Source organism: Lagenorhynchus albirostris, chromosome 11 (assembly GCF_949774975.1).
Source record: "Lagenorhynchus albirostris chromosome 11, mLagAlb1.1, whole genome shotgun sequence".
Taxonomy (NCBI): Eukaryota; Metazoa; Chordata; class Mammalia; order Artiodactyla; family Delphinidae; genus Lagenorhynchus; species Lagenorhynchus albirostris.
In genome coordinates, this window is record NC_083105.1 from 52,376,929 (window position 1) to 52,953,644 (window position 576,716).

General features: G+C 39.2%; 2 protein-coding genes and 2 long non-coding RNA genes across 8 annotated transcripts; 2 read left to right on the forward strand and 2 right to left on the reverse strand.

The window, feature by feature from the left end:
* Window positions 1-30,528: 30,528 nt before the first annotated feature.
* Window positions 30,529-309,863, reverse strand: SRGAP1 (SLIT-ROBO Rho GTPase activating protein 1). 2 transcript variants are annotated; one of them, XM_060165650.1, is made up of 22 exons: window positions 309,733-309,863; window positions 175,373-175,568; window positions 168,141-168,303; window positions 147,758-147,820; window positions 127,668-127,850; window positions 127,065-127,193; window positions 110,596-110,817; window positions 108,513-108,614; window positions 94,725-94,922; window positions 94,199-94,283; window positions 87,265-87,292; window positions 82,933-82,966; window positions 79,867-79,927; window positions 79,636-79,713; window positions 76,869-77,003; window positions 56,482-56,587; window positions 53,512-53,736; window positions 51,241-51,320; window positions 42,645-42,825; window positions 41,068-41,202; window positions 40,595-40,934; window positions 30,529-35,846 (listed from the first exon to the last, which is right to left on the reverse strand). In XM_060165650.1, exons 1-22 carry the CDS (start codon window positions 309,797-309,799, stop codon window positions 35,469-35,471), a joined length of 3,189 nt encoding a protein of 1,062 aa, XP_060021633.1. In that variant the 5' UTR covers window positions 309,800-309,863; the 3' UTR covers window positions 30,529-35,468. The 2 variants fall into 2 exon arrangements, with proteins under 2 accessions (XP_060021633.1, XP_060021632.1); XM_060165649.1 differs by lacking the exon at window positions 82,933-82,966 and adding an exon at window positions 83,468-83,570.
* Window positions 38,085-63,722, forward strand: LOC132529311 (uncharacterized). The gene is made up of 6 exons (XR_009543416.1): window positions 38,085-38,521; window positions 41,328-41,493; window positions 43,437-43,545; window positions 44,286-44,543; window positions 45,388-45,555; window positions 62,146-63,722. It is a non-coding gene; the product is annotated as an uncharacterized LOC132529311 (long non-coding RNA).
* LOC132529312 (uncharacterized) lies at window positions 110,269-126,535 on the forward strand. Its single transcript, XR_009543417.1, has 3 exons — window positions 110,269-110,371; window positions 122,557-122,639; window positions 126,300-126,535. It is a non-coding gene; the product is annotated as an uncharacterized LOC132529312 (long non-coding RNA).
* A 23,814-nt stretch (window positions 309,864-333,677) lies between the features above and the next one.
* Window positions 333,678-361,207, reverse strand: RXYLT1 (ribitol xylosyltransferase 1). Of its 4 annotated transcripts, XM_060165651.1 has the most exons (6): window positions 361,009-361,207; window positions 358,868-359,011; window positions 355,039-355,141; window positions 345,542-345,856; window positions 343,299-343,469; window positions 333,679-334,273 (listed from the first exon to the last, which is right to left on the reverse strand). In XM_060165651.1, exons 1-6 carry the CDS (start codon window positions 361,175-361,177, stop codon window positions 333,856-333,858), a joined length of 1,320 nt encoding a protein of 439 aa, XP_060021634.1. In that variant the 5' UTR covers window positions 361,178-361,207; the 3' UTR covers window positions 333,679-333,855. The 4 variants fall into 4 exon arrangements, with proteins under 4 accessions (XP_060021635.1, XP_060021637.1, XP_060021636.1 ...); XM_060165652.1 differs by lacking the exon at window positions 358,868-359,011 and having other exon boundaries at window positions 333,678-334,273; XM_060165654.1 differs by lacking the exons at window positions 358,868-359,011; window positions 361,009-361,207 and adding an exon at window positions 356,074-356,092 and having other exon boundaries at window positions 333,678-334,273.
* Between the last annotated feature and the right edge of the window lie 215,509 nt (window positions 361,208-576,716).

Sequence of the window (576,716 nt, forward strand, 5' to 3'; positions counted from 1 at the left end):
AAAACGAATAAGAAATCTCTTTTAAAATTTATATGTTAGTCATGGAAAAAAAGCGGGAAGATGATAGTTAAATATGGGATTCTGTAGGCAATAGATCTAGGCCCAGATGCTGGCTCAACGTGCATTAACTGTGTGATTTCAGAAGAGATCATTTCTTTAAGCCTTAGAATTTGTTTTTAATATGAAAAATGAGGATAATGATGATTCCCACCTTATAAGATTAAATCAGATCATGTGAAAGTAGTAAACACAGTGCTTGGCACATAGCAAGTATTTAACAAATGTTAGTATTCTTATTATTTCATCATATTTCTGTTAATGAAGACATTCTACAAATGCCACTGATTTCTTCTCTTGGCACTGATAATGTTACACTTTCCTGGTTTTCTTCCTCCTCCTCTCTGGCTGTTGCTTCTGAGTCTCCTCTGCTAAGTCCTCATTCCACCAAAGCTCTACAAGCTAGAGCTCTCCTGGGCATGGTTATTGGCTCTCTTCCTTCCTATTTCTAGGAGCTCTCCTTCAGTCCCATAGCTTTAAATTCCAAATTTCCATCTTCTGGCCAGAAATACCCCCCTGATCTTCAAATCCAAATGTCTTCTAGATTTCTCTACTTGGAAATCTAACAGGCATCTTAAGTAAGTTCAAACCTGAATTCTTGGTTGTACCCTTGTTTGCCAACCTCTTTGTCTCCCCAGTCTTTCCTTCCTAAGTAAATGTCAATATCGTCGACCCTGTTGCTCATAAAAGAGAAAAACAACCTAGAAGCTATTCTCGATACCTTACTCCTTTTTTTAAAATCCCCATATATAATTCATCTGCAAATCCTGTTGACTTTAACTCTAAAATATATTCCCAATCCATCCTTTCTGCTCCAACTACAAGGCCATCTAGTCCAAGCCACCCTCATCTTTTGCTGTTGCTTCTTTTTGTGGTCTCTCACTTCACTATTGCCATTGCCTCCCAACTTCTCCACCCCACCCCCCACATAACTCTTACAACATCTAGAGTGATTCTTTTTCCTTATTGTGTTTAAAAAAACACACAACATAAAATTTGCCATCATATTACCATATTTAAATGTACAGTAGTGTTATCTATGTGCACATTGTCATGCAACAGATCTCTACAGCTTTTCCATCTTGCAAAAGTGAAACGCTGTATCAATGAGTAACAACTCCCATTTTCCCTCCCCCCCCCAGCCTTTGGTAACTACCATTCTACTTTCTAAGAGTCTGACTACTTTAAATACCTCATATAAGTGGCATCATATGGTATTTGTCTTTTTGTGACTGACTTGTATCACTTACCAAAATGTCCTCAAGTTTCATCCATGTAATAGCATATGTCAAGAACTTCTTTCTTTTTTTTTTTAAACATCTTTATTGGAGTATAATTGCTTTACAATGGTATGTTAGTTTCAGCTTCACAACAAAATGAATCAGTTATATATATACATATGTTCCCATATCTCTTCCCGCTTGCGTCTCCCTCCCTCCCACCCCTCCAGGCGGTCACAAAGCACCGAGCTGATCTCCCTGTGCTATGCGGCTGCTTCCCACTAGCTATCTACCTTACGTTTGGTAGTGTATATATGTCCATGCCTCTTTATCGCTTTGTCACCGTTTACCCTTCCCCCTCCACATAGCCTCAAGTCCATTCTCTAGTGAGTCTGTGTCTTTATTCCTGTTTCACCCCTAGGTTTTTCATGACATTTTTTTTTCTTAAATTCCATATACATGTGTTAGCATACGGTATTTGTCTCTCTCTTTCTGACTTACTTCACTCTGTATGACAGACTCTAGGTCTATCCACCTCATTACAAATAGCTCAATTTCGTCTCTTTTTATGGCTGAGTAATATTCCATTGTATATATGTGCCACATCTTCTTTATCCATTCATCCGATGATGGACACTTAGGTTGTTTCCATCTCTGGGCTATTGTAAATAGAGCTGCAATGAACATTTTGGTACATGACTCTTTTTGAATTATGGTTTTCTCATGGTATATGCCCAGTAGTGGGATTGCTGGGTCATATGGTAGTTCTATTTGTAGCTTTTTAAGGAACCTCCATACTGTTCTCCACAGTGGCTGTATCAATTTACATTCCCACCAACAGTGTAAGAGGGTTCCCTTTTCTCCACACCCTCTCCAGCATTTATTGTTTCTAGATTTTTTGATGATGGCCATTCTGACTGGTGTGAGATGATATCTCATTGTAGTTTTGATTTGCATTTCTCTAATGATTAGTGATGTTGAGCATTCTTTCATGTGTTTGTTGGCAGTCTGTATATCTTCTTTGGAGAAATGTCTATTTAGGTCTTCTGCCCATTTTTGGATTGGGTTGTTTGTTTTTTTGTTATTAAGCTGCATGAGCTGCTTATAAATTTTGGAGATTAATCCTTTGTCAGTTGCTTCATTTGCAAATATTTTCTCCCATTCTGAGGGTTGTCTTTTGGTCTTGTTTATGGTTTCCTTTGCTGCGCAAAAGCTTTGAAGTTTCATTAGGTCCCATTTGTTTACTTTTGTTTTTATTTCCATTTCTCTAGGAGGTGGGTCAAAAAGGACCTTGCTGTGATTTATGTCATAGAGTGTTCTGCCTATGTTTTCCTCTAAGAGTTTGATAGTTTCTGGCCTTACATTTAGGTCTTTAATCCATTTTGAGCTTATTTTTGTGTATGGTGTTAGGGAGTGATCTAATCTCATACTTTTACATGTACCTGTCCAGTTTTCCCAGCACCACTTATTGAATAGGCTGTCCTTTCTCCACTGTACATTTCTGCCTCCTTTGTCAAAGATAAGGTGACCATATGTGCGTGGGTTTATCTCTGGGCTTTCTATCCTGTTCCATTGATCTATATTTCTGTTTTTGTGCCAGTACCATACTGTCTTGATTACTGTAGCTTTGTAGTATAGTCTGAAGTCAGGAAGCCTGATTCCTCCAGCTCCATTTTTCTTTCTCAAGATTGCTTTGGCTATTCAGGGTCTTTTGTGTTTCCATACAAATTGTGAAATTTTTTGTTCTAGTTCTGTGAAAAATGCCAGTGGTAGTTTCATAGGGATTGCATTGAATCTGTAGATTGCTTTGGGTAGTAGAGTCATTTTCACAATGTTGATTCTTCCAATCCAAGAACATGGTATATCTCTCCATCTATTTGTATCATCTTTAATTTCTTTCATCAGTGTCTTATAATTTTCTGCATACAGGTCTTTTGTCTCCTTAGGTAGGTTTATTCCTAGGTATTTTATTCTTTTTGTTGCAATGGTAAATGGGAGTGTTTTCTTGATTTCACTTTCAGATTTTTCATCCTTAGTGTATAGGAATGCCAGAGATTTCTATGCATTAATTTTGTATCCTGCTACTTTACCAAATTCATTGATTAGCTCTAGTAGTTTTCTGGTAGCATCTTTAGGATTCTCTATGTATAGTATCATGTCATCTGCAAACAATGACAGCTTTACTTCTTCTTTTCCGATTTGGATTCCTTTTATTTCCTTTTCTTCTCTGATTGCTGTGGCTAAAACTTCCAAAACTATGTTGAATAAGAGTGGTGAGAGTGGGCAACCTTGTCTTGTTCCTGATCTTAGTAGAAATGCTTTCAGTTTTTCACCATTGAGGATGATGTTGGCTGTGGGTTTGTCATATATGGCCTTTATTATGTTGAGGAAAGTTCCCTCTATGCCTACTTTCTGGAGGGTTTTTATCATAAATGGGTGTTGAATTTTGTCAAAAGCTTTCTCTGCATCTATTGAGATGATCATATGGTTTTTCTCCTTCAATTTGTTAATATGGTGTATCACGTTGATTGATTTGCGTATATTGAAGAATCCTTGCATTCCTGGAATAAACCCCACTTGATCATGGTGTATGATCCGTTTAATGTGCTGTTGGATTCTGTTTGCTAGTATTTTGTTGAGGATCTTTGCATCTATGTTCATCAGTGATATTGGCCTGTAGTTTTCTTTCTTTGTGACATCCTTGTCTGGTTTTGGTATCAGGGTGATGGTGGCCTCGTAGAATGAGTTGGGGAGTGTTCCTCCCTCTGCTATATTTTGGAAGAATCTGAGAAGGATAGGTGATAGCTCTTCTCTAAATGTTTGATAGAATTTGCCTGTGAAGCCATCTGGTCCTGGGCTTTTGCTTGTTGGAAGATTTTTAATCACAATTTCAATTTCAGTGCTTGTGATTGGTCTGTTCATATTTTCTATTTCTTCCTGATTCAGTCTTGGCAGGTTGTGCCTTTCTAAGAATTTGTCCATTTCTTCCAGGTTGTCCATTTTATTGGCATAGAGTTGCTTGTAGTAATCTCTCATGATCTTTTGTATTTCTGCAGTGTCAGTTGTTACTTCTCCTTTTTCATTTCTAATTCTATTGATTTGAGTCTTCTCCCTTTTTTTCTTGATGAGTCTGGCTAATGGTTTGTCAATTTTGTTTATCCTTTCAAAGAACCAGCTTTTAGTTTTATTGATCTTTGCTATCGTTTCCTTCATTTCTTTTTCATTTATTTCTGATCTGATTTTTATGATTTCTTTCCTCCTGCTAACTTTGGGGTTTTTTTATTCTTCTTTCTCTAATTGCTTTAGGTGCAAGGTTAGGTTGTTTATTCGAGATGTTTCCTGTTTCTTAAGGTAAGATTGTATTGCTATAAACTTCCCTCTTAGAACTGCTTTTGCTGCATCCCATAGATTTTGAGTCATCGTGTCTCCATTGTCATTTGTTTCTAGGTATTTTTTGATTTCCTCTTTGATTTCTTCAGTGATCACTTCGTTATTAAGTAGTGTATTGTTTAGCCTCCATGTGTTTGTATTTTTTACAGATCTTCTCCTGTAATTGATATCGAGTCTCATAGCGTTGTGGTCAGAAAAGATACTTGATACAATTTCAATTTTCTTAAATTTACCAAGGCTTGATTTGTGACCCAAGATATGATCTATCCTGGAGAATGTTCCATGAGCACTTGAGAAAAATGTGTATTCTGTTGTTTTTGGATGGAATGTCCTATAAATATCAATTAAGTCCATCTTGTTTAATGTATCATTTAAAGCTTGTGTTTCCTTGTTTATTTTCATTTTGGATGATCTGTCCATTGGTGAAAGTGGGGTGTTAAAGTCCCCTACTATGAATGTGTTACTGTCGATTTCCCCTTTTATGGTTGTCAGTATTTGCCTTATGTATTGAGGTGCACCTATGTTGGGTGCATAAATATTTACAATTGTTATATCTTCCTCTTGGATCGATCCCTTGATCATTATGTAGTGTCCTTCTTTGTCTCTTCTAATAGTCTTTGTTTTAAAGTCTATTTTGTCTGATATGAGAATTGCTACTCCAGCTTTCTTTTGGTTTCCATTTGCATGAAATACCTTTTTCCATCCCCTTACTTTCAGTCTGTATGTGTCTCTAGGTCTGAAGTGGGTCTCTTGTAGACAGCAAATATATGGGTCTTGTTTTTGTATCCATTCAGCCAATCTGTGTCTTTTGGTGGGAGCATTTAGTCCATTTACATTTAAGGTAATTATCGATATGTGTGTTCCCATTCCCATTTTCTTAATTGTTTTGGGTTTGTTATTGTAGGTCTTTTCCTTCTTTTGTGTTTCTTGCCTAGAGAAGTTCCTTTAGCAGTTGTTGTAGAGCTGGTTTGGTGGTGCTGAACTCTCTCAGCTTTTGCTTGTCTGTAAAGGTTTTAATTTCTCCATCAAATCTGAATGAGATCCTTGCTGGGTAGAGTAATCTTGGTTGCAGGTTTTTCTCCTTCAACACTTTCAATATGTCCTGCCACTCCCTTCTGGCTTGCAGAGTTTCTGCTGAAAGATCAGCTGTTAACCTTATGGGGATTCCCTTGTGTGTTATTTGTTGTTTTTCCCTTGCTGCTTTTAATATGTTTTCTTTGTATTTAATTTTTGACAGTTTGATTAATATGTGTCTTGGCGTATTTCTCCTTGGATTTATCCTGTATGGGACTCTTTGTGCTTCCTGGACTTGATTAACTATTTCCTTTCCCATATTAGGGAAGTTTTTAACTATAATCTCTTCAAATATTTTCTCAGTCCCTTTCTTTTTCTCTTCTTCTGGAACCCCTATAATTCAAATGTTGGTGCGTTTAATGTTGTCCCAGAGGTCTCTGAGACTGTCCTCAGTTCTTTTCATTCTTTTTTCTTTATTCTGCTCTGCAGTAGTTATTTCCACTATTTTATCTTCCAGGTCACTTATCCGTTCTTCTGCCTCAGTTATTCTGCTATTGATCCCATCTAGAGTACTTTTAATTTCATTTATTGTGTTGTTCATCGTTGCTTGTTTCATCTTTAGTTCTTCTAGGTCCTTGTTAACTGATTCTTGCATTTTGTCCATTCTATTGTCCATTCTATCTCCAAGATTTTGGATCAACCTTACTATCATTATTCTGAATTCTTTTTCAGGTAGACTGCCTATTTCCTCTTCATTTTTTAGGTCTGGTGGGTTTTTATCTTGCTCCTTCATCTGCTGTGTGTTTTTCTGTCTTTTCATTTTGCTTATCTTACTGTGTTTGGGGTCTCCTTTTTTGCAGGCTGAAGGTTCGTAGTTCCTGTTGTTTTTTGTGTCTGTCCCCAGTGGCTAAGGTTGGTTCAGTGGGTTGTGTAGGCTTCCTGGTGGAGGGTACTAGTGCCTGTGTTCTGGTGGATGAGGCTGGATCTTGTCTTTCTGGTGGGCAGGTCCACGTCTGGTGGTGTGTTTTGGGGTGTCTGTAGACTTATTATGATTTTGGGCAGCCTCTCTGCTAATGGGTGGGGTTGTGTTCCTGTCTTGCTAGTTGTTTGGCATAGGATGTCCAGCACTGTAGCTTGCTGGTCGTTGAGTGAAGCTGGGTTCTGGCGTTGAGATGGAGTTCTCTCGGAGATTTTTGCTGTTTGATATTATGTGCAGCTGGGAGGCCTCTTGTGGACCAGTGTCCTGAAGTTGGCTCTCCCACCTCAGAGGCACAGCACTGACTCCTGGCTGCAGCACCAAGAGCCTTTCATCCACAGGGCTCTTTAATTTGGGATGATTCGTTGTCTATTCAGGTATTCCACAGATGCAGGGTATATCAAGTTGATTGTGGAGCTTTAATGCTGCTTCTGAGGCTGCTGGGAGAGATTTCCCTTTCTCTTCTTTGTTCTCACAGTTCCCAGGGGCTCAGCTTTGGATTTGGCCCCGCCTGTGCGTGTAGGTTGCCGGAGGGCGTCTGTTCTTTGCTCAGACAGGACGGGGTTAAAGGAGCCACTGATTCGGAGGCTCTGGCTCACTCAGGCCGGGGGGTAGGGAGGGTCACGGAGTGTGGGGCAGGCCTGCGGCGGCAGAGGCCGGCGTGACGTTGCAGCCTGAGGCGCGCCGTGCGTTCTCCCGGGGGAGTTGTCCCTGGATCCCGGGACCCTGGCAGTGGTGGGCTGCACAGGCTCCCCGGAAGGGCGCGTGGCTAGTGACCTGTGTTCGCACACAGGCCTCCTGGTGGCGGCAGCAGCAGCCCTAGCGTCTCATGTCTGTCTCTAGGCTCCGCACTTTTAGCCGCGGCTCGCGCCCGTCCCTGGAGCTCTCAAGCAGCGCTCTCAATCCCCTCTCCTCGTGCACCAGGAAACAAAGAGGGACGTAAAAGTCTCTTGCCTCTTCGGCAGGTCCAGACTTCTCCCCGGACTCTCTCCCGGCTAGCCGCGGTGCACCAACGCCCTGCAGGCTGTGTTCACGCCGCCACCCTCAGTCCTCTCCCGGCGCTCCGACAAAAGCCGGAGCCTCAGCTCCCAGTCCCGCCAGCCCCGGCGGGCGAGCAGACAAGCCTCTCGGCTGGTGAGTTCCGGTCGGCCCGATCCTCTGCGCTGGAATCTGTCCGCTTTGCCCTCCGCACCCCTGTTGCTGTGCTCTCCTCCGCGGCTCCCAAGCTCCCCCACTCCGCCTCCCGAAGTCTCCACCCGCGAAGGGGCTTCCTAGTGTGTGGACACTTTTCCTCCTTCACAGCTCTCTCCCGCTGGTGCAGGACCCGTCCCTATCCTTTTGTCTCTGTTTAGTTTTTTCTTTTGCCCTAACCAGGTACGTGGGGGGTTCCTTGCCTTTTGGGAGGTCTGAGGTCTTCTGCCAGCGTTCAGTAGGTGCTCCATAGGAGTTGTTCCACGCCTAGATGTATTTCTGGTGTATCTGTGGGGAGGAAGGTGATCTCCGCGTCTTACTCTTCCGCCATCTTCCCGGAAGTCCGAACTTCTTTCTTTTTTAAGGCTGAATAATATTGTATGTATATAACACATTTTCTTTTTCATGTTTTTTCAAATTGAAGTATAGCTGATATAAAATATTATATGTTATAGGTGTACAATATAGTGATTCACAATTTATAAAGGTTATACTCCATTTATAGTTATTATAAAATATTTGCTATATTCCCCCTGTTGTACAATATATCCTGTTGTACAATATATGTAGCTTATTTTATACCTAATGTTTGTACCTCTTAATCCCCTCCCCCCATATTGTCCCTCGCCCCTTCCCTGTCCCTACTGGGAATCACGAGTTTGTTTCTGTATCTATGAGTCTGCTTCTTTTTTGTTTCATTCACTACTTTGTTGTAGTTTTTAGATTCCACATATAAGTGATATCATATATCACTTATATATACATACAGTATGTATATACATATATACAGTATGTATATACAGATATACATACAGTATGTATCTTTCTGTGTCTGACTTATTTCACTTGTCATAATGCCCTCCAAGTCCATCCATGTTGCTGCAAATTTCATTTTTATGATTGAGTAGTATTCCATTGTATATATATAGCCACATCTTTTTATCCATTCATCTGTTGCTGGACACTTAGTTTGCTTCCATAGCTTGGTGATTGTAAATAATGCTGCTATGACCATTGGGGTGAGTGTATCTTTTCAAATTAGTGTTCTTGTTATTTTCAGATATATACTCAGGTGTAGAATTGCTGCATCATATGGTAGTTATATTTTTAGTTTTTTGAGGAACCTCCATACTGTTTTCCAGAGTGTTTGCACCAATTCACATTCCCCCCAACAGTGTATGATGGTTCCCTTTTCTCCACATCCTTGACAACATTTGTTATTTGTGGTCTTTTTGATGATAATCATTCTGACAGGTGTGAGATGCTATCTCACGGAAGTTTTGATTTGCATTTCCCTGATGATTAGCAATGTTGAGCATCTTTTCATGTGCCTGTTTGCTGTTTACATGTCCTGTTTGGAAAAATGTCTATTCAGTTCTTCCCATTTTTTAATCTAGTTTTTTTTTTATATTGTGTTGTATGAGCTGTTTATATATGTTGGATATTAACCCCTTATCGGTCATATCATTTACAAATATTTTCTCCCATTCAGTAGGTTGTCTTTTCATTTTGTCAGTGATTTCTTTTGCTGTGCAAAAGCTTTTAAGTTTAATTAGATCCCATTTGTTTATTTTTGCTTTTATTGTCTTTGCTTTAGGAGATGGATCCAAAACAACATTGCTATGATTTATGTCAAAGAGTGTTCTGCCTATGTTTTCCTCTAGGAGTTTTATGGTATCTGGTCTTACATTTAGGTCTTTCATCCATTTTGAGTTTATTTTTGTATATGGTGTTAGAGAATGTTCCAATTTCATTATTTTACATGTAGCTGTTCAGTTTTCCCAGAACCACTTATTGAAGACATTGTCTTTTCTCCATTGTATATTCTTGCCACCATTGTCATAGATTAATTGACCATAAATACATGGGTTTATTTCTGGGCTCTCTAATCTGTTCCACTGATCTATGTGTCTGTTCTTGTGCTAATACCATACTGTTTTGATTACTGTAGATTTATAGTATAGTCTGAAGTCAGGGAGCATGATACCTCTAGCTCTGTTCTTCTTTCTAAAGATTGCTTTGGCTATTCAAGGTCTCTTTTGTTTTCATACAAATTTCAGAATTATTTGTTCTAGTTCTGTGATAAATGCCATTGGTATTTTGATAGAGATTGCACTGAATCTGCAGATTGCCTTGGATAGTATGGTCATTTTAACAATATTAATTCTTCCATTTTAAGAACATGGTATATCTTTCCAGCTGTTTGTGTTGTCTTCAATTTCTGTCATCAGTGTCTTATAGTTTTCTGAGTATAGATCTTTTACCTCCTTAGGTAGGTTTAAGCCTAGCTATTTTATTCTTTTTGATGAGATGGTAAATGGGATTGTTTTCTTAATTTCTCTTTCTGATAGTTTATTGTTAGTGTATAGAAATACAACAAGTTTCTATACATTAATTTCATATCTTGTAATTTTACCAAATTCAACGATGAGCTCTAGTTTTCTGGTGGTGTCTTTAGGATTTTCTATGTATAGTATCATGTCATCTGCAAACAGTGGCAGTTTTACTTCTTCCTTTGCAGTTTGGATTCCTTTTATTTATTTATTTATTTTTTTTCTCTGATTGCTGTGGCTAGGACTTCCAAAACTATTGAATAAAAATGGTGAATAGGGCTTCCCTGGTGGCACAGTGGTTAAGAATCTGCCTGCCAACACAGGGAACGCAGGTTTGAGCCCTGGTCCGGGAAAGTCCCACATGCCTTGGAGCAATTAAGCCCATGTGCCAGAGCTACTGAGCCTGCACTCTAGAGCCTGCGAGCCACAACTACTGAAGTCCATGTACTTAGAGCCCGTGCTTCACAACAAGAGAAGCCACCATAGTGAGAAGCCCTGCACACCACAACAAAGAGTAGCCCCTGCTCGCTGCAACTAGAGAAAGCCCGTGCAGCAACAAAGATCCAATGCAGCCAAAAATAAATAAATATATGAAAAAATGGTGAATAAAAGGTGGGCATCCTTGTCTTCTTCCTGATCTTAGAGGAAATGCTTGCAGCTTTTCACTGTTGAGTATGATGTTAGCTGTGGTTTTGTCATATATGGCCTTTATTATGTTGAGGTATATTCCCTCTATGCCCACTTTCTGGAGAGTTTTTATCATAAATGGATGTTGAACTTTATCAAAAGATTTTCCTGCATCTATTGAGATGAACATAGTTTTTATTCCTCACCTTGTTAATGTGGTGTGTCACATTGATTGATTTGCAAATATTAAAATATCTTTGCATCACTGGGATAAATCCCACTTGATCATGGTGTATGATCCCTTTATTGTATTGTTGGATTCAGTTTGCTGGTATTGAAGATTTTTACATTTATGTTCATCAGTGATATTGGCCTGTAATTCTCTCTTTTGTGATATCTTTGTCTGGTTTTGGTATCAGGATGATAGTCTTCAGATAAGCAACCTAAGGTGTAAGTTTTGGTTGCTTTTCTTGTTTCCTGGGGAAAGCTTGTATTGCTCTAAACTTTCCTCTTAGAACTGTTTTTGCTGCCATCCCTTAGGTTTTGGATCATTGTGTTTTTGTTTTCATTTATCTCTAGGTATTTTTTGATGTCCTCTTTGATTTCTTCAGTTATTCATTTGTTGTTTAGTAGCATATTGTTCAGCCTTCACTGTTTGTGTTTTTTTGCAGTTTTTTTCTTGCAGTTGATTTCTAGTCTCATATGGTTGTGGTTGGAAAAGATGCTTGATACGATTTCAATTTTAAAAAATTTACTTAGGCTTGTTTTGTGGCCCAGCATGTGATCTATCCTGGGGAGTGCTCCATGTGCACTTGGAAAGAATGTGTATTCTGCTGCTTTTGGATGGAATGCTCTCTATATGTTAAGTCCATTTGGTATAATGTGTCATTTAAGGCCAGTGTTTCCTTATTGATCTTTCTGTCTAGATGATCCGTCCATTGGTGTAAGTGGGGTGTTAAAATCCTCTACTATAATTGTGTTACTGTTGATTTCTCCTTTTATGTCTGTTAATATTTGCTTTATATATTTAGGTGCTCCCATGTTGGGTGCATACATGTTTACAATTGTTATATCTTCTTCTTGGATTGATCCCCTGATCACTATGTAGTGTCGTTCTTTGTCTCTTGTAATAGTCTTTATTTTAAAGTCTATTTAGTCTGATAGAAGTATTACTACTCTGGCTTTCTTTTGATTTCCATTTGCAAGGAATACATTTTTTGATCCCCTCACTTTCAGTCTGTGTGTGTGTCTCTAGATCTGAAGTGAATCTATTATAGGCATCATATATATGGGTCTTGTTTTTGTATCCATTCAGCCACTCTGTGTCTTTTGGTTGGAGCATTTAGTCCATTTACAGTTAAGGTAATTATTGATATGTATGGTCTTATTGCCATTATGTATGGTCTTATTGCCATTTTGTTAATTGTTTTGAGTTTATATTTATAGATCTTTTTTCCTTTCTTCTCATGTAATTTAATGACTATCTTTATTTTTTATTTTAATTTTTGAAAATTTTATTGAAGTATAGTTGATGTACAATGCTGTGTTAATTTCTGCTGTAGAGCAAAGTGACTCAGTTATATATATATATACTCTTTTTCATATTCTTTTCCATTATGGTTTATCACAGGATATTGAACATGGTTCCCTGTGATATAAAGTAGGACCTTGTTGTTTATCCATCCTATATATGATAGTTTGCATCTGCTAATCACAAACTCAAATCCTTTTCTCCCCCACCTCCCCTCCCTTGGCAACCACAAGTCTGTTCTCTGTTTCTGTGAGTCTGTTTCTGTTTTGTAGATAAGTTCATTTGTGTTGTCTTTTAGATTCCACATGTAAGTGATATCATATGGTATTTGACTTTCTCTTTCTGACTTATTTCACTTAGTATGATAAACTCTAGGTCCATCCATGTTGCTGCAAATGGCATATTTTCATTCTTTTTTATGGCTGAGTAATATTCCATTGTATATATGTACCACATCTTCTTTATTCATTCATCTGTCGATGGACAATTAGGTTTCCATGTCTTGGCTATTGTAAATAGTGCTGCTATGAACATAGGGTGCATGCATCTTTTTGAATTATAGTTTTATCTGGGTATATGCCCAGGAGTGGGACTGCTGGATCATATGGTAATTCTATTTTTAGTGTTTTGAGGAACTTCTATACTGTTTTCCATAATGGCCGCACCAGTTTACATTCCTACCAACAGCGTAACGGGGTTCCCTTTTCTCCACACCCTCTTCAGCATTTATTATTTGTAGATTTTTTAATGATGGCCATTTTGGCTGGTTTGAAGTAGTACCTCATTATAGTTTTGATTTGCATTTCTCTAATAATTAGCGATGGTGAGCATATTTTCATGTGCCTATTGGCCGTATGTATGTCTTCTTTGGAGAAGTGTCTGTTTAGGTCTTCTGCCCATTTTTCAATTGGATTGTTTTTTGTTGTTGTTATTGAATTGTATATTTGTATATTTAGGAACTTAATCCCTTGTTGGTTGCGTCATTTGCAAATATTTTCTCCCAGTCCATAGGTTGTCTTTTTGTTTTCTTTATGGTTCCCTTTGCTCTGCAAAAGCATATAAGCTTAATTAGGTCCCATTTTTTCATTTTTGCTTTTATTTCTATTGACTTGGGAGACTGACCTAAGAAAACATTGGTACAATTTATGTCAGAGAATGTTTTGCCTATGTTCTCTTCTAGGAATTTTATGGTGTCTTGTCTTATATTTAAGTCTTTAAGCCATTTTGAGTTTATTTTTGTGTATGGTGTGAGGGTGTGTTCTAACTTCATTGATTTGTGTGCAGCTGTCCAACTTTCCCAGCACCACTTGCTGAAGATACTGTCTTATCCTCATTGTGTATTCTTGCCTTCTTTGTCGAAGATTAATTGACCATAGGTGTGTGTGTTTACTTCTGAGCTCTCTATTCTGTTCCATTGATCCATGTCTGTTTTTGTGCCAGTACCATGCTGTTTTGATTACTGTAACTTTGTAGTTTTGTCTGAAGTATGGGAAGGTTATGCCTCCTACTTTGTTCTTTTTCCTCAGGATTGCTTTGGCAATTCTGGGGATGACTATCTTTAGTGTTATGTTTGGATATCCTTTCCTTTTCTGTGTGTGTATTATAGATTTTTGTTTTGTAGTTACCATCAGGTTTTTTTTTTTTTTTTTTTTTTTTTTTTTTTCGGTATGCGGGCCTGTCACTGTTGTGGCCTCTCCCGTTGCGGAGCACAGGCTCCGGACGCACAGGCTCAGCGGCCATGGCTCACGGGCCCAGCCACTCCGCGGCATGTGGGATCTTCCTGGACCGGGGCACGAACCCGCGTCCCCTGCATTGGCAGGCGGACTCCCAACCACTGCGCCACAAGGGAAGCCCACCATCAGGTTTTTATTCAGCATTCTATATATATGTGTGTATGATTGTTTAAAGTTGCTGATCTCTTAATTTCAAGTACATTTAAAAAAAACCTACATTTGTACTCTTCCTCTCATAAATACTGTTTTTGATATCATATTTTACAGCTAATTGTTTTGTGTATCCCTTTACTGTTTATTGTGGATGTAGGTGACTTTATTACTTTTGTCTTTTAACCTGACAACTAGCTTTGTGTGTAGATGATTTCCTACCTTTTTTGTATGTTTGCCTTTACTGGTGAACTTTTTCATAATTTTCTTATTTCTAGTTGTGGTCTTTTCTTTTCCACCTAGAATGTTCCTTTAATATTTCTTGTAAATCAGGTTTTGTGCTATTGAACTCTTTTAGCTTTTGCTTGTCTGTAAAGCTCTTCATTTCTCCATGAAATCTGAACAAGATCCTTATTGGGTAGACTATTCTTGGTTGTAGGTTTTTCCTTTTCATCATTAAAAAAATATATATTATTTATTTATTTAGGCTGTGCCAGGTCTTAGCTGTGGCATGTGGGATCTTTAGTTGCAGCAACACAGGCTTCTTAGTTGCAGCATGCAGACTCTTAGTTGCAGCATGCATGTGGGATCTAGTTCCCTGACTAGGGATCAAACCTGGGCCCCTGCACTGGGAGTGTGGAGTCTTACCCACTGGACAACAAGTGAAGTCCCCTTTTCATAATTTTGAATATATCATTCCACTCCCTTCTGGCCTGCAGAGTTTCTGCTGAAAAATCATCTGATAGCCTTATGGGAGTCCCTTTTTATGTTACTTGTTGCTTTTCCCTTGCTGCTTTTAATATTCTCTCTTTAAGTTTTGTCATTTTAGTTGCAATGCGTCTTTGTGTGTTCCTCTTTGGGTTCATATTGTATGAGACTCTGCACTTCACTATACTGGGGTGACTGTTTCTCTTCCCAGGTTAGGTAAGTTTTCAGCTATTATGTTTTCAACCATGTTCTCAATTCCTTTCTCTCTTCTCCTTCTGGGACCCCTATAATGTGAATACAGTAAGTCCCCTACATACAAACCAGTTCCATTCCAAGAGTGCATTCGTAAGTCCAATTTGTAAGTCCAACACAAAGTTAGCCTAGGTACTCAACTAACAAAGTCGGTTACACAGTACTGTACTGTAATAGGTTTATAATACTTTTCACACAAATAATACATAAAAAACAAACACAAAAAATAAAATATATTTTTAATAATTTTTATTGGAGTGTAGTTGGTTTACAATGTCGTGTTAGTTTCTACTGTACAGCAAAGTGAATCAGCTATACATATATATATATACATGTATATATATATATACATATATGTATATACATATATATGTATATATATATGTATATACACATATATATATATATATATCCCCTCTTTTTTGGATTTCCTTCCCATTTAGGTCACCGCAGAGCATTGAGTAGAGTTCCCTGTGCAGTGGGTTCTCATTAGTTATTAAATAAAACATTTTTAATCTTATAGTACAGTACCTTGAAGAGTACAGTAGTACAGTACAACAGCTTTCATACAGGGGCTGGCACTGAATGAACAGGCAAGAAGAGTTACTGATTAGAGGAGGGAGAGAAGGTGGGAGATGGTAGAGCTGAAGGATCGTCAGCAACAGGAGATGGAGGGCAAGCTGCAATGTCGCTCACGCCTGACATTGATGGTACAGGTTCTGGTTCCTTGCTGGATTCAATTCTATCTACCCTCTTGAAAAATTGATCCTGTGATGTCTGGGTAGTAGCTCTTCTTTTCTTGTAAAAGATGACATGGTAGCACTGGATTGCTACCACACTGCTGCAACTTTCGTGTACCGTTCTATGTTAGGGTCCTCTGCCTCAAAAACTAACAGTGCCCCTTCACATAAAGAAAATCCCCTTGCCATTTGCTACATCGTGAATCTCTTTGGTTCTTCAGTTACTTCTTCTTTCTCTTGTCTTTGTTCATCCTTTCTCTGGGCCTCCAATTCCATCAGGTCTTCATTAGTTAAGTTCCTTGGGTTGCACAGCAAGGAGTTCAATGAAGTTGTCCTCTTGCAGATGCAGCTCCAGCTTCTTGCTGAGGGTCACTAAGTTGCTGAAGACCTCTTTGGACTCCTTATTCACCTTCTCAAATCCACGAAGATCATGAACAAACTATATGGGCAAAGGTTCTTCCAAACCCCATTTGTGGTGGCGGCCGTAACCTCACGCCAAGCAAAGTCAATGTTTTTTATGGCCTTGTAGATGTTATAGTCCTTCCAAAATTGTTGCAAGGTTGTTCCTGGCTCATCGCTTGCCTTTACTGCCTGATGAAAAATGTGACGTAAATAATATTTCTTGAAAGTCGCTAAAACTCCCTGGTCTGTAGGTTGGATGAGTGATGTAGTATTCGGGGCAGATGCAGTACTTTGACGTTGGGATGAAAGTTGTCCATGAATGGGGGGTGGTCCGGAGCATTGTGGATCAGCAAAAGAATGTTGAATGGGATGTCCTTCTTGAAGCAATATTCTCTACCTCTGGGAAAAAGTGGTGGAAAAACCAGTCCTGGAAAATGGCCTGTGTAACCCAGGCTTTGGGGTTAGTCTTCCACATAACAGGAAGAGAGCACTTGGCTATGTTTTTAAGGGCTTTTAGTTTCTCTGAATGATAAACTAAGACAGGCTTCAGCTTCATATAGCCAGAAGCATTGCCACCAAACAACAGGGTTAGCCTATCCTTTGCTACTTTATAGCCTGGCATCAACTTTTACTCCTTACTTATATAACTTTGGTCTGACATCCTCTTCCAGTACAGTCCTGTCTCATCCACATTAAAAACCTGTTTGGGTAAATATATGCCTTCATCAATAATTTCTTGAAATATTTCAGGAAATTCCCGGGCAGCTACTGAATCTTCACTTGCTGCCTCGCCACTTCCTTTTAAATTGTGAAAGCTGGCTGTAGCCTTGAACTGGTGAAACCAGCCATGGCTGGCATTAAAAGATGCGCCTCTGATTCTTCGCCGTGTTTCTTCTTCAAGTATTCATAAAGGCTTTTAGCTTTCTCTTGAATCAGCATTAAGCTGAGCAGGACTCATTGCTGATGCTGATCTCGATCCTGCATCCACACGCTGAGAATTTTCTCCATCTCCTCCATCACTTTTCCATGCTTCTCTTTTTAACTTATTTTACTTATTTATTTATTCTTGGCTGTGCTGGGTCTTCGTTGCTGCACGCGGGCTTCCTCTAGTTGTGGCGAGCAGGGGCAACTCTTTGTTGCAGTTCGTGGGCTTCTCATTGCAGTGGCTTCTTATTGAAGTGCAGGGCTCTAGGTGCATGGGCTTCAGTAGTTGTGGCTCGCGGGCTTTAGAGCGCAGGCTCAGTAGTTGTGGTGCATGGGATTAGTTCTGTGGCATGTGGGATCTTCCCGGACCAGGGCTCGAACCCGTGTCCCCTGCATTGGCAGGCAGATTCTTAACCACCGTGCCACAAGGGAAGCCCCCATGCTTCTTTAAAATTATTGTCAACATCATCAGCACAGCAGACTTCACATGTTCCATGATCTTGTCCTTATTCTTTAGACTTGTGCTGATGGTTGAACAATTCATGTTATAAGAAGGAGCGACGTCTACCATCTTTTTGCCTCACTCCACTCTCTCAATTACTTTCACTTTTGTTTCCATCGTTATCGCTTGGCATTTCTTAGCAGTACCAGCTACACCACTGCTGCTTTTGCACTTGCTTCTGGACATCTGGGGCTTGAAATAAAGATACTGTACTACTGTACTCTATACAGTACTGTACAGTAAAGTACACAAAAGCACAACCACTTGTAGAAGATGCACACACGTCACAGTGTACACCAGACATGTGAACTAACTTATGTGATTGGACATGCGAATGCATGTTTGCATCTTTGAAAGTTCGCAACTTGAATGTTCATATGTAGGGGACTTACTATATTAGTACACTTGGTATTGTCCCAGAGGTCTCTTAAACTGTCCTCATTTCGTTTCATTCTTTTTTTTTAAATTCAAACAGAATGTCACAAAAATTATAATCATCCTCATCAGTTCACTCAGTCCCATGTAATTAATTTTTTTTCATCTTGATCTCTTGTAAACACTTTTATGAGTTCATCAGTTTTCCATTAGAGTTTTGAAAATCCTTAGTCATTCAGTTCAGCAGTACAGTCAGTTACCAGAAACCTGTACTTGTCAGAGTCTTTTCCATGAATTCCTTGAAGATGAAACCCTTTTATAGGAACATATTTGCAAAAACATCAGAGAACACCCAGAACTGTCTGTAAATGACAAAAGACTTAAAAATGACCACGGTTAAAGATTTGATGAAAGTTCATAATAATGCAATTGACAAGGAAATTTAGTTATTTCTGAGATATACATTTTAAAGTAAAAATAGAATTATGACTTTATAATTATATAATTATAATTATATAATTATATAATTATAATTATATAATTATAACATTATACCAGAACATATAAGATTTTTAGAAATTTCATGTAATGTCTGAAACATTTATATTGACATATTTCCATACAAATAACCCAATGAAAGTTTAGTATTGGTTGTTTTGTTTGTTTTTTTTATACTGCAGGTTCTTATCAGTCAACAATTTTATACACATCAGTATATACATGTCAATCCCAATTGCCCAATTCAGCACACCACCATCCCCACCCCACTGCAGTTTCCCCCCCTTGGTGTCCATATATATGTTCTCTACATCTGTGTCTCAACTTCTGCCCTGCAAACTGGCTCATCTGTACCATTTTTCTAGGTTCCACATACATGTGTTAATATACGATATTTGTTTTTCTCTTTCTGACTTACTTCACTCTGTATGACAGTCTCTAGGTCCATCCACGTCTCAACAAATGACTCAATTTTGTTCCTTTTTATGGGTGAGTAATATTCCATTGTATATATGTACCACATCTTCTTTATCCATTCGTCTGTTGATGGGCATTTAGGTTGCTTCCATGACCTGGCTATTGTAAATAGTGCTGCAATGAACATTGGCGTACATGTGTCTTTTTGAATTATGGTTTTCTCTGGGTATATGCCCAGTAGTGGGATTGCTGGATCATATGATAAATCTATTTTTAGTTTTTTAAGGAACCTCCATACTGTTCTCCATAGTGGCTGTATCAATTTACATTCCCACCAACAGTGCAAGAGTGTTCCCTTTTCTCCACACCCTCTCCAGCATTTGTTGTTTGTAGATTTTCTGATGATGCCCATTCTAACTGGTGTGAGGTGATACCTCATGGTAGTTTTGATCTGCATTTCTCTAATAATTAGTGATGTTGAGCAGCTTTTCATGTGCTTCTTGCCCATCTGTATGTCTTCCTTGGAGAAATGTCTATTTAGGTCTTCTGCCCATTTTTGGATTGGGTTGTTTGTTTCTTTAATATTGAGCTGTGTGAGCTGTTTATATATTTGGAGATTAATCCTTTGTCCGTTGATTCATTTGCAAATATTTTCTCCCATTCTGAGGGTTGTCTTTTCGTCTTGTTTATGGTTTCCTTTGCTTTGCAAAAGCTTCGAAGTTTCATTAGGTCCCATTTGTTTATTTTTGTTTTTATTTCCATTACTCTAGCAGGTGGATCAAAACAGATCTTGCTGTGATTTATGTCAAAGAGTGTTGTTCCTATGTTTTCCTCTAAGAGTTTTATAGTGTCCAGTCTTACATTTAGGTCTCGAATCCATTTTGAGTTTATTTTTGTGTATGGTATTAGGGAGTGTTCTAATTTCATTCTTTTACATGTAGCTGTCCAGTTTTCCCAGCACCACTTATTGAAGAGACTGTCTTTTCTCCATTGTATATCTTTACCTCCTTTGTCATAGATTAGTTGACCATAGGTGCGTGGGTTTATCTCTGGGCTTTCTATCTTGTTCCATTGATCTATATTTAAGTTTTTGTGCCAGTACCATATTGGCTTGATTGCTGTAGCTTTGTAGTATAGTCTGAAGCCAGGGAGTCTGATTTCTCCAGCTCCGTTTTTTTCCCTCAAGACTGCTTTGGATATTCGGGGTCTTTTATGTGTCCCTACAAATTTTAAGATGATTTGTTCTAGTTCCGTAAAAAATGCCATTGGTAATTTGATAGGGATTGCATTGAATCTGTAGATTGCTTTGGGTAGTATAGTCATTTTCACAATACTGTTTCTTCCAATCCAAGAACATGGTATATCTCTCCATCTGTTGGTATCATCTTTAATTTCTTTCATCAGTGTCTTATACTTTTCTGCATACAGGTCTTTTGTCTCCCTAGGTAGGTTTATTCCTAGATATTTTATTCTTTTTGTTGCAATGGTAAGTGGGAGTGTTTCCAAAATTTCTCTTTCAGATTTTTCATCATTAGTGTATAGGAATGCAAGAGATTTCTGTGCATTAATTTTGTATCCTGCAACTTTACCAGATTCATTGATCAGCTCTAGTAGTTTTCTGGTGGCATTTTTAGGATTCTCTATGTATAGTATCATGTCATCTGCAAACAGTGACAGTTTTACTTCTTCTTTTCCAATATGTATTCCTTTTATTTCTTTTTCTTCTCTGATTGCCATGGCTAAGACTTCCAAAACTATGTTGAATAATAGTGGTGAGAGTGGACATCCTTGTCTTGTTCCTGATCTTAGAGGAAATGCTTTCAGTTTTTCACCATTGGGAATGATGTTTGCTGTGGATTTGTCATATATGGCCTTTATTATGATGAGGTAGGTTCCCTCTATGCCCACTTTCTGGAGAGTTTTTATCATAAATGGGTGTTGAATTTTGTCAAAAGCTTTTTCTGCATCCTTTGAGATGATCATATAGTTTTTATTCTTCAATTTGTTAATATGGTGTATCACATTGATTGACTTGTGTATTGAAGAATCCTTCCATCCCTGGGATAAATCCCACTTGATCGTGGTGTATTGTTGGATTCTGTTTGCTAGTATTTTGTTGAGGATTTTTGCATCTATATTCATCTGTGGTATTGGTCTGCAATTTTCTTTTTCCATAGTATCTTTGTCTGCTTTTGGTATCAGGGTGATGGTGGCCTCATAGAATGAGTTTGGGAGTGTTCCCTCCTCTGCAATATTTTGGAAGAGTTTGAGGAGGATGGGTGTTAGCTCTTTTCTAAATGTTTGATAGAATTCGCCGGTGAAGCCTTCTGGTCCTGGACTTTTGTTTGTTGGAGTATTTTAATCACAGTTTCAATTTCATTACTTGTGATTGGTCTGTTCATATTTTCCGTTTCTTCCTGGTTCAGCCTTGGAAGGTTATATCTTACTAAGAATTTGTCCATTTCTTCCAGGTTGTTCATTTTATTGGCATAGAGTTTCTTGTAGTGTTCTCTTAGGATGCTTTGTATTTCTGCGGTGTCTGTTGTAACTTCTCCTTATTCATTTCTAATTTTATTGATTTGAGTCCTCTCCCTCTTTTTCTTGATGAGTCTGGCTAATGGTTTATCAATTTTGTTTATCTTCTCAAAGAACCAGCTTTTATTGATCTTTGCTATTGCTTTCTTTGTTTCTATTTCATTTATTTCTGCTCTGATCTTTATGATTTCTTTCCTTCTGCTAACTTTGGGTTTTGTTTGTTCTTCTTTCTCTAGTTGTTTTAGGTGTAATGTTAGATTGTGTACTTGAGATTTTTCTTGTTTCTGGAGGTAGGCTTGTATAGCTATAAACTTCCCTCTTAGAACTGCTTTTGCTGCATCCCATAGGATTTGGATCATCGTGTTTTCATTGTCATTTGTCTCTAGGTATTTTTTGATTTCCTCTTTGATTTCTTCAGTGATCTCTTGGTTATTTAGTAACGTATTGTTTAGCCTCCATGTGTTTGTGTTTTTTACATTTTTTTCCATGTAATCATTTCTAATCTCATAGCGCTGTGGTCAGAAAAGATGCTTGATATGATTTCACTTTTCTTAAATTTACTGAGGCTTGATTTGTGACCCAAGATGTGATCTATCCTGGAGAATGTTCCGTGCACACTTGAGAAGAAAGTGTAATCTGTTTTTGGATGGAATGTCCTATAAATATCAATTAAATCTATCTCGTCTATGGTGTCATTTAAAGCTTGTGTTTCCTTATTTATTTTCATTTTGGATGATCTGTCCATTGGTGTAAGTGAGGTGTTAAAGTCCCCCACTATTATTGTGTTACTGTTGATTTTGTCTTTTATAGCTGTTAGCAGTTGCCTTATGTATTGAGGTGCTCCTATGTTGGGTGCATATATATTTATAATTGTTATATCTTCTTCTTGCATCGATCCCTTGATCATTATGTATTGTCCTTCCTTGTCTCTTGTAACATTCTTTAAAGTCTATTTTATCTGATATAAGTATAGCTACTCCAGCTTTCTTTTGATTTCCATTTGTATGGAATATCTTTTTCCGTCCCCTCACTTTCAGTCTGCATGTGTCCCTAGGTCTGAAGTGGGTCTCTTGTAGACAGCATATATATAGGTCTTGTTTTTGTATCCATTCAGCGAGCCTGTGTCTTTTGGTTGGAGCATTTAATCCATTCACGTTTAAGGTAATTATTGATATGTATGTTCCTATGACCATTTTCTTAATTGTTTTGGGGTTTTTTTTGTAGCTCCATTTCTTCTCTTGTGTTTCCCAGTTAGAGAAGTTCCTTTAGCATTTGTTGCAGAGCTGTTTTGGTGGTGCTGAATTCTCTTAGCTTTTGCTTGTCTGTAAAGTTTTTGATTTCTCCATCAAATCTGAATGAGATCCTTGCTGGGTAGAGTAATCTTGGTTGTAGGTTCTTCCCTTTCATCACTTTAAGTATATCATGCCACTCCCTTCTGGCTTGTAGAGTTTCTGCTGAGAAATCAGCTGTTAACCTTATGGGAGTTCCCTTGTATGTTATTTGTCATTTTTCCCTTGCTGCTTTCAATAATTTTTCTTTGTCTTCAATTTTTGCCAATTTGATTACCGTGTCTTGGTGTGTTTCTCCTTGGGTTTATCCTGCCTGGGACTCTCTGCGCTTCCTGGACTTGGGTGGCTATTTCCTTTCCCACGTTAGGGAAGTTTTCGACTATAATGTCTTCAAATATTTTCTCGGGTCCTTTCTCTCTCTCTTCTCCTTCTGGGACCCTATAATGCGAATGTTGTTGCATTTAATGTTGTCCTAGAGGTCTCTTAGGCTGTCTTCATTTCTTTTCATTCTTTTTTATTTAGTCTGTTCCGCAGCAGTGAATTCCACCATTCTGTCTTCCAGGTCACTTATCTGTTCTTCTGCCTCAGTTATTCTGCTATTGATTCCTTCTAGTGTATTTTTCATTTCAGTTATTGTATTGTTCATCTCTGTTTGTTGTTTAATTCTTCTAGGTCTTTGTTAAATATTTCTTGCATCTTCTCGATCTTTGCCTCCATTCATTTTCTGAGGTTGTGGATCATCTTCACTATTATTATTCTGAATTTTTTTTCTGGAAGGTTTCCTATCTTCACTTCATTTAGTTGTTTTTCTGGGGTTTTATCTTGTTCCTTCATCTGGTATATAGCCCTCTGCCTTTTCATCTTGTCTATCTTTGTGTGAATGTGGTTTTTGTTCTGCAGGCTGCAGGATTGTAGTTCTTCTTGTTTCTGCTGTCTGCCCTCTGGTGGATGAGGCTATCTAAAAGGCTTGATGGGAGGGAGTGGTGGTGGGTAGAGCTGACTGTTGCTCTGGTGGGCAGAGCTCAGTAAAACTTTAATCCACTTGATTGTTGATGGGTGGGGCTGGGTTCCCTCCCTGTTGGTTGTTTGGCCTGAGGTGACCCAACACTGGAGCCCACCTGGGCTCTTTGGTGGGGCTAATGACAGACTCTGGGAGGGCTCACACCAAGGAGTACTTTCCAGAAGTTCTGCTGCCAGTGTCCTTGCCCCCACGGTGAAAGAGAGCCACCCCCTGCCTCTTCAGGAGACTCTCCAACACTAGCAGGTAGGTCTGGTTCAGTCTCCCCTAGGCTCACTGCTCCTTACCCTGGGTCCCGATGCGCACACTACTTTGTGTGTGCCCTCCGAGAGTGGAGGCTCTATTTTCCCCAGTCCTGTGGAAGTCCTGCAATCAATTCCCACTAGGCTTCAAAGTGTGATTCTGTAGGAATTCCTCCTCCTGTTGCCAGACCCCCAGGTTGGGAAGCCTGACGTGGGGCTCAGAACCTTCACTCCAGTGGGTGGACTTCTGTGGTATAAGTGTTTGCCAGTCTGTGAGTCACACACCCAGTAGTTATGGGATTTGATTTTACTGTGATTGCTCCCCTCCTACCGTCTCATTGTGGCTTCTCCTTTGTCTTTGGATGTGGGGTATCTTTTTTGGTGAGTTCCAGTGTCTTCCTGTTGATGATTGTCCAGCAGCTAGTTGTGATTCTGGTGTTCTTGCAAGAGGGAGTGAGAGCACTTCCTTCTACTCCATCTTGGTTCCTCCTCTCATTTCATTCTTTTTTCTGTTCTGCAGCAGTGATTTCCACTACTCTGTCTTCCAGCTCATTGATCCACTCCTCTGTATCACTTAGTCTACTAATGATTGATTCCTTCTTGTGTATTTTTCATTTCAGTTATTGTATTCTGCATCTCTGCTTGGTTGTTCTTTATCCTTTCTGTTTGTTTAAAAACTTCCATCTCTGTGCATCCATTCTTTTCCTGAGTTCTGCCATCATCTTTACGATCATTACTCTGAACTCTTTCTCGGGTAGATGGCCTATCTCCACTTCACTTAGTTCTTCTTCTGGGATTTTATCTTGTTCCTTTGTTTGAAGACGGTCCTTTGTTGCCTGATTTTGTCCTTCTGTTGTGGCAGACTGACTATGTGGGTGATCTGGTAGACTTTGTTGGCCCCTGGCCCACCTGGTTGCCAGGCCTACCTTCTGTAGATGCTGTTTGCTGCTGGTTAGTGGGTCCTGGTCACAAGATGGCTGACTGCAGAAACCCAGGGGGCCCTGGGGCTAGTGCTGGCTCACTGGTATGTGGCATCAGGGTCCAGAAGACTCTGGGGCTGTTGCCCCCACTACTGGCGGGTGAAGCCAGTTCCTGGGGTTAGTGCTGGAGTATTGGCAGGCAGTGCCACGTCCTGGAATCTGGCTGAAGGGCCCAGGGATCCCAGAGCTGGTGTCAGATAGCTGAGGGGCAGGGGGGTTGGGGGGAGCTGGTTCCTGACACAGTTGGGTGTGTGTTCCGGGGTGTCCTGAAGCTTGTGTTGGCCTGCTAGTGGGCAGGGCTGGGACCCAGCTGGTCCCGGGATAGGGTCTGGCCTGATGTGGGCAGGCTGGGTGTGCAACCTGTGGAAGGTGGTTTTCTTGGGTCTTATACCACATCTTCTTTATCCATTCAAATATCGATTGACATTTAGGTTGCTTCCACACCTTAGCTATTGTGAATAACACTGCAATGAATGTGATGCACAAATATCTCTTTGAGATTCTGTTATCAGTTCTTTTGGATACATACTCAGAATTGGGAGTGCTGGATGATATAATAATTCTATATTTAATTTTTTAAAGGAAATGCCATACTGTTTTCCATAGCAGCTGTACCATTTTACATCCCTGCCAACAGTGCACAAAGATTCCAATTTCTCCACACCCTCACCAACATTTGTTATTTTCTTTCTTCCTTCCTTCTTTCCTTGTTTTTATTCCCCCCGACAATGGCCATCCTAACAGGTATGATGTGATGTCTCACTGTACTTGTGTAGAACAATTTCTTAAAACATTGATGATGTCATATTCCTGCTTGGAACCTTCCAGTGACTCTCCTTGCACTTAGAATGACATCTAAATATGCTGTTTTGGCCTCTAAGCTCCTCCAAAGTCTGGTCTCTATCCACTCTTTAGCCTTCATCTCCATCTCCAGTTTTTCTTGCTTACACTGCTCCAGTCATTGTGACCTTCTTTAACTCCCTAACAACTCTGCATGGCCTTTTCACAGGGCAGTGGCCCATGCAGTTCCCCCTGCCTGGCCAAGTCTTTTTCTTTCTTTTCACCTGCCTGTTTCCTTCTCATCACTCAGACCTTAGCTCACATTCTACCACCTCAGAGGTGACATTCAAACTGTCCCATCTAAAGTCCCCCTCCCAGACATTGTAAATCACCCTGTTCTGTTTCACTTTTACTTTGCATAGCAGTTATCAGCACCTGAAATTGTTTTGCCAGAATAGTTGTTGGCTTGTTTGGTTGTTATCCAACTAAGAACCATACTTCATGAGACCAGGAAGCCTGTATGTCTTGTTCACAGCCACATGCCCAGAAGAGAGCCTGACTGAATGAGAGTGAAGTGCAGTGGAAGCATGGAGGACGGAGCAGTGAACACCAGCTGAGAGATTTAGGGAACTCTTCGTGTAAGATGTAACATTTCCGCTGGGTTTTTAAGTTTAAATGATTGCATCAGGCGGATATCAGTGAGGCAGGGGACATGTTGGGCTAAGGAATGGCCTGAGCCGCGGTGACGAAGCTTATAGCGCAGCCCATTCAGGGCAAGGTAACCCGATAGGGCTGAGCATAAAGGTTCTTGAGAGGAAGTGGTGGGCAGGAAGGCTGAAGTGGCAGACCGCCAACGTGGCAGATACTGCATTCATTTCAGTTTTGTTAGTTAATGATATGTTAGGTTTGAAGGTGCAGAGATGAATGAGACATAGCTCTGGGTCTGTAGTGGGGAGCCACATACGGTTTTTGAGCAGGGGAGTGATGTGAGCATCTTAAAGGGGTCAGAATGCAGCAGTAATTACAAGCACAACCTCTGGGACCAGGTGGCTTAGAATCAAATCCTGGCTCTACCACTGGCTAGCTTTGTGACCACGGCAAGTTCTTAACCCCTCCTGGCTTAGTTTTCTCGCTTGTAAGGATGGTAATAGTCGTAGCTTTTTCTCTTGGCTTTCTTGTAAGGATTAAATTAATGTTTGTATAATGGTGTCTGGCACTCAATACAAATTAGCTATTTTTATGTAACCTGTCTAAAACAATGCCTAGTAGATAGTAAGTTTTCAATGCTTGTTTGTTGGATTTTTTACTCACTAGTTTGTTAGATTGTTTTTGTTTTCGTTTTTTTAAAGAAAGATGATCAGCGTGAGTATAGAGAATCCTTGCAAAGGGAAGACAATGGACCCAGGAAAACTATGTGGGAAGATACTGCAATAGTTGAGGCAAAAAGAAATGAAGCACACAGAACTAGGTGAAATCAGAGAGAAAAATCAGTAAAACACTGGATGTTGGTGGAGGGGAATGGAATGTGTTTTGGAATGCAAGAAAGTGGATTTAGTTTTTGGGTCTCTTGAGTTTAAGGTGTCTAGGGGAAAATCTCTGCTGATGTTCAGCTGAATTGATAGGGAGGGAGACATCTGAGATTGAGGACAAAGAGGTGAGCAAAACGGGGATTTCTACTCTGAAAATGAGGATATGCACTTGAACAAAGATTGGAGAATTTGGATCAAAACTCTCATTTACCTATTACATTGGCAAAGAAACAAAATGACAGTATTGTAAGCTTGTGTTCTGTACTCATACTTTGCCAGCAGTAGTGTAAATTTGTGCAGACTTTCCGGAAAACATGTTGGCAACATTTATCATGAAATTTAGAGATGCTTATACCCCCTGACCCAGTTATTTCATTTTTTTGGATTCAATGCTAAATTAATGATCCAAAATGCAGACAGTGATTATGTACAGAGCTGCTTACTACAGCTCTGTAGAACATTCAGTTGAAAAAAACCCTGCAAACAGGCTCACTGAGAGGAAAATGATTAAATAAATTATGGTATGTTCATATGCTAGAATATTAATGCAGTCCTTAAAAAATCATGTTTACTGAGACTTGTAATAAGAACTGATACGAGGGAGAAAAACCTGACAAGGATACACAATTATATGCACAATATAAATTCAACTCCACTAAAAATAAGCATAGTGTAAGGATTAGAAGACAATATACTAAAATGCTGCTGTGGATTATTTCTGTCTGGGAAATTAAGGCATTGGTTGATGATTTGTAGAAGTCTAGTAACTGAGTTTGAATTAGGATCAGATAATAGACTATTGTCGTATTTGAAAATTTTCCCTCCTCTCCTAATGCATCTGCTAATATTCAGTTACTAATGCAATAATCATCCTTTGCTCATGGTCCATACCTTCTATTTGAAATCCTGACCATGTTGCCTTTAAAAAAAAAAAAATGGATGCAGTCCATCCATCAAAGGCTTAGAAAGTCAAATCTCATTTTCAAATTAGTTAATATCATATCATTGTATAATTTCGAATATGCCACCAGACTATTGATGACACCTCCCTCTCCCCTAGCTTACAGACATGATCGTTCACTTTCATTTAGAGAGGCAATTTTTACACAAGAGATTCCTTGGATATGTCAAAGACAAAAGATTAGTATAGTGCATCATCATTGGGAGGATAATTCATCAGTAGTCCTCCCTTCAGCTGCACACCCAAGCAGCTAAAAGAAAGCCAATCATCCCAGGAGTGCACTTGACAGTGCACTCTGATGCGTAGGAAGGGGGCACCCACTATTCGCCAGAACTGGACTGCAAATATCTTAACTTCCTTCAAGATGTTAATGTTGAATAAAGAATGTTGTCTCAGGGCTCCAGGAGGACCAATCTCTCTCTCTTAAACACACAGACACACATTTTGATATCCAACCTGGTTCCAGCTCTCCGGCCACTCTTGCTAAGGACTCATCTTGATAAAATCACCATTTTTCACTGTAGGAGGCAAGTTTTCTATCTACTATATAGATGGAAGTCTACTGAAGAATGGTGAACCTCACCATGATTACTTCTCAAAGGTATCTTAACCCTATTTTCCAAAATCCAAGAGGGGATATATGGCCCATGGCACAGAATGTGCCGTAATTTTTGGCTTCCAGGGCCTGTTGGGCATTTTAGATCAAGTTTGAAAATTTTCTGCTTGAGTCCCAACTACTCGAGATAGAAGCCGGAAAACTCCCTTTCCCTGCCTTCCTAATATTCTTACAGGGTGCTGGCCTGTGAACAGTGGGAGCTGACAACCATACTCACGTGGGACTCTAATTCAGGCGTGAGGGATACAGGCGCACGTGGGGAGGGTTGTGGCAGAGGCTGAGGCTCGTGGATTTGCGGATAGTAGTGAGGGAGATGCAGGACAGTGGGGCTTTCCTGGAACAATCCTATAGTCTGACTTGGGCATTTGTTCCCGTGGGGCAGCCTGTAAATCCAACTCTCAGGTCCTAAAATGGTACCTACCTGCTTTTAGATAGGCGTTCCAGTCAATGGCTTCGTTCAAAGTCATTCCATCATGTTTGGGGAAAAGATTTCCTTTAACAGGTGGGTCTTTTTTTTTTTTTTTTCTTCCCATTAATTTGTCCATGTTTAAAGATTTCTGCATATAATACCCAAAGTATAATCAGGAAATACTAAAATAAAACACCAAGCACATTCATATAGAATTCTATACAGCCATGCATACAATACCTAAAGTTTAATTAGGAAATACTAGACTATACATATTCATATAGAATTCTATACAGCCCTGAAAAATGTAGAAAACTACCGTCATATTTAACAACATGGACTCTCCCAAACATAAATTTCAAGAAAAGAAGCCAGACAGAAAATCTACACACCGCAAGTCTGTTTGTAGAAAGTTAAAATGACAGGCAAAACCAAACTATGGTGTTATTCGTCAGGATGTTGATAACTTTGAAAGCCTAGCTTCTAGGAGGCTGTTAATGTGCTATTTCTTGATCTGGGGGGTGGATAAATTAGTGTATCACTTTGTGAAATCTCTTAACACTAATGATTTGTGTACTTTTCTCTATGTCTTTTATGCTTCAATAAAAGTTTTTTCCCCTCCATTTATGTCATTTTTTTTTTTTTTTTTTACAGCTCATCAGTATTCAGTCTGGTATATTGCTGATACAATCTGCACATTGCTGATACAGTTTTACAAAACTATATTATGTATTGCTAGTCCTCAAGAGTTAGGAAAAAAAGCTAAGTTTGAAGATAAAATATCCATACATGGGGGAATTCTAAACATAGTCTATACCTAAGGATTGCATTTCAATGGATTCAAATGAAACCAAAAATCAGCTTGACAAGGTTTACTACGTCAGAAACTCCTCAAAGGAAAGATTTCAGTCTGGAGTGTTTAGGAGGACTGTGCTCTCTCAGCCTCTTACTTAAGACTCTCCCAGCCCCATCTCTCTTATTACAGAGGGGTCTCCAAACTATGCCTCTGAAAAACCCTGGCTTCATGGACAAGGCCCTGTGCATGAGGCCTCATTTTCAAATTCACAAACCAAAATCAAAGATGAAAACTTTTTTTTTTTTTAAAAAAAGGTAGTTTCATACGATTTAACGATTTAAGGCAACTCAGCTCTGGTGGTGGGGGGGGCGTTAAATAGTGATTAGAAATAGAAAGGAATGAAAACACGGCAGAGAATCAGACCATCGGAAGCCGACAAAGGCAGCCAGAACTATCTTATTTATTATAAAGATACACCATGAAGAACAGACCTGACTGTATACTGAAGCCTGGAATGGTACATGCCAAAATGTACAGTACTTATACATAAAAGTGCATTGTCACAACAGATTAACTTTTTTTTTTTTCTCTTCCAGAACTAGAAAAGCATCCCCCTTTACTTTCACTTCAGAGAGGAGGGAATGTCATGGGAAGAGGCAGTACAGAGCAGAGGCGAACAGGATGGCCGTCAGCAGCACGTGAGCAGGGGAGGGGAGGGGGGCGATTTGCGGGGGACCCGGAGAGTGACTGTGGGGAACGAAAGGCACAGTCACGGCTAAGAGGAAAACAACACGTCTGATGACCATGACCTGACCATGACCGACAAGAATGCAAGACAGGACAAGGCTGAGCACCGAGGCATGAAAAGGTGCGGGGATGGAGAAGCAGCTGGGAGAGAGGGAAGGAAATTTCAAAACAGTCAAGTGGATGCAGGAATTGTGGTGGCACTTGGGGGAGGAGGTGGGCAGGGCAACAGTAAAGAACAAGGCTAAAACTCCTCTAAAATAGAAAGGCACTTTCACATGTACATACTACGGATGTACATTGACACGATCAGGTAACAGTCACAAGCAGGAAGCCACCAATACTGCAATTAATCAAACCGACAGGAAAGGACAATACTGATTTAATTACGTGGGCAGGAGTTACCCTTAAGTCAGTAGGTAAATAGCAGTCTCTCCTGTCACACAGCCACTTACTATACTTCAAACGTCTATAATAACCATCACACTACACATTGAACTTGGATGAATGTTCTAAGGGGGGGGCATTCACAAATGCACGGTTTATATATTTTCTTTTACTAAACAGTTTCTAAGATAAGCATTATGGAACCCAGAACAATTATTTAAGCATACAAAATTCCCTACGTAATTTTAAGATACAGGTACCATTTTGATTATACTACGTAGAATTTTTTTTGTTTTGTAAAGTATACTAGGGTGGGTGAGTGAAAGCTCAATTTCCAGTTTATTTTTACTGATTTGAACAAAGCTGTGTCAGTCACCCTGCCCCATGCCTGACACCCCAGCCCAGCTGGAGGTTGGCTTTTAGCTCAGGGGCCAGTCTCCAGTCGTGAGCTCATTCATACGTGGGAAGAGACTTCACTTCTAAGCTGCCCGTGCCTTGGGGCCTATGTGGCAGGTAACTCAGAGCGAGACTCAGCCCCAAGCGCATTTCCTGAATTCATGGCCCCTCACTACTGTGGTCAGGAATAAATGTCATCCCAAATCTGAAGTCTTGTAAACCCAATAGAACCACAGGCTCTTTAACTTTGGATTTCAGAGGCTGTGATTACTAAAGTTTCTTCAGTTTACAGACCCCAGAGGCCATGCTTCATTCCCAAACGCTAAGGAGACCACCATGTCCCCCCACTTTTTTCTTAATTAAATTATAAACCCATTTTTGGGAATGGCAAAAGTACACAGACAGAAAACTCATACAATTTGACCCTTGGTGCTCTATATCCATTGATCACTGTTCATGTTCATTGCTGTAGATGAAGTGGGACCCCGCTGTACATTATTCTATGGATTGCTCAAGGGGCACCAAAGTCAGATTACATTGTGTGAAAATGTGAAAAACTGTTGAACCATGGCGTTTACGCCACACTTGAACATGGAGCTCTACAAAGGGCCATTCAATGGATTGAAATAATTTACAGAACACTCATCAGGAAACAGGTACTAAGAACCGTTCACTCTATCCTAACGACCCACTCCAAGCATCCCCACCCAAACAGAAAGGCCAATTTGGTAAATCTACTTCAGTGAGTTCTGTGGATGGGACGTGAACATTCAGTTATATCAGCTGTGAATACATATTCTTGTGTAAGTGGAGTCAGGTAATCTTTGTAGAACCATAATTTACTCATCATCAAAAGGACCCACTTCCCAAACTGCACATGAACCGTGAAGATCCTTGAAGCTGGGGCATAACACCTCAGGGACTTATTTTCTTTCTTCTCTCCCCATTGCTTGTGACTTCCCACCTCCCCACTGTGGGCTACACCTGTGGCGGTAACGAGGCCCACATACAGGTGAAGCCTCTCAGCTGCTGAAACTTTTAAGGAACTTACTGGGTGTTATTCTGGATCCTTTGTGAAGTGGCCACTTTGTCTTATCCTTGGAATCTGAAGGCTTTTACTAGACAAAGTAAGGATTAGTGAGTCCTTACTCACTCTGAGGTCACATCCTTCCCTGGGAATTGGAAAAAAAAAAAAAAAAAGCCTCAGGGTGACAACAGAGGTATAGAGAGAAAAGACAGAGACAGGTAAAGAAAGGGAGCGATGGGAGGGTATTCGGAAGTGTTTCCTGGAAGAAGGCACAGCCTCTGAGGCTCTGAGGTCTGGAGCAGCATGTCCTCTGCCGTGCGAGGCAACAGAGTCCTGATCTGGAGGGTGGAAAGGCAGTCCTCGTTCCATCGCAGGTGTCAACAGCAAAGAGAGGAGACACTGGGGAGGATTACCAGGGAGAAGTCTGAAGAAATGAGTTTGCACGGGTAAGATCTGAAAAGCTAAAGTTAAAGCTTGTAGAAGAACCCTTCAAAAATTAGTAAGTTCAAAACGCCTCTGCCCTTGTGACGCCCTCTGTTAACATCTTACTCATCCATCAAATAAGGAAGTGGTTTTTAAGAATCCTCTTTAATTTCTAAAAGATTTAAAGTCTCCTCCCCCATTGCTCCCACCCTTTTCTCTGTTTCTGTTTCCCCGTTAACAACAGAGAATTAGAGACCACAGTGGAATCTAGAAAGAACTGGGAGATTATCTTAAAAGTTTCAATTTCCTAGAAATTTGGGAAGGTTGTTTAAAAGGGTTCGTCTATTCAGAGCTCAGTCCTGGCTGGGTTTCCATGGTGCCCAAAGGTGCTGAAGGACCACTAAAGCTCAAGGGGGAGAGGGTGTGGGGGGGTGTTGCACAAGATGCCGAGCTGGGTCTCTTTTTCAAAATGGGCAAGAAGGATGTTGTAAAAATTCAGAGGGTTACAATACCTGGAAATATTATATTTGAAATAATTTTTTTTCACTATTTAATCCATTTGTGAAATCAGGCTGCAGGCAAGCCACCAGCAGTGTGACTTGGAAAGGTAACAGTATCTCACAAATGTCATCTCTCTTTGCATTAGAATGATTAGACTGGCAAACTGAGGTAGAGATCAAAGTAGTGTCTGGATTTTAGTACAGATCCCCATTTTTTCCACATTGATGCATTCACCAATGAGCTGAGAAATCAAAGCCCATACTGTAACTCTTAGGTGGGCACGCAGTTGGCTGCCAGTTTGAAATCAAAGTGGTCCAGAGGGGTTAGTTCTGGCCACCCATTTTTCTGAAAACAAAACAAAAAACACCCCCAAACCAAAAAACAAACAAAAAAACTCTTCCTCAGTAAGTTCAACGACAGGGTAGATAAAATGCTCATAGGTTTACAGATGGTATAAGCTGCTGCTGTTAGGACAGTGGTGATCTGTACCTTAGTAAAAACAAATGAATTCAAAGCAAGCTTTTTAAGATAGAGGAGAAACAGAGCATAAATATGGGCTAAAGAAAAACTGTCTGTGGGTGAGGATGTCAGAGAAAGAGGGTGTCAGTGGAGTTCAGCTGACTGTGTGAGTGATGTAGTAGAGACCACATGGAGAAAACAAAAAAAGCCATGGTTCCAGGATGCACAACCGGGAGGAAGTCGTCCTGGAAGCATGAGGTCATCGTCCCACCTCGGCTGCTCTGGCTCTTACGCCAGTACCGTAGCTCAAAGAGACAAATGCCGAGGGGAGCTGGGGATTCAATTTAGGATCATCAGGCCTCTGTAGCACGTTTAAAGGAACCCAGGTCATCTTGTCAGGGGAAGGGAAGGCCGGCGAACCAAGGACTTGTGCGCTGTCTGCTTTCTCCGTTGCCACAGAGGAAGACACGGGGGCTTAGGGGAGCTAGAAGTTGTTTTCTAGGCAACAACAGACCTCTGAAGGGGTTCATGGAGTAGTGTAACCAGACAGTCTTTAAAATTAGACTGTTCTAGTCTGCAGTGAACGTAGGGGATGGACTTGGAAACCCTCCGGGGCCTGATCAGGCTTGGGGAAAGAGTCACAGCAATAGCTCTGGAGGACTGTCCCTTCCCAGGTTCAGTTCAAGCAGTAACTGCAGAGGTTCTACCCGCTCCCGCTGAGACTTTCACCTGGACCCAGGGAAACGACTGTTACGAAAGTCAGCCGGTGGGCTGCAGCTCGCGCTGGGAACACCCCACTGTGACAACAGCAAGTCTGTAGCGAGAGCCAGCCCCCTGCCCCACTGCATGGAATAAGAGGTACTCACTGTCAGCTACCAAACAATCCATTGTCACCTTTCAGCCTTACCCCGAGTGCCAGAGACCAACACTGGTTACATTCCAAGGCCTGGAACTCAGATCCTCCTGCATTTGGATTCAGACGCTTCTGACTCATCCAGGCTACACTAAGCCTGAAGCACTGTGCAACGTGCAGGGCAGAGCGGTGATGCCTTCATTACAAATGGTGCAGCATTGGATTTTCAAGTAAGTCTAAGTGTTTCTATTGTCTTTAAAATGACACAGGATATGTCCAGTTATTAAAGAAAAGGATGAAATTACAAAATACAAATGCCCGTGTTAATTTAGCTAGTCTCAGACATTACATTCGAGAACACAGAAAAGCCAAAGGGTCTCCAGTTAAAAGCACACGACTAAGGAAAGTTAAGGATTGTTGACTTTTGTCACTAATCCGTTTTCTCTTTCTAATCACCTCCCCGTATGCTCGCTCAGTTGGTTTTTACATTGTGCAAGACTTGTCTGCTGGGCCCTGGGAAGGTGGGGTGGGCCCTACTGTAGGGTTTGTTTTTGGAAGAACAGCAGGTTTCGGCCGAAGGGCTGGGGGCTTCAGCTGCACGCCCATTCTGGGCGCCACCATAGGCTTGAAAGTACTCATTGTGTCACTGGAGGAGCTAGTGCTACGTCGAATCTGAGGCTCCGAGCTCCTGAGGGCAACGTTGTGCAAAGGGCTGAGAGATTCCGTGGACGTGGCAGGGGTGGGAGAGTTTTTCACTTGTTCTAAGGTATCCAGCACCACATCGGGGGCGTGCTTTGCTGTACTCTGTCTCTCCAGTTCTCGGAGTTCATTCAAAGCAGTGTTCATCGTCTCTTCAATATCCTGTTGAAAAAGAACCAGAAGTGAGAGATGGTAACTAAACTTATTCTGGTGATCATTTTGAAATGTATAGAAATATCGAATCACTATGTCATGTGACGGGAATTAGCAGTGTTGTAGGTCAAGCATACTTCAAAAACAAACTCATAGCAAAAGAGATCAGATTTGTGGTTCCCAGAGGTGGGGGGTTGCGGGGATGGGCAATTGGATGAAGGCAGTCTAAAGGGACGAACTCCAGTCATAAGATGAATTAAGTACTAGGGATGTGATGTACAACGTGATAACTATAATGAGCACCGCTGTAGGTTACATGTGAAGGTTAAGAGAGTAAATCCTAAGAGTTCTCATCACAAGGAAAAACATTTTTTCTTCTCTTTCTTTAATTTTGTATCTCTGTGAGATGCTGGATGTTCACTAAATCCACGGTGGTAATCATTTCATGATGCGTGCAAGTCAAATCATTATGCTGTACACCTTAAACTTATATGGTGCTGTGTGTCAATGATAACTTGATAATTAGCTGAAAAAAAAATAACCAGCAAGAGAGACAGACTAGGCTGATAATGAATACTAATGTATAGAAACCATATACTTCACTTCAAAGCAGGCAGACCAGCAAAAGCATGACGGTTTTAACACCAGCCTGTGGAGTGTGTAAACCTAATGCCATCTCACACGACCACCGTGACTCAGGATGTGCAGGAGACAAGACGTGCGATGGCACCAGTGGCTCAAAGAGCCACAGAACAAGCACTGGCCATTCTGAGGCACGTGGCAGCCCTCTGGTGGGTTTGACCTTACATGCTGACATCTTAGATGGAATTCTATTTCAATCTGTGGTAAAAGATGGCTTAAATTTAGCGCAACAATTTTTAAGAAATGCGTATAGGCATGAAAAATCAGGCTTCTTTCATTCATTCAACAGATAATTTTTGAGCACTTTTATATACTTGACTAACTCCTAGCAGTTCTTCAGAATTCATTTTAAGACTCCCCCTGACGCTTCTGTCCAGTGGATCTCAATGGAAGTGGTACCGCCCCATGGAGGGCATTTCTGTAATATGGTGTACGTGTATGTGTAGTTTTAAATGTCAAAATAACCAGATGGCATTATTGGTATTTGGTGCACAGGGGCGAGAGATACTGGATACCTTACAAGTGTCCTGATAATTTACATGCAATGAATTGTCCCATATCTCGTTCAACTTTTAAATGTCCTCCAGACATCTATGTAGGTGAAAATTTTTTTATAATAGTCTGAGTCTAGAACCTAACTTTCTTATATATAAACACAAAATATTTTTTTCATGGTGTCTTCTAGGAATGAAACTATCATGTAAATTATACCCTGCTTTGATTAGAACTGTATGACCGAGGGTGGTCCACCATTTTAGAAAAATCATAATTTTTTTCCATAATGGGAACACCATTATGGAAACTGAGTCGAAACTAATTAACTTAATAATACTCTTATATCAACATACATTTTTAATTGTATTTATGGTAAGTCTACATGTAGGTGAAAGCATCTCACTACTTCATTTGTCTTCTAATGTAGTTAAGCATTCTGAAATACATTTCTTTTAATACTAATCTCCTTTTGTTTTTCCTTTACATTGTATTTAGGGCTTTATATGTTTTAAAAAAATTGGCACATCATCAGTTTTTCAGATAATAAAGGGGGAATTACAAAATATTTGTTTTAAAAACGTGAGGTGTGCACCATCGACAGATGAATGGATAAGTGAAATGTGCTGTATACGTACAATGGATTATTACTGGGCCTTAAAACGGAAATCCTGCCACATGCTACATTAAAGGCATTATGTTAAGTGAAGTAAGCCTGTCACAAAAAGAAAAATGCTGCATGATGCCACTTATATGAGGTGGGCACATTCACAGAAGCAAAAAGTATTTAGAATAGTGGTGGCCAGGGCATGGTGGGGAGGGGAAAAAGGGAGTTGTTCTTAGATGGGTACAGAGTTTTAGTTTTGCAGAATGAAAAAGTTCTGGAGATCTGTTACACAGCCATGTGAATACACTTTACTGACCTATACACTTAGAAATCGTAAAGAGGGTCAGTTTTACATTATGTTGTTTTTTTTAGAATTAACTTATTTTTGGCTGGGTTGGGTCTTCGTTGCTGCACGCAGGCTTTTCTCTAGTTGCGGCGAACGGGGGCTACTCTTCATTGTGGTGCGCGGGCTTCTCATTGCTGTGGCTTCTCTTGTTGCAGAGCACGGGCTCTAGGCATGCCAGCTTCAGTAGTTGTGGCGCACTGGGCTTAGCTGCTCCACGGACTGTGGGATCTTCCCAGACCAGGGATCGAACCTGTGTCCCCTGCATCGGCAGGCGGATTCTTAACCACTGCACCACCAGGGAAGTCCCATATTGTGTTTTTTATACACTGCTCCCCCCACCAACACATACACACATGGTGGAGTACTGTGTGAGATAGGGTGGGTGGAGAACCACTGCCCTGGTCTGATGGAAATACCTCTTCTCCATATTCCCAGGCTTCTTCCACTCACCTGGAGCATTAGCCTGTGGCCCTGCACAGCAGCAACTGATTTCCATATCTGCCTCCTCCACTGAATTATAAGCACCTTCATGCAGCGGCTGACTGACCATTGATTTAACTCTGTGTCCATAACACCTAGCATGGGAGCTGCCATACAGTAAGTGCTCAATAAAGACTTGCTAAATGAATAAACAAAGATCCAGTGATCACATGTGGATATGTCAATTTTTTTTTAAAAAGCTCTATCAGGGATTCCACTGATTTGTTTACTAAAAGAAATTGCATGTTTTTGGTATGAACACCATGATGGCAGGCTTACTTGTCCTCATGGGAAAATCTGAAGATGAGAGATGGAAAGATAAATAAAGGACACAGCTGGAAACCATATTGTAAGGATGACATCACTTTTCAAGTAATTATTTTCATATGTGATTTCCATTTGACGCTAAATATATGGATTTGTTTTTTACAAGTATTTGCCCCAGAGAGAACGTGTAGAGCCTGGTTTATCTGTCGAGTTTTTGTTTTTATGATTTACAATGACAGGATTTTGGTTCTAGAAGCAAAAGGGTTAAAACAGACCTTATTATACCTTCCCACCACTAAACTCCTACTCCCTGTCTCTCTAACCTAAATGCTGTTTCACCTACTTATTACAAGGAATGATGTTATGGATTATAGCCAAATATCATTGGTTCTAAAGAGACCTCAAAGGACTCTGCATTGCACTTCAAATAAAAAAAAAAAAAACCAAAAAGGTCAAGTCTTTTTGGTTTTTGCTGAAAAACTGTTGTGCACTTAAAATTGGTTTAATTTTGTAAAAACACATTAAACTCTCCACACAATCTAATTTGCTATCCAAAATTCTTTTTAGTTAGGACAATGAAAATAGCTTGGAAATTTGTCATATCAAATGCAGGTTTCCTTGAGCACTTTTTATTAAAAATAATCCATCTTTAATACTTCCCCATGTTTGTTTCATTAATTTCTCACTTCCTTTTTTGATCTATTCCATTTTTAAGCTTCAGTGATACCTGGAAGACACTTTACTGAAATGGTGAACCCTGAATCTATTCACCTCCTTTTTCACTGGCCATACACATATTTTCTTCTTTTTTTTTCCATTGAAGTATACTCAATTTACAATATTGGATTGGTTTCAGGTGTACAGCATAGTGATTCAGTTTTTTTTTTTCCTGTCATACATATATTTTCTGATGGTCTGTGTTGTAAAAAGACCCAGAGGGAAATAAATGGTAGAATGAACGATGGAAAAATCCATTAATACTGTTTTACTTTGTCAATTCTTTTTATTTTTAAATTAATTAATTTTATTTATTTATTTTTGGCTGTGTTGGGTCTTCGTTGCTGTGCGTGGGCTTTCTCTAGTTGCAGCGAGCGGGGGCTACTCTTCGTTGCGGTGCGCAGGCTTCTCATTGCGGTGGCTTCTCTTGTTGCAGAGCACGGGCTCTACATGCACGGGCTTCAGTAGTTGTGGCTCACGGGCTCTAGAGCGCAGGCTCAGTAGTTGTGGCGCATGGGCTTAGTTGCTCCGCGGCATGTGGGATCTTCCCGGACCAGGACTTGAACCCGTGTCCCCTGAATTGGCAGGCGGATTCTTAACCACTGCGCCACCAGGGAAACCCTACTTTGTCAATTCTGATCATTAGATAAAACTACAAGGCCCTTCTCTGCAGTCACTATTGGGAAGTAAAGACACACATCCATTCAGGAGTGACAGAGGAGCCAAACTTGCTGTTCTTCAAACAGCCAACCATCATTTTCTCACTTCATTTACTGAGTAATCCACCATGTCCTAAGATGAAAGCGTCACTTTCATCATACACTACAAATGTTGTGTTTCAGGGCTCTCCATTCCGTTCCATCAGTTTGTCTGTTTTACTAGCTCTGGCATGCACTTAGGATCTGGTAGGGCTAGTCCTTCCTCATTCTTCTTCTTTTTTAGAATTTTCCTGGCCATTCAGTAAGGATGTGTTTGACTGTCCTGGGTCCTAAGTTTCTGCCGTGTCTTTGTTTAAATCACTATGAACCTAATACACTTGGGCCCTTCCAGTATCACATGGACTTAAATTGAAGAATGGGTTAATTTCTTTTCTGTTGTCTTTAGTTGATTCTGTACAAAAGACATGGCTCTAGAAAGTAACTCCTGTACGCCTCCTCCATCACACACCGGTACTTACCATGCAATATTCTATCCAAAGCAGCCTACCTGAGCGATTGTCTCTGGGTCCAGTGGCTTGTGGTCGTTGAAGCCTGTGTATTGCCCTGATGATGTGGACCTTCTAATAGGAGGGCTGTCAATCTTCTTGAGGGAGTCGTGGCGGCTGATGTTGGTCAAGCTGCCGTGACCCGGCCGACGCCTCCTCTCGGGACTGTCATTATTGAGGCCACGGTTCTGTAGCAGGCCCCGGGGGTGACTGCCCAGGCTTGGGGACCCCAGGTCAATTGAGGAGTTGGAAAGACCATGTGGGGGATGGAGAGGGCAATGGCCATCACTGGTCCTGCCAGGACGCCTCACTGGAGGGGGTGGCTCTCCTCTTTTTCTTTGCCTAGACAGAGACAGAGAGCGAGAGGATAGGAGAGGTTCTCACACAGGGTAATTCTGCAAGGCTGTGGATGCCACGGCCCCTCAGAGCCCCTGGAGAAGTGGAGGTTCAGGAGCCTGGTGACCACTCCACCTACCTGGCTAAATAGCCATCAGGATGACGGTCTGTTGGGGAGTTCATGTCCTTGGATGAAGACTTGTCTTCAGTCACGGGCCCACTGCTGGCCTCACTGTCGGCTTTTTGGCTTAGAGTGTCTGAAAACGTATCATCCCTGAAACGATGAGAATCAAGAGTGAGGGTCTTTTGCTAGACGAATGGGGACAAAAGAATAAGTGATGGCGTTTACGTATGTAAGTCCTTCTCTTACTAACGTCACTTTTTTCTTTTCACTATAAGAATAATAACGTTTCATGGCGGATAAATTGGAAAATTCCAAAATTCCGATAAAAATCGCCCATAATATAACGTAACATCCAGAGACAACTACTGTTTGAATTCTAGAAAACATCCTTCTCTGCTTTTCTTCTCTGCCTGGGATACATATCTACAAGGATGTCCACAGGTATGTACAGTATTTATACTATAGATATTTATATGTTTATGTACTTTAGATATATATGACTGTATGTCTGCATACACACACATCATATTTCTTGCATTCTGAGAGACACATTTTAACATTTTAAAACTTAGGCTCAGTCAGTCACTGTATACGTTTTCTGTGGTATTTTTCTCTTTTCCTTGAAGAGCTGTTCATAAATTGGTGCTGCACTGTGAAATACTGCAGTCACAAAATTAAAATTACACTGTACATGGTATTTTGTAACTTGTTTCTTTCACTTAAAATTATGACCAGACGGGAAGATGTCTCTTTAAGTATTTTTTTGAAAGTAGAGCTTTCTCATCAGCAAAATTAATAAAAAGCCTGAAGATGATTCTCTTTAGACTTGAAGTCAGCATCCTCTCTCTCGGGAATTTGGAATTGAAACAGTAGACAGGCACCAAGAGAAGAGCCACCACCGTTTCTGGAATCAGCAGGGCCACGTTAGCTCCTAAAGCCATCCTCCGCACAGGGTATTTTTCTAAGAACCTGAACGCTTCAGAAGGTGTGTCTCTCACTAGTCCTTGGCTCCAGACCTTCTAGGAGAGTTTGGGAAATGAGAAGCTGTTGGCCCTGAAGTGCTGTTAGCAAAGACCCATTAGTAAGGTGAAGAACTGTGCCCAGCTCAGAAATTTTTGCTCTGTAATCCCTTCTGCTCTCTCCTCACGAGACCAAAGTCATTTTAAGAACAATAGCTGCTGGGCTTCCCTGGTGGCTCAGTGGTTAAGAATCCGCCTGCCAATGCAGGGGACAAGGGTTTGAGCCCTGGTCCGGGAAGATCCCGGAAGATCCCACGTGCCGCAGAGCAGCTAAGCCTGTGTGCCACAGCTACTGAGCCTGCTCTCCAGAGCCCGTGAGCCACAACTACTGAAGCCCGCGCACCTAGAGCCCGTGCTCCGCAGCAAGAGAAGCCACCACAGTGAGAAGCCTGCGCACCGCAACTTCTGAATAACCCCCGCTCGCCGAAACTAGAGAAAGCCCACACGCCGCAACGAAGTCCCAATGCAGCCAATAAATAAATAAGCAAACAAATAAATAAATTTATATATATAAAAACAGTGGCTGGAGTCTTCTCTTGGGAGCGTCAGGTGATGGAAGTTGGGACTACTTACATGTCCTGCACCACTATGTACTGGTGGGGCACAAGCCCGTCGATCCCGTTGTGTCTTCCTTCCCACCAGTCCTCGGATGCGCGGTGATACAGCAGCAGGGAAGCACCCTTCTTGAAGGACAGCTCTCTGGCAGACCGCCCAACATAGTCAAACTTGGCTATTGCTTCTATTGGCTCATTTTCTACAAAGAACACACCAGAAGACGGTGAGGGCCAGGGTTCTCAGGGAGGCATGATACACTAACTGAAAGGTCTATATGAGTCTTTAGAAATAAACAAGGTCAGTTTAATATCCAGACTGAACAAGGCAATAAATAAATCATCAAGACAATGAGAAAATGATGCTGTTAAAAGAGATACAGAAAAATATTCTCTTGCTGTCATCAGTTTTTCAGGCCAAGAAAAACTGAACATTAGATCTTAGTTTCCACAGCCTCTTACTAGCGATACCATGACGGTCTAATAAAAAAATATTTAAAGCTTTGCAATATGATATATAAAATCTCTCCTTGGGTTGTAATATCTTCTGCAACAGCTCCAGTATTATCTTGACCAATATTATTTGATCAAGTTCCCTGGCAACATGTTAAAACCATTTAGAACATGGAAGAATCACTATCTCAGAACATTAAGAAGTTTATGCTTTATTTGCTTATTTAAAAAAAAAATCAAGTTTACAGAAATCACCACATTAAATACTATTTGAATACATTTAATTTCCTTATGTATTTTTTTTGGCACTATCAAATCTTGAAACTACTACCAACAGTAAAGACAACTTTATTTTTTCTAGTATCAAAAACAAATTCTGGATATCACCTGCGAAACAAGCATACCTACTCAAACGACCAGATTCAAAAATTATATCTTCTAGAGATCAAAAAATATTCAAGGGAACAATGGTGAGTGAAAAAAGCCAACCTCAAAAAGTTACATATTGCCTGATTCCATTTATATGGCATGCTTGAAATGACATAATAATTGAGATGGAGAATAGATTAGTGGTTGCCAGAGGCTGGGGTCGGGGGGAAGTGATGGAAGGAAACAGCTAAGGCTATTAAAGGGTAGCACGAAGGATCCTTGTGATGGAACTGTTCTTGATCTTGACTGTGGTTGTGATCACACAAATCTACACGTGTGATAAAACTGTACAGAACTAAGTAAACACATGCACGAATGAGTGCATGTAAAACTGGTGAAATGTGAAAATGGTGGAGGGAGTATATCAATATCAGTTTCCTACCTGTAATATTATACTACAGTTATGTAAAACGTTACCACTGGGGCAAACTGGGAGAAGGGTGTATGGCACCTCTCTGTTGCGTTTCTTACAACTGCATGTGAATCTGCAATGACCTCAAAATTGAAAGTTGAAAAAAGCTATCAAGCTCTGGGCCTAGAACTGGAATTTCAGCTCTATTCTAATTCTGACCACAAATATTAAAGGCAAATAAGAGGACAAACTACTCAAAACAACTACAAGAGTTGCTTTTTGTGATCCAGCTCATTGCAAAAAGCCCTGAATCGGGAGCTTTATGATCCTATCTCCCCTCTCCCACCATCACCCCATCCCTGCTACCAACAGTAGGTGAGTAGGGCTTCCCTGGTGGCGCAGTGGTTACGAATCTGCCTGCCAATGCAGGAGACACAGGTTCGAGCCCTGGTCTGGGAAGATCCCACGTGATGCGGAGCAACTAAGCCCGTGTGCCACGACTCCTGAGCCCACGTGCCACAACTACTGAAGCCCGTGAACCTAGAGCCCGTGCTCTGCAACAAGAGAAGCCACCACAATAAGCATGCGCACCTCAACGAAGAGTAGCCCACACTCTCCACAACTAGAGAAGGCCCGCGCGCACCAATGAAGACCCAATGCAGCCAGAAATAAATAAAATTATAATAGGTGAGTAAACTGCTAATTAATAAGAAACAGAACAAAAAAGGGTCAGTACAAGTGGCATATGCTTAGAGAAATCTGTCTATGCAATGAACAATACCTCATTTGCTAAAAACTGAGCATGCATCACTTTCCAAATACTCTAGAATATATGCACACATAATAGATTAAAACCTGCCTGTCAAATATTTTGTAAGGAACTTTTATCTTCTATTTCCCTTGGTAACAAACCTTTCCATTTAAGAGTTTATTGCTTCCCAAAGTTTACTGCAATATCTTCAATATCTGTTGTACTTCTATGAAATAACTGCACAAGAAATCCTTGGATAGCCAGCTAAACTTTCTCACTTGGTAAATTCAAACATCCTCTGGGATGGCAAGAGCATGAAAATCAACAAACATACTGAAAAAGCTTAGGGTTTACCTTATATGAAGGGCCTGGGTGAATTTCAGCTCTATGTTTAAAATAAAGACACACAAAAAAAGCCCCATCTTTTTGCTAGTGGATAATATTTAAGGTGAATGATATTTCATATGGCAGAACCACAACACGATCTGCACATAGTATACTTCTCAGCAAAGTAGGTGTAAAAATAATTTTAAAACAATAGTTTAAGTCCTTTAATAACTGATAACTTTTAGATCGTATGTTAACACTCTGATAGTCCATCCTAAAATTATATTTTAATAAAACAATAGCAGCTTTATGAAATATCCGTAAGTCTGCTCACAGAGGAGGAAACAGAACTTTTATTCAAGGAGACTGACTTTATAGTCTGTTCTAAACTTGCATGTAAAGAATAAATCCTGCTTGAACTGAAATGACAGATGCCAATTTTTTTTACCCCAGTTCTCCCTGGGGAAGGGGTCCCCAACCCCCAGGCCACGGACCAGTACCTGGTAGGAACTCGGCGGCACAGCGGGAGGTGAGCGGCAGGTGAGCGAGCAAAGCTTCATCTGTACTTACATCTTCATTGCTCGTACTACCACCTGAGCTCCGCCTCCTGTCAGCATTATGGTGAGTTGTATAATGATTTCATTATATATTATAATGTAATAATAATAGAAATAAAGTGCACAACAAATGTAATGTGCTTGAATCATCCTGAAACTATTCCCCCGCCCCTGGTCTGTGGAAAAATTGTCTTCCACGAAACCGGTCCCTGGTGCCAAAAAGGTTGGGAACCACTGCCCTGGGGGACAGAAATCAACCTGTCTGTGGTACCGGGGACACAAATAAACATCCACAGAGGAGTGAAGTCATGCCAATGAACTCATGCCAAAAAGAGCTTCGAGATATGTAGTTTGCAAATTCTTATGTGACACACCCATATGTTTAAATTGTTTTACTGAAAGAAAGTGGAAAGATAACAGCAAAACATAGCATACAACCTATGTACCTGTCAAAGGGAAAAGAAGAGAGAACTATTAATATTCTTTAATGCCATTCAGTCTTACACTGTCAACACTGGCCAAGGGCGATTTAAGACTATTTAATAGATATATACAAATTTTATCATAATTTCATCATCATGCCCTCTATGCTCATTATCTCTTTTTGTTTTTTGAAACAACTAGCAACAAGATTATCAGACTCTGCTTATATAATTCAAATGTAAAGACGTTTTAAAAGAATGACCAGATGGATCAGAAGTACACTTTACTGGTAATCCTACTACATCAACTAGTAATTCTGAGCAATTTCATTATTTTGACTCTTTCCACTCCCATGAGAGAAATTTCACAGTCAAGTGTCAATAAGCTATTTATACACATCTGAGTCTCATCATTGCAGAGCAAATCGATCTCGGGGCATGGAGACACACCATACCCCTTTCATATAGGGTTACACAGTCCTTTAAGGTCCGGCAGAGACTTTGTAGAATGCTACTGCTACCAATACCAACATTAATAAGGGTGAACACGATAACTTCATTTTCCTATAAGGCAATTATAATTTTGTGCAAAGGGAAAGAAAATTCAACAAAGCTGATTTTCTGACTGCCTGGTGCTATCAAGTCTTATATTTACATTTCTTGTAATTTTATACAAAGTGCTAGTACATCACACTACCCCTTTGGGACCTTGCTGTCCCTGACACTTTCTCTCCTAGATCTGTTACCCACTGCCCTTGCGGATGATGATTCTGTTCTGTGACAGCCTGTCTTTTGGAAACAAAAGCTACTCTCTCTAGTGATACCATGACAGAGAAAAGAAAACACAATACCTAGATGATCAAAAAGACAATCAACACGCTAGTTAATTTAGTTACAGGACTTTCTGGCTGCGGGCAAGGGCATCTGTCCTTTGTAAGCAATGCTTTTCTTTCCAGCAAAATCAGGTGAACATGATCAAAATATTATCTCAAACACAGAGCCCTCAGCAAAGCTGCTCTTTTGTAGCCAAGAGGTAAGAACAACTGCCAGATGGTGCGGTGGTAAGACAGATGCTTGGAAAGAGAGATGGCTGGGGCTTTGTCTTGGGCTTTTCCTGCCATTGGGGCAAGCAAGGAAACACTCACAAGTCATCAGTGAAAAAGGAATGAACCACAAAGAAACACAGAAACTCAAGACAAAAGAATGGAGAGTGGCAGAGGGAGGGCTCAGAGACTTTCAAAAGCAATCCCACAGAAATAGAAGCTCTCACTTTAGTTCCTTCTAACTTAAGTTCTAAAAATGTCAATTTATCCTACTTTTAAAAACACAGGGGCTTCCCTGGTGGCGCAGTTGAGAATCCGCCTGCCAATGCAGGGGACACGGGTTCAAGCCCTGGTCCGGGAAGATCCCACATGCCGCGGAGCAACTAAGCCCGTGCACCACGACTACTGAGCCTGCGCTCTAGAGCCCATGAGCCACAACTACTGAGCCTGCGTGCTGCAACTACTGAAGCCCGCATGCCTAGAGCCTGTGCTCCGCAGCAAGAGCAGCCACTGCAACGAGAAGCCCGTGCACTGCAACAAAGAGTAGCCCCCACTCTCCACAACTAGAGAAAGCCCGTGTGCAGCAACGAAGACCCAACACAGCCCAAAATAAATAAAATAAATTAATATATATATTAAAAAAACACACAAACTTTTTTTTTTTAAAGCACAGGGTGGACCTAGACACCCTGATAACCCTCCTGCTGAAATCAACTAAAAATGCTGATTAAAAAAAAAAAATCTTTGTAATCACATTAGTGATGACTGTGAGGAATATTAAAGACCAAAAACCTGATGAATGTGGGAACCCACCAAGGTAAACAGAACACTAGAATATGTTAAGTCAGAGTTTGCCTGGAGGGAATTTTCCCTGCCTGGTTAACTTAAACTTTATTCTGCACAAAACACTAGGTCCAGGGGCTGCCCAGTGTGGAGAATCTAAGCCCCACCAAAGGATCAAACTCTCTGTGCCACAGTGGACTTCTAGTTCTGAAATCTTCCTCCCTTCTCACTCTCCATACTTCTCCATAGATGTAACCACACCAACTTTGGACTTAAGGAAATAATCTGTCTCAAGCCTTGGGAAACAAATCACCTTAGAGAATCCCAACCACGTTTCAGTCCTCTGGCAGGTTTGCAGTTTAAGTTCACACTACCTGGGTGGTCTGAAAAAATCTCAGACTAAAAATCTACTGTGGTCCCAAGCTGGTTATGCACCAGGCAGACGTATATGAAAACCCTCTCTGGAGGGGACATACCTTCAACTCAACATAAAGGAATTCCATGAAGTTCTAAGAAATAGGTAAAAAATTTATAAAACACACTGGAAATAAGATTCAATGAGCAAAGCCGACAAAAACAGATCCAGGAAGACTTCAGCTATTAGCATGATTAGACACATAATCTAAAACAATGGAAAGGATTAATATCATAAGTAAAGAGCAACTGACCAAGTAGATATGAAAGTAAACTGAACAGAACTTGTAGAAAAAAAAATTAAAAATAAAAACACAGTGAATGGGTTTAAAGCAGATTAGTCACAGCTAAAGAGAGAATAAAAGGCTTATGCATACAGCTAAAGAGGTACTAAGAAAAAACTGACAGCTTTATATGTTCACATTAAAAAAGTGTCAAAAAGTAATGTTAAATATTAAAGTTAAGAAGTTAGAAAGACAAAAAGATGATTACTACAGAGAAAAGTATAAAAGTTTATTGGGAGACATTAAGTAACTAGAAAGGTGTTTGTGGATTGGAAGACTGAATATTATAAAAATATCAATTTTTTTCATATTAATATATGTAGGATCAGTGCAATTGCAGTCCAAACCTCAAGAGGTTTTTAGGTTGTTTTTTCCTTGTTTGTTTCAAGAACTTGAAAAACTGAGTTTAAAATTTAAGTGAAAAAGGCCAAGAATTGTTAAGAGGAACAAATTCAGAGGTCTTGATTTGCCAAATGTTACGATTTATTAAAAGGTATCAAAATTAAGACAGGGGTGTAGGGATAGACAAGTGGACCCATGGAAAAGAACAGAGCCCAGAAACAGATTCATGCAGAGATGACACTTGATTTATGATAAAGGTGTGGAGCAGTAGAGAAAGGACAACTAAGGCTGGGACAGTGGGGACAACTGTGCACCCATATGGAGAACAAAAGGAACAAATCCCTACCTCACACCATACCTCCACATAAATTCCTGGTAGAATTAAGACCTGTGTGTGAAAAACAAAACCTGAAAGGATTTAGCAGAGAATACGGAAGAACTTCTTCATTAACCTCAGGGCATAGGATTTCTTAAAGGAGATGCAAAGTGAAACAACCATGAAGGAAAAGATTGGTAAATTCAACGCCTTTAAAATTAAGATTCCCTGTTTGGCAAAAGATACAATAAGCACATGAGAGACAAGCTACAGAGCAGAAGATATTTGCAAATCATATACCCAATAAAAGACCTGATCCAGACACACAAAGAACTCTTATAAATAAGAAAAAACCAAAGCCAAACTAAACTAAACTAAGCAAAAAAAGCCCAGAGAAAATGATAGTGGGCAAGTGGGCCCTAAATGGGCAAAAGATAGGAATTTCACAAAGAAGAAATCTAAACATACAAAAATTAGTATATCTGCATTAACCATGTTTTTCATTTTCTGTAGTGTGACCTCTGAGGCCTTGCTGCCCCTGGAGGGACTGTCCCTCCCAGGGTTAGCCAATTCCTAGGGATGGTAGACAACTCACCTGGAATGTGCTTTTCAAATACAAACCAACCGATCCAGAGCCTATATCCCAACCACCTTCTCTCTGGGGCTCTCACACTTTACACCACTATCTGTCTGCCCCAATCACTTCAGAGCCAGGTACCAGACAACCAGAGACAGCCCCAGAGCCCACTGAAATTATTCAAACTAGGCAATCCTAACCCTGCTTACCCTGCCTCTCATGTTCCTTTCTGTGGAAACCACAATAAAAGCTCTTACCCAGTTGTTCCTCTCCCTCTGCCTCCTGACTGACCCTGGTGCTTTCCTTGGCCCCCTGAGGTGTGATGTGTCCCCTCCTCTTAGGAACTGTATCAAATTATCTTTTCAATGGCGATGATCTCCCAATCTGCTGGCCTTACCATACCTCAAATTTTCTATTAATACACTATATTTTAAAACAACATCTTCGTCAGTAATCAGAGAAATGTAAATTAAAATCACAATGAGATGCCATTACACACTGACAATATTGGCAAAGATTACAATATTTTATAAAGTCAAGTGTTGGTACTTCCCTGGTGGTCCAGTGGTAAAGAGTCCACCTTCCAATGCAGGGGACACAGGTTTGATCCCTGGTCAGAGAACTAAGATCCCACATGCTGCCGGGCAACTAAGCCCATGGGCTACAACTACTGAGCTCACGTGCCTCAATGAGACAGCCCGTGTGCCGCAAACTACAGAGCCCATGCGTTCTGGAGGCTGTGCGCCACAACTAGAGAGAGAAAACCTGCACACTACAACTAGAGAGAAGCCCCAGTGCTGCAACGAAGAGACCACACGCCGCAATGAAAGATCCCGCGTGCCTCAACGAAGATCCCGTGTGCCACAACTAAGACCTGACACAGCAAAAAAAAATAAAGGAAAAAAAAAATCAAGTGTTGATGACTATGAACAACTGAAAGGCTGCGACACTGCTGGTGGGAGTGGATATCCTTACAACCATTTTCAAAAATAGTTCGGCAGTATGTAGTAAAGTTGAAGACATGCTACTCCTATGTGAGTATATCCTAGAGAAACTCTACATTTGCAGTAGGATACATGTTTGAAATATTCATAGGTGCACTGTTTTTAATGGCAAAAAAATAGAAAACACCTCACATATTCATCAATAATAAAATAAATACAATGGAATATAGGTAAATAAATGATTATAACTGCATGCAACAATGGATGAATTTCAGAAACATAATACTGAGTAGAAAAAAATCATGAAAAGTATATACATATGATTCCATTTATGAAACGTTAAAGAAAATAGAAAATGAAACAATAAATCACTTAACAGTACAAACATATAGTGGTTACCCTGGAGGGGTAAAGAAGGCAATGGGTCCAGGAAAGCGCAAAGGTAATGATACCTTTTTCTTAAACTTGGTGGTAGTTCCACAAGTGTTCATTGTAATGTTATTCTTTGCACTTTACACATATTTAGTAAGTATTCTTTTGTATCTACTGAATTCTTATTATAAGCAATTCTTAAAAAATGGATATAAAGACTAATTTTATAGTAGCATGGGCACAAATGCATACCGTCTTCACTGGTGTGGGGCTCTGTACCAGCGTCCTGATCCACTTCCTCCAATGTACCGTGCTCACTGTATGGGCTGTCGCTGAGGAGCGGAAATAGAAATTCATATGAAGCCAAAGTGGAAAGCATTTCAAAGATGAACAATTGCTACTTTAAAAAAAAAAAATAAGACTTTGGAATGGCAAAGGAGTTACTGGACAGCCTTTCAGTGGAATGCTGGAGCCTCTAGGATTCTCTAATGCTATGGGAGTGTATGTACCTTCATCTTTGACACATTACAAATCTGTAAAGACAAAATTAACTTGTAGGAAATCGATAGTATTACAAATAATTCTTATCCATAAAAATGAAAATTTGTTGAATTCTAGTGGAATATGATTATTGCCCCATGGATACACCAGTTTCTGCAAATTCATTTCAATATTCCCTACTGCATAAAAATGGATGGCTCTTCGGTTTCTGCTTTGAATTGATTGTAGTATCTTTTTTAACTTTTCTAGACACATGTTCATTTTTGTATCTGAGAGTCAGATTTTATCCTTTAACATTTCCACTATCTCTTCTCAAACGTATGCTGATAAATGGAATGCAATGGTTACAAATACAAACCCGACATTACTGTAAAAGCCCACTTATATTGCTGGCATTGGGGAACAGGGATGACTACTATATTACTGACTTTCTGTTTAAAATGAGCGATACCCATAAAAAACACTATGTATGGGAGAAGGACATAATCAAGCACGTGTTACTGGCTGCAAGACTCTTTATTATGGGGCTTTTACCCTGTTTGTAAAAAGGGAGCAACCACAAAAGTTCTAGAATACAACACATCAAATAATATTGACCAGACATCCACATACTTGCTCTGTGATAAAATGAACAAGACAACAGAACTTACTGACATGGCTCTGAATATTTGGAAATACTAAACATGACTGACACTGGCCTCGAAACAAATACAACTAGGAAAATAAAATTCTGAATCTCACCAGGGCTGAGTTTTATTCATTTATCTTCCCAGAGCTAAGCTTAGTCAGTATGTGCATGTAGTAAGTGCTCAAGTAAATATTTTAAAATTGAATTTCACATAAAATGGCTAGATATACTATAAAACTAGAATCTATCATGCTTTATCGTTAATTTAGCAGTACTTGTGGAAATAGTCAACTCTCAATTTTCTTAAGGCATAGGATCATATGTGGTTTAAGTAAAAAATAAGTGTACTCTGAGTTATTTAGATCTTTCAGTTACTTATTCTACTTCTACTTCATCTCCAGGAAGGCAGTGGGAAACAAAGTGTCCCGAGGAGGGTCCAGAATGAAGGACTTAGACAAATTTATTTCCAGCTTCTCCTTAGTCTGAGCTGCACAAAGCAGTTTCCGAGGTAGGCTGGGAGGCAGCTGCTGGGTGGGAAGACTCGTGGGGACTTTGGAATCAGACAAGACTTGGGCTGCGTCCAGTAACCACTAGCCGCTGGACAGGCTCCTCGGCCTCTCTTAACTTACTTGGTAGAGTGGTTGTGAGGAATAAAAGAGATCAGATGCACTGAGAAGCTGGCACGTGGTAGGGGCTCAAGGAGTCAAAACCACGTTGATTGGATATGATTTCTTAGAAGCTAGCACTCATATATCAAACAGTGAACATGAACAGTTTAGGGTTCCTTACCTTTGGGATTGTTCAATGGACTATACCCCTCATTTTTATACTTCATTGGGAGGTGACTACAATGCCATGTTAAAACATTTTTATCCCAACAATATAATAATAAATTTGCTCAAAGTGACCATAACTGGTTAGGATAACATTTATTTGTAAGAATGAAAATAAGGAAGAATGAAAACACATTTGGTTGACGGCGCTCCTTTTAAATGAGAATTTTGCGATACTTTATACAGAATCAAAACTAGTTAGGAATAAAAATAAAATCTGTCAATTCAATCAGTTATCTTTTCTTGATATAATAGTAAAAATTAACAGAGCTCTATATATCAAAATCATTCTCTACAAAAGTCATGATAGGATAGATATATCTACAAAGATGTCATGCTTGGGGAAAAGAGAGGGATGAATATGAAATTCCATAAGAAGAAGCCAGTGTTGTCATGGATTTTAGTATTCTAATGTATCTCAAGTGTTCTTGCTGCTGCTGCTTTTGTTTTTAAATTGGAAGCACTGGCAGCCTATAGTCAGTGTTCTTTTTCTTAATTAAGTTGATATCTGTAGTTCCATAATTCTTCCAGGGGGAGAAGGACTAAAATTCTTAGACTTACCAATAGTCATCTCCAGCCATACATTTCTCATAAACAGGGCCATCCAGCTCTTTAGCATCTGGGAAAATAGTCTCATGGTGGATGATGATGGTTTTGACAATCTCATTCACATGAGCCTGGCAGGACACTTGATCCTGTATTTCTGGGACAGGCATCAACGTGGGTCCAAAGCAAATGGCCAGGTTATAAGGGTCCATCATGTTCTCATCACTGTACTGTGAAAGACTACGAAAAGAGGCAAGAAAGGAGTTAACATGAGAAAAAAAGAAAATCAATGTTTAATAAGATACTTCCTATTCTAAAAATATCGATCTAAAAGATTTTATTTGGTTTTTATTATTAGAATAAAATGATATTCCACCCTGCTTTAAGGTGGCTCAGCAAATTCCAAAGAAAGTAAAGCGACTTACCTTTCAACTTGGTAGAAACTGAAAGGGGAACATAAATCCTGTTTGCTTAAGTGGTATTTTTTAAAGCCACAAGGGAGTTTAAGATAATCTCTACTACAATGGAGACGAGGATCAAGTAAATGAGTTTCATTTGTAAACATTATGGTCCGGCTGTAAATGCTGCTCAGGTAAATCTGGGAGGGGCAGCAGTGATCTCTATAAAGCTTTATGGAGATCTTTAAAATTGTTCTCCAACGAACCGAAAACATCTCAGATTTCAGTTTTTTCCCATAAATCTTGAGGAGAGTCTGGAGGAAAACAAATCCCCTTTTCTTTGTACCCGCTGAGAGAAAGCAAGCAACTCTAGGCTTTGTAATTTGCTTTTGGGTAAGACTACCAACACTAGGTGACAACCAGTGTCATAAAACACACAAGTGCAAGAGAAGGGGAAAAGAATCCTCAATTCTTGCATTCCACTTAAAGCTGGTAAGCTACAAACTCTGAGGAGATTTCCAGTTGCCTAGTACTAATTTCTAAATCCAATCCAATGGCTATTTGTGAGATATTTCCCACAGGTGACTGAAAATAAGCCAGCTCTTTACTGCTATGCCTCGTAACACATGGGCAAGGTGCTGCTCCAGGGAGAATCCAGAGAATCTACCTTTCAGTGTATAGAATGTCAACATTGAAAGGAAATGTAAAATCCAGGTGAACAGATGACAAATGGAAGGAGAAAAAAAGAGACTCTATATTTGTGAGATGTTGACAGACACAAAGAAACTGAGATACCATGTGATGTGATACTTTACCCTGTTTTGGAAATAAGATAGCCTAAAGTGGAAAATACAAAAGCATGATTTCCACGGGTAACATACGTCTTTCTCTTCTGCCATTTCTCCAACATAAAATCTTAAAAACAGTTCACAAATAACAGCCAATGATCATGTTACAGATCATCTTGAAAATGAATGCAGGAAGGAAAAGTGAGATTCAGAATAAGAATGGTCTAATTTTCAAAAGACCCACTTAAGCTCAATGGCGAGAATCACAGTCTTTCTGGGTCTTTAATTTTGTGCTGGCTTGAAGAGCAAAAACTTGACATAAAAATGTTACATACATGTTTTGATTTTACAATTGAAAGAGAATAGTTTCTTTTCCCAAAATTCCTGTCCTGAGCATCCTATCCTAGAGGCTGGGCCTTGCCTCTGCATGAAGGCAGATGCAGGGGACCAAGGGGCATCTTTGGGCAGAAATGCTGGAAGCAATGCCAATCGTCTGACGAATGGCACAGTGGCCATTCTGTTGAGATACACGGTGAATTAGATTCAGGTTTTGAGAACTTTCTTGGTTCATGGTCAGTCTGCTTTCCTAATCCATTGTGGTTTATTCTTTCACCGTTGGTTTCGCTCAGGTGTGTCAGGAAAATTTGGTAGGGACAGCATGGAGAGGACCAGCAGGGATGCAAAGTGCTCCATGTTGGGGAAGGAGAGGCACATGCAATCTTCAGATTTTTACAATTGCCTGGGTGACTTGGCTTATTTAAAGGTAAAAATTTACAGGATGTATTTAACCTAAACTAGATTATACCCATCTCTCTAGATACTGCGAATTTCCAGGGGTGACTTCCGTACAAATGTCATTTGTGAATGCTTTAGCTCCATTCTGTATGGTTCCTTGCCAGCATTTCCCTATTTTAGGATACTTGGCTTGCAGGGGGTCAGCCTGAATGGGTATGACTTCAGGAAGAGTTAGCAGGGTTGTAATAAATCCCCATGGCTTTTAAGAACTTAAAACTTCCAGTGAAATAGAGAAGAGAAAATATCCTAATTTTAAGAAGGGAGAATTCATGCTGGAGTGAGAAAGCATTTCCCCAAGCTTACTCTGCCTGGATTTTAAATTTCCAGTTATTTAACTGAAACACTGAAGTGCAAGGGGGCTCTTAGATAGGACCTGGGGAAGATGTTCTTATAATGGAGCCCATGTATCTACAAGTGACACAACTGAAAATCAAGTTGCCTAAATTAAAAGAGTAATGATTCCTTGAAAATAATGCAGTGAGTTTTAAGATTTCTGTTACATTGTTTTAGAGAATGTTTTAGAAATATCTTTTTGACAAGGTCTCATTATACTGAATTTGCAGAAAATTCTTTTTTGAATTTGTGTATAAATCTCACCTACACTTTCCCTCCTTCCCTGACTACAACTTTAAAAATCACAGAAATTTTCTGCAGTGAGCAGGTGGTTTACATCGTTTTAACAAAACATTCATGACATTGGCTTTGGATGGAAGTTGGAAAAACAGGTAATTCACTGAAAAGTGCTCTTTTTAGTAATACTTGTATATTTTTGCAATTCCGGCCACAGTTTCTGCATCTGGTGACAGGCTTATTTAAGGTAGGTCACACAATGACTTTGATCTGCTGAGGAAAAATGCACCTTCAGTCTCTATTCAATCATTTCCTCTTCAACTCTGCTGATAAATGGAACCCAACGCACATGTTACAGAATCCAAGAACAAAGAACTCAGAGGGGTGCAAATGGAATTAAGATGAGCATTTTGGCAGAGAATTATGGTACTTACTGATTGAGGAAGGCAAAGAGGTACCTCATCACTATAAGGACCGACCTGGGCAAGGTCAGGAGGAGTTTGCGGATGTGAAGCGCCCTCTCATAGAGATTATCTATTCCTATAGACAGAAGAGCACATGATCAGGACGCTTTCACTGGCCACATTTAAAGCAGAACACTCTAGCACCCAAATTTCAGGTACATATCTGAACATAAGCAATACTTTGCCTTTGGGTGAGATGCAGTCGTAACCAATAAAGCAAATAAGTGATCAGCTTGGGTGTACCACCATTTCCGAGGGTGTCTCCTCTGACCCATCACTGTTTTCTGATGTCCATGGTCTTGGCCTTTAGCAACTTAGAGTCTTCTGAATTTAAAAATCATTTTTCACCTGCTGCTATTTCTACATTTTGCATCTGATATGGTTTAAACTCCTTTTTGCTGCATATTAACTCAGGTGACTTTTTTGGGACATGACACCTCTCCCTCTCCATGATTCATTAATTCATCATATATTTGTCTTTTACTATTATTCACGCAATGTGCCAGGTTTTGAATCTCCTCTTCCTCAAAACTATCCGAATATTTTATTTATATGACCTTTTACCTTGTATTATTTCATCAAATTTTAAAAATAAATATTTTAGGAGAGCCTACTAGGTTTCAAGCACTAAGTTAGGCATTGGAAATACCTTAGTGATATGACTCCTGCTCTCACAGAACTTTTGCCCTGGTGTTTATAGTTATGTATTTCCTTATCCTGTTTTCCCTGTGGGATGGTGAGCTCCCTGAACAGAAGGTGACCTTGGATTTCCTAGTATTATTTTACCTCTTTATTAGGAATATAAATTGTCCAAAGCTTCTCAATACTAAAGTGTTGTGAATAACAGCAAAAAGGTTAGTGCTAATAAGCCATTTTCTGTATACTGGTCTACATTTTACAACGCATTTTCACATCTGTTATCTAATTTAATGCAAAAAACAATACAGTGGAGTAGGCAGGGCAAGCACTTAGCATCGTCATTCAATGGGCTAGCAAAATGAGCACTGGGTAAGTGGCTTACCCAAGGTCAGCTGCTAGAAAGGTGGAACTAGAATTAGAAACTGTTCTCTATTTCATAAGTCTGGCTATCTTTCTTGGATTTCAAAGTACCTTTATAAAGTATAACGTTTAAAAAAAATTATTTATTTTTGGCTGTGTTGTGTCTTAGCTGCTGCGCGGGCTTTCTCTAGTTGCGGCGAGCAGGGGCTACTCTTTGTTGTGGTGTACAGGCTTCTCATTGCAGTGGCTCCTCTTGCTGTGGAGCACGGGCTCTAGGGGCACAGGCTTCAGTAGTTGTGGCTCCCGGGGTCTAGAGCACAGGCTCAGTAGTTGTGGCACACGGGCTTAGCTGCTCCGTGGCATGTGGGATCTTCCTGGACCAGGGATCGAACCTGTGTCCCCTGCACTGGCAGGTGGATTCTCAACCACTGTGCCACCAGGGAAGTCCCTATAAAGTATAACTTCGAAGATATCCAGTAAACATACATTTGAGAAAAGTATTTCAGAGACTATTTCAAAAACATTTTGAAGCTTACAATGATTTAATGTTACTACACTGTTCATAATTGCTCTTGAGATAATCATATATCCTACTTGAAAATCTCAGGCCTCAGCTTCTACCACTATAGCCAATTGATTCTCCTCCCACTTCTCAGGTTTTTGGACCCTCTCCCATCCATGAATGTGGTTATCCTTTAAGGATCTCTACTTGGTTCTCTTCCATGGCAACCTCATCTAGTCTCAAGGTTAGGACCATCACGTCTATGAAGATGGTATCTTTGCTTCATTTTTCTCCCTTGTCTGGGACATAAGTCCTGTTGTTTTTACCACTGAATATCTCACTGCTAACTTCCTAACTGAAGTCTTTATTATTTCTAACTTGGACCATCATAATACTCTCCTAACTCAAGTTTCCCTTTCTAATTCCTCTTAAACCAGCAGTCCTTAACCTTGACTTGGAATCACTTAGGAAGATTTTATTAAAAGGCTGATGCCTGAGATTCTTTTATGCGGCCAAGGTTGAGAACCACTGCCTGAATTACTCACGCCAAGCCTCATTTCCCTGGAATCTTGAGTGCTGACTCCAGCTGCTTTCCACTTATTATCAAACCACCACGTTAATAAGGTATTTTATTTTTTCATTTATTTTCCACGGGCGAAAAGATGGGGAAAAATATTAGGAATATTCTCACTTAACCACTGAGGAGTTTGCAAAACAACAAATAGTTTATCAGGATTCCTGGGAAAAATCACTTTCATTCCCAACTTTGAGTATGCTGTAGCTGGAACTGTAGCTAACACCTTTGAGAAAATGGATTTCAGAAACTCTCAAAAAGAATGTAAGTCAACACTCTATGACATAAATCACAGTAAGATCCTTTCTGACTCACCTCCTAGAGGAATGGAAATAAAAACAAAAATGGGACCTAATGAAACTTAAAAAAGCTTCTGCACAGCAAAGGAAACCATAAACAAGATGAAAAGACAACCCTCAGAATGGGAGAAAATATTTGCAAACGAAGCAACTGACAAAGGATTAATCTCCAAAAGATACAGGCAGCTCATGCAGCTCAATATCAAAAAAACAACCCAATCCAAAAATGGGCAGAAGACCTAAACAGACATTTCTCCAAAGAAGATGTACAGATTGCCAACAAACACATGAAAGGATGCTCAACATCACTAATCATTAGAGAAATGCAAATCAAAACTACAATGAGGCATCACCTCACAACAGTCAGAATGGCCATTATTAAAAAATCTACAAACAATAAATGCTGGAGAGGGTGTGGAGAAAAGGGAACCCTCTTGCACTGTTGGTAGGAATGTCAATTGATACAGCCACTGTGGAGAACAGTATGGAGGTTCCTTAAAAAACTAAAAATAGAACTACCATATGACCCAGCAATCCCACTACTGGGCATATACCCTGAGAAACCCATAATTCAAAAAGAGTCATGTACCACAATGTTCACTGCAGCTCTATTTACAATAGCCAGGACATGGAAGCAACCTAAGTGTCCATCGACAGATGAGTGGATAAAGAAGATGTGGCACATATATACAATGGAATATTACTGAGCCATAAAAAGAAATGAAATTGAGTTATTTGTAGTGAGGTGGATGGACCTAAAGTCTGTCATACAGAGTGAAGTCAGTCAGAAAGAGGAAAGCAAATACCGTATGCTAACACATATATATGGAATCTAAAAAAAAAAATGGTTCTGAAGAACCTAGGGGCAGAACAGGAATAAAGACGCAGACATAGAGAATGGACTTGAGGACACAGGGATGGGGAAGGGTAAGTTGGGACGAAGTGAGAGAGTGGCATGGACATATATACACTACCAAATGTAAAATACATAGCTAGTGGGAAAACAGCCGCATAGCACAGGGAGATCAGCTCGGTGCTTCGTGACCACTTAGAGGGGTGGGATAGGGAGGGTGGGAGAGAGATGCAAGAGGGAGGGGATATGGGGATATATGTATATGTATAGCTGATCCATTTTGTTATACAGCAGAAACTAACGCAACATTGTAAAGATATTATACTCCAATAAAGATGTTAAAAAAAAAGCATAAAAAAGGAATGTAAGTCAAACACAAGGACCTACTGTAGAGCATAGGGAACTATATTCAATATCTTGTAATAAACCATAATGGAAAAGAATCTGAAAAAGAAATAACCGAATCACTTTGCTGTACGCCTGAAACTAATGCAATATTGTAAATCAACTATACTTCGATAAAAAAATAAAAAATAAACAGAGAAAAAAGAATGTAAGTCAAACATTATCATCCAATGAACATTTTTGTAACACAAGTTTTCAACATAAACCTATAACTAATAATACTGTAATTTCAGTAATATTGAAGTAAAACATTTATATTCTGTTTTATTTGTAAAGTATTTCAAAATGGACAAAATTACAATACTACGAACAAGGTCAGTGTCACATCTATCAAGTATAAGCACTTTGTTTAATATACTTTCCAGACAATGGTCTTGACTTTTTTCTGAAAAAGGGGAATGAGACTTTAAAAGAAGTTGTTAAACAGGTGCGTAAGTTTACTAAGGTCACAAAAACTCAGTAATCAAGTTATCAACATTTCCCCCTAATTCAGTCTCAAGAGTGTCAGTAGGACCAAAACATGTCCCAGGGAAATTGGTTTATCTTTCATGACAACTTCATGGGACACCTGAAGAACCCACATTGTACGGAGAGGGAAGATGAAATACCCACAGATGATTTGCAAGGCATTGAGAGTTTGGTGGAGTGAATTTTGCATCTATAAATGCTATATAGGTTTAGGCATAATTGGATTATTGTTTCATATCTGAAATTAACTGGTTAAAAGTTTATTATCTAAGATAACTGACTTTTTAAAGTATGACTGTTGTTGCTGCTTTAAGTTAAAGATAAAAAGATGATTTAGCATGCTTGTATATAGAAAGACTATCTCAAAAAGCAAAAGAAAACTCTCAAAGGTGAAATTATACAGATTATGACCCATTATTACAAGTAAACATTGAGATTATCATCTATTCCTTTGGTCATTAAAAAAATTTGAATAATTTTATATCATACCTCAAGCCAAATAATTACAATGTTTAATATATATCTGTAAATATTAAATTGTAAAAAGGAACTGTCCCATTAATGGGCCCCCTGATTGGCAATACCCTTTACTCTCTTCCAACCACATATAAAGTCATATAGGGGTTATGATTAAGAACAAAGTAGCAAAAAAGTTTTACTATTGTTTACAGAAGATCTGGAGTGTTTCAAGAGTTAAGTCTACTGATTCTCCAACTAACCCTCAGTTTAAGGTTAAGGTCAACTATCAGGGAGAGGGTTTTAGCATCTTAAAGCTAGTTTTGGGGTCCTAGAGTTAAAGCACAAAAGGCAAGGGAAGAATGCAAAAGGAACCACTCAATGTAGTATTCATCTTTAATATTTGTCAAATTCCATAGGGGGCCTGTCATTTTTAGGCTAGAAGAGAATACAGGTATTACTTCCAAGAGGCTTCATCTTAATTCAAGATCCTATTGTTTCTATTTCTGAGTTCTAAACTCAGTTCCCTTGCTCCTTAAAGGCAGTTTTGTTTTTTTTTTTTTTACTTAAAAAGAATTGGGGAACAGATATTTACATACCAATTTCATAGTAGCATTATTCGTAACAATCAAGAGGTGGAAATAACCCAAATGTCCATTGATGGATGAGTGGATAAACAAAATGTGGTATGTACACGCAATGAAATATTATTCAGCCTTATAAAGGAAGGAAATTCTAATATATGCTACAACAAGGATAAACCTTGAAGATGCTATGCTAAGTGAAGTCAGACACAAAAAGCCATACATAAATACTGTATAATTCCACTTATATGAGGTCCCTAGAGTAGTCAAATTCCTAGAGACAGAAAGTAGAATGGTGGTTGTCAGAAGCTAGAGGGAGGGAGGAGTTTAATGGGTAGAGTCTCAGTACAGCATGATAAGAAAAATTCTGGAGATGGATGGTGGTAACAGTTGCAAAACAATGTGAATGTATTTAATGCCACTGAACTGTACATTTAACGATGATTAAAATGGTAAATTTTACATTATGTCTCTTTTACTGCAATAAAAAAAAGAATGGCAGAGGGGTGCTCTGTGAGATGCAAAGGAAGATTTCAGGAGAGAAAAGCAATAGGAATATAAAAAAGTGAAACCAAGAAGACTAAATAAAATCATGTGAGGCAGGCATTCATAAACGAAAGCAAAACAGAATTGCTGGCATTCCTGAAGTAGGAGCAAATCAATGCCTCCCAAAGGCCAGACCACGACGGCTGTGAGCAGGACTCAGATGTTACCTGGCTGGCTGCTTAACAGGCTTGCGGCATGCATCCTACAGGAATCGCACTCTTGTGTAAATGACTCATTAACTTTCGTGAGTCCAGTTAGCGGGTCAAAATTTATGGTTGCTACAGATACTCTGATTAACGTGCATTCCCCCCTGGCTCTGAGTGTGGCAATACATGGTCTTTCACAATTTTATGCTGCATGAAAAGATGGGTGTTTTCTTCTCCTCAGAAAAGTCATCAGTGAGGAAAATCAGTATTTCATCTGGATTTCTTTTATGATGGCCTTTGTTTCCACGTTTCAGCATCTCATGTAATTAGGTAAAAGTGGCATTCATCCAATTTCGGTCACATGCTCAAAGCTCCCTAGGCTAATTTATGTTCTTTCCCTAGCATTGCAAGGTCCCCATGTCAGGATGCCAACTTCACAGCATGGGAGTTTGACACGTCTATGTAAACGTGCGTGGAAAATTCACCACCAAACACAAGTGGATTCAGAAAACGACAAAAAGTTCAAATCGCCATTCCTCTGAAAATATCAGTTCTTCTGTGGCACTATCTGTTAAAGTGTTTGTCAGAAAACAAGTAAGATAACACAAGATGCAAATTTATCCTTAAGTATAAAGACAGGGAAGGAAATTCCTTGATGGCCATATTTAGAAATGGCTTATGTAAGAGCAGGTACACAAATATTTCTGAGCTCCATAGCCCAACAAGCAGTAATCAAGGGGAATTTAACAGTTCCAGGGTATTTTTAGGTTCAGTGTTAGATTCTAATAATGTCAGGGTATCAATCAGTTGTGTGTAATAGTGTATGTGTGCGAATGAAAGGAAAAGAAAAACAGATGTTCTCGTACATGTGGATGGATCTTAGCTTAGCCTTGAGATGAGTTACCAGCTGTTCTTCTAGGTAAGAAATGAACTGCTTGTAAATCTCTCTAATTAACCATTAATAGATTTGGATTCTGTGAATTAAGCCATTGTGCTCTTTCCTAGTTAACTAGCAACACTGTAGATACAAATATATAATGTCTCTCCTTCTGCTGAATTACCATATTGAAGTTAGTGAAGAAACTGAGTCTTAGCCTAGGAAACCTTACCTGTTCAATTCCAATACTAAGCCTATTAAACATTTTTAAGGAGAAAAGGAATCTTTGAGAAAATCATTATAAGGCATGAGACAAATTTATAGAGTTCAGAGAGAGAACTACCATGTATGGCAGTAAAGCCAAAAGAATTTTTAGCAACAAAAACACACACTGGAGGGCCAGGAAAAGAGTTCAAAAGATTTTTACATAAAACGATCAGATATGGGCAAACAAATTTATGTACCAAGAGGTTCATCATGGTATTTTTGTATAATTACAAAATCACTGGAAACAACCTAAATTTCTAAAACTAGGGGATTTGTTAAATAAAAACCATTACATGGACACTAAAAACTATGTTTTGAAAAATACTTAGTGATGTGGGAAAATGTTAATAACATCATTAAATTTAAAAAGTTTAAAAAAGCAAATATAATTTTAATAACAGATTTATTGAGATACAATTCACGTATTTGAAGTGTATAATTCAATGGTCTTTAGTACACTCAGAATTGAGCAACCGTAACTTCAGTCAACACTTTCATCATCTCTAAAAGAAATCTTACATTCACTAGCAGTCATTTGGTATAATACAGTTTTTATCAAAAGTATGTAGTTATGGTATATCTACATAATGGAATATTATTTGACAATTTAAAAAAGTGCTGACACATGCTACAACATGGATGAACCTTGAAAACATGCTAAATGAATTAATCCAGTCACAAAAGACCACATATTGTATAATTCCATTTATATGAAATGGCCAGAATAGGTAAATATAGAGAAAGTAGATTAGTGGTTGTCTAGCGCTGAGGTTGTTGGTGGTTTTGAGTAAATGGGAAGTGTCTGCTAATTGGGATTTCTTTTTGGAGTCAGGAAAGCGTTCTAAAATTGATTGTGGTGATTTTCATAATCCTGTGAATATACTAAAACCACTGAATTGCAAACGTTAATGGATAAATTGTATGGTATGAGAATTGTGTCTCAATAAGCTGCTTTAAAAAGTACACAGAGATATATATATATATAGAAAAAAATCTGGGGAGATATTAAAAAGGTTAATATTATCTTTGTGCAGAAGAATTATAGACGATTTGTTTTACTTAGTTTCTAATTTTCTATAGTAATCACATATTAGTTGCATATTAAACAATTATTTTTAAAAAGCACTGATTGGCTATTTGATGATTTTAAGGAATTACTGTTATTTTTTTAAGGTATGAGAATAGTATTGTGGCTATGTTGTATAAAAAAAGAAAAGAACTGTCATTTCCCAGAGACACACACACAGATGAAATGATCGATGTCAGAGGGATGATATAAGGGGTATACGTGGGACAAGACTGGCTAAGAAATGGAAATTGTTAAAGCGGGGTGATTATATTATTTATACATAAATATATCTTTCTGTATCCTTTTGTAGATGTTTGAAATTTTCTACAATAAATAAGTCAAAAAGAAGGTAGGTTACAAATAGGAGAGTACAGTTCCACTTTGTTTTTTGTTTTTTTTTAAAGTGGTAAAAAAAGATTTTATTTAGAAGCTATTGCAATATGGGAAAAGAGACCTCAGTCTAGAACTGGGGTCAATTCCAAAGACAGCATGGGCAAGTGGGGATTTATACCACTTTGGCTTTTAAAAACAGTTGTGATCTAAATGTCCATGGACAGATGAATGGATAAAGAAGAGGTGGTACATATACACAATGGAACACTACTCAACCATAAAAAAGAACGAAATAATGCCATTTACAGCAACATGGATGCAACTAGAGATTATCATACTAAGTGAAGTAAGTCAGAAAGAGAAAGACAAATACCATATGTTATCACTTATATGTGGAATCTAAAATACGACACAAATGAACCTATTTATGAAACAGAAACAAAATCAGGGACATAGATGATAGACTGGTGATTGCCAAGGGGGAGGGAGGTGGGAGAGGGTAGGAGTGGGAGTCTGGGATTAGGAGATGTAAACTGTTATATACAGAATGGATAAACAACAAGGTCCTACTGTATAGCACAGGCAACTATATTCAATATCCTGTGATAAACCATAATGGAAAAGAATATGAAAAAGAATGCATATATATGTATAACTGAGTCACTTTGCTGTACAGCAGTAATCAACACAACAGTGTAAATCAGCTATACTTCAATAAAAAAATAAATTAAAAAAACAGTTGTGTGTGTATATGAATATAAACGATCAGAATGCGTACACACTATTGATTCTCTTTGGGTAGTGGCATTATGTATGACAGTATTTTGTTCTATGTGCTCTTTAAATATTTTTCAAGTTTTCTACAATGACTACATGTTGGTTTGGTGATAGGTTAAAAAATCTGCCCTCCTAAAAAAAGTTTGCTTGTGTCCAAACAGTCCCCTAAATAATAACACATAATGAAGTGCAAATGTTTCCTCTGGGTTCACAACCCCAAGGCAGTCAGGAAAAACCATGAATTGCTTGAGCATGTCTACTAGAGCAAGTCACTTGGATCTGTGCCCTAGGGAACCTCAGAGCCACAGCAAACGGACATTTCAGAAGCTGCCCAGACTGTGTGGGTATGATCTGGAGCATTCACAAAACCATTCACAAAGTGGATGGTTTACAAAAAAAAAACAAAAACAAAATCCTTGGGTGAGAAATGGAGATACTATCAAGCTTATTTCAAATATAGACTGCCTTTGATGTCTTCATCCAGATAAGTAATTTTTAAAAAGAAATTTATAGTGAATTGGGGATGAAGAGTGCACACTGAAAAAAGAGAGAGAGAGAGAGAGAATGCTAAGACAAATTCCCTTTTACTACACTTGCAAGCAAGCTTCCAAAGAACATGGTATTTAGGGGCATAAAAATGGCACAATAATAACTCACCACACACACACAAAAATCTTTCCCCAAACAATTCAAAAGTAGGTAAGCAAAAGGTAGTAGGTGTTCCAGAGACTTATGTAAACTCTTAGAAAAGATGAAAAGGAAAGTTTTTCTATACGATATAACTATCACATGAAATTACCTTAATAGGGAAAATCAAATCCAATTATGGTGATGCTAGAAGATGACATGGACAAAGCAATCAATCTCCATGAAACCTCTCTCTCTCTCTGCTAACATTGCTAAATCTTTTGCTTCTGTCACATACTTAGATTGCATTTATTTGTAAATGTCTTATCTCCTCTAGTAGATTTTAAACCTCCTGAATGCAAAAATCAAGTCTTTGAATCCTGAGAAAGTTTTGCAACATTGCAGGCAATTAATCAACGGTCCAAATCATTAAAAGTCTGTAATATCAACGAAAGGATATAATCACGAATGACATATACCATTTTCAAATAATTCACAGACAATCCAAGAAAAAAGATATATCATGGTCACATGGTAAGAGAAAATGCACGCCTAAAGATAAATCAATAATAGCCAGGAACCCCCTTTTAAATAGATTAGATGTTGGAAGAAAGGGGGTTGTTATATATAGTGCCAGTAAGTGTTCTTGAAAAACATCCCATTCTGCAAAATTACGCACTAAAAATAATAGGACTTATAATAATGTAGGGTTGGGACAGACTATTCAACATCTACTAAACTCTGTAATTAGAGCACGAACAAAAACATTAAAAATACTACTTAAAGGGCTTCCCTGGTGGCACAGTGGTTGAGAGTCTGCCTGCTGATGCAGGGGACATGGGTTCGTGCCCCGGTCCGGGAAGATCCCACATGTCGCGGAGCGGCTGGGCCCGTGAGCCATGGCCGCTGAGCCTGCGCATCTGGAGCCTGTGCTCCGCAACGGGAGAGGCCACAACAGTGAGAGGCCTGCGTACCGCAAAAAACAAGAACAAAAACAAAAATTACTTAAATTACTAGCAAGTTAAATCTCTACTGGTGTGTGCACCTAGCATCCTTAGTGGCCTTAATCCCCGGGGGGACTCCTGATTCTATGAGATGTCGGTCCTGGAGGGTATTCATTTCCACTAGAGACTATTTTCATAAAAATTAGCCCAAGGATATTAACCCATTTTTTTCCATTAATCCATTGTTTAAATACAGGGGGAAATGTCTCTGCATCTTCTTTATTTGCACCTGCAGCATTTCATATAAGGCACTCCTCACATAAAAGAAAGATATTTCGAGAGTTTAGAAGGATGGGACTGGAGTCGGAAGACAACTGCTCAGACGCCAGAGCACCCTGTTCACTGTTCCACATTAGATGCTTAGAGGGCTAAATCAAGAGTGTTGGAGGAGGAACTGTAGAGCTGGGCTTCTTCCTGGACCTGGACTTACCTCTTCAATGGCTAGGTGGCAGACAGAGTCTTGGTGCTCCAGCCGGGTGTCAGGCCTGAGCCTCTGAGGTGGGAGAGCCGAGTTTAGGACATTGGTCCACCAGAGACCTCCCGGCCCCACATAATATCAAACGGCAAAAGCTCTCTGAGATCTCCAACTCAACGCTAAGACCCAGCTCCACTCAACGACCAGAAAGCTACAGTGCTGGACACCCTATACCAAACAACTAGCAAGACAGGAATACAGACTCACCCATTAGCAGAGAGGCTGCCTAAAATCATATTAAGTTCACAGACACCCACAAACACACCAACCGGACGTGGTTCTGCCCACCAGAAAGACAAGATCCAGCCTCATCCACCAGCACACAGGCACTAGTCCCCTCCACCAGGAAGCCTACACAACCCACTGAACCAAACCTACCCACTGGGGGCAGACACCAAAAACAACAGGAACTATGAACCTGCACCCTGCAGAAAGGAGACCCCAAACACAGTAAGATAAGCAAAATGAGAAGACAGAGAAACACACAGCGATGAAGGAGCAAGGTAAAAACCCACTGGACCAAACAAATGAAGAGAAAATAGGCAGCCTACCTGGAAAAGAATTCAGAGTAATGATAGTAGAGATGGTCCAAAATCTTGGAAACAGAATGGAGAAAATACAAGAAACATTTAACAAGGACCTAGAAGAACTAAAGAGCAAACAAACAATGATGAACAACAGAATAAATGAAATTAAAAATTCTCTAGATGTGATCAATAGCAGAATAACTGAGGCAGAAGAATGGGTAAGTGACCTGGAAGATAAAATAGTAGAAATAACTACCACAGAGCAGAATAAAGAAAAAAGAATGAAAAGAACTGAGGACAGTCTCAGAGACCTCTGGGACAACATTAAAGGCACCAACGTTCGAAATTATAGGGGTCCCAGAAGAAGAGAAAAAGAAATGGACTGAGAAAATATTTGAAGAGATTATAGTTGAAACTTCCCTAATATGGGAAAGGAAGTAGTCAATCAAGTCCAGGAAGCACATAGAGTCCCATACAGGATAAATCCAAGGAGAAACATGCCAAGACACATATTAATCAAGCTATCAAAAATTAAATACAAAGAAAAAATATTAAAAGCAGCAAGGGAAAAGCAACAAATAACATACAAGGGAATCCCCATAGGATTAACAGCTGATCTTTCAGCAGAAACTCTGCAAGCCAGAAGGGAGTGGCAGGACATATTTAAAGTGATGGAAGAGAAAAACCTACAACCAACATTACTCCACCCAGCAAGGATCTCATTCAGATTTGACAGAGAAATTAAAACCTTTACAGACAAGCAAAAGCTAAGAGAATTCAGCACCACCAAACCAGCTTTACAACAAATCCTAAAGGAACTTCTCTAGGCAGGAAACACAGGAGAAGGAAAAGACCTACAATAACAAACCCAAAACGATTAAGAAAATGGTAATAGGAACACACATACTGATAACTACCTTAAATGTAAATGTATTAAATGTTCCAACCATAAGACACAGACTGGCTGAATGGATACAAAAACAAGACCCATATATATGCTGTCTACAAGAGACCCACTTCAGACCTAGGGACACGTACAGACTGAAAGTGAGGGGATGGAAAAAGATATTCCATGCAAATGGAAATCAAAAGAAAGTTGGAGTAGCACTTCTCATATCAGACAAAATAGACTTTAAAAATAAAGGCTATTACAAGAGACAAAGAAGGACACTACATAATGATCAAGGGATCAATCCAAGAAGAAGATATAACAATTGTAAATATTTATGCACCCAACATAGGAGCACCTCAATACTTAAGGCAAATACTAACAGCCATAAAAGGGGAAATCCACAGTAACACAATCATAGTAGGGGACTTTAACACCCCACTTTCACCAATGGACAGATCATCCAAAATGAAAATAAATAAGGAAACACAAGCTTTAAATGATACATTAAACAAGATGGACTTAATTGATATTTATAGGACATTCCATCCCAAAACAACACAATACACTTACTTCTCAAGTGCTCATGGAACATTCTCCAAGATAGATCATATCATGGGTCACAAATCAAGCCTTGGTAAATTTAAGAAAACTGAAATCATATGAAGTATCTTTTCTGACCTCAATGCTATTAGACTAGTTATCAATTACAGGAAAAAATCTGTAAAAAATACAAACACATGGAGGCTAAACAATACACTACTAAATAACCAAGAGCTCACTGAAGAAATCAAAGAGGAAATCAAAAAATACCTAGAAACAAATGACAATGAAAACACGACGACCCAAAACCTACAGCATGCAGCAAAAGCAGTTCTAAGAGGGAAGTTTATAGCAATACTATCCTACCTTAAGAAACAAGAAACATCTCAAATAAACAACCTAACCTTACACCTAAAGCAATTAGAGAAAGAAGAACAAAAACACCCCAAAGTTAGCAGAAGGAAAGAAGTCATAAAGATCAGATCAGAAATAAATGAAAAAGAAATGAAGGAAATGATAGCAAAATCAATAAAACTAAAAGCTGGTTCTTTGAGAAGATAAACAAAATTTATAAACCATTAGCCAGACTCATCAAGAAAAAAAGGGAGAAGACTCAAATCAATAGAATTAGAAATAAAAAAGGAGAAGTAACAACTGACACTGCAGAAATACAAAGGATCATGAGAGATTACTAAAAGCAACTCTATGCCAATAAAATGGACAACCTGGAAGAAATGGATAAATTCTTAGAAATGCACAACCTTCTGAGACTGAACCAGGAAGAAATAGAAAATATAAACAGACCAATCACAAGTAATGAAATTGAAACTGTGATTAAAAATCTTCCAACAAACAAAAGCCCAGTACCAGGTGGCTTCACAGGTGAATTCTGTCAAACATTTAGAGAAGAGCTAACACCTATCCTTCTCAAACTCTTACAAAATATAGCAGAGGGAGGAACACTCACAAACTCATTCTATGAGGCCACCATCACCCTGATACCAAAACCAAAGATGTCACAAAAAAAGAAAACTACAGGCCAATATCACTGATGAACATAGATGCAAAATCCTCCACAAAATACTAGCAAACAGAATCCAACAGCACATTAAAAGGATCATGCACCATGATCCAGTGGGGTTTATCCCAGGAATGCAAGGGTTCTTCAATATATGCAAATCAATCAATGTGATACACCATATTAACAAACTGAAGGAGAAAAACCATATGATCATCTCAATAGATGCAGAAAAATCTTTCAACAAAATTGAACACCCATTTATGATAAAAACCCTCCAGAAAGTAGGCATAGAGGGAATCTACCTCAACATAATAAAGGCCATATATGACAAACCCACAGCCAACATTGTTCTCAATGGTGAAAAACTGAAAACATTTCCACTAAGATTAGGAAACAAGACAAGGTTGCCCACTCTCACCACTCTTATTCAACATAGTTTTGGAAGTTTTAGCCACTGCAATCAGAGAAGAAAAAGAAATAAAAGGAATACAAATCGGAAAAGAAGAAGTAAAACTGTCACTGTTTGCAGATGACATGATACTACACATAGAGAATCCCAAAGATGCTACCAGAAAATTACTAGAGCTAATCAATGAACTTGGTAAAGTAGCATGATATAAAATAAATGCACAGATATCTCTTGCATTCCTGTACACTAATGGTGAAAAATCTGAAAGAGAAAGTAAGGAAACACTCCCATTTACCACTGCAGCAAAAGGAATAAAATACCTAGGAATAAACCTACCTAAGGAGACAAAAGACCTGTACTCAGAGAATTATAAGACACTGATGAAAGAAATTAAAGATGATACAAACAGATGGAGAGATATACCATGTTCTTGGATTGGAAGAATCAACATTGTGAAAATGACTCTACTACCCAAAGCAATCTACAGATTCAATGAAATCCCTATCAAACTACCACTGGCATTTTTCACAGAGCTAGAACAAAAAATTTCACAATTTGTATGGAAACACAAAAGACCCCGAATTGCCAAATCAATCTGGAGAAATAAAACCGAGCTGGAGGAATCAGGCTCCTGGACTTCAGAGTATACTACAAATCTGCAGTAATCAAGACAGTATGGTACTGGCACAAAAATAGAAATACAGATCAATGGAATAGGATAGAAAGCCCAGAGATAAACCCACGCACAGATGGTCACCTTATCTTTGATAAAGAGGCAAGAATGTACAATGGAGAAAAGACAGCCTCTTCAATAAGTGGTGCTGGGAAAACTGGACAGCTACATTTAAAAGAATGAAATTAGAACACTCCCTAACACCATACACAAAAATAAACTCAAAATGGATTAAAGACCTAAATGTAAGAGAATGAGAAACCTAAATGTAAGGCCAGACACTTAGAGGAAAACATAGGCAGAACACTCCATGACATACATCACAACAAGATCCTTTCAGACCCACCTCGTAGAGAAATGGAAATAACAACAAAAATAAGCAAATGGGACCTAATGAAACTTCGAAGCTTTTGCACAGCAAAGGAAACCAAAAACAAGACGAAAAGACAACCCTCAGAATGGGAGAAGATATCTGCAAACAAATCAACGGACAAAGGATTGATCTCCAAAAGATACAGGCAGCTCAATATCAAAAAAACAAACAACCCAATCCAAAAATGGGCAGAAGACCTAAATAGACATTTCTCCAAAGAAGATATACAGATTGCCAACAAACACATAAAAGGATGCTCAACATCACTAATCATTAGAGAAATGCAAATCAGAACTACAATGAGTATCACCTCACACCGGTCAGAATGGCCATCATCAAAAAATCTAGAAACAATAAATGCTGGAGAGGGTGTGGAGAAAAGGGAACCCTCTTGCACTGTTGGTGGGAATGTCAATTGATACAGCCGCTATGGAGAATAGTATGGAGGTTCCTTAAAAAACTAAAAATAGAACTATCATACGACCCAGCAATTCTAGTACGCGGCATATACCCTGAGAAAACCATATGTCAAAAAGAGTCATGTACCACAATATTCACTGTAGCTCTATTTACAATAGCCAGGACATGGAAGCAACCTAAGTGTCCACTGACAGATGAATGGATAAAGAAGATGTAGCACATATACACAATGGAATATTACTCAGCCATAAAAGGAAATGAAATTGAGTTATTTGTAGTGAGGTGGATGGACCTAGAGTCTGTCATACAGAGTGAAGTCAGTCAGAAAGAGGAAAGCAAATACCGTATGCTAACACATATATATGGAATCTAAAAAAAAGAAAGAAAAAAAATGGTTCTGAAGAACCTAGGGGCAGGACAGGTATAAAGACGCAGACGTAGAGAATGGACTTGAGGACATGGAGAGGGGGAAAGGTAAGCTGGGAAGAAGTCAGAGAGTGGCATGGACATATACACACTACCAAATGTAAAGTAGATAGCTAGTGGGAAGCAGCCACATAGCACTGGGAAATCAGCTCGCTGCTTTGTGTCCACCTAGAGGGGTGGGATAGGGAGGGTGGGAGGGAGTCGCAAGAGGGAGGAGATATGGGGATATATGTTTATGTACAGCTGATTCACTTTGTTATACAGCAGAAACTAACACACCATTGTAAAGCAATTATACTCCAATAAAGATGTTAAAAAAAAAGAAAGGTATTTCTGTAGATTTTCCTTTTTTTCCCTTATGTTCTTCCTATTTTGCTTCGTATTTAATTTTGAGAAAGCTTGTCTTGGATTGTTACAAAACATCTACTGTGCTGGGAAAAATCATGCTGGAACCAACACAACTTCTGGGTTAAGCTAGCATCATTTCTAAATGCACGTGAAGTAATTATGGCAGAGAAACTCATATGTTGCTGGACAGATAGATTGGTAAATGTCTGACCCAGGTACTGGCATATGTGACCTGAGTTTGTAGTAGGAGTAGTTGTAATAGTTGTGATGGTGACAGTTAGCAACATATACTTAGGTTCATTATGTGCCAGGCATGATGCTATAAACACGTAGTATGGATTATCTCCTTTATTCACACAGACTCTATGAAGTAGATAAAGAAACATATTTTAAAAGATTAAATATTTATCTCTGGGCTTCCCTGGTGGCGCAGTGGTTGGGAGCCCGCCTGCACGGGTTCGTGCCCTGGTCCGGGAGGATCCCACATGCCACGGAGCGGCTGGGCCCGTGAGCCATGGCCGCTGAGCCTGTGCGTCCGGAGCCTGTGCTCCGCAATGGGAGAGGCCACAACAGTGAGAGGCCTGCATAACGCAAAAAAAAAAAAAAAAAAAAAAAAAATTTATCTCTGCCCCAGGTTACAAAGTTGTTAAGTGGTGAAGCTGGGATTTGAACCTAGATCTTTCTGACCCTAAGGCTTCAGCTTTTAATAGCCACAATAAAATAATATTTCTCATCTAATGAAAGTGTGATGTGATTTTGCAGTAGTAAATGACAATGCAGCCCCCTGGTCTTTATCCAGCTGGCATATGTAAACATAAATGTTGATGATGTCTGTACCTAGAAAACCACTGAACATTAGAGAGTGCTTATAATCTTTGCAGATTTAGACTTCCTGGCTAAGCTGGTGAGGGAAACCTTTGCATATGGCCAAAGGAGAATTCCAGAAGTGTGACACCTTCTCAGTTCTTTCCAGCTGAGTCAGAGGCTGCTGTGATGACTCAGGCTATGCGAGGGCCTTGGAATGGACACTCAGGCACACTTCTGAATTCCACACACGCATCAGACTGTATGGGGCGGGGGTGGAGGTAATTATCACCAGGGAATTCATACTCAGTGAGATCTAGGACTTCACGCATGGATGCCAACCAAATAATTTTGGTGGAATTTTGACTTTTCATTTAAATTCTATTTAACAACTATGAATTATTCACTCACCACATGTCTGGAATTAACTATGCCAAGTGTTGGAGCTACAAAACGGAATAAACTCTCAAGACCTCACACGCCCATGGAGCTAAATGTAGGCATTTCATTGAACACACTCCATGCCGGGCACTCTTCTTGGCACTTTACATGTATTAACTCATTTAATTCTCACAACCCTATTATATATGGACTAATGTTCTCCCTATTTTATAGATGATGAAACTGAGGTGCAGAGAGGTTAAGAAACTTGCTGAGCAATTTGGACCTAGGATTTGGACCTAGGCTGTTTGAGTCTGGAACCTACGTTCTTAGTCTCTTCCCTAAACTCTCTGTAGTAGAGGGAGACAGAGAGGTTAAAAGTAATTGTAATGCGGGGCTTTAAGAAAAATTATAGACGTATGTATACAATGGACTATTAGTAGAGGAGAAAGTGACTAATGCTGCCTCGGGTACTAGGGAGGACGGCAGTCTGGGAGGAGTGCCAGTTAAGCAAATCCTTCCTAGTGGATGTCAAATGGCTGTCAGGGGCAGCAGATGAAACAGCACAGGCAAAGGCACGGAGGTGGGAAATGGCCTGGCGTGCCTGCAGGTTGCTACTGTTGAAATCGAAAGGCAATAAGGGGGCTTCTCTGGTGGCGCAGTGGTTAAGAATCCGCCTGCCAACACAGGGGACACGGGTTTGAGCCCTGGTCCAGGAAGATCCCACATGCCGCGGAGCACGTAAGCCCGTGCACCACAACCACTGAGCCTGCGCTCTAGAGCCCGCGAGCCACAACTACCGAAGCCTGCGCTCCTAGAGCCCGTGCTCCGCAACAAGAGAAGCCACCGCAACGAGAAGCCCGCGCATCACAAAGAGGAGTAGCCCCCGCTCGCCGCAACTAGAGAAGGGCCGCGCGCAGCAGCGAAGACCCGACGCAGCCAAAAATAAATAAATAAAAGAAAGGCAATAGGGTAGTCGGCAGGAGATGAGTGCATAGAAGGAGAGAGATCAAGGAGAGGAAGAATTTCATTCTGTGAGTTGGCCATACCAAGGGGTTTGTTTTCAGGTGGGCAATATTGAAATAGGTTTTAAACGGGGTGGTGCGGTGGTGGTAATGTAACACTCGATTTGCCCTTTTGAATCTAGCTGGGGTTGAGAGGTAAGGAAAGAGGGTAAAACCTACACGTAGGGTCTCCCAGTGAGAAGCCAAGGCCCTGGTGACGGGAAGGGGGAAGGAAGGGTGAGTGGAGAGATTTTCTGAGGCCCACTGGACCTGTTGATTCAGGGGGGTGGTTTGGGAGAGGGGCTTTGCTCATTACGGTAAAGCTTGATTCTCATGGAAGCCCTCACTATGTGATTTAAGTCAGCTCTACACCCTTGCCCAGGAATTTGGACTTAAAGGACACTACATTTATAGATGTATGGGACGTGACTGAGGTTAAATACCTAATTCTCAGTATCATTATTTTCACCTTCCTTCCTGTAGTGACAAGAGCTCCCCACCGCCTGCAGAAAACAGCAATGCTTTACTCTGCTGCTGACTATGGGTTTCATAATATATCATACATGGTCCCAGAGCAACTCTGCCTATTAGCTGGGGATGCCCACTGACAGATAATTACCACCTGCTGTTCCTGCACTGTAATAATGATCATTTATCTCCTTTTACCTTATTTCTTTAAAAAAAAATTACTTATTTGGTTGCGCCGGGTCTTAGCTGCAGCACGTGGGCTCCTTAGTTGTGGCATGCGAACTCTTAGTTGCGGCATGCATGTGGGATCTAGTTCCCTAACCAGGGATTGAACCCAGGCCCCCCCCGCATTGGGAGTGCAGAGTCTTATCCACTGCGCCACCAGGGAAGTCCCCACCTTTTACCTTGTTTCTTGAAGTAACATTCGAAGATGGATAAGTTACCCTACTCCTAAGATCAGTGGAGAAAACTAAGAACCAAAAGCCAAAAAGGAGTTATATTTCCATGCTTACAGCCTTCTCCTCACCTTCAGCTGGTTGGTACCTGCCTCTCTGCTCTATCCCACATACTAACGGGGAAGCTCTCGGGCTCTGTGGAGCCCGAGGAATGTTTAGGAGCAGAGCCCACTCAGCGAAGGGCGAGGCCACAGCTGGGAAGATGACTCACGCTGGATCCAGAGAGAAAACAAATGGTCTCAGAAATTTGGTGGTGATGGGTAATGGTGGGGGAGGAAGATACAGGGAGAGGGGCCACTGCCTTTTCCAGGAAATTGGTTAGTGAATTGTTAAAAAAAAAAAAAAGCCCACTTACTGACACAAGAAATCAGATCATTAAATCTTTCCTTAGGAAAGAGGGGGTTTTCCAGCCCACGGAAGTAGAGCTTTAGAACGCCAGCAACTGAGTTAATATCATGGTTACTCTGCTCGTCAGCCAAAGGGTTTTCACCTAAAAAAAAAAAAAAACAAAAAAGAAAAATTAGTTACATACACATTGCTTCTCTTTTTATCTCTGAACAAAAATGTTTCTATACTCACACACACATTTCTATATAAACAGTACTTTATTTTTTGCTTTATTTATTTTATTTATTTATGGCTGTGTTGGGTCTTCGTTTCTACGCGAGGGCTTTCTCTAGTTGCGGCGAGCGGGGGCCACTCTTCATCGCGGTGCGCAGGCCTCTCACTATCGTGGCCTCTCATTGCGGAGAACAGTCTCCAGACGCGCAGGCTCAGTAGTTGTGGCTCACGGGCCCAGTTGCTCCGCGGCATGTGGGATCTTCCCGCACCAGGGCTCGAACCCGTGTCCCCTGCATTGGCAGGCAGATTCTCAACCACTGCGCCACCAGGGAAGCCCCACATTTCTATATATACATGTATCTTTTAATTATGTTTTATGGAAGATTATATGCTACTAAAATTAAAATAACTGGTTTAGATATCCTACCCCATGATTAACCTAAAAATAGTTGGTTAAAATAAAGCTTTTTTTTTTATCATATGCTACCAAATAATCCCTTACAAATTACCTAAATCTTAAAATAAAATATTGTGGGATTTATAATTGGACCCAACTTTTTTTTTTAAATCTAAAATCTGTTATATTAGGTTGACATAAATTCAAATACTATATTCTGTGTGTCTTATTCTACTGGGGAAAAGAAACAATATAGGTCTGTCTGGCTACGCTATATGGATCAGCAAAATTTATCAGAAATACTACAGGACTCACCTAATTGTGAATACCGACAATTAAATAAATACTTCTCAAAGTGGCACGGTGGTGTTCACAGCAGACTTGAAAGCTGCTTTCAGCAGTGGGAGATTTTGAAATCAGAGAGAGGAATTTGAAAATGTACCTTAACAGTACCAAGGAATTTGCATAAAAAGTGGAAAATTTAAAAATATATCACAAACATGAAATTATATTATTCTTTATGCTAAGCACTTTAAAATGATCAGGTAACTGACCTGGCTTGTCCACCTCCCTGAGAATCAAACTGAAATAAAATCCTTAAGAAGTTCAACATAATGTGCAGCCTTAAATCAAACTCCGTCTTTTTATTCACAGGTCTGCTCTTCTAAAGTTCACAAAAATTGTACATTGAATTTTAACTTTTTTTTTTTTGCCTGTTGGGGCAGCTTATTTTCAGGGACCTGTGGTTCCTTTTTCTCTGCTTCAAGGGTAGGAAATCATTGAACACGAATTCACCAAAATATTTTTTTTTGGCCCACTGTGAGAAAGCCTTACCCAAAGGGATCCCAAACAAACAACACACTAGGGGAATGTTCAAGGAAAAAGAATAAAGCATTTTTGCTTGCAGTGGCTGGCACAGGAACCTGAGGCTTTACTGCATTTCAATTTATCTTGAATATGGTCCATGTAAGAGACTTGGACGCTTAGCCCTAGAGAGGGGAGGCCGCTCGGCTCTATGCACACTGTAAGAGGCTCTGCAAGAGGAAAAACAATCCGGCTCCAAGTTCACTTCTTCACCCAAGGTTTCAAACTGGGTCTGTGTCAAGTCTGGGTTAGGGCAAATGGGACCAAGAGGGGCTGCCTTGTCTCCAAGCCTCGATGCCCCTCCCTCTGCATCCTTGGCTTGACTTCCAAGCAGAGGCAGGAAGGTGCAGATGCATCCAGAAGCAGACACAATACAAATCATTATAACTGGAGAGCATTATTAGCTAAGACCCACTCCTAAAGAGTTAGGCATGGGCTTCCCAGGTGGCGCAATGGTTGAGAGTCCGCCTGCCGATGCAGGGGACATGGGTTCGTGCCCCGGTCCAGGAAGATCCCACATGCCGCGGAGTGGCTGGGCCCGTGAGCCATGGCCGCTGAGCCTGCGCGTCCGGAGCCTGTGCTCCGCGACGGGAGAGGCCACAACGGTGAGATGCCCGCGTACCGCAAAAAAAAAAAAAAAAAAAAAAAAAGAGTTAGGCACTTTCATGGATTATACCCAATTCTCACACCAGTCCTGGGATTCTGCAGATGAGGAAACCGAGGCCAGAATAAGAGATGAGTCACTTGACCCAGATCACATGATTAGTGAATGCAAGAGCGTGATTTGATTCTAGGTCCGCTTGATGCTAAAGTGTACGGTTTTGCTAATCATAATGTTTAGGAGGACTTATTTAGCCAATTGGGAATCAGAGTAAGGCACCAACTAAGGTCACAGGGAAGGAGTCTGGGGATGGTAATAAGAGGAAGGAGAGCTCCTGACAAAGGAAACAGACGTGAAGCTGGGATGAGTCACCTCAAACAGCTGCTATGCAGGCCCAGGGCTGTTCTTGCCACTCTTCTAGAACCTTTCATGAGCCACCTTTGACAACGTGCTGAGGATTATCAATGCCAGTCCTAAACCAGGGTACAAAACTCATATGCTCTTCTAGACTTGATAACAAGGTCTTATGATTTGGGCTTCATTTCTTAGCTATTCTAAATAGACTCTTAACTCAACATCCACAACGAAATAAATGCAGAGAAAGGTTGTGAAGATACACAGGATAAGTATGCCCCTCCACTCTACAGAAAATGATGACTTTTTAACAAGGCTTGCTTATAGGTGCAGACATGCAAGTACCTCTCTCAAATGAATTTTTAATATCATTGACTTCCACCTGGGAACCAGACACTCTGAAAATCCCCTGATGCTGAAGACCTAAAGAGAACAGAAGGGAAAGAGCATGAAAGACCCATCATGTCCTCCAGGTCCCCCTTTCCCAACAATTAAGTATTAAAAGGAAAGACATAGTTACTGAAATACTCCTAGTAATTATTGTTTAAAATAAGAATATTGCAGTTTAGGGCTTACCATAGAGATTGATGAACCGAATACAGCTTTCCACAATGAGGGGGATGATCTGTCCTGAGTCCTGGGCAAAGAGATGGAAACCAGTTAACCGCAAAGAGGAGGCACAAATCACACATAACAATAAAGCTCATAGTTTAACCCTAGTTAAAGACTGACTTTTACTCTTTTAGATGATCATCTCCAAACACACTCCCTCTAAAATATTCCACAAGGGCCAAATATCAAATTATATTTAACTGGAGGTATGTTTCAGTTCTGGGGCAAACCAAATTAAATACATTGAAGGCAATCGTGTTTCAACTTACTCTGCTGTGCCTAAAGATGTCAAGCGAATTCATCTTTGCTACTGTATGTAGGCTCACATATAGAAATGAATATATAAATCACTCAGTTTTTAAAAGGTTATTTATACAAGTAATTGATCTAATGGACCTGAAAAGAACTCTGTGTATTTTAAGCACAGCATCTTAGGACTGACTGACTGTACCAGTCACCAAACACAACCATTCAGCCATCTCAGGATCTTCTCTGTGGCATCCCTGAGAGTCCACCATCTAGAGGATGACAGTTATAAAAGGGCTTACGTGTTTCCAGATGCATAACATGAGAATTGCTTTAGAGCTGCTCATAACGTGTCATGTATTTATTTAGTTGGCATCAGAACTTACTGATCCTTAGAGATTTTTCACTGTTATTTTTTCATGTTTTAAGGATGGAGAAAAAAATGGCACCAACGCACACCCCATTAGATTTCGTTTTCTTAGAAGGACCATCTCTTAGCCTTCTTTCTCCACATCTCATAACATAGTCAGTGCACTCTACTGAGCAAATGTGAATTCTGGAAATGTATTAAGACATGTACAGGATGACAAATGAAATGAAGGAGCTGCTTAGGTCACAGTTAAATATGTATCAATGCCATGCACTCCATGTAGTTAAAAAAGGTTACTGACTATGGAGTTATTTTTCATGTTCTTTTCAGGCTCTGCTCTTTCAGGAATTAGAGCTTTAAGGTTAACATGGAGGTTCAAAATGATTAGCTGAAATCAGGCACTAATTCATGAGGAATTTTATTCTGCAACACAAGAAGAATTTGGTTGTCTCAATCTATTAGAACAATTCAGAATCCACTAACCTTTCCAATTAATCAACAGGGCAAAGAGTGGGAATAATGCAGTCCAGCAATCTAACTTTTTACCATTCCTAGAATGGGTAATATACTTCTTGAGGAATGATTTCATTTTCGGTTTTAAGACAATCTCATCAGTGTATAAACCAGTTAATGGTTCAATTACTTCTGGAGACTGCATTAAGTTTCTCTAATTAGTCAATTTGTTTCAGGAATGTAAACTTTATTAATTGTGGACCAGTTGGCTCAAGGATAGCCATATAATTATATCAAAACTTACTAAATATGAGAGGGGATTTTTCTTTAGGATACAACCTATTTTATGTGAACAATTCCTATAAAACTGTAATCTAAAAGAGCAACAAATATTTAAATGTAAATGATAAAAGAATATTAGTTTGCAACAGCTGAACTTAGGATTAAAACAAAAAGAAAAACCAAGATTAAAAGGTTATTAAAAGGAAAATGTTTGCATTCAGAAAGTTCTAAATAAAAATGTGTTAGGTTTGTGTATTATTTTAAAAATATTTTCGTCTTCACATTTGCTTAGGCAACTGCTAATCTTTCAGCTATCATCACTATTTCATTCAGATATCATGAATTTTGGAGTCAAAAAGTAATGAATGTGCATGTTTTAATTTAATTTCATGGATGCCAGATGCTTTGGTAGAAAATATTTTACAAGAAGTGAAGCAATGGGCTGTGCTCCATCAACCATTCAAACGAATCCCTTTGTGTCTCAGTTTCCCCATGGGAAACAGGAAAAGTGGTGTTTTTCTTGCAGTGATACTGTGGGGACCTCAACTTACTGAGCACTTTTCAGTGTAGGGATCCCTGTATCCACTGTTTCACTGCTAGGACCAAAGATTCTTTAATATGGCATCTGGGACAAAGAGGAGCTCACATAAGTGAATTTTCCACGATAGGTGGTTTACTCCCACTTTCGTGCCTAAATTTGGTTTCCTTTAACTGTTCTTAATGAAAAATCTTTTAAAAATATAATATGTGCTTTCCTATGACCTTAAGCAGTCATTCTTGTACTGTGCTATCAAATATAATGGAATCACACATCTGCTTCTTTGAGCTTTTCTATATTCTCCTTCTCTGCCAGGCAGTTGCATAGCCCAGTGCTTTCATTTTATCATTCCCTTCTCTCCATCTAGTGTGCCCCCGCTTGTGAGCCCTGGGCTGGGAAACCAGATAATCAAATTTGACAATAATTTCATATTAAATTAGAGCCAATAAGGCTCTTCTGGGTTTAAGGCTAATGGCATTGGATTCGTGATTGCTCTGCAGGTTGTCCGGTGACTTTTCACTCAATTCCAGGGTTAGGGCTCAGTTTTAAGGTTGCCAGATGCTTTTAATCTCTGGATGTATGCATGTGTCTCTCTGTCCGCGTGCATGCGCACACACACATACATTTTTTAACGATTAGTGTACATATCCAATAAAAGATCTGTCTTTAAAGAAAGCAAGACAGCTGTAACATATTGTTAAGGGAGGTTATCAATGATGTGGTTTCCTGTATAAATTTAGTCTTCAGAAACACTGCGTCCCATGTCATAAAATGTTAGCTATGAAAGAGTAAGTTCTTCTCTTTTTTGTATAATTTACATGAGGGTCCAAAATCCAGTATTAAATGTACATTTGGTATTTAACATTGACTCTCCTTAATAAAAGCCCCTGACCCAAATTTAGTATGTTTGCCAAATACATAATGTAAAACTTAAGAGTTTATCCAACTCTTCTTAAATCAGTGTCTGAGTTCTACGATTCTTTTCTAAGTAAAGCTATTTATAAACCTGTCTAATTTCCAATTGCAAACACTTTTCTTTTAAAGACCTTAAAAACTCTAATTAAAGCCAAGCATGACTGTGATTTGAAAATGATATCAAGAGCGAAAGAGGCTGTGCCCTCGCTTCCCTCGAGCACTATACCTGATGTCTCGCGTGTGAATTCCTTCGTCCTCGGCTAGAAGCGTTATCAGAAATACAGGATGAAAAAGACAGAGTAAACATAGCAGAGATCCAGATACAGACCACAGGGTCCTACAATTTATCCAATATAATGAATTCCTCAAGTCATGGGAAATCGAAACTCGTTGTGCTTCAGAGCTAGCTTAACGATGGACTTTAGATATATTTTGTGCCACCTCATTTGCATGAGTAGAAACAAAACATTTTATCAGGTAGCTCTTTTTGTACAAGTTATGGCTTTTTTTTTTTTTTTTAAGAAAGAGGGCTTTCTCTTTTGCCAGTATAATAATACCCACATTTATTCCCTCTTCTGAAGGCACTCAAACCAAATATTCTTTCCTCTCTCTGACTTCAGGAAATATTATATTGATTTTCTGGGAAAGCAAAGAGCCCCAGGACAGACTTGGACATAATGACCTGCCTCCTTTTATGAGAGGCTGAGACCATTATAGTAAGAAGCGTGGAGATCAGCCACCCAGATGGCTGGTGCCAGTACCTTGATGAATGTTTCCAAATCCCCATTAAACAACTTAGCATTATACTGTGAGCGGGGTCTGGACTTCCTGTGTTTCTGGGGCTTAGGGGGAACATTTGGAGGCCTAAGAGAGGGAATATAATTACTGAGCATGGCAGAAATCAAACAATAAATGAAACACCCATAGGTCACATCAAAATTACAAAACACAGGAATTCTTGTGTTCCTTCCCCACCCCTACCCACAGAGGAAAACAGTCTTCCCCTTTCCCATTTATTTACTTTTAGTTATATATAAAAACCCATACCAGCTATTCAATCAGACTATTCTTTTCTTGTAGTTGTAGTTGACATTTGTTTGCTAGTTTGTTTTGAAGCGGTCATCATCAACAAATGGAATTAACTGCGAGCTATTTGGCCAAAAGTTACATACCGAGGTTTGTGTTATTTGGCTTACAAGTGACACAGAAGACAACAGGTCATAAAAATTAGGACTCCGATAGATCCCAATAGAGAAATTAAATATAATATTTTTAGTTACAACATAATTCTTCAATGCAAATAACATGACATCTGTTTGATATCCCTCAGGTAATTAATGGGATTTTATTTTATGTAAAAGTAGCTATTAATGGGTCTCAAGTGAAAAATAGAGTTTTGTTTCAGTGCTATTTCTGGGGGGTAGTGGGTCCCGGCTCACATGAATTGTTATTTCTTTAAAACAGACTAGCTCATCACCTATTTGTAGAGCATTAAGATGCACCCATTGATTATTTTCTGGACTCTCTCCATCTCCAGTCTGCTTGCTTTGATGGATAAGTCAGTCTCTCTGGCATATGGACATCCAGGGTACCAAGTACCATATTTAGAAACCCTGCGTCATCTTGCTCTGTAACTGGAGAGAGGGAACCTCTTCTGCCCTCTCCCTCTACGGCAAAGAGGGCCAGGATTACGTGACTCAACTTCAACAACTGTGCTGCAAGGAATACATGCAAGAAGAATCCCAAAACTTCTCTCTGGACATTCCAATCTAAACTCCTTCTTAAAAGGGAAGGCTGGTTTGAGGATGTACACCACACTTGGAAATCAGGTAAAGTCCTTTATTAAGCTGCAAACTCTCTAGGAAGAATTGCCTTTTCAGCTCATTAAAGGTCTGAAAGACCAGTTTAGAAACAAAAGCCCAAGAGTTTACGTAGAAGCCTGGCTAGCTTCCTAAGGTATTATCATAGCAGTCAAGAGAGGTAGGGGAACAAACTTGCTGATAACCGCCTTCCATAGCCAAATTCTAAGGCTCTCCCAACAGCTGGGCTCCTATGACTAATGGGGTATAAGGCAAGCAACACCTGAAGCTCCACGGCGCTTGAGAGGTTAAAAGGAGCCCTTGCAAGTGTCTAGAAGCAAACATGTCACCAAGCAAGGCACAGTCTGCCACTGCTGAAGTTTCTGAAATCTTGTTTATACACTGAACAAGATTTGCACTGAATTCTATGCCATTCACCGAGGAAAGGATCTGGTAGGTAGAAACAAACAAAACAACTGCCCACCAAGGAATTTAACCGTATGTGCTTGATTTCATCCACTCTTTTCATTACTTTAGAAGTATTTTAAAATATAGACTTTATTTTTACTCAGATATGGTGAGGCAACAGATCAGAAGACAACTGTTATTGGGAAGACGGTTTGTTACTCACAGTTCCCAAGAGTTGGGGGCATGCTACTACACGGGGGAGGGGGGCACACGCAGAAGCACCAAGGTCGCTCAGGAGGAAGGAAAAATGAGGGAAAATGTGAGCCTTTGTTGCGGTTCCCACGGGAAGGAACAGGCAAGGCAGGGTAAGTGGGTTTAGGATTGGCTAGTCCTTGAATAATTTTGGTGGGCCCTGGGGGCACGGGAGCTGTCCCTGTTTGTCTGGTTCCTGGCCTTTGGGTGACTGGGGAAGAGGAACGGTGGCCCTGAGGTGAAGACTTGATAAAGGAGGTGGCTGAGAGTCTGGGCTGTGGACTGGTTGTTTTATACACAAAAGGCACACTTGTAAGCAAGCCCTTTACTATCTCTAGGAATTGACTGACTCTCAGAGGGGCAGTCCCTCCAGGGTCAGTAAGGCCCCAAGATACCAAAGCATCAAATACAGAAACTAGAAAATGTGGTTATTACAACAAGGTCCAAAGAACTTCACATTTAATGCTATCTGGAGCAGTTGATGAAGCTAAGGGAATAGGAACACAGGCTCATTTTGTTTGGTTACTGATTAGTGGGGACAAGCAAATGTTGTAGCTAGAGCTAAAAAAGCCCCCAGTGGCACTGGATAATTATTCCTACATCACTAAGAGATGCAGAGAAACTCCTGGCTGGGGCTAACGGAGAGATGTCTTTTGAGTCTTCTCCCCAAAGCCTGAAAATTGCCTCTCTTGACACATCAAAAGTATGAGACAAATATGAAGCTACTAAAGCTGTGAGAGGGATCTGAGGTTAAAATAAACTGCCTGAGTGCTTATCAAGGTACTTTCCACGGCAGAGCTGGCTCCGCAGGCAGACTGGTGCACGGATGGACCTGGCTCTGCCACGTACACATCAGGTGAACAGATTCTACGTTCATTCAACATTCGAATTGTATGACTCCTTCTGGTTGCGTGCCTGCCACACAGCTTCCAGATAATCTGGCTTTCTAGGTAGAATGCCCATGTGGATGAGAGGAAATACCAGTCAGGGTGATGTGAATATCAAGTCTGTTGGGCAAGTACAGCTCTCATTGCAAATATATATTTGCACTCCTTCCTTTAAAAAAACCTTTTAAAAAAGTGCCTTATGTTAATTATAATTTAGAAAGAGGTAAAACAGTTGATAATGCAAAGGGACACTATATGTGAAAAAAACCACATATTACTATGCAGGAGTAATATGCCTCTTTGTCACTGACACAGGGAAGAAAAACCTCAGTATTTTCATAAAGTTTAGACAAGTCAGTAGCTGTATCTTTCTAGTTGGTTCACCGAGAAGTAAGAGGGGTTTCTTTTTGAATAAACTGCCTAGCAGGAACACTGCAGAACCTTAAAATCAACTTGCCAACTACTGCAACAGACACACCAGTGTTCTAAATGCCTCCAACCTCAAAGAGAACTCAACTTTAAAAGTGTGAATTCTTGCTATGTCAATTAGAATAATTTCTGGCTGTTGTACAAACGTTGACAGAGAAAAATAAAACTTGCCACAAACTTTCCCCAACCCAAATCAGAACCTGCTTCCAAAAAGGCTTTTCCTTCTCAGCAGTAGCATCAAAGTCCTTCTAAGAATTTTAAAAAAGGGGAGAAAAAGGAAAAAAAGAAAGAAAGTGCAATATGATACTAGGCATTAAAAGTTAAATTTTTAAAGTAAACCAAACAGGGGCAGAGCTAAAATCCTAAGAGTATTCTCTAGTTTTTATACACCATACAGGAGCAAGAAGTAACTAACACAGTAGATATTTGCATAATATTGCTTGCTAATTAAATTATCAAATCAAAAATCCTATCAGACTCTTTCTAGAAACTTAAAGTGTTTTGGATTAGATAAATCAAACCCATTCAATTTATGTCTTTTTTTTTTTAAACTGAGGCTGCTCACTAAAGAGCTTTACAATTCCACTGGGAAACCCTCAGATCTTCCAGAGCAAATCTGGTTTTGTGAGAACCCCAAACACTTCATGTTACTGTTTTGTCAAGCCCAAACTATCTCCCATGTTCATTAACAAAATATCTTCATTCTTGCAGCATTTAAATGGTTGCTTGTTAAAAGAGATAAGAGAGTGAGATGCAATGAGTTATGATAAAATATTTTCCTACCTTGTAGTCATATATTCAGCTCTATGACCTGCAGAAAAAAAAAATTAAAATAAGTCAACTGAGTGGCATCCGTGCAATGCATTGGGCAATCTTTTGTACCATCTGTCCCTTGATTTATGATGCTGAGTTTATAATAACTTACACATTTTATGGTGAGGAGCATGAAGACAGTATATAAAGGTAGACAAAATATTCAAAGTAAATATTTCATAAAATCTATACATAAAATTTAATAAATTCTATAGATTAGAGAAACATATTTCACTTGGCAATATGAGGCAGGGAGTTTTAATTAATTAATTAATTAATTTATTTTTTGCGGTACTTGGGCCTCTCACTGTTGTGGTCTCTCCCGCTGCGGAGCACAGGCTCCGGACGCGCAGGCTCAGCGGCCATGGCTCACGGGCCCAGCCGCTCCGCGGCATGTGGGATCCTCCCGGACCAGGGCACCAACCCGTGTCCCCTGCATCGGCAGGCGGACTCTCAACCACTGCGCCACCAGGGAAGCCCGGGGAGTTTTATTTTTTATTAAATAAATAGCTGCGTAATCTTTTTTTTTTAGTTTTTGGCCGTGCCATGTGGTATGTGGGATCTTAGTTCCATGACCAGGGATTGAACCTGAGCCCCCTGCAGTGGAAGCTCAGAGTCTTAACCACTGGACCACCAGGGAAGCTCCTGCTTGATCTTAACTGTAAGTTCAAAGATGAAATACAAATAAAACACATCCAAGATTTGAATGTTAGTTATTCCCCGCCTTGACTGATACTTGTGAGAGAGAAGCAGGGGGTCACGTAGGGTTAGGAGAACTCAATTTCCTTTTCCTTTAGATTAAATTGGTGTTTATTCTATAATATGAAATCAGGGAGAGAAGTTGCATTTTATAGTCGGAAATGACATTTGCAGATATTAAAGTACAAGGACATTAAACTATGCTACATTCCACCAACTTGTAAGCTAAAAGCCTTTCACAGAATTCTCTGTCACTTAAAACATGAGTTCTTATACATTCAGGCTTCTTGATTTGTTTTAAATAACAGTTCTGTATTTTTTGTGGTGCTCCTACAAACTGAGGTAATTTCAAGTTTGAATGTGTCTATGGGTTGCTGTCTGTTCTCTCTTATATTTAGGGTGGAGCAGTGGGAAGGGGTGTGGGAGAGTTAAACCATTCAACTTGTTTATTTGCAAAATGATGATACGGTCCTGAAACAGCCTGAAAATACAGCTGGCAGAGAAGGGTCATGTTGCAGCACAAACAGGTGAGACCAGCCCATAGTATCACAATGCGGTGATTCAGGCTTGTAGGGCAAGGCCAATGTAACAATCCGTAGAGAGAGCTGCCTGGCTGGGAATGGTGAATGAACACTGCTAGGCTGCAACGAGTCTTTTACTCTATCATCTGCTTTTGAATAACAAGTGACATAAGGTATTTTGCTAATACCTATTTACTAAACAAGGGGCACCCGTTCATATCAGAGAATACCTTTCTCAAACAGATCCAGGCTACTGTTAAGTCTTGGTAGAATCTGTCCTTGGCCATGACTTGGGGTTGGGGTCGGGGGAAAGGAGAAAAATCTGATTTTTCCTCCATTACCCAGTTCTACCTATCATTTAACTGGAAGTCCCTTCCTTCTGCTGGCCTTCTGCTATTTTGGGGAACCAGAAAAAAGAGACGGTGGACACAGAACTCCAGACGAATTTATAGCTATTTCTAAGTGGGAGAGGTCTATCAGAAAGCGGAGAGAGCAGACGGTGAGCTGAGTGTGACGTCTTACAGGATAGCCTTCAGCAGGAAGCTGGCTATACAGGGTTAAAGCACAAGGAGAAGACAGTGCTGGAGGTTAAGATTTAAAGAGTTACCACCCTTTAGGTTGTGCTGGGGCCATGGGAGCTAGCTGAGATCACCCAGTGGGTCAGTAGAATGAACAAAGGATGGAAGGCAGAGGAAATAGCTGGCTTGTGCTGTATTATATTCTGCCATGCTGCATACTTTATTACAACATAAAAGTATGACATAAACTATATATGTATCAATAACAACAATAAAAACAGCAACGTCTAATATTTATTAGACACTGTTCTAAGCACTTTCTCTATAGTAACTCACAATTTTCACAACTTTATGAAGTAGGTACTATTACTGTTTTTATTTTACAGAAGAGACTGAGCATAGAGAAGGCAAGTGACTTGCCCAAGGTCACATGGTCAGTATGTGGTGGGTCTGGCACTAAGGCTCAGGTTTGTTTTAATTCTAGATCTGAGCTCCCAAGTAATACTGGGCGGGCCAAAAAGTTCGTTCTGTTTTAAGTGAAAATAAAAGACATTTTTCATTTTGCCAAGAATTTTATTACACAATGTATTCACTAACCAAATGAACTTTTTGGCCAATCCAATATATTGTAAAATGTTAAGTCTTTTGTTTTCCCCAGCAAATACTCTGAAAGATGCTAGAAGACAGGTAGAGACTATGGCTTACATATCTGTCCACCTCATATGGCTAAAGCCAAATACAAAATACTGAAGATTTAATAAATTAAGTAAATTATTAAACAAATCTAATATCTATCAAATTAGAGAATCACAGAGGTTAATGACTTTCAAGTGATTCAATGATAAAGATGTTAATGATAATTCCTTAGAAATGAAATGCTTTATAATGTTTAAGTTTTGCTATTTTGTTAAAATATCCCAACTGAATATTCACTAGAGTTAGAAAATGATTATATAAAATGGCTTAAAATCATTTTGCTCCATCCATCCATGGTTAGTAGTATTTGATAAAAAATTAAAAACCTATAAAAGATACATTTTGATCAACGAGTCAAGAGCAAGCTTTGCAAGAACTATCATTCACAGTATAACTGCCACCACCGCATCCATCGTTTTTTTCTGCTAATAGTACTGAGTGTGTCTTAACTGGTGAATGAGGTTTTATTTTCAATCAGTATCATCATTAATAGATCAATAACACGCAAGCTTAGAAGAATCGGTTTCCCAGAGAAATGTGAACGCTTCCAGTGGTCTGAGGATTAAATTTCAATCACTTTCTTTGGAAGGCTACTTAATTATTAAGAACAACAGAGAACTCCTCCTCCCACCCCAATGCAAACCATTTGGAAGAGAAGAATGACCCATGACCCAGAATTATCTTGTTCTTGGTACAAGCACCTACTTTGACTACTTTTAAAATTTTACTTGAGAATTAGGAAGAGAATTAGTTTTCATGCCCAAATGTGTTTTATGTCCACAGAGTAAAAGGAAAAACCGAAATATTAATTTGGTTGCAATCTGAGTCCCCAAACTAGATAAAATATTTAAAATGTGCACAGCTCAGACTGAATGGAGGTACCCTAGATTTTGTCCCTAACGAATGATGGATACGGACTCCTGGTGTTACTTTCCAGTCCTTTTTTTTCCTTAAAAATACCAACTACCTGCAGTGCTTTTCTAAAAAACATAATTATTCACAATTAGCTTCTCTTTTGAAAGTATATTTGTACTCTTACTCAAAGACAGACAAAGGATTAAGTGAGGATCATCTATTCAATTCCTTTGTCAGAAACCTTATGCCCGGGTCTAGAAACAATGTAACATGGAACTCAACTTCCAGTATTAGATTTTCTACGTTCAGCAAAAATTACACTGATATTTACACCCCCTTAACTCCAAATGCTGCACTCAAAGAAGCCAATGTGAACACTAAGGCTCATTACTAAAATAGAAAAGAAAAAAAATTTCAGTGCCTCAGTTTATATAGCTCATTAACCGTGTTCGACTGAACATCTCCAATTTAAAAACAAAGACATCACAAAATGATATAATGGTGCTGCTGAAGGATGATGAAGATGATGAGGACGATATTGGTCTTAACAACGCATGATGTGTTTCCTTCTATTTCGGTTGTGTTCAAAGATGTGGAATTCTGAATTTTGACAGTGCCACTTTAAGAGCCCAATCCAGTCGCTTTGCAGTGCTGTAAATCAAAGGACTTACTGGGCCACTGGTAGCCTGCCAAAAGTGAGCAAGACAGGCCAAACACGTGTCCGCACTTACAGTTTCAGCTGTGTACGATCAACTGCTAAATCCCTGAGTTAGGCTCTGTTTCTTTTACTATGAAGGCAGTTTTTGTAGCAATGAGCCTAGTATAACTCGGAGATGTGATTTCTACATAAAAAGTCAGGACTGTCCCCAAACACATTGTTTAATACTGTGCTACTAACCTTAGTTGGCCAAACCCAGAGTCGGATCCCTTCTTAAGGGCTCACCATTGCATAATCTCACTGTGGTACAGGCGCCATGAACTTGCCTGGTCTCCTTTGGTGTAAGCCTATTAATGTGAACAGGGCTTGCATGGAAAGTCAAAGGGCTCACAATGGCCGAGCTAAAAGGTGGGGCACGGCCCCCATGCTCTGCGTGTCTCTGGGCAAAGCCGCCAGCAACAAGCCCATGCAGCACAACTGTGTCTGCCAAGCCTGCACGGGGGGCAGGGCTGGGGAGCAGAGAGGTCTGCAGCCAGGGGGTCTGCCGGCACTGGGTGAGAACCATCCAGTTTCCTGCGCAGAATAAACCCAGTCCAGCGAACGCCTGGTACACGTGATCAAGCTTGTGTCGCTAGGACACCGGAAACCATTGAAAGTAATTACAAGATGAAGACATCCTGGCATGGAGCTCACAAGGTACGATACAGCTTTACACAGTTCAGCAGCTGAAGACGGAATCTGGCGTACGGATTCAGTGAACTGGCTGAAATAGAGCCCTAGCCAAAATGGCATGTAAAATAATATCAACCGGTGGGGCTTTCTCTCCAGGAGACATAAGGGAATCTACACAGAATGAGGACCACAAAAGTTTCAGAATGTGATCCCAAGAGTATTAACACGTGTCTACATGCAGTGCCAAGAATGAATTCACCCACTACTAAATTCCCTCCAACTCACAATTTCTTAAATGGTGTCTCCAGTCCTGTAGGGAAGGACTTTGTGCCTATTAAGTATTCATCTGCACTGAAGATTATTTATGCTTTGGGACTGGCAACAGACCTTGGGGCATCACTGCAATATCAGGCATTTGTGAAAAGTGGAAAAAAGAAAAAAAGACTTTACATGATATCATGAGGAGAACAAAGAAAAAAGAGGACATAATTGCTGAGGTAAGTCAACTATTCAAAGAAAAAAAAAGGGCTTTTTTCTTTAAGGTTCAAACTTCTGTTACAGAAGAATTGAAAGATTAGTACAGGGAACATTCCTACGCCCTTCACTTAGATTTCCCAACTGTTAACATTTTGCCATAATGGCTTTATTTCCTTCTCTCTCCCTCTCTTATATATATCTTTTCTCCTGAACCATTTGAAAGTAAGCTGCAGACATTATGACACTCAGCAAGCATTCCTTAAGAATAAGAATGTTCTCCTTCATAACCATAATACCATTATCATATCTAGGAAAGTTAAAAATTCATTAAATAATAGCATATAATATGCAGTCTATATTTAAATTTCCCCAGTTGTCCCTAAAATGCCTTTTATAACCTTTGCTTTTTTTTTTTTTTTTGGTACGCGGGCCTCTCACTGTTGTGGCCTCTCCCATTGCGGAGCACAGGCTGCGGACGCTCAGGCTCAGCGGCTATGGCTCACGGGCCCAGCCGCTCCGCGGCACGTGGGATCTTCCTGGACCGGGGCATGAACCTGTGTCCCCTGCGTCGGCAGGCGGACTCTCAACCACTGCGCCACCAGGGAAGTCCAACTTTGCTTTTTGATTCACAGTCTAATGAAGGTTCACATATTGTATTTGGTTATTTTATTTTTAAAGACAGTTCTTAGCACTTGAAATGTTATTTGTTTTTTTTCTAAGTGAAATTGGCCTTTTATCTTAGAGTCTGTCATCCTAACTGCAATACACGGAGTTTCAGGTTATGATGATCTTTCTCCATGTGGACATTCCCAGAGGATAATGGTCGCTTAGAGGAAACCAGGAGATAAGGTGATGGAAACCCTGCTTTATGGCTAAGGAAGGTTCCAAAATGGTAGGAGGCAAGAGTTTAGGTCAAGGGAGCAAACTCTTTTTGGCCCAAGTTATTTACACAACTCAGTCCCCTGATTTCTCTCTCCCATCTGTATTCTCTTTCATTTTTTATAACTTCCAGCAAGATCTAGTGTGAATAAAAGATAATTAAATGTATTACAGATTATGAGGTACTTATGACAGGAACTTCATTTGTGTTTTTTTTTCCCTTTTAAATTTCATGAAGATGAAAAGGGAAGCAATAACATCTACACTGTACCCTTTACTTTAATCCTTTTTTTCCTCCTCAGTTTTCCCATCTGTAAAAATGGGGAAGTTAATAGTGCCCAGTTATATATATACAGCTCAGAACAATGCCTGGCACAGAGAGGGCCTTGTGTTAGTGGTAGCTACTGTTGTTTGTGGCACCATTAGATACAGCAATATGCTTAACAGAATTCGTTTGCTTCTCAAGTAAAACCAATGCCTACTGAAAGAAAAGAAAATCACCCAAACTGGTTTAACTGGTTTCTAGAGTCCAAACAGGCATTAGATGGGACAACAAATACTAGTCCATTTAAACAAAAGGGGTGGGGCTGGAAGGGTGGGGAAGTCCAAGAAGGAAAGGGGGGCGCGGGGTCAGCAGGTGGGAACAGGTGCGGCTCCTTCTGACTTCTCTCTTCCTAGGAGCACTGTGCTCTGAAGACCCTTCCTCTGGAGCTCTGTGTTGGCTAGATTTCCCTGTTCTGCTTAGCATCAAGCTCATAAAGAAAACACTTCCAGGGAGAACTTGATTCTTACACAGATAAAGCCACATCTCAACATACAGTGTTCTCTGCTTCTTCCAGCACAAATTCACAGTTCACACTCTTCATGGAATACATACATGACACAACATATAATCCAGGTCATCTCCCCAACTATGTCAGATAACTGACCTTCTCCAAGGGTCCTCTGCAACAAGTCATGCTTGGCTTGAAGTTTTGTGATGAGATTACTACCCTCCAAATATTCTCTGAGTTTCTGCAAAAGCAAAGATGTTTTTAACTTTTAAAAAAATTATTCAGTGTCCAGGAACTTCCCATAGGATATCTAAAATCCAGCCACTTTTGTCTTTTAGATCATAGAACCTTGCTAAGCAAAGTGTTTTGGCATCAGCCTATTAGAGATATGGGCTCTCAGGTGCCTCCCTCCCCAGACCTACTGGAATCAGAACCTGCATTGTAACAAGCTCTCCTGGTGACATGTATGTTCATTAAATAATCTTAAAGTTCTGTTTCAGAGCAGTCCTCTTTAAATTTGTCTGCATATCGGTACTATCTCTGAAACCCTATCCCAGACCTACTGAATTGGAAACTCTGATCTTAGTAAAGAACCCCAGGTGATTCTGATGCAACTCCAGAAACAGTACTTGGGGCCCCCAGATCTGAGCCCCAAGAGTGGCTGGGGAAGCAGCAGGCATACCATGAAGTAGAACTGCTCGGTCTCCTGCTGGTTGGCTCTTCTCTTGGCAATACTGGGCTTACTCAGGTAGGTTTCAGAGACAGTAGACTTCACAGACTCTGTGGAACGACTGTGCTGGAAGCATTCAGAAACATCGTAGTCCTCGATGGTGACCATATCTTGTATCGTCTGCAAGGTGGCCTCAGTCGTTTTCTTAACCTGGGAATAGGAGCACATTTCTCAGGTTAGTACCTTATTTCGTGAATCCCACAAACAGTGAGAAACTGCTCTGTCAGGTACAGATGGGGGCACAGGCCCTGCCCCCACCAGAGTTCAGAGTCTATTAGGGGAGAGAGACAGGTAAACAATACCCCATGTCACCAATATTAAGGAGAGGCTTTATTCAAAATTATCCTGAGGAGGATATCACTTTATAATTGAGTTCCTGTAAATCACATGTATCACTGAGTACTCTCTCAATTACATTTTCTGTTTTTTTTTTTTTTTTTTGCGGTAAGCGGGCCTCTCACTGCCGTGGCCTCTCCCGTTGCGGAGCACAAGCTCCGGACGTGCAGGCTCAGCGGCCATGGCTCACAGGCCCAGCCGCTCCGCGGCATGTGGGATCCTCCTGGACCGGGACACGAACCCGTGTCCCCTGCATTGGTAGGCGGACTCTCAACCACTGCACCACCAGGGAAGCCCACACTTTCTGTTTTAAAGGACCTTTTAAACTGAAGTGAAATTACATACAGAAAAATGTGCAAACCGTAAGTGTACAGCTTTATGAATTATCACCAATTGAACACACTCATGTGACTACCACTCAGATCAAGAAATATAGCACATTATGAGTAACCTGTGCTTCTCCCAGTCACCACACACACTTTCCTGCTCCCCAGAGGTAGCTACTATCCTGATTTCTAACCTCATATATTAGCTTTACCCTTTTAAAATACTTTATATAAATAAATGGATTCTTACAGCATATATTATTTTTGTTTTGTTTCTTTTGCTCAACTTTATGTAGTAAGATTTATTCATTTCTTGTGAGTACAGTATTTCACTGCTGAATATTCATTGTAAGAATACATCATAATTCATCCCTTTTACTGTTGGTAGATGACTTATTTCTGGTTTTGGGCCACTATGAATAATACTGCTAGGAACACATTTTTGTTGGGCCACACATACTTGAGTAGAATTGCTGCTTATTGGGTATTCCAGACTGTTTTCTAAAATGATTGCTCTAATTTGTATTCCCACCAACACAGGAGCATTCCTATTACTCCACATCCACAACAAGTGGTATTGTCAGTTTTAAAATGTCAAACCATTGGGAATTCCCTTGCGGTCCAGTGGTTAGGACTACATGATCTCATTGCCGAGGGCCCGGATTTGATCCCTGGTTGGGGAACTAAGATCCTGCAAGCCGTGTGGCATGGCCAAAAAAGAAAAAAAAAAAAAAATCACCTAAAAATTTAAACCACTGTGTTGGGTGTGTAGTGGTATCTCACTGTGGTTTTAATATGTATTTCCCTGATGCTTGAGATTGAGCACATTATCATATGTTCAAGGCAATTTAGATTTTCTCTCTTTGAAACGCTCTGTTAAACCTCTTGCTCAATCTTCTGTTGGGTGATGAGCCTTTCTCTTTACAGATTTGTAATACGTATATGAGTCTTTTGTTAGTTGTATGTCTTGCAAATATCTTTCCCCACTCTGAGCTCTGGTTTTTTACTCTTTCTATAGTGTCTGGATGAACAGTCTCTAATTTTAATGTAATCAAGTTACTAATCCTTGCCTTTATAATCAGTGCCTTTTGTGTCCTAGTTAAGGAATATTTTCCTATCTCATGGTCATAAAGATACTGTTCTATGTTATCTTCTAGGAGCTTTTAAATTTATCTTCCACATTTATCTTCCACAATTAGGTTGTACTCCACCTTTGCTTATCAAAGTCTAATGTAAATCAATAGCTTTATCTTTTTCCCAGACAATGTACAGAGTTTAGAACACCTTAAAACCATTTACTTTTCCTGACTTATATGCTATTTTTGTAATGTTTTATAATAGGATGTATTATATATGTAAATATTTGTATACATTTAAATACAAGACATTACTATGATATAGTCAGTATTCATTTAGCTTTATCCATATATTTATTAAATTCTTTGATCTCTATACCTTATATTTTTAAGAACACCCTTTAGAAATTCTTTCTTTTAAAAATATAGTTGATTTACAATATTATGTTAGTTTCAGGTGTACAATAAAGTGATTCAGTTTTATATATATATACACACACACACACACACACACACAAACACATGTATACTTTTTCAGATTCTTTTCCATTATAGGTTATTTCAAGATATTGAATAGTTTCCTATGCTATACAGTAAATTCTTGTTGTTTATCTATTTTATATACAGTAGTGTGTATCTGTTAATCCCATACTCCTAATTTATTCCTCCCCTTCCCCTTTGGTAACTACATTTATTTTCTACCTAGAAATTCTTTTTAGCATGAATCCTCTAGTGGCGAATTTTGCTTTTGTTGATTTAAAAATGTCTTTTATTTCACCTTCATTTATGAAAGATATTTTTTCCTGGTTGGCGGTTATTTTCCTTCAGTACATTTAAAACATCACTGTACTTTCTTGTGGCTTCCATGTTCCTGTTGAATGAGAAGTTTACTATCAGTCTATCACACTTTGAATGAACCCTGCTTTCTTTCTCCAGCTGGTTTTAAAGTTTTCTACAGTTTCACTATAATGTATCTAGGTAAGGATTTAAAAAATATATTCTGCCTGGAATATTTTTGGACTTCTTGAATTATGTGATACTTTTCTTAAGCTCTGATAAGATTTCAGCCATTATCTTTACAAATATTGTCTCTACTTTCTTTTCTATCAATATTTTCTGGGAGTTTAGTCAGTATGCTAAAAATCACTGTGTTCTCTGTATCTTACCTTTCTCTTCATATTTTCTATCCTTTTGTTTTTCCATGCTGCATTTTGATTACTTCCTTCAGATTTGTCTTCTATTTTGATAATTCGCTCTTCAGCTGTGTCTAATCTGATGTTAAAACCATGCCTGATTTATTAATTTGGGTTACTGTATTTCTCAGCTCTAGAATTTATGTGTGGTTCATTTTCAAATCTGTTATTTCACTGTTTATAGGTTATAACAGTGCCCTGCTGAAATCTAAGCTTGACTTTTAACTTCTTGAACACAGTAAATAGCTCTTTTACAGTTTTTTTCTGGTAATCCCAATATTTAGTTCCTGTGGGTATATTTCTATTGTCTGTTATGTATTCTGGCTATCACTCATGTTGTCTTTTCTCCTTATGTACCTAGTTATCTTTGCTGGACAGTTTCTGTAGAGTTATTTGAGGTCTAGGGTGAGGTTATCATCCTGAGAGAATGTTTGTTTATTTTTCCAAGCCATTAGGGGCACTAATAGTTCAGAATCACTGGATTTTATTTCTGTTCAAAACATTTGATGCTCTTCCTTTTGGGAACATATGGCTCCGTATGTCATGGGTTTCAGGCTTGGCCATGTACCTTGTCCTGGATAATGAAATGTGCGAGAATCAGCTGAGTGACTCAGTCCACCACTACAGGAAGTAGAGATATGTTCGATTGTTTTTTTAGGTTTTTGTTTTTTTTTTTAAAACAACAAAATACTGTTTAGGGAAGAAACAATAACAATCAGTGCTAGTTTAGAGGCTTAAAGAGGTCATGTGATGGAGCAAATTTTAAAAGGAGGCAAAAATTAAACAGATTTAGTCATTATTCCTGAGGATATGCAAATTGCAAAGGATAGACCCTGGAAAAAAGCACATTAAAGGTGATTTTTAAAATAAGATTATAAGTCCTCTAAGAAAGTCATGATTATTTATCTATAGGCTGAATGAAGAGACTCACTATCCTGTAGGTGACATCAGTAAGATGGTAGAATTAGAGGTCCCCTATTCATACACTCCCACAACAACAATGTGGCAGCCATCCACGGACAAAAGGGCATTTGTGGGGGCTTTGGGATCCAGATAGGAGCTTGTAAAACCTTGATGGAGCCCACAACTGCCAAGGACCAATTTGAGAAAGCTGGCCCATGCCCAGGTGGCAGGCTTGCCAACTTTGGCCCTGGCTACAGACCCAGAAATAGCCTGTCCGCTTGTAGACACAGCTACAGTCCTGTTTGGCCTTGGGCCTGCCACCAGCACTATTTGCCAAGGGACCCAAGAGGAGTCACGCCCACCAATGTCCCAAGTAACAGGCCCGCTGACCTTAGTCCTAGATTTGGACCCTGTAGAAGCCCATGATGCAGTTCCAGTCCCTCTCAGCCCTGGTCTGGGAGCAGTGCCCAGGGACATGCTGGGAGGCACACCTGTCCTTGCTTCCAGAGGCAGACCTGCCGACCTCGGTCCAACTGCAGATCTTGAAGTGGTCCTGTAACCTGGCTCCAGATGAGCCCCGCTGCAGTCGAGGGGGCAGTTCTGCTTGACCAGAAACCAGGCTGAAGACACGTCTATCTGTGCCCTGGGGGCAGGCCCACCAACCTCGGTCCAACTGTGGATAATGAAGTGGCCCTGTAACTTGGCTCTAATACCTCTTAGCAATGGCCTATGAGCAGTCGTACCCATTCGAGGGAGCCAACAAGAGACAAGCCCATTTGTATGCCCAGAATCAGGCCTGCCAAGCTCTGTCCAATTTTGGTTTTTGAAGCAGCCCTGTAAGTTGGATCCAGTCCCTCTCGGTAGTAGTCCAAAAGCAGTCCTGCCCACCCAGGGACCAGGAGGGAGACATGTCCATCTGTGCCCCCAGAGGCAGGCCTGCAGAACTTGGTCCCGGCTGTGGACCCTACTGCAGACCTGTGACTTAGATCTAGGACTGCTCAGCTGCAGTCCAGGGCCAGTCCTGCCCACCAGGGACCTGTCCAGTGACTTGGCAGGTGCCACACCCACCCAAGTCCTCAGTAACAGGCTCACAGACTATGGCCCACACTGTGGACCCAGCAACGGTGAATGTGATTCCTTGTCAATCGCGTTTCTTTTTTTTCAACTTCCTTCTCAGAAACAAGAGTGTCATGGTTAAATTTGGAATTATCGGGAAGAATAAAGGATGTGACAGAAGCCACCAGATACAATGGCTGGGACTATGTATTACCCCATGGGACACTCCCGATGAAGAATAACACCAGCTCTGACACACACGCAAGCCATGTTCTTAAGTCACAAGGGGGAACATAATGAAGCAGATATGAAACAGCTCATAGGAGGCTTGTAATGACTCCCCATTAGTAGCAAGGAAACACAGTTGGGTTTGGTAGAAGGAGAGGCCAAAAGCATGATAAGGAATTATGAAAAACCCAAAGAACACGCTGTACTGGAGGAGTGTCCAGGTGGCCTGGACTCTGACAGCAGATTTCTGCGGCCTTCTGTAGACCGCCTCTTTTGCCTTTCTTCTCCCAGGACATTACGATTATTAGAGAAAACAAGAAGTTTCCTTCTCCAAACACACTGATTTAGTTTTCTAGGGCTGCCATGACAAAGTGCCACACGCTGTGTGGCTTAAACAACAGAAATTTATCACCTCATAGTTTTGGAGGCTGGAAGGCTGAGATCAAGGTGTGGCCAGGGTTGGTGCCTTCTGAGGCCGTGATAGAAGGAGCTGTTCTAGCCCTGCCTCCTGGGCTTATAGACAGCCGGCATCTTCTCTCTCTGTCTCTTCATATTGTCTTCTGTGTTTCTGTGTTCAAATTTCCCCTTAGCATAAGGACATTAGTCACACTGGTTAGGGCCCACCCTAATGACCTCACTTTAACTTGATTACCTCTGCGAAGACCCTATGTTCAAATAAGGTCACATTCTGAAGTACTGATGGTTAGGACTTCAACATATGAATTTGGGGGGAACACAATTCAACCCCTAACACACACCACGTTATTTCATGGCACTGTGCCTTGTACCTTGCACCTGGTGCAGGCCTATTCATCCTTTAAGACTTATCATTCCATCTGTGAAGGTGACTCCTAGCCCTGTCCTCCCCTCCCCACTTAACTACTCCCTCCTTGCCACCACTGACCTTGTATGTATTTCAATGAAAGCACTGTATCCTTTCAGGTGTATTCAAAATTAGCAGAAGGAGACCACACACATGTAAACTGGATTAATGCCATAGTTAATTAGCCAGGGGTACAGAAACTTCTTGCCAGCACAGGCCACAGAAGGCAGGAGCAGCAGCAGAGCACTTCCCTTGCTCCTGGTACCTTAACAGGGGGGTACAGGTGCCAGTGACCCTGTCACTGCTGGGTAAGGTGTTGCCAGATTTAGAAAAACAGTCCGATTTTTGCTGCTCTTCCCCCTGCTTTTGGGGAAGGGTCGTGTCACCATTCCAGAGGAATTCACACTAGTAACCTACACACTTGCATTTAAGGCGATGTTTACAAATACCAGGCTCTCCTGACTTCTGAACAAAATTCATTCTCAGCAATGATACAACTTAATCCAAAGAAGAGAACATCATCATTGCTTAGAGCCCTCTGAACAACATTTCTGCTTTAGTCATGTCTCAGAAAGCCTGTTTTCTTGCAGCCCATCTGGACTCTGACTTAATGACCCTTTTGGGTGGACCCTATGCTAAGAGTGGTCTGAGGAGCATGATCCCAAATCCATTTCTCACCAGCACCTACACCACACTGTTTAGAGGGCCTCTGTTTTCTATCTCCAGCGGGGACACCTTGAGGTCAGGGGCGACTTATTAACTAGCACAGTGCATGGAATACAGCAGATTCTTAAGATGGCGGTGAGAATGAACTGAATGAACGGTGGAAGTTGGAGTCTTCCTCCTTCCAAATTGCTGAGACGCCAGAGGAGTGCTCGGCACACACCAACAACGTGGGGTCTCCTTGCTGACAGTCATCCTGAGCTCTGCCATTTTCTTCCAGATGCCCTACCCCATCAATCACTTTTAGACACTTTCTAGAAACTCTCCTCATTCCGCTTGGTATTCTTCTGGATCAAGGCCCTCCCTTCAGTGAGTTAAGGCTTTATTTGAAACAAACAAACAAAACACAGGCGCGCGTGCGCGCACACACACACAGAGCTTCTAACAACAGGCATTTCCAGTGAGAAACAGTTGATCCTGTTTTCAATTTTGGCTGAGATGATGCTATCATTTAGGGGATAAATGGCAGTTTTCTTTTGTTTGGGCTTTTACTGTCAACCTCATCAGTAGAAGGTTTCAGACAAGTAAGAAACACTTAAGTTAAAATGAAGTTAAAACCACACAAGTCATCAGACATAGCAATAATGATTAAGTGGTTATCAAGCTTCACTTCTTAAACCAACTGTCCCTAAGGGTTTGATCAATGATGTATATGACTTGAGATTCTGCCGCAGTCATCGATTGGTATTATGGGAAATTTGATGGGGGGAAATGTGATTTTTCTACCCTAAGTAGAAATGTAAGCAGATAGGTTAGCGGGTCCCTGGAGAAAGAGAACCAGGAATGGATGGCTTTCTTGACATAAGAGAAGCCATTTTAGCCTAAGCCATTTTGTGATCTAAGCCTGGCCACAATGCTTGCCCTTGAACAGGTCTCAGTAACCAAGGATCTCAAGGGAACAAAGGAATGCAGGAACAGAGAAAAGGCAGTCAAACAATAGGCAGTGATAAAGCAGAGTCCTAGTTCCTCCTCAAGGGATATACATAATATATCTTTGAGTTCTGCAGGAACTAAGGCCCCTACCCAGGTGGAGGACGGAAAGAGGATGCTGACCCTCCTGACCTCAATCAACTAAACTTGGACTCTGTTGACTTTTGCCCCCAATTCTATGCTGAATTCTCCTCTGCTCAAACCTCTTCAGGAATATACATGTACCTTTAGCTTAAAAATTCCCCAATTCTTGCTGTTGGGGAGTCATTGCTTTGGGAAAGATGCCTGGTATTCTCCTTACTTGCTGCAAGAAATAACAAATCCTTCCTTCTCCTGCATTTTGGCTTGGTTGTGTCTTTTGGCTACACTCCCACCAAGAGGTGAACCCAGTTTTCGGGTAACAGAAAGTAAAACCAAGATATCTCTTACTTCCCTCAATTACCCATGCCGTGAAAATTATCTCACATGTTTGCCTAAAATCTTGTTCATTATTGTTGAAAATATCCTGTATAAGGATTATATTTGGGAATAGTCTGTGAAATACTCCCTAGTAAACTGTTGGTGAAAGATTTTAAGTGGTGCTAGGAAAATTTATATGTTCATTAAACATTGTTACAAATTAACTGAGGAATTAATTACAGACTACTCTCTTTTCTATTCCCTCCAGGGGTATAAATCTACTATAACTTAAGAGAAATTAGTTGTTTTATGTGTGAGAAGGTTTTACTCATAGCACAGAAGTGACATGCTTACGAAAGCTCTATTTTCTGGAGCAAATATTGGGACAAATGGTCTGAAAATGGGGCAAACTACTTAAAAATAAGGCTGTCCTAAAGAAAAGAAAGGTCTAATTGCTTTACTTATGCAATTCATTTTCCTTTTCTTTGGCTTTGATAAAGGCGAGACAGGAGGGAAGGGGGCAGGGCACAACCGTTAAAAGAATGACACAGCCATTGAGGATATGACAAAAACTGGTTAGAACCAACTAGGCCCAAGATGGCAGAAGATACAACTCCCAGTAGACCTTGAGCCTCATTAATGCTCACTGTAATACACTAGCATATGCCAAACAACACACCCACAGGAGCCATGACACTTCTGAGGGCTACCATAAAGGCCAAAAAGTGGAAGTGCGTGGTGGCCCAATTCCTGGGAATCCCTGCCCCTTCCCCCAAATAGAATATCCCTCCCACTTCTTAGCCTATGAAATTACCCAGCCCCAAAAAACTAATCATCCTGGGCTGCTTCTGAGACAACAGCATTCTGCCTATGGAATGTGCATCTCTCTAAATAAACTCTTTCACTTTACTTTGGCTCACTTTTGAATTCTTTCCTGCGTGAAGCCAAGGACCCTCACTTGGCAGCCCGTCCCAGGAACTCACCTGAAACCTGGGACATGACCATCCTCTTGCACCCCATTCTCCTGCAACAAAGGGAGGAATGAGGAACTCTAAGGAAAGGGAAATGTGATCTATGGGGAATTACTCCAGAGGCTAGCTTTGAAAGAAAGGAGCCACAGCAATGACCCCCTAAGCTGAAATCCCTATAACAACGGTTAAAAGTAAATTTTTTCCTTCCTTTCCCTTTCCTTCCTTCTTTCTTTCTTTTCCCTTGAAGTTTTATTGAGATATAATTGACAGGGCAATAATAAAGTCTACAGCATACTGATTGGACTTAACATACATCACGAAATGATGACCAAAATTAGTTTAGTGAACATCCATTATCTCACCGATACAAAATAAAAAAAGCAAAAAGGATTTACTCTCAACAAATTTTACACATAACACACAGCAGTGTTAATTATATTAACCATGTTGCACATTACATCCCTAGTAATAATTTATCTTATAACTGGAAGTTTGTACCTCTTGATGACCTTCATCCAACTCCCCCTCTCCCCCACCCCCCTCTCTTTTTCTATAAATTTGGTCTGTTTTTGTAGTATAATTGACATATAGCACCATGTTAGTTAGTTCCTGGCATACAACACAGTGATTTGAAACTTCTACACGTTACAAAATGATCACCATCTTAAGTCTAGTTACCATCTGTCACATATCACAAAGATATCACATAGTTATTGACTATATTCCTCATTCTGTACATTTCATCCCTTTGACTCATTTATTTTGTAACTGGAAGTCTGTACCTCTTAATCTCCCTATTTCACTTGAACGGTAAACTTTCAGAAAGTGGACATGGCTGTGTAACATTAGGTTGGACTTTGGAAACTGTGTATAGTGAGAAAGGTATAAATGATCATTTAGATTTAGGTTGCTTTCAAAGTGTTGCCTTTAAAAATAATGTTTATTAAGGTTTCACTTCAAAGTTTTAATAAAAAGTTATACTTTTAAGAAAAAAAAAATTGGGGAATAGAGTTGTGTGGGCAGCAGTCCCTGCTCTAATTCTATGGGCACAATACACAGCGAACCTAATAATATGTATTTGTGGACCGGCTGACTGGAAGTTGGATTCATAAGGCTAAGGTATCACCGATGCAAGTTCACAGCATAATGCAACTGAAAGCTCATTTTAAAAGGTTTAACAGGCAAATGTAAAGTTTTTTACATTTGAACTTCACAGTTCATTTACTGTGAAGTGACAGTAAATGTCACAATCCATTATGAATCTGCATCAACCACAAATTTTATCAAGCCCTTCTCAGGCCTTTACTTCCAACTTTTACTACTTACAAGTATACTCAGGCCATTTTACAAATGCATACTGCTCTCTTCTCTTTGTTTTAAGGCAAGTGCTGCAAAATCAACTATCTTCCAGGGCCAAGTAATGAAAATAGGCAAGTGGGCTGAGTGGGGCGTATGGCAAATAGGAAGCACGTGCTCTGCGTCTAAGGGGAGTATGTACTCCTCAGCTCAAGCCAGTTATTGTCCTATAGAAATGCAGGTCTAGTATGAGAAGATCTAATTTTTTTGAAGCTGAAAATCCACATTTTTATGCAAAACTTCCCATTTTTTTTTTTTTTGCGGTACGCAGGCCTCTCACTGTTGTGGCCTCTCCCGTTGTAGAGCACAGGCTCTGGACGCGCAGGCTCAGCGGCCATGGCTCACGGGCCCAGCCGCTCCACGGCATGTGGGATCTTCCCAGACCGGGGCACGAACCCGTGTCCCCTGCATCGGCAGGCGGACTCTCAACCACTGCACCACCAGGGAAGCCCCAAAACTTCCAATTTTTAAATGACAATAACAATTAAAAAAATGAAGCACTGTAGAGCAAACAAAATTTGTCCATGGCCAGACATGGTCTGTGGGCTCTTAGCATGGAAACTCCCTTCTTAGAAGGCCTCCTACAGTTTCAAGGGGTGTCCATTATTTATAGTTGTCTAAGATTTGGTGAAAAGGTTCATGTTCTATTTAGCTGCCCTCTCTATGCTTTTGTAAGCTTGGATGAAATTTTCCCTCAACTTTGATCTTTTCACTGGGTAGTCATACTTATTTTTAGTTAATTAAACTCTTTCCAATAAATGTTGGACTTTATGTGTGTGTACACACACACACACACACACATACACATAAGTTTGTGCAGAGGCAGAGAATTACATAAATTATGCATGTGTTTCTTTACTTGTATATTTTGCTTTGACACCAAGGTGTCAATTTTCTGTCCTCCTGTCAGTGGAAGATCAGAGGCAAATTCCTTATTCATGGTGGAGAAAAGTGCTACACAGGGGCTCCAAATCAGCAATGATTGCTGTGTTGTTCCCAAGTTAGGTCTCTTATTTTTCACATTGTATAAACGACTTGTTATAGACTAGTTCTCCACTAGACACATGCTAACTGTAACTTATTCATCTCTGTACTTTCCACACCTGGCAAAATATGTGGAATGTATAAGTTGCTCAATAAATATTTATTTTACTGAAATGAACTGACCCACAGCATCAAAACTCCTTAAGTTTGTTCTCAATGCCTCTCGTCACACAATTTCAGCTTCACCTTCAGCTCATCCCCAAGGAGAACCTGGGTGATAACCAAACTGCTCTGTTCTCCAACCTTGAAAATATATTAAAACCTCTTTCCCTCTTTCTATACCTATGAAGTCTACTGGTTGCCACAAATCCAATTTAAATCTTACTTTCCTTGGGAATCCCATTCTACTACAGTGAATCTGTTCCATCTCCCAGAATCATAAACCACTTGTCATGCTCAGAAGAAACATCAGGACAATCCAATTCATTTGTTTCTACAGTAAATTTTGAAAAATTAGCCCTCAGAAAGCACTGTCTGCCCCTATCAGGTTATAAAGATACTGTGCTTCTCCACATTATGCCCAAAGAGGAAGACTAGGGTCACAAACTCAAAGGGCTGCAGAGGCCAGACAGGTTACATAAATGGACTAGTCCAATGTAAGAAAATCAGGACTGAACGACTATGGCAAAGCGGAATTCGAGTACCCCAGCATTTCCCTTCACGAAGCAACACAGGGGCTAGAGTTCCCACACTTTCTTGTTTTTAACAGGCCCAAATTGTGTGGAGCCAAACCAAACAGGTCTGTGGGCCGCCAGTCTCGACCTTGTGTATCATACACTATTTTACTAGAGTTTAGAGACCGTTTCCAAATAAAACCACGAGAGCCTATGCATGAAAAAAAAACTGGAAGTCACTAGGCATACAAACCCTAGGTCTAATAGGATCCAGTAAACTGCATTAAGTGAGTATTTTGTGATGCCTTGCCAGAGCCCTGAGCTCTAACGACACCTCAAAGAGAGCAACAGCCTTCCTTCGGAGTTTCATTAGGGGGACTTTACCCAGAGACTGAAATCTTAATCACATTGGTTGCATCTTATATACACATGTTTGAATAAGGGGTGGTTTGGTTCTTCCAGAAAGACCAGAAACCAGAAAGGCTGCAATGGGTTTTCACCAGACTCTACTGGTCTAGAAACATGACACTCTTTCTTAACAGAAACGAACACACATTCACATAATTCAAAACATCTCAGTGGAATCAGAATAAAAGAGGGTACTAAAGTGAATTTTGACCATTTATGTTATCAAGGGCAAATTGTTGTTTTTTTCCTTTCTGTCCCACACTTCTTCTTTTGGAAATTGTTTGTCTCTAGAAATACGTATTTCTGCTGGGGCTGTCAAACGGTTCTATGAATGGGCACAGGATCTAAGCTGGCCAATGAAAAAATCCCATTTCCTGGCTGTAATAGTTGGTCCAAAAGTATGCATGACTTAAGTCAGGCCAATGAAAGACCTTATTTCAGAGATAAGGATGTTGGGATGAGGTGAGATGGTAAACTGTAGGGACCATGTAGTCCTGGATCTCCCGATACAGGACATGGGGAGAGACTTCCTACCAACACACATGAAGATACCACTTCAAAGTGATGAAAAGAGATTCCTGATAACTATCATCTGGACACAGATCCAATCACCACTGAGGCTACTGCAAACATTGACCAATACGTAAACTTTGTGACTTGACTAAGTGTGATTTGGGTTCCTGTAAATTACATTTGAGTGCCTTGACTAACACAAGAAACATTTGTGGTTCCTATTTTTATTTAAGTAGAACACGGACCCAATAAATCAATTTCAGAAACAGGCAGCTGAATTGTACGACTGCTTTCTGGCTCAACGTATCTTTATAATTCACATTTTATGTTCTATCCATTTAAATCCAGTAATGTCAGCAAATAAACAGTTTCATATTCCCATTCAAGTACTATGATTTTTGTACTCATAATTATATCAGTAATGCCATATTCAGTACCAAAAACCTAGAAACTACAAAAAAGCATAAAAACGGACTAATTTCAAGAGTTAGGATTAAATGAACATGTCAGACATCTCTTTCCACACATTCATGTAGATTCTTGAACACATATGTTGAATTTGATCATCTATTGGGAACTACTTTCAGTATTTAAGAATTTAAGAATAAAAGGTGTGTTTACATGTGTATGCAGTGAATCCCTGGTAAAGTATTCATTTATGGTAGAATACAGAACCTTTGCATTTATCTTCTACAAGGAGTACTTCAGGAACTATGATCTAGCTGAAAATGCAGGATGAAGAGCTGGCAGTTACAATGTTAAATTCCCTTAGGTCGTGTGAAACTGTCTTCCAGTTTACGTTAGAATTCATTTTACTTGTGAGGGCAGAAAGCATGCTCACCTCCTCGTTCTCAATCTTGAGCGTGGCCAGTCGGGACTGCAGCTGCTGGTACCTGAGCATAAGCTCTGCCTGGACCGGCTGCTGCGCGCTGACCTGACACACCTGATGGGGAATCAGAAACCACAGTTACAACAGGGAGCCGTCCAGCCAGCCTCCAGGTGCACAGTTCTCCCATTTAAAGGCTGCATGAATCAGGCGGATCCCCTCAAGATTCCAATTACATATTTTACTTTTAACAGCCACCTCAAAACTTCAATCTTAAATATGAACTTGTTATGTAAGTGGCAAGAGCAGAATGCAGCTGCTTGGCCTGGATATGACTGGGAAAAAAGCAGCAGTAGGAAGCATCCCTCTAAGAAGGTGGCGGTTGCTGGAGATGGAGCTCTAATGCTGCCGTCTACCTGTGGAATAAGTTATTGCGCAGAGTGTGACGGATGATCCAAGTGTACGGTCATGCAGGCCAAAGTAGGGCAGGCAGCAGAGCCTGCTGGTTACAGTCAGCTGGGTGACTACAGTAAGTTACTAAACCTCAGTTTCCTTATCTGTAAAATGGGGATAGTAAGAGTACCTATGCCATAGGGCTGTGGTGGGGATGAAACGGGATGATGCACATAAAGCACTTAGAACACTGCCTGGCACACAGTGAAAACTCAGAAAAAGTGAATAACTGTTTTCTGTATCTTCAACCATGGCTTGTCTTGCCAATTTTCAGCCAAATCATGTGATTCACCGTGAAACTGAGGAAGCCACTTGTCTTAGGCTTTGGTAGAAAGATATCTTGGCCATGATCTCAATTATGGATAAGGTCAAAGTTAAGAGCCTTTTAACTATATTAAAATCAGACTAGAAATGAACAATTTCTTTTCATCTTTCTCATCACAGAAATGGTCTCAGCAAATGAGAGTTTCCTTTTATGGAGTCTCCAAGACATCGTAGAGATTATTGCTTCCTGGCAGAACTGGCCATAAAAAAGGGCAAGAGACTTACTATATTAAAATAATAATAGTTAAAAAAAAGTAACAACTTTTAACCCAAATGAAATCACTTGTTTGTGACATTTTATCATTCTGTGTTTAACACATCCATCCATAACTGAAAGATTAAAACCATGTGGTTTTAGAAACATAACTCTGGGTGGGATAAGCCACTCGCCTGTCAAATTCGTGTGCTATTGGCATAAAGACTGCTTACCATTTTTAATCAAGTAATTCACTCTATCAAATCAAGCAAAAATAAAATTAGGTTAGAAATATATCAGGTACATACATATACATCTTATAAGTCTTAACATTAGGTGTTTCAGAGAAAATATGACATTAAAGAAGATATCTGCCAAGGAAATTATAAGTACGTCTATTTTTAAAAACATACTGTCACCACAATAAGCTAAAATTGAGTTTTTAATCTATGAGTACTGTTTTGCACAGCTGGGACACCAAGTGCTATAGAGCATGCTCCATTATTGGTTCTTCTTGTTTCCCCCTGTTCACAGACAATAAATATACCTCTGTAACTCATAAATGGTTTAAATGGAGTTTTTCCCTTGCATAAAATAGGATAGAAAGCTAAACTCATATAAAGAAGCTAAGATATAATACATCCTTTCTAATGCTCGTTTTACCAGTTTGGAGATAACTTGAGTCTTAAAAAAATGGTTTGTATCTTTTTTCCTGTCTTCCATTTTCCTGCCATTTATAATTATTTTTCTTTACAGAGATCTTTAAATCAGGATTATAAGAAGTCTTCAGACAGATTCTATTGGGCCAACAAAACGCTTTGTTTTGAACTTAAATCTGAATGTCTTGTGGTGGAGAAAGAATTCTTTAACTATCCTGCAACAGTTTAGTGCTTACACCCAGGTGAGTCTGCACCTCTATTTCTTTGGCCTCTGGAGGCATTAGAGTGTTTGATCATTGCTTTAAAAGGTGGTAGTGGCTCATTGTTGAGAGTATTGTGCTAAGATCCCATGCAAAGGCAGCCATGAGAAGACAACTGGGAATTTTTACAACTGCTGGGTACAGCAGGGGAAGAGTAATGTAAGTTAAGGGACAATGCATTAGTTTTAAGATAATCAATTACTGACCTCATCACCCATGTGAGACTGAAACTCAAACTTCATTGGTGGACAGAACGCAGCAGGGTACATCTCCATGAATCTCTGCTTGTCACTCCTGGGCTCCAAGTTGTCAACTGCATTCTCAATAATGTCTAAGCCTTCGTGTCTGGAGGTTTCAAGGTTATACTCCGCAGAGAGATATGTTCTCAGGGCTCTGTTTAGACTTGCATGGTAGCCAAGATCACAGCACTTAAAAAGTAAGAGAACACCACATATAAAAATTAACTCAAAATGGATCACAACTTAAATGTGACAGCTAGAACCATAAAATTCTTAGGAGCAAACCTTCATTACGTTGCATTAGGCATTGGTTTTTTGGATATAGTATCCAAAGCACAAGCAACAAAAGAAAAAATAAATTGGGTTTCATCGAATTTGAAGACTTTTGTGCTTCAAAGGGCACTATCAAGTAAAAAGATAACCCACATCACGGGAAAAATATTTTGCAAATCATGGTATCTGATAAGGAATTTGTATCTAGAATATATAAAGAACTCTGACAACTCAATAATAAATAGACATATAGCCCAATTAAAAAAATGGGCAATGGATCTGTTAGGTATTTCTTAAAAAATACATATACAAATTGTCGAAAGCATATGAAAAGATGCTCAACATCATTTGTCATCAGGGAAATGCAAATCAAAACCACATGTGATACCACTAGGATGGTTAAAATAAAAAAGACAGGAAATAACAAGGATTGGGGAGGATGTGGAGAAACTGGAACCCTCATACACTGCAGATGGGAATGTAAAATGTTGCAGTCACTTTGGAAAAGAGCCTGGCAGTTTTTCAAAGGTTAAACATATGATTTGGCAATTCCATTCCTAGGAATATATAAAAAAAGAGATAAAACATATGACTTGGCAATTCCATTCCTAGGAATATATAAAAAAAGAGATAAAACATATGACTTGGCAATTCCATTCCTAGGACTATATAAAAAAGAGATAAAACTTGTACATGAATGTTTCTGGCAGTATTATTAATAGCTGAAAAGTGGAAACTAAGTGTCCATCAATAAATGAATGAACAAAACATTTTCAGCCATAAAAAGGAATGAAGTACTGATACATGCTACAACATGGGTCAGCCACACATTGTATGACTCCATTGATATGAATATCCAGAATAGGCAAATTTATAGAGAGAGAAGGTAGATTAGTGGTTACCTAGGGCTGCGGGATGAAGGAATTAGGAAGTGATGGCTAAGGGGTGCAGGACTTTTCGGAGTAATGAAAATGTTCTAAAATGGATTGTGGCAACATATACACAACACTGTGGATATAATAAAAGCCAACTGTGGATTTTTAATGGGTTAAATGTATGGTATGTGAATAATATCTCAATAAAGGTATTAAAAAATAAAAGAAGCAAAATCAAATACAGAAAAGAAATAATGAAAAAATAGCTTTCAAGTTTGTTCATGCATACTGAGATTGATACAGTGATCTACTGAAATCCTTCTGGGATGCAACCATACTAACTGTAGTATTTTGATGTTTGTATAATTTACTGAAGACAACAATAATCTGTACTCTTTCTGAAATGGGAAAAACAGGTTTGACTCTGCCAAAATAGCCCAGTCATGCCTTCTGTCTTATCTCTAGAATAAAATTTTTCAGTAAGAAATGACTGGCTAAAGTCCTTCTATCAGAGACAGAATTTTGTTTAGTATTCCTAGGAATACAAGGGCTTTGGGCTTTGATCTTCACTATCTTTAATTTGTATTTATTTATTCATATTGCATTTTAAGGGAATATAATTTTAAACAATGTAACTCTGGATACTAGTCAGTTATAAATTACTGACAGAATTTTAAATTTGTACATAAAAGCAATATAAATCTCTTAAAGAGAAAACAAGTGGTTTTAAAGTACAAAATCAGGTCATCCCTATATTGTTCTAATGAAGTTCAATCAATTCAATTTGATTCAATTCAACTCAGCTCACTAATTGGCCATCTACAGATGCCTGGGCATTTGCTAGGCTCCAGGAATATGAAAACTGGAACACAGTAAAATATAACCTCCATTCTCAAGGAATTCAAGTATAAGTTGTTCGTCAGTTTGCTACTAAAAGAGTAGTAGAAGGGTGCAAAGGACACAATTTGTCTTATGTTTTATGAAGGTACAGATTTAATCACTGACCTGTCCTTAGAAATGCTAACACATTTAATTCCACCCTCACCCTCCAATTTCATAATGCTTAAATTTGGGATTTTTACATAAACATATTATAAAATCTTGGTTTTCAAAGTGTGGTCTGTGGACCAGCAGCAAATGCAGGCTCCTGGGCCCCACCCCTGACCCACTGAATTAGAATCTGAAGTTAAAAAAGAAATACGCACGTTGATTCATATACACGCTAAAGTTTGAGAAGCACTGCACTGAAACAATCAGGTAAAAGGGTCTTGAACCCTGTCCTTTAGGGGTGCCATTTCTCCAAACAGGCCAGAGAATCGACTTGATTAAAGATTACTTGATTTAAAAAAGCAGACAGTAGCTGCCACATCACAATTACAAATATAAGCAAAACATAGTTGCGAGATGCAGCAATCAGTCTCCGCATTAATACATTTCCAGCGGAATCAGCTGCACTCAAATACAGAGACTGATTTTCAGTTAATTAAAAAATTCTAGCCTAAGATGAGCAAAGTCCTCTTTTATTCCTCTTACTCCTCAAAATCCATAATGGTTCTGTGCACCAGCTTTATACACCTCAGAGGGACTGAAAAATTATTCTTTCAATAACACCTCATCGTATGAAAACATAAATTTGTGAAGGAAATGGCCTCATTTCTTTGAGATGTATCAGTGCTTCAAAACACCCTACTATTCTGAAAGAAGGCAGATTCAACTTGATTATAATGAAGCAGATCACACAAGCTCCTTTACTTTATGAGTACTGATCCCAATGGGACTTAATAGAAAATTGATATTGAGAGGAAACAACCCAAAGAAAAGCCTTTTCTTCCCCCCAACAAAAACCAAGTCTCTTTTCAACTTAAAAGAGAAAGGAAAAAAGAGAAGAAGAATGAAGGAAAAAGAGGAAGAAAAAGAAAGAAATTCAACCCCAACTATCCACTTGAATTACAGCTCTGAAAAATACATACCAAATTTTCATTACTCCCAGACTTAGTTCACTCCTCAAATTTCTAAGTGTGGCTTCTTTGGGGAATAAATGTCAAGATTTCAAAAGTACCAGTGCATGTTTCCACACGCAGTTCAGCCACACAAAGTTGGTGAGTCTGGTCCCAGTAAGACACCCCTTATTTCACTGTTGTTTCCTAATAATTTGGGGAGAAGCATGCATGTGGCTTCATAATCAACCCAGGGGCCTCCCTGGGTGTCTTCTGGACTTTGAGAACTTAGTAGGTTTCTGTGATGAGCTTTGATGGAAAATTTCCTTCTCTGACCTCTACCAATACTTTCCAGTCTGTGAGGTCATGTAACTGGCATGATTTTGTTACTTGTGATATGCAGCTTTTTCTACACTGTAGGCTTTTTAACCATCCAGAATTTTAAAAGAAACAAGAAACAGCAATAAAATTCTTTTTCAAGGTCTCCTGAGACAGCAAGACCTGTCACAGCCATTTTTTTTTTTCTAAACTGGAAGCTAAAATGACACTGGATATGTTAGGATTCAAGATTGGTTGGTTAAAAGGCCTGAAGTAATTCTACGGAGCTTATGAATTATTAATGACAACACGAAGAGCCAGCTTCTACACAAAGAGTTGAATTATAACCCAAGTGCCCAAGTGCATTTAATGATGAAAATACATAAGAAACCAATAAAATATTTCATGAAAACAAAATAGTGTTGTTCTGATGGATGAAAAACTCTGAATGGATATATTAAATTATGGATTAAAGCTGGGGAAGGAAAGACTGTTAGAAGTCGAAGGCTGTATTTTTTTTTTAATATCCTAAGAGCTGCCAAGATAGATTCCACTAGGCATTAGTCTGTAGCACCACAGTAAGGCTAATTTCCTTAGGCAAAAGTGTTACAAATAGTATGAAAAAAATGAAGATGAAATCTAGGTACTGAGGCCAGTGACAAATACTTTTTCTTGTCCCAAAGGCTGAGAGATTGGTTCAAGTATACTTGGTGGGTATAATGTCAGGATGTCAGGTATAACTGGATCATAGCTGTTCCGGGAGACAACTTTTTTTTTTTTTTTGAAATAAACTCCATGACATGAGAAGCCCTAGTGGGGTAGAAGTTGGGGCCTAGATGGGATTACCATAATGGAAAACAAGTCCTACATACATGCTTCCAGAACAGTAACAGCCAATGTCATTTGCAGGGCAGCCCAGGAAGTGGCTGGAGGGCAGCCCCAAGCCTGTATGTCACTCCAGAATTAAGTGGTTGTCATGAGAATGGAGAGGGAAGAAATCCTGAAGTATTCGGTCTTAACTTCATCACTCCTGCCTCTGTCTGAGAAGCTTCCATGATCTTTTCTTGTGGGTCCTATCCCTGGCTTTTAATAAGTTTGGCTTTGACCATTCCAGAACCATGGATATTGTGTAAAGACTCAGTCTGCCCCTTCTTTTCGGTCTTTCTGAAAAATAGTGCAACCCAAGCAAACTGAACTGCAAAATACAGCTTTCACATGACCATGGGTAGCTTTCAAAGACCAGAAATAGACACTCAGAGCTTTTACAGTAGATGTCAAGAAGAAAGTTGATTTCTCCTGTGTAAGTATCTTTGTCCTTCACTAATTTCTTCTCTAGCTATTCAGTACCTCAGGCAAGATACCGCAAACACATTTTGTGAGACAGAGGCATCTTATGGAATTGAACTGTATGTCTAAATTACAGGCAACTTTTACACACCTGCTTTCACCTCTGGGCTCCTGATGGTCCCTAGCTGACAATTTAATTTTTGCTGCTACTTTAACTGCAGCTGAGCATTTAGCCAAACTTGTTTTGAGTTTCTCTTTAGCATGGAAAAGGTCAAAATGGTACATCGGTGTGATACCAATGGATACAAAGTAGGAAACAGGAGAAGGAGAACAGAGGTTGCATAGCCTGAGCCAATGAGTAGGCTGAATAATCTTTTGTTGCCTAATACAGCTCCGACCCACAGGGGCAATTATTTCCTTCAGAGGAGCTGCTACTGGACTCATTTTTTTCCCAGGCCAAATCTCTGTAACTACCCTGAATCAAATCACAAGAGAGGAGAGAGAACAATAAACCAAGCCTCAATTAATACAGGTCAGGTGATACATGCTATGGAGAAAAGAGTCAGAGGTACACGGAGTGCTGGGGGAAGGGCATTGCTCTTTTATATAGGACAGCCGGGTGTCTCATGAATGTAAAGGAGGAGTATTGTAAAGCTCTGGAAGAAAGAGTGCTCTAGACAAAAACGAGAAAGGCCCCAGGCAAGAAAAAGCTTAGTGGGTCTGGGTAAGAGAAAGGCCTGTGTACCTGAAGCATGGTGACTAAGGGGAAAGTTGCAGGAGACGACACTGAGTGGCAGGTGGGTGCCAGTTCACATAGCGCCTTAGTGAGCAGTTTGGATTTTATTCTAATGGAGAGTTTTAAATAGGGATTACAGGTCTGATTTATCTTTTTTAATACTTTGGTTGCTTGGCAAGAGAATGAATTATTGATTGGAAGGTCTTAGTGCTCAGTTGGACATCTTAGGAAGCTGTTGCTTCCTAAGTGCAGGCAAGAGATGAAGAGGCTTTGGCTCAGAGACTGAGAGTGCAAGTAGTGAGAAATACCAAGGTTTGGGATATTTTGGACGTAGAGATGGTAAGATATGCTGATGCGTTTATACGTGGGGAATGAGAGAACTGGGTTTTTGGCTTGGGCCACTGGGTGGAAAGTGGTACCATTTTCTGAGATGTAAACAATGGATAAGAAAAAGTTGTTACATGTGTGAAGGATGATGATGACAGTAGGGGCAAATGTTCAAGGTGTCTACAGACATCTGGTTAGAGATGTCCAGGAGGCAGTGGATATGCAAATCTGAAGCCCAGGAATATGATTAAGGCTGGTGAAAAAAAATCTAGGAACCATCAGAGAGTATTTAAGGCAAGGGACCAAGAGAAAAAGAAACACAAAGGATCACGCCTTAGGCAACTTTCACAACATTCAAAGGTACAGCCAAGATGGAAAAGCAAGCACTGGAGCCTGAGAAAGTGCAGCCTATACGGCAGGTGGATGCAGTTTCTTTAACAAAGGCCCACAGCATCTCCATTGGAAGGAATGTTTAAAGCCATCCACTTTGGTCAACCAACTCATTTCAGTTTTTAAATACCCTTTCTTCCATGCAGGGATAAAAACACGCATACATCAGTTTACATGATAACTACACTGTCCTAACCCATCTAACATCACCTCTTTATAATCTTCCTGATAAGAGTTCAGGCCTAATGGAGACTACAATATTAAAATTCGGCAGGTTTTCGTGGATAAATTTTAATACTATTATGTAGTGGGGGAAAAGTCAAACTAATTAAGAAAAATCTGAACTCTGAATAAAATGCTTTTCAAATAAAAATATGTCCCTAGAGACAAAAGGATAGCTGATTATTTAGAAGTGATAAAAAACATGGCATGCGGTATACAATGTAACCTAACTTCAATCTTATTCTGTAGAAATGGCTAATAAAACACATGACAGAAATCTCTACCAAGAAAATTAGCTGGAACAGGGGATTTTCTATGGCAATATTCCATAATAGTAACAAAGATTTATCCTTCAAGCTTCAAAGTGACCTGCAAACGTTTACAGGGAGTAATTGGAGACTGTGAAACTGTACTGTAAGGATGACAGATACTTTATTATTATGGGGCAGGTGCTCAGGGACAAAGCACTAATAGAATCTTACTGTTGAGGATTTTGTTTCTCTGACTACCTTTTGAGGGTGGGTAGGTGTGGAACTGGACTGAAAGAGGTTATATTACCAGTTCTGCAATCTTAAAACCAGTTGGTTTAAGAATTTCAGATATACAGACTAGTGAATATGATTATAGATCAGAGATTCCTAGCATTAAGACTTGTACTCTCCCCAACTCTTTTTTCTTAGCAAATCATAATCACTTGAAAATTTCAGCATTCAATCACAAATATATTTGTTGCCTGTATGATTTTTCTTCTTGTTGTAATACATCCTAATTTTTACAGAATAATAGTTATAGTCTCTTCTGCACTTAATGTTGGGAATATTTAATGATAACAGATACAAAATCTATTATTTACAAAACTACAATCTATTTTACCCTATAATTATGCCTTTATTCTCCCAAACCAATTAAATTTCCTTTGGCCAATACTTGCAATTCATATTAATTTTTTAGAATGACATAATAAAAACCTCACTGTGAAATTAACTTTGTTCACTTCCCACCTGATTCCAAAGTAAGAGACTGTTACTCTACAAACTAAAATTTACTTAAAACTTTCTTCAGAGACAGAGGAAAAGCCATCTCAACAATCTTCTGCTTAAGTGACACTCTGGATTAACTAATACTCAGTTCATTTTATAAAGCAGAGGTTGGCCAACTATGCAGCCTGTGAACAAAATCCAACCCATGGCCTGATATGATAAATGAAGTTTGACTGCCACATAACCATATCCATTTGCTTACTTACTATGGCTACTCCTGCACTATAAGGCTCACAAAGCCTAGAATATTTACTACCTGGCCTTTTACAGAGGAAGTTTGTCAACTCCTGCTCTAAAGCATAGTGACCAATGCCACTGTGAATATACACAGTTAACAGGCCCTCTCTAATACTCCTGTACATTTCTGCTCAAACAATTAGTCTGTATGCCTTCAAGAGTTGATTGTACAGGGACTTGCCTGGTGGCTCAGTGGTTAAGGATCCGCCTGCCAATGCAGGAGACACAGGTTTGAGACCTGGTCTGGGAAGATCCCACATGCCGTGGAGCAAATAAGCCCATGCACCACAACTACTGAGCCTGCACTGTAGAGCCCGCGAGCCACAACTACTGAGCCCACGTGCCACAACTACTGAAACCCATGTGCCTAGAGCCTGTGCTCTGCAACAAGAGAAGCCTCCGCAATGAGAAGCCCGCACACTGCAACAAAGGGTAGCCCCTGCTCACCGCAACTAGAGAAAGTCCACCCATAGCAACGAAGACCCAACACAACCAAAAATAAATAAAATAAATTTATATATAAAAAAGAGCTGATTGTATAATATCTGTGCCATTTATATTTATTATAATTTAATTAAATATTAAATAAACTGATAAAATAATTGAGAAAGGAGCTGTTGGAAGATTTAAGAGTAAACAAAATTGTTATCAAATTAGGCACAATTGCCAACTGTGCAAGACTGTGAAAACACTGTATAGATCCAAAATATTTCTTCTTGTGTGTTAAAAAAAATTTTAAAGTAGAAATCATAGATAATACACAGTGGGTGTGGGTGTACATAGGAAGACTGACTATTCAAAATTCTGTACAAAAAGATAAATAATAATTTAAAGATTAGCAAGTTCAGGTACATTGGTATACTTTAGATTAAAATATTTAAGGCATGGTTTTAATCATTTTTTATAACTCCCTGCTTTTTCCGTTTCTAAATGTAAAACATGCCAAACTTACAGACAGGTGCAAAATATATACAGTCGGCCCTCCATATCCACAGGTTCCACATCCATGAATATGAAGGACCGACTGACTTTAAAGGACTTAAGCATCCTTGGATTTTGAAGGATGCTCCTGGAACCAATTACCTGTGGATACGAGGGACAACTGCATACTTTTAAATAAATAAAATATTACAGGTATTTCATAAGTCCTCTAACCCCGCCAATTGCAACCCCCTCCATTCTCCCTAAAGATAACTCAGTATCTGGAGTATCCAAACTAACATTGATAGGTAAAGGTGAAGTTTATCTAAAACAGATAAAATTGGAATTATTAAATTAAAAAAAACATTAGATCACCTCCAAATCTATAGGAAAGACTTGAACTAATCTATCAAATTGTTGCAGTATTAGTTTTTAGACCTGTAGTCGTTAACAAAAGAGGATTCCATTAAATAGGGTGTCAGTGATATATATGTAAATTTATACTCTGAAGTGCCTGAAAATATTTTCTTAAATTATCATTCCTGTTTAATTTACATTATTAATTTGTACTCTAAGAAGGCATTTTGCTGACCAAAAGTAAATTATCGCCCAGATGTTGCTGAGTTCCAAATTAGTAGATTTTCAATTTAATAAAATCCAAATTCAAGAGGTTTTAGAATATCCATAGTTTGTTGCAAGGGAAAAACCTTAACTATATATGATGAAGGAATCAGAGCTATATCACCATACGCTAGTGATCAATTTCAGTAACACTATCAGTGGGCCAAACATACGTTGTTACATACCTACATAAGACACAGCAATACCACCCATGGTGTATTCCATTGCAAAGTGCTTAACTTGAATCCATAAAGCCTTTATGTGGTGTTTGCTTTGTAGGAAATATAAGGGATGGAGAAATGGGCTAAATAAAAACACAACAAATTATCAGACAAATTGAGAAGCTGAGATTTTCTCAGGAACTCCTGTCTCCTCAACAACTGTCTCTTTAACAAGGGACTTGGCTGGATAAAAAAAGACTAAAGGGACACATCACACAGATCCAACATGTGATCTAAATTGGATCTAGTCTAGACATACCAGCTGAGAAACATTTTGGGGAGGGGGGATTCACAAATGGGAATGTGGCGGTTATTAGACGAGACAAAATTTTTCTGAAATGGAAGGATGGGAGATGAACGACTGAAAAAAGGGAGTTGAAAAGCTATATGTAAAATGTGATTTCATACTCTCTGGTCTAAAAATGTGTGTGTGGACACAGAAAAAGTCTACATTTTAACAGTGACGATCTCAGGTGGTAAGAATATGATCATTTTATTTTCGTTTGTAGTATTTTCTAGATTTCTACAATGTAAATGTAGTGCTTCTATAATAAGACTAGTTTTTTTTTTTTAACATCTTTATTGGGGTATAATTGCTTTACAATGGTGTGTTAGTTTCTGCTTTATAACAAAGTGAATCAGTTATACATATACATATGTTCCCATATCTCTTCCCTCTTGCGTCTCCCTCCCTCCCACCCTCTCTATCCCACCCCTCCAGGCTGTCACAAAGCACCGAGCCAATATCCCTGTGCCATGCGGCTGCTTCCCACTAGCTATCTACCTTACTACGTTTGTTAATGTGTATATGTCCATGACTCTCTCTCGCCCTGTCACAGCTCACCCTTCCCCCTCCCCATAACCTCAAGTCCATTCTCTAGGAGGTCTGCGTCTTTATTCCTGCCTTACCCCTAGGTTCTTCATGACATTTTTTTTTTCTTAAATTCCATATATATGTGTTAGCATACGGTATTTGTCTTTTTCTTTCTGACTTACTTCACTCTGTATGACAGACTCTAGGTCTATCCACCTCATTACAAATAGCTCAATTTCGTTTCTTTTTATGGCTGAGTAATATTCCATTGTATATATGTGCCACATCTTCTTTATCCATTCATCCGATGATGGGCACTTAGGTTGTTTCCATCTCCGGGCTATTGTAAATAGAGCTGCAATGAACATTTTGGTACATGACTCTTTTTGAATTATGGTTTTCTCAGGGTATATGCCCAGTAGTGGGATTGCTGGGTCATATGGTAGTTCTATTTGTAGCTTTTTAAGGAACCTCCATACTGTTCTCCATAGTGGCTGAACCAATTCACATTCCCACCAGCAGTGCAAGAGTGTTCCCTTTTCTCCACACCCTCTCCAGCATTTATTGTTTCTAGATTTTTTGATGATGGCCATTCTGACTGGTGTGAGATGATATCTCATTGTAGCTTTGATTTGCATTTCTCTAATGATTAATGATGTTGAGCATTCTTTCATGTGTTTGTTGGCAGTCTGTATATCTTCTTTGGAGAAATGTCTATTTAGGTCTTCTGCCCATTTTTGGATTGGGTTGTTTGTTTTTTTGTTATTGAGCTGCATGAGCTGCTTGTAAATATTGGAGATTAATCCTTTGTCGGTTGCTTCATTTGCAAATATTTTCTCCCATTCTGAGGGTTGTCTTTTGGTCTTGTTTATGGTTTCCTTTGCTGTGCAAAAGCTTTGAAGTTTCATTAGGTCCCATTTGTTTATTTTTGTTTTTATTTCCATTTCTCTAGGAGGTGGGTCAGAAAGGATCTTGCTGTGATTTATGTCATAGAGTGTTCTGCCTATGTTTTCCTCTAAGAGTTTGATAGTTTCTGGCCTTACATTTAGGTCTTTAATCCATTTTGAGCTTATTTTTGTGTATGGTGTTAGGGAGTGATCTAATCTCATACTTTTACATGTACCTGTCCAGTTTTCCCAGCACCACTTATTGAAGAGGCTGTCCTTTCTCCACTGTACATTCCTGCCACCTTTATCAAAGATAAGGTGTCCATATGTGCATGGGTTTATCTCTGGGCTTTCTATCCTGTTCCATTGATCTATCTTTCTGTTTTTGTGCCAGTACCATACCGTCTTGATAACTGTAGCTTTGTAGTATAGTCTGAAGTCCGGGAGCCTGATTCCTCCAGTTCCTTTTTTCGTTCTCAAGATTGCTTTGGCTATTCGGGGTCTTTTGTGTTTCCATACAAATTGCAAAATTTTTTGTTCTAGTTCTGTGAAAAATGCCAGTGGTAGTTTGATAGGGATTGCATTGAATCTATAGATTGCTTTGGGTAGTAGAGTCATTTTCACAATGTTGATTCTTCCAATCCAAGAACATGGTATATCTCTCCATCTATTTGTATCATCTTTAATTTCTTTCATCAGTGTCTTATAATTTTCTGCATACAGGTCTTTTGTCTCCTTAGGTAGGTTTATTCCTAGATATTAATAAGACTAGTTTTAAAACAAATTCTATGGAAAATTTATGTGACTTTTTTATATCAATAGATTCATTCATCATCATGTATGATAGAAAAATTTTAAGAAAGGCGACAGATACTGACTTGAGTAGAAGCCAAGAGAAACTGGAGGTCTGTATAAAAAAGGTCTCAACTTGAATTCTTTGACTATTTATAATGCTTTGATTTAATCAAGATACATTTAGTATCTTCCATGTCATTTCACATATTAAATGTTTTTGATGCTGTATTAAGTGTCTTAAGACAGCATTAAAAATGTTGTCTTAACTTTTTCTCACTAGAGGTATAATAATGATTATACCTTCTAATAATTATTAGCTCAGTATAAAAGGTATTTTGCTAAATAGGCTCACACGGGAGCATAAAGGATTCTAGGTGCCTTTGCATAATAATCCGTTCCTTTTTCATCATGAAGGGTCAAGCTTAATCGTTTTTAAGATCACCACCGTATATGTAAGTTGGGTTCCTACAAAATAAGCAGCCATTTTAGAATGTACATAGTCACATTCTGATTGCCTTGAAAGTGGGTCAACGAACCTGAAGCATGCTTTTCACTAAAAGAGTACTCAATTTCTTTTGAATGTGACAACATACCAATTTCATAACATTTCTTTTAAAATTCATATTTAAGTTGTATCATTTGAGAATTGTTTACATTTTATTTTATTTATTTATTTTTGGCTGCGTTGGGTCTTCATTGCTATGGGTGGACTTTCTCTAGTTGCTGCCAGCGGGGGCTACTCTTTCACTGCGGTGCGCAGGCTTCTCATTGCAGTGGCTTCTCTTCCTGCAGAGCACGGGCTCTAGGCGCACGGGCTTCAGTAGTTGTGGCATGCAGGCTCAGTAGCTGTGGTTCACGGGCTCTAGAGTGCAGGCTCAGTAGTTGTGGCGCACAGGCTTAAGTTGCTCCGCGGCATGTGGGATCTTCCCGTACCAGGGCTCGAACCTGTGTCCCCTGCATTGGCAGGTGGATTCTTAACCACTGCGCCACCAGGGAAATCCAACAATTTTTAGTCCATTTCTACTTTTGGAAGCTTGCTGGCCCGCGCGGGGCTTGCCCTGGGGTGCTCTCCTAAAGAAGGAGGTCCTGGCGGTGAAGAAGTCCTCGGCGTCTTCCTCCAGGCTGCTGTAGCCGCTGCTCATGCTGCTGGTCCCGTCACGCGCGGGCTGCCTCCCCGGGGCGCTGGCAGCCAGGCAGGGGGTGCCACGCCCGCCCGCCCCGCGAGGTTCCCGGCGCACGCGCCCCGAGCCGCTGGCGGGCTGTGCCGCTGCGGCCGTCGCTCAATCTACATTTTAAATTTAAGGCTGATCTTTAAAAAAATCCAGCTTTCTAAAAATAAAATTGAAAATACTTGGCATATTTAACTATTTATTTATATCAGAATTATTTTGATCTGGAGGTTAAAATGTCTGAGTTTGAAACCTAACGTAACAGTTGTGTAATGTTTGGCAAGTTACCCAGCTAGCTAAGCCTCCGTCAGTTCTTTTAATCTATAAAATAGTATTTACCTCACAAGGTTATGATGATTAGATGAAATTATGCTTAGAAACCTAGGTGCCTGTCACATAGTAAGAGTTCAATAAATATCCACAACCATGATGGTGACTCACATAATACTGACATGCTCTTCTTGTCCTATATATACTAACGGTACCAAGGACGCTACTGTACATCTCCACACAGGTGCCCCACAGGTATCTCAACCTTACTACATGTAACAGAACTATTGCTCCTCTTCAGGGTCCCTATCTCAGTAAAGTGTACATCATTAACCTAGTTATTCAAGACCTGAGCCTAGGAGTCACTTTTTTTTTTTTTTTTTTTTTTTTTTTGCAGTACACGGGCCTCTCGCTGTTGTGGCCTCTCCCGTTGCGGAGCACAGGCTCCGGACGTGCAGGCTCAGCGGCCATGGCTCACGGGCCCAGCCGCTCCGCAGCATGTGGGATATTCCCGCACTGGGGCACGAACCCGTGTCCCCTGCATCGGCAGGCGGACTCTCAACCACTGCGCCACCAGGGAAGCCCTAGGAGTCACTTTTATCCTTTTTTTTTTTTAAACCCACCACCCCAGTTTTCTTTTAGCTTTATTTTCAATATATTTTGAATTCAACCACTTCTCACAGGTCTATTGCTACCACGCCAGTCCAAGCCAGCATCATCTCTGGCCCGGACAATTGCAAAAGACCCTAGATATAGCTTGCTTTTTTCACACTTGTCCTCCTCACCTACCTCAGTCTATTTTCCACCCCGATGCCAGAGTAAGTCTTTAAAATGTAAATCACGTGATGCCACTTCCTTGCTTCAAACCCTTCACTGGCTTCACACCAAACTTAGAGCAAAAGCTAACCCCTTTTCCCTGTCCAAAGGCCCCTAAGTGATTGGGCTTCTGCCCCTCCTTCTCTCCCAGAACCTTTTCCTCGCTCGCTCCTCTCCAGCCATACTGGCCTCTGCTATTCTCGAGCATCTTGAACTTGCCAAACACACCTCCACCTCTGTACCTGGAGCCTTGCCAGTGCTTCTATATGAGGGACATCTTGCTACCCTGGAGCATCTTGAACTTGCCAAACTCACCTCCGCCTCTATACCTGGAGCCTTGCCAGTCCTTCTATATGAGGGATTCCTTCCCCATTAGCAAATATAGCTCTGCAGCTCACTTCTCTGCTCAAACGTCAGGCTTTTCTGACATGCCATCAACAGAAGCACCCCCAGAGCTCTGTTTTATTTTTCTTCATGGCACTGTTACTACTACAACAATAAGTTACTACTTACATACATATTAAATATAAATATTTAATATATAAGCATATAATATATTACATATATTACATACATATATTATATATGTGCAAATGTTTTTATGGCTTGTCTCCCCAACTAGTACATAAACTCCATGGAGGTGAGCACTCTGTTTTGTTCATTGCTGGATCCCCATTATCAAGAATAGTACTTGGTACCTTGTACGTATTAAAGAAGCACTTTTCAAGATACAGAGACTTATCTATCCTCTTGTTAAATTGGCTTGGGTTTAGTGAAGTACTCCAATCACTACTAAAATAAGCCCTAAACAAAAAAAGCAAGCAGAGCTGTTACAAGAATTAGTTCTTCTATATTCCATTCATTTTGCAGAATCCTTACAGATCTAAGTTTGAAAGCAGGGGTCATAAAATTTTTTATTTTTATTCAGGAAAACTAGCAGCAATCTAGCAGAAAAAAAATCCTTTTATTTCATCGGAGTGCTAGAAGAAAAAAAAAATTTTTTTTAAAGCTTCTGTATTTAAAACAATTAAGTGATTACTTACTTGGTTGAAATACTTGTAACAAAGGAAAAGAGAAAAAAGTTTTCCCTGGTTTTATTTATTACTAACTGGTTTTGTATAAAGAAATTATGATATTATATGAGATAAAATTGTTTTTACACTTAAATAAAAGGAAAAAGTCACATCAGAGTGTTAATGAACTAAAAATGAACTAAAAAATCTTTTGTAACAATTCTTAGCAATTCTTTTGTAAAAGTCCCCAACTGTGGCTCTAAAATAATCGCTAAATATCTGAGACTTAATGCACCATAAAAATAGTTGTTTTAACCTACGATATGACTAAATTATGACAGACACTATAAGCCATAGAAAATAATCTTATATTATCGGCTAACTGTTGAATTCAATCACTGCAAAGCAGTATACAAGTAAAATTCCCGCAGATAACTCTCTGAACTTCACACTTCATCTGTGTTTTCCTTATGACACATCACTTTTTATCTTCTATTTGCAGATCTTGGCATTTTTGGACCCAGGATTTTTGTCTGTTTTATTTATATCCTACAGTATTAGCACAATGACTGGGCTACTCAGTGGATGATTTCTGAATGAAAGAATGAGTGATGCTGGGGGTCAAAGCTGGGGAATAATGGCAGTAAACACTGCACAAATATAATAGTAGACATATACTTGGCGTGTTCTAAATGAGCCCGATTAGTGCTTTTTTTATATCATATCCTATAAAAGTAAAGAGAGTTAGATAATAAAAGTGGTTTCTGTGTATCCTATTTTGCTTCACAGTATTTATCACAACTGTCATAAAGCAATCATTTGTGTAGTCATTTGCTTAACATTTTTTTTTTCCACTTTAAATTCCACGGGGTAAGAACTGCTTATCTATGGCTTCACAGAGCCTCAGCATCTCACAATAGTAGGGGTCCAATAAATATATTTCGAATCAATGAACACAGTTAGGGCTGTGCCACTGCATCATTTGAAAATGCCTGGACCCCCTTCCTAGCTGAGTCTTCCAGATACTCACAGCTTCACAGAACTTCATAATTTGTTTTTCAGTGGTTTTAGGATGCACAGTGTTTCACATGCATCTTACAATTTATTGTGTCTTAGTATTCTGTGTAGTTTAATTGGCAGCGTTTTTTTCCTGAGAATTACATAAAACAACATTGTTTTAATAAATGATGGTGTTTTAGAATCAAGGAAATGAGATTACTGCTAATTCCATCTTGGTATGAAAAGTATAAAAACTTCAAGTACTTACATCAATTAAATCTGAAAGATCATGAATATAATACTTGAAAACTGAGGCATTGGTTGCTTCAAGGGTTAGGAGATATTCATTCCGTGCCTTAATCGACTTTAGCTTGTTTTCCGAATACTTTGCTTGTCTCTGGAAATGAAGAAGATCCAGGCATTGGGGGAAATCAATAAAGTCATTTTAAAACAAGACAGGGAAACATACATGAATTTCTATTCATCTAAACAATTTATTCAACATATACAAATGACCTTCGAAGTCCTTTGAGAAAAGTACATTTCGAATCTGAATTAAATAAATGAAAATTACCCAGCGATGAGGAAAAACAACAACGTATACGGGCGCCAGGCCCATTTGCAATGAAATCTCTTTGTTAATATTCAAAGTTCTCTACATTGTGTATTGGATACTTGGCATTCACCACTAAATGAGGTCCAGCTGTTATTACATGATTTTTATGTTTCTAACACATTTTTTCATTCCCGTGGGAGGAAATGCATGTCACTTCACAGTAATTTACAATGTGTGTCTATCAGCTGTTGCATCAGTGTTCCTAGGTTTGTCACCTCCAGTGAGGGCAGAAAGGCTCTGCAGTCTTTTACTTACTTTTTCCTTCATTTTTTCAATTTTCTTCACAGAGCTTCGCCGCTGATGTCTCTCTTCCAGTCTGATGTGAAAGACTGGGTCACTGGATCTGCCAATTTGCTTCTCTTCTTGTTTCTCAGCCTCTTTCAGCTTGCTCTCTGCGCTGATGCTCTCTGCATGATACATATGGTATGTTTTCATCACCTGTGAAAATGTGACCCACATTGTTAAAAGATGTCTGTCTGTAACTTAGAAAGTGAATGGAAACCATTATATGACATAATATGTTAAAGATATCACCTTTCAACTGGCAGAGAGCCAGATTGTTAGTAAAATAAAGTATATACTATTCCTTCTACATAAAGCAAACAGAAATATGCAAATTCACCTGCCAGGAAGAGGCACTTAGGGACAGGCTGTGATGAAAAAAATGATTTACAGAGTCTTGTGTGTGCTTTCAGTGTACTTAAAAAGTTCCCTCAAACTTAAAAGTGTTTCTCTAAAATCTCCTCTGCATTATTAATTTGAAGAATAAACCCTTATGCATGGATAAATTTTAGTCAAACCTTGGAATTATAAAAAACTCCAAATAAATATATAGCCCTTACTAAAGGGACTTTATTGCTTAAAATGTACTTGTCAAAATACAAAACGTAAATATAAGGTTCATATATAGTTGTAGTTAAAAAGAAAACTTTTTATGAGCACAAAGTAATACTTTATGTTCAATGTAGAAAACACGATACAAAAAAGAAAGTAAAATATAAAGCAAGTAGAAAATAAAAAGCATAAGATTTTGGTATACAGCTATCCAGTCTTTTTCCTATGAAAATACACACACACACACACACACACACACTCTCTTGTTCATTTTAAAATGACACATATCATTTCTCCTTTTAAAAAATCTGGATCACACTATATCTACAATTTTTAATCTCCTATGTCCTTTTCCACTTAAAAATATCAACATTTTCCTATACCACAAAATAGTCTTGTAAAACATAATTTTAAGGGCTGTATAATATTTCTTTATATGACTGTGCTATAACTTACTTAACTAATTCCCTACTGTTGAACATTTTAGAATATTTCAACTTCTTGCTTTTTTATAAATAAAGCTGTGCTGAAAACCCTTCATATATAGAGCACCTTGTTTTTTCTCTTAGAAATGATACAGGTAATTTGCATTTTGATAGATTTAGGAATATACAGGAGATGAAATTTTGTAATGTATCCTTTCCATATATATTGTAAATATATAATCAATCCTGAATTAAATATTCTTTAATTTAGAAAAATTTAAAGGTGTGAAGACTCCGATGCCAACTGATGTCTCAGGGTTCCTTCAGGTACCAGAACTCAGCACCCAAGTAATCAGTACCGGCACATTCTCAAAAATTATGTCAAATTCTCCTCCACATAAAATGGATTTTATTCCATCTGTAAATAACTGTTATTCAGAGCCAATTTTATAACTAAGGAATAGTTGTGTTAAAGAGATTGATGTAATGTTTTAAAGTAAGGAACTTGATTTTTCTCATTTCAAAAGATGAGTTTTAAAATAGTTTGAAGACTGGAAGCAACACTGGAATAAATATATTTATTTAGGTTGAACCAAATTGCTGTTTTTTGTAGGTTATATGAAAAAGGTAGAAAATCAGCACTTATGGTTCAACTTAATACACACTCTTAAGATGACTATTTTAAAGAGTAAAACACAGGGTTAATGAAGAGCTTTACTTTTCATAAAATCTGATTATGCCTTTCCTTAAAATCATAAGCTAGCTAATTACGTCAAAAGCACTGCTGAACAAGAACAAAGTGCGGGCCAAACTACAAAGTCATGGCGGCTTTCTGTGAGCTGTGTGTAACTGCAAAGTTGTCTCTTCTTAGTAATTATCAAATCTGTCTGGGGGTGTGGTTTGGTTGGCTACTCCAGTTTGAAAGAAAAATAAGACAGCATTAGGAAGCAGCTGGGGAATGAAATGGGAGTCCCCGTGCAGCTGGGCAAACAACGAGGTCAATGAATCTACTGCACACCTGGCATTTCTAGGCTTGGCTCTGTTTATATTCCCCGCCTGAAGCAAACCCACAGGCTGTCTGGGTCCTGGTTCCAGTTACATCTTTAAATGAGAGGGTGAAAAAAACCAATCTCTCACACACTCACAGACACACGCGCACACACACACACACAGACACACAGACACACAGATGCTCGGCTGTCTTCTTGCTAGTTGACAGGAAGGAAGAAATGAGAACACGTGCCTCCCGTCATAGTTGGATGAAAAGGCATCCCAGACAGACCTGGGTAACTGAGAAATCTTGCTTTTAAATACATCCTGAAGAAAAGACCTGAACTCCTGACTCTTGCTTTACTAAGATGCTGAGGCCTACTGTAAGCAGGTAATTTGCACAAACTAAGCTTTAGAGGCACTAAGGATTCTGAGCTGGCTGCTAGCATGATGTTTCTGGTTAAGTAGGCTGGGTTAAAAGGAAAACGTTTGAGTCTGACCTAACACTAGCAAGAAGAGGGTATAAATATTTCATCACAATGTGCTTCAGCACAATAGCTGAGGATTCTCCACCGGGTTCAATGTAATTTCCAGAAAGGTAATGTCTTTGTTCCGTTTTTCCAATTTGACTTAGGGTTTCCACTGTTCTCCAAAATGTCAACAGTTACAATGAATGAATTTTAGAAGAGAGAAAAAACTAAAAGCTTCTCGAGAACTCTAATTGCAGACAATGAATGCCAGTACAAACTGCATTATTTAAAATGTAAGCTGTTGACAGAAGTTAAATGTGTTTTGTATTTAAAATAACAGACAGTTCTCTCTTTTTCAGAGAAGTAAAAGAAAGCTTTTGAATATATACTGCAAAGAAAATAACAGCTTCTCCATCAGCTTAATGCAAACACAAGCCTTTGCATACCAAATGACATGATAGGTATATATCCATTTAAATGTACTCCAATAGCATATTTTCCTATTTGAATTCTTTTCTACTAAAACCTCAGGCATAATTCTCCATTGAACACGCTCAATTTATCTTCCCTGCTCTGTCTTCAACTGCAAGAAGAATATAGTCAAGGAGAAAGTGACCACATCATGGATTTCTTTGTGACACTTGACTATTGCCAGAGTATTAGCAAATCATTGATGTCAGAATAAAGGGAGTATTAAGCTGGACTTTGTTCAGATCCTCTGCCCTTACCAATCTCTCTTTACCTCATGGACCTCTCACCTCATGTGAAATCCTATACAAAAACTTTGGACAGAAACTGTATATTTCTTACTGACAGACCCTATATAATGGATCTGACACTACTCTTGTACTTTAAATCAAAGTAATTAAAGTATCTATAGTAAATTTCAATATTCAGTGTCAAGAAGTCATGGTGTATCTGAAAACCATCCATGTGTTGGAGATCAGTCGATTAAGGGTATAAATTCTACTTTTTGACTTCTGGCTCAGAAGTTAGAAGACATGGTTCCAGGAATGGATCTACCAGTTACGAGGTGTGGAGAGTCATTTAACACTTCTGCTCACCTTACAAGGTTGTTGCGGATACCCAATTGTACATGGTCCCTGTGTGTGGGTACAACTGTACCTTTACTGAGTACTTACTACATATGTGTGTATATATATGTATATAATCTATACCACTAATATATATATATATATATATATATATATATATATGTAATGTGTATCTATTTAGCTAAACAAACATTATAGAATTCCTACTACATGCCAGATATTGTTCTAAGCATTTTACAAATACTGGGTTGGCCAAAAAGGTCATTTGGGTTTTTCCATAAGATGTTACGGCAAAACCCAAACGAACTTTTTGGACAGCCCAATAATAGCTTATTTAATCCTTCTAAAAACGCTTATGAGGTAGGTACCTTTATTCTCCCCATATTACAGACGAGAAAAGTGAGGCACAGAGAGGTTAAGTAACTTGCTGAAGGTCACACAGCTGATAATCGGCAAAGCAATGGGTGGTACCCCAGCAGTCTGGCTCCAGATTCAGTGCTCTGGACTGCTATGCCGTGACCTTCAGAAGGTCTAATGCATTATACAAATGGAAGGCCTCTTTATCTGGGGGATATAGTTACTCTTGATCATATTTAGGAATGGAGGAAAAGAAGGAATGAAAGATAATTATTTATTCATTCAACATTTGCTTGGTGTTTAGCACCTGTAAGGCACTGATGGGTATAAAAATAAAGACTTGGTTTCCATCTTCTAAGAGTTTAAGTTTTTAGAATTTAAAAAATGGGCCTTGGAGATTCTCATGGACACTGATGAAGTGAGAGGGCATTTGGGCTGAGAGGACAGTATCAGGAAACATGTAATGGGGTAGGCGACCCACACAGGTGAGGTGGGCATGAGGAGACCAAGACGGTGGAGAAGGGAGTCCAGGGTAGTGGATGATGGGGTAATGGAGCTGAAGAATAAGACTGGGCCAGATGAGGAGAGCCTTGAAACCCCAACTAAGTAGTATAGAATTTATTCTGAAGGGGGTTGGTTAATCCACAGAGGTGTGAACAGTATGGTCAAAGCAGTACCTCAGCAGTAATTTGGTGAAGATAGGCAGGATGGTTTAGGGTGTGAAGCGACCTGATTTAGCATGAAGAAGAGGGAATGGAAAGGAGGAAGGAGAATCCAGAATGACAGCTCCAGGGCCTTTTCTCTGTTCTCACTCTCTCTGACCTTTTCTTAAACTTGACACGACCCCCTCCACCACGGAGTTCAAATGCTCTCACGCTCTGCTCCCAACACCAGCCCAAGCAGCACTCTATACTACTGAGGCAATCACGTAACTCCCTCCTCAAAATTTGTACTTTCCTGCCTCCGTGGCCTTTTCCCAAGACAATCCAATCCCACTGCCTGGGATGCCCTCCCCCAGCATCCCCTGCTGTTACCATTTTGACTCACCCTCCAGGGCAAGGTCAAAGCTCACCTATTGCTAAGTGTTCCCTGGGTCCCCAGCCAGAGTGGTCTTGTTCTTCCGACCTCCAAGACCTACTTACTGATAGCACTTCAGACTCTGTGCCGTGTGTTACAGATATCTGTGTACCACTCAGTATCATGGATTGTCCTGTAAGTTCAGTGAGGCCACCAATAATATTTTAGGCAACTCCAGGTCCTTAATATTGCCTTATATACAGGAGGAGTAAAATAGGCATCTGGTGAGAAACAAATGAAGGACAGGAATCCTTTTATATTCAGCTTGCCCATTCATTTATTCATTTAACAAATACTATGTGACTAGCATTGTTCCTCTCCATCCCTGGCACCCAAAACAGTACCACCAATAAATACCTGGGACAGGACTGACGGGATGGCAAACATTTCTAAATCATTTGTGAAATACAGTTAGCACTGGGATTTATGGCATCTCAGAAAAAAAGGGTGTTGTGGTTGGCGGGTGGGCTGGTAAAAAGCAGTATGTTAGTGGCAGTATTTCCTAATTCCACACACAGCCTGCTGTTTTACTAAATCCATCAATCACAAAAAGCTCTCCTGAGAAACTACATTCTTTAGGTCTCCTTAAATACAGCAACCTAAGAGAAAGATCTCTTTTCTATAATCAATAACTGTAACGGAGTTTCTGCCAGTGCCAGATTAACAAAACCATCAGGGTAGGACCACTGCCTTGGAAGTCCATTCCCACGAAGCTCTCAGGTTCATGGGGAAGGCAGGGCTCCCGGGCCACCCTAGGCTGAGCCCCAGGAGCTGTGCTGTAAGCCTGGCTCCTTCAGGGGCTCACACAGCCTCTGTGCCTCTGTGTAGACTATAGTCTCTGCTGAGCCAAGCTGTGTCCCTGGAGCTTAGTTTAAATAGGGGCAGTGGGCAGGAGCTGCTTTTCAGACAGCATCGTAACACTGCATGCTGTGATCTTTACACCAGCAACCTTGAGCTTTCCCGCCCTTTAGTATACTGAGCCAACCTTGGCAATGAATACAGAGCCAGGCAGACCTGGACTTGAGTTCTCGTGCTACGCGTATCAGCTGGGCAAGTTTCTTAACTTTCCTGAGCCCCAGTTCCTCTGAGGTGAAATTGGGATTAAGTGATGCAATGCCTGGGAAGCACAGGAACAGGGTGGGCAGTTCTCTTTCTTGACAGTTTCTAAGGTATGATGTAGAAGCGAGTACACAGGCTCCGCGGCCAGACTAACTGGCTTCACGTTCTGGCTCTAAGCAGAGAGGTGCAGGCCAGTGCCTCCCAAAGACAAAGCAGCTGGAGAACTGAGTACAGCAAAAGCAGACCTGACGGAGGCCTCTCCTGCTGTTTCATATTACAACTCGGGACAGCCAAAACCTCTTAAAAACTAATCTAATATAGCAGTGACGAGTACCCAGGAGTTGATGGCATAGATACCTACATGTTCATAAAACACACCACCTGAAGTCACACTTAGGAAGGCTTCTAGCCTCTCTGCAATGTTCATCTCATCATTAGCACCCTTTTTGATGTATGCTGACAGTTACTGGAAAATTAAGTGTAATTTACTGGAAAATTACCCAGGTTTCAGGGAGCAGTGCATAGTGATCTGCATTTACTCATCCACCAAACAGCTACTGAGTATCTGTAAGCCAGGCACTGTGCTAGGCTCTGAAGCTAGAGATGAAAGACACAGTCCCTACCCGGTAAAGACACAAAGGCAGGCCTACTCTTACTGAAGACAAATAGGAGGTGGGGAGGGAAGCACCCACGGACTTCAGGGTAGGTAGGCTGAGTGCAAGTCAGGTGGAGAAGACTCCTAGGCTTCCTTTTAATCAGCTTCTATTTAAGTCTGGGAGCTCACCTGGAGAGAAAGTTGGGGTGGGAGGGGGGATATGTTTTATTTATATAAAGATGTAAAGACAGGAGAATCCCACCCAGAACATGAATGCTACTCAGTCCATGCCCACAATGGATCTCAGTTCCCACCCCAATGCCCCATCTCCCACTTAAGGCCTGTGAGGGACACTTATCAGTATATTTTATTCTCATTTGTGGCATCAGGGCTGGAAAAGCTGCTGATCCCCGAGGTAATGAGTGGTCAATAGGACTGTTACAATGATGAACTTTCCCACTTCCTTTCCCCAGGCTTGTATGGTTCACTATAAGTCAATGAAAGCAGAATTTACAAAACTTAATTATATTTGAAAAGTAACATTTATAGGAGAACTCACTTTCAGAGGTAGTATACTGGCAGTAAAGGGCTTAGACCCACAGAACAGACTGCTTGGGCTCCAATCCTGCCTCTGCACTTGCTGTGTGATCTTCAGCAAGTAACTTAACCTTTCTGTGCCTTCATTTCTTCACTGTAAAATGGGCATAACATTCTTACTCACTGCATGCATAGGGTAGTTGGAAGGGTTAGATGTGTCATGACATGTAAAGAGCACAGAAAAAAGAGCTTGACATGTAATAAGTGCACAGTAAATGTCAGCTATTGCTATTTGAAAAAATTACCACAAAAGATTTCCTTTTAATAATAGGTAATGATTTCTCCATGACTGGAAAGACTATCATTTCCAACAGAGGTAAAGGAAAGGAAAGAAGTGTTACTTCCATTTATGTATATGGGAAGAATTTTAGCAAAGCGCTTTAGAAATGAGCAGATAGTTCAAGATGAATGATTAAATAGCATGAGATCCCATCTTTATAGCTAGTTTATCAAAGAAAACTTGAGGTATGTTGTGGCTCCACTGAAATGAAATCAGTAAAACAGTATGAGTTTATCATCGAATTATATTTATAATCCAAACAAATGCTTTGAACAAAAGGCATTGTCTGGGACTCCGGACCCTGCTGGCTGCTAACCACCCAAATGACAGGGCAACAGAGATACAGAGAATAAACAAAACAAAGGGAAAAACAGAGAACACATATGCAAAGGGAGAAAGTAAGGCTAATGAAAGTCCCCAAAATAATTCTGTTCTGTTCAGTGTGGTGTTAAAGGTTTTGTTTCAGGAGTAATTACAAAGAGCAGCATTTTATGGGTCTATAAAATCCAACAGACCCGGAGTTTGGCCCTAGCTTTGCTGCAAAACAGTTCTGTAACCTCAGTCTTTCTGACCCTCAGTGTAACTTTCATCTATTAGAGATGGCAACATGAGGCCTCCTGACAGGACCAAAATTAGGGAACCAATCAAATAAAACTATGAACCTCAAACACTTTGAAAACTGTGGAATGAAAGAAAAAGCACAAACTAGAGGTTTGACCATAGAAAAACTGATCATGTAACTAAAAGGCCTCTTTCCATAAGAATTTTAATACATTCCCTGAAATGGAGAATATTTGATGATGCTCAGAGGAAATAACATAGGATGGCATCTAGCAGTCTATATGAAAAGAGCATCCGGACTGTCATTCATGTTTTGTTTTCTGTTGCAGATTTACTATTTTCTTCTCCATCTTCAACAAGAACCTACAAGAGCCTGTGATAGTGGAAGGAGCTTTCAGGTCCTAAATATTCAAGCGTGTGAACCCTCAGTCTGCCAGGCCTTGACTGTGACCTTGTGGCAAGGCTCTGTCTAACCCTGCTGGCCCAGAGCATTCTCACCTATAAAGGACGTGGCTGGACCATGTAATCGCTCAGGCCTTTTCCAACTCTAAAATTCTATGAGTCCATGATTTCAACAACTAAGTATCACAAGTATTTACTGTTTGGGGAAATACATATATATAAAATATACTTCTCAGTTGCTAAAGAGGCTGATTTTTTTCAGTGTCAGGGTAGATGGCAGATAAATTTTAATCAAAAGGAAAAACCCATTAACAACAAATTATACTAATTATCTCCTGCTTCTGTTGATTGAGGCAGCAAACAGTATACCATGCTATGCCGAGGACGTAAGATTCCTCCTAGAATTTTCCATGGGCTCTGAGGCCATAACTCATCTGCTTTGCTGCACAGAAAATATCTAGAAATGAACAATGCCTGTATACTCTAACGTACTATTATACTGATGAATCTTAAACTGGGGTATCTATCACTCTAGTGACTTTAATTAGCTCTCAAACTGATTAGTGATCAATCATCAAGTGCTCATTAAGGAGGAAAATCCAGGAACTATCTGGTAGGTGCAGGGTTGACACAAGAATTTGCTATGTGCTTTTATCTTTGACTGTTATATTTAAGTTAAAGCAGGGCATTAGTCATCTTTTTCAAACTGCTAAATTTAACTATATATATATATATATATATTTTTTTTTTTTTGCGGTACGCGGGCCTCTCACTGCTGTGGACTCTCCCCTTGCGGAGCACAGGCTCCGGACGCGCAGGCTCAGCGGCCATGGATCACGAGTCCAGCCGCTCCGCGGCACGTGGGATCTTCCCGGACCGGGGCACGAGCCCGTGTCCCCTGCATCGGCAGGCGGACTGTCAGCCACTGCGCCACCAGGGAAGCCCGGCCTTATCTTTTTTGATTCCTTTACATTCTATTACTAGAAATCCAATTATATTTTATTCTCTATTGATTTATACTAGGTTCATCAGGATTATTTTTCATGAGAGCAATGAACAATTTGGTATAATATCTGCCCACTTCACAATGATCAGAGATTTTTAACATAAAATAAATGTCATTTTGTCCAGGAACTTCTAATTTTGCAGAAGATATTTTCCTTTCTTGTCTCTCAAGCACTCCATTTGTGGTGCGGTAAAGAGAGATTGGTAAGGGCAGAGGATCTGAACAAAGTCCAGCTTAATATTCCCTGTATTCTGACATGAATGATTTGCTAATAATCTGGCAATATTCAAGCACATGGAGTTCCCTGCACAGGCAATGAGCTTTCATGCATCTGTGCTTTCCCTCACACACGAATTGCTTTTTTGGAAGGCCCTTCCCACCCTTCCTTTGTCATAAAATCAGGTGTCAGCTTCTCCAGGAAGCCCTTGGGGGGTTTACACAGAGCTGTGGAGACCTCTATCTAGCCCAGCACCCAGCACCATACATGGAAATATCTCACAAGTCTAACTCATTGATGACAGGGCTGTTTGCCATCAATATATTAACGGGACCTATACATTTATTGAAAGGCTCCTCCCAGCCTCTCAGTGTGTATCACCTGGACGCAACAGAGATGATCCTCTAATAATTTTAGAGCTGAGGCAACTATGCTTTTAGTTCTTTCCATTTAACTGACTTAGAGACAGGGAACAGATTCTGAGATTTGGAACAAACGCTGAATAATGGCATTCCATAAATCCTAGAAACTTACAAATCACAAACCCTCTCCCTACAAGTGCTGGGCAGCCACTCTACAGAGGAGGAGAGCACCGTCTTAAAAGATAACCTATTCCATTTCTCAACAGATCTAATGGTTAAATTCAGGAACCAGACTGCCTGGGTTCAGATCCTTGTTTTGCCTTTTATCACGTTCCACAGTTTTCTCACCTGTAATTAGGAATAAGAATCATACCTCTAAGGTTGTTGTGAAGATAAAATGAATTAATACATGCCAAGCGCTTGCAGTGGTAACTGGCGAACAGTGTGTTTCACGGTTGCTACAAAAATCATAAAATACCACCCCCCCACCATATCTTTAAAGCCCACGATAGCCTCAGCCAGCGCTTAGTGTCAATGCTCACTTGTTTACTCTCACACACCTGAAGGTTGAGAGCAGAGGGATGGTCTTTGTTCTATCCATCAAAGAAACTGAGCTGCAAAGAGACTTAATCCTTGCCCAACAAGTCAACAGAGAAAGTCAGGGATAAGGAAGGTCATCAGAAAGTCCTTGTTTCAAAAAGCGTTTTCATAAGAAGTCTTCAGAGGCCCTGAAATACAAGTTTAAGCTACTGAAAGAATAATACCCACAAACTGGCACTTGGAGTACATATTAACCAGGGCCATAGTGAACACAGTGGCAGCAGAAGTGGTGAAGGGAGAGTTTCAAGCAGTTGGCAACGTTGAGGGGGAAAATACATGTATAATGAAAGGCCAACAAATTTACTAGAATTTCAAAGTCACCGGCATTAATTCTTTTCAGGGAAATGTTTCACATGTCTTCAACATTACACGTGTGTATTAGACATTTAAGTTATATGGTTTAGTATATGAAATATTTAAGCTGAGGACCCCAGACACTTAGAATTTTAAAATCATAAAAGACCTGAAACCCTTGGAATTGTAGCATCAACTAAAATGGAAAGAATGATATGGAATCCTTTCCTTTTAATGGAAAATGGTTTAGAACTTGACACAAAAACCTGTTTCTCAAATTCAATACCTCTCACTCCACTTATTAAAAAGAAGAGAGAAAAAAAGAAGAAAGGTGAGAGGCCTTTGTTAATCTATGCAAGAAAGATTTCTGAGCTTTCTAATTGCTTTTGACCAGATGTCTAACCATTTTTTGCTGCTTATGTCGTTTAGAATCTCATTTGGTACTCTCCTGAAATCTTTCAACTTCTGATTTTTTTTCCTTTCTCTCTAGATATGGCTCCAGAGGGAAATTCTATGAATATGCCTGTGTTCGTCCTAATTGGATGCCTTGGCTCACACTGCTATTGCCTCAAAAACCTTCCCCAGCTTCTCTCCATCTGTCCTACTCGTAAAATCCTGTCCATTTGCAGACCCTTTCCTCTCTGAATTTTTCTTAATCCTCAGGGTGGACCTCTCTCTTTGAAACTCCAAAGCCCTCTAGCTGAACCTTTCTGTTGGTACATAATGGTCTGCCTTAAGTTATAATCACCATTAAAAAGGGAGTACTGGGTCTTCCTGGGTGGCGCAGTGGTTAAGAATCCGCCTGCCAATGCAGGGGACACGGGTTCAACCCCTGATCCGGGAAGATCCCACATGCCGCGGAGCAACTAAGCCCGTGTGCCAAAACTACTGAGCCTGCGAGCCACAACTACTGAGCCCTCGTGCCACAACTACAGAAGCCCGTGCGCCTAGAGCCTGTGCTCCGAAACAAGAGAAGCCACCGCAATGAGAAGCACGCCCGCGGCAACGAAGAGTAGCCGCCAGCTGACGCAACTAGAGAAAGACCGTGCGCAGCAATGAAGACCCAACACAGACAAAATTAAATTAATAAAATAAATAAATCTATTTAAAAAAAGGGAGTACAGTGTGCGAGCTGAGCCTTTTGACTCTGCTTGGTCTGAGACTTCCTAGCTGTGTGACCTTGGGCAAAGTACTTAACCTTTCTGTGCCTCATCTACCCTGTAGGGCCGTTGGAAGAATTTAAAGAGCTAATTATATAAATTGCTTAGACTAGTACCAGATACAGGTTAGCTGTTGCTATTTAGTCCTTGCTTAGCTTTTATTTGCCAGACTTCTGGTACTGTCTTGCCTAAAGCTCCCATCACAGTAGCACATACATAGTAGGGCCCTATTTACTAATTTGAATTAAAATAAAAACCTGGGTTACAGTTCCAACCTGGGACTTTAGTTAATCACTTAATCTGAGTCTCTGTGATGGTCTCCCTAAATGAGGAGGTTAATTTGATCATTTCTAAAGGCCCATTCAGTGCTAAAATTCTATCAGATAATCAAGTGAGTTAAGATATGTTGAAATGGATCACCCGGCTCAACAGATTTAGATCTTCATTCCCTTCACATGATTTTTACTGGTCAACATTTCTAGTCCATTTTGAGACAATAAATCTAAGGAAAATGCCCATGATTTATTCTATGTATATGTATTATATATTTGGTTTTGATGAATAATGATAAACAAAGCTAAGTACCTTAATTACCCAATACAAATGAAACATTCTGATTGTCTGTTATTAAAGCATTCTAATCATTTAAAAGTCATACTACTATATTTCAGAATGTAATAGTTTGGATAAAATACTCTGAGAAGGATTCTTGATATGAAACATGCTTTAGAAATGTTTTGTTTTTACTAAACTATACTTTCTAACACTTTTTTGTTCTTTCATTTCTAAGCCAACTACTTGTTTTCGGTTCATATTGTTCACTTCTTTTAAAAGACAGTTTTATTTGTAGTTCATAAGCACCAACCATAACTAATTCTCAAATCTCAGAGAGAAAAGAAAAATTCCAAGCAGGAGCTAGTGAGCATTTCACCTCATTAATTAGCAGGGTACCCTAAAAGACATCTACATATAAAGTTCTTATCAAACGGATGTCCTGGCGGGGGTAGGGATAAATTAGGAGTTTTGGATTAACATATACACATTACTCTCTATAAAATAGACAACCAACAGGGACCTACTGTATAGCACAGGGAACTATACTCAAAATCTTGTAATAACGTATAATGGAAGAGAATGTAAAAAAAAGAATATATATAAACAACTGAATGGCTTTTCTGTACACCTGAAAATAACACAACACTGTAAATCAACTATACTTCAATAACATTTTTTTTAAAAATTAAAGAAAAAAACAACAACTGTCTCTAGAGAGTCTTCCAATGGAAATTTTATTAATCTCAATCGTTTTGGCAGGAAGAGGAATCCAGGTTAAACTATCGAACCTGGTCTCTAAAGTCAGGCCAAGATTAGAATTCAGAAGTTGGCAGGGAGTCATGTGATCCCAATACCTCTCTTTCTTTCCATCTAAGTGTCTAGTAATAAAGCCAGGGCAAGGATATATGGAAACACTTTGTCAGCCCAGGATCTCTAAATACACTGCTTTTTAAAAGTTTTCCAGGTGGCATCACGGAGAGTGTGGTATTCCAGAGAGGTTTTCATTTGCGGGAGCCTTTTACATATCCTTATGCCTTATTTCTCTTTGTTCAGTGTTTTTTCCGAGACCCAGACCTCTTTGTAGTCCCTCTCAAAGCAATGAATTTGCATTTTCACTACAGAAATATATATTTCAAATACTTCAAATGCCCTTGAGCTAAAATAAATACTTAACCAGAACAAAACCAAAAAACCCAAAAACCTCTTGGAGGCACAGAGAAAAATCTTCTGATAGGATGTGGCAAGTATCTTGGGCTTTTTCAGAATGACCTTTCAACCTTGCCTGGGGCATGTTTCTTCTTATGGAAGAATGCATTAGCTCCTGGTTTGTGGGAGGCTCACAAAGCCAGCCAACGAAGCTTTCCTCAGCAGTCCTCAGAGGTGGAGTTTTCTAAGAAGGGCTTGAAATAATAAACAGTGTCTTCCCTCCCATCTCCTCTAAAAATAATTAGCTTTTTATTTTAACATTTTAAACTGGTTCAAAGATATGTAAAGGCCAGCGTGGATACCTGTGTGCATTCAGAAACCCTGTTTTCCAAATAACTCCTGTACACGAGGCTCAAAAGACTTGGGTTTGTACTGGGACGGCTTCTGTTCTCTGTTTGCATTTGTTAGGCAAATTAGAGCTAGAGCTCAGAAGGCAGAAAACAAAGGTGCGTGGAATAGCCAGTAATGGATACTTAGCACTAATCACCATGTGAGAACACACAGCTAAACGGGTAGTGTTGACACATAGAACACTACAGCTATATGAAAAGCTATGTTTTAAAGAGGCTGCCCCCCAAATGAACATATCCTAATGTTAAAGCTGAGTGTGCAAACCCAAAGCCGTTTGGGTTTGCCCATTTTGTAACCCACATCAACAATGTGGAAAGCTCAATCAAGTTTTTACAAGTGGCAATCAGAGCGTGCAGTAGAAATGTTTCAACTCTGAGGTTTACCTCTTAGATCAGGCTCCACCCTTCTTCTCCCCACCTGTCCTGCACATCCTTCCCGAAGGCGGCTGTGCAGTGGGGAACTGATGGGCCTTGGGGATGGAACTGGGCTGAGATTTTGGAGCATTCCTTTACTATCTGTGTGACCCTGAGCTATTTATCTGGAGCCCCGGCTCCCATTAGTAACCTTGGGATTAGGAATACCTGCCTCATAGGACTGCTGTGAGAAATGAATGGGATCCTGCATGTGCCTCACGGTAAGGGTTGGATAAATCTTCATTTTCTCAGTTCTTTCCTCTTAATTTAATGGAGTTTGAAGATGGATTATCTCTTGACTCTGGCTAGCCATGTGTGTCACTGATGTATGGAGAGAGTAATCATCAATTACACATAATTAACAATCAATTTCACGTGGATTTACCATGACATCTGTGTTAATCTCCGTTAGAATTTGCTTACTGAGGATGGTAAGCGCCTTGTTTTTCAAAACACTGAGTATAGTGCTGTAAAACCTAGGCAAAGTAAAGAAATATTAATATAGGACAAATAATTGTTTTCCCCCTAAAATACAGCATAACCTTTTGAGATTTTGGTCTGAGGGGACAGGCTTAACACTTCAAACCACTGTTTTATGATGAGCCCTTTCCCAGACTGATGAAGGCCAATTTTGGTTTGAATGTTCCTTTTAACTTTTTGTGTCACCATTTTTCCATTTTTGCCTTTTCACTTCTCCACTAACCCAGTCACAGCCCTGTTCACATTTACTATTGATTTGGTTTTCTTACAGGAAGTTACCATCCTTTTTCTTTTTGTACAAAACGAATATATACTGATTATAAGGAAAAACCATGTATATATATATAAACCATCTGAAATTACTATTAATATCATCCCTGATCTCCACCTTTACGCTGAGAGGCAGACAAGGAGCTGTTGCCATCCCCACTTCACCAATGATGAGGAAGATGACAATGACGATGGGGATGACACTAACTATCTCCATTTATTAAGCATTTACTATGTGCCGGGCACTGTTCTGATTGCTTAATCTGTATTAACTCAGCTTTATTTTTTCTCTTAGCACTTACACCTGCCATACTATATATTTATTTGTTTATTGTCTGTTTCTCCTCCCTAGAATATAAATGCCCTGAGAGGAAGTAACAGGGTCTGTTTTTATTCACATCTATTATACATCCCCAGTACATCTACAAGTAGCTGGCATGGTAGGAGGCATTCAAAAACTGTGGAATAAATAAACTAGTTTTCCTAACAACATGGGTGAGCCTTATCCAATACACTGAGGGCCTGAATAGAATAAAGAGCTGAGTAAGAGAGCATTTGCTCTCTCTGCCTGTCTTCGAGGTGAGACATGGTCTTCTCCTGCTTTGGACTTGAACTCGGGCTGGAACTTACACCATCAGCTCTCCTGGTTCTCAGGCCTTTGGAAGGACTGGAACTACCTTCTAGCTCTCCAGCTTGCTGCCTGCTGATTTGGGGACTTCTCAGCCTCCACACTGCACGAATCAACTCCTTATAATCAATTTCTCTCCCATATTGATCTATCTATCTATCTGTCTATCTATCTATCTAATCTCCTATTGGTTCTGTTTCTCCCAGACTAATACAGATGCCCAGATTGGCTAAGTGAGCTGAGATTCAAATTCAAGTTCAATGAGTCCAGTCAATTCTGTTTCCTTAAAGCACAGCAGTCTCCCTGCTTTCTTAACCCTACTTTAGTTCTCTTTCACATGTTAAACTGAAAAGGAAGTTAATTAGTGGATTAGACTTAGAAAGGGAATTTGAAGATCTCGGTTCACTCTTACTTTTTAGCCCAATGAGTCCCATCTGTTAGATCTTTTTTAAAAATTTTTAACTTCTTAGTTTTTTCTGTTGTTGGTTTTGTATTTTTTCATTTTATTTCTTTTTCCTTTTTGTTAGATCATTTAAATGAACATTTCTAAGAAGTACAGGTTGCCAGTGAGACACATGTTCAATTTTTCACCTATGTTTTTGTTAAAGCAACATTAATGCCATTGATTTAAAAAAAAATACAAAGGAGCAAGTGATAAATGGCTTAGGTGCTTTGTGTTGTTAGGGTGGCATTAACATTTAGAGATCTTTGTTAGAGAATGGTTTCCCAAAACTATGGCAACAGAGATAAAATGACAGACCCACAGAGGCTCTGGAGCCAGACCTGGACTTGAGATCCCACTCTCCTACTTATTGTGCAACCTAGGCAAGCCTCTCTGAGCCTTAGTTTCCTCATCTGTGAAATGGGGATAATGATAGTATCTGCCTCATAGAGACACTGTGAGGATTACATAAAATAATGCGTGTGCTTAGCACAATAACTAGCCGTATATAATAAGCATTTAATAAATGTTAGCTACTTTGAAAGGCATGTCTAGTTACCTAAAAAATATCTCCCTTTCTCTCTCAAATTAACAAAATCCTCAATTTTTAACTGGCTGTCAATGAGTTGGCCAACTAAAAGACTGTAACTCCCAGACTTCCTTGAAGCCTGTGAAACTGTGTTTCTAAGTTCTGGCCAATGAGATGTATATGAAAGTGCTATATGGAACCTTCATTAAGTCTTCGTAAGAGACAGAGGACCTGCCCTTCTTTCCTTTCTCCATTCTGTTGGAGTCTCCTTTCTCCATTTCAGGAAAGCAGATGTAATGGCTAGAGCTCCAGCAACTATCTTGAACTCTACGAACAAAGATACAATTATGTTTCTCTGAACAGTGTATTAGGGGGAGCCTGATTCTTTGATGGCTTTATGTAACCTCCATACCAGTCCTGTGCTGCCAACCTCTGAACTCCTTTTATGTGAGAGAGAGGTTAAACTTCTATCTTGTTTATGCCATTATTCTGAGTACCTCTGATACTCAAGGCCCAAGTAATCCTAACTGCTGTGGCTGGCCCATGTGGTAGGTTCAAAACCACTCTGAGGCCCTGTTTCTGTAAATAAAGGCAAGGTTGAGGCAAAAATATAGAAAAGGAGATGCATGTCTTCAAAGCCTTTCCTCTCCTTCCAGACGGCACTCAGATGCCACCATCCTCTCTCTCCTGCTCAGAGGTCCAGGCCTTCATGCCCCATGGATACAACCCATTCTCAAAGAATCTGATGAAACTCGGTTCATTTTAAGGTAGAAATGATCATAAGGCATCTCTTTCTATTTGTCCTGGGCATTTGTATTTTATTTAAGACAAAGCCTTCTGATAGAATGCTTGGAATAATCAATAGACCTGTGAGAGAACTATTTTGGGGCAGGGAAGCCCACACATAAGGCTACTGCCCACCACTAAGGTTGGACTGTAATTTAATAATAAGCATTCCTCTGGTTTAAGGAAGTTAATGTACCTCTCAAAAAGGAGCTCACCTTCAACTCCCAAGGAGTATCAAGGGTTGTGAGAAAGGGAGGAGTGAATATTTGTTTGAAAAGGCAATTAAATTGCATCCTCAATTCACTCAGGCTACATATTTTACACCTTACTTCAACAATCATTATTACATCATCAGTTGTAAAAAAATTCTATGCATGATGCAACTCAGAAGGTAATTTATTCGTGACCAGTCAGTGGATGAATAAAGAACCTACACCGCATTCCCCCAAACCTTGGTCCCCTGTTCAAACACTCCTCACTTTTTCTTCCTTTCTGAATGTAAACTGAATATATATAATGGATAGGTTTCATTTGAACATGACAGAATTTATGTATCTGAATTTACATTGCAAGAGAGACCATCTTTCAGAGTAAAAAGTGTGTGTGTGTGTCTGTGTGTACGATAAGACGGTCTTTCCCCACAGAACATGACATCTGACCTCAAATGTGCATGCTCTCTGGTTTGGTTAAAGTAAAATTATCTCCCAAGAGCTCAAAGTGATCTACAGACTACCTGATTAAAACCTCATTGCCTGTCTCCTCTATGCCTTGATTCCTCAACTGATTCAGAGATTAAATGACTGACGGGGTTATTTAAACTCTGGTGACCTTTTCCAGAATCTGGCTCCTTCAGGCTTTCAGACTGATACTGATGAGAGGTTTGAGGAGTTATCAACTTACTTGATTCAACTATAGAGTCTCCTAGATGTCTAATTCCACTTGATAGGCTGAATCCAGGAGAAATTTCTCTATACACAGCTCTCACTGAGATAAAATTTTCATGACATTCTACCAAATTTTCTTGTATTCAACAGTCAAGTTTATCTTCTCCAGTGTTGCTCTGACTAGTATTACTAGTTCCAGACCATAAACAACAGGCTCTTGTTTATGATGCCATGACAACCAGCAGATTTATTGTTTAAAGTATTAGAGACTGATTTATATTTCTAGGTAAAACAATGCCCAAGCGAAGGGAACCACAAGGAAGGTGCCAGGAAGCCCTCATCTTAAAATAGTTCAATGGAAGAAGACAGAATTTCTTCTGTGGAAGTCTCAGAGGCACAATGCTGATTTAACTTTTAAATTCTACATCCAGGATTTCTAGAAATGGTTGATACCTTAGGTTATCAGAAATTAATAAATCACACCAAGCATGGGCTAATAAATGGCCTTTTATATGGATATGACCTTATAACATGAGGCTTTTGCACATCAAGTTAAAGGTTTCTGAAGGAGGAACAAGCAATTAGAAACTGTCAAGTTAATTCAAAAGCACAGGTGTAGCAAACATGCTGCATAAAAACACAAATTTATCACACATGTAGAATAAAACTGGAAAGTGGATTTTATAAGAATATCACTCATTTTATAAAGTTTAAAACTACAGGTTCTTTTAATTAGCAAGTATCAGTGGAGCATTAAAAGCAATTTAATTCACAAAACTGTACTTTACACACTTGCTTTTTAGGAACAAATGAATTTGTAAATCAAGAAACCTATTTTAATAAGTTTCAGGTTTCATTTGCCTGTAAAGAAAAATTCAAATAATCTTGTGTAATGAAAACGCAAACATCTATAGTTCGAACAAATTAACATTACTCAATTCTCATTATGTTGTTCTCTTATAAAATAAAAACTCATCAAATTCCTCCAAAAGGAATTTGTATTTAATAATATGATCATTAATTATAAAACAAAATATACATAGGCATATGACTAATCACTGATTTTGTTTTTTTAATAGTTCATCATTTAATTTCTTCTGATTATATGCATTAACCTGAAAAAACTTAAATTCAGAAAAGCCAACTATTGCCAAGAAGGAAAAATAGATACGCCTCCCCCTCAATATTCTGGAACTGAATATATGAATAGATCGCATATAATCCAACCATATAAAAACATTCTTTTTGGGACAACTATAGTCCAGTTTCTTAAAGTGTTCTGACTGCATATACATATTTACTTGAAACAAGTCTCGTGCCATCTATCCACTCGGTTCCACATTTCTACCGGACAAGCAACCATCAACACTCTAGCTTGGAATGAGTTCTAATAAGAGAAGTGTTTCTGCAAACCAGAATTCTAAACCAGATTTTTCCAAAAGAAAGATTACAGTGCTTACCGTATAGAGCTCGTTAAGAACCTTCATTAAGTCCTCATGAAGTTGGAATGCAATCTCTTTGCTCTGCAATGAGAAAAAATTAACAATATTAAAAACTGTAACAGAAACTTGTTTCTAGATGACTTACATCTTAAGAAGTCCACTGACTGAAAATAGAAGAATGTGTATAACACAATGGAAGGCCAGCACGACCCTGATACAATAAACATCTTTGATCAAATGACCCTTTCTAAATACTAGATGTGTGCACCAATGGTTACCACTGGCTGGACAGAAGCAAAGAAGTGGACAGTGTGAATGGCTCTCCCACCATCCAAATCAGACTTTATCAAGAGCGAGAAAAAGGAGGGTGAGGCACCGTGCTTGCTCAGAAGTTGAGCTGCAGAACTTAAGGCATGAAAAGATGAATTCCAGCATCTTGCTTCCCATCTCAGTATCATCACAAGGGAATTTTGCAGTGTGAGTCCCCAGAAGCTAAGTTAGAAACCAAAAGGGAAATTTACTCTCCCTTTCCAAAATAACTATGTGACTGACTACAAAATTTTTTTTAATTAACGCATAGTTGATTTACAATGTTGTGTTAGTTTCTGGTGTATAGCAAAGTGATTCAGTTATACATATACATATATATATGTATATGTAGTGTATATATATATGTATGTATGTGTGTGTATATATATATATATATGTTCTTTTTCAGATTCTTTTCCATTATAGATTATTAAAAGATATTGAATATAGTTCCCTGTGCTATACAGTAGGATCTTGTTGTTTATCTATTTTATATATAGTAGTTTCTGTCTGCTAATCACAAACTCCTAATTTATCCCTCCCCACCTCTTTCCCCTTTGGTAACCATAAGTTTGTTTTCTATGTCTGTGAGTCTGTTTCTGTTTTATAAATAAGTTCATTTACATCACTTTTAAAGATTCTACATATAAGGGATATCATATGATACTTCTCTCTCCCTTTGACTACAATTTTAATTTTAAGAAAACACTTTCACAGCAGTGAGTTGGTAAGGCCACTTATGCTCCACATACTTTTTGCCTCTGCATTTATTATTGTTATTTTTTCATTAAGACAAAAAAGAGAGTTTTACTTTTCCACTCAGTGGGTAAATGACAGCATTTAAGATATCCTTCCCTAGGCTAATTCTGAGGGTTTGACAGAGGAGTATTTGAATTTTTTTTTCAGCAAAACCTGTAAGTTAACTTTAAAGGAAATCATATATCCAAATTACTTTTCTTTTTTTTTTCCTTTTTTTTTTTTTTTTTTTGCGGTACGCGGGCCTCTCACTGCTGTGGCCTCTCCCGTTGCGGAGCACAGGCTCCGGATGCGCAGGCTCAGCGGCCATGGCTCACGGGCCCAGCCGCTCCGCGGCATGTGGGATCCTCCCAGACCGGGGCACGAACCCGTGTCCCCTGCATCGGCAGGCGGACTCTCAACCACTGCGCCACCAGGGAAGCCCTTTTTTCCTGTTTTGAGTTCAGTATCTAGTCAGGTACAGAAAATGGAAAAAAATGTGTAGCATGGCTTAATCTATAGTTTGAGACAATAACAACAGCATCCATGGTTCATTTATGTGTCTCCTACTGGGCTGTCAGGACTGGGAGTAAGGGCCATATCTGTATCAGCTCTGCGACCCCAGTGTCCTGCACAGTGCTTGGGCATGAGGCCAGAACTAGGGTGAGGCAAGTGAGGTGCCGAGGGTATGCAATTTAAGAAGACACTAGTCCAGGTCCCACTTGGGCACAAAGGAAGCTTCCAATCAGCACTTGCTAAATGAATCTGTAAATAAGGTGAAATACTGTTGTTTGTGTGATTTGCTGAAGTAGTTACTGCCTTTGGTGAAGGCTGGCCACTGGTGAGAGGGCAGAAAAGAAAGGCCCATAGACCACCCTTAATAAAATCAGAGGATCTAGATGAAACACAGTCCATCTGCCAACACTAGGTCATTGGGTTAGGCCTCCCTTAAAAAAGGCCACATGTGCTGAAGCAAAAATTGTGAACATAAAATAGTGTGGGAAGATGACATCAGAGCAATAGCTAAACTTTGAGAAATTCAAGTTCGTTAGCTGCATTTGCCCCTGGGTTTTCTTGGAGCGATGAAGGGTGCTGGTGTTTATCGAGCTCTGAAAGATTTAAAATCCCTACACTTGAGTTAGAGATTTTTATGTTTTGCTGTGTCCCTGCTATGTGAAGAGGTGGGTTAAGAATCACTGAAGGGTGAAAGGGAAGTCACAAGTGAGCAAATGAAGCCAAATGAAACTCATTTTATTTCCCTTAAATCTTGGCTATTCTGACTATATACATTACACTGCAATCTCCTATGACTTCAGCTTGGTGTTATTTTAATATCATATTTCATTCAAGGATCTGAGCTACCAATTCAGAACTCTCTAATGGGATCAAAGGCTACCAAGTAACTCTGCTCAGCTGCCCGCATTTCAGGTAGCAAGTCCAAAAAGAAAATATTTCTTGGCTAAGACTTTAGAACAATAACCTCCAAAATCCCTTAGGTCCAATTAACTGCAAGCCAAGAATATTTAGGATCATATTGAACACTTGCGTTTGGGGCGATAAAGGGCCTGCTAAACCAGCCAAGTCAAATACCTTACAACAGCAAAAAGGTTCTTTGTACATTTCACATTTTACAAGATTTCAGGTAATGAGGTAGAGGAAGTCTGGCAAAACAGACATACTGTTCTCTGCTGAGCACACTCTCACATTTTTGGTTCACCTTTCCTCGGAGGCCCTGAAATATAAAACATCTGTCTGGGGGCAGTCTAGAGTAACACTTCGAAGCAAGGGCTCTGGAGTCACAATGCTGGGACTGAAGTCCCAAAGGCTTTGGACTCCCCTGTGCCTGAGTTTCCAGATCTATAAAAGGAATGTAGTCATGGTACCTACGTCATCCGGTCGATGAGAGCATTAACCAGATGACACATACACAGAACTCAGAATGGTACCTAACACACAGTAAACATCCCACAAATGTTATAATTATTTAATTCTTTCCCAGACACTGTAACGGGTAACTCCCTTGAGTGAAAAGCCCACATGGTATTCTTCCTTCTTTTGGTCTCTACGGACACTTATTCCATTGACTTCCACATAGGAAGTGCTTGGCAGATATCGGTTGAATTGGATGTCCTTCGCCCCACTCCCCATTACCCTGGCCTTTAGATCCACGCAAGTGACCCCTGATTTGGAAGGGCCTCGAGTATTGTGCTCCAGCCCTTGAGCCCTTCTTACATCCATACACCCTTGCCACACATGTACACTGAACTTATCTATGTTCCATTTTCGTGGGTATACTACTGGTGGTACCAGATGAATTAATCAAACATCTACTAGGAAATGGATAATTCCTCAAGCCAATGGGATAAGATATATACAACTCATGAAAGAGGCCGTTAAGGAGCCAGGCTTCAGTGGGAACTTTAAATTCTGTGAGAAGTTGGTGGCAAGTTATTTTCAGGTAGGTAGAGCCCCAGCTACCCTCATGACACATCACCGAAGTTTCCGCCTAGATGTTCACTTTGAATGACAGTCTAAACTCTCCGTCGCCTAGTCAGTAGCCTCGAAATTAACCATTTTCTCCCCACCCTGCACCACTCCTTTTGCCTGCAAAAACTGTTAAAAGAACTGGGCTGTGCTCTGAAACACTAGACCATGTGACTGAAGGGTGAAGCATGAATTTGCACACCCTTTTGTTCACAGATACCCGGGCCAGGCAACATCAAGTCCTAGTCTGAGTGCTGGGGGCTTGGTCCCTGTCCCCATGGCATAGAAGCAACGACAAGATCACCTCATGTTAGCCCCACCCCCAACTTTAAACATGTCTCCAATTTATTACAGTAACAGTGAAAAACAGTCCTTTCTTCTAAATACGACTCTGGACCCCAAGAGAAGCAATCTTAAAACAAAACACATCTGATGTGGCACACAGGATGCTGACATACTCAACTAATGCACTGAAACCCTTTAATTAGAAAATATCTGGATTATCAAAAGTCCATCAAAATTCAATAGGTTTAAGTATACCTCTGGATTCTATTTCATTAAAAATTTGAAAACAGTGAGAGCAGACCCTTGACCCTTGACCCTTGACCAAGAGCTGCTAGGTAAGAAAAAGGATACGGGTATTAAGGAAAGCAATCAATGCTCCCTTTGTACAAGAGAAAAAAACAACTTTATGAAATGATATATGCTTGAAATAAAGTATTTTTCATGTTATTTGCGACTGGCTGATTAAAATTACTTTTGCACAGGGAAGGAGAGTCCCCTCCAACTGCAAGGTATGGAGTTGAAAAAGCGAACAGGTTTTTTTCCCCCATTCTGTGGGCCTATATAAGTTCAAATGATGGTAAAAACTTCTAATGCATTGCAATAGGATTCTAGGATTCTGACCCAAGGGGAAAGAAAATGGTTAGAACTTCCATTCAGTTGACATTTATTAAATGTCTGCAATGTGTAAACCCAGAGTTGAATACCAAGTCAATTTCTAATTGTTTCCTATTTATTATCGCTTTGATGTTTCAGACAATTCAAACATAAGTCCAAAATGAACAGTCCCAAAGTTTCCACCTTTTTTCATTATAAAAATGAATTAAGTATATTGAATAATATTGGAAAAATAGAGAACAGAAGGCCAAAACTATCACCATTATAATTTGACGGGTATATTTCCTTCAAGTTTATTTATCTAAACAGAGGTCTGAGTTGTAATCATTCTATAATAATAAAGTATCCTTTTTCTACTCTGCTTTCTTCCAGTTATCATATATTTTCCCATGTACTTATATAATTTTCAGAACATTATTATTGATTAAAATAACTACACAGTGAATGTATATTAACCATTCTTCTATTATGGTTTCCAATGTTTCCACTATTTTCCATCAATCATTCAATTACTTACTTATTCATTCAATTTCACCAATATATTTTAATCACCCTGAACTATTATCATGAATGCTGTTCTAAAGTCATACCTTGCATTTTGCGCTGTTGCCTCAGTGTCAATTCCCAGACATGAAATTACCAGGATAAAAGTATTGACATTTTAAAGACCCTGGATTCACATTGGAAGATTACTTTCTAAAAGGGTTATAATGAATTTATATCGCTTCCAGGACAATAGTGTCATTCATGTCAGAACCTGGGGTTCATCCAAGACTTGCTTCTTCTCCTTGAAAGAGAAGCCACCAATCCTATCTATTCTGGTTGATCTGTTTTTCTGTACGTCATGAGAATTTTTTTTAAAGATAAAGACCTAGGGAACTCCCTGGCAGTCCAGTGTTTAGGACTCTGCCTTTCCACTGCAGGGGGCACGGGTTCAATCCCTGTTGGGGAACTAAGATCCTGTAAGCTGCGTGGTGCAGCACCCTCCCCCCCGCAACAAAAAAAGATGAAGAGCTAATTATGTCCTTCCTCTGATTAAAACCCATCAAATTCTTGCTATATTTTTTTCAGGATAGAGTTACAGTTTCTTAAATCACTCATAACTTCCCCTGTCAAACTAGTCTACCTTACCTTCCACAAATCACAAACCACATCCTTTAGCCTGATAAGCAGCTCAGTCCCAGGTTCTACCTTCACATCTCTGCCTTCCCCATGCCGTCCTCATTGCCCAGACTCTGCTTCCTTCTCTGGCCTAGTACAATCCTACACGCTACTACTTTGTGAAAACTTTCTTGTAACTTTACCTTGTCCTTCAAATAAAGAAATTAGACCCTCCCTTCTTTTTGACTGTATAATACATTCATTCATTATCACTTCTAGGCTGTATGATTTAGTGGTTAGTTGTTCAAACTCTAAAACTGGATGCCTGTTTTCAAATTCTCTTGTCTGTGCATAAGTTCAATAATTTTGTGAGTTTCCTCAATGGCAAAACAGAGATACCAACAGCCTCTACATCACAGGGTTTTATCGGGATGGTCCTTATTAAACACTTAACACAAAACGCAGCACACAGTGTTAAACTGATGCCGCCCGTTATTATTACGCTCATCATGTTTCTTTTTCTCTTCATAAACAGAGGGTTTCTTTGAAAGCAGGGACTGTGTCCTAATCATTTTTGTGTTCCCAGAGCCTGCCGGGGTGCCTGGCACACTGTAGGTGCTCGATATACCTTTGATGAATGAATGGGACCCAGAGGTGAGTAAGGTATGGCTTCCTCCCTCCAGAGTCCACAGTCTCATGGAGGAGCTCGATGTGCCCAAACAGCTTCCTATACAGAGCACTGTGATAAGTGCTACACTGGGTGGACCCTGGCCAGTATCTCTATTCCTGGAGAACAGCAGGCTTGCTCCCTGGAACCTCCCAGAAAGGGGAGAAAGGAAGGCAGAACAAAGAGCATAATTAATACAACCATAATTGAGTACATTGGGCAATCGATCAAGTGATCTATATGGTTGGATTAAATGACCAATTCAGAGGGGCCTCTGGCCTCTCACAGAGTTATTTTTAAAGTAAATCTATTGTGATGACCAGTCAAGGAATCCTGACCTTACGCTGAGTCAGAGTGAGACTAAGAGAGAAGAAGGAAAACCAGATTAAATATTTAATGAGAGGCTTGCAAATGATTATAGTGTCTCACGCTCAGTGAGTTTTGGATGGAAATTCTGCTTAAAAGGGTCAGGCCATACCTCTACAGTGCGTGTGCTTTTGCATTTCCAAAACCTCGTGTTCATGTGTCTTTATAATAATAGATTCTCTTAATTCATGTAAACTCTGAAGACAGCAGCAACAGCATCCCCCAAAATGCCTAATGGAAGAATTGGGGCTGGGCTTAATGGCCTGAAGCAAGCTATAATATTTATAGTGTAGCTGCACATTTCCTTTCTATCTGTCAAGGGACATGGATTTGTACTTATTAAAATCACAACTAAGTATCAGTGTATGGAATTGGCCTCACGATCTACTGCATTCCCAAGGCGAAAAATAATCAACATTCTTTTAGATAAAACTCCATGTCACTAGAAAATGTGGGAAAGTTAGAAAAAAAATCATAGATACAGGGGAACCAGAGCTTCATTGTGAAACAAGACAAAACTTAACCTTAAAGGAAATATCTGGGGCATCTCCTAGAATATTTACTAATGTAACTGCTAGGCAAATGTGGCATTCGACTGTGCTCAGCCTGTGAGCAAGCAAAAGTGCAAAGTCACGTACACCAGTGTCACTCATAACCACCCAGGTATAAAGAGCACTTGAACAGATTAAGTAACTCAAGACTGAAATTTTAAGTCCTACAGGGAATAAAGTAGATGAAACAATTATCATCATTTTCAGCTTGCACTTCCTTAACTCTTCAAGAAACACAATTTTTCATGCTAGGGATATTTCTCTACTCAAAATGGCGATACACTGGAAACACCATTTCAGTGCCTCTAAATGAATAATCACTTAGGCATAATTCTCAGTAGCGGATATAAACAAACCTACCTAATTAAAATCAGAACGTGTTATGAAACTCTGGTTAAGACTCTAATATAATTAACTAAAAACTATCAGAAATACATTTCCAGACCACTTTTCAATACGCCGAACTTAACAAAAATGTAACAACTCAGCTTTATTAACAATTCCTTAATATAATTCCTTAACAATTATCATAATAATACATCATCTTTAGTACATGAACCTGAGTCTACTAATTTATCACTAAGGACAACTGTCTTTCTCTCCTGTGACAGATGTGACTGTGCAAAGATCCAGTGTGACCAAAAGCTCACATCTATGGCACAGTGGGCTGGGGTTATGAGTATAACCTGTGGTCAAGCAAACTAGACCATATTGTGTAGGGAACCCATGACCTCAGTCTTAATGGCACTGTGGTAAGAAAAATCCAGGGACTGTTTACAAAACTAAATAAAGTAAGTAGGAGATTTGCTCATTTATAAGTCATTCATTGAATTAGTAAGCAAAAGGCAGAGATTCTTTGAGATACTGATAAAAGTTCATTTATTCATGTACACACTCATGCATTCAGTCATTCATTCTACCAGTTTATATGAGTACCTTCTATGGGCCAAAGATAGAAAAGTGGTCTTACATTTTAGTGAGAGAGGTAAACAAAACAATTTCAATTCAGTCTGATTTATGCTTATTCAAACAATTTAAACCAAGTGAAATTTCTCTATATAACTCTTGAACCAAGCCCAAAATTTAATAAACCAATCTTCAAGAATTTATCCTAAATCAGAAATTTCCTTTAAAGATATATATTTATCCTAATATTAACAGTACCATCTCAGAACTACAACTCATTAATTGGTCTATAGAATTAACCATGTATTTAAGTAAAGGTAGCTTACGGAATAGAAAAAAAACCAAAAAACAAATTCCCATGGGCTAAGTGTCCTGTTCACCAAGAACTTGGTTCCTTGAATACTACCAGAGAATTTGAGAAAACACCTATGGCTAGTAGGCAAATGTACATGGGGTGACAGCCTACTTGAAGCAGGAAAAAACAAACAAACCAACCCCAAACCATCAACATAGATCCAGATTATTTATTGGTCAGATTATTTAAATATCTTTACTTCCCTGAGCTGTTTCCTCATCTGAAAAATGGAGAAGATTCCAATAATATACTCCCTAGGGTTCTTAAGAGGATTAAATGAGATATCCATTGTTACGTGCTTAACAAGGTGCCTGGCACACACCAAGCACTCCATAAATGTAACTGTCATGACGCTATTATCAGCTCAGCATCATATCCTTGTTTCATTTCATGAAGTCACCCTCCATTTTTCTAAATGCTAATGTAACAGTCTACTCATAGCAACTTTCAAATCAGTATGTCTCAGGTGGTCACTTCAACCTAATTCAAGATTTACTTTCTAGAATACTTGTGTTTGAGGTACTATTATACCAAGGAGGATAAAGTCTATTCCAGAGAACACTGCAAAGCGACAAAGAAGCAGAACTCTTAATTCTGAGCAAGCCCTTGCTGACTTTAGACTGTTACGTCTTCCTTAGAATAAAGTAAAACTTGTCTCCACTTAAGTTCTACCAGTCAGTCTTAACTGTTATAGACTTGTAGAGCTAGTTAATCTAAGCCATCTTCTACATGACAGGTCTTCAAATATTTGAGACAGTTACTATGTCCTAGCTAAAGCTTACTTTCTCTGTACCAAACATTCCCACTGTCTTCAACTGTTCCTTATATGACACAGTTTAAAGAAATGAAGAGAGAATTCTCTTTGCCTCCCAGATAATTTTCACTGTCTTGGAGCTAGTGGCAATAAGTACACTTTCTTTATACTTCAAGGGGTAGAAGCTAAGATCTTGGGAAGATTAGGAGGCAACAATCACCCTGTTTTGTGGTGGCAGTCCAAACCCACATCTGCACAGTTAAGGTAAGCCCAAGAATCCTGGAATCACTGTTAGCTTTTTTTTTTTTTTCTCCAACAGGCTAAAGAGCCATCAGATAAAGGAGTAGAAGCCTTACAATCTGATTAGGATGGACTGAATAAGAATGTCCTGGCTTTGAATTTCCAACAGATCTTTCATAAAACAACAAAAAGCCATTTGATTCATTCTTGATCTACATGGATGAGATCTTTTTGAAGACAATATCATTATAAGTATGGAAATACTCTCTGGCCATAACTCATGGTAGAGCAAAAATCATCACCCAGATTACTAATGCACCAGCTTCCTCACTAGGTTCCCCAAGACTGGTTTCTTCTCATCCCAATTTACTCCTCACAATGCTCTCAAAAAACAAAGCTGATTATGCCATATCCCTGACGCAAAATCTCTCTTGGCTTCCTTAGTTGTTTAGATGAAAACATACCAGTTCCTCAAACTGAAAATCAAAATTCTTGCATGCCTGCAGCCCTCACCCCCAACCTGCCTTTCTAGATCACAGGGAGCTGTTATCCCACTATGTACACTTTGCCGTGTTATAGGCTATACTCCTAACCCCTGCCAGCTGTGTAACTGATGTGAGCTTTAGGTCCAGGCCAAAAAGAGGTGGCCTACGATGACAATTCACTTCCGTTAAGAGTTGTGAAGAGGGGGCCAAGAGCCCCACCTACCGTCATCTTCCCCTAGCATCATTTCCTGGATACGTGCTAGTCTTGATCAGAACCCCAGGCCCTGGTCCTGTGCTGTTTGTTCTCTACATACATATAGAAGGATGCACTTCCCCTAATTCCTCTGTAAAACCTCACCAAGTTTAAGACGTTGATCAAATGCCGTTCTCTCTGTGAAGCCTTTCTCCATTTTCCTAGGCAGTATGCCTTACTCAATCATCTGTGCCTTTGGTGCTCTTGGGTCCTATTTCTGTAAGAGCAGTTGCCAACTTATAATGTAATTTTTATCTCTATACTTCCTTTCGTTACTAGATTATAAGCCCCTCTGGAATACTAATTGAGGATTTGTGTCTTACTTTTGTGACCCTAGAACCCACCATTGTGCCTGTCACATAACGATAATCAATAAAGGTTTGCTGAATGAATAATGAAATAGAATGTCTACTCTGTTTTGGAAAAGAGAACTGATTTCAGTAAAGCTAGGTTTCAGAAAAAAAGGAAATGAGAGGAAAAGTAGAAGTTGCAATGAATTTGTCATGACTGGTCAGTGTAATTATAAGACCTCGCCAAAAAATGAAAGATTATTTTAGCAGCCCCTTGCAATCTCTATCTTTAGAGCTAAAGAAATGAAATTTTAATGGCCATGTTTACTCAAGCCAGTGCACTAAGCCAGTTATGGTTCTGTGTTGACTTGAAACTACCAAAGTTTAAAAAGTAAAAGTGGTGCATGTATTTATTTACTACTGTTATTGAACATTAGTGGGTTTTCTCAATCCATATAGTTCATATAGCCAGTGTCAAATTTTGTTAAGTTTCTAGATTGATCTGACAAAGTATTTAGTTGGTAAAATTTCTGCTTGTTTCTATTTAATTGTCTCTCTAATAAGAAAAAAATGTTTCCCTTTGACTGAGATTTAAAAGGTACTGAAATCAATCTGACAGCCACATTCAGTATTTGTTTGCAACTGCATATTTTTGGGTTGCTATTACTCAAGGTATCACAAGTGTTTCTTAATCCAAATATTTGCTATATGTGCAATATCCCCTAATATGGCATTCCTTGCAGCTGCTGGAAATCTTTTAGAATCCTACCACATGAAATTAAACAGTCTTCAAATGGTAAGAAACACTGGCTAGCAACCAGAATACTGTTCTCAGGTTGCTTCAGACTTTGTTGATCTCAACTACAGACACCTCGACCTATGGTATAGGAATGTCCTCTCATCAGTTCTTTTTAGAATGTAGTTTCCTTCTTGGATGAGGAGAATGGGTAAGGATTCAGTGTTCAAGGCTCTTTGAAAATGAACTTTCTTAAGTGCTGATCTTTTATGAATGACTGAACCTAAATAAATCTGGTACTGAATATATATATATATATATATATTTTTTAAACTTCTCTTGATGGGAGATGAGAGACTGGGTGCCTTTGACCTACTCCATATTTGTTAATTTAATCTAGAGTTGTAAACCCTGTAATTGAAATGTAAACCAAATTGGAACATTTCTTTTAAAAAAATGTTTGGAAAAATGGAAAACTCAAGTTGGATTAATGGTTCTCAACTTGGTCCAATTTCCCCCCCAGGGAACATCTGGTGACATCTGAAGGAATTTTTGGTTGTCAAAACTAATAAGGTGCTACTGGCATTTAGCAGGTAGAGAAATCCACAGTCATCCAATTGTTCTTCCATCGGTAGTGTGTCATTTTTCTCTGGCCGCTTTCAATATATTTTTCTGTGTCTTTAGTTTTTGGTTTGATTATGATGAGTGTAGGCATGTACTTCTTTGGATTCATGCAGCTTGGGTTCTGCTGGCTTCTTGAATGGGTAGGCTTATCTTGTTTGCCAAAATTTGGGAAGTTTTGTTGTAATTATTTTTTCAAATGTTTTTTCTACCCCGCTTGCTTTCTCCTCTCCTCAGAGACTCTGCTGACATGAATATCAGACCTTTTAGGATTGTCCCAACGCTCCCTGAGGCACTGATTATTTTTTTCCCAATCTTTTTTTCTGTTGTTCAGGTTAGATAATTTCTGTTAATCTATCTTTAAGATGAACTGAAACTCATCTCTTTCCTCTGTTATCTTTATTCTTCTATTGAAACCCATCTAGTGAGTTTTTAATTTTGGTTACTGTATTTTTCAGTTCTAAAATTTCCATTTGGTTCTTTCTTTCTTTTTTTTTTTTTTTTTTTGCTGAGACTCATCTTTCCATTCGTTTCAACAGTATTTGCTCTCACTTCTTGGAACATTTTTATCATGTTTGCTTTAAAAGTCTTTGTTAGCTAATTGCACCATTTGTGTCCTTCAGGATCGGCCATTTATTGGTTGTCTTTTCCCATGTCAGCTGACGTTTTCCTGGTTATTTGTATGCTGAGTAATTGGGATTATACGCTGGATATTTTGAATATTATGTTATGAGACTCTGGGTTTTATTTAAACCACATGTAGAATGTTGATATTTTTGTTTTATCAGGAAATCAACCAAGTTGAATTCAGGATGCAAATTCTGACCGGCCTTCTACGGGGTGTGGTTTCAATATCCATACTGTTGCCAACACCTTTGTAGCACTCTTTGGATCTGACTTGCATATGCACCATTCAGTGGCCAGTCTGGAGCCCAGGCAGTGGTCTATCCCTTAGTTCAGCTCCCAAAGTCTTTGGTAGGTATACTGCTTAAGATCAAACCCAAGCATGTGCAGGTCAGGAGAGAGCCCAGGAGTTAATAAAGAACTTCATGAGATTGCTTTTTAAATTTACACCCTCTCTGTAATCTCCCTAGTACTTTTTGGTCCCTTTGACACCCCCTTTCAGTCCTCAGCCCAGAAGCCTGGCACTTTAGTTATTCCACCCTGCCACAGACTTGCCATGACTCATTTCTCCTCTGATTTCTCTCTCTTAGGAAGTAGACAGCATGTGATAGTGCTGCTTAAATCCAGCCCTGTCAATACTGGGCCTTCTGAAATGCCTTGAAATTTCTATTATGTGGCTGACACTTACCTCTGGTTTCTAATACAGATGTAAGTATTCATCATTTATTCATTCAATAAATATTTACACAGTACCTACTATGAGCTAGTCACTGTTTCAGTGAACAATACAAGATTCCTCCCCCTCAGAAACTTACATTTAAATTGAGGGGAGACAGAAAGTAAACAAATACTGAGTAAATACAAAATATGGCAGAAAGGGATAAGTGCTGGAAAGAAAAATAAAATTAGGGAAAGGAGATGGGGGTATAGACTTCCTTTCAGAGTAAGGTGGGAACGAATAGAGTGAGCAAAGAAGTATGGGATCTGCTTGAAGGTAAAAGGACCGTTCCAGTCTTTCCTATTTGTACATTTGATTAGTCATTGCAAAGAGAACTTGGGAGGTAAGGCTGTTGCAGCCCTTGTGCATGCCGCCATCTTGCTCAGAAGTTCCCTGATTTCATGTCTTCATTTTAAGCACCTGAATACTGTATATTCAAAGCACAGTTTTCAAGTGCACTTGGAGAATAGGCTAATTCTCCATTAATAAACAGCCTTTAGGGCTGAATTAGTTCCTGGATATAGTTCCCCACTTCTTTGTGGTAAACACTGACTGGTGTACTCGGGGCCAAGTTTCTTTAAGGTTTTAGTTTACAATGAATAATCGTTTTCTTTGTGTCTTATACAGTATGTTCATTGTACAAAAATCAGAAATTACGAATAATCAAAAGAAAATAAAAGTAACTTAGAGATACCCATTTAAAATAATTTTGGTCTATATACTTTCAGACTTTTTTTTTTTTACCATAAATAAGTTTCAAGTGCTCTTTGAAAACCATTCTCAATGTAATTATGGGTTCAACTACTACATCATGCTGTGTGACAAAACGTCCAACTTAGCTGACCTCACTGACCTCAGGTTTTGTAACATTATATCACTTTCCAGGAAGATAGACACATAACATCTGCTTAATATCATATTTAAAAGTCTTTAATGAAGCCTCTAAACTGATGGGGAATGCTCTTATCTAGTAACTCAGCTGCTAAATTTATGGCTAGGTCAATCACATATGTCCTGTTGTCACTAAATAATAAAGGCAACAACATAAATGCAAGAACAGCAGCACTGACAACTGCCATTTATTTATGTGCCAGCCATCCTGATAAGCAATTTGTAAATACAAATTTAAAACAGTTTCTAAAATATTTCAGAAAAGCGCATCACTCTAAGAAACGAGTTTGGTTTTGATTTACTTCTAGAGAAACGAGCTAACCATAGGGTTGATAAAACTCAAGAGAACCAGCTAGTAGCATTAGCTTGAACGACTCTCACTTATTTAACCACTCCCCATCAATTATTAAGCTGTCCCTTGAGGCCACCAGAATACCATTTAATTCTTCTGCTACACTGCACTGAAATGCTTTGAAAAAGTTCCTCTTGTTATATTATTTACCACTGTTGCATCAGCATACTAAATCACATGTGGTAGCTCTCTGCTAATAAATAGTCAGTTTATTTTTCAGGGGACAGATTGCTCCTTGGTAAATCACAGCCATGACCATCTTTACTCCAGAAAGGCAGAAAGTAAGAATTTCATCCAAAGCATGAAATTCTAATGCCACCCTCTGGCCTAATAATTCTACTTCAAGGAATGTAGCATAAGAAAAATATCAAAGATGTGTGAAAGATTTAAATGTCCTACAATGGGAAAAGCAACACGGCCGTGCAGACAGTGAAACATTATGCAGGCGCGAGGTATCCTATTTTAAAAGATTATTTCCAGACATGGGAAACGTTAACGATATGTTCCATGAAAAGGGCAGGTTCCCAGGCTATCTGCAATGAAATCTCAATTTTGTAAAATACATATGTATGTATGTTTGTGTAGTACACATGTATGCTTATACATATGAATGCTGAAAAGATATAGCCAGAAATATTACCAGTAGGTAGTATTAATATGGGTAACTCATTTCCATTTTTATATTTTTTGGTGTTTTCTAAATTTCTACAATGAATATGTATTTTTATATTCAAAAAGAAATAGACTCTCTTTTATATATAGATTTATATAGATTTGTACAATAGGAAAGACTTTTATTTATAGATCTGTAAAGTTTTCAGATTTTTTTAAACTTAGGGACTTTTTCTTCAAAACAAGGTTAGAGCCTTAGAGATCTGTACTAGATTAGTATCATTTATTAACTCAAAGCATCTGCTTGAATATTAACTTATTTTAAATGGCCTAATTGAAAACACAGTGTTTTTTTTTTTTCTCCCATGAAATGTCTTTGTTTTCTTTCATACTAGGGTATTTAAATAGAATATGATTAGTTTTGATAAAAATTTTTAAATGACCTCAAATTTCCAAATCCTACTAGTAATTTCTCTTTCCTTTCAGATTAGGCCATACAATCAACAATACCAAAAGTGGGTTAATTTAATTCCTGTGAGTCTGAATCTGATAACCTACGGCATTTAGGCCAAAGTGAGGTCATTCTCAGTGGCTTGCAGCCAGTCTCTGCTGCTTTGAATCTCTGCCTATAACTTGGATGACTGACAGATTTTGCTGCCTCATCCAGAACTATCATTCTTCAGGATTTTCATTAGAAATGAATGGGGCCAAGACCCACAGTGTCCCAGACTCAGAAGTTTCTAACCTGTGCATTGTGTAACATCTCCAGTTACCACTGAAAAACACCAACACAGTTATAGTAACTACGAACTACCTAAGACGTACAGGCAAAGACAAGAAGACGTACCAGCCAGCCCAGCTCTGCAAATTATATCTGAGCCTTTTGTTTCCTCATCCCTGAAATGTGGCTTATAATCCCTGTTCATTGGGCAGCTGTGAGGGTGCATGAGTTAATGTGTGAAAAACGCTGGGCACGGTGCTGGGTGCACAGTTAAAATTCAGTAAAGTGGTAGGGTTATGTCATTATTATTGGTGAAGAAACAAAATAAATTATATTTGTACACATATGTATGCAAACCAAGAATAAAAACATTAATAATTTGAAAACAATCCATGGGGAAATGACAGACTGGTAGATAATTTAAAACACACAGAGATAATCTAACATATTCAAAGGCTGCCATTTTATGGTGCTCCCTCTAAACTACATACTTCTGTTAACATTCGTAAACTTGATACAGAAGATCATGTGATAAGGTGCTTAAATAAAGTGATTATTGCAAGCTAGCTGTGGTCTTTCCTACATGGCGACTGCTGACGCTGATTACTTTATGTGTAACATACAAATCACACAATTTCTGGCTGCGGCGCCAACCCAGATGCAGACCACTCTTGAGTGTGAGTAATGGAAGGAAGGTGGCAAAATCTCATCACTCCAGCAGGCAGGGCTGGAGAACAGGGCAAGGGCACCTCACTGCCTCTTGTTCTTCGGGAAGGACAGTAGGACTGATAATGAAAAACCCCTGTGTACAAGGAGTCTCCAATTTCTGACCTTCTCCTAAAACAGTAAAGCAGAAGGTATGAGAGTAAAAGCAGAGTCCTACTCTGTCTGTGCTCCCGTTGTCCACACCTAACAGAGGGTCTGGAGTTGAATCACTCATTGTTGAATGAATGAAGAAATCAGCGAAGCCTCAAAGTTAAGACGGTCTATGTGAAATAGCTGTGGGGGACCTGAGAGGCACAGGGGGCGCTGACCAACACAGGTATTCACTGTGTTATCCCCTAAGTTCCCATTAATTGTTGAAATGTGAGGACCAAAATTTTAATTCAGCTCTAAGCAAGGATGCTGGAGCATTTCTCAGAGTCTGTTTACAAACATGGTTTGGAACTTCATAATAAGTGATATACAAATACCATGTGATGATCTGGACGGTGTTCATCACAGTTGTGCTACGTAGTCTCTTTAGAATGAGGACACGTTTAAGATAATGTCTGGTGTAATTTCACATTACATAATTATTGCAGGTGTAAGGAATAAGTGTTTACAGTATAGATAATAACAAAGATAACAGCTACAAATTAGTTAGACCATATTAGCATTAAATCTAGACACTGGGGTAAAGTAGCTTTCCATGCAGGACTCAAGAATCTCCATACAGGTGTCTGAAATAGGTTACTATTACAGATGCAGAAACTGAGACTTGAATTAAGAGGTTTACAAACACTCCCAGGTCCACAAAGATAACAAGAGCGACGAAACTAAGATTCATACGCAAAGTATCTGATGTCAGAGACTTAAGAGATGAATCACTATGTTATTCTGACCAACAGGCTTCATCTACAGCTCTAAAGACCTAAATTTGAAACAGCTGATACTTGAATAATTGGGTATTATTATTTTTTTAAAGCTTCCCTTTTTTTACCCGTTGAAAACTTGCAAGCATAGGCAACTATTTCTAAAACTGGTTCTGATGTGATTAAAATTTAAGTCTTGAAGCTGTTGCCTGTACCGATGCCTGGAATTAGGTATTCCTGTAAGTGTCTTCCTGATTATTATATCCATTTGGAAACAAAAACATTCCTAGAACTACCTGCTCTGAACTCCTTATTTGATAGAACAGTCTGGGTAAAAGGATTCTTGGTCAATGACTACACTGAATACGACACAGCTGTGTAAGAGGCTGTACCTGTCAAGCACCCAGCATCTAACTGGATCTCCATACAGACATGGGGTTATTTTTGAAAAACGAGTAAGTTGCAAAATCCCCTCCCAAGAAGAACAAGCATTATGCTCACTAAGGACTCCACAGAAGTTCTAAAGGTCAATTCAGACTGGTTCTGATCATTTCCTTCTGTTTTGATAAAAAATATGCTTCTGGAACCATAACAATGGAAGAAGAGCTGGAGAAGGAGACGGCTTGATGATATATATATATTAAAAAAAAGCAGAAAAGCCTAGTCTTGCTTTTTAATCTAAAGGGATATGAAGGTCTCTGGACTTGACAGATACGGGTCCTGGCTTCCTATCTTTGCAGATGACAAATGTGTCCTCGTGGGCTGATCTGGCTCCTCAAGAAGCTCCAGTCTTACCCTCTCTTATTCTTAATTTTAAAAACACGGAAAGGTGAGGCATGACATCTGCTGGGTCTGCTTGAGGAAGTGGAATTTTATACCTGTCACTGTAATGACTATCAACTTTCCAGCTGATCAGCGATAGTTAGCGGTGAGAAGACTGTTCTCCCCACTAAATGCTGAAGTAACCAGGAGTCTGCTATAAATAGGCAGCTTCCAAGGATTACAATTCTTTGAGTCCCAGAAAATCTGGATAAGAAGAGAACTTCTAGGTAGCAAACAAGCAGGCATGGTGTGTGTGTACTTACTGTACATTCCTCAGGCCCTCTTTCAAGAACATATTTCCCCAACTACTGGGAATATTGGCTGCTGGCTGTTGAAACTTACAGCTGACCTCTCTCTCGGAATCACCCTTGGGAACTACCCTCCACCAAGGGGAGCTGCATCACCCCAAGATTACTTAGCCCCTCCCCAAGGGCAGCTCAAATCCAATGTGTGCAAAACAAAGGCGAGGCCTCCTTGGCGACAAACTCCAAAGGGCCATCCCAGCCCCAGATCTCCCATAGGCTCACCTTCCCCTTCTGCCAGTCCAGCCTTCCCCACTCCCTTAGACAGAACAGAGCACTCTCTTGAATCATCTCCCAAGATCACAGAAGCAGAAGAGTTGGGATCCAAGTCCAAAATCCACTTGATTCTCAGCCCTAAGTTTCCATCAACTTTATGAAGCCCTTGACTTTGACATACAAAACACAAATCCTTACAGCTTCGCAAGACATGCAAAGTCCCTTTTGATATGACAGTCCTTTCTAGCCTCACACCCCATCACTCACTCCCATACAACCCCTGGTCCAGTCACACCAAAATCTTTCCTTTCCCTGAATGTGTCTCGCTTCTGCTTTCTACCTGGAATAGTTCATTGTTCTCATCTGCTTGATGACCACCTCCATCTCCTACAGGTCTCACTTCAGGTGTCCCCTCCTCTATGAAGAATATCCTGGCCCCTCAGTAGGGTTAAGATTTCCAGCCTTCAAGTTTCTACCACAGGTTGTGTGTTCCCTTATTGTGGTGACTGTTAATTATTGTAATGGATTCTTTGTAGGCAGGGAACGTGTCTTTTAACTCTGCTTCCCGGCCTGGCATTTTAAAGATGTTTTGCTGGATGGATAAATAAACGAAGTCAATTGAGGTGCTGGTCCCAGAGGCCCTGGCTGAAAGGTTGCCAGCATCCCCATGACTGGGAAGCATCATACAGCGTCATACAAATTTGGATTAACTGTGACCTCCTTGAGCACGGGGACTAGTTTTTCTTCATCGAAGTAACCTTTCCAAGACCTGACACCATCTCTCACTCATAGAGGACAAGACACAAAAAGCCCATTGAACCAAATGAGGTCTTGGCAGAAAGGGCCGACGTACGAGAAAATTACTTACTTTCCTGGCTCAGTCTAAACTATTTTTTAAAAATCTCTATGTTTTAAGATACATAGGATATTTCTCTACGTGGTCTCTTCTTAATATGTTCTTATTTCCAAATTTTAAAAATTTCTCCTTTGTTTGAAACTTTTTTTTTTCCCTATTTAAGAGAGCAAAAGAAAACTTCGAGTTTGCTAAACTCCATTTCTAGGTCAGAAATCAAATCTAATGTGGACACATCAAACATGACTAAAAAGTTTCCCAGATGGCCTGCATGACACAACTTTGTTTTAAGGGGTCCCTTTGAAACATAAATGTCTTTAATCTACAAGGTGGTTTCCCCCCCCACTTTCTGAAACTAATAATTACTTACTGAATAGATGTACAGATATTGGTATAGGCACCAAACACCCTGAGTATGAAGCTGAGGAGGTGGTGGAGAACCCTTGTCCTATAAACATAAAAACCAAAAGCCAGTCTTATTGAGCAAGTAGCTGCATTCCCTACACAGGAAATGGTCCAATTTTGTTATTGTTCTCAACAAAGATGTCCAAACAACAAAAAAAATTGCTGAGAGCTGGCTGAGACTGGTAACAATGATATGAAGCCTTAAAAGCCCAGTTCCTTTTTTTTTTTTTTTAAAGTGGATTTGGGAAGGAGGAAGCTCTCTGGCATGTAAGGGACTGAATTTTCCATGCCCTGGGGAATTTTTTTCCTGTCACTCTCTCACAGCTTCTGCTGCTAGTCTGGTGGGAATAAGAAAAAAACTGTGATAACATTTTCCCAAGAGAGCAGCGATTTAACTTTTTGTTCTGTGTCTTTAAAATACCTGTTCATTTATTTATTTTTTGAGCCTAATATTTATTGAATACAATTAAGTCATTAAGGCAGCAGACCCTTCTCAGTCTTGGTTATGGGCTCAGTGGTTATAGGGAAGCACACTCTGGCAGGATTGATGGAGGATACCTTTTTAAACATCCTGGTGGAATCCTCACTTATCTGCATGAAACGCATAATCACATTGTTCAGATAGATGTCACTCAAGGTTGCGTGGTCTTTGCTTTCTCGTCTCACTTGGTTCAGGAGCAAATACCAGCAGTTCACTGGAGACAACAAGTTCTGGTCTTTCCTAAGGAGTGAAGAAGAGAGAGAATTACCATCAAGTTCAAAGCTGCCCCAATCAGCTCAGGGAAAGTCACCAAGGCAAACTAGGAGCCACAACAGACGGGCATCGTCCCTGTTCTTTCTTCTCTGAGCATTGCTCCTAGCAAGACACTCGAGAGCCAGCAGAACAGCCTTCCAGGCTGGGAAGGCACCCAGCCAGCAACTCCCCTAGGCTTGGAAGAAAAAATTTGAACCGAGAACACCAGTCAAAACCCACACTCCTGACAAGGGCATGGGACCCTAACATATACAGTACTAAGGCAGGCTTTTAGCTTTAAACACCCCATTGAAGAAAGCAGTTTATGTTTACGTAAAAATCTATTGACTACTGTCTCACAGACAGACTGTGGTTTGCCACTGAACGCAAAGCGTGCTCTGAATGTCCAGTCTGCTGTTGGAAAAGAAATTTGGCTAGGTATACTTTCCATGGAACATAAATGTGACGATGATTTACTAATCCCCTGATACTTAACCTCCAGCCTCCCAAAAAGTGTTCCTGGGAAGCAGAACTTTCCAGCATTGTCTCAGGGCTTGTGAATAGAACCAAGAAGTTTACTGGCTTATGACATGTCACATCTCCTTTTTAAACCCATTAAGTTATTTCAGATTTGTAACCACTCCTTGTTTTATTCTACATAACAAAGTGAAAAGTGAATATAAACCACAAAGGGCAACTTGTAAAAAGTTTTAAAGAAAAACTCCAAACAAAAGCAGTGACCGACAGGGATATTACTGCTTTAAAAAAAAAAAAAAGTACAATGTTTGTTTTTTTACTTTAAAAATCTAACTCTAAAATGGCAAAATGGCACAGAATGTTTATCCTAACTCAGGGACACTAGTGCTATTTTTTGTTTGTTTGTTTGTTTGCGTTACGGGGGCCTCTCACTGCTGTGGCCTCTCCCGTTGCGGAGCACAGGCTCCGGACGCGCTGGCTCAGCGGCCATGGCTCACGGGCCCAGCCGCTCCGCGGCATGTGGGATCTTCCCGGACCGGGGCACGAACCCGTGTCCCCTGCATCGGCAGGCGGACTCCCAGCCACTGCGCCACCAGGGAAGCCCCCACTAGTGCTATTTTATCAGACATGTTATCCTCCTAATATTCATGACGATTTATGATTCTGAATACTAATTAAATTAGGAAAATGATTCAAGAAGGACTTTCAGCCCTTACGTCCCTCGGATTCAGGATTTAACCCTGCATCAGTCAAAACCCTCTCTAAAAGAAAGAGGAAGTAGACCGCAGAAGTATGGATGGGTGTAAGGGAAGAAACCCCTGATCTAGGGTCCCAGCACTTATACCCAGAAGAGAAGCCTCCCACTCTCCCAGCTGCCACATCAAGAATTACACCCCCAACCTAAAGAACCCTCCTTTCCTCTCAAAGCCATTGGGCAAGGGGCAATGGTTCTATGGAAGAATACTGAAGCCTTTCCACTGACATTCTCTAGCCGCCCAGCCCAAGAGGTAAGCGTTATCTTATATTAACTTTTCTGTATATCCTTTATGATGAAGTAACCCATAAGTTCTTTGAGAACATTTCATACTTTTTTGTGTCCGCAGGGCCCTGCCTGTGGTCAGCATTAAATAAATGTTATTTCATTCATTGAACCAACACTTTTTATTGCCTTAATAGTAAGTGATAACAGTATCGACAACAACAAAAACAACAGAGGCAGCTAAGCTATCATTTACTGAGCACCCACTGAGCACACAAGGCAAGAGCATGGAATATGGATCTATACTGCCTCGCTTCAAAGCCCGGAACAATTACCTAGGAGATCTTGGCCAAATCATTTAAATCTCTCTGTGCCTCCGTTACTTCATTTGTAAAATGGGTAAAGCAACAGTACCGACCTCATAAGATTATGAGGATTATTTGAGTTAATATATATATTTTTAGGGCTTACTAGAATGCCTTAGATTCATAGTAAGTGCTGCGTAAAGTTAGCGATTTTCATCTAGCGGCTGGTCTAAAGACTTTACACACATTAACTCTACCTAATCCTTACCACTACAACTTAAGGCAGAGATGCTTTGTATCCCCTCTATCAATAAGAGAACTTAAGCTTTAGCAAGGCACAATGATTTGCTCAAGACCAAAGCTGGGGTCAGAGAAAGTCTCTGAGTCCAGGGAGGCTGACCCAAGCCTTGGTCTTTCTACCATGCTGTGGCAACTTTAGGCCAAGGATTATCCTACACAACAAGCATCCCAAAACTGAGTAAGAGCTAGACTCCACAGCCCAGCTTAAATGATTGGTAAAGTAAAGGTGCTAAAGATTTAACATTTGTTTCGTGAAGAGAAGGAATACTGAGTGCATACCCCATGTCAGCTATTAATCACATCAACAGTTTGTTACGTTTCTCATTGACTGGTCACAAAATCTCATTTTACAAGTTAGGAAACCAAGGCTCAGAAAGGTTAAGCAATTTGACGAAAGTCACACAGTAGAGCCAGTATTCAAACCAGGTCTGTGTGACTCTTTCCTAAAGGGCTGTCTTTGATTTATTCCCCCCTAACCCTGGTTTGTCCTTTCTGTAAACTTATTACCTTATCTTCATTTCTGTAGTCAATAATAAACTTACTCAAGGAAAATTCCGAGCTGCCTACCTTTTGAAGAAAACTAGTGAAAAAACCAGGAGGAACAAAAGATGGCAGCTGATCCACTCAGGGATCAGACTAAGGTGCATGGGTCCATCCATGTTTTCAGTTCACAAGAGATTACCGAGTATAGAACACAGAAGGAGACATTCAAAAATATTTACTGAATGTACAAATGGGCTGTCTTCTTATTTGCAATCACTTTTAAAAAGGGACAGTTTCTATAAATGAGGATCTAGTACTGGCTCCAGTCTCTGTCAAGCACATTTGATATTTGCTCACCCTGGGAACCATCACCAAAATTTATTTCTATGCTGACCAACACTAGAGATTAAAGTCACCCAAAAATAAAAATTAAAAAACTATTCCCTACCCAGAATAGTTCTGCATTTGCTTCTGCAAAAGGACCCCTACTTCCTTTTTTTCTTCAAAAGTTCCTACCTTTTCTTTAAGGGTTAGAAAAAAATTTTTTATTGACGTAGAGTTGATGTACAATATCATATAAGTTACAGGTGTACAATATAGTGAGTCACAATTTTTAAAGGTTGTACTCCATTTATAGTTATTATAAAATATTGGCTATATTCCCCGTGTGTACAATATATCCTTGTAGCTTATTTTATACATAATAGTTTGTACCTCTTAATCCCTTACCCCCTGGTTGCCCCTCCCCACTTCCCTCTCTGCACTGGTAACCACTGGTTTTTTCTCTATATCTGTGAGTCTGCTTCTTCCTTATTTATATTCACTAGTCTGTTGTATTTATTTATTTTGCGGTACGTGGGCCTCTCACTGTTGTGGCCTCTCCCGTCGCGGAGCACAGGCTCCGGATGCGCAGGCTCAGCGGCCATGGCTCACGGGCCCAGCCGCTCCACGTCACGTGGGATCTTCCCGGACTGGGGCACGAACCCATGTCCCCTGCATCGGCAGGTGGACTCTCAACCACTGCGCCACCAGGGAAGCCCAGTTTGTTGTATTTTTTAGATTCCACATATAAGTGGTATCATACAGTATTTGTCTTTGTCTGACTGATTTCACTTAGCATAACACCCTCCAAGTCCATCCATGTTGCTGCAAATGGCAATATTTCATTCTTTTTTATGGCTGAGCTGTATTCCATTATGCATATTTAACACAGCTTCTTTATCCATTCATCTGTTCAGGGACACGTAGGTTGTTTCCATACCTTGGTAATTGTAAATAATGCTGCTATGAATATTGGGGTGCATGTATCTTTTTGAATTAGTGTTTTTGTTTTTTTTTGATATATACCCAGGAGTGGAATTGCGAAAAAGGAAATGCAGATGGCCAACAGGCACATGAAAAGATGCTCAACATTGCTAATCATCGAGGAAATGCAAATCAAAATTACGATGAGGGGGCTTCCCTGGTGACACAGTGGTTGAGAATCTGCCTGCCGATGCAGGGGACACGGGTTCGAGCCCTGGTCTGGGGAGATCCCACATGCCGCGGAGAAACTGGGCCCGTGAGCCGCAACTACTGAGCCTGCGTGTCTGGAGCCTGTGCTCCGCAACAAGGGAGGCCGCAACAGTGAGAGGCCCACGTGCCGCAATGAAGAGCACGCCCCGCTCGCCACAACTAGAGAAAGCCCTCGCACAGAAATGAAGACCCAACACAGCCAAAAATAAATAAACAAATAAATTAAAAAAAAAAAAAACTACGATGAGATACCACCTCATTGTAGTGTCAGAATGGCCATCATCAAAAAGAACACAAATAACAAATGTTGGCGAGGGTGTGGAGGAAAGGGAACCCTCCTATACTGTTGGTGGGAATGTAAATTGGTGTAGCCACTGTGGAAAACAGTATGGAGGTTTCTCAAAAAACCTACGCTTTCTTTTTTTTTTTAATTTTATTTTTGGCTGCATTGGGTCTTCATTGCTGTGCTCGGGCTTTCTCTAGTTGCAGCGAGCAGGGGCCACTCTTCGTTGTGGTGCATGGGCTTCTCATTGCGGTGGCTTCTCTTGTTGCGGAGCATGGGCTCTAGGAGCGCAGGCTCAGTAGTTGTGGCGCAGAGCCTTAGCTGCTCTGCGGCATGTGGGATCTTCCCGAACCAGGGCTCGAACCCGTGTCCCCTGCATTGGCAGGCGGATTCTTAACCACTGCACCACCAGGGAAGTCCCTACCCTACTTTTTATGTAGGATCCAAGGCCACAGAAAGGTGTAAAATGAAACTGTAAAGCCAATGGTGAAAGCTAAGATGCGCTTCTCTGCAACCCCCTTCCATTTGGAGCCCAGGCTGAGCAGACGGGCCTCCTTGTTGTCCCCTGTGTGGGTGGGCGAGTGGCTTTCTGTTCTACCATTTCACTGAGATAGTAGTTCTGTTGCTCCTGACTTTAGGCTGTGATGCAGTGCAATAGGATTGGCAATGGGGCAGTCCTCCCTTCCAGCTCCCTACCTTGCGTTAGCCTCATCTTCTGCCCCCACGTGGGACTAAAGGGTGATATAATCACCACTCAAGTTTTCAATTCCCTTTTCCCTTTTTGGCCCCTGGAAATTTCCCTTACTTTCCTGAGTTCAGTTATACATTTAAAGTGATGTCTATTTTATTTTTAGTCAGCATTTCCAGGAGTTTTACAGCACAAGTATTTTTCATATTATCCAGTTCATTGTATTTCCAGAAATGAAAGACTGGGGGGTCTTTTTAGTATCTCCTAAACAAGTCTATTTCTTTCTACCTGCAGTGTTGACAGTTCATGCCATTATGGTGAGGGTCCTCCACCTGGTCTCCCTCCCTTGACTGTGTCCTCCTCCAGCCCCCAATCCTATCTACGGTCTTTGTCATCATCTCAAAATGCAGGTGTGAGCTGGTCTTCTTTCTACTTAAAACTGTTCGAAGGCTTCTCAGGCCCTTAGGGTAAAGTCCAAACTTCCTGGTATGATTCACAGGCCTCCATGATCTGGCACCAGGTACAATGGGCGCCACACAGCTCACCACCTTGCTACTCACTCCCCCCGGCCTACTTTCTGCTCTGCAAAGCTACCCTACACCCCTTCCCTTCTGGTCTCTTATGAGTGATGTTCCCCTTGCCTGAACCTCTTGCTCTGGTCCCTTTACTGGCCAACTAGTCCTTCGGGTCTTCACTTACGTATCACTTCTTCCAGGACCTTTCCTGGACCCTGCTGTCCCCACCTCCACTGCAGAATGGATTTCTGTCAGGTCTGTCCCTGGCATCTACCCTGTCAGAGCCCTTGTATACTCTGTTGGAGTTGTCTGCCTACTTGTGTCTCAGATTTAAATTCTAAAGTAAATCTCATCAGAAAAACCTGCATGTATTTTTTTTTTCAACAAATGAAGTACAGTTGACAGTGAACGTAGGTTTGAACTGTGCAGGTCTACTTACAGATGTTTTTCAATAAATATAGTCCCTGTGGGACTTCCCTGGTGGCACAGTGCTTAGAAGTCTGCCTGCCAATGAAGGGGACACGGGTTCGAGTTCTGGTCCGGGAAGATCCCACATGCCGCGGAGCAACTAAGCCTATGCGCCTCACCTACTGAGCTTGCACTCTATAGCCCGCGAGCCACAACTACTGAAGCCCGTGAGCCTAGAGCCCGTGCTCCGCAACAAGAGAAGCCACCGCAATGAGAAGCCCATGCACCGCAACAAAGAGTAGCCCCCGCTTGCCGCAACTAGAGAAAGCCCGCGCACAGCAACGGAGACCCAGCGCAGCCACAAATAAAAAATAAATTTATATGAAAAAACATAGTACCTCTATTTTCATTACATCCTTAAATTAACTAGATGCGGGGGAAAGTTTCTGTTCAGTTAGAGATCACAATATGTAGAACTTGGGTTTGAGTCCTGATCTGTCCATAACTGTTTCAGCTTCCTGCCTTTAGGTGACTCATTTATCAATTCCTTTATTTCTGAGGCAGAGATAGCAGTATGTGGACTTTCGACTGTGCAGGGGATCGGTGCCCCTAACTCCTGGGTTCTTCAAGGGTCAACTGTGCAATTAATATAAGGTTTAATTAAGCTAGATTGTACGCATTTTACCAAAAGCCCTTGTTTTAAGTCAGTCTCAACTGCAATGACCACGAGCATGACTGGGGGGTGGGATATAAATTTAAGCAACCCTCACTGCTTATTTTCATGTAAGATCACTATACAGAAATCTTGAGGTATTTGCTTGAAGAATCAGCTATTTAAAATTTGCCCATCCAAATACCTACCTGTGTTAAACAACAACTCTTAGTGTATTTACTGGAAAGAGAAACATGTCAAGAGAATACTATTAGTTTAAAATGTAATACATTTATGCTCATAAATTATAAATGCAGAGGGTTGCTTTTATCTATGAGGATATATCAATCAACAACTTTTCAGACAAAAATGGAAAATTCTAAAACCAATAAGGGTGGTAAAAAGATAGGATATCCCCTTGGAAAGGTGAATTTGAGTCAAGTCCCTCTTACTTGTACTGTTGATGATCCTTAGTGCTTCTTGTTTTTGCCATGAACCTTTCTGCTAACTTTTCTAGGTTCCGAGAATATTCCGTCTCAATTTCGGCTTTTTTCCGGAAGAAATCTTGCAGGTCCTGCAGAAGCTGAACTCGCATCTCTGTTTGCTGCTCCAGGCATTTCTGTTGTTCTACCAGTTGAGCTCGAATTTCTAAGGAGAGAAGAGAATCCATTTGATGATTTCATGAAAATCACTGAGGTGTGGTGGTATGTGCAAGATAAAAATAATGAATCCTATTATACATTTAGCTCTGTATTGGACCTTTACGAGGCTGCTGTGCTCAGGTTGGGTCTTTAAATAAGATATCTGCTGACCCTGTAAAAGAATGAGATAAGCCTCCGGAAAGAATGTAATAAATTAGAATAGAGGGCTTCCCTGGTGGCGCAGTGGTTGAGAGTCCGCCTGCCGATGCAGGGGACACGGGTTCGTGCCCCGGTCCGGGAGGATCCCACATGCCATGGAGCGGCTTGGGCCCGTGAGCCATGGCTGCTGAGCCTATGCGTCCAGAGCCTGTGCTATGCAACGGGAGAGGCCACGGTGGTGAGAGGCCCGCGTACCGCAAAAAAAAAAAAAAAAATTAGAATAGAAACATGGATTACATTTGCAATGCCACAAACATGCGTGGAGTCATGAGGGGAAAAAAAAATGAAAGTTACAATTTGTAACGCGTGACATCTTTGGGTAGCTGAGGACCCTGTAGTTTTTTAAACAGCATTTTACCTCAACTATCCTTTTAGAGTTTGAACGGCAAAGAAGTGAGCATCATTTCTTCCAGACTTCTGAACCTTCTCAATTTCTTTGCCAGTTGGCACATACAAACACTGACATCTGGTAATTTTTATTTAGTGCATAAATTTCTAGTTTGTAAAACACATAGCTTCAGGGTTTATAGGAATGCCACACCTAAAAATAATTTCCTTTTATATCCAAATAATCCATTCATTATGGGGCAATCCTTGGATTCCACTTTATTATTCTGATCACAAGATCAAGAGCTCTTCACTTGGCTTTCACTTTTTCCCCATTGCTCAAACTAAGCCTTATCGACACATTTATCTGAAAAGAATCCTTTGACAATTTTAATACAAACGGGAAGGTTAGTCATTTAGTGATTTAGCAGAAACACAAAAGCAAAAGTGTGTCATGCAAAACTATCTGCAAATGACTGTAACAATGATCCATGTGTGTTTTGGAAAATAAGATACAGTAACTATTAACTACTGACTTGTTTTTGTTCTGAGACTCAGGGCTAACATCCAAAGACAAGAATATTCATACTGGAAAACTTCTTTATTTCATCCTTCCCAGTGTCGGGTGCATGATTCCCTAAAAGTGAGGGCTGAATCTAATTCAGTGGAGTTTAAGAAACTGATGTCCGAATAACAGCTCCTCAATTTCTTCCCATGCTTCTTCTCAAATAGAGACTGAGCTGACAGTACGTATGCACATACTCGACCATGTGTAATCAGGCTCATTAACAGCAGGGCCATCCAGTTCTGAATGAGGAGTCAGGAAATTTGCTCAACTTAAGAGCTAATAACAATCGAATGCTTGCTGTTCTACACCCTAATGAAGTGGATACTAGTATTATCCTCATTTTGCAAAGAGGAAACTGAGGTTTGATGAGATGACATACTTCATGTAGAGACTTCAGCTTGTAAGTGGCACCCGCAGGACCTCTAACCCAGGTCCGTCCGTCAATTAATTGAACGCTTCTGCCTGCCTTTCATCCGTGCAACATGTTTTAAGTACCTACAGTGTGCCAGGCCTATATCCTGGCAAAGAAGATACAGTAACTATGAAACAAGGTCTCTGATCTCAATAAGCTCATGTCCAAGCAGCATGGTTTTGGGTGAGTCCCAGGAGAAGATAGGAAAGCATTTCTCAAGCGTCCTCTCTTGGTTTCTCCACTTGGAGATTGGGGGATCCTATTATTAATCTCATAAAAGTGTGGTGAACACCAAAGTGAAGACATTATTACAGGCTTTTAACTACCACGAACAGCAGCTGGTTTTTAGTCCATCAAAGTAAATATTTTTCAATACAGTATTATAATCAGCATGTCTGCCAAACTCCCCCCCACAAATACAGACCTAGTTTTGTTTCATAAAGAAAAAAAAAAAAAAAAAATCAAGGGTGGGGGCATTTCTCATCCAGGAAGTCTTTTTTGATGAAGTAATTTTAGCACATCTTGCTGTGCTAAGTGAAAAAAAAATCAGACGTCTTTGGCTGTCAATGAGTTCTGTTTTGTTTTGTTTCTCCCCCTCTCCTTTTTAAAAATTTTATTATAAAAAACTTTTATTATAAAAACATGTGTATATTATTTAAAAGTTTAGCTCATGGTGTGTCAAAGTATTACTTGCTTTATTCTTGCCTTTTCTTATTAAATCCAGTATGTGGTGAATAGGCTATTTCCTTTTTATTCTTAGGTTTTATAACAATATGTAAAGTTACTATTCCATTGTTCTTTTTGTTTTTGTAGAAGTACACAAAAATTATACGGGCTTCCTTCTTGGATCTCATTCTTAGATTTAAAATCAAGAACTAGGGAGTTTTGAGAAGAAGGACTCTATTTTATTTTATTTTTTGGGGGGTACGCGGGCCTCATCACTGTTGTGGCCTCTCCCGTTGCGGAGCACAGGCTCCGGACGCGCAGGCTCAGTGGCCATGGCTCACGGGCCCAGCCGCCCCGCGGCATGTGGGATCTTCCAGGACCGGGGCACGAACCCGCGTCCCCTGCATCGGCAGCGGACTCTCAACCACTGCGCCACCAGGGAAGCCCCAGAGGACCGTATTTTAAACAGTTACAATCCCATCCTCATTTTGCAGGGAGTAACTGTTATTTCACATTATCTGTAATTTTCCAGTCAAAATAGGACGCTGGCAACATTTTCAATAGTGGAAAAAGTGGAGGGACAGAACCTAGAGAAAAAGTATGCTCCAAAAATCGGAGAGAATTTGTTTGATTATCTTTTAATTTAGAAAAGTTTAGGACAAATGAGGAAAAGATCACAAGGAAGTCAAAAGCAAAATGAGATACCACTTCACATCCACTAGGATGGCTGTAATAAAAAAGACACAAGTGTTGGTGAAGGGTGGAGAAACTGGAACCCTCATACACTGCTGGTAGGAATGTAAAATGGTACAGCCACTTTGTAAAACAATGTGGCAGTTCCTCAAAAGGTTGACATAGACTTAACAAATCTACTCCTAGGTATACACCCAAGAGAAAACACATTTCCCACAAAACATATAGACAAATGGTTATGGCAGCATGATTCTTAACAGCTGAAAAGTGGAAATAATCTAAATGTCCATCAATATGGAACAGAAAAACAAAATGAGATATAGCCATACAATGGAATATTATTCATCCATAAAGAGGAATGAAGTACTGTTTCATGCTTATATTGAAAATATAAACGCAGTGAATAAAAGTAGTCACTAATGGAAAGTGTGATTACATTAATGTGAAATGTCCAAAAGAGACTAATCTGCAGAAACAGAAAGTAGATTCGATGTTGACTAGGGCTGGAGGTGTTGGGGAAAATGGAAAGGGACTGCTAAGGGGTGCAGGGTTTTTTTTTTTTGGCGGGGGGTGATGAAAGTGTTCAAAAAGTGATTGTGGTGACAGTTATAAAACAGTGAGTACACTAAAAAAACAGTTAATTGTACACTTTAAATGGGTATATTGAATGATATATAACATATCACAATATAGCTGTTATATAAAAAACAACAGACTGCCATATCACAATTCATTGAAATGTTGGTTGAGACATTTCTGAGAAGGATAACAGTAGTAACAACAAAATGACTCCTTGGGACTTCCCTGGCGGTCCAGTGGCTAAGACCCCGCACTTCCAATACAGGGGGCCCGGGTTCGCTCCCCGGTCAGGGAACTAGATCTCACGTGCCGCAACGAAGATCAAAGATCCCGCTTGCCGAAACTAAGACCCGGAGCAGCCAAATAAATAACTAAATAAAATAATAATTAAAAAAAATGAGTCCTCCTATTTCCATACCTCGCACTTTTTAGTAGTTTATCAAATTAGACAACATATGGGCAAGCCCTTTAAAATGATGTCTTCAAAAAATGGCTCTTGCTTCAATATTTTAATTTCATCCTGAATTTATCCGTGAGTCAGAATAGTAAATTTAATTACTGGCTAGCATCCTTTGTACATTAATTATTACAAGTTCTAATGGTATAGAAAAGACTTACCTAATAGAACATCAGGAGGGGCTTGTCACCATGACTCCCAGACAACTGCATAAAACAGCGCAAATTCTTTCAGGCAGAAAAATGCCATCTCTGAGGAGGCTCCAAGCAGCTATTATTTAAATCTAGGGCAGGACCTACTAAATACTAATAATGGCCATTTTAAAGGAGCTAAAATTTACTGGGTTTTTTTTATGACTTATTTAATTTCTGTTCTACCAGAGCATCACCACAGGATGAATCAACATCAATAATCCAACAAGAATAACACACAAAAAGACTATGCTTTCAAACTACTCAATTTGTTTAAAAAACTGAAATAGTTCCTCTAAGCTACGGAAATATTGACTAATACTTACCAAATAAAATGGAATTGCCTAGGAAAGGAGGAAACGGAGGCATTTCTTGCTATTGCTCTGATAAAGGGAAGTCCTAACCCTTAAAATAAATCTGTGTGAGACCACAGAGTGTGATGCATGTTTCACGGAAAGACTGAGGCCAGGCTGGGCTGTTTCTCTCGTATGTTACTGAATGGTTAGGACTAGGGCATAAAACTGATAGACTGGGTGTGATACTTGTGACCATCCAGCAAAAAATAAAAACACAGCAACACTTCTAAAGCATCACAGACCATCTCAATTATTTCATAGTCTTGTTTCGTCAGACTTTCCTTATGATGTCAAAAAAGTCTACATCGTGTGTGGATTTATCAGTACCTTTACCTTTGGGCTATAAGGAATTCTCCCAAATACCAGGTAAGAACCACTGGAATATCTTTAAAGAGAAGAACCCAATTAGACTAACTGGTTCCATCAATCGTTCACATAATCATTGCTGATGTGAATATTCATATAATCTTGCAGCTACTGATTAGCTAAACACTAGGTGCAAACTTCTGTGAAACATGCTGGGACTTCCCTGGTGGCGCCGTGGTTAAGAATCCGCCTGCCAATGCAGGGGACACGGGTTCAAGCCCTGGTCCGGGAAGATCCCACATGCTGCAGAACCACTAAGCCCATGTGCCACAACTGGTAAGCCTGTGTTCTAGAGCCCATGAGCCACAACTACTGAAGCCGGTGCACCTAGAGCCCGTGCTCCGCAACAAGAGAAGCCACCGCAATGAGAAGCCCGCGCACCGCAACAAAGAGTAGCCCCCGCTCACCACAACTAGAGAGAGCCCGCGCGCAGCAGCGAACACCCAACGCGGCCAATAAATAAATTAATTAATTTAAAAAAAGAAATATGCTAAAAAGGCTAGAAATTTGGAGCAAAAAAAAAATCCATAAACGTGAAAGAACTTTATTAATTTCTTTTTGTGTGTGAATAGACTGAATAAGCAAAGGCCGTTTCTTCATTTCACTAGAAATCTGAACCCAAGATTTATGCTTCTTTTACACTCTGCACGTTACGGACCCATGTTGGAGTTACGGTGTCACCTATTACAAGTCACATGACATGGGGCAAGTTGCTTAACATCTCGAAAAATACGAGTTCCACCTCACGAGGCTGTGGTGAGAGAATTAAATGAGATGATGTAAGTGAAAAGCCTGCTGCAATCTGTAAACCACTATGAAACAGATGGAGATGTTATTATTACTAGTATCAGCAGGCTTTCACTAGAAAAATATTTATTGACTATTTCCTTGTGCCAGACTCCCTTCTAAGTGGCTCTAATAACAGACTGGAAATCATAAGCCCCATCCCTCAGTGAGAAGACAGCCAAGACAAACAGTGAGAGCTAGTGACCTTCAGGGCCTTGATTTACCAATGTCAAGGAGCAATGGGAGGAGGTGTGTCGGGAAACGAGGCAAACGCTGCGGGGGTGATCCTGAGGGGGACTCAGCAGTGTGTTGGCAGACACAAAGGGGAAGGGCATCCCAGGCTGAAAGAACACAAGCACAGGCAGGAGGAGAGCACAGGAAGAGTATCTTGCCAAGTGCTTCTCTGTGCTAAAACCTAACTCTGGCTGGGTAACGGGTCTAGTCATGGGCTAGGTCAGAAAGGATCCCACACGGTAGACTGAGGAGTAAAATGTCATCTTTTAGGCCAGTTTCCCCAACTGGCTTGATGATAAGAGCCACCAGGGGTGATTACTAAAAATACCTGTGTCCAGGTCCCTCAGCTGGATATTTTGATTCTGTTGGTCTGACAGGACCGGGAACAGAGGATCTTAACTAAGTACCCAGGTGAATCTTACCACTGGGCAACTGTAGGAAACACCAGTTGGGAGAAATTGAACAATTTTGAACAAGAGAGACACATGATCAGATTTGCATTCTAGAAAACAGCACAAATAGATGAACAAATAAATGAAATGACAGGCTACGTGTCCTATACCTTATTAAATTGTTTCCTTTGTAAGCTATAGGGGTCCTCATTTGAAGTACGAATTACTGGGCAAAACAAACCAACGCCACCGACAAAAACCCTCACAAGAATGAATGGTATCCATGTTTTTCTCTGCCTAAGCCTATTATTTTAATTAGTTATGAATCACTCATTTCTGTCATCTGGTGTGGAACTAATGAGTATGTCCACGTTATCTGTTATCGGAGAGGAGAAGCTGACTGTCAACCACATTGTAGGAAGAAAGCTGTGCTGCCCAATATGCAGCCATCTGTCACACTGAGCACTTGAAAAGGCTGCTCCAAACTGAGATGTGCTCTAAGTGTAAAATGCACAGAGGACTTCAAAATCTTAGTGTGGGGGAAAAAAGAACATAAAAGTGTCTCATTAATATTTTTTATATTAGTTAATGTTAGAATTAAAAATTTTAGACATTTTGGTTATAAAAAGATGTTAAAATGAATATCACCTGTTCGTCTCCTTTTTTTTTAAAAAAATGTGACTGCTAAAGAAAATTTAAAATTGGAAATGTGGCTCATCTATAGGACAATTCTCCTCTAGCACATGAGTGAATTAGCAACGAAGTTTCTCATAAGTGGAATCTGGAATGTGGGGTTACCATCAGAAAAGGTCTTTGAAGAGTTAGCGGACTTGAGATCAGAAGACAAGATGTATGCACAAGGCAAACATGGGGTAGAATACAGAGTATCAGGACGTCAGTTCCAGTTAGAAGTAGGACCTTGGAAGAGTAACCATCTCTGTGGAACTCATGTTTCCTCAACTGCAAAATGATCGCTAATCATAACTGCCATATTCGGCTCCCAAAGGCAATAGAAGGCTTCAATGAGATGAGATATACAAAGACTTCCTCATCATGTCAAACACTGTTTTGGCCAATTATCATATAATATGGATTGAGAAAAGGAAAATACAAGTTCTAGATTTGATGGTGTCAACTACACAGACTAAAGGACTTTCAGAAAAGAAAAGACCATAGGCCAGAGCTGGGGTCTTCATCAGTGATAGCTTCAGAGGTAGTTGGCCCTGCACTGCATTTAAAGGATATGTAAAATTTGGAAGGCTATGCAAACCTGGGGAATGGAAAAGTAGTTCTTTAAATAACTGAAAATGGTAATTCTTTTTTTTTTTTTTTTTTTTGCGGTACGCGGGCCTCTCACTGTTGTGGCCCCTCCCATTGCGGAGCACAGGCTCCGGACGCGCAGGCTCAGTGGCCATGGCTCACGGGCCTAGCCGCTTCACGGCGTGTGGGATCTTCCCGGACCGGGGCACGAACCCGTGTGCACTGCATCGGCAGGCGTACTCTCAACCACTGCGCCACCAGGGAAGCCCGAAAATGATAATTCTTGATACCCTGGCCCAGAAGAGTAAGGTTCTAGGGAAGGAAGTTTAGCATGGCTGGACCAGGTTACTGCCTCATGGAAAATGTAACTCCCTAAAGTCTTTTTCTACTGCTGACTTATGAAATCACCAACGACTTAGGCAAACTAAATACCATAGACATATATGAAACAGGTTTGCTTCCATTCTAAGCTTGAACCATGGCTGCATCCTAGAACTCCAGAGATAATTAGCACATTTGGGAGGGAGTAGAGTTAATGATAAAACCTTTGGGAATAAAATAAGAAAGTGTCCTCTCAGCACAGTTAATCCTCACCGTATGGATATGAAAGTAAAGTCAATTTCACAACATTTCCTGCACTTAAAGAGAGGCTGTGTCTGTTTTTCTAAGTTCTCATAATAATATCCTCATTTGAAGTGACATTTACCTCAGTATTATTTTAGAATAAAGCTTACTACAAAAGCATCAGTTTTCATAGCGTTTGAAAGCCAAATATTATATTTTGGTCCAGATAACATTTTCAGGAAAAGTATGGAAAACAAATTTGTACTTCTTTTTTTTTCCAGATGAAAACTAGCTAGGATAAAAGGCAATAAATTAAGTTGATCAATTATTGCAGTTTAACTACATTGTAGGAAAGGCCAGTTTAAGGAAGTACAGATCTGAATGATTAGCTTTAGTGCTTTTATTTAGAATGCACAAGAGGCAGGACTTCATTACCTTCCCTATAATTAAGCAAGAACACTTAAGACCACATTAGTAGATTGATTTTTACTACTAGATAAAGACAGTGTATGGAAATCACTGATCTACAGAGAGTCCAAAAATTTACATTTTGGAAGGGCTGTGTCACCGACAAAGGTTCAAGGCATTCTTTAAACGTTGACATTCTTTCCTGAAATTACTCAACATGGAGTCTCATGGAGTAAACATGTTACACATCTTTTTCTCTAAATAAGTTTTAAGAATAAAAAACTTTTAAACTAGTTTAAATCTTCTGTATTGAATTAATTGCAAATTGAGGCTTTTTTCAAATTATAATTTTAAAGCATCTACTAGAACACAGTGTAACCCCACAAGCAATTTACCATTTATGTCTAACAGGAGAATATTTACTGAGTTCCTACTATGTTCCAGATGCTGTGATAAGTACTTGATGTAGTTTAGCTCATTTCATTCTTACAGCAAACCTATTATGTAATGCCTCCATTACATACATGAGGAAATTGAAGCAGGAGGTTAAGTGTTTGGTCCAAAGTTATACAATGATTAAGTACTAGAGCTTAGATTCCCACTCAGGTTTGTCTGACTCCAAAGTTCATGATGCAAAATTATAACCCTCAACAATTACACACAGTGTGCAATTACACAAAGCAAGCCTAAGTGATCTAGGCCTAGCCTTAGAGATAAGTTATTAGAATGTATATAGATGCTGTATATAACTATTAATGTATCAAGTAAAAGTTTAAGTGTCAAATGTCTAGCATCATTTAGAAAAGCAATAAAAATTGCATTTATATCTCTTACTTAAAGAAAGCCAGGGCTTCCCTGGTGGCGCGGTGGTTAAGAATCTGCCTGCCAATGCAGGGTACACGGGTTCGAGCCCTGGTCCGGGAAGATCCCACATGCTGCAGAGCAACAAAGAGTAGCCCCCAGCTCGCCGCAACTATAGAAAGCCTGCGTGCAGCAATGAAGACCCAAAGCAGCCAAAAATGAATGAATGAATGAATGAATGAATGAATTTTAAAAAAAAGAAAGCCAAAAGCCAAAAAGAAACCCTAACATTTTACAAAACTAGCTAAGTGGCTAATGCTAATTCCCTAGTACTTCCTGAATGTCACAGCTTTACAGGAAACCATGTATTTTGGTCAATTGCTTTCATTTTAAATCATTACTGTACTACTGCTATTATGTTACAATGACTGTAGAGCTTTGAACTATATAGCTTATGAATGAATCCCTTGAATACAAATATCACGTCTCTGAATTTACATACAGCACATAATAGATACTCAATAACTAGCTCTGATGAATGCTTGCTTCAGTAAAGATAATTAGTTACTAAAATGCTTCGTTATCCACATCTGGACATAGGACTCAAATTTTGCTAATTCATAAAATGTGTTTCCTGCCTCATCTCCCTGCAACACACCACCCCATCACTACACCTCTTCATTCTCTGCTCCATGTGGTTCTGCTGGCATCCAGCCCTACAAGCTTTCCCACAAAAACAATGTTCTACTCAGTCAACAGTTGAAAAGAACTCCAGTTATATCCAGTGAAAATCATGTTTTAAACATCTCTCAGTTAAAGGTATCTTGTGTGTGTGTGTGATACGCGGGCCTCTCACTGTTGTGGCCTCTCCCGTTGCGGAGCACAGGCTCCGGACACACAGGATCAGCGGCCATGGCTCACGGGCCCAGCCGCTCCGTGACATGTGGGATCTTCCCGGACCGGGGTACGAACCCGTGTCCCCTGCATCGACAGGCGGACTCTCAACCACTGCGCCACCAGGGAAGCCCTAAAGGTGTCTTTTATATGTCCGATTCTAACATAAGAAAACCTTCATCTAGGAAAATAACAAAGGAAGCACTAATCATTTCACTTAATTTTCCTTCGACTTCTATTAGAGACTTTGATTGGATTGCTATTGGCAACTTTATATCTTATTTTTATTTAACTACAGTTCAATAAATGAGAGCTCCAATAACCTCTGGCTCCAAGTGAACTCCCTGAACTCTAACTCAGGAGCTGATACAAGGAAACTGGAAAGTAGCCTAGTTACCTGTGCTTCCTTAACATTCATTTCACAGCTGAAAGCCACAATTCTGGATCATAGAATAAATACGTTACAATCCTAGGCTACGAAATCCTTAAAGAGATGGCAATTTAAAAACTCATATATAGCTCTATACATCTATATATGGAAATACACACATATATATTATATATATATGTATATTTTTGATGATTTTTTTTAGGTCTAAGCAGATACTTAGATACAGCAAATACTGAACATCAACCAGCTTGTGAAAATGTCAGAGATAATAATTCTCTTCTTCATTTCATCTCTTCAAAGTACCACAGAAAATGTCCAAGTTGATACGCAACCTATGTATTAAAGTAACATTCTTCTATTTTATCCTCAGATGAAAGCCAAATTCTATAGTAAAAGTTACTTCTGGTCCTGCACGCTCAACCTTTACCCACATAACCTGCAGAAATCGAATTCAACGATGTTCTCTCATTGTCTGTTCAACAAGCCAAGGAGTGAGTACCCTTTTCATCTGACACACATTTACTGAGTAACTTTCAGGTGCTGGGCCCTGGAGAAGAAAAGATAAACCCATGGCTTTTTACCCCCAGGGCCTCCCAAGGTAGCTCCTGGTCTACAGACATGGAAACAAGTAACTTATTTTTATAACTATCATCTCCTACAACGGCAATGTTGTAAAACCTATAATGGAAGCATGAGGAAAGTGCTGTGAGGACACAGAGGAAGGAACAATAAATTCTGCCCAGGGTAAATCAGGGAAGGCTCTGAGGTGACACTAAGGCTCTGAATAGCTCTTAGTGCCTTGTTGAGTAATACTACCCTCCTCCCTCCAAATCCCCAAGTAGAAGTGTCAAATTGGGGGTGGGTGTGGGAAGGGTATTACAGGCAAAAGGAGTAGCCTGTGCAAAGGCCCCGGGGTATGAGTATCTGGAGAGTTCAGGGCATTTATAAGAATGGCGGTTTGTTACATATTGCAGGGTCTAAGGTAGACAGGGGCTGGATCAATTATTAGGGAGGGGACTTAAAAGTAAATATTCTATAATGATAAGGGGTGTTATCTTTACTCAGCTCTCATTATAGGGAATGCTTCAATTTATTTATTTAACAAGTTAAAAACAAAGGCATGTCCTCCCCTCCCATCTGGGGATGTAATGTACAGCATAGGGAATTTAGTCAATAATACTGTAATAACTTTATATGGTGACAGACGGGTACCAGACTTATCATGGTGAGTTTTTGGTAATGTATAAAAATATCGAATCACTAGGTTGTACACCTAAAACTAATATAATATTGTATGTTAACTATACTTCAATTTATTTTTAAAAATGCATACTATTCACATTTAGAAAGGATAGCTGTAGAAATATGTTCTAACTGGTTAAATGATCAGAAAATGACATTTTCTGCCAAATCTTTGACATGAGATTTTTTTTAAGTGTTTAATGCCAATTTAGATAAGAGAAGGCAGTGTCAGCTATATTTAACAGAATACTGAGGCTATGGAGCGGAAGGATTTATAAGTACCATAGTGTGCTCAGAATTGCCTTTTACTTCACTATAATTAGATTTGTATCTAATTTTGAGTTGAAGTAGCTTAAAATGGCAAATTACTTAAAACACCTTTCTTATATACTTTGTGGTCCATTCATCTCACAATTTACTTTGAAAAGGTATCGTTTAATCTTTATAACAAAGCAGCAGTTTAGAAACTAAGGTGAAAATGCTAGGATTTTCTCATCTTATACCTCTTTATAAGCTCTTCACAGGATCTCAAACACAGTATTAGCTTTATTGCCTCTGCCACACCCACTTACACAGCTGCTCTTATCTGGAAGAGATTCATTTTTAAATATGATCAGATGCACGAACAGCTCTTAGTGCATTGTTGAGAAATACAATCCTCCTCCCTGCAAATCCCCAGGACCAGCTATTTTCTCTGGACTTCTGCCCCTACTATGCATCTACCATCTAAATGTTGCTTTTGACTGAAACTTCCTTCCCAGCTCTCTGCTCACACACTGTCCCCTCTGCTGTTAAGTTTCCCCAAGCCTTGGGTAAGAGGTACTACGAGAAGAGACAATGGGCTGATGGGCGGAGGGAAAGAAGGCAGGCGGGAGTAGAAGAAAGATAAAGGGAAACATAGCTTCCTGAGAAAACAAAGGAGAAGAGAATCAAGGAGAGAAGAGAGATAAGAGAGGAGCAAGGAGGGGTAGGTGAGGGAGGAAAGGGGGCGGGTGAAGCAAATGAAGTAAGTGTAAAGTAAATTCCGAAGGTCTTAGGAAGTCACTGGATCAGACTTGGGCACCAGAGGGCCTTGGAGAGAGCTTCAGTCTCCTGCCTGTCATCAGGCTCTCAGATTTTTGAAGCGTACATTTTGCTTTTAATAATGCCAGATATCAGACTTCAGTCTTGGGCCAGCATAAGAACAAACTTTCGGCGTCAAACATAAAGCACAGTTTTTTCCTTATTAGAACCGAAGTGTAGGTTGTTCAGATTTGTAAGATTTCCCCCGCCTCCACCACCCCTTTAAGCCTTTAGAAACCTAAGTGAAATCCAAATTGGTCATGACGGGCAACTTCAACTTTAGTGGAATTTGCCATAAGGCCCATCCGTGCTTTCTTCACACTACCCTAATTCTAACACAGCTCTCAGACCAAACTATAGCAATTCTTTGTGTTCATTCTATTGCCATGGTTAGGTTTAGCAGTTCCTTGAGCATTTTAATGATCTTGGCACCTCCGGGGTAGAATGGAAAGGCCACGAAAAACAGGTAGAATCCCTCATCATGCGCCATCTTCCTTCTCTGTAAAAATGAGCCCAATTCAGTAAGGCCCAAAGCTTTTCCACAGCGACCCACAGTACAATTTTCTTTTCTTTCCTTTGAAGTTGAGAAGTTTCTGGCGGGAACCCACACTACTCACAGGCACAGATGATGTTCTCTTGGCTGCCGGGATTCAGAAAGCTGTCTGAATGGATGGCACGGAGCCTTCTGCCACTCCACTGGATCCTTCCCTGGCACAGGTGCCAAGTCACCCTGAGCTTAGGCAAGCCACAGTCTGCAGGGCACTTCAGGCCCCGTCTCCTAGACTAGGGCTCTCCTGAACGCCAGCGGCGCGGTTCAGGATGAATACAGTTTTTCTTCTCCCCTCTGGTTACAGAGTTGGCAGGCCGGCAGCACCCCAAAAGCAGAACACTCTGCCCAGATCCAGTGAAAAACTTTCCCTTATTCTGCAGTCCCTTCCTGAGGCTGAAATAATAGCTACTTATAGTCTTAAGACCTGCACATGAGCATTACTTACAGAGGAAGGGTCACAAACCTAAATGCCCTCAGAGCCCAGACTGGGCCCATAAATGAGTGAAGTGGGCAGGGTATAAAAAAACAAGGAGGGCTTCCCTGGTGGCGCAGTGGTTGAGAGTCCGCCTGCCGATGCAGGGAACACGGGCTCGTGCCCCGGTCCGGGAAGATCCCACGTGCCGCGGAGCGGCTGGGCCCGTGAGCCATGGCCGCCGAGCCTGCGCGTCCGGAGCCTGTGCTCCGCAACGGGAGAGGCCACAGCAGTGAGAGGCCCGCGTGCAGCAAAAAAAACAAAAACAAGGAAAGGTAAGGATTGCTTAAGCAGGAACACATGCCTCATCTAGCCACCAAGCTCCAGATAATGCTTGCTGTGTAGCGAAGCCTGATGCAGTTATGCCAAACCCGATCTTCTGGAGAGAAGCCAGAAGTCTGATTTGGGGGTAAAACCTCCAAATTTTTAAATATCAGCAACTAATTAAACAAAATCAAACCCCGTCCAAGCCAATGAAAACCCATCCTTGTGCCAGATCTTGCCTCTGGGCTACCATTTTGTTATTTCTGACAGAGACGGCTTATTGGACAAAATCAACACCTTGTCCAACTGTCAGAAATAGAAGAGAAACAAAATTCAGATTAATTATAACTTTTGGGACCTCGTGAATGAGGCTACAATGTAAATGATGTGTGGAAAACCAATCAAAATAATTTAAGGTGGCATATTTAGTGAGTAATATTATTTCTTGGCTTTTAAGTGAATTTATTTGTCATCTGGATGTGAATAGTTTGACCATTCTAAAACTCTCACACTAGTTTTCTCAGAATTGAAAATGCTAGAACATTTTCTCCTCGTCATCATTATCTCCTAGGGCTCAGCCTAAATCTGGAAGATGACCTGCAGTCCAATCTTATTGGAACAGTTTCTCAAGACGAGAACTATCCATGCTGACTCGGGAAACCAGAGAAAAGCACTTCTGCTTCCAGTGCTGATACAAACCCCATTAACCATCATTGCTATCAAAGGCTCTACCGGATGATCTGTGGTTCCAATTTATGTTTTGTTTCTCTCCTCTTTAGACACATGTTAGAGAAACAGAAGAATCACAGAATCTCAAATTTACCGTAAGCCTTAGAAATCATTTAGTCCTATCTACTGTCTGGTAATCAAACTCCCCCAAGTCCATGCCTGCACAGAATTCACTACCTGTCTCCTAAGAACAGTCTGTGCTACTGTCAGGCAACTCCATCCCTTAGAAAAGTCTCCTTGAACTGAAACAAGAACCCCTCCGTTGGTTCAACAAAAAACATATCAAATGCCAACAATACGACTCATGCTAGTTGCTTTTACATAAAGATGAATAAACTGGGGCACCCCACCCCCTCTGTAAAGAATTCACAGAAATACTTTTTAAATTAAATATCAAACTTCCAAAAAGGTACTGTGTATGAGTCAGTGCACTTGAGAGAGAGGGCAAAGTCAACCAATTAAAAAGCCCAGGATGTCAGACAACTCATGAGAAGCGAATACTTAAAAGAAAGGAAAGGTTTAACAGTTATGAGGAAATGGTTACGAAAACTCATATGAAACTTCCTTCAAAACCTAACATCTTTTCCTAACCACTCTGGGAAACAAAGGCTAAAGGAAAGACAGTTGCCAAGTTCGTTACCCACTACAATAGGAGCAGATTTACCCATAACCTCCATGCTTGAAGTGGTACTATCAAAATAGGTTTCAGTATCACCACGTGTTTTCACTTAACAAACCTCACCCCTTATTGATACCTGTACTCTTGTTCTGCTATGCTCTCCCTTAAGCCTAAGTCAAGTAAAAGATATTCAAGCAACACCATTCCCATTTTTCCCCAAGCCCAAGTTGCCCAATTAAAAAATTGAGGAAAAAAAATCAGTATATGGTAGTTTAAAGTTGGCCTGACAGACAAATGCTGAGAAGACCTGGTCCTATACAAATTTGGTCATAAATTTGGTGGAAAGCGTTATTTCTCCAGCTGAGCATAAGTGAAAATTTCCTCTGTTACTATGATCATGTTACTATGATTTTTTTTTTTCTTTGAAAGTCACAAGGTTAAATTCTGAGTCCTGAATTTGGGTAATTTATATAATCTTAAATGTCAAATAAAACCAATCTCATTGGGTTGTTATGAGGATTAAATTAGATAATGCATGTAAAGAATTCAAATTGAGCCTCACATAGAAAACACTCAAACAAATGGTACCTATGGTTATTATTATTACATCTGTTGGTCCTAGAATATCTTCACACATTTCCAAAGAATTCATATTTTCTGTAAGTTCTAATGTACTGTAGATTCTGTGTGAGGGTGGTGATCACGCATATTAAGAATGTACTTTTATTTTCTCCATCATTCATACAAACATACTCATTTTAGAAGATTACAGAAGTAGAAAGAGGGGAAAATTATCCATCTTGGGAACACACCTGTTAATATGGTGCAGTTACTTTTTGTGCTTTTTAAAGATATATGAATGATTCTTTTAACTTAAAAATAACTGTTTATTGCTACAAAAGCAGACATGTATATTATAATGTGTTAGAAAATGTAAGTTTAAAAACCCACTTGATTTTCTATTACCAAGCGATAAATATTGATAACATTTTGTTGTATACTTCCCCAAATATTTTCTAATATGCAAAGCTCTAGGTTATATTCATTTTGATTTTCCAACCCCTAATGATTTCTTCACATGCAGTTTCTGGTGTAGAAGATACAACTCCACTTGTACACGGGTAAAAATTCCAGAGCATCTCTAACTACCATCACTTGTCCCCTCTTAAGGGCCAGGCCCTTTATTATGTTACTTCAAATCTTTACAAACGTCCTGCAAAATACACTCCAATATCCCTATTTTGCAGAGCTAGGTTTCAATCCATCTTTGTCTGACTCCAAAGCCTATATTTTCTTAAAGTTACTGTGTATCTGAAAACAATTAAATAAGCTCAATCGATCCAGATCCTTATTTTGGGAACACAGTAGTATGGTTCTCATTTTACAAAATTTTACAAAGTTACACAGTAAACAGGGATAAGGTTGGGTCTTAAAAACAGTTAAGTGTGTTGTGTGTTGAGGACACCACCATTTTAATGCAAAGATAACCCTCTGCTGTGAAATGTTTAAATTTAGAGTTCGCTGGGATTTTACATAAAATAAACACACCCTAAAGCCATCCACAAGCAATCACTGGTGTGCTGTTACTGGGTTATAATTCAAAGAGAAAACCCACAATTTAACTAGGGAGTTGCAGAGCCTCAGTGTATAAACCACAGTGTAACTTTCCCTGGGGTTTAAAAGCCTTGCTTATCGGGCTACTGGTAAAGATAAACTGGTAATCCACAGACATGGATGAGATTCCCAGCTCTGTCACTAAATACTTCAGTGACCTTGGGCAAGTTACTGACCCTCTTCTGGGCTCAGGTGACTTCATCATTAAAACAGGTATAAAAAATACCCATCCTCTGGATAAACAACAAGGTCCTATTGTATAGCACAGGGAACTATATTCAGTATCTTGGGCTAAACCATAATGGAAAAAAATATTAAAAAGAATGTATGTATGTGTATAACTAAGTCACTTTGCTATACGGCAGAAATTAACACAACACTGTAAATCAACTATCTTCAATTAAAAAAGTAAATTAAAAAAAATACCCATCCTTACGGACTCACACTATTGTCAGAAGGATGGAGGTATGAATGTCAAAGGGCTTAGAAAATATAATGTTACATTCATATGTAAGATATCTAATAAAAGTAATGACAATAATGTATTACTATAGTGAAATTTGATTGCATATAATGTCAGGCATTGTTCTATTTTATTGATATATGAATTAACTCATTTAATTCTCATACCATTTCTATTAGGTAAGTACTATTATTACCTCAATTTTACAGACAATTAAACTGAGGCAAAAAGAGGTGAATAACTTGCCCATGGTCACTTGGCCAGTAGGTAAAGCTGGATTCTGAACCCAGGCAATCTGACTCCAGTCCAGGCTTTTAACTATAAAAAGAAGGTTCCTGAATTCTTTTTTAAAAAAATTCATTTTATTGAAGTCTAGTTGATTTACAATGTTAACTTCTGTTATAGTAGAATTCTTTACTTCCTCCTTCTCACTTCCAACAGCCCCTGTGCCAAGCCCCCCGGGGGGAAAAATAATACCAAAATATTTTCAATTGCTTCGGCAACTTTTGCTGTTTCCAATTATATAATTTTCTTTATAAAATAAATAAAACAAGTAATCTTGAAGCTACTCTGAAAAATCTGTTGATTAAAAAAAAACACAAAACAGATTTGTCTTTTCCAGCAATGTTATATATATTTAGGCATACCAGGTAATATCATTAAAAAAATTTTTTTAAGGTTTACAATTCTTTCAAATACTGAATACTGCTATTTTATTTTATTTTATTTTTTGCGGTATGCGGGCCTCTCACTGTTGTGGCCTCTTCCGTTGCGGAGCACAGGCTCTGGACGCGCAGGCTCAGCGGCCATGGCTCACGGGCCCAGCCGCTCCGCGGCATGTGGGATCTTCCCGGACCAGGGCATGAAGCCATGTCCCCTGAATCGGCAGGCGGACTCTCAACCACTGCGCCACCAGGGAAGCCCATGAATACTGCTATTTTAAAGATGGTTTTCATTAAAATCTTTCCCCAATGATCCTGAAAAATTATACACCTGCTCTGAAAGGGATGATACACACTATCTTAAATTTTCAGTTCTGGGAAAAACCTAAAAAGAGGAAAAGTATGCAGTGGAGATAAAAGTCTAAAGTAGGTAACAGTCACATTTCAAAGAAACTCAATCTACTGAACAGCATCATCTACTGAGTCTTCGCTTTTAACTAGGGCTTCCTGTGGAGTTAAATATTATATGAGCTAGACATTGGCTGTTGAACATATTCGTCCCCCCACATTTTAATTCTCTCCCCAAGGCATCACAGCCAGATGATATGCCCAACTGCAGACAAGTACCCTCAGAAAGTGAGCAGGTAGAAATTGAATATGAACCACAAATGTAGGCCACATATGTGATTTTAAATTTTCTAGTGGCTACATTGAAGAAAAGAAAAGTAACAGATGAAGTTAATTTTAAAATATATTGTATTTAACCCAACATATCAAAATATTTTAATTTCAACATGTAATCAATATAAAAAGTTAATAATGAGATATTCTGAAATTTCTTGTATTAAGCCTTCAACATGGGGTGTGTATTTTAACCTTACAGCACACTGCAATGGGAACTAGCCACCTTTCGAGTGCTGAATAGTCGCCGATGGCTAGTGGCTGCCACATGGGCCAGTAAAGTTCTACAGAGCGGTTTTAAGAGTATAATGCGGATTAGCGAATAAGCCACTTTCTCATCCCCAATCAGCAAAGCATAGGTCAAGGAGAAAACTTACAATAGGTTGATAATTCTGTACTGTTTAAGAGGTACATAGTGTTTTAGTGTAAAGGTCCTCTTCAACTAGAACTTAAAAAGCTTAGATTGTAAGTATGTGTATGTGTATATACACAAACACACGATTTTAGTATCTAAATAATAACGATCAATAAAATAATAAAATTGTGGCCAGTGTGGACACCCAGTGTGACCGAACAAAGGGAAGCACTGGGAAAGAATGCGGGAAGTGTACTACTGGGGGACATGGAGTTCTGAATGACAGCGATTAAAACTGCACCCCATATCAAAAAACGAAAGCTCTAATTCGAAAAGATACATGTACTCCAATGTTCACAGCGGCACTAATCACAATAGCCAAGACATGGAAGCAACCTAAATGTCCCTTGACAGATGAATGGATAAAGAAGATCTGATATATATACACAATGGAATACTACACAGCTATCAAAAAAGAATGAGATAATGCCATTTGCAGCAACATGGGTGGACCTAGAGATTATCATACCAAGTGAAGTAAATCAGACAGAGAAAGACAAATATCCTATGATATCACTTATATGTGGAATCTAAAAAAAAAAAAAAGTACAAATGAACTTGTTTCCAAAACAGAAACAGACTCGAACACATAGAAAGCAAACTTACAGTTACCCAAAGGGGAAGGGGAGGTGGTGAGGGATAAATTGTTATTATGGAATTAACAGATGCACACTACCATATATAAAATAGATAAACAATAAGGACTTACTGTAGAGCACGGGAAAACTATATTCAATATCTTATAATAAACTATAATGGAAGAGAATTTAGAAAAAGAATATATATATATTCTTTGCTGTATACCTGAAACTATCACAACATTGTACAACTATACTTCAATAAAAAAACTGCACCCCATATTGATTTCCTCTTTTCCTTTCTTCCCACGTCCCCTGTCTCACTTCATTGAGGCCTATCCTCAGATGTCACCTCCCCTGAAAGGTTTTATCCAATTATTGATATCAAGTATACCCACCAGCCCCCAGCCCCCACCAATCTATCCCATTGCTACATTTTCCTTCATGTCACTGATTATTCCCTGACATTAGAGTACACATTTATTTACTGGTTAATTAGCTATTTCTTCCCCTAGAATGTAAGTTCCACGAGGACAGGGAAGTTGTTTTATTCACTGTGAAACCCCAGCACGCACAGAACGCAGGGCATTCACTGGTTTTCAACATGTTTACTCAACACAACCGTGCACCTACCATCCATTTTAAGCCATTGTGACAGGTACAAAGAGGATACTCTTAGACTTGGGCCAATGGTGCCCCTGTGCTGGTAAGGAGTTCTGGGGACCTAGGGAGTGTTCTCACACAGATCCTGCCCTACAGGTAGAATGTGCTCTCAATTCCCTGTGCATACAGCCTGAGCCTGCTTCCACGGCCTGCTCCAGATCCAGCCAAGGCCCTTTGCAGTGAAGGACAGGGTTAGTGGGTGAGAACAGAAGAGGTGAGCACAATTCTTGTCCTAAGCAGTTCAGTTCAATAGAACATGCCGCAACCATGAGAGTGTAATAGAGCTATACTGGCCAATACAGTAACCACTGGCCACATATGGCTACTGAGTACTTAAAATGAGATGTAATTAAGGAACTGAAAAATTTAATTTTTGTACCTAATTTTAAAGTTAAATTTAAACAGCCACTGTATTGGACAATGCAAGTCTAGTGGAAAAGAAAATTAATGATTACAGAACAGGTTTGAATTAGTTTCCTATTGCTGCTGTAACAAATAACCACAAATTCAATGGTCTAAGAGCACAAATTTATTGTTACTGTTCTAGAGGTCAGAAGTCCAAAAAAGTCTTTTGGGGCTAGCATCAAGGGTGTCAGGAGGGCTAGCTCCTTCTGGAGGGCTAGTCCCTTCTGGAGGCTCTAGGGGAGAATCTATTCCTTGCCTCTTCCAGCTTCTGGAGACTGCCAACATTCCTTGGACCTGTACTGGAAACCCGCTCCAATCTCTGCTTTTGTTGTCACATCACCACACTCTCTCCAGTTAACCCTCCTGCTTTCCTTTTATGATTTCACCTTGTGATTTCACACTAACCCCATCTGGATAATCCAGGATAACCTTTCCCATTTCAAGATCCTTAACTCAGTCACATCTGCAAAGTCATTTTTTTTTTTTTACCATATAGGGTAACACTCACAGGCTCTGGGGATATGGATATCTTTGGAGGACCATTATTCAGCCTACCTAGTTTACTGAGTGCTACAGAAGATAAGGAGACTCAAAGGGCAAAAGAGAACCAGAGAAGGACTTTGATCAGGAAAAAGATCCCTCTGGTATAGCAGAATGACTGGAGGGATGTCAGACTGAGGGCAGGGAGACCAATGAAGATGCTTACTGGAAGGAAAGAGAAGAGGTGAAAAAGGAAGGCTAGAGCCAGTTAGTGGAGGTGGGCAAGGAGAAGAAAGGATGAGGATGAGAAGTATTAAGGAGGTAGCACCCCCAGAACCCCCAGTGGGGAATCCTGGCCCGAGGGGATGTTGGAGGGAAGGATAAAGTGAGTGAGAATTTTAATGCTAACCTCTTGGAATTCCAGCTGGGGATTCAGAATATTTGTATCATTTTCCTGTCTATCAATGTTACCTTAAATTAATTCCACTAACCGACCAATATACAAGGGCATTTTCCACGATATGAGGTGTTTTAAAAAAGCTGATCCTTCTTGTGAACACTATGTAGAACTTTCATTGGATGTTCAAAGATGCAGATGCATACACTGTACAAGAAGGCAGGAGTGTCAGCCTGGCCTCCAGAAGATTTTTGGTCATTTCAGCTTAATGCCAAGACATGTTCATCGGGACTTAGGAGTTTTTCAAAGGTGTAGTATGGAGTTTTAAAGCCAGAAGATAAATCTAGTGGATTCATCTGAATACAGGAAAGTGAGTAAGCCTGTGTGTGGGCTTTGATACCTCATAGACCTGGGTTCAAATACTGCCTTTACCATAATATTAGCTTTGACCTTTGAGGAACCTACTTAACCCTCTGAACACCAGTTTCTTCATTGTTAAAGGAGAGAAAATAATGCATATTATAGGGTTGCTATGAGAGTTAAGTGATATCCTCTTTCATGTCCAATACAATTTAGGTAATCAATAAAGGTAATTATTCTTTAGTAACTGATAGCACTGTTTGTAAGAATCATCATCAGAAAAACACATTGTTTCTTACTAATAAATCTGGTTAGGCTCTCCTAAATAGTAAAAACAAAAACAAAACCCAGAAAACAAACAAAAAACTCACACAAATAGAAATTCCAAATCTGGAAAGAAAACAAATCAGCAAATCCTCGTGAAATAACTATGGATAATCTAATGACATGGATTTAAAGCTTCAGGATAAATGACAGATGAATCGAAGTTTTTAGCTTCTATCTCAGCTTTAAATGATCCATCAGGCTTCACTAGTGTTTTAAGGAACATAGTAAAAGTCACCCAAGTTAATCAGCACCAATACATTAGGGAAAAATTAAATATACAGGCATCCTCCATTTGTGGACTAGCTATATCCCTGAAAAAAATATACATCTTGCAGACTAGATTTTGGTAATCAGAACTTATTTTCCCAATGGTAATTTCAGGAATTTATTTCTCTGGAAATACGCAGTAACATTGTTTGGAAACCAGCCGTAGGATTAGGATAGACGGTATTTGGTATTCCGGCACAGATGAAACTAAACAGATTGCTCCACGTTAAATTTGGGGTCTTGCCAGGGTCATGTTTTGACTGAAGTGGCAAAGTAATCTCTACCTTCTGGTAATGAAAAAAACATCCCATCCTGTAACTGACAAACTGGAAGATGGTCTATCTAAAGTACGTTTATCTATATTACCTTCCTGGGGCCAAGACATTTCATTTACATTGAAGACAGCAATTCCCCTCCCCAGTTAACATTTTAGTTGAATGGGACGACTTTATGAACAGACACACCATTAATCTGATACACAGGGACAGAAAAGACTGGGGAGGGGACATCGGAGCTTAAATACAAGAAATGGTTAAACTCAGCATTCTGTTGATGAGGCCTATAGTAGGGTGTGGTGTATGCTTTTTAAGACTGGATTCAAATTCATAGTTGTGTTTTTAAAAATAAGGTAACAGCTACAGAAAGCTAGTAAACAACTTTAGACACAGGCTGCCAAAGTAACACAATTTGCCCCATCAGCCTTCATTTGCAAACCCTAACTACCAAAGGATAGCAAATTAAATGCTCATCTTCACTGTCCACAAACAGTATTTTTTTGTTTTTGTTTTTGTTTTTGCGGTACGCGGGCCTCTCACCGTTGTGGCCTCTCCTGTTGCAGAGCACAGGCTCCAGACGCACAGGCTCAGCGGCCATGGCTCACGGGCCCAGCCGCTCTGCGGCATGTGGGATCTTCCCCGACCGGGGCACGAACCCGTGTCCCCTGCATCGGCAGGCGGACTCCCAACCACTGCGCCACCAGGGAAGCCCCACAAACAGTATTTTTTTAATGATATCCTCTGGACCCTACTTCACCTTATTAAACACTCAGTGAAGTTGCTCATAAAGTCGTCATTCGACAAGGACGATCAATCACAGTTAGCGGTCACTGAGAAAACCAGACTGCAACTCTTAAAGACAATTTCACAATTAGGAGCAAGCATGGGACACAGCCTTCTGAGGAGGAGGACTCTAATTCCCCAGTCTTCTGGGGAGTGAGAAGGGAGTGATGGGAAGAAGGCGGTAAGCTGAAGTACGGCTCAAGACAGCTAAGCAGGTTGGCACAGTGAGCGGGTGGAGGGTGGCACTGAGGACGGGCAAGGAGAAGACTTTCCAGGGCTCTTCAAAGTTTCTGAAAAGGAATCCAAGGGCCCCAGTGACTCCACTGGGTGCCAGGGTGTTTTCTTGGAGTTGCCACTCACCTAGCCCCTACCAAGCATGTTCCGAACCGTTTCACAGTGACATTTTGGGAAAACTCAGTCCCTGTGTTTTCCTAGCATAAATTTGGAGTCAGAAAAGAAGGCAAGCTCAGAAGATCTCAAACAGGGACTCGGAGACTGCTCTGCATCCCCCCCCCCCCGAAACTGTACCCTCGTTGCTGTGGGGAGCAGCTTCCAATGGCACCATTCCCTTTGTCCTCTTGGGGGTTCACACTGGCCACTGCGCTTATCCTTTTCCAAGACTCAGCGCCCACTGAGTCATGGAGAATGCAGATGCAGTGCCAAGCAAGAAATCATTTCCGGAGATTTTTTTATACCACATGTCTCACTCAAGATTAAATCATGCAGGGGCTTCCCTGGTGGCGCAGTGGTTGAGAGTCCACCTGCCGATGCAGGGGACACGGGTTCGTGTCCCAGTCCGGGAAGATCCCACATGCCGCGGAGCGGCTGGGCCCGTGAGCCATGGTCGCTGAGCCTGTGCGTCCGGAGCCTGTGCTCCGCAACGGGAGAGCCCACAACAGTGAGAGGCCCACGTACCGCCAAAAAAAAAAAAAAAAAAAGATTAACTCATGCAGAGGCCAAAAAAAAAAAAAAAAAGCCAAGCTTCCAAGAAGAAAACTGATGAGAGGGAAAAAAACGAATTAAGAAGCCGGCAGACAAGTAACGAAGACAGGCAGCAGACAGGTACCGCAGCCCCGTCTCTCCCCACCTGTATGTCTTACCTGACACCCACGTGCTCACTTTCAGTTCCCATATGGTTTCTCTTTCTCAGTATGAAAGTGGGGGTGGGGTGTGGCAGGAACAAGCACACATCCACTTTGTTTCCACAGAAGTTACCACAGAATCCCACAACATGGTAGAAAGGAAAGCCCAGTTAAACAGAGGCCCCCGCCAGGCTGTGGGAAGCCCCTGACTCTGCTTCCCGCTCTCTATCTCTGCTCAGGGTCAGGTACAGAAGATGTTCTATCACAGGCACAGTTCCAGGCTCTTTGGTCCAGCTGTGGACATTTGCTCTTGTTCAAGGGGATCTCCTGCCTGAGGCCTGAGCAGCAGACTGACAAACAGCAGCTGGCCAAGGAGGAAGAAGCCCAGAAAAGACACCAGCGCCAACTGGCCTGACGTCCAGCTCCTCACCTGAACCGGTTAGGGTAACGGCCTAACCTCCAACATGCCAGGAGCCTGTGGTTCCTAATTCTTGAGAATAACGTGACCTGGCAAAATACTGTGCCTTCAAGTGTTCAGAGCCTTGTTTATAATAACTGAAAACAACCCAAATGTCCACCAACTGATGAATGGATATATAAAATGGGTATGCATACAATGAAATATTATTTAGAAGTAAAAAGGAATGAAGTGCTGGTACATGCTACAACATGGATGGACTTTGAAAACATCACGTAAGGTAAAAAAAAAAGTCACAAAAGGTCAAATACTATATGATTCCATTTATATGAAGTGTCCAGAATAGGCAAATCTATAAAGACAGAAAGTAAACTAGTGGTTGTTTAGGGCTGGGGGGAGGGGGACAGGATAGGAGATGATGGCTAATGAGTATAGGGTTTCTTTTTTACTTTTTTTTTTTTTTTTTTTTGCGGTACGCGGGCCTCTCACTATTGTGGCCTCTCCCATTGCGGAGCACAGGCTCCAGACACACAGGCTCAGCGGCCATGGCTCATGGGCACAGCCGCTCCGCGGCATGTGGGATCTTCCCGGATCGGGGCACGAACCCGTGTTCCCTGCATTGGCAGGCGGACTCTCAACCACTGCGCCACCAGGGAAGCCCTGAGATGATGAAAATGTTCTAAAATTGATTGTGGAGATAGCTGCCCAACTTCGGATGTACTAAAAACCAATGAATTGTACTACTGTAAATGGTCAAGTGTATGGTGTGTAAATTATATCTCAATAAAGCTGTTACCAAAAAAAATATTGTACCTTGTTTTTTGATCCTCAAAATGCAAATCTGTATCCTATCAATATGAGAGCATGTCGAGAAGCTAGGGCTAGATGGTGGGAGCTCCCTTATATTTTTGTTGTATCAGGACATAGTTTTTAAAAAGACTTTTGTTTTTTAGAAGAGTTTTAGATTCACAGAAAAATTGAGCAGAAAGTATGGAGATTTCCTGCATTCTTTCTGTCCCTACACATGCATAGCCTCCCTCATCATCAGCATCACTCACCACAGTGGTACATTTGTTACAATCGATGAACCTACATTGACACATCATGATCACCCAAGGTTCATAGTTTACAATAGGGCTCGCTCTGATTGTTGTACATTCTATGCGTTTCGACAAATGTATAATGTCACGTATCCACCGTTTTAGAATCATACATTTTCACTGCCCTAAAAATCCTGTGTTCTGCTTATTCATCCCTCCTCCAACTCAACCCCTGGCAACCACTGATCTTTTTATTGTCTCCATAGTTTTGCCTTTTCCAGAATATAATACAGTTGGAATTATACAGTATATAGCCTTTCAGGTTGGTTTCTTCACTTAGAAATGTTCATTTACGTTTTCTCCATGTCATTTTATGGCTTGATAGCTCATTTCTTTTTAGTGCTGAATAATATTCCATTGTCTGGATGTACCAGTTTATTTACTCATTCACCTACCAAGGGACATCTTGGTTGCTTCAGAGTTTGGACAATGATGAATAAAGCTGCTACTATAAACATTCACATTTTAATTATTTATAAAATAATTTTCCTATTTCTCTTTCAGTTTATCTCTTGCATACGCTTCTCTACTATCAAGCACCTGATCATCTTGAGCTATCCTTTTTTTCCATTTTAAATGAGTTCATGACAGTGGGAACTGTTTTGTTCATAGCTTTGGTTTTGACTGACCATTATGACTCCTTGAATAATTTATGTGCCTGCATCTTTGAAAATATGATGCATGTTAATAGCTACATAATGAATCGAGTTTTTAATGACATACTACATTGTGAAAAATGTCTTAATGCTTTGCTCCATGAAGATCTACAAATGTCACTCTAGAGTAGATCCTTGTCATCTAAGATCTTACCAATTAAAAAAAATTATTTATTTAAATTTTTATTGAAATATAGTTGATTTACAATGTGTTAGTTTCAGGTATATAGTAAGTGATTCAGTTATACATATATACGAATATTATATATATTCTTTCTTTACACTTGCTTCCATTATAGGTTATTAAAAGATATTGAGTATATTTCCTTGTGCTATACAGTAGGTCCTTGTTGATTATCTATTTTATATATAGTAGTGTGTATATTTTAATCCCAAACTCCTAATTTATCCCTCTCCCCCCTCCCCTTTGGTTACCCTAAGTTTGTTTTCCATGCCTCTGAGTCTATTTATGTTTTGTAAATAAGTACATTTGTATCCTTTTTTTAGATTCCACATATAAACAATATCATGGATATTTGTCTTTCTCTGTCCGGCATACTTCACTTAGTATTATAATCTCTAGGTCCAGCCACGTTGCTACAAATGGCATTATTTCATTCCTTTTTATGGCTGAGTAATATTCCATTGTATATATGTACCACTTCTTCTTTATCCATTCATCTGTTTATGGACACTTAGGTTGCTTCCATGTCTTGGTTATTGTAAATAGTGCTGCTTTGAACATTGGGGTGCATGTATAAGATCTTCCCAATTTGAATAATGTCTTCGTGTGATTTTCCCATTAACCTTCATTTGGATCTCTCTGAAGGCCCATCTTGAAGCCACTGTGGGTTGAAATGAATGTGTGTGCATCTCCTCTCCTGAATTCTAAGCTCCACAAAGACAAGAACTGTATCTCAGTCATCTGTGTATCTTCCCTATCAAGCACAGTGCCTGACACATAGCAATAAACCAGCAAATGCACGTTATACTGACATGGCCATGCCACTGCTGTTCATGAATGATGCGCATCCTACTTAAAAAAAAATTTAAGTTTTTTAAAAAAACTTCAAAAAAAATAAGCTCTTTTAACCTACAAAGAAATTGTGGAGGGCTTCCCTGGTGGCGCAGTGGTTGAGAATCCACCTGCCAATGCAGGGGACACGGGTTCGAGCCCTGGTCCGGGAAGATCCCACATGCCGCAGAGCAACTAAGCCCGTGCACCACAACTACTGAGCCTGCGCTCTAGAGCCCGCGAACCACAACTACTAAAGCCCGTGCGCCTAGAGCCCATGCTCTGCAACAAGAGAAGCCACCGCACTGCAACGAAGAGTAGCCCCCACTCGCCGCAACTAGAGAGCCCGTGCACAGCAACGAAGACCCAACGCAGCCAAAAATAAATACATAAATAAATTGTTAAAATAAATAAATAAATTGTGGACTCTTCACTGACTAAACCTAATAAGCAAAGACCTTCAATTTTATTTTATTCTTCGGCACTTCACTTTTAGAAATGGTAAATCTGCATTTCAAAAACTGGTGAAATTTCGTTGAAAAGAAAACCTTCCAGGAAGTCCTGCAGTCAGTCCTTCCAGGAAGTCAGTCAACCTCAATCAACTCTTACATCTTCTCCATCTGTCACATCCATGAATATCTTCACAGGTTAATATAAAAACCTGAACAAATGCTTGATGAACACTGGGTCCAGACTGGTCATCACAAGGCACTGAAATTTTTTTTTTTTAATGCACTATTTTTACAAAGACACTTCACTAAAACAATTGACTGTTATCACTATAACTGTATTTAGTAAATCAGGAAAGGGTCCCCTTTCTAGTCTCTGCTCTACAGAGTCCAAAGTGATCAAAACACAAAATCCAGAGTGATATTTTCAAACAGAAAATAAGATCATGTCACTTCTCTATTGAAAGTCCACGCCACTCAGGGTAAGAGCCAAGATTTGTCTCATCCACTGTCCTGATACACCATTTCCTCAGGGCTCCTTCTCTATAACTCTCTGACCTCATTCCCTACACTCCAGCAAGGCCAGGCATGCTCTGACCTTTGTACTGGTCATTCCCTCCTCCCCTGGAAGGCTCCTCCCTCAATGTCCCAACGACTTGCCTTCTCACCTCCTTGACATCTCAGCTCAAACCTACCTTCTCAGTGAGATCTTAACTGATCATCGTATCTAAAAATGCACCAACATGCCTGCCTACAGGAACTCCCTCTCCCCTCCCCTTCTGCTCAACTTTTTTTTTTTTTTTTTTTTTTGCGGTACGCGGGCCTCTCACTGTCATGGCCTCTCGCGTTGCGGAGCACAGGCTCTGGACGCGCAGGCTCAGCGGCCATGGCTCAGGGGCCCAGCCGCTCCGCAGCATGTGGGATCTTCCCGGACCGGGGCACGAACCCATGTCCCCTGCATCAGCAGGCGGACTCTCAACCACTGCGCCACCAGGGAAGCCCCTGCTCAACTTTTTTCTACAGCACTTAGCATCATTTGACACACCATATAGTTTACTTATTTAACTATGTATTGTCTATCCTTCCTCCTCTGAAATACAACCCCATGAAGGCAGGAATATGCGTTCTGATACATGAAACACATTTTATAAAAAAATGTCAACAACTGAAGTTTTCTGGTATTCAAGAGAGATTTCTCGTTAATCTCCTGGTCTATAATTAAACATTATTGTCAAAAATTTCAAAGCATATTTGCGAAATAGCATACCATTTTTAGTGGTTCCCATTCCTTACAAACCTAGGTTGCCTAAGAGTATGAGTCATTCCTATGTCATGCAAATGGGGCTAAAGACAGCAGTAACTTGTCAAAGTCATGTTACACAATCGGTGGGTCAATCATAACAAACCCCGAAGCACATGTTCGTGTTTGCACGGGGTCTTTTTAAAGCGGCGCACTATCCTGGCTAGGCCTCTGCCTTCTTTAGAGGGAGAACACAGAGTTCTTTAGGGCAGTGATTTGTAATCAGACCTATACACCTTCAAGTGATTTTAAATAAATGAATCCAGGCAAACTAATAATTACCAAAAGAAATGAATTTGCTACTATTCTAAGTTTTTTTTTTTCCTTACCCCAAACTGACATGTCCATGAACAGTTCATTATTTTAATTCAAAGACAACTCAGTTTCAGGTACCTCTTAATAAATAAGTAACTAAATAAATAAATAAAAAAGAAGCAGGATTGTCACCCTTTCTACCATATGGTTTTATTTTATATTTCAATGGAGTTTCTCTTAAAGTTACATTTTAACTTATTCAATTTAGCAGGTATTTATTAAGCCTCTTACAAATAGCGGCACATGGGGTGTTAAGACCAGCTAAATTAAGTATTTAGAAAGAAGAGAAAAGGGAAGGAGTAAAAAGTATTAACAACTATTGACATTTGACATAAATCACCTCACATATTCTTGTTTTTTTTTAATTTTTTTTTTTTTTTTTTTTTTTTTTTTTTGCGGCACCCGGGGCTCTCACTGCTGTGGCCTCTGCCGTTGCGGAGCACAGGCTCCGGACGCGCAGGCTCAGCGGCCATGGCTCACGGGCCCAGCCGCTCCGCGGCATGTGAGATCTTCCTGGACTGGGGCACGAACCCGCGTCCCCTGCATCGGCAGGCGGACTCTCAACCACTGTGCCACCAGGGAAGCCCTAAATTTTTTAATTTAAAAAATTTGTTTACTAATACAATCTGGGAAGCTACCTCACATATTCTTTCAAACAACCTTGGAGGTAGTTCCTATACTCATTTTAGAGATTAAAAAAACCAAGGATCCAAGAGCACAAGTGACTTGCTTCAGGTGCCCACAAACTAGAAAGCAGCAGAGCTGGGTTCAAGCCTACATCTATGTGGCTTGAAAATCTTTCCACGGCAACAAACTGTCTCTGCTAACACTGAATATTGCTTTTCTCTTTTTTATGAGAAAGATGGGGGCAAGTCCCATCAAAATAAAGCAAAAAATAAAAGAAAATTACTCAAAAAACTGCTAGTCCAAGAAAAGTTTTTTAGGAAAAGCAATTAAGTAAACAAAAAGGAAAAATATTAAATTTCCTGGGACACTAATATGTTGACCCATTAAAACTGCTTCTTAATAGAAATATATAGAACTACCTCCTTTTTTCCTAGGCAGAGAGGGAAAAAACATTTCATATGGAGCTACTCTCAAAGCACAGCTTGACGAACAAAATAAAACAGGAGAAACTTTTTGCAAGATTTTATAGAACATTCAGATTCATATATATCGGGGCCTGTGCTAGCAAGAAGACACGTCTGCAACATATTAAAAAGAATTAGTGAAATGTCTCAAGTAACAAAAATGGCTGACAACGAAAAAAAAATAATTTTCTCCCGTATTCATACATGAGAAAGGCTGGTCAGTGATATAGTTTAGGGCTCAGAAATAAGCCAATGAAAAAGTCTCCCAATGCATTCATGCTATTAACAGCAGCACCATTGCTCGAAGTGCCACCACAAAGCCAAGTTCACGTTCTTTTAAATAAATGCTGGGATGGCATCTGTAAGGATGAAAGTCTTGGAGGAACAGGTTCTCTTTAACTTCATGTGGAAGAGTATAAACTAGATCAATCTTCACAAAGTGATAAGGCATCTTTTCCTTCTTCACAAAGATGGAGAGATTGAAGTTTAAAGAGATTATGTACAATGTCAAATTCTCTACTTGTGGTTCACCCTTGGTCTCCCCAAGCCCTGGGGCAGACATCACTAACTGATGGAGGCATCCTTTCTCGCACTATAAACAGCCGCCAACCATAAACCTTAGGCAATGTGGTGTAATGGAAGGAGTACAGGCTTTGCTCCCGTGGAGATGTAGGTCTGAACGTCACCTCTGCCACTGACTACGTGACTTCAGGCAAATTACTTATCCTCTTAGTGTCTGGGTTTTTCTTCTGGAAAATGGGAACCTGCCACCAAGGTTGTTTTAAAGATTAAATGAGATAATATATGCAAAGTGTTTTTAAAATGTTATCACCTTTATCTCCTTTTCCTCCCCCTCTTATCCCCTGTTAAACACTTAATTTAGCTTTACTCAATACCCCAATAACTCACACTGGGGCTCTCTGTAAAGGCTTAATCAATACATTTCCATCCCCAAAGTCACATAAGACGAATTGATCACCCTGGGGCTAACTTCCATTTGATATTCCAAATGCATTATGCCTTTTTTTCTCATCCAGAAATCAGAAGGCAGGCTCAGTAGTGTGGGTTTTATTTAACAATCCCAGTTCACACATTTTGATCCACAAGGGCAACAGAAAGCAGAATAGTGTGTGTGTGTGTGTGTGTGTGTGTGTGTGTGTGTGTGTGTGTGTGTGTAAGAGAGAAAAAGAGGAAAGTGTGTGTTTAAAGTCAAGAGGACACAGATCCTAAAACTGCCACATGTCCTAGATCAGGGGTTCCCAACCCCGTTAGGAACCAGGCCGCACAGCAGGAGGTGAGTGGTGGGCAAGCTAGCAAAGCTTCATCTGCTGCTCCCCATGGCTTGCATTACCGCCTGAACCATCCCCTCCCCCAACCCCTGCTGGTAGAAAAACTGTCTTCCACAAAACTGGTCCCTGGTGCCAAAAAGGTTGGGGACCACTGACCTAGATGATAAAGATGCTGAAACATCTGGGTCAACAAAGGTCATTCTCTTCATGAGCTATACGATAGCAGCTGCCCCCTTCCTACTCCCAGTGACATGCAGAAAAGTTGGCTAAATCACACGTAACTTACCAAAAAAAAAGTTGGATTCACTGAATAAAGGTATAGTCTCTAAGAGATAAAATGTTTCTAAAATTTCTATAAATAGGTACACATGTTTATCTGTTACTAAGTCCAGAAAACAGACTCCTTTCCCCTCCCCCAACTGCAAGAGTCTTTAAATGAGAAACTACGGAGCATGCCTGAGGAACTAAAGTGTCTGTAAAAAAGTTCATCTTCATACCATCAACATAAACATTCTGAAAGTCAGGTTAAAAAATAAATTAAAATTCTGATAAAATGAAGAGCCATGCTGGAAGAAGCTTTCTTTTTAAGTTTAATCTGCTTTTGTAAATAAGATGTACAACACTCTTAATATCTGCCAAAATTGCAGTAAGAATGCTATACGAATTTGAGAAACAGAATCATATCTTTCAGATAAGGTTCACTGTTATGGCTGCTGGCACATATAATTAACCCAGCATATCAGGTGATGGCAACAGTTAAACTAGTTCTAAATGGAAGGGACTGGTCCATTCACAAACATGGATTAAATACCTACCATGTGTCAGGTACTTGGATAAGATACCTGAGATAAAATAAGAATGTGAATGGCTCCTCTCTGACCTCTAGGAGTCCTCCTAATTAAAAAAACATCAATCCGACAACAGGGTAAGCACCACAACAGCAACAGGCAGAAAAGGGTAAGAAAACACAGATGTGGGACACTTAACACAGAAGGGAGGGATGGGGGATGCAGCATAGGCAGGTGGGTCATTCTAGAGGAGATGACACTGTGTAAGGAACATTCAGGAACGGTTCACTGTTTGAAATGATAAATCCCAGACAAGGCTTCCAACACACCTCAAATGTCTCTGCTACATTGATAGAATGTCAAAAAAAAAAAAAAAACACCCCTCTATGGAATGTGAAGGTTTGTACAGCCTTTATCTCTACCTCACTTAAACACCAAGACTTTGGTTAAGACGGTGAGCCCTGGGGTGAAGGGAGAGGATACAGAAAGGGGTGAACCTCTCTCGAGACTAACAATGCTGTCCCAAAGAACCGCTGTGGGAGAAACCACGTGCATGTCGTGAGCGGGTGATATGGGGTCACCCGAGGAAGCATGTACTGTACATACGCACATTAAAGCCATGTCATGTGAGGAACCAGAGATGGAACCGAATAAAAGTCAAAGAGAAACAGCAGAGCTGCAAAAAGCACAAAGGCTTGCAGTATTTGCACGCTTCCTGAAAGAGGGAAAAGTCAGAAAGAAAACCACACTCTTGGTGTGGGGATTTCACAAAGAATAAATCTCTCAAGTTGAGGATTACAAGGAAGCAATAACTTTCTAGTTCCTTCCTGAGTTTCTGAGAATCTAAAAACATCCCTCTAAAAGAGACTGAAACATTAAAAAAAAATAATAAAAAATAAACAATAAATAAAAATATCCCTCTCTGACACTTGAAGAAAAGGTAAGCAGAGGCTCGGGGTGGGCAGACAGAAAGGAGGACATTAGTAGGTTGAGGATTTTATTTGTCTCCTTCTTTGAGACGATATGTCTCTCTTTCAATAGGAAGTTTATTCACATTCTAGCCAGCTGCAAAACAGGGTTGAGAGCCAAGTTCTCATTGCCAAAGTTCACTCTTCAAACCGGCAGCCTGAGGTCTGATAACCAGTTAAAATGCTCAACACAATCACTGCCTTTTGGTGGAAAACAGAGGCTCCATTGTTTAGAGATACATTTTCAAGTCTAACTCTTCTAGAATTATGAAATTCAAAACAAGAGCTATTAGGTTCAGTCAGTATCAGCGGGAAGGGAATATTTTTTGTGCTGTAGTTTGGATTCCTTTCTTCTTTTTTCCCCCGCCCCAAAGAATAATTGGATTACTCTGATAATAGTCAGAAAAACAAATTGTCAGTAACTATGAGTACTTTATAAACTGAAAAACTGCTTCAAAGTCATAAAATTCCATTTATGGGACCCATCACATTTCTAGAATACCTTATATCCTTTAAAATGAAAACATCTGATTCAAGACTCTAGGATTCCTAAAAACCAATGGCAAAAAATCCCCCCCCCAAAAAAAAACCAAAAACAAGAAACACTGACCCAGCAGCTATTACAGAATTAAAAAACACTTATAAAAGTGGAAGTGGGAGGGCTTCCCTGGTGGCGCAGTGGTTGAGAGTCCGCCTGCCGATGCAGGGGACACAGGTTCGTGCCCCGGTCCGGGAAAATCCCACGTGCCGCGGAGCGGCTGGGCCCGTGAGCCATGGCCGCTGAGCCTGCGCGTCCGGAGCCTGTGCTCCGCAACGGGAGAGGCCACAATAGTGAGAGGCCCGCGTACTGCAAAAAAAAAAAAAAAAAAAAAGTGGAAGTGGGAAAATAGTCTCCGTTTGTACTAACGATATATCCTCTTATTTAGTATTAAATATGTATTTGTGGAGATTAAATGTTATGTTCATCTTTTCATTCAATAAACACATGACGTGCCTGTCACAAGGCACTATATCAGGGAGGCCCTGTGGGCATACAAAAACAGATACAACATACCTTGTATCCTCAGCTGTCTACAATCTTGGGGAAAATATGAAATATACACAGATGTGGAAAAAAGTGTGATAAGTGTCCTATGGTATAAGAACACAGATATGGGAGATGACCATATTTAGACTGGATCAAGAAGTGGGGGAATGGGCTCTTCCTAGAGAGAGATGGGTTGTGGGAAACACTGACCTCCTTACTGAGCAGGTGAATCTTATCCTGAGGGTAATGAGAATCCAGTGATGGTGTTTGTTACGAGAACAACTAACACCATGACCAAAAGTGTTCTTTAGAAAGGTTTTTCCCAGATCAAGACAGGAAGGGAGAGAGACTGGGTGGGAAGAACAGTTAGAAACTAGTCTACTCATCCAAATTAGAGGTTATTAAGGCCAAAATTAGGATGGTGACTATGGTAACCAAAGGAGAAAATGGAAGCTAGGTCTTTTCCATTTTGTTAGTTATTCCTGGTTTTACATTAAGATAAACTCCATTTCATTATGCAATTTACGGCAAAAGAAATCAGGTGGTATTTTCAGTTGAAATGATTCCTTATATTGCTAAGGTGATGTCTACAGCAGAAAGCAGAAAAATTGTATCATCATCTTAATAAATAGAGAAAAAAATCATTTGACAAAATTTAAATCCATTCATGATAAGAACTCTCAGCAAACTAGGAAGAGAAGAAAACTTCCTCATTCTGATGAAGCATCTATGAAAAATTTACAGCTAAAACTATTCTTAGTGGTAAAAGACTGTACGGTTATTCCCTAAGGTTAGGATCTCTTGCTGTTCTCACTGCTTTTATTCAACATGGAACTGGAGGTTCTGGCCAGTGCAATAAGCTGATTCTAAAACTAATGGGGAAAAATAAAGTAACTAAAATAGCCAAAACAATTTGCAAAAAAGTTATAACAAAGTTGAAGGACTTACACTACCTGATTTCAACACTTAATATAAAGTTATAGTACTCTGAAGTAAGGAATCAGCAAACAGACATAAAGATAAATGAAACAGAATAGATTCCAGAAATAGGCACACACGTAGAGTCAACTGATTTTTTATAAAGGTTCAACAGGTAAAGAAAAATCTTTTCAGCAAACAGTGCTGGAACAATAGGTATCCACATATAAAAAAAAAAACTAAACCTTTACCCCAAACCATAAACCAAATCAACTCAAGATGGGCCATAGACCTAAAGTAAGCGCTAAAAACATACAACTTTTTTTTTTTTTTTCTGGTACGCGGACCTCTCACTGTTGTGGCCTCTGCCGTTGCGGAGCACAGGCCCCGGACGCGCAGGCTCAGCGGCCATGGCTCATGGGCCCAGCCGCTCCGCGGCATGTGGGACCTTCCCGGACCGGGGCACGAAGCCGTGTCCGCTGCGTCGGCAGGCGGACTCTCAAACACTGCGCCACCAGGGAAGCCCAGACATACAACTTTTAAAAGAAAACTTAAGAGAAAAAAAATGTAGTGAGCTTGGGGCTAAGGAAATGCAAGTTAAAACCACAGTGAGATATCACGACAGACTTAGCAGACTGGTTAAAATTTAAAAGACTCATACTACCAAGTGCTGATGATGTAGAACAAAGGTAACTCTTACACTCTTGGTGCGACTGTGAAACGGCACCACCATTTTGGAAAACAGCTTGGCAGTTTCTTGTAAGTTAAACACAGACCTACCATGTCATCCAGCCACTCCACTCCTAAGTGCCCAAGTGACAGTGGATGTCCACATAATGACTTGCACACACATGTTTACAGCACTTTTATATGCAGTAGTCTAAAGTGGAAACAACTTCAATGTCTATCAGCTAGGTCAACGGAAAAACAACCTGTGGTCTATCTATACAATGGAATACTACTCAACAATAAAAAGAAACTATTGATGCTACAGCAACATGAATGAATCTCAAAATAATTATGCCAAGTGAAAGAAGCCAGAGCCTCTACTTAAAAAAAAAAAAAGACTATATGATTCCATTTATATAAAACTCTAGAACAGAAATCTGGTGACAAAAGCAGATGAGTGGTTGCTTGGAGTGGGTAGAGCCAGGAGAGGCCAAAGGGAGAATTACAAAGGGGCATGACAAAATTTAGGGGTGGCGGTGATAGAAATGTTCACTGTCTTCACCTCACTTCACAGGTGAATGTTCACTTCATAGGTGTGTGCATATGTCAGAACTCTTCAAATTGTACCTTTTAAATATGTGCAGTTTATTGTATGTCAATTATATCTCAATAAAACTGTAAAAAAAATTTTTTAAAGAAGGTGGTAGAGGGAGAAGTTAATCCATGAATCTGAAGAGAGGTAATTAAGGCCAAAATTAGGATGGTGACAATGCTAGTTAATAAAGGAGAAAATGGAAACCAGATCTTCCCCATTATGATGTTGGCTTGTTTTTACTGTTCATTACAAAGACTTCCAGTTCATAAGGCAGTTTAAGGCAAAAGAAGATAGGAGGTATTTTTTAGTTGAAAAGACTCCTTATTTTGCCAAGATAATTTCTATAAAAAAGACGTCAGGGGGCTTCCCTGGTGGCGCAGTGGTTAAGAATCCACCTGCCAACGCAGGGGACACAGGTTCGAGCCTTGGTCCGGGAAGATTCCACATGCCACGGAGCAACTAAGTCCGTGCGCCACAACTACTGAGCCTGCGCTCTAGAACCCACGAGCCACAACTACTGAGCCTGCGCACCTAGAGCCCATGCTTCGCAACAGGAAGATGCCACCGCAATGAGAAGCCCGCGCACCGCAATGAAGAGTAGGCCCCGCTCGCCACAACTAGAGAAAGCCCGCGCGCAGCAACAAAGACCCAACCCAGCCAAAAAAAAAAAAAAAGACGTCAGCGCCTGAAGAGATCAGGGTGTGATGACTGGACAGAAAGGCTGTTGCAGAGGATGCTGTGATTTTGCCCAGATCCCCACTCTCGGGTGAAGTGCTCACCCCTCCGGCTGCCAGGAGTGTTGGCTGTGGATGGCTCACAGCTGAGTCCCTCCCCAGTCACTGCCCTTGGCTAAAATGGAGCCACCTTGCCCAAGAAGCTACCCCCTTCTGACGGCCATCCCAGCTCCTAAGCTCCCTGTGGGATCAGTGCAAGTTTTCTTAAAAGGTGCTTATTCCCAAAGCACTACCCAATAAACTACCTGCACACAAATCTCCATCTGTTTCCCAGGGAGCCACACCTAAGACAGCAACCCAGAGTGGCGTGAAAGGAAAAGCTGAAATATGGGCGAGGGCTTAAGACTGAAAGGAAGAATTTTTTAAAGTTGGTCAGAGAAAAGGAAGAGCATTCCAGAAAGCACCCTTTTCAACAGAGAATCTGAACGATCCTTATTATAACTGACAGACAATCACAGTGAAGCCCATAAAACAGAACACACGTGTACTACAGTAACAGTGCCCTTCAACAGTTAGACATCCCTAGAGTAATGATGAGAGTAACAACACTCTGCAGGTGGTGGGTCCATAAGCTGAGTCAGCAGAGATGTGGCGCAGTAAGAGTCCTGGGGAGAAGACGGCTGTTAGGAACGCGGCTGAACACCAGAAATAACAAAAGGGGCGAGGGACAGAGAGAGAGAGAAGCCTTTGGCCCCCAAGAAGAATCCCCCATTAATATTAATGTCAATAAAGAGTTAAAAGTGCTGAATCCAAATTTCTGCTGTCTTGCAGGGAGGGGTGGGCAGAAAGAGGATGTCAAAACAGGGGAATAGGAAGAGCTCTGTTTGTTTTGTTTCCTGGGGCTCGGGTCGGGGAGGGGGGCTTTCCTGAGGGCTCTGCCAGGAAGTCATCCTTTCTGCCTGAATAACTGGGAAGTGGGTCAGTGGCCCGTCCACGTCACTGCACAGTCAGGGAAGGCGAGAGGCGGTCTGCCTAGGAAATGGCGCTCGCTGCCTGGGTGGGAGGCCAGCAGCCTGAGGACAGGCAAAGGAGCTGGGCAGGGGGGTACTTTGTGGTCGCTCACCCAGCGAGCACCTGGGTTCTTGCCCTGCTCCAAAGCACATCTTCCACTACCATGGCTGTTGTAGGGTTCTTTCGTGAGTGTGACGGAATGCTGGTAACACTAGTCCTCAAAATCTTTTCAGATGGACTATTCCTTCCATACACTACCAAAGGCAACTACAGGCCTTCAACGGCATGTCTGGTTGCATGTCTGTCAGGAGAGCCACACCTGTTTCCCCAGCAAAGCTTTCACACCCACTGCTGTTCTTGGGACCCCACTCTGTGCAGCACAGGCGGAAGCACAGAGCAGACACAAAGCCCTGGCTTTAAACCCTAGCTCTACCACTTAGTATACTGGGCAACCTTGGCAGTAAAAGGGGGATAACAGCACCTTCCTGGAAAGCATTGGGAGACCCAAGGTGACATGTGCCCCCAATACATTGTTGGCTATTACAAGATGAGAAAAATGCTTACCACTCATTCTTAGCTTAGAATTAGCTAAGCTCAGTTCTAGCACCTAACATATATGCATCCATCCAGCTGCCAGAGGGTTACAGATCTTCACCTATATTACATGGACTCCTATTAGTGGTGTCTTTACTGAGCTGTAATTTATGTTCTTGGACTTTCTTCTGAGGGTAGATTTTTAAATGTACTCATCTCATAGGCTTTCTCCTTGTGGCTTCGTATGCCAGCCATGTGCTGCTGGTACTTAAAGAATCACCTAAGTGTTGGCCCAGATCTCTGTATACCCCATGGCACCTACGTTTTTGATACTGTCGGACAGCTCAGATGCAACACATATTCCAAACCAATCATCTCTACCTCCCTCCAGTCCCCACAAATCTGTTCCTCTTCCCTTTCCTATACCCCTAGAGAAGCAATATAGAATAGCTGTCAAACAGTGTGGGCTCAGGAGCCAGTCAGCCTTACATAGGTTCAAATCCTGGCTCTTATCACTTCCAGGTAATAGGATCTTGGGGAAATTATTTAACCTCCCTTTGCCTCAGTTTCTTCAATTGTAAACTGGAGAAATAACAGTACACATAGGATGTTACAAGAATTAACAGGCTAGGGCCTCCCCGGTGGCGCAGTGGTTGAGAGTCTGCCTGCCAATGCAGGGGACACGGGTTCGATCGCTGGCCCGGGAAGATCCCACATGCCGCGGAGCAACTGGGCTCGTGTGCCACGACTGCTGAGCCTGTGCTCTGGAGCCCGTGAGCCACAACTACTGAGCCCACGTGCCGCAGATGCTGGGGCCCGCGCGCCTAGAGCCCGTGCTCCACAATGAGAGAGGCCACTGCAGTGAGAGGCCCACGCACCGGAGCGAGGAGTGGCCCCTGCTCGCTGCAGCTAGAGAAAGCCCGCGTGCAGCGGCGAAGGCCCAACACAGCCAAAAATAAATAAATAAAATTAAAAAAAAAAAAGAGTTAACAGGCTAATACATGTACACACTCAGGCGCCTGGCACACAGCTCACAGCTCAATGAATGCTAATTATTATTACTATTAACTCACTCTGTGGAACATAATAAAAGAAAAACCTTTCTTTGATGGTAGAGACCAGGCATTTCTTATTCACCTTTGTATGATTAGTTCCTGGCACTGTACCTTGCATGTATTAAATGCTTGATTCATTTCTTTTAACTGAGAAGAAAAATGTCTGCACCTTATTGTAAAATTACAATGAGACTGTCAATTATTTTGCTGAATGAACAACCATATATACAGAAACAAGTTTTCAGGAAAAAAATTGTTTCTCCTGGTACACTGGCATGCTTCCTTCCACCAGACAATGAGTGATGACCAACTCACTGTGCTTCCCTTTCTGAAACCTTCAAGAAAGACAGAGTTAAATCTGGGACTCATTTGTAGTAACTAGATTTAGTCTAGATTTCCTGGTACCTATAATCTCCCAGTTACTTTGCAGGGCTCCTCTTTTTCTTATTTTAATGCCTTTATTAGAAGGTGGCTAAAACAATTTTTGGATGTATCCATTCATTTAAAAAGATCTGTCTGTCCATCTATCTAATGATCACTTTTATATGTCAGGCATTGTGCTAAGAACAGTAACAAATGGATGAAAATGGAAAGAGTGCATGCTGGGAGGTGGCATCAGGAGAAGGAACACATGGAAGGCAGTGTGGAGCAGTGCAGAGGACGGGAGGAAGGATGGGCTTAGAGAAGAAAAAAGCACAAGCAAAGAGCGCTACTAATGCTCAGTGGCAAGCTTCAGTGATGGCAATAATGGTTCATTAAGATACTTGCTGAGGCAGCTAGTGCGTAACTATGACACTCATTACAAAGTGGAAAAAACTACTCTGAAGACCCAGCCCAGCTGAGCCAACCAGAAAAATCACCGTGGCCCGACTAGGACTGAAAAAGAACAGCAGCATCTGGTCAGAAATCGGAAGCAATGAGCAAGGAAAAGAATGTCACGTTACCTAAAAACTAAAGTTGACCCTTGAACGACACTGGTTTGAACTGCGAGGGTCCACATCTATACACAGATTTTTTCTTCCAATACTACAGTAGTGCACGATCCACAGTTGGTTGAATCTACAGTTATGGAGGAACCACAGATACTACATATGTGGATTTTTGATTGTACAGAGGGTCAGTGCCCCTAACCCCCTGTCCCCATTGTTCAAGGGTTAACTGCATTACTAAATTTTCCAAATAATTTGAAATTCCCTACAATAAAAGGCAATTAAAATTTTAATTCACAGTTATATACTTTATTTAGACATGTATGTCATGAGGTTAACTGTTTGGAAAGTCTACATGTAAGTCATACTGTATATAGCTATTCTCAAGTATGTCCTTTCTATTTAATTAAAGAACTACAATAGGTGAGGTTTTTTTTCTTATTGTTGTTATAGCGTAAATGACAGTCTTGGGGTCTGCTAGAATTCTCTGGTCATTATGCTGATGTCCATAGAAAATCTTTTCAACGAGGCTACCTTCAATACTTTCTTACTTCAGGGCGAGTAAAGGGAGCTAAGAAGGGGAAACATTTGCAGAATTGATGGAATGGGTTATAAATGCACAGAATTGCAGATTCTTTATTCAAAGGAGTTCCCACGGGGTTGCTATTAACATACACTTACTCTTATTTTACAGAGAATTCTAATACACTCAGATCTGATTTACAAACCTGTAATGGAGGCAGTAAGTTAACTGTAGAAAAAGTCAAGAAGTGCGAACATAGAAAGATAACATAATAATACATTTCCTAAAAAAAGCAGACAGAAAAGCTCAGAAATCACAGCCAGGTGGAGTCATTCCGTTCAGCAGAATCTAGACTCACTGGCATCACGACACTAGAGAACAGAGTTAAATTGTTTTCAGCAAAACAAGATATTAGGCAAGAAAATGGCTAATTGCTAGAAAGGGCTTTCCACTCAAAGGGGTCAACTCTTGGGACTTCCTTAGTGGTCCAGTGGTTAAGACTCTGTGCTCCCAATGCAGGGGGCCCGGGTTTGAGCCCTGGTCAGGGAACTAGATCCCTCATGCAGCAACTAAAAGATCCTGTATGCCGCGACTAATAAATAAATAAATTCTCACGCAGCCAAGTAAATAAATAAATATTTTTAAAAAGGGGGGTTGTCAATTCTTTTTCTTTTTTTTCTTTTTTAACTGGTGTGTTGGGAAAAGGAGGATTAAATCCTTCACTATGAAAAAACTGGGCCATATTGAGGGTTTTGCAAATAATGTTGACACATTTTACTGTTAAAGGCCAGATTTGATGAAATCTAGGTAAAATTCTGAAATAAAATCCCAATTATAATTTTAGAGAAAACCATGTGCTTCACCCTTATGTATTTAGCTTATTAGTATTAACTATAGATCAGCACTGACATTCTTAAGATAAGTCACTAGTTGAGCTGACAGTCAAATCCAATGGGCCTGCCTAATATTTTTTAACCCTATCATCCATATCTCCAGTTCAAAAAGAATAATTACTTCATTTTTTCGCATGTTGGCAAGAGCTAATAACAGCCATTCCTTTTTTTATTCAAACGGGCGGACAAGGGATTATAGTTAATCTGGGCAGATGCACCAAACTGCCCAAGTGCAAACAGTAGGAGAAAATGTGTTTGAGGGGAAGAAAGCGGAATAATTTAATGTGTATTTATCACACCTGAACTAGACCTCAAATATCTTATTTACCACAATGAATTTATCATTTATAGACCAGCAACACTAAATGATACCAAAGCTTCACCATGCAGAAGCCATTAAGGTTCTGACAGTCTCTACAGAGCACATGGAAGAAACAATCACAGCCCCCATCTAGCAGAAAACTGCCCCAAGTCAGGTCACAGGAAAGCAGCACAACGATGGCAGTGACAACAGTCTGGTCGCTTCCTCAGGCAGCCCCCACTCCCCGTAAGTCGATGGTACGTAATTGGTAGGGGATGCCACATGCTGTCTAAAGCGGGTGCCCTTGTGAGCCTTATGGTGACACTTCGAGGCATGTTGCCTCCAACTATGAAAATACTGGGACATGAGAGACAGAGGCACAAACAACTTCCCTAAACACTGTTTTTAAGCTGATACTGTGGTTAGTGGTCTGCAGACACAGAAGAATGCAATCAAGGACAATTAACCATTCAATCACGCTACCAGAGACGGTGCTCCTTGTGGCCTATATTTTAAACAAAAAGCTGAGCTTCCAAGCGCAATACCCAACCATCCTGCAAGTGAAGGAAGCATAAACACTGCTTCCTGTTTCCTGGCCGACCTCAATTCCAGACACTGACACATCGCTCACCCCCTTCCTCCCTGGACACATAACACTCTGTGGTCATAGCTCCTCTGCTCAGTTTTGTGTGTGTGTGTTTTTTTTTTTTAAGTAGGGAAACTAGATAAGCAGCTGTCGAGAAGACAAGTTTGATAGACTATCAGGTTAGGCAACAGCAAAAAGAGGGTTGGAGAGGAGGATGGAAGGACAGTGTAAGTTCAGGACAGTGTAAGAAGAATGTTTCGCTCTCTAGAAGAAAAACTGATCAGGAGTAAAGAGCACACTCTTTGGACTTGAGAGTTGCAGGGACTTGACAGATCTTTTAGTTCAATCTTGCCACTTTATAAAAAGGAAGTAAGAGTGGAGAGCCATTCAGCTGCCTTCCCAGGGTCACAATGTCAGGCAGTTAACACAATTAGGGCTCTTCTAACTATGAGCACCCTTGGGAGAAAAATGCTGTCTTAACAATGAATATTCTTCTCCTGAGAAACAACATGTTTTTCACTTCACGGCTGCTGTGAAGTGTTTAACAGACCAGTTTTCCCTGTTCACTGGAGGAGACCAACCTTCATGGGAAGCCTGGGTCCCTCATTAATCAGGCAGAATGGGCATTTTTAACTAATTTCTAGCTCCCTTTCATGCCTTCTTTTTCCCCCCTTTCTTCTAGGCCTTCCCTTCAATATCTTTGTTTTCCTGTATTTTATAGATCCTTGCAAACTCCCTTTTTGCTCCTTTCTGGAACTATATATATATATATAAAATAAATACTTTATAGAACACTTGCCCTTCCAAGGAACTTGGTGTGTTTCACAGGCATGTGTTCATCTATTCTCACTGGAGTTTGTAAGGGACGGAGGTCAAGTATTACTGTTCCACTTTACATGGTCATATCAAGAGTCTGAGATCAGTCTTGGGATTGGCACGCTCAGACCTATTCCCTTAAAACATACAGGTGACCTTGAACAATGCAGGTCTCAGGGTCACCAACGCTCCACCTATGGCTTATGGTTGGCCCTCTGCATCTGTCCTTCCTCCGTATCCACAGTTTTGCATCCAGGGACTGTGTAGTATAAACTATTGGAAAAATCCACGTATAAGTGGACCTGCATAGTTCAAACCCATGTTGTTCAAGGGTCAAGTGTAATTCCTCCTGAGTAATAATTGTTGGCATACTAATTGAAAACTCAGTTCCTATTTTTATATATACATTTTTAAAGTTTATCGTATTTTACTTAGATTAGATTGAGAAGTACCTTAGCAAACCTTGCATTTAAGGCACATTTTCACTCAAATTAAAGACATGTCAGGCTGAAAAGAAAATGAAATACACTTTTAAAGGATTTTCACAAACAGTATCAGAAGGTGCCAATGTGTTTCGCTCCATTTCCACAAATAGCATAATAATTTATACCACCTTCCATCTGTTCGGCTGCCCACGGCAGCATCATTTTTATTTGTACAATACTACCTAGGGAGGAAAAAAAATAAAGTACAACAGAGAAAGTAACCAAGTATTCTTTTCTACTCCATTGCTCATGAAGATGGGCTTGGGACTGGATCTGAGAGTCTCTATCAAGCTTCAGGACACAAGCAACCAAAGAGTAAGAACACACTACGGCTCAGAGTAACAGGTGACAGGTGAGCACAAACAGACACCCTTCCAAGCCTGGATGATTCCACCCCAAAGGAGGGTGGTGGCATCTGCTCTTCCACACCTACAAGGGCTCTAAAGGGCCCTACATTATTTATGTGGTTTGAGGAGAAGTGAAATGTGAACTGACTTAAATGTAAGCATTTAAATTTAGAAGCAGAGAAGGCACCAAGCCAGGCTTACACATGTAAACACTTTAGCAAAGGCCAGGCCTCCACGAGGCCCTGCAGCCCCCGCCTCTCATTGCCTGTGCATCCCCACTGTTCTGGTTCCTTTAAGAAGGCTGTCTTCTCAGGCCACACAGCCAGCTTTTGGTCCTCCTGGTGCACTCATCTCCTTAGAGAGCTTCCAGCATCCCTTTCTGGAGACTATTATACATTGCCCAGTCCACATGTGTGCTATGCTAATGTGCAAAACACTCATCTGACTTTTTGGCTGACCTGGTAATCCAGGGCAGCCTGCTGCTGTGTGGGGAGATCATTGGAGATTCCAGGCTAACTGTGCCAAGGGGTGCTTCTGGAACTAGTGTGCTGTTTCCACATGCTGTGAAGGGGGACTTAACATCGGGGGAAACAGAGGCTGCTGATGTGGGTGAAAAAAAAGAATAAAAAGAAATGCTATGGCTTTCCACTTTGTGCTCATTTTATTAGTTATTAATGAGGAAGCACAGTTTTAGGCGAGCTCCTGGCTGTTCCTATAGCATGCTACATCTCTCATTAAGAAGCTACAAATTCCTGGGCTTCCCTGGTGGCGCACTGGTTGAGAATCTGCCTGCTAATGCAGGGGACGCGGGTTCGAACCCTGGTCTGGGAAGATCCCACGTGTCGCGGAGCAACTGGGCCCATGAACCACAACTACTGAGCCTGCGCATCTGGAGCCTGTGCTCCGCAACAAGAGAGGCCGCGATAGTGAGAGGCCCGCGCACCGTGACGAAGAGTGGCCCTTGCTTGCCACAACTAGAGAAAGCCCTCGCACAGAAACAAAGACCCAACACAGCAAAAATAAATAAATAAATTAAAAAAAAAAAGAAGCTACAAATTCCTGTTTATTGTCCTCATGCTAAAGGCCCACAGAGAAATCAAAATGTCAGGATTTTCCCGTGTTGGTCTTAAGGGCGGTCAGTCTTTGAAGAAGATATCAAACCATCCAAATCCAGCATTCCTGCTTTAATTAATCTACCATATGGGGCCCAGGTGTCATAGGCAACTTATATTTGAACTAAGTAATCCATAAAATAATAAAAAATTTCTTTTGAGGTATGGATAATGCTAAAACTACCCACATCCAAAAAGAACATTCTTGATGGTGTCTGGATTTTCTTTATTTCAAGTTCTATGGCAAATTGTATATAAAATTGTATGTAACAATTTAGAAATTGTCACCAAGATAAAAGGACGTTTTAAGATCCTCCTCTCTGTTTTTGGTTCTACATGATTCTGGGACGTTGTCATCAATATCACAGTTTTCCCACCATACAAAAGACATCAACTAGAACTCTCTTACAAGTAAATTATCCTTATATAGTCATTCACAGTTAACATAAGTATGCTTTATAGTTTTAAGAAAGCACATCATATGCATAAAGCTAAAAGTTTTGTCTGCTGTATCGAATCACAGAACTGCCTCCCTCTAAAACAAAAAAGAGGTTATCAATCACTTGTATCATTATAATGTATTTGCTTTTGGATGTTTTTCTGTATAGAACAGAAAAAAAATTTTTAAAGAAAATTTACTCTTTAGCCTGGAATTCTTAGGTCTCCACAACCTGGTACCAACTTAACTTTTGGATCCAGTAGTCATTAACCACCAACATGCAACACCCGCTAAAGCCAATGCAAGACATCATGAACCAAACACTGAGCACATTCTCACTCTTTACTGGTTGTCTTTTCCTTGCCTCCTCCACTTTGAATCCCTGGCTCCTAGAACATTGCTTGGCATAGAGCAGGCATTCAATCTGTAACTGATGGATTGTAAGAACCACATCTCTTATTCACATGAAGATGCTTTTCCATTTGAAAGAGCACAAAGAAGGTAGAAAGATTTAAAATTACTAACTTGGATTTGAACCCTTAGGCAAGTTGCATCCTCTTAACTTTAGTTTCAGCATCAGTATATGGGAATAATAATGGTTAATTCTGTGTGTCAACTTGGCTGGTCCATGGTGCCCAAATATTTAGTCACATACAATTCTGAATGTTTGTGTGAAAGTGTTTTTTGGATGAGATTAACATTTATATCCATGGACTTTGAGTAAAGCAGATTACCCTCCATAGTGTGGTGGGCTTCATCCAATTAGCTGAAGGCCCTAACAGAACAAAGACTGACCTCCTCCAAGCAAGAAGGAATTCTGCCATCAGACATCCTTAGGACACAGACCTCAACTATTTCCTCAGCCTGACAGCCTACCCCATCTGATTTTGTACTCTCCAAGCCTTCACAACCACATGAGCCATTTCTGTACAATCAATCAACCTGTCTGTCTGTTTCTCTCACACACACACACGCACATGCACATGCACACCCTGTCGGTTCTATTTCTCTGGAGAACCCTGACTAATACATCGACTTACCACTTCACAGAGTTGTTGTTCAGATTAAAATCAATATTGGATATGATTAGCAAATTATAGAACTGTATCAGTGAGGATGGTTTCAGCCCAATCCAAACTGGTTTTAAACAATAAAGAAATTAGTTAAGTTATAAACCCATAGGTAGAGAAGAAACTAGTTCACCCAAGGCACACTGGCTGAGTAATGGGATTCATGACCTTGGTTCCTTCTCCTTCTACATTCCACTGTCTTGAATCCGGTTCCTCTTGTGGATGTAAAAAGGTTCCTCTTATGCAGCAGCTCTAGGTGTCATATCACACACCACAGGCAATGGTGTGTCCACAGGCAATAAAGGATCATCTCTTTCAGTGTCTGAAGAAACTTTCCCTGGAGCACCTGAGCACACCACCCTTCACCATCTCATTAGCCAAAACTGGGTCACATGACCAATTTTAAACCAACTGATCCTTGACAACTAGAAAAAAGCCATCACGAGTGAAAAAAACTGGGACTCTTCCAACAAAGGAAGAGAGAATGCTGACAGAGGAGGCAACCAGTCTGATCTAAAAGTAGCACATAAGTTCAAGATATCATGATTGTTATGCTATTATCTACTCTAAGACCCAGCTCAGGCCTCAACTCTTCTGGGTAACCTCACTACACAAGCCCGAGGAAGCTCGCTCTCCTTGCCCCTTCTATTCGTGTCTCTTATTTGTTTTCACTGCACGTTTTTGGGCAGTTTCTTTTTAAAATAATTTTTAAAAATTATACCAGTAATATATGTTCACAGAAGAAAATTCAGAAATATACAAATAAAAATCACTCCTAGTCTCATTGAGAGAGAACCATTATTAATATTTCAGAATGTTTTCTTCCACTCTTTTTTCCTATTTAGGTGTGTTTATATGTAAGAGAAATGTCTTTTTTTTGGTATAACCGTTCCTGGTTTTCCCAAATGAAATTTAAACTTACTGAGGACTGTGATTCTCTGTGCTTCCTTCCATCCCCCATACAATTACGGGATCTTAAAAGACAGTGATTCAGATTCTATGGATCGTACAAAGAAAGTTTAAATAAGCTGTTCTTTTTCTTTGGGGGATTAAGAAGGAAGATTTAATAAGACAACATTCCAAAACGTGTCCACTAATTTTTCAGATGCTCATTTTTCACCAAGACATGTAATAAACTTATTAAACTTTCTGGCAATAAGATTTCTAACAATAAAATATCTAGCAATAAGATATACTGTTTTCTGTGAGTAAATGTTGTTTTTAGACCAGAAACTATTGGGTAATTTCCCTGATGTCTAGAAATTTCCTTTATACCTCCATTTAAAGATACAACAGCAAACAGCAAACTAGGTAGGATAAATATAATTTTAGGAAGCATGATTCTCAAATTCACTTCATAAAAGATAAGATCACTAACACGTTTGTGTAAAGCAATGTTTCTATACACTTAAATCATATTTTCAAAGCACTGGAGTGGCTATTTGAAGGAAACATAGCATAAATATATAAATATTAAAAAAAATAATCTACTAATTTATCTGCTTTTCGGTCTCTGATTTTGTCAAAGGATTTTCTTAAATTGAGGCACAATTCTATGTGGCATAAGAACCATATGATAAACCTTCTATTGCTCAAACCCACCATAGGATTGTATGGTCCTGTTTTCATTTAACAAGTATTTATTGATGTTTACTGAATATCTACTATGGGCCAGGCCACGTGCCTGGCGCTGGTGATTGAGTGGTGTGCCGAAACAAAGGCACATCCTGTTCTCGTGGTGCTCACAGGGTGGTGGAGATCCAAGGACACTGCTGAAAGGGTTTACAGGAAATTTAAGTCTTTTTGTCCCAGTAACAATCTCCAATGACAAAGTGTCTGATCTTACCATCTTCATTTTGCCTTTCTAGTCTCCATCGTCACTAATTAAACAAGAGCAAGCAAACAAGTCTGAACTAAAACACAAGGAATTTAGATTAAAATAGTTCCTGGGGAAAAGTGGGGGTGAAGTGGATGAGTTACAAATGCTTGGGTGTGTTGTAGGACCTCTTCGGGAAATGCATGAAAATATGTGGAACAACCTGAAAGCCCAGGAGGAGAGGGACGTGCAGTGGCTGAGATGACCCCTCAAGTCCCCTTTTACCCTTGTCAGTTAACTTACTGCAGTTAGTATCTTCAAGGTATCCAAGGAATCTGTCAGCCTACAGATACTGATTGAGGACAGGGAGGGTTCTGTGCCCAGATCTCGGAAGAATCACAGATCATAAAGCAACAAAGGGCAACAGAAGCTTACATTATAATGCATGGGAACAGACAAAAACATAACTTTTGTCACAAGGTGGGTCAAGAACTAGAAAAAAATGGAACAGTAACGAATTCTATGAGTTCAGAAGAAGGAAGGACTCCAGTGGGCCAATGCGTATTCCAATGACTTAAAGTGGCGGGAGAGCTACTGGGCCTCTTAACGATGGGGTAGAATGGAGGCAGGAGAGAGATGGGGGAAGCCACTCCTAGTAGGTGGAATGGCCTTGGGAGGCCAACCCAATGGAACAGACGCAAAAGCAGCTGACAGTATGGGAGCAGAGCTCAGTCAGGAGGTCTGCATTGACTGACTCAGGAGTCACGGGCAGAGAGATGACAGCTGAAGCGGCACACTGGACTCTCTGAATTTATAAGCCTTGACAAGAACTGAACTTCAGTGAAAGCAAAAATTAACTGAAAGAAGTAGAAAAAGTCTTCCCGTCTTTTCAGGTTAAAATTTCTACCCTCATGAGGGTTGTATCTTAGGGCAGAAAGACAATATTTCTAAGAGCTTTGGACACAACTTCTGTGCCTTAAGCTTTACTTTTGCAATAAAAAGCTTATTTAAAGTGACAGTTGGACTTCCCTGGTGGCGCAGTGGTTAAGAATCCACCTGCCAATGCAGGGGACACGGGTTCAAGCCCTGGTCCAGGAAGATCCCACATACCTCGGAGCAACTAAGCCCGTGCGCCACAACTACTAAGCCTGTGCTCTAGAGCCCGTGAGCCACAACTACTGAGCCCACGTGCCACAACCGCTGAAGCCCGCACACCTAGAGCCGGTGCTCTACAACAAGAGAAGCCACTGCAATGAGAAGCCTGTGCACCGCAACGAAGAGTGGCCCCCGCTCGGCTCAACTACAGAAAACCTGCGCGCAGCAACACAGCCAAAAAAAAGTGACAGTGATGGTTTGTTCCTTGGGTGCCTTCCCACATATGCCAGAATTACTTACATTTACAGTACGTGGCTTGTCCTTTGTGTTAACATTGCTGTAACACCACTGATTTCCATTTTATCCTAGGTAACACTAAGAACTTCCATGAATTACCACTGGTTCACTTAAAACGGCAAGACTGCCTCATGAAACCTGGTTACCAAAGTTTTATAAGCTCCATGAGTTTTCCCACATTAGATTCAAGCTCTAACTACTCGAGCTTTTTGTTCTAACTGGTTTACTTTTAGTGTACTTGTGCATCCTTTTTAACAAGGCATGGAAGAAAAAGATGGCTCTTTTCAGAGTCCTTTATATATAGACCAAAAGTGTAGCAGAATGTTGTCTTTTTTTCTATCGGTTCTCAATAGCACTGACTCGATGGGATATTCTCAGTACTAGTTAACTGGCTTTTTGTTTCTGCATGCTTCTGATCCCAGTTAGGTATCTGATGTGGATCAGATGTGGATGTGGATATGTCTCCAATTTGCTGAATGGAAAATGGTTTCCTTCTCCCCACCCCTTTCCCCTCTCTAACACTTATAATGTAGGTACGTGTCAGTACCTGTATCATCCCTCTACTCTTGCATTTTTTGGGTGCCAATGAATGAACCCCTCTTCCAAAATATGGTCTCCCAAAAAAAGCAAAACTATTGTCTACAAGTAAGCATGATTCTTCCTAGCAATAACATAGAAACATAGTTGGCTGCTAGGTGATTATCCACTTCTACCAGGCTCATGTCAGAATGGAGGAAAAAATGCAAAAGGATGAAGAGAAGTGAACGGGGGCCAGGAATGCAGGCTCTTTTCCCTTGCATACCCAAGAAATCACAGTATAAGTGAAATCTTAAATACCAATGGTAAAATCAAGTTGCTTGGGTCTTCTGCTGACTAGTACACTACTAACATTCAGTGCATTGGGTCTCTATGAGTATATTTCAAGGACTTTGGAACACAGTGCAAAAGATTCATTGAAAGAATTTTATATATTTGTTTATTTTTTATTAAAAGAATTCATGATAAATATTTCTTGGTATGACCACCGTACGTATCAGCAAAAACTTGAAATTTCAATTTGCGTAAGATATGAATATGAAAATATAGCTTTTTACAAATCTAGAAAAAGTTTAAAGGAGCTAAAGACAAATCTCACAACTATATATGGTTAGAATAGAGTATGTGTCTGATTTGACATCGTCAACTCTTTTCAAACTCAGAACTTCTTAACATTTGCTAGTACATGCCCCTGTGCCTTCACTTAAATCTCACATGGACAGGTAGATATTTACCCAAAGTCTTTGGACTGACAACATTCAAGGCATTCAATAGCCTGGCCTTATCTTTTTTTCAGACTTAACGCTACATTGTGTTTGTGTGTGTGTGTGTGTTCTATACAATGTATACTCTAACCCCCAGTCAAGCTATACCTCCTGATCAGGGGCCCTGTTTTCCAGCCCTCATTCATTTGCTTATGCTATTCCTTCTTCCTAGAATGTACTCTCCACGTGCACCTGTTAAAAATCTCATCCACCCTATTTAAGGCACAATTTAAATGCCTTCTACTCTGTAAACTATTCCTTGATCTTGAGTCCTCTCCAATAGAGCATGCTCTTCATTTTTTCTGAACACTCAGAGCATTCTGGCCTTAATCATCTTGCTAAGACCCACAGTGCCTGGCATCACGTCTTGTCTATTGAAGGCTCAATAATACCTGCTGAATAAATAAGTGAACAATTCTGGCGAGCCAAGTAGAAGCCTCTCAATTGACATGTCTTGTTCACAGCATTAACACAGCACTTCGTCCATATGCATTAGTGACCATTCAATAAGTATTTGTTAAAGGAAGGAGAGAAGACAGAAAAAATTTTATCTTTTAACTGCAGAATGGAAATGCAATCGAACAGAAAAGTCAACAGTTAATTGCAGGAGAAAAAAAGAAAATGAAAGCAACTGGTTTCACCAACTGATCAATGGTACTTTGGCTATGATCTTCTTTTGCTCAAAAGGAAAGCCAGGGCTTCTCTGGTGGCGCAGTGGTTAAGAATCTGCCTGCCAATGCAGGGGACACGGGTTTGAGATCCCACATGCCACGGAGCAACAAAGCCTGTATACCACAACTACTGAGCCTGCACTCTAGAGCCCGCGAGCCACAACTACTGAGTCTGCGCGCCCAGAGCCCATGCTCTGCAACAAGAGAAGCCACCACAATGAGAAGCCCATGCACCACAACGAAGAGCAGCCCCCGCTCGCCACAACTAAAGAAACCCCATGCTCAGCAACGAAGACCCAAGGCAGTCAAAAATAAATTAAATAAAATAAATAAATAAAAGAAAGAAAAGAAAAAAAAAAAAGGAAAGCCATTTTAAAGATGTAGTAACCGAGGCCCAGAGTGGTTATGAGACAAGAAAAGCAGAGAAGAACCACTAGGCTCATTTCGAGTGTATTACTCTACTGTCCTCTATCACCTCTTGCCCATTACTGATGGATGTTTGAGTCTACCCAGACACAGTGCAAATGTAAATCATCTGCCAAAGACTACAAAAATAAAGCTACCAACATTACCTCGTCATTCATGAAGAAACACACTGCAGTAATTACAAGAGACTTCCTCTACATGACTGGGGGTTCTTTCTCACTTACAAACAAAAGGTGGGGGAGGGTGGAAATACACTGGCTGTATAAATGCAGTGGGATTGAGAATCATAAACCAGTCCATGAGCAACTGATTATCAGTAAGAAGCATGCAAGTATAAACAAAGAGCAAACATTCATAAAGAGAACAAATCAGACATTTATGCAAAAACTCAGCTGGCTAGATTCATCTTCAAAGGTAAAAATAGCATTGCAGTAATACCTGAAAATGCTTGTCTATTCGTCTAGTGCCATATGTGGCTTTTTCACTGGCGATACTCTTGACACTTCTTGAATTTTTTCCTTCTTATCTCAATGACTATAAATCATCTTTTCCATTAATGCAATCCCAAACAATTCGCTCAGTCACTCCCAACAAAAGTAAGGTACTTTGATTTCTTTCTTCGGAGACACTAAAAAGTTGATGTAACCTATCTCCTCATATTAATCAGACTCTTGTCCTTCCAGCCCTGCCTGCATTCACAACTACAAAGAGAGAAAAGTGACACCTAACATTTACAGAGCTCTGAACTGAAAGGGCAAGGGACTCACAATTTGCATTTTGGGTGTATTAAAGTGCCTATGCCTTATCTCAACTTTGAGGAGTGATTTTTCCCCTCAAGCCCTTTAGATATTTAATATTTCATTCTGAGAGAGAAAAAAAATGATTTAAGTAAAAAGAGGGGGGATTTCAGGGCTCCCCCTTGAATGTTAGGATTTTCTGTTATTTCTCCATGGCAATATAATGAAGTGATCAATAATTCTTATGGAAGTTCGTTATTAAATTGGTCTTTTTAGTTTTCTCTGGAAAGGCTTCCAATGCTACTGGAAATGAAGCAAATAAGTCCACCTGTTACACAGTGCCGTAATTGTTGGAAATAGGTAATATTATTATAACATATAGCATTCCTCATCAAGATATAGTTTTTTAAAAAAAACTAATGGATTGCTATGGTTTTCACTTAGCTATATATTAGAATCACCTAAGGAGGCGAGGTGCAGGGAGGAAGGGAAGAAGGAAGAAACCCTACAATGCCCAGACCCCAGCCTAGACCAATTATAGCAGAATCCCTGGGAATGGAGCCCAGGTATTTTTATTTTTAGAAACCTTCCCAAGTGATTCTCATGGGCAACTAGGGATCAGATGATTAGGGGTATTGTCATGAAGGTCAGAGTGTTTAATTTTTAAATTTCATTTAGCAAAAACCTAAAGAGCACTGACAAACAATCTAACTCATTTGATTCTGTTACAACTTTATAAAGTAGTTACTAATTTCAGTCACATTTGACAGATGAGGAAACTGAAGCAGATATTTAGGCGATTCACCAAAGGTCCCAGAGACAAGGAACGGTAGAACCAGGATTTGCATCCGTGCCATATGGCTCCCAACCCCAGGCTCTTTAACTGCTGTGCTAGCCCGATTCTCCCAGAGATAAATTACCTACAATAAAACCTGAGGCATTCAGTTCAATGAGCTTTGACAACTGTATACACCCATGTAACTACAACCCAAAACAAGATTTCAAACACTTTCATGGTTCTGAGATTCATCCATGTTGTTGCGTGTCTGAATAGTTCTTTGTCTGTCTCAGGTCAAGGTAGTATGAATACAAAATTTGTTTATCCAGTCACCTGGTTCATGAACATTTTATATTCACTGTTTCCATTTCTTGGCTATTATGAGTAAGGCTGCTATGAATATTCTTGATCAAGCTTTTCTGAGGATCTATGTTTTCTCGTGGTTAAATGCATAGGAATGAAATTGCTGAATCATATGGTAGATATACATTTAACTTTATAAGAAACTGTTAAACTATTTTCCAAAGTGGTTGTACCATTTTACACTCCTATCAGCAATGTGTACCCTAGAGTGCCCTTTTTTTAAAGGTCTACATTTTTATTATTTATGTATTTATAAATTTATTTATTTTTGGCTGCATTGGGTCTTCATTTGTGTGTGGGCTTTCTCTAGTCGCGGCAAGCAGGGGCTACTCTTTATTGCGGTGCACGGGCTTCTCATTGCGGTGGCTTCTCTTGTTGTGGAGCATGGGCTCTAGGCGCACAGGCTTCAGTAGCTGTGGCTCGCGGGCTCTAGAGCACAGGCTCAGTAGTTGTGGCACATGGGCTTAGTAGCTCTGCGGCATGTGGGATCTTCCCGGACCAGGGCTCGAACCTGCATCCCCTGCACTGGCAGGCAGATTCTTAACCCCTGAACCACTAGGGAAGTCCCTACAGTGCCTTTTAGGAAGAACATTCTGCAATTTTCATAGTGCAGTCATCCAGGAGAAGGGGAAGTTTGGAATTTGACAATGATTCACTATTTGACCAAAAAAAAGGAAAAATAGAACCTAAACACCACCACAGGTATTTGTCCTGTAGCAGCATGTTTACAGGTGGGCACTTGAAAACATCGGTTCTGTTAGACATCAAGGGAGACAAAAGGGGGGAAAGCCCACTATAAATACAGCACGCTCCTCACTGAAAGATTCACAATGAATCCCAGAATATTAAATGCCCACTGGCTCTGAGCAGTCCAGTAATAAAGAAACAGTAAGGAAATCAGTAAACTGATTAGTCATGTTAAACCCAGCTGATCAAGGGTCCCCCAGTTCTCTAAGAAATACAAGGCAGATTATGGTGTTCCCAACGTTCTAGTGTTTGGGAGACACAGTTAAGAGCAATTACCTTTGTCTGAAAACACTGGGTCTGAGTCCATGGAGGAGATAATATGTTATACAGGTCTTGCTAGACAGTAAGGTTTTAGACCTGTAGAAATGGATGGAGAGAGCAGAAGGGCTCTCATTCTGGACTCAGGATAGAATGTAAACTAAAGAACAAATGAGAAGTGTGAAGGGCATAAATGAAAATTCTGCCGAGAGGACTGGGTCACTCTGGCTGAGTTAGGATATAGTGGGGTCAGACATGAGGGAATCTACAGTTTCCCACGAAAACCCGAGGATGCTATCTCTACGCACTGGCTGGCCGCCTGCTGGTTGGCAACAGTATAAGGGTAACAATCAGTCTGTCAACAAATATTTACCAAGTACCTAATCTGGGCCATCCAGGGACCGCACTCAGCATCAGGGTACAGTGATAACCTGCCAGACACAGTGTCTGCTCTCATGGACCCTGCAGTATAGTAGGGGTGTGCAGCTGCTTACAAATGCCAAGTTCTAGAACTCTAGAATAGGAATGGATGACATCCAAAGTCCCCTGAGCTTTAAGAGCAGAATCCATTCAATTCAAGAATTTCTGAAGAAAACAGTAACAGATATAAAAATGAAATATGTATATATTTCATCATTGATCCCTCATTACTATATATTTGGGGCAGGGAGAGTAGGGTGTTGAGATGAGGATTTTGAGGTACTGGAAAAAATATCCAGGTAGAGATGCTTGGGAAATAGCATAAAGTTCTAGATGAGAGGTTTGGGCTCATTAATATGCAGTATGACAAATGGAATAATGTCAATACTGACAACTCTTTATTTAAATCGTATGAAAACCGTGAGGATGTTAGACTCTGTAAATAAAAAGAGACATAAGCCTTACCCACAAAGAAGGCAGAGCTCAGTCTCAGGAGGTAGACAAAGTGGTCCAAATCCCAGCTGGACCACTTGCAACCTGGGTGACCTTGACCAAAGAACTTAACCTCTCTCTGAGCCTCACTCTCCTCGTGTGTAAAACTGGGATGATAACTCCATTCACATCCCCCTCCCAAAGATGGTATGAAGGCTGGACGACATCGAATGGCACAGTGCCCAACACCCGGCACCACCTCAGCAACTCTTAGCTATTATTATTTTTTTTTTATCAAAAAAAATCCAGGCTTCCCTGGTGGCGCAGTGGTTGAGAATCTGCCTGCCAATGCAGGTGACACGGGTTCGAGCCCTGGTCTGGGAAGATCCCACATGCCGCGGAGCAACTAAACCCATGCGCCATAACTACTGAGCCTGCACGTCTGGAGCCTGTGCTCTGCAACAAGAGAGGCCGTGACAGTGAGAGGCCCGCGCACCGCGATAAAGAGTGGCCCGCGCACCGCGATGAAGAGTGGCCCCCGCTCGCCGCAACTAGAGAAAGCCCTCACAGAAATGAAGACCCAACACAGCCAAAAAAAAAAAAAAAAATCCACATTAGCTTGCTGTTAAGAGATTAAATTAGAAGGATTTTTGAATATCAAAAAAGTCTACATAATTGATGGTGTGAAGAAGAGAGAATTATAGTCCTTAAACCACTGGTACAATAACAAAGGACTGTAAATATACATTATCCAATAATTTTTAGAACATGAAATAAAATTGGATTTAGAGGAGAGAAAGAGAAATCCCCTTGAAACAGGCCAAGCTGTGGTCCTCTTCGGTTCAAATTGATTTTTCACTTGCCACAAGGGGCCATCTTACTAGTGCATCCAGTGCTTCATACAAAAATTATTTTTACTCCTTTCCTTCTCCCTTAACTTTCCTCCATTCTCTTTTCTTCCTTGCTGGGATTTTTCTGCTTTGGATACTAACATGCTGGTGACTGTGAAAATTCAGTAACATAAATGCTCAGTAAATGTTAGCACTTTGCTCGGTTTTTCTTTGCTGTAACACCTCCTAGAAATTTTGAATTCTAGGACGCTGAGAGTGACATAATGATGTCACTTATACATTTTAATTTCCACACTGCAGGGATATCCTAATTGACATAATTTTAATAATGAAGCTTTTTAACGTATGCAAATATTCGCAATTTTTCTTCCTCTAATTTAACTTAAAACTCATCAAAATTAAGATGCTATACAACTCACTTACTTTTCCAAGTGACCATGAAATAAAAACATAAAGGCCTAGCATTCAACTGCCTTGGTGAGAGACTGAGTCATTGATACTGGAAGCTAATAGTTCATAATAAAGAAAGAATGATGTCAACAATAGATTCACCTTGAATATGAATGCTGGTATGATATGCATCTAAAGCTGTCTGTCTTTGATTCTAGGCTAGAGAAGGTGGGCCACTTATCCTGTAAGGGCTTCTGCTGCTAATCAAGATCCAGGCAAAAAATTACACCTACTTTAAATCATCTGTTCTAGTAAGCACTATGGACACATAGGATAACATCAAGCACGGTGACAGTCACCCCTCCTGTACCATGTCAAAATGATACTGCTTAAGAGCTATAAATAGCCTTCAACCACATGGCATGGCTTGGCTTAGGTTCTTAACTCATTTTTTTAAACAAAAGTTTTAAAATAATTCATTCCTTAAGCAAATGTTTATCATCCCAGTACTATACTGGAAAGGCAGTGGCTAAACGTGAGAGGTCTCTTAAAGACATTTGTACATTTTATAAGCTGGTTCTCAAGGACCAAACCACAAGGCAACCAAATGACCCTCAAGAGGACGATCCCTCTGGGATTTCACCAAACTGCTCCCTCCTCGATCCTCAATAAGAGGTGGCACCATCCAAAAGAATAAAGACAAGGGAACCCCTAGTCATTTAAGAAGTGAAGGTCCTTAAGGTAGGAATTTGCTCGGTCCTGTGATTATCAGAATGATGGCAAATATTCCTTTTGAAAATCATACAATAAATCAGATATTGCTTCTCCAAAAAAACTGTTCATGTCACACCTAAATTAGAGGATCTACTGAAGTATGGAATCAGGGAACACAGTATAATCATGAAAAGTTATATAGAATCTATTTGTGATCTGCTTAACTCTTGATCAAATGCAGCATAAGGTTGGGGTGGGCAGTGCCTTACAGATGCCCAGCTCATCTATAACAGACCAAAAGAAAGATGGTACCCACTTTCTCTGAAACTGAATCGGAACAATCTAATAAACTGAAGATCCTCAGGTAACATTAACATGGCAACGAAAATCTCAGGACAAAGGAGCTCATACTTTTATAGAGCTTGCACTTTTTTTTTTTTTTGCAACATATCAACATTGTATAAATGTTTGAGTGTTCAAGTTAACAATTAGTTCAGTGCCTTAAGAGTCAGTGGTAAAGGGGCTTCCCTGGTGGCGCAGTGGTTAAGAATCTGCCTGCCAATGCAGGGGACACGGGTTCGAGCCCTGGTCCAGGAAGATCTCACATGCCGCGGAGCAACTAAGCCCGTGCGCCACAACTACTGAGCCTGCACTCTAGAGCCCAGGAGCCACAACTGCTGAGCCCATGTGCTGCTTCGACTGAAGCCTGCACGCCTACAGCCCGTGCTCCGCAACAAGAGAAGCCACCACAACGAGAAGCCTGCGCACCTCAAAGAGTAGACCCCGTAGAGAAAGCCCGCGTGCAGCAACGAGGACCCAATGCAACCAAAAATACATAAATAAAATAAATTTTTTTAAAAAAGAGTCAATGGTATATAGACTGTAGCCTTTTCTTAAGTGACTTCCTCCTGAAAGGAACAAAATTTTGACAGCCATCTCGTATACTTCTTGTACAAAACTAAGAAACTCAAAGGAGACTATTATCAAAGTCTTACTTAGTCTAACAAGGGAGGAAATTATCTTGATTATATTGTGCAGTGACGGAATTTTAAAAATCAGTATTCGGAGGTAGATAATTTTGATTAGAGAGACAGAATGAGGCTAGCTATTAAATACCATCTTAATTATGTACCCAAGAAGCTATAATCTCAAATTTTCTTTCCTTCATATAAAATCATGTGAAATTTCTTTGCTATGACTGGATAAAAATATTAAGAGAGAACTATTTTCTTACCCTAATCATCCCTTACATAAAAAAGTACAAAATTATTGATAAAATACAAAAGTATGAACAAAATATTTAGAAGCGTTTATAAAATGTTGTTGTAAGCATGTAAGAATAATAGTAACACGGATAAGATCTATATCTATAAATATATCTCTATCTACCTACCTATTTATCTATATTATATATAAAGAGAGAAAAGTATGTTACCAAAAAATGGCACAGTTTGATCCCATTTTAGGAAAATGATACATATAGGCACAGATGAACGGCTGATAGGGTATTAGAAAATATTAAGTGTTTACCTCTGAGTGATAAAATTAGCATTTCAGTTTATGGATTGCTCAGTGTATGATTTCAGACTTAAGTAGGTGAGTCTTCAAGAAGGGTAGTGGGAAGCGCAATGCAGACAGATGTCCTAGAGCAGATGCCATAAAATGTTCTACCATTACCCAGTTACCCCGTGGGTTACCCTAGTTGATCAGCTTTCTACACAGCAACTCACTGAAGTCTATTTAGTCCCACAGCCCAGGCCAAAGGTTAACCTCAATGACGTCAATGAGAGGAGCAGACACAGACAGAGGAAGTTCTTGATGATCAAGTAAGTCTTCAGTGAAGTATTGATCAAGTGGCTAGTCTTAGGGTGCATGCCCCCTTTTAGTCATCAAACAGATCTACTCCTATGGCTGTTGACTACAAGCAAATTCATCAAGCATTGACTGAGTCCCTACCAAGTTCTGTACTACTGGGGCTGAGTATAAAAAAGAAATGATGGTATTTCTTCCCTCTGAGAGCTTGCAGTCCACTGGAGAGACAAGCAAACAGAGCCCACCGTGCAACGCATGCCCAGAGTATTACAGGAGCACAGAGGAGTAGCACCTGATCTAACCTGGGGCAACTGCTAACAGTCCGGTGTTGCTGGAAGGTGATGGATAACTTGAGAAGTGGTGATAGCTGATCCTGGAAAAGTAGGTTAGGATAGGATCCTGGAGGCCTAGTTTACCCGGATAAAGAATTAAGACTTTGTGTAGATAATGGAAAGTATCTGAAAGATTTTCCTGGTGAAGTAACATGCTATACAAAGAGAAACTTCATTCACTTCCAGATATCTTTAATGCAAAAATACTTTGTAACCTGTAAATGTTACTGAAATACTGTTTACTACTATCCTCCATTATACCCAGGCATTTGCTCAGGAATGATGAACAAAATATTCTCAGCTGAGTTAAAATTCGTCCACAAATTCCTTACTCTAAATTAGATTAGGGACTTGCCTCGCAGTCCAGTGGGTAAGACCTCGTACTCCCAATGCAGGGGGGCCCCGAGTTCAATCCCTGGTCAGGGAACTATATCTCGCATGCATGCCACAACTGAGTCCACATGCCGCAACTAAGAAGTCCGCATGCCACAACTAAAAAGAAGATCTCACGTGCTGCAACGAAGATCCTGTGTGCCGCAACTAAGACCCGGCACAGCCTAAATAAATAAATAGATAAACAAATAAATATTTTTAAAAAGAGTAGCACACCTCATTTCTCAAAAATTAAAATAAATAAGATTAGAAATCAAATTTCTTAGTGGATAAACAACAAGGGCCTACTGTATAGCACAGGGAACTATATTCAATATCCTGTGATAAACCATAATGGAAAAGAATATGAAAAAGAATGCATATATATGTATAACTGAGTCACTCTGCTGCACAGCAGTAATTAATACAACAGTGTAATTCAAATATACTTCAAAAAAATACATTTAAAAAAGAAATCAAGTTTCTTAGATTAGAAATAATCAAGTCTTTACTTCATGTACAGTACACAGTGAATGAAAAGCTGAGACTGCTAAGGAAGTCTAAAACAGAACTAGGATATTCCCAAGCAAGTAAGAAAGAGTCTATCATAGCTGAAAATGTCTTTCTCTTAGAAAGGCCTACAAAAGCCAATTCAGATACTGAGCATGGCTTCCTCCTTCCTTCACTGATTCACTCAGTAAATGTTCATTAAATGCTTTCTATGCACCAGGCACTGGGCCAGACCCTCAAGATACAATGGAGTACAAGACAGAGTCTTATGGGCCTCGTAGAGTTCACCTTCCAGGGAAAGAGAAAGATATTAATAGCTATGCAAATATATAAATATATACTGTATAGCTGCTATGAAGGCAAAGCAAGAAATTATATTCTTTAAGAACATGAAACAAGGAAACCTAAGCTTGTTGTAGCAGAGCAGGTGTGTGTGTGTGTGTGTGTGTGTGTGTGTGTGTGTGTGTGTGTGTGCGCGCGCGCGCGCTGGGGTGGAGGGGTAGTACATATGGCTTCCTTAAAGAAGTATCATTTGAGGTAAAATCTGAAGGATGACATTACGGGGGGTGAGAGGCAGTATTCTAGGAACAGTCTGTGCAAAGGCCCAGAAAGGGAAAGGAACAGGGGCCTTCAAGGAACTAAAAAATACCCATGGGGCTGGGGGCGTGGGGTGGAGTGAGACAGCTAGAGATGGGACTAGAGAGGGGCCTGAGCAGGGCCCTGCTCATCCACGCCCTTTGGTCATATTATAGATTTATCCTAAGAGCAATAATCGTTTAAAAAAAAGACTTTGAAGGGTTTTGAGCTTGGGGGTTCAAAGTAAGCTGGTTGCAGAGTGGACGGTGGATTGGAGGGGGACCAGAACCAATGCACTGAGGAGGCTACGGCAGCACTCCAGGTGAAAACCGATGGTAGCCAGGACTGGGGTGGCTGTGGCAGAGATGGAGAGAACGGCACAGATTCCAGAGACATTTCAGAGGTAAAGCTGGCAGGCTGTGGAGATGGAGTGATAATGGTGAAAAGCCAGAGGGAGGTAGCAAAGGTGACTCCCCATTTCTGGCTTGTCCAACCAGATAGATAATCTACCACTCAATGACACAGGGGAGAGGTCCAAGAGTGGGATGACACAGCACCCATGTTTTATTGGAGACACTTCTGAGACATCAACAGATGACACACCAAGTAGATAGCTACCTATGTAATAGATATTTATTCTCCATATGAAAAATCTTTGTATTTTCACCCCAGCACACCCCATGTGCTGCTTCTCTCCACAGTGTCTTTCCCATTCCAGTTAATGGACCTACATTCTCTGTTATTCACTCTCAGATCAAGGTATCATCCAATAACTCTCTTCCTCACACCTCCATCCAGCCATCAACAAGCCTCACCCAGCCTTAACTTCAAAATATGTCCTAAATCCAACTTCTCGCCATCTTCTCCACCAACACCCTGGTCAAAGGACCATCTCTTAACTTCTGCATGCCTCCAACTCATCTCTATGCCTCTGTTCTCATCACCCCCTAGAGTCTATCCACACAGAAGCCAAGGGGATCTTTTAAAAGCATCAATCAAATCATGTTTGTCCCCTCCCGTGTCTTCCCGTAACGCTTAGGATAAAGTCTAAAGTACTGTGCTTACCTGTGTGTTTCCAGGCCCTAGGAGTCATGCCCCTGCCTTCCTTCCAGACCTCATCTCTTCTGGCTCCCTTCTCTCTCATCAAAACCTCTCTCTTGCTGCTCCTCGGACACTTCAAGAAAGTCTCTGCCTCTGAAACGTTGCCTTGGAATGTTCCATCACAGTTTTGCATTGGTTGTTCCTTCACTTCCTTCAGGTTTCTGCTCAAAAACTACCCTCTCAGAGGCTCAATCTCATTACTTACCAAAGAAATACCAATGAAGACCACAATGGAACATTATCTTATACCCAACAGACTGCCAAAAAATTAAGATGTTTCATAAAGCCAAGTGGATCAACTCTTTTTTTTTTTTTTTTTTTTTTTTTGTGGTACGTGGGCCTCTCACTGTTGTGGCCTCTCCCGTTGCGGAGCACAGGCTCCGGACGCGCAGGCTCAGCAGCCATGGCTCACGGGCCCAGCCGCTCCGCGGCATGTGGAATCTTCCCGGACTGGGGCACGAACCCGGGTCCCCCGCATCGGCAGGCGGACTCCCAACCACTGCGCCACCAGGGAAGCCCCCAAGTGGATCAACTCTTAATCACTTCTGGGTGGGAAGGTAAATTGGCACCACCCCTTTGGAAAACAATTTGATGTTATCATGTGAAGTTGAACGTTGACCCAGCAATTCCAGTCCCAGGAATGTCATGGAGAAACTCCCATACATGTGCATGAAGAGGCACACACAAGAATGTTTAGCAGGACTGTTCAAAGAGAAAAAGGCTGGAAACAACCCAAATACCCATCCACAGGGCAATGAATCAACTGGCTTTGCTCATTAACCCACCAACCATAACTCAGCTGTTAAAATGAATCAACTGCAGCTACATGCAACAGTGTGGGACAATGATGCTATTTTTATAAGGCAAAAGGAACAAGCAAAATCAAACAATATGGTACTAATGCATATAACCATAAGTGATAAGTATTATGTTTTTTTAAAGGCAAGAGAGAAATTAACAAAAAATTTAAGAAGTGGTCACTTCAAAAGACAGGCAGGTAGACGGGTTAGGACAGAGCACAGGAAGATGAAACAGAACTGGTAATGCTTACGTCTTAGATTAGGCGGTAGGGTCACAGGTGTTACACTGCTATGCTTCATAACTTACAAACATGTTAGCATGTATATATTAAATGTTAGGCAATATAAATTAAAATACAAAGCAATGGCTGAACCAAAATGAGGGGAAAAGTTACTATTTTAGGTAACTTTTTAGTTTGTTTTCCCTGACTATGTAAAATGACTACTGCACCTCTTCTCTGGATTTTATTTTCCTTCATAGCACACATCGCTCCCAAAGGTACACATGTGTATATACATACATACCACGCACATTCATTTTCTTGTTTAAGTCTCTCCCACTAGAATGTAAGCTCCATAACTGTGGAGTTTTGGACTTCTTGTCCATCACAAAATCACCAAGGCCTAGAAGAGTACCTGGCATACACTATAAATATTTAAGAAATACATGGATAAAAGGATGAAGGGATGGCCGAGATAGCACTAGCAGAGCAATAGGGCATAAAACATTTAGTGTGTGCACTCTGCAGTCAGACACCTCTGGGCTAAAATCCAGGCTCTAGTCAATCTTAGCTGAGTGACCTTGAGTGAGTTACTGATCTTCGTTGGGTCTCAGTATCCTTACCTATAAAACCTGTAATGGGAGTGGTTCTGACGACTAAAGCAAAAATTTAGCACTTTGTCCAGCAGAAAATTATTATTCTCATACAGTCACAACGTAATTTCCCCATAAAAGATGTCCATCTTGGTGGCTGCAAGCAATGTGAATTCTTTAGGCAGTTCTTCTATGACCAATTTCCTCCACACTCAATTTTAAACCGTGGACCAATCTGGAATCCTCTAGTTATTTCTGTGTTTGGTCAAACTAAAGAGATGTGCTAGGGAAACCTTGTAACCACCAAACCTCCAGTGAGGATGGCACGATATAATCTTGCATCTGCCCTAGCCACCAGCTCAGGAGATCAGCCAGATGTGAAGAAGAAAAATAGCACCTGCTGTTGATCGAGGGCTTTCTCTGTTCTAAACAACTCAGATACATCATCTGGCTCATTCTCCACAACTAGCTTGGGAACTTGGTATGTACAAGAATTCCACAAAGCGGGCATATTGGAAACTGTTTTCCACTTTGGACCCGAGCAGATTCTGGAGTGGATGATATTCAAATAGTAACTCACCGTTCTTGTACTATCAGCTGTAATACATCCTTTTCAAACCAAACCAAAACACAAAAAGCAAAATCTGCTTTCACATCCTAAATAATGTCTCATTTTATAGCAGTAAACCCAGGGCTTCCACTGCTGTGAAACCCATGTAAAAATTACTATCAACACCGCTCCCTTCAAAAAGGACCAAATTCTACAGGGCTGTTGGCTCACAGCACACACACGATAAAGATGAACCTTTCAGTGAACTCCCACGTTTTCCATCTGGTTACAGCCAAGGACCAGGGCTTCCTTCCCCTTGGAGGAACCATACCCTTGTGGAGAGCTCTAGGTCCTTCTGGGAGATCTGCTCCAGCTCTGTTCAGGCTACAGATCTAGAGCCCACTCCAAGGGTTCCAGTGGCCCGGGAGAACCGCAGATTAATAATAATAATGACTCATAACAATAACAACCCTTTATCCAGTGCTTACTGTGGATCAGGCAGTATTTATCTGAAGAGTTTTACATATATTTGTTCATTTAATCTACTTAACTACTCCATGGCTTAGGTATAAAGCTTGTAATCTGACTAAATCCCTATAAGTGAGACCAGAAAATGACCTGACCTTGCCGAGCAAGGTGAGACCCAGACAGAGCAGAAATCCCAAATGGTCCCCAGTAGTAAGAGACAGCAGCTCCCAATGGCCTGACCTCCTGGTTTTGATCAAGGGAGGGTATTCCCTCTCCAACCCCTAATGCTATTTCTGCAGAATTAACCAAGTAGAAATAAATGAGGAGGGGGCGAAAGGAGAGCATACTTACTTCTCATCAAGTCTGCAGACTGGCGCGCAATTCCCAGACCTATCTTATATCCCATGACCTTTACATCATCCTGGGTACCTTACCTTCCTTGGCTTTCAACACAGCCAAAACTTCCTCTTGGAATTTCTTCCTGACTCAAATGTCTCCCTGTCATCTTCCTCTAGTCCCTCTCTGCTAATAATACTCAGTACACATTTCCTGTGACATGTAATTACTGTTTTCATTTTTATTTTATTTTGCCCATTTCCCCTTTAAACTTCTAGCATCTTGAGACCACAGGTGACATTTGGTTTCCCAGTGTCTGATATAGAGCCAGCTGGGCTGCTGCAGACAAGCAGTAAATGTTTACTGACAGAGTGAACTAAGGAAACCACTGCTCTTGGTGAACAGCACAGCGTTTCTCACCATCCACCTAAACAATGCCCTGGCAGGACCAGTGGGATGGAAGGGAGGAGTCCCTGCACAGGCAGGGAGCTGCCTGATTAGTAATGAAGGACTTACAAGAGACCCCTTTCTGGGAGCTTTGATTCCAGCCCTAGAATTGAAACTTGCATCTTTTTCAATGAAACAATAACCATCACGACCACCTACAACCAAGGCTTGCATTTAATCCTTGGGACTTCTCACTTCATTAATATCCAAGTTTCTGAATAGCTTTTGAAGCTTAGTGAAAAGCTGCTCACAATGTTTTGAGCAGACTTTCTGTTCTGAGGGTTACTTTTTCTCTGCAGGGCAAATCACATTTGGTTTTCCTTTATCCTTCTGATAAATGCTGTTTAAAAAGCCGGAGGCATGGAAGGTGAAGAGAGAAAGATACATCCAGAAGTTGTTCATCAATATGGAATTTCTCTGCGCGCCTGTGTGACCTCAGCGTTTTCTCATTTCCACAGGTCTCCTTGGAGATGGTTGCTATGATCACTCAGTGTCCCCGGCTAAAAATCTTCAAAATGTAGATGGCTGCTTTTATTCTCTCTCATCTCCCCTTTATTTGCTGGTTTTCCTTCACACATAGTTTATTTCTTCATGAATGCAATCTGCTCATAATTTTTTTTGATTGTACAATATTCCATACAAACAGAACACCCCCATTCTTCTGGTTCCCCTGGAAATGTCTTTGATTTGGTTTATAATATTAGGCAGTCCATTAGGAATACCATTTATACTTTTATGTTTCTTGGTTCCCTGAAAATAAATTGACCATATGGCAGTCCACCCTGGCTACCTCCTCTTTTTCAGAACTACTGATCTGCACTGGAAGAAACTGAACACTGCCAATAAAAATATCCAACCTGCTGATTCTTCTCATGCTATTTACTTAACAAGCTCTTGGCTTGGAATATCTCAAGATTAATTTTAAAGTGTATGCAATTTTCTATTTCCCCCTTTGAATAAAGATAACGTAAATATACTTTTATTTGATTACACACATATTATTCACATTTCCAATACCTAAATGATTTCATGATGGCTGCTTCTTACAAATATATAAGAGGAAAAAGAACTTGAAATGCTGAGTAAACTAAAACAAAACCTAAGTATTGCACTAAGTATCCTGATAACTGGAGAAAGCTAAAATACAACATCCGAAAACAATCTCAGCATTCTTCAAGCAGGGTTAGCTGCCTTGTTGAAATCTAGGCTTCCAGTGTAAATTATACAACAGATCCTTCAGGGGGTTTCCAAAACCCTAATTAGGTAAATCTGCAGAGAAGGGAACACTTCTAGAACACACACACACACTCGTAAATGGATCATAGGGAATGGTTTCTAGACAGAAACCTGTAAGATTTTACTTTGCAACTCAGGGACAAGGACAAAAATTCACATCTTCAAAGGTGGAGATCTGCACAGCAAGATTACAATCATGTGAATCAGTGGCAATGTAATACAGACGCCTTTTATTAGCACAAGTAACAGATAAAAGAATGTAAAGCTCATTTTGTTCACGTGAAGAAAAAAAAGTGCTACTTAAATTTAGGCCAGTAATTTTGATTTTTAACAATATTATAGAAACAGATTTTATACATGGTTAAACATTAGAAATTAATTCTTCTGAAGCTGTTTTAGACATTTCCTTAAGATACAGGGTTAAATCATCAGGAATCTGCAGAGCCTGTGAATTTATGAATCAAGTGAGGTCACTGAAAACAGAAATAAATAAATTCATTTGTTCATTCAATCAACAATGCTTATCGAACATTTACCCTATGCTAAGTACTATGGTCGGCATTTGGGATGCAGAAGCGATTAAGACCTGGTGTTAATTATCTTTGAGGATTTGGTGGAAAAGATAGAACCATAAATAGATAATTACAATGTGATATTATAAGTACAATCATTGGGGCATAAAACAGTATAATTCAGTCTTTTTTATTTTATTTAACATCTTTATTGGAGTATAATTGCTTTACAACGGTGTGTTAGTTCCTGCTTTATAACAAAGTGAATCAGCTATACATATACATATATCCCCATATCTCCTCCTAATTCAGTCTTTTAAAAAGGACAAGTGTCTGGTATGAAAAAACATTTTATGAGAGTGGCAGTTTCATTGTTCTACATGTCAAACACATTATTGTTGACACAAAATACTGTCATACAAAGATGAACCTTCTAGCACAGGGCACACGTAAGAAAAAAATGACAACTACTACTTCTCAAACTATCATGGTGAAGGACCAGTTTTGTAAAAATTTGAATCCTTCACAGACTGATACTTCTGTAAAAAAAAAAAAAAAAAAACCAACAAACAAAAAAGCTAAAAAAAGCAATAAAAGCTTGTTTCATGGAGGAGCAGTAACACATTTCAGTCCACAGACAAGCACTGCAATGAAGTATTACAGGTGCTAAAAGCATGTAAGTTGCTGTCACATAGGAGGAGGTGATGTGATCAGTTTGTGGGGAGAGGGATAGAGTTAATCTAAGAAAAAGTTTTATAGAGGATGTGACCCTTCAACTGGGTCTTTAAAAAATGGAGTAGGATTTGCCAGTAAAATGCAGCGAGGGGTAGAAAGAATGGCATTGCAGGTAGAAAGAGAAACACATAGAGGAAGGAAAAGCAAGACTGTCTATACAACTGAGTAATGAGGGAAGAGAAAGGCCAGTGGAGGAGGGTCTTATAAGCTGAATGTGAGCTTTGTAACAGCCCTCTCCCCATTTGGTAAAATTTCATACTGAAGACTGAAAAAAGAAGGCAGTTGATTCTCTTCCTCAGTATTTAAAATACTGTTACAAAAACAACAATAACTCCAGTGACAGTCACAGTGAATGTAATACCTCTGGCTGGAGCTCATTTAAGACCACCTTATATTTATATGACCTCCTCTTTCTTTAGAGCTAGTATGCAGCTAATGAACCCTTGTCATAGCATCTAAAATACTGGAAAAGAATTCCTACCATGCCAGACCTAGAGTGCTTTCAGATGGGAGGGGCAAAGTTTATATTCCTCCTACTGGTTTTTTGTTTCATTCTGTTTTTGTTTTTCTTTTGCCATCTCTCCTTGCAGACAAGAAAGCCGTCAAGAGGATGGGCTCTGCCCAGGGCTGACTTTTACTTGCTCCGTGACCTTGGACAATTTATTTACCCTTCCTGTTTCCTCAACGCTGAAAGAGGGGCATGACAGTCCTACCCCACAGGGTTATTGTACTGTAAGGACTGGATGAGTTCATACAAGTAAAGCACACATAAGAGTGCCTGACAAACTGTGGGTGATCAATGAGTGTCACTGAGTTAGTCATATCATTAAAAATAAAAGGAAATGGAAATGGAAGGATAGATAATATCCCTCTTCTCCTCCCAACCCCAGCAGTGTCACTCATATCAGCTTCCGAAAGTAGGACTGGGAATGACACATATACACTATTGATACTATGTATAAAAGAGACAACTGATGGGAACATACTGTATAGCACAGGGAACTGTGCTTAACGCACTGTGGTGTCCTAAATGGGAGGGAAACCCAAAAGGGCGGTGGCAGATGTATATGTACGGCTGATTCATTTTGCTGTGCAGTAGAAGCTAACACAACATTGTAAAGCAAATACACTCCGATAAAAATTAATTCAAAAAACAAAACAAAAAAGAAAAGTAGGATGAAGTAGGCTCCCTAAATTCTAACCCTGTAGATCACCCACTGTTTCCCCAACATCACTGTAAAGCTAAACATGTATTACAGGTGGTGAAAACAGAGCTAATTATAGGCCTCTAGAGTAAAATGACTCAGGAAAAATCCATAGAGAAGAGCTTATTTTCCGTCCTGATCCTACCTTAGTTATCCCTAAAATTAGAAGCCAGTAGTTTTGGGTTATTGAAAGACACTTCCTCTGTGAGAGAAAACCGGAATGAGACAACACTGTTTAGGCAGGCTTTATTTAAAACATTTAGCACCTCTTAGCAATGTAAAGCAACCGAGTCGATGCTTAAATATTTTAAAGTCTGAGATGGCTGTCCGGAGTTCACTGAGAGTTTGACGACAACTGGAGACTACGGAATAAGCATCGTGGTGCCTCTTCAAGCAGAGGCTTAGCAAGGGGATGTAGTAATTTTGGGTCAGGAATGTAAGAGTTTATCTTAATTTAGCAGCTGTAGAGCTGGTAGCAGCCAAATCGAGTGGAGTCTTTTCAGGAAGATCAGCTGAGGGCACAGCCGCCTAGGCAAAACACCACCACTACATGGATGGGCGCAGAGGCCCCCTAGTAATGGCACACATTCCAGAGACAGATCCAAGGTTGTCTTAGATGTGGCGGGCACATCAGTAGAAACATGAAGGAATCTAGAGGCCCAAGTGTTCTGGGGGTCACCTTCAGGATGCTAAAGGCACTTGTGCAAAGGCATCCAGCAGGCTTTTAGTATCCTAGATAAAGTTATTAAGCTTTTTTCCCCCTTGTATTTCACATTTATTGTCAAGTATATTGTTTCTGCTATTCCTTTCTCCTCTCTTCTCCAAACAGTTCCGCATGTTTACTCTGTAGCTGTCAGGACAAATGGAAGACCTCTTCGAACGTGGAGGAGGCCCTGTAAGACCAGGATGGGCTGACCTCTTTACTGCTCCCACTTGCCAAAAGGCTGACCTACAGGAACTTAGTATAAGCACTGTCTCTTAAAAGCAAAAAACTATTTAATTTTACTGTCACTTGCAGAGAGACTATACAAGGTCAAGAGAAAATATTATTATGGTATCTATAACCCACAACCTCTGTACCCCATATCTGCTTTCATTATGTTTTAACCTCTGAATTCTGCTTTGTTTCCATGTCTTACAGCTATTACTAAAACATTGCTGTCAGGTTCTATGTAATTTTTTTCTTAACAACAATGTATCATGACTTCAGTGTGTTTCAAAATACCCAGTATTATTGTACCTACAGAGAGAGGAATATGGGCAGCAGCATCTCAGGGCCTGCGAGTCAAACATGGAGCAGAGGAGGGTGGGAAAGGAATTGTGCTGCACTGTGTTACTCTTGAATGCGGAACTTATTTAACAGTCAAGCAGACTCAGAAGGATAGTCAAGTAAAGAAAATAAAACAGTAGTTTAGTGTATCAGCAATGTTGAAGTAGCAAAAAACCCAAAACAGAAGGGACAGACATACTTAGTTAAAATAATTAGGCTGCCAAAGATTGAGGAAAACAACTTCCTGTTAATATCTTACAATACAAAACACCTGCTAAGCAGCAATAATCTTACAAAATGACAACTGGCCATTCTTCAAATTGGCTTTTGGACTTAACACTGTTCATGTCATTCAGCCGTCTAATCCAGCATTTATAAAACACCTACTGATTATTAGCATTGCATTTGACTCCCTGGAGCAAATAAAAGATAAAACGGAAGACACAAACCCTTTCCTACAGAAATTTATACTCTGATGATTAATTTTGTGGGTTAACTTGGACAGGCTTATGACAACTAGTAATTTAATCAAACACAAATCTAGGTGTTGCTCTGAAGGTCTTTTGTAGATGTGGTTAACATCTACAATCAGTTGTCTTTAAGTAGATTACCCTCCATAATAAAGCTGGGCCTCAATCACTTGAAAGGCCTTAAGTGCAAAAACTAAGGTCTCCCAGAGAGAAGGAGGAATTCTGCCTCAACACTGCAGCATCAGTTTCTGCCTGTGTTTCCAGCCTGTTGGCCTGCTCTACAGATTTTGTACTACAGATATACGAACTACATCCTATTTGTTCCGTTTCTCTGGATAACTCTCATACACACTCTTTTTTTTTTTTTTTTTTTTTTGCGGTATGCGGGCCTCTCACTGTTGTGGCCTCTCCCGTTGTAGAGCACAGGCTCCGGACGCGCAGGCCCAGCGGCCGTGGCTCACGGGCCCAGCCGCTCCACAGCATGTGGGATCTTCCCGGACCAGGGCACGAACTCGTATCCCGTGCATCGGTAGGCGGACTCTCAACCACTGCGCCACCAGGGAAGCCCCTCATACACACTCTTATAAGCAATTCTAAGCAAATAGTAATGGGAAGAACAAATCGGTTCAAAGATGTCTTGCAAAGGTCATGTCCAAGAGTGCAGAGACACTCAGATTATTCCAATATAAAAGTAAATTTCTGGGACTTCCCTGGTGGTCCACTGGTAAAGAATCTGCCTTACAACACGTAGGGGACGTGGGTTCGATCCCTGGTCAGGGAACTAAGATCCCACATGCCGCAGGGCAACTAAGCCCACAGGCCATAACTACTGATCTCACGTGCCTCAACTAGAGAGCCCGCATGCTGCAAACTACAGAGCCCATGTGCTCTGGAACTTGCGCACCATAACTACAGAGCCCACACACCGTGGAGCCTGCGTGCCACAATTAGAGAAGAGAAAACCTGCAGGCCACAACTAGGGAGAAGTCTGCGTGGCGCAACGAAGGATCCCGCATGCCTCAACGAAGGTTCTGCCTGCTGCAACTAAGACCCGATGCAGCCTAAAATTAATAAAAAATAAATCTTTTTTTTAAAAAAGTAAATTTCTATACTGAAGCCAAGTGCAAAAGGCAGTAGGAACATAGAAGGAGTGTCTATATTTGCCTGGGGCAATCATGGAAAGTCAAAAATATCTGAGATTTGAAAGAAGGATACAGAGGGAATTTGTTACAGGAAAAGGAAAAACACAGTTGAAAAGAGATGTTAGAATACAGAGTATGTCTGTTGGAGCATAAAGTAAAAAGGCAGGACAAAGGTCAGGGGATAGAGCAAGTGATGTGGTAGGAAATAAAGTGGGCTGCAAATGGAGGACCATGTCTGCAGTGAGAAAGATCAGATCCTGGAGGACAAGGCTACACTCATGAATTTCACAGCTATTCAATTAATTTTTCTTGATATTATAAATGCATAAATGAATGTTATTGGATTAGCATTATTGTTATTGTAAAGCTATGTAGTTAAGAAGAGAAGTAGAATAAGTTCAGCAATATGGCAGGATATAAGATCAATGTACTAGGATCAATTTTATTTCTATATACTAATAACGAACAATCTGAAAATAAAATTAACAATCCCATTTACAATATGATGAAACAAAAAGAATAAAATTTAGGAAAAGCTTTAGCAAAACAAGTATAACAGTACACTGAAAACTACACAACACTGTTGACTTATTAAAGAGATCCAAATAGTGGGAAAATATCTCATGTTCATAGATCCAAAGACATAATACTGTTAAGAAGGCAAGAGTCTCCATAATGATCTATGGATTCAATGCAACCCCTAAAAGTCTGAGCTAGTTTGATTTTTTTTGGTAAAAACTGACAATCCTAAACGTCATATAAAAATGGAAGCAACCCAGGATATCAACAAGAAAAAACTTGAACAATGTTGGAGGATTCATGCTTCAAAACTTACCACAAAACTACAGTCATTAAGACATTGTGGTACTGGCATAAGAATATACATATAGAGACCACCCTGGTGGCGCAGTGGTTAAGAATCTGCCTGCCAATGCAGGGGACACGGGTTCAAGCCCTGATCCGGGAAGATCCCCCATGCCGCGGAGCAACTAAGCCCATGCGCCACAACTACTGAGGCTGCGCTCTAGAGCCCACGTGCCACAACTACTGAAGCCCGTGCACGTAGAGCCGGTGCTCCACAACAGGAGAAGCCATCACAATGAGAAGCCCGTGCACCGCAATGAAGAGTAGCCCCCGCTTGCTGCACAGCTACAGAAAGCCCACGTGCAGCAACGAAGACCCAAAATGGCCAAAAATAAAAATTAATTAATTAAAAAAAACATACATATACATCAACGGAATAGACCTGGGAGTCCAGAGGTAAACCCATACATTTATGGCTAATTGATTTTCACCAGGGGTGACAACAGGGGTGACAAAAAAAAGTTAATGGGTAAAAAATAGACTTCTCCACAAATGGTGCTGGGCAACTGGATATCCACATGCAAAAGGATGAATATGAACCTCTACCTCGCACTTTATGCAGAAATTAACGTAAAGTGGATCACAGGCCTAAATGTAAGAGCTAAACCCATAAAACTCCTAGAAGAAAATATACAAGTAAATACTACGGCCCCGTGTTAGGCAATGCAGATATGGCACCAGAACCACAAGTGACAAAAGAAAAAAACAGGTAAGTTGGACTTCATGAAAATTTAAAACTTTTATGTCTCATAGAACACCAAGAAGAAAATGAAAGGACAGACCACAGAAAGGGAGAAAATATTTGCAAGGTATATTATCTTACGAGGGATTTATATCCAGAATATATAAAGAACGCTTACAACTTAACGGTAAAGATGAATAGCTCCATTTTAAAATGGGCAAAGAATTTGAATAGACGTTTATCCAAAGAAGATATACAAATGGCCATGAAGCACATGAAAAGATGCTCAACATCATTAGCCATCAGAGAGATGCAAATCAGAGCCACAAGATACCACTTCATACTCATTTGGATGGCTAAAGTAAAAAAGTCAGATAATAACAAGTGTTGATGAGGATGTGAAGAAGATTAGCACCCTCGTATATTGCTGTTGGGAACATAAAATGGAGCAGCCACTTTGGAAAACAATTTGGCAATTCCTCAAAATGCTAAACATAGAGTTAGCATTGTGGAATCTCAGCGATTCCACTCCTAGATATATGCCTAAGAGAGCTGAGAATATATATCCATACAAAAACTTGTTCACCAACATTTATAGCAGTATCATTCATAAGAGTGAAAAGATAAAGAAAAAAGAACAATCCCAAATGTCCATCAACTGATGATGAATGGATAAACAAAACTGGTATACAATGGAATATTATTCAGTCACAAAAAGAAATAAAGGACTGATCCATGCTACAACATGGAAGAACCTTGAAAACATACACTGAGTGAATGAAGCTAGTCACAAAAGGCCACATATTGTATAATTCTATTTACGTGAAATGTCCAGAATAAAACTAATCCATACAAACAGAAAAAGGATTAATGATTGGCTGGGGCTGGAGTGGAGGTAGAGGGTGGCAGGGAGGAGAACAGGAACTGGGGTGACTTCTAATGGGTTAGGAGTTTCTTTTTCGGGTGTGAAAAAAATGTTCTAAACTGAGATTGTGCTGATGATTGCACAACTCTGTGAATAAACTAAAAACCACTGAATCACTTTACCTTTGTGACCCTTTTGGAATCTGGAATAAATCTCAATAAAGCTGTAAAAAGGGGAAAGGACAGGAAGTAGCTGGATAATCAAACTAGCTTAAGTAGAGGACCTTTCCAAAACAGAGAAGGTATGTTAAAGGTAAGGTGCTCCCAGAAAAGGAGAGACGTAAGTGTGGGAGCTTGATGTTTCCTCAAGGTGGGTCTCTTGCGGCCCGTCCCCATGCTCCCCCCTTCAGGGATAAACAGGCAGTCCAACCTCCCAGGAATTTGATTTTTAGCATAGTCACAAAGGGACTGAAGGCCTTTGGAGTTGAAATATTAGAATGTCAGCACTCCAGACACTGTCCTTGAATCCTTTTAACTTTGCTCCCCAGAGCTACCCTGGATACTGGTTGTTCAACACTGCTTCAATTCTGTCTCCCATTATTAGAATTAATTCCAATAAATGCCCCCTTTCTTAAGTTATCCCAAATCAGTTTCTGTTGGGAAGAGGTCAGAAGAGATTTTTGATATTCAGGGAAGGTCAGAGGATAAGTCCCAGGACCATGAGATTTACTGAGGCAAAGGGCAGGATATAAACTAATTTCCCTTGAACAATTTCTGATACAGAATAAATATTCCTCTAGGCATCCGCCTAATGTTACTGATAGGTTACTCTAACAAACAGTAGTTCCAACTTTAGGAGGCAGAGATCAAAGAGATTCTTTTCAGTGATATAGTGTTCACCATGCAGTTAAGCAAACCGTATAGAGAGATATAAGTATTGTTATGTCTAACACTTTAAAAGGGGAGAAGTCCTGTCACTAGGATACTGCTCATACATCTGATATGTCTAAACAGTGTTTCTCCAGTTTGAATAACGGAGGGACCCTTTTAATACCAGAGTCCTGGAAAATCTAAAAACCTCAAACTGAGAAATCCTATATTGTGATTTTTAGCTTCATGATGGTTATTTGTTACCAATTTGATTGTAAACATAAAAGTGAACGTGAATGGAAATAATCCAATGCCCATCAGCGGAGTGAATGAACAAGCCACCTGTGGACTCCATACAATGAAATACTACTCAGCAAGCAAAAGGGATCAACTAGTGACACATGCTACAAAGTGATGAGCCTCAAAGACATAATGCTAAGTGAAAGAAACCAGACACAAAATACAAGAAGAAAATATTGTTTGATACCATTTATCATATGAATATCTACAAAAGGCAAATTTACAGAGACAGAAAGCACATCACTGGTTGCCTTGGGATAGGGGTGGGAACAGGGATTCACAGCACAAAAACCTGAGGAAATAACTTTTGGGATAATGGAAACGTCGTAAACCTAGACTGCGGTGATGTTTCCATACCTCTAGAAATTTACTAAAATCATTAAAACATACACCTACAGCAAGTGAGTTTTATGGTATGTAAATTATACCTGAATAAAGCTGTTTAAAAAAAAAAGAAACGTGAGGTAAGAATCTGAAAGGAGGTCGTCATCATATAATCCAAAATATGCCTTTTTAGGATCACAAAGAAGATTTTTAAGGCATCTAAATTAAAATTTCCATAGAATTCAGGGACTTCTGAGAATGCCTTCACAGACCCCTACATGGTTATTAAGAAAAATTGCCCCAAGGGTATAAGATATCCTTGGCAAAGTTTTCTGGGGACCTAAATATTCTTACCCTTTTTGCATGTACACACAAAGACAACACACACCAGAAGTGTCTTATACTCATTTTGACAACAATCTTTCTAGAATGCCTTGTACAAAGTTCTGTGCCTTTTCTACTTTCATTTATCCTCATATGCATTTATTAAAAAGATCATAAAAATACATGTTTTGAAAAGTAACCAACAGTTCTACACCCTTGTACAAACTTTTTCTTTTCTTTTTTTAACCTATCAGCTGCATGAACTCTCCCCTCTTCTAGGAAAAACTCTGGACCCCTCTCTAGGTTATAATATTAACCCCGTTTACCTGATATAAACAGTAGAACTAGTTTCCCCAGTCTGTTGTTGTCTTACGGTTTGTTTTGCATGTGCGTGGAGAGCTATTAATCTTGACATAGTTGCATCTGTTAGCCCTCTGGTTGTCTATTCTATGGTTTCAAGGCTGCAAGTTACCATTCCTCTACGGGTCTGATTCAATAAAATAACTTTTTAAAACCCAGTGCACTGGACACACCGTCTTGATGTGATGACTCAGGCTCATCTCTATAAACACTAAGTGTTGTGCTTCTCTGAGTATAGCTCCAACACGGCAAAAGGGCTTACAGAGGTATGTGGGAGTGTCTGTCCCTCCATTAAATGGCCTCAGACTGCTGTGTCTTATGTCCTTCCTGTGTTGTCATCCTGTCTGCTGTTATTTCTTGCTTCTGTCTGTGGGCCTGCTTATATATAAATAAGCACCCTTTCCCCTCCCCGCTTTTCCCATGTACTGACGCCATTGTTCTAGGAATTAGGAAGCAGATTTATTTAAGCTTGCTAGTTTAGAGATGTGTATAAACCAAAGCTGGCGTTTGAGGGTTTTTTTTTAAATTGGAGTATAGTTGATTTACAATGTTTCAAGTGTACAGCAAAGTGATTCAGTTTATATATATATATATATATATATATTCTTTTCCATTATAGGTTATTATAAGATATTGAATATAGTTCCCTGTGCTAGACTGGGGTTTGAGGTTTTGAGGAGAACTTTTAGGCTCCCCAGTATGTAAAGCACATGAGCTTTGGTACATGCACTTGGCAATTAAAAAAAAAAAAAAAAAGACCTAGTGCTTTCCATGATGCTTGGACCGCCCACTACTGTGCTGGAACTCCTACTTGCTCAGTTCTCATCGTCAACTCAACTCTTAAGGAATTTGAAGAGAATGACAGCTTAATCTGAACACATGCAGCTACTATGCCTAGACTCTGATAAATGGTCATAACCTTTTGTTTTTTAATTGAACATAGCATGCTTCAGAATTCTTTGGCAATCCTTTAGTAAGACACTAGTAATATCAGAATTGTCACTTAAGGTAAAACCTAGAACCACGGCCCAAAGCAGGGGTCCTCAGATACTTCTTGCTTAGGAACTGTAGCTATTTCCAAATTTTTATAACTGAATTATATTTAAAATACATAGTACTATATAAATTTCTCTGGAAGGATGTAAAAGAAACTGGTGGTATTTGCTTTGAGGGGAGGGTGGCAGAAGTGAAATTTTTCACTCTATACCTTACTACTTGTGGATTTTGAACATGTGACTAGTTGATAAAATCCTTTTTAAAACTGCATAGTATAAGGGAAACTCACCAGGGCATATTCAAAGCCAAATGAACAGGGAAGTGTCCTGCACAGCCTGCTCTGGGCTGGGAAGAACAAAACCTACTTCAATCGTTTTGCTTTCTATCCTCAACACCCAGATTCTGTCTCATGGTCTCTAAGACGCTGCTTCAGCCAACCAATAGAAAGGGAAGGAAGAAAAGAGCACAATCCTTCCAGGAACACAACACAGAAGTCGCACATATCATTTCTGTTCACATCACAATGGTCAGAACTTAGTTACATGACACATAAATAACTGAAAGAGAACATGGGAAATAGTCTTTAGAAGGCGTATGTCCAGCTAAAACATGCGAAGCTGTATTACTAAAAGAGAAGGGAGCACAGGTGCTGATCCACAAATAACCATGGCAATTTCAGCCTCAAATGATGAACATAAAATTCAGTACAGGAGTTATCTTTGGTGGGAGGGAAAAAAAAATGCATTCCAGGGGCTTTAAGGGCAATAACATTTATTTCTTAAGCCACGTGATTACAACATGGGGTTCAATTTTTCCCTGTTATTTCTTATACATATATATAATAATAGAATATTTCACAATTTAAAAAACATTAAGATTTGTTGAAGCTGGATATGGGTGCGTGGGGATTTATCACTATTTTCTCAACTTTTAAGCATACTTAAAAAATTCTAGAATAAAAAGTTTACACACATACACACACTCTTTATATACATAATACTTTCATCTTAATACCCTCTCATATACACAATACTTATTAAAAACCCACTCTGTAAAAAGTACTGTCCTAAATGTTGTGTTACACACATACACTATATGTATATGAAAAATAAAGGACGGGGCTTCCCTGGTGGTGCAGTGGTTGGGAGTCTGCCTGCCACTGTAGGGGACACAGGTTCGAGCCCTGGTCTGGGAAGATCCCACATGCTGTGGAGCAGCTAAGCCCGTGCGCCACAACTACTGAGCCTGTGCTCTGGAGCCCGCGAGCCATAACTACTGAAGCCCACGTGCCTAGAGCCCGTGCTCCGCAACAAGAGAGGCCACTGCAATGAGAAGCCCGCGCACTGCAAGGAAGAGTAGCCCCTGCTCGCCACAAGTAGAGAAAGCCTGCACACAGCAACAAAGACCCAATGCAGCCAAAAATAAATTAATTAATTAAAAAAAAAAAAGAAATAAAGGACTATGCTATCCTTAAAATGTTTATAATCTAATTGGGATGTTGAGACTAAAATAATACAGTGTGTGATGGAGTGACCAAATGAGAGGTATGGACAGAATCTAGAGAAAGATCAGTTTGGTTTAGGAAGGATGAGATTGCCATAAACCCTGGAATTAAGCAAATGTGACAAATAGAGTAAGCATTAATAAAAACAATAATAAACATGCAAGCTAATTTTAAGCAACCAGATTTGTGCAGGTCTCTTCATGAAGCTGTCATTTTGTTTCAAAGTTTAGAATTAAGTTAAATGAAATCTAAGGAAACAGAAAAATAAACTGCTGTTCCACTTTCACACATTATAACCAACTTTGTTCCTTTATAACCAAACCAAGGCAATCATTTTAGGGTAGACCTTTGAGCAGGTGCCTTCAGTCCCTCTGAAGAGGCAGTAAAGCATACATCTGTAACCTGCCTGCATAGGTTTGGGTCTCCCAGCCACTGTCTGCAGGCTGTGGGACTGTGGAACTGGTTGCTTAACCTCTGTGCCTCAGTTTCCTCATCTGTAAAATCGAGATAATAATAGCACCTACTTACTAGAGGCACCGTGAGTTCGTACTGTCCTTGGAACTGTACATGGCACAGAGTAAACACCCAATAATACTTGCCTGCTGCTGCTGTTGTCATCTGCCTTTGCCATGACTATGAAAACGAGCTAGTTAGTTTCCCCTAGAGTTCACTAGGGTGGGAGAGGTTATTTCAGACAAAGTAGAAATCTGAATTTTTGTAAGATTTCCTGAGTTTTTCAAATACCATGAAGGTCAAACAAGGCAGCTTGGCGAGCTAAATCTAGTGAACAATGTTAGGTAACTTATTGCATAAGAATGCTGTTAAAATAAATTCAGGCAAGTTCCAGGGTTTAAATTATTCTAATTTAAAATTCTAATTTAGAGTTGGTTATTCCTCCTATGGGTTACATTCCTTGAGGATAATCCAGTTAATTTTTAATCTCAGGCTTTCTCTTGCCACCCCTCAGAACCTTGAGTCCAGCTTTCTCCTAAAGTAGCTGGGAATCCAAGGTGTGGTCAGGAATAGCTCCCAGCAAAACCCAGACAATCAAGTTGGGGATGTGTGACTAAAACCCCACTGTGCAAACCAACATGTGATTAAGTGCTAAACTGTGAGATGCCAACTATGGACAGTCCAGGATTATGGAAGCTCAGTGTGGGCAGCAACGACCAGAAAGAAACAGCCTTATGCATGAACAAAGGAAGATCTGGCTCAGCCTTAAAGCACATGTACAATATAGACAGAGGGGAAGAGGGGCAAGGAGTCGTATAAACAGAAAGACAGGGTGAGCTCCGCACGTGCTGCGATGAGACCAGACCAGGTAACTCAACAAGAAGAGTGGACACTGTGGAGATCTGGGGAAGATAAATTCACATAGCTAAACATGGGCCCAGACTATGAATAGCTCATTTTTTCTTTAAGAATGTACCCACTACTGGAATTATTTGCCCCAGGGTTCCTCATCACTTAGTGTGGAGAAGAAAGAACAAACCACGTTAGGAATAGTGCTTCTGAAGAACAACTGTGAGATTTCTCCAGGACAAGCTTTCGTTGTGTTCATCTGGAAATTCTTAGCACCTAGGATAGTATCTGGCACGTAGTGAGTGTTCTAAAACTGCTTGGCAAGTAAGTGATTGAACAATAGCCTCATAGCAATAGCCCAAAACAGCAGGCCTGGACTGTCTTTAACAACAACAAAAAAGGATGCATGAATCTGGTTGAGAGCTCACAATCTATAAACACCATCAAACAGATCTGTTTTATCCCTTCCCCACTCACTCCTGTTACCTTTAACCGTCCTTTTACTATGCACAATTTCTTATTAAGCTTGATGGTGCAAAATTCTAAATAACGACTTACTCTTTGTAATTTATTTGTTTTTATTTTTGGCTGTGTTGGGTCTTCACTGCTGCACGCGGGCTTTCTCTAGTTGGGGCGAGTGGGGGCTGCTCTTCATTGCGGTGCGCGGGCTTCTCATTGCCGTGGCCTCTCTTGTTGCAGAGCATGGGCTCTAGGCATGTGGGCTTCAGTAGTTGTGGCACACAGGCTCAGTAGTTGTGGCTCACGGGCTCTAGAGCGCAGGCTCAGTAGTTGCGGCACACGGGCTTAGTTGCTCTGCGGCATGTGGGATCTTCCCAGGCCAGGGATCAAACCCAAGTCCCCTGCACTGGCAGGCAGATCCTTAACACTGCACCACCAGGGAAGCCCTGTAATTTATTTTATTTATTTTTTTTGTAAAAGGCAAATGGAGATATGAAGCGTTGCTTAGTTCATAACTACAGACAAGAGTTGTTCCCATCAGCATTATTTACCAAACAAGAGTGAGAATGGTCCATTGCAGGTAACCAAGAATCCTATGGTAAATCACTTTAGACCATGATATTACGTATCTTTTTTTCCCAACCTGTTTCCTAATACTCAAAATAAAATAAACCTGCCCTGTTAAGAACTCTATCGAGATCCTAGAAAGTCCTTTAACACTAACTTCCCCTTGGCACTGAGTTCACTGGCTCACATTTGTTAATGAGTTCTTTCTAAAGTCTAATATACTGGAACAAAGCTAGCTTAAATTTATTATATAAGGAGACACTTCATAGTTACTTAGACACCTATGAACACACAGAATAAGGAGATTAATAAAAATCATGTGTACACACCAATAAAAATATGACTTGTAATATTTCTATTATGTAGCAAACCTGGTCCTGTTTTTGAGAAAGCGAACTTCATTCTTGAGGAAGTTCTAAGGTATAGCATATTATACATTATACACAGCTGGTTCTAAATAAGTTGGCAAAAACAACAGTGAGACTTAACCACTGACATGGTCAATGAGGAAAACAATGAAATACATATAGAAAGACTCTTCCAACTAAACTAGTCCAATCTGAAGAGAGTCAAGCGGCTGAGGCTTCCTTAGCATTCCTTTTGCCAAAAGGTATACCTGCATTCCAACTTACTTATATATTTTCCTCTTTAAAAAAAAAAAGATATCTAACAATGGTAAATATGAAGATCCCAAAAAGATTAACTATAATAATATCAATATACAGCTCGTAACTATTGCTTTGAGTCTGGATATATACTACTATTTCAAATGATTCCGATTGAATGATGTTTTTTGGTGTCTACTTCAATTCTGTAATATTCATGTAATGTACATCTTTTAAAAGTGTTAGCAACACATCGAGTTTAAAACTCAGCATGATTTCAATTTAATTTGAGGAAATTTCTCATATTAAAACAGAGACTAAAGAGCCCACTAAAGTGTCCATTATATCTGGCAAAACTACATTTTAAAATTATCAAAAAAGAATACATGAAATGTTCAAGGAAAAAGTTCCCATACAAGATATCAAGATTATTTAGAATGAATATAGCATGCATAATTTTCTTATAAACGAGAAATGGGATGTACTGAGCTGACTGTATTATATTAGATTAGCTTCCGTAACTGCGAAACCAAGCTCTTAACAGCCATTATCTAGTCTCCACGTTCCTGAATGAATTAAAGGTTTCCACCGAGCTTCCTTTCCAACACAGGAAATCCTGTTGGAGTCCCCCCTGCAAGTATGCGTCATGCCCACAGCTTTTCATTTTGCAACCTCTGAAAGGCCAACATTAGCTGTGTTTTACAGGAAGTTCTTCCTTTATTCCCCCAGTAGTTTGCAGGGTAAACTTTGGTTAGATACAAGATCAGCATAAATTGAGCTCTGCTTTCTTATCACAGTGAAGCAGCTGTGCTGAGGGTGAGACTTTCCCCCCAACCCCATGTGCCCAAACCTTTCTTTTTCTCAGTATTTGAAATATACTCAGCCTCAGGTGCGTGGGCCTGCTGTGCCCTCTTGTTTCTCTGATTTCTGTATTAGTATCTAGAAATACCTTTGAAAAACATCAAAGAAAAAAAATCTATTTCCCTCCCCCAAATCCAAATCCAAACCAAAATGAAATCCCCAGAAAGATCTGTATTAGTTAACTGTGTTCCCAAATTGAATTTAAGGCTCAAAATAAAGACACAGGAAAATGCAATTAAATGACATCTAATGCAGAAACATTTTACTAGGTGGAGAACACCACAATTTTAAGAGTACTGTGGGAAATCATGCTATTTTAAGACACATCTGAAGTAGCAGGCAAGATAAATTGGGGTTGGTACCCAAGGAATTCTTGAGAGCACGTCCAAGAGTTAATGCCTAATTAGAAAGCTCATTGAATTCCTTTTAGAGGAATTTTTTTCACCTCCTCCCACAGACAGTGCACAGGTTTCACTGATGAGAGTGAAAATACCCCTTTGTTCCAAATAACCAAACCATTATAATAAAGTAGCAGTAGGAAAGTTGAGAGCACATATGGTATGTCCAAACGTGATTCTCCTAAGTGTTGCTTCAGTAGCCTTGGTTTATAGACTATTATCTCCCCCAAATTTGGCTGCACAAATCGTTATGGAGCACATTAGAGCCTAATTCCCAAACAAAAGTATTCTTCTCAATTTTATCCCTATAGAAAACACATCAAAATAGCACATATGTCCTAGTAATAGGCTTTAGGGTGATGAGCTCTTTTATTTAAAAACAGAAAATCTGACCCAATTCAAGGATTCTATTTACATTACAAAAGAGTTAATTAGTAACATGATGATGATCTCTTCCTCAGTGTTAATTAAGATTCTATTTACATCTATAGTCTAAAGAGAGGTCCACCAGTTCAGTCCACCCTTACCACCATTCCCCAGAATACTGCCACCCACACTGTATGGTGACAATGAAAGGTTCATACAGTTCATGGGGAACAGGGCTCTCAGATCAAGTAAGTCTGGGGAATCAAATCCAGTGTGAAGTATTTTCTAAACATTTTTGGTCCTGGAACCAAGGTTCCCCAAAGTTATTTGACTACAGAATCTTCTTTTCAAGTAGTAATTCCAAATTTAACAACTCCAACTTAGCATTTTTGGGAAGATATTAGAAAATGTTGCTTTTTTGAAAAGATCATAAAATAGTGGCCATTGGCCAATTAATTCCTACCCATGGCCGTATTCTATCTAGCATGTATAAAGTTGTAAATAAAACTTCAGCCAATAGTGGAAATTTGGAGATTTCACATAAACATCTAGGTTTACCGATACTCCACTCCCGCATGGTGATGCTGACTGAAGCTTAGCAGTGGATTGAGACCCTTTAGACGGAGTACAACACGTTCTTCAGTTTGATAAAGTCCTCTTCATTCTCCACAGTCTCTTCGAATTCACAGTCTGCTTTGCCCCTGGACGTTACCTGCCTGCCGCTCCCAGGCATTTATCTGCCTTGGAGACTCCGTGAAGAAGAAAGGGGGACGTGACGAAGGCACCGGAAGCCTGCTCCCCTGAGTCGATCAAGTGTAGGTATAATGAGAAAGCTCATCCCTTGTAAACTTCGCAACTTTTAATGTCACACCTTCTCTCCTCCAGTGCTCAAGATCTGTACCTAGACTGTGTACTCCCACCAGATAGTTCAACCAGAATGTCCTGCAATATATCTTCTATGCTAAATTCTCAACGTCATCATGCTGTTATTAACAAGAACAAATTATTGAGCACTAAGTTCTAGGCACTGGGCTAATAACCTAGTACTATACCATTTAACTCCTATAGCAACTCTATGGCCTAAAGTCCTTTCATTATCCCCCCATTTACTGATGAGAAAACAAGGTTGGACTGGCCAAGGCAGAGCAGAGCAGGCCAACTGTTGCCGGAGCTCGTGGTCTTAACCATTACACATTACACAGCCTTATTGAAAAAACTGGCTCCGGTGAAGAGCAGACCTGAGGAAGAAGTCTGGCAGAAGGCAATGCCTTATGGTAGACCCAGGAATAAAGAAGACAGTTACCTGCTGTTGCAGGGTCAGAATTCACCCACAGGTGAATCTGAGACACCACACATGCTTGAATTCCCCATGAAGCAAGCAAAGAGGCAACACCCTCAACTGCAAATACTTTTCAGTAGCAACCAAGCGAACAGCTCTAAGTTAACGATTTCTTTCTACCTTTATATGAGCTCTTCAGGCATAACGTGAAGCAATTCACAGATGTTGCAGGATATGTCTCATTTTACGCAAAACGAAACCAGAGCTCTGTTCAGCTTAAAGGACTTGTCTTAGACCTTACAGCTTATGTAACCGGGTAAATGGTGAATGTGGAGTTCAAGTTCAGATCTCTGGATTCCAGATCTAGATTCATAGTTAGTAACTCTGGCATGGAAAGGGGTAGAAAAGACTTGTCCAATAGACCTTTCTATGGTGATGGGAATATTTTATATCTATGCTGTCCAATTCGTATCCAAATGTGGTTGTGTGACTGAGAAACTGAATTTTTAAGTATACCTATTTAAAAATAATTTTTATTTAAATTTAAACAGTCAGCTATCTATCTAGAGAGAGCATCAGACCCCACAGGTTAAGGGCTCAGTCCTACAAGACTGCTCCCACTTCAGATGCCAACTGCAAATCCAGGTTGTCACCTGAGCTTCTGACCAACCAGCTGTCAACAGGCTACTCCCAAGACCCCTATACATTTAAATTTAAATACTGATTAGTTGCTACTTGTGATATTGTGATTTATAATAATAATATATATTTTGGTCCTTGTCCAGGGTTCCTGACATGTAGCTCCTAAAACCCTTGGAATTTCATACGTGATAAGAGCAATAAACTGAAATGAGTGTCTTTTGTTATTCGTGAGCCCCTTTCAACCACACCTAAGTTTATGTTAATGAGGTGACTTCTGTAATGCTCCCATGGTGGGGACTGGTAGCAGGGGAACCAATCTTGTGATCAGTGGGTTGAAACTTTCAATCCCACCCCGCTCCTCACCTCTGGAGGGGGGGGGCAGTGAGAGGGATGGAGGTTGAATATTCATTGGCATCTGGAAGAACCGCCAGCTTGGATGTTTTATACATCCAATTACAATAACAATCCAACAGCGGAATGTTATTAGTAGTTAAGGTCATCTCCTTCTCCCCCCACCCCCACCTTGTGTGCTTGTTTTAAATCAAGGGCTAAAATCTTCCCCTTTTGGACGTGAGAGAAGTAACTGAGAAAAGCTATTGCCAATTATAATTAGCTTTTGCAGGACAAATTAAATGTTGTTTACAAGTTAAAGAATAAAGGTATATTATGAACTCTTTAAAAAAAAAAAAGGCCAGTGATTTAATCAATCATGCCTATGTAATGAAGCCTCCATAGAAACCCCAAAGGAAGGGATTCAGAGAACTTCCAGGTTGGTGAACACATGAAGATGCTGGGAGGGTGACCCACCTGGAGGGGGCTCATAAATGCTGCACTCCTTCCCCCTTACCTTGCCCTCTGCATCTCCTCCATCTGGCTGTTCCTGAGTTGTACCCTTTTATAATAAACCAGTCATCGAGTATGTACATGGTTTTCCTGAGTTCTGTGAGCCATTCTAGCAAATGGTTAAACCTGAGGAGGGGGTTCAATGGAACCCCCAATTGATCGCTGGCTGCACCTAGCCCAGGTGACTTGGAATTGGCAGCTGAAGTGGGGTGGGGGCAGACTGTGGGGTCTGACGCTATGTCTAGGGAGTGTCAGAATCGAGTTAAATCGTAGGACACCTAGCTGGCATCTGAGAATCGCTTGGTGTAGGAAAAACCTTCACACATTTGGTGACCAGAAGTATAGAGAGCAGAGCGTAGAGAAGAAAAAACAGAATTTCCCCTTAAATTGCTGAACTGTATGACAGAGGGCTAAAAGTTCTATAAATCTTTTTAACCACACCTACTACTGTGTGCGGACCATGAAATATATTTTCATAGAGGCTCTACACCTCCCATATGGGATAAGCAAATGATCAGTCTTGGTTTGAACACTAACTTTTATATTATGCTATCAAGCCGTATCTTAAAAAGCAAGAGTGTTGTGAACACAGTGAGTGCTCAATAAATGTTTTCTTCAGTAAACAAATGAAGCCTTTTGTTTCCTGGTGCACAAAGAACTCAATAATATCAAATGCAGCTTCAGTAACAAAGTTCTAATGAATATTAAAATGCGTTGAAATGTTCAGAGCTAATAAAAATTAATGTAGCTGACTTACATGGGGATTTGCCCAAGGTCACTTAGCAAGGGACTTTAGGCAAGTCACCTGGCCTCACCAGTTTCACTTCTCCCTTCTGTGGAATGAAGGGGTTGGCCCATTGATTCCTAGTCATTTTCAGCTGTCACATTCTGTCACACATGTCTCGGGCACTCAGTAAACCTTTTCTATTTAATAACTGTAGCTGAGTACACAGCTTAAAGTGATAAAATCAGATCTAGAACCTTTTTTATTCTTTTCACTGAAACCCTTCGCCACCTTGCAGAGTTATTAATGCAGGAAAGTACATTTTGATCTCTTTTTAGCCAGAGATGCCCCCTCTCCCCGCTGCTACCTACCATACATATAATGACTTGTAAGCCCTACATTTGCCGAGCCTCATTTTCTTATGATCATGGGCCCAGCATCGTTCTTCTCAGTTCTTCAATTTCCTTATTCATTCAATTCGGCTTGAAATAGAAGCCTCCTCCATTTAAGCCCCAAAATGACACCCTGTTTTTAGTTGACATATACAACATGCATTTTCCAATAAACTAAACAACGTCTGATTGGGGAATGGGTCGGGAAAGCAGAAAAATTGCAGTCCAAATAACTACAGCAGCAAAAGACTGGATTCACTAGGCAACAGCTCGGATGTACAGCACGGGGGCTCCAAAGATCCTAATTTTGTACTTGGGTTTACTATGTTGCTCTTCTTCTAAATGCCTACGTAACTGGCCAGCTAAGCTTAGTCTCAGACGGCGTGCAATCAAAGTTACTATGTTGCTCTTCTTCTAAATGCCTTCGTAACTGAGCAGCCAAGCTTAGTCTCAGACGGCAGTGCAATCAAAGGAAACAACGGGCCACAGCAAACAACTTCAAAGCCTTGGCGCCACTTAGGTTAATGATACATAATTGCTACACTTTCTTTTAGCACGGTACTTTTAATTAAATGCGCTGAAGACTCTATCTACCGACTTATTTTCAACCATAGGCAGCCATTTTGCACTCTGAAATGAGGCATCTACAATGTTCCTTTTTTCAAAAAGTATTCCTCTCCTCATGACATTTCCTGTAACACTCACTGGCTTTGAGGTAGGGACAAGCCTCTAGTTTCTAAACCCACCTTCGGAGATAGCATTCAAAGACAGAGCAAACGGTAGCTTTAAAGAGCTACACAAAGCCCTTATCAAGGCTGCATAAATCAGGTGCTATCAACTTGCCATACTGTATCCCCAGGGGATGAAAACAGCAAATAGCCACAAGAGGCAAAAACACATGGAAAAGAAAAAGGGTTGGGAAAACATCACTTTTATTCTATTAAAATATACAAAAACTATACAATATACCCCAAAATATCAAAAAATATTCCATTCCTAACACTAAACAGAGACAAGTGAGAGGTGAAAACTTTGATTCTGCAGCATCATGATTTAAGACTTTTGTCTAGAATATTTTTCAGTAATTTTCATAATGAAATTGGTAACAATGATTCAGCGTGAACAATAATTCAGTGTTACTTAGTCTAGGACTTCATTAGTTTTAGGGGCTGCTTTTCACTAGCCCTATTTCAGATTAAACCATAGCATTTAGAAATTTGCCAGTAACCACCAGATAAACTAAAAACCGAAAATTTAAAAATGGTTGACCCGGGGCTTCCCTGGTGGCGCAGTGGTTAAGAATCCGTCTGCCAATGCAGGGGACACGGGTTCGAGCCCTGGACCGGGAAGATCCCACAAGCCCATGCGCCACAACTACTGAGCCTGCACTCTAGAGCCTGCGAGCCACAACTACTGAGCCCACGTGCCTAGAGCCCGTGCTCCGCAACAAGAGAAGCCACGACAATAGAAGCCCGTGCACCACAACGAAGAGTAGCCCCTGCTGGCCACAACTACAGAAAACCTGCGTGCAGCAACGAAGACCCAATGCAGCCATAAATAAATAAGTAAACAAACAAACAAAATAAAAATGGTTGACCCTATAGTTCAAGACTGGAGGTAGGGAGAGGATGGTTGATTTTCATTATAAGCTAGTTTGTTCTACTTCATTTTTTAATTATGTGCATAAACTACTTTGATAATTGTTTGTTTTTTTTAAGTTACAAGACTAAATTTTGGAAAAGAGAGTCTACAAGAGAACTTCCGGAATACTTTTTTCCCCTACCATCTCCATAGCTATACCATACTTTTCGGACAGGAGGAAGGCAGATTTACCTCCTTTGCCAATATTTTTTCCTGAATATACTAACATCCTTCACATGTTAACAACCCATCAACAGCTTCAACCAGTTCAACAACATTCCCTCCACGTCAGCTCTAGGTGAAGAGATGTACCAAGTGCTAGGGATCCAATGATCACTGGAACGAGAGTAATCCCACTCAGCTGTAAGGTCTTGCACTGACGAAGGGAACTATGCTGCCAGACACAGGAGGGATTCAGAGGAGGGCGTGATCAGCTTTGATGGGGGTCAAAATCAACCTCCAGAGAAAGGGGTGAGTGTGAAGATGACGGAAAGAACAGTGGGGAGTCAAGTGGCTGGGTGGGTGCATCACCTACGGAATGGGTGGGCTGGGGGCGAGCAAGCAATAACACTGGAAGAATGAGGGGCGGCAAGAGAGCAGCGGTCTGGCAGCAGAGGAGTTTCCTCTGGTAACAAGGACTCAGGCGTGGAGGTGAAGGCCCCTGGACTTGGGCAGTGAGGACTTGCAGAGAGGTATGGAAGGCCCCAGTGACTGTGTAGGAGCAGTCCAGAACCAAGCACAGGAGAGTCCCGAGGAATGAGAGAGGGCGGGGGTCTAGCAGGCGGCCTGACCTCCGGGAAGAGGGAGGCCTTCTGTACCAAGAAGGAAAAGAAGGAGTCTGGAATCAGCAGTGTGGAGCCAAGCAGGGCCTTTCCTGCTTCCCAGGCTGGGAGAGTGCAGGGCTTCCTCTAGAGAAGGCCACGGAGGATAACACGGAGGATGTGTTATCCTTGGAGAGGAGATGGCAGAGACAGAAAGTTCTGGACGAACAGCCTAAGAGGTTCCCGAGGCTGGGGCATTTACTTACAACGCAACTGCCATCAGTTTTCCACAGGGCCCAGTAGAAGAGGACGGGAAAGGGGCAGAGCAGAGAGCCACGCTGGGAGGACGGCATCCTGCCTTCTGGGGGGAATGAAACTCACTGGTCACGTGGACGTGCCGTAACCCAGGTGAAAAGCTTTCGTTCTGCCGATATGCGTGCTCAGGCAGGCGGGTCCTGCAGGAGCGCAGGTGGTGTTACTTAGGTCTGTTCTGTTCTCCCACCTCATCCTGGATACAGCTGAGCATCAGAGGCGGGATGTCAGTGAGGGGCTGTAGAGGCAGGGGCCGCACCCCCAGCTTCGCCATACACTGCTCATAGCACAGTCCTCTTAAAGAGCTCCAATTTCAGGGCTTCCCTGGTGGCACAGTGGTTGAGAGTCCGCCTGCCGATGCAGGGGACGCAGGTTCGTGCCCCGGTCTAGGAAGATCCCACATGCCGCGGAGCGGCTGGGCCCGTGAGCCATGGCCGCTGGGCCTGCGCGTCCGGAGCCTGTGCTCCGCAACAGGAGAGGCCACGGCAGTGAGAGGCCCGCGTACCACAAAAAAAAAAAAAAAAAAAAAAGGAGTTCCAATTTCAATGGTCAGCTACTCTCACAAATTCCCACAATCGGAAAATGCAAACTTTTGCATTAACATGGATTATTTTTTCTAGTGTGGAACCAAAACTCAAATTTGTGCTAGTAGCCACTGCAGCAAGTGGCATGAAGGAGGGAAAACACACACCTCAGGAACATTCCCTCACGCCGTCCACTTACATACACCCTTTCTACCGGCTTACTCTCCCCTGCCCTTTGGCCTCTGTCAACATCTGTTTCTACAGTGTTAAGTGTGGCCCTCAAACAAACCTGTCTACTCCTTTCCGATAAAAACAGCACTGGCCTCTTGGGGTTGGGGAGGAGAAGGGTGATCTAAGATTAACGCTGTTATTCTTCCCCTTCTCTGGGGCAGGTATCAGGGCCTGGAGTACTCCAGAAGTACCTGCAAAGTCAAGAAACCTATTAAATGTGAACCTGCAGCCCACTGAAAAAGAGACCGAAGGGAGGGAAACTACAGGCCAGTTAGGAAGAAATACCATGGAAAGACCACATAAAGCAAATGAAAGATTAGCTCATCGTAAATGCACAATAACCTCAGACATTCTCGTACAACCTATAGCTAAGTAGTATTTAGTATTTACCGTATTAGTTCATTCAACAAATAGGTATTCTGGGCCTACTGTGCGAGAGGCACAAGTTAGGTGCTTGGGCTAAGACACAACTATTTGGTATGACACAGGCATGACACCCACGAGGATTCAGGTTCTTTGGAGGGAAAAGCCCGTCTGGTTGTTACCTGTGTTCTTCCCACACTACCCACTCACGCCCAAATAACAAAGGTCTTCAAAAAACAAAAACAGAAAACTCTGAAGCCATTGTTCTTTTCTTTTTTTTATAGCACAAGCTCTTGCATTGCATTCCATTATTTTTACAGAGCAAATCTCTCAAAAGCTGCACGGCATTACATATCTTAATAGTAGCCGCAGCTGCTGCGTGTCTCTTTATTTGACTGGGCAATTCACACGTGATAGGTTGTTTGAAAACCTACTTGAGAGGAGGGCTGAGGAGGAGATCAGGAGCCCAGTCCAGAACTGCCACCACCTCCTCTACTCTCTACATCCCAGTTTGGAATTCTGAAAGGAGTTTAAAGTTTTTTGGTTTTTTTTTTGCGGTACGCGGGCCTCTCACTGTTGTGGCCTCTCCTGTTGCGGAGCACAGGCTCCGGATGCGCAGGCTCAGCGGCCATGGCTCACGGGCCCAGCCGCTCTGCGGCATGTGGGATCTTCCCCAGACCGGGGCACGAACACGTGTCCCCTGCATCGGCAGGCGGACTCTCAACCACTGCGCCACCAGGGAAGCCCTAAAGCTCTCTTGCAGGGGCCCGCCAATGAGTCAGGGAATCTTCAGGGATGGCAAACGTGTCTCTGTCCCTCTGTCATTCCCTCCCTCACTCACTCCGTCATTCCTTCCACAAACATGTGTGGGGCACTGAGCATCCGCTCTGAGCCTGGCCCTGCCCTAAGCACTTGGGTCGCAGGCATGAGGAGGTTATAAGATAGATGTTGTTCCCATGCACACAGGGAGGGGAAGGGCTTTCAAGGCAGAGGGCATGGCAAGTGCAGAGGATGGGGGGAGGCTGGTAGGGCCACAGGAAGCAAAGTTTAGGAAAACAAGACGCTGTGGGCAGGGTTGAGGGTGTGTTTTTCTTGGACCAGTCCTGCACCCTCCACTGGCCCTCTCCATTCATGGTCCATCCCAGCCACCAGGTACAAGCTTGGTGCCAAGCAGAACCCTGCCTGGTGTTTGCAAGGGCCTGCTGTGGCCCAGGTGCCCATGAGGACCACGGGGGACTGGGTGGCAGGTTGGGGGTACCATGGAGGGGCTTCTCCCTGTCATGAGCTGTACTTTTGGCCAAAATGTAATTCTGCTGTTTTGCAGCAGAATTACCTAACAATGTGGGGCCAGTCTCATCCTCACGGGGTAAAAATGGAAGAGAGTGACGTGTGCCTGGATAGTTGGAAGTGACCCATTCTCTTAGTTTTAGGCAGAATTTTTCAGTCAGTGAAAAAAAGAGTCTCTCTAATACAGAGAGACAAGAAACATGCCATTAAAAGCTCAGCATTTTTCTAGTTTTAGAAAAATGTCAAGGAGTAGTGGGCAGGGTTGAGGGTGTGTTTATCTTGGACCAGTTCTGCACCCCTGCTGGCCTTTTCCATTCATGGTTCATCCCAGCTGCCAGGTGCAGGCTTGGTTCCAGGCATAATCCTGCCCCGTGTTCACCATGGTTCTACCCTGTGGTGGAAGAAGATGAAAGCCCAGAAGTGCCTGATGCCTTGGACATGTTACCCTGTGATTTGGTCCATCTTGTGCTTTACGGCAAACCAACTTGGAAAAGAAAAATCTCCCTGTTCCAAACAAGATGAGTCAATGTCTGATGCTGCAAGGGCCAGTCTCTATAAACAGAAACTAAATCCACAGACACGGAAAAGCTACCACAAACTCAACACTATGCAGGGCAGCAGATGAAAAAGTCAGGATCTCCACACAGGGCTCTAGAGTCTCTGTGGAAATTCATATCAGAGCTGGAGGAATGCGTGTGAAAGGTTAAAGACGTGGCAGCATCTGGAGACAGCTATGATGCTAATGACCAGGCAAGAGGAGCTAGGAGAGAACTGACTGATGTTGCAAAGTTACGTGTATATTTCAACAACCACAATACAGAGAAAAATCAATTCTACACCAACATTTCTAAAAAAAGAGGACACAAAGCAGACTTGATAGATCATCTCAAATATCTTCAGATGGTGTGAGCCTCAAATGAAAGTACAGTTTGAAATCTTCAGGAGAGGGGAAAGGAAAAGGCTGAACTTCGTCAAGAACAAACAGAATTTTTCAGGCTATTATTACCTTCGAGGCAGATCATGAAATAAAGCAAGAGTAGGAAAGTTCTGGAGCAGATGACAGGATGAGTCACGTGGATAAAGAGCTGGAAGCCTTAAAAAGCCATTCAAACACCTTGAAGAAAGGCTGGAAAGAGCCACTTCTTCTCAAAGCAAACTCTGTTCCTTGAACTAAAAGTTCACCATCACAGGGTGAGGGTGTGGGAGGATATTCTCAAGACAGGAGGCTACAGACCTGAGACTACTCAACAGCGATTAAACTCGAGCTCCTAAAGTGTATCCTCATGCATCCGATGAGCCAGGTGGCACAGCTGCTCCCATCCCTGGGCACCGGCTGCTACTCCTTTTGAGACAGGAAGGTCTCAAACCCTTCCCTCTCAGATTCTCGCCTTGGATGCCAAACCTTTTGCTTCCTCCATTGCCAAATCCAAAGTTTTCAGTGGAGGGACACCCCTGGTGGTCCAGTGGTAAAGAATCTGCCTTCCATTGCAGGGGACTCGGGCTCGAGCCCTGGTCAGGGAACTAAGATCCCACATGCCGCGGGGCAACTAGGCCCGCGCGCCACAACTACTGAGCTCGTGCGCCTCAACGAGAGAGCCCACATGCCGCAAACTACAGAGCCCACACCCTGGAGCCCACACGCCACAGCTAGAAACCCACACGCCACAGCTAGAGAGAGGCCTGCGCACCGCAACGAAAAAGATCCCGCGTGCCTCAATGAAGAGCCCGCACCACAACTAAGACCTGATGCAGCCAAAAATAAATAAATAAATAAATTAAAAAATAATAATAACAAAGTTTTCAATGCATCCAAAGGTGGAATTTATGGGAAGAGGATTTCCTCTTCCTCTTCCTCCTCCAGAAAGCATGGATAACCCCTGTCTACCACCTGCCACCCTCCACGAGCACAAGCTGGCTTTCCGTCAACGGGCTCTTGTCCTTATCCTTCTAGTGGTTGGGGACACCCCCATGCAGAATATGGAAGTCTGCTCCCTTGTGGGGGATGGGGGAGGGAGGTGGGGTCACTGAGCTACCCCATGACCCCACTGGTCAAAATTCTGACATACAGGGCTTTGAGTCATTTTGCATCTTTTTCTTCTGATGTATTATTGAGTTATTTACACTGAGTCAAAACACAAAACAAAACAAAACAAATCTCTTTTACATAGTGGTTATGCTTTTGCCCAATTGCAATGTGATATGATGTTTACACAGTATTTGGTGCAAAGAGATAGTTTAAATTATTCTCTAGTTTAAATTATTCTCATTATTATACATTCTAAAAAATATAAGCAGCAAAATTGAATGTGACGAGCCAGGCCATTACTCCCTAATGATTTGTTCTCCACAAGCAGTTCAGCCACAGGGGACATTTGAAATAGCAAAGTGCTGCTCTTCCTGTCAATGGCTCTACAGGCCACGGTAGTAAGAGAAAGGTCAAAAGTTCCCTGTTGGCCTCTGTAAACTTTAGTTGCTTTAAAAAAATCTACTTGAATAATGCAGGAGTCAAACCTAACAATGATATTCAACTACAGCATGTAAAAATCTCAGTGACTAATGCTCTCCATACCTTTTGCTGTATGCATTCAAAAGGATTTCCCTTGAAAGGAAATGTCAAAATCAAAGGATGTCTTGTTGAACGGTGAGCAAGCCCTGGGTGGGGTTGTCAGCGTGAAGATGTATTCTGGTACTAGAGGCATTTATACACGTTCAGCAATTTTGTATATGCAAAATGTCATCTACTTTTAGTCAGAATATATATATTTTTTAAGCTTCCAATTTAGGAAGATGTTTGGTCATAGGAGCAAGAGCATTTGCAATGAGATACGTGTCAGAGTGCACCATATGGAACACTTCAAACAACAATGAAAAACCAAGTTTCCTTCTAACTTCCCGTTAAAAGATGTACTTTGGTAAATTACATTTGCTACTATAAAAATGTGTTCTGTTTCAAGAGAAGCTTTGGGAATAGCCTGGGATGGACAAAGGGCAGGTCCATCTGTGACCAAGAAACAGTCCTATCATTTAATAAACTGAGGCAGGTTCAATCACACCACCATGTGCCCTGCTGAGTTGTTCATTCTCCTTTGAAAACTTCGTGAAAATGAAGACATTCAGGGCTAAATGGGAAAGATCCCTGCTGGCCTGACCCTAAATGGGGATAATGGTGTTGGCAGGTGGGCCCACATGCCCTGCTAGACAGATGTCAGCTTGGCAGCCTGTCACCCTGACTGGGAAGGATAACTCTCTGATCGCATGATGAACCAGATCTGTACTTTCCCTGGGTTGTAATTGGATATCTCCACACATGCTTCAGGAGCCAGTGATGGTCTCTAGGTAGCCCTTTAACAGATCACAGAAGTTTCTGCTGCTGACTGCCCACTGGCCTTGGAAATTTCCTCCATGAAATGTCTACAAAATGTCATGGACTAAGAGTTTCAAGAGAATTGTTCCTGGTCCTGTGAGGCTATGCCATTAATATTTGGGTACCTAGTAAATAAAACCAAGACACCCTGTTTGTTTTTAGCCATTCAGAAAGTTAGTTAATTTGCAAAGCAGTTACTTGATTTTAGCAAACATTTTGTGAATAAATTGAATAAATTTGCTAGCTATAATAAAAGACTTAGATTCAATGTGACTTTTTAATGTCTGTCATTTTGAGCAATTAGAGTGAATAACAGATGTTTGGTCTTTAAATTTTTTAAATGATAAAAGCCTTTTAGCAGAAACAGACTCATAGATAGAGAGAACAAACTAGTGGTTATCAGTGGGGCGAGGGAAGGGGGTAGGGTAAGAGAGGGATAGGGAACTAAGAGGTACAAGCTATTATGTATAAAATAAATAAGTTACAAGGATATATTATAAAACACAGGGAATATAGCCAATATTTTATAATAACTATAAATGAAGTATAACCTTTAAAAGTTGTGAGTCACTATGTTGTACACCTGTAACTTAGATAATATTTGACATCAACTATATCTCAGTTAAAAACAATAAATTAAAAAAACAAATACCTTTTAGCAACATTATAAGCATTGGAAAGTGAAGGGAAAAAAGAGGCATCCTTAATTCCAACACTAACATAGTGATTATTTATTCATCTTAAGATGCATAATTTACTTAATTTTATATTATATATTATATAAATTATACTCATGCTATACATAGAACTCTATATTCTGATTTTTCATTTCTTTTCTTTTTTCTTTTTTTTTTTTGCAGTACGCGGGCCTCTCACTGTTGTGGCCTCTCCCGTTGCACAGAGCACAGGCTCCGGACATGCAGGCTCAGCAGCCATGGCTCACGGGCCCATCCGCTCCGCGCCATGTGGGATCCTCCCGGACCGGGGCACAAACCCGTGTCCCCTGCATCAGCAGGCGGACTCTCAACCACTGCGCCACCAGGGAAGCCCCTCATTTATTTTCTGTATTGCTAGTTTTCATATATTGTATTCCACTGAATTAGCAGAATTTGTTTAATGGTCTGCTTATTATTTTTGCTAGAGTTTTAGCAATTTGTTTTAATAAACTATAAATCACCTCTCAATGTTAAGTGTTAAAAAGTTAAAGATAACTTTTATTACAAGAATTCCAGAAGAATAAATTAACATATATAAAATAGTTAAGAAGGGCAGAAATATGTAAATTAGTACTCTGCACATATAAATAGTTTTCAAATACAACTGCTATTGAAGGCTGTCATTTCTTTTCAAAAGTGTAACTACACCAACAAACAATCTATACACACTTAAGCGGTAATAATGCATGCTAAAGAAATACTGACACCACTAAACACTGTACATGAATTGTCACATTTAATCTTCATAATTATCTATGCCTCCGTACTATTATTACCCCCATTTTACAGATAAGGAAAAGTGAGGCTCAAAGAGGCTAAGTAACTTGAACGAGGTCATAGAGCTAAGATGGGATTCAAGCATCCTCATCCAAAGCCAACATTTAGTCAAGATGCTGTTCACTTTACTGGTCCCCCAAAGAAAACGTAACTGCCAAAAACCTAATCTATTACTATAGATATCAATTGATTTTTAAGTTCTTTTTCCTTGAAAATGATTGTTACCATACAAATGATTCTGATACCCTTTTCCATCCCCATCACAGAGTGATATTATTCTGTATACATATCATAAAAGATCCATAAATGGTTTACTGTAATGTGTCAATGACCCATAATAGCCCATGCAAGAACCTTGGTATATTCCAGCCCAGTTCACACACCATTGTGTCTACTTCAGAAAAATCACTATCTATAATCTCAAGAGCTCAATGCCACTGAATTTCAACTAAGGTAAGGTGTGGCCCTGACAGCCTCCAGAAAGTCACTGTGACAGTTTTGAAGGTGGTAGCATCACTGTTGACTAATTTCCTACAACCCTGTTACACAGTCAGCACCAAAAAAATGAGGAATGAGAAAAAGATGACTTCCCAAAATACACAGTCCATGTTCTTTTGGGTTATGGGCATGAAAAGAGTGTTGGCAGCTGTGTGCTGCTCTGGAGTGACCCCCTTCTCCTCCTCCACCCCTCCCAATCTGGTTATGTTTTTGAGAGGAACCCTAGCAAAGTGAAGAGCGTGCAGATAAAGGATGTCAGCCTGGTGAGAGACCTGGACAGCATCGCCTACTCATCCATTCACACATCAGTACATTTTCAAGGTTCACCTAGAGTGTGTCAGGAGCCAGGGAGCCAAAAAGAAAAGAAAATAGCTCTTATCCTTATAAAGCTCGTAGTTCTCTGGGGGAGTCAGAGAAAATAATGGCGGTATAATAAAATATGTGGTTTAATATAAGTAGTGGGAGGTGCTGTCAGATCACAGAGGATGGAGGGGAAAGTGAGGGGCTGAGATTCCTATATCTACACTCCACGAGGTCTAGGCTCTTAGGATCAGCACTGGAGCCACTGGGACCCTCCAGTGAGGGAGATGCGCCAAGGGAGTGTCATCCTGACCTGGAGCAAACCATCGAGGCCTATTCCCTGACGAGAATCTCTGGTTACCTCAAACCAAACCATCTGACTGGGCAGTGGAGAGGGGTTGTGTTGAACAAAGATTTGGGTAAGTAAATAATGTTCACTTGCAGTTGGTGACTACTTTTTAGGAAGGGGGAAATTCACTGTTGTGGCCTCTCCCGTCGCGGAGCACAGGCTCCGGACGCGCAGGCTCAGCGGCCATGGCTCACGGGCCCAGCCGCTCCGCGGCATGTGGGATCTTCCCGGACTGGGGCACGAACCCGCATCCCCTGCATCGGCAGGCGGACTCTCAACCACTGCGCCACCAGGGAAGCCCTGGTGACTACTTTTTAAGAAGGGGGAAACTCACTGTCTATTTAGTGGCTAATTCTATTCAAGAGAGACTGATGCCGGTATTTTAAAAGAATTCCCATGAACTGGCTTCCCCCTAAACCAGTGATCCTAAAACTGTGGCCAGTACAGATCTACTAATTATTTATTAATTTATTATTATTTAATAATAAATTATTTATTAAGTAATCTACTAATTATTTCCCAAAGAAATAAGCAGGCAAATTAGAGTAAGCATTTAGAAACTTGATGTATTTGTTGGATCTCATTTAAAAAAAAATAGGGCTTTGCATGTGTTCTGTTTGTGTTTATTTCATTTTTGTAATAAATTCATTTTATTATATTTTATGAAAGCATTGGTTCATGACAGGTAAGAAAAAAAAGTCTTTCAGCACAAATAGTTTGAAAGGCACAGCTCCAAATAAGTTTGAGTGCTTAAGTACACAGAAATGCATCTTCCCTTTTAAAAAAGAACAAGGAATGTAAAATAACAATGAAGTTTTTAAAAAGCATGTAGCCCTCAGGATAAGATTCTCACCCAAGTTTTTAAGAACTGCTGTTTATTTGTTTTATCTTTTTCAAGCACTGGGCCCCGACACTTTAAATGCATGGGCTCATTCAATCCTCAGAGCAACCCAGCAAGGTAAGAATTATTATTTTACCAATGAGTAAATCGAGCCTTAAGAAAGCCACGTCACAAGCCAGTGACCTATGGCTAGGAGGGGGCAGAGCAGCAAGGTGAACCTATCCAATTGCAAAGCCAAACCTGATACTGTCCAATAGAACTCAAAATCTACTCAGTTACGAATAAAATGGTGTAATGTCTGTCTAATCTCTTAGGCAATCAAGGTATTCCCCATCACCCCACCTGTTCCTAGAGATGTGAGAGAACTAGCTAGAAAACTCAATTGCCATACAGCTTCAGAGATCAAAAGTCGACAGTTTATCCTTTTAGGATAAAATTATAAACAAAAAGAATAGAAAATTATAATGTTTATTTATTTTTTTGGCCAAGCCGGCTTGCAGGATCTTAGTTCTCGACCAGGGATCGAACCCGGGCCCCTGCAGTGGAATCTTGGAGTCCTAACCACCGGACAACCAGGGAATTCCCTATAATGTTCATGTAGATTTGGATAAACTAAATAATGTACAACTACAACCCTGACAGCAAGAATTTATCTCTGGTTCTAAAAAAAGAGACACCAACATAACGCTCAACTACCTGTGCCCAGGGGTTGGCAAACCACAACCCATGGGCCAAATCCAGCACACAGGCTGTTTTTATAAATAGAGCTTTATTGGAACACAGCCATTCCGTTAATTAAAGTATTGTGAATGGCTGGTCTTGGCTAAAATGGCAGAGCAGAGTAGTTGTGACAGAGACTATAAAACCTACAAAGCCTAAAATGTTTACTTCCTGGCTTTTAACAGAAGACGTCTGTCGACCCCTGTGCCAACAAGACAGGCAACAGCACAGAGCGCATATCAATAATGTGAGCCTCCATCTCATGTTATGCGTTAGGATCAAGAGGCTGATATATCAAAAGTTCTCCAACATTGTTATTAGGCATAGAGAGCTGACTTGCATTCTGTGTATGTTTCCCTTGTCAACTTTTTAAAGGAGAGTGTACCCACTAGCTAATTCACCCAAATAAGGATGGTGGAAAGACAAAGGGTTTTAAGAGACCCCCAACATAAAGAGGCTCTATCATCGACTGGGTAATAGCAGTGTATAAGAACTACCACTGACTCCAGACACACATTTTTAGCACGTTCCACATAGTTGTGAGGATTTCAGGTAATCCTCCCAACAACCCCATGAAGGCGCGGCCACTGAGACCCAGCGAGGTTCAGAACCTGATTAGAACAACAGTGTCTAAGTTAAGTGAGTGCTTGACCTAGAGTTTGGTCTCAACATAATCTACAACTCTAGGACTTCCCTGGTGGCGCAGTGGTTAAGAATCCGCCTGCCAATGCAGGGGACACAGGTTCAAGCCCTGGTCCGGGAAGATTCCCACATGCCGTGGATCAACTAAGCCCGTGTGCTACAACTGCTGAGCCTGTGCTCTAGAGCCCGTGAGCCACAACTACTGAGCCCGCATGCCTAGAGCCCACGCTGCGCAACAAGAGAAGCCACCACAGTGAGAAGCCCGTGCACCACAACGAAGAGTAGCCCCCGCTCGCCGCAACCAGAGAAAGCCTGTGCACAGCAACGAAGACCCAACACAGCCAAAGATAACTAAATAAATAATAATAAAAAATATATTTTAAAAACATAATCTACAACTCCAAAGTTCACTCTCAGAATCACTTCTCTGTAGTGTTGCAAAGACAGCAACGCCCAAATTAACCTAAATTAAGCTAAATTCACCTCAAAATGTAAAGTAACCAGATATGCCCATATTTTATGAAATGAGAATTTGTTAATATTTTAGACAATCAAAATGAGAAGAAAGAGACATTTGTAACCTTGCTATCGCCTTTGAAAACAAATGCTTTACCCACTGACAATTTTATTTACTTAAATGAATCCATGTTTCTGTTTTAACAAAAGACAGGAAAAAAATGTGACTGAGACACATCTTAATTACAGGCTTTTCTGGTTCTAATATGAACTGTATCTTCCTATTAGATTATACTTTCCAGAAGAACAATGAGCATTTAAATCCTTCTGAAGGGAAAAATACCTTTTAGTGGGTTTGTATTTGCAAAGAAATAAGAAAGCATTGGCAGAGAGTCAATATACATACACACACACCAAACACATACACACCCCAAATAAGTACAGATTACAAAACTAAATAAGCATTTACATCCATTATTTTCATTTCAATATTACTGCTAATTTAGGAGGAGTTGCTCAATTCCAGTCTGGTTCATATAAAAAAAGGTTCATTAATTATTTCCAAACAGATATGGATGCAGTCAACCAAATTGATATAAACTATAGTGAGAAAATAAATTGTACTTAATCCTAAAAAGTTAAAATACTCCAGTTGGTCATCTAGTTTTGCATAAATGATAAATGAACCGAATCACGTGTGTCTTCAGAGTCAATTTTGACATACATTATTCTGTTTGTCACAGAATTTTAGTCAGAAATACATGTCCCATAGTATACAGACAACTGCTAAATGGCAAAAACATCCTGAATTTTGTAGTATTTAAAGATAATTCTTCTCCATCAAAGGGTTATATGCTTTTTGGAATTTGAGTTTCATAAACACTGTAATTTCACTGTTAAACATATTTACAGGGTCATAAATATTCAAATTATGTAACAAAGATAGTGCAAGCGGCTGATAAAACGTGATTAACATTCATTTACAGTAGCGTAGCAGGCTTTGCCAAATGCTATTTCCCATAACAGGCTATGAGGTCCTGATTGCATTAAGCTTCCTGATTATTCTTTTCTATCCTATGGTATTTCAACACTATTTCTGAGATTCCAAAAATCATCAACAAGTGGATTTTAATGTTTTTTGAAGTTCACAAGGTCTCTGATTCATATTAATATTTTCCCTAAATGCCTATGTTTTCTGAGTTCATACTTCTGAATTTCTCGTATCCAAAAACAATAGTTACTTTCCAATTCTGCAATCTTTCCAGTTTAACTCTGTAAAACTGAGACCTCTAACAAAAGATTCTTCAAGCTTTTCATGTTGGTTTCATGTAAATAAAGGCACTTTTTTTAAAAAAAAAGCACATTACTCTCAATTTTCTCTGGTATATTTATGATATATTCTGTCTCAGAGAGATACAATAAACATGATTATTATGTTTTAAACAGTAAACACTGCTGTCAGCACATTACTTTCATTAAGTGAATTCTATCGTTTGGTTTCATAAACAGCAGCTGGTAATTCTTGCTGAGTTTCATTACTTCTTCAGAGCCATCAGCAAGCCTTGGGATGTGACTATTTACAATTAAGAAACTTTGTATATTACAGAGACCTCTAAGCTTGTAATCAACTACAGATTCAAATTATGTCCTTTTATAGAATCATAGATCTTTGTATAACCAAATACACTCCTATTGTCCCACCAAAATACCTTCTAGGCTATTAAAAAATGTGCCTATTCTTGCCTAAACTTGTAAACTTAGGGCCAGTCTAAAAGGATATTGAAGCAGCGTTGTCATAGTCTTATTCGAGTTCTTTGTGTTCTAAAGTTTGAAAACAACTTTTGGAAAAATTTTAAAGAATCTTGGTGCCAATCTGTACATAATATATGCCAATAAACATATTTCTGGTTCAAAAACATACCATTTAGCACAGTGCAATCTCCTCGTTTACATACTTTTCAGCACTCATAAGAATATAACAATTCTCAGTCGAAAACAACTAACATTTTAACAGCTTTCACGCTGGTGACCTTCCTGCTAAGAAACTGAAATAAGAGAAAACATTTAAAAAATCTGATTTTTGAGGGTCCATACAATGATTTAATGAGCACTTACTCCATGCCAGGCACCACACTATGTGCTGAGGCAGAACCCATACGCGACAGATAATGGGTCACAGTCTATGGAGGACAGATATTAACAAGTGGTCATGCAAATGATCAATTACAATTAGAGTGGGCTTAAAAATTTCCTTTTATTATAACAGTAATTATCACAGCCACAGTAAAAGCTCATATTTGGGAGTACATGATGGGGCCAGGCGTCATTCTAGTATTTATACATATTCATTTAATCCTCAATGTAACACATACATATAGAAAATTTGGAAGATACAGAAAGATTTTTAAGTTGTCCCATTTACTCAGAAATAATAATGGTAGTATTCTGAGGTACACATATCATATTTTATTCACAGATTTTTTTTCCCTACTTAATGAGACACCTTGAATAGTTTCCCTTGTCTTTTTTTATTTTTATAAATTTATTTATTTTATTTATTTTTCTTTTTGGCTGCATTGGGTCTTCCCTGCTGCGTGCGGGCTTTCTCTAGTTGCAGCGAGCGAGGGCTATACTCATCATTGCAGTGCGCAGGCTTCTCATTGCAGTGGCTTCTCTTGTTGAGGGGCACCAGCTCTAGGCGTGCGGGCTTCAGTAGCTGTGGTTTGCAGGCTCAGTAGTTGTGGCTCGCGGGCTCTAGAGCACAGGCTCAGTAGTTGTGCTGCACGAGCTTAGCTGCTCTGTGGCATGTGGGATCTTCCCGGACCAGGGCTCGAACCTGTGTCCCCTGCATTGGCAGGCGGATTCTTAACCGCTGTGCCACCAGGGAAGCCCTCCCTTGTCTTTAAATACTTTTCAGAGTCGTAATATTAGTGCTTGCATAACATTCCAATACTTATGCATACCATAATCAATTTATTTCTTGACTCTTGGATATTTATGTGGCTTATAATTTTCATTAAAAAAACAAAACTGTGATTAGCATTCTTATGCCTAAATCCTGATCTCTGATTATTTCCTTCGGATAGATTTCTAAAAGTAAGATTTGCAGGGTCCAATTATACTCCAGAAAGAGTTGATCAATTTACACTCCCTAGTGAGGAACTGGGCTGCATCAAATATTATCCTAAAAAAAAAAAAAAATACATTTTCCGACTGAAAAGTAAAATCACATCTCATTTGTGTATGGTCAACCTGTGTAGCAAACATTCCTCAGTTCTGCTGACATGTTACACATTTTTTTTAAGAAGACAATTTAATCATATTAAATAGCATTAATATTCAGAAAACCTCACATGACAAACATTACACACATATTTTCCTAGAACTCAAGGAAAAGTCAGTAAAACTGGAGTTCCCTAATGTAAATATTTCCTGCCAGGAGTCAGGACATTAGGATATTTTCTCAGATTAAATTCATGTTGAGGCCTCTAAATTGCCAAAATGGTAGAAGAAAAGAACTACGATTCAGCACACAGAGTATACTGATTTAGAAACAGTGACTAAAATAAAATAAAATGAAGAGTGAAGCATTTACCACCGAGAAATGACCATAACAAAAATGAGATATGCGAGCAACTCCACCACGGGGAGAATACACAGAATGCATAATGCATCTTTCCCAAATGATTCATTACAACTTCTGGAAAAAAGTCAAAGTCATAACTGGAGATACCCTCACCCACACTGTATCTGGCCTTGAATTCTTTTCTCCTAATATCCCTCAAGAGCCCAGGAAGTTGCTAGAAAATGGATACAACAGATAACAGACTCCCTGCACAGATGAACTTACTGGGGAAAGAAATGAAAAACAAGAGATGGGGAAAGATTTCTTCTCTGTATAAATGTGCTACTGGACTAAATTTGAAGAGGAGATATAAAAAGAGAAGAAAGAAAGAGAGAGAGAGAGGGAGGGAGGGAGGGAGGAAGGAAGCAAGCAAGCAAGAAAGAGCTGCTCATTGTTGGTTAAAGGTGGACTGCAGGACTAGACTTTTGGACGAGAGACATCTCATATGTACCCTGGACTGAGTAAGTTCAGCTAGTGCCCACGGCATGACCCCCATCACCAAAGTGTTAGAGAATATGCATTCTTCAAGAAGGAGAATTCTAGGGAGGTCCAAAGAAAAATAACATTGACAACAAACAGACTTCTGGCTGTCAAGGGGGTTGGGGGCAGGGATGGATTGGGAGCTTGGGATAAGCAGGTACAAACTATTGTATATAGAATGGATAAACGACAAGGTCATACTGTAGAGCACAGGCAACCATATTCAATATCCTATGATAAGCCATGATGGAAAAGAATATATATATATATGTATAACTGAGTCACTGCTGTACAGTAGAAATTATCACAACATTGTAAATCAACCATACTTCAACAAAATAAATTTCTAAAGAATTGATAAGAATGTATTTCCAACATTTCTACTGTCTATATAATAGAAAAAGGCACTCATTATAATTCTATATATCTGTGAAAAAAAATTGATGTCATATAAAATTAAATGTTTTTAAAAGTGTCAAGGCAGGTTTAACATTTTTTCTCAATAAAAACAGATTAAATTTCTTTCTGATAATGCATCTTTTCATGACTTTGAAATAATAAACTTCTTTTTTAAAATATTAAGATAACATTAATGATTATTATGAGACAATTAAAAAGACAAATGAGAGGATTAAGTTCCAAAGTAGGGACTTCCCTGGTGGTCCAGTGGTTAAGACTCTGCGCTCCCAATGCAGGGGGCCTGGGTTCCATCCCTGATGGGGGAACTAAGATCCCACATACCACAACTAAGCCCGCACGCCACAACTAGAGAAGCCCACGTGCTGCAATGAAGACCCAGCATAGCCAAAAAAACAAAACACCGAAAAACAAAAAAAGCAAAGTAGCCTCCATTAGCTCCTCAAAAAATTAAAAATAGAAATTCCAAAAGAAATGAAATCCCTGTCTCAAGGAGATATCTACACCCCCATGTTCATCGCAGTATTATTCTCAACACATGGATACAACCTAAGTGTCCATGGATGGATAAATGGATGAAGAAAATGTGGTGTATATATACAAAGTGGAATATTACTTGGCCACAAAAAGGGCAATTCTGCCATTTGCAACAATATGGATGAACCCTGAGGACACTATGTTAGATGAAATAAGTCAGACAGAGAAAGACAGATACTATATGATCTCATGTACATGTGAACTCTAAAAAAAAAAAGTCAAACTTACAGAAACCGAATAGAATGGTGGTTGCCAGGGGTTGGGAGGTGGGGAAATGGAGTGATATTAGTCAAACGGTACAAATTTCCATTTATAAGATGAATAAGTTCTGGGTATCTAATGTACAGCATGGTAACTAGTTAACATTACTAGTTAACATTACTGTATTACATACTTAAAAGTTAAGAGAGTAAATCTTAAATGTTCACACCAGGACACACAAAAATTTGTAGCTATGTGAGGTGAAGGATGTGTTAACTAACCTTAATGTGGTAATCATTTCCCAATATATACATATATCAAATCACCATGTTGCAAACCTTAAATGTACAAATGTTATACATCAACTATATCTAATAAAGCTGGGGAAAAAAACAGAGTAACCTCCATTAGCTGATATAATGAAATGGATATATATATATATATATATATACACATAAAATATAAAACTTAACACAGATAAACATCATGCTGTACACAGATTTTTAAGAACTTATTTCAAACAAGATGGGAGAAGCAAGTAAATTCACATCTGTTGCACACCTAACTCTGAGCCAAGGTTTTATAATGACTTAATAAGAGTCATCTAATTTCATCTTCCCAACAGTGCTCTGTGATGGATAGCATTATCCTTATTTTATAGACAAGAAAACTGAAGCTCAAAAAGGCAACATAATTTGCTAAAGGTCTTGTTATTAGAAAGTGATAGGTCAGATGGCTCCTGGTACTTCAATGTCTTCTATAGAATATGCAAATCAGGCATGACAAATGTTTATAGGGAAAATAACTAGGGTGCTTTTCCATGGGACTATAATCTCAACTGCCTCATTTCTTCAATCAGGACAAACACATACCTGCCCACTCCATAGAAGAGTTGTGAGCATCAGGTGTGACTGTGCATGTATGCGTGCTTGGTAAACTGCAAAGCACCAGGTACGGTTTTACTGGCTCTGTAACTTTTTTCAATAAAGGAAAAGGACCAATGTGTAGAAGTTGCATATGGGGAAGCAAACTGATCCTTGTAAAAGGAAGAACTTTCCTCCAATTACATCTGCCCAAACTTCCTTATGAAGGGTTGAGTTGCCTACCACCTTTCAAAGGGTTCAAGCACAAGCCCAATGACTGACTACTTGTCTGAGATTCTGGATGGGTAGGAAGAAGATGGATTAGACAACCTTAACGTCCGGTCTACTTCTCACATTCTCCAATGCTAACAACATCTTAGAACAGACTCTTTTCCAAAGGAAAGGAATACCTTTCCCCCTTTAGCACCTCTATCCTGATTATTGAGGGTTATTCTGAAATGCAAAAGACAAATGGCTGAAAGGGAGAGAAAGAACTTAAAATGATCACCTGCAGAAGTAAAAGTACAGGTAGTCATCTTTCGCCTCCCTTATTCAATCTTTCTTGCCCCAGTAGCTGGCTTACTTTGTGATCTCTTGGATAAATGTGAATCAGGAGCCTCCAAACTTTTTTAATGGTACACTCCATAAAGAAAAAAATGAGCATACTCTCAGTGTGCTTCCATTTCTACATTTATACATTATGCGCATTCACTACTGTGCTAACATATATTGGGTATTGTATACAAAACCAAAAAAACACAAAGTCTAAAAGAAGACAAAGAATATATATGACATTTTCTTCCAGAGCATCACTGTGTACCTTGTTTTCCCCTTTGTAAGCCTGATCACTCACTTCTTTCTCCCAAGGGTCATCAAGGCCTCTTTTTTTGGTTGGTTGTTTGTTTTTGATTTTAATAAATTTATGTATTTTTTAAAATTCATTTTTGGCTGCGTTGGGTCTTCGTTGCTGCACGCGGGCTTTCTCTAGTTGTGGGGAGCGGGGGCTGCTCTTCTTTGCGGTGCTCGGGCTTCTCATTGCGGTGGCTTCTCTTGTTGTGGAGCACAGGCTCTAGGCGCGCAGGCATCAGTAGTTGTGGCATGCAGGCTCAGTAGTTGTGGCTCGCAGGCTCTAGAGCGCAGGCTCAGTAGTTGTGGCACACGGGCTTAGTTGCTCCGCAGCATGTGGGATCTTCCCAGACCAGGGCTTGAACCCGTGTCCCCTGCATTGGCAGGCGGATTCTTAACCACTGCACCACCAGGGAAACCCCATCAAGTCCTTTTGATTCCACCTCTCATATCTCCATCATATTTCAACATTTCCACCTCCAAGGTCAAGGCCAGAACTGAGGCCTTCACTATGCCACGGTAGAATACGAGAAGACTTTTAAATTGGCCTCCCTCCACTCAGGGTTTTCCACCCTTACATCTGACCACATCACCCTCAATGGCTCCCTACTGTCCACAAAGTCTAAACTGCTTTAATGACTTAAAAACATAAAACATAATGATCATCATCTCACTAACTAGGTCATCTCTCACAAAATAAACTTTCCTCAACTTTCTAATGTGGAAAATGGTACTAGTACAGTCTACTTCATGTGTTTCTTGTGAGATTCAGACAAAATAATGTGTGCAAAGTACGCTTACACTGCCAGGCACATAATACACAACCAATAGCTATAAGCTATTAACAGCATTACCTTCCTATTCTCATCTTGTTATCCTGCTCAAAGTATTTAAAACATTAAGCTAATGATTCCTAAAAAGAAAAAACACAGGACTTCCCTGGTGGCACAGTGGTTAAGAATCCACCTGCCAATGCAGGGGACACGGGTTCGAGCCCTGGTCCGGGAAGATCCCACATGCTGTGGAGCAACTAAGCCCATGTGCCACAACTACTGAGCCCGCACTCTAGAGCCTGCGAGCCACAACTACTGAAGCCCGCGGGCCTAGAGCCCATGCTCCACAACAACAGAAGCCACCGCAATGAGAAGCCTGCACACCTCAACAAAGAGTAGACCCCGCTTGCCACAACTAGAGGAAGCCCGCGCGCAGCAAGGAAGACTCAACGCGGCTAAAAATAAATAAATAAATAAATTTGTTTATTTATTAAAAAAAAAGAAAAAACACAGAATCCTTGGAGGAGACTTTCCTTTACCTGGAATGCCCTTCCTTTCCTGGAGAACTCCTACTCATCCATCAAAGCTAGCTGAAACGTCTCTCCCATGAGTCTGTATTAAACTCTCCCAGGCAGAACTAATTTCTTCCTGCATAATGTTCCCATAAATTTAAAACACCTCTAACATACTATATAGCAAATCTTTGTTTACTTCTCCATCTCTAAATCTAGGACACAATCCGTAAAAAGACATGGGTGTGTATCATTAGTTATCAATTCAATGAACACCACCTAAGCAACTACTATAAGGCAAAGCAGATGCCTTGACTAAAAAAAAAACCTGCCCTTGGGGAGTCTACAGTTTGCTGAAGGAGGTATTTAATAGCTGTTTGTTGAATGAATGAAGAATGAATGAATGATATTTAATTCCAGCATGACTGTAAAAGAATTTAAACCAGAGACCCAGAATCAAATGTTTCAATTATCTTAACAGATAATGCAGTCACATTACAAGCACATTTATTAGAATTTAACTACAAGTTCATAGTTACTAGGAAGGGTCCACGGGAGGGAAGGAAAATCTTATTTTCCCCAACATCCTTTCAGTCTTTCAACTAGACCTTAGCCTCATGGAAGTGTGAGGCCACAGTCTATGAGCAAAGAGAAACACAATTTCTGCCTTCTGAGCTTTGATGGAAGCAGTTCTTGGTAACACGGTGACTTGGAGATTTTCAAGAATAATTCTGTTTAATTTTTCTCCTTATGGTTTGACTTGACATCCTAACTTACAGCAAAAATTGTAATAGCCCTGTAACTACTGCTATAGCAATTTCATGAATTGTCAGTGGACCTAGGGTTTTAAAACAATCAAATAAAAACTCTCATGAAACATAATAAAATTTCCTATTTATAGAAAAAAAATCCCTTCCTTACAATAACTTGAATTAACCATAACCCACAAAACAACATGCACTTCAGCTGCTCCAGAGTTAGGTGTCAAGGCTCCTGACGGTCCTAAGAGCTGGCAGTGACAGTGGAAAATGGAAAGGTGCTACAGGAGGTCCTAAAAGGGGTACCTTGCCTGGTGCTCTTTCTCCTTAATTCAAAAGCACATGCAGATGTGCAGGGAAATCGAAGCTTTATTCCTCCAGGGCTCATCATGTTCCCACTTTAGTTTTCAATTTACTCAGGTGTGATGTGAACAGACTCTTTACAGTTTGAGAAACTAACAAATTACGAAGATTGGGGGTGGGGGGATAGAAACTAAGTAAGAAGCTGGGGGCTGCATGCATTTTCTATACTCGTTTAAAGTGCCATGATTTGATGTCCATTTACAGGAATTGAGAGCAATTGCAAGAAATGTAAAGATTTTAGGGAAATTTGGGAGGAAAATTAGCATCAAAACTGGCTCATTTAAAGAAGTTACAAAATTGCTTTGATTTTTCCAGCAATGGTTCCCAAAGTGTGGTCTCTGATCCACAGCGTCCACAGCCCCTGGGAACTTGTTAGAAAGGCAAATTCTAGGGCTTGGGGCGGGGCCCAGCAAACTGCTTCCACAAGCCCTACAGGTGATTCCGATACAGGCAGTCCTAACACCACTCAAAAAGGAACAACAGCAAGAGAGAACCCAATCTAACGTAAATTTAGAGAACCAGCTAAAGAGCTACACCTTCTTTCTCAGGAGAAATCAAGACAGGTCAGGGCCTCTTCACTGAGGGACCAGTGGGGCGGGGGCGCGGGGGGGGGGGCGGGGCACGGGAACGACGACAAAAGAGCTGACGCAGCAATTCTTATCCCCAAGACTAGGGCACTAAATTTCGCAAGAGTATTCCAATTTAGGACTTACATTTTTTTTCTCCCCCCAAACGCCTTCTCTGCTGCATACAAAGAGGCAGCTCCACCATGAGTTTTCTTACCAAGTAATCCACTAAGAACAACAAAAAAACGGACTTTTTATCTGAATTGATACAAACTCTGCTTATTAAGATAAAAACGGCAATCACTCTTCCTCCCTGGAAGTTTTAAGAGAGTCTGTGAAATGAAACTAAGCATTTAATCTTTTATAAGGCATTGTCCTTATGTAGCTCTACAGAACTAGAACAGAGGTTTGAACGTCGGTGGCCCCACCGTTTAGTAGCTGTGTGATCTTGGGAAAACTATTTCAAGTTTCTAAGTGTTCAGTTTCATTTTTCCCAACCGTAAGGTAACAACAATATAACCTCCCTCAAAAGGAACACACCACAGATGTTAGCTGCTAGAACTGTAGGCGCTAACAGTAATAATTGCAGGCAACATTTATAATATAACCAGTCATTTTGCATCAGGTCGCAAGCAAAAGTCTGATTCATTATGAGGGGAGACTAGATCTTAGCTTAAAACAATCAAATGATAAAAGACTTTAAGGGCACAGTGAATACCTGTAGGGGAACACAGAGGAGAAATCAGACCGAAGTTTTGAAAGACTTATAAACAGCTGACGAGGGACATTCAAGGAGTCTCTATCTTGGGTGTCTTTAGGAAGGGCGCTGCTCTGCTTAAAGAGAGGAAAGAAACAGACATGCAGACACACACTGTACAGATATATCCCATTTGGAAGCAAATGAGAGGAGTATGCCTTTTACAGCAGCTAGAATAACTATGGTTCTCTGCATTTGTTTGGCAGATTTATTTTTGGCAACCCTTAATGAACAAGGAGCACAGGTTAATGGTAGAGCAATCTACATCTACAGCTGCAATCATACACATGAAGAAGACAGAATTCATTCTCTCTCAAGGTTCTCCAACGATGACGATGAAAGGAATGTAACAAAGTGTCTCTGTAGCTAAATGTCCTAGGAAGCCTACCAACACAATTCTTTTAAGATTGGGTCCAGTATAGCTTCTGGTGATTGGCTAAATGTCTCCCATGGTTTTTCTAAAGAACCACTAAAATCCCCATTTTTAGTGTTTGCTTTGTAAAACTGAAGTCTGTTTAGTAATTTTAATCTCTCTGGAAATGAGTGAGTTTTAAATTATTTAAGAAAAAAATCTGTTACTAATAAAGACAATAGCTTCAGGTACAGTAGTAAATAATAATCATTATTATTATAGCAGCTCATTTTTACTGAGCCCTTACTACTTGCCAAGAGCAGTGCTAAACTCTTCACAGGTATAATTTCATTTAATCCTCAAAACAATTTTATAAAACAGACATAATCATCATATCCATTTTCAAATTAGAAAATTGAGTTCCAGAGGAACCATAATTTGAATTGGACTTATCCGAGACATTAACCTCAACAACTGTGTTGCCCTTTTAAAGGAAGCACACTGATGATTAAAGTACATAGGTGGCCACCGGTAAATGTCACCACTGTTCCATCTGAAGGGCAAGCTTGTCTCTAAATCAACAAAGAACAACAAGTAACAGTAACAGCCATTAAAGGAATCAGGCAGCTCTCTATATACATCTATGGAATGGTGCCGACCAGCATTACTCAAAAGCAGGCCACAGAACTGCTGGCTGCAGATGCACAATGAGATAAAGAGCTTGTGCCATCACTAAGCACTGTTTAGTTTAGCTGACATTTGTGTGTAGCAAGACTTTCTGGATAAAGGAAGCAGGGCCATGATTTACCTTATCTCCTCATGGACCGGTAATAAATAGCTCTGACCAGCCCTGGTCTACGAACCACTTCTGAGCAGCATGGGTGCAGACAATTTATTGTTGAACAAAAGCGAATCTATAGTAACGATTCTGCAAATGACCACATTTGTTCAGTTTATAAACAGATAAGTAGATAAATGTGATGAATACAAATACCAATGATGCCACTGGAAGGATATACTCCAAACTATTTGAGAATTGCCATTTTTTGCCTTACCAATGCTGTACTTTACCCCCCAAAATTTTGAAAGTTAACATGAGTGGGATTTTTTAAAAAGATAAAATGTTTTCTTTTCCTATTCTTACTAAGTATTTTTAAAAATTAACTAAAGCCCATACTTTATTTGGATTTCCTTAGCTTTTTTTTTTTTTAATTAATTTATTTATTTTGGCTGCATTGGGTCTTCGTTGCTGCGCACGGGCCTTCTCTAGTTGTGGTGACCGGGGGCTACTCTTCGTTGCTGTGCGCAGGCTTCTCATCGTGGTGGTTTCTCTTGTGCATGGGATTCAGTAGTTGTGGCACGCAGGCTCAGTAGTTGTGGCTCACGGGCTTAGTTGCTCCACGGCATGTGGGATCTTCCCAGATCAGGGCTTGAACCCATATCCCCTGCGTTGGCAGGCGGATTCTTAACCACTGCGCCACCAGGGAAGTCCCTTAGTTTTTAACTAATGGCCTTTTCCTGTTCCAGGATCCCATCCAGGATTTCGTCCTCATGTCTCCTTAGGCTCCTCTTGGCTACTAAATCTTTTATAACTTAAAGTTTATTATTATTGCTTCCAGAGCCAGAGTTCATAAAAGTGGCAATACACTAACATTGCTTGAGCACTTCCTGTGTGCCAGACAGTTTGTTTGTTCAATACTCTGCTTGTCTTACCAATGCTCTGAGTGAAGTACTATTATTATCTCCATTTTACAGGCAAGGAAAATGAGGCAGGATGAGAGTAAGTAATTTGCCCACAGTTCAATAGCTGGAGAGTGGCGGAGCCAGGATTTGGAGGACCCCAGGCCCGCAGTCTGATTCCTGAGGCCATGCTACAAACTACTATGCTACACAAAACACATATAAATTTATATGAGTATGCTTATTTCAGAGTGTTACCTGGTACCTGAAAATGGGATGTGACATTATGAGAATGTCAGAAACTGGCAAAAGATGACTGACCACAACCAAACTCATTTTTATTGTGTTGACAGTGCACAGTGCTTTCTGTACATTATTTCACAATTTAATTCCAAGACCGATGGAGGAAATGAGATACGCAATAGAAAAGAGACTAAAACATTAACCTGACTGTAGGAAGTAGAGTTCCCAGTTTCAAACAAGAGATATTTATTTGTATATTAGGTATCTGGAGAAAAACATGTATAATTTAAACTCTATAAAAATACAGGCTGGGGGACTTCCCTGGTGGCGCAGGGGCTAAGACTCTGCGCTCCCAATGCAGGAGGCCCGGGTTCGATCCCTGGCCAGGGAATTAGATCCCACGTGAATGCTGCAGCTAAGAGTTCTCATGCCACAACTAAGGAGTCCCCATGCAGCAACTAAGACCTGGCACAACCAAATAAATAAATATTTTTAAAAAATACAGTCTGGAAATCTTTCAAACATACTTTTGGTGACACATTTGAGAGTTTCCATAAACATTTTTAATATAATTGCAATGGAAGGTCAATTAAAAATGGAATGGCCATTTGAAAAGGCATTCATTACCTCTCTCTTTGTAGTAGTGCACTCAGAAAACTCTCTTGTCTAAGGGACATGAAATCTAACAAATTCTCTTTTCTAATTTCTCGGAATTTACCAGCTTTCTGTTCCATGTTTTTTTTACCAGGGAATGCATCCACTGTTGTAATGATGAAAAGAAAGGTGAAAACTGAGCACAGCAAAGAAATGACAGCAAATTATTCGAGTCAGGGGTCAGCCCAGAAAACATTCCTCCACGTTCTAGGGTTGCTCAACCAGTCTTCTAAAGAGCTGCTCTTTTTACCTACCTGTCCTTATCTCTCTGTCCCCTAAAGACACGGAGCAGGCAGCTCCCTGAAGCAATGGCCACACCTTTGGCTCTGAGTTCCAGAATTTCTGCTGGTGCTTGGGGGTTATAATTTGACTGAACTGTCCTAGAAGTGTAGACCATCAATACGAGCACAAGGAAAAGCCAACAATGTTCCTCAAGGAGAACTTCTGTTCGCTGGACATTGACAAGACATCAAAATATGCCACAGCGCCATGATACATGGAAAACGAGCAGAATGACTTCTTCCTGCTCTCTCTTCTTTGGTAAATAATGTTTGGAGGCTTAATTCTATTTTTCAAACATGCTACTTTCACAGCCAGACTAAAACTTGGATGTCCTCAGAAGTGAAAAGTGCCTGACTTAAATAAGATTAGCAGACACCTATTGTTCTATCTTAACTGCTGGAGGTCTGAGGGAGGGAGCTGTTTTTGTAAGCCGCACCTTCAGAATAATAAAAGCAAAGGGCCAAAGTCCAGAGGTCTTCCACAGACCAGTTGAGAAGGAGTTGGAAGTGACAGCCCAGAAACTGGGACATCAAGCACTTTAAGAACTGCTGGAACCTTTGTAAATACTCCTTATGCTGCATCGGCTATTCTGCTGTGATGCCAAGGCTAGAGGGTGCTGCTACCTCTTCTAGGAGGTCACTGCAGCCAGCTTTCGAGTAGAATTTCAAGGGATAAAATGGTAGAAACAGCTCCACAAGAAAAGGAAAGTCCAAACTCCAAGAAGGAAAGACAGGACTCTGGATGATTAGCGACAGAAGCAAAACTCCAGATTTCCCAACAGCATCTCAGACTATTCAGAAAAGTGTGGATGTTTTCACGCTTTGCCCATATCAAAGCCTTTCACTGATCCTCACTACACATTTTCATCCCTAAAATCCATATATCCTGGATTTTTCCATGCGCAAACATAAACCTATATATGAAGAACTTGAAACTGTTAGGGTAACATTATTTGCTCTCATCTATGTGTATCCTCTTCAGTGTGTGGATCTTGGGTTATAAACATCATCCTGGAGAGCAAGGGACTAAAACACACAGACTTATTCTTCCCAGTAACTTGAACTGTATATACTTTTAGGTTCTCTTGCTAAAACAGAACTTCATATTGGATAAATTAAAAATAATTTTATGAAAGTTACTAAGAGAGTAGATTTTAAAAGTTTTCATCACAAGAAAAGAAATTCTAACTGTGTAGTGATGGATGTTAACTAGACTTACTGTGGCGCTCATTTGGCAATATTTACAACTATCGAATATTATGTTGCACACCTGAAACTAATATACTATTATAACATTATTATGACATATAATGTTATAATATATGTCAATTATATCTCAATAAAACAATGTAATATACTGATGGGCCCCCCTAAAAACCAAAAACAAACTACTGAATATTAGACTTCTGTTTCCTACAGTATAGTAAATTTAAGTAGAATAAATTTAAATATTTTGGATCATCTTTCTCTGAACATCAAAACCATTTCCTTTCAAATTCCTTTAAATTCATTATCATTTTGGTCTTAACTCATACTTATTATATATGTCAGTAGTTCTGACATAGATTTTGAACCTGACTTTTCAGGTTGAAACTACAATGCTGGATAAAATATTTTTAAAATATAATTTTAATCACATCACCAGCTTTCACATAAGTAAATGAACTTTAAAAGTCCCAAAACAAGATAAGGTCAGTATAAAGCAGATCAAATGATAACGAGCGAGCACTATGGAGAGATAGAAAGCAGGAGAAGGAAGATGGGAAGAGCCAGGAGAGGTTGAGGCTTATAATCTTAAATAACATGGTCAAAGAAAACATTTCCAAAGATCAATATAATCAGACGATGTTCTATGATGACAATGCAATTAAGTTAGAAATCAGTAATAAAACCATAAATGAAATAACTTCGTATATCTGAAAAATTTAAAACACACTTTTAAACAGATTATGAGTCATAGAAAAAAAACATAATGGAAATTAGAAAATACACAGAACTGAAAGGTAACACAAACACTACATATAAAAATTTATAGAGACTTCCCTGGTGGCGCAGTGGTTAAGAATCCGCCTGCCACTGCACGGGACACGGGTTCGATCCCTGGTCTGGGAGGTTCCCACATGCCACAGAGCAACTAAGCCCATGTGCCACAACTACTGAGCCTGCTCTTTAGAGCCTGTGAGCCACAACTACTGAGTCTGTGTGCCACAACTGCTGAAGCCCGTGCGCCTGGAGCCCGTGCTCTGCAACAGGAGAGGCCACTGCAATGAGAAGCCTGCCCACCGCCTGCCCACTGCAGCAACGAAGACCCAACGCAACCAAAAATAAATAAATTAATTAATTAAATAAGTTAAATTGATTCTTTAAAAACCAAATTTATAGAAATATGCGTTACTATATATAAAATAGATAAACAGCAAGGACCTACTATATAGCACAGGGAACTATAGTCAATATCTTATAATAACCTAAAATGGAAAAGAATCTGAAAAAATATATATATATTACATATGTAATATATATATTCAGTTATATATATAACTGAATCACTTTGCTGAATACCTGAAACTACCACAACATTGTAAATCAACTATACTTCAATTAAAAAAAGAAGAGCTACATTTGCTATGCCCCCAAATTAAACAATAAACATGTAAAAAAAAATTTTTGTAGAATGCAGGTAAAGCAGTACTTAGAGAAAATTTTATTACTTACATGTTTACATTAAAAAAGAAGAAAAGAACTTGGAAAATAAGAATTTTTAAAAGGATCAGCAAATAATGCTCACAAAGAAGTAAAAGGAAGGGAATCACAAGGAGGAAAAACTAACAAAATAGAAAACAAACATACAACACAGTAACTCAAAGAAGCAAAATCTAATTCTTTGAAACGACTAATAAAATAAACATACCTGTGGCAAAGTCAATCAAGGAAAAAACGGGAGAAGGCACACATACAAACAATTGTTATTAACAGAAAAGAAGTATAACTGCAGACACCGCAGAGACTAAAAAGATACAAGAATACTATAAACGATTCTATGTCAGTAAATTAGAAAATTTGTGGGGCTTCCCTGGTGGTGCAGTGTTTAAGAAGCTGCCTGCCAATGCAGGGGACACGGGTTTGAGCCCTGGTCCGGGAATATCCCATATGACGTGTAGCAACTAAGCTGGTGCACCACAACTACTGAGCCTGCGCTCTAGAGCCCGTGAGCCACAACTACTGAGCCTGCGCGCCACAACTACTGAAGCCCGCACACCCTAGAGCCACAACTACTGAGCCCACGTGCTGCAACTACTGAAGCCTGTGCTCTCTAGGGCCCATGCGCCACAACTACTGAGCCCGCAGGCCACAACTACTGAGTCTGTGCTCTAGAGCCCACAAGCCACAACTGCTGAGCCCGTGTACTGCAACTCCTGAAGCCCGTGTGCCTACAACCCGTGCTCTGCAACAGGAGAAGCCACCGTAATGAGAAGCCTGCATGCTGCAAAGAAGAGTAGCCCCCCCTCACTGCAACTAGAGAAAGCCCGTGCACAGCAACGAAGACCCGACGCAGCCATAAAAAAAAAGAAAATTTGTAAATTTGAAAGCAATGACAGATTTTTTTGTTTTTCTTATTTAAAATTTTATTTATTTTTTGGTCATGCCACGCAACACGTGGGATCTTAGTTGCCCGGACCAGGGATCGAACCTGCGCCCTCTGCATTGGCAGTGCGGAGTCTTAACCACTGGACTGCCAAGGAAGTCCCGACAGATTTTTTTTCTTGATGAAAATACTAAACTTGGATACCTTTACTAAACATTTAAGAGTGACATAATTCCAGTCTTACATGAATTCCTCCAGAGAACAGTAAGAGGAAATAATCCCCAACTAATTTCAAACACGATTACTCTCAGATTGCAATGTAGTAATTATATTTTTAAAAAAAGATAAATATCTTCACTTAAAAAATTTTTTTAAATTAATTAATTATTTATTAATTTTTGGCTGTATTGGGTCTTTGTTGCTGTGCACGGGCTTTCTCTAGTTGCGGCGAGCAGGGGCTACTCTTCGTTGCGGTGCGCGGGCTTCTCATTGCGGTGGCTTCTCTTGTTGCAGAGCATGGGCTCTAGGTGCACGGGCTTCAGGAGTTGTGGCACGTGGGCTCAGTAGTTGTGGCTCGCAGGCTCTAGAGCTCAGGCTCAGTAGTTGTGGTGCACGGGCTTAGTTGCTCTGCGGCATGTGGGATCTTCCCGGACCAGGGATCGAACCCGTGTCCCGTGCAGTGGCAGGCGGATTCTTATCCACTGCGCCACCAGGGAAGTCCCTTCGCTTTTTTTTAAATGTAAAGTCACACTCCTATATACCTCATGGGGCAAAGGGGAAACCAATATAAGAAATTCAAAATACACATCAAAACTTTCTAGATGAAGCAAAGATGGTACTCTAAGAGGAACTATCACAAATATTTATTAGGGGAGAATATTTATTGGGGAGAAGAACAGATGCCTTTGTTAAGAATGATGCTTTTATTAGAAATAACATTTACATTAGAAAAGAAATTTATTGCCTTAAATGCTTACAGTAGCAAAGAAGGATAAAAACAAATGAGCTGTATGTCCAACTTAAAAAAAAACAGATAAAGAACAGAATAAATCTGAAGAAAATTTAAAGGATGAGAGTAAAGATAAGAGCAGAAATCAATAAAAAAGAAAAAACAACAAAAAGAGACAACCCCCTTTTAAGATTCAGCAAGAAAGAGATAAGGCAAAAATAAATATTCTAAAATAATTTTTTATTTTTATTTTCTGGCCCTACTGCATGGCTTACAGGATCTTAGTTCCCTGACCAGCTGCCCCTGCAGTGAAAGCACCAAGTCCTAACCACTGGACCACCTGGGAATTCCCTACAATAATATTTTAAATTAAATACAGATCAGCCCATATTTTTAAAATATACTATCATCAACATTATGTCAATATATTTGAAAACTTACACAAAACAGAGACATTTCTAGAAAAACATAACTTAACAAAACTGACTTCAGAAGAAATACAAAGAATAGATAATCCTATCAGTAGTAAAACTAATGATTAACTGCTGATTAGCAGTTAAAAGTTCTTCACACAAAGAAAATAACTAGGCCCAAATAAGCAGTTTTACCGACCTTTCAAGAGAAGGAATATTCCAAAATTTCAAACTCCTTTACAAAATAGAAAGAGAAGCAATGCTCTCCAATGCATTCTGTTAGGCTAGTATAACTGAAATATGAACCCAGACAAGAACATTATCTGAAAGGAAAGCCATGGGTCTGTTTCATTCAAGAATTTAGAGACAAAAAACAAAAAACAACAACAAAAACACCTGAACTAAATATTGGCAAACTGAATCCAACTATTTACATATATAATACAATGATGAAGATAGGTTTAATTCTGGAATACAGAGATGGTTCAATATTAGAAACTCTGTAAATATTTCTCATTACATTAACAGATTAAAGAAGAAAAAATAATATCAATAGATGCAGGGACTTCCCTGGTGGTCCAGTGGTTAAGAATCTGCCTTCCAATGCAGGGGATGCAGGTTTGATCCCTGGTCCAAGAACTAAGGTCCCACATGCCGGGGGCAATAAGCCCGCATGTCGCAACTACTAAGCCCACATGCCACAACTACACAGCCCACATGCCGCAACTAGAGAAGCCTGTGTGCTGCAACGAAGAGCCCACGCGCCACAACGAAAGATCCCATTGTGCCACAATTAAGACCCAATGCAGCCAAATATATAAATAAATATTTTAAAAAATCAATAGATGCAAAAAGAAAAAAGGATAACTTTCAACCAACTATTAATGATTAAAACTTCAAGTAGGGCTTCCCTGGTGGCGCAGTGGTTGAGAGTCTGCCTGCCGATGCAGGGGACACGGGTTCGTGCCCGGTCCGGGAAGATCCCACATGTTGCAGAGCGGCTGGGCTCGTGAGCCATGGCCGCTGAGCCCGCGCGTCCGGAGCCTGTGCTCTGCAACGGGAGAGGCCACAACAGTGAGACGCCCACGTACCGCAAAAAAAAAAAACTTCAAGTAAACAGAGAATACATGAAACTTAACCTGATAAGAATATCTATAATAAACTGAAAACAATCATTATCCTTTATGGTAGGAGAGGCTTGAAAACACCCCCTTTAAATCCAGAACAAGAAAAGAATGACAATTCACTACGTTTATTAACTTCATACTCAAAATTCTGCCTAGGGCAAAAATAGAAGAATAAATTAAAGCCGTAAGGTTTGGAAGGAGGAAATATAATTGTCTTTATATTTGCAAATAATAAGATTTTTTTAACCAAAATATGAACAAATTATTTGAAATAATAATAAACTAGCAAAGTGGCTGGATATAAGACCAATATGCTAAAGTAAACTGCATTTCTGTATACCAGAAAGAATTAGAAAACAATTTTAAAAGAGATCTCATAGGGCTTCCCTGGTGGTGCAGTGGTTGAGAGTCCGCCTGTCGATGCAGGGGACGCGGGTTTGTGCCCCGGTCCGGGAGGATCCCGCAGGAGAGGCCCGCGTACCGCAAAAAAAAAAAAAAAAAAAGATCTCATAAACATTAGTAACAAAAGTGAAATAAGTCTAACAAAAAACAGAAAATATAAAACTTTACAGTAAGATATTTAAAAACAACTAAATAAATGGAGAAATATTCATATTCATGGGTAAGTAGAACTTATAATCTAACATACAGTTGCCAATTCTCTGCCAATTGCTTTATAATTTCACGCAGTTTCAATCAAAATGGCTATGGGCCTCCCATGGAAGGAAAACTGATTCTAAAATGCACATGAGGGACTTCCCTGGTGGTCCAGTGGCTAAGACTCTGCACTCCCAATGCAGGGGGCCCGGGTTTGAGCTCTGGTCATGGAACTAGATCCTGCATGCATGCAGCAACTAAGAGTCCGCATGCCGCAACTAAGACCTGACACAGCCAAATAACTATTTTATAAATAAATAAATAAATAAAATGCACATGAAAGAGAAAGGACCAAGATCACCAAGATACTTCTGAAAGGGTATAAGGAAGTAGAATTTGGCCTACCAAATATGACTTATTATAAAGCTATAGTAATTAAGATAGTGTGGTATGTGCAAGAATTTATAAATTAACCAATGGAACACAATAGAGTGTCGAGATAGACACATGTATACATGAAACTCTGATCAAGACAGAAGTAGCTAGTAGATTACTTTTTAAAAGAAGAAACTATTTAGCAAGCGGAATGAAAAAAGTTGGTCATCCACATGAAAAGAACTAAAAATATATCCCTAGTTCACAATATGAAAAATAACTTCAGATAAATTAAAAACTTTTATGTCAAAAGCAAGATTTTAAAACATTTCTAAGATAATATAGACAGATATCTTTCTGACCTTAGAGTAGGGAAGGATTACTTAAACACCAAATATAAATAATTCATACATTTGAACAAATTAAAATGAGCAACTTCTGTTTATCCAGAGATATCTTTTTAAAATATGAAAATACGAACTACAAACAGGGAGAAGATACTTGCAACAGATATAATTGACAAAAGATCAATATTAAGAACATACCAAAACCAAAACAAAACAAAATGCACAAATCAATAAGAAAAAGACAAACCAACAGATAAATGGGCAAAGGTATGAATAAGCATTTTAGTGACAAAAGCAAATGGCTCTTAAATATGTGAAAAGATGCTCTATCTCATCAGCAATCAAAGACATACAAATTAAGCCAAAATACCATTTTACCCCAGTAGATTGCCTCTCCAGAAAACCTTGTCTTCATGCTGACTACTGGTTGTCCAAATCTGTTCTCTCCTTTCATGGTCATGAAGTTGTAGCTGAAAACAGGGCTGCCCAGGGAGACTACACTTGCCAGCCTCCCTTGCAGCAAGATGTTGTCCTGTGACTAAGTTCTCACCAGTTAAATGAATGGAAATTCTCTGTATTATTTCTGGCCTGGATTTTAACACATTGGCCATATGCTCCTCAAGACTCATTTTCCTTCCTGTAAGTCAGAACATGGATATACTTAAGACCCAGTTTCAACCAGGCATACAAGTTCAGTTCCCTAGGTGATGGCAGAGGAACGAGATGGAGAAAACTCAAATAATTTAAGGAGGCAAAACTGTCCTGGTAGCCTGGACTGCACACCTCCAGACTGTTATGAGAGAAATTTCTACATTTTTAGGTTATTGTCTTTCAAGGTTCTCTTTATTATTATAGTTTAGCCTTTACCTTAACTAATACATTGGCCCATACTAAGTGTTTTTCAGGATGTGGAATTCTCATTCACTGCTGGTAAGAGAATAACTACCAAGCACTTAGAGAAAACTCTGACATTAGTAAAGTTGACCATGCACATTCCCTATGACCCAGCAAGTATACATAGAGAAACTCATGTACACGAGGAGACACTCACAGCGTTTTATATATTATTATTAATCATGATGGCAAAAAGTGCAAATAACCCAAATGTCATAAAGAATGAATAAATAAATAAAGAATAAATAGCTTCCAGTATTTTCATGCACTGGAATACTATATATCAGTGAAAGTAAACTAATGATAGCTACACACATTAATGTAGATCAATCTTAATATAACATTGAGTGAAAAATGGAAGTCATAAGAAGGCATGCTTACTTTGAAAATTTTTTATTAGAGAAAATTTTAAACATACACAAAAGTAAAGAGAATAAAATAATGAACCCCATGTACCCAACAATTATCAATTCCTGGCTAATCTTATTTTACCCATATTCCCACCTACTTCCTCCTTCCCCCAGATTATACTGAAGCAAATCTTAGCCATCCCCAAATACTTCAGCACATATATTTAAAAGATAAAGATTTGTTATACATGCCAAAATACGATTATTTTTAAAAATTAACATCAATTCTTTTTCTTTTTTTTTTTTTGCGGTATGCGGGCCTCTCACTGTTGTGGCCTCTCCCGTTGTGGAGCACAGGCTCCGGACGCGCAGGCTCAGCGGCCATGGCTCACAGGCCCAGCTGCTCCGCGGCATGTGGGATCCTCCCAGACCGGGGCACGAACCCGTGTCCCATGCATTGGCAGGCGGACTCTCAACCACTGCGCCACCAGGGAAGCCCAACATCAATTCTTTAATATCATTAAAAAATCTGGTATGTGTTCAAAAGGGCTCTGTATTTTTGATGCATGTATATAACATACATCAAAACTATAAAGAAAACTATAAAACTATCATAAAACTTTAAAGAAAACAAGGGAATGATTAATACTAAATTCAGAATTGTTATTGAGGGGGCAATAGGATGAAGAGAGATCTGTTAGAAAGGGGACAATGTGGGGGTTTCTAGACACTGCTAAAGTTCTATTTCTTAACCTGGGTGGCTACTAACCAGGTATTCATTTTATTATTATGCATTAAATTGTAAATAATTTTCCGTACCCACTTGTATATATATTTCACCCAAGAAAAGAAAAGAAAAAGAGAGGCTGCTTCTCCCACCCTCCCACTCCCCAACCTACGAACTGTTAGCTGAATTCAAAGCAAGAAAAAACCCAAAGTATATCACTGAGCTGTAGGCAAACAGGAAGTTTGAAATTGTCCTGTGAACAAACCTGATCAGCAGAGGTTCAATCTCGCCTGGATGCACCTTGGCCCACCCCCATCCTGAAGGAGGGTGGGTCTCAAAGTGAGATTCCTGCGTTAGGCCAGGAAATTTACCAAGGAGAGGATGTACTGAGGTCCAAAAGTACAGGAAATACAACCTATACCAAACAGGAAAAATAACCGGAAACTCCTCCCACCACGCGTTATAGTTTGGTATGTACATAGAAAGCTGAGTCCACCCATGCAAAGCAGCCATGACAGTGCCTGGCACACCCCGAGCGCTCAATAACTGTTAGCTGCTGTTACGATTATTTTTCATTATTGTTATTTCATCATCCTTTTTTTCCCCCCCCGCCATGGAAGTTAACTTTAATTATAAACTTTTGACTTCACAGAACATCTGACTTGGAGGGAGTGATGTTTTATTTCATTTGTTGGTGACATATACGACTGAGGTCCAACTACGGTTTCTCCTCATGCTGAAATCCCACTACCCAGTATGGCTGACACACGTGTATGTACGTAGCTATACATCAATTTAGCTCTGTTTTAGCTTGTCCTAACCATGCTTTTTTTTTTTTTTAATGGTCTCTCTTTTTCCCAATTATTATAAAATATTTCTCCATACCATAAAACGTTCTTCAAAAACCACTGTTAATGACCCCATAACATTCCATGTGCACAAGTTAGTTAACCATTCCCCAGTGGAATTTAGTTAACTATTCTCCATTGTTGGACACTCTGACTGTTTCCAGCTCTGTGACTTTCTAAATGTGTGTAACTTACACATTTGAATTCAGTTTAATTTTGTGGTAATACTTCATTGGACACCGTAGATAATTCTGAATGATCGCCATGTTAGTTTATACTATAAAGGAATGATAATTCAAAACAATTACTCTATTCATTCAATTAATGTTTAATGAAGCCCTATACCAGGAGGTGTGGGAGATATATAGACAATAATTTTTTTTTTTTTGCGGTACGCGGGTCTCTCACCGCTGCGGCCTCTCCCGCTGCGGAACACAGGCTCCGGACGCGCAGGCTCAGCGGCCATGGCTCACGGGCCCAGCCGCTCCGCGGCATGCGGGATCTTCCCGGATGGGGGCACGAACCCGTGTCCCCTGCATCGGCAGGCGGACTCTCAACCACTGCGCCTCCAGGGAAGCCCTAGACAATAATTTTTAATATCAAAGTGCTTTCTGTTATATGTCAAATATATCTCAATAAAGCTGGAAAAAAATCAAAGTGCTTTCAAATGAAGCAAAAGCAAATTAGCAGGTACAAGTGAAATTTTTCATTTCTATATTGATTTTAAAACAAAATATTTTGCTCAAAACTATGATATTAAGTCAGAGACTTTATCTGACATCATAAGAATCCTTTTCACCATGGGTAAATAAAATCAATTGATTGGACTACAGTTTTCATTTTCCATTTGGCATCATTAAAGGTAGAGAAAATGTAAAAGAAAAGTTGTAAGCAAACACATGGCAGCCCAGGAAATGTGCTTTTCAGCTGTTACTTGTACTTGGATAAAAAGGAATGACACAATAAAAAAAAAATCCACCTTATAAGGAGCTGGGAATCTCTCTGGTTTGCCTATCACATATCCCTTTTTAATCCCACCATGAAACTCACTCCATTCTAAAAGTACAGAGGGCTTTATCAGGATGATTTAAGAATCGTCCACTTTGGGATCTATTTAGGCAGCAGACTGGTGATTATGTATTTGAATTTCAAAAAGCTTATCTAAGTCAGAATGTAACAAGAAGCAGTTGAAACGTAAAGAAAAACAAAATGAAACAGATAACAAGGCCTAATTTTTATAGACTATTTATCAGTGCCAAGCGTGTGATAAAGGCTTTCCACAAATCACCTCACAGAAGCCTCACAAAGGCAAGGAGGTAAGTACTATTATTATCCCCATTTTACAGATGAAGAAGTTGACTGTTAGGGCTCAAATATATTATTAGTGGCAGGGCTGAATGGCTAACACCAGTTTCTGCTCTTAAACACTATGTTCTGTTTTTTTCCCATCCTGACATACCAACAGGTGAGCATATATATGTTGTCAATAAATTAGAAAGTAATTTGGGTCCAACGAATAAAAATACCTTCAAATAACTAAAAATGTCTTCTAGTAACTGTCTCTATTCCCAGCTTCTGCCTTCAAACCACTAAAACAAAGGTAGACTGAGTGATTAGACATACAGTTTACTCCGTATTTTTTCTTAATCTTAATTCTCAGTCATGTAACTTGAAATAAAAATAGTTAGCATAAAAAAGGGTCTGCTCAGTCCACAAAGTAGACTCTCAAATTGGACCAGAGCTGAGGATGTGAGGTTCCTGACCTGGTCATCACACAGCACCGGAGTCAGCAAAGCAATCTAGACAGAGCTCAGATTTACCATCCCATAGCATACTCCAACCCTCACTGTATTTCGGAGCATGCTTTGCTTAAACATTTCTCCAAAACTATTTCTTAAGATACTTTGAAGTTCATGAAACAAATCAGGTTTTCTGGACAACATAAGAGGGCTTATTGCAGTAGCTTCACTTAGTATGACCAAAATTTCAAGTGCGTTACATTTGTACATATTCACCATATTTTTTTCCCCTTGATCTTTAAACCACCTTGTGAAGCTGCTGCCTGGGCATTGTGGTTTCTTGAAATGATCTTGGTGAAAAAACAACTTAGTTATGGTTAATCAATTTAATTAACTCCTCCTGTTAACGGACCAGAGTTGCCGTTCTCTAGTCCATCCAACTATGATTCCTTCAACGGATGTAAAGTCTAAACAGGTAAGTGTTCTATCTCCTACTCTTCTTTGTGAGGAATCTAAAAGTAAACCACTGTTACCGAAAAGCAGAGGACCTGGGTTCCAGTCCCACATTTGTTACAGTTACTTGTGTAACTGACATTATGCCTCCTTGCACCGCTGAAGTGGGCTGGACAGGAAATGTTTAAAGTCCTTCCCAGCTATAAAGTTTTAATTCGTCATTTAAATTGTTGTTTTCGATTGCAAGTTAAATGAAGAACATTAGAGGTAGACACAGGTTCCCTATGAGTGACAGTAGCACTTTTAATTTCCCTATTGAAACCTATCACATGACGGGAGGTCATATTAAATTGAACTGGCACTTCCTTATGCTCCATCTGCTACCAAAATGTACTATTTGTAGTTCAGGCAGCAGAGCGGTTGAAAAACACCAGATTTTCTTGGCACTTCCTGCACGTATGGCACATAGATGAGTATGAGATTATCCTCAGGAAAATACTGCAAATAATAGCTGTCAATTCTTAGCAACTAACAACACGCATTATTAAAAATAAACACAACCTCCCATCCATGAGTTCCACCTCACAAAATGTGTCTTTTGTTTCTTCTGACTCTTATATGTGAACCAATATTTTTTACATGGGCTCCATAATATTTCCGCTGCAGAATTCAAAAATTACTAGATCTCTAAAATCTACAGATGATCCCCAAAACTTCTGTTAGCCACTTGCTACGATCTTGCCAGAGATGCTAAAAGTAGTGTAGTCAACTGGTTTGAGTTTCATACACTTTTCCAGACAATCTTGCTGTTTAAGGGTCCACACAAATAAGAGCTTAATTTCTCTGGATTCTAAATCTTTGGGAAGTTGACCAACACGCATGAAGCAGTCTTTCTCCTCTTATAGTTAACACATTACCTAACACATTAATCTTTTAAATTATTGCTTGGGGTCCTTTTGTCCTCGATTTAAACCTATCTATTCCTTTAACTGCTTGTATAATTCCCAATTCTTCCCCCTCTTACAATTCTATGCTCTACTTTTCTGAACGTGGTTTTATTATTTTTCTGTATTTTCTGTGGTATTACATTTTAATTCCTTGAGAAATCAGATAATACATAGTGTTTGTGAATTATGAAAAAAGTTAAAGCAAAGGTAACCCTCCTCAAGACAGGGCAGCCAAGAGAAAACGCAAAAAGCATCTTCAATTAGACTCAAAGACCCTTAGGACTGAGAGAATCTAAACTCCTTATCTTACAGATAAGAAAACCAAAACCCAGGAAGAAGCTAAGTGACTCGCCCTACATGATACATCTAACTGGATACATTTATGGTCTTACCCATAAAATTACAGCATAAAATTACACGTTACACCTAGGATGGTTCTTTTCACACTGAAAATAGCCCCATGAAGTCTGTTTCCTAAACACATGCAGGCAGCCACAGTGGCTAAATCCCACATCTGTGGAGTCATTCTTTTAAATCAAACCCTTACCTCAGAAATTCTGAGATAAATGCAACTGGTATTAGGGGAAATGGGAGAGAATAAGAAAGGACAATACTCCAGAATGTTAGATTCAAGTCAGAAGGTAAAAAAGTCACATATAATCAAAAATGACTCTTGATACATTTAAGTGTATCACAGATACACTTAAATCACGCAGAGAGTCCAATATTTACGTCTTTATTCATTGGGAAGAGACCAACGCCTTCTCTTAATGAGTCCAGCACAGCTAGGTTTTCCTCCAGCAACAGAATAAGCCACTTTCTTTTGTTCACCGTCAGATGAAATACCTGTTAGAATTGAAAGAGTTGGTTGCTCCAAAACCACCTACCTTTAAGCAGTGGACTAGCATCTGCCAGGGTGAGATACTCACCCTTAAAGAGGGGCTCAGGAAAAGAAACGGAAAACCAGGATCCTACCTCTGAAACTATCCTTAAAAAGGTACCTATTCTCACTGCACAGGACAGCGGGCCTCATGCTCTATTTAACTATTTAACTCATTTCTCTTCCACTGCCTTCTTGATTTTGCCTAGTAAATTCAGGTGAATGTGTGCCATTCAAGGTGTATATGATCCAATTCCATTGTATTGATATTTCCCTCTTCCCATATTTGCATATGAATAGAAGGATCTGGGTTAGACACAGGATGTGTAAGTATTACAGGGGAAGTAGATGAAGTGTGGACACAGGCTCTGATGAGAAGGGCAGGTCAGGTGTAGTAAAGAGCCATAAAGCAGCCTGAGGACTCACAGGTAAGTGAGGAGGGTTGAAGGGAATAGACATCACTTTCTATGGGACAGAATTTGTTCCAAAAGTAATTTTTACCATGTTTGTGATTTTTCCTTGGATTGGATTTGATGGACACATTTTAAGCATTGCAACACATCCCATTCTATTGATTTTTATTTTTTTTATTTATTTTTGTTGTTGTTGTGCCCCACAGCATGTGGGATCTCAAGCTTCCGGACCAGGGATCGAACCTGCACCCCTTGCATTGGAAACATGGAGTCTTAACCACTGGATTGCCAGGGAAGACCCCATTGTATTTATTTTTAAATCCATATAGACGGCCTATACCCTCAAAGCATATAAGTAAGCGTATAACTATAAAATTCATACTCTGAAAGAGATTAATCATGAGAATATTTTTCAGATAAAGACTTGATCATGGACAAATGACCTTAGAGCAGAAATACCGAAACCAATACTTGGAAATACATTCTACAAGTCAGTGCTCCAAGCAGCAGGAAAACCAGACTGCTACCCCTTGAAGACCTGCCACAAAGAGCCATGTGGAAAAACCACACAGAGAAATGGTGATTGTGAACAAGAGTTCTACCTCAGTATGAAAGACTTTTGGCTGTGTTGGACCGTTAAGAAAAGAAAGGTTATGCTCATTAGAAAGTTTACCTGTCTCGAAGCAAATAATTACTTCTCTGCTAACATAACTTCCATGTCAGTGTAACCAGTTCCTACAAGTATAAATTATCTTAATTGAATGCAGATAAAAATCTGTGTTTCCTGAACAGTGTTCATCTTAACTCCATTACTGGAGTCAACCTAAAGGAAACTTAAGTCTCTGGGCTTGCATAGTGTGTTTGTCTCTGGCCATGATGAGATGGTCCAGATTCACACTGATTGACAGAGGGTTTCCCCACCAGGTCCTCTCACAGGACTCCAAGCATTTTCACAACTTGACCACACAAAAGAACCCCCAGTCTGCTCCTGCTATTCCCAAGACAAGTACAGGAACGCCTTTCTCTGCAGTCCTTTCATAAGATTGTGTCTGTACAAACACAGGTGTCTACAAAGCAATTTTTATCAACTTTGCTTTGAATATTCCAAAGAACAGCAGTGATCTCAACACTCCATCCATTGTCTCAATGGATGGGAAAAGCTACCCATGAGAGACCATAAAGGAGGGAAAAAAAAAAACCCAAATATATGTTTAAACTCTTCAACAGTAACACAAAATACTTGTACTGGAGAGAAAATATATTTTTTAAACCACAAGGCACGTTAAGTAAAAATGCGTAATCAACCTTAATTAGATTCCTTCATCAGTTGACAATGTAAATGGATGGAAACTACTACTCAAATATTCAAACCTTCATTTTACATGCAAGTGGCCTCCAACAAATGATAAAGCAATATTCCCGTGTGAGTGTGAGAGATGAAAAGGAGGAGTCAGATTCCACTAGTCCTTGCTTGGTTTAACTGCCCAGCTTTTAGGGAGCTATTTTATAAAAGCGGGACTCGCCCTGATAAATTAGTGAACAGTGCGAATGTCAAAAATTGCCTGCACTCAATGAAGCTCTAGAGCACTTCGGAGCCAGACTTCAAAAAATGACTCCTTAAAAAAAATTACGTTGTGACAATGGTATCGTTTAAAAAAAATAATAAGGATGACGGTGATGATAACTGGGCAGGAACCACTGCTGCTGCCTGCCTCCTATGTAAGTTGCCCGGCTGAAGGTGGTTAAGTTAAAGCCAGTTCTCCCCTATTGGAGGGGCGCCCTGGCAGCGGCGGAGAGCCACCCGGTTTCCAGCTCCCTGTGGGCTTGACGGGACTGGGACTGGGATTGGCTTCCACGAAGCCCCGGGTGGCTCAACGAGGCGCTCTAGCTGTCCCTCACCACCTCCCTCCAACACAGACCCCAAGTGAGAAATGCAACTCCCGGAGCACAATGACAAGAAAGCACACAAAAGGAGCAAGGCAGCCGCTCCCATCCTTACCTTTGACTTGACTTTCATACTCGGCTATGATCTCTTTGTCCTTTTTGAATCTACTCGGAGTGGACATTATCCAGCTGTTCTGGGTTTGCTTTCAGCGGGCAAGTTCTGTTCGAGGGTCACCGACCAGTCTCCTCGGAGAGGCAGAGAGTTGTACTCCCACACGCCGGGAACCCAGAGGCAGCACCGACAGGAGGGAAAGGGGGAGGGAGAGGAGGAGGAGGAGGAAAAAAAGGAGCGAGCCGAGGACTAGATTAACCCGGGCGCTGGCACCATACTCTCCGGATCGAGCTGCCGTCGGTGATGCTGAGGGGAGCCCAGGGCTCGGGGCCGGAGAGGCCCGGCGCGCCGGCAAACTCCAGCAAGCGAGTGGTGGGGGGCGTCTCCCTGCCCACCCCACCCGGAGCCCGTCCACTTCCTCTACGACCGCTGGGCGGACGCGGGAATCGCGCCGGCGCTCCGCACCATTGTTAGCAACCCGCACGGGGCGCGCGGGGCAGGGCCAGCCGGGGAGGGCGGGCGCCGCGACTCTCCCTTCCTGCTCCAGCCGCCGGCTCCGGCGCTCGGGGGTCCCGCCCGGGCTGGGGATGCTACTGCCGCTCCTCCGTCGGCACACACGGTTGCTACTGCCCCGGGCAGGCAAGAGGAATCGCGATCCTAAAGCAAGTCCCGGGCGCCGACCGCAAGGGCGTCTGCCGCACCGTAAGAACGCGTCCTGGGCACAGCCCCGGCGGAGTTTAGGTCTCCACCGCCGGCGCCTCGCGGGGCCTCTGCCTCCTGGGCCACCGTGCGCCGAGGCTGCCTCTTTCTCCCCCGACCCCCTTTCCGCTGCTGCCCCCAGGAGGCCGCCGGCGACAGACACACTCGCACACGCACCCGGAGGAGCCGCGCCCCCGGAGGCCGCAAAGTTGCCGGCACGTTCACGGCCCGCAGCTCCCCGGCACCTGGGGAGCGAGCTACGGGCGCCAGCGGCCGGGGCGGCCGCGCGGGGCTCGGCGAGGCGGGGCAGGGCTCACGGGAGGGGTCGGCTCGGCAGCGCGTTCCCTTCTCCGCCCTCGCCCCCTCCCGGCGCGGTGAGGAAGCGTCGCGCTCGTCCGGGAAGATGGACGCCTCTTGTGGCCAACCACAGCCCGGCCCTGCGCGTCGAGCCCGGCGGCCGTGGGCAACGCCCCCAGCTCCTCCCCGAGCTGCGCAGCCCCAGCAGCTGGGAAACCCCTCCCGACGCGGCGGTCTGTCTTTGGCCGAGGGTGAGCGCTGTGGTGGGGCTCTTTTCAGTGTACAGTGGGGAAATCCAGACTTTGGATGTCTCCATGGAAGAAAAGGATGTCACTCCAAGATGTCACTCCAAACCCCAGAAGGAACACTGGAGACTGAATTGTGAACGTCTTGGCTGTTAAGAATCAAAGAAGAGCTAAGCTGCTTGATCAGGCAGAGAAAAATACCCATCTTGAACACCATTATTCTCCCCATCCTAGAAGCAGCTGGAGGGGGCTAGGATGGCGGGAAAGGCGTGGTGGGGAAACAGGTCACACTTAGGATGTCACCAGGTTTTGACGGACACATTTAGCGTTTGGGACCTTCCTTCTCCAATATTATGGGCCTGATTTACCAAAGTGATTTGTCCAAAGGCGTGTCCAGTATCAAATGTTTTCCCTGCTAGATCTAAAGAAGAGTAGGGACTTCGAGACTTTAATCATTCATTCATGTATCCAGTGATAAAATTTCTTACTGCGAACCAAACACCAAGTAAGAGCTAAGGATTCAGAAAGTAGAACCCTGCCCTAAAGGATCTCACGGTCTATTGTTTTACAAAGTAATTACAGGCGGTACTGTGATGCTATAAGAGAGGTACTGACGGCTTTGCGAGCCCTGAAGAAAGAAAAGTGGCTTGCGTAAGAGGTTTGGGGAGAAAGGCTTCCCACAGAAGTGGTATTTGAACTGCATTTAAAGGGTGAGTAGTAAGTAGTTTGCCACCTTAGAGAGGGAAAGTGTTGCATTCCACGGAGAAGAAGGAGAATCCTACTCCGGGAGAATTGCAAATGAGTTACAGGATGCCCTCCTCTAAAATACCAGATCTCTGAGGGGAGGTGAAAAATATTTTTAAAATTTAAATATATGTGTGTTTCAAGTGGTAGTGTGTGCACGTTGTTTTAAATTATATGGCCTTTTAAAATTTAATTAAGCAAATCTTTTTAGTTTATAACGACAGAATAGAATGTACGGAAAAAATGTAAAAAAAAAAGTTTTGTTTCCATTTTGCCACACAGGAGGTTAACTACGGAATCGCAGACTGCCCTAATTTCACGTGGGGCTGTCTTATGTAAGAGTGTAGCGTGAAGAGCCAGGATATTCCAAAGCAGAGGCTGAGAAGGAAGGTCAGGGCCAACTGGGAGAGGCCTCCTGTGCTGAGCTCTAGGACACAGTTCTGCAGACAGCAGGGAGCCTTTTAAGTAGAGAAGGGTCATGATCACATACATGTTTTATGAAGATAACTGTTGGCAGCATGGAAGGATGAGTTGGCTATGGGGGTGGAGAGACCAGAGGCAAACAGCACACTCTGGCGATAATTGTAGTCAAATCTAAATGTGATTCATGTCATCCATCCATGGTGCTACTGGGATTTATTTCATATTTGCACTTGGAAATACAACTTGGTGCAGAGAATGCAGCCCCTGGGAATGAATTGTTGGCTGAGTTTAGACCTAAAGCACCGTGGTAGTTACAAGCCCCAAGGACAGTGTACCCAGAGGTGAATCATATATCTGCGGCTTCCTAAGTGAGCTGATAAAAATTACTGCATCTCTTGGGGCCTCAGTCTCCTTATCTGTAAAAATATCTCCTTATCTGCTTCCTAAGTGAGCTGATAAAAATTACTGCATCTCTTGGGGCCTCAGTCTCCTTATCTGTAAAATGGGTTAATGCCTAGTTCCTGGGACTGTTATAAGCACTTACTGAGATAATCCTTAAAAATTACAAGAACACCACATCTTTGTACCTACTCAGTTATCTTTGTTACTGTTATCTCAGTTTTAATCTTGGAGAGAAAGCTATTTAAAAATTGGAGACAGTATCTTAATCATCTCTGATTTTATCATAGTGCCCAACAAACTGTCAATAAACTTTTTTTTGAATGTTAATGTCTTAATATTAGTAAGCCACCATTTTATTGTTGTAGAAGGTTGGGTCCCAAATAAAACAAAGCATTTTGCATACATTCTTATAAGAACCCTACAAGGTGAATACTATTGTCCTCGTTTTACAGAGAGAATCTGGAAAGTTCAGTAAATGTGTATAAAGTCCTGGCTGGGCCAGAATTCCAGCCCACATCTACTTGCCTCCAAATTGGGTTTTCCCAATTTGCTGTTCTTCTGCCTACGAACTTATGATTCCTTTAAACTTGTGAAGCAGGATCACATACAGTGAACTGTGTATGACTGATCGATGGTTTTCCCTTGGTGGTTTTCTTCTGATCCAGCCAATCAGTGTGATTCACAAGTCAGTTCTTCTTTTCATAGTTTTATCTCTTCAGGTTATCCTTATCTTTCCCATATTTTGCCTCACAAAGCTTATATGGAGAATGCCTATGAGTTAAAATCCAGAAAGCCCCCTAGGGTCAGTCCAATTTGGGAGACAGTCAACTGAGTCTAATTCTGTGACTTTGCTCCCCCTTGTGGTAGCTGTTTTCTTAGCTACACAACAGGGATGGCTGCACTTTGCCCCCTAAAACCTACCCCTCCCCTGCCACACTGTCATTCTTTAGGGGCAAGTGGTGAGAAATTTGGAGCGCCTGAAAGTGGGATCCATACTACAGATTAATCCACTCCATTATATAATATTCTCCTTTTAGGACCACTCCAAATTTCCAGAAGTAGAAGTTAATTCATTATCTGATCATAAACCCTGGGAGTAGGTAGGAGAACGTACCCGGCGCCTTGCAGCCACAAAATAAATCATGCACCTTACTCCAGCATCACTTTGTCCTAGTGGTAAATAATTTAAGTCATTTAAAAAGTTAAATACAAACACATTAAGGACTCAATGCCAAATCGACACAATTTTTTTAGTTATGGTTTTAGTGTCTAAGAATTTCATGTCTGAGGTGGACCAGTCTGCTACTCCTCTTCATATAAGGAAAACGTTCTCCTCTGCCCATTGGGATGAAAAAGTTGATGAAGCCCTGCCAATATCCTAGGTTTTATTCTTGGATCCAGCCTGAGTATCAGAACACCAACTGTTGTGCATGTATATCTTATATTGTCTTGACTCTGGACCCTTTAGCTTCTCAAATTGCTTGCAGTAGTGCTTTCCATGGACTGCATTTTGGTATTGTGTCCTGGGGCAGAGTTTTATAAAGTATGAGCTCACCCTTGATCACCTACATCAGAATCACCTTGGGAGTCTGGAATTCAGACACATGGGAGCTCTTCTACACTTAAAGCCACACTTCTTGACTTCAATGTGCATACAAATCACCTGGCAACCTTGTTAAAATAAGGTTCTGATGCCTTCTGGAGTGACACCTGAGATCCTGCACGTCTAATAAGCTCCTAAGCCATGCCAATAATTTTGTCATAAAGGCCACATTTGGAGGAGCAAAGACCCATAAGGTCCAAATTTTGGCTGAGGGGAAAGTCCTCCGGAGATTCTTATGCTTGAGAATACTTGCCCAAGGCCCAAGAGCTATTTTTAAAAAAAAGCATCCTTATAAAAGATTTGCTACATTTACTCAAGTGATGCCGATGACATTAAGATTTTTTTTCAATTTAATGTATCTCTAAGAAACTGTTTTCACCTTCAAGATAATAAAACGTTTAACTTCTTCATCTGTAAAATGGGGATGGATAATAATTTCCCTAATAGGTTTGTGGGTTTCATAGGGTTAAATGCAAAATGTACATAAAGCGCTTAGCACCAAGCCAGGCACATAGTAAGTGCTACATAAATGTTGCTTGTCCTTGTCATTGCCATTATTGTTTTGGTGCAGAAAGTTAACTTCCAAGTTTACACCAAACTGTTGCAATTGTGGAGGACCTTATAGTGTGTTTATCTGTGTCTTATTTACCTCCCTGTTTAAACCTCCTATGCTAATTGAGAATTTCTTTGTTCTTAATGGGTTTGTTTTGTAGTTTATTGGTTTACTGTGTGTCTGTATTTCTGATACACTACCTCAAATTTTTATAGAATGATTTCTATAGTCTATTCAGTTCTAATCAACAAATATTTATTGTCTATTAAGCTGAACCATATGACAATGCGGATATTTGACCATTTTTGACGTAATAAATGGCAATGCCGTATGACTCAACCCAATACTATCAGCTCACACTCTGCAATTAGTGTAAACAAAAGTCAATAATAAAAACCCACTTCCGAATATCCAAGTGAAGCCTCTGTTGAACCCTGCCCAGATCTAGGGAAGTCCCATTCACTCATAGGTTGGATTAGTCCAGTGCAGTCTGCCAGGTAGTCAATCAAGAAATATTAACCACTGTTGTAAAAGAAACTTGGCCCATAATTTAACAGCAGCTTGTGGAAATGGACCATATAAATAGCCATTTTCCCTTTTCTGGCAACAGAGTAGTAAAGACAAGCTGTTAAAAGATCTTGCCAATTTCATTCTGATGCACTTTCCCTGGCAGGGAAGAGGGTAGAATGTTACAATAAAGATGAGTTTAGATGAGGCCCTGGAGGGGTCAATGCAAGAGATACTAAGGACAGTAGGAGAGAAAGGATGGAAAAGGAAGAGGTAAAGACACTAGTCACAGGGAGAGAAGCTGCAAAAGAGAACAATAGAATGAATGATTCTTCTAAAATGTTCATTTGTATAATTTAGCTCCCCTCCCCTCCAAAACAATTCTTCTCCAATTTTCAAGAAAACTAAAGCTAAAATAAATCAGGACTTTTAAATGTCTGTAATTTTCTTTGAATAAAACTGCTTTATAATATTTTTAACCATCTGCTTAAAATCACGTTTCCATTTTGCACAGATCGTTAAAATAGAATTTACTTTGTTTAATCTCATATTCATAACTTCCAAACACCCACACATAACAGTCTTCTCATCAGAGTTACTATTTTCTGCTTTGAAATCCTACGACTGCCCATATGGCTGCTGCACAATATAAGCAGAATGTGGATATTCAACGAGCCCATTCTGATGAAAGTATTAAATCCCATCATTAGACAAAAGAAAAAAAAGGTATTGTTACTCAGAGGAAAACAGCCAAAGTTAGGCGAGAAATGGCAGCTTCAATTCAGTTGTCAGATTCAGAGACGGATTAATATGTAGAGCAAATGCTCATAAAAAGGTTGACTGTACCGAGAAATACGTGCATCTCTAATGCTTATATTTTAGGAAATGAGCGATAGACCCCTCCCCTTCTTGCCATTATACTTTGGCAGCAGACATTTTAAGACTGCCTGATTTTGTCTCGTCTTCTACAGAGAAACAAGTCTGCATACAGTTATTCCTCATTTTAGATATAGATATGCTCCTGGTGAGTATACCAGGGAAGTGGAAGGTTGGTAAATGGAATCTTATTTAAATGTAATGGAGACCCTTGCTATTTAAAAGAATCTCAAGGTATAGCCTTTTGTAAATCAAAGAATATTTTTGGAAAACAATTATCATCTGCTCTAATTTTTTAATATAAAATTGAATTTTTATGTAGTAGGCCTTTCTTTAAAGCAGTGGTTCTCAAACCAATTGGAACCAGTGTTGCCTTTAAACTTTTAAAAATTTATTTATTTAAAAAAATTTTATTTATTTTTTGAGCAGTTTTAGGGTTACAGAGGGCAGAAAGCACAGAGAGCACTGGTATACTCCCTCACCCCTGCCACTTCCCTTATTATTAACATTTTGCATTTGTGTGGTACCTTTGTTACCATTGACTAGCCAATATTGATATATTATTATTAGCTAAAATCCATAGTTCACATTACGGTTCACTCTTCGTGTTGTACATTCCATGGGTTTTGACAAATGTATAATGACTGCATTCACTAACATAGTAGCATACAGAATAGTTTTACTACCCTAATTGTCTCTTTTTTATAGTAAATATTTTTGTAACACCTCACTTAACTATCCTAAAAGAAAATAAAATGTACCCACACTCATAGTTTTCTTTATGCAGTCAGTGTATTATCCTACCTGTAAAATGAAGGAGAAATAAAAACAAAGTAAATCATAATGAAGTGATATTTCAATATGTAAATACTTGGACCCAACTACACGAGAGGGATTGAAGTAGTCAGATAAATTTAGATGTAAGAGAAGTAATAAGACCAGAAGATATTCCATACAAGATGTACAAACTTCATGTCAATTATATCTCAATAAAGCTAGGAAAAAAGATTTACAAGTTAATGAATACAAGTCAAAAGTATGCATGAATGTTAGAATAAAAACTAGGACACTCAATATATATAAAAAAACACTGTGTGTTTAACAAGTAAAATGGAGTAAGACTAAAGTTTCAGATAACTTAAATCAATATTTCACATATATGAACGCCTGGTGGGATAATTCTTCATTGGTAGGAGACTGAGCTGGGCATTGTAGGACATCCAGCCTTGGACCTGTTCACTGAATGTTAACATCATCTCTCCTCTCTGAATATGGAGACAAATCAACTCCTGACATGTCCAGAAGCTTCCTATGCATCAATTCAGCTTCTACTGAGAACCACTCTCTTAAAAATCCAATGCGATTATAGGACCTGGTATCACTATTGTCTCCTTGGGGCTTTTCTTCTGGAAAACTTTTCCTGCCTCATCTTCTGAATTTTCCTTAAAAGAACTCAGAATTAGATGCATGTCTGAAGGCAGGCATTCTTGACTGTGAGGAACTTTCACCCCAAGAGGTGTAATATGATCTGTTCTTGGAGTTTGGAAAGGTATTATAATGTCTATATTCTTTTAAAATTTCCTTTTTTGTGCATGTTATATTTTGTAAAGTCTTACTACAGTAGTATATGTATATAATTTATTAAAAATAAACAGATATTGAAGTTGAATGCTCAAATATTTTTACTGATGGGGTTAATAATTTAAAAAAAAGTTTGCAGATCCCTATCTATAAATACAGTCAGATACAAAGTAGCAGATAGCACTTGTCTTTAACTTTGGTCATATCTGACATCCTTTCAGAATCCTGAAGTACTAACAGTGATCCTTACCTATTACTTGGTTAAGGTGCATTTGGGACAGACCTAGAATCCTTCACGATCAGCCTTCATGGCAATACAGCTTCATCTCTTACCATACCCCATCCCTTCCCTTGCTTCAGCTGCACTCCACCTCTCACTGCTCTTCAGATGAATTTTGTCTCTCTCACACCTTCACACTTCTGCACGCGCTGTTCCTTTGCTTGAAACTGTTGGGGAGGAAAACTTTTCCTCCACCCTCTTAGGTTCAATTTCTGAGGGCCTGTGAATTAAACTGACATAAGGCAGATTGATAGGAGAAATAAGGTGTATTTGTACGCCTACAGAGACTAACAAAAGAAGTAGCTAGCTTGCTAAATGGTTAAAGTTAGAGGCTTATATACCTAACTTAGTAGGGGAAAAAAGAGGGAAGAACAGCCTTCTATAGAAAGAACAAATAAATTTCTTTAGGAAAGACAAATGGGTTTTTAGAAGAACAAACAAGAGATGAAAAAGTCTGTGATAATGTTTGGTTAGGCAGGTGAGAGTGGTCTTTCTATCTTCTTCATGGCCATGAAACCCCCTGGAGAGGGGATTTATGGCAGCCTCGTTTCCCAGAAGTTTCTACTTTTAGTCAGATAAGTGAAGCCTTCTTTCTGCATCTGTTGAATTTCAAATGTTTTCAGCTTAAAATAATCTTCATATCAACTCTGGGGTTGTGAGTGGGTCGCCATAGAATACACACACTCATACACACGTGAGCACACTGTACCTGCCCCTCTCCCATCCTTTGCCTGGCTAACATCTCAACCTTCATAACTCACCTAGAGCATCATCCTAGAAAAACCTTCCCCCCAACACTTCTCCCAGGCCACTTTAAGTCCCCTTCTCATGTCCCCGCACCTCACCCTGAACCAGCACCTTGTGCTTTCTTTGGGCAGAGAGCACTTACCACTCTATGTTCTGATTTATCTATTTGTCTGATCACCCTTCTGATCTGTATGGTAATGGAGCATGCTTGAATACTGTTCCTGGCATATAGTAGATGCTCAATAAATGTCTGTTGAAAAACGTGAATGAATAATGACATCATTTGACAAATTGCATAATTTGGACATTGTGTTGCTCTTCAGTGGAAATTCCTTGTATCTGAGGATCTTCCTTCATTAATTTTGATGAAGTCAAATTATCAAAATGAAGAATGATGAATGAAAATAAAAGATGGAGCTATGACACCAAGAATGAAAGTAAGAAGATTGCGTTTTAGCTGAGACACCTTTAGGTGAAGTCTCTGAGAGTAAGATCTGCTAAGTTTGAGGCAACCACGGTGTAATGGAAAGAGCCCTGGATTTAGAGGAGACCTGGGCTTGGGTTCCAGTTCTGTTGGTTTGACCTTTCTGACCTTTTGTTTTCTTGCTTATGAAATGATGGAAAGAATGTGTAATTTAAGAGCTGGAGAGAGAGAGAGAATGTATTTGAAATGACATCATAAACTCTAGAGCTCTGTACAAAGTGTGAAGTGACCTGTGAAGGCAGCCCAGGAGAACCTGACTTAATCAGAGACAGAGATTCCAGTGTGTTCAGACAGTGGGAGCATCTCCTGTGGGGGAACATGGTGGGACATCAAGACCTCCAGCCATCCACTCGGGCTGGGAATGAACTCTTCAATTTCAAACTGGGTTCACTGGCTTCCTGGAAACACCAGCTGAGTTGCATAAACCCAGGGCAGCCTATCTGGGTGGAATTGGGGTTCCTAGATCCACTTGTTTACCCAGTTTGGGCACAGCAATAAGCTGTGGATTAGTCCTACAGATCACAGTGAGGTACAAGGAGGCAGAACAAGTAACTGTCCAAGTGGTGTGACTCAGGGGAACCCCCGGGAAGCTCTCTGGCCAAAATGGTTTCCCTACTGGCCTCTCCCCAGTGCTTGAAATTCCTATATTGCTCCATCTCTTTGATGGGGTCTGGCAGTCCATTTGGAATAAGAAAACTGTGACTAGAGTCTGTTATTATTAACTAAGTCTCCACAGAGATCTTTGTTTTCCTTCCCACAACAGCAATAACAATAGCAACAACAGCAACAACAACAACAGCAACAACATAGCAGCAACAGCAGCAGCAGCAACAATAGCAACAACAACAGCAACAACAGCAACAGCAACAACAGCAACAACAGCAACAGCAGCAACAAAAACAACAACAGCAGCAGCAACAACAGCAACAACAGCAACAGCAGCAGCAGCAACAGCAACAACAACAGCAGCAGTAAAAGCAGCAGCAGCAACAGCAGCAGCAGCAACAGCAACAGCAGCAACAGCAACAACAGCAGCAGGAACAACAGCAGCAGCAACAGCAACAACAGCAACAGCAACAACAGCAGCAGGAACAACAGCAGCAGCAACAGCAACAACAGCAACAGCAGCAACAGCAACAACAGCAACAACAGCAGCAGAAACAACAACAGCAACAGCAACAACAGTAGCAACAACAACAGCAACAACAGCAGGGAACACTCGTTCAGACTTGTAATAGTGCAGCTCCAAGCAGTTTACACGCATAACTCATTTAATCCTCGTCACAGTCTTGTGGGCTTGGTGCTATCATTATCAGCCCCATTTTATAGAGGAGGGTATTAAGACACAGAGGGTGACAAGTTTTGTTTTGTTTAATATTTACTTATTTATTTTTGGCTGTGTTAGATCTTAGTTGCAGCACGTGGGAACTTTTCACAGGGGCATGCAGGCTCTTTGTTGTGGTGTGCAGGCTTCTCTCTAGTTGTGGTGCCCAGGCTCCAAAGCATGTGGGCTCAGTAGTTGCGGTGCGTGGGCTCAGTAGTTGCGGTGCACAGGCTTAGTTGCTCCACAGCATGTGGGATCTTAGTTCCCTGACCAGGATTGAACCTGTGTCCCCTGCATTGGAAGGTGGATTCTTAACCACTGGACCACCAGGGAAGTCTCAAGGGTGACAAGTCTTTCCCAAGGACATATAGCTAGTAAGTAGCAAAGCTGGAATCAGAATCAGGGCAGTCTAGCTCCAGAGTCTAATACTTAACCACTAAGCTGTTGCCTATATATTTGTGGCAATGGAACACAGTATGCAACAGTTTCCTAATTCCCTGTTAAAAACTGGTCCCCAATCCCCACTTTTATTGGAGAGATTGTGTTTGCTTTCTTTTTAATGTTAATATTATAGAATAGGGGGAAATAACCCTCCCCTCAGTGCTCCCAGGGAAATCGTGATTAGATGTCATGATTTAGCCCATAAAGTCTCCTCTGAAGAAAGCAAAAAAGAGGCCAAACCTCTCTTCCCCTTCCCCCCAAAACACTTTGCTCTCTTTTCAGTGGTCACCCACTTGCGTGGACAGCAGCTCAGGGGCAGGTAGAAGATGGCCCCTGTCTCATCTGCCCCCAAAGACCCGTGAATGGAGCCAGTTCTGAGCCCTGGGCCATTTATATCATTGAAGGCAGAGGGCGAGGGAGAGCCAGGAATATCCAGGATTCTTGGTGGTCTTGTTTCAAGAAATAAAAAGAAGCTAAAGACTTTGGGCTAGTCTCTGCCTTTTCGTGTCCCTTAATTTCTATCTAATTGTAATTGAAAAACATCAAAATAAAGTGGCTCTGCGGGGGAAGGCACGCCTAAATCTGGCAGATTCTGAAATACTTGGTCCTTGTATTAGTTAGGGTTCTCCAAAGAAACAGAGCCAAAGTATATGTATTAAAAGGTACTTATTATGAAGGATCAGCTCATGTGATTATGAAGGCTGAGAAGGCCCATGATCTCCTGTCGGCAAGCTGGAGACCCAGGAAAGCCGTGGTATGGTTCTAGTCCAAACCCAATGGCCTGAGGACCAAAGGAGCAAATGATTTAAGTCCCAATCTGAGTCCAAAGGCCCAAGAACCAGGAGTGCCAACTTCTGAGGACAGGAGTAGAGGGATGTCCCAATTAAGCAGAGGGAGCAAACTCACCATTCCGTACCAGGCCAGATCTGGAATGCAGCCTTTTGCTTGGGAGAGCAGCTATGGGAGGACTTTGGCTGTGATGTAGAATTCCATTGCATGTGTTCTTTGCCGACTGCCTCTTAAAATTACATTTAAGAAGTGCAATCGTGTAGCTGCAGGTTCCTGTAGTCTGTGCAGTTTCATTAGTTTTCTACTGAATGACTACACCATATTTTATTTCTCTGTTCTCCTGTTGATGGACATTTATGCTGTTGGACAATTTTTTGCTGTTATAAATAATGTTGCTATGAATATTTTTGAATTTGTTTCCCGATGCACACGTGCAAGTTTCTTATAGGGTGATGGGTTGATAGCCCACTGGGATAATGAGTTTAAATGTGCAGCCAGGTTTTCAACCTAGGGAATAGAATTGCTGGATTGCAGGGTATATGCATCGTTAACTTTATTATATGTGCTAAATTGCTCTCCAATGTGGTTTTACCAGTTTAAACTCTTCCAGCAGCGCATGAAGGTACCCATTTTCCAACAAACTCAAATTTTACATTAAAATTTTTGCCAATATGATGAGTCTAAAATGCTGTCTCCTTTTTATTTCAATTTGCATTTCCCTGATTACTGGCAAGGATGAACATGTTTACATATGTTTATTGGCCATTTGTCTTTCCTCTTCCTTGAATTGTCAGGAAAATGTAAAACAATATAGGAGACAGTCCCCATTTGCACAGGACATGCTGCATGTGAAAACATAATCGGACCCCGATAGGCCTTGATGGTTATTTAAGTAGGATTGATTCAATTTAAGTAAACTTAAGTGAAATTTATGAGGAACTAATAAATTTATTACATTTAATAAAATATAAGTAATCATATTTGTCTTTTCACATTAAAAAGAATGAAAAACTACTAAAGTTCTGAGAAACTTGAACACTGATTTTTTTTTTTTTTTAGATGTTGGGGGTAGGAGTTTATTAATTAATTTATTTACTTTTGCTGTGTTGGGTCTTCGTTTCTGTGCCAGGGCTTTCTCTAGTTGTGGCAAGCGGAGGCCACTCTTCATCGCGTTGCGTGGGCCTCTCACTATCGTGGCCTCTCTTGCTGCAGAGCACAAGCTCCAGACACGCAGGCTCAGTAGTTGTGGCTCACGGGCCTAGCTGCTCCGTGGCATGTGGGATCCTCCCAGACCACGGCTCGAACCCATGTCCCCTGCATTGGCAGGCAGATTCTCAACCACTGTGCCACCAGGGAAGCCCTTGAACACTGATTTTTGACAAAAATTTCCTACTCTTTAGATTTTTGATTGTACAGTCAGACTTCAATAACACAAACCCATTTTTCATTAAATGAACACATTCTAGATTCTAATCATTTCACGTAAAAAGAATGGAATGCTTCTAACAATAAGGATATAATCTTAATTTTTAGGTTGTAAAGGAAAGGGACTTGACAGATAATCATGCCTGGGCACTGGTGGCTGGGTGTTCTGCTCAGTGGTTCCGAAGCTTCAGTGTGGGATACAGTCGCTCACTCCAAAGACTTATTTGTCCAAATACCAACAGCCCTCCTTTATCCAGTCCCAGAGTCTCCTAAGGCTCCTTAGCTCAGAAATATCCGAAGCAGTCAGAAGAACCATGATGCTATTTGTGGTTTTAGATCGCCCTCTTCTGGCCAAAGCCTAAACTTGTACCGTGAAAGTAATTCACTTTCCACTGCATACTATAATTATTGATAAAATGTTTCTCTATTTCTACTTTTGTAACCTAAACTTCCCCAAATATATATAACATGTAAAGATTCATAATGAACATATTTTATCTATCTATTATCTATTTTCCTGTCTACCGTCTAATCCAACTGTCACAGGCAGATAGATACAGATAGTAGGTGATAGAAAAAAGGAAAACAAACCAAGCTAAGTCTTTATGACATGGAAATCCCCTCAATAAGGTATTTTAAAGTGTTATCAATTGATAATTTACCCTTGACCTTGATGTATTTACTTATATTCCATTTATTCTGTACCTTTTAATCCTGATATTTATCTAGTTCTCTGAAGTGATTTTTTCCTCCTGAAAGTGAAGTTGACTAAGCCCAAATCACAAAATTTATTATATCAGCCCGTTTCTTTCCTTTCCTTTCCATTTATCCCTCCACTCCTTCCTACCATTCCTCCTTTTTTCCCTCCTTAAAATAAATCTCTTATAATTGCTTAAATGAATTTTAGTGCAATGCAAGGAATATTGGGGAAGCCCAATATGGGGAAGATGATAGTCATCCATAATACATTCAGAGGGTTTCTCTATTTTTTATAATTGAAATATAGTTAATTTACAATGTTGGGTTAGTTTCAGGTATATAGAGAAGTGATTCAGATATGTGTGTGTGTATTCTTTTTCAGATTCTTTTTCATTATAGGTTATTAGAAGATATTGAATATAATTCTCTGTGCTATAAAGTACATCCTTGTTGTTTACCTATTTTATATATAGTAGTGTGTATATGTCAATCCCAGACTAATTTATCCCTCCCTCCCCTCTTTCCCCTTTGGTAACCATAAATCTGTTTTCTATGAGTCTACATCTTTTGTAAATAAATTCATTTGTATCACATATGATATTTGTCTTTCTCTGTCTTACTTCACTCAATATGATAATCTCTAGGTCCATCCACATTGCTGCAAATGACACTATTTCATTTCCTTTTTATGGCTGAGTAATATTCCATTGTGTGTGTGTGTGTGTGTGTGTGTGTGTGTGTGTGTGTGTGTGTGTGTACCACATCTTTATCTATTCATTTGTCAATGGATATTTAAGTTGCTTCCATGTCCTGGTTATTGTAAATAGTGCTGCTATGAACATTAGGGTGCATGTATCTTTTCAAATTGGAGTGTTTGCTGGATATATGCCCAGCAGTGGAATTGCAGGATCATATGTAACTCTATTTTTAGTTTTTTAAGGAACCTTCATACTGTTCTCCATAGTGGCTGCACCAATTTACATTCTCACTAACAGTGTAGGAGGGTTCCCTTTTCTCCACACCCTCTCCAGCATTTGTTATTTGTAGACTTTAATGATGGCCATTCTGACTGGTGTGAGGTGATACCTCATTGTAGTTTTGATTTGCATTTCTCTCATAATCAGTGATATTGAGCATCTTTTCATATGCCTGTTGGCCATCTGTATGCCTTCTTTGGAGAAATGTCTATTTAGATCTCCTGCCCATTTTTTGATTTTTTTTTTTGATATTCAGCTGTATGAGCTGTTTGTATATTTTGGAAATTAAGCTCTTGTTGGTAGCATCATTTGCAAATATTTTCTCCCAGTCCGTAGGTTGTAATTTCATTATGTTTATGGTTTCCCTTGCTGTGCAAAAGCATTTAAGTTTAATAAGGTCCCATTTGTTTATTTTTGCTTTTGTTTCCTTTGCTTTAGGAGGTGGATACAAAAAAATATTGCTGCGATTTATGTCAAAGAGTGTTCTGCCCATGTTTTCCTCTTGGAATTTTATAGTATCTTGTCTTATAGTTAGGTCTTTAATCCATTTTGAGTTTATTTTTGTATATGGTGTTAGAGAGTATTCTAATTTCATTCTTTTACCTGTAGCTGTCCAGTTTTCCCAGAATCACTTATTGAAGAGGCTGTCTTTTCTCCATTGTATATTTTTGGCTCCTTTGTCATAGATTAATTGACCATAAGTGCATGAGTTTATTTCTGGGCTGTTTATCCTATTCCTTAATCTATATGTCTGATTTTGTGCTAGTACCACACTGTTTTGATTACTGTAGCTTTGTAGTATAGTCCTAGGTCAGGGAGCATGGTTCCTCTATTATTTTTGTTACTCATTAAGTTGAGCTAAGGTTTTGTTGGATTTACTTTTAATTAATTCATTTGTTTGTTTATTCATTTGGAAATAATTGCATATGATGAAAAATTTATGCAATACCAAAATGTATACAGTGAGAAAAGTCTTTCACTTGTCAGCTTTCCTGCTGGGGGAGCAATCTCTAATGTCAATTCCTCAACACATGTATTTTATAAGAGAAACCCTCTGCACATGCTTAACAAAATAAAGAAGAATTTCAGGGCGATGACATATTACTTTCCTCATTTAATAAGAGAAAAAAGCATATGCCCTCAAATGCCCTTCTGGCATTTTCTACTAATCCTTCCTACACACACTTTGAGTGGTTCTTCAAGTGGGTAGGAACCCAGCAACCTCATCACCTGGGAAACTGTTAGAAATGCAAATTCTCAGCCCTCTCCCAGACCTACTGAATCAGAAACTCTGGGGGTGTTTTCCCAAACTCTTCAGGTGATTCTGATGTTTGCTAAAGTTTGAGAACAATGGCATTAGAATATCAATGCCTGAGCCCCACCCCAGACTACTGAACAGAATCACAAAGGTGGGTAGTTTAAATTTTCCTCAGGTAATCCTAATGTACAGCTAGTATTAAGAACTTGGGCTTGCTTAACTGAAGACATCCTGAGTTTCACCTCACCTCAAGCTTTTCTGATTCTTTACCTTTTCATCCTGTTATCATCTGCCTTGGGTGCCCAGTCTTCATTCCCATTTTACAGATAAGAAAGCTGAGAGTCAAAGAGATTGAGTTACTTATTCCAGAAAAGTAACTAGATATTGGTAGAGCTAGGTCTCAAAATCAATGTCGTTGGAATCCCTTGTCAGCGCATTTTCTGTTTGTCATGCTGCCAGCTCTAGTTAATTTGTACATGTTTTCTAAGAGGCTGTAAGCATTTAAGTGACTTATAAATGTCAGTTAGGAGATGACATCTAAATGTAGGGTGAATGAGTGAATGAATACAGGCCCTCTGCTGCTTCAAGTGGGTAAGAGTTCAACCATTTATCACAGACATGCTGATCATGCTGTAAGTCAATCACTGAGCAACTAAACAATGGAAAACCAAAGCTACCAAGTATTCAGAAAAGATGGGGTTAATGGATTTGATGTATAATTACAACATCTGGCATTTCACACTTTTTTGAATGGATTTGAATCTCTAACACTATAGTGTTTCTAAGAGACTTCTCATAATTACCTGTAGGTGCTGTCAATTTTAATTGGCTGTGTCCATCCTGGGTCTTCCTGCCAATTACTTCCTTTTTTTTTTATCTATAAAAAAGAACAATTGGTCCTGTTTTTATTCACATCAAAGACATGACTTTGGGATAGAGGAAGACTCCTCTAAACATGAAAAACTTACCTTTTACTCCATAAATATAGCAAACATTCAGCTTAGAGTTTTCTTTCTAGTCTAATCCAAAAGTTGCTCCGTTTTTGAATTTGCATCACTTAGTTCACTTAAGTAAAAAATAGATTTCAAGATTGTGGATTTGTAGGACCCAGGTAGGGTATCGTGATTGAGCGTAAGCTCTGGAGCCCAACTTTCTGTGTCTGAGTCCAGCTCTTCCAGGTAATCATGGTGAACTTTTGGGCAGGACATGTAGGTCTGTCAAGCATTGCAAGACCTGATTACTAATGAGATTTATGGGCCATTTATCTTTTTCTTTGGGGCTAATACCATTTCTTTCCTTTGCCCATTTTTCTATTAGATTTTTTTTCTTTTGAATCACAGTTATTCATATATTCTAAATCCCAATCCTTTGTCAGTTATATTATTCACTACATATAACTTCTATTTGTAGATTTTCTTTTGCCCTCTCCTTATGGTGCCTTTTGATAACTGTAAAATTTATCAACTTTAAAAGAAATGGCTTCTGTTTATTGTATCATTTTAGATGAATCCTTCCCTTTCCTGAATTTAGAAAGTTATTTTTCCTATATTTCTAAAGAGTATGTATTGGTTAATAATTTTGCTTTTTCATACTTTCATCTTTAATCCACCTGGAATTTATTTTTGCATATGCTGTGAGATATAGTTTAATTTCATTTTTTCCCATGGGGATAGTCATCCCAAAACTACTTATTGAAAAGTACATTGTTTCCAATGATCTACAATGTCCCTACGTCACATAAGTTTGCATACCTTTCACTTCTTATTCATTCTTGCCTTGGCTACTCTTGATCTTTTACTGTTTTGAAGAATGTCTCTCAATTTGGTTCTTTTTAATGTTTCTTCAGGATCAGATTCTGGGGATACATTTTTGCCAGGACTACTGCAGAAATGATATGTCCTCAATGCATCCTTTCAGGAAGCACATGATATTTATTTCTCCTATTACTGATAATATAAATATGATCACTTGGTTAAGTTGCTGTTTATCAGGTTTCTCAACTACAAACTACTATTTTTTCCCCTTGTAATTACTTTGAGAATATGTAAGTCTCCTGTTTCTTACCAGATTTTCACCCACTAGATTTAGAAGGACTGGTCTAACCTATGAGGGAAGAGTGATTATCTTTTGTTTCATAGCAATGCATATGTCAGACTATAAGAAGGGGAACCATCAGTGAAAGCCAAATGTACTAGTCAGGATGGGCTAGGTTATGCTTCTACAACAAACCACCCTCAAATCTCAGCAGCTTAACATAACAAAAGTTGATCTATTTTGTTCTCCATGTTCCTTTGGTTGTCAGGGGGCTTCTGCTCACTCGGGGACACCGTCTGACTGAGGTTCATCTTGACAAAGGCTTTCATAACTGCTGAGGTAGAAAAAGGTAACAAGGTCAGTTGTGCATTGTCTCTTAAAGCTTCTACCTGGAAGTGAAACATCACCTCTACTACACGTCACTGACCAAAGTAAACCTTCAAGTGGGGGCAGTGAGTACAATCCTATAATGTGCTCAGGAGAGTAGAACTAGAATGGTTGAACAGGCCCCAGGACTCAACACTATATATCCCAGAGTTCAGGTTTTAGCTAAATAGATTGCAGTAAATTGAACTGTTCTTCCCCATTTTTTCTCTCTTTTGGAAGGCAAAATGTGTTGATATACTCCTCCCTCCTCCCCACCCTCCTTGACTTCAAGCTTGGCCCTATGACTGCTTTGACCAATGGAACATGAGCAGAGTGACAGGATTTCAGCTCTGGGCAGAAGCTTCAAAATCTAGGGCAGGGGACTTCCCTAGTGCCCCAGTGATTAAGAATCCACCTTCCAGGGTCTTCCCTGGTGGCACAATGGTTAAGAATCCTCCTGCTAATGCAGGGGACACAGGTTCAAGCCCTGGTCTGGGAAGATCCCACATGCTGCAGAGCAACTAAGCCCGTGTGCCACAACTACTGAGCCTGCACTCTAGAGCGTGCAAGGCACAACTACTGAGCCCACATGCCACAACTACTGAAGCTCACGCACTTAGAGCCCATGCTCTGCAACAAGAGAAGCCACTGTAATGAGAAGCCAGCACACTGCAACAAGGAGTAGCCCCCGCTCACCACAACTAGAGAAAGCCCGCACATAGCAACAAAGACCCAACATAACCAAAAACAAAAACAAAAACAAAAAAAAGAATCCACCTTCCAATGCAGGGGACGCGGGTTCGATTCCTGGTGGGGGAACTAAGATCCCACATGCTGCGTAGCAAGTAAGCCTGTGCGCCACAACTACTGAGCCCGCATGCTCTAGATCCCGTGGACCACAACTAGAGAGCCCACGTGCCACAACTACTGAGCCCGCATGCTCTGGAGCCTGCGCATCACAAGAGCCCATGTGCCGTAACGAAAGATCCCACATGCTGCAACGAAGATCCCGTGGGCCGTAACTAAAACTCGATGCAGCCCAATAAAATAAAGAAATTAAAAAAAACAACAAAAAAAATCAACCTTCAAACTAAACTAAACTAAACTAAAATAAAATCTAGGGCACAATTCATCCCAGTGTGTGGAAGTAATCGCCCCTTTGCTATGGACTGAATGTTTGTGTCCCCCCCCCCCCGCTCCAAATTATATGCCGAAGCCCTAACCCTCAATGTGATGGTATTTGGAGGTGAGACCTTTGGGAATAATTAAGTTTAGATGAAGTCATGAAGGCAGGGCTCTCATGATAGGATTAGTGTCCTTATAAGAAGAGGAGGAGACTGGAGCTTACTCTCTCCCTGCCATGTAGGGACACAGTGAGATGGTGGCCATCTGTAAGCCAGGAAGAGAGCTCTCACCAGAAGTTGACCATGCTGGCAACCTGATCTTGGACATCTAGCCTCCAGAATTGTGAGACATAAATTTCTATTGTTTAAGCCACCCATTTTATGGTATTTTGCTATGGCAGCCCAAGCTGATTAAAATACCCTTCCTCTTCTCACCCTCTACCATGAGAATACCCCAGAGAAAGGCCACTCCTTTATCTTCCATGGGTTCTGGAAAGGGAAGACACGTAGAACCAAGCTGAGCACAGCCCATCTGAGTCCATCAAAGTTGAAGCTGACCTGTAACCCCAAAGAAATATGAAGAAGAAATAAATAATTTTGTTCTTGTAAGCCACTAAGATTTGAGGTTGGTTGTTATCTAGGGTGATGGGAGTGAGACACTCTTTTTGAGTGCAAAATTCACAGGGTTTCAAACAACTCAGTAATCAAGATGAGTGATATTTTTATGCAGTGTTTTCAAAAAGGTCACAATTAATGCAAAAAGAATCCATGATGAACAAAATATCAAAAGTTTGAATAAAGACAAGATCAAAAGTGCAACCTGGCCAAAGCTCACTAACGGAAAGAGTTTTGATGCAATGAAAACCCAAGTGGAGTTTCAGCAAATGGTAATGGACAGAAAACTGGTAAGACATAATATATAAAATGTCAACATCAGTTAGAAACATGTCTCTGAGTTAATGATCCATTATCACATTTCCTGCTTTGTTTTTAGTGAGTTTTAAAAAGCTTTAAACAAATCAAACCTTTTAAACAACAGATTGCAAAAGAAGAGCAAATCAAAAAGAGAAAAAACAAACAAGGGACACATTAGGAATCTAGGCCCAAACTCTACCTCCCTGGAAAGGATTAGGAGCCAATATGGAGGGGAAGGGTGGTATAGGGATGCCCCTCCCCAGCCTGGCAGGGGGAATTCCTTTTATGCTGTATGTTTTTCAAAAACAAGGCTTCTGGACACAAATATAATTCAAAAAGATACATGCACCCCTATGTTTGTAGCAGCACTATTCACAATAGCTGAGATGGGGAAGCAACCTAAATGTCCATCAACAGATGAATGGATAAAGATGTGGTACATATATACAATGTAATACTACTCAGCCATTAAAAAGAACGAAATAATGCCATCTGCAGCAACATGAATGGAACTAGAGATTATCATACTAAGTGAAGTCCAAGAGAAAGAGAAATACCATATGATATCACTTATATGTGGAATCTAAAACACGACACAAATTAACATATCTACGAAACAGAAACAGACTCACAGACATAGAGAACAGACTTGTCGTTGCCAAGGGGTGGCGGTGGGAGAGGGATGGAGTGGGAATTTGGGGTTAGCAGATGCAAACTATTATGTGCAGAATGGATAAACAACAAGGTCCGACTATATAGGACAGGAAACTATACTCAATATTCTATGATAAACCATAATGGAAAAGAATATATACAAAAAAGAAAAAATATGAATCACTTTGCTGTATAGCATAAATTAACACATTGTAAATCAACTATATTTCAATAAAAAAATTAAAAACAAAACAAAAAAACAAGGCTTCACTGTAGGCATACCCAGGTACACTATGTATACCCATAGTATGCATAGTATATGTTACAAAATATCTAATGTATGAATGTATGCTACTGCCTGGCTTCTTTCTGAGATGGAAAATTCTCTAGTACTGACAGACAAGCAACCAGAAAGAGTGGAGTCCCATTCCAACATTGGCCTTAGACTGTATTTCTGGGTTAGTGAAGCTTTGAATTCAGATCTTGATAGGTTCTGGAGCTTGAGACTTTACAGACTCAACTTTGTCATGCAAACCTCCAGAACTATGTAGGGAGACTTCCGTCTAACTCTAGAGGCAACAGATAGCTTAGAGTTTGCCTCTAGGTAAGTTACCAACAAACTCCATGTGGTAAGAAGGGATGTTGATGGATATTGGCAAATTTCTTTTGATATGATTCACTTGTGTCTTGCTCCATGGTCTTGACATTCCAAAGGTTTTGTTGGCAACAAATACACCAATGCAGAAAGCACTCTTTGAAAGGATTATGGGCAATAATAGCAAGTACCACATTAAGAGAAAGATGGTCTAGTCTTGTTCGTAAAATTTAGTACAGAGACTCCTTTAACTTAGTCAAAGGAGAATTCTGTTACAACCTTGGACCTGGCATGCACTTCTGTTCAAGGCAAAGGCAAAATGGGGGCTCTGAAAGATGAAGCATCTTGTCATTGTTTTGGGTAGGCTCTTTTGGTTTGGAAGTCAGCTCAAGTAACCAGGGGCAAGGAGGGATGAAAGTTGAAGAAAGGAGATAATTCTGAGGATATACAATGGGGAAATAAAAAAGCAATCTCAAAGTTCATGGGAGCGGGAACTGAGAACCCATCAGGAAACATCGCAACAGCTCTGGGGTCAGATTTCTCTCTCCTTGAGCTTGTTCTCAGCATCTCTGCTTCCCTCATAGCCCCGACACTAGTTTATATAGCTTGTATTCCACTGCGTCCTTTCCATTTCTGCTCCTGTAGCTGACTCCCAGTTTCTCAGTATTTCCTAGTCCAAAAAGGTCTTGAACTAGCTGTTTGCCTCAGTTATTATTCTTATTTTTTGGTATCAACGTCCAGGGTCATCAGGAAGCCTATTAAAAGGGTGCCCTTGAATAAAGTGCCCAAAGCTGTCACCTGAAGTGTGGGACAAAGAGGAGAGACACATGGTATAAAATGGCTCCCTGTGTGCAGTTCCTTTAGCAGGTGCTATAGGAGGGGCAGTTTCCTCAGAACTGGATAGGGTTGTGGCAGGCACCATGACGATTCTCCAATATGGTGCAAAGATGAGGTTCTTTATATCGAGGCTGCCAGACCTTCTGGTGATGTGGACACCCCTGTGGGAGCTCCAGGTATAAGAAAGTGTGGGTAGTTTACACTTGTTCAGTATCTATGGCCATTCATATAATGAGACAAAAAGCTCCTGGAAGGAATGGTGATGTTAATTCCCTGATTTCACAGGAGTTAAGCCATAGGATTCCTGAGTAAATAAGAAGCCAGGCAAAGCAACTGATTGAGCCCAAAGTCGCCTGTATCCTTTCAGGATCCCAAGGTCCTGGAGATACAAGACCACTCTCTCAGCCTTAATCAAAGCCGCTGCTCCCCGAGGGCATGAGACAGCCTTTGCACCAAGCACTCTCCTTTGAGTTGGCTAGTCCTACTCCTACTTCAACGACAACTTCTGTTGAGTTTAGATACTAATTTTCTGGCTCCTGACCGACCCCAGTCCATGTTTTGTATGGATTATGACCAAATTCTGTATCTAGGCACCTACCTCAACATATGTGATCCAACAAAACTTGAGTAATCTAAAAGTCTAACTCTAAGATTTCTCCACATACATTCCTATCATGACATGATTACTCCACAATTGTGGAAATGATCATGTGTTAAAATATTTAAATTTAATCCTATTATTAACTAGTAAGGAATGAAAAATGAATTGGAAGTTATTACAATTATTGAGTACTTTACGTATTATTTCATTTCATATTTACAACCAACCCTAGGAGGTACCATTATCTCCGTTCTACATGGAAAGGAACCAAGACTCAGAACAATGAGGTGGCTTTGCTCAAGGTCCCCAGATAGTACGTGCAGCGGTAAGGTTTTAACCCAGGTTTTGTCTGACTCCAAAGCCCAGTCTTTCCAATATCAATGCTGCTTCTCTAGAGAGGGTTTAAATGAATGAGAAGAGTTGATTATGCTGAATCACTCAACTTTGTGCAAATGAGTTTGAGTAACATTTTAACTTTATTTTCAGGAGTGGCCCAATAAGGCTGTACTTGGTCAATACTACAGACATAATCTAGGGTCTAGGGGTAACTTAAAGAACATTAATAAATACACAAGCACACACACACATACCCAGTATTAGAAATGATTTAAAAAATCAGATCTTAGCTCAAAAAGATGAACTACAGTTAACCTTTATTGTTCTTTAGAAATGAACTTTCCACAATATTAATAAATCTCATTTTTAGCTCTGCTCTGAAGTTTTGATACCAGTGAAGTAACCTTTTTCTTCTTTGAATCTTTTCTTGTAAAATTATAGTTTTCTCTTTTTCTAAAATAGCAGGAAGTTCCTTCCAGTTCTTAATAAAGATAAAGGGAGCATTCATGGACTTGAGTAACTGCAGAGGAGCATTATGGTAAACAGATGCATTTCCACAGCTGCCAGCTGTCATTACGTCTTCTACCACAGGAACGGAGCCATAGGAGCAAGCCTCATATATTCTGTAACACTCCGTGTTTACTCCTGCTGGGCACAGTGTGAGATCACTCTGACGCAGAGCATCTTGATAATTCTTAAGGCTTTCATTTGTTTCTTGAGGCTGCCACCTAGAAAATCAGAAGAAAACCTGAAGTTTTCGCTTTACTAAGCATATCTTTTGTGGAAGAAAATATTTTATCTTTTAATGTTGGTTACAAGAAATGGTAAACACATATAGAGATGGCAGGCAGAAGAGATGAATAAAATCTTGCCCAAATAGATTTCTTGAAAATATTTAAGAATTTGAGAAGTTTACAGCTACACATTAAAAAAAATCTAGTGGCCATACAATTTCTGAATGAAATTGTAATCAGCCAAAATTTTGTGAGTGCTCGTCTCTCTCTACCTCACCCTCCATCCAAATTCCTGCCCTTATGGAGCTTATTATCACAGTTCTAGTGGTGGAGACAGATAGTAACCAGGTCAAGTCAGTAAATTATTTAGAAGGGGTTAAGTGTTGTGTGGAAAAATAAAGCAGAGAAGTGAGGAGGGAGTTTTTGGTAGGATGGTATTGCAACTGTAAACAGGTGACCAGGGAGTGTCTCACTTCATGGGCATCTGAGCGGGGAGCCAGAGGAGAGGGAGCAAACCCCACAGATATCTGGGGGAAGAAGAGAGCATAGAGCAAGCATAAAGGTCATGACATGGCATGTGCCAGGCATGCTCAAGGGACAGCAAGGAAGCCAGGGTGGCTAAAGCAGGGTAACTGAAGGGGAGAGGTGTAGAAGATGAAGTCAGAGCACCCATCACACAGAGTTTTGATCAGAGGGGTAACTGACTTCATCTATGTTTTATCAGAATCTATCTGGCTGTTGTGTTGAGAAGAGATTGTATGGGGCAAGGGTAGGAGCTGAGAGGCTAGTTAGAAAACCAGACGTTCCCTCCTGACTGTTCCTATTTTCTCAGTGAAATAAGCAATAGGGTCATAAGGTAAGAGCAGTTGGGAAGAGAGAAGAAGGTATGAAACAATCTTCCAGGAGAGAGGAAGAATACATGGACAAGGGAGATGGATGACTGCTGGACACTCAAGGGTCAGGGTCATATATATATATATATATATATATATATATATATATATATATTTTAATAAATTTATTTATTTTTATTTTTGGCTGTGTTGGGTCTTTGTTGCTGTGCGCGGGCTTTTCTCTAGTTGCGGCGAGCAAGGGCTACTCTTTGTTGCGGTGCACAGGCTTCTCACTGGGTGGCTTCTCTTGTTGTGGAGCATGGGCTCTAGGCACGCAGGCTTCAGTAGTTGTGGCACGCAGTCTCAGTGGTTGTGGCTCGTGGGCTCTAGAGCGCAGACTCAGTAGTTGTGGTGCACGGGCTTAGTTGCTCCGCGGCATGTGGGATCTTCCCGGACCAGGGCTCAAACCCGTGTCCCCTGCGTTGGCTGGTGGATTCTTAACCACTGCGCTACCAGGGAAGCCCAAGGTCATATATTTAAAGTGAGATCAATTGGCACCTTTCTCCAAGTATGTTTGGCTGCATGGGTGAAGGTATGGAGCAGGTAAGAGAGCTGGATTTAACCAGAGTTAGGGTTTGCTAGATTAAGGAACTAGGGAGCTGAATGTATATATGGTTATGATTGATTATGAAATTTAAGTGGGTAAAGAATAAAGTAAAGACGAGGTGGGTGAAGGACAATGAAATGGTATTAGGAACAATGAACTGTAAATCCCAGCTAAATTGCTGAAGTCAGATTATTACAGGGAATGAGCTGGAATGATAGAAAATGATGTTTACAGAGAAAGAGATGCTGGAATTTGAGATCATGCAGTATGTGTAATCATAAGGTCCAGGAAATGACCATGACAGTGAATGGCTGAGGTCAAGTGGAGACCCAGATTGCTGGGGGAGAGGAAGTAAAGGAACTGCAAGACCAACGTGATGGAAAGACCATCTATGTGGATTTGGGAATCACTAAGAGTGAGGCTGGAAAAAATGTCGGAGAGACTAAGAGTAGGCCAGGAACTAGACTCTTCAAAGAATTAAGGGGATAAACCCAAGGGTCAGTATATGATTTCTCTTTTCTTTTAGGAGTTTTTTTAAAATTAATTTTGTATTGGAGTATAGCTGATTTACAATGTTGTGTTAGTTTCAGGTGTACAGCAAAGTGAATCAGTTACACATATATATACCTCCACTCTTTTTTTAAGATTCTTTTCCCATGTAGGTCATTAAAGAATATTGAGTAGAGCTCCCTGTGCTATAAATAGGTTCTTATTAGTTATCTACTTTATATATAGTAGTGTGTATATGTCAATCCCAATCTCCCAATTTATCCCTTCCCCTTATGATTTCAAAGAGAAAGAATAATGGATAGTTTTGTCTGCTGGTATGAGATTCAAAACTGGAGGTTTTAGGGAGGGAAAAGGGAGAGTGGTCTGGAAGCAGCAATGAGAAGAAGGACACCTACTCCACCTCCTGGCTCAAAGGTAGGAGAGAGATTTCAAGAATAATTCTGTTCCCACAGTAAGCTTTGTTATTTTGCCCTCACTCATTCCATTCTAGGCACACTGTCCCTTGTTCCTCACACATGGTAAGCATGCTTCCACCTTAGGCCTTTATATTTGCTCTTCCCTCTGCCTGGGCAACTCTTCTCCCAAAGAGACATGAGGCTCACCCCTCTGCCTTTTTCAGTCCTGTGCTTAAATGCAAACTTCTAACTAGCACTTTCCTTGGCTATTCTAAAATATCAAATGCTCCACTCCTGACCCCAAGTCCTCTCTACATCCCCCTCCTCTGCTCAATTTTTTTACATGGTATTTATCAGCGTCTGACACTATATATGTATGACACAATATATTTTATTGGTTTGTCTCCTCCAATAAGCATTTAAGTTCTAAGAGGGCATGGACCCTTTTGACTGTTTTGCTCACTGCTGTATCCCTTTATGGCTAAAATAGTTTTTGGCATATAGCAGTTGCTTGATAAATATTTGTTGACTGAATGGATATAATATGATTACACTGGCCATTAGAGAAATGTAAATCAAAACTACAATGAGGTATCACCTCACACCAGTCAGAATGGCCATCATCAAAAAATCTACCAACAATAAATGCTGGAGAGGGTGTGGAGAAAAGGGAACCCTCCTGCACTGTTGGTGGGAATGTAAATTGATACAGCCACTATGGAGAACAGTATGGTGGTTCCTTAAAAAAACTAAAAATAGAGCTACCATATGACCCAGCAATCCCACTACTGGGCATATACCCTGAGAGAAGCATAATTCAACAAGAGTCATGTACCACAATGTTCATTGCAGCTCTATTTACAACAGCCAGGACATGGAAGCAACCTAAGTGTCCATTGACAGATGCATGGATAAAGAAGATGTGGCACATATATACAATGGAATATTACTCAGCCATAAAAAGAAACAAAATTGAGTTATTTGTAGTGACGTGGATGGACCTAGAGTCTGTCATAGAGTGAAGTATGTCAGAAAGAGAAAATCAAATACCATATGCTAACACATATATATGGAATCTAAAAAAAAAAAGTTCTGAAGAACCTAGGGGCAGGACAGGAAAAAAGACGCAGACATAGAGAATGGACTTGAGGACACAGGGAGGGGGATGGGTAAGCTGGGACGAAGTGAGAGAGTGATATGGACATATATACACTACCAAATGTAAACCAGATAGCTAGTGGGAAGCAGCCGCATAGCACAGGGAGATCAGCTCAGTGCTTTGTGACCACCTAGAAGGGTGGAATAGGGAGGGTGGGAGGGAGATGCAAGAGGGAGGGGATATGGGGATATATGTATACGTATAGCTGATTCACTTTGTTATACAGCAGAAACTAACACAACAGTGTACAGCAATTATACTCCAATAAAGATGTTAAAAAAATATATATATGACATGGACCTGCTGGGGAATGGACTTGGGGATATGGGGTGGGGAGGGGTAAGCTGTGACAGGGCGGGAGGGTGGCATGGACATATATACACTACCAAGCGTGGAATGGATAGCTAGTGGGAAGCAGCCGCATAGCACAGGGAGATCAGCTCAGTGCTTTGTGACCACCTAGAGGGGTGGGATAGGGAGGGTGGCGGGGAGAGAGACGCAAGAGGGAAGAGGTATGGGAACATATGTATATGTATAGCTGATTCACTTTGCTGTGAAGCAGAAACTAACACACCATTGTAAAGCAATTATACTCCAATAAAGATGTAAAAAAAATATATATATATATGATTACGCTAGCAATACTGAATGGATATGATTACACTAGCAATAGAGTCAGGATTTCTTTTTTTCTTTTTTTTTTTTTTTGTATTTCTATGTCTGATTGATTGGTTGATTTTTTACAATTTCCAACCCCTTTTCTTTGAATGAAACATTTCTTAAATTGTATAATGCTGTACAATTTTCAAACGTTTCACACACATAATTTCATATAATCACATAATAACCCTTCTTCCCCCTCTACCTCTAAATTGCCTCTCCTGCTTCCCTCTCCTCACTGGTAACCACTAGCTTGTTCTCTGTATCGGAGTCTGCTTCTTTTTTGTCTTATTCACTAGTTTGTTGTATTTTTAAGATTCCACATTAAGTGATATTAAACAGTATTTGTCTTTCTCTGTCTGACTTATTTCACTTAGCATAACACCCTCCAAGTCCATCCATGTTGCTGCAAATGGCAAAATTTTGTTCTTTTTTATGGCTGATTAGTATTCCATTGTATATATATGTACCACATCTTCTTTATCCATTCATCTGTTGATGGATGCTTAGTTTGCTTCCATATTTTGGCAGTTGTAAATAATGCTGCTATGAACATTGGGGTGCATGTATTCGTATCTTTTCAAATTAGTGTTTCTGGTTTTTTTCCAGTTTTTTTGTTTTTGTATATACCCAGGAGTGGAACTGTTGTGTCATGTGGTGGTTCTATCTTAGTTTTTTAAGAAATCTCCATACTGTCTTCCACAGTGGCTGCACCAATTTACATTCCTACCAACAGTGCCCTTGTCTCCACATCCTCGCCAATATTTGTTATTTTTGTTCTTTTTGATGATAGCCATTCTGACAGGTATGAGGTGATATCTCATTGTGGTTTTGCTTTGCATTTCCCTGATGATTACCAATGTTGAGCATCTTTTCATGTGTGTGTTGGCCATCTGCATTTCCCCTTTGGAGAAATATCTTTTCAGTTCTTCTGCCCATTATTTAATCAGGTTGTTTGCTTTCTTGATGTTGAGTTGGATGAGCTGTTTATATATGTTGGATATCAACGCCTTATCAGTCATATCATTTGCAAATATCTTCTCCCATTGAGTGGGTTGTTTTTTCGTTCTGTTGATGGTTTCCTTTACTGCGCAAAAGCTTTTAGGTTTAATTAGGTCCCATTTGTTTATTTTTGCTTTTGCTTCCTTTGCTTTAGGAGACAGATCCAAAACAATACTGCTGTGATTTATGTCAAAGAGTATTCTGCCTATGTTTTCTTCTAGGAATTTTATAGTATCTGGTCTTATATTTAGGTCTTTAATCCATTTTGAGCTTATTTTTTTATGGTGTTAGCGAATGTTCTAATTTCATTCTTTTATGTGTAGCTGTCCAATTTTCCCAGCACCACTTATTGAAAAGAATGTCTTTTCTCCATTGTATATTCTTTCCTCCTTTCTTCATAGCTAAATTGACAATAAGCGTGTGGGTTTATTTCTGTGCTCTCTAGTCTGTTCCATTGATCTATGTGTCTGTTTCTATGCTGGTACCACACTGATTTGATGACTGTAGCTTTGTAGTATAGTCTGAAGTCAGGTAGCATGATTCCTCCAGCTCTGTTCCTCTTTCTCAAGATTGTTTTGGCTATTTGGGGTCTTTTGTGTTTCCATACAAATTTTAAAATTATTTGTTCTGATCTGTGAAGAATGCCATTGATATTTTGATAGGGATTACACTGAATCTGTAGATTGCATTAGATAGTATGGTCATTTTAACAATATTAATTTTTTCAATCCAAGAACAAGGTATATCTTTCCATCTGTTTGTGTTATCTTCAATTTCTTTCATCAGTGTCTTATAGTTTTCTGAGTATAGATCTTTTACCTCCCTAGGTAGGTTTATTCCTAGGTATTTTATTCTTTTTGATGAGACGGTATATGAGATTGTTTCCTTAATTTCTCTTTCTCATAGTTCATTGTTAGTGTACAGAAATGCAAGTAACTTCTGTATATTAATTTTGAATCCTGCTACTCTACTGAATTCACTGATGAGCTCTAATAGTTTTCTGGTGGCGTCTTTAGGATTTTCTATGTATAGTATCATGTCATCTGCAAACGTGACAGTTTTACTTCTTCCTTTCCAATTTGGATTCCTTTTGTTTCTTTTTCTTCTCTGATTGCTGTGGCTAGGACCTACAAAACTGTGTTGAATAAAAGCAGTGAGAGTGGGCATCCTTGTCTTGTTCCTGATCTCAGAGGAAATGCTTTCACCTTTTCACCATTGAGTATTATGTTAGCTGTGGATTTGTCATATATGGCCTTTATTATGTTGAGGTATGCTCCCTCTATGCCCACTTTCTGGAGAGTTTTTATCATAAATGGATGCTGAACTTTATCCAAAGTATTTTCTATCGAGATGATTATATGGTTTTTATTCTTTACTTTTAAATATTTATTTATTTTCTTTATTTATTTTCTTTATTTTTGGCTGTGCCGGGTCTTAGTTGTGGCACATGGGATCTCTGTTGAGGCACGTGGGAATATTTTGTTACAGCACACAGTCTCTTCATTGTGGCGCGTGGGCTTCTCTCTAGTTGTGGTGTGTGGATTTTCTCTCTCTAGTTGTGGCACGTAGGCTCCAGAATACGTGGACTCTGTAGTTTGCGGTACACGGGCTCTGTCGTTGAGGCACGTGAGCTCAATAGCTGTGGTGTGTGGGCTTAGTTGCCCCGCGGCATGTAGGATCTTAGTTCCCCAACCAGGGATCAAACCCATGTCCCCTGCATTGAAAGGTGCATTCTTAACCACTGGACCACCAGGGAAATCCTCCCAATTACTGTTTTTGATATCATGTTTTACATCTAATTGTTTTGTGTATCCCTTAACTCAGGGGTCCCAACCCCCAGGCCACAGACCGGTAGTGGTCCGTGGCCTGTTAGGAACCGGGACACACAGCAGGAGGTGAGCGGTGGGCAAGTGAACAAAGCTTCATCTGTATTTACAGCCCTCCCCACTGCTCACATTACCACCTGAGCTCCACCTCCTGTCAGATCAGTGGCGGCATTAGATTCTCATAGGAGGGCGAACCCTACTGTGAACTGCGCATGTGAGGGATCTAGGTTGCACGCTCCTTATGAGAATCTAATGCCTGATGATCTGAGGTGGAGCTGAGGCAGCGATGCTAGTGCTGGGGAGTGGCTGCAAATACAGATTATCATTAGCAGAGAGGTTTGACTGTACAGAGACCATAATAAATCAACTGCTTGCAGACTCATATCAAAACCCTATCAGTGGGACTTCCCTGGTGGCACAGTGGATAAGACTCCATGCTCCCAATGCAGGGGGCCTGGGTTCAATCCCTGGTCAGGGAACCAGATGCCATATGCATGCTGCAACTAAGAGTTCACATGCCACAACTAAGGAGACTGTGTGCTGCAACTAAGGAGCCCTGGAGCTGCAACTAAGGAGCCCGACTGCCTCAACTAAGGAGCCCACATGCTGCAACTAAGACCCAGCACAACCAAATAAGTAAATTAATTAAAAAAAAAACCCTATCAGTGAGTGGCAAGTGACAAGCTGCATCTTATGGAGTAGACTGGACATAAGCAACACACCTCGGGTGTCACTGTCTCCCATCACCCCCAGATGGGACCATCTAGCTGCAGGAAAACAAGCTCAGGGCTCCCACTGATTTTATATTATGGTGAGTTGTATAATTATTTCATTATATATTATAATGTAATAATAATAGAAATAAAGTACACAGAGTAAATGGAATGAATGCGCTTGAATCATCCCCAAACCATCAACACCCCCACCACCCCAAGTCTGTAGAAAAACTGTCTTCCACGAAACTGGTCCCTTGTGCCAAAAAGGTTGGGGACTGCTGCCTTAACTGCTTATCGTGGATATGGATGATTTTACTACTTTTGTATTTTAACCTCCCTACCAGCTTTGTGTGTGGTGATTTCCTACTTTCACTGTATGTTTGCCTTTACTTCTTTCATTTTGTAATCTTCTTCTTTCTAGTTGTGGCATTTTCTTTTTTTCACTTAGAGAAGTTCCTTTAACATGTGTTGTAAGGCTGGTGCTGTACTCTTTTAGTTTTGTTTGTCTGTAAAGCTTTTGATCACTCCATCAAATGTGAATGAGAGTCTTGCTGGGTAGAGTATTCTTGTAGTAGAGTCAGGCTTTCTAAAAGAGAGTATCTGCTCCAATTAATGTTATTTCTAGATCTAAAAGGACATTTTTGTTTAGGCATTACTTCTCTGATGACTCTGCTTTACACATGAGACTCCATTTGTTTATCTAAAAATAAAATGAATGATCCCCAAATTTCTTCCTTCAGTCCAAGAACACCTGTTTCATGATTACCATGTAAAGGATGGAAGAAAGTCAATGCAGTTAAATCCATCCATCCATCCATCCATCCACTCCCCACTTATCCTGGCCTACTTTATTCAAGGTCCTATGTTACATCTGGGGATTCAAAGAAGAATAGTACATGGCCTCTGTCCTCAGGGTGGTGTCAGGCTCCTGAAGGTGTGAGGAGTATGGCATGCCAGTCTTGGAACACTGAACTGGTTTGCCGAACATCTCAGAGATGAACCTAAGACCATTACTGTCATTTACAATCTCCTGTGTTCAAATCTGACTAACAAATATTATTGAGGAAACCTGAACAATTGACATTTGCATATGATAGTTACCAGCATTCCCCTTCAAGATGGACTACAGGAGAGTCTCTCTATTTTTAATGTATATAACATAGTTTCTTCACAGCTTTAATTACTCATGCATCTTCTGGAGAAAGACTGGTATTAATGGAGTTAAAAATGTCTGTGAAAACCTGTGCTGTCACACAAAGCAACTCTCAGATTGGAGACAAAATGGATGAATCAAGTAGACACAGAACTTACTGTTCTCTTGCTGAAACCCAACAAAGCTTATCATTCCCATCTTGTTTCAAAATGTTCATTAGTGCTTGTCTGGATGAATTTTCATAAATGGTTCCTACGAAATTACACAAGTATGGCCTTTCATTATGCAGCATTGACCAATTCGCCTCCACCACAGGAAAATTCCTGTATCTATAAAAATAAGTACATGTGAGTTAATAATATATGACAATAGGGCTAGCAAAATTTCCATAATCTAACATCTTAGGTAGCATGATGATGTAAAGAAAAGAGATTTAAAATATGATTTTCTAAACCCCAAATTATAATTTTCCATGCTTACTTTGGAAAAGTTCCTAAATCTATTGACTTAAAAAAAATTCTCACTTTGACATCTTTTACAAAATTGCTATAGAGACTATGTGCCTAAAGTGCTTTGTTTTTTATATTCTTCAACTTCCATTACTTACCTGAAGTTATAAGACAGGTTGAATTTAAGACCTTAAAGGTATAAAGAATCTTCTACATTCGTAACAATCATGATTTAATTAATGTTTTAGGCAGGTGATGGAAAGATTACAGAATACATACTGCTATAGCAAAGAACTCCAACTCCAAAGGCTTATCAAGTAGATAAAAAAAAAACAACCTTACATCCCACACAGGAGAGGCCTGTTGCAACTGGCCCATTCTAATAGGCATTTGGTAATTCCAGGCATCAAATTATGTGCCTGAACTACAACCTTCACATAAGAGAAAGCTTAACGTAACAGTTAGTCTGTAATAGGTTTTCTCGATTTCGGCATTACTGCCATTTGGGCCAGATAATTCTCCATTGTGGAGGCTGTCCTCTACATTGTAAGATATTTAGCAGCAGCCCTGGCCTCTATCCACCAGATGCCAGTACAACCTCCTCTCTCCACTTGTAACAACCAAATATATCTCCAGACATTGCCAAATATCTCCTGGGGGTGGGGGTGGGGTGAAATTGCACCTGGTTGAGAACCACTGCTCTATAGGAAAGATACTGGCTTTGTCCAACATTATCAGAGTTACTGTGAAGAAGTAATTCTTTTGTTTCAAAACATTTTACAAATATGGGCTCTACACAAGGGATAGATTTTTCGAGCACCTTTAACTTGGCTATACCTAACAAACCTTTTTGTCTGCCCTATCCTAAGCCTGCTGAGTCAGAATTTTGTTGTGGAAGGCCAGGGAATATGTCTTATTAATGTGCTTCCCTGGTGATATTTGTGTAGCCAACTGGGCAGCAGTCTAAGGTCACATTTTGTAACCAGTGATAAAATAATGCATAATGAACATCTGATTCAAATACAGTATCATATTACTGAGCTATTTCATAATTCACCCATTCAACAAATATTTATTGAATGATTACTCTGTAGGCACTGTTTTAGGCTCTACAGATAAAGTAGTGAACAAAAGAGACAAAAATCCCTGCTATCAGGAAGTTTATGTACTAGTGGCAACTTAAAGTCAACTTACTGTTATTCAAAGGCTCTCTATTAACAGAATGATACAAAATAAGTTTCCAGTTCTATAGAAAGTCTTTACATATATTACATACTATTAAATTACCCTTTCTTTTTACACAACAGATTTGTGCAAATTCTATCAATCTTAGTCGGAGACCTGAGCATATTATAATCCTCCCAAACCCCAGGGTCAGTGTGCTCTTCATTTAATATTGGATCTAAAGTAAGGATTTAAGGGGAGTTCACTGGCGGTCCAGTGCTTAAGACTCCACGCTTCCACTGCAGGGGGCATGGGTTCAATTCTTGGTCAGGGAACTAAGATCCCGCATGCCATGTGGCATGGCCCCCTTCAAAAAAAAGAAGAAATAAAGTAAGGATTTAAGAAAACTCTATATCTATATAGTTATATAGGTATAGTTATATATATAGATTCTATAATTGTTTTAGGAAGGTCCGTCTGTCTGCCATCCACCACTAAACATTTCTTTAAGGTACTAGTGATAAACTTTAAAATTTATCCTATGACTTGGGGTTCTAAAATACAAAAATGTAACTCATCTGCTCTCCTCATAAAAGTCTAAAATACTCTAAAAACATCATTATTACCAAAGCATGAGACCAAAGCATATTTTTGCCCATAGAAAAGGTTGTACACAGCCTCAATGAGCTCAGAAGAACTACATTTATTACAAATTTAAAACACACTCTTGCTGATACAGAAATTCAGGTCTTAGAGTCTAAAAACATGTAAGAATATTTGGTACTTACGTTGCTACTCCTAAAGGCCATTGAAAAACATCCATGTTATTAATCCAGGGGCTGTCATATATTATGAAAAGTAGTTCCACAGAGCCTCCATTTCTTTTGAGAAACTGGTTTATCCACTCATTATTACAATGTTCATTTCCAAGCAAAACAACAGCAAGATGCTGGAGTTTTTGAGTTTGCACTAAATTTTGTGCATAAAGTAACCACTGGGTGGCATAAAAGACCTTTGCTTTTTCTCTTCCATTTAGAATGAGTACCACATTATTCTCATCAACAGAGAAGTACCCTGGGACCACAGCTGGACCAGTGATGAAGCTGTTAAAAACAAAACAAAAACAAGAGACAAACAAAAAGAGAACAAAAGTATTTGGTATCAGAAGTTTTAAATCATTTTATATAAAGTATATAATGAAACTTAATCCATGTTCTTTCTAGAAATAATTTCTATAACACATGTTTTTTTGAACAACTCTGGATGATGGGACATAGATGTACATTAGTGGGAAACTTTGGTTGTAGACAGATTAATTATATGCAAATTTGAAAGTACCCACAGGAAAAAATATTTACCTTATATATCTAATAAAAGTATAAATATAAAAATTTGAATGGGAAGATATATATAACAAACTCACGATAGTTAGTGGTTGTCTCTTAGGAGGAGGGAAGAGGAAAGGGCCTGAGGAACAATACAAAGAGAGCATTTATTGCCTTTACTGGAAATACCTAATTCTTTTACGAGGAAAGTTAAGTATCTGAAGCAAGTATGACAGAGAGCCAGAATTTGTTAGTTCTAGGTGGTGGGTAAATGGGAATCTACTGTATTACTGTCTATTCTTTAAGGTATTTAAAAAATATCATAAAAGGAATAGATACATGTCATAACTCACATTTCATATTATGTGCCTCTTCGAACAACCAATACCATTGAAATATTTTACACGAATATGCATTAAATACAAAAATACCATTTAACCTATCGTAAACTTAGTTACAACGGTCCTAGATTCTTTGCAAGCTGCTCAAACATTTCTTTATAACTTGCTAGAATCTTTTAATATTTAGTACAAATATGCTGAAATCCTGCTTTTTTTGCTTATTGTTGGGGATAAAAACTAACATTATTAAATGCCTTTTATATACATGATACATAGGCACTCTGCACAGGTTATCCTTTAACCTCCACAACAACTCTGCAGAGATTAGTCCCCCATTTTGCATTTGGGAAATCAGGCTTAAGTTGCACAACCTGTGATGGCAGCATCAAGTTTTGAATCAAGATCTAACTTCAGCAAAAAAAAAACAACAAAAAACAAAAACAAAAAAAAAGATCTAACTTCAGAGCTTGAGTCATTCCCATGACACTATGGTTAGCAAGTACTCAAATTAGTAGATATTAGTTAAAACACAAAATATAAATATGTATTTTGTCTGTATATGTACTGTATGAATTCTATGACATTATTCTACAGTGATAATAAGCTACACGGATCAGAGCTACATTTTGAGTCTGCTTTGGACAGGAAGATGCCAAATAATTCAGCAATCATTTAGTAATTTAAGAGAACGGGCAGAATCTGAGGGGTTAGGAAGCACTTTAAAGAGAATGATGATAATTATGATAGGTTTAAAATACTTATTATTGGTAGTACATGAACACTTTTTCTCTCCTTTAAAATTATAGGTGGGAATAGTTCTAATTTTATTGATCCACACAAATTAACAAAAGCATGATTCATTCAGGGCACATTTGACCCATCTTGGAATCTCCACAGCTCTCTTTTTGTAGAATGCTCTCACATTCCAGCAGGCAGGCATGTCAGCTCTTATGCTCTGACTAATTGGTTTTCTAGACCTCAAGGCCATGTTCAAGTAATAGTGAAAGCCCTGGGGTCAATGCTCTGGAGCTAAGGTATAGATCGGAGGTTCCCAAATTTTAATGGTTCCCAAGACGTTCAGTGTTTTAGTAATTTTTTCAAGCCAGAAGAAATGAGTAATGGTTCAGTTTTTTAAGTTGTTAGATCCAAATAACTTAGTATTTATGTCCTAAGAGCTTAGAAGCCACTTTAAAAATAATACACATACACTGAAGGAAAAAATAATATTCCTATTTCATTCTTAACTAACCACACATACTTAAAAATGGGATGTGTGCACCCGTTGAGCACTACACAACTTCTCAAACCTTGGAATCAGAGAGGACACTGCCTCGGTCGCTGCCTGTTCCACTTTGATTTTTGCACAGTACTTGGATTTGATCACAGCAACCATAGGAAATCCAGCTCCTCAAATGTATGACATCTCTGAAATGGATGTATGGTGATCTAATGTTGAAACTTGAACTACCTCAAACTAGTTTGCATGGTGTTTGACAGATATGAAGTATAATTGTGATTCCTACAAATATTTGTGGTGCCCCAGGGTGCCTCAGTATACAGTTTGGGAAGCACAGATTTAGGTAAAGAAACTTTAGGGGTAAAAAAAAAATCCCATAAGATTCAGATAGTTGTGTGTGTGTTGGGAGGTGTGTTAGTCAGACTGCAGTGGGTTGAGAAGTGAATGAGAAGGGGACAGTAAGAAGTAAGTGGGGAGAAATGCAAATCAAAACTACAATGAGATACCACCTCATACCAGTCAGAATGGCCATGATTAAAAAGTCTACAATTAACAAATGCTGGGGAGGGTGTGCAAAAAAGGGAACCCTCCTACATTGTTGGTGGGAATGTAAATTGGTGCAGTCACTATGGAAAACAGTTTGGAGGCTCCTCAAAAAACTAAAAACAGAGTTACCATATGATCCAGCAATCCCACTGCTGGGCATATATCCAGATAAAACTCTAATTCAAAAAGATACATACACCCCTATGTTCATAGCAGCACTATTCACAATAGCCAAGACATGGAAACAACCTAAATGTACATTGACAGATGAATGGATAAAGAAGATGTGGTACACATACACAATGAATATTATTCAGCCATAAAAAATAATGAAATAATGCCATTTGCAGCAACATGGATGGACCTAGAGGTTTTCATACTAAATGAAGTCGGAAAGAAAAAGGCAAAAACCATATGATATCACTTATATGTGGAATCTAAAATATGACACGAATGAACTTATCTACAATACAGACTCACAGACATAGAGAACAGACTTGTGGTTGCCAAGGGGCATGGGGAGTATGGGAGGGATGGATTGGGAGTTTGGCATTAGCAGATGCAAAGTATTATATATAGAATGGATAAACAACAAGGTTCTACTGTATAGCACAGGGAACTATATTCAACATCCTGTGATAAACGATAATGAAAAAGAATATGAAACAATGTATATATATGTATAACTGAATCACTTTGCTGTACAGCAGAAATTAACACAACGTTGTAAATCAACTATACTTGAATAAAATAAATTACAAAAAAGAAGTAAGTGGGGACAGTAAGTGTAGACAACTCTTCTGAAAGTGTGGATGAGAAGGTGAGAACGCAATAATGAGTGAAAGGTGGGAGACAAAGGAGAGCAAGGAAGTAACCGATGGAGGAAGGTCTTGGGATATGCAGAAGGGATGCACAGGTGGAGGGAGTTAATACTGAACACAGGTGAGGGAGATCACCTCATTGTCTGAGAGCTGAGGAAAGAGAGAATGTTAGGTGAGGGATCACATAGAGATCATGTAGGTAAATGTTAGAGGGGCAGCTAGTTAAGGGAGATAATTGTGGATATCTTGAGGAAATAGAGGCAGGGTTGTCTGCTGAGAAAGGGGGGGTTAGGCAGGTGTTGGGTAGTGGCCTAGAGAAGAGTAGAAAAATCTGCTTTTATTCTTTCTGTATTTTCTATCTTGAACGCATACTAGCTATCCAGTCATGCAAGCTAGAAACCAGGGAACTATCACATTCGATTCTTGCTCTCATCTAATAATCCTTAAATTCTGATAGTTTTGTCCCCAAATTTCTAAAACTCCTGGCTCTGCTGGAATACCACTTCCCAATTTCATCCCTTATTTATATCTCTGCTGGATACTTATAGTTTCCTAATGCAATGTCCTGGTCTGCCTGCATTCAGCTGTCTCCTTCAAATCATTTTTCCACATGGCTACTGGAGACATCTACACAAAAAACATACATGACAATACCACTATCTAGCTTAATCATCTTCAACTGCTTTTCACTGAACAAGAATAAAGTCCAAGAGTTTTAATGTGGCAAATACAAGGCCCATGACGATCTGGCCCTTGCCCTCCACTCCCAATATGAGCTACCCTACCCCATCTTCATGCTCTAGGGATTCTGAATGGTTTGCGATTCTATGCACAACCCAAGCTGTTTATCAATTCTTAGGCCCTGATATTGCCTCTGCTGGGAATATAATCACTCCTCTCACTGCCTTCCTAAATCCTACTAATCTTTTAAGACTTAGCTCAGCTATCACCTCCTCTAGGAAGTCTTTCTTGATAGGCCCCATATCCCCAACTCTACTCATATTGAGTTAGTGGCCTTCCCTCTATATTTCCCTAACAACTAAGGAGTATGCACATCCTTACCATTATGCTTTGTATAAGGTATGAAAATTATTTATGTGTTTATCTCAGCCACTAGTGTGTGAACTCCCTGAGGCTAGGGAAAAGTATTTTATTCTCTTTGAAATCCTCAGAGCCTACTAGGAACTAACTAGCAGGCACTCAGTAAATGCTGAATGAGTTAAGCCATAATTCTCTTTAAGGGAGTTATCTGCTCTACCAATTTATTTAAGTTCTCCTACTGCATTTAAAATATGAATCAAGTTACAAAAATTCAATTTATTAATAAATTTCTAGCTATACATTTATTACATAAAGTAGGGCATATGTATGAGATATTATATATTGTATATTTATGCATGATAAAAGATGTATTTTAGTTTCCTGAAGTTATTCATCATGCATCATCACAAATATCCATTAGCTGAAAAATGAACATATTTAAGGAGCTCATACACAGAATTTTAAAACAGTGACTTGCTCTTCTAGATTTCTTAGCATATATTTAATAGTCAGAACTTCTAATTTTCAATATTTATTATTTTTCTGCTAGGTTCGGAAGAAAACTTTCTTCCCAATAAGTACTTTCAATACTTACAGAGTCCAGAGAAATCACTTGAATATTGAGTTCTAAGCTGAACGTGAGCAAAATATAGTTTTTTAGAATCCAATATAATTATTGTTTCATTCTTTCTAAATTCAGTGAGTGCTACTGAACAAACGCTATATGCTATTACATTAAGTGAGTTACAGATAAGATTAATAATTGCCAGCTAAGAGTCTGGCAAATGCCTTGATAAACAATAAGCGCACAAGCTAAACCATCCACACAGCTCTCAGCCATCGCATTCTACCATCATGTTTGGTTAGTACGTAGTTTTAGAAAATAGGTATACCGAACCCATGAATGGCCCTTACTTTTGAATAGCTGTTGCAATTCACCCTACTTTTGTGGCCAGCATCATTGCCATGACTCCACGCCTTCTGAATTCAGTGTTTATGATGGAACACTCCCACCCTCATACTAGCTTGGCTGGAGTGGGAGAATGGGCATTATGAAAAATTAACTATATTGTCTTTCTTTACCAATGAAAATTTTATTTGAGATCTGTATTGATCTATGGTCCAGTATATGACTGAAACATAGTATAGCCATTAATATTATCTATAAAAGCTTTCACTCACTGTAATGAGTAGTGAGCTCACTAAATTCTTATAATAGTAATATCTGGAAATTTTAAAAATAGGAAACAGACACATTTTATCGTGATCTTCAGAGAAAAGTTCAACTTTTTCATAAGGAGCAGATGCTCATTGAAAATATAATTGAATTTAGGACTTCCCTGGTGGCGCAGTGGTTAAGAATCCGCCCGCCAATGCAGGGGACACAGGTTCATGCCCTGGTCGGGGAAGATCCCACATGCCACGGAGCAGCTAAGCCCATGCACCACAACTACTGAGCCTGCGCTCTAGAGCCCATGAGCCACAACTACTGAGCCTGCGCTCTAGAGCCTGCGTGCCACAACTACTGAAGCCCACGTGCCTAGAGCCCATGCTCCACAATGAGAGAAGCCACCGCAATGAGAAGCCTGCGCACCACAATGAAGAGGAGCCCCCAGTCGCCGCAACTAGAGAAAGCCTGCGTGCAGCGACAAATACCCAACGCAGCCAAAAATAAATTTAAAAAAAAGAAAGTATAATTGAATTTAGATAACAACGAATTAAGTAATTTAGCATCTAACTTTTGTTTTATCAAATGGGTAGACATTTATATATCTTATGATAATGCCTGCACATGCACATTACAGAATTCTGAAGGCAGTCTTTTGGGGATAATCAAAGGTTATGATAAGCAGAAGACTCCTCCTAAGAAATTAATCATAAAGTTGCCCTTTGAAATTAAACTATAAATGAACATATGACAGATATGAGCAGAGACAGGCAAAGTTCCTTCAAGAGATGGAATGGGTGCCATGCTAGCTTGTAACCTAATTGAACACATTAACAGAAAACATGTATCAAAAAGGTGTTTACTGGGAGGTATGTGAATGGAGAGATAATAGACAATAATGGAAACACAGAAAAAAGGAGAACTGAAAGGTAGGGAGATGTTGCAGTATCTATTTAAATAACAGTAAAAATAATAAAACTAATAACAAGACTTCTATTAGTGATTACCATGTGCCAGATACTGGTCTAAGCACTGTATACCTTTTAATGCGTTTAATCTTCAAAACAATCCTATGAAATAGAAACTAATATTTACCTTAATAATTATTTTAAATTATTATATTATATTATATATATTATATATATATATATATTACATTACATTATAATTATTTTAAACTCAAGGAAATCCAGGCACTGAGAGGTTAAGAAACTTGCCAAGGTCAGATACTAATAAGAGGTAAAGCTGGAATTGGAACTGAGATATTCTGGCTTCAGAGTCTGTGCCCTTAACAACTCAGTCACATTGCTACACTGCCAACAGGTGACTGGACTTCACCAGCCTGCCTCACAAGTTCAGTCTGCCCTGCATGTATTCATCTATTCACATCCTGAGCACAGCCTATGTATGGTACTGACTCAGTGGTGAACATGGAGTCATTCATTTCTTCCCTTCTGAAACACACAGATTTGGAAGTGCTATATACAGTTATAGCCCACATTTTGATTCCATATTTAATCAAACAACTCTCAAATATTTAGGTATCATTTGTAGTCTGCCCATATGGAAAGAATGTGCTGGTCAAGCCAATACAAACATGTGGACTGACCGATAGTTCTATTTCCATTCTGAGTTATTTACTTGACATTCTGGATTACATTATTTGGGCCTATGAATAGATAAGAATCAGCATTCAGGAGCCTGATTGACCCTGGAACACTGAGGATACCCTTTCTATTTTCTGTATCGGAAGTGCTGTGAAATTAACGTTAAATGATATAAGCTCTTTGTAAACTTAAAGGTTTATTTAAATAGAATGTATTTATGCTTATTTAAAGGATTTTGATGGTATTTAGAAACTCTTTCTGTATCTTCAAGATGACCGATTACTGCCAATTCACTTTTGGTCAAACAAAAATGAATGTGTTGGGACCTCCCTGGTGGCGCAGTGGTTAAGAATCTGCTTGCCAATGCAGGGGACAAGTTCGAGCCCTGGTCTGGGAAGATCCTACATGCTACGGAGCAACTAAGCCCGTGCACCACAACTACTGAGCCTGTGCTCTAGAGCCCGCGAGCCACAACTACTGAAGTCCATGCGCCTAGAGCCCATGCTCTGCAACAAGAGAAGCCACCGCAATGAGAAGCCCGCACACCGCAATGAAGAGTAGCCCCCACTCTCCACAACTACAAAAAGCCGGCGCGCAGCAACAAAGATCCAATGCAGCCAAAAATAAATAAATAAAATAAATAGCTTAAAAGAAAAGAATGTGTTGAAACATTTAAGTTAATACCCATGTAGCGTGAGTCAACTCAAAACTTGCAATTTCATAAAAGTTTATTAATTTTGGATAAATTATGTATGCTACTTTCCATAAGCCTAAAACTTTAATAAAATGTTTAAAAAAATCTTTTACAATAGTGAACTTCCTTGAATATACAGTTCTCTTAAATTCTAAAAGGAAGTAGCATTGTTATTTAATCATAATATAAAATCTCAGGTAAAAATTTCAGAAGGAAACAGGAAGTTAGTTTTTCTTTTGGGAGTTAATGCCATTTGCTCAAAATCTTTGCTGTAGTAACACTGTATATTAACTTCTCTATGAATTTCAAATAATTCTTTTGAAAATGCTAATATATATTGTAGGTAGACCTAATAGACTAATACTCATAACACATGTTTACTTTTAAAACAGCAAAATGTTACATTTATATGCATAATACACATTTACTTTCAAACACCCAAATCCAACTATTTTAAGTTTAGGATTATGTATAAACTCTTCAATGGGATTAGATCAATAGAAGCCTGGAGATAAAAGGAAAAATAATCATTACCAATGATGATTTAAAAGCCTGTTTACTTTTCAAGAATGATTACTTTGAAAAGATACATGCAATGAAATTGCTTTCCAAGTGTGTTTACAGTAAATAAAGAATTAAAAGAGCAGCGAAAATTCAAATGAAACTGATATTAACTACAGCTCTTCCTCTTGATTTCTGTGAGAAATAAATGGAAACCTAAAGGAAACCATAATCTTTGGTTCACATTTTTTTCCCTTAATAATATAATTGTAAAATGAAATAAGCATTTTAAAATAATTATTTTTGGTTTTTATTTCAATAAGAAAGAAAAATCTAATAGAAAATAGCATTCTTTCATTGTCACAATATTTCTAAATAAAATGATCTTAATTCTATTTAAAAATCTTCAGAAAATATGCAATCACAGATAAAAAGTTTTATAAAAATAAGAGTGCAAAAATGGCACTAATACATTGGTTTTATTGAATTAAAAAAAGATTTCTGAATATTGCAGTGAAATGGTAATCTATACTATCAAATCATGATAGAATTCATATATGAAATGTTTTGATAAAAATTTCAAAACTAATAGCAGTAGCTTTGCTACCACGTGAATATATAAAAATATGTGAATCTATTACATGAAGGAGAAGAATAAAAATACTTTAAGTTTTCATATTATTCCAACATACAGAATGTTACATGTTTATCAACAACCAAATGTTGCAAAATTTAGAGCATGAACTTTTCCATATAATCAGACATGTTTTGATTAAAATGAAATAGACACATGATTCCAAAAAACCCGTATTTTGTAACATCCAATTTTATAAGAAAATGTTTAAGGTAAGCTTTAACTACAAATATATATACATGAGGTTTATCTCTCCATCCTTCACAAGTTGAAGTGAAAATATTTTCTATAAATATTGATATATTTTCCTCTGATTTTTCTTCTAGTATTTACATAAAAAATTGTACAGCAACATATCAAAGGTTAATACCTGTAATGTGTTCTTCCAACAACTAAATTTCCTTCTCTCCGCTGAGCAGTCACATCAGTGGGCTCAAGTAAACCTTCAAAAATATGCTCCCAGAGATACAAACCTGGTAATTAAAAAAACAAAAAATGAAAGCATGTACCTTCTGGTGTACTCTAGTGTGTGAGATGAATTTATGTTCTGCTCTTTCATATCATTTGATTAGGAAACCAGATTCTATTCCTCTTTGGGCTCAAAATCATCAATATGGCAGCTAATGTACGAGAGACTAAACTCAGAGGTTGTCAGTGTAAAATGTGGGTTATATTAAAGACAAAAAACTCTCTTACTCTATATTTGAGAAACCCCTAATCATCACTGGACCTTTACTACTTATCTTATCCTGAAATGTGTTATATTACAGTGTAAGTTACTATATGATTACAGTGTAAGTTACTGTATGATTAGGACTGTTTCTATATTATAACAGAAGGAGGGGGGAAATCACCATCTTGTGCCAAACAGAACCAGAGAAGCTCATGTATGTACATATACATTCAATATGTCAAGGAGATATTACCTCCTCCCCACCTGAACACACATCCTTCACTGCATGATGCCCTCTGCAAACAAATGCCACTGTGTCTTTTCTCCTTAGGCTGGCCCCTACGTTTTATCATGATTTCACCTGAATGAAAGCTCTGTGAGTAGAGGTCTCAGAACTCTGTGTTGTCATACAATGAGGTAATCTGGAGATGAGGAGGTAATCAGGGAGCCCAATTACGTAAATGTAACTAAAAAGTTAGATTGAGAGATGTGTTTTGTTCCATTCTCATTACACCGTGGTACTAAAAGACACACACAAAACCCATGTTTAAAGACTTGGCTAATCAGATAAAGCTTTCCAAATATGGTAGGCTGAGTAATGCTTTCCTCCAACCCAAGAGGTCCAAAGATGAAATCTGTAGCACCTATGAATGTTAACTTTACAAAGCAAAAGAGACCTTCTAAATGTGATTAAGGTAAGGATACTGAGGTGGAGAGATTATGCTGGATTACCTGGGTGGGTCCTATGTAATCACAAGGGTCCTCAGGAAAGGGAGGCAGGAGACTGAAAATGAGGGAAAGAGATGGGAGGAGGAAGCAGAAGTCAGAGTGAGGTGGGGCCATGAGTCAAGGAATGCAGGCAGTCACTAGAAACTGTAAAAGGCAAGGAAGCAGATGCTCCTCTAGAGCCTCCAAAGGGAATATAGCCCTGTGGACACAGTTTAGATTTCTGCCTTCAGAAATGTAAGCTAATAAACTTACGGTGACAGCAGTTAATAATATTGTATTGCATATATGAGAGTTGCTAAGAAAGTAGGTCTTAAAAGTTCTCATCACAAGAAAAAAAATTGTAACTATGTGAGGTGATGGATGTTCACTAGACTTACTATGTTGATCCTTTCACAATATATATATCAAATCATATGTAGTACACCTGAAACATATTTATATAATGTTATATGTCACTCACAGATCAATTAAAAAATGTGTTGTTTTAAGCCACTAAATTTTTGGTAGTTGGTTATGGCAGCTAAAGGAACCTATAGATTATGTAGCAATAGATTATGGTACCTGGAAATGGGGTGCTGCTGTAACAGATACTTAAAAATCTGGAAGTGCCTTTGGAATTGGGTAATGGGGAAAGGCTGGAAGAATTCTGGGAAGCATGATTAAAAACCACCTAGAATAGATTGCCTTGAACAGACTGTAGGTAGAAATATGGATGTTAGTGACTCAGTTCTGAGAACTCAGAAGAAAGTGAGGAGAACAGTAGGAAAAAACCTGTATCATCTTAGAGAATACTGAAATCACCATAAACTGACTATTGGTAAAACTATGCACATTAAAATTGCTCTTGGTAGGGGCTCAGGAGGAAATGAGGAACATGTTATTAGAGACTGGAGAAAAGGGGATCTTTGTTATACAGCAGCAGAAAGTTTAGCTGAATTATGTCCTGCAGTTATATGCAAAGCAGAACTTGTAAACGATAAACTTGGATAGTTAGCTGAAGAGATTTCTAAGTAAAGTGTTGAAGTTGTGGCCTGGTTTCATCTTGCTGATTACAGTAAAATATGAGTTGAAAAGAGAGACTGAGGAAAAAACTGGTAAGCAAAAAGGAACAATGACTTGATGATTTCAGAAATTCTTAGCCTATTCAGATTGCAAAAGAGGTGAAAAATTAGGAGATTCACTGTCAAGAAAGCATGCTCTGGAGAGAAGGCTAAGGATGTAGGTGACATCCCTTTGCTAATGCCTGGTCAGAATACTCAATCACAAGGAGGGTTTTTTGAAAATATTAGGTGTTAATTTATGGATCTCCTTAACCATCTCAGCAGAAGCTAGAAACAGAGATGGGATTATCCAGGTAAGACCTGTGGAGGAACTCTTGTCTAAAAAAGCAAATCTTTGTGACATAAATGGGAGACCCACAAGGTTCTTGAGAATGTTATATTAGCAGAAACACTGCCAGCTTGGACTAAAAGGGACAGAGACAGCCTGAAATGAATCAAGCTTATTGGACTCCCAAAATTCTAACAGCAGGAACAGGATGATAAAACTACTGAGCTGCAAACACATGCTAACCTTCCTGAAAATGGAAGGATGACTTCCCAAGCATGGAGCTGAAAGTCCAGAAGTAAAGCTCTGAGCCACAGAGTACTCCCAGGCATTGAAACCTAATGGAGTTTGCCTGGCTGGATATCAAAATTGCTTAAACCTGTGACTCCATTTTCCTTCCATCTTCTCCCTTTTGGAATGGGAATTTCTATGACTGGTATCCTATGACTGTGCCTAGAGAATAGGCCGATGAATGAAAGCTCATCTGGACACTTTGTGCCTATTGGATTGAAATGAGAAAAGTCTGGAAACATGAAACTTGTTAAGAAGTCAATATAATTAAAAACTAGAATGGGGAAGTGGAAATTTAAAGGAAGAAATTAATATTAGAGATTTTACAGAGAAAAAAGTTGCTATAACTTGATGATTGGATGCCTGGGTCTGGGTACTAGAACTTCAGAGGTCAGTAGTAATTTTCAAGGATGTATATATGTATGTATGTAAGTGACTATGAATTTATGAAACATCATGGGTCAGGCACTACTATTCTGTTTCCTTTCCTTTCACCTGGTACCTTCTATCCATATCCCGTACTTTACATAAATCTAACGTTTTATGGCCAAAGAAAGCCCCTTCTAACTCACTAAATTCTTTCTGACTCTTCTGTCATTGAGGGTCCCCCATTCTCTAATTGAGCATATCATATAACTTAGAACACTACACTCTCATGATACTCAGAGCAAAAATGCTTTTGTGGGCAAACAAGTTTAATCAACTACATACTATATCCCCTTCTTAGACATTCACAATGAACACTGTCATAGTAAAGGCTCTGACAAAGCCCTGTAATAAAGAACCTTGTTTAACTTTGTTCAGTTCAATGTTTCGCAAACTTGTTTGGCCATTAAGGGCAGGGGCCACATCTTGTACTTGTGCATCAAGTGTCCAATAAACACATAATTCCATGAAAATTCAGTTGACATAGGCATTTCAGTATAATTATGCAAACACAACCCACTCTTTGTATTGACAAATAAAGCTGTGCTCTGCTAAAGACCAACAATAGAATATATGTGTGCATGTGTGTGTTTGTGTGTGTGCATTTACACAGATGTTGTCTAACAGAAAAGAGAAATGGAATATTGAGAAAAAGTGAAAAAATGCATCAGGATGTCTTAACAAATGATGAAATAAACTGTAAATATATTAACAAAGTGCTTTTTACATGTCTTAGCTTTAAACATTAATTTACCAATGGCAGCTTTGCCCCAGATTTGTACATGGAAGTCTTTTTTCTCTTTTGTGGACTTATTTAATATCTGCAGTCTGTGTTTTTGCTCATTTTTTTCATCTTCTTCCCAAGGATTCCATTCTTCACTTCTCAAAGTCGATTGTTCTATGTTATAAAAAGAGCAACAAGTGTTATCAATAAGATAGAGCTGCAGTTGTAGATAAATTCAAGCCATTTAAATTAGATGTTAGGGAGTTTTAATTGCATCCTAACTTCAATTTTTCAAAGAGATAAAGCAACAGAATTTGAACTGGTTAAACACTGTAAAAATAAAAAAAGGAAATCATAACTTAAGTTTGATTGAACCGTTACCCTGAAAGAGCTTGATATAAAATAATAAAATGTTAACACAAGGCAGGAAATTCTCTCTCCCAAAGAAAGCCTTCTAAAATGATTGGGTACAGTAATATGCATCAAGTTACAAGTTTAACTTTTGCCAGTTCTTTACAGATCGTATATATGTAACGCAACCTATACATAAAAACTTGACTTCAACATGAAAAGTGTCGCACAGTTTCAGATACTATTGTGCAAAATTCTGAAAGAAGGGAGAAATAAGCCTGAGTCCGATCCTGGCATAGGTCAAAATACAAGAGAGGGGATCAAAACTTGGAGATGAAGCGCTCTGGCCTTCAGAAGTCACAGCAGGATTAGAGCAGGCTCTTTGTTTCAATATGGGAATAGATGTCCTTAAGCCAGCGGCATTCCAGCAAATCTCTGGCATTTTGTGACAATATTTTTTAACATCTTTATTGGAGTATAATTGCTTTACAATGGTGTGTTAGTTTCTGCTTTATAACAAAGTGAATCAGTTATACATATACATATGTTCTCATATCTCTTCCCTCTTGCATCTCCCTCCCACCCCTCTAGGTGGTCACAAAGCACTGAGCTGATCTCCCTGTGCTATGCAGCTGCTTCCCACTAGCTCTCTATTTTACGTTTGGTAGTGTATATATGTCCATGCCTCTCTCTTGCTTTGTCACAGCTTACCCTTCCCCCTCCCCATATCCTCAAGTCCATTCTCTAGAAGGTCTGTGTCTTTATTCCTGTCTTACCCCTAGGTTCTTCATGACCTTTTTTTTCTTCTTAGATTCCATATATATGTGTTAGCATATGGTATTTGTTTTCCTCTTTCTGACTTACTTCACTCTGTATAACAGACTCTAGGTCCATCCACGTCACTACAAATAACTCAATTTTGTTTCTTTTTATGGCTGAGTAATATTCCATTGTATATATGTGCCACATCTTCTTTATCCATTCATCTGTTGATGGACACTTAGGTTGCTTCCATGTCCTGGCTATTGTAAATAGAGCTCCAATGAACATTCTGGTACATGACTCTTTTTGAATTATGTGGAGAAAAGACAGCCTCTTCAATAAGCGGTGCTGGGAAAACTGGACAGCTACATGTAAAAGTATGAAATTAGAACACTCCCTAACACCATACACAAAAATAAACTCAAAATGGATTAAAGGCCTAAATGTAAGGCCAGACACTATAAAACTCTTAGAGGAAAACATAGGCAGAACATTCTATGACATAAATCACAGCAAGATCCTTTTTGACCCACCTCCTAGAGAAATGGAAATAAAAACAAAAATAAACAAATGGGACCTAATGAAACTTAAAAGCTTTTGCACAGCAAAGGAAACCATAAACAAGACCAAAAGGCAACCCTCAGAATGGGAGAAAATATTTGCAAATGAAGCAACTGACAGAGGATTAATCTCCAAAATTTACAAGCAGCTCATGCAGCTCAATAACAGAAAAACAAATAACCCAATCCAAAAATGGGCAGAAGATCTAAATATCTTGGATATTTAAGATGTGTTTTAAAGGTGTGCGCACCTGTCAGCCCCAGGGGTAGGGAGTGGGGACGGCGTGTGGGACTTGGGCGAGGACGGGGGCATTCATACATACATCCTCCAGTCCCGAGGCCTGGGCTGGCTACCGAGAGCTGAAGGAGGAAAAGCGCATACCGGGTCCCGAGAGCGGGACCGGTGGCCGCGCGGCTCCGCTAGCCCAGCCCCCACCAGCCCGCAGCCCCGAGTCCCGGCGCGCCGCTGAGGAGGGAGGCCGCGGGCCGGTGTCCTACCTCGGCCTCGCCTCTCCCGCGCCGGGGCAGCCCCCTTCCTGAGGCCCCGCAAAGACGCGTCCTGCGTCCGGCGGCTGCGCCCGAAGAAGACGTGGTAGGCGGCGTAGATGGAGAAGAGGCAGTACAGGGCGATAAGAGTCGAGCAGAGACGCTTCCGCGTCAGCCGCATCCCACTCAGCCTTCCCCTCAGGCCACCACCGCAGTGGAGATGGGCCGGAGGCGAAGCCGCCACTCAGCTCCGCGGCCCTAGCGTCGCCGGGTGCAGACGCAGGCCCTGCCGGAGGGAGTAGTCATCCGAAACGGACCCGCCCGCCGCTTCCGCCCCGACGCGCCCCGCCCCTGCCCCCCGCCCCTGCCCCCCGCCCTCGCCCCACCCAGGACTCGCCCTCGGCCCCGCCCTCAGCCCCGCCTAAGCCTCTCTGAGGCTCCTCCGTCCCGCCCTGCCAACGGCCCCGCCCTTTCGGGGAGCGCTAAGATCCTTCTTGCCTCGGACTCTGGAATCGGGCGTTGGAAGACCGCCCCTTGGCCCGCGCCAATCCATGACCTCTGCAGTGTATCCACGGCCACTTTCAACCCTGCCCATCTTCCGATGTACAGAAAGACTTCACCATCATCTGACCGCAAAGAAAAAAACCCCAAACAGCACCTTAGTCCATTAAGGCCACATGAAGGCATGGACCATGGCGGTTTTTGTTCAACATGTGATCTCCATCCCAGCCTGCTGTACTGACAGACGAATGAATATAAATGTCCATTAAAATATTTAAGTGGTGGTAGTGGCACAACATTGTGAATGTAATTCCCACTCAACGGTACACTTAGAAATGGTCAGAACGGCAAACATCATATTATGTATACCTTGCTACAATAAAAATATGAAAAAAATTGAGTTTAATTACTATGATGTGACTTGAACGCACATAGGCAGGCAGCCTTTTGTCAAATAGAGGCTGTAAAATTGAATGTTGTCTATCCATTTTCTATGTCAAGCCTTGCTAAGTTGGGCTACTATTTTTTTTTTGGTCAGTTGTATCTGGTTTTGTTGTTCAACTTGTCTGGCAGTCTTCTTAGCTGGAAAGCTTGTAGGACATGAGTGTGGAATAGACTGTTAGTTAGAGCTTTAAGTTGTTGCGTTCTGACAGATTCAACTCTACCCTGATGCAGTCTTAACATTTCTGGATAAAGTTTCCAACCTCTCTGTTGGTAAAAGCTTACCTTTAATGAATTGGTTTTTTTAAAAAAGATTTTTATGCCTGTGGACCATTTTTAAATTCTTTATTGAATTTGTTACAATATTGCTTCTGTTTTATGTTTTGGTTTTTTGCCAGAAAGGCATGTGGGATCTTAGCTCCTCAATCAGGTATCGAACCTGCACGCCCTTCATTGGAAGGGGAAGTCTTAACCACTGGACTGAACTTCATTTGAAACAATTTTGCTAGATTGTATGTGACAGCTGTCATATCAGCGTACATTTAAAAAAAAGACATCAGAATTGGTGAGTTTTTGTGTAGCCATTTTAATATTGAAGATGGAAGAAAAAAGCAACATTTTCGGCATATTATGATTTATTATTTCAAGAAAGGTAAAAATGCAACTGAAACACACAAAAAGATCTGTGCAGTGTATGGAGAAGGTGCTGTGACCGATCAAACATCAAAACTGGTTTGAGAAGTTTCGTGCTGGAGATTTCTCGCTGGACGATGCTCCACGGTCGGGTAGACTAGCTGAAGTTGACAGCGATCAAATCAAGACATTAATCGAGAACAATCAGCATTATACCACGCGGGAGATAGCTCACACACTCAAAATATCCAAATCAAGCGCTGAAAATCATTTTCACCAGCTTGGCCATGTTAATTGCTATGTTTGGGCTCCACATAAGTTAAGCAAAAAAACCTTCTTGACAGTACTTCCGCATACGATTCTCTACTTAAATGTAATGAAAACATTCCTTTTTTTTTTTTTTTTTGGCTGTGCTGGGTCTTTGTTGTTGCGTGCAGGCTTTCTCTAGTTGCAGTGAGTGGGGGCTACTCTTCATTGCGGTGCGTGGGCTTCTCATTGCAGTGGCTCCTCTTGTTGTGGAGCATAGGCTCTAGGTGCAGGGGCTTCTGTAGTTGCAGCACGTGACCTTCAGTAGTTGCGGCACGTGGGCTAAGTAGTTGTGGTGAGCAGGCTCAGTAGTTGCGGCTTGCAGGCTTAGTTGTCCTGTGGCACGTGGGATCTTAGTTCCCCGACCAGGGATCGAATCCGTGTCCCCTGCATTGGAAGGCGGATTCTTTACCACTGGACCACCAGGGAAGTCCCGGCTTCTCTCTCTCTCTCTCTCTTTTTTTTTTTTTTTTAATGTATGAAGATATTTATTTGAAGCATTGTCTGTAGGGCCCAAAAAACTAGAAACTAGGTAAATGCTTATTAATAGGGAAATTAGTAAATAAATTATGGTCTATCCACACTGTGAATTAGACAGTATTTGGGCTTATTTAATCTAGTAGTGATTATAAGAGAGAAGGTGTGTGGAATTTTAATTACCAAGTGGTAAAGATTTGATATGGCTTTTAAAATTTTACCTATGTGATGGTTGAAATGACATTCTGTTGTTTTAATTATCATTTCCCTGGTTAATCGTGAGGGTAAGTACTTTTTAATTATATTTACTGTTTTTTTGTTTACCTCTTCTGTAAATTGTCCATATTTTTTGTACAGTTTTCTATTCATTGTTTATCTTTTACTTTTGATTATATGACTTAAATTTACTTTCTATAGTAATCATTTGTTGTTTATTGCAAATATATTGCAAATCTATTTTTCCAATTTTTGGCTGGTCTACTAGTTTTATTTATATTATCTTCTATTGTAAAGACATTCTAAATTTTAATATAGCTAAATTTATCAATCATTTTTATAGTTTGGTGTGTGTTGTGCATGTGTGTATTCTTTAAGAAAAATTTACTTGGCACTAACAACAAAAGATCAGAAACATAAATTAAGGAACAATCCCATTTACCATCGCAACAAAAAGAATAAATTACCTAGGAGTAAGACTACCTAAGGAGGCAAGACCTATACTCAGAAAACTGTAAGACACTGATGTAAGAAATCAAAGACCACACAAACAGATGGAGAGATATACCACGTTCTTGGATTGGAAAAATCAATATTGTGAAAATAACTATATTACCCAAAGCAAGTTACAGATTGAATGCAATCCCTATCAAGTTACCAATGGCATTTTTCACAGAATTTGAACAAAAAATTTTACAATCTGTATAGAAACACAAAAGGCCTCGAATAGCCAAAGAAATCTTGATAAAGAAAAATGGAGCTGGAGGAATAAGTCTCCCTGACTTCAGACTATACTACAAAGCTACAGTAATCAAGACAGTATGGTACTGGCACAGAAACAGAAATATAGATGAATGGAACAGGATAGAAAGCCCAGAGATAAACCTATGCCCTGTGGCAAACTAATCTATGACAAAGGAGGCAAGGATATACAATGGAGAAAAGACAGTCTCTTCAATAAGTGGTGCTGGGAAAACTGGATGGCTAAAAGAATGAAATTAGAACACTCCCTAACACCATACACAAAATAGACTCAAAATGGATTAAAGACCTAAATGTAAGGCCAGACACTATCAAACTCTTAGAGGAAAACATAAGCAGAAGACTTTTTGACATAAATTGCAGCAATGTCTTTTTTGACCCACCTCCTAGAGTAATGAAAATGAAAACAAAAATAAACACATGGGACCTAATTAAACTTAAAACTTTTACACAGCAAAGGAAACCATAAACAAAACCATAAAGTCAACCCTCAGAATGGGAAAAAATATTTGTAAACAAAGCAACTGACAAGGGATTAATCTCCTAAATATACAAACAGCTCATGCAGCTCAATATCAAAAAAACAAACAACCCAATCAAAAAATGGGCAGAAGACCTAAATAGATATTTCTCCAAAGAAGACATACAGATGGCCAAAAAGCACATGAAAAGATGTTCAACATCATTAATTATTAGAGAAATGCAAATCAAAACTACAAAGAGATATCACCTCACACCAGTCAGAATGGCCATCATCAAAAAATCTACAAGCAATAAATGCTGGAGAGGGTGTGGAGAAAAGGGAACCCTCCTACACTGTTGGTGGGAATGAAAATTGATACAGCCACTACGAAGAACAGTGTGGAGGTTCCTTAAAAAAGTAAAAATAGATCTACCATATGATCCAGCACTCGCAGTCCTGGGCATATACCCTGAGAAAACCATAATTCAAATAGACACATGCACCCCAATGTTCATTGCAGCACTATTTACAATAGCCAGGACATGGAAGCAACCTAAATGTCCATTAACAGAGGAATGGATAAAGAAGATGTGGTATATATATACAAGGGAATATTACTCAGCCACAAAAAGAAATGAAATAGTGCCATTTGAAGAGATGTGGATGGACCTAGAGACTGTCATACTGATTGAAGTACGTCAGAAAAAGAAAAACAAATATTGTATAATATCACTTATATGTGGAATCTAGAAAAATGGTACAGATGGACTTATTTGCAAAGTAGAAATAGCGACACAGATGTAGAGGACAAACTTATGGATACCAAGGGGGGAAGGGAGGTGGGATGAATTGGGAGACTGGGATTGACATATATACACTACTATGTATAAAATAGATAAATAATGAGAACCTACTGTATAGCACAGGGAACTCTACTCAATGCTCTGTGGTGACCTAAATGGGAAGGAAATCTAAAAAAAGAGGGGATATATGAATACATATAACTGATTCACTTTGCTGTACAGTAGAAACTAACACAACATTGTAAATCAACTATACTCCAATAAAAATTTTTAAAAAAGAAAAATTTACTTGGAGTCATTTAAAAGTGTATTGAATTTATAGAATAAATAGAAACGACATGTTACAGTATTGAGACTTCCCACCTGTATGTGTTACAAATCATGCCATTAACAATTATTACTAGATCATTGTTTAATGACTAATCTGCAATACTCCCTCTGCCAACAACAGGATTTCTTGTATGTGTGGATCTAGTCTTATTTCTCTGCCTTTCCTGCGTCAGTTACTATAACTGTAACTCTCTTAGTTACTATTCACTGTTTCAGTTACTAAAGCTTTATAATAAGTCTCATATTTAGAAAGGCAAGTCTCCCTAACTTGTTCTTTTCTTTTTTTAAAAAAAAAAAAACTGCCTTGGCTATTCTTGGCCCTTTGCTTTTCCCTGTACATTAGAATTAATTTGTTAATTTCACTAAAAACCCCTCTTGAATTGGAATTTGGAATCAGAATTTTATTGTATTTATAGAATAATTTGGGGATAACTGACTTTTAAAATATCGAATCTTTTAATCTATTTATGGGCATTCAAATTGTGCCCAATATAATTCTATACAAGCAAGGAACACGCTTATGTTTACCTCCTGTGGCCATGTGTGATATCCTCCAGGGCACAGGCCCTGATACACTCGTGTCAATGGAAAAATGTAAAAAACATAACATTGAGTGACAAAAACAAAGCACAGAAGAAAATGGATAGTAAGATACCATTTAGGTCTAACTTAAAGTCTTTCAATAAAGCTTTCTAATTTTATCCATAATGTTTGCAAATCTTTTATTGGATTTTCTGTAATAGTTAGGTTTGGCTACATGTAGCAGCGACTCAAAATAACAGTGACTTAAGAGAGAAATTTATTTTATGCTGAAGTTTTGAATGAGGCAATGTCTTCACTTATCTCCATAATCCAGAAGAGGAGGAAGAAACAATAACTGATAAAAGTTTCTATTGCAAGAGTAATCTGTATTTTAATCAAAACTTTCTGAACAAGAGTAGTAACATGACAGAACTGAAAGTGATCCTAGTAACTGAATTGGAATCTTTTTTTAAAAAAAAAAGTTTATTTATTTATTTGGCTGCACCAGGTCTTTAGTTGGGGCACGCAGGATCTTCTAGTTGCAGCATGTGAACTCTTAGTTGCAGCGTGTGGGATCTAGTGTCCTGACCAGGGATCAAACCTGGGCCCCCTGCACTGGGAGCGTGGAGTCTTAGCCACTGGATGACCAGGGAAGTCCCTGACTTGGAACCTTAATCGTTTTATAATAAAACTAAGGAAGACAAAGGTAAGCCAGAAAGCCTTTCTTTGAAACAAATTATAGCTCATTACCTATAAAAAGGTGTCTCATTGAATCTTTTAAAAATTTAATTTAATTTAGTTTTTGTTTTATTTTATGTTTAGATTTAAAAACATTTTTATTTTCATTAATATTATGTCAATAATTAGAATAACAGTTTTAACATTTATTGTTAATTTATATTTTTATTTACTATGTTTATAAAAGTTTTGTATTTGAAAAAGTATATTTTTTGTATTTGAAAATATTATTTTTGTATTTAAAAATATAATTTTGTATTTATCATTTCAAATTTGAAAAGATCATTTTTGTGTTTGAAGATATAAATGCATACCACTGAAAACACCATACTTTCCTATCCATGTGCTGACCAATTCTGGACTAAATCATTCTTTCCTGTTTTTGACTAACCAGAACTGGGACCAGGGAAATCTAGATAATTCCTCTAGGAAATACTTGCTCCTGGTTGTAAACCAATGAAAATATCTTACTTATCAAGAACTTGCTTCAAGACCTTAGTTTGTCTCTCAAGCAGCATACAGTTGGTTTTTACCTTTTAATTAGTATTTGCCTCATTATGGGACTCCAAACCTTTGTGTATGCAGTGATAATTGCTATATGCAGTCTTCTGCTAAACTTTGTTAAGCTTTTTATCTCTTGTGCATGTTTGCTCTTTCTTTTTTTTTAATTTTTATTTTATATCGGAGCACAGTTGATTAACAATGTTGTGTTAGTTTCAGGTGTACAGGAAAGTGATTCAGTTATACATGTACATGTATCTATTCTTTTTCAAATTCTTTTCCCATTTAGGTTATTACAGAATATTGAGCAGAGTTCCCTGTGCTATACAGTAGATCCTTGTTGGTTGTCTATTTTAAATATAGACGTGTGTACATGTCAATCCCAAACTCCCAATCTATCCCTCTGCCCAACCCTTTCCCCCTGGTAACCATAAGTTCCTTCTCTAAGTCTGTGAATCTGTTTGTGTTTTGTAAATAAGTTTATTTGTATCATTTAAAAAAAAAGTCATATAAGCGATATCATATATTTGTCTTTCTTTGTCTGACTTACTTCACTTAGTATGATAATCTCCAGGTCCACCTATGTTGCTGCAAATGGCATTGTTTCATTCTTTTTATGGCTGAGTAATATTCCATTGTATATATGTACCACATCTTCTTTATCCATTCATCTGTTGATGGACATTTAGGTTGCTTCCATGTCTTGGCTGTTGTAAACAGTGCTGCAATGAACATTGGGGTACATGTATCCTTTCAAACCATGTTCTTCTCTGGGTATATGCCCAGGAGTGGGATTTCTGGGTCATGTGGTAGTTCTATTTTTAGTTTTTTAAGGAACCTCCATACTGTTCTTCATAGTGGCTGTATCAATTTACATTCCCACCAACAGTGCAAGAGGGTTCCCTTTTCTCCACACCCTCTCCAGCATTTATTGTTTGTGGATTTTTTTGATGATGGCCATTCTGACTGGTGTGAGGTGATATCTCATTGTAGTTTTGATTTGCATTTCTCTAATAATTAGTGATTTTGAGCATCTTTTCATGTGCTTTTTGGCCATCTGTATGTCTTCTTTGGAGAAACATCTATTTAGGTCTTCTGCCCATTTTTTGATTGGGTTGTTTGGTTTTTTTTTTTTTTTTTTTGCGATATGCGGGCCTCTCACTATTGTGGTCTCTCCTGTCGTGGAGCACAGGCTCCGGACGCGCAGGCTCAGTGGCCATAGCTCACGGGCCCAGCCGCTCCGCGGCATGTGGGATCTTCCCGGACTGGGGCACAAACCCGTGTCCCCTGCATCGGCAGGTGGACTCTCAACCACTGCGCCACCAGGGAAGCTGGGTTGTTTGTTTTTTTGATATTGAACTGCATGAGCTGTTTGTATATTTTGAAGATTAATCCCCTGTCAGTTGCTTTGTTTGCAAATATTTTCTCCCATTCTGAGGGTTGTTTTTTCGTTTTGTCTATGGTTTCCTTTGTTGTGCAAAAGCTTTTGAGTTTAATTGTTTATTTTTGTTTTTATTTCCATTACTCTAAGAGACGGCTCAAAAAAGATATTGATGCAATTTATGTCAAAGATTGTTCTGCCTATGTTTTCCTCTAAGCGTTTTATAGTATCTGGTCTTACATTTAAGTCTTTAATCTATTTTGAGTTTATTTTTGTGTATGGTGTTAAAGAATGTTCTAATTTCATTTTTTTACATGTAGCTGTCCAGATTTCCCAGCACCATTTATTGAAGAGACCATTTATTCCTCCATTGTATATTCTTGCCTCCTTTGTCATAGATTAATTGACCATAGGTGCGTGGGTTTATTTCTGGGCTTTCTATCCTGTACCATTTATCTATTTATCTGTTTTTGTGCCAGTACCATTCTGTTTTGATGACTGTAGCTTTGTAGTATAGTCTGAAGCCAGAGAGCATGATTCCTCCAGCTCTGTTTTTCCTTCTCAAGATTGCTTTGGCTATTCGGGGTCTTTTGTGTCTCCATACAAATTTTAAGATTTTTTGTTCTAGCTCTGTGAAAAATGCCATTGGTAATTTGATAGGGATTGTATTGAACCTGTAGATTGCCTTCGGTAGTGTAGTCATTTTGACAATATTGATTCTTTTAATCCAAGAACAAGGTACATCTCCATGTGTTTGTGTTGTCTTCAATTTCTTTCATCAACGTCTTATAGTTTTTGGAGTACAGGTCTTTTGTCTCCTTAGGTAGGTATATTCCTAAGTATTTTATTCTTTTTGATGCACTTGCTCTTTCTTTTGTTTTTGATCTTTTGCTGTATGAATTTTCTTTACTTTGCTTTTAGCTTCTCCAGTGATTTGAAAAGAACTCTGTAACTGTTTTAATTAATTTTATAATTGTTTTGGTAAGTTTCATTTTTAGCAAAAAGAACTTTTAGTCTATATTTCTCCAGTCATTAAAGTAAAAAATACAATGGTATATTTGATCTCTCCCCCCACTCCCACAAGTCATTGTGAGGATAACCTGGGTTTAGACCCACATGCCATTAAGTGACTGATTAGACATTCTACATTCTATTTTTCAGTACATGGTGGTGGTAGAATATATTACTGTTTAGTAATATTTGCAGTCTTTCCTCAGAGGGGGATTACACACTCTTGGCCTGTCAATTGATTTCAGGTGTGACCATATGACTTGCTTTGGCTAATACAATTTTGAGCAGAAGCATCCTGTGGCACTCTCAGGCAGAAACTTAAGAGCCAGCATGTGCTCTGCCATCCTCTTTTCCCTCTGTCACTGTGACTGGCATGTTCTGGATAGTTTCTGTTCCCTCAGCCTGTGTGCTGCTGGACTGAGAGTGATTATTATGCACAAAGTCCCACTGCGGATCTGCTGTGGACATATCCTGTGAGTGAGAAAAACTAACCTCAGGTTTTATAGGCCACTTAGAGTATAGGATTATTTGTTACCTCAGCATTACTTAGCTTCCCCTGACTGACACAAGGATGTTTGGAGAAGTGTCTGACAAGAATGAGTTTGCCCTCAGAAAATTAATTTAGTAAAATCTATCCACAGTGTGGTAATTGTCTACTTTGGTAGTCAAGCAAGAGACTGTAAATGTGTTCTGGAATGTCCAAGAACTGTCCTGGGACAAAGCAGTTCTGCTTCACAGGACAGAAATTAGTGGTCTCCTCAAGAGATACAGTTAGAGAGACCCTTGAGAGCCAAATATTCAGTAATGAAGGGTTTTGTCCTTGTCCTGAAGGCAGCAAGAATCTGGTAGATGGTCTTAAACACTCATTTCTTCATTCCACAAACAAGTACTGAACAATGATATGCTCATCATTAGTTTTAGTAATGGCACCAGCTGTGAGCAAAATAGTGTTCCTTCCTTGAGGCAAGATGACAAGCCATGTCCCTGACCCTGTGGTGATGCCAGCATAGCCAACTCAAAAGTCTCTGACAGGACTACTCTTGCTTGTTGCCTTAAAAGTTACTATGAGAAATTTTGGATCAACAGTTGGTGGCGTAATTCATTCCACAGGAAAGTATGGAGCTACGTGCAAGACGTGTAACACAGTCAGCTTAGAAAAACAAGATCTGAATGATTCGGGCCAATGTTCCAGTTTAGACAAGAAATATTGTAGGCTTGAAAGCTATCTTGTGATTAAAATAAATGTTGGGGTTTTGATGAGAGGAATTTAAATAATCTTTGTAATTGATTTTGTGTTCCTGGTCCTGACATTGTAGCTGCTTAAGTAAAAAGAAAAATTCTAGTTATTACAAATGGAGTTGTCCAAAGAAAATCCCCTGAAAATTCTGTAATAAAACAGTACTGTCAAGATGACCTATTCAGTTAAAAACTGTATTACACATAAAATTATATGTTTCTGTATCTATGAACTGGGAATGTTTGATTGAGGGGAGAAACAATGTCACAAGGGTAATTCTAGATTTGTCATTAAAGACGTCTGTGTTCAGAAATGAAGTCACTATTTTATAAGTAAACCATGTTTCTCAGGTTACTCCAATCTTGGGGGCAAAATAGAATAATAATGACAATTAAAAAGAAGAAATATTTCTCTGGCTCTGCCACTATTCACACTTCATGGACACTTATCTCTTTGATATTTCTGTCAGAAGTGTCTTATGTGTGATAAGTTGTCTGTTATTTGCCTCCTCTTTCACTTTGGTTTGCCGGTGATGTCTTCTATGTGCAGTACTTAGGTAAGACCCAGTGCAGGTGCCATCACTACTGGTTCTGGGAGATGTGTACACTGATACTGCCCTGACATATTGACATAGGTGGTACTGATATCTGTGCCAAGGTTCTCTTGACACTGCCAATACTGCTGGCATAGTATGCATTGACTATACAAAATACTGTCACCAATGCCACATATATAGCTCCTTTATCCTCTACTCATTTTTCTTCCCAAATAGATCTCTTTAGTCTATTTCCATCATGCCTCAAAACATGCTCAGTCTTGCTTATGTTCTAGAATAAAGGCAGTTTAGAATCAAGCTTGGATCTCAAAAACTTTGAGAACAATTGTATTGTTATCATTTGCAAAGCTATGGATGGGGACCCCTATCACTGAGTATATCTGAGCTAACATAATCTAGTCTGAACTGCCTCATGGAGGTGAGGATAAAAATATTTCCAGCAGCCTCCTCAAATAACCCATTATCTGTGAATGTTCTTGTCATTCAAATACACAGAGTTGTACAGTACTGCTCTCTGGTCTAACACCAATTCTATTCCGTACATATGAACAAACTTAATTTAGGCAACATTTACCTCTAGAGGTAATTTGTTCCCTTTGGGATGTATATAAAAATCTTTCAGGGACTTTCCTTGTGGTCCAGTGGGTAAGACTCCACGCTCCCAATGCAGGGGGCCCGGGTTTGGTCCCTGGTCAGGGAATGAGATCCCACATGCATGCCGCAACTAAGAGTCCGCATGCCGCAACCAAAAATAATAAATAAATAAATATTTTAAAAAATCTTTCAAATGCTGAACTCTATTTCTCCCTCCCTTTCTCCTGCCTTTTCTTTCTTCCATTTCTTTTTTCCTTCCTCCCTCCCTCCCTTTCTTTCTTGCTCCCTTCCTTCCTTCCTTTCCTTCCTTCCTTCCTGCCTCCCTCCCCTCCTTCCTTCCTTCCTTCCATCCTTCCTTCTTTCCTTCCTTCTCCTTTATAAGACAATTCTCTATGAGTCTCTTACGTTTCTGCATGTCTTGTGAGCAAAGGCATTGACCATCTCTGGTCTGGACTATCTTTTCCAGGATGTTTGTATAGCAAACAGCATTGGAAAATGGAGATAGTGTCTTTCCCTGGAGCAAGAAAGCAGGTTGTTTACTGTGCAGTATCATAAAGGTAATGATTTAATTTGGGGCAAAGAATTCAGGCAGGTTTACTGCCCATTACAGAAGATTCAAGTTCCCTAAGCTCAAGGTTTCTGTGCTTGATGAAGACACACTGCCTGTGCAACATCCACTTGGACCCGGTGCAGTGTCCCTGTGAGACAGCAGGAACAAGGGGAACTGGCACAAATGTGATCCGCAGGCTACTTGCTGTGCCTTTGTCTCTGACTCAGGATCTTATGCCTTCTCCCAGCACTCATGAAACTGTGCGAGGCTAAGTTATTAGCTTCCAAGTAAGGTAAAATCTCAAACTCATCACAGTTCCTGACTCTTAAAGAGAGAGATGTAAGCTTCCCAACATTAAGATTTCTTTAAAATAAAACCAAAGGCAGAGGAAAGAATCTCTGAACTAGAGATATATCAATAGAATCCTCAAAACCCCAAAAGCAAAGAGAACAAAGACCAAGTAAAAAAAAAAAAAAAAAAAAAAAAACAGAATATCCAAGGACCGTGGGACAACAACAAAAGGTGTAACATACGTGTAATAGGAATACAAGAAGGGGAAGAAAGAGAGAAAGGAGAAGAAATATTTGAAACAATAATGAGTCCTCAGTACACCTGAGTCCTCCTGAAATTCTGACTACAACTGTGAGATAATAAATGAGTAGTGTTTTAAGCCACTAAATTTGTAGTAAATTGTTACAGTAGCAATAGAAAATGACCATATGTGGAGGTTGGAAGGATCGCCCACCAGAGGTGTCATGACTAAGATGCCTCCTGGGAATGAACTGGGCTTAAGAGAAGAGAAAGTTGGGGTACTTAGGGTTTTCCTTTGAAAATGTGTTGGGCTCAGAAGACTGAGACAATTTGGAGCATACAGCTTTGTGTATTTACTCACATTGCTCACTAGTCAGTCCCTTGGACTCATGCTTCAGCCTTAGCTTTCAATAGAGAAGGAGTTAAAAAAATAAAGAGCTATTTCACAAAAATTTATGTAAGATCCTGAAGCTATCAGATGCTGCTTTTTTGTTTTGTTTTTTTAAATAGCATATGTAGCAGAGTTTAACAAAGTTGAATTACTGTTGCTTTCCTCACAGGAAGGTTTCTACTGAAGCGTATTGGCATCCACAATGTTCAGAGTGCCTTGGACAATGAAAAAGCCACTTCTGAGAAGACACAGTGGAGGAACATGTTTCTAGACTTCCTACTGAATCCAAGGCAATCTCAATAGCTTTAGAATGACAGTATTTTTATGTTGCTGACCTTTGCTTTAATTGTATAATTTTCTCAGATAAACTAGTTGCCTAAGATTACTGAACAAATCTGTATTTCCAGATCTTAAAATATATGACCTAAATGAAGATTGGGGACCATACCTTAACTCAAATAAAAAGTGTTGAAATTAAGCGTTACTTAGATATTTTAAAACTTGAAGCACTTACATATTTTGGTCCAAAATGGATTTTTTAAAAATTAATTAATTAATATTTGGCTGTGTTGGGTCTTCGTTGCTGTCTGCAGGCTTTCTCTAGTTGCAGAGAGCGGGGGCTACACTTTGTTGCAGTGCACAGGCTTCTCATTGTAGTGGCTTCTCTTGTTGTGGAGCACAGGCTCTAGGCGTGCAGGTTTCAGTAGTTGTGGCGCATGGGCTCAGTAGTTGTGGCTTGTGGGCTCTAGAGCGCAGGTTCAGTAGTTGTGGCGCAGGGGCTTAGTTGCTCTGTGGAATCTTCCTGGACCAGGGATCGAACCCATGTGCCCTGCATTGGCAGGCAGATTCTTAACCACTGTGCCACCAGGGAAGTCCCCAAAATGTACTCTTTTGATTCAAAATCTTGTATTTCCCAAGGATAATACAACTTAGCTTAATGCTATTTATATGTTGAACTTGGGGCTATAGAAATTTCTTTTCCCAGAATTAAGAGATGTTGAATAGATATTGAAAAGCCCTACAAAGTCCTGAGAAAAAGATCTCCATGACACATTATGACTTCTATGGAAATCTGGAAATGATTCATGAAATCTTCTTGGCTAGGTTGTGAGTATATGTTTCTGAACTTTCCTAATCCTTATTTTACTCTTGTGGGTTGTTTTTGCCAAAAGTTGCAAAATAAAAATTGCTTATATTAGAGCTATAACTGAATATGGACCAAGGAGCTTTCTAAAATTGTAGTTTCAAATAGAAGATTTGGGATTATAGGAGTGATTCCAGGGAGGAGGTGAATGGGGTAGAAATGGTATAAGAAAAGTGGGGAGGGGAAGAAAGCATGGAGTAACTGGGAAGCAGGGAGCACCCCAAATGGATTGCAGAGTTTATGCCGGGAGAAATGAAAGCTAATACTGGGGTCTGTTAGCTTGTTATTTAGGGTTCATTGCAGGAGAGAGAAACCATCCTAGATAGTCAAAGCAGTAAGGAATTTAATACAGGGAATTAGGTGCTTACAAAATTTTTAGAATGGAGAAGGAACAGATTCCAGGCTGGGCCTCCAGAAACGTCTTCAGAACAATAAAGAACTGACCTATGGGGGAGCTACCGTGCTTGAGGCCTCATAAAGGCTGTGCCAAAGTCAAGACTACTACCACTGCCTCTATTGCCACTGTGCTTTTACCTCTGGACACCCATGAAACTGAAGAATGGATACTCATTGCTGCTCATAGCTTCTACCTTTAGGGAATCAGCTCAATACGATGCTTTCCAATACCCAGGAATCTGAAATGTGGTCACTTCCATGGTGATGTTTGCTAGCAGAGACTGCCAAGATGATGACCTCTGATTGATATCTGCTCTTCTTGCCTGTGGGTATAGCTTGAATGAAGAACCTTAGGCCTGAGGGAGTCAGAGTCATATTTTTAACTTTCTGGTTTTTCCAAATACAAGTGGATGAGACTTTGTGAGCCAATTCACAACTTCCACATATTTGAGTAGGTCATGGAAGGCTGGGACAACAAAACTAAGGAATTAACTTACTCTTAGAAAGAAAAGTAGCTCACATACATATATTGAATGCTTACAATATTCCAGGAATAGTTCAAACCACTTTTATATATAGTATCTTGTTCATTTTTCTCAATAACCCTATGAGAATTTATCTCCAATTTACACATGAAGAAATTGAGACACAGAGAGGCTAAATTACTTGAAAAAGATCACAGAGCCATTGTCTGAACTCATGAACTATGTTCTTTAAAAAAAATTTTTTTTATGGTGGTAACATTGATTTATAACATTATATATTTCATGTGTGCAACATTATATTTCTAATTTTGTATACTGTACAATGTGCTCACCACCAAAAATTTATTTTCCATCTGTAACCGTACTGTTGATCCCCTTTACCCATTCCCCCAACCCCCGCTCCTTCCTCTCTGGTAACCATTACTTTGTTCTCTGTATCTATGTGTTTGTCTTTGTTTGGTTTGATTTGTTCATTTATTTTGTTTTGCTTTGTTTATTAGTTGTTTTATATTCCACATATGAGTGAAATCATACAGTATTTGTCTTTCTCCATCTGACTTACTTCACTTGGAATAATACCTTCAAGTTCCAATCATGTTGTTGCAAATGGCAAGATTTCATTTTTTTTATGACTGACTAGTATTCCATTGTGTGTGTGTGTGTGTGTGTGTGTATACCACATATTTATTCATTCATCCATTGATGGGCACTCAGGTTGTTTCCATATCTTGGTTACTATAAATAATGCTGTGATGAACATGGGAGTGCAGATACCTTTTCGGATTAATGTTCTTCATATTTTTTGGGTAAATACCCAGAAGTGGCATAGCTGGATAACATGGTAGATGAACTATGTTCTTAAATATCATAATTGCTTCTTGGGGGTGGAATCAAAGTAGGCTACCTGGAGGTGGTAATGCCTCAATTAAGTTTTAGCACAAATAGTAGTTTTCCAGGTGAGGAAGACAGGAAAGAGCTTTTTAGGGAAAGTTGTGGAGATATGATGGAGCATGACTCATTTGGTAAGTTGCTGGTGGTTTTGTTTGGCTGCTATCTAGGTCATGGGATGAAGAAACAAAAGATGGCATTACAGGGACAATCATGGAATAGATTCTAATAGGCCTCTGATTTCCTGCTAAGAGATTTGAATTTTAAAGTGATCAGATTTTCATTTTCAAAAGATTAATCTATTTATATCATGGAATATGAGTTAGATGGGGGCAAGGCAGTAGTTATTCAGGAATTGATATAGACCAGGTGAGAAATGACGAGAGGGAGGAAGAGCAAGAGGACACAAGAAACATGTAGGTAGTAGGACCACAGTTACATAGCGACCAATGGGAGGGAGAAGAAGGAATGTGGGATTACTCCCAGATTTCTGGTTCCAGTACCATCCATTTGGTCATTGAGAGGAAGGGAGGCAGGTTCCATTTTGAGCATATTGAAATTGAAGTACCTGTGGAATATGAATGGAAATGGTGGGTAGATTCCAGATTCCAGCTACTGAAAGTGAAAAGTAGAACCAGAAACATTCCGACTATAAAAGCCTCTGCTCTGGATAGCCCCAGGAGGAAAATACATCTGTGGCTTAAGGGGAGGTTAGTGGGTTAACATTGTTAGGCATCCCTCATATATGTTTTCTCATTGTGGACAAAGAGAGATATTCATCATACCTTTGGAGAACTATGAAGACTAAACAGAGTCATTATTTTTTAACTGATAAGGGCCTTGTGCCTAACATTCTCGGGGAACGTTTCTCTATACTGTTTTGCTTGAATGAGAACTATCCTCTAGTAACAGACTTGAGGTAGTCATTCCAAGTCTGTTGCTCACAGGGTTTTCTAAATGAACAAAAAATTTCCCCACTCTCTTTGCCATAAAATAGGGTTAGAGTGGTATATAGCTGGTGTTTTGTTGACCACTGAAAAAACCAGAAGGAAGTTTCATTTAGCTCTCGGTAACAGAGAGCTGATTATAGTGATGTGAACACATACAGATTCCTTTTTTTATGTAAAAAAGTCCAGAAATAGATATTCTAGTCCTGGTGAGGCAGCTTCATGAAATCTTCAAGGAGTCTGCTTTCTTTGACCTTCTTTTTCCCCGCTATAATAGCATGTGGTTTTCTTTTTTAAAATAGATATATGGTCCAGATGGCTGTTGGATCTCTAGCTAGCATATCCACAGTTCCTGGAAACAAGAAAGATGAAGGGTGGAGGGGCAAAAAGGGCCTATCCAACAACCTCTGTTTACACATCATTTACTAAACTTGGTCACACAACCAAACTAGCCACAAAGAAGGCTGGGAAATTAATTGCACCTGTTACTATTCCAAATAAAATCAGAAGAAACCGAGAATGGATATTAGGTAGATAATTAGCAGCCTTTGCCCCAAAAGGATCCCAAAGATCAGTAATCCTTACAGTTATGCATTGATAAATCAGAGACAGAGACAGACAGAGATGACAAGAATTTTGAACAAGAAATAAACAATAAAATTTCCTTGCATTTGATAACTCCTTTTTGCCTGAAAAATAGATTATTAACCCAAGGGTCTATGAACCTACTCCGTAAATGGGATTTATGGGATATTTTGAAACTCTTGGGATTTGGGGGACAGCTTTTTTTTTTATTTTGGCCATGCCATGCAGCTTGTGGAATCTCCGTTTCCCAATCAGGGATTGAACCCGGGCCCTCGGCAGTGAGAGCATGGAGTCCTAACACAGGACCCCCAGGGAAATTTAGAAATGTGTATAATTTCTTGAGAAAATGGTCAAAATACCATCTCTCCTGAGAAAACCTTTCTTAACTCGTTAGAATTGTCCTCTCTTCTGGGATTTTAGAATAGTGACGATGCCTAAGATAACAACTTGGGATATAAGGGTGCCACCATTAGAAGGCCAGATGGAGGAGGTATGGGGTTGGATACGGAGCACATAGAAATGAATTGAGGTATGGATGCAGAACAAAGTTTATCCTTGGGGGTGCAGGACTCTGGCTGCTAACAGAATGGGAACGAGTGTGGCTTATAAGGCTGAAAGCAGTCTGATAATTTTTTAACCTACTTCCCATTTGGGCATTAAAAAAACCTCACTTTATTGAGGTATAATTCACATACAAAGAAACTGTATATATTTAATGTATACTGGGCATTCTTAATCCATTCTACCAAGACCCTATATTTGAAATAATGAAAATAATATTTCTTTTTTATGTGTAAGCATGGTTCAATTCCATTATGTGAACTGTAATTATGCTCAAGATTCTCTTCTAAGCATCATAAAAGAGACAAAGTTAATGAAGCATAATATATTCTGAAGCACAAACAGAGATGGCAAAAATAGGAAGACTCTGAATTCACCTCCTCCCATGGACACACCAAAACAATAACAATATACAGAACAACTCTCTCTCAGAAGGACCTGAAGACCTGCAGAAGAGCAGGATATAAAGAAAAAATTAAGGATATAAAGAAAAAAACTACACCAAGGTGGGTAGGAGGGGAAAAGAAACGATCTAGTCAGGACCGGCACCCCTGGTGGATGACCCAAAAGAGGAAGGAGATATCACAAACTTGGAGGTCCTCCCTAAAGAGTGAGGGGTTCGAGCCCCACATTGGGCACACCAGACCTGGTGACTGGCACTGGGAAGATGAGCTCCCTTAACTGGTTTTGAAAGCCAATGGGGCTTATGACTGGGAGAGCCAGAGGGCTGTAGGAAACCAAGACTCCTCTCTTAAAGGGCTCGTGCACACATTTAACTTGCTCTGAGTCCCAGCTCAGAGGCAGCAGATTGAAAAGCTCCTGGCACTCTAGATGGCCTGCCAAGGCTACTCCAGCATGTCCCCCCAGCCCACACCCAGCTCCAGCTCCAGCTCCAATCCCCCTGCTGAGAGGGTGGCCCCCTGCATGCCCTGAGAGAGGCGCTGGCTTGTGTGCTGAGCTCTGGTTCTAGCCTGTCTGGTTCCAGCGCCCCCTCTATGCCCCTGCAAGGCAGTGGCCCCCAGAGCGCCCCAGAAGAAGCCTTGGCCTGCACGAGACTCTGGCTCTAGCCCTTCAGCTCCAAACCTCCTGCCAAAGGGGTAGTCTCTGGCACACCACAGAAGAAGCTCTGGCCTGTGCTAGGCTCCAGCTGTAGCCCCCCTAGTTCCAGTCCTCCCGCCCTTCCCACCAGGCTACAGCCCCTGGCACACGCTGAACTCTGGATCAAGCCCACCCTGCCAAGATGGCTGCATAAGCACGCCTCAGAAAAAGTCCCAGCCGCACTTATTACAGCTTCAGTCACAGAGACAAACACAGAAAGTCAGACAAAAGTCAGACACAGAAAGAAGACAGAGGAATATGCTCCAAATGAAAGAACAAGAAAAAGCCTGAGGAAAAAAACCCTAATAAAATGGAAATAATTAGTTTACCTGATAAAGGGTTCAAAGCAACAGTCATAAAAATGCTCACTGGAGGTAGGAGAAGAATAGAGAGACACAGGAGAACTTCAACAAAGAGTTAGAAAATATAAAAAAGATCTAATCAGAGTTGAAGAATACAATAAATAAAATAAAAAATACCTAGAAGGAATCAACAGCAGATTAGGTGATACAGAAGAATGAATAAGTGACCTGGAAGACATAATAGTGGAAATCACCCCATCAGAACAGCAAAAAGAAAAAAAGAATTTTTAAAAAATGAGGATAGTTTAAGGGACCTCTGGGACAACATCAAGTGTGCTAGCATTTGCATTATAGGGGTCCCAGAAAAAGAAGAAAGAGAGAAAAGGGCAGAAAAAGTATTTGATGAAAAAATAATGGCTGAAAACTTTCCTAACGTGGAAAAGGAAACAGATATCCAGGTCCAGGAAGCACAGGGAGTCCCAAACTAGATGAACCCCAAGAGATACACACCATGACATATATATCATAATTAAAATAGCAAACGTTAAAGAGAGAATTTTAAAGACAGCAAGAGCAAAACAAAAAGTCACATACAAAGGAAAAAGGTTATCATAAGGCTATATAAACCCAAAAGCCTATCAGCAGATGTTTTAGCAAAAACTTCACAGGCCAGAAAAGAGTGGCATAATATATTTAAAGTGCTGAAAGGGAAAAAACTTACAAGCAGGGATACTCTACCCAGCCAGGTTATCATTCAGAATTGAAAGAGAGGCAAACAGTTTCCCAGACAAGCAAAAACTAAAAGAGTTCATCACTGGGAAACTGGCATTACAAGAAATGTTAAAGGGTCTTCTTTCGGTGAAAAAGAAAAGGTCGTAACAAGAAATAAGAAAATATATGAAGGGAAAAATCTCAAATCTCCCTGGTAAAGGCAAATGCATAGTAAAGGCAGTGGATCAACAACTTAAAAAGCTAGTATGAAAGTTAAAAGACCAAAGTCATAAAAGCAACTATAACTATAATGAGTAGCTAAGGGATACACAAAAAGATGTAAAATATGATGTGAAAAACAAAATGTGAAGGGGGAGTAAAAATGTAGAGCTTTTAGAATGTGTTTGAAGTTAAATGACTATTAGCTTAAAACAAATCCAGTTGACTCTTGAACAACACAAGTTTAAATTGTGTGGGTCCACTTATATGCAGATTTTTTCCAGTAAATGTATTGGAAATTTTTTTTGGAGATTTGTGACAATTTGAAAAAAGTTGCAGATGAACCATGTGGCTTAGAAATATTGAAAAAATTAAGAAAAAGTTAGGTATGTCATAAATGTATAAAATATATGTAGATACTAGTCTATTTTATCATTTGCTACTTTAAAATATACACAAATCTATTACAAAATGTGAAATTTTACCAAAACTTACACACACATACACACACACACACAGACTGTACATGGCACTGTTCACAGTTGAGAGAAATGTAAACAAATGTAAAGATGCAGCATTAAACCATAACTGCATAAAATTCACTGCAGTGTGTATTGTAATCCTGTAATAATTTTGTAGCCACCTCCTGTTGCTATTGTGGTAAGCGCAAGTGTTGTGAGTGTCCACTTGAGACATCGTGTGATGCTAATCATCTCTATGTGAGCAGTTAGTCTCTTTAGTAAATTGTGTATTGCAGTAACAAGTGATGTCTAGTGGTTCTAGCATATATTTCATCATGTTTAGCCCAATACCATAAACCTTGAGCAACACCATGGGACACATATAATGTGCTGGAAGTGCTCCCAAGAAGCAGAGAAAAGTCATGACATTATAAGAAAAAGTTGAATTGCTAGATATATACTGTAGATTGAGGTCTGCAGCTGTGGTTGCCTGCCATTTCCAGATAAATGAATCCAGTGTAGGGACCATTGTAAAAGAATAAAAGGGAATTTGTGAAGCCATTGCTGCAGCTATGCCAGCAGGTGCAAAAACCTTGTACTTTTTGTAAAATATCTTTTTAGCTCGAATTGAAAATGCAGCTTATATGTGGGTACAGGATTGCTATAAGAAAGACATACCTATAGATTCTAATATGATTTGAGAAAAACCAAAGTCATTATATGACAACTTAAAGCAAAAGTGAAGGATCTAAAGGTGGAGAAGTTATGCCAGCAAAGGATGGTTTGATAATTTTAGAAAGAGTCTTGACTAAAAAAAATTAAGATAACAGCAGAAGCAGCTTCTGCCAACCACAGATGCCATTAAGAAAATCATTAAAGAGAAAGGATAATTGCCTGAACAGGTTTTTAGTGCATATGAAAGTGCCTTGTTCTGGGGGGAAAAAAATGCCACAAAGGACATTTATCAGTAAGGAAGAGAAGCAAGCACCAGGATTTAAGGCAGGAAGGGATAGGCTAACTCTACTATTCTGTGCAAATGCAGTCAAGTTTATAAACAGGACTGCTTCTATCTATAAAGCTGCTAACACCTAAGTCTTGTAGGAAAAAGACAGACACCAGCTGCCAGTCTTTCATTTGTACAACAAGATGGGCTGGACAATGAGAACACTTTTTCTGAATTGGTTCCATCTATGCTTTGTCTCTGAAGTCAGGAAGTACCTTGACAGTAAGGGTCTGCCTTTTAAAGTTCTTTTGTTTTTGGACAATGCCCCTGGCTACGCAGAACCCCATGAGTTCAACACTGAAGGTGTCAATGTGGTCTACTTGCCCCCAATCACAACTTCTCTAATTCAGCCTCTAGATCAGGGGCTCCTAGAACATCATAAAAGTCTGGAAGGATTACATCATTGAAGATGCCACCACTGTAATAGAAAAAGCTGTGAAAGCCATCAATCCTGAAACAATAAATTCCTGCTGGAGAAAAAACTGTGTCCAGATGTTGTGCATGACTTCACAGGAGTTATGGCAGAGCCAGTCAAGGAAACCATGAAAGAGATGGTGGATATGGCAAAAAAAGGAGGGGGCTGAAGGGTTTCAAGGTATGGATCTTGGAGAAATTCAAGAACTAATAGACACCACACCAGAGGAATGAACAGAGGATGACTTGATGAGTGCTTCCAAACCAGTGCCAGACAATGAGGAAGAAGACATAAAAGAAGCAGTGACAGAACAAACTGACATTAGATAATCTGGAAGAGGATTTCTGATTACTCAAGACTGCTTTTAACTTCTTTTATGACATGGACCCTTCTATGGTATGGGCACTGAAACTAAAGCAAATGGTGGAAGAAAGACTGGTATCATATAGAAACATTATTAGAGAAATGAAAAAGCAAAAATGTCAGACAGAAATTATAATGTATTTCCATAAAGTTATACCAAACGTACCTGCCTCCCCTTCCACCTCCTCCAACTCTTCTGCCTCTGCCACCCCTGAGACAGCAAGAACGACCCCTTCTCTTCTTCCTCCTCCTCAGCTTACTCAATGTGAAGATGATGAGGATGAAGAACTTTATGATGATCCACTTCCACTGAATGGGAACTCCCCAAATTAGAGTATAACCTTTAAAAATTGTGAATCACTATACTGTACACCTGTAACTTACATAATAGTGTACATCAACTACACTTCAACAGAAAAGAATAATAATAAAAGACACAAAATCTTTGGGATGTGGCCAAAGCAGTTCTGAGAGAGAAGTTGGTAGCGATACAATTCTACAACAAGAAAAAAAAGTCTCAAATAAACAACATAGCTTTATATCTAAAGGAATTAGAAAAAGAAGAACAAATAAAGCCCAAAATTAGTAGAAGGAAGGAAATAATAAAGATCAGAGCGGAAATAAATGAAGTAGAGACCAAAAATCCAATAGAAAAGATCAATGTAACTAAGCTCTGGTTCTTTGAAAAGATAAACAAAATTGATGAACATTTAGCTAGGCTCATTAAGAAAAAAAGGGAGAGGGCCCAAATAAATAAAATTAGAAATGAAAGAACAGAAGTAACAACTGCTATTATGGAAATATAAACAATCATAAGAGAATATTATGAATAATTGTATCCCAACTAAGTGGGCAATCTAGAAGAAATGGACAAATTCCTAGAAACCTACAATATTCCAAGACTGAATCAGAAAGAAATAGAAAATCTCAACAAATTACCAGTAATGAAATTAAATCAGTAATAATAATAATAATAAACTCCCAACAAATAAAAATCCAGGACCAGACAGGTACACAGGGGAATTCTACCAAACATTTAAAGAAGAATTAATACCTATTCTTCTCAAACTATGTCATAAAAATTGAAGAGGAGGGAACACTTCCAAACTCATTCTAAGAGGCTATCATTACCCTGATACCAAAACCAGACAAATACACCACAAAATAAGAAAATTATAGCCCAATATCCCTGATGAATATAGATGCAAAAATCCTCAACAAAAAATTAGCAAACCAAATTCAACAATACATTAAAAAGGTCACACATCATGATTAAGTGGGGTTAATTACAGGGATGTAAGGATGGTTCAATATTTGCAAATCAATCAACATGATATAAGACATGAGCAAAATGAGGGATGAATATCACATGACTATCTCAATAGATGCAGAAAAAGCATTTGACAAAATTCAACATCCATTCATGATAAAAACTCAATAAAGCGGGTATAGAGGGAACATACTTCAACATAATAAAAGTCATTTATGACAAACCCACAGCTCATATTATACTCAATGGTGCAAAGCTGAAAGATTTTCCTCTAAGATCAGGAACAAGATGAGAATGTCTATTCTTGTCACTTTTATTTAATATAGTATTGAAAGTCCTAGCCACAGAAATCAGACAAGAAAAAGAAATGAAAATCATCCAACGTGGAAAGGAAGAAGTAAAAGTGTCACTGTTTGCAAAGGACATAATACTATGTATAGAAAACTCTAAAGATTCCACCAAAAAACTATTAGAACTAATAAATGAATTCAGTAAAGTTCCAGGATACAAAATTAATATACAGAAATCTGCTGCATTTCTACATACCAATAATGAACTATTAGAAAGAGAAATCAAGAAAACAATTTTATTTACAATTGCATCAAGAAGAATAAAACACCTAGGAATAAATCTACCCAAGGAAGTTAAAGACCTGTATTTGGAAAACAAGATATCGATGAAAGAAATTGAAGATAACACAAATAAATGGAAAGATATTCCACGTTCATGGGCTGGAAGAATTAATATTGCTAAACTGTCTATACTACCCAAAGCAATCTATAGATTCAATGCAATCCTTATCAAAATACCCATAGCATTTTTCACAAAACTAGAACAAATAATTTAAAAATTTGTATGGAACCACAAAAGACCCTGAATAGTCAAAGCAATCCTGAGAAAAAAAAGAACAAAGTAGGAGGTATCATGCTTCCTGATTTCAAACTATAACAAAGCTACTGTAATCAAAACAGTATGGTGCTGGCACAAAAACAGATGCATAGATATATGGAATAGAGAGCCCAGAAATAAACCCATGCTTATAATGTCAATTAATCTATGACAAAGGAGGCAAAAATATACAATGGAAAAAAGATGGTCTCTTCAATATGTGGTGTTGGGAAAACTGCACAGATGAAAGAACATAAAAGAATGAACTAGATTATTTTCTCCCACCATGTACAAAAACAAATTCAAAATGAATTAAAGACCTAAATATAAGACCTGAAACCACAAAACTCCTAGAAGAAAACATAGGCAGAACACTCTGACGTAAGTTGTAGCAATATTTTTTTAGTGGGGATCTATCTCTTTAGGCAAGGGAAATAAAGGCAAAAATAAACAAATGGAACTACATTAAACTTAAAAGGCTTTGTACAGCAAAGGAAACCATCAACAAAACCGAAAGGCAACTTAGTGAATAGAAGAAGATATTTGCAAATTATATGTCCAATAAGGTGGTAATTTCCAAAATACATATAGAATGAATACAAGTTAATATAAAAAATGGGCAGAAGACCTGAATAGACATTTTTCCAAAGATGACATACAGATAGCCAACAGGGACATGAAAAGATGCTCGATATCACTAATTATTAGTGAAATACAAGCAAAAGCCACAATGAGATATCATCTCACACCTGGGCTATCATCAAAAAGACAACAAATAATAAATGTTGGTGAGGATGTGGAGAAAAGGGAACCCTAGCACACTTTTGGTGGGAATGTAAATTAGTACAGCCACTATGGAAAACAGAATGGAGGTTTCTCAAAAAATTAAAAATAGAACTATCATATGATCCAGCAATTCCATTCCTGTGTATTTTTCAAAGAAAATGGAAATGCTAATTTGAAAAGATATATGCGCCCCAATGTTTCTTGCAGCATTATTTACAATTGCTAAGGTATGGAAGCAACCTAAGTGACCATCAACAGATGAATAGATAAAGAAGATGTGGTATATATATATACAATGGAATATTACTCAGCCATAAAAAAGAATGAAACCTTGCCATATGCGACAACATGGATGAACCTGTATGGTATTACGTTAAGTGAAATAAGTTAGACAGAGAAAGACAAATACTGTATGTTTTCACTTATATGTGGAATCTAAAAAAACCCAAAAGAACAAATATTACAAAACAGAAGTAGACTCACAGATACAGAGAACAAACCAGCGGCTGCCAGAGGGGAGGGTGGTGGGGCATGAACGAAATAGGTGAAGGGGATCAAGAGGTACACACTATCAGTTATAAAATAAATAAGTCAGAGGAGTAATATACAGCACAGGAATACAGTCAATAATATTATAATAACTTTGTATGGTGCATAATATAAAAATATAAAATCACTATGTTTTATACCTGAAACTAATATTGTCGGTCAACTGTATTCAATTAAAATAAAAACCCAAACCAAACCAAGCCAAATCAAAACAAAATACAAAAAAACTAGTATTATAAATTGGGTGGCTTAAACTACAGAAATTTATTTCCTCCAAGTTCTGGAAACTGTATATCTGAGATCAAGGTTGTCGGCAGGTTTGGTTTCTTCTCCCCTTGGCTTGTAGATGATTGCCTTCTACCTGTTTCCCTACATAAGTCTTCTCTGTGTTTTTGTGTCCTAATCTTTTAAAAAATTTATTTATTTATCTATTTTACTTTTGGCTGCCTTGGGTCTTTGTTACCATGCGCAGGCTTTCTCTAGTTGCGGCGAGTGGGGGCTACTCTTCGTTGTGGTGCACGGGCTTCTCATTACGATGGCTTCTCTTGTTGCAGAGCATGGGCTCTAGGCGTGTAGGCTTCAGTAGTTGTGGCACGCCGGCTCAGTAGTTGTGGCACACGGGCTTAGTTGCCCCGTGGCATGTGGGATCTTCCCGGATCAGGGATTGAACCCGTATCCCTTGCATTGGCAGGCTGATTCGTAACCACTGCGCCACCAGGGAAGCCCCTGAAATCTTTTAAAATCGTATTTATTAAAAATAAGTGATGTATGTTCAACTTGTTAAAAGTTTAATTTATTAGATATATTAGTACTATTTAGCACTTAGGAGGTTTTAGTTGTTTGAGCAGAGTACTTAACAAAGGGAAATTAATGAAAGTAGTTTAAAATGCTGCCGTTTTTAATTAAGTTTGCAAGTAGGATCAAACGTTATTCAAAGACTCCTTGAAAGTTATTGTAAAAATTTGTTAGTAGTTTTATCCATTATCAGAATAAATTTTGCCAATTAAAGGGGAACCTTCAGGTTCTCACCTCCTTGTGGCAGCTCAAGGGAAAGGGCATTCCTCTTGGCATCTGTACAGACACAGTGAAGGCACAGACGTAATATTGGAGAATTACACAGAGATTCTTTCAAATGAATTTATGGCTTATGACATAGACTCGGAAAATTTTGTGGATCTGACTTCCCGTGTTCTTCTCTCCCAAGCTTCTTTTGCTGTGATGATGAACACCAGTAGCTCTGGCAAAGCAGGCGGAGCCCATGTACACATAGGCGTGACTTGGGTAGTCTCAGAGGGTGGGTGAAAAACCACCTCTAATTCCCTCAATACGGAAGAGTTACTAGACAAGACATAGCCTTCCAGTTGGAGAAATAAAGTAAGTCTCAACAACCGGTCCCTTATGTTTTACTGGACAAACACAATGGCCATTTTCAACTGTTAACAGTACCCCTTGAAACGGATTTTCGATATTTGCTCACTTATGACCATCCTTTCCTCTTCTGAGTATCATGGTGTCTCCGCCTTAGTAAATGAACCCCCTCTCCAAGGTATAAGTGTGATAAGACCCACTTCTCCAGTGAATACCAATCACAAGGCAATTTTTTCTGAGGGGCCTTAGCTTGTACCTCTACATAAAAGAAAACCTGTAATTTTGAGGTTTTTAAGGCATTGGATATGCTAGCTATCTAGCTACTGGTTGGTGAGTGTCTTCTCTATTTTCTTTATGCAGTAAAACTTTTAAACTAAATTAGAAAGACTTATTTTAGACTCTGAGTCTGTGATGTCTTTTCCACAGTAGCAGAGGATAATATGAAACTTTTGTCTACTCATAAACCTCTTTGTGGTAGAGAGAATAAAACCTTATTACACCAATTTTTAAAAGCATGTGTGTTTTCATTTTTATTGTAAATATTTTTCAGTTTTATTATTCTCTTTCAGTAAACAAGTTTTGTTCATTTTGCTGCTTTGCATTTCTCACTATTGAGTGTACAAAGTGTTATAGCCTCTTACTCTAAAATTATTTGATTTCATATTTAGTGGTGACTTTATTTCTAGGTTTCTGTGTTTTCCTAAATACCAACCAAATATGAAATCTGATTGTCAGATACATTTCTGCCCCTCTCTTCTTTGAATTACTAGAATTTAAATACAGCTCAGCCTGCTAAAACAGAAGTGTTTTGTGAAATCCCTGACTTAATACATATTCAAATATACTTAAAATTTTAATGTAGAAATCACATTATAGTTGGTCAAATTATAGTATAATTCAACCAGTTATTTGACAACTTTTCAAAACAAATGGAGACCATTTGTTAATTAATTAATTACCATTAATTAATTACCATTAATTTGGTAATTAAATGTGCAACTGAAACCTGTGACTTAATAAATGTTTTGAAGTTTAATTCAAAGCCTCCATATGCTCTGCAATTATTAGCAAGTTCTCTTGTCAGTTAGAGTGGCATTTTTATTTTTATACTGGCAAACTGGATTCAAGAATATAAATTTTCTTCAGACTCATCTAGTCAGCAGAGAAGCTGAAAAGAAATCTGCATCTTTTGGTTTCTAATTTTGTTTCATAAAATTTTTCTTTTCGCAGTATTTTTTTCAATCAATAAACCAAAAAAAATAGTGTTTATTGAGCATCTATGTTGAGGCCTTATAAGAAGTAGTACACATTAAAATTGTTTTATTATTTCAAATAATAACTAGGGGCAATCTGGAGTGTGGCCAGGAATTGGGAACAATTGATAAGGGGAAGATCAGGCAATAGGCCGTTGCAATGGTCCTGCTAGACATTCTGAAGACTTGAAATAAGGTAGTGGCAATAAAGATGGGGAGAGAGACTGTGTAAGTTAGTTCCATGATAAAATTGACTTAATTTGGTGCCTTGTGAGATACAAATATTGAGGCTGAAATAAAGGTTGAAGATAGTATTGACCTGTTAATATGGGTGACAAAGCGAATGCATGCCTTTTACCAATATTTGGACGCCTCAATAAACATTATATTTTCCAGCCTTCCTTGCAAATAGAAGTGGCTATGTTACTAAATTCTGATCAATAATATTAAACAGAAGCTATTGGATTGAACTTATGGGAAAGATCCTTAAAAGAGATCAGACAGCTTTTGCCCCTCTTCCCTTTCTCCTTCATTTCTGATTGGCCTGGAATGTGGATGGGGTGACTAAAGGTCTAGGGCCATCTTGGGCAAAAAAGCAACCATGAGGATGAAAACCACTCACTGATGATGGTGAATAAGAAGAATGGAAGGAGGCCAAGTGTCTGATGACTATGGAGCCGGCCACAGTCCTAGACTACTTACTTCCTGATACCTTTAATGTGAAAGAAATATAAACCTACATCTTGTTTAGAAATTTCTTTCTGCTGCCAAACCTAATCTTAATTGATATAGAATTCTTTCATGAATTTCCTTTTGAACAAGTTAAATAGGAGGACATCCAGATGTAGATATCAGTTGGATAGTTAACAAATGCACTGTAATTTCCTCAAGAGCCTGAGAAAAAGAAGATGCTCAAAATATATTTATTTAATGAGCTCAAGAGAGCGGCCTGGAGGTGAAAGCTTTTTGAATTATTGGCAACTGAATGGTGGTTGTAGAATAACTCCACTTAATGGATATTATGTAGAATAAAAAGGCTAGCAAAGATAGAACATATATCTATATTTATATATCTGTCCTATTGAAGTTCCATAATAAGGAAAAGTAGTTGTAGCACACTACTTATGCCAACATTATACAGCTGAGGATAATGTGAGTACCAACTATGACCCCATTGGGATGATGAGGGAAGGGTAATAAAGTGAAGGAGATCATATCAAAGAGTCAAAGAATAATGACAAAACCAACAAAGCAAGAAGTGGCATCACACACACATTTAGGGATACAGAGGAAATGAAAAAGAAACAGCCCAAGAGTTGAAAATGGTTGCCCCTGGGGGCACTAAGTGGGAGTGATATGTGGTGGAAAGGAGAATTGCTCTTTTTGGATCTACCTTTTGGTAGTAGTTGATTTTTGAAAACGACGTGCAGCTATTAAAACAGCTGCAACTATTTTTGATAATAAAAAGATATCTTTGATATTATTCTACTGTCTATACAGTGGAATGCTATTTTCAAAGCTATAACAGAGAGGAATATAAAGGAACCAAAAGAGTAAAAAGAAGTAAGTATATCAGAGGCCACCCTATTAACTTTATTTTATAAAGGGACATGAAGATGAAGGAAAATGCAAATGACAATAAACCTCAAAACAGATGGAAGAAATAAGATTAGAATGAAGATTGCTTTTAAGTTTAAAACAGAAATCCAGTTCTAAGCATTCTATTGCTGACATACAATGAACACTCCAAATATTTTGTCTCAGCAAAAACAATTTGTAGAAAAGCTGCAATTCTATATTCTTCAAGTGAGTAGATTAGATTTTAAATTTGAGGAAAATAGAATTCAAGAGATTAAGAAAAAGGATGGAGAACAGTTACAAGAAGCTCATCAAAATATTGCTGATAAAATTGATATGAGATGTGAAATCCAATAAAGGGTCATTATTTGGAAAAGGAATCATTGTCAAATATCTCTAGAATAAAAAGGCCAGAAAACAGAAGAATAAATAAATAAATAAATCAGAAGCAAAGGCTCATTGATAAGTGGGGTGGACGGAAAGAAGTAACTTTTAATAACAACCTTTGGTAATTATTGATCTGTTTTGGCTTAAAATCATGTATTTTTGTGCTTATGTTCCACTCTCTTCTAGTTTCCTTTTGTCTCCTTTCTTGCCTTCTTCTAAGTTTATTACTTTTTGCCGTTCCATTGTTTCCCCTTTGTTTGAATTTTAATTAAAGACATCTTCTAAAAATAATGGTGATATTAACATTTCTTTTCTGCCGTTAAGAACAAAATTGATAATATTAGTTTGAAGTACAAGTTATTTGGCAATTAATTCATTTATGTGCTGTCCAAATACACGTTAAAAATTGTAGTGTATGTTCAAAGTCGATTTATCCTATATTGACTTTGGGTTATTATATATGCATGGAAAAAAGAAAAAACAAACAAAAAAACCCAAACCCCATAGACTTCTTCTTCTGAAGTAACACTGAGCAAATAAAAACCAATAACACTATATCTGTATTGTCTCTAACTTACGTTCATACTATCACTCTGAAATTGTCCAGATATTACTATTATTTATAGAGCCTGAGGTTAATACATCTGGATTAGTCTTTTTTCATAGTGAGCATTTTATATGAACTTCTATGGACTAATCTCCAAATAATTTGAAACAAACTATATTACACATTACAATGTAATTTGGATGTGGAATGGTTTTAAGGGTGTTTATATAGGTTTGAGTAACTCCAACTTTATGAGATAAGTCTATGAACTGAAAATCATATACCTTGAGAGGGTTCTTAAAATCTCATTTGATCCAGTTCTATGCCTCTATACAGATGTCATTATTGCCATTTTGTTTCTGGAGGAAATGAGGCCCAGATTAGTTAAACCGATGGCTTATGTGTTCACAATCAGTAAGTGACAGAGGGAAAAGGGAGCACTGAGAGTCTTCCAGTCTTCCAGTAAAGTACAGTAATCCTCTTTCTGGTGTACTTTAGATCAGAAATCAGGATGGGAAGCAAATAATCCTGGGTAGGCATTTATTTATTTATTTATTAAGATAAATAAATTTATTTATTTATTTTTGGCTGCATTGGGTCTTAGTTGCTGCATGCACGCTTTCTCTAGTTGTGGTGAGCGGGGGCTACTCTTTGTTGCAGAGCATGGGCTCTAGGTGCATGCATGGGCTTCAGTAGTTGTGGCACACAGGCTCAGTAGTTGTGGCTCGCAGGCTCTAGAGCGCAGGCTCAGTAGTTGTGGCGCACGGGCTTAGTTGCTCTGCAGCATGTGGGAACTTCCCAGACCAGGGCTCAAACCCATGTCCCCTGCACTGGCAGGCGGATTCTTAACCACTGTGCCACCAGGGAAGTCCCTCTGGGTAGGCATTTAGGTATCTGTTTTTCCATATCTTCAAAGTCAGTTCATTTCTGTCTTTTCCCCAAAATCAAAGGGAAAAGAGAGATTTACACTCTTTAGTGGAACTGATTTCATTCAAAGTGAGGATTTCATAATTTCCCATTTCTTTCTGACCTTTACTGATCCATTAGCTAGAGGAAAAGAATAAGATTAGGAAGGGTTCTATTTTCAGATGTCTTGACAAAATTCCAGTGATTCCTCTTTCAATCTCTTGAGTGGGACTCCCATAGTCAAATCCAACAATGTGCAGCTTAATACTTCAACACGTACTAATATACATGTGCTTTAATAGATATTTGATTTAGTGGATACTATTTATAAAATGCTCTGAAGGACAAGTTAATTGTCTTAATCTCACCACATATATTTGTCATTCATTGGTAAATGGATACCCAGTTTTAATGTATCATTTCATTAGGTCTTCTTCTAACCTATAAAAATTCAATTTAACAAGAAGACAATGCAGTTCAAGATTTGGGGATGAGTAATACCCAATTTCACTAAACTTATTTACAAATGAAGAAATCTATTTGGATTTCAGTTCCATTCTGCATTATGCTACTCTTAGGAAATTTGCTTTAAAAGTCCTGCTCCATTAGGCACTTTTTAAATTCTTTTATTTTTTTTAAATAAATTTATTTATTTAATTTATTTATTTTTGGCTGTGTTGGGTCTTCGTTGCTGCATGCAGGCTTTCTCTAGTTGCGGCAAGCGGGGTTTACTCTTTCTTGCGGTGCGTGGGTTTCTCATTGCGGTGGCTTCTCTTGTTGCAGAGCATGGGCTCTAGGCTCACAGGCTTCAGTAGTTGTGGCACATGGGCTCAGTAGTTGTGGCTTGCAGGCTCTAGAGCGCAGGCTCTGTAGTTGTGGCGCATGGGCTTAGTTGCTTCACAGCATGTGGGATCTTCCCAGACCAGGGCTCAAACCCATGTCCCCTGAATTGGCAGGAGGATTCTTTTTTTTTTGTTAACATCTTTCTTGGGGTATAATTGCTTCACAATGGTGTGTTAGTTTCTGCTTTATAACAAAGTGAATCAGCTATACATATACATATATCCCCATATCTCCTCCCTCTTGCGTCTCCTTCCCACCCTCCCTATCCCACCCCTCTAGGTGGACACAAAGCACCGATCTGATCTCCCTGTGCTATGTGGCTGCCTCCCACTAGCTATCTATTTCACGTTTGGTAGTGTATATATGTCCATGCCACTCTCTCACTTCGTCCCAGCTTACCCTTCCCCCTCCCTGTGTGCTCCTGTCCATTCTCTACGTCTGCATCTTTATTGGCAGGAGGATTCTTAACCACTGTGCCACCAGGGAAGCCCGGCACTTTTTTTTTTAGTGACCTGCAAACTTACATGTGCCAATAGTTTTCATATTCGTTTTGTTCTAGAGCCAAATAGAGTTATTAATAACTTTGTGAAATGTTTTATACAAATGTTAAAGATTAACAAACGGTGTAGTGGATGATTTCATATCTCCATGGTACATCAGCATTTAGGACAGAACACCAGCATTCCAGTACTGTGCACAGCCATTCCCACAAAGTCTATTTCAAGCATTCTTCACACTTTGGCTTTGGCTATGCTACAAGAGTGTCACTAATGGATGCAATAAAATATTTTAAGATTAGCCCTTTCCTGGCATGACCTAGTATTGTATTTCTCAAAGTAGAATCCCAGACCACTGTGATCCACAGTTACATTCTTACAAGAATTTTACAATTTTATATTTTATTTCAATGAAAATCTTAAAAAAACACAAGTATATTTGGGGTTGTCTACATGCCTACTTTATAACCAAATGTGGTAGTTTCAGATCTCACATTTGGTTTTGTGTTGTTCATGGTATAGTCTTAAGTGAGGTTGTTTAAATTTTAGTGGGGGAATAGACTCTTCTGATCACTGGGGTCAGTGAATGTATTCTCAAGGTCAAAGAATTCTCTGACCTGGTCTGGCTCATTAGAAATGAAGACAAAGCTATTGCTTTCTACAGTGCTTTGGAGAGGAGTCTGTGAATTGATAAATGTTTAATCACACATTTTTTTGGGTGTTATCTTTTCTAATAATTTTCTCAGACCCCTATTTTTATTAGGCCATGTAAAACTGCTTTGATTAAAAGTGTGGATATCCACTTGCAAATAATGTTATACTTTTCATACACCATACTTTAAAAGAAATACACCAGACACAAAAATCAACTCAAAATGGATTAACGACTTAAACATAAGGCCTGCAAACTCCTGGAAGAAAACATAGGGAAAAACTTTATGACATTGTTTTTGGCAGTGACTACATAGATATGATATCAAAAGCACAGACAACAAAAGCAAAAATTAACAAGTGAGACTACATCAAACTAAAAAGATTTTGCACAACAGAGGAAACAATCAACAGAGTGAAAAGGCCAACTGATGGAATGGGAGAAAATATTTGCAAACCATGTATTTGATAAGCAATTAACCTCCAAAATATATAAGGAACTCCTCCAACTCAACAACAACAAAACAAAACCCAAACTCATAACCTAATTACAAAATTGGCTAAGGATTTAAATAGACATTTCTTCAAAGAAGACATATAAATGGTCAATAGGTATATGAAAAAATGCTCACTGTCACTAATTATCAGAGAAATTCAAATTAAAACACAATGAGGTATCACCTTGCACTTGTCAGGATAGCTATTATCAAAAAAAAGACAAGACAACAAGTGTTAGTAAGGACATGGAGAAAAGGGAACACTTGTACACCGTGGTGGGAATACATAATGTGCAGCCATTATGGAAAACAGTATGGAGGTTCCTCAAAAAATTAAAAATAGAACTACCATATGTTCCAGCAATCCTACTTCTGGGTATTTATTCAAAAGAATTGAAATCAGGATCTTGAAGAGATATTAGCACTCCCATATTCATTGCGGCACTATTCACTATAACCAAGATGTGGAAAAAAAACATAAATGTCCATTGACAGATAAATGGCTAAAGAAAATGTGGTATATACACATAATAAAATGCTACTCAGCCTTAGAAAAGAAGGAAATTCTGCAATATGTGACAACAACGATGAACCTTGAGGACATTACGCTAAGTGAAACAAGCCAGTCATAGAAAGACAAATACTGCATGATTCAACTTTTATGAGGTATCTAAAAGAGTCAAATTCATAAAATCAAGGAGTGGAATGGTGGTTCCAGGGGCAGGGGGGAGGTAGAAATGGGGATTTGCTAATCAACGGGCATAAAATCTAAACGACTTTGAGTAAAAAATGATCTCTCGACAACTCTGTTCTGTAACCATTTTCTTGATATTCTGAATTCCATTTCCTTTGAAATCAAAGTGTAATCTACTAACTTAATAGTCTCCACTACCATAGTAATGAATCATGTTCTGACTAGTGGCATATATTCATGAATATAATAGCTGGAAATGATTCAGCAAATTGTTTGCTGAGGATATCTTAATAATGTTTGTTGAGTTCACTGTCACGTTCCTGGTCTAAACAGAAGGAATAAGGAGTTTGAACATCCTTACCACAACAGTTAACATTTATTGTCACTTGCTGATGTTGACACAGTGAGCATAATGCTTCTGGGGTATAATCAAATCTAATACAACAACCTATGAGAGTTGATACTCTTATTATCTGAATCCATTGTAAATGATTCTAATCCCCCTGATTTCCTACAGTTACCACTTTGTCCAGGGAAGTCCCTCCACCCTTCCTCCTAACCTCAGCTAATAACTTTGCCTTTATTCCACATCATTACAAAACCTAAGGCCATAAGATGCCAACTCCTTCATCTTGCAACCACCAACTCTACAAACTTAACCTGCAACTGAGCTCATCTTCTCCCTCTTTCTACCCATTACAACTAACAAAGAACTAGTCCTTCCATTTTGTAGAACCCATCACCTGTATCCTTTTTGGTGTGTGTGCATAAAAAATTTTTTTCCCAGTTTTATTGAGATATAAGTACATACATCACTGTATAAGTTTGAGGCATACAGCATGATGGTTTGATTGGCATACACTGTGAAGTGATTACCCCAATAGATTCAGCTAACATCCATAATCTCAAATAGATACAATAAAAAGAAAAGAAAGCAAAAAAAAGAAAAAAGGGAAAACTTTTTCCTAGTAATGAGAACACTTAGGATTTAACTGTACCCTTTTTAAGAATATTAAACCTTGGGTCTCTCTCTTTCTTGCATTATCAATTTTCTCTCTCTATCATGGATCATTCCCATCAACATGCAAATATGTTTTAGAATCTTGATTATTTATTGGTTTTTCCTGATGGGTTGTTGGCTTTCCTTTTACTTTTAGAAGTACTTTATATTTTATGCATAATTACCTTTTCTTAGAAATGTTACAGATATATTCTGGTTTTTGTTTGTCTTTAACTTTATTTATTATTTTGATATAAATTTTCAAAAACTTTTTTTAAATAACCAGAGCTTTAGTTTACTCCCTTTATTGTTTCAGGGATTTGTTAATTGCTTAATAGGATCTTTTTCCAATGCAAAATTTTCAAAATATTTTTCTGTTTTCTTCCAGTATTTTTTTAGTTTTATGTACACACTATTTAGAATTTATCTTTGTGTATGATATGTTAATGATCTATTTTTACATTTTATTTTCAGATCTATAGCGAAGTATCTTAATGATATTTGCTAAATAGTTCACTACTATATGCCAACTTTGTCATGTACCTGATCTCCATACACATGTTTTTGGGTTTTTTTTTTAATTTTATTTATTTATTTAATTTTTTGGCTGCTTTGGGTCTTTGTTGCTGTGCACGGGCTCTTCTCTAGTTGTGGCGAGCGGGGGCTACTCTTCATTGCAGTGTGCGGGCTTCTCATTGTGGTGGCTTCTCTTGTTGCAGAGCACAGGCTCTAGGCGTGCAGGCTTCAGTAGTTGTGGCTCGTGGGCTCAGTAGTTGCGGCTTGCAGGCTCTAGAGCGTAGGTTCAGTAGTTGTGATGCATGGGCTTAGCTGCTCCGTGGCATGTGGGATCTTCCCAGACCAGGGCTCGAACCCATGTCCCTTGCATTGGCAGGCGGATTCTTAACCACTGTGCCACCAGGGAAGTCCCCCATATGTGTGTTTCTGTACACTTTTTTTCTCCATTCATCTAATGTCTATGCATAGACAGATTTCTAGCTTTGCGGTATGTTTTAACATCTAATAGGGCCAATTCCTCTTCATTATTTTTCACTTTTCAGAATTTTCTAAGAAATTCTTGGATATTTACTTTTTTTTTTTTTTTGGCTGCCTTAGGTCTTTGTAGCTGGGCGTGGGCTTTCTCTAGCTGTGGGGAGCAGGGGCTACTCTTCGTTGTGGTGGGCAGGCTTCTCATTGCAGCGGCTTCTCTTGTGGAGCGTGGGCTCTAGGCACACAGTCTTCAGTAGTTGCGGTGCATGGGCTCAGTAGTTGTGGCAAGTGGGCTCTAGAGTGCAGGCTCAGTAGTTGTGGCGCATGGGCTTAGTTGGCTCACAGGCTTAGGGAAGCCCTGTCATTATTGATATTTATAACATGCAAGCACTGAATATCTGACTCTCATGCACAGAAACTGACATTTTGCTTCTCACTCAAAAGTGACGAAAAAAAGTGACAGAGTAAAGCCACACAGAACCATGTGAAAAAAATACATCAAACTGGATACCAGAGCACTCTACTCTCTGCTGGACACCTGAACTACCCATATCTCCCTCTCTAATTGTTAGTGAAACTCTTGTGTTCAGCTAAACTAAAATGCTATTAGCTGAGGGATGGATTTAATGAGTGTTAATTAAGATGAGTCATACTTTTTCAAATGTTAAGTCAATAGCCCAGAATAATGAATTTGGAATAGACAAAATTTAAAGTTTTCTCCTTAAAAAAAATTGGAAGCGGTTCAAAGGAAACCTGGGAAATAATGGCAATAGCAAAGCATGAAAAGGAAGAGAACCTAGGTGATCCTTGTCACCCAAAAGTAGGATCTGGTTTAGGGGCCCTAAAGAAGGACTCTGCCTGAGAGACAATGTTACTCTCCCAATTCTACTCTCAGAAAATGCTCTTTCAAAGGATGAGTTTCTCAGCAATTCATGTCTCAGTGGAAATTATACTGCAATCTAACTCTAAATTAAATTTGAGTAATCTAAGTTAATGAATAATGACAGCAGAAGTGAGAGTACTATTAAAAAGTTCTTTCTTCTGCATCTTTCTTCCTGTAATCTATAAAAAATTTATTAAAGGATATAAGTGTATACCTGAATGTGGAGACATAATGAATTTATATTTCTGGATGAGAAGAGTAACTACTGTAAACGTCAAGTCTTCTCAAAGTTATAGTCAATGCAACCACAATAAAAACTTGATAGGATTTTAAAATGGAATAAAAGCTAATGTTAACGGTCATCTTTAGGAGTAAGTATCCAAGGGACTTCCCTGGTGGCACAGTGGTTAAGAATCTGCCTGCCAATTCAGGTGACACGGGTTCGAGCCCTGGTCCAGGAATATCCCACATGCCGCGGAGCAGCTGGGCCCGTGAGCCATGGCTGCTGAGCCTGCGCGTCCGGAGCCTGTGCTCCGCAATGCGAGAGGCCACAATAGTGAGAAGCCCGCGTACCGCAAGAAAAAAAAAAAAAATCATCTGGAAAAAGAAGTAGATGAGAATGTCCAAGAAATTTTAAGAAAGAAAACTTTGTGTGGGAACTTTCACTACCGAATATTAAAACGTACAAAACATCAGTAATTAATGCATCATAGTAGTGACAAATGAATAAGTTATAGACATAGAATAGAAAGGCAAGAAATCGACTCATATACATAGGAATTTATACCAAGATAAAGGTGGTATATTGAACTAATGTGAACAGCAAAATCTTTTAATGAACAAAATAAGAAATGTATTATTTGAACAACAACAAAAAAGAATTTTCTCTCCTCCTTTATTAAAATGAACTCCTGTGGGCTTAAAGAGTTCGAAGTAAAATTAAGAATCCCTAAATATAAAAATACAAAAGATTTTCCAAGCCTAAAAGCAAGGAAAAACCAAAAGTAAAATACTGACAGATTTTTCCTCATAAAAATATTTTTAAATTAAAAGGCAAATTTGAAACCAGGAGATGGAGCCATGCAGCTTAACACACTCTAGCACCCAGTTTCTCTGGGTGTTTCTGAGCAAATGCTTCCCACTATTCTAGAAGTAGCATTTAATTTACAAACTTGCAAGGAGAAAAGAAGTTTATGGCAGTGTCTCATTCTCCTTCCAAATAGATTAATTTATAATAGACATAAAAGAAATGTATAGTTGCCCATTAAGTTCAGGAATTATTTTGCAAGAAGAGTTTTTTTCCATAACAACTTCTGTACTCCAAGCCACATGTTTTTATATCTATTTCACGCTTATTTTATTCTGTTTAGTTCCATAGAAAGTGTTTATCAGTTTCTATTAAACATACGGATCATTATGTCTGAATCATAACAAAACCTGGTATTTGAATCAAGCCTTAAGTCAAGGGCAGGTATCCCAATGCCAACAAGAGCCAGGTATGTACAGTGATGACTGACATAGTGTATGAGCATGTGTAGTGGTGACTGTTATGCATGTCTCTCCAATTGTGGCTACAGGGAAATGCAAATTCCGTACTGCTAGACTTTCTTATTTCTAACGAGAAACCAAAACCCTAAACTTTTATGTGAAATATCCAGATTTTTATCATTTTAAGCTATTCTAAAAAATTTACAAAACTCTCTGGGCTAAATAAACACCTTGAGACTACCAGTTGATGACCTTGCCTTAAGTAGTTTAGAGACAATTTTACATTTATTATCTCATTGGATCCTAAAAAGAGTGCTATGAAGTACTTTTTATTATTGCCATTTTATAATTATGGGTAATGAGGTTGAGCACAATCAAGTAATTTGACCAAAGTCACACAACTAGTATGTAAATCTTCTGATTCCAATTCTGTCTAGAACATTTCCACTTTTTAAGTTTTTTTAGAAGATGTTTTCTGAAGATTGAAATGGACTTGGAATCAGACACTTGTTTATCACTATTCTGGTGCCGGTTTCTGCTGTTTCAATGTGACTTTGAATTTGACCTTTCTTATTTCAATTTATCTTCTGTCAGATGGGGGGCGGACACTATTAGACCTTGTGGTTTCTATGGCCACTTCTAGTTCTGAAATCTCATGGTCTTCAGTCAATAACTTCATTGCCATTACCATTCATATATAAATATATATATGACTTCATATGACCCCGTGAGAGGCGGCTCAGGTCACCAGATAACATTATGGCCATGATAATCTGGCTTACCAGGATTAGTCAGTAGATACAGGGCACCCTTCTTGCCCGTGCTATTTATATTTTTTGCATCTCTTTCTTGTCTCCACACAGTCTAAAAAATACTAGATCTAATACCCTGAATAAATCAATCTGGTCCCTACTTTAAACTTAGGATTATGAAATTGATCTTTTATTTCTTCCCAGATACCTACATTTTTGTAATGTGTAGCTATAAATTCAGTGGGCAGAGCAGAGATAAAGGGGCAAAAGGCAATTCTTGCTTGGAGTTCTCCTTTAATTATAATTTATAATTTATGACTCTTTCACACTTTCAATGAGTTTCTCTGTTTTTCTTTTTTTTCCCCCGGCTGAATTGGGTCTTCCTTGCTATGCGTGGGCTTTCTCTAGTTGCGGCGAGTGGGGGCTACTCTTTGTCATGGTGCGCAGGCTTCTTATTGTGGTGGCTTCTCTTGTTGCGGAGCACGGGCTCTAGGCACGTGGGCTTCAGTAGTTGTGGCATGCAGGCTCAGTAGTTGTGGCGCATGGGCTTAGTTGCTCTGCAGCATGTGGGATCTTCCCGGACCAGGGATCGAACCCGTGTTCTCCACATTGGCAGGTGGATTCTCAACCACTGTTCCACCAGGGAAGTCCCTCTCTGCTCTTTAATGAAATGGGATGCCATTAAATCAGTAACTCTAAGTTTTATATATATATGTATATATAAATATATATATATATAAAACTGAATCACTTGCTGTATAGCAGAAATTAATACAACCTAAAACAACTATACTTCAGTAAAATAAATTCACAAAATCTTTTAATTAAGCACTATCTCCTAATTGACATTGAGGTATATATAAAATATTAGAAGAGTGCCTGGCTCATAGTACGCACTATATGTGGTTAGCTATTTTACTATCATTATTATTGTTATTCCCAAGAAATGCTCTACATTATGCAGTCTCGGTGTCTCTCAAACATGCTATGTGCATGCCTAATTGCAAGCATTTTCTAATACCATTCCCTCTCCTAGGATTTCCCTCCACTTTCATCTCGGCCTGCGTAGATCCTATCTGTGCCATAAGGCCCACCCCACATTCCAGAGCAACTTCTCCCTCCTCTGAACTCCAGTAGTACTATGATTCAGACAGCCAAATCACTACTTAGCATAGCCCATTCATAACTTCTTTGCAGACAGATCAGGACTTCCACATTTCTGGCATCCATCACATGCCTGTCACATGGCATCTATCACATGGCCTAGTGGGGACTGGATACATCTTTCGTGTGTGCTAACTTTGTCCAGGCTTCCGATGTAAGATAAGGATAATTGTCTCAAACTTGTATGTTTTCTATTCATCTCTCATATTGCTTGGTATTTCTTACTGTGCTCAGTAAGTACTTTTTGCATGTAGAATAACAATAGCATGTCTAGGAGTTTTGTTACATCAAATGCAAAATAGCTGGTTTGTTGACCACAATTTGGAATCTATCATTTGGACTTGACTCATTATAACCAGTCAGAGGTCTTTTTAACGTAATTTGGGCATATATTTAGAGTATGATGTTCTTAGTTTATTGAAGTCAATTATTTAAATTTGATACATTGTTGACATATACCTCTGCCAGGGATATATCTATTAGTATAATCCATAGCAATAGAGGTAGAATAAATTATTGGCTCCAATATTTCACCTCTCTCTGCATCCACATCCTTGCCATGGCCTCTTAAAGGGTGTGATATACTTCCCTGCCCTTTGGCTTTGAGTTTGGCCACATGACTTGCTTTGGGCAATGGAATGGGGCAGAAGTTATAGTGTACCAACTCTGCCAGGACTTAAGAGGTCTCCCATGTTTCTTATTTCCCTCTTGTACATTTATCATTGCCATGAGAAGAAAAAGCTCCCACTGGTCCAAGGATGAGAGACATGCTAACCCTCATCTGTGAAAATAAATCCTTGCTGTTATGTATTATTGAGAATTTGGGGTTGTTTTTATACAAATTGAATGTAGCAATAGTAGACTGATAAAGCAGTCATGGTAATTTACCTTCCAATTCCATTATTATCATTAATTACCATATATAATATGTCCCTAATATCTAGCAGCTTCTTTTCAGTATTTTAAACTCCATTCCAATTTATTATTAATATTGCATAAGCATTAACAAGATAAAAGATGTAACATTAAAAGATAATAGAGGAGAAAAGTGGTTGATAACTCATTCTTTAAATTTCAGCTTAAATATCACTTCTTCAAAGGGGCCTTCCCTGATCCTTCAATTTATATTAGGTACCTCTTCGATCCTCTCACATAGAAGACAGCCCTTTTCCTTTATACCTTGTTCATATGGTAATTATATGATTGATTTTTATTTTTATTATTATTTTGATTATTATTATTATTTTTGCGATATGCAGGCCTCTCACTATTGTGGCCTCTTCCATTGCAGAGCACAGGCTCCGGACGCGCAGGCTCAGCAGCCATGGCTCACTGGCCCAGCCGCTCCGCGGCATGTGGGATCTTCCCAGACCGGGGCACGAACCCGCGTCCCCTGCATCGGCAGGCGGACTCTCAACCACTGCGCCACCAGGGAAGCCCGATTTTTATTTTTAAAATAATATTTATCACCCTCACTAGACTGTAACTCACAAAGGTGAGACCATGTCCTTTTTATTTACCTCTACCCCTGCATCAAGTACAATACTTGCCAAAGAGTAGGCACTCAATACATATTTGTTAAATAAAGAAACAGAAACAATAATCAGATCTTTAAATTTAAAGATCTGATTATTACTGCAGCATGTTTGATGCTGTTCATCTGGTTAAAATCTCTTATTTTAAGCAGTTCTCTGACAGGTTATTTTCTGTCACTACCTCTGTAAGGTAGAAATAAAAAAGTCTTTATATGCTAGTATCTCTAGGTAGTTATAAAACTCACATGTTCATTCTCTACAAAGAACGTCTTCAACTGCAATTTGCCCCTTACCACATTATGGTGTGTTCTCCATATCACACAATGCTACAATATCTTATGGTTTTCTGTTTTCACTGTTGAAGGTTTCCCAATGATCTGGGAATCCAAGTTGTACGCAGGTATATTTTTATATGAGTACAGACGGAGCATACCATATCAATAGAGATTCAGAATGATTCAGTGGAAAAAAGTTTGGCTTGGGGAGTCAGAAAAGGGAGGATTTGTGTTTAAGTCCCAATTTTACATCTTCCTAATTAGGTTATTAACCTGAAAAACTGGGATGATAACTCTATTCCATGGAGTTGTTGTGAGGGGCAAATAAATTATGAAAAAATGCTCTGTAAACTGGACAGCATTATATAAATATTAATAATGTCAGTATCTATGTATACTTTATAAAATGCATGTGGAAGATGTTGCATCAATCATTAAAGTTGTTCATAACCACTGCTAGAAATGCCCACTGCCATGCATTCTGGCCGACCTGAATGTTTATTTTTTTCTATTTTATTTAATTTTTAATTTGTCAAAATTAATTTTTATTGTAGTATAGTTGCTTTACAATGTTGTGTTAGTTTCTACTGTACAGCAGAGTGAATCAGCTATACATATACATATACACCCTCTTTTTTGACTTCCTCCCCATTTAGGTCACCACAGAGCACTGAGTAGACTTCCCTGTGCTATACAGTACGTTCTCATTAGTTATCTATTTTATACATAGTGTCAATAGTGTATATATGTCAATCCCAATCTCCCAATTCATCCCACCAGTCCCCTTTCCCCCTTGGTATCCATACGTTTGTTCCCTACGTCTGTGTCTCTATTTCTGCTTTATAAATAAGATCGTCTATACCAATTTTTTCAGATTCCACATATATGCGATAATATATATTTGTTTTTCTCTTTCTGACTTACTCCACTCTGTATGACAGTCTCTAGGTCCATCCATGTCTCTACAAATGACCCAATTTCATTCCTTTTTATGGCTGAGTAATATTCCATTGTATATATGTACCATATCTTCCTTATCCATTTGTCTGTCAACGGGCATTTAGGTTGCTTCCATGACCTGGCCATTGTAAATAGTGCTGCAATGAAGATTCGGGTGCATGTGTCTTTCTGAATTATGGTTTTCTCTGGGTATATGCCCAGTAGTGGGATTGCTTGGTCATATAGTAGTTCTGTTTTTAGTTTTTTAAGGAATCTCCATACTGTTCTCCATAGAGGCTGTATCAATTTACATTCCCACCGACAATGAACAGGGGTTCCTTTTTCTCCACACCCTCTCCAGCATTCACTGTTTGTAGGTATTTTGATGATGGTCATTCTGACTGGTGTGAGGTGATACCTCATTGTAGTTTTGATTTGCATTTCTCTAATGATTAGTGATGTTGAGCATCTTTTCATGTGTTTGTTGGCCATCTGTATGTCTTCTTTGGAGAAATGTCTATTTAGGTCTTCTGCCCATTGTTTGATTGGGTTGTTTGTTTTTTTGATATTGAGCTTGAGCTGTTTGTATATTTTGGAGATTAATCCTTTGCACCTATGGTGACCTAATCTATGACAGAAGAGGCCAGAATATACAATGGAGCAAAGATAGCCTCTTCAATAAGTGGTGCTGGGAAAACTGGACAGCTACACGTAAAAGAATGCAATTAGAACAACTCCCTAACACCATACACAAAAATAAACTCAAAATGGATTAAAGACCTAAATGTAAGGCCAGACACTATCAAACTCTTAGAGGAAAACATAGGCAGAACACTTTCACATAAATCGCAGCAAGATCTTTTTTGACCACCTCCTAGAGTAACAAGAATAAAAACAGAAATAAACAATTGGGACCTAATGAAACTTAAAAGCTTTTGCACAGCAAAGGAAACCATAAACAAGACGAAAAGACAACCCTCAGAATGGGAGAAAATATTTGCAAAGGAAGCAATTGACCTGAATGTTTTTAAATTTAACTCCTACAATTAATAACTACAATGGGCCAGGGGATATTTTCTTTAACTATTTCCAAAAATTGGGGATTGTTAGCATTTACGCTTACCAAAGGCATTCCCACAAGCTAGAGGGGGGATGATTTTTAGTTTAGAAAATATGGTGGTCAAAGACCACTGATCATAATATGGTACCTGAAATATATTCTGAGCATTTCAATGTTAAACCATTTCACCTTGCTGAATCCATGAATCATGTTATCTTGTCATTAATAGGTTTGTTAAATTGATTGAAAGAGATGTTGGTCATTTTCAAAATTTAGAACTGTTATGAAGAACAGGTGGGTTTACGTATTGACTCTAATTTGTCTTAGTGAAATTGATGGAGTGAATCTTTATGTCAAATACAGAGGTTTTCTATAGCACAAATCCATTGATTCATCCATTTTATCCATAAGCATAAAATCAAGCTTCAGCTGAGAAAAACACCATGACTAAAAATTCCTGACTGGTTTTATAAATCTTTGAACTCAGCATGAAGTTTATATCTAAACTCCTCTTGGCTTCATTTAAACGATTTTGAAGCAAAGTATTTCTCACAATAAATACACACTGCTGCTTTATGAAAGACATGTTTACCACTATGATTTCTTGTAAAAGGAGCAAAGTGTTTTATCCAGAGCAACGAAGTCACATAGAATCCTCATTTCTCCATTTTGTTGCCATTTAAAATTGTAATAGCTGCAGAGATATTAAAGTGAAACATGTAATATGCCATGCAATGTAGAGGAACTTATGCATGAATTATCCCAAACAACTCAAGTCCCTTCTATAACAAAGCAGATTAAGCTAAAATTTTTATGTGGGGAATAATGGTTCAAATAGTGAGACATTTTTGATCTCTCTATATGCTTCTTTGGGTAAAAATATCTGTAGTCTTTTCACAATAGTTAATTGAGTGAGTTGATTTACACATTTCCATAATAAAGAAAAATGCACATCAGACTATACTTTAGTCTAAATGTTAACACTTTTCAGGAGCAAATCCAGTTTTCGTACCTGGTGAGATGCACTTTGAGTAATAGCCTTCGGAGAGTCCTGTTAAAAACGCTTGACTAGTGCCTGGAACAAAGTAGGCGCTTGCTAAATGTGAGTGCTTTCCCTTTCCCCATTTTCTCCTGCTTTTTGAGAAATGAATCACATATTTTCCCTGTGGTTTAGGATGGTTTGAGGTAACAGTCATTTAAGTTATATCATAACTAAAATTCATTTTTTTTTGTTCAAAGCATCCATATGAAATTAAGGCTGAAAAATCTGCCTTATTTCATGAACATCTTATGTTGTTTTTCTCAAGTGGCTTTGTTTCATTTTATACTGCTTTTTGAGAATTTCCTCCTGCTTCTGGAGAATGGAATCTCATATATATTTTTGGTATAGGGTTGTTTATTTGAAGTAAGAGTCATTTAAATTAAATTATCAGTAAAATTCATTTTTTCTTCATAGCACCTGTATGAAATTAAGGCTGAAAAATTAGCTTTATTTCACAAACACCTTAGGGTTTTCTTTGAGATGATTTTGTTTTCATTTTATACTTCATTTTAATCATGGCTTGAATTCAGTTTACGGACACTCACACTCTTCCAACAGATTGAAGATTTGAAAATATCAACATTTAACATAAACTAGGTAACTATATATAAAATTAAGAAGCACTTATGAATATAGCTATCCTTTAAAATTCCTTTTTAGTCTTTGTTTTTACTCAAAAGTTAAAATCAATGTAAAGCTTCCATTGATGTAACAGAGGCACTCACAGTTTTAGGATACCTGAGTTTAATATTTCTTCATTAAAAACAGAAACAGCAATTGAAAAAAAATGGAGTGGGGATGACAACTAGTTAAGTTAGTCCATTTAATATAAAGGTAGACAGTAAAATTGGCTTACCATGTAACTCAGTAATCCATTAAGGCAAAATTATTCTATGTGAGAATGCCCAATTTATACCTAAAACAACATGTGATCTAGGGCAGTTAAACGTTGTTGGAAAAAACTACAAAACTGTGCATCACTAAAATTTATGAGCACTAATCTCAAAAGGGTCTAAAAGGCTGATATTCTTCAATAAATTTACTTTTATATTCTCACATGATTATTTTACATTTTCTCCTCTATCCTCAAATCTCACACATTCTTCTCTCTCTCAGCTGAATTCGTCTTATGCTTTACTGAGGAAGACATATTCAGATGAGAAATTACATCATGTTTCCAATGATAAATATATCAACCTACTGGCACGTGGAGTTGCTTACTGTAACTGTTCTCCTGTTACAGTGGAAAATCGTCCCCCCTCTTATCTAAACTCTCACCCTCCACTTAGATCCAACTCATCTTACCTACATGAAATAAATGCTATCTCTTCCTTCATAAAATTCTCCCTCTCCTACTCTCATTTTCATCTTTCCCCATATCTCTACTCTCCTATACAGCAATACTTCTCAAAATGTGGTCTGCATTTGTTGTCTTTCTGGTGACTTCCTATTTTCTTCGTGACCCAGTCTTATTTGGATTTCATCCTTACCATTCCACTACCAGTTCAACATTCGCACTTGTTCCTCCAACAGGTATCTCAAAGTTAACACATCCACATACACCTCTATTTGCCCCATGGAAAACATGTTCCTTAGATGCTGCTTTGAATTCTCATTTAAAATTGAGACATGCTTTATAGACAGTAAAACTGACATGTATTAATTGTATAGTTTGATATTTACCTACACAAAGACCTTTGTAACCTCCTTCCTGTACAAGCTGCAGAACAGTGTCATCAACCCAGAAAGTTCCTTCATGCCTCTTTTCTTGTCTATACTGCCACATGTAATAACCTCCACTGTCACTTCTATTATGATACTTTAGCCTAGTCCTGAATGTCATATACATAGAACAATATATGGACTCTTTGTGTTAGATGTATTTCAATCAAACAGTATTTCTGAGAGTTATCAACAGTTCTTTCTTAATGCGGTGTAGTATCCAATTGCATGAATATACCACAATTTACTTATTCCTTCTCCTCTTGATGGACATTTTTCTACTTCATTAATTTCTGTTCTTATCTTTATTATTTTCTTCCTTCCGCCTTCCTTGCGTTTAATTTGCTCCTCTTTTTTTAGCTTCTTGAGGTCAAATTTTATCACTGATTACACACATTTCTTCTTCTCTAATACATGCATTTAGAAATAGAAAATTTCCTCTAAATCACTGTGTTGGCTATATCTAACAAGTTTTGATATTCTGTATTTTTATCGTACTTTAGTTCAAAATATTTTCTCATTGCCATTGTGTTTTCAACTTGACTCATGGATTATTTAGAGTGTATTACTTAGTTTTAAAATATTTTGGCATTTTCTAGTTATCTTTTTGTTATTAATTTCTAATTAATTTCATTGTGATCAGAGAACATATTTGTATGATGTTAGACCTTTGAAATTTATTGAAAATGATTTATACAGCTTTATATAGCATTCTATATATAGCATACAGCCTATTTTTGTTAATGTCTCATGTTCACTTGAAAATAATAGGTATTCTGTGGTTGCTGGATATGATGGTGTATAATCGTCACTTAGGTCAAGTTGGTCAACAGTGTTGTTCAACTGTCAATATGCCTTCTGATTTTTGTTGGCTTCCTCTATAAATTACAAAATGACCTGTATTAAAATCTCCAGCTATCATAGTAGATTGTCTATTTTACCTTTTGGTTCTGTCAATTTTGCTTCATATATTTAAATTCATATTTAAAGAAATATACATGGGATTTTTATCTCTTTCTGGTCAATTGGACCATTTATCTATATGAAATGCCGCTCTTGGTCTCGTATACAATCATTTGATCTCATATCTCATTTGATTGATATAAATAGTTCCAGACCAGTTTTCTTTAAAAAAAAAATTTTTTTTAATGTTTCAATCACCATTCACACCAGTTTTCTTATGGTTAGTGTTTACATGATGTAGTTTTTCTGAATCTTTTACTTTCAACTATTTGTATCTTTATGTTTAAAATATGTCTCTTGAAATGGCAAATAACTGGGTCTTTTTGTAAGTCCCATCTGACAATATCCATCTTTTAATTAGAGCATTTAATCTATTTATATAGACTTTAAGTAATAACTGATATGGATTTTTTTGTTTTTCTGGGGTTTTTTTGATATGGATTTAAGTTACCTAATTTGCTATATGTTTATATTTGCCCCATCTGTCCTTTTTTCTTTTTTAAAAAATAAATAAATATTTATTTATTTTTGGCTGTGTTGGGTCTTTGTTGCTGCGGGCTTTCTCTAGTTGTGGGGAGCAGGGGCTACTCTTTGTTGCAGTGCGTGGGCTTCTCATTGTGGTGGCTTCTCTTGTGGCGGAGCACGGGCTGTAGGTGCGTGGGCTTCAGTAGTTGTGGCACGTGGGCTAAGTGGCTGTGGTGCACGGGCTTAGTTGCTCTGCAGCGTGTGGGATCTTCCCAGATCAGGGCTTGAACCTGTGTCCCCTGAATTGGCAGGCAGATTCTTAACCACTGCGCCATGAGGGAAGCCCCTGTCCTTTATTCTTTTATTTCTTTTTACCTCCTTGTTTTGAAATAATCAACATTTTTTTCTCACTCCATTTCTTTTTCTCCATTATCTTTTTAGCTATAGCTCTTTGTATTACTTTTTTACTGGTCACTCGAAAGCTGCACTGTCCAATATCACAGCCACTAGAAAAATGGGGCTACTTAAATTTAAATTTACATTAGCAAAAATTAAATAAGTGTAAAAATTTAGCTTCTACTTGTGGGCAGTTATATAGGGATTATAATCTGCAAGGGGGTATGTGAGAGCAGACATCAATAGCAAGAGAAATTTTGGTGCACACATGGGTTTAGTGTCAATTCCTACAAACCTGGAAGGGGGTAAAATCTGTCCTCACCTTCTGCAGTTTACCTTCTGCTCTTCCTTCCTTGGTCTCCTTTGTGAACTCTTCTACATGTCACAAAGGATGAACCTCCTCAGGGTTTGGTCCTGTGCCCCCTTCTTTTCTCACCTGACATTCCCTGGGTGCTCTTATTTACCCCCATAGGAAGACTGTGTATTATATTTATTCAGAGCCTGTTGACCCAGGGTCTACTATCCACTGGCCAGAGCCAACTGAATGTCCTACTATCAAAAAATTCCCAAATAAAATATGGATAATCATAATATCTAAAGTATAACATTCTTGTCTGATAACTGAATGAGAGAATCTATACGAAGAACGACAGTTGTCCTAGTAAGTACTCAATAAATAGTAGCTACGGCTACTATAATCATATTATCTTTCATTGCTATCATCACCTGACAAGTAAAGAAATTAGAGTTCAGAGATGTTTGGAGATGACAAATCCAAGTTCACATAGCTCGACCTCACGAATAAGAGAGACCTCGTCTCTATTCAAAGTAGACCCCTTGTTACCCCTGAAAACGTAATGAATTTGCTCCCACATTCCTTTGCCTCTGCTGTTCTCCCTTGCCTCCAGATTTGCCCAACCCTTGAGGTTCAACGCCACTGTCATCTCCTTGGCTAAGTTGTTCTAATATCTCCCTTCTCTCTGCTGCTTCTCTGTGCTGCCACCACACACCCTTAAAAGTATTAGTTTATCTTTCCAGCTCATTAAGATTCTCCAGTATTAGAGTTTATTAATTTTTAAACCTCTACGATCAGGTATATAATGACACTTATTGTGTGTTTCTTGAAAGAAAGAGTAAATGGATTAATGAAAGAATGAATGTAATGTAAGCCCTGACAGTTGGGTTTTCTTTTTTTTGCAAGTGCTGACTTAAGCTTTGATTGCCGAGGCATCCACTTCAAAGAGGCATCTTCCACAAAGACGGCTATACTGAATAAATGCATTGCCAACCATAGGACTAGTTAAAGAGACAGGACCCCTGCCCCTCCCTCCTATGTTTTAAAGATCTTGGTTGGTTTCCAGATAACTGACCGGTGGGCTGCTTGTTTTTTCTCTTCCTGCCCATTAAATTCCCACCCTTATATTTAAGTTCACCAATAAAAAGGATCCTGCAAACGCCTTGGCTCCCCGACCCTGGACTCCAATAAAAGCAGAACCCTAGGCTCTCATGCTCATGCCCAGCCCTCCTTGCTCTCTCTCTCTCTCTCTCTCTCTCATCCTCTCTTTCTATCTCTCTCTCTCCGTCCCTCCCTCCCCCCGACCTTACTGTGTGGCCCCAGGTGTGCTGTGTAATTTCTAGGACTTGTAGGTAATAAACCACGTCTCTTTCAAAATTTCCTTATGATTATTGCTGGGGGTGTCTTGCAATCCTAATAAGAACCACAAGGGCCAGTCCCACCACAACACTGGTTACAGATAGGCTGAGACCTGCACAGAACAATGAATGAGTGAAAAAAACACGTTGTTTAAAGGCATTTGAAGTTAAGAGGTGAAGAAATGGGAGGTATTTCATCACTCCCTGTGCTTCCTGTGGGGGAGTCTTCCCCCCCGGGTTAGGCTGTTCAGGGAGCCCTGCAGGATTATCAGCTCAGTCAGATAACGCCAGTGCTGTGGGTTACATAGGACTATTTCTGCCTTCATTCATAACTTGGATGACTCAGGAAGTTGGGGTAGCCTTCCTGGGTTGACCTTACTGTGCATTTTATTCTATTTTTCTAGCTGACTGCATTAGTTGCTGGGAAGCCGGTTGGAAAAGGCAGAGCTTTTGGGGTTGAGTGCCCCACATGCCCTTCAATTAATTAGGGTCTAAAACCTTCGGGGCATATATATTCTTTTCCCTGGACATGCACTGAAGTGTGTCTAGTGACAAGGGACATGCAAAAGAGGAACACTGGGCCATGGGACAATTTTAAGCAATGAAGAAGAAAAATGGGTCAAGAGAAAAAAGCTCTAAAGCTGTCATCATGAATAGCACAGGGGACATCAGACCACACTACCGAGGACAACTCAGTAATATGAAAATAAAATGAAAAAAACGCAATCCACATGAAGGCAGTTCAAGAGGGATTAAACTAGACAACACAAAATTAAGGAAATTGATTTTCCAGGAGTGGCAAAACATAAGCAATTTAATGGAAACAGTTTGTGCAAGTGACCTTGTACCCCTAGCACTATAGTATATAAAAGGAAATTCAGAAATGTTACTATCCTTCTTACTGCTTCTCTCTTTTTGGACAGTAATTACTAGACAAATCATAAAGGAAGGGGCTAACATTTTAAACTTCCTGTAGGCAGTTTACATGAAACATTTCATCAAGTCTTCCCAACAATTTATGAGATACGTATTATTATTCTCTTTGGCTCAGCGTTGGTCAAATAATGTATCTAAGGTCACGTTGCGCAGGAGCAGAGTCAGAATTAAAACGCATATCTGTCCTTAAATTATATCCATTTATCTCCCTGTGCTGCCTTACGGAATAACCCCCTTATAGAACGATCTTTCCTGTGACTTGGTGCCACTGCACTGAATCCAAAATTAGAGTGACAGTGTTCTTCCTAAGTAGTAATGTAGTCACACTGGCAGTTATAGAACATCTTTTTTTTTTTTTTGCGGTATGCGGGCCTCTCACTGTTGCGGCCTCTCCCGTTGTGGAGCACAGGCTCCAGACGTGCAGGCTCAGCGGCCATGGCTCACGGGCCCAGCCGCTCTGCGGCATGTGGGATCTTCCCAGACCGGGGCACGAACCCGTGTCCCCTGCATCGGCAGGCGGACTCTCAACCACTGCGCCGCCAGGGAAGCCCAACATCATTTTTTCTTAAAGAAAATTTTAAAATTGAGAGAAGTATCATGAATATTATAACAATACTCATACTCCATATGAGAAATACAGAATTTTAAACATTAGAAGAAAATATAGAAAAAATGTGTAACACTGGTGTTAAGGAAGGTTGTCTTACATAAAAAACAAAAAGAAAAATGATAAAACATGCTTAATAAATTTTACATCAAAATTTTAAATGTATGTTCAACAACAACACATAATCAAAGTTGAAGGTATGGGGCACAAAAGATAGAAGATAACCAAATTCGTATACAGAATATTTTTGTAAACCACCAAAAATCTATTTGAAAAAGAAAAATAACCTCTCTGAAAATGGAAAAAGGATATGAACAGGTAATAATCATAAGAGGAAACCGAAATGGTATGAAAAAATGCTCAGCTTTTTGAAAAATATAAATTCAAGCAACAAGAAGATATCATTTCTAGTCATCAAATTGCCAAGAACATTAATTTATTGACAAGGATGCAAGGAAATAGGAACACTATATGTGGCTGTGGAAATGTAAACTGGAACAACCATTTTGGAGAGCAATTTGGCAATATCTCATAAAACACTGAAGTGTAATGCTAAGTATAGGCATATATTCTGGAATGGTTTTTGCATTTATGCTCAAGAAAACTGTAGAATGCTATTAATTGCAGTGGTGTTTATAACAGCAAAATAGAAGGACAAAAAAGAAAACAACCTAAATGCTCATTAGAAGTGAATAGATACATGGCTAGTGTTTCTAAACAAAATTCTATATAACAGTTAAGAGAAATTATCTATTTTTATACAGATATATAGATATAGATATAAACCTCTTCTGTGGAAAAAATAACTCACAGATCAATATTCACATTATATTTGTCATGTACAGTTTCTTTTAAAAGACACAAATTTAAAAAGTATCCAAATTGGAAAGGAAGAAGTAAAACTGTCACTGTTGGCAGCTGGTATGATACTGTTTGTAGAAAATCTTAAAGACCACCAAAAAACCATTAGAACTAAAAAATGGATTCAGTAAAGTTGCAGGATAGAAAATTAATATACAGAATTATGTTGTGTTTCAGTACACTAATAACAAACTCTAATAAACAGAAGCTGAGAAAACAATCCCATTTACAACTGTATCAAAAAGAATAAAATACCTAGGAGCAAATCTAACCAAGGAAGTGAAAGACGATAAGACATTGATGAAAAAAGTTGAAGACCACACAAACAAATGGAAAGCTATATCAGGCTCATGAATTGGAAGAATTAATATTATTAAAATGACCATACTACCCAAGGCAATCCACTACCCAAAGCAACCCCTATCAAAATTCCCAGTGGCGGGACTTTCCTGGTGGTCCAATGGATAAGACTCTACGCTCCCAGTGCAAGGGGCCTGGGTTCAATCCCTGGTCAGGGAACTAGATCCTGCATGCATGCCACAACTAAGAAGTCCGCATGCCGCAGTGAAGATGCCGAGTGCCGCAACTAAGACCCAGTGCAGCCTAAATTTCATTTATATTGGCTGATCATGAACTCTGCCACAGCCTGAGCTTCCAGGCAGGCGTCTACTTTCACAATGACACAATCTGCTGCCAGTCCCCTATAGGAGGCCAGTGTCATGAGCCGGTCATACTTGTCTTTTAAAGCATGTCTTGGAGCCTTTTACTTTTTTTTAAAAAAGCATGTTTAGAAACTGATATCTTTGGGTATTTCCAGAATTACAATTTTGAAATATGTGTAATAAAAGCTGTGGCCATTTAGAAAAGCAGTTGTTAGCCATAAAAATAATAAGCTTACACGTAAAAAAAAAAAAAAAAGACAAAATACGTTTCCAAAAGCCCTTCTTGTTTCTGAAGGACAGTGAATAAAAAGGCACATATACATTTAAGGCTATGGAACATATAAATATATATTTGATGATTTTTCTGAAATCGGTTTTCTGAGAATTTCTAAACTTCATCAGACTCCCCCAAAAATTAAATTTCCAAGTCTGGAGAATCAAGTGAGAAGAGAGAGTGTCTAAAAGTGGTTTGGTGCCGCCAGAGTGCAGGCGCTGTGCTTCCCCAGTCTTCTGCCATGGGCCTTGCTCCAGTAATGGTATTTTGGCTTCAGCATCAAAGAACTCAGTTCACCTGTGAGATCACAAGCAATTATCCCCTCTTGGATATCACAGAGTTAATCAAATGCCCATAAGCATTGATTATCTAGGTGGGAGTGTAGGGTGTCTGTAAAGGCTCATACTTAAAGCTTTGTGTAAATCTAAAGGGAACTGAAAACAAAAACAAGTATTTTTCTGTGTAGAAGTCATGGAAAGTATACAGGAGGCTGGCTTTATGAAGGTAAATTTCACATGCCCTTTTATGTAAGCTTAGGTTTAACTGGGCAATTCTTGCTTTTAATTATCCGTAGGGTTACTTTTAATTTTTCAGTGGTTTTGTTCTCTTTTCCCACTCTATTTCAATGCTATGAACAAACGTAGGAGTGAATTTTTTTAATGGACATTGGAGCTATTTCCTAGACCATACCAGTTGGGGTTAAAACTAAGATTCTAAAGCAGAAAAAGAGATCTCTCAAGGTCAAGATTCACACCCCAATTATGAAGCCTCTTTGGCCCGCCAATGATTTATACCATAATCATGCCTCCCTCTGCATTTCTGCATTTTTCTGAAACATCTTGGGGGGAACTCAGTACTCTGTGCGGATGTCTCATACCCGCTGCATGGACAACACAAATCAATATTTCTTTTGCTCCTAAAACATAGGAGCCTGGGGGAAATTCTTTCCTATGCCTTACCCAGGAAAGGGGCATGGCCCTCTTATTCTAGATCTCCAGATCTTTCTAGGATCCTATAATCTCCAACCCTCCACCCTAGCTTTGTCTGCGAGAGGAATAGGAACACTGCAATTTTCTAAAATTTTTGTTTCCTCTCTAATCCTTTCCTTTCTCATCAGACCCAACAACTTTCTAGGCATTTATCCCTATTTGAAATTATCTCGTTTTTTATTTTTACATCTTTATTGGAGTATAATTGCTTTACAATGTTGTGTTAGTTTCTGCTGTACAACAAAGTGAATCAGCTACATGTATACATATATCCCCATATCTCCTCCCTCTTGAGCCTCCCTCCCACCCTCCCTATCCCACCCCTCTAGGTGGTCACAAAGCACTGAGCTGATCTCCCTGTGCTATGCGGCTGCTTCCCCCAGCTATCTATTTTACATTTGGTAGTGTATATATGTCCATGCTCCTCTCTCACTTCACCCCAGCTTCCCCTTCCCCCATTGTGTCCTCAGGCCCGTTCTCTATATCTGCATCTTTATTCCTACCCTGTCACTAGGTTCATCAGTACAGTTTTTTAGATTCCATATATAAGTGCTAACATATGGTATTTGTTTTTCTCTTTCTGACTTACTTCACTCTGTATGACAGACTCTAGGTCCATCCACCTCACTACAAATAACTCAATTTCGTTCCCTTTTATGGCTGAGTAATATTCCATTGTATATATGTGCCACATCTTCTTCATCCACTCATCTGTCGATGGACACTTAGGTTGCTTCCATGACCTGGCTATTGTAAATAGTGCTGCAGTGAACATTGGGGTACATGTCTGGTTTTGAATTATAGTTTTCTCAGGGTATATGCCCAGGAGTGGGATTGCTGGGTCATATGGTAATTCTATTTGTAGTTTTTTAAGGAACCTCCATATTGTTCTCCATAGTGGCTGCATCAATTTATATTCCCACCAACAGTGTAAGAGGGTTCCCTTTTCTCCACACCCTCTCCAGCATTTATTGTTTGTAGATTTTTTCATGATGGCCATTCTGACTGTTGTGAGGTGATATCTCATTGTAGTTTTGATTTGCATTTCTCTAATGATTAGTGATGTTGAGCATTCTCTCATGTGTTTGTTGGCAGTCTGTATATCTTCTTTGGAGAAATGTCTGTTTAGGTCTTCTGTGCATTTTTGGATTGGGTTGTTTGTTTTTTGTTACTGAGCTGCATGAGCTGCTTATAAATTTTGGAGATTAATCCTTTGTCAGATGCTTCATTTGCAAATATTTTCTCCCATTCTGAGGGTTGCCTTTTGGTCTTGTTTATGGTTTCCTTTGCTGTGCAAAAGCTTTTAAGTTTCATTAGGTCCCATTTGTTTATTTTTGTTTTTATTTCCATTTCTCTAGGAGGTGGGTCAGAAAGGATCTTGCTGTGATTTATGTCATAGAGTGTTCTGCCTATGCTTTCCTCTAAGAGTTTGATAGTGTCTTGCCTCACATTTAGGTCTTTAATCCATTTTGAGTTTATTTTTGTGTATGGTGTTAGGGAGTGTTCTAATATCATTCTTTTACATATAGCTGTCCAGTTTTCCCAGCACCACTTATTGAAGAGGCTGTCTTTTCTCCATTGTCTATTCTTGCCTTCTTTGTCAAAGATAAGGTGACCATATGTGTGTGGGCTTATCTCTGGGCTTTCTATCCTGTTCCATTGATCTATATTTCTGTTATCTTGTTTATGTTGACTTATATAATGTTAGTACCTGATCACTGGAAACTAAATTTGAGATTGAGACTTCTGTCTCATTCATTTCTATATTCCTAGTGCTGAGAACAGTGCCTAACACACAGCACTCACCCACTAAATACTTTCTGAATATGTGAATAGGATCAAGGAGACACTTTATTTAGTCATGGATAGAATCGCCTAAAAAGAGTGAACAGAGTAAGAAAATTAATCAACTGTCCAGATGAATTTCAGCATCAATAACAAGTTCCTTTGGTGCTGGTTTTATTTCAGAGAGAGAGAGACACTGTACTTTTCATGGATGCAGAGAGCACAAAGGTCTTTTTGAAAAGGGAACATCCAAGTGACAAGAATGTTCCAAGAGAATGCGAATGGACTGAAAAGTGTTAAATGTGTGTCAATAAGGGAAGGAAAGGAAGAACATTTAGGGAAAAAGAACTCTGACTATATTTGAAGATGAGAGGCCTCAGGTTCTCACTTAGCACCCAGAACAGGTTTCTGAATTATGAGAAACTCTGTTCTCAGCTGAATATTGTGCTATAACTAAGGAGGGCATACTGACTTTAAATATTAGGGTCTTTAGTGTAGAGAGTTGAGGGACCAAGAAAGACTAAGGAAATACGAATGAAGCCAAAATAATGATAAAAGGAAAAAGAAACTTATTGAGTACTGATTAAAAGTGTAAGATCCATAGAGAGGGTGGGAGGGAGGGAGACGCAAGAGGGAAGAGATATGGGAACATATGTATATGTATAACTGATTCACTTTGTTATAAAGCAGAAAGTAACACACCATTGCAAAGCAATTTTACCCCAATAAAGATGTTAAAAAAAAAAAGTGTAAGATCCAAAAGATCCAACTGTATGCTGTCTACTAGAGATACACTTAATACAAAACACACGTAAGTTGAAAGTAAATTGAGTGGATAAAGAAAGATATGCCATGCAAGTAGTAAGCATAGGAAAGCTGATGACTATATTAATATTAGATGAAGTAAATCTCCAAACAAAGAATATTAAGAGATTAAAAAGGCATATTGGGGTCATCAGTAAGATGTGAAAATCATCAATTTGTATGCACCTAATAACAGAGCACCAAGATACATGGAATAAAAATGGACAGAATTGAAGGGAGACAGACAAATCGGCACTACAGTTGGACGTTAAATAGACTCTTTTTTATAATTGATAGAACAATTTCACAGAAAATCAGCAAAGGCATAGGATTTTTGAATACACTATCAACTACTTTGACAGAATTGATATTTATAGAAGACCACAGCCAGCAATGGCAGAATACACATTCTTTTCAAGTGCACATGTGATATAAACCAAGATAGATAGACTATTTAGTATAGACTATATATTGGGTCATAAAATAAGTCTCAATAAATTTAAAAAGACTAATAAAATCATACAGAGTATATTCCCTGGCCACAATGGAATTATACTAGAAATCGATAACAGTAAGATGTCTAGAGGAAATGCCAAACATCTCCTCTAGATAATATACTTCTAAACAACTCATGGGTCAAACAAAAATTACAAGGGGAATCAGAAAATATTTTTAACTGAATGGTAAAGAAAATACTTCATATTAAAATTTGTATGATGCAGCTTAAACAATGTTTAGAAGAAACTTTATAACTTTAAATGCTTATTCTAGAAAAGAAGAAAGGTTTAAAATAAATTATCAATGCTTTCACCTTAAGAATCTGGAAAAAGAGTAAATTAAATCTAGGGTAAGAAAAGGAAAGTAATCGTAAAGATATGAGTACAAATAATTGGAACAGACAACTGACAAGCAGTAGAGAAATTAGCACAGTAAAAAATAGGTTCTCTGAATGAGCAACAAAATTGCTAAACTCCCAACTCAACTGATCAAGAAAAAAGAAAGACACAAATTACCAATAACGAGCATGAAAGAATGGTACTCACTACAGGTCTAACTGATATGAAAAGAATAGTAAAGAAAAATTATGAATAGCTTTTTTGCCAACAAATTTGATCATTTAGATGAAATAAACAAATTACTTGAAAACTGTAAATTACTGATTCAAGATGTAATAGAAAATTAAATAGCACCTTCATAACACCCTGAGGTAATAACTAGTTACCTTTTACATAGGTGAAAGGGTTTTTGTTCCTGTTTTATGCGTGCATGTGTATATGTGTGTATATAAAACCTGCTATATTGTAGTACAGTAATCTCATTTGTGATATAATCTCCCCTTGAAATACAAATGTAAGTCTCTGGATATTGGGCTTAGTTAAATGAACAATGGTAAGGATTCTCACTACTTACTGACAATAACTAAAAATCGTGTGTTCGAATTCAAATGTGAAATTGTTCTGTTATATTTAACACTTTTTCCAAGACATTTTGTTTCTCTATTTTAAAGTTCACTTCTCAGTAGGTATGTAATTTTTATGCCCTTTACCAGCATAACAGCTGAGCTCTGTTTATGCATGTATGACTAAGCGAAAAACAAAAACTAAAATATAAAACTCAGCTACAGTTGCAGAAATTTATGTGAAAAATGATTCAAGCTGGTTACTTTCTTCTAAAATTTTTCTTAGAGGTCAGTGTCAGTAAACTCAACCCAGAAAAGAAATTGATGGGCAAATGGTAAATTTCAAGATCTTATATTTTTTTTGCTCACTGGATCTGCCCCAACAGATACTTGTAATTGTTTAAGGAGAAGTCAGAGGGATTAAAATACACCAGGGAGTGTGAAGGGTATAAAAATCATCTCATGGTTCTGCTTTTCAAAAGGGTCTGCTAGGGTCTCATATTCCATGCATTCCAGAGAGTGTGAAAACCATAAAAACCGTGTTTTACTGGTTTTCTTGTAATGCAACCAAAGAATGGTAAGTTTCCACTTTTGATTCTAAATAGAAAGCAAATGTGTCTGTTCCTAACAGATCTCAGGCTCCTCTTTGATTTAGGTCTAAATATGGCCCTGGTCACCCCTAGGGCAGATCCCGCAGTCCATCACTTGGTGGGTATTCCCAGTACAGAGTTGTGTGTTGTTGTTCTTATTCTGGGAGTGACTGGATAAAAACTATGCAGTACAAGAAAAGCCTCCCTGAAGAGCCAAGCAAGAGTTACTTTTTAAGCCGCACTGTTTACAGAACATATTTATACTGTTGGCAGGCAGGAAACACAAAAATGCAGAAATAAATCATAATGCACATATCAACTTGCACATTTATGGGAAGAAAGTGCTAAAATCCCAGAATATTGTGAATATAACAGTGATAAGAATAATTTAATATTAGTTCAGGAAACTGAGGGTGTTGAATAAGAAGGAGTAAAAATAGATTTGTCCAACTAAAACGTTCAAGAATATAAGGCAAGGTTTTAATGGTAAAGAGCGGGAGTTGATGGACAGGACAGGTGGGGAAAAGGAGGACAGCAGGACAATGGCACCCCACTAACTTGAGTCCTTCAGGGCGCGTGTGAGCCCAGGGCGTGTCTCTTCTCTTCCTCATTCCTCTCTGTGACAGGCCCTGGAAAAAGGCTCAATGAATCTCTAGTTTACGTTTCCCTGAGGCTTCCCATCCTGCTTTCCTCTACTCCCTCATAAGCTGTGGAAGGAAATGCAGTCTCCTAGTATTTTCCCAACTCTCCAGTACAGGATGCATGCCCCTGGACTTATTTGAGTTTGCTAGGGATTTTGACTGTTACAGGGAAACTTAATGGTTTAATCATCCCATATTTTTCCCTCCTTCCCTTTTTGCCTTCCCTCTCTCCCTCTCTCTCCCTCCCTCCACACCCACCCCCAACCCCTGCCCCAGTGCCCTTCAATGGTTGGAAGGAGATGAGAGCTATAGATCTTCCCCGCCCAATTACCTCTTTACCAGGCGATATGTTACAAAGAAATAAAGTCTCAGACAGAATTCCACTGTGCCAACTGTGACTTATTAGCCAGCAAGCACAAAACAGGCATCAAACTGTGCCTGCTTGTTCAGTGAACTTGTAGCTCTCTCTCCTTTCCAGCACCTGACGGCCCCTTGCATGAAACGCTCACTCAAAGCAAATGCAACAATATCTTGGCAATAACCTAGCAGCAGGAGTAGCAAAACCTCTAAAATGTCTAAACATCTAGCCAGGTGGAATCCTAAACCTGAGTTTCCATTTTCAAAGATATAGACGGCTGGGATTACTGAGTTTTTATACTTGTTCTTGCAAGAATGTAAGCACAAAGAATAAGAGTAGAAAAAATTTCCAAGTCAGGGAAAGCCTCCAAAAGCTCACAATAAAATCCAGAAATTCTTGGAATTTAAGTGGAGAAATCCCAGAATATTTGTCCCCATGGAGAGACAAATAATAAATAGTTTTGAAATGCATAAAATACCATGGTGGAGCTTCTTTGGAATAGGTTTTGTTTTAGGGAATGGCTCAATCTCACTATTCAGTCCAAACAGTTCTTGCACAAAAGACAGAAACTGAACCTGTAGTGAAATAGCATTGGGGTCTTCACAGACTACAGAGCTGTTGGAATCCTTATAATGACCTTGTTCTCAGTCATCAAGAGCCATGAAATATCATTCTAATAGTGTGAGACCACATTAGGTGTAAAGAAAAGGCAATCATGATTTATGAGGTCTCAGATGAACACACACTTCTTATTCCTCATTCAGAGAAGGGAGAGATGTTTGGAGAGACCTAGAATTCCAGGGATGAGGTGGGTGTGGGTAGGTCATGCAGGTCAGGATTTATGAGAAACATGTATGCTGATTTAATCCCAAAATTTATTGCACAAAGGGCAACTGGAAATTAGCATAGGTCTCGGTCTAGACAGAGGTAACCTATTATTTTTATATCAAAAAGTATCTTGACTATTTGTCACCTCAGTTACAGACAGGGGTCATGACCTTGTCCCAGGAGCCTCTTCTGACTCCATTCAAAGGGGAGGAGTATTGCTCAGCTTGACCCTTCAGTAACATGAGCCCCATTTCTGGCCCGATCAACAAGTCATAACACCAGCGTCTCCAAAACCGTAACTACTCTTGTCCAGGTGTCTTTTTAAAAAAGAATCCAGGCGGCAGTCAATTATTCATATTAAGGGGATGTGTAGGGTGGGAATCATATGACTGAAATCCACAGCTATATTAGTTTGCTGGGGCTGCCACAATAAAATACTACAGACGGAGTGGCTTACACAACCAATTAATTTTCTCACAGTTCTGGAGTCCAGAAATCCGAGTTTGCGATATCAGCAGCTTGGTTTCTTATGGGACCTCTCTCCCTGGCTTGCAGATGACTGCCTTCTTGCTGTGTCCTCACATGGTCTTTTGTATGTGTCTATGTCCAAATTTCTTCTTCTTACAAAGACATCAGTAATACCGGATTAGGGCCCACCCTAAGGACCGCATTCTAACGAAATCACCTCTTTACAGTCCTTAACTCCAACTGAATTACAGTCCTTAACTTCCATTCTGAGGCACTGGGGGTCAGGGCTTCAACGTATGGATTTGTGGGGTGGGGGGAGGAGGAATACAGTGCAGCCCGTAACAACCAGTATTTAGGAGCATCTTTTAAGTCAAATGTTTCTACTTTTTGTTTTCCTGAACTTATTAAAACTATTAATAAGTTGCCATAAATATTTGGTTTGAGGTGGAAATGTCTTATCTGCTCAGTCGGCTGTGAGAAACTAGAATTATGGTCAGGAAACAGACAGCTGGCTTCTTAAATGTAACCAGCTCAAGTAAAAATCACCAAAAACACATATTCATCTTACACTTTTGATGTTCTTTAGTTGTGCTGCAGCTGTCTCTTAAAAAGTGTGCAATATAACCAAACTTACATATTGCCTATGTGAACCATAATACATAAACTTGAAGGATTAAGTTTCAAATATATATAAGGCCTCCAGTTAGGTATTTTTATTTCCTTTTAAGTGAAACATGAATTTTAAGGTCATTCCTCTTCTATGGAAAAAAATCAATATTTTAATACATAATGGACCTATGAGCATTGAATGTTTTTGCCTTAACAAATGCTGTGCCAATCCTGACACACTGAGTGATTTATTTCTACTCGATGTGCACAGCTGCAATGGTGAGAACAATAGCACAGAAAACTGCATTGTTCAAGATATTTTGAATATTTCAGGAGACTTTAAGGTTGGAAGCCCCATGCCAGGATTTGTTTCTTAATGTTAAGCTGGAAAAAAAGTGAATATGTCATTATAATACGGCAATTAATTTGCTGTGACTGAAATCTTCCTGCCATTTGGGTTTCTCGAAAGAGAATACTGAAAATCAGGATCTAATCATTGGATGCTAGCCTCAAGTATCTTTCCTATGGAGTTTTATATTCGTGGGCACAACAAACTGGACAATAAGTGCATAATAGGGACTACCTGTCTCTTATTAGATGCTGAGAACTCTGTATACTGTGCACAGTGAAAGGTTTGTGTCAATAAAATTTCCATTAGTTTTGAGGTTCATAAACACCATTCCTTAAAAGCATGTGTTGGCTCACAAACTATATGTATAAGGTGAGATATCTTCCATCACAAGAAACCTCTACAACACATTGGTTTTCCTTAAGGTACTTACCACCTTATACACTTATGCCTTCTAGTGTAGTTTTTAGGTACATGTCTTGCTTCTCCTCCTTGCTTAGCATAACTCACCAAGGCAGAGATTTCTTATTCATCTCTCCATGCTAGCCCAGGGCATTACGATGCATCCCCAACACAGCACTGTGTGCTCTTCCCACTGTAGCAATTAACTGTTTCACAATTCCCTATTTAAATACCCATCTCTTCTACTGTACTACAAACTCTTGAGGACAGACTTGTTCACTCTTGCATAGTGCCTACTATGGGGTAACAAACAGTGAAAGCCAGCATTTGTTAAGCACTTACTGCTAAATGCTTTTTCCTTGACAACTTGGAGAAAAGATTTGTTATTATTCTCAACTTAAAAAGAAGGAAGTTTAGGGTTAAAATTTGCCCAAGGATATATAGCTAGTAGAGTCAGAACGAACATTGAAAACCAAGTATGTCTGACTCCAAAGACTGTGTTCTTAATTAAGGATGAGGCTAAATGCCAACAGATAAGAGGGCCGGGGGTTGAAGGAATTTTAAATTGGCAATTTAGATTTAACAGCCTATCACACAAGTATTCTAAACTTGGTACTCCAACCAATTCATTTCAGTTCATAAATACAGACTAAAGTCTCACTTTAACACTTAACAGCTTGTTTTTCTCTTAAAATAGAAATGATTTTACCTATTTTCTGACATAGTAATGATTTGCAAAGATTTTTTAGTTAAAATAATTCATAAAACAACTCGTGATAATTCTATCAGCTGATGATAGCTACTATGTGTTAAGCCCCTACTGTACAGCATCCTATACCTGTTTTGTTATATGCATGACTCTTTAAATTACTTGTTTAATGTTTGTCTTCGAGGATAGAGACCATGTGTTTCTCATTTCCCTCTATTTCCCTCTCCTTTTTCCCCCATCCAGCATGGTGAGATTAGTAGATGATCAATAATTGTTTGCTGAAAGAAACTGCCAGGCATTTAAATGTATTTTAGCATTTGACATTCACAACAATGTGAGGGCATTATTGTAGATAATTTAAATAACTTACACCGTAAATGCCCATAGTAAATGCCAGAGCTAGCCTCACCTCTATCTGTTTCATCCTACAGCTCACTCATTCTGCTGGAGCACATTGCCTCTTACTTGTGTAAGGTCTTCCCCTATGGTGCCTTTTAGATATAGAATTACATTGTTCTACGAGTGTATACAGCATATAGTGTCACAATACTAGTTGCATACTATTATCTTATTCCTCAGTTGATGAAAATTGCTATGGGGCAGCACTGTTTTTGAATCGCATATTGCTGGAGATACATTCCCTAAGGCTACCTTTGTTGACTTGTCTTTGAGAATCATCAATACTTTTAGAAGTTACTGACTATAAGTAATTCTGTTTTGCCACTATTGCTAACAAAATATTTGTTTTACCAGTTAATTCCTTCCAAGTTATATTTTATTAGATGGCAAGCAAGTAGAAGAAAAAGAAAAAAGAAGTGATGGAGAACTAGGATCTGATTTTTTTGGACTACTTAAGCAAAGCAATAACCCTATTTTACCACATATCAGGATTTTTATAGAAATTTCTGGGAAGAAGGAAACTACAGAATCCAAGACAAAAGATGATGGCCCCAAATGGGCCAAAACACTAAAGCCAAACCGGGGCTGCTCTGATGTCATGCTTGCTCTGAGACGGTGCTGACCTCTCTGACTGAACGGCATCTGGATAAGGCTGTGGTAGGGCTGACTGCACCTCCCTCCTGTCCCATACGTAGCAGCTGTCACCCAAATTCTCAGCAAAAACTTTGCTGAGCTGATTTTTAACAGCACACCCCCTGACACGTGGAGAAATCTAAGTAAATAAACAGTAAGTTAAAGGTAATACTGTCTTTTGCTTCTTAAACATCCACAGGTTTTTCTGGAAGCATAAAAAAGAACCACGGACAACCCAATCCAAAAATGGGCAGAAGACCTAAATAGACATTTCTCCAAAGAAGATATACAGAGTGCCAACAAACACATGAAAGAATGCTCAACATCACTAATCATTAGAGAAATGCAAATCAAAACGACAATGAGATATCATCTCACACCAGTCAGAATGGCCATCATCAAAAAATCTAGAAACAATAAATGCTGGAGAGGGTGTGGAGAAAAGGGAACCCTCTTACACTGTTGGTGGGAATGTAAATTGATACAGCCACTGTGGAGAACAGTATGGAGGTTCCTTAAAAAGCTACAAATAGAACTACCATATGACCCAGCAATCCCACTACTGGGTATATACCCTGAGCAAACCATAATTCAAAAAGAGTCATGTACCAAAATGTTCATTGCAGCTCTATTTACAATAGCCCAGAGATGGAAACAACCTAAGTGTCCATCATCGGATGAATGGATAAAGAAGATGTGGCACATATATACAATGGAATATTACTCAGCCATAAAAAGAGACGAAATTGAGCTATTTGTAATGAGGTGGGTAGACCTAGAGTCTGTCATACAGAGTGAAGTAAGTCAGAAAGAGAGAGACAAATACCGTATGCTAACACATATATATGGAATTTAAGAAAAAAAATGTCATGAAAAACCTAGGGGTGAAACAGGAATAAAGACACAGACTTACTAGAGAATGGACTTGAGGCTATGGGGAGGGGGAAGGGTAAACGGTGACAAAGCGATAAAGAGGCATGGACATATATACACTACCAAACGTAAGGTAGATAGCTAGTGGGAAGCAGCCGCATAGCACAGGGAGATCAGCTCGGTGCTTTGTGACCGCCTGGAGGGGTGGGATAGGGAGGGTGGGAGGGAGGGAGACGCAAGCGGGAAGAGATATGGGAACATATGTATATATATAACTGATTCATTTTGTTGTGAAGCTGAAACTAACATACCAAAAAAAAAAAGAACCACGGAAGCTGGAAGAGATCTGGGGACAGAGTTCCCTCTGTCTACAGTCAGTCCCAGCTAAAACAAGCTTGGCTAAAGGGGAGACTTTGAAGCAAGAGTAATGGAGCTGAATGAAGGAAACATTTCCTTATGCTTCTAACAGGGAAATCAGACTTAGGTTGAGGAATGCAGCCCATAGGAAATAGATTGTCACATATACAGCCTTTAGGAAACAGCAACTAACTCTCTCTGCTGTATGATGATGATTGTCTGAGGTTCAATTATTGGCTTATTTTAGGAAGAGATAGTAGAAAGAAAATGTCTTACTTTTTTTTTTTTCCAAGCAAAGAGCAATTATTTATGCTTACACTGACCTTTTTTTCCCTATCACCTCAATGGGATAATAATAATTTTTTCTTGGAATCTATGTTCTGTATTTCATTTGCTCTTACTGTTTAGCTTTAAGTTGAGAGTTTCCAAATTTCTATCTGCAGCCCTGACCATTCTGCTAAGGTTCAGATTTCTATTTTTAACACACTAATTGACTCGTCCATCAATATATTCCACTTGATAAACTTATCAAGTCCAACAATGAATTCCCCATCAGCCACCCAAACCAGTTCCTCCTCCTGACTTGCCCACTTTTGTTAACTTTACCACCAAAATGAATCAGGCTGACAACCTGGGCTTCATCTTTTACTCATCTTTCCTTTTCAGCCTGGCATCCAATCAGTTCCCAAGACTCTGTTCTACTTCCATCAGGGCTCTACTTTCTGAGCTGGTGACACTGGGTAAGTCATTTAACCTCTTTGGGTCTCAGATTCCTAACCTGTAAAAAGAGAATACTACTACTAACTAGCCCATTGGATTAGCTCCTTCTTCCAAGCAGTAACTGCTAAAGTCAGTTATACATGTATAATATGTGCTGCACTGCTTGGAATAAAGAAAATAGCTTACTAATTTTCTTTTTCCCTTTTGCAATCCTCTCCCTAAATCTGACCCTGCTATTTCTCAACTATATTAATTCAGTGTTTCCTAACTGGTCTGCTTGCCTTTTACTTCTCCATATTCAGATCAGTCCTACATTTTACAGATGAATATAGCCCACATTATGTCACATCCCTATTCAGTAATCTTTCATTAATTCATATTGCCTGAGGATACAGCCTAAGCTACTTCGCCTGGTAATAAAGACACCAAAAAGAATGGGCAAACTTCTCTGTATTCCTAAAATGCTTTGAAAGAATTAATTTTTGGTCATTTTATTTTCACTCACCCCACTTTCAAAATTATTAGCAGAAAAATAATTTGGTGTTTCCTACTGGAGATAATAGCTAGGAAATTGTCCAGTATATTTATTTGGCTGTTTGGTTTTCACTTCCCTTTCATCCAAAAACTTTTCTCCTTTCCTGGGTTTAATGAAAGAAATGCAAATCTGAAGCTTTGGCTATGAGCCACAACTAATTTTGAAATTATTCATAACAAAAAATAAATAAATTTATTAAAAAATAGATTAAATCTTTTAAAAACGTCATGGAAATAAATTTGAAAAGTGAGAGAAAATTTTTAATTATCTAGAAAAAAACAAATTATCAAAATGGACTGAAGAGGATCAAAAAATCTGAGTAGACTGATAACCATTAAATAAATGCATTAGGGGCTTCCCTGGTGGCGCAGTGGTTGAGAGTCCGCCTGCCGGTGCAGGGAGCGCGGGTTCGTGCCCCGGTCCGGGAGGATCCCGCGTGCCGCGGAGCGGCTGGGCCCGTGAACCCTGGCCGCTGAGCCTGCGCGTCCGGAGTCTGTGCTCTGCAACGGGAGAGGCCACAACAGTGAGAAGCCCGCATACCGCAAAAAACAACAACAACAACAACAACAACAAATAAATGCATTAGTATAGATATCTTACTCCAACCCATATTTCAGACAGCTTTATAAGCTAGTTTTGCCAAATCTCCAATGGATATAATTTATTTATGAAAACCATTCTAGAAATGGTAGAAGAGGAGAAACTACCCAATTTATGAGGCTGGTGTAACCTTGAAACAAAATCGGGTGAGTACTGTGTAAGTAAAGATTATTACAGGCCGACTTCAGGTATAAACACAGAAAATATCCTGGATAAATTAGAAGGAAGTTGAATTGAGTAATGCGCTAAGAATTCATTATGAACAGGAATGGTTTATTCATGTTATGTTCGGATGGTAAACATTAGTATGTATTTTAATGTAATTTGCTATATTAATTAAAGGAGAAAACCCATACGGATCATTTCAATAGATGCAGAATAAGCACTCAATAAAGTCCAACATCTAAATGTTAAAAAATAAAACAAGATGCTGCTTTCACTCTTGTCCCAGTCACCATTCTATTCTCAACCTGTAGCTAATGTGTTTAGTATAGAAGTCATTAAGATGATGTCATTCCCTTGCTCAGAACCCTTCAATTATTTCTTATTACATTTAGCAAAAATCCTCAAGATTCTTGCTGTGACCCAAGAGGCCCTGCAGGGTGTTGCCTCTGTCTACCTTTCCACCCTCACTTTATGCTAATATGCTGTCACCTCAGGACATTGGCACTTGTGATCTCCTCTGCCTAGAATGTTCTTTCCTATGGCATCTACATGATTTGTTCCCTACTTTCATTCGGGTCTCAAATGTTCAAATGCTACCTCTTCAAAGAGGCCTTTCAGGACATCTTTTATGAGTTAACTATTCCCCCCCCCCACCCCCAACCTCCCCAATCCTTTTCCTTATGCAGCTTTGGGTTTTTTGGGAGGGAGGGGATAACATTTATTGCTACATGATATTCTATTAGATGTTTATTTGTTCTCTCTCTCTTTCTTCTTTTCATAAGCTCCACGAGGATGGGTACCTTCCTCCTCTCCACCCCTCAACTGTTTTATCCTAATGTACTCAGAACCGTATCTGATACCTGGTAGGGTCCCAATAAATATTTACTGAATGAATGACAGATGCATGAATAATCTATTTCTAGGGTTAGTTTTTGTGAAGACTGAATAAGATAATACACAGTAAGTGTTCAGAGAAAGTTGCTTTTATAAAAAGACTAAGACTATAAGGAGTTTAAAAATATTCCTCAGGGCCAGTCCTATATTTATATTGTACATGTACGTAATACTCTATACCATAGAAGACTTATCATTAAATTTTCAAGACATCTTTATAAAGGAGTTAACCTTTTTTTATTTTTCTCCAATCCAATAAATTGAAACAAAATGTTAAATCTTATGAACTTATTTCTTCGAAATAAAATGTTACATCTTATGATGAAGAGTGTAATATCAGGATAAAAAATAAGCCACTAGTGTAATAAATAATTATATTGGTATTTTTTACCCATTAGAAAATCTTGGTCCTGAATTTTTAAATTATCCTAGATATAACGAATCTCAGAATAGACTTTCGTCTCATTTTTCAATCATAATTTATCATAAGGTATTTTATTAGGCTTATGAGGCTATACAAATACATTTTGATCCCTCAAGGCATTTATAATCTAAAAGGGAAGATATGTCATTATAGTGTGGGGTAGAAAACCATATATACCCTAAGTGGTTAGAGATAAAATGCTCTGGTTCACACTGGATAGAGACATTTCCTGTTGGAAGGATGGCGTGGGTGTGTCACTATAGTCACTTGCAAGAGGAATCAACTGGAGTTAATATATGACAAGTAACTATGGAATACCAGGGAAGGAATCACTATAGTGCAGTAAGAACCACCCTGCCCAACCTCTCTGAAATCGCTGGTAAAGGAGTTCAAACAAGTGGGACTAGGAAACATGGGGGCTGCCCAAGGATGCTAGGACATAGGCATGGAGCTTTCTGAGTAACTAGAGTAAATCAAAATTCATAGGTGACAATCCCGAGCAAGTTTGCAGCTTAATGATTTCACAGAACACATACAAACAGAAGTTTAAGAATTTTAAATGAAGTTCATGCATAATCACAGAGAGTGATTCTGCAAGTAGATGTGCTCTGGCTATAGACTTTATCATTATTAATGAATATTTCATTTGATTAAATGACTTCTTAAAGGGCACTACAGAAGTCGGCAACAGAGCCAAAATTAGAAAGAACTCTGGGTTCATAGTCCAACGTTTAGACTTATGTTTTGGTCATGAGACTTCTTTGCAAACAGTGCTACTAATGAAGTTGAATTATTTTCCAAACTTTAAAACAAGCCATCTTAGGTAGACTCAGACCATGATAATAACAGCTACCATTTACTAACAGGCTCTATTAAGCACTATGCAAATAATATTTTTAACTCTTACAACAGTGCAAAGTAGGCATTGATCGTTTTTTGGCTTAGAACCTAACCTACTAGGTCTGTAGGCTGTATGATGGCAGGGGCCGTGCTGTCCACCTGGATCTACTTACACCTGGGTTGGCTTCCAACACAGCCTTCTCTCCTTGTATTCTAAGCAAGGAAAACGAGCAGTGCTCTTTCATGTTACTCTCAGCCAGAAAAGACAGGGGATGCCCATTGGTACTGACAGTTAGAACTAACATTTATCGGGTGTCTGCCATGTGTCAATGTTGTTCCAAGGATTTATGCATTTAATCTTTACAGGAACTTCGTGTGGTAGGTGTTAATATTTTCTCCCCCTTTCACATGAGAACACTGAAGTACAGAGAGGTCTAGTAACTGGACCAAGATCATATATCTGGTAAGGTAGAGTACACTTTAATCCAATAGCCTGGTTCTAGAGACTGGGCTATGAATCACTCTGCTCTACTTCTCTTGGCAAAAGAAATTTAGGTGAAGGCAATGAGACTCCTCTAGAATAAATCATTATTAAGGAGCCCAGATGCTTCTTAACCTGACAATTCAGTGCCTGATGAATGTAGAAGTTTTACTTCCCATTCCTTCCTTTCCTCTCCCTTCCCTCCCTTTCCATCTTTTCCCTTTTCTTTCCTTTCCTGCATTGTTTAATGTCTTCCTCAAATTTAACAATTATGTATAAATAACATACCAATACTTCCGTGTACATATTCATTATTACAAATTACCTACACAGTTAATGTTCCCTCTACCTCCCCTCTCATTCTAATGTAACTTGCTTTTTGCAAGAGTCCTAGCCCACCTGGGAGCTCTTTCCATGTAGTATATTAATTTTCCTCATTCCTTTTAATTATTGTGCATATCCAAATATAGATATACCATAATTTATTCAAATATATATAATTTTATATATAATTATATACATTTATATAAATTTATTTGTATACTTATATAGATAATTTTATATTATATAAAATATAAAATTTTAACATAGTAAATATATTTTATTATATATTTATTTACTTATTTAACATATCTTATATATTATTTTTAGATTACATACTTGTTACTTCAGAGAATGCGGAAATAAACATACTTGCAAAACTTTGTGTATGTGTATGAATTGTTCTTTGGAATAGATACTTGGGAGTAGAACTGCTGGGTCCAAGAAGGCAACTGCAAATTTTAATTGAAACCACTAATTACCCACCAAATAGGCAGTAGCAATTTAAAGCATACCAATTATATCTGAATGCTTATTTCCCCATATGCCAATATTTGATATCTATTTTTTAATTTTCCTCCTATGATGACCAATAATACACAATCTTCACATGATTTTATCAAGCTGAATATCTTTTCAGATGCTATTGGCTATTTCTTTTTCTATTTTTGCATCATTTCTTTGTATCTTTTTCCTATTCTCTGTTAGTTTGTATACTTTCTTACTCATAGACTCATATTTTCTAGGTATTAAATGTGTATTTATTAATACACTGGCAACATTTCTCCCTATCAGTTGCTGGTCTTTTAATTTTTTCAGCTTTATTGAGGTATACATGGCAACTAAAATCACAAAATATTTAAAGTGTATTTTAATTTTGCATATACTTAAGCACACTTTTCTTATTTTTTGTACAGAATTTTTCATAGGGTCAAATCTGATATTTTCTTTTAAAATGTTGGGGTTGTTTGTTGCTTAGAAGAACCTTCACTATCCCCAATCATTTTTTAGAAATTCCAATATTTTCTTCAATATTTTTATAATTCAGTTTCTTTTCCCATTTATTGATAGATTTTTCCCCCTTTTTTTAGTGAGGTCAAGAACAGTCTCGCGTAGCCCTTATAGTCTGTTAGAAACCAATGCGAACACTCCCTTCCTGACCTCAGCACTTAGAAGTACCGTACGCGGTGGAGCTAAGGATCTTCTGTGCTCATGGGAGCCCCTCTTCTGTTGCAGGCACAGATTTTCGTTCTTCTAAAATCAGCAAGTAAAATATAGCGGTATGTGGATTGGCTTTTCTCATGTTATTTGAACATTGCCAATGACTGCTCTCTGAAAGTGGCCAGAAATACTTTCCTGTAGAAATTGTTCTCTTTTGATCTGGGAGCCGTGGGAAGGATCACATCTCAGGGCAGCTGTCACGGTTAAATTGACCTGAGGATGTTCATGGAAAGGACCCGATTAATGAGTTCAAGGGGAAAATGGGCCCAGGTCCCTATGCTGGTGGATGCATTACACAGACAGTTAGCACTGGAAGGAATTTTCCACATCTTGTTCAACGTCTATAATTCTATGTCTGTATATCTATAATCAAAAATGAGGAAAGCAAGGTAAGAAAGTATCATTTGTCTAAGGTCACTCAGAGAGAAGGACAATGAGTAAACTAATATTGTACAGAAGACATGAAAAACAGAGAGCTTTGTTAGTAACAAGCTCCGTGGCTTGCTGTGCTGACTTTTCAGCATTTCTGATGTTTGTAAAATATTCCAACCTTTGAGGCTGTTTAGAAACTCATCCCAAAATATGAAAATAAATATAACCTTGTAAATGTCCCCTCTGACTCATTCTGTGATAGAAAAGTCCTAATTTTCCCTAAACCCTAAGGGACCACAGACCTCTGAGGTTTTCCCTTACATTAAAACTGTATATTGCTTTTCCTCATTTTCAAAGTACTTTCCCCTGAATGACTGCATTTGATTCTCACTTCAACCTGCCTCAATGAAATAAAATAAATTAAAATACATACATACATACATAACATCCCTCTGGTTTTTAGTATCACTAGAACATACTACGATCATCACATAGTACTGCTTTTTCACCATCCCAACCTTAGACTTTTAATGATGCATTTTCTTTCTTGTGGCACTTTGTTAGCTCTCTCAGTAAAATCCTAAGGCAATGCCTGCCACACTGTAGGACATCAATAAGCTTTAAAAATTTTTGTTTGCCCTTTTGTAGATATGTATTTAGTTATTTATTTACGAATAGTGATATTTTTACCAAAGTATATACTATAAGAAGTTACCTTGAACCTCATCCCTGACCACCCAGTTCTCCTCCCACAGGGCTAATCCCAGGCCAGCACCTAGCAGTTGATTTAGAACTAGTGTGTATCTGGCTGTTTCTCAGCACCCCCCCCACCCCACCCCCCCCCCACCCCACCCCCCCCCCCCCCCCCGCCAGAAAACTGTCAGCCTCTCTGCACCTGGAAGCCCCATTCTGGCCTTTGGGAGCTATGTTTAAGTGAGCATTTTTCACACGTAAAAAAAAAAAAAAATCACAACCCACAATAAGAACCATATTTAAATAACACACACATTTTGGGAAACAGTACTTACTATTGTTATATGATATACCCTAATATTTTCGGTTCTGTTCCATTTTTTAACAACCCACTAAACGTGCACATATACATTTTATCTCCCCGACTTAATTTGATTGAAGAATATTTCTTATTTTTCTTGCTGTAAAAGTTAGAGGCTTTGGTCACCAGGTGACTGAATGTTCAAGTTTGCCGGAGCTCCCCGCGCCATCTTGCTCCCACCTCTCCATCAAGATAAAGGAATTTAAATAAAAGGGCAAGACCACAGGGGCTAAGAGGAGAAACCAGCAGCTGCATTCTGAAAGCTGGACAGTAGACTGGCAAACGATAACAGATTTAACTGAGGCCTTTCCCTGGGAAAAGAAAGCCTAAAGGTGTCCGGCTGCAGAACCTCAGAGAGACTCGGGAGATGGAGGTCCTATCTCCCCGTGAAAGAAGCTGCGTTCACCAAGAGGGCGTGACTTTTCCATCCGGTAATTTTCTACACGGGTCGGGGGAGGGGCGTGGAGTGGATCAGACTTTTAGATGCAGATGTTCAAAGAACCTGCCTGCCTCGCCCTCCACTTCTGGCTCCCGCCTCGGTCACATTCCACGTTGCCTGGGGCTAAGCTCCCTGTGGGCTCCGTCCCTCCCCAGCCTCGAGCCTTCCTCCGCGCATTCTGACTATGCTTCCTCTGCCGAGCTCCCTCAGCAGCCCCCTCCAGACACTTTCTGTCTCTCAGAAGCGGGTAGACGGCCCTGTTAGCTAATGGTTCTTCTTCTTCCGCTTGGTGCTTTAGAAAAAAAGCCTTTGTTATTATTATCAGTTTTTCCTTCAACGAGGGTTTATAAAGGAGATCAGGTAAGATCATGCGCTCATACTGAATAGGAACTCGCCGATAAATGTTTGGCTGGTTAATATCTGTACATCCACATGAATATAGATAATGCAACATAGGTAATATGCAAGTTACACAGCACAACACTAACCCACTCCCTGACCTGGGACAACGCCAATGGAGCTCCCTGATGCCCCTCCTCAATTGCATCTCCCTCCTTCATCCCAGAGGAAATGGCTCTCCTAGATTGTGTTTACTGTGCTTTTGCTCTCTTTTATGGCTTTATCACATCTGTATATATTATTTTGCTAGTTTTATGAACACTGGATTGCATATAATCTCTTGAGACTATTTTTCATTTACCATTTTATTTCTAAAATCATCTCTGTTGACATGAGTACTTGTATTCTTTTATTTTCACTGCTGTGTAGTGTGAATATGCTGCCATTTATTTATTCATTTCCCTGATAGTGGATCATTCCAACCGTTTCTTTTTCTCTTTTCTTTATGTTTTTATTCATGAACAATGCTTCTATGCATAGTTTTCTACATGCTTTTTGATACAGATAAGCAAGAATTTCTCTGGCTTAGGAATGGAATTACCGAGTTGTAAGACATGCACATGTCCAGCTTTACAAGATAATGCTAAATTGTTTTCCAAAGATCTTTTGCCACTTTACACTTCTAAAAACAATGAGTTCTCATTTTTGCACATTCTTGATAAAAATTTGCATTGTGAGACTTTAAACTTTTTTCCTATTCTCCTGGGAATAAAATGATTTCCCATTGTGGTATGAATTTTTTAACATTACATTCTGTATTGTGTATTGTATAATACAGAAAAGCACACAGAACATAAGAGTACAGATAAATGTTCACAAAATGAACCCGCAGATCAAGAAACAGAGTATCACAAGCACCCCAGTGACCCCCCTCCGTACGTTCCTTTCGACTCACTCTGCCTCTAAACAACCACTATCCCAACTTCTAACAGCACTGACTAATTTATGTACGTACATCTTTGTGTGTGTCTGGCTGCATGCCTCAGTGTTATGATTTTTGAGATTCGTGCATACTGTGCATATGGTCTTAATTTTGAATTCCCAGCAAGGTCACTGTAACTCTACCCTGTCCTCTCTTTTTGTTCTATGACGCAACACATTTGGGACGCAGAGGTTTAGAACTGCTGCCCTAAGCAGCTTAGAGATCTAAGTTCTGTTGTCCTGTCCAGAGGGAAAAAACACAGAGTGGGAGAGGAGAGATGGATCAAAAGACATTAGAGGCAAGAAAGACAATGGACCAGAGTAAGAAGGAACAGGGCAAAAAGTCCTAGAATAACTTCTATCAATGGTCAGGGAGCCTCTAAGTCTCCTGGCCATGTTGGTGGTCAGCTTGCTCTAAGTAGACTTCAGTAGGCTTATATTCATTCACTATGTGAGGCGCTGAGGATTGAATGGTACACAGACCTTGCCCTCAAGAAACTCAGAATGCGAAAGAGAACTGATACATAGACAAATAAGTAATTGCAATATAAAGTGACAGGAACTATGCTGGGAAGGGTAGTACCTAGAGGGAATTATGGAAGAGATGACCCTGCTTGAGAGGGAGGGGTTCAGGAAAGAGCCCTTTTGTTGTATCCAACAAAGAGCACTTTGCCTTAGTTTTTAAAGGATAAGCAGGAGTTTGCTAGGTAAACAGAAGAGTTTCCAGACACAGAAAATAACGTGCAAAGGAATGAGATCTGAGGAAGCACGGTTTAATTATGGGACCTGAAAGTCTTTCACTAAATACACAGCAGAGTATGTATGTAGGCATTGCATGTTGAAGACTTAGGAAGAATTTTGATCATGAAGCCCCTTGTATGCCATGGTAAGAATTTAGGACTTATCTACTAAACCACTAAAGTATTTTGTATAGGGAAAATCAACACTGGATCAGTGTTTTGGAGGGAGCGAGGAGAACTGATTGGTGAATAGAAGATTGGCCAGAGGGTAACTCTAGTCCCATTTGTAGAAAATTTCTTGCTTACTCCATTCTTACTCTGTTCTATTGCCCACCTGCTTCAGACTCTTTACCTAAGTGTCCTTCCCATTGGGTGCTTTTACTTGACAGTAGAAAGTGGCTTCTATGATGTGGGGAGATGAAGGAAAGGGAATGAATTCAGTTTAAAGCCTCGATGGGAAGGTCAGCCCTAGGATGTAGATTGGACTGCTGAAGAGGCGTGGAGTCCTCAAGGGTGGCAGCGTGGTGAAGAAACTCTTCATTTAAGGATGAGTCAGCACCGTGGGCACTGAGGTCAACTCAATGGTAGAACTGAGTTGAAGAGGAAATACTGTGAGTTTGGTGTGAGAACCCTTGATGAATGTAAGGGATTGATCAGCAGGAAATTGACAGTGGCACGACAGCAGACATAACCTATAAGCACAAGCTTGAAGGAAGATGGCTTTCTGCAGAAAGGGGGAGAAAGGATCTGGAAGTGACACTGGGTGGCTAAGAGAATGACAGCATTGTTCTGAGTCCCATGGCCATGGTGTATGGGAGGATGGCTTGTCTCCATAGAAGAGGGTTCAACGAGAGTAATTTCATTGTGGGAAAGCCAGGTCCCATTAAGGTAAAGAGAGAAGAAAAATGGAAGAAGATATTTTAAAAAAATAACTATTTATTCTTTTTCTTCATTAAGATGGTTAATTTTGTGTGTCAACTTGGAGAGTGTTTTTGGTTGAGATTAACATTTAAATTGGTGAACTATGAATAAGCAAATTGCCCTCCATGATGGGAGTGGGCCTCATCCAATCAGTTAAAAGCTAGAATAGAACAAAAAACCAGCCTCCCCAGGCAAGAGTGAATCCTCCAGCAGAAACCTTTGGATGTCCTGAACCACTGGCTCTCCTGGGTCTCCTGCGTGTCAGCCCAGACTACAGATTTTGGACTGGTCGGCCTCCATCATGGCATGAGCCAATTCCTTATAATAAATCTCTATCTACACATCCTATTGATTCTCCTTCTCTGGGGAACTCTGACTAATACATTTATCTTTCAGATTTTTCCTGTATAGTATTTCACACCACATCAATCTATGGAGAGACTGGGGACTTAGGAGAGTTTGTTTACAAAGCAGCAAAGGTTCCAGAGGGCAGAAGGCAAAAATTTTAGAGGGAAAACAACTGTGGGTGGTCAATTACGTCTTTGGAATAAGTGACGACGCATGGAAACTAGGAAGTTTGTGTGATGAGAAGCCCCATGATATCTAACTAAATTACTGATCTTCACACTAGAAATTGCAAACCCCAGGAGAGCTTGGAAAAATTCCAAAGCTGTGCAATCGAGATGCTGCTTGCAGCCTCTTCTGATGCATGTCAGGAATCAACTCCTTGTCTGCCTTTTTAGGTCACTTCCAGAAGCCATGGGGCTGAGACCTACTCTCTCAGCAAAGGGACTGTGGTGCATCAGGGCCTAGGTCTTCAAAGACCTTTGACTCCTCCTTTTCTTCTCTGAACAGCTAGTTCAGATGTGTTCATCTCTGTGGCATTGTGGAAGAGAAGGTTCTTCTTCACGCTTCCTAAACATAACACTCCAGTGGTGTGCATCCCTGCTTAAATCGCTCAGGGAGAGGAAGCCACCTTGTGGTGTCCATATCTTACAGCCACAGGAGACAACTGTCCCTTTCCTCAGTTGGTCTGCAGCAAGGCTGTGTCTACCATCTCCTCTTCCATCAGAACTCAGCTACCTGGAAAACGTGGCTCACTGTGACCATCCGCCGGCACACTGGTGATTAGAAGACTTGTCTTTAGGTTGCCTAAAGGACTCTGCTAACCCCTGATTTTTCCTGCATAGTCTACCACAGCGTCTGAAATTTCCACCATTAGTGATCACTTTTCAGTGACAGCAAGAAAAACTCCTTCTTGGTCTCTATTCCCCAAGCCTATAATATCAGGAGGGGAGCCATGAATTAGGGATGATGTTTGATTACACCTAATTATCTTCTTTTCTCCTTAGGCCCATTCAGAGAAAAATCAAACTTATTATTTGCCTCAGTTTCTCTGTTTTCTTTTTGATAAAAAGTTTAGTAATGCTTAGTAATAAAGATGATGTTTTATCTAGGTGTCTCTGGTATTAACAAGTCTATTATTCACATTCTTATAACGATATATTTTATCAATAATACTTCTCAAATATGCAAGTGTAGAGCACCATCAGCAATATTATATAAAACCTTCTCTATACAAGGATAATGCAGTTCATATATCCCAACGGAACTTAACTTTTTTTTTGGGGGGGGGAACTTACGTTTTAAGAAGCCTCCTATGAACACCTTCCCATGTACACATGCCATTGCTCATGTCATCATCATTATCACTTCAGTGCCCTTCCTGTTGCTTTGATGCTGGGCCATCATCTTCAGGGCCAAGTGCAGGTTACTATTAAAATGCAAAAGGTGAATAATCAAGTCATTATCAATTACTAAAACCTTAGAAGTAATTAGGCTTATCAAATTTGATCAGAAAGCAGTCAGGAGTTGAGGGACTAGGACCCAAGAATGGTGAGTACACTTTGCTGAGGGATGGAATAAAAGGAGAGCGAAAAGACTTCATGCCTGGAGTTCTTCCAGTGGGGATGGACGTGGTGATGCCTCACAGGAAGGCCTCTCTGGAGCCAGAGCTACATGAACACCCAAGTGTGTGGGGTTTCTGTTTGGCAAGCGGGCCACTTGCACTGGAAGAGACAGAGCTAGACCTGGAGCTGGGAAAAATGAGAGTCATCTTCTTCCCTGTTCTGCCTGGAACCAGAAGCTTCATTAACTTAAACGAAGTTTTGCTGTCTGGGGCAGGGAAGAGGACAGCAAGAAGAGTCAATATAGGCACTACGGTTGAACACAGAAAATATGCACTGTTTTTAAAGGTTTGAGTTGGAGGTTTCTGAGACAGAGTAGAATAGAAATTGAGAAATAAAAATAAAGTGGTAGAAAGGAAGGAGACAGACATAATAATGCTAATGGCTAGGGGTACTGTGAATGGGGGCCCAGGTGGTGTGGGGGAGAGAGAGAGATTCATCACCACAGGCCTAAAGACTTCAGATAAAATCCCAGCAGCTCAGAAGCTTCTCAGGTATATACACAAAATGGAAGTCTTAGAAAAGATACATTTATCTGAATGGAAGACCAGGATTGACATGGTGGTCATTTGACTAAATGAGAGCACTGCAGGGTATTTTGTGGTGTATCGGCCCAGCAAGAAAATAAACATCGATCTATCCGATGTTCCCTTTTCTGACTCATCTAGGTCTCTGATAAGACATCTCTTCATGGAAAAATAACCTCATGACTAAGAGTGCATCTCAAAAACATTTTCCTAACTTCATATAATTTCTAAGTGAATTTCCCCAATCTATACACATAAAGAATAAGAGGGATGGGAATAAACTACTTTGATCTGCTGCATTTAATGGTGATTCAATTGATTCTACCATCTCTGACTTAGTGCATATATTTCTTTGGTTTTATGTACCCCCAGCACCATCCCTTTTAGCACTAATAAAAATTTTAGAATAGTTCAGGAAGGTATTCTATTCCTTGTAATTTGGAGCCATGAACACTAATTACAGCTATTATATTGCATATATTATTTTCATGCAATGATACAAATGATTATCTTTTATAGAACATTCCTTTGACTTAGACAGCCAAAGCACTGTATTAGCTGAATTAAACATGCATGCAAAGATCTAACCAAAAGGAGACTCTGGAAGGGTTTATACTAGAAAAGGATTAACCCTCAACCCCACTACACAAAACGCGTGGTAAATGTGCCCATCAAAAGTTGGCATAACCAGTTTAATGCAGTTGGGAAATAGCTTAGACTTAGTATCATAGAGAATCCATAAACTAGAGGAAAAAATAACTTAGAAAGTTAGAAAGAAGTTGGGAGGTGATCTGGCGCAGCTGCCTGGCTTTATGAAGATAAGGTATTAATATTTATACTTGGCAGATGAAGAGACTGAGGTCTGAGCCCACACAGCTAGTTAATGGCCAAGAATGAATTCAACCCTATGTTCTCATCTTTAGTACATGTTATCTAGAGTTAATAAAAATTTTTTAAAATTTATGATATTTTAGAAAAGCAGAGCCAAAACCTCAATATATTAAATGAGAGAGTTCAGAAGGGAGATTCAGGGAAAAAAAAATACTAACTCTTATCGAAAGCATAACATAGGAATGTATGGCTATATGACCTAGCATAGGAGACCTTGGGGAAAGAAGAGTTTTCTTCAATTATGGTATAGGAAGAGGAGGTAGAAAATATTTAAAAACTCAGCTTTCCATGATCTGTGTTCACCTTTCAAATTTTTCTTCTATATTATTTCAACTAACCACAAATACTTCCACAGAAGCACAACAGAGCTCTTCGCTAAGAGATCAAACAATTTGGCATTGTTTTTCTCTATTACACCCACATTGCCACTGAAAGTTTCCCTAGGCTGTCGAGAGAAAGTATGTTTCCCTCTTTCTATATGGCACAAATATATTTAATTCACATCCTACTATTTATTATATGTTTTAAGATATAATTGATGTTCAATAGGATGAAAGAATTATGAACAAAATGACATATCTCTTTCCTGTTATACTGTGATAGAAAGATTACATTTCTTCTTTACTTAAAAAATTTTTAATATATTAATCAAAATAGATGGGATAATTTTCTACTTTGTTTTACGATGAATCTCATATTTCACTTTTCCTTTGGGAAGCTTGAAAACTGAAATATGCTTTGGAGTAAACTTCGTAAGACTTACTATGGAGAGGACAAATTAAATTAATGTATAAGACTTTTAATAAATTAATTTTTATTGAAATATAGTTGATTCATGATATTATATTAGTGTCAGGTGTACAGCATACTGAATCAGTATTTTTGCAGATTATACTCCATTATAAGTTACTACAAGATAATGGCTATCATCCCCTGTGCTCTACAGTATATCCTTGTTGCTTATCTATTGTATACATAGTAGTTTGTATCTGTCAATCCCATACCCCTAATTTGTCCCTCCCCACCTCCCTCTCCCCTTTTGTAACCACAAGTTTGTTTCCATATTTGTGAATCTGTTTCTATTTTACATACACATTCATTTGTATTATTAGATTCCACATGTGATATCATATAATATTTGTCTTTGTCTATTTCACTAAGCATAATATTTTCTAGGTCCATCCACATTGCTGCAAATGGCAGAATTACATGCTTTTTATGACGGAGTAATACTCCATGTTTTACATATACTACATCTTCTTAATACCATCATCTCTTGATGGGCACTTGGGTTCCTGCCATGTCTTGGCTATTGTAAATAGTGCTGCTATGAACATTGGGGTATGTGTATCTTATCAAATTAGTGTTTTTGTTTTTTCTGAATATACACCCAGCAGTCGAATTGCTGGGTTATACGATAGTTCTATTTTTAGTTTTTTGGGGAACTTCCAAATTGTTTTCCATAGTGGCTGCACTAATTTACACTCCCACCAACAGTGTGCAAGTGTTCCCTTTTCTGCACACATTTCCAACATTTGTTATTTGTGGTCTTTTTGATGACAGCCATTTTGACAGGAGTGAGGTTATATCTCATTGTTGTTTTGACTTGCAGATAAAGTACAAATCTTTTATCTTCACAACTTAAAAGGTCTGAACTGACCAAATATTATAAGACTAAGAAGACATGGAATGATCTTCTGGACAAAAAGAATCAAAATTATAGGACTTGAAGCAACTACAAAGATGATCTCCTTTCCCTTACATAGAATTATAACTGAATATGAGGCTTTTTGATTTAAATGCAGAAAAATATATGCTACTCTGAGAAAATTTTCTTGCATTTCCAGTTGGAAATGAAGCACCTAAGCAAGTTTTAAGCAGTGGAAGGAAATAAAAAGTGCTCATCAATGGAAATTTTAGTGGACTAATAGAGGATCTCCATGAATAATTTACATAAGCTGCCTATTCAAGATATCTTTGAACCAAGGTGATACGCTAGGTAAAAATTTTCTTCTCCTCAAATGACTCTAATTATTTTAGATTGAATTGAATACGTTTTGCTTCATGATAGAACATTAAAGAAAACCAGAATCTGATTCTCAACAAAATCTCAGACATGAGTTAATACAGCTTGCATTATTACATTATTTACATTTAAATTCACAAAGCATTTCTTTGAATTTTTATGTCATTTCATTTCAAGGCATTGCTCTTCTTGATAATCTCATCTTGTTAAGGTACAAAGTGTATCATTTCATCCATTGCGTAGGTACAGAGAGTTTAGGCAATTTGCTATAACTAATTCTAGATTATAATGTTCTCTTCTTCCTAACACATCATGTCTTTCTAATAAGGAGGGTTTTTCAAACTGGGGACATGAAGGTCATAGGCTAATCTAATACACACATATAAATAAAAATATACATTCTGGATCTTTTGGGTGACTACTTTATAACTGAACACTCTGATAATGTTTCAGGGCTCAAAATTACCTTGGTGTTATCATTTATGCTGAGAGAAGGTCAAAAGATTTTAAGGCTTGTTGTAGGAAAAAGGCTTGTGATAGTTGAATCAGAGGCAAGCATACAGAGTCATCACAAGATCAGAACTGTCAGAGCTATGTCACATTCAAGATCCTACATTATAGGAATCTGTATCACATGCATTTTAGGAGCTGATGTACTGGGCAGCTTATAATTAACAGCAAGTAGGGTAGTAAATAAACAATGAGCAAATATTCTCATTGTGATTTCAGTAACAACTGGATCAAATATCAGTGTAATGCAGATTTTAATAACACAACAAAGCTAAGTTAAATTGAACTAAAAGGATTTATATAATTTGAGAATAAATTAAAATCGGCATTTGAGGAATCAAGGTTGGCAGGGTAATGTATGTGAAGTGATGTTATTCTGAGCTAGCCAATGACATATTTAAAGACAATTTTGTCTATTCTACTTTTGTGAACAAGTATCTCTGTATTGGTATCATGAAGTTAAAATACAAATATGGATTGAATCTAGAAGTGGCCAAGACAGACAATCTTTCTGTTATTAACTTCAACATTGTTGATTTGTTTTCAGCAAACTACATTTATTACATTAAATTAATCTTTGAAAGTTGATACACTGAATGAGTAGAGCTCTTGAGAAGCAAATCAACTATATTTTGTATTCCATTGTTCCTTAAAATATGTTTGGTGGGGATGAACGTTCCCTTCTGTGAGATGATGCATGAGACCAGGGCTAGCTCCATAGCATATTGTAGTTCATCCACTCAATCAAAATAATAAAATACCATCTGGCCACTTTAAAGTGCAAACACAGTCTTAATTTTGTATTTACAGGGGGCTTCCATGGTTTCTTAGTTCAAGAGGAATTTCTTCTGTTTTGTCAAGAAAAGGCAGTTTCTTTAATAAATGGTGACTACTTTGTGGGAGAGGGAATCTCTCTTTTGCTGGTTCTTTAATACTATTTTGTTTCATTAGGGTCCTTATCCTTGCCTGCTTTCTTCCTCTCTTCACAAAGCTTACAAGGGCCACCACTTGAAGATCCTCCCTTTTCCCTAGAAGTGGAACCTTCCCAAGGGTGCCCTCTGTCATCCTGAACACTTTTAGCCCCTTTCCTTTACCCTCCCCACCTCCCACCCCCACCCCAGTGGCCAGAACTTTGACCTACCAGACCACACGCCAACGCAGGGTAATTCTCCTTGAGGGAAGGACTCTCCCTCTGGGTGTGTCCTCATTGGTGTTACCCATGTTCCAGCATGACTGCAACTCCAAACCTGATGCAGTGGCTTCTACATTCCGCAATCCCTACAATCTTATTCCAGCTGTGGGCTCTAGGACAAAGGCTGCTCGTCTCTGATGTTGAATTCCTCACTTAGGTGTACAGTACACTGAATAAATCTGTAGTATTTTCTGTCTCGTAATTGGGCAGTAGGCAATGGGTGATTTTGTTTGCTTTCCTCGTTGATCTGTGTGGTTTTTGAAAGTTGTTTAAAAGAGATTAAAATTTATGTGACTGCCATTATCCTGTGGAAACTCAAAGGCTCCAATTATCTTTAAGAAGAAAAATAACCATAATTTAGAAAGATCAATTGTTAAGAATGTATGCTTTCTCAAATCATTCCCACACCCTTTTATTTAATCTTCAGAGAAAATTAGTCACTTCAACATGAATAAATCAAAACAGATGGTTTTATGGGGTTTTTTTGTTTGTTTTTTTTTCTGCGCTACGCCGGCCTCTCACAGCTGTGGCCCGCCCCGTTGCGGAGCACAGTCTCTGGACGCGCAGGCTCAGCGGCCATGGCTCACAGGCCCAGCCGCTCCGCGGCATGTGGGATCTTCCCGGACCGGGGCACAAACCCGTTTCCCCTGCATCGGCAGGCGGACTCTCAACCACTGTGCCACCAGGGAAGCCCTATGGTTATTTTAAAATGATATTTCCTTCACCCTCTGTTTTACACGTACTTTAAAATTTGGATCTAATCTACGAAATGCTGAAAGTAACCTGGTGTTAACTGGTTGTGATACAGTGTTTAATGAATTAGGGGGTCACTCATTTGGAAAAGATCAGGAATAGAATTCATGGAGCTTTCTTAATTACTGACTGCCCTTGCACAAAGAAAAGAGATAGAGACCCTCTTAAAAGCATCTTTTCTCCTGGTTGTCTGAGAGATGTAGAAAATCCAAAGACTCCATCAAAAAACTATTAGAACTAATACATGAATTCAGTAAAGTTGCAGGATACGAAATTAATATAATGAAATCTGTTGCATTTCTATACACTAAAACAAACTATCAGAAAGAGAAATGAAGAGAAAAACCCCATTTGCAAAGGCATCAAAAAGAATAAAATACTAAGGAATAAATTTAACCAAGGAGGTGAAAAACCTATACTCTGAAAACTGTAAGATACTGAAGAAAGAAACTGAAGACAGCACAAATAAATGTAAAGATATACCATGTTCATGATATTAGAAGAATCAATATTATTAAAATGTCCATTCTACCCAAGGCAATCCATAGATTCAATGTAATCCCTATCAAAATGCCAATGTTATTTTTCACAGAACTAGAACAAATAATCCTAAAATGTATATATAAACACAAAAGACCCTGACTCGCCAAAACAATTTTGAGGAAGAAGAACAAAGGTGAAGGTATCACACTCCAAGACTTGATGCTACAAAGCTGTAGTAATCAAAATAGTATGGAATTGGCACAAGAATAGACACATAAAACAATGGAACAGAATAGAGAGTACAGAAATATACCCATGTTCGTATGGTCAATTAATCTACAACAAAGTAGGCAAGAATATACTGATACAATACAATGGGGAAAAGACATCCTCTTTAATAGTGTTGCAAAAACAGGATAGCTACATACACAGAGAATGATACTGAACCACTTTCTTATAGCATATACAGAAATAAACTCAAAATGGATCAAAGACTTAAATGTAAGACCTGAAACCATAAAACTCCTAAAAGAAAATAGAGGCAGTATGCTCTCTGACATTGGTCTTGGCAGTACTTTTTTTTGATCTGTCTACTCAGGTAAGGGTAACCAAAAAAAAAAAAAAAAAAAAAAAATGGACTACGTCAAACTAAAAAGCTTTTGGATAGGAAGGAAACCACCACCAAAGTAAAAAGGCAACCTACTGAGAATACATGCAAATGATATATCTGATTAGGGTGTGATATCCAAAATATAAAAAACTTATACAACTCAATATCAAGAAAAAGAAAACAGCAAAAAGTGGGGAGAGGACCTGAATAGACATTTTTCAGAGAAGACATACAGATAGCCAATAGGCACATGAAAAGGTCTCAAAATTTCTAATCATCAGGGAAACGTAAATCAAAACCACCATGAGATACCACCTCATACCTGTCAGAATGGCTATTATCAAAAAGAAAAGAAACAATAAGTGTTGGTGAGGACATGGAGAAAAGGGAACCCTCGTACACTGTTGGTGGGAATGTAAATTGGTGCAGCCACTATGAAAAACAGGATGGAGGTTCCTCAGAAAACTAAAATTAGAACTCCCATACAATCCATCAATTCTACTTCTAGGTATTTATCCAAAAAAAAGAACATTAATTTGAAATGGTACATGCACCCCAATGTTCATAGTAGCATTATTTACAATAGCCAAGATATGGGAGCAACCTAAGTGTCCACTAATAGATGAATGGATAAAGATGAAGTGATATATATATATAACATAAGGTGATATTACTCAGTCATGGAAAAGAATGAAATCTTGCCATTTGTGACAACATGGATGGACCTAGAAGGTATTATGCTAAGTGAAATAAGTCCAACAGAGAAAGACAAATACCATATGATTTCACTTACATGTGGAATCTAAAAGACAAAACAAAAAACCAAACATAATAAAAAGAAAACAGATTTATGGATACAGAAAACAAACTGGTGGTTTCCAGAGGGGTGGGGGTAAGGGGATGGATGAAATAGGTGAAGGGGATTAAGAGGTACAAACTTATACCTGTAAGGTATTTAAGTCATGGGGATGTAACGCGCACCTGCAAGTACAGTCAATAATATTGTAATAATTTTGTATAGTGACAAATGCTAACTGGTCTTAACTGTGGTGATATTGATAATGTATAAGTACCAAATTTCTGTTATACACTTGAAAATAATATAATATTTTATGCTAATTACAACTCAATTAAAAAAGAGGGATGTAGGAGGATTAGAGTCACAGGAGAGGTGATGATAGACATATAGGTATATAGAGAGAGAGACAGAGAGAGAGAGAGAAGGAGGGAGGGAGACTTGAAGCTGCTATATAACTGGCCCTTGAGAGAGTTGGAGAGAACTGGGCCAGGAGCCAAGAAATGCAGGTGGCCTCCACAAGCTGGAAAAAGCAAGGAAACATAGTTTTCTCTAGAGACTCCAGAAGGAAGGTGACTCTGCCAACATCATCATGTAGCCTGTAAGTCCCATATCTGACTTCTCACTTCCAGAACTGCAAGATAATAAACTTGTGTTTTTAGGCCCTTAAGTGGTAATTTGCTGCAAAAGCAACTGGAAACTAATATAATAAGAAAATACAGCGTTTTAGGAAATAGTGAGCAGCTCAGTTTGGATATGGTTTGTAGGGGAGTAATGGGAAATAGGACTGAATCTGTAGGCTGGGGAATGGAGCAAGCATCTTGGCGTATAGTGAACATATAAATATTTGCTAAGTGCATTTTTTTTTTACTTATAATTATAGCTTCAGTTGTCTGTTCCTCAAATTCATATATTGAAATCCTAACCTCTAGTACCTCAGAATGTGACCTTACCTGGAAATAGGGTTATTGTGGATGAAAGTAGTTACAATGAGGGTATAGTGGAGTGGAATGGGCCCCTAATTCAATAGTACTGGTGTCCTTATAAAAAGAGGAAATTGGGACACAGACTCACACACAGGGATAATACCATGTGAAAATGAAGGCAGAGATTGGGGTAATGCTTCTATAGGCCAAGCTCTATGAGCCAGCAAACCACGAGGAACTAGGTCATGGGCATGGATCAGATTCCTTCTCACAGCCCTTAAAAAGAAACAAACCCTGCTGACACCCTGATCTCAGACTTCTAGCCTCCAGAGCTGTGAGATAATAAATGTTTGTTGTTTAAGCCACGCCATCTGTGGTACTTTGTTATGGCAGTCATAGGAAACTAATACACATATATTTAGGAAAAAGTGGGGAGACATGGATGGGGTCAAAACTATAACTTAAAAGACCGACAACAGTGGTATGTGACATGGTCTGGAAAGTGAGAAAAGTCATAAGGGCTAAAATGGGAATGCAATAGAAGGAAGAGAATCGAGAGTTAGCAGAGCAGTGCATTTTGGTGATTAAGATGTTCAAAGCTAAAATCATGGCACACAATGCTTAAGTGGACAACAGGACAAAATATTTGAAATCATGGCTGTCCTAGAAAACCCAATCTGTGTCAGCAGTTCCCAAGGGTATTACACAGAACATTAGCCCCACAAAATGCTCTGAAAGAAAAGCATTTTTCAGTCAAATAAATTAGGAAAGCAATATTTTAGAGTACTAAAGGCTCTAAGAAGTTTTGCAAAAAAGGAAATAAATTCAACTTCCTATAATTCAGCACTTCTCAAACTTATGTGACCATGCAACCCTTTCTTCATAGAACCCCTATTCATATACATGGAACATTCTTGGGACATCTTGCTCTAGCTGTGTCTCATTCTCTAAGACCTATACTGTCCAATACAGTATCAGTAGCCACATGTAGCTATAGAGCTTCTGAAATGTGGCCTGTGTGAACTGAAATACACTGTGAGTGTAATTATGCACTAGATTTCAGTCTTAGTATGAAAAAAAGAATGTAAAATACCTCATTAATAATTCTTATATTGATTGCTATGTTAAAATAACAATACTTTGGATAGACTGGGTTAAATAAAATGTTACTAAAATTAGTTTTACCTACTTATTAAAAAATTTTTAATGTGACTACTGGAAATTTAAACTTATATATATGGCCAAAGTATATTCCTGTTGGAAAACACTGCTCTTGACTATCCTATTTGCTTAGTATTCTCTCTGATTTCTAGGTTCTTTTTAAAAACGGTCTGTTTTATTCTATTTGCAAACTATGAAGTTGGCTTACCACAGTTGCAGGGATGCTACTACAAGATATGGAACCCATGGATCAAAACATAAAGGATAGTTTACTACTCACAGTAACATTCACCAGAGTACCAACCTTTTATTTTTTTCTTTTTGCACTAGTTCCCTGAGACCCAGTTCCCTTTGGCAATATGAAGATACATGCCTAAAGGGTGTCATTACAGGAGAAGAATTCTGAGTTTAGGAAAACTTAATCTGTAGTAATCTGTTAGCATGCCTGTAATTTGCCCCAGAGGAATGCACTGCCTTTATTATACTGAATGATAAGTATGTCTGCTCTTTGCTCTGGAAGAAACTACTATCTCTATCCTCGAAGACTGTAGTAAGCCTGCCCTTTGCTGTAAATGAAGACACTAACATTATCTTTGTTATACAAATGTCCTTGAAAAGATAATCAGGAAAAGGCAAAATGTGCAGAAATATAAGAATTGTCTCCTGGGACTTCCCTGGTGGCCCAGTGGTTGAGAGTCTGCCTGCTGATGCATGGGACACGGGTTTGTGCTCTGGTCTGGGAAGATCCCACATGCTGCGGAGCAGCTAGGCCCGTGAGCCATGGCCGCTGAGACTGCGCGTCCAGAGCCTGTGCTCCGCAACGGGAGAGGCCACAACGGTGAAAGGCCTGCGAACCGCACAAAAAAAAAAAAAAAAAAAAAGAATCTGCCTGTCAATGCAGGGCACATGGGTTCAAGCCCTGATCTGGGAAGATCCCACGTGTCGCAGAGCAACTAAGCCTGTGCGCCACAACTACTGAGCCTGCGCTCTAGAGCCCAAGAGCCACAACTACTGAGCCCACGCGCCTAGAGCCCGTGCTCTGCAACAAGAGAAGCCACCGCAATGAGAAGCCCGCACACCACAACAAAGAGTAGACCCCGCTCACCGCAACTAGAGAAAGCCCGCACTCAGCAACGAAGACCCAATGCAGCCAAAAATAAATAGATTTATTTTTAAAAAAAGAATTGTCTCCTAACAGTTGTCTTCTCCAAGTCCTTGTGACTGAGAAAATACGTGGAAATGAGGAACACTTATTATCTTTCCAATCTGCGCTTAAGGGATTAAAGATGAGGAAAACCCTTAAATGGATATTCAGGAGAGAATCTCATTCTCCAGTGCATAAGAGAATGTTAGAGTCTAGAAGGGGTTATGCTCTTCCTGCCACATTTTTGCCCTCCTGGATGTTGTCTTGGGAGCTGGATGATCATCTCTACTCAAGCTTCCTGGACTACTGCAATGTATCTATCAGAGCCTGATGAGAGCTCAAGCAGGCACAGTATCTGACACTCCTACCATCCGTCTTGGATGATATTTTGGTTGGTGCCTTAATCACATGTCTTAATCACATAGTTCCTGAATAATAATAAAATATAATAATCATAAAGCATTATATATATAAACATGTGTAGTCAAATATATAATAAAGTACAACATTTGTAGGACTTATGTGATCAAACACATAGCATCCACCTTCAAAAATCCTTTCAGTAATGCAGAAGATAAAAAGATATGTGAAACAAGATGCCTTTCCTCATAGACTTTACAAACTAGTTGGGAAGCAACCACTAAACCCAGTAATAATACCGCTGCATAAAGTACGTTTTGCGATTATCTTCTGCATTTTCAGGATCTTGTTTTGATTATTCCCTTTGGTGGAAAAATGTTTCTCCTTTGGCAAATGATTAGATTTCTGTAAACATATCGAAGTCATTCACAGCCAAGTCTTGTAAGTTGACTACAACAGTAGGGTATTACGACTTTTTATTATCATTATTTTTTTTGGCTGTGTTGGGTCTTCAATGCCGTGCGTGGGCTCTCTCTAGTAATGGTTAGCGAGGCTACTCCTCGTTGCAGTGCGCGGGCTTCTCATTGTGGTGGCTTCTCTTATTGTGGAGCACAGGCTCTAGGCGCCTGGGCTTCAGTAGTTGTGGCACGCGGGCTCAGCAGTTGTGGCTCCCAGGCTCTAGAGCGCATGCTCAGTAGTTGTGGTGCGTGGGCTTAATTGATCCGCGGCATGCGGGATCTTCCTGGACCAGGCTTGAACCCGTGTCCCCTGCATTGCAGGTGGATTCCTAACCACTGTGCCACCAGGGAAGCACTATTACTAGTTTTAAAAATAAGTAAGATATGATTTAAGATTCTGTCTTATTGCTTTAAGTGGGTCATAAAGTAGTTTTACAACAATTTCAAAAGAGGAGTTCCAAAACTATTTTGAGTTAAGGCAGCATTTCTTGAATAATTAAATAGTTACATAAAATGACTGATTTGAAAGTGTATGCTCCTTCTGACTGCAAAAATAATAGCAATAGTGTTTTAAAATCATTCTTTTACTCAACAGCCATGCCCTATTCCTTTGTGAGCATATTAATAATAATAACTTTTAATTATGGTTCACTTACATTGTACTAAATACTTTATATGTATTCTTCATCAAAAAATCCTATTTAGGGGCTTCCCTGGTGGCGCAGTGGTTGAGAGTCTGCCTGCCGATGCAGGGGACACGGGTTCGTGCCGTGGTCCGGGAAGATCCCACATGCCGCGGAGCGGCTGGGCCCATGAGCCATGGCCGCTGAGCCTGCGCGTCCGGAGCCTGTGCTCTGCAACGGGAGAGGCCACAACAGTGAAAGGCCCGTGTATCGCAAAAAAAAAAAAAAAAAAAAAAAAAAAAATCCTATTTACATGGAGGAAACAGGCACAGGAAGACTTAGTAACTTATCCAAGACAACTCAGTTACTTTGTAGCAGTTTCAGATTTTGATCAAAGGCATACTTTGTATACATGCTGTTTCATCAAGCCAAAACTAAAGAGACAAAGTTTGAAATATGTGTAATTATATGTCAACTTCTGTGTTTTCATAAACATTTAACCAAAGATTAATACTTATTGTGCTGAAAATTATTTGATTGACTTTTATACTCTACATCATATATATTGGTTCCATTCAGTGTCAATAGCTCATTTTCATATTCACTGTTTCCCCTGAGTACAAAAAGGATGTGAAAATCTCATGAAAGATGTAAATCTGGTTTTGCCTTTAAATGGGTTTGCAATCTGTTATATTTATAGATTCAAAATAATAGACTGGGGAGTCAAGATGGCAGTGTGGGAAGATGCAGAGTTAGCATCTCCCTGCAACTAGGGCACCTGCCGGCCGCTGGTGGGGGGCTCTGATGCCCAAAGAGACGGGAGGAACCCCAAAATGAACCAGTAGGACGCAGGGGGACTGAGGGGGGAGGAGAAGTGGAGGCCAGGCAATATCGGTGCCCCTGAAGCTGGGGAGATCAGGAGAGGCAGGCAGGAGGGACTCTCTGGGAAGAGAAGGAAAGGAGCAGAGGGCGATTGCCCTGCCCACTTGGGCACAGGGAGCCTGCTGAGCTCCCAAGCCAGTACCCTACGCTCCAAAGCCCCAACCAGGCTGCACGGGTCCCTGGGGGCATAAAGGGAGGCTGGGGAGCTCAGGAGAGGCAGGTGGGAGGGGCCCTCCCAGATCAGAGGAGCAGGAGGGGAGAGGAGGGCATTTGCTCCATCCACTCGAGCCCAGGAAGACTGCTGGGCTCCCAGGTGAGGTGCCACGCCCTCTGAGAACAGGTGTGGTGGGCATGCCTGGGCCCCTTCTGTTCCTTGAGCCTAAGGCCAACGGTCCCCAGGGCTTTTCTAGCCCTGAGGGTCCTGAGCGTTGGCCCACCCACTGCCCCAAACTTGCACTTGCTTAGGCCTCGCCCTCCATAGCCAAGGCCTCCCCCCGCCCCCTTTATATTTTTTTCCTTCTCCCTACTCCTCCTTTTTTAAAATTGTGGTACTGATGTACGCTTCAGTTGTTGATTCATCTATATTTTTATTTACATTCTTTCTAACATATCAGTTAGTTTCCTAGTCTAACCTTATTTTTTACTTTGTTATTGTTCTCTTTGCTTTTTTTTTGTCACCCCATGCGGTTTGTGGGATCTTGGTTCATGAGGCAGGTGTCGGGCTGAAGCTCCTTCAGTGGGAGCTCTGAGTCCAAACCACTGGACTAACAGAGAACCTCAGACCCCAGGGAATATTCATGGGAGTGAGGTCTCACGAAGTTCCTCATCTCAGCACTAAGACCCAGCTCTATCCAATAGCCTACAAACTCCAGTGTTGGAAGCCTCAGGCCAAACAACAAGTAAGACAGGGACACAGTCCCACTCATAAAAAAAAAGAGATAGCAAAAAAATATGTCACAGATGAAGGAGCAAGGTAAAGATCTACAAGACCAAATAAATGAAGAGGAAACAGGCAGTCTACCGGGAAAAAAATTCAGAGTAACAATAATAAAGATGATCCAGACTCTTGGAAATAGAATGGAGGCACGGATTGAGAAAATACAAGAAATGTTTAACAAAGGTCTAGAAGAACTAAAGAACAAACAGATGAACAACACAATAACTGAAATGAAAAATACACTAGAAGGAATCAATAACAGAATAACTGAGGCAGAAGAACAGATAAGTGACCTGGAAGACAAAATGGTGGAAATAACTGCTGAGGAGCAGAATAAAGAAAAAAGAATGAAAAGAATTGAAGACAATCTCAGAGACTTATGGGACAACACTGAATGCACCAACATTCGAATTATAGGGGTCCCAGAAGAAGAAGAGAAAAAGAAAGGGTCTGAGAAAATATGTGAAGAGATTATAGTCAAAAACTTCCCTAATATGAAAAGGAAAACAGTCACCCAAGTCCAGGAAGCACAGAGAGTCCCATACAGGATAAACCCCAGGAAAAACACACCAAGACACATACTAATCAAACTGACAAAAATTAAATTCAAAGAAAAAATATTAAAAACAGCAAGGGAGGGCTTCCCTGGTGGCTTAGTGGTTGAGAGTCTGCCTGCCGATGCAGGGGACATGGGTTCGTGCCCTGGTCTGGGAAGATCCCACATGCTGCGGAGCGGCTGGGCCCGTGAGCCATGGCCGCTGAGCCTGCGCATCCGGAGCCTGTGCTCCACAACTGCAGAGGCCACACAGTGAGAGGCCCGCGTACCGCAAAAAAAACAAAAAAAAAAAAACAGCAAGGGAAAAACAAAAAATAATATACAAAGGAATCCTCATAAGGTTATTAGATGATTTTTCAGCAGAAATTCTGCAGGCCAGAAGGGAGTGGCAGGATATACTTAAAGTGATGAAAGAGAAAAACCTACAACCAAGATTACTCTACCCAGCAAGGATCTCATTCAGATTTGATGGAGAACTCAAAAGCTTTTCAGACAAGCAAAAGCTAAAAGAATTCAGCACCACCAAACCAGCTTTACAAAAAATGCTAAGGAAACTTCTCTAGGCAGGAAACACAAGAGAAGAAAAAGACCAACAAAAACAAATGCAAAACAATTAAGAAAATGGTAATAGGAACATACATATCGATAATTACCTTGAATGTAAATGCATTAAATGCCCCAACCAAAAGACAGAGACTGGCTGAATGGATACAAAAACAAGACCCATATATATGCTGTCTACAAGAGACCCACTTCAGACCTAGGGACACATACAGACTGAAAGTGAAGGGATGGAAAAAGATATTGCATGCAAATGGAAATCAAAAGAGCTGGAGTAGCAATACTCGTATCAGATAAAATAGATTTAAAAATAAAGACTGTTACAAGAGATAAGGAGGGACACTACATAATGATCAAAGTATCAATCCAAGAAGAAGATATGACAATTATAAATGTTTATGCACCCAACATAGGAGCACCTCAATACATAAGGCAAATGCTACAACCATGAAAGGAGAAATTGACAGTAACACAATAATAGTAGGGGACTTTAACGCCCCACTTAAACCAATGGACAGAACATCCAAACAGAAAATACATAAGGAAACACAAGCTTTAAATGACACAATAGACCAGATAGATTTAACTGATATTTACAGAACATTCCAACCAAAAGTGGCAGAATACACTTTCTTCTCAAGTGCACATGGAATGTTCTCCAGGATAGATCACATCTTGGGTCACAAATCAAGCCTTGGAAAATTTAAGAAAACTGAAATCATAACAAGCATCTTTTCTGACCACAACGATATGAAATTGGAAATCAATTACAGAAAAAACTGTAAAAAACACAAATACGTGGAGGCTAAGCAGTGTGCTACTAAATAACCAAGAGATCACTGAAGAAATCAAAGAAGAAATAAAAACATACATAGAAACAAATGACAATGAAAACACGACACAAAACTATGGGACACAGCAAAAGCAGTTGTAAGAAGGAAGTTTAAAGTAATACAATCTCACCTCAAGAAACAAGAAAAATATCAAATAAACAATCTAACCCTACACTTAAAACAACCAGAGAAAGAAGAACAAAGAAAACCCAAAGTCAGTAAAAGTCAATAGAAGGAAAGAAATCATAAAGATCAGAGCAGAAATAAATGAAATAGAAATGAAGAAAACAATAGCAAAGATCAATAAAACTAAAAGCTGGTTCTTTGAGAAGATAAACAAAATTGATAAATCCTTAGCCAGATTCATCAAGAAAAGAAGGAAGAGGACTCAAATAAAAAAAATTAGAAATGAAAAAGGAGAAATCATAACTGACACTGCAGAAATCAAAGGACTATAAGAGACTACGACAAACAACTATATGCCAATAAAATGAACAACCATGAAGAAATGGACAAATTCTTGGAAAGGTACAATTTTCCAAGACTGAACCAGACAGAATTAGAAAATATAAACAGACCTATCACAAGTAATGAAATTGAAACTGTAATTACAAATCTTTAAACAAACAAAAGTCCAGGACCAGAAGGTTTCACAGGTGAACTCTATCAAACATTTAGAGAAGAGCTAACACTAATCCTTCTCAAACTCTTCCAAGAAATTTCAGAGGGAGAAACACTCTCAAATTCATTCTACGAAGCCACCATCACCCTGATATGAAAACCAGAAACAGATATCACACACACAAAAAATTAGAGACCAATATCATTGATGAATACAGATGCAAAAATCCTGAACAAAATACTAGCACATAGAATCCAACAGCACATTAAAAGGATCATACACCATGATCAAGTGAGATTCATCCCAGTGATGCAAGGATTCTTCAATATATGCAAATCAATCAATGTGATACACTACATTAACCAATTAAGGAATAAAAACCATATGATCATCTCAATTGATGCAGAAAAAGGTTTTGACAAAATCCAACACCCATTTGATAAAAACTCTCCAGAAAATGGGCAGAGGGAACCTACTTCAACATAATAAAGGCCATATATGACAAACCACAGCAAGCATCATACTCAATGGTGTTAAAATGAAAGCTTTTCCAGTAAGATCAGGAACAAGACAAGGATGCCCACTATTGCCACTCTTATTCAACATAGTTTTGGAAGCCCTAGCCACGGCAATCAGAGAAGAAAAAGAAATAAAAGGAATACAAACTGGAAAAGAAGAAGTAAAACTGCCACTGTTTGCCAATGACATGATACTATCCATAGAAAATCCTGAAGATGCCACCAGAAAACTACCAGAACTAATCAATGAATCTGTTAAGGTTGCAGGATACAAAATTAATACACAGAAAATCTCTGGCATTCTTAAACACCAACAACAAAAAATCAGAAAGAGAAATTAAGGAAACACTCCCATTTACCACTGCAACAAAAAGAATAAAATACCTAGGAATAAACCTGCCTAAGGAGACAAAGACTTGTACTCAGAAAACTATAGAACACTGATGAAAGAAATCAAAGATGACATAAACACATGGAGAAATATATCATGTTCTTGGATTGGAAGAATCAATATCGTGAAAATGACTATGCTATGCAAAGCAATTTACAGATTCAATGCAATCCCTATCAAACTACCAATGGCATTCTTCAGAGAATTAGAACAAAAAATTGCACAATTCGTATGGAACCACAAAAGACCCTGAATAGCCGAAGCAATCTTGAGAAAGAAAAGCGGAATTGGAGGAATCAGGCTCCCCCACTTCAAACTATACCACAAAGCTACAGTAATCAAGACACTATGGTACTGGCACAAAAACAGAAATACAGATCAATGGAACAGGAGAGAAAGCCCAGAGGTAAACCCACGCACGTATGGTCAACTAAACTATGACAAAGGAGGCAAGGATATACAATGGAGAAAAGACAGCCTCTTCAATAAGTGGTGCTGGGAAAACTGGACAGCTATATGTAGAAGAATGAAATTAGAACACTACCTAACACCATACACAAAAATAAACTACAAATGGATTAAAGACTTAAATGTAAGACGAGACACTATAAAACTCTTAGAGGAAAACATAGGAAAAACACTCTGACATAAAACACAGCAAGATCTTCTTTAACCCACCTCCTAGAATAACAAAAATAAAAACAAAAATAAACAAAAGGGACTTAATTAAACTTAAAAGCTTTTGCACAGCAAAGGAAACCATAAACAAGACACAAAGGCAACCCTCAGAATGGGAGAAAATATTTGCAAATGAAACAACAGACAAAGGATTAATCTCCAAAATACACAAACAGCTCATGGAGTTCAATATCAAAAATACAAATAATCCAGTTAAAAAATGGGCGGAAGACCTAAATAGACATTTCACCAAGGAAGACATACAGATGGCCAAGAGGCACATGAGAAAATGCTCAACATCACTAATTATTAGAGAAATGCAAATTAAAACTACAATGAGGTATCACCTCACACCAGTCAGAATGGCCATTATCAAAAATCTACAAACAATAAATGCTGTAAAGGGTTTGGTGAAAAGGGAACCCTTCTGCCCTGTTGGTGGGAATGTAAATTGATACAGCCACCATGGAGAACAGTATGGAGGTTCCTTAAAATACTAAAAATAAAACTACCCAGCAATCCCACTACTGGGCATATACCCTGGGAAATCCATAATTCAAAAAGAGTTATGTACCACAATGTTCATTGCAGCTCTATTTACAATAGCCCGACATGGAAGAAACCTAAGTGTCCATCAACAGATGAATGGATAAGGAAGATGTGGCATATATATACAATGGAATATCACTCAGCCATAAAAGGAAACTAAATTGAGTTGTTTGTAGTGAGGTGATGGACCTAGAGTCTGTCATACAGAATGAAGTAAGTCAGAAAGAGAAAACAAATACCGTATGCTAACGCATATATATGGAATCTAAAAAAAAAAAAAAAAAAAAAAGGTACTGATGAACCTAGTTTTAGGGCAGGAATAAATAGGTAGACATAGAGAATGGACTTGAGGACTTGGGGTAGGAGGGGAGAGCTGCGGCAAAGTGAGAGTAGCATCAACATATATACACCACCGAATGTAAAACAGTTGGCTGGTGGAAAGCAGCATCATAGCACAGGGAGATCAGCTCAGTGCCTTGTGATGACCTAGAGGGGTGGGATAGGGAGGATGGGAGGGAGATTCAAGAGGGAGGGGATATGGGGACATGTGTATGCATATGGCTGATTCGCTTTGCTGTGCAACAGAAGCTAACACAGTATTGTGAAGCAATTATACTCCAAAAAAGATCTATTAGAAAAATAATAGACAAAGTGAGATATAGAAAAGCCTTTGTATTCTATTAAACCATGTGTTTATAAACGCTGCATACTCCTAAGAAGCAAATAGCCAGCTTCAAAAATCAAGGAGTAAGGTTGGGGCAGGGCACTCACTCAGGGGCAATGGAGTCTGGTCAACCTTACCCTCAGGGTTTCTACTTCAACAACTGGGTAGCAGACCCTGCCCCGACAGGGCAGTGTTAGCCATGGAGTCAAGAGGATGCCGGCCCAAAATCCAGTGCAGGCTCTGGATACCACAACACCAATCATACTTCTTATCAAGGAGATAAGGGGCAGCACACTCTGAAGAAAAACATGGCTGGCATCCACAGCAAAACCAGCCCTCACACCAAAAATACTGGACTCACACAGTCTACACAGGGAAGCTCCCACATAAAAACACCTCTTCAAGACCACAGTAGATAACAGTTTATCTTAAATTCAGAGAGACAGAGAAAGCTAAGTAAAATGAAAAAGCGGAGGAACTACTCCCAATTAAAGAACAAGAGAAATGCCCTGAAAGAATAAATAATGAAACATGCTTCACTAGTCTACTAGACCCTGAGTTCAAAAAGGAGGTAGCTGGATACAAGATACATATACAGAAATCAGTTGCATGTTTTTACACAAAAATGAAATATCAGAAAGAGAAAGAAAATAAAATCCTATTTAAAATTGTGTACAAAATACCTAGGAATAAACTTAACCAAGGAGGTGAAAGACCTATATGCTGAAAACTATGAAATATTGATAAAGGAAACTGAAGTTGATTCAAAGAAATGGAAAGATATCCCATGCTCTTGGATTGGAAGAATTGATATTATTAAAATGGCTATATTACCCAAAGCAATCTACAGATTTAATGCAATACCTATCAAAATATCCATGACATTTTTCACAGAACTAGAACAAATGATCCTAAAATTTATACAGAACCACAAAAGACCCAGAATTACTAAAGCAATCCTTAGGAAAAAGAACAAAGCTGGAGGCATAACCTGCCCAGACTTCAGACTATACTACAAAGCTACAGTGATCAAAACAGTGTGGTATTGGCACAAAAACAGACATATAGATCAACGGAACAGAATAGAAAGCCCAGAAATAAACCCATGCACCTACAGTCAATTAATCTATGGCAAAGGAGGCAAGAATATACAATGGAGAAAAGACAGTCTCTTCAACAAGTGCTGTTGGGAAAGTTGGACAGCTACATGTCAATCAATGAAATTAGAAAACTCTCTCACACTGTACACAAAAATAAACTCAGAATCGTTTAAAGACATAAATATAAGACATGACACCATAAAACTCCTAGAAGAGAACATAGGCAAAACATCTTAGACATAAATCATAGGAATATCTTTTTAGATCAGTCTCCCAAAAGAAATAAAAGCAAAAAAACCCAAATAGGACCTAATCAAACTTAAAAGCTTTTGCATAACAAAAGAAACTATCAAAGTGAAAAGACAACCTACAGAATGCGAGAAAATATTTGTAAATTATGCAACCAACAAGGGGTTAATATCTAAAACATACAAACATTTCATGAACTCAATATCAAAAAAAAAAAGAATCCAATCAAAAGATGGGCAGAATATCTATATAGACTTTTCTCCAAAGAAGACATACAGATGGACAACAGGTACATGAAAAGATGCTCAATATCACTAATTATTAGAGAAATGCAAATCAAAACCAATGAGGTATCATCTCATACTGGTCAGAATGGCTATCATCAAAAAGTCTACAAAAAATAAATGGTAGAGAGGGTGTAGAGAAAAGGGAACCCTCCTATAATGTTGGCGGGAATGTAATTTGTACAATCACTGTGGAAAACAGTATGGAGGGTCCTTAAACACTAAAAATAAAGTTACCATATGATCCAGCAATTCCACTCTTGGGTATATACCCAGAAAAGATAAAAACTCTAATTCAAAAAGAAACATGCACCCCAATGTTCATAGCAGCACTATTTATGATAGTCAAGACATGAACACAACCCAGATACTCATTAACAAATGACTGTCTTATGAAGACGTGATTTTATATATATATATATATATATATATATAATGGAGTATTACTCAGCCATAAAAAGAATGAAATTCTATAATACCATTTGCAACGATGTGGATGAACCTAGAGAATACTATGCTTAGTGAAGTAACTCAGACAGAGAAAGACAAATATTATATGATATCATTTATATGTGGAATCTAAAAAATAATACAAATGAATCTATATACAAAACAGATACAGACTCACAGACACAGAAAACAAACTTATGTTTACCAAAGAGGAAAGGGAGAGGGGGAGGGATAAATTAGGAGTATACGATTAATAGATACAAACTATTGATACTATACATAAAATAGATAAGCAACAATGATTTATTATATAGCACAGGGAACTATATTCAATATCTTGTAATAACCTATAATGCAAAATAATCTGAAGAAACCATATATAACTGAATCAATTTGTTGTACACCTGAAACTCACAATATTGTGAATCAACTATACTTCAATTTAAAAAAATGCAAAAAAAAAATTAACAAGGAGTAAGTACCAGTCTTCTTCCATAATCTAATAGGCTGCTTTGTGTAGAAACTTCTAGGTATAGGAAAATTGTAACTGAAGTCAATCTTTTAAGTCTTAGAAATGGAATATAAGTGTTTGTCCTTAGCTTTGAAGAGCAGCATAAAAATATGTCCCTGAAAATGGCTTAGTAATAAGATTTATTCATTCAGTTATTCATTCATTCATTCACATTTTAAATTCAACAAATAGTTATTTGGGACCTTCTATGTGCATAATACCATACTAGGGGATGTGGAGGATACAAAGATGTCATCCCTCACAGAGTTTACAATCTAGTTGGGAAAATAAAATTTGTGCACAATTAACTAGGCTGCAATGTAATATATGACCCAAGGAAATTTCTTCAATTTGATACAACCAGCTTCACTGAGCACTTGTGTTCCTATGTTTTACTAGGTCCTAAGAATACAAATATGAATACAACACTTGTAATACAGAAAAAGTCTTGGATTCAAGTTGGTCTTTATAAGGAATGACTGCATAGCACTTAGAGCTTGAGGAAGAAGCAAGTTTCTTATCATCAGAGGCATGATTCATAGGCTGGTGGTGACATTCGGGGAATATAGAGAGAAGGACTTAAAACACAAGCTGATTGGTCACAGTATTTGACCGTTACATTCTTTCCAATCTTGAGACCTTAAAATTTTGTGCTTCTTTCAAAGGTAGACAGGTGTTTCAGAAATTCTCAAGTCATCGCGTGTCTGCTCCAGATTTAGATGGAGTCTTCCTCCTATAGTGGAGTTGAAACATTTCTTTAGAAGTACTAGTGTTTTTTTTTTAATATAAATTTATTTATTTATTTTTGGCTGCATTGGGTCTTCGTCGCTGCACGCAGGCTTTCTCTAGTTGCGGCGAGCAGGGTCTACTCTTTTTTGCGGTGTGAGGGTTTCTCATTGTGGTGGCTTCCCTTGTTGCGGAGCACAGGCTCTAGGCGCATTGGCTTCAGTAGTTGTGGCTCACGGGCTCTAGAGCACAGGCTCAGTACTTGTGGCGCACGGGCTTAGTTGCTCCGTGGCATATGGGATTTTCCGGACCAGGGCTCAAACCTGCATTGGCAGGCGGATTCTTAACCACTGTGCCACCAGGGAAGTCCCCTAATCAGTGTTTTTAAACATAGCAAGTCCCATCAGCCCAGAGGACACTGTGGTCATTTTCTTTTCTTTTTTTTAAAAGCCTCATTCAAAGAGCATGTTTCTTCACTTAAAAAGCTATGAAGTAATCACAAAGATTGATCCAAATTCAGTACATAGTATTGATATTTGTCCCTTTTAATAATGGCTTCCCACAGTTTGTCCAAAAATCAAAACTTTTTTCTTCAAAGTATTTGACTCACTTCAAATAGCATGCAGAGTACTGTATTTGGGGCCAACTAACTGATTTTATCAAAAGTGAAAGGAAAATAGAGATCTATTACAGCAATAGCATGACTAGGCTACAATGCTCATTTTTAAAATATATTTTGAAGTATGGTCCTCTAAGTTGGTCTGCTTCCTTATTTTGGTTTAAAGGCTCAAGAGCAATGAAAATGAAGTATTTCCACATCCAAAATAACAATGTAAATTTCCATTTTTCTTTTTTCCTATAAAATTAGCCAAAAATAATTGGATTAAAAAGTTTGAGATGTGGAATTTTAATTGTTAAATTTTACTTCTGAGTCTTTCTCCTAAAGCTTCTCTTATAAAATTTTATCTCTGAAAGAAGAAGAATTTTCCAGTGATTCTAGAACTGTCATTGCACAGGTTTCTAATCAGGAGGTTTGTTCTGTCATGAGCCCTGACCAACCATCTACTATAGTAGATGGTGTAAGTTCTGGTGGCAGACAAAGGGATTTCGATGAATTGGAGTTATAGAAATCAAACTGATGTTTGAGTTATTACATAATCACAGTGTGTGTGGACAGAACACCAGGGCCATCTAAATAGCAAACTAGGTGTGGTTTGGCCCCTTATAGACAGAAGGTCAGAGTGAGAAACCACTGGAGAGCATGCTTGCATTTAGAAAGTGGGTTTGAAAGTTTGTTGTTGTTTTAAACTAATTTTTAAAAAAGGCAGCACATAGCCGTGACTAAGACTGCAGATTTATAACCAGATTGGCAGGGTTCATATCCAAACTCTATTGCTTACGAGCTTTTTATTTTCTCTTCAGACAACTTCCTTAACCATTCTGTGCTTCAGGGTCCTCATCTTTAAATTGGAGATGATATTAGGATCTCAGTAGTTGTGAGGATTGAACGAGTGAGTGATACATGTTAAGAGCTTTGACCAGTGCCAGACATAGTAAGCACTCATTAAATTCTCAACCCCACGAAATAGGTGTGACAGTTAATTTTATTTGTCTGCTTAATTGGGCCAAGGGATGCCCAGATAGCTGGTAAAACATTTTTTCTGGGTGTGTCTGTGAGGGTGTTTCTGGAAGAGATTAGCATTTGAATCAGCAGACTGCCCTCACCAATGCTGGTAGACATCATACAATCATTGAGAGCCTAAACAGAATAAAAAGGCAGAGGAAGGGAGAATTTGCTCTTTGCTTGGGACATCCATCTTCTCCTACTTTCATAAATCAGCACTCCTGGTTCTTGGGCCTTCAGACTTAGACTGGGACGAACCCCACTGGCCACCCCCTGGTCTTCGTGTTTGGACCAGCTGCACCACTGGTTTCCTGGGCCTCCAGCTTGCAGACAGATCATGGGAATTGTCTTCCATAATCTCATGAGTCAATTAAATTTCACCATGTATCTAGGTATATCCTATTGGTTCTGTTTCTCTAGAGAACTCTGATTAATACTAATACCAAAATCCCTACTTTATAGATGAAGAAGTTAAGGCACAAAACAATTAAGTCATTTGCCCAAGAGTACCACCTGGTAAGTGGCAGAGATGGGTTTTGAACCGAGGCAGAGTGGCTTGAGATTGCATATGATGATCCCAGTATAAATAAGAAATTTTAGTTAAATTTTAGTGGCACTGTCAAGATCAGGTCTTGGTTTGTTAAAGTATTGAATACTACATAAGAAAAATGCCTTTAAAGTATGAGTATTGCTAATAAAAACATTTAAGGCTATTAAGCCTCAGGGGAAAAAGAACAAGTTTCCTACAACTATGTAACTGAACCCTACTTTAATAGGTAAAAGGAGAATGTTATCATAAAGGCTGTATTTAGATGAAATTTGAACCAATGGGTAAGGATAAGAGGTTTATTGTACAGCTCACTCACTTAGGAATATTAATCTAATAAAATTGAATAAATTCCTTCCATTATTTTTCTTGGCCTACAGGGAAGTCAGTAAAAGCTAAAGTATGATAGAGTCACGTTAGGTCAGATTCAACTCAGAGTAGGGGTCTTGAGGAAGTGGTCTGAATTTTTTACAAATCTTTTTGGCTTCTCTGGCCTGGCTGGAGTCGTGTTTATACTGAACTATCTACAAGTTGCAGTTTGAAGTGTTTGCTTCCTGAAGCCACCAGCTTTCTGAGCACCTGCGCATTACACGGGAAAAGTGGGCAGTTGCCATGCTGACACTGCGGTACAGCCCTGGGATTTAAGAGCACAGATGGTGGAGTCAGAACAAGGGGATTTATAGTCCAGGTCTGCCACTTCCTTGCTACACGACATTCGACAAGTTACGTACTGGCTCTGCACTTTGTTTTCTTCATGTACAAAATTTCATGTACAAAATTTCATGTACAAAATTTCATAGTAATGAAACCCACTTCATAGAGTTATTGTGAGGATTACGTGAGTTAATATGAGTAAATCTTAGGTGGATGACCAACAGATAGAAAGAATAATGGAAAGGTTAGCTCTTCTTGATGTTATTTGTGGCGGCTCACAGAGTTGCCTCGTTAACTTGGCTGATGTGTCCACTGGGGATGGATGTGCATACATCTATGCTTTAGTCACGATGTAGTAACAGAGTGAAACCTCGTTTAAGAATCAGGAAGCTAATCAGACCTCTTAATTAACATAACTTAAAAAACACGTTGATTTTATAAGGAAATAGTAAATTAAAATAGCACCATACGCTTTGTGACCACCTAGAGGGGTGGGATAGGAAGGGTGGGAGGGAGATGCAAGAGGGAGGAGATATGGGGATATATGTAGAGCTGCTTCATTTTGTTATAAAGCAGAAACTAACACAACACTGTAAAGCAATTATACTCCAATAAAGATGTTTAAAAAAAAATAGCACCATGATGTTTTAAGAACTGAGTAAAGAGAGAACAGTGTTTAAACAAAATACCAGAAAACTCCCAATCTCAAATTTTTAGGATATCAGTTCAAGTTCAGTTCCATTTCTAATAGGTTTTAAATCTACCACATAAGGCACTCATCACTGATAAATCCTGCCAATACTCCTCATGTGTCTTAGGTTAGTCCTGTAACATTTCTGAACCTCAACATTCTCATTTATAAAACCAAAGTACTCTTTGCCCTGTTTGATCCACTGGACAGTTGGGAGAGAGGTGAGATGCTATACCTAAAAGAAGCCCACTATCATAAAATATCAAAATGTTATAAGTTGGGCAAAATACTGTGTTACTGTAAGAATGATTCTTAGGTGTCACAATATCCTCAGGTTTAGAAAAGCAAATTAATCCAATCTCCTAAAATCACAAGGACAGAAAAATAGACTAAAATTTTATAAAGATCCTTACCAAGTGTTGAAAGGAAAAGATGTGCTGATTATACGAGATATGTAAATTCCTGCAATATTTCAGCCAGAGAGGATATTGCCACTCCCAAATCAGTAAGGCCATCACTCCACTACAGAGAGGATGCAGAAGGCTGCTGAGAACTCCAGGCTTTTGAGCAGACCAGGAAAGGGATGAGTTCTGGCCAGGAAGGCTTTTAGGGATTCTCATACCATATCAGAAGGGTAGCCCCCTACTCTGCCTGTGTGTCCTGAATTCTTCTTCTCAGGTGCTGGACCCTGGAGAGGTAGAAGAAATCAGGATGCAATTGCTGCTTCTATCTTTGCATTCACCATATAAGAGAGCACATTGACCCAGCAATTCTTGTAAGAACTGGTCCTACAGAAATACTTACACTGGTATGCATTAATATATGTTTACCATGCAACATTGCTTGTGACACTGATAGCTAAAATTTGGAAACAAGCTCAACGTCCACCGATCCGGAGTTTGTTAAATGAATTATGGTACATACAATCTATGGAATATTTACTCCATGTATGCAAAGCATTAAAAAATGAAGTAGATTTCCATGTAAGGACATGGAATGGTGTTCACAACGTACTAAGCAAAAACAGAAAGCTACACTACAGTGCGTGCAGTATGATACCACTTTTGGAAAGAAATATAAAGCTCTTTTGCCCTCTCCTTATCCATATACAAACGTGTATACATATATTTAAAAGCTCAGAAAAAATGCTTGTGGGACTGTACAACATAGGTTAGTAGTGGTTTCTTTTGGAAGGAGAACATGGGAGAGAGGACAATTTTTTACTTTATGCATTTCTGGATTGTTTGGATTTTTTATAGTGGTTGTTACTTTTCATTTAGGAAGACAGTCAATTAGGAAGACAGATTAAATACACACACAACCACGCACATGAACTAAAGTCCAGGTAAATGTTGTAACCTCTCTCTTTAGCACCTTTTTATTCCTTCCTCCCCGTTATCCTCACCTTGCCTAATTAATTCAAGTGCCACTCTGGACTATGTGCAGAGCTTCAAGGTCTAAATATCAAACCAGGAGGGTCCTCAGACTGTGTGGGTGACCATGCCCACTCCCTCCTTCGGGGACAGATTTTATTAGTAGCAGTTTGTGTTAATGGTGTTTGTGGCCCACGCCAAGCTGCTACCAACTCATCTTGTATTTATTACTTTAGGGCTCCATTCAGAATCCCTTGCACCTGCTGAGATTCTGCTTTTAATTTTCCATTGTTATAAGTGTTTTTCCTCAAATGTAGAAGTTTGTTGTTGGGTTGGACTTCATATTTTTTAACCAAAAACAGCAATGTTTGTATATTTTTCCCTAAAATGTTCTTAGTATCAATAATAACATGTTCTCTTGGTTCAGATGATAAACTACATTGATCTGTAAGTCCTGTTAAATTCATTGAGCATCCGTTGAAACTGGAACAACTGTTCTATTTACTGGACCGTTGCCAACATTGGATAGCCATGTGGCAACTGAATGTACCAGATTGAAAGCTTCCCTACCAAATATACTTACAGGTTGCCTTTATCATTTTCCATTTTAATGCATGTTTAAAAATTTTCTGATGATAAATTAATGCCTTTTGGGGTCTAGAATCAAAAAGATTTCCTGACATTTAAATAAATACTAGCACACACTCCTGATGTTTGTAAGGAGTACATGTTTAGAACGATATAATTCCCAAGCACTATGACAGCAAACAATTTCCCCTATAAGATGCAATACAGCATTTTATACTAAATTTTTAAATAACTTCTTCAAATCTCTAATAATTTTATAAATACAATACTAAAGGTATATTTGAACTTCTTATTTATGGAGGTTTTTATTTGTGTTTGTTTTTGATTGTTGTGCATTTTAGAATCAAACCTTTTCTCTTTTTTTTTTTTTTTGTGGTACGCGGGCCTCTCACTGTTGTGGCCTCTCCCATTGCAGAGCACAGGCTCCGGACGCGCAGGCTCAGCGGCCATGGTTCACGGGCCCAGCCGCTCCGCGGCATGTGGGATCTTCCCAGACCGAGGCACGAACCCGTGTCCCCTGCATCGGCAGGCAGACTCAACCACTGCGCCACCAGGGAAGCCCTTCTTTTTTTTTTTTTTTTTTTTATCATTTACTAAAAGTCCCCATGTACAAGAAGACAAGTAGAAACAATGAAACTAACTTGAGATGTGGATACTCTGCAGACAGCTAGGTCCATTCACTAGTGGAGAGACTCATTCTCCCCTTGATGCCACTTTGTAACCTTAGCAAGATCACAGCCTATCATGGGGATCAGTCACTTATAAATGGTTAAACAATGAAGGTTAAATTTGTGCATGCTAAGTGCCATATTATATCACTTATATGTGGAATGTAAAATATGACACAAATGAACTTATCTATGAAACAGAAACAGACTCACACACATAGAGAACAGACTTGTGGTTGCCAAGGGGGAGGGGGCACAGGGGAGGGATGGAGTGGGAGTTTGGGACTAGCAGATGCAAAGTATTACATATAGAATGGATAAACAAGAAGGTCCTACTGTAGAGCACAGGGAACTATATTCAATATCCTATGATAAATCATAATGGAAAAGAATATGAAAAAGAATGTATAAATATGTATAACTGAATCACTTTGCTATATGGCAGAAATTAACACATTGTGAACCAACTATACTTCAATAAAATAAATTTTAAAAATGTGTGCATGCTTAAGTCCACTATATTTAAAGTGAATTAGCCAACACTAATAATCCCTTCTCTGTGTTGCTAGTTGTCACTTTGTAGAAGAAAAGTTAGCCACCATTAAACAGTTCTACCCTTCAGTCTCCAAGTTACCTTTCCAAACCTTTACATGTAGCTTAGTGGAAAAGGGTACAAATGGGACAATATATTTTCTTTGCTTTAGGATTCATGTTTCTGTTGGAAAGAGCACTGGACTTAGAGTCTGAATATCTGCCATTTCTAAGCTACAATCTTGACCAAGTCACTTAATCTCCTTGATCTACAGTTTCCACATTGCCACATGACATGTTAGGGCAGCAAAGATCTATAAAACTCCTAAGCTTCAGATCTAAATTTCTACCTGCCTATTACACAATTCCAACTGGGCATCCTTTGCATATTCATTAAATATCTCAAAGATTACATGTCAGAACAGAACTCTTAATTTTTCCCATCATATTTGTCCCTATCTTTATCTTCACCTATTTCAGTTAAGGGTTTCACCATGTTTCCAGTTTTTCAGGAAAAAAACCTAGTGGTCAGACGTCAGCAAGATGGCATAGAGGAGACCCTAGCCTCCATCCCCCAATGAAGATCAACAATTAGACAGCTATCCACAAACAAGAATAGCTCTAGGAGAGCTCCAGAGTGCAACTTAAGAAAATTCAGCAACACAGCGGACGAGAAAATCTGAGAATAACTGTACAAAGAAGGAAGAACGGTTTCATTTTGATTACTTCTTCAAATGGGCAGATATCTATGCACAGCTACAAGGATCACAAAATCAGGGAAACATGACTCCACCAAAGAAATACAGTAAACTTCCAATAACTGATGCCCCAAAAATGGAGATCCAGAAATTGCCTGACAAATAATTAAATATAATTGTTCTAAATATGATCAGAGAGCTACAAGAGAACACAGATACACAATTTAATGACAACCTACGGGATGAGGAAAATATCTGCAAACCAAATATCTGATAAGGGGGTTAATATCCAAAATATATAAAGAACTCATGCAACTCAATAGCAAAAAACCAAATCACCAATTAAAAAATGGAAAAAGGACCTCAACAGACGTTTTTCCAAAGAAGACATACGAATGGCCAACGGGTACATGAAAAGGTGCTCGACATCACTAATCATAAGGGAACTGCAAGTCAAAAGCACAGTGAGACGTCATCTCATGTCTGTTAGAGTGGCTGTCGTCAAAAAGCCAAGAGAGCAAATGCTGGCAAGGAGCCACCATGTGACCCTCTAAGGAACAATGACATGGTCCAGCAATGCCACTTCTGGGAATACACCCAAAGGAAACAAGACCACTATGCTGAAGAGATATCTGCACCCCCATGTCTACTGCAGTATTATTCACAACAGCCAAGACATGAAAATAACCTGTGTCCATCATGGATGAATAAAGAAGATGTAATATACATATATTATTCAGCTACAAAAAAAATAAGGCAATCCTGCCATTTGTGACAACAGACAACATGGATGAACCTGGAGGGCGTCATGCTAAGTAAAATAAGTCAGAGAAAGACAAACACTATATAATGTCACTTAAATATGAAATCTAAAAGCATCAAACTCATAGATACAGAAAGTAGAATGGTGATTATCAGGAGTTGAGGGGTAGGAGAAATAGGGAAATGTTGGTCGAAAGGTACAAACTTCCAGTTATAAGATGAATAAGTTCTGGGAATCTAGTATACGGTGTGGAGACTAGAGTGAACAATACTGTATTATATACTTGAAAGTTACTATTAGACTGGAGCTTTAATGTTCTCTCCATAACAACAAAAACAAAATGGCAACTATGTGAGGTGAAGGATATGTTAACTAACCTTATTTTGGTTATATTTCTATATTCACAAAATATACTTGTATCAAATCATCACATGGTGCACCTTAAATGTACACAATGCTATATGTCAATTATATCTCAATAAAGCTGGAAAAAAAATCCCTAGGTGTCATATCCAAACCCACCTGTTAATCTTATCAGCTTAACCTCCAAAATACATATGATCAGTTTTCATTATCTCTACTTCTCATCACCTCCAGTGCTATCACTGTTTTATTAGCCTCCTCTTTATTTCATTGGTGAGGGAGGGAATTCCATCCTAGGGTTATGGGGATGGCCAAACACACCCAACACTGGACAGATGAAAGTGACAGCAGTTTATTAGTCACGTATACTTACAGCCCAGGGGACACTACACACTATGCAGGGCCAAACAGAAGTTATACTTGGGAACAGAGTGAACAAGCAGAGGCTGAAAGAGACAAGCTTTGCAGTAGCAAGACGATGGGGTGCGCCCCAGTTCCTGCAGGAGGATGTGATTGTCTTGTTTCAATAATCCTGAGTGCTGCTCAGAAGAACCAAAATTTGCTACTCAGGGATGAGCAAGAATTGCACCCAGTCTGCTTGGTAAGGAGGGTTGTCTGGCTAGGGGACCTTATTTATGGGGCAGAGGGGAACTCGTGGTTAGGCAATTTGATGCCCTTCTGATTTTAGCAGATGTCAAAGCAACACATAATGTTAATATTAGTTCTTTCACCACAGTCACCCTAGTCCAAGGCACTACAATATCTTACTGGAATTACTGCAGCATTCTACTTCCTTAAAATTGCTTTCTTACGATCTTTCTACAACCTATTCTCCCAACAGCAGTTAGAATGATCTTTTACAAAAGATAATCAGATTATAATTCCCCCTACTTAACATCCCTCTATGACTTCCTGTGACATTTAGAATAAAACCGAAACTTCCCGTGAAGGTCCACAAGTTTCAGATGATCTGGTTCCCACTTCCCTTTTGTCTCAAATACCAAACTCTTGGGCTCCCTCCCACTACCCTCACTTGAGCATAACTTCTGTCCTTTGAAAACACCAAGTTCATTGTAATCTTATGGCATTTGTACCTGTGGTTATTTCTACTTAGAAAGCTCTTCCCAAAATCTATGTTTAAATTCCTCCTCTTTATCACCCAGGTCTTTGTCAAATGTCGCTTTCTGAGAGAACTTACCTTGTGACTCAGCAAACACACCTTCCCTGCCACTCTCTGGCCCGGTACCTTGCTTCATTTTTTTCATAGCACCTATTGCCACTTAAATTATCTTAAGTATTTATGAATTGAGTTATTTTTAAGTTTTCCAAGGGCAAGGATTTTGTTTTGTTCACCATTGTACCCCTAATGCCTATAAAAGTGCCTGGCACATAGTAGATGCTTAATAAATATTTACTGAACAAAAGAATACAACTTATGTGTCTTTAAATCTGTTTAAACACTTCAGTCTGATACTGTCCTGCAGCCTAGCATGATCTTAGGAACTCAAGGCTTCTAGGAATTGCAGCCTAAGAAAATAACCTTTTCTATTATTCTCCAAATATCTATCCTCATACCCTGAAGCTAAATCTACCAGTGGCCTTCTGAGGGCTAAAAAAGGATTTACTTTGATGAATCTCACTGTTGGTTCTTTCAATATGAGAACAGTCCAGTCCTGGCATCACACTTGTTTTTATGTTGTAGGAACCCTGACTATCCCCGCTGGCTTGCTAATGCTCCTCATGGATTGTGATGTGAGAAGTACCAACCAAAAGGAAAGTTGCTTCTCAATATCTTCTCCTCCTTTTTGTATCCAAATATAAAACTAACCACATCATTCCCCGCTGAAATATAACTTTGCTGGCTTTCTTAATTATCTGTAGTATACCACCCTCAGAGAGCTTGAATCAGCCTAAATTTATGAAGAGACCAGGCAGGATTCAGAATTTTGCTTCACCAAAGGTATGACCAAAGACTTGAGAGAAGGAAAAAAAAAAAAAAAGATGATTTGTCACAGAACTGAATTTGCCTTGGGAGAAAAAATTGCTTTCCCCTAAGAAGTTGAGAGCTCTTCAATAAGACTTAGGTCCACTGCTGACAAATTGCCTTTCCAATATTGTTTCCTTATGAAAACACATTCTAAATGGTATACCCCCTCCCACTAGCCATGATGACTTAACAAATAAGGAAAGAGTTATTTTAAACTTTCTAATTCTCCTTTGTTAAACAATAAAGGATGAGAGGTGAAAGTAAGGTTGAAATCCAATTTTTTTCCAAAGGCTGTATGTCTTTATTTTCACATTCTTACATAGTCTTGTCTGAAGCAATGGTATTTTATGACCATTTAATTTCAAAAGTAAAGAGAAATGGCCCAGAGACATTCTTATCAGTCTTAGGACACAATGTCTACATCTCTTTTATGACAATATCCACTTAGTATTTACTTAACACTTCCCTCTCAACCATCTTCAATTACTATACAAATTGAGCTGGTGCCGAGTCAAGCAGAAATACAAATTTATGGGTGAAAAAGTAAAGCAGAGATTATAAAAATGGCCCGTTACAAATATAGGCAAAAACTGATCTAAGGAAGCAAAATAATTGGACACCTTTTGTGTCCATAGTGTTGTTGAAGAGAGACAATTTTGGCTCAATACTTGACATATTTAGAATTCAACCTGTAGCTAAGTCAGTTTCATAGTGATTAAAATAGATGAATACTTTAGCGTTGACTCAGTTCACCCCAAACTAAAACAAACAACGAATGAAACAAATAACCAGCTTGATGTCTGGCCATATTGGTTACCTGCTGCTGCCATAAGAAATAACCACAAACGTAGCTGTTTCATACAACACACACATTTATTACCTCTCAGGTCTGTAGGTCAGAAGTCCAGATGAGTCTGACTGATTCCTCCGCTCTGGGTCGCAGAAGGTGAAATCAAGATGTTGGTTAGCCTGGGCCCTTATCTGGAGTCTTTGGGGGAGAATTCACTTCCCAGCTCACTCAGGTTGGTGGTGGAATTCAGTTCCTTGAGGTTGTAGGGCTAAGGTCCCCATTTCTTTCCTGGTTGTCAGCTGGGAGCCTCTTACCTTAGGGCTGCCTGTGCCCTTTATCACGCTGCTCACCCCACGAGGCTTTCAGTCTCTCTGCCTTCCCTTCTGCCTTACGCCTTCACTCACCAGCTGGAAAAAACATTCTGCTTTCAGCAGCTCATGTGATTAGATTGGGCCCACCTGGATAATCCAGAACAATCTCTCTCTCATTAGGCCTGTAAACTTGATTATAGCTGCAGAGTCCCTTTTGCCATATTCCAGGGTTTTATATGGACATCTTTGTGGGACCATTTTGCATACCACACTGGTTTATAAAGCTCTACCTAATATGGATTATAAATGTGAATTATAAAACTCTTGTTTTGCGTTACAGTCCCACTAACCGTCCTTCTCTTTCATGAATATGCTATGTCTATTTCTCTCCTCCGTTTTTGCACATTCTGTGCCTTTTGCTGGGAATGCTGTGCCCCAGATCCTCCTAAAGCTGATTCTTTCTCTTCATTCAGGTCTAAGTGTAAATGTCACCTCCTCTGAGGTGGTCTTCTCTGCAAGTTGCCTCTGTTCCTCAGTCACTCTGTTCCATTACATGATTTTATTTTATTTATAAGTTATCTTTATCATTTGTTTGTCTACCTGTTTATTGTCTGCCTCAACCCATATGATTTAAGCTTCCTGAGGCCAGGGGCTGTAGCTGTCTAGCTTATTACTGCTTCTCCTATGTCAAGATCAATGCCTAGCACATGGGAAGATCTCAATATTTGTTGCCTATCCTGTGTTTTAGTTCTTCCTTTGAATAAATAGAATGATTGTGTACCACTTTATCTTTTAGTTAAAGCCAATACATTATTTTAATGAAAGATATTATAATAAATATATTTCACGTGCTGTGAAAATAGGTACATATCTAAGCCTAAAACAAAGCCAGATTGCGAGCAAACCGGGCAGCGGACGTTCTGTAAGGCTTAAAGTGGGGCTTCTCCACCCTGGCTGTACATTAAAATCACCTGGGAAACATTAACAAGAAATTGACTCTCAGTCCTCACACCAGACCAATTAAGGCAGAATCTCTGGAAATGGGGCTCTGGTATATTTAAAAATCTTCCCAGTGTCCTCCTGTAACGACCAGCAGCTGTTGCAGGAGCTCCAGAGCTTGAAAGCTGAGCTGAAGCTGGGGAAGTGGATGCAGGGCCTACCCAGAATGCCCCAGAGGAAGGGGCCCACAAGCAGAGTCAAGAAATTCCACCGAAAGCAGAGTTACTGGTACTGGACTTAGTCTCCTACAACAGTGTATTCGTTTGCTAGGGCTGCCACCATAAAGTACCTCAAACTGGGTGGTTTAAACTACAGAAATTGTTGTCTCACAGTCTGGAGGCTAGACGTCCAAGGTCAAGGTGTTGTCAGGGTTGGTTCCTTCTGAGGGCTGTGAGAGGAAGATCTATTCCAGGCCTCTCTCTTAGTTTCTCGTGCTCGATGCCTTCGCTTATAGAGCTCTGCCTTTATGTTCACGTGGCATCCTCCTGTGTGCTTGTCTGTCCCCAACTTTCTCTTCTTTATAAGGACTAGTCATATTGAATAAGGGGCCCACCCTACTTCAGTGTGACCTCTTAACTAATTACATCTGCCACAACTTTATTTCCAAATAACATCACATTCTGTGGTGCTGGGGGTCAGGTCCTCAACATATGAATTTGAGGGGGGTTACTGTTGGGCTGCACCCTGCAAACCCAAGCCTTTTACTTGCCCAGCCTCAAGACTGAAGAAAGAGCCCTGGGTCAGTGACAGACATCAATGGTTAACAGATGGGTATCTTACATACCTGAAGCTAAAGGGTCCCGGAGCAACACCCTACTGTGGACATCAGATGGCAGGCAGAACAAGGCAGCAGCAGTCTTTGCTGTTGAGGGGGGTGGGCGGCTGGGGGGTGGATAGGGAGACATCAGTTATAGGGAGAATTGACTATTGAGGTCAGATTGGCTCATCGGTTACCAGGGAAACCAGCAGAGAGGCACAACTCTCTTAGCTCCTCCAGCTAAGTACCTTCAAGCGGCAGAGGTCTTCCCTCTGTTAAACTATCCAAGGGGAGCCATTCTGATCTAAAGATTAGAACAGTCTAGCTGCGGGTAGGGGATAGGGCAAGTACGTCGGTATTTCCTCATGTGCGTAGGGTGTAGGTGAAGCAGGGACTGGTGGTGCAGGGCCTGTACAGAGAGCTATCCTCGGTGGCCTGACCATACGGGAACACACGGTTCCACCTATAATTCACAAACACAAAACTAGAGAAAACACATGCCATGACTGTTTCCAGTCCTAGTCCTGGACTGAGGCATCCTTGAGAGAGTGGAAGCACACACAGTGTGACCCACCTCTCAGGTAGGGACACTCTCCAGAGCTAGGAAGGTAGAGTGGAGCCCAGGCTGAGCACTGGGGTCACCTTGAGCTGAGGAGGCAGGAATGGGCTGCTGAGGCAGCTGGAATTTATAAGATAGAGTATTAGAGAGGGAGGGCGTGGGGCAGGCTGGGAGGTGGGGGCAGAAGTCGACCTGGAGGTTCCCCGCAGGTGCTGGTCCAAGGGCGCAGGGCAAAACTCCATGAGGTATTGGAGGGTGGCCATTGCAGAGTTGAAAGCCCAAAGCTGAATTTGACCAATGGTGCTCCTGTAAACTGCATTTTAATGGATAACACTAGGGTTTTTGTACAAAATAGTAATGATATGGATGTTATACCTTAATCTGTGAGGAATGTTCCTACATTTATTTTTGGGTCTAAATTAAGGATTAGTGGAGTTTTTTTTTTTAATGAGTGAAGATAAATTGTCCCAGGATCCTGTATTAAGAGAAATCTAAGGGTATTTCAAGTGATCTATCAATGGAATTAGATGAGAATATTTGGGTCTTTAGTTTCATCACCACTTAGGTTCCAGTGGATTTTGTGAATTTTTGCATCACCTGTTCCTAGAAGTTATTCTTCCCTGGCTCTGTGTCACCTGTCATAAGAGAGATACAAGAGAGAGCCCAGTGCTGGGGACAGATGGGTGCCAGCTTGGCTACTGTGTTGAGAACAGATGGAGCACCTCTGACATTCTATGAAGACCCCAGAAAGTTCATACCTGAAGAGTAAGGGCCATCCCCTAGGATTAAAGACAAAAAGTAAAATATGTACTAACAAGAAAATAAATAAAACCAAGCCTGCTCAAAAGGATTGACTTAACAGATTAATACACAACACGGGAATTCCCTGGCAGTTCAGTGGTTAGGACTCCGTGTTTCCACTGCCGCGGGCCCGGCATTCAATCCCTGGTTGGGGAACTAAGATCCCACAAGCCGTGTGGCATGGGCAAAAAAAAAAAAAAAGATGTTTAAAGAAATACACAACACCAATTGAAGGAAGACAACCAACCCAGATTCTCTACCATGTATTATACGCAACGTCCAGTGTATTATAAAAAAATGACTGGACATGCAAATAAGTAGGAAAATGTGACCCATAATCAAGAGAAAAGAGTCAACAAGCCTTGACTCCTACACTACACGACACAAAAATCAATTCAAGATGCAAATGTAAAAGTTAAAATTCTAAAACACCTAGAAGAAAAGGTAGGGGAATATCTTCATGACCTTGCAGGTAGACAAGGATTTCTAAGAGAGGACACAAGAGGCACTAACCATAAAAGGGAAAAAGTGTTAAACTGGACTTCATCAAAGTTAAAACCTCCCACACATCAAAAGACACCATTTAGGAAAAGAAACTGCAAGCTACGGATTGGAAGTATATATTTTCATTTCATATAACAAACATATACACTTATGACCGGGATGTATGAAGAACTTCTATAAATCAATGAGAATAAGACAAATATCTTAAATGTTTTTTTTTAAACAAGGCAAAGATGTCTTTCACACAAGAATTTATACGATTTTTACATGAAAAGGTAAATCAAAAACACTAGGACCGGGCTTCCCTGGTGGCGCAGTGGTTGAGAGTCCACCTGCCGATGCAGGGGACACGGGTTCGTGCCCCGGTCCGGGAGGATCCCACATGCCGCAGAGCGGCTGGGTCCGTGAGCCATGGCCACTGAGCCTGCGCGTCCGGAGGCTGTGCTCAGCAACGGGAGAGGCCCCAACAGTGAGAGGCCCGCGTACCGCAAAAAAAAAAAAAAACAAAAACAAAAACACTAGGACCATTGCACATGTATTAGAAATGGCTAACATTTAAAAATAGACTGGAAAAAACAAATGGTTGGTGAGGATGCAAAGCAAATGTAACCCTCATGCATTGTAGATAGTAGCGTAAAACTGTACAACCACTGAAAAACCGGCAGTGTCTTACACAAACATCTCCATTCTTAGGTATTTTCCTAAGACAAATGGAAACTTAAAATTCTATCAATAAGGAGAATAGATAAACAAATCATGGAACATTTATACGATGGCATAATAGAAAACTAAAGAGTGAACTACTGTTCTACTCAACAGCATGGATGAAATTCAAAAGCATTGTATTGAGTGAAAGAATTCAGACATAAAGATTACATTCTGTATGATACTATCTATGGGAAGTTTAAGAATGGTCAACATTATATGGTGATAGTAATCAGAATGGTAATTGCTTCTGGGGAAGGAGACTGAGGCACGAGAGAATGGAAAGAGGCATAAGAAATTTCTAGAGTGATGAACATGTATTGGAGTGTTGGTGTTACAAATGTCACCTGCCAAAAGTCATCAAGTTGTACATTTTAGATGTGAATTTCACGGTATATAATTGACTTTAATAAAAATGTTTCATAATTGAAAAATGAGAAAGAGAAAAGAGAGGCCACTATGGCAAAACATTGTACCCATCTTCCACTTTGACCAGCTCCACTGGCAGCCAGCTTAGCTTGCCAGATGTGATTGGGTTCCAGGTGGAACACTGCAGCGTTCTCAGCAGTTTGTTGTAGGCTTTGGGAGCCATGACTACCCAGTGGAACTCTGGGGTGGACTTCAGTGCCACAGAGCGGGTGTGAACCACTATGGAGCTTGGTTTCTGGCTCTTCCTAGGGAAGTCACGAGAAGTGGTAGCAGTGATGCTGCCAGATGACACGAGACCAGGCCTTGTCCACAACAGCCTCCGATGGGAGTCAGTGGTGTGTGTGTCTGTCATTGTCTTTTTGGTGGGTCTCTTATATTTGTTCAGACTTATACATTAGGTTAGAAGCTCATTTTATGTGCAAGGCTGGCTGCACAAACACTGGCTGCACTGATTCAGGTGAAGTGTCAATTTTTTGACATGTTTAGTTCTGTTCAAGAGGAATATTTACATCCTGAGTCATATTTAGAAGATACCAGCCTAGGAAAAGAGTCATCAAAAACACAGGGCCTGGTGGACACATGTGGAAAGTTGAAGAGAACCAACTCAATCCCAAAGGAGGAAATGACTTCTCTAGTAAAAGAAATAAAGAAAGATAAGTCCAGACCCTCAAGACAGAAGATGATGGATGAAATTATAAGAATGATCCAGTCACCAGAAAATGACTTAAGAGACATCACATTACAAGAAGATTTTTTCAAACACTGCAGTGGCTGGAAGCCTGCATCCTTACTGTCCCTCACTAAGGATCTGAAAGCAGAGCTCTTCACTTCCCTCCGCTCAGACACCGCGTGCCACCAGGTTTGGTTCTCTACCTCCCCCCTCCAAAATGAGGTCCATCATTGTCTGTGCTTCTGGGAAGCACTTAAGAACCTTCCTTCACAGGCTGGAGTTTATTTTGTCCACCTTCACATTCTGAAATCAGATGTGAGTTCCTTTAAGGCTGATTCAAACTTCAAATGAACCAACTTTGGAATGCCAGAAATACACCAAGAAACTTGGGACACTTCAGAAATGTCTCTTTTCAAAAGGAATCTTGTTCATTATTTTAAGAATGGATGATACTTATAAGACTCAAACTTGTGCTCAAAATAAAGCTTGATGGAACTTAGTTCTCAGAATAGTGTTCTGTAACGATTATTTTCATATAAATTTTTAAGTGAATTAGTTCTATTATATTTTTATATCCTATACATATTATATTTATTTAATATATACAGTTTATAGCAAAAGGAGATATTTTAAGTGCAAAGGCAATTTGGTTTGCCCAGACCTATATTTACTATAGTTATAAATCAATGAAAAGTAAAGTTCTTTTCTTCTTAATAAATAGTGCTTAGTTAAAAAGTTTGTTTTTTTAAATGAATATACCACATATCATAATTGTGGGGTGTAGCTAAAGTGCTATAGAGGGAAATTCATAGCATTTAATGTTTCTATTCAATAAGAATAGATGTTTATTTATATAAGAATAAAGCCTAAAAAGGAAAAATGAAGAAAAGCCATTTATAGTGCTTTACAGAAGTTTTTAGCAATCCCTGTTCCTAGGCTACTCCCCAGACGATTTAAATCAGAATCTCAAAGGGTGAGACTAGGCACCAGTATTTTATAAAGCTGTCCAGGGGATCCTCATGTGTGGTGAAAATTAAGGATCACTGATTTTAATGGTATGCAGAGCATTATATATAATTTCATTGTAAACCCATATAAAACCTATCTTACAGCTACTTTATCTTAATTATATAATGGAATACTCTTAACTACAAAAGAATAGTCCCATATAAACAGAAGAAAAAAAATTGTCAACAAAAGAATACTTTCATATAAGTTGATAATGAGATGGTGTGATATAGTAGAAAGATCACATTTTTAATCAGGAGATTTATTAATGGATTTATAATTAATAAATTAGTCAAGATTAAACTTTTTTTCTAATTTGATATGGTGTGGTTTCTTATTTTGTCTTCAGTTTCCTTATTTCTAAAATGATTGAACTAAAATGTTTCCAGTGATTCCCAAGATCCTTTATGGCTATAAAATTCTTTGGTTTTAGAATAAGTAGAAAATTTTGGAGATAAAGGGATTAAGATAGAATTTTGACCTATTAAGAACTACACTTTGTAATTAACCTTAAATGCAAGGAATGATGACATCTCCTACAGACACATCGTTATATATTTTTCATCTCACCCTCTTTTCTGGCTGGAATTTCATTTCTTCCTGATGTTATTATACTCATTGACCCAAACCTTTGTTCTGAATAAGTTACCTACTATCTGAGTATGAGCAATCTCCTTTTTATAATATTTATCAATGCTAGTATGGTGTCCGCCAAACTGAAAATTTCCCAACTTCAGTTCTTCAGATCATGAACATAAATTATTTTCTTATTTCATCAATTAAACGAAGTACAAATTTATATACAGATATAGAGAGAGTAAGCTATTCCTATAATATATAATATATAATCAGTAAGCTATTTCTACAATAATGCTGTTAAACTACTCCATAATGCAGAGGCAAAGCCCAATACAATTATTTCCTGCCCTCAGTTATATGGTGGGTTAGGGCTTACCTGGGGTTCAGCTGATAGAGGCTGGGAATGGCTGGGCTTGGTTTTAGTCTATGGCTTGGGCCCAAGTCTGCTCCATATTCTCTCATCCCCTATGGTCTAGCAGTTATCTGAGACAAAAGGCAGAAATGCAAGAGAGTTGAAGAAAACACACAATGCCTCTTAAGCTCTTAGCTCAGAGCTTACACCTCATTACTTCTGCCTACATTTCATTGGCAAAAGCCCATGGCCAAGCTCCATATCAATGGGGACTGGGAGTGTAACTTACCACACTGAAGGAGGAGTAAATATTTATTGTACAATAGTCCATACTATCATATCTATCAATCTACACATAAAATGAAGGATAACCCTATCCTACATGATTTCTCTTTGCAATTTTTGTTTTCTTAGGATGGCTCATCTGCAGAAAATCCTCTTCACATATCTGCAGATCTGCTTCAACAAATATTAACATCCTCCTAGCTTTAAGATGAGCAAAGCATTAGCAATGTGATTGGCCAGAAGTTGAGGGCAAAGCCAATAAAAGTTTTATAGTTAAAAATTTTAGACCTAACTTTTAAAAAACTATGATTTTTGTCTCTAAAAATCATAATCCTGGTGGAAAGAGCTGATGATTTCTAGCAAAGCACTTAACCTCAAAGCAAATGTGGCAATCCAAAAAGAATAATTTAGGTTTTCTTTCAGAAGGCCTCTGAATCAGAACTTCTCCCCAGAAGGCAAAAAAAAGTTTCTCTCATTAGAATGATTTTTATTCACAGAGAAATAAAGAAGAGAGGACATACAGGGATTGGTTGGATACTGGTTTCCCACAGCCTCAGTAATTATTATACTTGTGAAGTAAAACAAACAGATGTGATTGGGTTCCAGGTGGAACACTGCAGGGTTCTCAGCAGTTTGTTGTAGGCTGGTAGACAAATTATCTCTGTTGATTGAAAGCAAAATAAGATTGACACTTAACTACTTAACTGTCAGACACAGAAATGGTTTAAAAATCAAAACAAAAACATCCTGACTTCATGGTGTTAAAATCCCTTGACCCTGTCTTAAATTTCTTCCCTGTAAATTCAGACCTGAGCTGGAGTTCTGGTTTATCATAATGGGGTCTTTCTCAGCAGAATGAAATCTACCACATTATGGGGTTCAGAATTCGTCTTGCTGCCATAAACCCACTTCTTGTATGTCGGGATGATCTCCACGTTCTCGAGGTTTCCAGATCCTGGAATTCTGTCTTCTTTCTCCACTTCTCTGGAGCAACCAGTTTAGCCCACCCTGTCCAGATGGATTTCTTTGTTGTTGACTTCCTGCCAGTAACCCAGCTCTCTTTTTGATAGCCTGTTGTGCTTCATCTTTTGTCATTCTTCATTTGGAGCTTGTGGCTTGATCTCCATGCAACCCTGGGTGAAAGAACTGGTCTTCTGTCCAGCTCTCAGCTGCTAGGCTGTACCAGCCAACGTGAACACCTATCCACTACGCCACTTACCTTACCAAATACCTGACATGTGTCACCCCGTTAGCTTCTGTACCAAGGTTAACTCCCCTACGGCTACCATACTGATTCCAGCTTTCTTCTTCCTCCCCCATCAATCTACACACACAATGAGGGCTGCAAGCTCCTACAGGCAAAGTATCTGAGAAGTTGGGTCCTCAGTTAAATTTGTGTAGAAATGATAACTAGACAAATGAAGTAAGCCAAGTGCTGTGCAGCCTCCAATGAAGAAACTAGACATCAACTGTATTTCTAAGTTATCTTAGTTTTTGTTTTGAGGAAATGAGAGTTATCTTAGGATCTGCACATGAAAGGTGGTTATTTACAAAACAACTCTCAATAGTAGAACCTTGCATATTTATATTTGAATCAATAACTTTTAAAAATAAGGTTAAATTACACGACTAGTTTTATACTGATCTTTGAAATGTTCACTTCCCATAAATGTGCCCGTGCTTATATTGATTGTTATTATTGTCTTTTCATTAATTGAAATAATTTAAGCTATCTTGGATATAAGCATGGACTGGGCAATGTTAATAAAGCCATAGCCAACCATGTCAATTGGTGCTCTGCAAAGTTCAAATTTCTCTTTCTAGACGAATATAACAAAAGTCTGAAGTTCTTGTGCCAGGTGAACATATAACAAAGGGATATCTTTGAAAATGTAAAAACAAACAAACAAAAGCCCCAAACAAAAAAAGGCAAAAAATATATATATGTGAGAGCGTTTACAAATTTCCATGGCTGTAGGTGGCTGTAGCTCACTACATCTGTCAGGAGCTAAGAACTGGCCAGATTGAAGCCATGCAAAAAGCACCACGCCTAACTCAATCGATGGGGCCTTTGCAAATAGAGTTTTCTAATTATCTCACGAGTCCACTAGAATTTGGGCCTCGCTTTTTGGTGCCTTCCATGAACCTGTAATTTTGGGGCCTAGCACAACCATGTGGCTAAAATCTGTCTGATAATTGCTCACTCCAATACATCATTATCCCTATATCCCTATATCAAGAATAGCAACAAACTTTCAGAACGGCAGCCACGGAGAGGTTCCTGCCTCCAGGGCAAGGACTTGGAAAAGCAGGTGAGAAAGGACTGTGCTATAATCTCAGTTTTGTCTGCTTTATGCCTTTAAATAGACTTCTGTTTTTAAAAGGATTAGCTCACATAAATGCTTGTTTAATTGGCCTCATAGAGGTTGGGAAGGACTTTGGGAGTCTCTGAGAGCTCTGAGAGTGCTAAGTCTTTACCAAGAAATCCAATCTAGCCTGGAGCATCTCTGGAGCAAGTTTCCCCAGGATCCCAAGGTAATTTAGTCATGACCTAGACTTATTTCTTATTCTATACCCTTCTTCCCAACATGAATAAGGTTTATGGATCTCTTCTCTCTCAGGGGGCAGAATATACTAAAAAGTTATTACCTCTGCTTTTAATCTTGTAACATGGAAAACCCATAGATGCCTCAAGTCCCATAAAGCTATAAGAACGTTAAATTTTTATAAGAATGATTATGACTTTTCCAGACCCTGTGTTACAGCCTCATAAGTATTATCTCCAGTCTCAAAAAAAAAAAAATAATCCTAACAAAAACATACCACCACCACCACCAACAAAACCCCTGAGAGGCAGGTATTATTCCTATTTTACTAGATGAAGGAAAAGAGAATTGAGAAAGTCTAAGTGAGCTGCCTAATGTCACAAAGCTAAGAACAGAATTTGAACATAAGTTCTCCTATAGCCAAAGAATGTGGTCTCCCCTGGATTGTAGAAATGCAGGTTAGGAGGGACTATTAATCATCTCAGGGGAGTTTTCTTGGTAACATTAATAAGGCAACATTAAAACTCATCTGATTACTCATTTCAGAGTAACAATTACAGATCGATGATCACTCCAAGGGTGTTTAATAAATTGGATTTTCTATGTAATTGAAAAGTTGGCATTGTCTATGTTTCATGACATTATATATCTTGGAAGGGAGCTTTATCAGTCATTTGTCTAAATTGGAAGAAAGACTAGCTCTTTTGTCTAAGAAGCAATTACAATGGCCCTGCTTATGAACTCCCCTAAGCAATTCTCATAGAACAAATACAATTATTCCCCCTTTGGACTACCAGCTGTATACAATTTTGGAAACTACAATACATTTTAGGCTCTGATATATTATTGCTATAGGCCAAGAAGATACACTTTTGGGCTTTTTAGAGAGACTATATTAATAAAAGAAAATGTTATATCTAGTCTGACTTTCCTAGGGAGCACAGTAATTTCTGAAATATTAAATAAAAAGTACACATGCAGGAGGAATTAAGTCCACTACACATCAAATGCTTGGGATTCCAAATTTAGTTGACCAAGTGCCAATTATCAAGTGTCTCTAGATAAATTGGCAATTTTCTTAATATTGTTAAAAAACGAACAACCAAAAAAATATATACGTGAATGCACATGATGTAACCGTTAAGAAAAACAGCAATGCGTGATTGTTACATTTTTAGACTTAATGTTTGAACTGATCCCAATAAAGGTGATACAACTTATCCCAGTTCACGTGACTGTTAAATAAAAGAGCTGAAGAAGGGACAGTTATTTTGTAAGTAGTTCCTGGTGCAGCAAATGTCAGAATCCCAATTGTCTGATCTGGGAGAGATTAACTAATATTCAATGATAAAAAAATAGAGGCAAAAGCAATATCTGAATGAGAATTTTGTCAATATTCCAAAGAAAAGGAATTGTAAAAGGTCATTTGTTAGTGGTTAATGTTATGTTAATGAATGACACTAGGAAAGAAGCCAGCAAGTCAATTGTTAACATATCCTTTCCCACGAGATACTATGGCTAACTTGATCAAGACCAGTCTCTTCAGTTATCGCAAAATATAATTAAATAAAGTAGGGCTCCCTTCCCTGCTGTGAGTCTTTTATTGGAATCAAAGACAGATTCCCAGAGCTCCCTCAATCTTAACTCTGGCTATCTTCACGCAATCCCATCATGTCACTCTTGTAGAACTAGCATTTCCTGAAATTTCACCCCAGAGCTAGGACAGCAAAGTCTCTTTGGTTGCACTGTGGTACCATCCGTAAGAAAAGTACCATATTCAGGGTACAGAGTATTTAACTGTATTGGGAAAACTGGATAGCAGAGAAACCTGGAGTTTAAATAATCTTACTGGAACAAGGCAGACATTCTTAGCAAGGGATTTTAAAGGCAGTCAAGTGCTGCAGACAAAACAGTATGCTGTTAAAGATATTTTTCAAAAAAAGCTAAAACTGGACTCTCAAGCAAATGTAAAATGAGGACATGTTAAAAGAATTATTTATATCATTAATTAAATGAGAGAACCAGAAAAGATGTTGGTTCAAAGGAGAATCCAAAGAACAGACACATTTATGATCAGGAATATTGAAATGAACTTGCACATGGATCCCAAACTTCCCACACATGGGAGCGTTGTCTCTCTACTGGACAGAAGCCATTTGCATGTTCACAGACAAGAATCATTTGCATTGTCATCAGTTCTGGACAAGTTCATTTTAACTTCTACAGATTCGTAAAATATCCACGTCAAAGACAAAGGTAGATATCCTTATGGTTCAGGTAATTGCTCAAGGCTCCAGCATTCCACTGCAAGGACATCCAGTCATCAGAGAGGGAAGGTACGCAGTGGTGTGCCAGTAAATTCTCAAAAACAAGCTCTCCAAAAAGCCCTCAAAAATCCAAACCTTGGGCTTCCCTGGTGGCGCAGCGGTTGAGAGTCCGCCTGCCGATGCAGGGGACACGGGTTCGTGCCCCGGTCCGGGAAGATCCCACATGCCGCGGAGCGGCTGGGCCCGTGAGCCATGGCCGCTGAGCCTGCGCGTCCGGACCATGTGCTCCGCAACGGGAGAGGCCACAACAGTGAGAGGCCCGCATACCGCAAAAAAAAAAAAAAAATCCAAACCTCGATTTGCAGCAGCTGTCAATACCCATAGTGTAAATGCTCTCCCCATGCTGGTTCCAAGCTACCAGTGTGTCATCACTGAAGATGAGTGGGGGAAAGGGGTGCAGCAGTGCTGTTATACAGCATTTTCTCTGTGCAGATACAATAGACATAAATAAGCTCAAGAACACGATGACAGCAAAATGTAGTAAAATAACTGGAAAGTGATAGGGTTTGAGTATTTATTACCTCTGCTTATTTAGTTTGCTTACTGGTGTGCAGTTCTATGAGTTTCAACACTTGTGTAAATTTGTGGAACTACGATCAGTCAATAGAATAGTTTTTTAAAAAACCCTCCTTCCTGCTGCCTCCTTACCATCATACCTCCTGCAAACTCCTAGCCCGTGGCAACCACTGATCTGTTTGTTGTCTATTACTATACTTTTTCATTTTCCAAAATATCAACTAAATAGGACCCTACAGGACGAAATCATCACAGACTGGCTCCTTTTTCTCAGCATAGCACCTTTCAGAATCAGCCAAGTTCTTGCATGTATCCACAGTTCCTTTTTATTGCTGAGTAGTATTTCATCGTTTGCATGTACCAGTTGGTCTGTCCATGCACCTGTTGAAGGATATTTGGGTTATGTTCCATTTTTAGCTTAGATGATGAATAGAACTGCTATAAATGTTCATATATAGGTTTGTGTGCGAACATGAGTTTTCATTCCTCTTAGGTAAACACGCAGGAGTTGGATCGCTGGGATGGCGTTAACATATATATATATATATTTTACTATTAAGCAGTTTTTAACTATTAAAAAGATAGCTTCTATGAACATCCATGTACAAGTCTTCATATGGACACATTCCTTTCTTTCTCTTGGGAAACAGCTACGAGTGGAATAGCTGAGTTATATGTTTTGCGTATGTTTAACTTTGTAAGAAATCGCCAAACCGTTTCCCAAAGTCATTGTGCCATTTCTCATTCCAAACAACAGCCACTCCTCGTCACCACCAAGGCCTGGCATGGTCAATATTTTAAATTGTAGACATTCTAATAGGTGTGTAGTGGTACCTCATTATGGCTTTGTGTTTTCCTAATGATTACTGATAATAAACATCCTTTAGTGCCTTATTTGCCGTATGTATATCTTTTTGGTGACGTGTCTGTGTGTCTGTTCAAATCTTTTGGCAATGTTTCATTGGTTTGTTTTCTTATTCTGAAATAAGATAATGATTTGCAAGTATTTTCTTCCAGTGGGTTGCGCTTTTTGTTCTTTTAAGAGTGTCTTTCAAAGAGCAGGCATTCTTAATTATGATTGTCTAATTTATTGTTTATTTTATGGACTGTGCTTTTGGTATTGTACCTATGAAATCTTTGCCTGAATCAAGGCAAGCCAGTAAATGACTTCTGAGTGTTAAAATTGCTAGGAGACAAATCTCCATAGGCCTCTCACGTTTCAGCACCTCTTGGGAGCAGGGGCACTACAGTGCCCTACTGTTCTGGACTATCTTTTCAAGGATGTCTGTATAGAAAATCATCTTGGAAGATAGAGATAGTGCCTCCCCCTGGAGCAAATGAGAGGTTTGTTAACTGACAATGTTTTTCTCTGGCACATAGGTTGTGTATGTTTACTTATAGCCAATTATAATAGATTAGTGTTCCCTAGGTTCAGGGTTCCACAGGTGTGATGCAAACCTAATTCACGCCTATGGCCCTCTCTGAAACACTCCTGTAGGACTTGAGAAACAAAGGAAATTGATGCTACCATGAAGTTTATGATGCTTGCTCGGCAATCAGTGTTTTTTTTTTTACATCTTTATTGGAGTATAATTGCTTTACAATGGTGTGTTAGTTTCTGCTTTATAACAAAGTGAATCAGTTATACATACATATGTTCCCATATCTCTTCCCTCTTGCGTCTCCCTCCCTCCCACCCTCCCTATCCCACCCCTACAGGCGGTCACAAAGCACTGAGCTGATCTCCCTGTGCTATGTGGCTGCTTCCCACTAGCTATCTACCTTACGTTTGGTAGTGTTATATATGTCCATGCCTCTCTCTCGCTTTGTCACAGCTTACCCTTCCCCCTCCCCATATCCTCAAGTCCATTCTCTAGTAGGTCTGTGTCTTTATTCCTGTCTTACCCCTAGGTTCTTCATGACATTTTTTTTTCTTCAATTCCATATATATGTGTTAGCATAAGGTATTTGTTTTTCAATGAGTATTTTTTTAAATTAATTAATTTATTTATTTTTGGCTGCACTGGGTCTTCGTTGCTGCGTGTGGGCTTTCTCTAGTTGCGGCCAGCAGGGGCTACTCTTCGTTGTGGTGTGCGGGCTTCTCGTTGTGGTGGCTTCTCTTGTTGCGGAGCACGGGCTCTAGGCACATGGGCTTCAGTAGCTGTGGCTCGCAGGCTCTAGAGCACAAGATCAGTAGTTGTGCCGCATGGGCTTAGTTGCTCCGCGGCACGTGGGATCTTCCTGGACCAGGGCTCGAACCTGTGCCCCTGCATTGGCAGGCGGATTCTTAACCCCTGCGCCACCAGGGAAGCCCGGTACATGACTCTTTTTGAATTATGATTTTCTCAGGGTATATATCCAGTAGTGGGATTGCTGGGTCATATGGTAGTTCTATTTTTAGTTTTTTAAGGAACCTCCATGCTGCTCTCCATAGTGATTGTAACAATTTACATTCCCACCAACAGGGCAGGAGGGCTCTCTTTTCACCACACCCTTTCCAGCATTTACTGTTTCTAGATTTTTTTGATAATGGCCATTCTGACCCACGTGAGGTGATACCTCATTGTAGTTTTGATTTGATTTCTCTAATAATTAGTGATGTTGAGCATCTTTTCATGTGCCTCTTGGCCACCTGTATGTCTTCCTTGGTGAAATGACTATTTAGGTCTTCCGCCCATTTTTTAACTGGATTGTTTGTTCTTTTGATATTGAGCTCCATGAGCTGTTTGTGTATTTTGGAGATTAATCCTTTGTCTGTTGTTTCATTTGCAAATATTTTCTCCCATTCTGAGGGCTTTCTTCTTGTCTTGTTTATGGTTTCCTTTGCTGTGCAAAAGCTTTTAAGTTTAATTAAGTCCCTTTTGTTTATTTTTGTTTTTATTTCTGTTACTCTAGGAGGTGGGTCAAAGAAGATCTTGCTGTATTTATGTCAAGGAGTGTTTTTCCTATGTTTTCCTCTAAGAGTTTTATAGTGTCTGGCCTTACATTTAGGTTTTTAACCCATTTTGAGTTTATTTTTGTGTATGGTGTTAGGAAGTATTCTAATTTCATTCTTTTACATGTAGCTGTCCAGTTTTCCCAGCACCACTTATTGAAGAGGCTGTCTTTTCTCCATTGTACATTCTTGCCTCCTTTATCAAAGATAAGGTGACTATACGTGTATGGGTTTATCTCTGGGCTTTCTACCCTGTTCCATTGATCTATAATTCTGTTTTTGTGCCAGTACCATAGTGTCTTGATTACTGTAGCTTTGTGGTATAGTTTGTAGTTGGGGAGCCTGATTCCTCCAACTCCATTTCTCTTTCTCAAGATTGCTTTGGCTATTCTGGGTCTTTTGTGTTTCCATATGAATTATGCACTTTTTTGTTCTAATTCTCTGAAGAATGCCATTGGTAGTTTGATAGGGATTGCACTGAATCTGTAAATTACTTTGGATAGTATAGTCATTTTCACAATATTGATTCTTCCAATCCAAGAGCATGTTATATTTCTCCACCTGTTTATGTCATTTTTGCTTTCTTTCATCAGTGTTTTATAGTTTTCTGAGTACAAGTCTTTGCCTCCTTAGGCAGGTTTATTCCTAGGTATTTTATTCTTTTTGTTGCAGTGGTAAATGGGAGTGTTTCCTTAATTTCTCCTTCTGATTTTTTGTTGTTGGTGTATAGGAATGCCAGAGATTTCTGTGCATTAATTTTGTATCCTGTGACCTTACCAAATTCATTGATTAGTTCTAGTAGTTTTCTGGTGGCATCTTTAGGATTTTCTCTGGATAGTATCATGTCATTGGCAAACAGTGACAGTTCTACTTCTTCTTTTGCAATTTGTATTCCTTCTATTCCTTTTTCTTCTCTGATTGCCGTGGCTAGGACTTCCAAAATTATGTTGAATAAGAGTGGTGAGAGTGGACATCCTTGTCTTGTTCCTGATCTTAGAGGAAATGATTTCAGTTTTTCACCATAGAGAATGATGTTTGCTGTGGGTTTGTCGCATATGGCCTTTATTATGTGGAGGTAGGTTCCCTCTATGCCCACTTTCTGGAGAGTTTTTATCATAAATGGGTGTTGAATTTTGTCAAATTCATATGGTTCTACTACTGAGATGATCATATGGTTTTTATTCCTTAATTTGTTAATATGGTGTATCACATTGATTGATTTGCGTATATTGAAGAATCCTTGCATCCCTGGGATGAATCCCACTTGATCATGGTGTATGATCCTTTTAATGTGTTGTTGGATTCTGTTTGCTAGTATTTGTTCAGGATTTTTGCATCTATATTCATCAGTGATATTGATCCATAATTTTCTTTTTTTGTGATATCTTTTTCTGGTTTTGGCATCAGGGTCATGGTGGCTTCATAGAATGAATTTGACAGTGTTTTCTCCTCTGCAATTTTCTGGAAGAGTTTGAGAACGATCGGTGCTATCTCTTCTCTAATTGATAGAATTCTCTGGTGAAGTCATGTGGTCCTGGACTTTTGTTTGTTGGAAGATTTGTAATTACGGTTTCAGTTTCTTTACTTGTGCTAGTTCTTTTTATATTTTCTAATTCTGTCTGGTTCAGTCTTGGAAAATTGTACCTTTCCAAGAATTTGTCCACTTCTTCATGGTTGTCCATTTTATTGGCATATAGTTGTTTGTAGTAGTCTCTTATAATCCTTTGATTTCTGCAGTGTCAGTTATGATTTCTCCTTTTTCATTTCTAATTTTATTTATTTGAGTCCTCTTCTTTCTTGATGAGTCTGGCTAAGGATTTATCAATTTTGTTTATCTTCTCAAAGAACCAGCTTTTAGTTTTATTGCTCTTTGCTATTGTCTTCTTCATTTCTATTTCATTTATTTCTGCTCTGATCTTTATGATTTCTGTCCTTCTACTGACTTTGGGTTTTATTTGTTCTCCTTTCTCTAGTTGTTTTAAGTGTAGGGTTAGATTGTTTATTTGAGATTTTTCTTGTTTCTTGAGGTGAGATTGTATTGCTATAAACGTCCCTCTTGGAACTGCTTTTGCTGTGTCCCATAGGTTTTTAGTCGTCATGTTTTCATTGTCATTTGTTTCTATGTATTTTTTTATTTCTTCTTGATTTCTTCAGTGATCTCTTGGTTATTTAGTAGCACACTGCTTAGCCTCCACGTATTTGTGTGTTTTACAGTTTTTCTTCTGTAATTGATTTCCAATTTCATATCATTGTGGTCAGAAAAGATGCTTGTTATGATTTCAGTTTTCTTAAATTTTCCAAGGCTTGATTTGTGACCCAAGATGTGATCTATCTTGAAGAATGTTCCATGTGCACATGAAAAGAAAGTGTATTCTGCCACTTTTGGTTGGAATGTTCTATAAATATCAATTAGGTCTATTTGGTCTATTGTGCCATTTAAAGCCTGTGTTTCCTTATTTACTTTCTGTTTGGATGATCTGTCCATTGGTGTAAGTGGGGCGTTAAAGTCCCCGACTATTATTGTGTTACTGTCAATTTCTCCTTTCATGGTTGTTAGCATTTGCCTTATGTATTGAGGTGCTCCTATACTGGGTACATAAACATTTATAATTGTCATACCTTCTTCTTGGAATGATCATTTGATCATTATGTAGTGTCCCTCCTTATCTCTTGTAACAGTCTTTATTTTTAAGTCTATTTTATTTGATACGAGTATTGCTACTCCAGCTTTCTTTTAATTTCCATTTGCATGTAATATCTTTTTCCATCCCTTCACTTTCAGTCTGTGTGTGTCCCTAATGTGAAGTGGGTCTCTTGTAGACAGCATATATATGGATCTTGTTTTTGTATCCATTCAGCCAGTCTCTGTCTTTTGGTTGGGGCATTTAATGCATTTACATTCAAGGTAATTATCGATATGTATGTTCCTATTACCATTTTCTTAATTGTTTTGCATTTGTTTTTGTGGGTCTTTTTCTTCTCTTGTGTTTCCTGCCTAGAGAAGTTTCCTTAGCATTTGTTGTAAAGCTGCTTTGGTGGTGCTGAATTCTCTTAGCTTTTGCTTGTCTGAAAAGCTTTTGACTTCTCCATCAAATCTGAATGAGATCCTTGCTGGGTAGAGTAATCTTGGTTGTAGGCTTTTCCCTTTCATCACTTCAAGTATATCCTGCCACTCACTTCTGGCTTGCAGAGTTTCCACTGAAAAATCAGGTAATAACCTCACGGGGATTCCTTTGTATGTTATTTTTTGTTTTTCCCTTGCTGCTTTTAATATTTTTTCTTTGAATTTAATTTTTGTTAGTTTGATTAATATGTGTTTTGGTGTGTTTTTCCTAGAGTTTATCCTGTATGGGACTCTCTGTGCTTCTTGGACTTGGGTGACTATTTCCTTTCCCATTTTAGGGAATTTTTCGACTATCATCTCTTCAAATATTTTCTCAGACCCTTTCTTTTTCTCTTCTTCTTCTGGGACCCCTATAATTCGAATGTTGGTGTGTTTATTGTTGTCCCAGAGCTCTCTGAAATTGTCTTCAATTCTTTTCACTCTTTTTTTTTTATTATCCTCCTTGGCAGTTATTTCTACCATTCTGTCTTCCAGCTCACTTATTCGTTCTTCTGCCTCAGTTATTCTGTTATTGATTCCTTCTAGTGTATTTTTCATTTCATTTATTGTGTTGTTCATCTCTGTTTGTTTGTTCTTTAGTTCTTCTAGATCTTTGTTAAACGTTTCTTGTATTTTCTCAAACTGTGCCTTCATTCTGTTTCCTAGATTCTGGATCATCTTTACTATCATTACTCTGAATTCTTTTTCAGGTACATTGCCTATTTCCTCTTCATTTATTTGGTCTTGTAGATTTTTACCTTGCTCCTTCATCTGTGACATATTTTTTTGGTGTCTCATTATTATTATTATTATTATTATTATGAGTGGGATTGTGTTCCTGTCTTACTTGTTGTTTGGCCTGAGGCTTCCAACACTGGAGTTTGTAGGCAATTAGGTAGAGCTGGGTCTTGGAGCTGAGATGAGGAACTTTGTGAGACCTCACTCCCATGAATATTCCCTGGGTTCTGAGGTTCTCAGTCCAGTGGTTAGGACTCGGACCCCCCACCCCAGGAGCTTTGGCCCAATCCTCTGCTCATGAACCAAGATCCCACAAGATGCATGGGGTGGCAAAAAAAAAAAAAAAAAAAAAGAAACAAGAAAAAACAAGGAGAACAATAACAACATAATAAATAAAATTAGACTAGGATATTAACAGATATGTTAGAAAGAATATAAAAATAAAAATATAGAGGAATCAACAACCAGCAGCTACATCAGTAACACAATAGTAAAAAGAGGAGGTGGGAAAAGGAAATAAAAAGGGGGAGGGGAAGGCCTTGGTTGTGGAGGGCGGGGCCTAACAAGGGCGAGGTTTGGGTGGCGCTCAGGGCCTATGCTTAGGACCCACAGGGCTGGAAAAGGCCCTGGGGGCTGTGGGGAGTGGGGCTTAGGCTCAAGGAACAGAAGAGGCCCAGGCGCGCCCCACCACCCCGGTCTCAGAGGGCAGGGGACCTCACCTGGGAGCCCAGCAGGTTTCCTGGGCTGGAGTGGGCGGGGCAAATGCCCTCCTCTCCTCTCCTGCTCCTCTGGTCTGGGAGGCCCCCTCCCACCTGCCTCTCCGGATCTCCCTGGCCTCCCTCCTATGCCCCCAGGACTAGTGCAGCCTGGAGGGGGCTTTGTAGGGCAGGGGATCGGCCTGGGAGCTCAGCAGGCTCCCCGTGCCCGAGTGGGCAGGGCAATCGCCCTCCGCTCCTCTCCTGCTTCTCCTGGCTTGCTCTTCCCGCCTGCCTCTCCTGACCTCCCCAGCCTCCCTCCTATTCCCCCAGGACCCACGTGGCCTGGATGGGGCTTAGGAGAGGGTGTACCCGCTTGGGAGCTCAGCAGGCTCCCCGGTCCGGATGGGCCAGGTGATCGCCCTCCGCTCCTCTCCCGCTCTTCCTGGATAGTCCCTCCCGCCTGCCTCTCCTGATCTCCCCAACCTCAGGGGCACAGATCCTGTCTGGCCTCCACTTCTCCTCCCCCATCAGTCCCCCTATGTCCTACCGGTTCGCTTTGGGGTTCCTCCTGTCTACTTGGGCATCAGAGTATTGCACCAGCGGCCAGCAGGCGCCCAAGTTGTGGGGAGACGCTAACTCCCCATCTTCCCACACCATCATCTTGACTCCGCCTCTCTTTTAGCTTTTTCTTGTCTAAAACTCCTTATCTCTCCTTCAAATATGAATGATAGCCTTGATGGGTAGAATATTCCTGGTTGAGGGTTTATCCTTTCATCACTTTGAATATACCATGTCACTCTCTTCTGGCCTGCAGTTTCTGCTGAAAAGTCGGCTGATGGTCTTATGGGAGTTCCCTCGTACATAACTACTTGATTTTCCCTTGCTGCTTTTAAGACTCTCTATCTTTAATTTTTGCCATTTTAATTATACTGTGTCTTGGTGTGGACCTCCTTTGGGTTGATCTTGTTTGGGACTGTGCTTCCTGGACCTGGATGTCTGTTTCCTTCCCCAGGTTAGGGAAGTTTTCAGCTATAATGTCTTTAAATATGTTCTCCATCCTTTTCTGTCTTTTCCTTCTGGGAACCCTATGACAAGAATGCTATTACACTTGATGTTGTCACAGAGGTCTCTTAAACTATCCTCATTTTTAAAAATTCTTTTTTCTGTTCACCTTGGGTGATTACCACTCTATCCTCCAGAGTGCTGATCTATTCCTCTGAATCATCTAATCTACTGTTGATTCTTTCTAATGTATTTTTTGTTTCAGTTATCGTACTCTCAGGTCTGTTTGGTTCTTCTTTATATTTTCTAACTCTGTTCAACTTCTCACTGTGTTCATCCAGTTTTCTCCCAAGTCCATTGCCTCTTACTTCACTTCCTGATTCATGCACATTCTACCGATGCTCTCTACTTTATGCTTATTGATGAGTAAGGAAGAACGAAGTGGAAAAAGAAGTTCAAGTTGCCTGATCTTTCCTCTTTTTCTCTATGTCATCATTTTTAGCATAAGCGGTCGGCTAATACAGGGAAGTAATGTGAATAAAAAAGGCATGATAGGGTTCCTTGATTGTTTGTGTTTCTTAGAAGGTTATTCCCTTCTTTCTGTGTTCAAAGCAAGTTCTGTCTCAAACGGAAAGCAAGGCCTTTCAGGGCTGCCAGAACCCCTACTTACTTAGATACAGACATAACATGATTACCTTGCGCTTAGGTACTCTTTGTATCTTGCTGAACTCCCATGCATCGGCGGTCCACCAGAATTCTGTGTTCATGGGCATGGCAAATGCTACATGCAGATGAAGTGGCAAAGAATGGGATGGACACCCATATTGTACATATCTCCTCTGCTGACATGCATGCTCATTGTTCCCTGGACTTCACATACAAAACACAAATTCAAAGATAAAAATGATTAAGAATTAAAAAAACCAGAAAACAACAGAGCATTAAGCTAAGTGCAGGGCCTTTTTGAATGTGATGCCCTGTGTGACTATAGAGATTACATAACCCAGAAGCCAACCCTGATTCATTGGAATACATTTTAATAAATATTGCTCCAACTCAGTATATGGTTTACTCCTTTGTAAAATAGTAACATTACCCACTTCTTAGTTTAATGAGCTAGATGAGTTAATATGTGAATTAGTCAGCAATTGTCAAAACAATGTTGCATAACAAGCTACTCCAAAACCCAGCGACTTACAGCAGCATTTTTCTCTTACTTAAAGGCCTGTGGGTAGGCTGAATAGATGGGTTTCAGGCTACAGATCAGCCAGGTTTGGGTTTGGGTTTGCTCCACAATTCTCACCTTCTTTTTGAACCAGCAACCCTGGGGCATGTTCTCCTTATGGGGAACAGTAGGAGCACAAGAGGGGCAGACTACACAGCCCACTGAGAGCTACTACTCACTCTACACCTGCAGCCATTTCATTGGTCAAAGTGAGTCACATGGCCTAAGTAAGTGGACTGGTGCAATATTGAGATTTATAAGAAATACATATTTCATCATTCAAATATATATTTTCATATATATTTGGTCTTCATCCTAAGTTCCTGGCTCACAGCTCTTAAAATGCTTGAAATTTCCTGAGAGACCTGAGGTCTCTTGTCCTTAGTTCCTGAAAATGCTTTAGGGAAGGTGAGTTTTGGGTCTCACCCAATGGTGGGGGCTGGTTGCCAGGAGAAACAACCATGTGATTAGAGGGTTGGAACTTTCTGTCCTACCCACTGATTTCCAGGAAGAAGATAGGGGCTAGAGGGTGAATCAATCGTCAGTGGCCAATGAGTCCATCATTACTATGTAATGAAGCCCCCATAAAAACCCAATAGGACAGATTTTTGCCCTTTTTTAGAGAGTTTCTGTCTGCCACAGTGCAGGGCTCCATGCTCCACTAGGACAAAATTACTTTTGTTCATGACCTTGCTCTGTGTACCTCTTCATCTGGCTGTTAATTTGTATCCTTTAATGTGCTTTTATAATAAATTGGTAATCTAGTGAGTAAATGGGGTTTCCTGAGTTCTGGGAGCCGTTCTAGAAAATTAATCAAACCCAAGAACGGTTTGTGAGAACCTCTGATTTGTAGCCCATCAGTCAGAAGTGCAGTTAACAACCTGGACTTGTCTGAAGTATCTGAAGTAGAAGGCAGTCTTGTGAACTGAGCCCTTTTCCTGTAGAATATGATTCTATCTCTGGGTGGATAGTGTCAGAATTGAGTTGAGTTCTCAAACACCCTGCTGGTGTCTGAGAATTGCTTGTTGGTGTGGCTGAAGCCAACACACACACACACAAATTGGGTTCAGGAACCCTTTGCAGCAGGAGTGTCCACTCTACCATGAGGGAAAGGACCATGAATATTTGCTAAATTGTAATCCAATCTATCTTGGTGCTATTTTTTGGACTCAATTTCCTAATTTATCTTTCTGATTCCATATCCTTTGTGGAGCTATGAGATGAATTTGAAGTTGTTGCCAAGTTTTCTGAATCTGGACACTACTAGGAGATTTTGTGTCTGTAGGTCTATAGTACAAAATACTGGGAGAACCTCTTTGGAGACCTGGCAGACTCACCATATGCCCTTATCTCTAGGGATCTTAGGAAGCCAGTGAAGAAGACACTGTGGTATTCTTGAGTGCTGGACCTGAAAGGGGTCACTACCAGGAACCTTGATATTGGCTCCTGGGGATGCTGAGAGCACAAGAGCCACTGTCAGACTCAGCATGCTGAGAAGGAGACTTTGCCAGCTCCTGACACCCCACAAGAACCACAAATACTGATGCAGTGCATTCACTGTGCAGCATGCCAAGATAGGTAAGTGTGGGTCTAAGAAGACTTTGCTATGTAGATGCCTCTAGGCACACCAGGTCAAGAGTCATCAAGAGATGTTAGCCTTTTTAAAATAAATATTCTAAAAAGAGGATAGATTTTTGTTTGATTTTTATTTATTCTAATAAATGCTACAAACGTGGGGAAGGTAATGACTGCCTATGAAGAGATGTAAACTTTATATTCAGAAACCCTTGGAGAGGGTTTGCTCTTACAATAGTAACTCTTTTTGGCTCTCAGATTCCTAAGAGAAGAGAAATCTATAAAAAGAGAGTTACATAGTTAACATGCTTCATCGTATGTAGTTTGACCCAGACTATAGGCACCACTGATTTATAAACAACTGAACTGCTGCACAAATGTCTCTCTTGATTTAGCACCTTCTCAAAGAACAGTAAGAGTCCTTCAGAAATAAGGCCAGTATCTGCTCCAGCTACAAAACATACACCCCTTCTACCCAACCCTGTAAAACCACAGATTCTGGCTTGCATCCTGATGAGGTAAGAACACTATCATGCTACCACCCCGTGGCTTAACCGTGGCGGCTGCCAGGGATGTTAATCTGGTGCGCTAGTCTCCAAAGACGTAATTACAAGTGTATTGTTTAGTATGTTGTTAGAAATGGTTGCTCCAGCTCCAGACCAGCTATTTAATTCATCCTGTGGCTATGGATTTTTGAGCTACCCTGGTGCCTGAGAAAAGAAGTTCTTAAATAGAACTGTGAAGCCACTGAGAGTGTACGAAAAATTAGAGTACACATGCATATGAGAATTTTTCCAGGAAGTGTGTCTATAGCTTTTAGGCTATTCTCAAAAGGGTTCATAACACAAAGCCCAAGAACTACTAATTTAGAACATTGTTTATAAGAGAAATGGCTTTTCAGATCCAGAAAAACAAACTTACAAACAAACTTTTGGAAGCCAGCCTGCTGGGAAGCTGAGGGCTACAAATATATCTTGTAATGATGAATCATACTAAAATACGATTTTATGAATTTTTTAGTAAATGCTTGCTTTGATTTTGCTTTTAGTCCAAACTGATCTTCAAGTGTTCTTATACTTCTTATCCACTCTGTCATTCCCTGAAATTACCCAAGGTACATAGGAACTCCAATATCAGATATTTCTATGAAATGGCTTATCTAGGCTTTTGTATCTCTTCTTTTGCATTTAAAATATATCTAAGTCCCTAAAGAGCCTTTGCTCTGGAGAATCAATGGGTCAGAGGTGAGAGAGAGAATGCAAGGCTGTGGTTGAACGTGAAAAATAGAAGTTCGGGGTTAAGGACACCTTGCCAGAGAGTGACACTGTTGATCTTCAGGGACTTGTAAATAATTCTGAAAAAACTCAACCCTGACCCAAGCCTTTTTTTTTTTTTTTTTTTTTTTTGTGGTACGCGGGCCTCTCACTGTTGTGGCCTCTCCCGTTGCGGAGCACAGGCTCCGGACGCGCAGGCTCAGCGGTCATGGCTCACGGGCCCAGCCGCTCCACGGCACGTAGGATCTTCCAGGACCGGGGCACGAACCCGTGTCCCCTGCATCGGCAGGCGGACTCTCAAACACTGTGCCACCAGGGAAGCCCGACCCAAGCCTTTTTAAGGTTCAAAACCTCAGGGTTAATTTTGTGTGTCCTTGCTGAATTTTCACATGGTCCGCAGTGCCTGCTTCCAGCTGGAACCGGACGTGGAAATACTAATACTGAAATAACGTTAGGAAGGGAGCCCTGTGAGGTTTCTGACCTCACAGGAACCAAGAAAAACTGAAAATCCCAGGAGACTGTCTCATTTATTATTTTCATCTCTTCTTCTAACTCATCCTAAGAAAGTCTCTGGGCTGACAAGGATCTGTATATAAGAGACATTTTGTGAGCTGTATCAGCCTTAGATCTCTTCGGAAATCCCAGCTTTAAAGAAACTTACAATAAAGTGAGTTTATCTGCATGTGAATTGCTCAAGAAATCATCCTTCACAGTGTTGGCATTACTGGAGGCTGCCATATTTTTTAGTTAAATATTTTTTCTTGATTTCTGACGAATTAAGTGAAAGAACGAGAAACCTAGTTCTAGTCAGGTTATGTTTCTAGTTTCTCTCAAAAAGCAATTTATGTATTTATTTTTGCATAGAGTACACTAAGATTACTAAGAAGCATAACATATATAAGTCAACATTTAAATATTGATTTATATGACCCAGATTAGACATCTATGTTCTACTTATCCATGTATTATGCACTATAGCCAATAATCTCATACAAGTGTACCTGTGCTGGCAAGATGGGTGACTCTGCCTGCATGTGTAAGAGCAACATGTTTTAACAGGGGCAACGGGAGCAAAGAAGACACATCTGAGCATCGGAGCCCTGAGCTCTTTGTTTCTGCATTTACCTGGCAGGAGTGGTGGGTCTCTTCAACAACTTGTCCGCAGACCCAAGTCATGTGCGAAATGACGAGTGCCCCTTTCTCAGCTCTGAAGTCTACTGAGAGTTGGAATCAGTTTTGTTTTCAGCTAAAGGGGGCAGGTTTACATTGTGCATTTTGCTTATGTTTCATGCTAGATTGTTTATATAAAATACATAACCAACTGACTACACTTTCACATTTTGTAGCAAAATTGTACTTTGAAAATATAACACTTCTAAGGGAAGAAATAGGAATAGAAGGATGTTCCCAGGATTCTCAACAAAAAGAGAAGTCTCAAATCTTTTCATACCTTCATTTTCCGAACAGATAATAAATTAATTTTTAAAAACCCTTTCTGAGTGATCTCAGGTAAACAAATGGAATATTCTTTCTTGAATGTTTCCAGAGCTGAACTATTATGTCATATTATGAGTTCCTCGTGGGCAAACACTGTGTCTTGTTTATCTTCGTATTATTACATTTTTTGTTTTCTGTTTTTAATTCGTCAGAGCCTGGCATGGTGACTGGCACACAGGAGAGACTCTGTAATTACAATGTGTCTTTCATTTGCTCAATTTGGTCAAAAGGAGTACAGAATTGTCAAGTAAAGGTTCAAATTTCAAGCATGAAATCAAGCAAAATCATTAAGTGGAAAAATGTATCTCCAGAATCCATCTACCTTCCCTTTCACTGCGTACATCACAGGTTCCACTGTAATTGTGCTGTTCTCTGGTTGAGATTATGAATTTCCACAGTGACATGCTCACCCAGACTGTTTCTCATGATTACATGGGTTCTTCATAAAATAAGAGTAGGTCATGGTGGTACAGTGGGGGAGATCCCCACATAACATATGCTTTGAGCTCCTGGGAATGATATTCGTAGTAAGAGGAGAGATATTTTAGGGTGTGGTGTCCCTGTAAGACCGCTGGGATTACAAATCACATCAAACAGGAAATAGTCCTAGTTTCAGGCTTGGTTTTAAGGACTGGAGAGGAAGCAACATAATATCCCCCTGAGACAACACAGTCTTTCCCCTCATTTTGCAGATGGGAAAATTGAAAAATAGAGCATAAATGACCGCTCAATTTGACATTATGAGTTAGAGCTGGAGTTGGGAATAAAAACAAGTGACTGGACTCTACTTCTATTATGTTAAGCATTTGTTTACACAAAAATGTATATATTAACTTGGTCTACAACTTTGACTCTTTCTTTAGAAAGTGGTATTTATAGTTCCCCAGCTGTAATTAATACATGTAACAAACATAAATCCTCCTCATGGTATCCTGACATATCCAGTTTTCTAGCTCAGTTTGTATTTTTCTCATAAAGTTCAATAAAATTTTAAAGCCTATTTTGAAATAATTTAAATATAGTGACAATTTTTTTCTTTTTAAGGGAAATCATATTTGCTGTGTGCTAAATTTAGATGAAGTGTTTTTCCTCCACATGTCTCTCATTTAGCTAGATGTTGAAGATTGGGTAATAAACTTTTTTATTTGACTGTGGCACTATTTCTATATTGGAAGTCTTGATTTTTAAAAGCTATTTCAAGGGTATATTTTTGCAACAAGCTGCAATTTTTGTTAAATTCTCTTCACACGATTTTAATGTTCTAGTTCTTCCTTAAAAGCATAGAGTGGAACAAAACAAACTATTTAAGTTTGATTTTTGTTTTTTGTTTTTGTGGTACACGGGCCTCTCACTGCTGTGGCCTCTCCCATCGCGGAGCACAGGCTCCAGATGCACAGGCTCAGCGGCCATGGCTCACGGGCCCAGCCGCTCCGCGGCATGTGGGATCCTCCCGGACCGGGGCACGAACCCGTGTCCCCTGCATCGGCAGGCGGACTCTCAACCACTGCGCCATCAGGGAAGCCCTCTAATGATATTTTGAGTGCGTGAATAAAATACAGAATTGATTTCCCCTAGTCCATCCCACATAGCTGTGGCAATTGTTCTAGGGAAGTGTGTTAAATATTTGGGCAAGAAAAATATGGTATTGAAATCTGCATTAATAACAGAAATATCCAGGTCACCTTTGGAACCTTTTATTCATGACTCTGTCTGCATGCCCTGATCACGCTCAATCAGTAGTTTTGGCCATTTTATAATTGGAAATTCAGAACAGAAAACAGTTTTCTCCAGATGTCTTGTCATATGGCAATTCCAGGTGAGGTCCCGCACAGTTTATTTAACACATAATATCCTAGTAATTATGGCACATTTAGAATAGATAATTTCTAAGACAAATCTGCAAGTACTTGGAAGGTAAATCCATACCTGAAGACTGATCCATCACTGAGGTTGGCTATTTTATGCCTCAGAGCAGTGGCTGACACTTGTGTTTCACACAACTTTCAGAGATGCCAAATTACACCTTTGGAGTGCATGGAACCTTTGGGAAATTAAGGTATTTTTCTGCCTTTAACCTTAGCCTTTAGTTAGAAAACCATTTGTATGCTTTGTTCCATTGGATTTTTTAATAATGAACCCCATATGTGCCAGACTATATATGACTTCAAAGGTAGGCAGTGAAAGAACAATTTCTGCTAGTGCATGTGCTCTTAGTTAACTGAAAATATGATGATTTTTATATGCTGTGAATTACAGCACCATTTTGCATTGACTTAATGCAAGTTTGTCATTCTCAATATTCATTTATGGTTTCTATGCTAGGATACTGGGGGAACACAAAAAGTGAGGAGGAATATTTATCTGGAAAAATCTATCATAATAAATCTTCCATATAACATATGTAATAATTGTTATCTTATTCTTTATAATACTTAAAAACATTAAGTAGAAGGTAACATCCGTGGTCAGCAAACAGGCTTAAGGTACTAACTTTATGAACTCTAAATTTGAAAAATTATGAAGCCTATTTTGGACATTAAAACATGTATTTAAAAATTTTTGAATTCATCTCAACAAATTTAAGAGGATAGAAATTATATCAAGCATTTTTTCCAACCATAATGGTATGAAATTTGAAATCAATTACAGGAAGAAAAATAGAAGAAGAGCACAAACACATGGAGACTAAACAACATGCTACTAAAAAACCAGTGGGTCAATGAAGAAATCAGAGAGGAAATTAGAAGATACCTCAAAAAAAAAAAGAAAATGAAAACAAAACTTTCCAAAATCTATGGAATGCAGCAAAAGCCATTCAAAGAGGAAAGTTAATAACAATATAGGCCTACTTCAAAAACAAAGAAAAATCTCAAAAAACCCCAAACTAACCTACTATCTAAAGGAATTAGAAAAAGAAGGACAAACAAAGCCCAAAGTCACCAGAATGAAGGAAATAATAAAGATCAGAGAAGAAAGAAATATAGACACCCCCACCAAAAAAAACCACACAATAGAAAATGTCAATGAAACCAAGAGGTGATTTTTAAAAAAAAGTAAACAAAATTGATATACATTTAGCTTGGCTCATCAAAAAGAAAAGAAAGAGGACCCAAATAAACAAAATAAGAAATGAAAGAGAGAATAACAACTGATACCACAGAGATACAAAAATCATAAGAGAATACTACAAACAGTTATATGTCAACAAATTAGACAACCTAGAAGGAATAGACAAATTTCTAAAAACCTACAACTTTCCAAGGCTGAATCAGGAAGAAATAGACAATCTGAACAGACTGGTCACTAGTAGTGAAATTGAATTTGTAACCAAAAAAACTCCCAGCAAACAAAAGTCCAGGACCGGATGGCTTCATGGGGGAATTCTATCACATGTATAAAAAAGAGCTAATACCTATCCTTCTCAAACTATTCCAGAAAGTTGAAGATGATGGAACACTCCCAATTCATTTTACAAGTCCACCATTACCTGATACCAAAACCAGACAAAGACACTACAAAAAAAAAAAAAATACAGACCAATAACTGATGAATATAGATAAAAAATCTTCAACAAAATATTAGAAAACTGATTTCAACAGTAAATAAAAAGGTCCATGCACCATGATCAAGTGTGATTTATTCCAGGAATGCAAGGAAGGTTCAATATTTTCAAATGTGAATCAACGTGATACACCACATTTACGAAAGGAAGGATAAAAATCACATGATCATCCTAATAGATGCAGAGAACGTCTTTGACAAAATTCAACATCCACTCATGATAAAAACGCTCATTAAAATTGGAATAGAGGGAACATATCTCAACATAATAAAAACCATTTATGACAAACCCACGCTTAACATCATACTCAATAGTGAAAAGCTGAAAGCCTTTCCTCTAAAATTAGGAACAAGGCAAGGATGCCCACTCTCAACACTTCTACGTAACATAGTATTGGAAGTCTTAGCCACAGCAATTAGACAAGAAAAAGAAATAAAAGGCATCCCAACTGGAAGGGAAGAAGTAAAACTGTCACTGTTTGCAGATGACATGATATTTTATACAGAAAACCCTAAAGTCTCCACCCCAAAACTATTAGAACTAATAAATAAATTCAGTAAAGTTGCAAGACACAAGATCACTATACAAAAATCAGTAGCTTTCTCTACACTAATTATGAACTATCACAAAGAGAAAGCAAGAAAACAATCCCATTTAAAATCACATCAAAAGAAAATTACTTAGGAATAAACTTAACCAAGGAGGTGAAAGACCTATACTCTGAAAATTATAAACCATTGGTGAAGGAAACTGAAGATGATACAAAGAAATGGAAAAAATATCCCATGCTCTTGGCTTGGGAGAATTAATATTGTTAAAATGGGCATACTACCCAAAGCAACCTACAGATTTAATGCAATCCCTATCAAAATACCCATGACATTTTTCACAGAACTAGAACAAATGATCCTGAAATTCATAAGAACTACAAAAGACCCCAAGTTGTCAAATGAATTTGAAGAAAAAACACAAAGCTGGAGATACTATGTTCCATGACTTCAGACTATATTACAAAGCTACAGTAATCAAAACAGCATGACCCTCATACAAAAACAGACACATAGATGAATGGAACAGAACAGAGAGCCCAGAAACAAACCTACACACTTATGGTTAATTAATCTATGACTAAGGAGACAAGAATATATAATGGAGAAAAGACAGTCTCTTCAACAAGTGGTTCTGGGAAAACTGGACAACTACATGTAAAAGAATGAAATTAGAACATTTCTTCATGTCATATACAAAAATAAACTCAAAATGGATTAAAGACCTGAATGTAAGACCTGAAAGCATAAAACTGCTACAACAGAACATTGGCAGAACACTCTGACATAAATCACAGCATTGTTTTTGCTTGTTTGTTTGTTTGATTTGTCTCCTAAGGTAAAAGAAACAAAAGCAAAAATAAATAAATGGGACCGAATCAAACAAAAGCTTTTGCACAGCAAAAGAAACCATCAATAAACCAAAAGACACCCTACTGAATGTGAGAAAATATTTGCAAATAATATGACCAATAAGTGGTTAATATCCAAAATATACAAACAGCTCATACAACTCAATTAAAAAAAAAAACCTGATTAAAAAATAGGCAGAAACCTGAATTTTTTCAAAAATATATACTGATTGCCAACAGATACATGAAAATATGCTCAACATGGCTAATCGTCAGAGAAATGCAAAGCCAAACCACAATGAGATATCACCTCACCTTGTCAGAATGACAGTCATCAAAACATCCACAAATAACAAATTTTGGAGAGGGTGTGGAGAAAAAGGAATATATTGGTGCCACCACTGTGGAAAACAGTATGGAGGTTCCTCAAAAAATTTAAAATAGAACTACCTTATGATCCAGCAATCCCACTCCTGGCTATATATCCAGAAGAAACAAAAACACTAATTCAAAAAGTATATGCACGCCAATGTTCATAGAGCGTGGTTTACAATAGCCAAGATATGGAAACAACCCAAGTGCCCATCAACAGATGAATGAATGAATAAAGAAGATGTGGTATGTATATATAATACATGTATATATAATGGAATTATATGTATATAAGGGAATATTAGCCATGAATAAGAATGAAATTTTGCCATTTTCATTTATGTAGATGGACCTAGAGAATATTATGCTAAGTGAAATAAGTCAGAGAGAGAAAGACAAATACTGTATTATATCACTTATATGTGGCATCTAAAAAAATAAAAACTAGTGAATATAATAAAAAAGAAAAGCAGAAACTAACACACCATTGTAAAGCAATTATACTCCAATAAAGATGTTTTAAAAAAATTTAAAACAATAAATAAATAAAAAAGAAAAAGATTCACAGATACAGAGAACAAGCTAGTGGTTATCAGTGGGGAGAGGTTGGGGGAGGGGCACGATAGGCGTATGGGATTAAGAGATCAAACTACTATGTATAAAATAAATAAGCAACAAGGATATAGTGTACTACATAAATATAGCTATTATTTTGTAATAACTTAAAATATTTTTATTCTTTAAAATAACTTTTTTTATTGAAGTATAGTTGATTTACAATATCGTGTAAGTATTCCAGATGTACAGCACAGCGATTCAGTTATATATGTTTATAAGAATATATATATATAAGAATATATAAATATTCTTTTTCACATTCTTTTCCCTTATAGGTTATTACATAATACTGAGTATAGTTCCATGTGCTATATAGTAGGTCCTTGTTTGTTATCTATTTTATGCATAGTAATGTGTATATGTTAATCCCAGCCTCCTAACTTATCCCTCTCCCACCCCTCTTTTCCCTTTGGTAACCATAAGTTTGTTTTCTGTGTTTGTGAGTCTCTTTCTGTTTTGGAAATAAGTTCATTTGTGTCTCTTTTTTTTCCTTTTAGATTACACATATAAGCAGTATTATATGATACTTGTCTATGTCTGCCTGGCTTACTTCACTTAGTATGATAATCTCTAGGTCCATTCATGTTGTTGCAAATGACATTATTTCATTCTTTTTTATGGCTGAGTAATATTCCATTGTATATATGTACTACATCTTCTATATCCATTCATCTGTTCGTGGACATTTAAGTTGCTTCCGTGTTTTGGTCCCTTTCAATTATACTGATAGAGGACAGGAAGAACTCAGCATCCTGAGGGAAATGTATAGCTGAGTTTTATTTATTTATTTGGAGGGACTAAACAAAACCTGGCCTTCTCTTAGGTATGCAGAACTCTGAGTAGGGAGTAGGCGAAATGAATCTATTTGTATTCAGGAGGCTAGGGGCTTTATATGAGAGAAGTGTTCAGGAACCCAAAACTTGTTTCCTAAGATTCAAAGTTTGCAGAGACTTACTGGAATAAAGCAGGCTAGTCTTAATGGAAGTAAACAATACCACCCATAAGGTAACTGTACACACACACCCCCAAAAAAATCCAACCTGAATCTAATCAAGCCTCTATCAATTTCCCAACTACAGAAGAGGAATAAAGAACACGTTAAGTGACACCACTGGGATTCAATTAGCAAAATCCACAAAAGGACGAATCACACAAATTCTTAAATATATATATATATATATATATATATATTGCAAAGGATAAAGAAGAAATATAGAGGAGAAATCTTTAGAGTAAAATAGACTTAAGGGACCTGTTGCAATGTATGAACTTTAGATTCTGATTTGAACAAGAAAGTTATAAAAAATAAAGAATTTTTGTGAGACAACCATGGAAATTTGAACAATGACTGGATATTTGATCATATGAAGAACTTGTTTATATTTTAAGTGTGATAATGGTACTGAGTTTAGATTTCCTTTGTAATAGTCCAGATATTTTAGTGCTACAAACATTATTACAAATGGAATAATATGATGTCTAGGATTTCCTTCAAGACATTGGGGATGGGGAGGGTAAGTAAGGAAGAGTACTGATGAAAAAAATTGTCCATAACTTGAAAAAAATTGTTGAAACTGGGTGATAGGTATACTATACTTTGGTATTTGTTTGAAACATTCCATGATAAGCAGTAAAGATATAATAATAATTATTATTATGGCACTGGCATACAGCATGGGCACCCCAAAGCCTGGGTTAGGACCTGAATTATGATGAGTGTGCCTCAGCGGTGAGTGGACGGCATGGTCTGATCATCTGTGCCGGACTCTTCCTCAACAGTGTTACCATGTGGCATAAATGAACAGACCAGGCTCCAGCTCCTACCCATTTGCTATTTTGGAAGCTGGACTAGTACAGTTTGGACGGGGTTAAGCTCCTGGTGTTCTTGGATAAATTGAGGGGTAGAAAAAAACTTCCAGCAAAATATCCTGAAATTTTGGCCAGCAAGAAACACTGAAGGCCCCAAAGGAAACTGGCATCATAAAAGAGATGAGTATTTCGGACATAGGGACTTAGTAAAACAGTTACATAAGCTTCATATCACCAACAGATTTTAATCCTCTGTTGATTTTTCCCCTACGTACTAGAAAACACATTTTCTAAGACTTCTGGAATTCTAGGTCCCAATGCTGATCAAGAGATAAAATAATTTTAATGCAGTTACCGTTTGAACAAAAATTGAATTGCATCATTTGCTGACCAAAGAGCTTTCCATCACTCTTAAGATCACATTTAAACTTATTAACACAACCTAATAAGCTATTTTCCCCCTTCACCATACTCCAGCTTCATTTTCCTTCTTTCAGTTTCTTAACCCTCTTTAATGTCCCAGGTTTCTTCCACTTAGTATTCCTTCTTCCCAAAGTCCCTTCTCCATCATCTTAATCAATTCCTACTCATTGTTAGGACCTAGATTAAATATCTCTCAGGAATGTCTTCACTGATAGCTCTGTGTAGGATAGGTCCCCCTGATGAATGTTAGAATAACATCCTGCCCTTCGCACTTATAGAACTTCTACCTATAATTGTGTAAGCATTTGCATTCTTTTTGCTCTTTGTTCAGCTCTGTAACAGGAATGAATGCTCTATGGGACTGGAACCATGTCTATTTTGTTCACTGTTTTATCCCCAGCACCTGGAGTGTGTTACACTGCTGCCTAATAAATATTTGCTGAAAGAACAAAGGAAGGAAACCATGGTGTTTTCCTTATTAAAAATTCTGAAAGCCATTTCCTCATATTTGGCAGACCACACTTGGGCTACTTATCAAGATTTGTTTTATTTAAGTTCTTAGCTCTGTGTCATTGACAAAAACCACATTCCTAACAGTCTACTGTTTTGCTTCATCTAGTGACAATGTTTTCATCAAAATGTCTATTGTGTGAGTACTATTTTCAGTTTTAAGTAAAATGAGAAGGGAAACAGAAGTTTTGCCTTTTTGAAGACAGGAATGACAAACAATAAGATTGTCAGATATTTAAACACAAATGTGTTGGCTCCAAATTTAATCTCAATGTCTTCAGCCTCCTAGACCAACAGTTATGCTAGCATTTCCTATCGTAGTCCAAAGTCATCAGATCCTTACTTCTAGGTTTGTAGGACAACTTGGTGGTTTTTTCTTTTTAAAAAATCTGTCTTAAAATTACACAAAAACATATTTATTATTGAATAATCAGGAGATATGAAGAAACAAGATGAAAAAAATCCCTAACATGCTCATTATCCAGAGACAGCCTAAGTTGATATTTTGTTCTATCACTTATATAATTTCTATCTTCTCAAAATGGATTCTAGTGTATGTACTGTTTGTAATATGATTGTTTTCACTCCACATGTTTACAAATATGTGAGTCATATGGTGTTTGTTAAGCAAGGAAAACCCACCTTTTATTTCTAGGAACAGAGGTTCTGTTATGTGTTCCTCAGATTAGCACCATGCTCCCTGTGGACACCTAGTGGACGACCGTTGGCTGAGTCATACTCAACTGCTGCTTTGTTTATGTCCGACAACATGAAATGTTTGAAAGAGTAACTCTGATGGTGGATACGTGATATACAGCACTCTGCTCTTTGTGGACATGTAAAGCTTACTGTTCTTACCCTTGGACTGACTGCTTCCTCAGCGAGTTCCCATGGGACAGATCTCAAACTCTACCATCTGAAATTCATTCTTTCTCAGTATAACTGTGTTCAAAGTTAAAAGGTTTTGTACTCTAAATTTTCTCTTGGAATGCTTCAACACTCAAACTTCCCAGTAAGTTCAATGTACTCTAATCTTAGTAATCCGAAACCTACTTTATATACTTCAGTTTGCCAGACCATGTAACTTCTGATTGTAGTTATTTCACTAGACTTGTGAGGAATATCCCATCACCTGCTACTTTGCTTGGAGTTAAGCATAAGCAAATATAAATGCATTTTTACATCAACAATACTAAGAGGTACCCCTGCTTTATCGCATTAGTAGTATATATGAAGGCTCATCTTCTCCAAGCCAAGCCAAAACCAAACAAAACAAGAACAACAATTTTTCCCTCACTAGTATGCTTGATTATTCCAAATTGTTGAGGAATTACCAGTAAATCATTTATGTATTTTCTCATTTCTTGGCTCGACATTCTAACATCCTTCCCGTGTGATAGGCCTATCTTCTCACTCTTCTCCAGATAAACCATGTGACTCAGAAGTAAACACATGGTCTTATGAAAACACAATGACTTACGTTGTATAATCACTATGTAACTACAGGAATGTAGAAAATACTAGAATAAATGCGCAAAGTGAGTTCATTCGTTCTGGAGTTCTTTGTTTATTCGTAATCCTTGGACACTGACCTCCAAATTTTTAAAAAGGTACCTTTATCCGTATCTTCTTAATCTATGTCTTCTGAATATTTTCTGATGCATTTCACTAGACCAAAATCCCTAACGCAAATGCTCAGTGGAAACTACAGACATTGTACAGGCACCAAGTAATGGAAATTTCATTGCAATCACATATTGGCCCACTGTGCATTTTAATTGCTTCCACAGTTCACAGAAACAATGCAGACGTAAACATGTACTCAAATCCTGAAAGCTTTAGAAGAATGCCCCTCTTTGTCATCTGAAGGTACTTTTGGTTGCCACAGAAAAGAGAAAGAAGGTGTGGCACTACCAGAACTGAAAGACCTTTTCATGATACTCTTTGCTTCTATTCTTCCGCCTGCAGTCCCAGAATGCTGCCAACAAGGGTGGTTGCCAATCATGGGGACAGAAAAAAAAATTGCTTGACTGATATAAAAGGGAGCACGGTCAGCCTTGTGTGCTCTCCCTTCCCTCAAAGGCTTGGCCACACTGCAGATAAGAATTGCACAGAATTGAAAGGCACGTTGATAGAAGGACAGAATAACAACTGGCATCTAACAAAGAAGTAGGCAAGTTTCATGGAAACTATTTTGAATAAATAAAAATTGTCAAGTGTACATGTTTCCATGGCAACCTCTCCTGCTGTGTTGAATCTCATGAGATAGAAATTATAAAAACAAATGTAGCTAGGTACATATGCAGAGCCATTCCGAAGACCTCCAGGTACCTACCTAGAGGATATAGAGTACGTTTTCTGGGCTCTTCTGTTCCACATTTATTGCTCCTCCTATCCTAGGAAGCCTCTTATTTATTAATTAGTTTTGGCTGTTTCTGGCATTCATGACACCACATATATGAATAGTTTTAGTAAAAACCAACAGTAAGGTGGGAATGTAAATTGATACAGCCACTATGGAGAACAGTATGGAGGTTCCTTAAAAAACTACAACTAGAACTACCATACGACCCAGCAATCCCACTACTGGGCATATACTCAGAGAAAACCATAATTCAAAAAGAGTCATGTACCACAGTGTTCACTGCAGCTCTATTTACAACAGCCAGGACATGGAAACAACCTAAGTGTCCATCGACAGATGAATGGATAAAGAAGATGCGGCACATATATACAATGGAATATTACTCAGCCATAAAAAGAAATGAAATTGAGTTATTTGTAGTGAGGTGATGGACCTAGAGTCTGTCATACAGAGTGAAGTAAGTCAGAAAGAGAAAAACAAATACTGTATGCTAACACATATATACGGAATCTAAAAAACAAACAAACAAAAAACTGGTTCTGCAGAACCTAGGGGCAGGACAGGAATAAAGACGAAGACGTAGAAAATGGACTTCAGGACACAGGGAGGGGGACGGGTAAGCTGGGATGAAGTGAGAGAGTGGCATGGACATATTTACACTACCAAATGTAAAATAACTAGTGGGAAGCAGCCACATGGCACAGGGAGATCAGCTCGGTGCTTTGTGACCACCTAGAGGGGTGGGATAGGGAGGGTGGGAGGGAAATGTAAGAGGGAGGAGATATGGGGATGTGTGTATATGTATAGCTGATTCACTTTGTTATAAAGCAGAAACTAACACACCATTGTAAAGCAATTACACTCCAATAAAGATGTTTAAAGAAAAAAAAGAATGCTGGAGTAAGAGATTATCCATACAGAAAAAAGTAAACCTTTCCCCATATCAAACAAACAAAACCAACAGTGAAGTGATATTATTTGCTAGGCACTGGGCTAAACCGTTCATCTTCTTTATACACTCTCACAATAAGCATATGAGGATAGATGATTTTATTATCTCCACTTTACAGATAAGGAAAGTGAGGCAGAGAGATGTTAAATAACTTACCCAAGATTAGGCAGCTAAGAAAAAGCAGGGGCAGGGCAAAATCTTGATGTCAGTTCCATCTGGCTCAAAATTCCATGCTTTATACTGATAAGTTCAGCAATTGAGAAGTTGCTTGCTTCCTCTTAGATATTTTGACTACAATTTAGGAGTGCCGTCCATCAGAGATGTTGCCTCTGTTGAGGTGATACTGTCCAAGGAGCAGGTTTGTAACTATTCATATTTGATTATTAGAGTACCCTCTTTATCAATTTGAGCCCTATGTATTTTAGGTATTTTTTACTCATTTTACTTTTGTTTTGTTTATAAGTATTGATAGGAAATAACGTTAAAGGGGAGGACCTGGGGAGAGAAGCATTGATCCTTTTCACCCATCTGCTGCCTATGCCTGTCTTGTGCCATAGTTGTACCACAGCCAAGGGAGCTCTGGAAAATTTCAGAGAAGGTACAGTAAAGTGACCCAATAGCACTTTCACATTTTAAAGTGCGAAACATGGTGGGGCTTTGGAACGAAAGCAGGACTCCGACATCCTTGGTTGGAGCACTCTCCAAGAGATGTTAGAGAGAGAGAAAAACCAGGAGGGACTGAGTTGCTTCTAATCTGTCAGGTCCGGATGTATAGGTTTGATTTTCAGGTAATCAATACATATCTGATCTCACCTGCATTAACTGGCCAGAAAAGCCTAGACATTCCTGTTACTCTTGTAAGTTCTCTCTTTTGAAATAAGACAGAACAGAACTCTTCCCCAAGCAGATTAACTTAATGTGGAACGCTAGTTTTAAGGATATTTATATAACATGGGTTGTAAAGAAAACAAAGTCTAATTTATAATGCAATACCTTTGTCATCAAACTACAGCTACTATCAATCACTTTTTCTAACCCTGGGTCCAGGTATTTTTGGCAGTTATAAAACCATACATAACAGTGGGACCAGGATTGGGAATGGAGCCAGAATAATCGCGGGCAGAACAATTTAAGCAGTACACAGGCCAGAGAACATACCAGCTTATATAAGGAAGGTGAGAAGTTATCAAGAGGCCTGAAGGCAAGCCTAGGTCAAAGTACGGTGTGTCAGTTCTACCGGAAAGATGCAAGAATGTCTGAGATTTGACCAGTTGGCCTGTGGTGAAGATTTAGCGATCTAAGCTGAGTAGAGAACACAGGCAATAGAAGGGTCATGGTATAAAAACTAGAGTCAGTATCCTGAGTTCCAAGCAGGGCACTGACACAGGTAGAAATTCAATTCAAGCATAAGGCTTGGGCTAGAAATGAACTTGAGAAAAAGGGAAGAGAGCTCAGCTAGGGAAAAAATACACCGGAGAGAGAATTTTATTATCTCCAGCAAAGAGATATTACTATACATGAACCTATAATCAAGACTGTTGATGTTTAGAAAGGAAATATTTGCCTTCTGAATCGATCTGCAGCGGCCTTTCCCTTATGGGCAGGTTTACAGACACTCGTCAAGTTTTGGTTTGTGTTCACCCTGAAATAATTTTGAAAAAATGGCAATTGCTCATATTTTTAAATTGATAACTGAGGTTTTTTCCCCTACGTTTAAATACTTGCAATGGAGGGAATTCCCTGGTGGTCCAATGGTTAGAACTCCATGCGTCCACTGTTGGAGGCCTGGGTTCCATCCCTGGTTGAGGAACTAAGATCCCACAAGGTGCACGGTATGACCAAAAAAAAAAAAAAAAAAAAAAAGTCATGGCTATAATTCCCTATGCATTGCAAAGATGGACATTTTAAAATAAAATTGTTACATCACAAATGCAGCCAATGGAATATAAACAGCTAACAAAGTAGATGTTGACCATAACCCACTTTAAGATGACATGAATTACGTCTATGAGTCAGAAATATTATATTGTTCCTTTTTCTCACTGAACATGTATTTCTATTTCACTTCCTCCAAAGAATTTCATTTAATTTGTTTTTATGTTTGAAAGTCTTTTTATTAATTACTCTAACATACTTCTCTATAAATATATATAAAATATAAATTGAGATTAAATGTTTTAAAATTTTATTACTTTACAAAATTTATTCTGAGTTGGATTATAATTATTTTTAGCACAAAATTGATCATGAAATAAATAAATTACACATTTCAGTATTATTAACTATAATAAAAATTTATCAGAAAAATCCCTTAGCTAGATTTCATTTATTATAAATAAGAAATGCTCTCTTAATAGTTCATGTATTTTTGGATATTACTTATTGCTTAAGACAGGATTCAGCATCAAGTCTATTGCAATATTTCATTTTTGTAAGCATTGAGAAACTTTATTCAAGAAATGGATTTAAATGCGGAATTTTGTGTATCATTCTCACTCAAAGTTTTAAAAGTACTTTTGAATTATATGGCAAAAATCATGTATTAATCTACTAAAAAAATCATTTTAAAAATATCTATCAGCTCACCACTTGGCTAGGTCTTTTTAAATTTTGTTGAGAAAAAAATACTGTACACTCACAAAAATATTTGTTACCTAATTTTTAGTCATTCCTTCTCTCAACACTACCGCGGGCCTCTCACTGTTGTGGCCTCTCCCGTTGCGGAGCACAGGCTCCGGATGTGCAGGCTCAGCGGCCATGGCTCACGGGCCCAGCTGCTCCGGGGCATGTGGGATCTTCCCGGACCGGGGCACGAACCCGTGTTCCCTGCATCGGCAGGCAGACTCTCAACCACTGCGCCACCAGGGAAGCCCTCCAGGTGACCTTTTTTTTTGACACTATGGAGCAATACAGCACATTAACATTAGGGATGGGTGAGAAGTGTGTCTTTTATAAATTAAGAAAAGGGCAAATATGCAAATGGAGGTGGGAAAGGAGAATCTAATCGCTCCTCCATCAGAGGAGGATTCTCAAGCGGATCAGCTTTAGAAAAAAGTACCTGTGCAAGTTGAAAGTACTTATGAAAGTATGAAAAGACTGGGAATTGGTTTACCTTAAACTATCCATGGCCACAAACCTTTTGGAAAGCCTTCTCATACCCCAGGGATTTCAGTAGTCCAGGTTTGAGGCACTTTTTGGGACTACATCCAAGGGCAAGGTCCTCTGGGGGAGCCCTTTACTTTTAGTACTCTGCTCTTATCTCCAGGTAAATTCTCTTACAACACTACTTCAATCTTTTGTTGGAGTAAAATCCTTCCAACTAATATAAAATTTTGAAAATTCTGTCAAGTTGGTAGCTGAATTTCTTCCAGAAATTGAGCTGAGAGGTGAGTATTTTCCCATACTTAGTCTATTATAGAGTGTCTTTTCAGCTAGCAAATCAGTGGTTAATTCTACTGGAACGAAATATAAGTTTTCAAACAAAGGACCAAAGAATAAAACAAAATTGATCCACAGCAGCAAAGTTTCATCAAAAGCACAAAAATTCCCAAGAGTGGTTGGCCAGGTGCAGCTTCTTTGTATCTAACAGTATTATTACAAGGGTTGAGCTCAGAAACTCTTAGGGAGAGCTTTTGGAAACAAAAATTATATTTAATATAACTTTCTATAAAGAAAATTGCACGCTGAAAACTAAAAATATTAGAGACGTAAAATGGTTGTGTTCCAGGATTTATGGATTCCATTTTGTATCACACATTTACTCCTGGCAGATTGACAGGGATAGAATAATATACTTACACAGCTAGACATCCACTACACAGCTAGACATCCACTAGGGGAAGAGAGATCGAGAGAGACTTCAGGGGATCACCAGAAGCTAGACACCAAGCAGAAAATGCCCAGAACATCTGGCAGCTAAGCAACCATCAGAACATTTTGAAACTAAGCAGACTTACTTAGGCTGCTGTCACAGAAAAATGGATACAAGACCTGCGTTTGGCCTTGGGAGATCTGTAAGATTACGGACCCTGAAAAAAACCCACATTCCTGCATATAGCTAAGACAGGAATACAGGTGAAAGGGGAAAGATACTAGGTGAAAGGGGACATTCTACTGAAACCTGAGATGAGTTACCATAGTTTAGTATATGTTACCACTCTTTTGCTAATATACATATAGTGCCATGACAGGCCCAGTTAGATCATATAGGTTTAAAGGAGGAACTAACGATGTAAGCCTTGATGTCTACCCAAAAATGAAGGTGATCTTCTCCCCTCCCACTTTTTCTTTGATTATAAAAATGTAGCCCTCTTTGTTCTTGCAGAGGCGCTCCCTTGCCTGCCAGCTTGTATCTCTCACAAGCGTCCTATGATAATAAACTTACTCTTTGCCTGTCACTTGGCCTCTCACTGAATTCCTTCTGCACTGAGACAAAAGAACCTCAGCTTCAATAAGTCCTGAGACCAAGTGAGTGATTTCAATTAGAAGACAGGGGGTTCAGGGCTCGCCCGCCTCTTACTCTCACGCGCGTACACAGAGCCCCTCTGGCTCGCTCGCATTCAAGCAGCCTCACTCTCTGTGGAGCCACAGCCCAGACGTCCGGAACTACTGCACCAACTGCCTCCGGGACTGCAGGAGATGCCCTGTGGCCCGGCGTGACCCACCGCTGGCCCCCACGCCCGGGGCTCCCGCCCACACTGCCGCCGCCAGGGATGCTGAGGTAATTAGGTACCCAGAGGCTTCAGTATTGATGTCTTCGCTTCTCAATGGCGTTTCTGGTGTCCACCTCAGGAGTCTCCTTGGCCAGCCCTGAAACACTTGAAAATTAAACAGAGAATCCACTGCATATATTCTTCTTGAAAATTTCCATCGTATATGTTCAAAAATTTCTGAATAAGAATAAGGATTTGAAGTATTAAAATAGGGGGGAGACCTTCAAGATGGCAAGGAGTAAGATGTGGAGATCACCTTCCTCCCCACAAACACATCAGAAATACATCTACGTGTGGAACAACTCCTACAGAACACCTACTGAACGCTGGCAGAAGACCTCATACTTCCCAAAAGGCAAGAAACTCCCCACGTACCTGGGTAGAGCAAAAGAAAAAACAGAGACAAAAGTATAGGGACGGAACCTGCACCACTGGGAGGGAGCTGTGAAGGAGGAAAAGCTTCCACGCACTAGGAAGGCCCTTCACTGGGGGAGATGGGGGTTGGCAGGGGGAAGCTCCGGAACCATGGAGGAGAGCGCAGCAACAGGGGTGCAGAGGGTAAAGTGGAGAGATTCCCACACAGAGGATGGGTGCCGACCAGCACTCACCAGCCTGAGAGGCTTGGCTGCTCACCCGCTGGGGTGGGCAGGGGCTGGGAGCTGAGGCTAGGGCTTCAGAGGTCAGATCCCAGAGAGAGGACTGGGGTTGGCTGCGTGAACACAGCCTGAAGGGAGCTAGTGTGCCACAGCTAGCCAGCCAGGAGGGAGTCTGGGAAAAAGTCTGGACCTGCCTAAGAGGCAAGAGACCATTGTTTCGGGGTGTGCAAGGAGAGGGGATTCAGAGCACTGCCTAAATGAACTCCAGAGACGGGCGGGAGCCGCAGCTATCAGCGAGGACACCAGAGACAGGAATGAAACGCTAAGGCTGCTGCTGCCGCCACCAAGAAGCCTGTGTGCAAGCACAGGTCACTGTCCACACCTCCCCTCCTGGGAGCCTGTGCAGCCTGCCACTGCCAGGGTCCCGTGATCCAGGGACAACTTCCCCGGGAGAACACACGGTGTGCCTCAGACTGTTGAAATGTCACATCAGTCTCTACTGCTGCAGGCTTGCCCCGCATTCCATACCCCTCCTTCCCCCAGCCTGAGTGAGCCAGAGCCCCCTAATCAGCGGCTCCTTTAACCCCACCCTGTCTGAGCGAAGAACAGACGCCCTCAGGCGACCTACACGCAGAGGCGGGGCCAAATCCAAAGCTGAGCACCTGGGAGCTATGAGAACAAACAAGAGAAAGGGAAATCTCTCCCAGCAGCCTCAGGAGCAGCGGATTAAAGCTCCACAATCAACTGGATGTACCCTGCCTCTGTGGAATACCTGAATAGACAACGAATCATCCCAAATTGAGGTGGTGGACTTTGGGAGCAACTGTAGACTTGGGGTTTACTTTCTGCACCTAATTTGTTTCTGGTTTTATGTTCCTCTGATTTTAGTATTTAGACTTTATTATCATTGGTAGATTTTTTTATTGATTTGGTTGCTCTCATTTCTTTTTTTGTTGTATATAGATCTATATATACTTTTCCTCTTTCTCTTTTTTTGAGTGTGTATGTGTATGCCTCTTTGTGTGATTTTGTCTGGATAGCTTTGCTTTTACCATTTGTCCTAGGGTTCTGTCTGTCCTTTTTTTTTTCTCTTTTTTTTTTTAGTATAGTCTTTAGTGCTTGTTATCATTGGTGGATTTGTTTTTCGGTTTGGTTGCTCTCCCTCTCTCCCTCCTTCCCTCATTTCTCTCTTTCTTTCTTTTCTTTTTTTCTTCTGTCCTTCCTTCCTTCCTTCCTTTCTTCCTTCCTTCCTTCCTTTCTTTCTCCTCCCTTTTCTTCTGAGCCATGTGGCTGACAGGGTCTTGGTTCTCTGGCCGGGTGTGAGGCCTGAGCCTCTGAGGTGGGAAAGCCGAGTTCAGAACATTGGTCCACCAGAGACCTCCTGGCCCCACATAATTTCAAAAGGCGAAAGCTCTCCCAGAGATCTCCATCTCAATGCCAAGACCCAGCTCCACTCAACGACCAGCAAGCTACAGGGCTGGACACCCTATGCCAAACAACTAGCAAGACAGGAACACAACCCCACCCATTAGCAGAAAGAATGCCTAAAATAATAATAAGTTCACAGACACCCCAAAACACACCACTGGACATGGTCCTGCCCACCAGAAGACAAGATCCAGCCTCATCCATCAGAACACAGGCACCAGTCTCCTCCACCAGGAAGCCTACACAACCCACTGAACCAACCTTACCCACTGGGAGCAGACACCAAAAACAACAGGAACTACAAACCTGCAGCCTGCAAAAAAGAGAACCCAAACACAGTAAGTTAAGCAAAATGAGAAGACAGAGAAACACACAGCAGATGAAGGAGCAAGGTTAAAACCCACCAGACCAAACAATTGAAGAGGAAATAGGCAGTCTACTTGAAAAAGAATTCAGAGTAATGATAGTAAACATGATCCAAAATCTTGGAAATAGAAAGGAGAAAATACAAGAAACGTTTAACAAGGACCTAGAAGAACTAAAGAGCAAACGAACAATGATGAACAACACAATAAATGATATTAAAAATTCTCTAGAAAGATTCAATAGCAGAATAACTGAGGCAGAAGAACGGATATGTGACCTGGAAGATAAAATAGTGGAAATAATTACCACAGAGCAGAATAAAGAAAAAAGAATGAAAAGAATTGAGGACAGTCTCAGAGACCTCTGGGACAACATTAAATGCACCAACATTCGAATTATAGGGGTCATAGAAGAAGAAGAGAAAAAAAGGACTGAGAAAATATGTGAAGGGATTATAGTTGAAAACTTCCCTAATATGGGTAAGGAAATAGTCAAGTCCAGGAAGCACAGAGAGTCCCATACAGGATAAATGCAAGGAGAAACATGCCAAGATACATATTAATCAAACTATCAAAATTAAATACAAAGAAAAATATTAAAAACAGCAGTGGAAAAGCAACAAATAACATACAAGGGAATCCCCATCATGTTAACAGCTAATCTTTCAGCAGAAACCCTGTAAGCCAGAAGGGAATGGCAGGACATATTTAAAGTGATGAAAGGGAAAAATCTACAAGCAAGATTACTCTACCCATCAAAGATCTCATTCAGATTCAATGGAGAAATTAAAGCCTTTACAGACAAGCAAAAGCTAATAGAATTCAGCACCACCCAACCAGCTTTACAACAAATGCTAAAGGAATGCCTCTGGCAGGAAACACAAGGAAAAGACTTACCAAAACAATTAAGAAAATGGTAACAGGAATGTACATATCAATAACTACCTTAAATGTAAATGGATTAAAAGCTCCAACCAAAAGACACAGACTGCAGAGGCCTCAACCAAGATGGCAGAGTAGAAGGACGTGCTCTCACTCCCTCTTGCAAGAACACCAGAATCACAACTAACTGCTGAACAATCATCGACAGGAAGACACTGGAACTCACCAAAAAAGATACCGCACATCCAAAGACAAAGGAGAAGCCACAATGAGATGGTAGTAGGGGTGCAACCACAATAAAATCAAATCCCATAACTGCTGGGTGGGTGACTCACAGTCTGGAGAACACTCATACCACAGCAGTCCACCCAATGGAGTGAAGGTTCTGAGCCCCACGTCAGGCTTCTGAACCTGGGGGTCTGGCAATGGGAGGAGGAATTCCTAGAGAATCAGACATTGAAGCCTAGCAGGATTTGATTGCAGGACTCTGACAGGACTGGGGAAACAGAGATTCCACTCTCCGAGGGCACACACAAAGTAGTGTGCACATCAGGACCCAGGGGAAGGAGCAGTGACCCCAGGGGAGACTGAACAGACCTACCTGCTAGTGTTGGAGGGTATCCTGCAGAGGTGGTGGGTGGCTGTGGTTCACCGTGAGGACAAGGACACTGGCAACAGAGTTCTGGGAAGTACTCCTTGGTGTGAGCTCTCCCAGAGTCTGCCATTAGCCCCACCAAAGAGCCTGCAGGCTCCAGTGTTGGGCTGCCTCTGGCCAAACAACCAACAAGGAGGGAACCCAGCCCCACCCATCAGCAGACAAGCAGATTAAAATTTTACTGAGCTCTTCCCACCAGAGCAACAGCCAGCTCTACCCACCACCAGTCCCTCCCATCAGGAAACTTACAAAAGCCTCTTAGATACCCTCATCCACCAGGGGGCAGACAGCAGAAGCAAGAAGAACTACAGTCCTGCAACCTGTGCAACAAAGACCACATTCACAGAAAAATAGACAAGATGAAAAGGCAGAGGGCTATGTACCAGATGAAGGAACAAGATAAGACCCCAGAAAAACAACTAAATGAAGTGGAGATAGGCAACCTTCCAGAAAAAGAATTCAGAATAATGATAGTGAAGATGATCCAGGACCTCGGAAAAAGAATGGAGGCAAAGATCGAGAAGATGCAAGAAATGTTTAACAAAGACCTAGAAGAATTAAAGAACAAGCAAACAGACATGAACAAAACAATAACTGAAATGAAAAATATACTAGAAGGAATCAATAGCAGAATAACTGAGGAAGAAAAATGGAAAAGTGACCTGGAAGACAGAATGGTGCAATTCACTGCTGCTGAACAGAATAAAGAAAAAAGAATGAAAAAAAATGAAGACAGCCTAAGACACTTCTGGGACAACATTAAACGCAAAAACATTCGCATTATAGGGGTCCCAGAAGGAGAAAAGAGACAGAAAGGACCCATGAAAATATTTGAAGAGATTATAGTTGAAAACTTCCCTAAAATGGGAAATAGCCACTGAAGTCCAGGAAGCGCAGAGTCCCATACAGGATAAACCCAAGGAGAAACACGCTGAGACACATAATAATCAAATTGGCAAAAATTAAAGACAAAGAAAAATTATTGAAAGCAGCAAGGGAAAAATGACAAATAATATACAAGGGAACTCCCATAAGGTTAACAGCTGATTTCTCAGCAGAAACTTTACAAGCCAGAAAGGAGTGGCATGATATACTTAAAGTGATGAAAGGGAAGAACCTACAACTAAGATTACTCTACCCTGCAAGGATTTCATTCAGATTCGATGGAAAAATCAAAAGCTTTACAGACAAACAAAGGCTAAGAGAATTCAGCACCACCAAACCACCTCTACAACAAATGCTAAAGGAACTTCTCTAAGTAGAAAACACAAGAGAAAAAAAGGATCTACAAAAACAAACCCAAAACAATTAAGACAATGGTCACAGGAACATACATATCGATAATTACCTTAAACATGAATGGATTAAATGCTCCAAGCAAAAGACACAGGCTCACTGAATAGACACAAAACCAAGACCCATATATACGCTGTCCACAAGAGACCCACTTCAGACCCAGGGACACATGCAGACTGAAAGTGAGGGGATGGAAAAAGATATTCCATGCAAATGGAAATCAAAAGAAAGCTGGAGTAGCAATACTCATATCAGATAAAATAGACTTTAAAATAAAGAATGTTAAAAGAGACAAGGAAGGATACTATATAATGATCAAGGGATCAATCCAAGAAGAAGATATAACAATTATAAATATATATGCACCCAACATAGGAGCACCTCAATACATAAGGCAACTGCTAACAGCTATAAAAGAGGAAATCCACAGTAACACAATAATAGTGGGGGACTTTAACACCTCACTTACACCAATGGACAGATCATCAAAGATGAAAATAAATAAGGAAACAGAAGCTTTAAATGACACAATAGACCAGACAGATTTAACTGATATTAATAGGACATTCCATCCAAAAACAGCAGATTAAACTTTCCTCTCAAGTGCGCACGGAACATTCTCCAGGAGAGATCACATCTTGGCTCACAAATCAACCCTTAGTAAATTTAAGAAAACTGAAATCATATCAAGCATCTTTTCTGACCACAATGCTATGAGATTAGAAATGAATTACAGGGGAAAAAAACGTAAAAAACACAAACACATGGAGGCGAAACAATACGTTACTAAATAATCAAGAGATCACTGAAGAAATCAAAGAGAAAATCAAAAAATACCTAGAGACAAATGACAATGAAAACACGATGATTCAAAACCTACGGGAAGCAGCAAAAGCAGTTCTAAGAGTGAAGTTTATAGCTATACAGCCTACCTCAAGAAACAAGAAAAACCTCAAATAAACAATCTAACCCTACACCTAAAGGAACTAGAGAAAGAAGAACAAACAAAACCCAAAGTTAGCAGAAGGAAAGAAATCATAAACATCAGAGCAGAAACAAATGAAATAGAAACAAACAAAAAAAAACAGCAAAGATCAACAAAACTAAAAGCTGGTTCTTTAAGAAGATAAACAAAATTGATAAACCATTAGCTAGACTTATATAGAAAAAGAGGGAGAGGACTCAAATCAATAAAATTAGAAATGAGAAAGGAGAAGTTACAACAGACACCACAGAAATACAAAGCATCCTAAGAGACTACTACAGCAACTCTATGCCAATAAAATGGACAATCTGAAAGACATGGACAAATTCTTAGAAAGGTATAACCTTCCAAGACTGAACCAGGATGAAATAGAAAATATGAACAGACCAATCACAAGTAATGAAATTGAAACTGTGATTAAAAATCTTCCAACAAACAAAAGTCCAGGACCAGATGGCTTCACAGGCGAATTCTATCAAACATTTAGAGATGGGCTAACACCCACCCTTCTCAAACTCTTCCAAAATATGGCAGAGAGAGGAACACTCCCAAACTCATTCTATGAGGCCACCATCACCCTGATAGCAAAACCAGACAAAGATGTCACAAAGAAAGAAACCTATAGGCCCATATCACTAATAAACGTAGATGCAAAAATCCTCCGGAAAATATTAGCAAACAAAATCCAACAGCACATTAAAAGGATCATACACCATGATCAAGTGGGGTTTATCTCAGGAATGCAAGGATTCTTCAATATACACAAATCAATCATTGTGTTAAACCATATTAACAAATTGAAGGATAGAAACCATATGATCATCTCAACAGATGCAGGAAAAGCTTTTGACAAAATTCAACACCGATTTATGATAAAAATCCTCCAGAAAGTAGGCATAGAGGGAACTTTCCTCAACATAATAAAGGCCATATATGACAAACCCACAGCCAACATCATTCTCAATGTTGAAAAACTGAAAACATTTCCTCTAAAATCAGGGACAAGACAAGGATGCCCACTCTCACCACTATTATTCAACATAGTTTTGGAAGTCCTAGCCACAGCAATCAGAGAAGAAAAAGAAATCAAAGAAATCCAAATTGGAAAAGAAGAAGTAAAACTGTCCCTGTTTCCAGATAACATGAAAGTATACATAGAGAATCCTAAAGATGTTACCAGAAAACTACTAGAGCTAATCAATGATTTTGGTAAAGTAACAAGATACAAAGTTAATGCACAGAAATCTCCTGCATTCCTACACACTAACAACGAAAAATCTGAGAGAGAAATTAAGGAAACATTCCTATTTACCACTGCAACAAAAAGAATAAAATACCTAGGAATAAACCTACCTAAGGAGACAAAAGACTTGTATGCAGAAAACTAGAAGACACTGATGAAAGAAATCAAAGACAATTCAAACAGATGGAGAGATATACCATGTTCTTGGACTGGAAGAATGAGCATTGTGAAAATGACTCTACTACCCAAAGCAATCTACAGATTCAACACAATCCCTATCAAACTACCAATGGCATTTTCCACAGAACTAGAACAAAAAATTTCACAATTTGTATGGAAACACAAAAGACCCCGAATAGCCAAAGCAATCTTGAGAAAGAAAAACGGAGCTGGAGGAATCAGGCTTGCAGACTTCAGACTATACTACAAAGCTACAGTAATCAAAACAGTATGGTACTGGCACAAAAACAGAAATATAGATCAATGGTACAGGATAGAAAGCCCAGAGGTAAACCCACACATATATGGTAACCTTACCTTAAATAAAGTAGGCAAGAATATACAATGGAGAAAACACAGTGTCTTTAATAATTGATGCTGGGAAAACTGGACAGCTACATGTAAAAGAATGAAATTAGAACACTCCCTAACACCATACACAAAAATAAACTCAAAATGGATTAAAGACCTAAATGTAAGGACAGACACTATAAAACTCTTAGAGGAAAACATAGGACGAACACTATATGACATACATCACAGCAACAACCTTTCTGACCCACCTCCTAGAGTAATGGAAATAAAAACAAAAATAAACAAATGGGACCTAATGAAACTTCAAAGCTTTTGCACAGCAGAGGAAACCATAAAAAAGACAACCCTCAGAATGGGAAAAAATATTTGCAAATGAAGCCACTGACAAAGGATTAATCTCCAAAATATACAAGCAACTCATGCAGCTCAATATCAAAAAAATAAACAACCCAATCCAAAAATGGGCAGAAGACCTAAATAGACATTTCTCCAAAGAAGATATACAGATTGCCAACAAACATATGAAAGGATGCTCAACATCACTAATCATTAGAGAAATGCAAATCAAAACTACAATGAGGTATCATATCACACTGGTCAGAATGACGGTCATCAAAAAATCTATAAACAATAAATGCTGGAGAGGGTGTGGAAAAAAGGGAACCCTCTTGCACTCTTGGTGGGAATGTAAATTGATACAGCCAGTATGGAGAACAGTATGGAGGTTCCTTGAAAAACCAAAAATAGAACTACCATATGACTCAGCAATCCCACTCTTGGGCATATACCCTGAAAAACCCATAATTCAAAAAGAGACATGTTCCACAATGTTCATTGCAGCTCTATTTACAATAGCCAGGACATGGAAGCAACCTAAGTGTCCATCGACAGATGAATGGATAAAGAAGATGTGGCACATATATACAATGGAATGTTACTCAGCCATAAAAAGAAATGAAATTGATTTATTTGTAGTGAGGTGATGGACCTAGAGTCTGTCATACAGTGTGAAGTAAGTCAGAAAGAGAAAATCAAATACTGTATGCTGACACATATATATGGAATCTAAAAAAAAAAAAAAGGTTCTGAAGAACTCAGGGGCAGGACAGGAATAAAGACGCAGATGTAGAGAATGGACTTGAGGACACAGGGAGGGGGAAGGGTAAGCTGGGACGAAGTAAGCGAGTGGCATGGACATATATACACTACCAAATGTAAAATAGATAGCTAGTGGGAAGAAGCTGCATGGCACAGGTAGATCAGGTTGGTGCTTTGTGTCCACCTAGAGGGTGGGATAGGGAGGGTGGGAGGGGGATGCAAGAGGGAGGAGATATGGGGATATATGTATACATATAGCTGATTCAGTTTGTTATACAGCAGAAACTAACACACCATTGTAAAAAACTATACTCCAATAAAGATGTTAAAAATATATAAAAAATAAATAAATAAAATAAAATGGCAACAAGATGATAAGACAGTTGGAAACAAATCTTACAAGAAATGTATAAAACCTTTACAAGAAAAACATTAAAACATGCCTAAAGCACACACACACACACACACACATGCACACATACATGATTTTTAGTATATCATGTTTTTGAATAAAAAGATTCAAAATTGTAAAGATTTCAGTGTTACCTGGGGTAATTTGTAAATTAATGTGGCTCCCATTAAAATATTAGCAGTTTTTTTCCTTTGAGTTGCCTTTCTCCTGACCTCAAGCAAATTGAATTTGTCTTGACAAGTAGGACAATGGCTTTTTGAATTTTTTCTTTCTCCCTCTACTCAGTCAGAACTTGGACTTATTTGAGCATGAGGTCAAGAAGATTAACACACTTTTAATGAAGGATGAAAAAGAAATAAGGGAGGGAGAGAGAGAGAGAAAGAGAAAGAATGACAAGGGAAAGAACAAATGGATTCTAGAGTTCAAATACAAATTGAAATAAGAAAAACCAGCCAGGAAATCTCTTGGAAGAACAATGAAGGCATCAGATACTGAAACACATTATAAAACCTCAATAATTACCACAGCATGGGGTGTATATATAATGTTACATAGAAGAGAATAGAAAATCCATGAATGGACCCAAATATATATAAGAATTTAGTATATAATAAAGATGGCATGTCAAATCAGGCAGGTAAGGATGAACCTTTAAATAAATGAGACACTTGGTTGAATTCTGATACAACTGGAATCCTCTGCGAAGAGTTACCTTTCAAAGCAATATTACTTAAAATGTGTTTCTCAGGCCATGTCATCAGAAAATTCAGTGACATGTTGTAATGCAGATTCTGAGGCTCCATTTGAGTCATCCACTGAATTAAATACTTTTGAGGTTGCTCCTGAGAACTTGCACATTACCAAGTTTCCCAGATGATTCTGACGCACATAAGTTTGGGAACTACTGCTGTAAAGGGTCAGACTTGGCAGAGGGTAGCATAACAATGACACAGTCTCTTCACCTTGTGGGCAGCTGTATCTATCCTGCTACCTCAGCTCACCCTCCTTTCTTCCCACTAGGTCTACAACCATTACATCTGGGCAACTAAAGGCAACTGAAAAGGGCATTGAGGACTTCCCTGGTGGGTGGTGGTTAAGAATCCACCTGCCAGTGCAGGGGACATGGGTTCGAGTCCTGGTCCAGGAAGATCCCACATGCCACAGAGCAACTAAGCCCACGTGCCACAACTACTGAGCCTGCGCTCTACAGCCCATGAGCCACAACTACTGAAGCCCGCACACCTAGAGCCCGTGCTCCGCCACCGCAGTGAGAAGCCCGCGCACCGCAACGAAGAGTAGCCCCTGCTCGTGGAAACTAGAGAAAGCCTGCATGCGGCAACGAAGACCCAATGCCGCCAAAAAAAAAAAAAAATTATTAAATTTATAAAAAGGGCACTGTCCCCACCTATTTTGTTTGAATGAAATATATAAAATCCTCTTTCAAATCCTTAGTTTAGCTAAGGTTGGAATTTCTTTAAAGGAATGTTCAGTAGAAAATAAAACAAATACAAAGTTAAACAAATGGTTTTGGTTACTTAGTGCTGATTTCTTATTCTCACTTATCTAAAAGCTGAGCGTCAGGATGACTAGGGCTGGAAAATGCAGGTGTTGTAACTAGAACTCATCACCCATGGAATTTACCATTTATTTGTGTGGTTTTGTTTTTAATGAGTGTCTCCTTCACTAGAATGTAAGGTCATAAGGATGGAGACCATGAGTGCTTTGCTCATCCCTGTATCCCAGCATCTAGCACAGTGACAGCCACAGAGAATGGGCCCCTGGAAAATACTGGCTGTATAACAAATAAACTTATTCCCAGTTCTGTTAATTTTTAAGGTTGTCCAGGGTGGGTATTTGAGTGAATGCTGGGGAAAGATATTCAATAAGACAAATAATAACAGCTAATATTTACTGAGAGTATTTTGTATACCTATATATTACAGGCATACACATTACATGCATTATCTCAGTTTAGTTTCATACAATCTCAGAAAGTAGATACCATCATTTTCCTTATTTTAAAGAGGACAAAAGCAAATATCTAGTTCAAAGTCATTTGGCTTGGAAGTGGCAGAGCTGAAATTCAATACTTGGTCTTTTCTGACTTTTAAGAGTCTGAGCTCTTAAGCACTAAATCCGACTGTTTCAATCTTCTTATTGACGTTTGTTTGGACTGACTTCACGTTCATGTCTGGTGGAATTATGTCCTGCTAGGACCTTCTTAGTTTTTCTATCCTAGCTTTTGGGCTTCCAGATGATCTTTTCTGGACCCAACTGGGCTGTGTTTCTTTGCAGCTACCTGGGCCCTCTTACATCCCTACCTTGTATCCTGGACCTTGAACTGTAGGATGATGAAGAAGCCTATGATCTGGCCTCCTCCATCCTGCCCTTATCTTGCGGTTAGTGCCTTCACCTCTTCTGGGCAATTCTGGGTTCCTGAAAATCCAACAGCTACCTTTATTCCATTTGTTTTTTGATTCAGGTACGCATAGGCTAGTGGAATTTGATTTCATCTTATCTAGCATTTGAGCCCTGTCTCACTGAGCACCTAGGTAGCCTTGATGGGAAGACAACCCTCTTTCGCTGGAGCCTACCTGTTCCTAATAATGTCCCTCTGAAGGCCAGAAGCAGATTCCCCATGTCTTCCTAATTTGAAGACTCACCCTTCTTTTAGGAATGCCAATGAGGTTTCTACTCTCTGAGGAAAGCTTCAGGATCTCAGTCTGTGTAGGGAACAGAGATGACTAACCGAAACTGTGTCTAATAAATTTGCCTTGAGATTAGGTACCTCTACAAGATTCTCTTTGATGGTTTGCCATCTAAGGAAGTGGTTTCATAGAGTGTCATCATTATTCAAAATTCTATCAACCTTGGAGAGCAACAACTAATTAATTCCCAGGTTGGAAAATGGGTTATTTTTTTCAATGTACTCGTCAATTTTCATCATTGGACTGATAAACTGATTCATACTGTGCTACAGGTGATTGATACTATTTCTGCCAACACAATATTCAGTCATAGCAAATATTTTAAGCAAAGGAGATAATTTCAATTATTAATTAGGAAGGAGTGATTTACATATTTTGGGAGGAAGTTGTTAAATCAGCTTGCCTATGATCCATGTACTTCCTCTACAGGGGCTGGGGTGGGGTTGAGGGACTATTCCAGGGAAAAGAAAAGAAGGCAGTTGACTGATTTAGCCCCCTTGTCAATGGACTCCAGACCAAGAGACTGATGATATTTGCTAGGAGGAAGAGCCCTTGACTATAATATGTTCTTAGTATATATTCTTGGCTAAAGGATCACTTAAAGTAAATAAACCCAGAATCTATGGATTTATGAGACAAGACTCCTTGGACAATGTCACATAGGCCAAATAACTCTCAGGCATATAAAATGAAGGTGTTTCATGGGAAGAAAGGGCTCGGAACCACACAGTCTGCCCCAGACCGCTTTGTGCTTTGTCCCTCCGTATTGCTTGTATTCTTGAAATGGTTAGCAAAACGATACTAGATGATATTTCTGCTTCATGTGACTCGATTGGAAAATTTGATTCTATATAGTAGTACATTTATCTATTCTCACAACCACCAAGTTGGATATTACTTATTTCATTTTGTAAATGAAGAGTCTGAAACTTAGAGAAGTTAAGAAACCTCCCCAAAGTTACACAGCTAGTTAATAGGGGTACATGCTCAGTGCCATTTATTTCTAAAGCTTATTCTTTCTATCATAACTTTTTCTAGTTTAAATACACTATTAGTTTGAGTTTTAAATGCTACTGCCTTTGGAAAGAAGCCAGATGATTCAAAAGTAGAGATGATGGGCCTTTAAGTCATTTTCAATGTCAAATTATTTCTTTCTTCAATGGTAAAGTTGCTGCGGTGGTGGCTAGAAATCGGGTTTTACAGACAGCATGTGAAAGTGTACAATGAAACAATACATAGTAAGAACTCAAGTGGCTGTCTCAGAGGGTATGTTTAAGAGTGTGAGATAATATCAAAGAATTGATGGCCTTTGTGCAGAGAGAAGATCACTTTCTCACCTGAACATATAATGGCTTAGCAACCTTCACAGCTGTGAATTTGAAAGCACCTGAAGCAGTCTAGACAGGAAAGCCATTCCAGGATAAAATGGGCAGCAGGGATTTTGGAGGTAGATTCAGCAATTTGCCTAATCCTGCACTGTAATATGAAAAAAAAAAAGAGTCATGTAAAAAGAGTCAAGAGGGGAAATCTGCTAATATGAGAACTCTGAGAAGTTATGCTTAGAAGGACTAGAGAGACTCTACAATGGAGCTAAAATTGAGAGTTTTAGTGCAAGGACATGGAAGATTAGCTGCAAATTATGCATAACGAGGAACACTAAATATAAAAAGGAAATGCTCTAAAGAAAAATCAGGTTCTAGTGCTGAAAAGAACAAGAACAGACAATTCTCAGAAAAAGAAATGACAATGGATAATAAAAGACGGAAACTCCAACGTTTCTAATAATAATTTTAATCAAATTATCAACAATTAAAAAAAGGAAATAATCAATTTTGCTTTTCAGGAGGTAAAACTCACAGTGGAGATTTAGGTCCTAGTGGGAGTTTAAATAGGCATCATCTTTCTGGAAAGCAACTTAGGAATTAAAAGCCTTAAACATGTTTATATTTTTGATTAAGTCTGGCATTAATTTATCTGAAAGAAAAAATATATACCAGGATATGTATTGTGATTTATTTATAATAGTAAAAATTGAAAATAGCTGAAAGGAGCAATAAAAATGATTGAACCTAATCATGTGGCAAAAACATATTTTACAGGCATAAAATACATGTTCTCCTTAATAAGGTGTGAAGATGTACCCAGAGTATTATTTTTATAATAAAAATGGTACTCTACAAAAAAATTTTGGTAGCTGAAATAAGCAGACTGGGAATATAGTTTTCTTTTAAAAAGCCACTTTTAGAATTCCTTTCGGGCAATAAATCTTCCAAGATTGCCTTCCCAGACAGTGTTCTGATTGCCAAAGGAGACTAGGGGGATCATGTTCCTAGAATTCAGATTTAGAAAGAATAACAGGCAGGACTAAAAAGATTCTTCAATAAAGGAGACTTTCCAATAAAGCACAATATGGGATTGCTCCTTTAGGTAAGGCAAGGAGAATAGATTACTCAAACTTTCATTTATATTGTAAAAATGACTTTATTAATAATGGCAACAACAAAATAGTGAAATCCCACATGACAATAATTGGAGTTCTAATATCCATTACTTAAAAAATGTATGATGACAAACAGTTTCTGTGAATTCAGTTATACTTTAAATTATTGACATTTTGTCAACCGCAGTAACATCTACATACATTTGAAAATAGAGGCTTGCATATGCATGAGACATTCTGCTTATTCCGCCTATAATCAAAGTTTGTAGTAGTATATGCATTCACAGATTCCTTACAATAATCCCAGGACCTCCCAGAGGGAATGGGAAACACTTGTATAGATTGGTGTCAAGATAAACTGGAAAAATCCTCTTGGCCTTCTTCTGTTTAGAAGCACACTAGCGTCAAGATAATTTAATCATGATTGGTATATCAGAAATGGCATAATTTCTGATATCAGCAGAATACTGGGAGAACAAACTTTGGCAACTAATGTGGTAACTAATCATTTTAGTTGCTCTGTGGCTCTCTTTCCATCTAGTGAATCAATGGCAGTGCTTGCTTCTGAGGACAGGGAAAAACGGTTAGCCAGACCCATGGACTGAGAGCTAATCTGAAGTGCTTAACAGATTTTTTTAACTTACAGAAGGCACACTCATCTTAAATGAAGAAGCTTTTGATTTATAAGAACAAGTTTAAAGGCAAAGAGGTTATGTTTTGAAATCCAGAGGGACCTGGATTGGAAAATCAGGCCAGAGCTTGGACGACTAAAGCACAGAGTTCATAAAATATTAAATACAACATAGGAAGGGATGAAGGCTACATATGAGGAGTTTATAGTACAGAAAGGTCAAGAAGCAAAACACCACCGCTTTTCTGGGCTAGAGGGAGGATCCTGAAAAGAAAGAGAAAGGAAGTGTATTTGTCTGTGTGGGCTGCCGTAACAAAATACCACAAACTGGACAACTTAAGCTAAGAGACATTTATGTTCTCACAGTTCTGGAGGCTAGAAGTGTAAAAGCAAGATGCCAACACAGTTGGTTTCTGGTGAGGACTCTCTTCCTGGCTTGCAGAGAACTATCTTCTCAAGGTGTCCCCATATGGCCTCTTTTCTGTGCATACACACAGACACACACACACACACACACACGCACACACAGATCATTGGTATCTTTTTGTCTTCTTATAAGGACACCAGTCTTATTGGATTAGCACTCATTTAACCTTAATTAGTTTTTAAAGACCGTATATTCAAATATAGTCATAGGGTTAGAACTTCAATGTATGAATTTTGAGGGGACACAGTTCAGACCATAACAGGTAGAGAAGAGAAAAAAGAATTAGGTGTAGATGGAGTACCCCCATCTACCTACTCCAAGAGAAGACCTGGAATGAAGTGTTGAGGGTATCAGGGTGAGCAGTCAATCAATCATGTCTATGTGATGGAGCCTTGATGAAAGCTCTGGACACAGAGACTCAGGTGAGCTTCCCTGGTTGGCAATACTTCATGCATATTGTCACACTTCAGGGCTGGGAAGGTAACACACCATGACTACACAAGGAGAGAACAATGGAAACTCCAAAATTGGTGCTCACTCATTCTTCCCTTGCCTGTTTTTAATTTGTATCCTTTCCTTGTAATAAACCATAACTATAACTGCTTACAGAGAGGTGTGTGAGCTCTCCTAGTGAATTACCGACTTTGAGGGTGGCTTTGGGGACCCTCTGAACTTGCAGTTGGTGGTAGAAGAGGGGTGATTTGTGGGGTTCTGCTGCTCCCTTTAACTCTTCATTTGTCTAACTGACGTAGAGGACCCAAGAAGAAAGGTACAGATTCGTAGAGGAGGGACAATTTATTGGATGACACACTCCTTCAACATTTTAAGTCTTACAGAGTTTCCTCTTGTGCTTATGAGAGTGTGTTAACTAGAATCTCAATATTTTTCCCTTTGCCATTGTAAAACTTCTGATATCCCCCTGGTTCTTCAATAAACACACACACACACACATACACACACACACACACACACACACACAAACTTCTGTCTGTTTATATAGCTAATGTTTGGTCAGACCTGGCCAACTGGCTGTGTTGGCAAAGGGAGAACAAGGCCACATTGTTTCTATTACTTTTCAAGAGAGTGAAGATGACATTGGCTCCTTGAGGTAGGACATAATACAAAAATTCACTAATGGCAAGAGGTGGAAGTTATCATTCAGAAATGGGAGAAGAGAGTCCTTGTCCCATTTTAAACTTAACTTTATGACAAGGTCAAAATAATTTTTTAAAGGTTCTAGCTTTCAATTTATTACACATTCCAAAATAATTTTAAAACTAAAGTTACATTTTTAACTCTCCCTAGAGAAGAGTTTAAATATATTCTTTTGCTCTCCTTAGAATGGTAATATTTGTATATTTTTCTCTAAATTAATGGCCTAATTTTTATGTCCCTCACATTCTAGCAAGTTAAATATATTGCTTTTAGTCTTGCTAAAAGTAAATAATATTAGCATCAGGCTAAATTATGAATTGTGATGGCATAGTTCTGGATGAAGAATTCTATTTACTGATTTTCCCATGTCTTAATACAAAACAGTGGGAGAAAGAATATAATAAATAGATATATTATGCACATAAAAATAAACACCAGTAAAAATGTATGAAACATGATAGCAGTGAACAGAAGATTAAAATTTAAAGAGACTTACTAGATAACCTTTAGTATCAGGGAATTGTAGTCAGTCAAAGGACACATACACAAGCTCTGGAACATTACTATTAGCTTTCATACTCAATGGCCTTCATCCTTTCATTAACCCATGTTAGAGCATTCAAAGATTGGCTAAGAGCTGAGAGCATTCAATGATTAGTATCTATGAAAGACAAATGCTAGTTATTTTATAATAGTAATGGTAACAAAATATATAATAGCTGGTGTTGTCAGTCATTGTGCTAGATGCCTTTCCAGGATTACCTCAGTAAATATCTATCAACCAAATCCTTCAAATCAGTCTAATGATAGAGCCTGCTCTTTTAACAGATATGCTGTATACATTCTTAGGAACATGAACAATAGCTGATAATAATACTTTTATTATCTCATTCAATTTTTACAGCTAGTTGTAAAGACTCTCTCTCCTGTTACTTTAATCTCTGGGCTCAGAGATTTTGATTTTTGAGTGACTAGTCTAAGGTTGTAACTGGCAGAGTGTAACTTGAATCCAGATCTTTAAAATCTATTTCAAGTGCCATTTTCATTGCACCATAACTGGCTTTCTATGTGGCTACAAGTCAAGACAATATTAACTGGTTTAAAATTAGTATAGGTAAACTTCACATGTTTAAGTATATAAATCAACGTGTTAACAAGTGCAAAAATAACTAAGCTTCCACTAGTTATTGCTCACTAGACTTTCTGAATTTTTTTGTTAATCTTCAGTTGGATTCCCAGTGAAAAGAGTCAATAGGAAAATGGAGAGAATAACATTGACCAGGAATTGGTAAGCTTTTTCTGTAGTGGACTAGCTAGCTAGACCATAACATCTCCAGTTTCCATTGAAACTTCTCAATTCTGCTGTTGTGTGGAGGTGACATAGATAATATGTAAATGAATGGGCCTGACCATATTCCAATAAAACTTTCTTTACAAAATCAGGCAACTGGCTGGATGTAACCCACAGTGCACAGTTCGCTAACCCCTAAGAGCTAAGAGGCTGAAAATAATCTCGAGTGGCTGCAGTTGTGGTCCTTAATCACCCACAACATATTCCTGAGAACTCTAACTTTTTTCTAATGTTGTCATCTAAAGATTGCATTCAAATAAATCTTCAATCACCCAACTCTTGCAAAATATAGCTACCAATTCTAAGAAAAAAAGTATCTTACAAATAGAGAGCTAAATTACCTAGCTTCAAAACTGGACTTCTGCTACAGAATTTGCCTTTAAAAATTAATTAGGACGTAGTACATTCATTCTACTTCTCTTTTTTTCTTTCTCCTGTGATCTAAAGTTTTCTATTGCTTATATATGCTTTGGCTTGGCATATTCTAAAAGTGACTTAGTAACTCATCACCACACTCTGCCCATTTCAATTCTAATTGGGCTGTTCAAGACTCTGATGAACAACCCACGTTATTTTTCAATAACTGCCCTCAATCTCTCTCCCTGTTTTCATATTCCCTATTCGTGTTCCATAATTGGCCACTTACAGGGAGGATGCATCAGTCTGCAGTCAGCGATAAGGACCTCTACATCTCTCAAGATAACATGTGCTGAGTTGTATTAGATAATACTGTATTTCTAATGTGTACATATCTTATTTCCTGTATTATACTGTAAGCTACTTTAGGGCAGGATTCATTTCTATCTTTATATGACAAAGCCTTGGGTAGTTTTACTTAATAAATATTCGCTGAATGAATGGTTGGGTTTAATTTAGAGACTGCTATGTGAAATAAGTCAGAGAAAGACAAATACTGTATGATATCACTTAAATGTGGAATCTAAAAAGTAAAACTAGTGAATATAACAAAACAGAAACAGACTCACAGATATAGAGAACAAACTAGTAGTACCAGTGGGGAGAGGGAAGGACGAGGGGCAAGAGAGGGGTAGAGAATTTTAAAAAAGGGTTACTATGGGATTATATGAAATCGTGTGTGTGAAAATTTTAAGGCACTATAGAATTTAAAGAATCTTTCAAGCATTAAAAAACAGAAAAAAAAAAAACTATTACCCTGAAGAAAATTTCACTGTTTAAATCTAAAAAAACCCCAACCCTCTCCCCCACAAAAAACCAAAAAAACAAGAGATTGTGGAGAATGCTTTTAAAATAACAGACAAGTATTTTAGAATGTTCTATGTCCTCAGTGCAGGAAAATGAAATGGGTCAATCAGTGCAGGCATAATCTTTATTAACGGAGATGTAAGAGACATTAACTCGACTCTACCCTCAAAAAATTCTTTAATGGAATTGGAGAGGCTAAGCCTACAAAAATGCTGAGAATAAAAAATAAACATGGTATGTTCCCAGTGGTTCTTTCAAAATAATGTTTCTAGGGTAAACTAATGTAAAACATTAAGCTGCATTTTCAATGGCTGCTGAATAATAAATGTTTATTAAGTCATCCAACAAATACTGATTGAGAATTACTGTGCACCGATGACTGTTTTAGGCACTGGTCTACGGCAGTGAACAAAAGACAAAGATATTTGCCCTCATAGATCTTACATTCTTGTAGGAAAAGAAAGACATTAAAAAAAGATAAGGACAGTATGTCATGAAGGGTACCAGAATATGCCACCCCAACATACGCCTATTAGGAACGTGGATTATTTTGAGCCAAAAGCCATTAAGAAGCAGCAGATACAAGAAAAGCTCTAAAAACAGAGCACAAGTTTTCCTTCTGTAAAGGAAATTTACATTTATAAAAGAAATTTCTATTTGTAAAGATGCCTCCCTCTCCTGTACCTGGAAGAGGAAGACTCTTAACTTCTATAAATGGAGAAGGCACCGACTTAAGTCTGCATAATAAACCTTACTAAAAAGCCCTTGTTTACCCTACCTTTCCTGGTGACTTTCCCATAATTTGTCTTCGCCATGCAGAAGCCTCAGACACCTTTTCCGTTGTTTAGTGTGAGATGGTATATAAGCCCAAGTTCTAACCACCTCTTTGGGTCACTCATTGCTGGTTGCTCCCACTTGTACATGCACCATGCACATATTAATTAACTTCTGCTTCTTTTTCTCTTGTTTATTTGTCTTTGGGCAGTCTAACTTACAAGGCCCTTGCTGGAGAAACTAAAATGTTTTTTTCCTCTCCTAGAGTTGTATGTCAGATAGTGACAAGTGCTGCGGAGAAAAATAAATTTTAAAAAGTAAAAGGCAGTTTTAGGGGAGGGTTGGAATTTAAAATAAGGTAGCCAGGGAAAGCCTCACTAAGAAAGTGTCATTTCATTTAAGACTTGAAAGAAGTGAGGAAGTGAGCCACGCAGATATCTGCAGGGAAGCATTCCAAGCAGAGGGAACAGCCAGTGCAAAGAGCTGAGGTAGCAGCTTGCCTAGCATTTTCAAGGAATGAACAGGTATCCAGGGTGGCTGAAGAGTAGTAAACAAGGGGTAAAATCACAGGAGACGGAGTCAGAGAGGCAATGGGCTTTGTGAAGTCCGTGGCTTTTTTTTCTGAATGAGATGGAAAGCCACTGGAGAGTTTCAGGAAGAGCAGTAATGTGACCTAATAACATTCAAGGTCATCAGGAGGGAATTATGATGTAGGAGGGGGCATTGGAGGTATGAGGGGAAAGATGGAGGTATGAAATAGTCATCTAACAGAATGGAGAGTGAATGAAGCAGGATTCCTCAATAGGATCACTCTGGCTACTGTGTTAGGGCAAATCTACCAAGAGGCTATTACCATAGCCTACGTGAGAAGTATGATGGTTTGGACCAGATTGGTGACACTGGAGGTTATGAGAAGTAGTTGGATCCTGTATTTATCTTGAAGATAGAACCAATGGGACTCGCCTACAGATAAGCTATGGAGTGTAAAATAAAACCAAAGATGATACCAAGGTTTTTTGTTTTGTTTTTTTACCTAAACAACTGGAAGAACGAAGTTGCCATTTACTGAAATAGCACAGGGGAGATGTGAAAATTGCTGGTTGTGGAGAGGAGTATATGAGGAGCTTCATCCATACGTGTTAAGGTTGAGATATCAACTAGGCATACAAATGGAGACGCTGGATGTACAAACTGATAGTCAGAGATGGAAAATGAGATGGAGATTGAAATTTGGAATCATCAGCATACAGATATTTAAGGTTCTGAGGTTGGATGTAATCAGCAAGGGAGAGAGAGTAGGCTAGAAGAGTTAAGATTAAGAAGTAGAAAAATACGACAAGCATCAAGCAGGAATTCAAAGGCAAGTCCAGCGTGGCTGTAGATAAAACTGTGAGAGTTTCGAGGACAGGAAAGAGCTGGCCATAGCAGCCAGGAAGCACAGATACCTTACATGAGATATTTTCATTCTTTCCTTCCTCTTCCTAATGGAGCCTTGCTGATTCTGGGTTGGAGGCTCTTATGACTTTTCCCAGTACAGGAGTATAAGACAATAATCATGTCTTCCTCAGGTCACAATGTTGCAAAATCATTTTGTTTACTTGATTCAGAATATGCTTATCGATTCAACTGAGAGACATGGTCACAGGAAGAAACAGTACCAGTATGGCTATGCTTCTAAAACCCAGTCCTGAAATGTCTGAGAGCTATTACCCAGCCTACATCCAGATATTTTCCCACCTTAATTCACGATTCCAGTGTTCCAACAACCTTAGACCAGTTTTTAATAAAATTATTTGATTTCTTTCTTTTTTCTTTTTTTATTTTTGGAAAGAAGGTTTATTCAGGGAGATAAACACTCCACAGACAGAGTGTGGCCATCTCAGAAGGTGACAGTCCAATTATTTGATTTCTATTCATTGGTTATTTTCACAAAGTTATATGCTCTATCTCAATTACACTTCTGTATATTTTGATGTTCTGTGAATATTCTAGAAAAATTATACTTTAAACATCCTCCCATGATATGCTGAGAACTTTTTTAGAAGTACGTGAGGGCAGAGTGAGGTGCCCCTGAGAACTTAGAGATAAAGGAGATGAGTTTGTCTTCTGAGAAACAAATGACTTAAATCAGCACAAGATGGGAGGAGATAGAATGTCTTCCAGCCCCAAAACAGCTCCTTGACCAGGGACAGCTAACTTGGCTCAATCCGAAATATTTATATCTAAGTAAAAACAGTATCAAAAGAACTTGGGGACAAGCAGAGAAAGTGAAGCAGTGATTGAATTTAGGAAACTTGAGAATTCTAGAGCCATACTCTGCTGTGAGGTTAGCATACTTCAGTTGGTCAAATCCTCCTCAGGAATATCCACCTCCTTTTACCTTATTCCTTGCTAAGACAGCCACATTCTGATTAATATTTGGGGGGAAGGAGGTGCTTTGAGTAGTGTAATTGATCATTTTAGTGTAATTGATCCGTCACTGATAACAGATTACAAGCCTCTCCATGAAAGAAACAATTGCATTGAGGCTTCCATGGAAGTCTGGAGTGAGGTTAGCATTAGTCCATTGACCAGAGACTTATTATCAACGGGTGCTGAGAAGTCAAGTTTTAGAGCATGTAATGCTGGGGACCACACCCAAGACTCTGATAGCATCATCAGGTTCACCCCACGCAGTAGAGGTCTTACAGGCGGTCAGCAAACCCTCTCCAGGTGACTCACCTTCAATTTCTCCCCTGTGGCCTTTCTTCCACATATAACTTCTATCCACACCTTTATAACCACTAGGTTAGTAATTAAGCCACATAGCATTCTGTGAGAAAAGTAGACCACAGTTATTAGTAAAGACTTAATACATGTGTGTGGATAAGTGAATTAATAATTAATTTCTATTTTACATTTGGCAGTGTATATATGTCAATGCCACTCTCTCACTTCATCTCAGCTTACCATACCCCCTTCCCGTGTCCTCAAGTCCATTCTCTACGTCTGCATCTTTATTCCTGTCCTGCCCCTAGGTTCTTCAGAACTCTTATTTTTTTAGATTCCATTTATATGTGTTAGCATACGGTATTTGTTTTTCTCTTTCTGACTTACTTCACTCTGTCTGACAGACTCTAGTGGGAAGCAGCTGCATAGCACAGCGAGATCAGCTCGGTGCTCTGTGTCCACCTAGAGGGGTGGGATAGGGAGGGTGAGAGGGAGACGCAAGAGGGAGAGGATATGGAGATATATGTATACGTATAGCTGATTCACTCTGTTATACAGCAGCAACTAACATAACAATGTAAAGCAATTATACCTCAATAAAGATGCTAAAAAAATTAGTTTCTTGTTGGAAAATAGAGATTAAGACATTAGGTCACACAGGCAGCCAATCACAAAGGCATGATTTAATAATTTCATATTCATGGACTTTTTGATGGGTTTCCCCATACCCCCTCAGTAGAATGGCATATCAAAGGCACTTTCCTGTAAACCCTCTGAGAATGATCTCATGTTTAATGCATTCAAAGAGACCCCCCCCCACCAAAACACGTTTGAACTTATTGATTCTGGATCATTTCTCCTTTCAATCCTATGCTACTTAATGATGATTAATAGAACACTTAAAAATGCATAAAGCAAAACAAATATCATATAATATCGTTTACATGTGGAATCTAGAAAAATGGTACATTTGAACTTATCTGCAAAGCAGAAACAGAGTCACAGATGTAGAGAACAAATTTATGGCTACCAAGGGGGAAAGGTGGGGAGTGGGATGATCTGGGAGACTGGGATTGACATATATACACTACTATGTATAAAACAGATAACTAATGAGAACCTACTGTATAACACAGGGAACTCTACTCAGTGCTCTGTGGTGACCTAAATGGGAAGGAAATCTAAAAAAGAATGGATATACGTATACAAATAACTGATTCACTTTGCTGTAAGGAAGAAACTAACACAACATTGTAAAGCAACTATACTCCAATAAAAATTAGCTAAAAAACTTAAAAATTAAAAAAAAGAATGCATAAAGCAATTTCTTCCAAAAAAATAGAATTAGGTAATCCAATAATTATGCTTAGGAATTTTTTCATTTTAATGTTTTCTGGTGAATCTTAAGAGAGGAAAATAGGTAAGTTTTTCTGTTTTGTTTATTTCCAAAATTCACTGACTCTAAAATGTATTAATGCAGATATGGCAAAAGAATAAGATGTACACCAACAACTAAGCCCACATTTTCTAACTGCATCATCAATCTTTAAATTTTGTGAAGGCATAAAAATATAAAATGGCCCTTTCTCTAAGTGTTTTAAATGCAAAGTGGTATATTTAGGGAAAACATCAGAATACATTTACTATCATGCCTTGTAATTTAAATATTTTTTCATACTTATTTTAGTAACATTGACTTATATTTGGACAGTGATGGAATATTTGCATCTCTAAAGTGAAGATAAATCAATGCAGAAATGAGTAGGAAGATATAGCCTTTAAGATGACAGTTTACTCAAGCAGAAGGATGTTTCAAGGTGAATGGTACCTTTTAGACACACAATTGAACAGATCTTTCCTTGGTTTGCCATAGAAATCTAAACACTCATTCATGAAATGGTCTAAAATTTTTCAAGTTGTTTGAGAAATTGTATATGACTCAAATATGCAACTAATCTCAAATAGACAGACATTCTCTAAACCACATGCTTGTGCAAGGAATTATGAGAATATTATTGTATTCTAATTTTATTATTTATTTTTTAAATGAAGATTTTCTTTGTTATTTTCCAGAACAGAATGAACATATATTTTAAATTATGTTTCTATTTATTCCCAGCCTCGTCGCTAGATTTTGGATGAGTCCAGATGAAATTTTAGTAAATTAAATTATGATGTTTTGGTTTCAAGTCTAATCATATCTACTGACCACAAGACTTAAAAATGTGTTTTAAGGGACATCCCTGGTAGGGCAGTGGTTAAGAATCTGCCTGCCAATGCAGGGGTCACTGGTTCAATCCCTGGTCCAGGAAGACACCACATGCCGTGGAGCAACTAAGTCTGTGCACCACAACTACTGAGCCTGGGCTCTAGAGCCCATGAGCCACAACTACTGAGCCCACACATCACAACTACTGAAGCCTGTGCACTCCAGAGCCCACGCACTACAACTACTGAGCCCACGCACTGCAACTACTGAAGCCTGCGTGCCTACAGCCCATGCTCCACCACAAGAGAAGCCACTGCAATGAGAAGCCCACACACCACAGCAAAGAGTAGTTCCACTCGCTGCAACTAGCAAAAGCCCGTGTGAAGCAACCAAAAAAAAAAAAAATTGTGTTTTAATTAGAATGATATTTTCCAGTTGTTGAGAAAATTTTAAATTGTATAACAAAGTGTTAACATTAAAAAGGACCTCTGGATCTATTTCAATCCTCTTATGTAAGAGAGAAAGAAATAAAATCTAACAGAAGTCTAGCAAATTATTCCACATCACACTAATTCAACTTAGTAACAGTTTCATGACTGAATTTAGACTGTTTGACTCTAAGTATCATGATAATTTCATCATAGCATATTTGTAAAAAAAATATGCTCTTTAATTTCCAAATATAGGATACTATATTTAATTTTCCGTACGAATTCTTAACTGAATGTTACTCCTAGGAATTTCCTTACCATTTTCACCATCAGAAGCTATTTAGTAAGCTCTGTTTGATGAGTTATCATGATGCTTATATTACAAGGCCTTGGGGAGAAACAACTTCCAGGATCTAGGGATCACCACCCACAACACCGCTTATGGGTGAGAACTATTCTGTAGCATTGCAGTTAACTCGCTCAGTCTCAACACAGAATCAAACAGATGAGCACGAGAGTATTAAACTGATTACTGTGTAGGCTTGGTCACCAGAAGTGTTCCAAACCATGGTTAGAGCTTAGCCATGGAGCTGAAGTGCATGTGTTCTAGCCCCAACTCAGGGATCTTAGGCTAGTTATAGAATGTTTTGGGGTCTCAGTTCCCTCATCTTTAAAATGGAGTTAATAAGAGTAGCTACCTCATATGTATTTCATAATGAATATGAATAAATATATATAAATGACTTAGGTTAACTATGTGTTGGGTATAGTATAATTGCTCAGCAAATGTTAGCTTGAATTACAATCATTATTATTATTACCTGACTTTTCTTGTGAAACTTCACAGATAAGCCACTTACTCTCTGTAGAAAATGTGTCCCACCCTCAATCACAGAAAAATCATAGACTCTCAAGAAAATAACTTTACAGAATTAGAGTCAAGAAACTGCTAGAAAAAAGTGCAAAAGTATCCCATTTCAGTTGTATGAATATAAAGTATAGATACCAAACCCTTTTCACCATGAAACAGAATATACAAAATGAAACATATATTTTATTTTCTTACTCAAAGTAATTCTTCTAGATACAATTTGCTACTACTAGCCTGGTCCCAGGCAAGTAGTTTACTACAAAGCTAAATTCTGCAATATGCATTAATAAGAGAATCTTTATGGAAAATATATGTATTGACTTAACCCAGAATGCTGACTTTTTTTTAAAAAACTTATCCCATGTATTGTCATTAGTTATCTATTCAAAATTGACTTGGCAATGTCCATTTGGATGAAGTAAGAAGTAATTTCCTCTGTAAGCTATCATATGCTCTCAACATACAGACTAAATAGTAGAACTTTAAAATGCTCAACTGTCATTAAACAGTTGGGTATCTGATAATAGTTTTAACTTTTCTATTGAAATGGGAGTAATAAGGGGATCTTAACCTTAGAAAAAGAGGTAGAGATTGATGAAACAGACATTTTTGCATAAGATAATGAATAACTACAAAATGAGAGCACTGTCTCATATTAGAGATAGATTAATGGACCAAGTTTTCCAAAGTTAATAGAAACAAGAGGGGAAATATGTTTGTGTGTCTAAGTGAAAGTAGGTTTTAAATTGGGAGAGACTCTCACAGTATTATTAATCTATGACTTCATGTACTGGAGATCCAATTGACTTGAGGAGAAGTTGCTGGAATTGATACAACTGAAGCAAAAATAAATATTTTTTCATCTTTTATAATATTATTTTTTCTGACCTCAAAACATACTTTTTCTTCTGTTTCAAATTTAACAATTAGGAAAATATTTATATTAAAATTCTGTTATAGTAGTCTCATTAATAAGTTTTAAATTACCACAAAAGAAAAAGGATCATGATTGACTATGTACTCAAATTATTAACAGTTAATCAAAGTAAATTCACCAGTGCCACTTAATAGTCTGATGAAAAGTGCATGAACATCTTCCTTCTCTGTTTCAGGTCAATCAAATATCCCAATGAAAATTGTCAAAAGGAAATGAGCTTTATCCACATATTGGTCTTGCTTGAGAATAATCTCTAAAATTTCATAAGCCTCACTAAATTTTGGATCATCAGATGCCCCCTAGTCTAAGTATTTTCAAATATAAGTGAAAAGGTCTACATGTAAGAAGTACTAATTGAATTTTTGGATTCAATTATGAGTAATAGGTAATAAAATAATTTCCATTTAGCATTTCTTAAAGGTCACGTTTGTTGAGGTAAAATTTACATACATTAAAATTCATCTTTTATAGTTTTGTCACTTCTATAAGTTTTGCCAAATGCATACAGTTGCATAAATATCACCACAATTAAGATATACAACAGTCCTTCCTCCTCCAAAGTTTCCTCTTTTCCCTTTTCAGTCAACCTTTTCCCCCTTCCTCTATTACCTGATAACCACTGATTTGTTTTCTATCCCTATAATTTTTCCTTTTCCAGATTGTTACATAATGGAATCACAGAATATGTAGCCTTCTGAATCTGCCATCTTTCACTTAGGATAATACAATTGGGATTCATCCTGTAGTTGCATGTGTTAGTAGTTCATTCCTTTTTCTTACTGAATAGTATTTTATTGTATGGATGTACTACAGTCTATTATTTGTTTGGGTTTGAATAATTTTTCCATTCCCATTTGATCATATGTTTCTCTAACATTTTTGAATTATATAACATTTGAATTAAAACAATGGAGGGACAAAGAAATTTGACTTATGAAGAGGAATCTTCTCTTGTATCTTTCTTTATCCTGAGGATAAGGAGTATCTCTGCCTCATCTACTCTTGAAGGTGCACCCAAGGTCTCACATGCACTGGGACCCAGCACAAAGCAGTAACTCCATAGGAACCTGGGCTAGACCTACCTACGGGTTTTGCAGGGTCTCCTGGGGAGGAAGGGGTTGGGTGTAGTTCACTGTGGGAACAAGGACACTGGTAGCAGAGGCCCCAGGGAATACTAATCGGTGTGAGCTCTCCCATAGGTCCCCATTTCAGCATGAAAATCCTGTCCCACCCAACAGCCTGCAGGCTCCAGTGCTGAAACACCTCAGGGCAAACAATCAGCAAGACAGAAACATAGCCCCACCCATCAGCAGACAGGCTGCTTAAAGTCATACTAAGCTCAGAGTCACCCCAAAGCACACCCCTTGACATGGCCCTGCCCACCAGAGGGACAAGACACAGCTTCACCCACCAGAGGGCAGGAACCAGTTCCTCCCACCAGGAATCCTGCAGAAGCCCCTGGACCAACCTCACCCACCAGGGGGCAGACAACAGAAGCAAGAGGAACTACAATCCTGCAGCCTGAAGAAAGGAGACCACAAACACAGTAAGTTAGATAAAATGAGATGACAGAGAAATATGTTGCAGATGAAGGAGCAAGATAAAAACTTACAAAGAATAACTAAATGAAGAGGAGATAGGCAAACCACATGAAAAAGAATTCAGAGTAATGATAGTAAAGATGATCCAAAATCTTGGAAATAGGATGGAGGTACAGACCAAGAAGATAAAAGAAATGTTTAACAAGGAGCTAGAAGATTTAAAGAACAAACAAATATATGTGAACAAGACAAAAACAAAATGAAAAATACACTAGAAGGAATCAACGGCAGAATAACTGAGGCAGAAGAATGAATAACTGAGGTGGAAGACAGAGTGGTGGAAATCACTGCCACAGAACAAAGAAAAAAGAATGAAAAGAAATGAGGATAGTCTCAGAGACCTCTGGGACAGCATTAAACCCACCAACACTTGCATTATAGGGGGTCCAGAAGAAGAAGAGAAAGAGAAAGGGCCTGAGAAAATATTTGAAGATATTATAGTTGAAAACTACCCTAACATGGGAAAGAAAATGGTCACCCAAATCCAGGAAGCATAGAGAGTCCCATACAGGATAAACCCAAGGAGAAACATGCCAAGACACATATTAATCAAACTAAAAAAATTAAATAAAAAGAAAAAATATTAAAAGCAACAAGGGAAAAGCAAAAAAATAACATACAAGGGAATCCCCATAAAAGTATTCAGCCAATTTTTCAGCAGAAACTCTGCAGACCAGAAGGGAGTGGCATGATATATTTAAAGTGATGAAAGTGAAGAACCTACAACAAAGAATACTCTAGCCAGCAAGGCTCTCATTCAGATTTGAAGGAGAAATGAAAAGCTTTGCAGACAGGCAAAAGCTAAGAGAATTCAGCACCAACAAACCAGCTTTGAATCAAATGCTAAAGGAACTTCTATAAGCAGGGTGGGGGGGGGGGAAAGAGGCCATAACGAGAAACAAGAAAATCACAAATGGGAAAGCTCACCGGTAAAGGCAATCATACAATAAAAGTAGGAAATCATCCACACACAAATATGATATCAAAACTAGCAACCATGAGAAGAGGAGAGTGCAAATATGTAAATGGAAATTGCATTTGAAATTAAGAGACCAGAAACTTAAAACAACCTTGTATATATATATAGACTGTGATATCAAAACATCATGGGAAACGCAAACCAAAAACTATAATAGATACACACACCAAAAAAAAAAGGAACTGAAACACAACACTAAACATGGTCATCAAGCCACAAGAGAACAAAAGAGAAGGGAAGAAAAAAGACCTACAAAAGCAAACCCAAAACAATTAAGAAAATGGCAGTAGAAACATACATATCGATAATTACCTTAAATGTAAATGGATTAAATGCTCCAACCAAAAGACACAGACTGGCTGAATGGAGACAGAAACAAGATCTGTATATATGCTGTCTACAAGAGACCCACTTCAGACCTAGGGACACATACAAACTAAAAGTGAGGGGATGGACAAAGTTATTCTATGCAAATGGAACTTAAAAGAAAGATGGAGTAGCAATACTCATACAGACAAAATAGACTTTAAAATAAAGACAGTTACAAGAGACAAGGAAGGACACTACATAATGATCAAGGGATCAATCCAAGAGGAAGATATAACAATTGTAAATATATATGCACTCAACATAAGAAGACCTCAATATATAAGGCTAATGTTAACAGCCATAAAGGGAGAAATCGACAGTAACATAGTAATAGTGAGGGACTTTAATACCCTACTTATACTAATAGACAGATCATCCAGACAGAAAATCAATAAGGAAATACAAGCCTTAAATGATACATTAGACCAGATAGACTTAATTGATATTTATAGGACATTCCATCCAAAAGCAGCAGAATACACTTTGTTCTCAAGGGCACATGGAACATTCTCCAGAATATATCACATCTTGGACCACAAATCAAGCCTTGGTAAATTTAAGAAAACTGAAATCTTATCAAACATCTTTTCCAACCACAACACTATGAGATTAGAAATCAATTACAGGAAAAAAAAACTGTAAAAAACGCAAATACATGGAGGCTAAACAATATTTTACTAAAAAACCAATGGATCACTGAAGAAATCAAAGAGGAAATCAAAAAATACCTAGAGGCAAATGACAATGAAAACACGACAATCCAAAACCTATGGGATGCAGCAAAAGCAGTTCTAAGAGGGAAGTTTACAGCAATACAATCTTACCTCAGGAAACAAGAAAAATCTCAAATAAACAACCTAATCCTACAATTAAAGCAACTAGAGAAAGATAAACAAAACCCAAAGTTAGTAGAAGGAAAGAAATCATAAAGATTGGAGCAGAAATAAATGAAATAGAGATGAAGAAAACAATAGCAAAGATCAATGAAACTAATAGCTGGTTCTTTGAGAAGATAAACAAAATTCATAAATCTTTAGCCAGACTCATGAAGACAAAAAAAGGGAGAGGACTCAAATTAATAAAATTAGAAATGGGGCTTCCCTGGTGGTGCAGTGGTTGAGAGTCCACCTGCTGATGCAGGGGATAGGGGTTCGTGCCCCGGTCCAGGAAGATCCCACATGCCGCGGAGTGGATAGGCCCGTGAGCCATGGCTGCTAAGCCTGAGCGTCCGGAGCCTGTGCTCCTCAACGGGAGAGGCCACAACAGTGGGAGGCTCGCATACCACAAAAAAAAATAAATAAATAAAAATAAAATAAAATTAGAAATGAAAAAGGAAAAGTTACAACTGACACCACAGAAGTACAAAGGGTCATAAGAGACTACTACAATTAACTATATGCCAATAAAATGAACAACCTAGAAGAAATGGACAAATTCTTAGAAAGGTACAACCTCCAAGACTGAACCAGGAAGAAATAGAAAATATGAACAGACCAATCACAACTACTGAAATTGAAACTGTGATTTAAAAACTTCCAACAAACAAAAGTCCAGGACCAGATGGATTCACAGAAGAATTCTATCAAACATTTACAGAAGAGTTAACACCTATCCTTCTCAAACTCTTCCAAAAAATTCCAGAGGAAGGAACATTTCCAAGCTCAGTCTCCAAGGCCACCATAACCTTGATACCAAAACCAGACAAAGATATCACAAAAAATGATTACAGACCAATATCACTGATGAACATAGATGCAAAAATCCTCAACAAAATACTAGCAAGCCAAATCAAACAATACATTAAAAGGATCGTACATCATGATCAAGTGGTATTTATCCCAGGGATGCAAGGATGCTTCAATGTCAGTAAATCAATCAATGTGATACATCATATTAGCAAACTGAAGAATAAAAAAAATCATAAAATCATCTCAATAGATGCAGAAAAAACTTTTCACATAATTCAACATGCATTTATGATAAAAATTGTCAACAAAGTGGATATAGAGGGAACATACCTCAATATAATAGAAGCCATATATGATAATCCCACAACCAGCATCATACTCAATGGTGAAAAGCTGAAAGATTTTCCTCTAAGATCAGGAACAAGACAAGAATAACAACTAATGCCACTTTTATTCAACAGATTATTGGAAGTTCTAGCCACAGTAATCATAGAAGAAAAAGAAATAAAAGGAATCCAAACTGGAAAGGAAGAAGTAAAACTGTCACTCTTGCAAGACACTACCAAAACACTGTTAGAAATAATAAATGAATTCATCAAGTTGCAAGATACAAAATGAATATACAGAGATATCTTGCATTACTATACACTAATAATGAACTATCAGAAAGAGAAATCAAGAAAACAATCCCATTTACAATTATACCAAAAGACCTATACTTGGAAAACTATAAGACATCGATGAAAGAAATTGAAGATGACACAAATAAAAAGATACATTGTGCTCATGGATTGGATGAATTAGTATTGTTAAAATGACCATACTATAGAAGGCAATCTATAGATTCAATGAAATTCCTATCAAAATACCAATGGCATTTTTCATAGAACCAAAACAAACAATTCTAAAATCTGTGTAGAACAACAGAAGACCCCAAATGTCCAAAATAATCTTGAGAAAGAAGAACGAAGGAGGAAGTACCACACTCCCTGATTTCAAACTATACTACAAAGCTACAATAATCAAAATAGTATGGTACTGGCATAAAAACAGGCACATAGATCAATGGGACAAAATTAAAAGCCTAGAAATAAACCCACATTTATATGGTCAATTAATCTATGATAGGGAATCAAGAATACACAATGGGTTAAAGGCAGCCTCTTCAATAAATGGTGTTGGGAAAACTGGACAGCTGCATTCAAAAGAATAAAACTGGACTACTTTCTACACCATAATCAAAAATAAACTCAAAATGAATTAAAGATTTAAGTGTAAGACCTGAAACTGTAAATCTCCTAGAAGAAAACATGGTCAGTATGCCCTTTGACATGGGTCTTAGGGATATTTTTTGGATCCTTCTCCTCACACAAGGGAAACAAAAGCAAAAATAAACAAATGGGAATACATCAAACTAAAAAAGATTTTGCACAGCAAAGGAAACCACCAACAAAACAAAAAGACAGTCTACTGGATAAGATATTTGCAAATGATATATTTGATAAGGGTTTAATATGCCAAATATACAAAGAACTCATACAACTCAACATCACAACAAACAAACAACCCAATTGAAAAATGGGCAGAAGAGCTGAACAGATATTTTTCCAAAGAAACATACAGATGGCCAATAGACACATAAAAAGATGCTCAATGTCACTAATCATCAGGGAAATGCAAATCAAAACCACAATGAGATATCATCTCACACCCATCAGAATGGCTATCATCAAAAAGACAACAAATAATAAACGTTGGTGAGGATGTAGAGAAAAGGGAAACCTTGTGCACTGCTGTTGGGATTTTAAGTTGGTAAAGTCTCTATAGAAAACAGTATGGAGATGCCTCAAAAATTAAAAATAGAACTACCATATGATCCAGCAATTCCACTCCTGAGTATTTATCTAAAGAAAAAAACTAATTAGAAATGAAATTGCACCCTATGATCATTGCAGGTTTATTTACAATAGCCAAGATATGGAAGCAACCCAAGTGCCCATCAATAGATGAATGGATAAAGAACAGGTGATTACATACACACACACACACACACACACACACACACACACACGTAATGGAGTATTGCTCACCATAAAAATAAAAAGGTGACAACATGGATGAACCTAGAAGGTATCATCCTAACTGAAATAAATCTGACCGAAAAAGACAAATACTATATGATCTCACTTATATGTGAAATCTAAAAAACAAAACAAAGAAAACAGACTCACAGATATGAAGAACAAATAGGTTGTTGACAGAGGGGAGGGGTGTAGTGGATTGAATGAACTAGGTGAAGGGAATTAAGAGGTAAAAACCTCTAGTTATAAAATATTTGGCTATAGGGATGTAATATACAGCATAAGGAATATGGTCAATAATAGTGTAATAACTTTGTATGGGGACAGACTTATTGTGGTGATCATTTCATAATCTATATAAATGTCAAATCACTGTGTTGTACACCTGAAATGGACATAATATTGTATGCCAACTACACCTCAATAAAAAAGAAAAAAAGAAAATGTTCACTTTTCAACAAAAAATTTTGAGACACATACAAAAGAGAAAGTATGGCCCATATAAAGGTAAATAAAAGACAGTCAGTAGGTACTGTCCCTGAGAAAAAAACAAACATTGGACCTAGTAGAAAAAGACATAAAATCAGCTGTTATAAATATGCTCTAAGGACTAAAGAAAACAGTTTCTAAAAATTAAAAGGATATATGAGAAAAATCTCTCACCAAATAGAGAATATCAGTAGAGATAGAAATTATTTAAAAATAACCAAATAGGGAAGCTGGGACAAAGTGAGAGAATAGCATTGACATATATACACTACCAAATGTAAAATGGATGGCTAGTGGGAAGCAGCAGCATAGCACAGGGAGATCAGCTCGATGCTTTGTGACCACCTAGAGGGGAGGGATAGGGAGGGTGGGAGGGAGACACAAGAGGGAGGGGATATGGGGATATATGCGTACATATAGCTGATTCACTTTGTTGTACAGCAGAAACTAATACAACATTGTAAAGCAATTATACTCCAATAAAGATATATATTAAAAAAATAACAAAATAGAATTTCTGGAGTTGAAAAGTACAATAGCTAAAATAGAAAATTCATTAGAGAGTGTCAACAGCAGATTTGAGTAGCTGTAAAAAAGAGTTAGATAGGTCAATTGATATTTATCCAGTTTGAGGAACAGAAGAAAAACAACGATGAAGACAAAGGAACAGAGATTCAGAGATCTGTGGGATACCATCAAGTATATCAACAAAATGTGTAGCCCAAAAGGAGAGAGAGAGAATATCTAAAGAAATAACAGCTGAAAACATCTCAAATTTGATGAAAAACACTAATCTGCATATTCAAGAATCTCAACAAAATCCAAGAAGTATAAATGAGACGTACTTCTACACACATTGTAGTCAAACTGTCAAAACAAAATGGCAAAGAAGACAAAGAGAGAATCTTGAAAGCAGAAAGAGAAAAGTGACTCATCACAAACAGGGATACTAAGAAAAATCAGGCTGAAATGAAAGGATACTAAATAGCAATCTGAATCCACAAAAATTATAAAGAGTACTAGTAAAGGTAAGTACATAGGTAAATACCTAAGACAATAAAAACTTATTTTTGGAAGGCTCTTCTTTTCACATCCGATTTAAAAGAAAACTGCATAAAGAAATAATTACAAAATTCTGTTGATAGGCTTTAACATAAGAACTTAAATTGAATGGCCATAATTGTACAAAGGAGGAGAGAAGGGAATGGTAGTATATTGGAACAACATTTATGTATAATAGTAAAATTAAGTTGGTATTAATCTAAACAAGACTGTTTCAAATTAAGATGTCAATTGTAATCTCCAGGGCAACTACTAAGAAAATAGTTAAATAAAATAAATAAATAAAGTAAAGGGACAATAAGGAAATTAAAATGGAACCCTAGAAAATATCTGTTTAGCACAAAAGAAACGGTATTAGAGAAACAGAGGCACAGAAAAGACAGGACATAAAAAACTAATGGCAGGCATAAATCCTACTTTACCAGTAATTACATTAAATGTAAATAGACTAAAACTTCAATCAAAGTTCCTAGTATTTCTAGAGCTGTAGGAGAAAATACTTCCACTATTTGAAAAGCTGCAAGGGAAACAGTGTCCTCAGGGAAAAGCCAAGTTTCCAGTGAAGAAAAAAGATGAAGAGAAGCACAGTGAAATGGTTTCAAAAGTTGAGAAGGAGTGGAAGAATGGGATAAAACTGGGGATGACAGAGCCTTGTGGAGATTAGAGTATGAAAGATAAAGAAGGTGGGATTCTGGGGCTTCTTTTGGCATCCCAAGTAATTGAGATAAAAGGCATGAGATTAGTCTTGGTGGATGGACTCAAGGCTGTGAGCCTTGGTGGAAGGGGCGGTTGTCTGCGGCTCCCTTCTGAAACTTGTTAATTGGATCTGCAAAGAGACATTTGAGAATCATGAACATATGGATGATATTTAAGGCCACAGGGGCTAGAAGAAATATAGAGGGTGAATATAAACAGAGAGAAGAATATGAGCCCTGGGGCATTCCAGCATAGGAATATAAGAGGGGTCTAACAAATAGTGGAAGGAAAAATAACAGCTAGTGAGGCAAGACAGTAACCAGGAGTAAGTGGTGGCCCAGAGGCCAAGTGAGGAATGTAGTTCAACAAGAATAAGTGGTTAACTGGATTTAATGCTGCTGTTAGGCAAGTAAGATGAAGACTTAAAATTTACCACTGGTTTTGATAATATGAAGATTTTGATAAGAGAGTCAGTGAAGTTGGGAGCATGAACAAAAATGTAATTAGAAGGAATCGAGAGAGAATGGGAAAGGATTGTCAAAAGAAGCAACACTGAGAGAGGGTTGATTAAAAAAAACTGGTCTTCATCAATTTGTTCAAATAAATTATTTATTCAAAATAATCCATGTATTAAACTAGCTAGCAGAAACGTGATCTTTTAACCTGGGCTTATGCTAAAGCAGAGCCTGAAATAAAGGGTTAATGTCTTAGTCATTTTTAGCTGCTGTAACAAGATACCATAGACTGGGCGGCTCACACAACTAACGTTTACTTCTCACAGTTCTGAAGGCTGGGAAATCCAAGATTAAGGCAGATGCAGTGTCTGGTGAGAGCTTGCTTTCTGGCTTGTAGACATCCGCCTTCTCACTGTATCCTCACGTGGTGGAAAAAAGAGAGATAGGAAAGGGTTGGCTGGGGAGGGGAAGCAAGCTCTCTGGTGTCTTCTAAGACCACTGATTCCATCCTGACCTCTCAAAGTCCCCATCTCTAAATACAATTACCTTGGGGATTAGGGTTTAGTATATGAAATTTTGGAGAACACATTCAGTTCATTGCCTTTGCATACAGATAGTTTATTTGGGAATTTGATTCCAGGGAGCAAGAAGGTAGAAGAGAGAAGCAAAAAGAGATGGAGGAAAAGTCAACTCAATGCAAGGATGAGATTTCTCGTCGGCTGTGGGTGCCTAGTTTCAGTCCTACTAGGATTTTTGAGAACCCATATAATTCAGGTAAAGTGCCCACTCTCACCACTTCTATTCAACATAGTACCGAAAGTCCTAGCCAGAGCTATTAGGCAAGAAAAAGAGATAATATGTATCCAAATCAGAAAGGAAGAAGTAAAACTATCTCAGTTTGTAGATGACATCATCTTACATGTAGAAACCCCTAAAAGAGTCCACAAAAAACTGTCAGAACTAATAGAGAAATTCAGCAGTGTTGTAGGATGCAAAATCAATGTACAAAAATTAGTTGCATTTCTATACACTAATAAAGGCTTATCTCATTTTATTGTGTTTCGCTTTATCGTGCTTCCCTGATATTGCATTTTTTACAAACTGAAGGTTTGTGGCAACCCTGTGTCAAGCGAGTCCATTGGCACCATTTGTCCAACAGCATTTTCTCACTTCATATCTCTGTGTCACATTTTGGTAATTCTCACAATATTTCAAACCTTTTCATTATTATTATATTTGTTATTGTGATCAGTGATCTTTTTTTTGAAGAACTTTTTAAAAAGATAAATTTATTTATTTTACTTATTTATTTTTGGCTGCGTTGGGTCTTTGTTGCTGAGCAAGGGTTTTCTCTAGTTGCAGCGAGCAGGGGCTACTCTTCATTGTGGCGTACAGGCTTCTCATTGCGGTTGCTTCTCTTGTTGTGGAGCACAGGCTCTAGGCGCGTGGGCTTCAGTAGTTGTGGCATGTGGGCACAGTAGTTGTGGCTCTTGGGCTCTAGAGCGCAGGCTCAGTAGTTGTGGCACACAGGCTTAGTTGCTCCGCGGCGTCTGGGATCTTCCCGGACCAGGGCTCGGCCCCATATCCCCTGCATTGGCAGGTGGATTCTTAACCACTGCGCCACCAGGGAAGCCTGATCAGTGATATTTGATGTTACTATTGTAATTGTTTTGAGGGCACCACGAACTGTGCCCATATAAGACAAGAAACCTAATCTCTAAATGTTGTATATGTTCTGACTGCTCCACTCACTGGCCATTCCCCTGCCTCTCTCTGTCTCCTCAGGCCACCCTATTCCCTGAGACACAAAAATATTGAAATTAGGCCAATACATAACCCTACAATGGCCTCTAAGTGTTAAGTGAAAGGAAGAGACTCTTGCCTCTCGCTTTAAATCAAAAGCTAGAAATGATTAAGCTTAGTGAGGAAGGCATGTCAAAAGCCAAGATGAGCAGAAAGCTAAGCCTCTGGCACCAGTTAGCCAAGTTGTGAATACAAGGAAAAGTTCTTGGAGGAAATTAAAAGTGCTACTCCAGCGAACACGTGAATAAGAAACCGGAACAGCCTTATTGCTGTTAAAATAGGACGCTACCAGATGATATCATTGTGAATAATACCAATCTGTAACAACAACAAATTGAAATTTACAAAGTTGATAGTTGACCCAATACTCCAAATTATTAGTATGAATTTCATATAACACATAGCCTTGCAAGTCCAGAGACTTAATCTTATCAGCGCCCAGGGTTTATCTGACTTGGAAGAGGTGTCATACTGATCTAATTCACATTAGACTGATAGGTAAGCAAGAATGCTACACACATGCTCTGGAGGAAAACTTAACTTTGGTTCAAATCACACCTCCACAACTTGTTAGTATCACTTTGAAAAAGTTTTCCAATCTCTTTGAGTTTCCATTTCCCTGCCTTTAATATGTAGGTAACAATGGCTAGTTTATAGAATTGTTATGAGGATTATGCAAAATGACATAATAAGAAGAGGCAGGGCAGCATAGTGGTAAAGAACAGGGACTCTGGAGCCAGACTTGTTTGAGTTCAAATCCTGTCTCTATTACTTACCAGCTGTGTGACCTTGGGTAAATCATTTAAATTTTCTATGGCTCAGTTATTCAACCAGAAATGGTGAACAATAATAGCTCCTTATCTCACCAAGTTGTTTTGATGATTATACTAATCAACAGGCATAAGGTGCTTAGAACAGTGTGCCTGGAACATACTAAGTTCTGAATAAGTATGATTATGATGATATAAAGTGCTTAACCCGGTGTCCAAAATATAGGAGGTATTTTATTTTATTTATTTATTTATTTATTTTCTTTGCGGTACGCGGGCCTCTCACTGTTGTGGCCTCTCCCATTGCGGAGCACAGGCTCCAGACGCGCAGGCTTAGCGGCCATGGATCACGGGCCTAGCCGCTCCGCGGCATATGGGATCTTCCCGGACCAGGGCATGAACCCGTGTCCCCTGCATCGGCAGGCAGACTCTCAACCACTGTGGCACCAGGGAAGCCCTATAGGAGGTACTTTAAAAAATGGAATTCTATCCATTGACTATATAACTCAAGATCCTAAACTTATAATGAATTACCACAATGATAGATCATGCAGAAGGGAAGAGGAGAGAATGCAGATATTTTAGAAAATGAGTTTTCTAAGTGATTCTTCCAAAAACTCTCAACACCTGTTTCCCTAAAAACCACTGCTAGAGAGATACGGTCTTTATCATCCACTGGATCAATGAACACTTTATAGTTAACGGGCTTTGAGATCAGCTAGATCTGGGTTGGAATCAGCTCACTCTTAGTTGCTCAAAAAGTGGTAGCTATTACAATGAGAAATAAAGCTGTCAAGGATACCCAGATAATCTAGCTGGTTCCTACTTACTCATGGATAAACTAATACACAGAAATCAGGTTTAAATCTAAAAGGTTGCATGGTGCACCTGGGTTCAGAACATGGGGAACTGTTTGGAAGAATCAAAGTTTTCATGTTCCTCACTAGAATGTAAGCTCTATGAAGACACTTTGGTGTCTGTTTATTTCACTGTTGCATTTATGGAACCCAAACAATGCACATAACAGGCACAGCACCTAAACAATACACAATTATATTGACTATATAATTTATAGTCAATAAATTATTTTGAATGAATAAATGAACAAAAGGATATGGACAGATTTTACTCTTGGGTCAGGACAACTTTGTCCCTGGAAAATGCTTAGGTAAGGCACTGCCAATGTGTGCCTTTTTGACTACAGTTTTTCTTGTTTCCATTGCTAGCTTAACTTTCTTCTGATTGAGATATTCTTTTTTAAAATATTTTAGTATAGTCAGACTGATTACTATCTTACTTGACCTAGTATTCATGCAATATATTTAAGAAGGGTTTGCAAATATGTACCATGATCAGTTCTCAGTTAATTGTATAATTTAACCCTCAGAGTATAAACTTAGTTGTAAGTTTATCAGAGGTAGAACTTGTAGGAAAATTACCCTTAAGCTCATTTATAAAATAATCTACCTTCAACAGTCTAAACCAATTTTTTTTCTCCTTGTACAACATTTTCATATCTTTGGTTATGCCTTGAAAAGTATCCCCAAGTTTCTAAATGCAAGCTTTTTCAGATATTTTTTTAAAACTTCTATGTACAAAATGGGCTACTTTTTACCATCACCTTTAAATATGTAACAAAAGAAGAATTTTTGATTTTAAGCATAGTAAAATTTGTAACAAAAGTGTTACAAAAAACTGATATAAAGAAACATCCTGGGCTTCCCTGGTGGTGCTGTGGTTAGGAATCTGCCTGCCAATGCAGGGGACACGGGTCCGTGCCCTGGTTCGGGAAGATCCCACATACCGCGGAGCAACTAAGCCCATGTGACACAACTACTGAGCCTGCGCTCTAGAGCCCACAAGCCACAACTAGAGAAAACCCATGCGCAGCAACGAAGACCCAACTCAGCCAAAAATAAATAAATAAAAATTTGAAAAAAAACCCATCCCAACTTAGATATTCCAAGATAAAAATAAGTAAAAGTAAATATGTAGCTAGATCATTTGTTATTAATGCTTAACGTACTGAGATAATTTATAGCAAATGTCAGTAAAATGTGGTGAAGGGGAACCTGTTGTAATTCCATCAGAGATGGCTAATACAAGGTTAATATGTGCCGCCAGGAAGGCAATCAAACAGCAGTGTAGTTATTGAAGGGGAAGCCCTCAAGCTTACATAACTGATTCATATTTATAATTTTATATTTAACACTGTTTATGGAGGCAATGACTCAAAGGAAAAAACAATGTTATTTAAATTTGAAACTGCATGCCAATGGTTTCTAAGCATCAAGGTTGAAAATTTCAGATACCTAATTTAGCAAAACTAAATCACTTTGCTGTACACCAGAAACTAACACAACACTGTAAATCAACTATACTGCAATAAAAAATTTTTTAAAACCTTCCTTGTCTCTGCTCCCCAGACCTCTCCACACACAGACACGTTAAACTGCCACTGAACGTGCCACAAAATAATGTAAAGAGGGTCATTTGGCGAATGTTGAATATTTGATGTGTTAAATATTTGCTGAATACTCAGCCCGCCTACTCTGCCCAGACTGGAATCTAAGGGAAATGTACTAGGAGCCGGTGGGGAGGCAGGCAATGTGTTAAGTTCTGTGGCATAGAAAAGTGACTCTGATTCAGAGATTGCCCTCAAGCAGCTTGCACTCTGGAAGAGGTCGATGACATACATGCTCATTAAAACAACAACAAACTTTTAACCTTGACTCATGAGTTACAGGTTCCCTGATCACAAATTGTGAGCTCCGAGTAGAGAGATTTTTTTTGGTGTGAGGTATGGTAGAATCAGAAAAGAGTTCATAGAGGGATGGCAGGGAGTGAAATTTGAGGTAGACTTTGAAAAAATATCAGGAAGGGACAGCAATCTTCTATGGTACCTAACCTCGCTATTTTCTCTCCATCCCTTTTGTCCTCTCTGCTTCCCATGCTAGTCTGTACATAATAATTAGCAGCATCAATTGCTTGTTTTTGCCTCCTTTCCCATTTCTCTGCTGTCCCATTGGTTTTTTAAGTCCCCAACATAACAATATTGTTTTCCTGTATGCATTTTTTACTCCACATAATTTTTATGAGACTCATTCATATAGGTACATGTATCAATATTTCATTTTAACAATTGTTGAATAGTATTCTCTTGTAGGATACACCACAATTTGCTTATGCATTCACCTGTTGATGAGCATTTGGGTTGCTTCAAATTTTGAGCTACTATATATAAAGTTGCTATGAACATCCACATGTAAATCATTGCATGAGCATTTGCTCTCTTGGTAGGTGTGTGCTTAACTTGTTAAGAGACTGCTTTCCACAGAGGTTGTACTGTTTTACATTCCCATCAGCTGTATATGAGAGTTTCTCTACATCCTCACCAAAACTTGGTATGGTCAGTCTTTTCAATTCTAGCCATTTAAATGGTGTGTACGGAGGTTTCATTATAGTTGTAGTTGCACAGTGATGTTTTTGCATCTTTTCACACACTTATCTGATATTCACACATCTTCTTTGGTGAAGTGTTTATCCAAATATTTTGCCCATTTTATTAATAAATCATATTAATTTTAAATTTTGAGAGTTCTTACATATTCAGAATACAAGTCCTTTATCAGATATACGCTTTGCAAATATTTTATCCCAGTCTGTGGCTTATTTTTTAAGTTGTCTCAGTAATTTTTTAAGGTTTTCACTTAGGGAAGTATTTAATTTTTTTTTCTTCAGTTGCACTAATCACATTTCAGTGCACAAAAGCCATATATGGCTAGCGGCTGCCTTACTGGACAGCACAGATAGAGGACATTTCCATCACTGTAGAAAGTTCTATTGGACAGTGTTTCTCTAGAATGTACATATGTATTTAATGCACTGTGTATAAATATTTCACACATCCACACACACCACTGAAAAAATACCTATGACTATTTTTGTGGTATTATTTAACATGGTTTTGTAAACAGTATTATAAGAAATTGGATGTTTTTCAAACAGAATAAAAGCAAAACAAATCTGGAACTCAACCTAGAGTCAGTTTTCCTGTTTCAGGTCATTCAATTATACTTCAGAACATATGCACCTCCTTAGAACGTATGCACCTCCTTAGCTTAAGCAGAAAGTCAAATTGAAAAGTTTCAAGGGGTTATTTGATAATGAAGCTAAAAGGGATGATTCCTGCTTATGTTTTTAAATCAGCTAACCCAAAACTACCAAACTGCAATACAGGATAGGTATAATGAGAAAAAGAATTACTAATTTAGTAATTTTTCTGAAATACTGGGAATACCCACTTAATTTTCAACTTAATGCTGTAAAAAATAATTATATGTGAAAAATTACATATCCTTCTGATAGCAACAGGCATTATGTACATTTAAAATTTTTCTTACTAATTCATACTTTTCCCCATAAACTACAACAATATCTACTACCTTCTTTCTACTGTGTAAGAGAAGGAAGGTCTGTCTGAGGATTGTTCATCTTCAGAAACCTTTTCTCAAGGAATAATCTCCGGGTACTTCCCCCAACACCTGGCTCTCTAGTTATATTTATTGACTTTAGTTGAGTTTTAACAGGTTGCAGTTAATAAGCAACAGAATCACTTGTCCAGAATTTCCATAAAACCAAAAGCTACTTCTTATGTAAAACTATCCAGTGTTAATCATTTGTAAGGGATAAATTTAATAAGCTGTAATAATTGACTTTTGTGGTATTTTTGACCTTTCAACTAAATAGAGTGAACTGAAATTGTGAAAACTGTTTTTTTTCTGTTAAACCTCCCATATGGATGGCTTAATGGCACAGTCCTGTTCACACAAATGAATGGACGAATGAATGAATGAATGAACAAATAAAACAAGAACCTGGTCAATCCAAAGCTTCAATCTCCTCCACAACACACCCAGGCTCTAATTAAAAGTCCACTAAGGGGCTTCCCTGGTGGCTCAGTGGTTGAGGGTCCGCCTGCCGATGCAGGGGACGTGGGTTCGCGCCCCTGTCCAGGAAGATCCCACATGGCGCGGATCGGCTGGGCCTGTGGGCCATGGCTGCTGGGCCTGCGCGTCCAGAGCCTGTGCTCCACAACGGGAGAGCCCACAACAGTGAGAGGCCCGCGTACCACCAAAAAAAAAAAAAAAAAAGTCCACTAAGGACAGAGGATTTGCTGCCTCCTGAGAAAACCAGTTTGCTTTTGCACACTCTAACTGCACAGATAGCTCCCTTCGTGGACCTGAAATTATTCTCCTTATGCTTTCCAACTACAGGGTTCTAGTGTAGTTCTCTAGGTCCGCAAAGGACAAATCCAATTCTGCCTGCCCCTATATCCTTCAAATATTTGAAAATAAAGTATGAACCACTCCATCTCTCTCTCTCCCTCTCTCCTTCTCTCTCTCTCTCTCTCTCACACACACAGACACACACACATGCTCACACACACACACCCCACAAGCAAATTTTTATTCTTCTTGTTAATCCTTCAAATTGTTTTCATCCTTTCTTTAAATGACAGACTCTCATTCTTTTGCTATCCTCTGAACACAGGTTTATTGTGAGTCTTTAAAACTGTAGTGCACAGCACAGACGGAGGCAAAACACAACTCTGGAAATGGTAGGTTAAGGCAGGATTACCTTCCCTTTCACTATCAACTCTGTCTTTATATTATGCTGGCTCTGTTTTTGAGATCATACTTGCTTTTTTGGCTCCCACATCACAGTTCTGACGAATGTTCTCCAGAAAGTTCTGAGTCGTACACTCCTGAGGTTACCTTCTATTCAACTCTCATCAGAAGCACACAACAGACTTACGGACTCACTCGGAGCCCTGTCACTCACACTATCCAGTCTTTCTCATAAGAGCTGTGGGGAAGCCATGCCTGTCTCATCTGTGCTATTGAATTACTGTATGGAATTTTAGGGCCACTTAAGAAAACTGACGTCCAAAAGGGGGAAGTGACCTGCTAATTGCCACACAGCTAGATATCAACAGAGTCCCTTCCTCCCGGTCCTGCGTTCTTTCCACATACAACATCTGGCTGTATTTTGAACTAGTGGGAAGCCTATATTTGCCCCTATTACATTTATTTTCATGGGAAGTTTATCCTTACCAGAGTCCCTTGGGTATGTTTTTTTAATAACCGTAGTTAAAAGTACTCAATCTAAAAACATACACAGAGACGCTAACTCATTTTACTCACACTTTATGGTTTTAGTGCACTTGCTCATCCGTCATCATTTATTGTCTTGGGTTCCATTCCAGCTCATCTTAACTGCAGATTTTATAAGAATTTCACCCATGTCCTCAACTAAATCATTATTAAAACTATTGAACTGGACAGAATCAAAGATGGAGTTCTTCAACAAGATTCGAGAAACCTTCATATAAACATCAATTCATTAATAACAATTATTTGGATTTGGTCAATCAAGCCATTACAAATCCTTCCAGCCACCTCTTCCTTTCATATCTGCCTCACTCACCATGCCACCTCTATTCTTCCAAAAAGAATCTCAAGAATCTGTCCAGCATCCTGCTGAAATCCAGTGATACTGCCCACACTGCTATATCAGCTTCATGGTAAAAGGAAATTAGGTTTTTCTGATGTAGTCAATTTAGTAGTTTAAGGACTTCATCTAAAGCCTTGTACTGGAAGTGTGGTGCTAAGACCAGTGTCAGTAGTGTCACTTAGGCGTGTGTTAGAAATGCAAGATCTGATCTGAGATCTCCAACTCAAATTCAGAATCTTTATTTCAGTGAGATCCCCAGGTTTTCGTGTTCATGTTAAAATCTGAAAAGCATTTCCCTAAAGATGCTTTACTGTATAAAATAACTTCAGATATTATGCCTAATTTCTTTATTGTTACTTTTCTTGCATGTCAACAAGAAACTACCATCAAAATATTTCAAATGAAAAATACTTATTAAAATACTAATTCTAAAAAGCAGGATACAAAATTACATAGATAGATAGGTAGATAGATAGAAATATATACTAGAATAACAACTATTTTATAACAACAAAAAAATGCTTTAAAAAATGGGAACTAATGGACCAAAATAGGTCTGGTTGTCTTTGGATACTGAAATGTAATTTGCACAGTATAAGGCATGACCTGGTTAAACAGAGCAGTCACTGAGGTTCTGCACATGAGGAAAGTAGGAGATTAGTGGTCCTACATGAGAAGTCTTAAGGACTCCACATATTTGTCCAGTAGAGAAATCTATTTTCAGCTTATGCCTCCACTAAGAAGTGGCTCTCTCTATGAAACAACAGCTCACAGCATCCTGTTCATCACTGTCTTAGAGAAAGCAACAAAAAGTGATCCGTTCAGGCCAAAACTCATGCTACTTGAAGCTATGTAGTAGGGCTTGTTAAACAGAAAGTGTAGCTATTCCCCAGGAACTATTATCTAACTGTCTGAAGGCAGGAATTTTGCCCAGTTTATTGTGGGGACTCAAGGCTCCCTTATCAACTGCTTGCTAAGTGGACTCTATGTCAGGTTCTAAACAGAGAGTGACAATAAGTAAGTACACTACCACACTGAAATGACCCACACCAGTTGAGACCAGCAGAGAACCCAAAAGAGGATGAGTAGAACTTGAAAAATAAGAATTTTGGTCAGATGGGGCTGGGCTCCTCTCATAATCACATGCAATATTAGAATCTGACAATATATCTTTTGTATTTTGTAGCATGCATTAAGTTCAAGTTAACGTGAAATTCTTATCCAAAGCATGTATTACATCATTCTCAAAAATCCTTTTTGTTGTTTCCTAAAGGTTTATGTTAAACAATAATATGTAGATGAATTTGGGTAGATATTTGACCTCAGTTGTTTGTACTTGACTGGTGCTGTCAAGACCTTGTGTAAGCAAAACCAAATGCCACCTCAAACAAAATTGTCTTTAATTATTAAACAAAGGTTGTTAGACTTAATGAAATATGAGTGATTTCCTGATTTTCTCTTATTTTCATTTTTCTGAATGTTGCAGTTTTCTAAAATGAGTTCATATTACTTTTATTTATTTATTTATTTAAATAAATTTATTTATTTTATTTGTTTATTTTTGGCTGTGTTGGGTCTTCGTTGCAGTGCGCGGGCTTCTCATTGTGGTGGCTTCTCTTGTTGCAGAACACGGGCTCTAGGTGCACAGGCTTCAGTAGTTGTGGCATGCGAGCTTCAGTAGTTGTGGCTCTCAGGCTCTAGAGCACAGGCTCAATAGTTGTGGCTCATGGACTTAGTTGCTCCGCAGCATGTGGGATATTCCCGGACCAGAGCTTGAACCCATGTGTCCTGCATTGGCAGGCAGATTCTTAACCACTGCGCCACCAGGGAAGTCCGTATTTTATTTATTTTTTATTGTGGTAAAATAAATGAGATCTACCCTTTGGAAAAATTTTAATTTTTATATCCATCAAATAGCAACTCTCCATTTCCCTGTCCCTGAAGCCCCTGATAACCACCATTCTACTCTCTGCTTTTGAGTTTGACTATTTTAGATTCCTCATACACATGATCACATGTATTATTTGTCCTCCTGTGTCTGTAGTGCTTCATTTAACATAATGTCCTCTGGGTTCACTCATGTTGTCACATATGACAGGGTTTCCTTCTTTTTTAAAAAAATTTATTTATTTATGGCTGTGTTGGGTCTTTGTTTCTGTGCGAGGGCTTTCTCTAGTTGTGGCAAGTGGGGGTCACTCTTCATCGCGGTGCACGGGCCTCTCACTATCCTGGCCTCTCTTGTTGCGGAGCACAGGCTCCAGACGCGCAGGCTCAGTAATTGTGGCTCACGGGCCCAGTTGCTCCATGGCATGTGGGATCTTCCCAGACCGGGGCTCGAACCCGTATCCCCTGCATTGGCAGGCGGATTCTCAACCGCTGTGCCACCAGGGAAGCCCGGATTTCCTTCTTTTTAAAGCTAAAGAATATTCCATTGCATTGTATACCACATTTTCTTCATCTATTCCTCTGTTGATGGGCATTAGAATGTTTCCATATCTTGATTAGTATGAATAATTGTGCAGTGAAAAAATGGGAGTGCAAATATCTCTTTGGGATCCTAATTTCAATTATTTTGGATATATACCCAGAAGTGGGATTGCTGGCTCATATGATGTGTCTGTTTTTAGTGTTTTGAGGAAACTCCACACTGTTTTCCATATTAGTTGCACCATTTTACAATCCCACCAACAGTGTATAAGAATTCAGTTTCTCCACATCCTCACCCAAACTTTTTGTCTTTTTTTTTTTTCTTTTTTGAAGAAAAATCAATGAACCTTGCATTTAAAAGTTCTGCCACAGGGGAATCTATAGATTTAAAGAAACTTAAGAGACATATTGAACAACCATAAATATATACCTTATTTGGATCCTGATTCAAATAAACTTTAAAAAGCTAATAACATTAATTGAAAATTTTAACATCATCTGGATTTTTCATGATATTGAGATATTATTGCTAGTTTTGGTGTAATGTGCTTTATGTTTTGTTAATGAATATCATAAAAGATACATACACTGAAATATTGACAAATATCTAGAATCTGCTTGGAAATAATATGGAAAAAAGTGGTTGGAGAAATAGATAAAACAAGATTGCCCAGGAGTTGATAAGTAATGAAGGTGGGTAAGAGGTATATGGGGATTTTTTATACTCTTCTGTTTTGTATATGTTTCAAATTTTCCATTAAAAAAGTTAAATAAAATCCAGCCATAAATTTTCATGCCAATTGAATCCTTTTCAATTTTGTCTTTTTTTTTTTCAATAATAACCATTACTTTTTTAAAAGTGCAACTTGTTTTCTCAGACTCATTCCCTTAGTAATCTGAATCCTGGCTTAACATCCCAGTGAATTAACTCCTCTTGGCTTACAATAGAGATATTTTGTCTTGGAAAATCCTTAATCAACCTTATCCTTGATGCACTGAAAAGTACAAAAAATGTCCTGATTTTTCTGGTGACTTTTCAGGGACTTAGCACAAGGTTCTTGCTGTCGAGTTCATTATTCAGATGTTTGTACTAACACTTGCATCTAAAATATTAACTTCTTTGGGTAGGTGTACAGAGCTGAAAGAAGTGTGCACCCTTAAAAAACATGGAGAGACAGTACTTTGTCCTGAAAATTCTCTCCTACGACATCCTTCTTTGCTTTACCTCTAATCTGCTTGCTGGTCTTGACCATTTTGAGAACTTTTCTTAGGTAAACTGCATAAATAGTTTTGAGGTGAATGAAGACAAAATTGTTTGTAGCCTACTGAGAGGTAAATGCCATAAAAGGCAAGAATCTGGTGGTAGCCACTGTTTCAAATTTCAAAATTAGTTCCTACTTCTCTACCGGCAGGATCTATTTTTTCAGACTAAGTCAAATAGTTTGCATCTTAATGTATATAGATGACTGACGCCCTACAGTATATCTATTCAAGTGATGTGTAAATCACTTCAAATATATGTTGAAAGAAGATGAGATATAATTAGAAAGACTGTGGGAGATAGGAAAGGAGAGCATTACTATAACACAACGTGTATTGTTTTATTTTAAGCTAATGTTTGGTTTCGAGGTCATCTTCCACTATTGCACAAAATTTATTCATGTACTTTGTTGCTTATTGCTAAGTGTTTCTGAATTTGTAAATGCCCCATAACACCAAAGATGTCCATTCTTTTTTTTTTTTTTTTTTTTGCGGTACGCGGGCCTCTCACTGTTGTGGCCTCTCCCGTTGCGGAGCACAGGCTCCGGACGCGCAGGCTCAGCGGCCATGGCTCACGGGCCCAGCCGCTCCGCGGCATATGGGATCTTCCCGGACCGGGGCACGAACCCGTGTCCCCTGCATCGGCAGGCGGACTCTCAACCACTGCGCCACCAGGGAAGCCCATCCATTCATCTTTGACCAAGGTTCATTTGGAGACACAAGTTAATTCAGGTGGCAAAAAACTTTTCAATTCTCTCTCAGTATAACATTGTAAATGTTCATTTTACCACCAAATACCAAATCATACACTTTCTTTTCCTTAAAATAACTTAAACCAAAACGAAACAGTAAAATAAAACTAATTGAGAGTTTCAGGTATGTGAGTACTGTTTTTTAAAAATAAAAATGTAATTAAAAATTCTGAGCCAAACAACAGAGACTAAAATAGGCTGGAGAGAGACAGGTACTGAAATATACTTTTTCACCTCTGAAACCAAAGGTTCAAATTTGCATAATCATTAACTGTACCTATTTCTGGTCTTAACTAGTCCTTTGAAATACTCATTTTGTTTGATGTGGGCCCCGAAACATGTTTGGGCAACAAGCATGATAAATGTTTACCCTAACACCACACCAGCCTTCTCTGGTGCAAGCTTTAATAACCTTCAATGACCTAATTCATTCAAAAGTATGCTTCTTGTTGAGAGTGCTTTAATTACTCCATCACCATTTGCACTTCCCATAGATCTACGTACTAATTTAACAGCATATGAGCTTTACATTAAGCGCTAAACATGATTTCAAAATAGGACACCAATATTTTTTTCCAATCTTAATCTGTATCATGTTTCAGTTTGTGTGGGCATCTTTGAAATTATTGATCTGTTTTTCTGTGTACTCTATGCCCTTGCTGAAGTCTGTACTTACAAACTGTTTATTGTGCCCTGCGTGACTGATTTTGAAATTCCAATTTGGAAAGCTTTAGTTACTCAGATTCCATAAGGCTGATCTTGTGGTCAAAAAGAAGATTTTGTTCCTTCTCATGTGAGCCTTATGAAAAAGAAGGCATCAAAATGTGTTCTCTTCTAAAGAGACCCTTCATATTCCCATTGGCTTTGGAGTAGTCAGGAAAACAGAACAAAAAAAGAGGAACAAACTTGCCTCCTAGTTCATTTTTGCTCATCTGTGACACTCCCCTTTATACCCTATGTTGAGGCACCAGGAATTTTACGGAGTCAATAAGTCATTCAGCTTGAAGCCTCCTACCATCAAAATTTCTAGTCGAGCTGACAGTTTAATGGTGGGTGTGTTGTGACAGTGACCAAGGCTCGTCCAGGCTTCTGGACACAAGATATGGTCATAAGCATGAAGTACTCTGTGTCTACTCCCGGACGGTAAGAGGGTGGGGCACCATCAAGGGGCTCCTAGAAAGAGAAGAGCTCACTGTGGGCCTCACTGACCTCCACAATCACAGCAAGCAACACTTTGCCAGTATGTATTGGTAATACCATTCTTAAGTGTCAAGTATTTAGCACTTGGTGCCCCTATGACATGTGGTGTTTTCTCCCCAAGATTTATTTGTTTGAGCTCATCATAACATATTGCAGACAATGAACTAAGTTCTTTTTATTATGTAACTAAAATTTTCTTATGGTGAAAATATCTTAAACAGCTCAGGACAATACATAATGAAAAATAAGTTTCCCTTCACCTATTCTGAAATTTTCTATGTAATATACATAGATAGATAAACAGATATAGATATATCTGTAAACACAGATGGTAAACCTAATTAATATAAAAGCATATTCTAAAACCATTTAAAAAGAATCAAGTGGATCTCTAGATGCTGGCATGTAAATTGTGTCTAACAAATATTAGTGTAATGTATAAATGTTTTTTTCACCTAATTATTTTTTTACAAATTCCTATTCCAACTCTAATTTTTTTAACCAATTTTATTTCGATGAACATTTAGGTATTCCCAACATTTTAGAGTTAACATCCTTGTACAATATCTTTGTATGCCCATAGGGTATTGGTTTCTGGAAGCTGAATTACTGGATCTAAGAGCAGAGATTCTGATAGATGGACCAAATTGCTCTTCAAAGAGATCCTATGAACAGTGTAGGAATTGGCCTGATTCTCTACATTCTTCCTGGCGATTGGTATTATCAAATGTTTTTGTTTTTGCTAACTGACAGGGTAACAACACACTACCAGTCTTTCTTAACTATGAATGAGTTTGAAAAACATTTCTTATATTTATACACCATTTGAATTTGCTTGGTGTGAACTCATTTATCTTTTGCCCATTTATCTACCTGGTTGTTTATGTTTCTTGATTGATTTATAAAGCTCTTTACTTTTCATATGTAAAGGATATTTGCTGCAGTTAAGGAAATTAATACTAAATGTTTTTCCCTTTTGTTGTTAAACTTCATTATGGCTTTTTTTCCCTTTAATGGTCAAGCAGAAAAATTTAATTATCATGCAGTCAAATTTGCCCATCTATCCTCTGCAGCTTCTAAGTTTTTGTGGTTTGCTCAGAAAGGCCTTCTCCAATCCAGAATTATGAAAATATTCGCCTGTTTTAATAATATTACAACTGCATATTCCTACTTGAATATGTGAGTCATCTGGAAAATGTTGTGTGTAAGGAGTGAGGATCAGTTTTATTTTTTGCAAATGGCTAGACATTTGCTCTGACAAGCTTTATTATTTTGTCTGTTTTACCACTGACATCTGATTCCACTCTTTTCATATACTGAATTCCAAAATGAATTTGTCTTCATTTTTGAACTTTCTATTCTACTCCGTTGATCAAATCAATCTTCATGAACAAAGTATCTTCTAATGAACCCTTGAATGTCCTTTATATCTCTGGCTGTTCCACTCATCTATTGCTATTCAATAAATCATTTCAAAACTTAATGGCTTAAAACAACAGTTTGTTGTTCAGCATGATTCTGTGAGTTGCCAATCAGGGAGGTCCTTCTGCTGGTCTTTCCTGGGATCACTCATGTGGCTGCAGTCATTTGACCGCTTAACGGGGAGTCGAGGGTCCAGATGGATTCGCTCACATATCTGAAAGTTGATGCTGGCTGTCCTCTGGGACACCATGGCTCTCCTCTCATGGATTTTCATCCTCTAGTAGGTTTTCCTGGGTTTCCTCACATCCTGGTGGTCTCAGAGTTCCAAGAAGGCAAGCCCCAAGGCATAAGCACTTACCAAGTCTCTGATCCCCTCTCTCCCTCAACACATGTTCCATTGACAGAGTAGGTCATATGGCCAAGCTCAAAGGCCATGTTTAAGAGGACTTAGACTGCTCCATTGATGGCAGAAGTGACTAAGAATTTGTGGTGTTTTTAATCCACCACACTGGCTATTAATTTCATTTCTAATTTTGCATGTTTGTACCGTTTGTGCTTTCTTTTCCTTATTCTTGATTGGGATTAGTTGTGGTCTATATATTTTACCGTTTCAGGGATTTTCTCTCCAGAGAACTGTGTTGGGTACATTTATTGTCTAAAATTTTTCTCTGTGTATGTGTGCATAAAATATATACGTATTCTACTTATTATATATTATTATGTTTCCTTTTTATAAAATTACATATTACACATAATACATATTCTGCCCTCTAAGAGTACTGCTTTACCTTGATTATATTTTCATTCTCATTATTTTCTAAATATTCTGCAATTGCAATCCTGATTTTATATTTTGAATGGTGTTAAAAGAGAGCCAATTTTTGTATATTTATTACAAATTTTTTAAAAAGAGACTGGGGCTTCCCTGGTGGCACAGTGGTTAAGAATCCATCTGCCAATGCAGGGGACACAGATTCGAGCCCTGGTCTGGGAAGATCCCACATGCCGTGGAACAGCTAAGCCTGTGCGCCACAACTACTGAGCCTGTGCTCTAGAGCCCATGAGCCACAACTACTGAGCCCACGTGCTGCAACTACTGAAGCTCCTGCACCTAGAGCCTGTGCTCCACAACAAGAGAAGCCACCACAATGAGAAGCCCATGCACCGTAACGAAGAGTAGCCCCCGCTCACAACTAGAGAAAGCCCGCACTCAGCAACAAAGATCCAACACAGCCAAAAAAATAATAATAATAAAATTAAAAAATAAATTAAAAAAATAAAAAGAGACTGAACTTTGTAATACATTTAAATTGTAGCAATTATTGAGCTACTAATTGTGACCTAATTTACATTTACACAATTTACTAACTGTGTAATTTACATTTACACAATTTACTAATTGTGACCTAATTTACATTTACCTAATTTACATTTACCTAATTTACATTTACACAATTTACTAATTGTGACCTAATTTACATTTGTATAAATTGGAAACATAATGAATAAAAAAGGGTTATTCTGTGTTACAGTCTTCCACATGTTTGTGTATGTGTAATTGATAAGGGAAATGTTATCAGTACATAGGTATGCATAGACATATTTGCTTATATAATGTTTTCAGAACACAGACTTTGATATTTTATAGAAATGGGTGCAGATAAGTCATAAGAGAATTTGTATAAATGTAGTATTGGCCATAAATTAGTCCACAAAGATTACCTCAATAATTTCTAAATTTAAATAAAGTACAAAGTATAACTTCTGAGTTTAATTAACAAGTAATCATAAAAATAAAATGCAAAAAAATCCCTCTCTTAAATAACCCTATTCAAAATGAAAGTCAAAACTGAAAAATATTTAGAAATAGAATGAAAATAGAATGAATGAGATCAGGCTAAAGCAGTTCTTGGAAGATAGATATACATATATCATGTCCATATACACACCATTTCTTTAATTTTGTTTTTTGGATTCTTTATGTCTTTACTTATATTTTGTCTACTTGATTTGTGTATCTATTCATCCTAGTACTTCCTGCAATCTTTGCCTTAATAATTTTAATAATGGCATTTCATAAAGATTCTTAAGATTTCATCTTCATTGCAGATTGTACTTTTATCATTATAAAATTCCCTTCATCATCATCTTTACAGCTTTTTGCCTTGAACTCAAACTTTTCTGATATTGATATATGTCCTTTTTCTGGGGGGGAAGGGAGGGCAATTTCCTGGTATATGTTTACTTTGGTGTTCTTGATCTATGAAATTCAAAAACTTAATTTCCTCCCCAAGAACAAAATATGTTTCAAGTCTCAAAATTAAATTTTTTTTCTCAACCCAGAGACATTTTATCTTCCACTTGTGGGGTTCTCTATTTCCCAAACATTATGTTTCATTGTTTTGGTTCCTCTTTCACTGAACGCACATTTATTATTTTTTCTTCTGTTTCTTTAATGTTATGGTCTTTTGCATTTTCATACACTGAAGCCTTTCTTCCACATCAATCATTTTATTTTTGTTAGATATTTTGCCTTATTGTTTCTAATTTGTGTTCATTATATAATAACATTGATTTGAGCCTTAATTATTTCCTTAGGTCTACACTGTTCTTTTTGTCTCATTCTGTTATTTTGTATTGTAGGGGAGGAAAAAGTTTTCCTCCACCCGCTTATGGTCCCTGGCTAGGTCTGAAAATTAAACTCACAAACAGATTAAAAAGAAAAAAAGCATACAGATTTATTTAATATAAAATTCACGTGACACAGGAGACTTCATAAGAAAATGAAGATCCAAAGACAGTTAGACCTGAGTCTTTTTATGCTAAGTTTGATCAAGAATACACAGTTGAGGGATAGGTCAAGGAGTAAGAAGTAATTATAGTCAACTTGGGGAAACCTAACAAGGCCTGCTTGTTCAGATTCTTCCAGGTATCCCTTTGTCTTTGGAGACAAGGATGTTCCTCTCACATGAGGGTTTTAATGCTTGTTTCAAAGGAGAAGGGCAAAGGAAGGTCAGAGTGACCTTCTTGCTTCCGTCATTTTCTCAAATTTCCTCTTAAAATATACAGTACACCAAGATGCCATATTTTGGGGTAGTGCGTCCTGAACCCCATCAGTGTCTACTATTCGAATGCTCAATTTATTGACTTTGGCTCTCATTCATTTATTCCAAAGCATGAAGCACCTGTGGGAAACTTTTTGTTTCTTGGGGCATATTTTCCTTCAAACTGGATTCTTTCATGTATCCTTTCCTTGATATGTTTTTCCTTTCTTGTGTATATTCACATTTTTGATGACGTGACTCAGCAGTGGCTGTGATAGAAAACTTTGGTGAAAATTGAGACACCACAAAAGATTTGAAACTCTTGATTTTTGTCTTCTCTTAACCTAAATCTGTATTAGAAGATACTCTATATATCCCATAGTACTCTGTGCTTATTGCTACTGTTGAACTTATATTTTATGGTAATTGCTTATTTGCCTGTATTTCCCATTAAATCATTGCTGCTCAGAGAATAGTTCCAGTCAGTCTGCATCACAGTCACCCCAGGGGCTTATTGAAAATAAAAATGCTCGGGTCCGTCCCCACATCTACTGAATCTAAACTAGTGACGGTGGATCTTAGGAATCTGCATTGTAAACTCAAGTCTTGGTAAGCAATTTTGCATTAACTCTGAGCTCCTTGGAGGTACTTGCTCATCATGGTATTTCTAGGCTTATTATAGTGACCAACAATAAAATACGGGCTCAAGATATCAGTATTGCAGTACCAAACGTAAAATAGATAGCTAGTGGGAAGCAGCTGCATAGCACAGGGAGGTCAGCTCCGTGCTTTGTGACCACCTAGAGGGGTGGGATAGGGAGGGTGGGAGACGCAAGAGGGAAGAGATATGGGAACATATGTATATGTATAACTGATTCACTTTGTTATAAAGCAGAAACTAACACACCATTGTAAAGCAATTATACTCCAATAAAGATGTAAAAAAGAAACATATCAGTATTGGACAAAGAAGTAAATGAATAAATTTACATATCACATGTACTCTAAAGTAACACGTGTTAACGAAAGGAGACAACAACAGTTAAATTTCGGTTTTCTTTTTTCACCTTAGCCTAGTCTAGTAAAACAGTGTAATGTTTTATGAAGTCTTCCCATGATTTTTTCCTCTAGTTTTTCCATCATCAGAATCCTAAAAAATTATGTCAATGAAACATAAGAAAATGTCTCATGCAATGAAAACTCTGTACTGAAAGCACTTGACTTGGAATGTCATTTAGTGATTGAAAACTATTTAGTTCCAGAAGTAGCATCA

Bases quoted from the DNA above. Each gene is read 5' to 3' on its own strand.
- SRGAP1 (XM_060165649.1), bottom strand. From the start codon at position 309,799: ATGTCCACTCCGAGTAGATTCAAAAAGGACAAAGAGATCATAGCCGAG. The intron at 127,194-127,667 runs GTAAGTAAAAGA...CTTCATTTCCAG, and splicing joins TTGAAAAAATGAAGGAAAAA to AGACAAGCAAAGTATTCGGA. The intron at 42,826-51,240 runs GTATGCATTTGT...TGTTCTTTGTAG, and splicing joins GCCCCACACCAGTGAAGACG to AAAATGAGCCAATAGAAGCA.
- RXYLT1 (XM_060165651.1), bottom strand. From the start codon at position 361,177: ATGCGGCTGACGCGGAAGCGTCTCTGCTCGACTCTTATCGCCCTGTAC. The intron at 359,012-361,008 runs GTAGGACACCGG...TTTATAACATAG, and splicing joins GCGGGAGAGGCGAGGCCGAG to AACAATCGACTTTGAGAAGT. The intron at 345,857-355,038 runs GTATTAACCTTT...TGTTTTTAACAG, and splicing joins GTTGGAAGAACACATTACAG to CTTCATCACTGGTCCAGCTG.